General features: G+C 38.0%; 1 pseudogene; it reads left to right on the top strand.

Annotated features, from left to right (window-relative positions):
* Positions 1-12244: 12244 nt before the first annotated feature.
* Positions 12245-20888, top strand: LOC104666227 (annotated as a pseudogene).
* Positions 20889-576716: the final 555828 nt, after the last annotated feature.

The raw sequence follows: 576716 nt of genomic DNA, 5'->3' as shown, positions 1-576716 counted from the left end.
CTAATTTCTTTATTTTTGGTAGAGATGGGGTTTCACCATGTTGGTCAGGCTGTTCTCAAACTCCTAACCTCAGGTCATCTGCCTGCTTTGGTCCTCCAAAGTGCTGGGATTACAGGCGTGAGCCACTGCACCTGGCCCTTTCTTGATTTTTATACACTCCAAAGTTCTTGAACAATTCATAGCAGAGACATGGAATACCAGAATAGTACTCAAGAGATGATATCAGACTTCCTGTCAAGAAGGCATATATGTGATTGTTCAATTAATTAACAAAGTAAACTGGATTTAAATATAACAGAAACCAAAATTGGGAATGAGATCATATAAGTTACATGATAACATAGTAATAATTATACATACTAAGACTGAGCTCTTTCTATGGGCCAAGTACTGTATTAAACACTTTACATAAATTAGGTAACTTAATACTCCTTACAGTCCTGTGAGGGTATATATTATTAGCTCATTGTACTTAAAAAGTAACTGAAGTTTAGTGACTTGTGGAAGGTTATCTAATTAACAAATAGCAAAGATAGGGTTCTATCTCAAATCCCTTGGAATCCAAAATATATATTCTTAATCACTATGGTATATGTCTGCAAAGGAACAAAAGTATCCTTCATATCACAGTCAGAATGTAGCTCTCTGGTTCCACCTTAAGGGACAGTGAGCATCCCGTGCCACGTGGTGGAGAAAAGGCTGCATATTACTAATGCAATGTGACATCCCAGAAATCAGTATTAGGGCCTTGATCAAAATATATTTGCATCACGTATGGCAGCAATAGTCTTAGCTTCTGTAATTAGATAATCTGGCACTAGTCTTGCTCTCCCCACGGTTGGAGACAGAAGTTTGGTCCCAGGGAATGTGGCAGGGGGAAATGGGCTGAAACCAAGCAGAAGAGAGTTTGAGCTGATTATCTTGCAAAATATGTCCAAGCTCTGAGCCATTACAGGATGAGAGTACCCCTAGGGATTGTGCAGAAGAGAAACCCCATTGCCTTCAGCTCCTCTGAGTAAGTGCTGTGTAAACACAAAGTATCCAGATGATGGCTATGACAGTGTCCCATCAGCTAAAGATTAGTGAGGGCTCCCATGAACTGGGGCCCCAGAACCACAGCAGAGACAGATGGAGATGATTCAAGGTAACAACAACTTCCAATGCAACACCACTACATTATCTCCCTGAGTTTCAAATGTTTCCACAAAAGAAGCAGAACAGATATTATTATCTTTGTTTTCTGAGTGAGGAAACTGAGGCTCAGAAAATGGGTGATTCACTGAAAATTATACATGCTATCAGTAGAAGAGCTGGAATTAGTCTTGAGCTACAGGTTCAGAACCTTATTGCATTGTGCTATATTGAGGAGACATAGTTATGCTTTAATGTTCTTTTTATGCCTATCTGGGTTTTGGTCTGTTAAAATGACAAACCTTTAAACAATTCCTCTAACACAAATATTCTAAACACAAATCAAAGTTTCTGTAGCATCAGTGTCTGACTTAACTTCAAATAATGAGATTACCCCAGAGAAGAGCCACTCATCCCTAAGGCAGATCATGTAACATCAGGCAGAGTGGTGTAGAATGCAGCAAAGGGGCTTGTACCTCACTCACCATGAGCCATTCACAGGATCCAGGCCATGCATAAATTCCCAGCCTCTAATGGACATTTGCGATATAAGTGTGGATTCTTGGGAAACTACAGCCACCTTTGTATCTCCCATAAACATCATTGGACCACTTTATGGTCTTGAGTCCTTTGAAAAGATCTTTAATGGGAAGCTCTGTGCTCCTGAATAGGGGCTTGCCACTCTGGAGCAGTCAGAAAAGACTTCATGCAGAAGTTGCTGCTTCAAATGAGGTGTGAAAGTGTAGTGGTTCCTCAGGAATACTGGGGATGGCTTAGTTCAACATTGGCATTTTTCAGATACAATTCACTTCAACTCAGCAAACATTTATCAAATGTGTGTTTGTCAATGTTCTCAGGAAATTCTGACCCAGAGAAGTCAACATATTTTTACAGTCACCCAATATGCTCATAGCAGAGCCAGGTTTGCAGGACATGTCTCCTGACCCTTAGGGGACACACACTTCCTGATATATCCCCCCAGGCCTCCTCACTTCCTTGGAGCAAAACAGCACTGAAGGACCTTAATCACTGTGTTTTCCTTGTTGTTAATGCTAGTTGTGAAAATGCCTGACACTGAGATCTGTCATATTTCATGTGCAGGTGAAGTAGTGATTAATGATCTACATTATCATCATTGAGACTTTGTCCAAAAATTAGCTGAATGAATTTGTTAGATCTGACTATCGTTTTGAGAGCCACAATTTGATTTGACATGAATGAATACTGAAATAGCTATTTAACCTCAGGCAAGGCTAGTCTATCTAATCTTGATGCTGCAGTAGGCTGGTTCCTTCAACCAAGAACCCAGCAGGAGGGTTTGCCCAGTCATCAGCAGCACTTCCAAATTGGAGCACCCATTTGTTGCATGCCTCTTTGCATATGTCACCACATGTAGTGCTCACAAAAAATGAAAATTGTTATGTTTGTTGTACGTAGGAGAAAGCTGGAGCATAGAAATGTTTTTAAGTAAATTGTTAAAGGTTACACAGCTAGTTAAGTACAGGAGGTGCAATTCATACCAGGCTTGTCCAATTCCAAACCTCCTGTTGTTTTGCCAGAGAAAGAATTTGAAAGAAAAGAAATTTTAAAAAGAAGAATTTCAGATTTGGAAGGAACTTTATGTTGTAGCTATATTGGGGGTGGTCATGGGGTCTTGTGGGCCTTAAATCACAGAGGGTGCCAGAGAAACCAGAGAAGATGGAGTTGAGATGGAGGAGGATTGGGACCAGGAAATCAAACAGGCTCTAGTGTCTTGCTGTTAAGGGTCAGGACCAAGGGCAGTTTATGTGATCGCTGTCATCAACGTCACAGTGAGGTATGACTTTGTATTCATCTCACTGCAAAACTTAAGAAGGCTTTGAATATTATGCTCAGTTATGGAGAATTGTGGATCAATAGGATCTTTTATACTTTGCTGGTGAGAATGTAAATTGGTATAACCACTTTGGAAAATAATTTGGTGTTACTTCACAGCATTTGATATTCATGATCTCATCCCCAGATATACCCAAGGAAAAATATTTTTATATGTGTAAGAGAAGACATGTCCAATAATGTTCATAGTGGTACTGTCTATAGTAGCAAAAAAAATTGTATATGACCCAAATACCATCCCCATGTCATAGGATAAATAAAATATGGTATATTAATTCAATGGAATATAGTGGAATATTATAAAATAGTCAAGTGAATAACTTATGATTATGTACAATATAGTAAGAGCTATTAGCATGGGAGAGGACCACATGTGTAGATATAGGATTTCCATTATGTAGGTTGCTGTAGTAATGGCTCTAAGGTGTCCATGCCTCTGTGTATCCACACCCTTGATATTCTCCCACACTGGTTATGGGCTTGGAAAATGACTTGCTTTGACCAAGGGGTAAGAGCAAACATGATAGACACTGACTTGGAATGTGCTTGCACATTGAGCTAGCTCTCTCTTGCTGTTCCTAGGAACACTACAGTCATTGTCATGTGAACACACTTGAGCTAGCCTGGTAGAAAAACCTGGCCCCACCACCTCTGTAACCCCAGCTGACTATTAACCAATAGTCCACAACAACTTCCAGACAACTGTGAACAAGGTTATCTCAGACTATCTAGCCAAACCTGCCCAGACCAGAGGAATGACCCAGGTGAGCCCAGGTGAATTGCCAGCCCACAAAATCATGAACCAGTAAATCATTGTTACTTGAAGCCACTGAGTTTTGAATGATTTATTATGTGGCAAAACCCAACCAATTTCATTTTTACTTAGGGCAGCAATATATTTTATAATAAACAAACAAACAAGTGAGAACCTTGTATAAACCAGTGATGAACATATATTTTGAAACAAGGAATATAATTAATCCAATTATATGCACCTGAGGCTCATTTAAAAATAAGTAATAACAACAAAAGCACAGACTCATCTTTTAGCCTGATGATTACATCAAGCTGCAAAACAATCTCCCCCATTTAGAGTTTTTTGCTCCTTGTGGCAGATTGCTGATTGTCAACCCTTCCTCCAACCCACAGTTAATTCCATAACTAACTCCTCACTAATAAGACATAAGAGGAAGTGATGTGTACAGGATTCAAGTCATTTCAGCAAAAGAATCTTGTCCTGGACTCTTTTCTCCCTTTTCCTTCCCATTTTCTGGAAATGGCAAGAACTGGAAAATCTTGTACACCAGTTTTGGGGAAAGGACACCTGCCCTGTTAGCTTGGGACCCTGGTGGATTTGTGGATACAGAACTGGATGCTACTTGAGTTGTTACATGACAGGAAAATCAATTTATCTGTCAGAAACACTATAATTTGTGTATCTTTGTTACAGTGCCTTCAATTTTTGCTCTAACAAACTCTTCCATATCAATCCCTACAATATGCTACAGTGATGTTTCTGATATAAAATTCTTTTTCCAAATGGGTATGCCTGTATTGCTTTTGCTCATTGTAAAAACTTCAAACCAAACAGAAACATATGAAAAGGATATAATTTCTGAGGATGTTGAATGATTTGAATGTTATCATTCCATATTTTTAATGCATCTAAAATTACATGTGGTTAGACTGCTAAAATTGTACTCTTCATATTTTTCTGTAATCTGCTTTCTCTATTTAATGACATACTACAGATATCTTTCCATGTCATCACAAGATCTATACAATAGTCCATCCAATGGATATAGCATACTGTATTTTAAAACCCTCCTATGCAATTATTTTCAACTTTTCACGTTTTTGTAAAAAATAATTAGAAACATTCTTACATCAACTTTCTTGTGCACTTGTTCAAGCTATTTCCTTAAGTTTTAGAAGAAAAATTTCTGGACGAAGGGGAATTTCATATGTACAATATACATCTTATCTGGTGAAATGTTTTAAGTATTTCCCACTCTCTGAAAATAAAGTCTGGACCCAATCGTCTGGCATATTCCAGCAGTGCTGTTCTTCACTATGCTCTCACTGACCTTTCTAACCTTACTTTCCACTCGCTAGAGCACTCTGTATTTGAGCCATATTGATTATAGATTTTTGTTGAAGGCATCCAATTATTTCAGAAGTTTGTTCTTCTCATGTTACTCCTGTATTTAGTTATTTTACATTTGTCTGTTCCATACGAGAAACACACACATGCACACACTTACACACACCTACCTTATATGTTGATCTAACTTCTTTCTGTTTTTAAAAACATAGCCCAATATTACCTATTCTAGGAAACCTTTCATTATGGTTATTGTCAGCTTATCACATCTCCTTCCTCTTTGCTTCTATAGTAATTTCACCTACTTTTATCATAGCACTTATCACATCCTGCTTTGCTATTTATTGTGTTTATTTATTTGCCTGTCTAGACAATGTCATCCTGAGAGAAGAATGTGCTTGTCTTTGAATTCTCCTTCTCGGAATGGTAGATGGCACCTAGCGGGCATTCATGGGAATGCACGTACACTTTGCTTTTCCCCAGGCATTCTGGGTCATGTTGTCATCAGGATCTATTCTAGGTTTCTCTAAATAATATTTCATATTTTGTAGTCTCATTGGTTCTATTCCTATCACCCTAAACTACTTTCTTGGGGTATACAGACTGAGGTGGTCCCATGCTTCCCTCTTCTAGATATTCAGGTCTTTGTATGATCCTCTCCCCTTGAGTGAACAGAATCTGTGAATTGCTCCTAACCAATAGAACATAAAAAATATTATGAAATATTGCTCCCTTGACTAAGTTATATCATGTAAAACTCTCTCATGACAGACTCACTTGCAATTCTGCCAACAACCTGAGTAGGCTTGAAGCAGATTCTTCCCTATTCAAGTCTGTGAATAACAATGAAGCCTGGCTAACAGCTTGAATTTAGTCTTGTAGGTCCCTGAGCAGAGGTCACAGTTAAGCTGTCCCTGTAGTCCTGATCCATAACTATGAGATAATAAATGTATAATGTTTTAAGCTGCTCATTTCATAGCAAACTGTTGCATGGTATAGAAAATACTGGGCTTCCAATAGAAATATCTGAGATTTAAATAAACCCAGACATCAAAACTATAATCCTTCCCAGTAAGTGACATGATTGGAGTCATACATTAAAAGCAGAAAATATAAAATTAGGTGGCATTGATATACTGAGAACCTCAAGGAAAAGTAAAAATATGTCAACACACAACAGTCTAGAATGTGTGTGCTTTCCAAGGTCTGTCTGCTGGTCTACAATCCTAATGATAATGGGCACTTTCTTCCACATGCATTGGTAACTGAAGCTCGACTCCTACTTGCATATGTGGGAAGCATTTGTATGTAAAGGAAAAAGGTCCAGTGTTAGAAAATTCAGCCTGTAGCGAGGCATAGGCATGAAGATAGGAGTGAAGAAGGCTAGTAAGAACTAGATTTCAATAATTTAACAGAATTAAGGAATCATTACTAATGTACCATAAAGTTATAAAAGGACCATAAGGATATATAGCTTCTTCCTGAATTAGGCTGTTATATTAATAATAAAATCCATACTTCATTGGTGTCAGCCAAAGTGTTGTCAAAGATTGAAAGCTTATGCCATGGTCATGGCAAGGCTGCCAAATAGGTTTCATCATGTATGCCAATGATAACTGATTAACATTGACAGCTTGTATTGAATTAGGCTTCACAAGCAAGTATGTTGTAGCTAACCAGCAACGTCTACCATTAGCAAGGGAGAGTGGTAGGGAGGTATGCATCCCCTCCCCTAGGCAGTTGATGAAATTGTGGACTTTGTATTAAAATACATGGAGTTTGAGTCCTGACAATTATATTCACCAACTTGGTGATTTGGGTCATGTCACTTAACTTCTCTGAGCCTTCTCCAAATAGTTAACCATCTTGAGGAGTCGGAGAATCATTAACAGAGTCTATGGAATAGTATCCAGCAGAGTGTCAGACCCCTATTTGATGGTTTTTTTTAAAAAAATTTTCTCATAACTGCCAAACTTGGAAGCAACCAAGATGTCCTTCAGTAGATGAATGGATACATAGACTGTGGTAGATCCAGACAATGGAATTCATTCACAATTCACTAATAAAAATGAGCTATTAAGTTATGAAAAGACATAAAGGAATCTTAAATGCCTATTATTAAGTGAAAGGAGCCAATCTGAAAAGGTTACATACTGTTTATTTCACTGGTATGACACTCGGGAAGAAGCAAATCTCTGGAAACAGTACAAAGATCAGTGGCTGGCAGGGATTAAGAGGGAGGGAGGGATGAATAGGCAGGGCACAGAGGATTTTTAGGGCACTGAAACTATTCTGTACAATATTACCATGGCACCATGGCACACACATGCCATCATATATTTGTCAAAACCCATAGAATGTACAAGACCAGGAGTGAGCCCTAGTAAACTATGGACCTCAGGTGGTAACGATGTGTCAATGTAGGTCCATTGACTGTAACAAATGTATTTTTGTGGTACAGGGCATCAATAGAGGAAGAGGCTATGTACAACCGTTGTTATGTGATATATGGGAAATCACTGTACCTTCTGCTCAGTTTTGCTGTGAACCTAAAATTTCTCTAAAAGTAAAGTTCACTAATTTTTAAAAAGTCAAATCATTTTGAACCTTTGAATATTTGTTAAGCAAGTGGATGCAGAAATCAGCAGAGTTAAGGGATGAAAAGTAAACGTAAATTGCGTTAGAGATAAGTTATAGATATCAGTGGACTGTGAGAAAGTAAATTTAGTGACTAGAGACATTAGATCAGAAGGAAAAGGGTATCAAATGAAAAATATGGAGACAAATGAATTAGGAAGAGACAGCCCAAGTGCCCAATATCAGGAATGGGCGGCAGTTTGAATGATTAAAGCACACAGTGGAAGGCGCCACCTCCGTTTACCTCTTTGTGTAACAGCCATGAGATTCACATTACCTAGAACATTACCCAGTGTGAAAAGGTGCCTGTTATCAGAACGCTTCCACTACAGCACCACCAGCAGGATAACCAACTTGTATAATTCCAAAGGCAACATGAATAAGATGTTCATGAATAAGATGTTCATGTTCAACATGAGTAAGATGTTCATTCTTGAAGTGATTAACAGGTGTAGACTGCTATGGAGAAGAGTCAATAAGGAGGCAGAGAGAAGTTCCCTTGTGATACGGCTTGGCTGGGTGCCCACCAAAATCTCACCTTGAATTTTAATAATCTTCATGTGTCAAAGATGGGGTCAGGTGGAGATAACTGAATCACTGGAGCACTTTCCCCCATACTGTTCTTGTGGTAGTGAATAAATCTCACGAGATCTGATGATTTTATAAATGGGAGTTCCCCTGCACAAGCTCTCTTGCCTGCCACCTTGTAAGATGTGACTTTGCTCCTCATTTGCCTTCCACCTGATTGTGAGGCCTCCCCAGCCATGTGGAACTGTGAATCCATTAAACCTCTTTCCTTTATAACTGATCCAGTCTCAGGGATGTCTTTATTAGCAGTGTGAGAACAGACTAATACACCTTGCTCCTGCTGAAAGGTAGGAAAACTCAGGAAGAGGAGTCCTCAGCTTTAAAAATAGGCATCCAACTCAGAATTCTGAGTGTGAGCTGACTCTTAAGTCAGAGCAAGGACTAATGCCTGGAGGGGTTCAGGTTGTAAACTGTCTACTGAAGGTAGAGGAACATTCAGCTTCTGGCTGGATGCCATCTTAAGGCTGGAAAGAGAATCAGAAATTACTATATTAAATCTTGTGATGGGAACACATGATAAACTGTTAGGCCTTTGCCCTGAATTGTGTGTGTAACTCAGGTTTCAAGGAGAGAGATGGATAGTTAACCAAATGTACTGTATGCTATTCTATACTGGGTGTTATGTGGTAAAGAAATGAACAATAAGCAATGGTAACATAGAAGAGCATTTAATTTGAAAAGTGTCAAAATCTGGCTATGCTATTTTGACTCACAAGAGAAATGACTTTTGCTGACTTCTAGGCTTTCCCTGCCAACGAGCGCAGTGGGATTTAACAATCTCACTGTCCGATGGAACCAATACCATACTCTGATTCAAGTTGAATGGATTCACATTTAAGCTGGACCACTTATTAGCATAACTTTGGGCACATCATCTGACCTCTCAGAAACTCATTTTAAAAAATGTTATCTGTAAAATGGAACTAATAATAGTTTCTACTTCGTTAGTCATATCTTAGCAGAGTAGTGTTGACTTAAATCCCGCTTAACAGTGTTGGTGTGAGAATCACTTGAAACAGTGGCTATAAATACACTTTGAAAATGGTAAAGCATGATACAAATATAAATCATTGATGCTATTATTTTTATTTATTATTTAATTTTCAACCTAACTCATTAGAATTTCTGATCTTTAAAAGCAAGAAGAGCAAAGTTTTATTTCTGCTATTTCTCTCTTTTTTAAAAATAAAATTATGATATATAGTACCATGCCCTGGATGTGGAGTCTTTTTAGTAAAAGTCTTGGAATGAGGGATGACTTCTCTTTTCTCCATCACCTCTCTGAGATCAACAAGGCTTAACAGATTGAGGACGGTTTTCGGACAGGAGCTACTTCCATGTCACACTTTAATATACACATGCAATCTAATGTTCCTGGTCAAGAGGGTAAACATTGCTGCAATATATATATATATTTGAAAATTGCTTCTCTTCAAATATATATGTGTGTGTATATGTGTGTATATATATATCTGTATATACACAATGTATGTGTGTATATATGTGTGTGTAAAATCCTGATGTCTTCTCTACAGTGCTATCTAGTTGCTAAAACTGATCTAAGTTACATTAAACTAGATGTAGTCTCAAACAGAGCCAAGTTGTATAGCTCTGCAACTAGATCTAGCTGTATGCTTTTGGTATAAACCTGTTTTTATAATATTTATTTTTGTGAACATATTTCTTCATATTATATGCAGGAAATGTATTTCTTAATTTCCCAGTCAATTAAAATGTGCTTTGATAAAGAGTAAAAAAGACTGAACATTATCTCTGAGGACAAATGTGCATTCCTTAATGTAACAGTATATTTAAAATGTGGTTTGATTAATGCCAAATCCTCAGAAGGTACATTTAAGGGAAAAACAGCCAGGGTTATCAAACTGAAATTCTTGTCAAAAAAGATCAGTTCCCATTTCATTTCAACCACTTATCTTTGTAGTTGGTAATGTTTTCATACCTTTACAAGATTTTATAAATGAAGTTCTTTTGATATCCTTTCAAAAGATGCTTAATAAAGTAATGGAGCCAATATTTTTTTTTTCACTGACTGTTCATGGTAACTGGGAATGGTTTGCAGAGAATAGGAAAATTTCTTTTCTTCAAACTTGCTCAGTAGGGATGAATAGTTAAATTCATTTTTTTCATACCTGCATTTCATTTAAACACAAATCTCTCCTTTCCCTCACACTTGCCTTTCACAAATTTAAGCCGAGTCTACAAAGAGCAGTAAACCAAAGAAAGAACAATGAGACATTATTTTAGGTTGTAGGGAATCTATTACAGTGGGAAAATGCTGAATTCTGAATCTGAAAACCTGGGATAAAATTTCTACCTTCAAGTTGTAATTGGGTCCTTGGGAAAGTTACTTAACCACTAGAAGTTTAATGGTAACAGTCTCAATTTTTCTATCCACTAAGTGGAGGATAATAAAATCTCCTCTTATTTCACAGACTTGTATGTGAAATTAAAAAAAGGTGATTATCCACATTATCGTTAACATTTTTAATTGCTTCCTGTGCTTCCTGTGAATCAAAAATAAATGCAACATATGTAGCCTGTATTAGAGATCCACTCATAAACACAACTTCCTGTTGCTTCCTGTGAATCAAAAATAAATGCAACATATGTAGTGTGTATTAGAGACCCACTCATAAACACAACAGCCCCATAAGAAATGTTCTATCTGTATTTTGTGGTCAAGGAAACAAGAGTTTCAGGGAAGTTAATAGACTTGCCCAAGGTTAAAAGTCAATAAATGATACAGCCACGATTAGAATTCAAGCAAAGTTGAAGTCTGCGCAGTTAACCATTATACAATACTAATTTCAATGATCATAGATATACGTGCACTTAGGAATCATAAAACACTAGGCAAATTCACATGAATTACTATTTACAATTTAAGTAGTGGCTTAGAATGAGATAAACTAACTGGCAATGTGACTGCTATTTCATAAGAGGTTGATAGATGATATTTAGGACAATGTCAGTGTTGATCTTGATTTTTATCATATGTTAAAACTTCAGGGCTAGGCATGGTGACTCACACCTGTAATCCCAGCACTTTGGGAGGCTGAGGAAGTTGGATCACTTTAGGTCAGGAATTCAAGACCAGCCTCATCAACACGGTGAAACCCCGCCTCTACTAAAAATACAAAAATTAGCCAGGCATGGTGGCAGGCACCTGTAATCTCAAATACGCGAGAGGCTGAGGCAGCATTGCTTGAACCTGGGAGGCAGAGGTTGCAGTGAGCTGAGATCGTGCCACTGACTCTGGCCTGGGCAACAGAGCGAGACTCCATCTTAAATAAAACTTCAAAGAAGAAAGTCTCCACCCCATGAAGTTAGAGAGAGCTATGTAGTCAATCTTCTTACTTCAGCCATATCTTTACTATCCTTTCCTCATCCCAGTACCCACAAATTATGTTAATTTATGCCCCGGATTGGTATATAACTTTGAAAAAAAAGTCTTAATGTATTTTACAAATATTTGTTTGATATCTATTATATTGAATAATATTTTTCCAATATCTATTTGTTGAATATTTGTTGGTATCTATTTGTTATATTTGTTGAATATCTATTACGATTCATTTCCTTAACCATTGTGTACATTCTCAGCCATGTAAAAACTCTACATAGGAAGACAGAACAAGCAAAATCTATTATAAAGCTATAAACTGAGTGTCTTATGGGAGGTCAGAGGAAGAACCAAGAGTCTCAAAGGAAGTGAGAGATATCCCTAGGAAAAAAAGATGGTGAGAATATTCTAAATTATAAACTAGTACATGCAAAGGTAGGAAGACCAAAGAAAATGGGTGTATATGAGCTGAGGGTATATGTATTAGATGGGCTTGGGTTCTAGGCCATTAGGTGTGTACCAGCGTTAACTGGGAAGTGGGCTACATGGAAGGATGTGATAGAAGAGGTAAGTACCTTCACTAAAGATGCTGGTCTAAAAGAAGTCAGTAAGACCAGGCCATGCAGCTCAAAATGCTAGTGCCCTCATCTATGTACTTAAAGTGTCCTATCAAGAACCATCAGAAGAATGCCTGATATGACCCTGAAATAAGTCTAATCACAAAAGGACAATAGAATCCACTAGTGTTCTGAAATTGCAGTACTCTCCTTAACCTGTACTCTTCTACCCTCCACTCAGGATCACAGTCAAAAGGTATTCCCGGTGCATCCGGAATCCACAGAGCCAGTAGGACCATAGCCACTTCCTCAGTGTCTAAGGGCTGCTTTGTTTTTAAGCCAAACTCCAAAAAGAGAAAGATCTCTGTGCCAATGGAGGACTATTTTAACAAAGGGAAAAATGAGTCTAAGGACAGTAAGCTTCAATTTGGAACTTAGTTGATATGGCAGCAAATTAAATCTGAAAATGAGCCACTACAAGAGGAATTAAATAAAAACTTGTTTGACAATCTAATTGAATTTCTGCAAAAATCTCATTCTGGATTCCAGAAGAATTCAAGAGACTTGGGCTGTCAAATAAAACTCAGAGAAATTCCAACTGCTGCTCTTGTTCTTGGTGTGAATGTCACAGATCATGATTTAACATTCAGAAGTCTAACAGAGGCCCTTCAGAATAAAGTCGCACCATATGTAGTCTCATTGCAAGCTAAAGACTATCCAGATATGAAACTTTTTTCTTTTTTGCAAAAGTTGATCTCACAATTGTTGAACTGCTGTGTAGATATAAAATCCAAAGAGGGGGAAAGTGTTCAGCTCACCCAGAGAAAGACACATTATTCAATGGACTCACTTTCCAGTTGGTATATGACTGTCACACAGAAGACAGACCCAAAAATGACAAGCAAAAAGAGGAGTACTTCTAGCCAATGGCAGTGTCCTCCTGTTGTGGTCATCTTAAAGGATATGGAAAGCTTTGCCACAAAAGTACTGCAAGACTTCATAATTATCAACAGTCAACATCTGCATGAATTTTCACTAATATTCATTTTTTGAATTGCCACATTTATTATCATCCGCCGATTGTTTCCTCATGCAGTATCATCTCTATTGTGCATAGAACTGTTCCAATTTTTGTCTTGCAAGGAGCACCTGACTATGGTACTCAATAAGCTACTTCTTACAACTCAGTTTCCCTTTAAAATAAATGAAAAAGTATTGCAGGTTCTGACTAACATCTTTTTGTATCACGATTTCTAAATTCAAAACTTTATAAAAGGACCAGCTTTCTCTATTAGAGCATTTCTATTCCCAGCCCTTAAGTGTCCTGTGCTGTAATCTTCCAGAAGCCAAAAGAAGAATAATTTTTTTATAAAACAATCAATGGGAAAACATCTGACGTCTTCCATCTCTTAGGAGGTACGCAGAAAAGCAAGTTGCGCTCTTGACCAATGAGAGATGTTTGAAGGAGGAAACACAATTATTACTAGAAAACCTTCATGTGTATCATATGAATTACTTTCTGGTTTTGAGATGTCTTCATAAGTTCACCTCTTCTCTTCCCAAGTATCCACAAAGTCGATAGATGAGAGAGTTGTACCGCACATGTTTAGAAAAGAACATACGGAATTCAGAGGAGTATGCATCAGTCTTGTAGCTGCTGAAGATGTTGGCAAACGATGAACTGATGACCATACTTGAGGAATGTTTCAAGGTTTTTAAATCTTCTTGTGAAAATCACCTTGGCAGCACAGCTAAGAGAATAGAGAAGTTCCTGGCCCAGTTTCAGAGCTTCGATGAAACCAAAGAGGAAGAAGATGCTTCTGGGTCAATCAAAGGGGCTTCAGAAGACAGACCTCAAAATGTGGCACAAGATGGCCGAATAGGAGCAGCTCCAGTCTCCAACTCCCAGCGCGAGCGACACAGAAGACCGGTGATTTCTGCATTTTCAACTGAGGTACTGGGGTCATCTCACTAGGGAGTGCCGGACAATCGGTGCTGGTCAGCAGCTGCAGCCTGACCAGCGAGAGCTGAAGCAGGGCGAGGCATCGCCTCACCTGGAAGCGCAAGGGGGAAGGGGATCCGTTTTCCTAGCCAGGGGAACTGAGACACACAACACCTGGAAAATCGGGTAACTCCCACCCCAATACTGCGCTGTAAGCATACAGGCACACCAGGAGAATATATCCCAATCCTGGCCGGGAGGGTCCCACGCCCACGAAGCCTCCCTCACTGCTAACACAGCAGTCTGCAGCGATCTATCCGCAAGGCAGCAGCGAGGCTGGGAGAGGGGCGCCCGCCATTGCTGAGGCTTAAGTAGGTAAACAAAGCCGCTGGGAAGCTCGAACTGGGTGGAGCTCACAGCAGCTCAAGGAAGCCTGCCTGTCTCTGTAGTCTCCACCTCTGGGGACGGCGCATAGCTGAAGACCAACAGGGGAAGTAGCGGGAGCCGGTGCAGACGCGAACGACTCTGTCTGACAGCTTTGGGGAGAGCCGTGGATCTCCCAACGCGGAGGTTGAGATCTGAGAACGGACAGACTGCCTGCTCAGGTGTGTCCCTGACCCCTGAGTAGCCTAGCTGGGAGAAATCCCCCACTAGGGGCAGTCTGACACCCCACACCTCACAGGGTGGAGTACACCCCTGAGAGGAAACTTCCAAAGGAAGAATCAGACAGGTACACTCGCTGTTCAGCAATATTCTATCTTCGGCAACCTCTGCTGCTGATACCCAGGCAAACAGGGTCTGAAGTGGACCTCAAGCAATCTCCAACAGACAAACAGACAGTCCTTCTGACTGTCAGAAGGAAAACTATCAAACAGGAAGGACACCTATACCAAAACCCCATCAGTACGTCACCATCATCAAAGACCAGAGACAGATAAAACCACAAAGATGGGGAAGAAGCAGGGCAGAAAAGCTGGAAATTCAAAAAATAAGAGCGCATCTCCCCCTGCGAAGGAGCGCAGCCCATCGCCAGCAACGGATCAAAGTTGGTCAGAGAATGACTTGGACGAGAGGAGAGAAGAAGGCTTCAGTCCATCAAACTTATCAGAGCTAAAGGAGGAATTACGTACCCAGCACAAAGAAACTAAAAATCTTGAAAAAAGAGTGGAAGAATTGACAGCTAGACTAATTAATGCAGAGAAGATCATAAACGAAATGACAGAGATGAAAACCATGACACGAGAAATACGTGACAAATGCACAAGCTTCAGTAACCGACTCGATCAACTGGAAGAAAGAGTATCAGCGATTGAAGATCAAATGAATGAAATGAAGCGAGAAGAGAAACCAAAAGAAAAAAGAAGAAAAAGAAATGAGCAAAGCCTGCAAGAAGTATGGGATTACGTAAAAAGACCAAATCTACGTCTGATTGGGGTGCCTGAAAGTGAGGGCGAAAATGGAACCAAGTTGGAAAACACTCTTCAGGATATCATCCAGGAGAACTTCCCCAACCTAGTAGGGCAGGCCAACATTCAAATTCAGGAAATACAGAGAACGCCACAAAGATACTCCTCCAGAAGAGCAACTCCAAGACACATCATTGCCAGATTTACCAAAGTTGAAATGAAGGAAAAAATCTTAAGGGTAGCCAGAGAGAAAGGTCGGGTCACCCACAAAGGGAAGCCCATCAGACTAACAGCAGATCTCTCGGCAGAAACTCTACAAGCCAGAAGAGAGTGGGGGCCAATATTCAACGTTCTTAAAGAAAAGAATTTTAAACCCAGAATTTCATATCCAGCCAAACTAAGTTTCATAAGTGAAGGAGAAATAAAATCCTTTATAGATAAGCAAATGCTTAGAGATTTTGTCACCACCAGGCCTGCCTTACAAGAGACCCTGAAGGAAGCCCTGAACATGGAAAGGAACAACCGGTACCAGCCATCACAAAAACATGCCAAAATGTAAAGACCATCGAGGCTAGGAAGAAACTGCATCGACTAACGAGCAAAATAACCAGTTAATATCATAATGGCAGGATCAAGTTCACACATAACAATATTAACCTTAAATGTTAATGGACTAAATGCTCCAATTAAAAGACACAGACTGGCAAACTGGATAAAGAGTCAAGACCCATCAGTCTGCTGTATTCAGGAGACCCATCTCACATGCAGAGACATACATAGGCTCAAAATAAAGGGATGGAGGAAGATCTACCAAGCAAATGGAGAACAAAAAAAAGCAGGGGTTGCAATCCTTGTCTCTGATAAAACAGACTTTAAACCATCAAAGATCAAAAGAGACAAAGAAGGCCATTACATAATGGTAAAGGGATCAATTCAACAGGAAGAGCTAACTCTCCTAAATATATATGCACCCAATACAGGAGCACCCAGATTCATAAAGCAAGTCCTTAGAGACTTACAAAGAGACTTAGACTCCCATACAATAATAATGGGAGACTTCAACACTCCGCTGTCAACATTAGACAGATCAACGAGACAGAAAGTTAACAAGGATATCCAGGAATTGAACTCATCTCTGCACCAAGCGGACCTAATAGACATCTATAGAACTCTCCACCCCAAATCAACAGAATATACATTCTTCTCAGCACCACATCGCACTTATTCCAAAATTGACCACATAATTGGAAGTAAAGCACTCCTCAGCAAATGTAAAAGAACAGAAATTATAACAAACTGTCTCTCAGACCACAGTCCAATCAAACTAGAACTCAGGACTAAGAAACTCAATCAAAACCGCTCAACTACATGGAAACTGAACAACCTGCTCCTGAATGACTACTGGGTACATAACGAAATGAAAGCGGAAATAAAGATGTTCTTTGAAACCAATGAGAACAAAGATACAACATACCAGAATCTCTGGGACACATTTAAAGCAGTGTGTAGAGGGAAATTTATAGCACTAAATGCCCACAAGAGAAAGCAGGAAAGATCTAAAATTGACACTCTAACATCACAATTAAAAGAACTAGAGAGGCAAGAGCAAACACATTCAAAAGCTAGCAGGAGGCAAGAAATAACTAAGATCAGAGCCGAACTGAAGGAGATAGAGACACAAAAAACCCTCCAAAAAATCAATGAATCCAGGAGTTGGTTTTTTGAAAAGATCAACAAAATTGACAGACCGCTAGCAAGGCTAATAAAGAAGAAAAGAGAGAGGAATCAAATAGATGCAATAAAAAATGATAAAGGGGATATCACCACTGACCCCACAGAAATACAAACTACCATCAGAGAATACTATAAACGCCTCTATGCAAATCAACTAGAAAATCTAGAAGAAATGGATAAATTCCTGGACACTTACACTCTCCCAAGGCTAAAGCAGGAAGAAGTTGAATCCCTGAATAGACCAATAGCAGGCTCTGAAATTGAGGCAACAATTAATAGCCTACCCACCAAAAAAAGTCCAGGACCAGATGGATTCACAGCTGAATTCTACCAGAGGTACAAGGAGGAGCTGGTACCATTCCTTCTGAAACTATTCCAATCCATAGAAAAAGAGGGAATCCTCCCTAACTCATTTTATGAGGCCAACATCATCCTGATACCAAAGCCTGGCAGAGACACATCAAAAAAAGAGAATTTTAGACCAATATCCCTGATGAACATTGATGCAAAAATTCTCAATAAAATACTGGCAAACCGGATTCAGCAGCATATCAAAAAGCTTATCCACCATGATCAAGTGGGCTTCATCCCTGGGATGCAAGGCTGGTTCAACATTCGCAAATCAATAAACGTAATCCAGCATATAAACAGAACCAAAGACAAGAACCACATGATTGTCTCAATAGATGCAGAAAAGGCTTTTGACAAAATTCAACAGCCCTTCATGCTAAAAACGCTCAATAAATTCGGTATTGATGGAACGTACCTCAAAATAATAAGAGCTATTTATGACAAACCCACAGCTAATATCATACTGAATGGGCAAAAACTGGAAAAATTCCCTTTGAAAACTGGCACAAGACAGGGATGCCCTCTCTCACCACTCCTATTCAACATAGTGTTGGAAGTTCTGGCTAGGGCAATCAGGCAAGAGAAAGAAATCAAGGGTATTCAGTTAGGAAAGGAAGAAGTCAAATTGTCCCTGTTTGCAGATGACATGATTGTATATTTAGAAAACCCCATCGTCTCAGCCCAAAATCTCCTTAAGCTGATAAGCAACTTCAGCAAAGTCTCAGGATACAAAATTAATGTGCAAAAATCACAAGCATTCTTATACACCAGTAACAGACAAGCAGAGAGCCAAATCAGGAATGAACTTCCATTCACAATTGCTTCAAAGAGAATAAAATACCTAGGAATCCAGCTTACAAGGGATGTAAAGGACCTCTTCAAGGAGAACTACAAACCACTGCTCAGTGAAATAAAAGAGGACACAAACAAATGGAAGAACATACCATGCTCATGGATAGGAAGAATCAATATCGTGAAAATGGCCATACTCCCCAAGGTTATTTATAGATTCAATGCCATCCCCATCAAGCTACCAATGAGTTTCTTCACAGAATTGGAAAAAACTGCTTTAAAGTTCATATGGAACCAAAAAAGGGCCCGCATTGCCAAGACAATCCTAAGTCAAAAGGACAAAGCTGGAGGCGTCACGCTACCTGACTTCAAACTATACTACAAGGCTACAGTCACCAAAACAGCATGGTACTGGTACCAAAACAGAGATATAGACCAATGGAACAGAACAGAGTCCTCAGAAATAATACCGCACATCTACAGCCATCTGATCTTTGACAAACCTGAGAGAAACAAGAAATGGGGAAAGGATTCCCTATTTAATAAATGGTGCTGGGAAAATTGGCTAGCCATAAGTAGAAAGCTGAAACTGGATCCTTTCCTTACCCCTTATACGAAGATTAATTCAAGATGGATTAGAGACTTAAATGTTAGACCTAATACCATAAAAACCCTAGAAGAAAATCTAGGTAGTACCATTCAGGACATAGGCATGGGCAAGGACTTCATGTCTAAAACACCAAAAGCAACGGCAGCAAAAGCAAACATTGACAAATGGGATCTCATTAAACTAAAGAGCTTTTGCACAGCAAAAGAAACTACCATCAGAGTGAACAGGCAACCTACAGAATGGGAGAAAATTTTTGCAACCTACTCATCTGACAAAGGGCTAATATCCAGAATCTACAAAGAACTCAAACAAATATACGAGAAAAAAACAAACAACCCCATCAAAAAGTGGGGAAAGGATATGAACAGACATTTCTCAAAAGAAGATATTCATACAGCCAACAGACACATGAAAAAATGCTCATCATCACTGGCCATCAGAGAAATGCAAATCAAAACCACAATGAGATACCATCTCACACCAGTTAGAATGGCAATCATTAAGAAGTCAGGAAACAACAGGTGTTGGAGAGGATGTGGAGAAATAGGAACACTTTTACACTGTTGGTGGGATTGTAAACTAGTTCAACCATTATGGAAAACAGTATGGCAATTCCTCAAGGATCTAGAACTAGATGTACCTTATGACCCAGCCATCCCACTACTGGGTATATACCCAAAGGATTATAAATTATTCTACTACAAAGACACATGTACACGTATGTTTATTGCGGCACTATTCACAATAGCAAAGACTTGGAATCAACCCAAATGTCCATCTGTGACAGACTGGATTAAGAAAATGTGGCACATATACACCATGGAATACTATGCAGCCATAAAAAAGGATGAGTTTGCGTCCTTTGTAGGGACATGGATGCAGCTGGAAACCATCATTCTTAGCAAACTATCACAAGAACAGAAAACCAAACACCGCATGTTCTCACTCATAGGTGGGAACTGAACAATGAGATCACTTGGACTCGGGAAGGGGAACATCACGCACTGGGGCCTATCATGGGGAGGGGGGAGGGGGGAGGAGGGAGGGCTTGCATTGGGGAGTTATACAAGATATAAATGATGAATTGATGGGTGCTGACGAGTTGATGGGTGCAGCACACCAACATGGCATAAGTATACATATGTAACAAACCTGCACGTTATGCACATGTACCCTAGAACTTAAAGTATAATAAAAAAAAAAAAAAAAAAAAAAAAAAAAAAAGAAGACAGACCTCTATCATCTTCAGAGGTCTTTACTGGAAATGAAGGAGTCAAGCAGAAGTAAGAAGCAAACCAAATTTGAAGTACTCAGAGAAAATGTTGTGAACTTCATGACTGTCTAGTGAGAGAACAGTTTCTGCCTCCTGAGACACAGCTTCTCCATGAGGTGGTTTGCTTCAGCGCTGCCCATGCCCTTCGTGAGCATTTAGATGCTGCTCCATGAATTGTCCTCCATACTGCACTCAACAATCCTTACTATTATCTAAAGAATGAAGCACTGAAAAGCAAAGAAGGGTGCATTCCAAATATCGCCCCAGACATCTGCATAGCATATAAATTGCACCTAGAGTGTTGCAGGAGAATCAACCTTGTGGACTGTTCATAGGCTTTTGCAACAGTTTTGACAGCTGCTGAAAAAATGGATGCAAATTCTGCAACCTCAGAAGAAATGAATGAAATTATCCATGCTTGGTTTATTAGAACTCTTTTTGAACTAGAACTTTTAGGATTTATAAAACCTACCAAACAGAAGACTGACCATGTGGCAAGGCTAACATGGGGAGGCTGCTAGAAAGCAAATGAGTGAAGTCAGAACTATCACATTTAGCTTAAGTGAAAAAGGTGACCAGTCATATTTACATACACTAGAGGACTAGAGGAGCCTGTTTTGGTGAGAAGATAAATGTGTAATCCTTATGTGATGTTTATCCAGAAAAGTACATCGCTAACCCCAAACAGGCATATATCAAAACACCTGTGGAATACTTTAGAGTCCAACAAATAATATATATAACTAAAACTGCTCACATATTTTACTGTACTTTTCACAAAGTTATTACTAAATTGTGAGTAAATCATTCTTGAACTTATAGTATAAAAATATAATAAATTCCTTTATCCAGGAGTATAAATTTTAAAAAAAAGTATTCCCTTTGACTTATCAGTACCTGAAGAATATTTTCAGAATGAACTTGGTTAAGGTTCCTTTGCTGATTATAAAATAGCCAGTTCTTTATCAGAGATGGATTCTTCTCTTAGTCAGTGGCTTAGGTTGGATAACTGCATATTATTTCAACTTAATCTTTTATTTCAGTGATGGTCCTGCCCAAACCTCATATTGGCATGACCAAAGCTTCAGGCTAGGGCTCGAGATTAATGCTGTGCTTGTGAGCTCCCATAGTCAGAAATTCTACAGTTTGTGAAAGGAATCCAGGATGTACTCAGCTGGCAGAGCTTTTAACAACACTCAGAGTGAGTCCAGCTTGGTCTAGCATGGTGGCAACAGCTCAGCAGTGCTAATAGGAGTAATAACTCACATTTGTCTGTAAGGAAATAGGACTAGAAGTCACAGACAGAAAATAAATCAAGGTGGAAGGCGCTAACTTCAGCCTCACTCTTTTTTTTCATAATCTCATGAGTATTCCACATTTTAAGGAAAGCTACTCCTTCAGATGAAGAGAAGAAGAGAGTGTCCCAATCACTCTGTGCCAAGCATTGTGCAGAAACTTTCCCATGAAAGTTCCCATTTACTCTTCATATCTCGGTGAGTTATTTTAATCCCACTTCACAGATTTACATTATATGAGGCTAAAAGACTTGCCCCCGGTCATGTGGTTAGTAGGTGACAGAATAAGCTTCCAAATCCAACATATGTCATAGTACATACTGACTGTGTTCACTGACCTGCAAAGTACAAAGTCACTGCCTTGAACATAATGATTTCAAAACATCTTTCTGAGATCTGGCTTCAGATACATTTACCATGCCTTCTCAGCCCCTTACCACTTAAGTGTGGATAATTCTATTCAATAAGATATTGAGTAGCTTTTATGTGGCAGGTATGCTAGATAACAGAGGTATAATGTTGTATGATGTTATGGACTGATGTTATATGCCCCGAAAATTTACATGTTAAAATCCTAACCCCCAATGTGACAGTATAGGAAGCTGAGACCTTTGGGTGGTGATTAGGTCATGAGAGTGGAGACTACATAAATGGGACTGGTGCCTTTACAAAGGAGACACCAAAGAGTTTCCTTATTTCTTCTGACACGAGGACACAGAGAAAAGATTGCCATCAATGAACTGGGAAGTTGGCCCTCACCAGAAGCTGGATCTCTAGCGCCTTGATCTTAGACCTCTCAGCCTCTAGAACTGTGATAAATAAATGTTTGCTACATGCCTGTTTTTTAAAGCCACCCAGTCTATAGTATTTTTGTTATAGCAACTTGAATGGACTAAGGACAGATGAGGACCAGTTTTTGTCCCCATTTATTTTGTTATTTATTCAACATATTTTGAGTGCTTGTATGTGCCAAGCACTAAACTAGGTTCTCAGAGCACAACAGTGAGTGAAACAGCTATAATTGCTGAAATGACTTATAGTTCACCGAGGCTCATTGTTTTTGGAGGTGGTGATCATAGCCTCTGGCTGGTGATACATACTCTTCACTTCTAGCTGAGGTGATGGATTTTTACTTAGTGACATACTTTTTCATTTTTTTCACACATTTATAAGACATCTGTAATGAAATTAAAGATAAAGAAATAAAATGAAATTGAATATTTCAGAATTTGGTTGATCCTCTGATCAAATATCTTTCAAAATCTATGTTTTCATTTGATCTAATGCTCATGAGTCATGCTTAAGAAACAATTTAATAATTTTCAGTAAGGATGCATTCACTGATTCTGTTTCTTAAGGAGTTTTTTCCTATGAAGAAAACCTATCGCAAAGTGGTAGTCATTTATTGACCAGAGAATACATTTATCTACCTTTTCTGCTAGAAATTTTCTAAAAACATCATTGAGAAAGTAGGATCTGAGCAATAAAGAGTTAACCCCAAATCAAATTAATAATAATTTTTAAAAATTTAGCAAAGCCATCAGTGGCAGAGAAATACAACATATAATTCATTATATATTTACAAAGTAAGAGTCAATGTTAAGGGTGGATAAGATAGTTAAATAGCATGTTTATTTAATAAGCATGTACAATGAGTGTCTGTCCTATGAAACCATACTACATATTTTCAATTAAGGCATTATACTTAGCAGAGTAGGAAAATGATTATGGGAAGCAGTACTATTTTTAAAATAAATAGATTCTGGTAACTTACCTAAGAGAAAAATATTTGGGTGTGGTTTACAGATTACTTTTAGAAACCGATGATGAATTTCCTGGAGTTGTCTACCTGCTATGAATAATAATAAAAAGTGTTATCTTGGCTGTTTAGAAGTACCCAGTCATTAAAAGGAAAGCCACTGGAGGTAGCAGTGTTGACTGTGAAGGGCCACAAGGAGACTTTCTGACTTGATAGAAATGTCCTGTGTCTTGATAGGGCTGGAGGTTATGCGTATACATTGATTTGTCAAAAATGATGGGACTATGTTTTTAAGTTCTGTGCTTTTCACTATATATTTCACTATATATTTCACTACATAAAATAACTCTATTGAGTTATTTTATAACTCAATAAAAGTACAAGTAAAATTTTAAAAATGTAAACTGTGGTAAAGGAAAAGACTTCTTGCTTATTTCTCAAAATCCTGGCTCGTGCCTTGTTTAAACCCTCCATTTCACATTATGCGAAGGCATCTCAGGAAACTGAAACACCAGCCTGTGGCTTGCTTTGGACAGTGGCCCGTGTCTTATGCCATGGCCATATTTACTGTTGAGATGGCAGAATAATGGACTTACTGTGTGCAAGTGTGCTCATGTGCACGCACATATGTGTGTTCACATTGTGTATATGCACCTGAATATGTTCCATTTCTTTTTTGAGCTCCATTTTCTCCTTCTACCTAAAGGGAATTGTAATACTGGCTCTGTCTTACTAAGAAAACCTGTGATTTGGTTCATTGAGATCACAGATTTGAAACAGCTTCCAAAATTCTTAACATTGATGATCATGTTCAAATTATTTTTTTCTGATTCAAAAACGGATGTGTTGCGGGGAGGGTATAAATAAGTAGTTACATGTCCCTAAATTACCTGTTAACTTTCTTCCCCTCAAAATTCCCAGGGTTTTTCTTTCTTAGCAAATGCTTCAGCACGCAACACCATTTATGGCTGCTGCTTTTTTCTTCATAGTCAAAAAAGGTGTCCTGGAGTTTGAGACCAGCATGATCAATGTGGGGAAATCCCATTTCTACCAAAAATACAAATATTAGCTGGGCATGGTGGCAGGCCCCTGTAATCCCAGCTACTTGGGAGGCTGAGGCAGAAGAATTGCTTGAATTCGGGAGGTGGAAGTTGCAGTGAGCTGAGATGGCGCCACTGCACTCCAGCTTGGGCGACAAGAGCGAAAATTCCATCTCAAAAATAAAGGTGTCCTATTATCCTCAGTTACCTGAGCAGCACATAGTAACTGACTGCTTACAATGTGCTATTTTTACAGAGACTCTAGAGACATGTTTTTTGTTTGTTTGTTTTATGTTTGTTTGTTTGTTTTCTGAGTCAGTGGTACAGTTTAGTTCCTAAGTAAACTAGGCTAAAGATCAACCCTACTGAGGTTAGTTGTGTGGCCACTTTCCCCTGACCCCAAGTGTCTTTTTTGTACCAAGCATGTGTCTTCAAACTGGATGAGTTCCTCACCTATGGAAATTGAAATAATTTCCAAGACTTTTGTCTTCTAAGCTTGATCTCAGTCTGCTGAAAGAGGTGGAGTGGATGCTTTTCAAGCAAATCATGCGTTGGGGCTCTTATTCCAGTGCCTCAGAAATATTTGAGTTGCTAGGATATGGGGAATTATGACTGGAATATCTGTTCCAATGGCAACTTTCCTTCCCTGAAAATTTTCTGTAAAGAATTTGCTTTTGTATACCTTTACAACAACTATAAAAGTTTGAGTTGAGTACTTGGAAATTTAGTGAATCTATTCTCAAGGGTAATTAGAGGAGAATAAAATAAGGATCGGGAATATCAAGAGTCAACACACAGGTAGAACTGAAGTGTTTTTGTTTGTTTGTTTTTTGTAATAAAGCCTTGGGCAAGATTAAAAAAAAAAAAAGGTAGAAACATCTGTGTGCTGGGAGAGAGAACCCTAAGGCTGAGTATGAAAACTTTGACCTGAACTTCTTAGTAGCCAAGCTCAGAACACAACCTTGCTGTCTGAAGTATGCCCAGCTACTTACTAGTCACCTAGAACTTTTTCCATCTCAAATAGTCATAGTTCCTATGTGTTTTTGAAATTTTGAAATATTGTAATTATAAAAACAGAAAGAAATTACCATTCATGTGAAGGAAAGACACAAAACCAAACGCTCCATGAAACAAATGTGCAAGGCTGTCCCAGAGGCTGCAAGGGAGTTGAAACCCTGAAACTTCCAAAAGGTAGTAAGTAAAAATTAATGGCACAGAGGCCAATCTAATTCAGCATGCATAAAATATCATTAGTGCTATCTATATTGAGTGTTCTGTTTTTACTGTTACATGTTAGTAAACATAAAAATTAAACCTTTCCTAGGTTTTACTCCTGATCTCCTTGCTACTAAGTCTTTATTTTCCATAATGTCTTAATTCTTGAAATATAAACCATTCTTTCATGACGTTTTTCAGAAACTAATCCTAATCGTTAGAAAGTAAAGACTATAATGTATTATAAAATAGGTTATTATTGTTGTTAATGTGGGCAGAAATGAGAATTACATATTGTAATAAATATGAAAGCAATTACAGCTTATACTCTTCCTGAGCCTCAGTTTCCTTGTCAGTGAAATCTGTACATATGAGCGAAGGTGATGGACTTAGTAGTAGTTAGAGCCTCTTCCACCCCTAACGTCTCAGTCTATTCACATTTCTTACAATTCTAAGTGCAAGAAACCAGCTTCAAAGACAAGACTGCTAGTTCTTTCTCATTAAAATCGAATTTGCATTTAGAAAGTGTGAAATTTAGGAAAAAATAATTGCTAGAAAAACAGAAAAAGCAATGATATTTTTATGTCACTCCATTTACTTCCTTTTTATGAAATCAAATAGTTCTAAATTCATTAGCAAGACAACCATGATTTCCATGATATTTCTTTAAATTCCCTTTCTAATCCCATTTGTCCACTCATCCTGCAACAGGCAACCAGCTCACAGGCAACCAGCTCACTAGTTCAGGTAATAATGCTGGGGATTGGCCCAACCAGTTACTTGTGTATTTTCTCCTCCTATCCTGGAAAGCCCTTTCTTCTATCTGCTTATCAAAATTGTACCCATTCTTTATGGTCAAAGCTCAAACACTCACTTTTTTAAATTAGATCTTTCTAATTAGACCAATCTTCCTTCCCTTTCAATCTCTAAGCATCTTAGAGGCACAGCCTATTAATGTTGAGGGGTTTATTTTATTATTTTTTATATTAAAGTTAAAATATCATATATAGTAGTCCCTGCTTATTCCCCCAGGGGATATGTTCTAAGAACCACAGGAAATGCATGAAACCATCAATAGTACTAAATCCTATTTATACATTTTCCCCATATATACACACTTAGGATAAAGTTTAATTTATAAATTAGGAACAGTAAAAATTAACAAAAATAGCTAACAATAAGGTAGAACAAATATAACAATATACTGCAATAAAAGTTATGTGAATGTGGTCTCTCCCACTCTGTCTATCAAAGTATCTTACTGTACTGTATTCAGCTATTTTTGGATCATGGCTGACCATCGGTAACTGAAACCACTGTAAGTGAAATTGTAGCTAAGATAAGGGGGATACTATACTTTTCTTCTTACATTAAGAGCTTTTTGAGGGCAAAATTTTGGTCTTCGTGTTTGTACGTTTCTATGCTTACACTTCATGCAAGTATTTATCAAAATGCTTTTATAATGTCTTAAAAATAGTACCAGAGTAAGGTCAAGAATTTTGAGTTCCAGTTTTAGGCCCTTTATCAACTAATTATGCAGCCATACACATATTATTTAAACTCTATTAACCTCAATTATCTCATGTAATATAAGGATAAAAACATCCACTCTACATGGAGGATTAAATGCCAAAGAGCTTTTAAAATTCTAAAACATTATATTACTTTAAGAACGAAAGTTATTAATGTTGTTCTTATAATTTTATTATGGTAGTCACTCAATGACTACTAAATGTGTCTTTAAAAATGAAAAAGCAAAAATAAGTAGATAATGAATGTCATATTTGAATTCGGTTGTAACAGAATGGGAATGACTATACTCATTTATTTTTTCTCTCTCCCCAAACTCTATTAAAATAAAATTAAAGGAAATTTTTAGTAGCTAAAAAAGCAACATTACAAAGAGAAAAATGAGGAGACAAGAGCAGACAAGGGATTTCTATGAACTTTTACAAATTTGAAAGTGGATGAAGGAGTAATAACTGGCATAGCAGAGCAGGGGTCATTATACCCTCTAAACCTGGAGAAGGATATTTCAAGGAGAAACCAGAGAATCCTCCCTAGGAACCCAGGAAAGACTTGCAGCTTACGGCACCTGGGAAGGTGTCAATGAAGGAGGGATGGAAATGAAACTACTGTGTGTAGAGTAGTTTTTCTTCATATCCCCTCTCTCTTCTGTATTCCTGTGGTCAGACATTATTTCATTCCTATTTTCTTCTCCGTCCATTCCTCCAATCCCAGAAGAACAGAGGTTTATATGCTAAGGAACTGAACCTTAGAGGTTCTGGACTTGAGTGCACCAGGCACAGGGGAGGATGGAGGTCAGATGTGGGACCAAAAATATAGGGAGATGAAGTGAATGTCTGCATTTTGTATGGTAATGATAGCGCTCCCAGCTTCCTTTCTCTCCCTGCTCCTAAATGCAAGGAATAAGATAGTTATCTTCAAAGCCAGAGACTAGAAGATTCCTCTCTGGATAAAATAGAGAGTTCAGGGATATGACACACAGATAATGACACATGGAGGTTCTCCAATTGGGTTGGGGGCAGATAATAGTTAAAAAACAGGCAAAAAGCAAAACAAAACACAAAAAACCGTTTGTCATCTCATTTGTCTAAAGTGAAGCAGAGAAGTTAAGGCCAACTCTTCCCCACTTGCCATCCTCCCACACAGGGAATCTCTAATTTGCTTTTTACTGACTCATATTTAAATATGAAGTAGCATTTAATGAAAGAATATCTTTAATTTGAGGAGTAAGGTGAGGGTGGAGAGACAGCAGGAGACAGAGAGAGAGAGGAAAGGGAAAGGAACTCTAAAAAAATAGAATTGAAAATTTCAAATAAAACTATAATATATTTAGAGAGAGAAAAGATAAGGCCAAATTATTGAAATAAGTACACGATATGATTTTAAAAAGGTGTAACTGGAGAAATTTTAAAAAATCAGTAAATTAAAATTATGATTGCTTACATGAAAAAATATTTTAAAATAAGATTCCAATTGTTTTTTTTCCCAAAGTTTGAACTAAAAAGCAAATGTGGAAAGACAGCATAGGAAACAAGAAAGTGAGATCATCTGAGGAGCTCTAACATCCAACAAATATATGTGTAACAGAGAGAAGTTTTTCTGCAACTAGCTAGACACAGAGATAAATATTTCTAGTTTGACTGACTGACTGAGTCTTCTGCTGATTGCAAAAACAATACCAGCTATACATCATCTCATCTATAGCTTGTCTATTCCTCACTATATAAGTAGAAGGCAAGAACACCCTGCCAAGACTCTCTGATCTTGGGATCTAGGGTACTCTTCCTATTGCCATAATGTGAATACAATAAATGTCCTTACTTTTTAATTTTTCTCTCTGTCAATGGAGACAAATAAACTAGAAAAGAAGTAATAGAATACATTGTCAAAAAAGTAAAACATAGAAGTCTCCAGACTGTGGGCCCAGAGGGCCCATCTCAATAGGTGGAGAAATATTCATGTGAAGGTCATTGGGAATAAAAAGAAGACCCTTAAAGGCTTCCATCTACTGTCTTCTTCCATTTTGTGCTGCTATAACAAAATACTCAAAACTGGGTAATTTATGAAGCACAGACATTTATTTCTCACAGTTCTTGAGGTTGGGAAGTTCAAGACCAAGACACCAGCAGATTCCTCATCCGGTGAGGGCCTAGTCTCTACTTTCAAAATGGTGCCTTGAACACTGCATCTTCTGGCAGTGAGGGACATTGTGTCTTCACATGGCAGAAGGCAGAAGGACAAAACTGGCTGAACTATCTCCATCAGACTCTTTTATTAAAGCATCTGATCTCTTTCATGAAAGAGGAGCTCTGGTGGCCTAATTATTTCTTATAGGCCCCAACTCTTAATACTATCACATTTTCAATACCTAAATTTTGAAGGTGATATATTCAAACCATAGCACCTACTGAGGACCAGGAATGAGAATGGAATTGGATTTTCAACAGAAATAATAAACTCTAAAAATTAATAGAGAAATATTTTCAAACTTCTGAAGAAACATTATTTTTAACCTGGATATCTAGTATCAGACAAACTTTCAGTCAGACGTAAGAATAGAATGAAAATAAATTTCTCATCAAGCTATTTAATAACTACAAGCATCCTCTAGTAATTAGAGGATGTACCTCAGAAAAATACAGAACTAAACAAAGAAGCATGTGTATGATTCAGGAAGTAAGGTATCTCCCCCAGAAGTGGGGTAATAAGATTTAATATGATGGGAATATGATCAGTTATACTGAATCAGAAAAACAGAGAGCTCTAAAGAAGGGCAACCATATAAGAAAAGAAAAATCATAGGTTCTTTATATTTAAAAAAACATGGTAATGTAAAAAAATTGTTGAAGTACTTCTGAAGAATTGGTGATAAATATATAGAAAACCCATAAATAAAAATAATTTATACCCAAGGGATTATAAATTATTCTACTATAAAGACACATGCACATGTATGTTTATTGCAGCACTATTTATGACAGCAAAGACTTAGAACCAACCCAAATGGCCATCAGTGATAGACTGGATAAAGAAAATGTGGCACAAATACACTATGGAATACTATGCAGCCATAAAAAAAGAATGAGTTCTGTAATCCCAGCATTTTGTGAGGCCAAGGTGGGTAGATCACCTGAAGTCAGGAGTTCAAGACCAGCCTGGCCAACATGGTGAAACCTTGTCTCTACTAAAAATACAAAAATTAGCCAGGCTTGGTGTTTGGTGCCTGTAATCCCAGCTACTCGGGAGGCTGAGGCAGGAGAATCACTTGAATCCCAGTGGCATTTGCAGTGAGCTGAGATTGTGCCACTGCACTCCAGCCTGGGCGAAAGAGTGAGACTCCGTCTCAAAAAAACAAGCAAACAAAAAAATGAGTTCTTATCCTTTGCAGGGACATGGATGAAGCTGGAAATCATCATCCTCAGCAAACTGACACAGGAACAGAAAACCAAACACTGCACGTTCTCACTCATAAGTGGGAGATGAACAATGAGAATACGTGGACACAGGGAGGGGAACATCACACACTGGGGTCTGTCCAGGGGTTGGGGGAAAGGGTGGGGGAGAGCATTAGGACAAACCTAGCTCAAAACCTAGATGATGGGTTGATAGGTTCAGCAAACCACCATGGGACATGTATACCTCTGTAACAAACCTGCACATTCAGCACATGTACTCCAGAACTTAAAGTACCATAAAAATAAAAAATAAATAATATATAATTTGAAATAGAAGTGAGCAGCATCTATTTTTCTTTCTTTCTTTCTTTCTTTTTTTTTTTTTTTTTTTTTTTTTTTTTTTTTTTGAGACAGAGTCTTGCTCTGTCGCCCAGGCTAGAGTGCAGTGGCTGGATCTCAGCTCACTGCAAGCTCCGCCTCCCGGGTTTAAGCCATTCTCCTGCCTCAGCCTCCCGAGTAGTTGGGGCTACAGGCGCCTGCCACCTCGCCTGGCTAGTTTTTTTTTTATTTTTTAGTAGAGACGAGGTTTCACCGTGTTAGCCAGGAGGGTCTCGATCTCCTGACCTCGTGATCCACCCGTCTCAGCCTCCCAAAGTGCTGGGATTACAGGCTTGAGCCACCGCGCCTGGCCCAGCATCTATTTTTCTACTCATTGTATTTTTATCAAATCTTTGACTTGATTTAACCAAAAACTGTGACAATTTGGAAGATGGAAAAGGAAAAATGTATATGCATGAGAGTCAAAACCTCATCTACCAAAAGAGAAGTAAAAAGCTGTCTAAAATGGAAGAAAAAAAATCAAGAAATGATAGTATTAGTAATTTGCTTATATACTGGTCATTACCAGTGGAAACACACAAACAGGTGCATAGTTCAAACATGTGCAAGTCTAAAAGTTGGGGGAGAGGTGAAGCAAGGTATAAATTTTTCCCCCACCTTTCATCCTCCCAGTAGTATTTAAGTTCTTAAATCATGTTCATGTAGCAATTTTATAATAATAAAAGCAAATTCAGAAAAATTAAAGTAAAAATGTTCCATATTTGAGAAGCAAAAAATATATCATCATAAAACTTGGCCATTAAACTAGAGTTTCCTTCAGCCTGTTCACACTACACGAGCCGTGGATTATGTGCACAGAAGCAATGATAGGATAGGTCATTGAACATTTTTGAGTTTAAATAAATCTTCCACAATTGGAAGCTCTGTGCAATGGGAAGCAAGTTGGTAAAGGTTATTGAATTGAAAAACCTGAAATTTCTAATTGTTACAGCTCATCCTCGGTATGTGCCAGAATAGTTTCTCCTTTTTGGATGATTTAATTTTTAGAATATTAGAAGACAACTGAATGCTCAAAAATAGTAATACTGCTATAAGTCAAAATAAAGTGAGAGCTTGAAAGTGGTCCAAGAAAATATCTGGCCATGTTTACATCTGGGAGAGAAGAAGGGTAAAGAAAACTGCCATTTACTGAGCACTTACTATGCACCAGCTTTAATCACCTCAACTCATTCTGTTCTTACAACAGCTTTGTGAGACAAATTACCACTTTCTTTTTAGAGATGAAGGAACGGAGCACCAGAGAGGTTAATAACCTGTTTCAGTTCACACAACAGTAAGAGGTAGAGCTGATACTGTTTTCCAGACTTGAAACTGCTCTCAACCACCTGGTTATGCCATCCCTTAGGACTGGGTTTCTTCCTCCTATCATCCTTAAATCGAATATTCTCCAACTGGGGTCCAGCAGCCACGAGGCTGTGGCCCAAATGAGCAACTGATGTGCCAAGATACTGATCTCCTGAGTCCTTTAAGTATGCAGGGGAGGTAGAGCCTGGCCCCTTACTCAAGTGTCCCATGCTGGTATCATCATCTATGCATCATGATATGAATGAGGTTGGAAACTTTACTTTAGGCACCAATAAATCAGCCCCTACACTTTTTTTTTTTTTTTTTTTTTGGAGACAGGGTCTCGTTCTGTTGCCCAGGCTGGAGTGCAGTGGTTCGATCTTGCCTCACTGCAACCTCCACCTCTAGGGCTCAAGCAATTGTCCCACCTCAACCTCCCCAATGGCTGAAACTACAGGCATGTGCCACCATGCCTGGATAATTTTTTGTATTTTTGGTAGAGATGGCATTTTGCAATGTTGCCCAGGCTGGTCATGAACTCCTGAGATCAAGTGATACACCTCCTTTGGCCTCCAAAGTGTTGGGATTACAGGCGTGAGCCACGGCCTCTGGCCTACACTTCAATTTGTAAGATATCTCTGCTCAAACTTTTCAGAACTGCTTGAAAAAAAAAAAAGCATTGTATTGGGCAGGTAACTCTTTTTTGAAATAGAAAATTTTGACTTAAGGAAGGCCACATATATCAACCATTTCAATACCCTTGATTTTCAGACAATGCAATGGGTCTACACAAGTAGATAATACAAGTAGACAATACAATGGGTCCAGATAAGTAGACCTAGCCTAGAGAGGAAAGGGCTCCTCCTTCTGTTGTCCTCACCTACCCTGTGAAGTGGTAGAGCAGGGATGTTTTGACTGTGCTCCTATGCTGCTTCTTTTCTTTTCTTTTTTTTTTCTTGAGACAGGATCTCGTTCTGTTGCTCAGGCTGGAGTGCAGTGGTTCGATCTTGGCTCACTGCAACCTCCACCTCCTGCGCTCAAGCAGTCTTCCCACTTTAGCCTCCCCAGTGGCTGGGACTACAGGCTGCCAGCTGCAGCTCTGACCAGATGTCACTGCAGCAGCTGGTTGCTGGCCCATCTTTTCTTTTAGAGAGGGAACTCCACAGGAAGAAGCACCAAGCCCTGCATATCTGTATGAGTCCAGCACTAGAACAGTGGCTGGCACATAGCAAGCACTCAATATTGCTTAAATAAAGGGATGACTAAATAAATATGTTCATGGGATCGAAAATCAAGCTTTATTTCCCCAACTTGCAGGCTGTCAGATCTCAGACAAGTCATTTATATTGGCAAACGGGGATAAAGGAACTATGTCTTAGGTAATCACAAATTACATGAAATCATGATGATGATAAAATAATAGCAATTAATATTTTGTGTGCATTTACTATGTGACAGGGAAAGTTACAGTGTTTGTAAATATTAATTCATTTAATTTTAAGTGTATGTATATGAATATATTCATATAAATAGTCTATGTATGAGACTGGTTAGAACTCCCTATCTAATATATTTCTCACTGCATTCAAACTGAGTTTGGGGCATATTTGATTTCAATTTCTGGTACTCCCTTGCGAGCAGATAGAACGGTGCAGATGTCTTAGACTGAGACTAACTGTTAGAATGCTTATCCTGCTGTTCTGTGAAAATGGCACTGGGGGATAGAGAAAGTGATGCAGGATCACATTTCTTATAATGGGTGGCTCTATCTGTCTTAAGAAAGAGAGAAAATTAGTATTCTCCTAATAGACAGAATGTCACAGAAAAGTTCAACCTTCTTCATAATACTGTAATTAGTATTTCATATACTATAATTTTACTCTTGATGAGATAAGCACTTTCTGAAGAAATTTCAATATCTATATTGCTAGTGCTAGCAAAAAAAGCAATTTAAAATGACACATTTTAATACATAATAGCTGCCCCAACCTTTTGATGTAGCAGCATGAATATCAAATTCTCTGGGAGAGAATGAGGTTTGAGGTGCCTTCAAGGGGTTGGTGCCTTTATAAAGAACGCAACACATATCTGCTGAATGGAGCCAACTCAGCCCCCTGGGTCTTTTAGTGATCAGACTGGTGAGAAAATTCCCTTCAGCTAATCTTGTCATAATTCAAGCAGACTTACCCACAGGACATGCTAAGAACCTAGTGGCATTGCTTGTAGATAAGCAGGAAGAAGGGTTATAATAATTTTGAGTCACCTACCATGTACTAGGCATCATGCTTTATAAACAGTATGTCATTAATCCTCATAGTATAGATGAGAAAAATCAGTGCTCAAAAGAGTGAACTTACTACCGAACATGTAAGACCAATAAGTATTAAACCACATCTACCAAATTAGAAAATCCATTCTCTGAACACTGCAATAGGCTACCCCTTGAAACACGTTGTTTATAACAGAATTGCCTGGTGAGTGAATCTGATCCCTTAGCTACATTCACCGAGGATAACTCATTGAAAAGAAAAATCATGGACACCAAAAATTTCCAATGTATTTAAATAGCACTGATAGGGATACATAGGCTCTGAAAATATCCTAGCTGATAAGACAGCCAGGGGTTGGAATAAAGAAATGTTATCTTTGGCTCATTGTATTTTCTATGGCTTTCAAGTTAAGACTGCCTGCAGTGACCACAACAGAAATGGCTGGTGATTACAAATGCTCATAAACATCCTCAACACATACATTTTTCTGAAAAGAAGCATAATAATATTGCTTTGGCATTGTACTGTCTTCCTGTGAGTTGTTATTTCAACAGACAACTTTGATCATTTTCCAAAACAGCTATCAGAAACATACAGATTGAGGCAGCTACTGGGCACTGCAGGTTGGAGGTAATTAAACCAGGTTTCCTCCACTTGGATGGTGGAGGAAACTCCACCAGCACTCCTGACCAGTGCTAATGATTACCATCACTACAGGGACAGCACAAATACTAGTGCTGTTATCGCTGATAGTGTGAGGAGGAAGAAGAGGAATGAAGCGAGAAAGGAGAGCTGGAAAAACGACAAGGAAGGAAGTGGAGATTATTTATATGTTATTTACTATGTCTTTTTCATTTATGTGCTCAGCATGTAGCACGTTTGCTGGTAAATAATTGATTTCAATTAAGAATTATCGAAGGCATGAAAGTGTTTAAAAATGGATGAATGGCTAAATATTAAGAACTACCCTCACGTTTTACTTTGTTGGGGTTGCCACAACAAAATACCAGTTACTAGGTATCTTAAACCAAATAAGTTAATTTTCTCAGTTCTGGAGGCTATAAGCCCAAGATCATGGCACCAACCTGGTTGGTTTCTTCTGAGGCCAGTCTCTTCGACTTGTATACACCTGCCTTCTCACTGTGTACTCAAATGAACTTTTTCTCCATGTGCAACATGTCCCTGGTATCTCTTCCTCTGTTTTTTAAGGACATCAATCCTACTGAATTAGAGCCCAACCCTTATGATCTCATTTAACCTTATTTACCTACTTAAAGTCACTATATTCAAGTATAAACACATTGGGGGTTAAGAATTCAATTTATTAACTTTGGAGACACTATTTAGTCCATAACACCACAAAATTCAATTGTAACTTGAACGTTATCTTTATCATGAATTACTTCCTGATTCTTTCAGTTAGGATTACTATCTCTACCTTTTCTATGCTAGAACTTTATCAGTTTGCCTTTTGTTTGAATATAGCAGAAACCTCCTAGATGGCCTCTTTGTCTTTGGTCTTACTCTCCTTTTTCCTCTCTCATTCTGCATAGCTGTCAAGGTGAATTCACTAGAATGCTCATGAGATTGTGCTATTTCTTAGCTTTAAACTCATCAATGAGTTTATGAATATAAGTACAACTCCTTAAGATGAGGTTAAAATATCTGCACAATCTGAAACACTGTTTGTGTAATAAAACTTGTCTTCCAAACCTCTCTACATCACATTCTGGCCACTCTGTACCGAAGGAACCTCTGCTGTTCCAGATGTCTTGGCTGTAACCATGTTGTCCTTGCTTCCCATTGATTCCTAGTTCAGATTTCTACCCACTTCATTGCAGTGGCCTATGGCCATACACATGCACATACTCTTCCACCTTACCAAGATTAAAAACATCCCCTTCTCCTCCATTCAGACTCTTCTTGTTCTTTCCTTTGTGCTTTCAAATGTTCATTCCACTATAAAGTGTGCCCTAGATGGGAGTCACAATAAGATGTAAGTAGGAATAAGTATACATGTTAAAATCCTGGCAGGAGCAGTTCTGACTGATGATAACCATTAGACCAATGTTATTAGATAACAACTCTGGAACTCTGGAAAATAAACTCTGGAAAAGAAAGACCTGAAGGCACGTGACAACAACTAACAGGAGTCAGAAATGGGGAGGGAGGTATTTATTCTTGAGCCATCTTTGATGACTTTTGTCTAAGAACAGGCCCCAGTGGGCATCATACCCAGTAGGCAAAACTCAGTTGGAAAACATATCATTTTAGTTACTTGAAGAACCAGAAGAGAAGGGTTATTGTGATAACAATAGTGTAAAAGTGAAGGAGAAAATCCAAGAAAGGAGAAAGTCAATGAACAGAAAGGCTAGGTTCTATACATAAAATGTGCCCAAATCTCTATTTAACCTTTGAACTATGCAGGTACAAGGTAGATCCAAGCACCCCAATTAGTAAAAGAAGCAAACAGAGATTTCAGTTGATGCATATTAGAGGAAGGCCAAAGTTTGGAGTTTAAGTTCAGTCAAGTTAATTGTTTGTCAAAGAAATAAATGAACTTCAAGTAAATATATTCAAAGACACATAACAGAACTCAGAGTCTGTACAATATATGAAACATAGTGTTTGAAGCACAATGCTGGAGATCAAGGGAGACCAAAAAGCAGTATCTAGCAAACAATGACAACTATGGCCTCTTCAAAAGCAGGCTGAGAATAAAGATGTATTAGATAAATGGAAACGGACAAGATTTGCCTCCAGCAGACCTATACCACAGAAAATGTCAGAGGGAGTTTATTAAGACAGAAGTAAAATTACAACACATGGAAAATCCAAGAATGAATAAAAAACACTGGAAATGTTAAAATGTGGGTAAATATAAAAGACTATATTTCCTCTAAAATATATATGACTGTTTAAAAAATGATGTAAATTGGGTTGTGAAGTTTACAATATACATAGATTCAATACATATGACAACTCTAGCACAGGGAAAGTGGAGGTGTTAAGTAGAATTACAAGGTTCTTAAATAATGTGGTATAATTTTAGCTCTAAGTAGACTGTATAAGGTTAAGGATGTATACTTTAATCCCTAGAACAACCATGAAAAATAAATAGGTAATAAGTCAATAAATTAATTAAAGTCTTAAAACAATATTTGATTAATACAATAGAAGACAGAAGATAGAAAAAAAGAAAAACTAAATGGAAATAAATACAATAAATAAAATGGTAGACATAAACCCAGCCATATTAGTACTATATTAAAAATTAAAAACATATCATATTAAAACTAGGTAAACAACAGGTTTGCATTTTGAGTATTTGTTCAACACCAGTGTGGTGTTAATGGGGCACAAGCCCAGGCCTAACCATTTAAGTAACAGTGTTCCTCTGACACATAATAGTTATTCCATAAATAAGAGGATCTATGGCTCAAAAAATTCATGTTATGGTTTCTTTATTTGAAAAGGTCTTCAGTTCATTTTCTAATGCTTCATATATATATATATATATATTTCAAGATGTTGTAAAATAAACTTAAAATACAAATATATTTGAAAAGCTATATTTCAAATATATATAAATATATTTGTGGTTTTAAATGTGCAAATGTACATATTGATAAAGTAAACATATTACCACTAACCCTTTATACTTTTGTTTAACTTAATATTAATAGAACATTTGACAAGCCTAGTGTCCTCCAGATCACACATTGGGAAATGGTGCCTGAGACTCCTCACCCTCTGGCTCTGTTCTGTGGAGGCCTGTACCAACTGCAAGTTGGCAAGCAATGTGCTGAAGAAAGAAAAGACCTTATCCAGCTATTTAGAGGAGATGTGACAAATTACAATGACAGAATATCTTACATTGTATAGATTTTACTGTCTCTGGAACCCTCCTGGTTATTCTTTTCATGTTTCATCTTCATGGTGACCTGATGAAGACAACAAGGAAGGTCTCTCTACTGCTTTTGCTACTACTAACAACTATCAAGTGGAATTTCAAGAGATGGGGCTGCAGGAATTATGTGGGCACAGGAATTTGGTGACTCAACATGTTTATCCAGACAGGGGTTGCACAAAAATTACTAGCCCGAAGCTCTTACCCACCCTAGGAATGTCCCTGTCTAAACTATAAAGAGATTTGATTATCCAGGCTTGGGAAACTTGGTCAAATGTCCCAAGGGAACCTGGTTTCTTCTTTCGTAAATGGTGTTAAAATTATCCTGGTACTTCACTGAGAAATAAATTACATCCATAAAGAAATGAATAGAATATATATTTATTGGTCTTTTTCTAATGTTTCTTATATATTTTCTTTTCCAAGACATGTTGCAAAATAAACTTAAAATATGAATATATTTTAATACAGTAAAACTAACACAAACTTTAAATATCTGGACCAAGGATATTGGGAACAGCTGTAGCTAGCATTTGAGTTTGGGTCTGGCAAATGCCAAAGCCCACACAGCTTGATGCATAGCAGGTGAGGAACCATTCAGATTTTCCCCTTTCTCCTTTCCTTAGGAAAACTTCTTTTCAAACAGCCTTTATATGGCTCTGACTCTGTATGTAGGAACTTTCACCCGTGTGTCTATGCACAATCAAAGCATATGTGCATTTGCCTTTCTAGAAAGAGGGGTAGGAGCCCTAAAACCAAAATTATGTCAAGGTGTTTTTTCGGGCACACAGTGAAGAGCTTCAACCATCCTGCTGAGACTTTCACAAGTACCCCGTAATTCAATGTTAAATACTTTCAGGAGCCTGGGAATCACATTGAATATGCAAATTAAAACTCCCATGAAAAATCACACTGCCCACCATTGTAATGGTTTAATTACTGATTATAATAGCAGTTGTATGTCTATGAGCTCCAGTCAAACCTTCCAGCAGCTTGTAGAAATATGTGCCTTCTAGTCTAAGATGGGATGGAGTCTAAGGTAGACATAACATATGCTATCCCTTTCTTTTCCCTTTCTCCTTCTTTATGAACCTGGAAGATACTGTAAATTTATTTCAGAGAGTCAACATAATTTACTTAATCACTTTTGCCTTTGTTGAACTCCCCCTTTACTTTGTTGTTTCTGCTTGACACATGAAATTAATAATTAGGGTGAAAAATTATAATCACACCCAATAAAAGGCATCAGTTGACTGGGTTATCAGAGGTATTCCCTGGCACCAGGATTCCATGTGGTGAGGGCTTTCAGGTGCTGGTTTTGATTTTTCCCAGTGTGCATTTTGCTTCCACAGAGCTCTCTTAGAAGCCTACAGAAAAATGGGGAATGCAGACAGAATTGCATGCTGAGCTAATTACACTTCTATACTTAATTCTTTGTCAGAGTGGAGTAGTTTTGGAGCGGAAGAGCAAAGCACATATTTACTCCAACACCTCATTGCTTCCCTATGCCAAGCAATATTGGAAAGTCACTCTCTGCAGCATTGGCCTACTGGTCATCATGGTGGGGTGCTAATTCTTTAAGCCCAAAGCATATGGCAACGAGCTTGCACTCTGGAGTTTATATTAGGAAATTAGACTTGGCTAAAGTTAATTGGATTTAAGTTATAGAGTGTTACGTACAAAGTACAGGTGTTGCAGTCTCCCAGACCACTAGCTCTGTTACCTACTAGCTGTGTGGCATTAGGCAACTCTTTCCACTTTTCTTGATAGTAGTTTATGCATTTATTTGTCAAATGAGTATGTGTAATGTACTCTTTGAAGTATATTCAGTATTAAATAAGGAAATGTAGGTAAAGTACTTGCACCTGGTACCTTGTAGTTGCTTAGGGCACAATAATTCCCTTTCATTGCATACAAATATTGGCAAATGCTCCTTTAGCTCTCTTTTTCTTTTTCTTCCAATTTAGGAGCATCTATGATCCTATAAGTGGGATTCACTTTGTGGGGAACAGAGGCCAGGGCTTCCTGCATGTGGAGGCTGCCATGTTTGTGCAAGACTGCAATCACCCCAGAAGCTATATTTACAGGAAACACAGAGTTAAGTTTGATGGAAACAAGCAGTAATGTTATCTTTTGGAGAAAAGCAATATTAATACAGGAAGATCCTGATATAACATGATGTGAAATTGCTAATATAATAAAGCTATATGACATTCTGCCTCGGTGTGAGTTCTTTCTAGAAGTGAACCTAAGAAAAAGAATCCAGGTAAGTGAATAAATGAGGTTTCTCTCTCCATCTCAGAGTGGTCCATGATGCTCAGTATAAAGGATGACAATGTTTTCCCCTGCCAAAGTTGCCCAACAAATTTTTGCTTCTCCCCTTATCAGCCCAGCGACTGGCCAAGACAGGGGAAAATAATACCTACACACTCGGGATGTTGCTTAGCACATACATGAGAAGCAGTGGAGTAAAGTGGCTAATACTGCAGTTTCTGGAGCAAAATTGCCAAGGTTCAAATCCTGGCTCTGCCACTTAGAGGCTATGTGACTTTGCACAAGTCACTTAACGTCTCCCGGCATCATCATTTGTAAATATGGAAATAACAGTACCCAATCATTAGGCTTGCTGCAGAGTTAACACTATAAAGTGCTTTGAACAGATCTTGGCACAATGCAAGTGCTCAATAAATACAAGCAATTGTGTCTCAGACATGTTAGACTTTGCTATTCTTACATTCAATAATACATTCTTGCTTGCCAAACTGGGAATAACTATTCTTGAGTTAACCCAAATATGAGTATCTGATCAGTGTATTGAAAATGTAAAGCAATGCTATTCCAAATATAGCACTTAATTGTGGTTAGTTTTTCTCCACATGCTTCTTTATTACAAGACTGAATTCTTTGAGAACAGGGACTGTCTGGTTTTCTTCTGTACTCAGAGTGCCTAACAGTATGTTTGGCACAGAGTGGGTAGTCAGTAAAACTTGGCTGAAAGGTTGAATAATAAATTGACCAGGTAATTTATGAATGAAGCAAAGAATGATTGAAAGATCTACATCATTTGTGTTCACACCCTCCCTCTTTCCTTATGTCTCCATGATTGTGTGTCTCTGAGTTAATTCATTCTGAATTGGGGCTAATGATAAAAGAGGCCGTTGTGAGAAGAGGCCAACTCTTAAGCCCAGTCACTCCCTCCCTCATTGCATCTGCTTGTGTTTATGTAAGCAGAAAAAAAAAAAAAAAAAGGCATGCATTATGTTTTTATGAGCCTTGCGATTTATTCTGTTTTGTTGTCAGACCTTTGGGAATGCATTCTATAAACTTTATTGAGACAAGATATCTAGAGACGTTTGCATATGTCTGAGCTCAGCACAATATTACTTTTTAATGCACTTTTGACTTTGCAGGCAGAGGATACAGGAAAAAATGTAAAACAGCAGTCGTTAGGGTTTTTTTATTACCTGCATTTTGCCTTCCTGGTTTCAAAACAAACAAGCGTCTCATTCAAATGAAATAAACAAATAAGCATTAGTTCGGCCCAGTTATAAATGGGATATTTCTGTCATTGGGTAAGAAACAGACCTTTACTCCATGACAATAGGTACAGGGCATAGGGTGGATAGCATTCTTGTCAGTTGGGATCGGTTCCAGCTCTCCATTCTCTATATATTAGAAAAACAACCATATAGTGTCTGGCAACAAGGAAGATGATTGCAAACTCAGACGCACAGAGTCTCAGATAAAGAAGCAGCTTAACTTCCACCTTGGGGAGAAAAAAGTTTCAGGGAGGTTTGGGGATATACCATGGTCACACATTCAGTGCCTTGTCTTTATCATATAGTGGGAAAGAGGTGAAGGTAGTCAGGGCTGAAATTGAAGTATGAAATCCCAATCATGAGGTCAGGACTAGAGCATGAAACTGGGCAGCAAGGAGGCTAGATGTTGCCAAGCACAAAGGAAAAGTACTGAAATGATGACAAATTCCAGTAATACTGGTATAAGAACCAAAGCCTGCTTGTTAATCTGATGTCAAGCAAGACAGGTGTTGATAAGGAGGCAAGATGTGGAGAAGAAATGCCGGGAAGAAAGTGCGTGAGGAGCAGTTCTGAGGCACAGGGTCTGCTCTGCTCAGTCCTCTTCCCTTGGTAAAGGTGGCTGTTGCAGAGAAGAGAAGGCAGCTAACAAACTCAGGCACAGTGCTCCAACACTCATCTGCCATCTGCAGCGCTTGGCCTTTCCTCTTAGACCAGCCCACCCAACCACAATGTGTGTGTGTGTGTGTGTGTGTGTGTGTGTGTGTGTGTATGTATGTGTGTGTATATATCTATGTGTGTATATATATGTGTGTGTGTGTATAATGTAATATATATATACACACACACACACACATTTTTTTTTCTGGAATTTACCCATAGGTGAGCAGCTACTTGCAGCTTAATTGAGCAAATCTTTTCAAGAAAACTGCTCCTTGGAAACACTTCAGGAAAGTTACAGCAGAATTTTTCACTTTAAGATTTCTAATCACAGACAAATCCTAGGTCTCAAAGAATCAAATGATCGATGTTTAGGTATCAGGTGGTTTTGTGGTAAAATAAAAGGAATCGAGACATTAAAATTTGGACCTTTTAGGAATTTCAAGTAAAAGGGAAAAATCCTTCAATATTAATTTTTTATCTCTACATATAATAAACTTTGAAGGTTACAGAGTGCTTTCTCATCCTTTACAATAACCTTTGATAAGAACAGGGAGGTTAATTGATTTGCCTGTGATTATAAAGCTAGGATTAAGTGGCATGGCTAGGATTTGAACCCATGTCCTTTAGATAACTTGGTGGCATTTCCTTCCCACTGCATGCCCCCTAAAAACATTTGTGCTTATATTAGTGGGGATATGGGAAAATTTTAGGGTTCATAAAAATGAGTGGATGTGACTTTCCCTTACATTAGATGCCGATTTTATACCTCACGTAGAAAGTCATTTGTTCCACAAATGTAGCTGTGTCTATGTGTGTTTTGTGCACATTATCTATTAGCTCAGATTGCTGAGGAAGAAGGTGGAGTGAGAGGGAGAAAGTGGGGTAGGAGGGAGGGGAAGAAATTACAGTGATGAATATAACCCTGGTTTTAGAATTACATCTCCTGGTTTAGTATTTGGGCTCCACTGATTATTGACTCTATGTTTTCACAGAGTTGACATCTGAAAGCCTTCCCTGACCTTTCCTATCCATCCTCTGCCCTTGTTATGGCTGGGCTAGAGGCCCTCCTTCTGCTTATAAAGCATCCTTTGTTACCTTTGTCATATGATTTATCATTCTACAAACGTTTGTTGAGGACACGGGCTGGGAAGGCTTATTGTCTCACCAAGGCCTAGCCCTGTGCTTGATATATGGTGTGTTCTTAATAAATATTGGTTTATATGCCAGATACCTTCCATTTGCCTCTCCATGTCTGCCATCCATCCTTTCCTACTCTGCTTTCTGCTTTAGGAGGAGGCCCCTAAGGGCTATATTAATAGGGCTCCTATGCCCTCTGGCTCCACTGAGCTCAGGCAAAGGGCAGCCTGAAGAAGGGACCAGTGGAAGAGAAAAGAGTAAGGTCAGAATATTTCCCCAGAAAAAAAAAAAAAAAAAAAACACCAGGGATGGCCATGTCTCATGATCAAGGGTTACTGTTCCTTCCAAGATGGGCTCTACGTGCCTTTCTCTCATTCCAGGCTCTAGTAACCTTCCATCCATTCCCTCAAGCTGTTCAGAATTAGAGTGATAACAGCTCTCTTCTGCTACGCCTCAGGTTTGTACCACTGTCTTTAGTAGTCCCCCTATATTCTGTCTATTCTTTCATAATTAGTCCCCTTAAAGAAAACTCTCTTTTAATTAAAATATTCACTAATTTACTGATTGATACATTTGACTGAATACATTTTTGCTCTTAACCTATCCTTAGCTATGGTTTCCTCATCTGTAAAATGGGGATAAAATGTCTTGAAACATAGCTTTTGGGTGATTAAACCAAATAATATATATGCCATGCTTGGCTCAGTGTCTCACATAAAATCAACACCTAATGTGTTCAATTATAATAGTTGTAATGATAGTAATAATAAGATAGCTGCTGATGTCAGGAGTTCAAGACAAGCCTGGTCAACTTGGCAAAACCCTATCTCTACTAAAAGTACAAAAATTAGCCAGACGTGGGTGTGGTGGCAGGCGCCTGTAATCCCAGCTACTCAGGAGGCTGAGGCAGAAGAATCACTTGAACCCGGGAGGTAGAGGTTGCAGTGAGCCAAGATCACACCACTGTACTCCAGCCTGGGCAACAAGAGTGAGGCTTTGTCAAAAAAAAAAAAAAAAAAAAAAAAAAAAAAAAAAAAATAGATAGCTGATTTGATATGGTCAACGAGCCTAATTATAGTGAGATGAGAGCCGACAGCCTTAATGAGACCTTAAAATGCATCATGAACTTATTTATTTATGTACCAAACACTTACTGCTAAGAATACAGTGGCAAACAAGACAGACCTGCCCATTGTTTTTACCATTGCATTAGCAGAGGCCGCTATCATCTCACCTGAACCATGCAGTCACCCTTCTAATTTGCTTCCCTGCCTCCACTTTGCCGGTCCCCAGACCTTATCTGTCTTCAATATAAGTGGTCTCTCAAAAACATAGATCATGTCCATCTTTGTTTAAAATATAATGATGGCTCCTGAAAGGTGCTGGGATTAAATCCACTCTCCTAGAGCCTGACATGGGCTGGCCTTGCGTAGCTCCTGTCTAATCTTGAGACACTCTTCAGTTAGCTTGCTGAACTCCAGCCAGTTCATTAAGAATTGGTCTTGCTCAGTTCTTAAAACCACCCATTTCTCACATCATCTATTGTCCCTGTGTTTGAGCACTTACTTCCATGAATCCATCTATGTCTCTGGCCCTTCCATCTCATCAGGATCCCTGCCTTATAGTACTTATTCCTTTTTGCATTTTTTTTTTTTTTTTTACTTTAAGTTTTGGGATACATGTGCAGAACATGCAGGTTTGTTATGTAGGTATACATGTGCCATGGTGGTTTGTTGTACCTATCAACCTGTCATTCAGGTTTTAAGCCCTGCACACATTACATTTGTCAATTAATACATCTCCCCAACTAGAGAGTAAGACTAAGGATGGCAGGGATATGGACTTTTTGCTTAGTGTCATATCCTCTATCACCACATAGTAAGTGCTCAGTGACCAAGACATGGTCCTCACCTCAGCAAAGCTCATCATTTTGTTCCAGTGGCTCCTATTAGCAATGGAAAGATATAAGACCTTTACTCTATTTATAGCCTCTAAGTGGGAAGACCTCATAAAATATAAAGAAGCTAAGAGACAATTGTGGGGATAATGGAGAAATTTGATACTTAGAATTAGATCAAATAGATTAAGCCCCACTGCTGTTTTAAGACCAAAGCAGCATACACAAGTAACTTAACTTTTCAGAACTTCAGACTTTGTCATTAAAATGAGAAGAATAATTACCACTTCACAAGATTTCTAGTGATTGAGTGACTTAAAATATTTAAGTGCACCTAGTGCAGTGCCTGGCACAGAGTAAAAGTTCAATAACTTTTATATTTTTACTTGTTATGATCACTAGTATTATCATTTTTACTGCAATATTCACCTTATTCCATGAAATGTAAGACCTGTAGAAATGTGTATAAAAATAAGTGGATGAGGTTGTTACATATAAGGCAACCACCCACTATCTATCTTAATGAAATGTCAAAAACAGAACTTAAGAAGTTTATATATAGTATAGTTAGAAGCCAGCTTTTCAGAAATTTCTCAGTCCTTCAGCATGAATTTAAGGAATAAGTTTAGAATTAGGTATAGAGTTGTTAACTAAAAGATTGGAAATGGATACAATGGGAGTGCTGGAGTCTCAGAGCTGGAAGGAGGCTAGAAAGAAACAGGAGTTTCAGACCTTTGAGGTGGAGGGGCTCCCCATGATCCCAAAACCCACAGGATGGCCTAGAACAGACAGTTAAAGAAAGTCCTGAAGCTAAGAGGAAAAATGTGTGTGTGTGTTTGTGTGTGTATAAAGTTTTATATATGCATGTGTATATACACGTACATATATGTTTATATATAACATTTTATATATTACACAAATACATTTATATACATGTTAAGTTATAAAAACCAGTATTCATACAAATGAAGGCTCTCATTGCCAAGACTTTAGTCAGGAGGTGGTTCTTTGGACTTGACAAAGATACTCAGGCGAAAAAGCAGCAAGCAGCACTGGGACCATTGGTAGAAGCCAGGAACCTCTCAGTGGCCTCTGACCCATTCACCCAGACACAACGGTAATTATGTAATGCTTACAGAATGGCGAATTATTTAGTTACATTGGAGGATTCAAATGGGGCTCAGCGTGTGGCTTCTCCCATTGGATTGATGCTCTAACATTCCTTATTGTGATAACCTATCCACATGTGAATCAAACCAAGTCCTAGATTATTGAAAATCATGTAAACACCCAAGAAGGTATCAATAATACCAGAAACCACCCCCTCCCAGCATCCTCTTTTTATGCTTTCATTCTGTCATCATGTCATCACCACTGTGGGGCTCCATTGTTTATATTGCTCCCCAGGACAAAGTGTGGTGCTGGGTAAGGAACAGGGCCTTCAGGTCTGCCAGAGGTGGACAGGAAGCCCAGGCTGGTTTCTAACTAAAAAGATACCTCCCTTGTCCTGGCATTTATACACACACAGGCACACAGGCACACAGACACACAGACACACAGACACACACACACACACACACACACACACACATATAAAACTAAGTTTTGGGGATATATGTGCAGAATGTACAGGTTTGTTACATAGGCATACATGTACAATGATGGACTGGATAAAGAAAATGTGGCACATATACACCATGGATTACTATGTAGCCATTAATTAATATTTATGGTACTTTTTATTTAATTTTATACATTGTCTAAAATCTGTAGTGGACTGACACAGAAAAAACAGTGCCTATTTCCTGACCTTAATTTCTCAGAGCCTCAGTTTTCTCATCTGCAAAGTGAGAATGTAATGTAATGGTACATACCCTAGTGGAATATATATTAATATTCTGCCTTATCATAGAAAGAATTCAGGAAATAGAGGTACTTTGGGGAGGATTCAATGAGGCCAAAAAAAAAAAAAAAACAAAAGTAAACTGCCTATCAAAGTGTTTGGAACAAGATGCACAATCATTTTCTATTAATCTTCTTTCTCTGCTACATATTTTCCTCTTGTAGTGGCAAAGAGAAAAATTAGCTTAACTTCCTCCCTCCATCTCTTCTCACTTCCCTGCCTCTTTCTACTTTTTACTGAAACAAATTAATAAGCTTTTACTGAACTACAATGGACAAAGCATGGTGCTAGACACCAAGGACGTAAACATAAAGAAGGAAAGATCTCTAACTTAAGGAAACTCATCCTAGTGGAGAAGAACACAAATAGGCAGTTATGTTTTGAGATGTATTATATTGGGATATTACAAAGTATTACACAACCACAAAGGAAGGCTTGCTCTGGAGTGGACTCATGAAGTTGGCTCTTACGCATTGAACCTGATGTCAATTCTGTTCCTAAAGAGTGTTTGTTACCCGTGACCACTTTTTTTCAGTCTCGGCGGATCTGTATTTGTGTGTTAGAGGAAGGACCTTTCTAAGGTTGGTTGGATTCCAGACACAAACCATCTTCCTAATAAATGACAAAATCCACTTATGGCATTAAGTGTTTGGGGATTGGTCCTCAGTTTGGCAAAAGGAAGACTTGAGTGGCCCTCCAAGGAAACTGGATTACTTGGCCCTTTGATTCCATCTCATGTCCCCACCAGCCTGCCTGATGCTATGAGAATCAGAGATTGCTAGGAAACAACTCTTCCTTCTCCTCATTCTTCTCTTTTGTTAGGTTCAGTGCTTTCTTTGCGAGCAGAGAGGAAGTTAGCTCTGAAGATACTGCAATCTGCGATATTTGGAAAAAAGATCACATCGCTGTTATTTATTGGAACCGCTCTTTCCTCCCACGCAAGTCCTTGTGATATAATCTGGATAATGAAAGTTTTACTGCTTGCATTTACACATCTATTCAAAAGAATTCTTGCCAGCCACTGGCCCTTTTGAAAAGATGGCTTATAATAGATTCTAACATCTTTATTGACACAGTATTGAGTGGCTTCTAGAAATGTATATTCAATAAGTCCATATTTTGGCTTTACTATTTTTCATTTTTGCAAGCAAAAGTCTTAATAACAGATGTAGCTGATATCATTTACATGGACATTATTGATATAGATATCTGTGTCTATATCTGCTTCAATTACACACCTCTCTCTGGATAACAGCATCCTACCTCTTGGGAAGTTTTCTTCTGTCTACTAAAACCATGAGGTCCTAGTGGAAATAGTGAATCTCAGAATGCTGACTCTTTGATACACATGTGAATGATTGATCCAGGATGGGCCAATCACAAACCTTCCCCAAGAATTTTAATGTTGGAAATAAGAAAAGCCTCTGTCTTCATGGTGATTTAACGTGGTGCGATGTTGCTGTCCCTCAGTTGGTCTGAGAGATAAAGGCAAGCTGCTGAAGAAAGTAGAGATGGGTGACAAAGAGAGCAACTTGGTGGAGTTCCAGAGCCAGGTCCCTGTCATATTGGAATTATTCCTACATTCTACTCTTCTTCCATTTGGTGATGAGCCAGTAAATTCTAGCTTAAGTTGAATGTTGCAGCTTGCAACAAAAATCATACTGAAATACTTCCCTCTGTCCTTGCTACCTTCTTTTATTATTCAGGAAGCAGTTGGTGGGGTGGGGTGGCATTGTTGAAAGTTCAAAGTGAAAGGTTAAAGATAACTCTAAAGTTCCACGGCAAATTAGAGTCCTGAAGTGAAAAGAAGTGTAAATAAAAGGAAAAGAAGATGGTTTTAAGGCTATATTAGTTTACTAGGGCTACCCTAACAAAATATCACAAATTGGGTGGCTCTAAGCAACAGAAATTTGTTCTCTCATCATGTTGAAAGCCAGAAATATGAAATCCAGGTGCCAGCAGGGTCATAATCCTTCTGAAGTCTCTAGAGGAAAATGATTCCTTGTCGTTTCCAGCTTCTGGCGGCTCCTGGAGTTCCCTGGGTTACAGGCAGCACAACTCCAGTCTCTGCCTTCATCTTTCCTCTGTTTCTTTTGGTGTGCCCTTTTCAGACCCTTATAAGGAAATTCTCACTGGATTTTCAACTTATCCTAAACCAGTATGATTTTATCTTAATTTTCTTCCTAACTGCATCTGCAAATAAGGCCATGTTCTAAGTTTCTGAGAGAACATGAATGTTTGGGGGGCAACTATTCAATGTGCTACAAAGGCCAAACTGAACTGAGTTTGAAATGTGGATCCTATAATCAATTGCTAACTCTATAATTCTAGGTATAATCATTTAAACTCTCTGAACCTCATTTTCTTTATCTACAAAATGGGTGTAATACTATCTATCTCTAAGAGAAATGTATGATCTTCACTTTCCTCAGTGCGTGACACATAGCAGATGCTTAAAAATCATAGTTTTACAACCCCTTTACTTTATTAATGATTGACATTGGTTATATAAAAAGGGATAATTGAATACACGCCAAACAGAAATATAAACTATTGTGGGAGTTTGAGGAGGATCAAGGAAGGCTTTGTGGAGGAGGTGTCATGTTTAGATGGACCTTAAAGAATTAATAATTTTATTAAGTGGAGAAGCTACAAATGTTCAACTTAAGTGGAGTTCAGGAGAGGGTCTAGTCTGATACGGTCAAAATAAAGTATAGGCTTCTAGTGGTTCAGTTCCCTCCACATGAATCCCTTAGGGGTGGAGAAGTACCATACACTTTAGACAAATCACTAGTTTGTTAATTTGACTTTTTATAAATGTCAGTAAAAAAGTAATTTCAAGGTTGCGATCTATACAGAGAATCTGGAGAGCACATATCCAATATTGTGAAAAAGCATGGATTTTTATATTTTGGAAAAAGAGTGATAATCAGGTTGAAATTTTACAAGGAACATTGAGAAACCAAAAATGTGATGAACACTACACCATTTACAAAGCATGCTGTAATTTGCAAGTTATTTGTCTCTTTCCCCCATAGTTGGCAAGTTTCTTTAAGATAGGGGCTCTATCTGCCCGTTGGTATCCACAGTGCCTAGCACATAACAGGTGTTCACAAAATATTTGGTGAACAAGTGAATGAAATTGTATCACATATTGTATCCCACACGAAAAATCAGTGAAATGTAATCATGAGCTAAGTGCTATGAGTCATATTACTCTTTTTTCTTTTTCTCCATAACTGCTAATGAGAATCAAGAGGTCTAAAACTTGGAAGTAAATTAGGATTAAGGGTGGACAATTGATCTTTCTGTTTTCACCTTTGCACCCTTCTTTCCCCAGTTGATTATATTCATGGTGTCAGAGTGATCCTTTTAAAATGTGAGACCACATCAATCCTCTGCTTATAACCTCTAAAGGTATCTGTGGTAGATTAGAGAAGACTCTACATTCTTGCTATTCATCCTTTTAAAAGGTGGAGTCCAAATGTATTTATCCTCCCCTTGAATCTTCTCTGGCCTTAATAACTTGCTTGACCAAAAGATTTTGACATACATCTCTGCGGGACTTCTAAACTTAAATTTTATTTCTTCTAAGAGGTATCACTACTGAAATTTTATGTATGTATTTGTTTAATGTCTGTTCCCTAAACTATATTACCAGCTTCATGAAGATAGAAACTATGCCTGACTACTCATGGCTGCATTCCCAGGGCCTAGAATAGTTTCTCCTGCATAGTTGGCACTTAATAAATATCTGTTGAATGAATGAATTGAATGGGACTTACAAAATTGGATTGTTAACACCATACTGGTGAAAAAGTAGTATTTTCAAAATGTTCCCTTTCCCTGGCAGAAGATAGACTGATCAGCTTAATTGTTATTTCCTCTGCTTGAATTTCTGTGATTTAACTTAATCTTCCATCTTCGCCCTTCAAACCTATGTGCTCTTGATTTAATCAGCAGGATCAAAACTATTGCACTTCCTTTTGCCCCTGAGCCACTAACAGAAAAATGATTGACAGTTAATCATGTCTGAAGAGGATCTCTTTCTCCCTTTTTCCTTTCTTTAAAGTAGGGTTGAACTAGGTTATCTACTTGAATAAATCCTGTTAATACATATTTTTAACTCATTTCTCACAGTGCTTGTGTATAGGTATTTTAATTTTTCTGTTTTAAATAGAGTGGCAGTCCTCATAAGTTTTTATGGGGAAAAATGCAATAGACGATAAAAGGAGGTAAACTGACGTTGAATGTCTACTATATATGTTGGCCGTGTGCTTAAATTTTCAGTTTACAAAATATCTAGCCCTCATTTCTGGTCTTTCAGGACATAAGTCATTTCTGAAATTTAAATCTCTAGCACTCCTATGTCACACAGAATTGCAGACATTGGTCAATAGATATCACTGTCAATATTAAACAAAAACATTGTCAAATGTTTACTATTTAGTAGTGCAAATATATAATAATACACTTTTTTTCTTCATGTGTAAGTCAGGTAGCCTAGGAGCTTCATATTTTCAACAAACCAACCATATCCCTAGGATAGAAATTCCATAAGGACAGGAGACTTTCCTTTCGTGCATAACGTTACCCCCTGTGACAATGTTAGTGCCAAGTCCATAGTGAATACTCAATAAATGTTGCTGCTGAATGAACACTATTAATTTATTGGAGGAAACACCTATCATCACTGGTCTAATACAATTTTCAAAAAACTACACAGCATAATTCTTATTATCATAAAAGAAAAATTATGCCCCAATATTTTGAGATGTCTAACCCAGTGATTAAACTCTAGGTGGCCTCCCTTATTTACACTTGATATAAATACTTCTACGTTCAATTCAAAGTACGCTTTTAATTTTCAACCCAGTATCAGCTACTCAAGCAGGATTTCTCTATTCCCTAGGTTTCCTTCTCCCAATCTTTTAATGTACTGACTTCTCATGTTTTTTTCCTGATGTTTACTCTCCCAGTCTCAGCTTATTTGTCTATTAAGGCATAATAGACCAAGAAAAATTCTACACAATTTTGTTATACAATGTGTTATTTTGATGCATGTATGTATTATGAACTGATTAAATTGAGCTAGTTAACATATTCATCACCTTACATATGTATATTTTGTGGTGAGAACATTTAAGTTCTACTTTCTTAGCAATTTTTAAATATACATTATCATTATTATTAACTATAGTTACTATGTTGTACAATAGATATCCAGGACTAATTTATTCTAACTGAAACTTTTTACTTTTTGACCAGCTAGACCATCATTCCAGTTTCTGCTTCTGAGTTCAACTTTTTAAAGATTCCAGCTATAAGCGAAATAATGCAGTATTTGTCTTTCTGTGCCTGGCTTATTTCACTTAGCCAGGTTCTAATGATGTTCTCCAGGTTTACTCATATTGTTGCAAATCACAGAATTCCCTTTTGTTAAGGCAGACTAGTATTTCATTATATATAAATATGCCATATTTCCTTTATCCATTCATCCATTATTGGAAACTTCTATTTGGAAATATACTACAAGGTTATAATAATTAAAACAGCATATTATTGGCATAAAATCAGACATATGGACCAAAGAAATAGAATAGAGAGCTCAGAAATAAATGTACACATTCATGATCAATCAATCTTTTTCAAAGGTACCAAGAACACGCAACAGGAAAATGATAGTCTCTTCAATACAAGTGCTGGGAAAAGGGAATATCCACATACAAAAGGATGAAATTGGATCCTTATCTCACACCATATACACAGATCAACTCAAAATTGAGTAAGATTTAAAGATAAGAACTGAAAATGTAAAAGTACTAGAAGAAAACATAAGGGGAAAGTTCTATAATATTGGTCTAGGTAATGATTGATTGATTGATTTAGAGAAGGAGTCTCGCTCTGTCACCCAGGTGGAGTGCGTGGTGTGATCTCGGCTTACTGAAACCTCTGCCTCCCCGATTCAAATGACTCTCCTCTCTCAGCCTCCCAAGTAGCTGGGACTAGAGGTGTGCATCACCACACCCAGCTAATTTTTGTATCTTTAGTAGAGTCGAGGTTTCGCCATGTTGGTCAGACTGGTCTTGAACTCCTGACCTCAGGTGATCCACCCATTTTGGCCTCCCAAAGTGCTGGGATTACAGGTGTGAGTCACCACATGCAGCCTGGACAATGATTTCTTGCATATGACCCCCCAAAAAACAGGTAACAACAGCAAAATTAGACAAATGGGATTGCATGAAACTAAAAAGCTTCTGCACAGCAAAGGAAATAATCAACCAAGTGAACAGACAACCTACAGACTGGGGGAGAATATTTGTAAGCCATACATCTGATAAAAGATTAATATCCAAAATTTATAAGGAACTCAAACAACTGAATAGCAAGAAAACAAATAATCTGAACAAGAAATGGGCAAAGCACATGAATAGAATTTTTCAAAAATGATCAAAAGGTATATGAAAAATGCTCAATATTACCAATCATTAGGAAAATAAAATTAAACCACAATGAAATATCATGTCACATAAGTGAGAATAGCTATTATTTAAAGAGACAAAATCGTGAAAATGGCCATACTGCCCAAGGTTATTTATAGATTCAATGCCATCCCCATCAAGCTACCAATGACTTTCTTCACAGAATTGGAAAAAACTGCTTTAAAGTTCATATGGAACCAAAATAGAGCCTGCATTGCCAAGACAATCCTATGTCAAAAGAACAAAGCTGGAGGCATCACGCTACCTGACTTCAAACTATACTACAAGGCTACAGTAACCAAAACAGCATGGTACTGGTACCAAAACAGAGATATAGACCAATGGAACAGAACAGAGTCCTCAGAAATAATACCACACATCTACAGCCATCTGATCTTTGACAAACCTGAGAGAAACAAGAAATGGGGAAAGGATTCCCTATTTAATAAATGGTGCTGGGAAAATTGGCTAGCCATAAGTAGAAAGCTGAAACTGGATCCTTTCCTTACTCCTTATACGAAAATTAATTCAAGATGGATTAGAGATTTAAATGTTAGACCTAATACCATAAAAACCCTGGAATAAAACCTAGGCAGTACCATTCAGGACATAGGCATGGGCAAGGACTTCATGTCTAAAACACCAAAAGCAACGGCAACAAAAGCCAAAATTGACAAATGGGATCTAATTAAACTAAATAGCTTCTGCACAGCAAAAGAAACCACCATCAGAGTAAACAGGCAACCTACAGAATGGGAGAAAATTTTTGCAATCTACTCATCTGACAAAGGGCTAATATCCAGAACCTACAAAGAACTCAAACAAATTTACAAGAAAAAAACAAACAACCCCATCAAAAAGTGGGGAAAGGATATGAACAGACATTTCTCAAAAGAAGACATTCATACAGCCAACAGACACATGAAAAAATGCTCATCATCACTGGCCATCAGAGAAATGCAAATCAAAACCACAATGAGATACCATCTCACACCAGTTAGAATGGCAATCATGAAAAAGTCAGGAAACAACAGGTGCTGGAGAGGATGTGGAGAAATAGGAACACTTTTACACTGTTGTTGGGATTGTAAACTAGTTCAACCATTATGGAAAACAGTATGACAATTCCTCAAGGATCTAGAACTAGATGTACCATATGACCCAGCCATCCCACTACTGGGTATATACCCAAAGGATTATAAATCATGCTGCTATAAAGACACATGCAAACGTATGTTTATTGCGGCACTATTCACAATAGCAAAGACTTGGAATCAACCCAAATGTCCATCTGTGACAGACTGGATTAAGAAAATTTGGCACATATATACCATGGAATACTATGCAGCCATAAAAAAGGATGAGTTTGCGTCCTTTGTAGGGACATGGATGCAGCTGGAAACCATCATTCTTAGCAAACTATCACAAGAACAGAAAACCAAACACCGCATGTTCTCACTCATAGGTGGGAACTCAACAATGTGATCACTTGGACTCGGGAAGGGGAACATCACACACCGGGGCCTGTCATGGGGAGGGGGGAGGGGGGAGGGATTGCATTGGGAGTTATACCTGATACAAATGATGAATTGATGGGTGCTGACGAGTTGATGGGTGCAGCACACCAACATGGCACAAGTATACATATGTAACAAACCTGCACGTTATGCACATGTACCCTAGAACTTAAATTAAAAAAAAAATAAAAATAACAAGTACTGATGATGATGTGGAGAAAAAGGAAACTTTGTGCACCAGTAGTGGTAATGTAAATTAGTACAGCCACTGTAGAAAACAATACAGAAGCTCCTTAAAAAATGAAAAATAGGACCACCATAAGATCCAGAAATCACACTTCTCGATATGTATGTATTCAAAGGAAGTGAAATTAGTATGTTGAAGAAATATTAAAACTTCTATGTTATTGCAGCATTATTCACAATAGCCAAAAAGTGGAACCAATCTGCTTCCTTATTCCTGGCTCTGATAGTACCTTCTGTTCCCTTTGATTTGCTGCCACCCTCCTCCCGCTCACACACATGCACACAGTCCCACACAGATATACCTGTATTCTCAGCTCTACATTCTTTCTCACTGCTAGCAGGACCCGAAGCTTTTGTGAGACTGTCCCTTCATTCATTTACTTAGAAATACTTATTAAGCAACTGCTATTAGTTGAGCTCTGTAGTAGGGGCAGAGACAGGGATAGATGTTAGCCTTAATTCCTTAGACATTAAATTACCTGAGTAGCCTACTTTCTATGCCATATACCAGTATCCTGGATTTCCTGCCAGAAGGAATGATCAATGATTCAACAATTATAACCTTCAAAGGGATTAAGATGTTTATAAAGTGTCTGTTTTAAAAATGTTTGTTTAATAATCCTATATAAATAAATGGAGTGAATTATCAGTAGTAGGTCTAGACATATTCAAAGAATACACTATTTTGTAAGGTCAAATAGTGTTAGCATATAGATAAGTCGTACATTATAATTACATTTTTTAGATAATTCAAATAAAAAACATGGAAAACAATATGAATGTCTATAGTATTGATAAGGGGATGGATATTTTTAAATTTATAGCTCACACTTTGTTTAGATTTCCTCAGACATTACCTTTAGCTCTTTTTAAGTTAATGTGTGAGGTGGAGGTAGGAGATGTGTGAGTCAAAAGCATAAATCCTTTCACGACTCGACAAGTACTTATTTAGCACCTACCCAGTTGTTTGCTGTGTCAGGCGCTATGTAGACTAAAGAGATTAAATAAGGTTGTCCTGAAGATGCTAATACATAAAGAGTAGTAAATTACACTACAGGGTAAATAACATGGTATTGCATCATGGGGACTGTTTTGCAGCTAGAACCTCAATGGAGTTGTTCTTCCCACAAAGAGGAGTGTGCCATGCTCACTCCCATAGGAAAGCATGGAAACTCAGTCAGGAGAACTTGGTAGAAATGGCAACTGCGCACAGAACATTCACATCAGGACAGAGAGTAGGATCAGGGAGGATTTCAATGCTAGGCAAACAAAGAGATAGAAAGCCCTTTGGTAGTTTTGAGTAATTACTATCAGGCATTTAGAGGCTCTTGTAGGCACAGATATTTATAGATATTAACTAATAAAGACTTGTAATTGAAGTAAACCTGAGTGCTTACATCAACAGGGAGCAAGAACAAACCACCAAAGTGACATCATGACATAGATGTGCCTGTCATCCTATTCTGTGACTACCAGCTGAACTTTTAGGTTCCATTCTCAAATATTATCACTCCAACAATTTGGGGGCTCACTGCAGCCTCTAATCTTTCGGTCCTATAATTTTTCTAAATTGTCCAACACCATTCTCATGTCCTTTTCCTCCCTAGCCAGCTCTTATTCCTTCATGCGTTACTGTTGATCAGTGGTTCTCTACTTTTTGTTGTGAACCTTTGGCGTCTGGATCACCCATTAAGTTGTCTTCCACATCTGCTTAAGTCACCTGCTTAGAGAAGAGGCTGAAATAGTCACCAGGGTATTTACTCCATTTGACGTTGTGAGAATGAGTCTAGGCCTTCTTTACCTCGTTCTCTAAATAATTCCATTTGGTTCCATGATTTTAAGTACCATCTACAGGTTTAGGAATCATGCATGCATATGTAACTGAATCCCAGATCTCTTTCTCTTCCAGGCTTTTATGTTCAAGGCCTATAGATCATCTTCATTTAAATATCTGATAGTCCCTAAAATCCCAAATGTTAAAACAGAGCTTTTCACTTCCTCATACAAAATGACTGTTCCTTCAGTCTTGTTTGATAAACAAGATTATAATTTACTAGGTTGTTCAGGCCAAAAACTAACGGATAATTCTTAGTTACTCTCTTTCTTTCCTCCCTGTCTCCACTCAGTCCATCATGAGGTCCTGCTGTCGTCTGTGAAATAGACACCAAGCCGCTCCAATCCTCTTTGTCTTCCTTTTAGCCACTTTTCTAGTCATGCTGTCCTCCTCTCTTGCTGAATTACTTTAAGAGCTTCCTAACTTGTTTTCCTATTTTCACTCTTGCTCATCTTCCATGTGCTATGTACAAAGTACCTGATTTATTTTATTTATCTTCTTACAAAGTAGCTAGTGTTTTGAAACCATAATTTATACCTAATCACTGTGCCACATGAAACCCTTCAAGGTGACGTTTAGAATAAAGTTCAACTTAATAGTGTGATTTATACACCAACATAATCTATACTCTGCCTATTGCCTACTATGAGCCACACTTCATCTCACTCACTGAGGACCCCCATTCATGGACCTCTTTTCTGTGTATTCCTTCAGCATATGATTAACACTTCTGTGACAGACACTCTTCTCCAGCAGTGAACAAAAATGTCCCTGCCTAAAGGCACTTACACTTCAGTGAGGAAAATGGATAATAAACAAATAAATACATAATACCAGATAGGATAACAGTTATGAATTAACAATAACACCAAAGAAGAGAATAAATAGTAAAATCAATCCTGAGCAAAATGAACACAGCTGGATACATCACACACCTGACTTCAAAATATTCCACAAAGCTATAGTAACCAAATCAGCACGGTACTGGCATAAAAGCAGACACATAGACCATTTGAACAGAAGAAAACTCAGATCCACACATTCACAGAACCCTCAGTTTTGACAAGGCACCAAGAACATACATTGAGAAAAGAACAGTCTCTTCAATAAATGTTGCTAGGAAAACTGAATAACCATATGCATAAGAATGAAACAACTTGCCTATCTCTCACTATACACAAAAATAAAAACAAAATGAATAAAAAACTTAAGTCTAAGACCTGAAACTATGAAACTATGAAAAGAAAACATTGAGGAAATGCTACAAGAAACTAGTCTGGACAAAGATATTTGTGTAAAACCTCAAAAACACAGGCAATCAAAGCAAAACTAGACCAATGAAATTTTATCAAGCTAAAAAGCTTCTGTACAGCAAAAGAAACCAACGAAGTGAGAGAACAATGCATAGAACAGGAGAAAATACTTGCAAACTGTGTGACAAGGCATTAATACCTTGAATATATAAAGAGCTCACACTACTTACTAGCAATAAATAAATAAATAAAACAAACAATCAGATTAAAAATGAGCAAAAGAACTCAACAGACAAAGATATACAAGTGGCCAACATCTATTATACATTAAAAAATGGTCAGGCTGGGCACAGTAGCTCACACCTGTAATCCCAGCACTTTGGGAGGCCAAGGTTGGTGAATCACCTGAGGTCAGGTGTTCAAGACCAGCCTGGCCAACATGGCGAAACCCCATCTCTACTAAAAATAAAAAAATTAGCCGGGTGTGGTGGCGTATGCCTGTAGTCCCACCTACTTGGGAGGCTGAGGCAGGAGGATAGCGTGAGTCTGAGGGGTAGAGGTTGCAGTGAGCCAAGATCACACCACTGCACTCCAACCCGACAAACTTTGGGCAACAGAGTAAGGCTTCATCTCGGGGAAAAAAAAAAAAAAGTCAACATCACCGATCATCAGAGTAATGCAAATCAAAACCTCAGTGAGGTATCAGCTCACCCCAGTTAGAATGACTTTTATGAAAAAGACAGGAAATAATGGATGTTGCCAAGAATGTAGAGAAAGGGGAACTCTTCTGCATTGTTGGTGGAAACACAGATTAGCAAAGCCACTGTGAAGAACTGTATGGAGGTCCCTCAAAAAGCTAACAATGGAATCATCGTATGTTCCAGTCATTCCACCACTGGATATATATCCAAAAGAAAAGAAGTCAATACATGGAAGAGATACTTGCACCCTCACGCAGCACTAATCATAAGAGCCAAAATATGAAGTCAACCCTAAATGCTCATTGATGAATAAATGGATTAATAAAATGTGGTATATGTACACAATGGAATGTTTTTCAGCCATCATAAAGAATGAAATTCTACCATTTGCAGTAAAATGATGGAACTGGAGCTCACTATATTAAGTGAAATAAGCCAAGAACAGCAGAAAATTATCAAATTTTCTCACTGACATGTGAGAACTAAAAAAGTGGGCCTCCTGAAGACAGTGGATTCATGGTTACCAGAGGTGGGAAAGGGGAAATAAAAACAAATCAGACTAATTGGTACAAATGTACAGTGTGATAGAAGAAATAACACCTAGTGTTTGATAGATCAGTAGGGTGAGTATAGTTTATTTCAAAATAGCTAGGAGAGAATCATTCAAATATTTGCAGCATAAAGAAAAAACAAACATTTATGATGATGGATATCCTGATTACACTGATTGGATTTTATAAATTATATGAATGTATTAAATTATCACATATACCCCCAAAATGTATCTATCTACTATGAATCAATAAGAAAATAAAAAAAAAAATTTAAAGAGTAGGGATACAAAGTGTGTACTCTGGGTACACTCGCAGGCCACATTTCTTTCTTTTCTCAAGGTATTTGCATGTTTTTCATGTCTGCAATCCTTTCTCCAGGCTCTCCGAAGGGACAGTTTGTTCTTATTTCTCAGGACTTTTCTTAAATAGAATCTCCTCAGAGAGGCCATCTCTTAGCATCCTCATAAAGTATTTGCTTCTCACCTTCAGTTTCTGTCTGTTATGATACTCTCTCTCTTTTTTTTTTAATAACATGTATCATATTCTTTAACTACCTTTCATAATGTGGTTGCTGGTCTATTACCTGTTACATCACTAAACAGTAAGATCCGTAAGAGCAGAGGGCCTTGTTCATCTTATTGCATATTTAGTCACTACTGCTTAGAATTGTGCCTGAAAAATTGTAGATGCTCACAAATTCTTGTTGGATGAATGGAAAAATCTCTTTGTCAAAGTTCTGGGTCAAGGAACTCTGCAAGTATTGGAATATACATTTCCACAAGGTAAACACTCTCTGAAGTGCAGGTCAGTCATGTGCACTTACAAGCAACTTACTTTACACAACTCTGTTACAATAAGTTTACTTGTTGGGATGAATATAACACATTACCCTAAGGATGTGAAACTCATTAACTTCCAGGTTTCTATTGTGATTCTGTTAGTCAAAAAAGAGAACTCTCAGTGCATTTAACATCAACTATTATAGTCAAAAGTACAATGGCTTGGTGTTTTGGGGTCAGAAAAACCATAATTTAAGTCCCAAAGATACCCCTTTTTAACGTTGTGACCTTTGACAAAGTCACTTAATATTTCACAGCAGACATTTATCCTCTGTGAGATAAAAATAGCAATACCTAACACCATAGGGAGTTACTAGGATTAAGTGAAATAGGGAGTGGAAAGTGACTGTGTATACGAGTTAATCAACAGGTGATCATTTGCATTGTTTAATTGGCTCTTACCCTGTTGCCTGTCGAGTGTTCTGCAGGATGAAGACTCTGAGATGGATATTAGCCTGCAGGAGGTGTTTTAAGGAATACCCTGGGGATCGATAGTCATGAAAAGGAAAGGAAGGGAGCCCTATCAAGGAGAGGGAGAAGCCTGCCATGCTTCAAAACAAAGGCGTACCTTCTCCACCAAGAGATGTGAAGCTGGGATAGTGATTCAGAATTGCCGCTGTTAAGGCAGGAGGGCCAGATTGTTGTACCCATATGTGGACCCATCACTGGATATGGCTGCCCAGGGAAGGGGTCAAGGCCTTTGGAGAGGTGACTCTCTTGAACCCAGGCAATCCCTGTGGGAAGTTGGAATCTGGGGCCATCTGCCAGCTACATTCCCAGTATTCTGAGGGAATAAGTCCCTCGGTCCTGAAGAGGAGTTGGGATAAGAACAACAGTGTCTTCAGTGTCCTGGATTTTAATATAGGTCCATCAACATATCATTTTTTTTCAATAAATAGTTATCGAATACCTGTTGTATGCCAGGCATAGTGTCAAACACTGGATACACAATGATGATTTAAATTCTGTTTCTGCCTCTAAGGTGTTCACAGGAAAGCATGAGAAACAGACATATACAATGAATGTGTCTTCCACAAATCCATAGCTGAATACAAGTCAAGGAGGGCATAGCAGTAATAACTCCAATCTTAGGAAGAAACCTTGGAGTCATTTCCAAACTTAATCTCACCAAACACCCTTGTGTTCTGTGGCAGTTTGCATTCTCATCTCTTCTTTTAATTTTCTAAAATAGCTGTAAATCAGGAATATCATTATTTAGTGACCACATCAATGAGATATCATTTTCCATTTTAAAATAAGTCACCACTCCAATGTTAGTTCATTAATTTTTATAAGGAATTGAAACTACAGGCTAAGAATACATTGATCTAAGTATCTATTCAGTTGCTAAAAAGGAACACAAATAGATTCATAAGTAATGAGATAACTGACCTTGTGCCACTAATGGTTAATACCTTCAAGTAGTTATTGCCCTGTAATAGCTGCAATTAAAGACACCTTTCTGGGCCTATACTTTCTGGGTTGTGAGAGTCACATATGTACCATAAACCTAGATCAATGGACATTCGCCAAGCTCTATCATCACAGCCTTTCTGGGCTTCTTTTCCCAAGCACAACAGATATGGCCAACTTAAAAAAAAAAAGAGAGAGAAACACTCTGTGCTTTTGAAATATGAGTGGATATAAAAGACAGCAGGTGGCTGAAACTGGATGGAATGTTCAAATTTTAATTAAACCATCAGTGCAATTGCTAATGGTAACAGTTTGTTGAAGGAATAAATGACTGAGGTCAGTGAGAAAGTAGAATAAGTGAAGAGATTTTTTAAGACTATATTCAATGACTCACTTAGAATAAAAAAAAAATTAAGCTCAAGCATGTTTGCCTTGAGCAAGTCTTTCTCCTACTCTTAGTAAGGTTATGTGCCCCTTTGGGGTGCTAATGTAATACTCTGTGTATGCCTCTATTGCACGTTGTCACCTTGAAGAGAGCATCCCTGAGTCTTTATGGGGACTTCATACGCGCAGTGAGTAGGGCAATTTTATTAAAGGTCTCAGTGATCTTTTCATTTTATATAATTGTTATGAAGACACAGTAATTGCATTTGTCAGAAACCTGCTATGTATCAGATACTTTTAGGGCTATACATACATTATTTAATTCAATCTGTGTAACAGACCTCCAAGGTAGGTATTATCATTAAAGAAAAAGTGTTTAAATCATTTTGCAAGTGAGAAAACTGAGGATCAGACAAGTGAAGTACCTATCCAAGGTTACATAGCTAAAATATGGTGGCACTAGCATTCAAACTTAGTCCTCTATGTATTAAAAAAACATTAAACATCAGTCATCGGCTCCTTGTGGTTACAAAATAAATTGGTGGAGGGTTGACAACAGTTTTCTTCAGGAGTGGCCTATACATAGCCTTAGAAGCAGCGTCATTGATAAAACACTTTCTCTTTAGTCTATACCAGTTTTTCTCAACATTAGCACCATTGACAAATGGGGCTGAATAGCACTCTGTTGTAAAGGACATTCCTATGCATTGGAGGGTTTTTAGCACCATCATTGACCTTTACCCACTGTATTCCAGTAGCACTCTCTGAATTGTAATAGCCCAAGATGTCCAGACATCACGAAATGGCCCGGGGTTGAGGAAGGGAAAATTTCCCTGTTTTGAGAACCAGTAGTCTACACACAGAATACAAACTCTATCTCATGCTTCTTGCAAGGTGTGTGTGTGTGTGTGTGTGTGTGTGTGTGTGTGTGTGTGTGTGTTTAGTGTAGGACTCCCTTTAGTTTGATTATAATGAACTCCACCTGCAAGTGAAGTGAGAAAGAGAGATTTAATTAGTTGCTAAAATGTTCTAAAGTTAATATTTAAGTCAAATGGGATCAGCACTTTCTTGGAGCAAAATGTGAAACTGAAAGACAAAAACAAGTCTTTGCAAAGGGGTTTCTGTGTTGTGTGAATCAGGCCCTGGAGTCTCACTACACTAAACTTTACAGTGTACGTTTTCTTAATAGCAACCAGGGAAAATAGACACTAATACTGCCCCGCCTGTACACAAAATTCAAGATCTTTTAACAATGCAAAAAGGAGCTATTGTGTGCCTCACACCACTGTTAGTTACACCATAAATATTCATTAACACAGAAGTCTGGAAGCATATGCTACTTTTACAAATAATGAGGCAGAAAGCAATCAGAGGGCTGCTTAGATGAGGTCACAGGGAGCATACTACACTGGGGAGGCAGAAGAGACAGGTCTTCCAAGGTATCCTAAGGGAGTGAGTATTAGCCCCTTATTAGATGTACGGCTTACTTTTCTCTCATTCTGTAGGGTGCCTCTTCATTTTATGATCACTTTCTTTGCTGTGCAGAAACTACTTAGTTTGATACAATACCAGTTGTTTATTTTTTGCTTTTGTTGCCTGTGCTATTGGTGCCATATTTTTAAAGAAGTATTTCTGGGACCAGTGTCAAGGGTACTTTCCCCTATGTTTACTTCCAGAAGTTTTATGATTTCAGGTTTTCCATTTAAGTGTGTGATACGTTTTGAGTTGATTTTTGTGTATGGTATAAGTAAAAGGCCTAATTTCATTCTTTTACAGGTGGATGTGCACTTTTCCTGACACCATTTATTGAAGAGACTATCTTCTCCTATTGTGTATTCTTGACACTCTTTTTTTGAAAATTAGTTGACTGTATCTACTTGGGCTTATTTCAGGGTTTTCTTTTCTATTCCATTAGTCTATGTGTCTGTTTTTATACTAGTAGCTTACAGTTTTGATTACTATACCTTTGTAGTATATTTTGAAATGAGGTAGTGTGATGTTTTCATCTTTGTTCTTCTTGCTGAAGACTGCTTTGGCTGTTCAGGGTCTTCTGTAGTCAATATTAATTTTAATTTCTTTCTACTCCTATAAAAAAATGCCATTGAAATTTTGATGATGATTCCCTTCAATCTGTAGATTGCTTTGGGTAGTATGGACATTTTAACAATATGGGATCTTCCAATTCATTAATATGGGATGTCTTTCCATTTACTTCTGTCTGATTTATTTTTGTCATCAATGCTTTAAAATCCAAAATATACGAGAAACTCATATAACTGAACAGCAAAACACGTACACACGAACATGCACACACACATACACACACCACACAAACATTAAATCACTCAATTAAAAAATAGACTATGGACCTAAACAGAAATTTCTCAAAAGATGATGTACAAATGGTCAACAAATACAGAAGGAAATGTTCAACATTATTAATCATTAGGGGAACACAAATCAAAACCATAATGAGATGTCACCTCATACATGCTAAGATGGCTATTACTAAACAAATAAAAGATAATACGTGTTGGTGAAGATGTGGAGAAAAGAGAACCTTTGTACACTGTTGGTAGGAATGTAAATTGGTACAGTCATATTGGAAAATAGTATGAAGGTTCCTCAAAAAATTAAACATAGAGCTATCGTATGATCCAGCAGTCTCATCTCTGGGTATATGTACAAATAAATTAAAATTAGGATATTGAAGAGGTATATGCATGTCCATGTTCATTGCAGCATTATTCATAATAGACAAGATATGAAAATAACCTAAATATCCACTGATGGCTGAATGGATAAAAAAATTGTGGTATAAACACACAATGAAATACTAACCAGACTTAAAAGAGAAGAAAATTCTGCCATTTGCTACAACATGGGTGAACCTGGAGGGCATTATGTAAAGTAATACCAGACAAAAACAGATACATAAATTTATATAGAATCTAAAATAGTCAAATTCATAGAGGCAGAGAATAGAATACCATTGTCAGTGGTTGGGGAGAGGAGAATGTGGGGAAGTAATGTTTAAAGGGTATAAAGTTTCAGTTATGCAAGATATAAATTCTGGAGGTCTAGTATACAGTAAAGTGTCTATAGCTAACAATACTGTATTGTGTCCTTAAAATATGCTAAGAGGGTCTTATGTTAAAGTGTTCTTACCACAAAAACAAACAACAAAAACAACAGTAAAGCAGACAAGAGGAAACTTGTGGAGGTAATGGATATATTTATGCCCTAATGACGGTAATGATTTCACATGCCAATATATTTATCTCTAAACTTTTCCAGATGTATACATTATATATGTACAGCTTTTTATATGTCAATCATATATAAATAAAGTGGTTTAAAAAAGAAGTGGGGAGTCGAAATGTAAGGCAGCCATATTTATTGAGTTTTTCTATATGAGATGTGCACCTAGTAGGTACTCAAGAAATGTTATTCACAGTCCTGTTACTTTAACAACAACAACAACAAAAACTAAAGCATTCACTGATTAATTAATCATTGGCACTGACCATCAAACTACTCCATATAAAAAGAGATGGCATTTAGTTCTTGCATACCCTATATGTGCTTAGCAATGCTTTTTGGCTTATTACACATTTTAAATTCATTTATGATTATCGTAACCCCAAAAGTCATATAATTTTTCTTATTTTACAGATGAGAAAGGCAATGCAAAATGACTTGCCCAAGGCCATAAGACTAATAAAAAGGTCCAACATTTGAACGTCTGTGAGCTCCCAACTCAATGTTCTTTTAGTTATACTACAGTATAGAGGATGCAAAATGTAATATATTTTATAGTAGTTCACATTAACTTAATTGATGTTCAAAATAATTCTTTTTGATAGGGAGGATAAGTGTTATGATCTCTAATTGTAGATGAGCAAATTGAACTTTATTCCTATTTCAAAATCAGTACTTTTTTTTTGATAGATATTATTAAGTTTCAAACTAGAAGAAGAGAGACTGGACAGAATTTCCAAGTCCCATTTCTTCTGGTTCCCAGTAGCTGGGGCCAACTCCTGGCCTCACTAGTTTTTAGCAGTGTAAATATGTAAGTGACTTACCTGTATCTAATTTCTTTTATCTGCAAAATGGGAATAATAAAGCTGCCTACCTCACAGTGTGAATGTAAAAACTAAATGAGATTATATACACAAAGAGCTTAGAAGAGGAAACTACACATAATAAAAGCTTGATAAGTGTTAGCTACAGCTATTACTATTCTTTGATTCTGCAACATTCATTGAAGACCTACTGTATGCGAGATGGCACATTAGTTAGTATTAGGGAATTCAGAAAATATTGAGCACTAATTTGTGCTAGGCACTCTTTCAGGTGGTTGGGTTATATTAGGAAACAGACAAAGGTGACATCATTATTGTCCTTACTGAACACCTTACAGTACAACTCATATAATAATACTGGAGTCCTGCCTAACTAATCCTCAACTGGTTGTCACTGCCGAACCCTTCCCTAACCCTTTTACATTCTTTCACTCCTTCTAAGTGTGCCAGGTCTCCAAACAAGGGCAGATCCACAGATGGTGGTAAATATACATACATACATACATACATACTCACTCTTTCTCTCTTTCTTGCTCTCTCTCTCTCTCTCAACATTTAATCTACACAGGTACTGAGTTAATAAGCTCATGCATAACCTCCCATTAATCCTCATAACAGCCCTGTGCAATACATTCTTTTATAATGCTCACTTAACAGATGAGAAAAACGAGTCTCAGAGAGGCTAAGTAACTTGTCTGAAGTCATATAGCCAGTGAGTAACCTGTCCGTCACTGGAAAGAAGTCATCTGACTTCAGGCCTTTTCAGATAACCCTCTGGTATTAAACTTTCTTGTTCTGGTCAGGCACTCCTGTCAGTATTCCATCCATACTCTTTTCTTTGGAAACAGTAATCCTTCAGGGAATGAAAACGTAACTCTATCTTTTCAAAAGTAAGAGAGCCCTCTTTGGAAGTGAAAGCCCAATGCTCACCTAAAGACATAAAACTAAGAAGTCAAAGAGCCATGATTTGAATCCAGATTTGACACAAAATGTTTTCACATGTATTTTCCTCCCTGATCTTTATTAACAGCAGTGAGTTAGGGTCATGAGGAAAATCCGGTGTGAGTTGTTCTTCTACAAATGATCTCAAAATGAAGGCTTTCTGATGTTCTCTCTAAATGAGGTTAGACATTCAGACACAGGGATGTACAATACACCAGATGTATTTTTTTAAAAAACTGACATTCTGACATTTCAGTTTTTTTAAAAAAACTGGAATTCATCACGTGTGCTACTGTCAGAACACACTGCAGGAATGAAGATTTTTACGAATTCTACAATCATCCTTGGAACCCATTTACATTTCCATCTTAAATGGGTTCATTCATAAAACATAAACATTCAAAATATGTCACAAATTTTATAACCCTATTTGGACATTTAAAAAAATTTGAAATTATAAACAAGCCTCAAAAATGAAAAGTCTCAAAGGACTATCTCTTTGTGAAAAATCAGGCACGGAGAATTATTATGTTGTCCAAAATCACAGACCAAAGTACAGAATAGAGAACACAGAGGTACTGGCTCAATTTTTGCAAAGACAACACTGAGGGCAAGGAAGACATCTGGCATCTTAAATTTGAGAGGAGCAAAGGAACAGAGAGAGAACCAGTGGTAGTAAAAAAAAAAAAAAAAAAAAAAAGGAGGAAAGGAAGGAAAAGAGATGGCCCCAGTTGGTTAGGGTGCCAGGAAAAGCAAAGGATGGGGAGGAAAAAAAGGCTTAGATGGCAGCAAGTATAGTGAGAAAGGAGAAGAAAATCTGCAAGTCATGCCATTGGTTCAACTGAATTTCATTTACTGTCTTTTGTAGATGTTAGTAAAATTAGAATGAGTTTTGCTTTTGGTTGGGGGACTTCTTGCTTTCTTTTTCTTTGAATAATGTACTGCTACAATCGGCCTGAACACATACATTCATAAATAATTCTAAATTCATAAGCATTACATAAATAATCCTTGAATGGATATTAATTATGAGTAACCAAGCCAAAGAAGAAATAGATAATCTAAATATAGTCAGTACTCGCTCAATTCAACTGTATTCAACAAGCATTTATTAAGCATGTACTATAGTCACTAGACATTGTATCTTGGGATACAAAGATAGGACTCATTTCCTGCCTTCAAGAAACTCATAGACAGGTTGGTAGAAAGAAAAGTAACACTCACATAATAAAATGAGAAGATAGTAGAAATATCAAAAGTATGGAAAAATGCAGAGGATGGGGTGTTAAATTGTCTTTTGGTATTAGAAAACTACTCAGAAAAGTTGTTAGATTTCAGGAAAATATTAGGTATTTGCCAGGCAACATTCAATAGAAACATATTCACAAAGAGCATGAAAAAGTATGCCCAGAAGTATGAAATAGCATGGAAAATTAGGTGGCATTTTAGCATGGAATATGTGGGGACATTCTAGAGCATTCTTTCTTATCTGGCAATGTCCATTAAAATTACCTGTGTATATGTTTCAGAATAGAGACTCTAAGTGCCCACCTCAATTTACTGCATCAGGATTTTAGTGTGTGTACTTTGAAAAAAAATCTTCCAAATGAATCTGATATATACTTTCTTAAGAGCCAATTGTTTGAGTTTTCTAATAGAATTTAAATTGTGAAATAGGCACAAGAATTTAGAACTCTTTGAAGAACAGCAAAGTAAACACAGACATTAAATACAAAGATCTATAAACTTTTCTGCTTTGAAATGATGCAGTTACATTTCCATGTGTAGTACATGTCCTATAGTAACTTCATCTAGAGTTTTAAAGCTTCTAATATACAGAGATTCCACTAGTAAATGGAGTTTTACATTTTGTATTTGATTAAGTTCTGCAATCATTTTGTGTGTGTGTGTGTGTGTGTGTGTGTGTGTGTGTGTGTGTGTGTGTGTGTGTGTTTGCTCACAGGCTCATCTTACCTTAGAAATTGTATAGTAGTTTGGAAATGAGAGAGTCAGATATATGAATGTACTCCACACAAACTTACTAACCTAATTTTTCTCCCTACATATGCATCTTCTCCTTTCTTTTTTTCCCTTTAGTACTATTTGGAAAATTAGCCTTCAGCCTTGTATATTCTTCTTTCAAGTATGGTTCTCTAGGAAAATGGGAATAAGAACAAATCAACATGAAAACTGTTTTCAAAGTCATTTTGTTAAACTGGCTTTAAGAATGTGGAGAAAGAATGACAGAAATGTGTTTTTCATTTCTGGTGTTTTGGGTGTTTAGCATTCTCCAGTTGGCAGTGTGAAGAAACTGAAAATAAGGGCCCCTGGCTGATGGAGGTGACATCATTTTAATAGATATTAAATGTCATATACAAAAAGTTGACACATCTAATTGAGTTTTCTCTGATATTAATCAAATTAACTGACATGGAAAGTTTCTAAGCCTAAAGAACATAGGCTGCTGTCCAAACCAGTTACCACTGAAACACATGCAGAGACGGACAGATCTAATTGTGCTTTATGAGCTGGGTGTTCAGACACTTGGGAAGAAGTTTCAGTTGAAACAAAGGTCTGGGGGATTTGTGTATTGTAGTTCACTACTGGCATACGTTTTGATGGAATTAAATTGAGTAAGGATTGTGCCTTATTACACATTCCCACTGCCCAGGGTTCCTAGGGCTCAAGTCTGCTTGTCAAAGAGGAGGCCCTCAGAAAAGGGCTGATGAGGGAACATAAAAACGGAAACAAATTCCTACCAACATTCTCAGGGTTGGGAACCCCTTTACAGCTTACTTTTCTTAAAACTCTTCATTGAAGCTCCCTCTAGAGTGGAAACAATTTCACTTCTTTGTGTTTCCAACATAAATATCCGTCCCAGATGTCCTTTGCTTGTCCTTGCAGACTCACTCTATCCCTTTACACTTTGCTCTCCGTCCCAGGTGACTGACCTTTGCTGGCTACCCCACCAGTCTCCATTATGCCCTGGTTTCTGGTTAGTTTTGCCCATGGATGCCCTGGCAGGAAGTAAGGGAGAGGAAGAGGAGAGAGAGAAGTTGTGTTACTTATTCTTAGGCTCTCTTCCTACAGGCCATCTTGGACAGGCCGTATCCTTCTAGCAACATCACTGATCCTTCTAATAGGATCTTTGCACCAGCTCTACGCTGCTTTCTCTTCCCTGGTTCCAGTAATGCTTCTCTTTCTCCTTACTCCAGGATTAAGGATAGTAACACTGTGGCTGCCCTTAGCCTGGGTTGCTGCACAGTCTTCCTCCCCATAATTTTAAATAGTTTCCTTATTAAACTCACCTTGAATTATCTAATTTTGACATGGCAGTTGTTTCCTGTTGGAAATGCTACTGATACAAAACAATGATCTGACCTTTTGGCCAAGGCAGGATATGCACTGGAAGGGATGCCCAGGGATGGGCTGTTATACCAGTTTCAGAAAGAGAAACAGATTGCTTAGAGTAGTGCAGGACTTATTTTATTTTTGGAGCCACTTATTTTATTTTATTTTCAGCAACTATGTTGTCTTCTCCAATCTGTGAGCAACTACTTACAAGTTAAGAACTTTATCTTACGTACTTCAGCCCTACCCCATTCTCTTTCTCCCTCCATCTTTCCACTTCTCCAGCCCCATCTATCCAGATTAGGGCTCAGTTGACACAGGGTGTGACCAGGACAACAATGAAATGCTTCAATAAAGCAAATTTGGAGCTAACATGATTAACCATTCCATTCACTTCTATCCCCTGGAGCCCACCCACCCTAGCCCTATAATTAACCTTGTTAATAATACAGCTCTGCATTTTGTGAGGTAGATTTAGGTTGGAAGGAACAAAGGAATGAGTGAATATTGGGGATTGGGTAGAGGTAGTCTGACTTTTAAAAATGTACATCAAACTATCAGCTGGAAAGAGAAGGAGCTTAATGATTTTTATGAAAAACTATCTTTCACCAATGGAGAAGTCAACTGATTTAGAGAATAAGGCTCATTTTTTCAGTGGCCATGACTTGGGCCACAGAGAACTGCAATGTAATCGCTCCATAAATTCCCTTCACTTTTTAGTTTACAACGTACTTTTTATATTCTTTATCGTATCCATTCCAAATTTGAGATTTGAATTCTTCAGAAGAGGAATTAGGATTCAGAGCCTGGTCTTCTGATTATCTGTCTTTCTAGAACTCCCAGGAGGTCCCTTATTCCAAACTACCTTGGCTCTACACATTACATTCAGCTTAACTACTTTGACATACTCTAGAAATAGCTGCTTTTTGGCTGATTGATAAACTTAGTCCTCAATAGGAAGCAACTTGAATTAGTGCCATCATCAAACCTTTATGATTAACGACATTATGAGAAACGACATATTAACATAACATCAATACCTCATTTTAAAAAGCTTGTATTAATAGTCTTGCATTTAAAAAGCCTCACTTACTCAAATTCAGTCTTTTTCTTTTCCAGTTATAGAAAGTGAGAAGCTATCTTTGGCAAACTGAAAAATGTGCTCTCTGTGGAGCGTAGAAGGGTTGGGAGAGACAGAGAGACACAGCCAACAGAGACCAGAGTGAAGTGAATTTTATCCTGATAGCCCAAACCTAGGTCCCAGTGCAGCTGAAACAGCTCTCTGTGGGAAGCACCTACTCCACATCTGAAAACCTTTGGCCATTTTTAGGGGGTTTAACCCTCTCAAAGCTAGGACTCTTAGTTTTATTGGTTTACTTACTTGTTGTTTTAGGACAACGAGGATATAGGTAGGGCACAGATGGGACCATACTCTTACCTCATTGTGTACAAGCTGGTGACGTCTCTGAGACTCAAATTCCTTATTTGTAAAATGAAAATAATAATGTACCTCTCATAGGAATGTTGTAAGGATTAAAGAAAACAGCATTCGAAACATTTTAATTCAGTGCCCTGTTTGTTGTGTGTGTTCCAGCTTGTACCTTAAAGTACCCCTCCAAAGGCCTTGTATATTATACTCCCTCAATACACACACAAATTTCCATCAAGGTGGGTGAGTTGGGGAAACTCTTCTATCATTACCGGTGAACACTGAGGACCTTTTTTGCACTGGTCCCACTCCGGTCTTTACTTAGTGTCTTGGCACTTAACCTTGTTTTTTATTGATGAACATACATCTGCATTTAGAATATGTTCTTGGCATTTCATTTCCCTGGATGGGACCCACGGAGCTCAGTAAGACTGAGGTTTTCACTCTTCCTGCCTCTAGCTGTTTCAGATCAGCAAATATGACCCCATTGTCAGCCGTTTGAAATCCAATTCTCTATGGCAATTTTGTTTTTATGCTGGACCATTCCCTGAAGGTAAGAGAACATTCAGATTTATAATGGATACTTTGTGATGGGTGAATTTGAGAAAAGATGTATATTTTAAATTATGGTGAACCCTTTCTGAATTTACTTGATGCCTTTATCAATAACATTCCCATTTTACTGTCTGTGTGGTCTCTGATCACATACTGCTCCTCAGGGTTCTCTGAGTGTTCAGAGCTCAGAAAACTTACGGTATAATTCAGTCATGGAGGAGAGATAGGGCTGCAGCCTTCTAGCTATGTATCTAATCCACCTTAAAAGTATTTTTTCACCTCAGCACAAAGATAAATATAACGCTGTTGGGAGATGGTCTTAGTTCCACTGAAATGTGACTATTAACTGTGTGACTTTAGTTGAGTTTCTTAACCCACCTGGAACTCTATTTCTTTATACATAAGTAGGCAAAATAAAACTTACCTTCTGGGGTCATCATAAAGATTAAATAAGTAATTCATTTGCATAATAAAGTTTATCACACTCCTTACCTATGACTGACTCTGAGCTCAGTGCTGGAAAAACAAGGATGAATGAAATCTGATTCTAGCCTGGCAGGATCTCAAAACTTGGAGAAGGAAAGGCAAATAAAGGGACAATTAAGAGCCCTGGAATTAGTGCTGTAATAAAGGGAAGAATTGTGTTCTGGAGGTCCAACTCACCTAGGTCTAAGCAGGTTAGGGAATGCTTCCTGGATGAAAAGCCTCCTAGATGACCCAATACATAGACACATAGAAGTTCTTCAGGCATAGGGAGCTGGACTCAGGATGCAATGAATGTGACTTGGGATGAAGACTATAGGCTCGGCCGGGCACAGTGACTCATGCCCGTAATTCCAGCACTTTGGGAGGCCAAGGCAGGAGGATCACCTGATGTCAGGAGTTTGAGACCAGCCCAGCCAACATGGTGAAACCCTGTCTCTACTAAAAATACAAAAATTATCCGCGTGTGGTGGCGGGTGCCTGTAATCCCAGCTACTCAGGAGGCTGATACAGGAGAATCGCTTGAACCCAGGAGGTGGAGGTTGCAGTGAGCCAAGATCGCTCCACTGCACTGTACCCTGGAGACAGAGCAAAGCTCCATCTCAAAAGAAAAGAAAAACAAACAAACAAACAAAAAACAAAAAACATTGCAGACTCTGGAGGGAGGTAGAGGCTATGAATGCAGCAAATGGCTGACATTTTATCCCATCTCCACCTTGCTCCACTGATACGCATAGATTCTAGTGTTAGTCTGCTAGCCAGGATTGCGATTCATGTGCTACCGGTGTGCCTCTGCATAGTTATTTACCTCTCTAAGCCTTGTTTCCTCAGCTGTAAACATGGTATAACAATAATTCCTGCCTCAAGGGCTACCGAGAGGATTCAATATAAAATGCTAGCATATTAGAAGGCACATGGTAAGTACTCTACTAATATAACTATTATTTATAATGATCCCTAATCTTTCATGAATAATAAGGTTAATAATAAGTAACACTAATACAGTGCTTACTATGTGTCAGGCACTATACTAAGCATTTTATATATGTTCATTCATTTAATCTTCACTACAATACTATGAAGTCAGTACTACTATCATCCTCACGTACAGGTGAAGATGTAATTTCACAAGTCACACAACTAGTAAGAAGTGGAGCCAGGATATGATTCTCACAAGTTTGACTCCAACATCTGTATTCTTAATTACTACTCTCAACCATAATAAGCAAAATAATAAAGGATATATTTAACTAAAAACTTTGGAAGTGGTTTGGGAGAAACACAGAAGAAGTCTTGTTTCAGACTCTTGCTTACAGAAGAGAACAGAAAGGGAAAAAAGAAAACAAGTTTCCTTACTCTGCCAGATGCTCCTGTACAGTTTTGCACATCGGTGTCAACACTCAACCAAAGAATTACAGTGGCTACCAGATTCCAACCGCTAAACAGCACAAGGGAGTACAGCCTGGAGTTTCCCAGAAATACTTGCAGAGGCTTTGTAGAAAGTGAGAGGCTCTGTGCCAGCAGATTGACAAATACCAATGGCACTCAAGCTACTGCAGATACTGTAACCCTACTTGTATCCATGATTCAATGGTCTGGGCATGCCCTGGGGTTCCTAGTTCTGTGGACGCCCTCTTGATTTGCTAGTGTTTCTCTCCTGGGTCAGTGCTCTAAGAGAATACATACTGAGTGGATTCTTTCATTTGCACCCTCATGTCTTACTGTTTTCTGCCCTAATCAGAAGGGCTGTTTAATAAATACATTCTGAATTAATTAAATTGAAAAAACAAAGTTCAAGTTTATAACTATGAAATGTTCATAACAAGATAGTATGGGGTCCCTGTTTGATCTTTTAAAAAGCTGTCGTGGAATAACTGTCATTTATCGTTTGTTCCCAAAATAATTTTATGTAATTTGGAAATGGCACAAGCCAATTTGCAATGGATAAGGAGTTTGAAACTAATGTTCATCTTTCAGCCTTTCATTAAGTTGCTTAAAAACCATTCTAATTCTCCACCTCCACCCCCGCAAAAATTTTTTTACAATACTGCTTTCTTCTCTTCAAAACTGACAGAAATGGTGAAATCACTGGATATTCTGGAAAGTGGCAAAAGCCAAGTGCTGGGCCTTTCAGGCTTAGAGAAAATGGAAGTAACAACTTTATTTTGTACAGGACTTGGTGCTGAAACATTTTTGCTCCTGCTAAGTTCTCTCTGATGTATGACTTGATTTTGGTTAGGAAAGTGGTGAAGCACAGGGAAGAGCTTTACCCTGATGATGAAATTTTGAATGCTACCTTCCTGCCATTCACCCAACAAAAACTTTCCATGTCCCCACTACGTGCAGTCACCATGATCTTTGTACTGTGAATGTAGCAGTGCACGATGCTGACTGGTCTGGTTCCTGTCCTCGTGGAGTTCACTGTCTTACATACCGTAAGTAAGCCAATTGATCTCTCTAAAGCTGCATTTTTTCCCCAGGAAATGAGTATAACCCTACTTTTGGAGACTGCTTAAAGGACCTAGCACAATCCGTGTCCCAGTATATGTGAACTCTGCTTCAATCTTCCTTTGCCATGCATTCCTCCATGCCTTTGGCCCTATGTCTGGAAACCTGTTTTTTCCTCCTCTCCAGATCACTAGGTCCTTGTATGCCTCCATGCTTGGTGCATTTCAGGCACCCAGGCCCTGATTTTAAATCCATCCCTGGGCCTACATTTCTCCTGATCTCAGTTTCTCCCTGGCACCTGCCTCCCCTCAGCTGCCCACTGTGTTCACATGTTCCCCTTTTTCTGACTCACTGTGGGCTCCCAGTTTTAGTTCCTGTCAAGCCCCAGTGGCTTTTGCCACCTTGAAATCACACTGTCCCTGATCCCTTCCTCAATCAGCAGTCCAGACATGAGGACTGCCGTGTTTTTCATCCTCCTCCTTTTTTTGGAGGCTGGAATATCTTGAGCCTCAGGTGTCTAACTCTTATGCTTGATTCTCAGAGGGACCTTAATTCTTCAAGGTACTTGACTCTAAAATTTTCAGCCCATGGAAGCAAGAAGCACCTGTAGCTGTAAGTATTCAGTCCTGAATCATGAACGATGAGAATCCTAGGAAAAAGTTAAGTGGTTAGTTAGGAAAACCACAGAGTAGCATTGAGTCTTAATGAAACTATTCGGATCTGTGAAATTGCCTAGAAAATTTTAGAGCATAAAGAATTCCAGACCGAATGTGTGGTGTTTAATGTCCTATAGCCAGGGCAGGCTCTCAAAGTCCACAGCACACTGTGAGAAAGAGACAGAGAGATGCAGTCTCTGCATTAAGTTATAAGGGAGATGTGACTTGTTTTAACTCTCCACCCTATGCTTGTTCATTCATTCATTCATTCACTGTCAACAAATCTTTTTGTTTTTCTTTATTTAAGATGGAGTCTCGCTTTTTCACCAGAATGGAGTGCAGTGGCATGATCTCGGCTCACTGCAACCTCTGCCTCCCAGGTTCAAGTGATTCTCCTGCCTCAGCCTCCTGAATAGCTGAGACTACAGGCGCCTGCCACCAGGTCCAGCTAATTTTTTAATATTTTTAGTAGAGATGGGGTTTTACCATGTTAGCCAGGGTGGTCTCGATCTCCTGACCTCAAGATCCCCCACCTTGGCCTACCAAAGTGCTGGGATTACAGGCGTGAGCCACCACACCCAACCTGAGGCTATCTTTTTTTTTTTTTTTCTGTATGTCATTCCAAATGTGAAACACCAAATTCAGAAGGATAATGTCCTTTTGTTTCAATCATCGTAATAATGAAATTCCAGTGAATCTGCTCTGAGAAGAGAAAAAGCTAAAAGACTAAGCTATAGTATACCAGATAGAAGGCAGATTTGGATCCCTACTCTTGTGTATCAGAAAGAAGGCAGAACAGAATAATTGGATGACAATGGGCTTCAGACAAGGGGAAAGAATGACAACTTCCCTCACGAACTTTGTGACTTTTAGCAAGTTCCTAAGCTTTGCTGCTTCTTAGTTTTCTCATTTGTAAATGAGTCTTATAATGTTCACCTCACAGGTCACAACTGCAGAAACCTTTGCCATGATACTTAAATAATATGACGTATGTAAAGTACCTGGATCATAGTAGGAGCTCAACACATAACAGTTTTGGTAATGGGTATCGTCACTTTGATCAATAACTTGGGGCTTATATTTAAATCTGCTCTGTAGTTGGAGTTCAGTCTGAGAGCTATCAGATTTCTGGAATTATTAAAATGAAGATCTTTAATTGTTTTCATTTAAAATGTAAAGTTTATTTTTTCTCAGCTAGCTTAAAGTCTCCTATAATTGTTAGAACCCAAAACTTGTATGGAAAGGACTCAATTTTTTCCCACCTCTGTTCATTGTGGGCACTAATGGTTTTTTGGAACCTGTGATTCAGGGAACACTACTGGTTCACATTAGAGACTGAGCTGGGTGGATTCCAGTGAAGTAAACTGACCTCGGGGAGCTGCCTGCAACATTGGACTTTGTCTAACCAGAGTGAAGTGAAATGCAAGTATAGCGTTAGGGAGTAGTCCTGGGTTTAGCCCAGAAAGCCCTGGGCTCAGATCCTGACACTGCTGCTTACTCCCCAAGTGGTCCTGTGCAAGTCACTTTACCTCCAGGTCTCAGTGTTCTTGTCAGTAGAATGGGGATGATGGTAATGAGTCTCAGGTTTTGAACTTGATAAAATGCAGTAACTAATATAACAGTGCTCCTGGAATATTTTATACCTTCATTAGCTGTAGTGCCTCTGGTACTTTATTGTATAAAAATATCTTATAAACCAAAGCATGAGTGAAAGGAAAGGATACAGAACACGGAAAATCATCTGTCAAACTCTGATGACCTTAGTTCCAGTCTAAGAATTCAGTTGACTCTCAAGAAGGGGTCTGGAGGAAGAGAGGTAGCCCAGTTGGCAGAGCAAATGTTACGTATTTGATAAAAATCACTCCTTACAGAGCCTTCATAAAATGTAAAAAAAAAAAAAAAAAAATTAAGCTAGAATCCTAGCAATGCTTCAAGTGTGTCCTTATACATTAACCATCTTTTAAATTTGTAAATGCTTTTAAATGTGGAGCTTTTTACCTATAACACACTTTTACTTGAAACCTCCATATGTAAATGTGAGAGCAAGGCAAAGGATGGGAGGTGCCAATCAGTCCAAGAAAGGAGGATCTAGGCAATTGGTGGGTTAAGTCAAAGGCTAGGCACAAGCTAATAACTGCTCTGTCCTTGCAACTAATTTCTACGCACCAAGCTGCTTCCTATGGTCTTAAAATGTGTGATTTTGCTTCTCAGGGGGATTAATTCTCACTAAAATACTTTTGCGAGTAGCAAATACTACCATTATGATCTTTGCAGAAGGATAGCAGATTGGCGAGAATCTTAAGTGAATTCTTTTTACATGCCTTACTTCACCATATCTCACTTTGTGTAAGCAGGAGAAAGGCTTCTCAATTTCTTGAAGTAGCCTCTTCATGTACAAATGCCCCTCCCATTCACCAAGGCACTTGAGCTTTGAGAAAATGAAACAAACAAACAAACAAACAAAAACTATAGAATTGCTTTCTCACACCCATCTCCTCTGTCAACCATCTTTCTCCACTTAAAAATTTGTCTATGAGACTCAGAGATGTTTTTCTCAGTAAAGTACCCAGCAATGGTCCCTCAAACAAAGCCTAAGCATTTGCTAGCTCCCATCACACTGCAAGTATTTCCTCTTCCCTGAATTCTGAATGCTGGTGGAAAATGCTTGCTAAATAAGTGTGAACAAGATAATTACCTACTTCTATTTCGAAAAAAGGCTTTATGGCAGGTAGAGTTAGTCAGACATAGCTCTCACAATTAATAATAGCTGTGTAAATATTGTTTCCTTCTGTTTGGATGGAATAACAAATAATTTCCAGTTTTTAGATAAATGCTATCAAGTGGATGTTAATTGGCATGAGAATGTCTTATCATTTACTATTCTGATAGTAAATTTTTAAAAATAGCCTATTCAAGCATGAATCATTTCAAGAAGAAAAGAGTTCCCCTAAGGGTGCCATTCTGAATTTCGGGTTTCCAGAAACTGAGATGTAGGCCAGATACTCACAAACAAGAAGAGATATCACATTTGTGAAGATAATGATACTGTCTGATCCCCGTCTAACTTGTCTCCTTCTCTGAATCAGGGTGACATCTCTCTGCTGCCTTTCTAATCCTGCCTCAGCAGAGACTGCCAGCTGAGCTGTAATTCAAAGTTGTCCCAGAGGTGAGGGTGGGTTGCAAACCTGGTTATCCAATTGGAGAATTGTGCAATTTCTTTCTTCAAACTCTTGACTCTTTGTTAAAGGAAGGGGTTTAGAATACTTTTCTGCATCATTCCCTTGAGTCTTTTCCCCTTGAACTCCTGGCTGACTCTACATTTCAGAGCGTCATAATGTCACAATGAAATCCAATCCACCTCCTGTTAATGACAGGAAAAGTGAGGCCAATTTCAGGTGTATGTCTTGTACCTGGTCAGACAATCAGTTAGTGGTGACAGCAGGAATGAAAGCTGGTCTTGACCTTCTCTGTCCAGTGCTCCTTTAGCTAGAGTGCATGGATGGCTTCCCTGTGGTCTCTTCTTTCTCTGGGATGCTCACAAATAACCTCTCATATTCTCTGACTTACTACAGAGAAGTGAGTCTTGCAGTGAGGCTGAGATCCATGGTCATTACCCCTGTACCCCAAAACAAAGACTAATGTGAGTAAGACGAGTATCCTGCAGACAGGTCATAGTGGCTACTTTAGACAAGTATTCCACTTTTAAAAAATATATTATCAGTTCCATAAATAAAATACATTTATATTCTCTTGTCAGTTGAATTATTTAGAAACAATATAAGTTTCTCATTTGATATATTAGATGACTCATATGGCCCCTACACCAAAAAGGTTTCAATTATACAGAGTCATTTTGCTCCACCCCCGATTTGAAATACATCAGTTTTCCTGTTTGTTTGGTTGTTCATTTGCTTGTATGCTTGTTTTATTTTGCTTTATTCCAGACATGCCTGTCTGGAATATAGCAGGGCCTAGTGAATATTTGAAGAGTCAATCAATCAATGGATGACATATATGGCAATCTTTGCAATGTGCATGACCCTGAGATGGGAAAGAAAATAGATAAGGAGAGGAGAGTTAATTGAAATTGGACATGGAAGAAGGGGAGTAACAGTTTATATTGGAAAGATAAATAGCTGGAAGTTAAGGAGTGAGGCTCTAGATTCCAATTGCATTGCCTCAAATTCTGGACTAACTCGCTCTTAGTTATGTGAACCTGGGAAAGTCATTTAATACCATTGAGCTTGTTTACTCATCTGGAAAAGGCAGATAATCATATCTTATAGGGTTGTGTGAAGATTTAAACAAAATGACATGTGGAAAACACTTATTACAGTGCCAGATACATAGTGTCAATATATACATAATCATTTATTAATCATTATTAATCAAAATCAGCAGAAAATATCCCAATTTTGCTTTCCTTCTTCCCAAACAAAACAACCCAAAGACTGATGACTTTGCTTAGAACAAGACCTAACAAAATAATTTTGGAGGACAGGGTAAGTCACACATAGATGAAGGGCATGTGGACATGTGTGTGCATATGAAAGGATGGTTGATGAATGACTATTTTTATTAATAACTACAGTCCAGTGGACTCATATATATTATGCTTTTTGAGAAAAGAAGGGTTAATCTCCTCATTTAAAAGAAGAAAATACCAAAGTTCAACTTTACATGGGCAGTGTGGACTGGAATAGAAATTTTATGTAGTATCTGCATGTCTCCATAATCCTGCACTCTATTCACTGTCTTCTCAGGCATAAGGGAAGGAGAAGAGATGAGGCATGGGTGTGATGTGGCTCAAAGATGGAAATAAAGTAAACTGAGGAAAAAGGACATGGAGATCCCTTATCTTCTCAGGAAGCAAGAGAAAGCCTTTTTTTTTTTTTTTTTTTTTTTTTTTTTTGGAGTGCAAAATAAAGGATCAACTGGTCAGGGAGGGCTACAGAGGAAAGTTGTTGGAATTTAGAATAGCTGTGGGGGAAAATCTGAGAGACAGGGGATGGACAGTGTTGTCTGGAACTTTCTTTGGGATCTCTTCAGAGACATCTTCTTTTCCTTCTTTTCTGAAATAAACCCACTTATCACGAGAAGGACACATTTCCCAATAGTGCTCCCCCATTTCATTCTAAGTGGAGTAAGTGAAAGGCCCTGGCTTAGTAGTGGGTGAGCTAGCGCTCTAGTTCTCAGAGCCAGAGGGGCCAGATGTTTTCACAACATCCTAGGACAAGCTGTTGTTTTGTGATGTTGGCTTCTTGACTGTGGGACTTTTATCTGCCAGTCAGCATTTCTTTCCCATTGAACCAAAAATACTACAGATATTACACTCTTGGGTAAAAATGGCAGCAACAGACACTGGGGCCTATTGGAGTAGGGAAGAAGGGTGGGGGACAAGGTTGAAAAACCTTGGGTTTATGCTTGGTACCTGGGTGATGAGATCAATCGTACCCCAAACCTCAGCATCATGCAATATACCCATTTAGCAAAACTGTACATATACCCCCTGCATCTGGAATAAAATTTGAAATTATTTTTAAAAATACTGCATGCTTGAGAAATAAGAAGGCAAGACTGAAAATAATGGCCTACTTTAATTCATCTTTTCTAAGTCTATTGATTTTTCCTCTACTGAATTTAGAGCTACCTCAGAAACTCCTATTATTTGAGTTTTGGCTACTTAATACTTAATAATACTTATTAAGTATTAAGAATGGCATGGAAAAGTACTGTGAGGGCCTTAAAGAACCTCCCTGACTGCAGACTTCCCTGCAGTATATGTCCCACAGTGATCTTTTCTAAAATACAAAGGTGACATGCTACATTTCTTCCCTGCTTTTGTGGCTCTCCATTGGCCACTGGTAAAAGTCCAGACTCCTACACAGGAGAGATAAGGCCCTTTCAATCCTGAAACTTCTAGCTGTTGACCCCTCCTACCCTACCTCTGGCCATTTCTACTCCCCCCATCCCCCACTCTATCCTCTTCCACACCCAAGGGCCTGCACTCTTCTCAGGAAAGGCTTCCATGGCCATGCCCTCTGGAGGATACTTCCTCTCCCCTCATCTGCTGGGCAAGCTTTGCTGCAGCCCTCAAGCTTCCTTTCAAACACTGCCCCCTCAGAAGACTCCCCTGCCTTCTCCAGGCAGATGTTGACCTCCTTCCTCTTAAAAAAATCATCGCATTGCGTATACATCATCACGCTGGCAAGATCTTCATGAACATAGCTTTACCTGCTCACATTTCTGTTTCCCCCACTGGGCTGTGAACTACAAAAAGTAGAATGTTTTTATCTATTGATACATTTATTTTGTGCCACCAGCCTTAGGATAGTGTTCTAGAATTTAAAAAGGCATCCATTAACTCTTCAATGACAAGTGGAAGGGAGAGAGGAAGAGAGGATAAGAGAAAGAAAGGAGAGAAGTAAGGAATAGACGGATGAGTGAGAGGCAGATTTTCAGAAGCACCCAGGGCCTCTGTGTCAGGCAGCATTCTAGGGGCACTAGAGTGATGTCTTCTTCAGTCCTGACAATAACCGTGCAAGGTGTTTGTTGCTATTTCCCCTCTCAGATGAAGAAAGGGATGCTCACATTGGTGGAATACACTATCCATTGCCATGACTGGAAACTTCAGAGTTGGAATTAGTACCCAAATCTATCTGGATCTGAGGTGTTACTTAGTCCTATTGATCCAACTGGTCTCTCAGATTCATTCTCCTTTCCCAGATTTCACCACCCAGTCCCTATTTTGTCAGAGTTTGTTCTCATAGGACTCTGAAACCAACAAAATTATTCTCCTGACCACACTGTTAACACTGTAACTTGAATATTTATAGTTGGAATTAAAAAAAAAAAAACAGGCTTTACTCTCCTCTTGTTAACAATGATAACAATAAAAGCTGAGAACAATTGAGCACTGGGATGGCTGATTTGTGTGTCAATGTGACTGGGCCATGGTGCACAGATATTTGGTCAAATATTATTCTAGATGTTTTTTGAAAGTGTTCTTTGCATGAAATTAACATTTAAATCAGTGAACTTTGAATAAAGTTTCTTTTGAATGTGGGTGGCTACATCTAATCAGTTGAAGGCCTGATTAGAATAAAGACTAACCTCCCTCAAACAAGAAATTCTGGTAACAGACTGCATTTACTCTCTGATTGTATCTCTTCCCTGGGTTTCCAGTAGCCTATCTACAGATTTTGGACTTGTGCCTTCACAATTTCCACAACTGTGTGAGCAAATACCTTACAAAAAATCTCTCTACCTCTTTCTCTTCCTCTCTCTCTGTATACACACACACACACACACACACACACACACACACACACACACACCATTTGTTCTGTTTCTCTGAAGCACCTACTATATTCCAGAAGCTGTGCAATTATTTTTTTTTATTTGTTCGTTTGTTTTGAGACGGAGTTTCGCTCTTGTTGCCCAGGCTGCAGTGCAATGGCACCATCTTGGCTCACCGCAACCTCCGCCTCCCAGGTGCAAGCGATTCTCCTGCCTCAGCCTCCCGAATAGCTGGGATTACAGGCACGTGCCACCATGCCCAGCTAATTTTGTATTTTTAGTAGAGATGGGTTTCTCCATGTTGGTCAGGCTGGTCTTGAACTCCTGACCTCAGGTGATCTGCCTACCTTGGCCTCCCAAAGTGCTGGAATTACAGGTGTGAGCCACAGCACCCAACTTTAATGTACCCCTGAATTGCTTGCACCTTGTTAAAATAAAGGTTCTCATTCAGTGTGTCTGGGGTGGGGCCTAAGGGTCTTCATTTCCTGCAAGCTCCCAGGTGACCCTGGGACTGCTTAGGGGACCCTACTTTGTATAGTATGGGTTTAGAGCATTGCGGGGACAGATGACCTGAGTTCACCCCTGACATCAATAAAGTTAACTTCGTTTTGCCTCAGAACCCACTTCTATAAAACCAAAATAGCAAGAGTACCCATCTTATCTAGCTCTGTCCTAGGGCTGTTGTGAAGATGAAATGATAGGGTGTGTGTAAAGCCCTCAGGACAGTGTCCAGCACAATGAGAAAAATCTATTATTATTTTCCATTATTATTGTTGTCTTAAACAAAACAACCAAGTGGTTCTTCTCAAAGGGATGTTGAGGTAAAGGGGTGGTATAATTTTGTCCCCCAGGGGACATTTGGCAATGTCTAGACATTTTGTTATTATCTTCATTGGTTGGTGGAGGGTGCTACTGGTATCTAGTGAGGCCAAGGACACTGCTATACATCTTACAATGCAAAGAATATCCCCCTACAACAAGTAATTATCTGCCCCAAAATATCAATTGTACCTGCAATAACCCTACCAGTTAAGTATTATTACTTCCAGTTTCCACATGAAGGTACAGATCCAGATATATGGCCTAGTGCACACATTTAGTAACATGGAACCATTTTATGTGAAATTGCAGACCCAAGGTAGATGCTATTGGAGCCTCCTGAGGCAGTGCATACGAGGGCAACACACTTGTCCCTTCATGTGGTTAGACTTTCTTTTTAACTTCTAGAGCTGTAAGCGAGCTTTGAGCCAGTGTTCTTGCATTTTAATCAGAAGCAGAGTCCCAGAGGAGGCCATTCAGTCATGAACTATCCTTCACAGAACCAGTGTAGTCACACAGCACTGTGGCCTTCAAATCCCCTCCAACAAAGCCAAGACGATTATTGTTTATTGAGAAAATGGAAATCTATATGGACTAGAGTATGGTCTTCAATGCATGTTTCAACCTTCGCACAAATTAACAACAGGAGTTTATTTTTACTATTTTTTCGATCACAGCACGGTACACATAGCACCCTCTGGAACCAACTTTTCCTTTCTCTTTATATTTTAGAAATACTTCTAAAGTGTCACTATCTCTTTGAAAAAAGTTAGCTGGTTAGAAAATTTATATGGATAAAAACCAGACAGTTCACTCAGTTCAACCTAGCCAGCCAACAAAACGAAAACATAAATAAAAACCAACATGTCATAAAATAATATCCTGTGAAATATTTTTAGCATGATGAAAGAGGTTGGGTTTTTTGTTAAGATAGGGTTGGCTCTACCACTAGCAGCCTTTGTCACTTCCTCTTCAGAGCCAAGCATTGCTTTATAGCAATATAAAATATCAATCGATGCTAGAACTGTCATGGTAAACTGTGAAGGAAAGGGTCAAAAGAGAAGTGAGCATGCTAGAATATGTTTACTATCTCAGATCAGAAATCCTTTCATATAGTTATGTTCTTCATTAACTAAAGTGAAAATGAATACTCTGGTTATGGGGAGACACCAGCATTGTTGAGAAGCTCAGTAACAGCTGTTCTCTGAAAACTTGCCTGGTGGTAGTAGATGCTGTTACAGAACTGGACTGCCTAGCAAGAATTGATATAATAAAATCACTCAATAGTAGAGGTCAGGTGGAACTTTTAACTTCCAGAAGCAAGTGAATTCCCCCTCATAAGGGGAAGCAAAATCAAATGGCTGCCAAGGGAGCCTCATCTGCAGAGACCTACAGAGGAGACTTATGGGAAACCACTAGGAGCACTGCTTAATACATACAACCAAGATCAGGAATGAATGAGCAGAAGGCTGAGGTCAACTGAACCAATCAGCAGTGATGATGTCTTGCCAAATTTCCAGATGTGCTCCAGCTCTTGTACCCAGATTTCAACAACTGAATAAGACCCTATGTAGAAGGATACTGAAGCATCATAGCAAATATACAGTGACTCCCAGTCCTTCCCCAAAGTGACTTACAGCCATTTATTGGGTAACTTTATTATTTCTACTATTATTAATTCATTTTTTTGAGGCAGGATCTCACACTGTCTCAAATTCTGTCTGTAATCCTCCCAAAGTGCTAGGATTACAGGTGTGAACCACTGCACCCAGACTATTGGGTAACTTTAAACTGAGAAAGATGAATACTCAGGTCTATTTTTAAAAAAAGTTTTCTGTGAACTTGTGTAGAGAAGTACTCCTGATCTTTTGAGGATACAGGGTCCAAGTTGATGCTGACATCTGGGGTCTCAAACGCTGTCATGGCTCCTGCTAGAGGAGGGGCATAGTGGAGTCAAAAAATAAACAGTGTCCTAACGTGGAGAGATTTCACAGGGGGTCCATTCATCTAGTGGAGTTGTTGGGAGATTCTTCCATAAATGCCAATTTGGTTAAAGGGGTTAATCTTCTGTTTTGTCGAATTTTCCTATTAATTACTTAGAGGAGGATATTTTAAAACTCCAAACATGATTGTGGATTTGTTTATATGCCCCTTTAGTTATATAAGTTTTAATGTATTATATTTTGAAGTTCTGCTATTATATGTATGTGTATATATAATATATAATAATATATTATTTTTATATATATTTTTATATTATATTTTCTGTTATACCTTTTATCATTACGAGGTTTTCATTCTTGTCTCTAATGAAACCCTGACTCTTCAACTTGCTATTTTGTCTAATGTTAATAAAGAAACTCTGACTATCTTATGCTTATTGTTTATATGATACATTTTAATTGGTCTTTTATTTTTAGTCTATTTGCCTTTGTATTTAATGTCTGTCTTCTATAGACATGATATAGTTGGTTCTTGCTCTTTTATCCTACCTGACAATCTTTCTTTGGAATGGAGAGTTTAGTCCATTTTCATACAATGTAATTTTCATATGGTTTTATTTGGCCTGCCATTTTCTCCTTTTTAAAAATTTGTCTAATCTATGTATTTGTTTCTTTATTCCTCTTTTCTGCCTTCTTTTTGTATTAATTGAATATTTTCAGTATTCCATTTAGTTGCTCTATTGGCTTTCTAGCTACATATCTTTCATATTTTTACTGCTTGCTTTTGGGATTACATATAAATCTTAAACTTATACCAATCTAATTAGTTAATATTTAATGTCTTAAGTTAAAATATAAAAAGTTTGCCTAAGTGCATTCCCTTTATTTCCCCCATTCCTAGTACAATTATTAGTTTTCTCCCTTTAAACAGTCATATGTACATTAAGGAATTGGAGAGAGAGAGGGAAGGAGAAAGAGATAAGTGGGTGTGGAGAGAGGGGATCTGTCTACAGCAAGGGAGTTGGGATGAAGCCATGTTGGCACCAGCAGCATTTTATGTAGAAAGCCTAGCCCTGGGCACACCCTGGGTCTTCTAACCACCACAGCCTCAATTCTCCTTCCTTGTAATTTATCCTTCAGAATGTTTTTCCAGTCCTTTTTATTGCCTGTGGGTTATCTGCTCACAGAGATCCTTCTCTGTGCCCAAACGCAATACCCCAGGAAAGTCTAAACAAAGCTTGTGCCACACTGAACAACTGAAGAAAGAAAGGAAGAGAAAGGGGAAGTAACTTGTGTAATGCCACAGACAGTATGTAGTGAAACCAGGACTTTAACCTAAGTCTGTCACTAAAACCAATATATATTTAGAATGAGCCAGTAGGTATATAATGATAATAAACACAAGACTATGAGCTCTTCGAGGGCAGGAATTTCTGTATTTTTGTAATGATATGATTCAAGGTGTCTGGAACAACACTAGTTATATAGTAGGTACTCAATAAATATTCACTAAATTTGGATTCTCTTCCATAATACTATGTTAGAGCCATACCATGATACTCACTGATGCATTTGATGGGTATGATAGTGTGCCATGACTAACCGATGTTACCTAATAACTTAGCATAAGATCTGGCTTTACCACCGGTATATTCTAGGACCTGTTAGAGTTTTACATTAACAACAATATATAAGATGTAAATAATAAATCCTACTCTCTAAAAGGATGTGAAGCTATGTTGAAATATATGAATGTGGCAGCATGCCATTGACACTTGATAGAACTTTCATTCTTCTCTAGATCCTTTTCTAGCAACAGAACTGTCATGTGCAGGTATGCAGGTTGTATGCACATGACTCCGGAAGATACCATTTACATTGTAATCTCTGTAAATAGTGACTCTTGAAATTTAAGGAATCTCAATGGCTTTATACAGCAGTTCTGAATCTAGCATAGTAAGTACAGCAACTAGACCACAATGAGAACATGGTCATTTTCAAGTGAACCATTCATCATTCAGTGAACTAATGACCTATAGATCAAGGTGGATTTATTTTACCCTAAAATTTGACCCATTCCAGAAACAGTTTTTAAAAGTAACAAGTGCTGATTAAGAGCAATTCAACAAATCCATCATCAAATATATGACCAGTTCTGTGCTAGTCATCAAAGGGAGAAGAAAACTGAGTTAAAAACATGGTTCACATTCACTCCTCTATAGAAACTTCCACTTTACAGTCCCCCAGGGACTTCCATGTCAACTCAGACATTAATCACTTCTTCATTCTTATTTTATTTGGCCTCTCAGCAGCACTGAATAGTCTTTCCTTATTAAAACCCACGTTTCTCCCTCTTGAATTCTGTTTTTCATCCCATCTTAGAGATGGCTTTTTTTCAGTCTTCCTTTGTTGGCTCCTACTTCCCTGATGGATTCTAGATGTTGGGAGTAGCCCAGACCTCAGTCCTTGAATATCTTCTCTCTATGCTTTCTCCCTAAGTCAGTGGTTCACAGCCTTGGCTGGATATTAGAAACATGTAAGAAGCTTTTAATAACACCAATGTTCAGGCCTCACCTGAGACCAATTACATAAAAATCTCTGAGTGTAGGACTGAAACATTATTATGTTTTCAAAGATTCCCAAGTGTTTCCCATGTGTAGCCAGGCTTGAGAACCATTTCCTGGGTGATCCCATGCATTCTATGGCTTTAAATGCCATCCATCTGTTGATTTCCAAATTGATGATTCCAGCCCTAGAATTCCTGACTCCAGCCCTAACATCTGTCCCTGGCTCACTTCATACACTCCTGGCTTGTTTCAGGTTTTCCGTGTGCACAAGGATTTCAACACTTTCAAGGATAAGAACTCCCTGGATCCCACAGACCACCACCTAGGAGCTGATTCAGTTTCTCATTGCCATCCACTTCCCACAAGCACATCCTAACCCCAACCAGGAGAGACATTCAGATAGGTTATTAACATTATAATAGAGGCTCCCTTGTATTACACATCCACCATGTGACTGGTATTGTGTATGAGGTTTTATATATTTTGTTTCATTTAATTCTCATGACAACATTTTGAAGGAAATATTATACACAAACTCACAGGTGAGAAAACGAGGTCTTAAAAGCGTGAACAAATTTATCCCAAATCACATGACCAATAAAGTGGAAGGACCAGGACTCAAGCCCAGGTCAGTTTTACTCCAAAGTTCATGCATCATCATTGAGCATGCTGCTGCTTGAGTCCCTTGACTTTCAACCAAATGAACCACACTCCCCTCTGATTACATATTCTTGTTTCCAAAATTATGGGACATGAAATCTTTGAGATTCTAGAAAGCTAGGTTCAGATGAGGCTGGTGAGTTCTTAGAATTCAATTTTCTAATTGTACAGATCAGGATATCAAGGTCTTGAGAAGAAAAGTTGCTTTCCCAAGGTCAAACAATTAATTATTGGCCAGGCAAGGATTTAAATCAGGTCTCTTATGAATCCAATGCTCTTCTCAGAATCTAATGTCTCACCACATTAAAATGAAGTGTTTCTAATAATTTATTTTTCTCTTCAACTTGCACAAGCGTCCTTCATAAAACAGGCTGTGTGTTGTTCAGTTGCATAAAATAACTATTTGTTACATTTGTTGCATTCCTTTTACCTTTAATTTCAGTCAATTGAAATGGCCATTGCTCACCAAGCTACTTTAACCACAGAGCCGTTATGAGGTTTATTTGTCGCTGAAGTCTTATTTTCTGCGGTAAATTAATGATGTGTTATTCCCAGAGACTTTATGGTGCTTATCACTATATTAACTTACATCAAAAAAATCACAGGGAGCTATTTTTCAAACCCTGACAAAAACAGCCTAGAGAAATCCTACTGAATTGGGGGCTTTGAAATATAAATGCACATATGGATTGCATATTTCTCATAAAGAAAATGTTTTCATTTCACATTAGGTAAAAGCTTTCTTTAAAAAGTTGTCACTTAGTACATGGAAAGATTCATTCCTTCTCAACCTGGTTTCCAAGAGCAGAAGCAAAAGGTTGCTCTTTTGCAAACAAGAATTATGAATTGTAGGTCATGACGTGGTGTGCAGTTAGAGAGAGGCCTTGATTTGAATTTCTGATGTGCTGATTACTGGCTCTGGTCTGTTACATGTGTGACTTGAATTCTCAGTGCCTCAGTTCTCTATCTGTAAAATGGGGACGAAAATATTGCATCCAAGTTGACAGGACTCTGTGAAATAATGTGAGTGAAATACCCTCAGTGTTCCTAGACTATAATAGAGGTTAAATAAATGTCACTTTTCTTGCCAAATATTTAATTTTTTCCTATTCTAGCTTAATGACCCTCAGTCACTTTTGTCAACCATTCTAGGCAAGTTCCAGCCTTCTCCTTTTATGCCACTCATTTACTCATGAAACACTCTTAATTCTATGCCAGCTATGCCAAACACTGAAAGACGTTCAGCATCCTACCCTATTCTAGAAGCTTGGGATCCAGTGTGGAGAGCAGACTAGGAAGTAGGAAATTGTACTAGAATTCACAGAGCTCTGATCGGTAAGTACCAGCTATGTGCAAACCCAGCAACAGTTCAAACTAGTTCTTCTTATTCACAAAGACCTCCTGGAGGAACTCATATCTAGGTTCAATGTCTAGTAGGACTCTTCCAGCTCTGAGACACCTTGACCCAAGTGGTTCCTACATGGCTTGCACAGATGGACAGAGCAGTTCTTATTAAAACTAACAGTTATAATGAAGAGATATTCTTCATATAAGACATAACATTGTGTGTGTTCAAGAAAGTTCTTTTAACTACATAGCATCAGCTGAGGAAGCAGAAAGGAAGGTCTACCCTCCTTATGGAGGTATGTGGGAAGGGGAAATGGAGACCATGAACTCTTCTTTGGCATCCACAAAGTGTCAGGAACTCTGCTTGGCATTTTCCCCTCTCTCTCTTACATTCTTTCTGACTCTTCCTCTTACTCTCTTTCTATGTCACTCTTTTTAAAAAAAAATTCAGTCATCATCATAAATGATGAAGACTGTCTTATCCTTATTATTACATAGGAAAAACAAGGTGAACTAAGTGCCAGAACGTTCACGCTATCTTGCCCAAGACCACACGAGTAAAGGGCTACAGAAGGGATGTGAACCCACTCAGGCTGGCTGTCCAAACTTGATCCATCTGCCTAGACTAAGTTGGGGTGTCAGGGTCTCAGTAAAGCAGGTTGGGCTCAAGGAAACAGGTTAGAGAACCCAGAATCCTAAGGGTGAAAGACTCTGTCACATTTGGCAGGGGTGCACAAACCTATTCTTTGCCCAGAGCACACCACAAATTATTCAAGTAGCAAGACTAACTGAGGACTCTACCTTCTACTTAGTGATGGGACCTTCACAAAGGGCCAGGTAGGTCATAATTGGCTTAGGAAGAGGTGGGACTTTGGCTAGGCAGGGGCATACCATGTCCCATTTTGGGGATGCTAAGAATCACTGCGGTGGGTCTGGTCTGACATCCCAGGTTCATTAGGGCAACCTTACTCAAATTGGCAGCAAGTCATTGGTGGTAAAAGAGATTAAAAGGGCTCTTCCTTAATTAAAAGGGGGAGGATAAAGTTGCTGACCGAGATATGTTGTGGATAATGAGAACAGTGCCTGAAATAAAGAAAAAAATAAATGAAGTTGGGATGGAGAAGGTGACGAGCTGCTGAATCAGCTCTCTGGCAGAAAATGGAATTCAGAGGTTTTCTTTCTGTTTCTGACAAAATGGATGTTCAGGCCTTTTTCTTTTTCCTTTTTTTCTTATTCATCTAAAAGGTTCTCTTTAGAAGCAAAGTAAAATGGAAATGCAAACCAGGAAATCCTGACACTAACTCTTTTGACAAGATGGAAGGTAAGAAGAAAGTAATTGCTGATACCGAACATGGTCCAGAGAGAAGCACTGTCCTTCTCCCACCAGGAAAAGCAGACATTTTCCCAACTTTGTGTGAAGTATGATCCTAAGATGTCTTAGTTTTTTCTGTAAAATGAAAAGGGATGGGAAGAAGGAAGAAACACATTAATATGCATTGAGCACTAAGCACGGGCCAGCAAGGTACTCAGTAATATAACATATTATGTCGATTAATCCTTACAAAAGCCCTGCTGGATGTATAGTATTGTACCCATTTTAAAAAGAAGAAATGTCCTGGGTTAAAAGGTTATCCAAGGTCACCCAGCTAACAAGTAGCAAACCTGGAATCCAGAACCGGGGCCATCCAGCTCCAAAGTTCAGGCTCCTGTCACTGTGCCTTATCAACAGGGTACAATCCCTTTCCTCTCTGCCCTCACAAAGACTTTCAGGTAGATGACCATTTAGATAGCAGGTGACCTTCAGTTCTTTATCTGATCCAGAAAGTCACTAACTTTATTGTGAAATTTGGAGGAGAGGGAGAACAGTCCTGAAATGGATTTTTGATTGATGTCACCTAAGCTCCGTAGGTTTGAAGCTTTCTCTATTTCTGGAGTCACGAATCTCCATTTCTCCTTCAAACCAAGCCTGAAGATGATGGGTCCTTCTTCATCCATTCATTTACCCATTCAGTCATCCATCTATCTGACAAATATTAGGCATCTGCTGTGTGACTGACCTCATCTTAAAGGTGGGTAGATGTTCCTTCTCTTGTGGATCCTCCCTATAAAGCAGGAGGATCAGAAAAAGGCATACCTCACATTAAAATGAAGTATGAAGAGATGAGCTATATATATTATATAATGGAAGATTATAAAAGAGCTGTTGAACCAAAGGAAGAAGTGACTCACACAGTCTGGGGCCATGATAGCCTGTTGGGAGAAACCTGTGTACAGTGACATTTGATTATAGTTAAAGGACTACCTGGAGTTGACCAGGCAGGAAAAGAGGTCAGTGAGAGTAGCGTAGACAGATGTGCAAAAGGAAAGATGTGGTATGTTATGAGGACTATGAGTGGGTAATGTGGGGAGGGGCATATATATGAAGAAAAGCAGGAGGGGAAGACAGTGGGCACACCAGGGAGACCCCATAGGGCTTTCTAAGGAGTCTTAACTTTTCTATTTGTGATGAGGAGCCACTGAGGAATCCAATTTAGGGAATAACCTGTTTAGATTTGTATTTTAGGAAGTTCTCACAAATACAGGCGAAGATGAAAAGCTCATAAATTAAGTAGCCAAGTTTTCAAATAAAAATTCTAAGTGACTTTCACATATTTCTTTATTTTGACATTTATTTATTAAATATTTATCATCAGGTACTGAGCTAGACTCAGGGCATAGAAAGGTGAATAAAAACATGTAATTCCTGCCTACATATAACATTGAGTCTAGTTGAAAAAACAGAAATTATTTACATAATTATATAAATGACATTGCAGCTGTGACAAGAAATTTAGAGGTGAGTATTTGGTCTCAGGAGACCCTGTTAGACAGTTATTTGTCCTGGTTAACTTCTGTGAGGAAGTGACACACAACCGGAGATTTGCAGAAGCAGTGGCAATGAGCCAAGAGCTGTGAGCTGAGAAGAGTGTTCCAGACAGGTTGACAATGTGCAGAAGCTCAGTTTGGGAGGCAAGGGAATGTGGAGAGGGAGGATAGGGGTGATAACAACCAAGGAGATGAAGGATTCAGGGTGTAGCATGAGGCAGGAGATCAAGAGCAGATGCTGAGTTTTTGACTCAGGTTTTGAGCTTTTCACTCTAAGCTTGAGCTTCTGAGAATGGGCAATGCAAAGCAAAGCAAAGTCATCCTGGCCATCCCAACCAAAGCCATTCTATATTAGCTAACAACCAGATGACCTGAAGACATGTGAATGAACCCAGACAACATCTGATGAGCCACCCAGCCAAACAAAGCCTTAAATGACCAATCTTCAGACTCAGGTGTGAAATAAATGGTTATTGTGTTAAGTCACTGGATTTTAGGGTTGTTTGCTATGTGAGCATATGCAATGGGGAGTGTGATGAAGTGTGAGTGAACAGGCAGCCTACAGAATGGGAGAAAATTTTTGCAATCTATCCATCTAACAAAGGGCTAATTTCCAGAATCTGCAAAGAAGTTAAACAAATTTGCAAGGGAAAAACAAACAACCCCATCAAAAAGTGGGTGAAGGATATGAACAGCCACTTTTCAAAAGAAGACATTTATGCAGCCAACAGACATATGAAAAAAAGCTCATCATCACTGGTCATTAGAGATATGCAAATCAAAACCACAATGAGATACCATCTCATGCCAGTTGAATGGTGATCATTAAAAAGTCAGGAAACAACAGATGCTGGAGAGGATGGGGAGAAATAGGAATGCTTTTATACTGTTGGTGGGAGTGTAAATTAGTTCAAACATTGTGGAAGACAGCGTGGCTATTCCTCAAGGATCTAGAACCATAAATACCATTTGACCCAGCAATCCCATTACTGCGTATATACCCAAAGGATTATAAATCATTCTACTATAAAGACACACACACACACATATGTTTATTGCAGCAATATTCACAATAGCAAAGACTTAGAACCAACTCAAATGCCCATCAATGATAGACTGGATAATGTGGCCTATATATACCACGGAATACTTGGCAGAGATAAGAATGGATGAGTTCATGTCCTTTGCAGGGACACGGATGAAGCTGGAAACCATCATTCTCAGCAAACTAACACAAGAACAGAAAACCAAACACCGCTTGTTCTCACTCATAAGTGAGAGTTGAACAATGAGAACACATGGACACTGGGAGGGGAACATCACACACTGGGGCCTGTCAGGGGGTGGGGGGCAAGGGGAGGGATAGCATTAGGAGAATTACCTAATGCAGCTGACAGCTTGATGGGTGCAGCAAACCACCATGGCACACGTATACTTATGTAACAAACCTGCATGTCTGCACATGTACCCCAGAATTTAAAGTATCATTAACAACAACAACAACAAAGAATGATTCTCAGGTTGCTGGTTTGCACATCTGGATGGCTACTGAATTCATTCTCTGAAATCGGATCAAGACTTAAATTATTGAGTAAGATAGCCCTATAATAAAGACAGGGGAGAATCAGTTTAATTATGACTAGGAAAACCAGAAGGATACTTTGCTATGAGGATGAAGATCCACTCTGAAGCACCAGTTCAACCAGTTTATGTCATATGTAATTCTTGGGTCATTCTTTTGATCTTGAGTCTAACTGATGTGGGTACAAATTCTATCTCTAACACTCAATTTTGGTGTGACTGTGGAAAGTTGGTTTACTTTCCTGAATTTAAACTGGAAAATAAAAACAATAATACCTATTTGCAAAGTTTTTGTAAGGATTACACAAATGGTCGCTGAAACATAAACCACATCGCCTGGCCTTTATTTCATACCCAAAGCATAGTTGCTATTATAATTATACAAATTTTTGTTCGGCCATTCTCCATCTGCTTGAATACATTTTTCTTCTTCTACAGGTTCTTTTTATGCTTTAAACTTGGCTCTAGATTCACCAAATCATTGAAGCCCCCCCAAACTAATTTAACACAGCATTGACTCTCACTTTTCTAAAATGTTTGTATCTCTGTATTTTTGCAAACTTTCATTCATCATATATTTATTTAGCACCAACTATGCACTCATCACAAAGGGAAATAATAATAATACACTGCTTTTCCTACTCATAGGTGGCAAACAGCACATGGTGTCATATTTTCATTTAAAACTGAGTATTCATTTCACCTTTTACAAATTTCTTTGGTAAGCATAATTTCATCTGATGTTCACAAAAGCCCTGTGGAAAAGCAGAACAAGTGTTAGCATCCTTATCTCCCATCAAAGACTAGTCTAAGCTCCCTGGGTCATGCTGTTCACCCCCTTGTCACTTGGTAGGCAACTTCGGTATAGACTTACCTGGTTTTACTTATATTGTAATGTATCTATCTTTCCTACTTGTATGGTGGTTCCTGAGCTCAGGGACCAGGGCTTCTTTATCTCTACATCTCTAGTGTCTAGCTAAATGTCTGGCAAAGGACAGGTATTTAACACATATTTGCTGCATGAATTAGAGTCATGAAGTTTGAGGGACTTGCTCAAAAACACATGAGAAATCAACAGCAGGCCTGGGGTTAGAATATAACTTTTCTTTATTTCTCCTAATTCAATGCTCTCTACGTTACAAGTTGTCTTCTACTAATTTGATATTTCTGTGGTTGGTTTTATAAAACAGAATAAAAGTGTCTCAAAAAGAAGACAGTATCTTAAAAGCATGGAAATCTGTAACCTAGAAAGTGAAACGAATACTTACTTTTAAATGAAAATATGCGACCATGTGCTGTTTGCCACCTAAGAGTAGGACAAAGCAGTGTAGTATTATTATTATTAGTGTTCTCCAGAGAAACAGAACTAATAGAAGATTATATGTAAATCCCCATAGATATATACATACATATTTTGAGATTTCTAAGAGAAATTTGGTTCATGCAATTGTGGACGTCAAAGAGCCCCACAGTCTATTGTCTGCAAAGTCAAGAACCAAGAAACCAGGTGGTATAATTCAATCTAAATCTGAAGTTCTGAGATCCAGGGTTTGGGGGTAGGGAGGGGACACTGGTATAAGTCTCAGGCCAGAGTCTGGAGAACCTTGAGCACAGACGTTTGAGGGCAGAAGAAGACGGATGCTCAAGCTCAAACACAGAGAGCAAATTTGTCTTTTCTCTGCTTTTCTATTCCATTCAGGCCTTCAGTTGATTGGATAATGCCCATGGCCATCAGTGAGGGGGATATCCTTTATTCAGTCTACCCAATCAAAAGGTAATATCTTGCAAAAAACACTCTCACAGACACACCCAGAAGTAATGCTTTACCATCTTTCCTGGATATGCCTCACCCCAATCAAATTGGCAGATAAAATTAACCATCGCAGCGAAGTGTTCATTCAAACAACCTGTTAATGAATGAAAGGAGGCAGAGGCCCAGGAAGTGATATTTATGAGCATCTAGTATTCATATAAAATGTAATATTATTTAATATTCATAGTAACTTTATGAGTTCAACATTTATACCTGTTTACAGATGAGAAAACTGAATCTCACAGAAGTAAAGTCACTTATGTGTGTAGGTAACTTGTGGGGTTGGTTTTATAACCCAAGTTGGTCTAAATTCAGTGCCTGATCACTTTTCATTATATCCTGGAATAAAAAGACTGTGAACTAAAAAACTCCAGGCTGTGTGGACACACTGATGAACACAGGCATGGGAGAATGCTGTATTATTATTATTTTTTCACTGCCTTTCAGTTGAAAGAATGGGCCTGAACACGACAGCTTTTCAAATTCAGAGACTTAGTCTCCTAATCCTCAGACTGTAATTTTCACTCTTGTGGCTTTGTAAATAATGTTTTTTTGTCATTTCATAAAATGCCTCTGATTAGGAAGGGATTGATCATTTCCTAAGACTGTTTTGTAAGAAATGCCCAAAGCCACTTGGCGTCCCCTGTTGGTGCTTATTTCTCTGTGTTTTTGATAAAATATAATTGTCTTAAGTCTCTCAGGATTGATTAAATGGAATGTTCAAAAGGAAAGCTGTCTTATTACTGACCCTGCATCCTTTAGTTAATAAGTTTTTTTTTTTCTAATTTTACTTCAAAGATGAAAGTTTCTTAATTAACCATCAGAGGTTCTCTGAAGCAAAGTATATTAAAATCATATTATGCCTTCCTGAGGCTCTCTTTGGATTTTTTATTAAGCAAAGCTATCGGAAGTAAAGATATGAGGGTAATTGTATCTATATATAATAAAGAAAGATACACTTATGAGTTTTCTATTCTAATCAACATCACTGCCACACTGAAAAAGTCAATTATTTTTGTAATATTTAAGAATGCTAATAAAAATGAATGTTATTTAGCCAAATCTTGTTAGCTCTGGAAATGAGAAACAAGAATATCAAGGATTAAAAAAATCACAGCTTAATTCCAAATGCAATTTAGCAAATGTGTGTCAGAGCAACTTGATCTATTTCAACAGTTATTTATTGATTACCTGCCATATGCCAGTCGTCTTCCTACATTCTGAGAGATAGGAAAATTAAGACATTGACCCTGCCCTCAGTGAGCTCACTAACTTCATAGGAGAGATTGTTTCTTTGCTTGTAAAACAGGTGAAATTGGACATGCCCTATAATAAATGTATGTTCAAGGCAATGATGTGCTGGGAAACTGTTCTGAGGTGGAATAGTCTTGTTTGCTAATTTTCATGGTATAAATATTTCCACTGCAGTTAGCTTCACGTTGCGAATTTAACAACTCCCAATAATTTATAAATTGGCTTGCAAAATTCCTGAATATTTAACAACCGGCTCTCATAAGAAGGTATTATCCAACTTCAACACATCACTGGAAACATGGTAGAAGCACAAAAAGCAGCAGTGAATTTTGCCTGGAATGGGGCTACAAGAGGATTCAGAGCCAAGGGAATTGGAGCTAGGCCTTGAGGATGAACAAGACAGTAGGGCAGAGAACAGGGAAGAAGAATGTTCCAGGCAGAGGGAATATCACATGTCAAAGTAAGATGGCTGAGAATTCATTGTGTGCTGGGACATATGTAATCAGACAGAGCTGATTTTGGGACTCTCAAAGCTGAGGGTTACACTGGGGCCTGATTGTTAAAAATCTTGAATGCCATACTAGGAGTTACGACTTCTTTCTACAGTAAATAGGAGTCTCTGGAGGGGGCTCACAAAACCCATTTGAAGAACAACTACAGAAATAACCCAAGCACAGATGGATTCTGCCAAATGGCCAGGCATTCTGCAAACATGGTTATTTTCAAAATGACTGATTTCTTGGCTGAATTTTATTGTTTTTCAAAGAATCTGGCTTATTTAAAAGCATGGTCATATGAGGGGGGAGAAAGTGAAGGAAAGAAATATGAAGATAAATTGTAATGTGTCTGTATTGTAATTTAGGAGTATTTAAAAATGTATTACATGCTCATTACAAAATATATAGGTATGAAAAAGAAGAAAATAAGAATTACCTGTCATCCTATCACCCATATATAGCAGCCTCTATCATTTTGATGTTCATCTTTCTGGTATTTTTATCTATGTTTTTATTATGCATATTTTTTAAATTGAAAATTAGTTTATATTATACGTGTTTTATTAAATGTCTCAGGAACAACACCACAGGCCAATATGTGTTTGTCTCTACATTCCTAATGATTGTGTAGTTTTCTGTTGAATGGAGGTTAACTTGTTTCTGAAATCCACCATTTGTGGAAATTAAGATTGTTTATAATTTTTTACTATCTCAACTGGTGCTCCAAATAAAGACTTCTTTTTACTCTTAGCATACATTTTCTCAGGACAAATAAATAAATGTCAATTTTTTTTTTTTTTTTTTTACATTTTGCTTTTTAAAAGTAAATTTCAAGGAAACAAAATAAGATGCCACTTTGGAGTTATTTCACTAATCATCTCATTGTCCTTAGCACTCCCTTACCCTCTAATGGAATTAATTTTTGAGACGTCTATATTGTACTTGTGAGACCAAGTTCTCACAGGTTTCAGGACACACATAATCTTTCTGTGATGGCAGCTGAAGAGTATGTCTGCTGCTTATCTCTTCTTTTACACCATACCAGTAGCACAGTGTTTTATGTGACAGATACCTGGATAGCCAAATATCCTCCACTAAGAATTAAATTCATATTTGTACTAGTCATGGCGTCACATGTGTGAAAAGACTGTCTTATAGCTATTTATATGGTGTACTCTCTAGAGATTACCAATGTAAGAAGCGGTGGTTTAATTAAACTGATAGTCAATGATTCCTTTAGAGGCATTCCGTCATGGGAAATAATGGTCATACAATATGTTCTTATTAAAATTTTATTTTGTGACAAGCACAGGGCTTGAGATGCTGAAAATTCTTTTGAGACCACATTGTAGATCACATTGAACTTCAGCTTGGGTATCTGAATTTTATCCTACAGCTTATATTAGTTATGAAAAGGTCTTCAATAGCAAAAACAGTATGTAAATCTAGGCACAGTAGAGAAGTCATCTCTTAGGAATGGCCACTGCTTGAATAATCTGGGAGTCAAAATGCTTTTCTTTCCTTTAACTGATGTATTGTATTACTGAACTAATGCTGTAAATTTGGGAAATCTCTGTAAGCCTGCTATATACCAGACACTTCACTAGAAAAAGAAGGGATGGAAAATAAAATAACTGCCTTTCCTGAAAGAAACACATTTGAGAGTAAAGTACATGAGCGTGTAGTCACAAAGCAACACGGTCAGTCCCATAATAAAAAAACACATAAAATAAATAGCCATGATAGATCAGAGCCTGACTAACTCTTTGGGAGTGGTGGCAGAGAGTAGTCAAGAACTTCATTCAGTGATGATGCTGTGAATAAAAACTTTTTACACTTTGCATATATTTTGTCAGGGCAATTAAATAAATGTAAATATATATATATTTTACATTTTGCTTAGAGTGGATTTTCGTGTATAAATAGAAACTGTTTAGGCAAACAGAAGGGAGGGCATTTCAGAGACAGCAAACAGTATGTGCAAAGACAGGTTGACTTGAAACAGTATATACATATTTATCATAATGTACATTATATATCATCCCCAAACCAGATTTTAAAGTAGATTTGAACCTGACAAATTATATACAAAGGTAAGATCTGTGCTGTAGTCAAAAACCTAGACAGCACTGTGGGAGATAGGTTATAAGGTGACAAGACCCCAAACAGAAAAAACACAAATCCAGGTGGAAAGAAAATGGTGGGCAGGATAAAGATAAGAGCAGTGGGGGTACAGCAGACAAGACAGATATGAGAGGTGTTTATGAGATACAAGTGGAAAGGGCCTGGTGACTAGCTAAATGTAGGGATGGTAGGTGGGCAGTATATGGCGCCCTGATTTCTGGCTGGGATGGCTTACTGGATGATGGAGATATTGAAAAGGTATAAAATACGAGAAGTGAGTCTCATGAGTTCAGTTCTGGGCATAACGCTTTTGAGATCCTGTGAGAAATCCAAGTGAGAATGTCTGGGTAGCAGTGGCATATGTTACTAGGTCTTGTAGAAGATGATTGGGATACTGTGAATTTTCAGACAGTAAAAGGTTAACATTTTTTAATGCTCCAATTTTTTATCAAGGTCACAGCTCATGTCTTCTATCATGTACAAACCAGAGGCTAAAGGACTTTGCAGTTTCACAGTTGGAATCTGCAGCTTTTCTTATGTGCAGCAGAGACTCATAGCGTATTTGGAGTAACTGCTGAGAAGTCAATGTATGACATCTCCTAATTAAAGATCACCACCAAGTTAGGGATCACTGGAATCAGGTAAGAGGGAAAGTGCATTTATTATTAAAACAAAAACAAAAACAAAAACAAAAACATATCAATTCTAGTAATGATTTTTATTGAAGTGGTAGCATTTAATATGATTGACTTTCATTTTTCTTTTGAGAACTAGAGTTTGCAGAAAAATATCAGTAGTTTTTTATAGCTCAGTTGTTCAGATGTAATACATTTACACGATGAATTCATCCATTTATTCATTCAACTACCTTTTCTTGAGTTCCCATTACCTACTTTATTTTTAAGAGAATCAAAGATGAATAAGATTTAGTGCCAAGTGAGACATGGTCCTGGCTCTTCAGAAACACACAGCAGATTTCTTTCTTTATAATTACTGGTGTAGCTATCATGATTATAATCAATTAATAAAGATAATGGATATAATTTGTTTACGGTTTTGATGAGTAAACTCTCGGTCTCTTTCATCTCCCAGTAAGAAACATACACTGCTAGGCTAAATTATCTTCTCTTTGGTGTTCAGCCACGAGGAAATGCAATATAATAAAAGGTCTCCTTCTGACCATATGTACAACTGTGCCTGGGGACTTGTTTTTATGCAGATTCCCAGACTCAAGCTCTGGAAATTTGGATTGGTCTGAGATATAAAATTGGCCATTTTCTATTTCTATAATAACCCATAGGAAATTCTGAAGTACATGGTTTATCAGGCACTTTCAGAAATCCTGTTGTGTTAGACACAATAAGGGCTGGTAGGTCTAGCTGATCAGAATGCCAATTCCAACTTGATAAGTGGCAAGCAGAGTGACCTTGGGCAAAGTTTTATAAAAAGTGTTTAAATCGTCTCAGAAAAAAATGACTCTGGGACATTTCTGTAGAACAAAATAAAATTTTATATGTAAAATAGTTGATATTTAATTAATGCTTAATTTTACCTTTTTTCCCCCTTGTTTTCCTTTTTAAACCCCAATTAGTACTTGTTATGATTGGCTTTCAGTTTCCTTTGGAGAACTACAGTTTGCAGGAAAACATCAGTAGTAGTCTTTTTAGCTCGGATGTTCAGATGTAATAAATTTACACGATAAATTCATTCATTTATTCAACTACCTTTTTTGAGTGCTCATTATTTTTAGTGCCTCTAATCTATCGTTCATCCTTTCTTTCTTTAGAATTCCTATGTATCCTTTTTATTTCTCATTGGACTCTGCACTGCTTGAGAACAGAAGTTTGTCCTCACTTTATTTCTATATCTTCAAAACCTGCATGCAGCATGTGTATACCAAAGTGTTTTCCTAGAAAGTTATCCCTATACCTTGATATCTACCTTTATTTTATGCTCTTGTATCAAAATGATTATTAATTTGTTTACAAGATTGACACTTTCAAAAACTCATTAATGCTTCTTTGTCTTTTTATAGCATAACACATTTGGCAAGAAATAGGATTATGCTTTCTTTAATTTCCTACTTAAGAAAAAGTCCCTGGCCAGGCATGGTGGCTCACACCTGTAATCCCAGCACTTTGGGAGGCCAAGGCAGGAGCATTACTTGAGCCCATGAGTTTGAGATCAGCCTAGGAAGTATAGGGAGACTCCATCTCTATGAAAAATAAAATGTTATCCCTGCACGGTGATGCACCAGCTACTAGGAAGGACTGCCTGAGCCTGGGAGGTTTAGGCCACAGTGAGTTATAATTGTGTCACTGCACTCAGCCTGGGCAACTGAGGGGCTTTGCCTCAAAAAGAAAAAAAGAAGAGAAAGCACCTGATTTAATTCAGGAAATGATAGCATCAAATGCTTATTTTGACAATTCACACAGACTCATGAGTGTGTTGGCCAAGGAATGACTTGGTGGCTTAGGTGACAGCATGTTAGTTGGCAAAAGCATTTACTATGTTAGTTTTATTAGTTCAGTGAATATCTATTGAGCTCACACAGTGTGCCAGACATTGTGCTGGGTGGTGAGGGAATGCAATCAACAAAATGGTTCTTATGTTCAAGGAACACATGGGTTTATAATGAGGGCAAACCAATAAATAGGTAATTTCAACACATTATGGTACATACTATACTAGAGAAAGGCATGGGATGTTTTGAGACTCCCAACATACAAAGTTTTCTGAAGGGGATTATACCCACGTTGAAAGATGGAGGAATAAAGAGTGGTTCTATGGTCTGCATGTTGGTGTAAACCATCCCCAAGTTCATATGTTAAAATCCTAATCCCTAAGGTGATGATATGAGGAGTTAAAGCCTTTGGAAGTGATTAGGTCATGGAGGCAGACCCGTCTTGAGTGGAATTAGGGATAGAGGAGGTCCTTGCTCCTTCTGCCATGTGAAAATGCAGCGAAAAGATTCCATCTATGAACCAGAAAGAAGGGCCTCACCAGACACCAAATCTGCTGGTGCCTTGATCTTGGATTTCCCAGCCTCCAGAACTGTAAGAAATAAATGTCTGTTATTGATATTCCACCTAGTCAATGGTATTTTTAATAGCAGCCCACATGAACTAAGACAAGGGACAAGGCAAAGGAATTAAAATGTGCTCCAGAGAAAAGCAACAGCATGTGTCAAGATAGGAGATGGGCAAGCACTTCATACTCATGATGCACAAGTAGCCCCATCTGGTTGTGAGAGGAGGTTGGAGCAAGAAGTGTGGAACCCTATCATGGAGAGACTGATTTTGCTCAGGCTAAGTAATTAGCTTTGTCATGAGTATAAAGGAAAGCCATTAAAAAATTGTAAGTATAGATGTGACATCATTATTATAACTGTAATTCTAAGTTCACGTTTGTAGTCTATTACAAATCTTGCCTTTACTGGACAGATCGTTTTCAAAAATATTCATTAAATCTATTTATATTTCCTAAGAAATTTGAGTTTAACTTTCACAATCACTTGAGTTAAATGACTAATAAGAGCTCATTATTCAAATACTGAATAATTAAATATAATAAAATGTCATCTCAGAGTAGAGGGCTCTATTTATTTTAAACATAGCACATTATCTTTAAGATCACATTAGGAACTTCTAGTGTAAGTTGCTTCTGGCTGGAATTACTTCACTCAGTCTCTGAATTGTTCAATTTTATCAGTCAGGATGAGCTAGGATATATTGCAGTAACAACTTCCAACTTACAGTGGTTTTAAAATAAACCAAATACTAATAGTATTAATTCTATAAGTCCATTATGGGGGATATGTGGGAAAATGGACTGTGCTGATTTCAGTGACTCAGGCCCCCAGGTTAATGAAAAAACCAGCTTCTAAATTGCTAACCAGTGGACCAAAGAGAAGAGTGCAGCTTCCAACACATCATCTATCCACAGTTGTCATCAATCAAATATAAAGAAGTCAGAAAAATCAAGATTATTATGTACCCTGAAGAAGCGGAGACTGAAAATATTTGACAAACATCATTAATTACTATCACACCAATAAAATAACTATCAAATCCAGAAAAATTAAAAAAGCACACAAGATAAAACCACCACCTAAATTCAAGAATGACCAACATTGTCTTGCTAGAATCTTGGAGATTTTACTAACTAGAAGGCCAATGGTAGTTTTATACATCTTGGCGGGATGGGGGGAGGTGGTGGAATGGGTGGTTTTTACAGTGTGAGGTTCACAAAAAAAAATCCCACCTGCCTAAAGTCACCTGAGGCCTCTTCCTCATTCCCACATTGTCTTCCCCTTGGCACATAGCCCCAGGGTCTGTAGCAAATTTAAACTCAATAACTGTCCATCTACCTCAAGGTACTTTTGTTTTGTTCATATACTTGCTTTTGTTTTATTAGAGGCAGGGTCTTGCTCTGTCACCCAGGCTAGAGTACAGTAGCACAATCATAGCACGCTGTAACCTCAGACTCCTGGGCTCAAGCTATCTTCCCATCTTAGCAGCTCAAGTGGCTAGTTCAACCATAGTAGCCACCATGCCAAGCTAATGAAGATTGTATCTATCTATCTATCTATCTGTCTATCTATCTAACTATCTATCTATCTATCCATCCATCCATCCATCTTTAAGGGAGAAGGGGTCTCACTGTAATGGACCAGGCTGTTCTCTAACTCCTGGCCTCAAGTAACCCTCCTGCCTTGGCCTCCCAAAGCACTGAGATTACAGGTGTGAGCTACTGTGCCCAACCAACCAAGGGTATTTCTTTTTGCAGTGTCTAAAACGTTCTTTCCTCCCACATCCCCAATTGTTCAATATATAATTAGAGGCTGCAATCACCAGAAAAAAAAAAAAAAAAAAAGGGGGGGCAAAGAATGTTATGCTACGTGAGATACAAGATAATCTTTTCTTTTTTTGCTTTGGCCTTCCTCTGATGAAATTAAATAACTGGCAGCATTCACTAGTCTCTCAATCCCTTTGTCATGGCCCCAGAATGTGGTCCTGGAATGTATAGCATAAAGGCAAAGCCGTGGCTTTGTGATTTCTGCCTATTCTCCCAGAAACAATTTCTTCTATGTGGCAAAAATAAAGAGAGGACCTTGAAGTGGGGCACTGGGAAGGCTGTGGAAACAGTAATGTACAGACGTGAATCTAAATCCCAGCTCTACTGCTTACTAGCTGTGTGGACTTGAAAATGCTAACTTTTAGTGCCTCAGTTTCTTCATCTTGTTGAATGAAAATAATAATAGACACACACTGTGAGGTGACTATGACAACATTCTGTATGTAAAATATATAGAAAATACCGGGCTAGAATTTTCAGTGGTATCATTCTAGTTCACAGGCGGCCAGAGATGCGTTTCCTAAGCTATAGTTTATTAGTATGTGAATTCTGGGTAAAAACCAAAATTCTTCCTGCAAAATCACATTTCTTGGTCATCTGTGGAAGCCACATGTTCTCTCTCTGACAACCCTGGGTAAAGGAGGTCTTTGTTGCCCCACGAACTTCATTCCACTGAAGACTATTTCCAGTTACTGCTGCAATAATTAGCAGCTCAAAGACACAAAACTCAAAATAATAAAACAACAACAAAAAGGTATATAGTGATTTTTTTGTTTTCCTAAGGCCCAAAAGTTCAGGGAGCTAATGGCCAATGGGCATGTACCATGTACCATGTCATTTCTGGGCTTTTCCCCTGCTAGACTGAATTCCAGAAATTCAGATTTTATGTCTATCTTATAAAGTCAGGAACTAAAAGTGGCACTGGGATGTAATTGGTGCAAAAAAAGCCATTTAAATAAATGCTTTATTGAGTCATCCCAACCCATTCTGGGTATATGGTTGACCTGAAATAAGTGGCAACATTAAATTTTCTGAACTTCGGGTTTCTCATCTGCCACACAAATAAATGAGTTTCAGGACTTGCAAACTGAAATCCTTTGAGTAGCACAGTAATGTTGTAACAAGCATGTAAAGGTACCTGGCATAAAGCAGGAAAAGTGGTGGGGCCTTGGTTAACTAGAGAGTCATGCCAAGGGATTTATATACAACTTTTTGTTTTGACACAGAGCATACCAAAGACAATCTATCCCCTGAAAACTAACTCATCATGCAGGCTACTTGTTTGTGAACCCTGGTAGTGATCATTTAAGTCCTTTCTTTCACTAACACTGTGGTTGTCTGAGTCAAGGTACTCTTGGAGTATTGCTGTCTGTCCACAGCTTGGCTGCTGCCAGCCTTGTTAATGCCTGATTATTTTTTTAATGAGATGCTCAAAATGGTCTGCATGTAATTTCAGATGACATCGCCACCTTATGTATCCAAGGATGCCTGTTTCACTAGTAACTGATTTTGAATTCCAGATAATACTATTATATCCAATCCTGGATATTAGGTCAAATGGCTAAACTATTGCTTATTCACTTATGTCCCAGACATGAGGTATCACTAGATCCAGAAATGAATTATCCCTGGTGGCCTTTGACACATGGCTCCAGGAACTCATCATTTAGACATCAATCATTCCCTCCTCCCGGCTCTGATGTCTCACAGGTTTCCTGACAACAATTAGGGGGACTAAAATCACTCATAATCACAATCACAACTGCCTTCCTTATTGGCTCACAGGCAATTTACTTCTCTCAGCTCTTCTATCACATAGCAGATCCGGGTGTTACTTTTCCAAGCTTCAATTATAGACATTCAATCTGACAGCTTCCCTGAAGTTATTATTCTGTCCTGTATTTTCTGATATTGATCCCAAATGTTTGGGTAAAAGTATAAAAACTGCAGTCAGCCATTCAGATGTTTAGGAATATCCAGATGTGTAGTGTACACATAGACATGCCTCTGGGTGATGGTTGTGATTCTGTAAGCTTTGAAGTTATATTGAATCAAAACAGAAATTTTCTACTGCCTCTTTTTGTGTATCCAAAACATCTCTGCTAACAGAAAGGACCATCTACACCTGGGCACCCTTCAACCACTCGCAAAACATAACGAGTTTGAAATTTCAGGCTTCTTTCTTCCTCCATCGTTTTCTGGAAGAGGACAGGAATAGCTTTGAGATTTATTTTACCACTGATGTGACTCACCCTACCACTCCTCTTAGAAAGCAAAAACAGTTGCTGTCAGTATTGTTTGAAATAACAAATTTCTTTCCCAAATACAATAACAACTATCACCACCAATTCCTGAATATATACAATGTTTTAGGAACTTGGCCAGTGACAATAGATATTTATGATACTTTTTAAAATTAAGATGTTTATCTTTTGTCCCCATTTTGTAGATTTCAAAAACCTAACCTGGATCAAAGCTCACTTTCCTAAGATCATGCATGAATGACACATGGAATTTAAATGCATTTCTGTCTGATTACAAACAAAAATATCAAGAACAGTAACTGAATTCGTTACTTTGCTATAGGTCAGGCCATTAGCACACCCTATTTCATTTAACTCGTGCAACAACCTGAGTTAGAAATTGTTCTCCCCACTTTGCAGATGAAGTAACTATTATTCACATGGTTTTTTTTTTATTTTAGTTTCTTTCAAATCTTTGTGAGATTTTCTCAATATTCAGAGCTCTTTCTTAATTTCTCCCAATTTAAGCACTGGTTTTGTTGGTGTCTCTTTATATTTTTTTAAATTTATTTATTTATTTTTAGACAGAGTCCTGTTCTGTCACCCAGGCTAGGGTACAGTGGCGCTATCTCGGCTCACTTACAACCTTTGCCTCCCTGGTTTAAGCAATTCTCATGCCTTAGCCTTCCAAGTAGCTGGGATTACAGGGTACACCACCACACCCAGCTAATTATTATTATTATTATTATTATTATTATTTTTATTTTTATTATACTTTAAGTTCTAGGATACATGTGCATAACGTGCAGGTTTGTTACATATGTATACTTGTGCCATGTTGGTGTGCTGCACCCATCAACTAGTCAGCACCCATCAATTCATCATTTATATCATGTATGCAGGGTTTCACCATGTTGGTCACACTGACCTCTAATTCCTGGTCTCAAGTGATCGACCGGCCTCAGCCTCCCAAAGTGCTGGGATTACAGGTGTGAGACCCTGCGCTGGCTTTATATTTTTTAATTTAGTGAGGTATTTAATGCATACAACATATTTCTTGGGGTTATATGATAGGTTAAAGAGACCAAATCTCTTGCTCATCTTTATACTTCATATCTTTCCCTATTTAGCATTCTTATAAATGTCCAGTTTTTGTATAAGAATTTCTCCTTTTTAAGACTTCTACTTCCCATGTTGTAACAGAAAGATGTGATAGAAAGAACAAACCAGCCAGGCGCAGTGGTTCACGCCTGTAATCCCAGCACTTTGGTAGGCTGAGGCGGGCGGATCACAAGGTCAGGAGTTCGAGATCAGCCTTGCCAATATGGTGAAACCCCGTCACTATTAAAAGTATAAAAAGTAGCCGGGCGTGGTGGCGCACACTTATAATCCTAGCTACTCAGGAGGCTGGGGCAGAATTGCTTGAACCGGGGAGGTGGAGGTTTCAGTAAGCTGGGATCGCGCCACTGCACTTCAGCCTGGGCAACAGAGACAGACTCTTTCTCAGAAAAAGGAAAAAAGAACAGACCATTGGGAATCTCAATCCCTGTTCAGCTCCTTATTAGGAAATTTTAAAAATATATTGCAATATTTTAAAATTTTAAAAACATATTACAATATTTATTTTGATTACTGAGTTTTTTGGCAGCCTCTTAAACTTGTCAACAAAGGTCTCACTCACCTCACCCTGGTCCTGATTCTTTACCACATTTCTCTTATCAATTGCCAACTATCATGTTGTCACATATGGTCCTATTCAGTCATTCAGAAGACTGCATGCAAACCCATATTTCTACATAGTTTGGGCTGTTGATCTCCTTGTAACCTTGTTATAAACAAGTTCTCACTGTGATGCAGCCTACGGCAGGTCCAGGAGCCCACACTCGAATATTAATGAGTGGGAAATGGATGATTTTATGATTCCTGACCTTTCCGCTTTAATCCATTAGGGAGTATAGATTGGTTAGTAGTTACTACAACTGGACAAAAGCTGTCTAAGTGGAAAATTGATCCTGGTAAGTGCATGCATGGTGGTTCCACTCATTAATACTTCCCATTTTAGCATTGTAAACTTTCACTAACAGATATCTCAAGTTCATGCCCCAGTGCACCAAGCTGAAGATGCAAAAGATTTGGCACAAGATGACATAGCTGTCTTTTTTTTTACACGTTAATTAAAATAAATGGTATAAAAATCAGCTGATCAGCACCAGGCTCTAGGAAGCAGCCCCAAAGGCCTTCTCACCCCAAGCTCAATTGGCCTCCTCACACCCAGGAAGGTTTTGCAGATACTTGCAGACATCAGTGCAGGCTCATTTTCTTTGACTCCATCAGAAGCTCACTTCACTGTAGAGGACATTTCAGGAAGAGAGAACTGTGTTGTGGTGGAAAGGGCATGGGGAACCAGAGTTCTTGACCTAATTCTCTTTTGCTACTGGTTTCTGGACTTTAGTTTCCCCCTTTTGAAAAATGAGAGGGTTGGATTGGACACTCTCTAAGGACTGACCCTGGAACTCTACGATCCCCTTGCGTACCCACTCTCACTCATATACGCCTCCATGTCTGTCATTTTACTAGATTATAGTAGCAAACAGGTTCCATTTCAACTGCTGAATCCAATTAATTAGTAGCATATAACTGGAGCTCTGTGTTGAAAGATTTCTGAAGCTGTATCTGACCTCAGAAAGACAAGTTTGCATGTCCCCATGGGGTGGACTGGGACTGGAGATGGGGCCATGCTGGTTCCTGTATTCTATTTGTTCCATGCATTGCAATTCCCTTCCTTGTACTAGATTAGGAGCTCACTGAGATATGAATTCTGTTTTTTTATCTTTATATCCCTGGCATCCAGCTCGCGGCCTTTAAAATAATAGATGTTCAAAAATGCTGAAGGATCCAATGGAGGAATGAAAGAACACCCATCATGTAGCTCTAAAACTCCACGTATCTTCAGGATATAGGGTGTTTCTTTTAATGCCTGCATTTTCTTTGTATAATGCAACACTTGGCCTCCTACAGTTCTCAATAACAGTAATGTGAATGTTTGGGTGATTGGGAGAATTCTATAGCAAAAAGGTATAAAGAAGGGGTAATTAGATGGTTTCTGGAATCAAAGTGTTTGTGTTCAAATCCCAAACCTGCTGTTTGAAGTTATCTTTGGGCAGGTTTCTTCATATTACTAACCAACAATTTCCCCATCTGTAAGATGGGGATAATAATTGTACATAAATCATTGGTTCTTAAAAGGCCTAAATTAATGTGGGAGTCCACAGTGGAGTGCCTGGCACATATGAAGCACTCAGTATATACTAGTTATTATCATAATTATTAGAGAACTATGAAAATGTATTACATACCATACTGGAGCCAAGGCTATTTCGTGGTTTCATAGTATGTCTCAATAAATCAAGGCTATTTCGAGGGAGACAAGCAAAACAATATATATCCTTTTGAGAGGGTGCGGAGTGTTGGGGAATTGTGTGTGGGAGGAGGAAGAACACAGAAAAGGTGAAATTAAGAACCCAGAACCTTCCCACCATCTCCAGATAATTTTCCAAAGCCCCTTATCCCTAAGTCTTATGAACATTTTCTGTCTTCACAACCAAGTTCAAGGTGGCTTTGTTCTATCCTTAGTTCTCTCCAAGATCCAGATATAATGTCAGTGCATAGGTTTCAGCTCACAGTTAAACAGCTTTAGTGTCTGCTTTGAATCCTTTTACCAGATTTCTCTGAGATCCACATTAACATGAAGCTAGAAGGATGTCCCAGTCTCCCACCAGTCCAGTTAGCCTAGTCTGACACATTAAACCTACATTTCTGAGAGTGACAGACAATGTCATTTTGTTTGTTCTTGGGTAAAGCCCTGTCACTTTCTCTGCTTAGAGAGGTCTGCTCAGTGTATTGATGGCCCCAATCAGGAAAATCCACTCTAGTGTGGATAAGGCCAGAATGTTTAGGGAAAATACTTTTTGTCTGGAGATAAGGCTGGTGCCTCAGTTGGTAAGACTGGGGAGTGAGGAGACAGAGAAGCCTCTGTACTTGATTCACCTGCCTAGGAACAAGGAGCATGGGTTGTGGAACAAGGTAAACCGGGCTGGGATTAAATCTCTGTTCTATATTTTACCAACTGAATCAATTTAGGTTACTCAAAATTTTTGAGTACAGTTTTCTGAACTGTGAAATTATAACATTGAGCATTATTAAATTAAATAATGTATAGAAAGTGCTCAGTATATTTACTGGCACAGAATAGGTATTAAAATATGGTAAATATAATGATTATTAGAGTCGTTATCATTATCATCTTCATCGTCAGCCTCCTTATCATTAATAACATAGAGTATAAGCCAAGATTCCTATATGCCCCTTCAGGATATGAGAATCTACCACCATTGGATAATTTGGTCAAAGACTTGTTGTAAGTTGCAGAAAAGATCCTCTTTCTCCACTTCAAATATTTGCTATCTGGAGGCAAAGGAGAGCTTGCTTTAAAGATTAATATGAGATGCAATTTTAAATTTCCCATGTTGGAATTGGGTATTCTAAATAATGACCTGGAGATTTGAATATTAACATTCCCTAAAGAGGAAGTAGCCAAATGGCATTCTCCATTGCTTTCCACAAATCCAATTAGTGAAAAGCTCAATTTACAATGAATCATGGGAAGGGTGCATGGAAAGAACACTATCTAGGAATAAAGAGGGATATGATCTAGTTGAAATAACACTCATAATTAATATTTGCACTACTCTCTGCAGTTTAAAACACAATTGCATAAAAATGACCTTTCCAACAACCCTATGGGTGCATGTTATTATTATTTTTCCATAATCCAATCCCTCACTAAACCCTGCTGACTGTATGCCTAATTGTACCTGGATTCCAATGTTTCCTCTCCATAACAACAAATACAAATCTACACTAGGGCTCACCACCTCTTACCTGAAGTCTATCATAGCCTCCTCACTGATTTTCCTTTCTCAGTTTCACTCCCTTTACTTTATCTTCTATTCTTATGCCAGAAGGCTTTTTCTAAATTACATACAAAATAATTTTACTCCCCAGTATAAGACTTTTCAAATTCCATACCTGCAAATTACCATGAGATCCTTCTTTCTCCCTCCCTCTTTTCCTCCTTTCCCTTTTTCCTTCCTTCCTTCCTTCCCTTTTTCCTTCCTTCCTTCCTCCCTCCCTGCCTCCATCCTTCTCTCCCTCCCTTCCTCCTTCTCTCCCTCTCTCCCTTCTTCCCTCCTTCCCTCCTTCTTCCTCCCTTCCTTTCTTCTTTCTAGTGATATTTGTTGGACAAATTCTTCCTCATAAATTTCATGTTAAAGCACCAGTAAGCACAGCTACTTCAGCAGAGGCAGAGTAGGAGAATACATTTAGCACTTGCTTGCACTCTGCTTCCTGATTCATTGCCCCACTCTAATCCAAGCAGTTTATGGAACACAGTTTGACATGTAACCGGCCTGTAGAATCAAGTTCAGTTATCGCACCTGGCAAAAGAGTCTAGGCTTAACTCACCAGGCTCATCAGTGAGGAATTAGCCTGAGTTACAAAGGCAATTCAGAGAAGTGGGCCTCCCAAGGCACAGGGTTGAACTGACGCTGGTGGAGGGAGTGCGAAAGGAGTCGAAATGGGGAATGATCAGCACACCCACCTGCCACTCCACTTTTTGATCCAATGGAACCTTTTGCAATTACTTGAAAGAAATATTCATGCTCACACCTTAAGACTTTTCACAAGCTGGATTGTTTTTTCAACCCAATACCACAGATATTATTTCCCTGTGTAACCTCTCTGACTTCCTTTCCTTGTTTTAGGCTGTTTTATCTTGTACATCCTTTACATATGACTCATGCTTAACTCTTTGATACTGCATATCACCAGGTGCTGACATCACAGTTTTATTTTTTATTTTTATTTTTTGAGATGGAGTTTTGCTCTTGTTGACCAGGCTGGAGCGCAATGGCGCAATCTTGGCTCACTGCAATCTCTGCCTCCCAGGTTCAAGCGATTCTCCTGCCTCAGCCTCCAGAGTAGCTGGGATTACCGGCATGTACCACTACATCCGGCTAATTTTCTATTTTTAGTAGAGATGGGGCTTCTCCATGTTGGTCAGGCTGGTCTTGAACTCCTGACCTCAGGCGATTCGCCCGCCTCGGTCCCCCAAACTGCTGGGATTATAGGCATGAGCCACAACGCCTGGCCACACTTTTATGTTTCTCCCACCAGACTTTAAAAACAGGGAACGTGTCCTATTCACGTCTTGGTCACAACCACCATGACTGGTACATAGTAGGTGCTCAATATACATGTGTTGACCTGGACATAGGCTTCATTTCACAAGTAAACAAATGTTCAGATGGCATACAAGCACTGGCTAAATGGTGTGACTGAGACGATGACTTGTAGGACATGATTATTTGCCTTACAAAAAGATTTGATTAACAAGAACTGAATTAACAAATGACTATTCTCAAGACACAGCTATCACATTGTGAGAGAGACACCATTATCTCACCAATAAAATGGATTAACTAAATTTGGGGCTGCAATCTAATTCTGAAGCCTGCATGGAATAAGATGATGAGTATGAGGGGAGGAAGAAAATAGAAGAGAAGAAATATATGGGAAGGATACAAGGCTTTCTGGCAACCATAAATAGTGCCCTCAGTAATCTGAGCTTTTGACAAGAAAATCAATGAATAACAGCTGACAGCTGATATATGGGCAATCACCATAGAAACAGCATGGCTCGCAGGGTAGGTCAAGACTTGACTGTAACCAAATCAGCATATTATCATATCTCCAGAAAGAATATAGAGCACCAAAGCAGAGGAGTTCCTTTACTATTGGAAGCATAAAGAGAAAGAAAATTGACAGAGCAGTGCAATGCTCCCGAAGAAGAGAGACACTGAACCCAGAAAGCATGAACACCCCGGTTGCTAGAAAAGCATTTTCTCTTTGGGGAGAGAAAAGCTTCATCAGACCTAATCTTAGCTCTCATGAAAAGTTCTTCCTGATAATCTTTATTCTTCACTTTGTTTCTTTTCCTTCTTTTTATTCATTTACTTAACTTATGGGTAGGAAAATAGTGATTAAAAATGTATAGTCTGGAGTCAAACAGTCTCAGGTTCCCATCCCAGTGTTGTCCCTGATTAAAAATGGAACTTGAGTGTGTAACCTGGGCAGCTGCTATCTTCCTACATGTCTTAGTTCTTCTTACAGAAGGGCGCTACTCCTGCTTTCCAACTCCTCCAGTGCTCTCTCTGATGGCTGGAGCGAGCCTGTTGTGCCTGCATGCACACAGCAGGCTGGAGGACTGGGGAATAATGCCCTTGAAACTTATGCTTAGCAGACCTCAACTAACGACTGATGGAAGGTGGTACATAGATACCCCATCTCCCTTGCTCTTCTGATGGGATAATTCTTATGTAAGTGTTCTGCGCTGGCTGCTGGCATTTCCCGTGGGATTGAGTTCCAGTTGCCCACAGTGGTATCTGACTAAATGATGCACCCTTTGTTGGCTGTTTTCCTTTTCCTGTCTCACTCCTCTACTCCCCCATGGACGTTTCCTGAGATCATCTCTCAAACTACTTGCACTTGAATCCTATTTTCAGAATTTGTTTCTGAGGGACCCAAACTAAGAAAGTGACTTCATCTTTGCAGTTTTCATTTTCCTTTTTTGAAAATGCTGACCATGGTACATAAATGCAAGTTGTGAAGATTATATAATACATGCAAAGTTCTTAGGCTAGTGCTTGGCATATCTGAATGCTTTAAACATGTTATCTATAATTCGTATTCTTGCTGTTAAGAGCTCAATATATACTAGATATGCCAGGTACCGTGTTAGATGCTATGGAGAAGATGATGAACCAGAAGCTACCAATCTCTGCCCAAATGGAACTACACAATCTCATGGAAAATAAAAGTTAACTAAAATGCCACATAACAAATGCTACAAAAGAGAGAAATGTGTGGTGCTGTGGGAGTACATAATAGAACTTAACCTGGTATGAGGGCCTCAGATATTATTTAATACGAAGCTGACATTTAAGGAATGATAGGTGTTGGCCAGACAAAATACGTGTGTGTGTGTGTGTGTGTATGTGTGTGCATACATGTGTTTACAAGTGTGTGTGTGCGTGCATGTGTAGACACATGCACATATCTAAGCAAAGGCAGTGTTATAGGTGGAGAAAACTGCATATCAAAAGACCTATGGATATGAGAAACAAAAATGGAGAGTAAAAAGGAAGTAGGGAAGAAAAGAGGGAGAATAACTATCTCTAATTGTCTTCAAGGAACAGAAAAAAAGTAGTCTTTAATCTGATTTCATATTCATCAATCACTATGTTAGTTCCCAAGTTTTTTGCTTTTTGTTTTGTTTTGTTTTGTTTTCTGGTACAGGGAAACCAGACACATGTCTTGTGAACAAACATTGCCCTTTAGTCACTCAAAGAAATATCTGTGCATTGTAGACAAACACATTGATAGGTAGTCTGATTTCATTTGAATTTGTGTATTACGAGTTAGGTTATGATCAGGCAATTCCCTTGAGTTATGTCAACCCTAGGCTATTAACAAGGTGGAGTTTATGGAGCTGTAAGGCTAAGAATCCAACCCATGGCTGTGTTATTACAGGGTGATGCCTCCCATGAGTCTTCTTGGTGAGCTCTCTACTTCTGGGGCAGTCCTCTCTTGACAATGTGCCTGATTCTATACCAGCACAAACATTCATCCCTTCCCTTATTCTAGATTCTAGATCCCTCTCTTGTAATGCCAGTAAGTGTATATCCTTGGCAATTTAAGCAGCCAAGACCATTGCTGACTGCCTAAGTAATCTTCTTTACTCAAGTCCTGGGCCCTGGAGAAGTTATAAATCAGATGGCTGTGGTGGAGGTGAATTAAATATTAGTTGGCGCAGCTCTTTGAACAGTTAGAAGGGAAAGTGCTCACTAAATGCATGTTATTATTATTGCTTCTGGCTATAGACACTGGGTCATCAGAGACCCCTTACTTTATAAATGTTTCTTTTTTTTTTTCCTTTAGTGGTTGTAATGAAACTTATCTGCTTGCAGGTATATCCTGGTAGTCTATCTTGGCTTTAATGCTGAGTAACTTCAATAGACAATGACCACTGGAATTGCCACCACTCAGACATCATCAAGAAGACATATGTTTTATTCTTAATTGAGTAGTATGGATTATTTTTCTTTTCAGTATTACTGGAAAGGGGTACGAGTGGATTTTCCAGAATGGTGCAATAAAAATGAAATTTGATTGATTAATTCAATAGCTATGGCTAAGAAGCATCTTGTGCAACAGTGGAGAGGAAATGCACAGTGCCCTACAGATAGAAGCTGCATAACTCACATTTGTTTGAGAGAGAGGCTCCTGAGCTAGATTCTGGCTTCTTGGAGAATAGCTCACTCTTGGAAGTATAAGTCAAGTTAAATGACTTATTTTCCTCATGAGCTTCATCTAGTCAGTTATAACTTTGAGACATTAGAGTACAGAAGGCAAATCATATTGTAAAGCTGTTTAACAAGTCACCATTTATTTTTGCCATGGTTCTTATGGCAGAAAACGCTTAGCACCTGCCTGTGGGTGGGATTCAGAAGAGTCCTGACTCCATAAAGAGGCCTGTTGAAAGGGTCAGTAGCTGATTCTACATGGCAGGGAATTTTAATTTGGGATCATAGAACTCATGACATTGTATGAGAAATTCTGTAGGTAAACACATTTTTCTGGGGAAAGGGCTATACTATTTCTGCAAGATGTCTATGAATTCCAGTAAGTCAAGAAACACTGTAGTGAAAACTAAACTCACGGACAAGTGGCATTAGAAGGTATGTTATGTTTCTAATATATCTGTGAGTCTAACAACCATTTGGCCTGAGATTTCTTTTCCCTAGAGATACCCTCTAAAGCTTTGAGCAGATTTCCAAAAAAATGTGAAAGACGCTTATTTAAAAGGAAATCTGCATGATCAAATTAAAGACAGTATGGATCCCTACTTACTCTTCAGGTCTCATTGCAAATATCCTCTTTTCTGGTTTCCCACAACACTTTGCATATTTATAACATGCATATATCTCTTTTAAATGTCTGATATCTGATTAATATTAGACTTTTTGGAAGCAGAAACTCAGTGTTTTTCAACATTACACACCTAGACATTAGAGTCAGGTATACTCTTGATAAAAAGGCTCCTCGCGTGGTAAGAACTGCATCAGCAAGACTCCAAGGAGGTCAATGCAGGGCTCTGTATTAGTTATGAGGCTTTCAGTTGTGAACAGCAGCTACATGGCTAGTTTAAGTCAAAGAGGAAAATTTACTATTTACCAGTGGTGGAGGGGGAAGAATGAGAGCTGGCTTCAGGAATGATTGGATGCAGAGGAGACTCAACCAGCATCAAGACCTTCTCATCATCTGTCTTCTCTGCTTCTCTTTCTGTATCAGCTCAATGTGTTCTCACTGCAGATCGATTTTTCTCCCTGTCATGGTGAACACAGTGAACCTCCATGTTCAGTGTTTCACATTCATTACTTCCTCTAAATTGGAAGCAACTTTTTGGAATAAGCAGACTAAATCTGCCTCTTTCATATTACAAATGATGAAACAAAATCAAGGGTGCCAACTAATTTGAATAATATCACACATCTAGAAAGCAGTGGAGCTATAAATAAAACCTTTCAAAATGTGTACATAAATGTGGAAAAGCCTGAACTTTGGTATTATTTACACCCTTATTTAAATACACAGGTAACCTCATCTTTCTGAGTTTTGGTCTTTCTAGCTGATAAATAAAGAGGGGAGAATGACATCAACACGTCAGGGTTGACCAGAGTTGATTTATATATATTAAACACACACACACATATATATATAGACATACAGATATAGAGAGAGACTATATATATAATAATGTGCAGACTATATTTTCTGTGTGACTGTGCACATGCACATGTGTACAATTATGTGTTTAAAAATTCCTGGCACATAGTAGGTTGTCAATAAATATTGACAAAGTCAAGTATCTGACTCATCTACCAAGTGTATAAAACATTACTATAAAATGAACTTCATGGAAAACCCTCCCCACAGCTTAATTTTTATTTGCCAACATTTATTTTCTCTTATCCGTCACACTTTCATCTGCTTATTTTATTGGAGTTTACTGTGTTGTATTTGGCACGCTATTTCATATACAAACATACATTCTTAGAAATATCTTTTTTTTTAATTCATTCAAAACTATTTGTTGAGTTCCCTACTTTATGCCACTATTCTGATCCCTAGAGGATACAACTGTAAATGAGATAGCTCAAGTCTCTGCCCTCAAGTAGTTTACATTCTCTAAGAGAGAGAGGCTACAAACTAGAAACTACATAAATTTATAATAAATTCCCAAGGTGAAAAGACATACACGGGGAAGAAAACAGGAAGCAGCAAAAGGATAGAGAATGCAGAGAAGGTAGAATTTTGGATAAGGCCTCAGAGTAATCTTCTCTAAGAAGCTTCTGTTTGAATAAAATCTTGAAGACTACAACAGTCCGGACTATGGTACAATATGATACACAAACATATCTGGCAGAGGACACAGCTAGTGCAAAAGGCCTGGAGTAGGAACTAGTTTGGCTTTCTTTAAGAGCTACAAGAAAACTAGAGTGAATAAGAGAAGGTGGTAGGAGATGAAGTTAGAAAGGTGGCCAGGAGTGAGATCATGAGAGAGCCTTCAGGTCACAGTGCAAGTACGTGAAAGCTTCTCCATGCCCTGGGCAGCCATGGGAAAATATGTGAGTCAGCATCTTGAACTGATTTTCTGGGTGACGGATGCACTGCAGCAGCCAGTGGTGGAAAAAGGGACATTGATTTTGAAAAGATGATGATAATTTGGACAAGGAATTCTGGAAGAAGAAAGAATTGATCAGATTTGGAAAATACTTTGAAGGTATTATCTGACAGGATTTGATGATGAAAAAGAAGAGACTGTATGGGTTTTTGAGCTTTAAAGCAAGTTTGTCCAACCTGTGGCCCAGGACAGCTTTGAATATGCCTCAACATAAATTCATAAACTTGTTTAAAACATTATGAGATTTTTTATTATTTTCTTTTTTCTTTTTTAGCCTATCAGCTATTGTTAGTGTTAGTGTATTTTATGTGTGGCCCAAGACAATTCTTCCTCTGTCAATGTGGCCCATGAAGCCAATACATTGGACACCCAGCTTTAAAGGAAGAGATGGATATTTAAAAATCTGTTCTAATAATAGCCAGCATTTCCTGAGCAGTCTATCAGGTCCTGTCCTAAGTGCTTTACACTCATCATGTAATTTTACACAGATCTCTCACCTATTAAGTTTCTATATTGTTCGTTTTGTTTTTAACTGACTCTGCTTCTGTAGATATCATTGGCTTTGTTTCCCATTTCCTTTGCTGGGCGTAGCACTTAAAACTAATGGCAAATCAAACTTAAAAACTTAAATCCCTTCCATTTTCCAGGGGAGGGCTTCCTTACACCACTTACTGGTTGTTTGCTCTTGTATCCTTCAGATAATCACTCTGCCCTTTCAAGTCTCGGCCTGCCTAATTGTGCCACCTCAGACCCCCAGGACAGGGGATCAGCACCTCTGTTCTTGGCATTCCTGCTCTTCAGCATCATGTATTTAATTATTTTGTGTTTATTTGTTATGCATGAGGGACTAGACAAAACCATTTGTACTCCCAGAAAAACTTATAGTACAAAAGTTTTCTAATCAGGTCTTCAATGGATGCTATTAAAATAATACAAGCTTCAGTAAGTCCAACTCTCGGAGAAAGAATTAGATGAACTCACTGAATGATTTTCTAGGCCTGGTATTCATACAGTTAAGTACCTTCCCTGTCATGTTTATTGATAAAAGCGAGGGTAAATCTCAAAACCCACTTTGCTTTCACCATAACATGATGTCATGGTTAGTCTATAGGATGGCAGGTGCTGAACATCCAGTGTAACAAAAACAGCCATCCTCAAAATCAATTAGATCAATCTTTACCTAGGCATAATACAGTTCTCACTCCTTTAAGTCAAAGCTTTATTATTTGTTATTTTGGTAATTTTAATTATGAATAATAAAATTAATAGGTAAAACCCTCAACTAGGTTTTAGGCAATGCTTCACAATGAGTAAGAGCAGACATAAACTGGAGGAAGAATGAAAGTCACTGATAGTTCCTGGGACTTGCTCTTGTCTTTCCTTCTATGGCCTGCTGGCATTGAAGAAATTTATTGATTTGATGACATACCCTGGAGCTGAAAGACTGGCAGCCACATCCATTAGGCTTCTGGACACCATCATGTACCACGCACCAACTCCCATGTGGTACATAATACTTGGGAATCAAGAGTAGGCAAAGTTCTCAGGCCAGCAAGGAAGAGAAATATACATATGCTGTTTCAGAGCTGTGCTTATTTTAAAATGACATTCCATTAGCCAGGCTAAGCTTGGTTTTGTTCCTGACACTGTAAAATGTAAATTATTTCACCAGCTGAGACCTCAGTTTCACCATTTCTAGCATCAGTAGACTATACCAAATGATCTCTCAAGTTCTTTTAAGATGTGATTTTCTCAGAATCTAGTTGTTCTTTAAGACATCATTTCAAAGACAGCAAAGTGAAAGATAAACTGATGAACATTTGTGCTCCAAATCAAATCTCTTATAATGAAGCCCCAAGTTGAAAAAAAAAAGTCAATTAGAAGAGCAAATAAAAACTGTTATAAATTCATTGATGCAAAGACATATGCATTCACAGCTGGGCAGGTTAAAAACACCTCCTCCTTTAACTTCTAATCTGCCCAATCTAATGACAGCGAATCTAGTTTTGAAAGTTACAGAAGAAATAGAAAATGAGAACAGACCAATAACTGAGGAAGAATTGTAGAAAGCTCTTCAAGAACTGCCTGAAAGATCATAGATCTTGAGAGATTTTACAGTGATGAAACTCAAGCATTCAAGAAATACATACATATATTTATTATAATATGTTCTGGAGAGTAGAAGATGGGAAAACTATCCAATTTGTTTCATAAGACAGATTTGATCCAGATCCCCAAAGGTGATGAAATATTATGCAAAAAAGAAAACAAATAACCTAAACTATAAATATAGATTCAAAACCTTCAGCTAACTACTTCAGATTAGAGTTTAACAAGCTAATATTACTGATTCAATAATCCAACAGGAACATATCCAGTTTCAATATAAGGAAATTGAATAATGTAATAGAAGTTTATCAGTAGGCTAGTAATAAAAAAAGTAGATGATTATTTCAATATTCGCTAAATGCATTTGATAAAATTTAATAATTTTCATTTTTCGAGTTGGCATAAAACAATTCTTTCTTAATATGATGAATATTCCTATTCTAAACCTCCAACCAAATGACTTTTTATTAGGGGACACGAGATGCAGATCTGTAAATTAGGGATAAAACAAGTTCGCCTACTCTGCCCACCATTGTTTAACATTATTTAAGTAGGTCTAGCTGCTGCAATAAGGCAGATGAAGAAATGAAATTGATACATATTAAAAATTTAAAAATCATAGATCCATAAGACTTGTCTATAATTCTGAAATCCAAAATATTCTGAAAGCTGAATGTTTTGCCTCACTCATTTGGTGCAAAAACAGATCTGAATGTGAATGTTTATACTGCTCCAGACATTTTAATATGCTTGATTATGGGTTTGTCCCCAGACCCTGCTGAAGTTGTTATGTAATATATGGAATATGCACCATATTACCATTCAAATTCCAAATTACAAGAAATATCTAGCCCCAAGGGTTTCAGATATAAAATGTTGTGACTCTCTATCATGTTCAGATGTCATGATTAGTCACAGAGCGCATTTTATAAATCAGATAATGTTTGTTACAATTAGTAAAAATGGTTACCATAACTGGCTGTAGTAAACAAAGCAAACGTTAAAATTATTTATTTATATATCTGTCTACCCCCTGCATTGGTAATGTGCTTAAGGGCATGGGTTACATTCTGCTCACTTTTCTCACATTTGTGCCCCACATACTACTTGGAATAGAAAAAGTAAACACAAACATTATTTTATTTATTTTATTTTTATGTATTTATTTCTTTGAGACAGGGTCTCTGGCACCCAGGCTGGAGTGTGGTGGCGTGATGCTGGCTCATTGCAACCCCTGTCTCTTGGGTTCAAGGGATTCTCCTGCCTCAGCCTCCCAAGTAGCTGAGATTACAGGCACATGCCACCACACCCGGCTAATTTTTGCATTTTTAGTAGAGACGGGGTTTCGCCATGTTGGCCAGGCTGGTCTCGAACTCCTTGTGATCTGCCCACCTCTGCCTCCCAAAGTGCTGGGATTACAGGTGTGAGCCACCACACCCGGCCACAAACATTATTTTAAAGAATAACAGATGAGTGTACAAGTAAGAAAATCTTTATTAAATTTTCCGATTTTTTATTTTAATGTCTACATTTTATAATTTCAATTAATATTTTGAGAATTTAAATTTTGTTTTGCTTTGTCTTACTTTCAAAATCTAAGAGTTTAATGCAAAATACATTTGGAAAAGCAAAATAAGTAGAAATAACAAATAACAATTTTTAAAATTTAATTTAAATTAATTTTAAGTTTGGGATACATGTGCAGGACGTGCAGGTTTGTTAATAGGCAAACGTGTGCCATGGTGGTTTGATGCACCTATTAACCCAACACTTAGGTATTAAGCCCCATAAGCATTAGCTATTTATCCTGATGCTCTCCTTCCCCCACTGCCACTCCCAACAGGCCCTAGTGTGGGTCGTTCCCCTCCCCTCCCACGTGTTCTAATTGTTCAGCTCCCACTTACACATTTTTTAAAAGACAAGCAACTGAAACAGAAACCAGGTTCATGCTGGGTTCTTCTACCTACTCTTACAGTGACTTTTGGAAAGTTACTTCCCTCTTCTAAGTATCAACTTCCTTACATAGAAAATAATAATAACAACAGTAAATGAGGCTGAAAAGCCTTTGATATACTTACTGGCCACATTGTTCCCTCAATGAATGGCTTGTTAAATGCCCCTTTTGGCCACTTTTTTTCATCAAAGTGTTGCTCTGTCTTTTGTAAATTGATTGGTTTATTTTAAATGTCATGCATGTCATATGTGTTAAGTCACTGACCTTTAGATCCTGTTACAGATTTTAGGTCTATTTTGGGATAGTCCCTTCTATCGCATTGATATTTGTAGTTTTTCGTTCCCTAATAACACGACATTTTTATATGGCAACTTAATAATATATTTCAATGTATGATAAAGGTTTGAGATAATATTATTGACATAAGCATAGTTTTCAGAAAGAGGTAACAAAATAAAATGTAGTATTTTGTCTACTCCTTCCAGAAACTCCATGAAGGAGGTATTGCTTTTTCCATTTCATACATAAGAAATCTGAGCGCACAGAGAATAACTTAGAGTCTCATAGTTTGTGAATGGTAAGGCCAGGGGTCGTGTGTAGGGTCCATTTCCCTACCTGGGCAGTATAGAAGTGTTTTTCATCAATTGTCAATACGAATTGCTTAGACAAAATAGACATAGCAACACACTATGTATAGGGCCTTATATATAGGAAGCTCTTAACACTTTTGCAACTATTAACTTCAGAATAGAAAGACTTAGATTGCAAATTTGAAAAGGTAGGTATAGAGAATGACCCCAAAGGAAGGAAGGACTGAAGAAGCCAGCCTTGGACTCAGAGGGTAGAATTCATGTAGGGGGTGAGGTGTATCTCTCTCTTTCTCCTTTTCTTAATTCAAGTTCTCCATCACTGGGTGCAACTCAAGTTTATTTTTTCCTGTCACATTTGTCAAGTAGGATTTCAATAATTCAGTATTGGCCTTAGCTACTTCAGATGTTTCCCTAAATAAGAATGAGACCTGGAGGACAGACAGGGGAGCCTATTTCTGCAAAGAACCTGAAGGGTTAAAATGGGCTCAACAGTAGTGTATACGAAAAGCACTTCAGAAAATCACAGAGCATCACTCTACTCTACTCAGTGATAAGTTAATCCACAAGGCTGGGGTCCCTTCTCATCTAGGATGCCTGCAACCTGCATTCAACAGTCTGTGTGCAAATTTACTCTGCTGAGCACAACAATCCCTTCTTTCAGATGAAAGCCTTCCCGGGTTTACTCCTCCAACTTTTTGGTTAAAGCCCCTTATGTTCACAGGTTCTTTCCTAGAGCAGGTTGTGATCGTCCCCATCCTGTTTCCTCCAACCAATCTTCTGTTCAATTTAACTATAATTTACTGAATGGCTGGGGTTGTCCAGCACTGTGCTAGGTCCTAGGAAGACAGAGACAATTAAACAAGGACCCCACTCCCAAGAAACTCACAGATTACGGCAGCAGGGTGGAGAGAAGATAGACAGCCCTGGAGTCTATCAATCCTCAGAAATATGGCTAGAGACTTTAGTATACATATAAGCTATGAATGTATAACTTTCATAGAGAAGTTGTTTTTTAAAAATAAATTGGAAAGGTGAATAGGAGCTTATTAGGTAGGCAAGGCAGCCGAGTGCAAAGACCATTCCAGGCAGAAGAATCAGCACATGCAAAGACATGGCCAACTGCAGAAAAAAGCATAACACACAGGGAGAGAGTGTGTGGAGAAACAGGATCATGACGGGTATGGTAGTTATGCTGAGGAATTTGAACTTTAAAGCAAGGTCAGTCAGGAGCCACTGAGGTTTCAGACATGGGATGATTACCCAGGGCCTCCTGTTTCGAGGTCATTTCAAGACTGGTATCATCCACAATCTTGCCTCAAAAATTGAATGGAATTTCCTTTGCCACAGGAATCTGACCACCCCACACCTGATTTATCTGGATATAACCTTGGACACTGTTCCTTTAACTGTCCAGATTCCCTTGCAAGGACTTTTCCTCCTGCCAGCTCCATCCTTGGTTGGTTCTTACTACTAAAGTGCAGTCCATGGATCAGCAACATCCGTATCACCTGAGAGCAAGTTAAAAATGCAGAATCTCAGGTCCTACTCAAGATGTACTAAATAAGAATCTAAATTTTAACAGAATTCCCCAAGAAGTCATGTACATACCGCAGTATACTTTCATGCACTGAGGTGGGTTTCATTACTGAGCCTGTTTGCACTGTAACAAAACTGCTATCTCTCATGCACCCAGTCTTTATGGAGGAGAGGACAGGGTTGTGGAAGGAAGCCGACATCCTTGAGAGCCATGCCCACCTGAAACTGGGCTAACCACATGCCATGTTGTTTCATTTTATCTTATAACAACTTTGCAAGGTGAGTAGCCAAATGCTCATCTGACAGAGGAACTAAAGCACAGAGAGCTGTCACACAGCCAGGAGTATTTAACCTCATTACGTGTCCTCTTCTCCAGCTCTTTATGAATCCCCAAAATAATAAACCCACCATCTCTACCTATCCAAAAACAAGGCCCCAACCCAGAAGGGAAAGACACTTGCCAATTTGTCCATTACCTACCAGCCTTGAATGACTACCTTCCCGCCTCAGTCAGCTCATCATTCAGCTCCTCAGCCAGCTCATCATTCAGCTCTAATGCAAATATTCCCATATAGAGTTAGGGTTCTCCCAGTGTCCTTCTTCACCTTCCAGCTTGCCTTTTCCTCCTGTGCACATACTGCAGTTAGATTTCACATTCCCGTCTCACACCTGAGTTCCAGATTCTCTGTCAGCACAGTCCTATCTCAGGGAGAGAAATTGACAGCTGAAAGGCAGCCTGCTCTCAGAGAGGGGAAGAGAAGGGAGGTCGATTCGACATAACTGCCTAACAAAGTATATTTATGAACATCATTGGAACAAATGTCTCCGGTAACTGCAGCCATCACCTCCTAATGTCACATCATGGAGACACTAGAAAACAAATAGGGCTTATAACCTGATTTCCTATCATTTGATAACAGCATCACTACCTCCAGCCTTCCCAGCTAGGCAGCATATGACTCACACTTCCCTTCTAACTTCCAAGGCACTTTGGGACAAAAAGGAAAAGAAAAGAAATAAAACAATATTTAAAAATATCAATTTCATTAGTAGCTTGTTTCTTAATGCATCCAGGCAATTGATCATCACAAATGGTCTGAAAGGTGCTAACATGAATTACTAGGGACTCAAACTCCCTGAAAATTGTAATTGCTCTAGCACGGGGAGAAATGCAATCATTTTAATTTGGAAGATTCAAGCTATTTTCTTAGAGCCTTGATTTTTTTTGAGATTCTTGGCTGTCCCCTTACCTATACTTTCCCTGTGCTCCTAACGCAGATGTGTCCTCTCTCTGTCCCTTTCTCTGTGTTTCGGTCACCACTGTTCTTGTTGAGTGTCCTGCTCCCTCCTCCTCCTCTCATTTGGAAAGTTGCAGAAGCAATCTGCTGGTCTCCTGACTCTAAGCTCCTTTCTCTCCAACCTGCCTTCTGCTCTGAGTTACCATTGTGTACACTGTCTTTTCTCATCTAAGCTGAGAACTCTTTGGGGTCAGGAACCAACCATGTCTCTTTTATTTTTCTGTCTGCAGAACCTAGCATAGAACCCATAGCACAATACTGTAGAAGGAAATTCCATTTCTCTTAGCATACTCTTGTTGCAACAAAGTAAAACAAATATGCAAGTTGCAAGTTTCTCCTGGGCAAGGGATGTTAAGTGGAACTGACTTGTTAAACCCTCTTATTTTAAACTGGAGATGTATACGATGTCATTGGCATTCTCTCGACTTGTTATACCACTTTTATTGAATATGAAAATGCTTTGAAAATGCTTTCTGATGGTCACTGCAACCTCAGTCCTCTAAGGACTTAAAACTTATTTTATATCATTTATGCTTTTCTTCTTAAGATATTTCTTAAGATCTTTAACCTTCATTAAATAAGAAGACAAGAATGGCCACAGGCATTTCCTGGAACCTAACTCTATAGGTAGGGACAGTCTGCTGCCCTTACACATATTTTGATCAAGAAATATGCCCTAAAATGCTTTGAATGCTGTGCAGGTCCTCAGCAGAGGAGTCTTAAACCCAGCTCCAGGCAAGCTAGACCACATCCCTGCTATGCCCTGTCAAGCTGCATCTATCGAATTAGGTTAGGAGTTAAGATGTTACACAATGTGACCAATGGGATCAGAAGCAATAACATAACCTGTCAGCCAGTGCTTTCCTGACAATTCTGCAGTAAAGGGATTGCCTGCTAGAGAGCTGTGGGGGCCAGGAGGAGGGAAGGAAGAGCTGGTGTGGGAGATGGGGGAAAGGGCTATTTTATTCCTTATTTACAAAAGTGGTGCTTAGTGGGGAAAAGAGTGGTAAATTGGCTTTATTTCCATAGTCTTATTTTAGAGTTTTGCTTGCAGGTTGCAAAACCAAAAGCCTTTTCTTAGAGGGCAAGAGTTGCAAAACTTTAAATGCAGCATTTCAGGAGCTTGAAGGTCTCTTGGGAGCAGGGCCAGAAAGAAAGTTCTGTAAGGCCCCCTGTTTTCTCAGGGTGAGGAAGGTTCACCTCAGTCAATGCTGTGCACAGATAAGGCCAAGAAATGCAACTGAAGGTTGGGGACACCTGGCACCAGCTGAGAGATGATTGAATCCTGGCTTGTGTTTGTTGGCATTGGGACCCAGGGCTGGCCTCAGCTTGTAGTAGAAGAATTCCCTAATTTTGTTGATCAGGAAGAGATGCAGCTCAGTTCCTGTCTGAACTGTGCAGAAGCTACCCGTAAGTGTGTCAGCTAGGACTGATTCACAGAACCACAACCAACAGCTATTTCAGTGGTAGAAAATTTAAAAAAGGAAGGGTTCTACGAAGAGCAACCTCACTCGCTCAAAACTCTAAGTTCCACATTTGCAACAGGTCATTAGCTGAAATTCCTAAGCACTAACTTCCTAGAGCTCTCTGTCCCATTGCTATAAATTTAAACCTTTGTGACAACACTGACCACATATATAGGACCAAAATGGAAACTGAAGGTCTTTCGTTAATAGAATTTATATTTGGCTTCTATGTTGCTTGATACCTGGACCACTCTCAAGGACTTTGGCTTGGAGCTCCACGATTTGGCTACCTGATGAAATTTCTCTCTCTCTCTCTCTAGCCTCTTAAAACCTGATTTCTGCCCTTTCCTTCTAGGCAAACTGGATCCCTGAATTCAGATGTGTATTTTACCACCCAGATCTCTGTGATGGAAAACTCTTACCTAAGTCCATTACCTTACCTTGGAGGCTTCTCACTATGATTCACATATTGAATCCCTCCTTCCATAACTGGCTCTTCTGATTTGAAAGATCAGTTCTGAGGCTCTCTGCCTTAGCTTACCTTATTCCTAAAGCATACAATAATTGCTCTCTCTCTCTCCATATATTTTATATATATAATTTTCAGTCTCTTTTCTAGACCTAGTCAAGTGGTCATGAAGGGTTTTAGCCTCCTGGTTTTATAAGAGGAGGACCAGGTCATCCATTTGCCCTTTTACTGACGACAGTTTCCCCAGAAGGGAAAGAAACTTCTGGAGCATTCTGGCAAACTCACCAAGCTTATAATGACTTGAGTTTACCATGTGCCTAATCAGGCTTGAATTATCTATAGGTTATCATGCTGCAAGCCTCAACTCTCCGTCTGATAAACTTGGGCAATGTGCCTTCTTACATGTAAGAACCGTTAATAAAGAGCTTCTGAGAAATATAATTAACAATAATAAATACTTTATCCACATGTTGGAATCACAAATGGAAATTACGACTACCCTTAAATGTGGTTCTGCACATCATCCAGGTGGCAGAACACCTGGAAATCATAGAACACCATGCTCCTTAGAACACCATGATCGTTGCAAAGTTCCACTAAAAAAGACACAGTTAATCCCAATCTCTGAACTAGTTATAACTTTTATGAACAGAAAATATGACTAGATTGCTGCATACGAATGCAACCGAAAACCAAAGTACTCAAATCTATTTAAATATATATATCATGACCTAAGCATGGCCAGTTATTTCTGAGTCTTTTCAATAACATCATTTGCTACCTTTTTATTAATTTGGTCATTGGCAGGTGCACGTGGGAGGCCAAATAACAGCCAGTCTCAAAGGCTCAAGAGAAAACTGGAGAAAGAAAGTTGTAAAATGAGAAAATTTTGTCCATTAACTTACTTTTTCTGTCAAATAAACATTTTTATATTTTTTTTAACAAAGGAATGCTTCAGAAAAAGTGGAGAAATAGACTTAGATTAAGGAAGTCCCTCACAAAGAAGAAAACCAATCCACTTAAACCAAAGCAATCAGTGTGTTTAATGCTGGTCATCTCTACCAACTTTGACGAAGCCTACTGTCAGAGATCTGTTGAGAATGCTGCTTTCAAACCCACAGGGTATTTCTCAAAAGACAAAAGGACACTAATTTCTCAGTCATTGCTCTTCCACTCCCACCTTACACATAGACATGTTTCTGCAAACCACAACACTTGAGTATAAAAAAAAGTATAAGAAAATTGTATTACGTGTGTGCATTTGTGCATGCATGCATATATACATATATATACACATATTTTTTTTTCTTTTTACCTTAGACATACCCATCAATGTCCAAGAACAATGTTACTCAAGCTGTCTTGGGAGCAGCAATACTGTTTATCCTGAAAATAAGAAAACACAGAAAAATACATAAATTCCAAGATTGCCTGCTTTTAAATCTGGTGATTCACAGTCTACAGAAGGGAAGAAGGGTATCGAAAAATGAATGAGGGCGCTTCACAGTAGTTTACCTAAAAACCAAGAAAACCAGTAATAGACATTTTTTTTCTGATCTTTGTTTTAAAGATTTCTAAGAATATAGACTGGTGCTTTTAGAATTAGACTTATATCCAAAGCACTCCTCCTGGTCAGGGGCTGTATTATGGAAGAAACAGAAAAGAGGCTCTTGGGTCAAAAATGCCTTGGCTAAATTATTTAGTTGCTCAGAGTTTAATTTTCCTCAGCAGTAAAATGCGACCACTAATACTTACTCCATAGCCCTTTGACAAGAATTAAGTAGAAGAAGATATGCAAAGCTTCCCACACAATGTCCCACACATAGTAGGCACTACGTACATTTCAGTGTTGGTTCCTTTCCAGTACCCCCTCCCACAAGCCCTTTCCTTCTTTCGTTATTACTTCCAATACCTATTACAGTGTTAGCTCCATGGTGTTTGGGGAAACATAAAATATCACAATGACTTCAAAACAACTATTTTAAAAACAGAAAACAGAAATGATAATCAAATTCACATTTAATAAGAAGAACACCTAAATTTATTGAATATTTCCTATGTGCTACACCAAGTACTAATACTTGCCTATGTACTAATAATTTTATACCAGTCATTTCTTTTCTTCCTTTTTTTTTTTTTTTTTTTTGAGATGAAGTCTCAATCTGTTACCCAGGCTGGAGTACAACTGCATGATCTTGGCTCATTGCAACCTCTGCCTCCTGGGTTCAAGGGATTCTCCTGTCTCAGCCTCCTGAGTAGCTGGGATTACAGGCGTGCGCCACCAGACCCGGCTAATTTTTTTCTATTTTTGTAGAGACGGGGTTTCTGCATGTTGGCCAGGCTGGTCTCGAACTCAAGTGATCCACCCACCTCAGCCTCCCAAAGTGCTGGGATTATAGGAGTGAGCCACCGTGCCTGGCCACCAGTCATTTCTTTAGTCCTCGCAACCACCATACAGAGAAGGTGGTATTAGAAAACTGAAGGTGGAGAAGTTAGATTCCTTTGTTCAGATCACACAGCTCCTGGGAGGTGGAGCTGGGATTTGCGTCTCTGCAGCCTCACCTCCTGTCCTGTTCTCTTTAGCACCCATCCTGCTGGTCTCACCATACTCTAAGCCATGGGACCAGCATGTGCTCCAGATGATGCCACACACTCCATTAGATTTTCCTTCACTTCTTTCTCTTTTCCTTCCTTCCCTCCTTCCTTTTTTCCCCCCTTCCTTTTCTTCAACCTTTATTTTAAATTTGAATTCACCATTTTACTTATTTTCTTTCTGTTTTGCTTTGCTAGACTATTGGTCATTTCAGTAAAACTGGGTTCTTCTTTTGAGTGAAGATTTTTTCTAGCTGTGTTGTCTTAGATGACTCACTGAATTCCTTTGAACCTTGTTTTTTTTCTCTCTCTCTCTCTCTGTAAAATGAATGCATTAGACAAGATGATGTTCAAAGGCCCTTCCCAGTTTATTGATCCTATGACTGGCTACTTTGGAAGCAGTTTTAGATCATGCTGGTGTTGAGATCTTTATGGATGTGTGAGAGTTATGGATTCTAACAGCAATTTTGCTTGCTTTAGCTAAGTCTAAAATTTCAAATTTCTGTGAGGAGACATTTATATTTACATACATTCTTTAAAGAGCTTACAAATGGGGAAACTGAAGTTCAAAGACATTGAGTAATTAATTCACCCAAGGTCACTCAGAAGTGGCAGAGCCAAAATTCATATCATACAAGTTTCTGTATCTTCGAAGTCCATATTCTTCACGGTATCTGAAGCCTACCAGAAAGTACCCTACAGAAAGTTAACTGACCAGAATTACTCTTGTTTCTGAAATCTGACTCAAAATTTAGGGTGATAATAAAAACTATGATGTGTTATAAGCTCATTATGTGCCAGTCAATATCAGAGCCTTACATATATCTCATTTAGTCCTCCTACCAAATCAAATGTCAGGTACTATAATCACCCTCTTTTGATACATGAAGAAACTGAGGCACAAGGACTAATATTACTTGCCCAAGTCATAGAACTAATAAGTAAAAGTTCTAGGAGTTGAACTAGGAACAACTAAAATTTAGCAAAGTTCATGGTTTATTATCTTCACTGGCATATGGCAGTCATGATGCCATTTACAGTTAATAAGCTGCAGTTGTGAGTACTGGAAGAAAAAGTCAGGAGAAGGTTAGTGTATGTGAGAGTGAATCGCAAGACAGCCTTGTCACTTAATAATTCACAGACTCCAATAAAGAAGAAGAGAAGGATATTTTTTAAAAGATTGTTCAGGGATTGTTGAGAACCTGCCTCCTGATCTGTTTCCCCATTAAAATTGCCAGCTTTTGTCATTCAGTCTGACAACGAGAAAAGAAATGACAAAATGAATTTCAAGGGACAGTGTTTGTCAGTGAGGTTTGCAATGTTCTTCACACATTAGGGAGTCCGGCTGATGTGCTGTCCCACCTTGGGCAGAGGGAAACTGAGCTCCAAGGCAAAAGCAGGTAAAGCAAACAGCAAACGAAGAAAAGAAGCTCTGTTTATTTAGTTGGGTCCAGATTCACTGAGAAAAATGACTTCCAGATGCATTCCAAACACGGTAACATGATTGGGATGGAGAAGGCAGTCAAGTCTATTTGGCTTCTGCAGGGGATTTGTTTGTATATTCTAATTGCATCATCGTTTAGCTTTATTTCAGCTGGAACCTGGCTGCCAAATGAGTGTATTGATTACCTGTCATGGTTGCATATTTCTCAATTAAAAGCCATCAAGGCTTGTAAAATCTCAACCATGTCAAGACCAATGAGTGCATTTTAGTACTGCTGTTAGTAGTCACATTAGCCCCCTTCTACTGAACAGTAGCTACAAGCTTGGCACCTTACATATGCTGGCTCATATAAATGTCACAACCCCCTTCAAAGTAGATGTCGTTACTTTCCATCTTTCTAATGAGGAAGCAGAGGCTCAGAAAGATTAAAAACCTTGTCCAAGGCCACAGAACTAGTAAGCAGTGAAGGAAGGATATGAACCTATGTATGTCATATTCCCATTCCACAGGGCTTTCTGCCACACACAGGGAGCACAGAGTGCATTTTAAGTACTGCCATTGATATATTGCTTGCCTTGAACAAAGTCAGCTCTGTCATTTACTAGCTCTGTGATGTTGAACAAGTTTCTTAACATCTCCGTGTCTCAGTGTCCTCATCTGTAGAATCAAGGAAATAACACTTCATGGAGTTGTTAGGTTTAAATGAGCTACTATATGTATAGCATGTAGACTAGTGCCTGAAATAAGGAGTAACCATTATTTTTACATCCTCTGGATACTGTGAAAGACAAACTATAAATTTTGACCTTCAAAACTTGCTGTAGGCACTTTGTACTTCCAAAGACTTTGCAACAATTCAATTTTCCTCACAGCAGCTCAGTGTTTCAGGTCAGACCACTGTCTCTCAATCTCAGACTGAGACGTGAGGAGCAACTGTGCTGAAATATTTCCAATGCACTCAATTTCGGATTCTCCTGATTATGTCTGAATAAACACATAATGATACTATTTATTTTGTATTCTACATACCTTGAAATCTTAGGTCTACTCCTCACAACAACCCCACAATTAGGTGCTATTACCTCCATTTCACAAAGAAAGATGATGTGGACCATAAAATCAAGATGATCTTCCCAAGTACAGATAGCTGGTAAATAGCAAGGCTTAGATTTGAACCCAAATAGGAATGTCTTTCAAATGTGTATGCTTGCATTCAAATTGTGATACTTAAACCATTAATTTCTCCTTGTCTCCCTGGTGAACTCTTCCTCATCTGTTCAGATTAACCCAGTCATCTGTGACGTTCCTTGACATTTATCTATTGTACACGTATTTTATGGCGCCCTCTCTATCTTCCAGATACTTGAGGTGTTGTATGAACAGTGATGAACACAAGACATGAAATCTGCTTTCATGAAGTTTACAGCTTAAAGATGGTAATATACAAGTACACACTTGAAGGACCTTGAGAAGAAAAAAATGAGGGTGACAGGGTAGGGAAAATTGAGGGCAACAGACCAGTAGATGGTATAGGTGCTCTCTGAGGAAATGGCATTCAAGCTAAGATGAAGGATGAGAAGACGGCAATACATGAGAATGAGGGAAGGGTTCCTGGCAGCAACAGGAGCATGTGCCCAGAGCTCGAGACACAACAGGAGCATGGGAACCAGAAGAAAGGGGACCAGAAGAAAGCTTGTATAGCTGGGGAAGAAAAAGAGGAGGTGAAGTTGGGGTGGGGCTCAGTGAAAGCAGTTGGAGAAATGGTCTGGGGCCAGAATATTCATGATCTAGTGGACCACAGTGAGACATTTGGGTTCTGAGTCCTACAGAGCCTCGTGTAGCCCTTGTTGGTAGTCATTACAACATTGCATTGTCATCCTATGCTTATCTGTGCTTCTCCCTCCAGACCATAAGCTTCCTATGTGCCTAGGACAGTGTTCAGGACAGAGTGGGCATTCAGCAAATTAGACAAATTAATGAAAACATTTTATAGAACTGTGATTCTGTAAGACACTTATTGAAAGATAAACATAAAAAGGCTAGAGTAAAAAATGAAACTAGTATTTTTGTTTCCGGATGAGAAAAAAAATCCTAAGAATAAATTATACACATATATATACACATATATTTACATCTGTGTAAAAGTTGATAGGTATTATACATTAATAGTGATAACCAACATTAGTAGCTTGGCACTAGGCTCCTTGCTTTATATGGATTTCATTTAATTTTCATGACAATAAACATGAAGCAGTTACTGCTAATCTCCATCTAGCAGGAAAAACTCCAAAAAACATAATTGAGACAGAGTTCAAATAAACTACATAGGAAGACAAAGATAATACTTACAGTACTGCAATTCAAATCCAGGCATTTTATTCAAAATCCATATATGTAACAAGTTTGCAAGTTTAAATTATCTCTCAAGATAGTTTATCCTTGAATTTTTTAATTTAAAAAATGTAAACACAATATGTAAAAGTAATAGTTACTGAAGTGAAATGAGTAGCAGTAAGCATTAAAAAAGAAAAATTAAATTTTTAACCACAGTAACTGGTTAATAGAAAGATAAAGTTTGATGGAATTTCAATAGCGATTAAAAAAGAAAAAGGAAAGCACTCAATGCATTAGAATGGTGTTTTGCAGCGGTATTTGTTTCAATTGTTTTGTTTTCATCACTTTGCTGGTATATGAAACAAAAATTAGTAGAAAAAAAGAAGCGATGGGAGGTTTTGTGTCCGGAATTCGTGGGTTCTTGGTCTCGCTGACTTCAAGAAGGAAACTGCGGACCCTTGCGGTGAGTGTTACACTTCTTAAAGATGGCGTCCAGAGTTTATTCCTTCAGACATTCCGATGTGTCCAGACTTTTTTCCTTCTGGTGGGTTCCCAGTCATCCTGGTTTCAACAGTTAAGCTGCTGACCTTCACAGTGAGTGTTACAGCTCATAAAGGCAACACAGACCCAAAGAGTGAACAGCAGCAAGATTTATTGCCAAGAGCAAAAATACAAGCCTTCCACAAGACAGAAAGGCACAGGACCAATTTGTCTCTGCAGCGCCTGTGGCCTGCTTTTATTCCCTTATCTGACATCCTGCTGATTGGTCCATTTTACAGAGAGCTGATTGGTCTGTTTTGACAGGGTACTGATTGGTGCATTTACAATACTTTAGCTAGACGGAAAGTTCTGCAAGTCTCCACTAGATTAGCTAGACACTCTCCACTAGATTAGCTAGACACAGAGCGCTGATTGGTGCATTTACAAACCTTTAGCTAGACAGAGAGTGCTGATTGGTGTGTTTACAATCCTTTAGCTAGACATAAAAGTTCTCCAAGTCCCTACCCAACTCAGGAGTCCAGCTGGCTTTGCCTAGTGGATACCCTGGTGAGGCTGCCAGCAGAGCTGCCCACCAGTCCCCAGCCACACACCTCTGCTCCTCAGCCCTTGGGCGGTCCATGGGACCGGGTGCTACGGAGCAGAGGGTAAGCCGGGCAGGGAGGCTCCGACCAAAGCTCGGACAGCAGGGGAGCCCACTGAGGGGCGGGGGACCTCGGGCAGGGCGGGGGACCTCCGGCATGGCGGGCTACAGGTCCCGAACCCTACCCCGCGTGGAGGCGGCTGACGCCCAGTGAGAATTCCAGCATGGCGCAGGCGGGTCGGCAATGCTGGGGGACCTGGCGCACCCTCCGCAGCTGCTGGCCCAGGTGCTAAGCCCATCGCTGCCCAGGGCAGGGGTGCGGGCGGGCTGCTCCCAGTGGAGGGTCCATGCTGAGCCCGCGCCCACCGGGAACTGGCGCTGGCCCGCGAGCGCAGCACACAGCCCCAGTTCCCGTCCAGGCCTCTCCCTCCACACCTCCTGGCAAGCAGAGGGAGCTGGCTCCTGCCTCAGCGAGCCCAGAGAGCGGCCCCCACAGTGCAGCGGCAGGCTGAAGGGCTCCTCAAGCACGGCCAGAGTGGACATCGAGGCCGAGGAGGCACTGAGAGTAAGCGAAGACTGCTAGCACGTTGTCACCTCTCAGTTTAATTTTTCTAAGAGAAACAGACGAACAAGATGGATAAACAAGCCAATATCTGTATTTTTCACTTTTTCTATTACTATTCCCAGGTGACTATGTCTAGGCCTTCTTGCATCCCCTGCTGTGTGAATAACTCCTATTCATTCTTCAACACCCACATAAAATTCCTCTCAGTCTGGGAAGCCCTGCCTGGCCTCCCAGACTTCCACCACAACACATCCATTTCCTTTGTACAGTTTATAAAATGTCATAGTACAATCTAATTATGCTGCTCATTCTCTCTTAATGCAGTGAGGGAAGGGAACAGAAATATGTAATTATTCAAATATGTAAATACTGATTTAGACACTTTGATTGAATCACTCTAAGTTTTCATAACAGCCTTGTTGCATATACACTTTTATCTCCATTCTACTGATGGAAAAACAGGCTCAAAAAAGGCAATTTGCTCATATTAGTGGAAACTGATGAAGTATGCTGTGTTTGTTTGTTTGTTTGTTTTGAGAGGGAGTGGCACTCTGTAGCCCAAGCTGGAGTGCAGTGGTGCTATCTCAACTCACTGCAAACCCCACCTCCTGGGCTCAAGTGATTCTCGCTCCTCAGCCTCCTGAGTAGCTGGGACTACAGACCCATGCCACCACGCCCAGCTAATTTTTTGTATTTTAGCAGAAACGGAGTTTTGCCATGTTGCCCAGGGTGGTCTCCAACTCCTGAACTTAGGTGATCCACCTGCCTCAGCCTCTCAAAGTGCTGGGATTACAGGTGTGAACCATCACGTCTGGCCTGATTTAGTATTCTTGAGGAAGATAGGTCAAATCATGAAAAACACAGAGTAATGGAGATTTGGGGAAGATAAAAAATATAGTAGGAAATAATGATGAGCCCAAGAATGAGAGTCCAAGGTGAGTCTTCTGCTCTCATAGCCCTAGGTTACTCTGTAAGGCTTTGCAATCTGTGGGTTAAGAGTATCACTGCTGGAGCCATCCTGCCTGGGTACAAATCCGAGCTCTAATCTTACCTACCTATGTGACCTTGAATACATTACAAAACCCTTCTGAGACTCAGTTTCCTCATCTGTAAAATAGAGATAATGATAGCATTCATCTCATAGAAATATTATGAGGATGAGAAAAGATAATATATGTGATGAGTTTAAACTGTCCTTAGTACTTAGAAGACTTAAAACTGTGAGTTGTTATTATTCGATGCACTCAAATAAAAAAGTTACATGTTAAATAATAAGCATCACCTTGTAGAACACAGACAAACTTGGGCCTGATCAGAGTAGGGTGAGCAGAAAAGAGGAAGACTTGCCATGCTATTGAAGGGGTCCCTACATACATCATGTACCTTGGAGAAGAAAATACTCAGGAGCGACAGGACAGGTATAGTTACATAGCAATTATTCTCTAAAAGGCTGAGCTCTCAAGCATGTTGAGTTCTCATCAGCATCACCTGTTTATCCTCATAGCAAATGCCACTAGGAGGGAAAGCCTCCATTCACATTTTTTTATTTATATTGTTCATTTTACACCCAAGGGGGGAAAAACGATGAGAAACTGATGGAACTTGACCATGATTACAAAGAGTACAAGACATGGGATTTAAACCCAGCTTTATCTTTTGCCAAAATGTGTGTCCACAGCCACATGCTGTGCTGTCTCCACAGGTCCACTTCTTTATGAGAGTTTGGCAGCTGCTACATTATCCTGACTATGACTAATGCCCTCCAACAGCTAAAGGCAGGGGAAGAGAAAGTCAGTTTATTCTGTGCTGTTCCAGAGGGCAGAATGAACATAGTATATAAGAAGGAAACTTTGGTTAAACATCAGAAAAGATCTTTAGCTATAATGAAGCAACTATGGGCCCAGGACTCTGGGTTTCAAGCAAAAAACTGGGCAACTGTTTGGGCAGGCAATGAGCTGCAGGGTTTGTTTGTTTGTTTGTTTGTTTGTTTGTTTGTTTGTTTGTTTTCATACTCTAGCAGTGTCTGGAACTCCAATGAGATAGGAGAACCATTCACTCCCCTGGAAAGGGGGCTGAAACCAGAGAGCCAAGCAGTCTCACTCAGCAGGTCCCACTCCCACGGAGCCCAACAAGCCAAGAACTATTGGCTTGAAATTCTCACTACCAGCACAGCAGTCTGGAGTCAATCTGGGATGATTGAGCTTGGAAGGAGGTGGGGTGACTGCCATTACTGTGGCTTTAGTAGGCAGTTTTCCCCTAACAGTGCTAAGGAGACTGGGAGGTTCGGACTTTGCAGTGTAGCAAAGCAGCTGTGGCTAGATTTCTTCTTTAGATTCCTCCACTGGGCAGAGTATCTCTGCAGGAAATCCAGCAGCTCCAGTCAGGGACTTACAGACAAAACTCACATCTCCCTGGGACAGAGCACCTGGTTCAGGGGAGGGGCAGCTGAGGTCCCAGCTTCAGCAGACTTAATCTTTCCTGCCTGCTGGCTCTGAAGGGAGTGGCTGATCCTGACAAGGGGGATTCTCCCAGCACACCACACCAGCTCTGCTAAGGGACAGACTGCCTCCTTAAGTGGGTCTCTGACCCCCATGCCTCCTGACTGGGAGAGACCTCCCAACAGGGGTTGACAGACACCTCATACAGGAGAGCTCTGGTTGCCATCAGGCCAGTGACCCTCTGGGACAAAGCTTCCAGAGGAAGGAACAGCAGCAATCTTTGCTATTCTGCAGCCTCCACTAGTGATACCCAGGCAAACAGGGTCTGGAGTGAATCTCCAGCAAACTGTAACAGACCATCAGAAGAGGGACCTGACGATCAGAGGAAAAACTAACAAACAGAAAGCAACAACAACAACAAAAAGGCACCCCACCCCACCAACAAAAACCCAATCCAAAGGTCATTAGCCTCAAAGATCAAAGGTAGATAAATCCACAAATATGAGCAAAAACCAGCACAAAAATGCTGAAAATTCCAAAAGCCAGAATGCCTTTTCTTCTCCAAATGATAGCAACACCTCTCCAACAAGGGCACAAACCTGGACGGAGAATGAGAGGGATAAATTGACAGAAGTATGCTTCAGAAGATGGGTAATAACAAACTCCTCTGAGCTAAAGGAGCATGTTCTAACCCAATGCAAAGAAGCTAAGCGTCTGGATAAAATGTTAGAGGAACTGCTAACTAGAATGACCAATTTAGAGAGGAACATAAATTATCTGATGGAGCTGAAAGACACAACAGGAAGACTTCATGCAGCATACACAAATATCAATAGCCACATTGATCAAGCAGAGGTAAGGCTATCAGAGTCTGAAGACCACCTTGCTGAAATAAGGCATGCAGACAAGATTAGAGAAAAAAGAATGAAAAGGAATGAACAAAGCCTCCAAAAAACATGGGACTATGTGAAAAAACTGGACCTACAATTGATTGGAGTACCTGAAAGTGACAGGGAGAATGGAATCAAGTTGGAAAACACACTTCAGGATATTATCCAGAAGAACATCCCTAACCTAGCAAAACAGGCCAACATTCAAATTCAGGAAATACAGAGAACATCACTAAGATACTTCATGAGAAGATCAACCCCAAGACACATAATCATCAGATTACTCAAACTTGAAATGAAGGAAAAAATCTTAAGGGCAGCCAGAGAGAAAGGTCAGGACACCTACAAACAGAAGCCCATCAGACTAACAGGAGATCTCTCAGCAGGGACCCTACAAGCCAGAAGAGAGTTGGGACCAATATCCAACATTCTTAAAGCAAATAATTTTCCACCCAGAATTTCATATCCAACCAAACTAAGCTTCATAAGCAAAGGAGAAATAAAATCCTTTACAGACAAGCAAATGTTAAGGGATTTTGTCACGACCAGGCCTGCCTTGTAAAAGCTCTTAAAGGAAACACTAAATATGGAAAGGAAAAACTGGTACTACTCACTGCAAAAACACACCAAAATATAAAGACCAATGACACTGTGAAGAAATTGCATCAATTAGTGTGCAAAATAACCAGCTAGCATCATAATGACAGAATCAAATTCACATATAACAATATTAGCCTTGAATATAAATGGGCTAAAAGCCCCAATTAAAAGACACAGAATGGCAAATTGGATAAAGAGTCAAGACCCATCAGTGTGCGGTATTCAGGAGACCCAACTCACATGCAAAGACACATATAGGCTCAAAATAAAGGGAAGGAGGAATATTTACCAAGCGAACGGAAAGGAAAAAAAATAGGGGTTGTAATCCTAGTCTCTGATAAAACAGACTTTAAACCAACAAAGATCAAAAAAGACAAAGAAGGGCATTACACAATGGTAAAGGGACCAATGCAACAAGAAGAGCTAACTATACTAAATATATATGCACACAATACAGGAGTACCTAGATTCATAAAGCAAGTTCTTAGAGACCAACAAACAGACTGAGACTCCCACATAATAATAGTGGGAGACTTAAAACCCCACTGTCAATATTAGACAAGTCAAAGAGACAGAAAATTAACAAGGATATTCAAGACTTGAACTCGGCTCTGCATCAAGGGGACCTAATAGACATCTACAGAACCCAGCACCACAGATCAACAGAATATACATTCTTCTCAGCACCACATCACACATATTCTAAAATTGACCACATATTTGGAAGTAAAACACTCCTCAGCAAATGTAAAAGAACTGAAATCATAACAGTCTCTCAGACCACACTGCAATCAAATTAGAACTCAGGATTAAGAAACTCACTCAAAAATCACACAACTACATGGAAATTGATCAACCTGCTCCTGAATGACTACTGGGAAAATAACGAAATGAAGGCAGAAATAAATAAGTTCTTTGAAACCAATAAGAACAAAGAGACATTGTACCAGAATCTCTGGGACACAGCTAAAGTGGTGTTAAGAGGGAAATTTATACACTAAATGCCCATATCAGAAAGCTGGAAAGACCTCAAATCAACACCCTAACATCACAAAAGGACTAGGGAAGCAAGAGCAAACAAATTCAAAAGCTAGCAGAAGACAAGAAGTAACGAAGATCAGACAAGAACTGAAGGAGATAGAGGCACGAAATTCCCTTTAAAAAATCAATGAATCCAGGAGCTGTTGTTTTGAAAAAATTAACAAAATAGAGAGATAGACCACTAGTTCGAGTAATAAAGAGTAAAAGACAGAAGAATTAAATAGACACAATAAAAATGAGAAAGGGGATATCACCACTGGCCCCACAGAAATACAAGCTACTATCAGAGAATATTATAAACACTCTAGGCAAAGACACTAGAAAATCTAGAAGAAATGGATAAATCCCTGGATACATACACCTTCCCAAGACTAAACCAAGAAGAAGTCGAATCTCTGAATAGATCAATGAAAAGTACTGAAATTTAGGCAGTAATCAATAGCCTACCAACCAAAACAAAACAAAACAAAAAACCTAGGACCAGATGGATTCACAGCCGAATTCTACCAGAGGTACAAACAGGAGCTGGTACCATTCCTTCTGAGTCATTCCAAATAATCAAGAAAGAGGGACTCCTCCCTAACTGATTTCATGTGGCCAGCATCATTCTGATACCAAAACCTGACAGAGACACAACAAAATAGAAAACTTAGGGTCAATACCCCTCGACGCAAAAATCCTCTATAAAATACCGGCAAACTGAATCCAGCAGCACATCAAACAGCTTATCCACCACAATCAAGTCATCTTCATCATTGGGATGCAAGGTTGGTTCAACACACACAAATCAATAAACTTAATCTATCATATAAACAGAACCAATGACAAAAAACACAGGATTATCTCAATAGATGCAGAAAAGGTCTTCAAAAAAATTCAACAGCCCTTCATGCTAAAAACTCTCAATATGAGGATGCGCCCAAGATGGGCGAATAGGAACAGCTCCAGCCTCCAGCTTCCAGCGTGAGCAACATAGAAGACAGGTGATTTCTGCATTTTCAACTGAGGTACCGGGTTCATCTCACTGGGGTGTGTTGGACAGTTGGCGCTGGTCTGTGGGTGCAGCCCAACCAGTGAGAGCTGAAGCAGGGCTCTGAAGCAGACCCCTCAGTAGCCTAACTGGGAGACATCCCCTACTAGTTGCAGACTGACACCTCACACCTCACATGGCTGGGTACACCCGTGAGATGAAGCTTACGGAGCAAGAGTCAGACAGCAACACTCGCTGTTCAGCAATATTCTATCTTCTGCAGCCTCCACTGCTGATACCCAGGCAAACGGGGTCTGGAGTGGACCTCAAGCAAACTCCAACAGACCTACAGCTAAGGGTCCTGACTGTTAGAAGGAAAGCTAACAAACAGAAAGGACACCCATACCAAAACCCTATCAGTACATCACCATCATCAAAGACAAAAGGCAGATAAAACCACAAAGATGGGGATAAAGCAGGGCAGAAAAGCTGGAAATTCAAAAAATCAGAGTGCATCTCCCCCTCCAAAGGAATGCAGCTCACAGCCAGCAATGGAACAAAGCTGGATGGGGAATGACTTTGACGAGTTGAGAGAAGAAGGCTTCAGTCGATCAAACTACTCAGAACTAAAGGAGGAACTACTTAACCAGTGCAAAGAAACTAAAAACCTTGAAAAAAGAATGGATGAATGGATAACTAGAATAATCAATGCAGAGAAGACCTTAAAAGAACTAATAGAGATGAAAATCATAACACGAGAACTACGTGACAAATGCACAAGCTTCAGTAACCAACTCGATCAACTGGAAGAAAGAGTATCAGTGATTGAAGATCAAATGAATGAAATGAAGTGAGAAGAGAAGTATAGAGAAAAAGGAGTAAAAAGAAATGAACAAAGCCACCAAGAAATATGGGATTATGTGAAAAGAACAAATCTACGTCTGTTTGGTGTGCCTGAAAGTGACGGGGAAAATGGAACCACGTTGGAAAACACTCTGCAGGATACCATCCAGGAGAACTTCCCTAACCTAGTAAGGCAGGCCAACATTCATATTCAGGAAATACAGAGAATGCCACAAAGATACTCCCCGAGAAGAGCAACTCCAAGACACATAATTGTCAGATTCAACAAAGTTGAAATGAAGGAAAAAATGTTAAGGGCAGCCAGAGAGAAAGGTCGGGTTACACACAAAGGGAAGCCCATCAGACTAACAGCAGATCTCTCGGCAGAAACTCTACAAGCCAGAAGAGAGTGGGGACCAATATTCAACATTGTTAAAGAAAAGAATTTTCAACCCAGAATTTCATATCCAGCCAAACTAAGTTTCATAAGTGAAGGAGAAATAAAATCCTTTACAGATAAGCAAATGCTTAGAGATTTTGCCACTACCAGGCCTGCCCTACAAGAGATCCTGAAGAAAGCACTAAACATGGAAAGGAAAAAACAGATACCAGCCATTGCAAAAACATGTCAAAATGTAAATTCCATCGAGGCTAGGAAGAAACTGCATCAACTAGCGAGGAAAATAACCAGCTAATATAATGTTCAACCATAACAATATTAACCTTAAATGTAAATAGACTAAATGGTCCAATTAAAAGACACAGATTGGCAAATTGGATAAAGAGTCAAGACCCATCACTTTGCTGTCTTCAGAAGACCTATCTCACATGCAGAGACACACATAGGCTCAAAATAAAGGGATGGAGGAAGATCTACCAAGCAAATGGAAAACAAGAAAAAAGCAAGGGTTGCAATCCTAGTCTCTGATAAAACAGACTTTAAACCATCAACGATCAAAAGAGACAAAGAAGGCCATTACGTAATGGTAAAGGGATCAATTAATCAGGAAGAGCTAACTATCCTAAATATATATGCACCTAATACAGCAACCAGATTCATAGAGCAAGTCCTTAGAGACTTAAAAAGAGACTTAGACTCCCTTACAATAATAATGGGAGACTTCGACACCCCACTGTCAACATTAGACTTCAACACCCCACTGTCAACATCTGTCAATGAGACAGAAAGTTAACAAGGATATCCAGGAATTGAACTCAACTCTGCACCAAGCAGACCTAATAGACATCTATAGAACTCTCCACCCCAAATCAACAGAATAAACATTCTTCTCAGCACCACATTGCACTTATTCGAAAACTGACCACATAACTGGAAGTAAAGCACTCGTCAGCAAATGGAAAAGAACAGAAATTTTAACAAACTGTCTCTCAGACCACAGTGTAATCAAACTAGAACTCAGGATTAAGAAACTCAATCAAAACCATTCAACTACATGGAAAGTGAACAACCTGCTCCTGAATGACTACTGGGTACATAACAAAATGAAGGCAGAAATAAAGATGTTCTTTGAAACCAATGAGAACAAAAATACAACATACCAGAATCTCTGGGACACATTTAAAGCAGTGTGTAGAGGGAAATTTATAGCACTAAATGCCCACAAGAGAAAGCAGGAAAGATCTAAAATTGACACCCTAACATCACAATTAAAAGAACTAGAGCCGGGTGCGGTGGCTCAAGCCTGTAATCCCAGCACTTTGGGAGGCCAAGACGGGCGGATCACGAGGTCAGGAGATCGAGACCATCCTGGCTAACACGGTGAAACCCCGTCTCTACTAAAAACATACAAAAAACTAGCCGGGCAAAGTGGCGGGTGCCTGTAGTCCCAGCTACTCGGGAGGCTGAGGCAGGAGAATGGCGTAAACCCGGGAGGCGGAGCTTGCAGTGAGCTGAGATCCGGCCACTGCACTCCAGCCTGGGTGACAGAGCGAGACTCTGTCTCAACAACAACAACAACAAAAAAGAACTAGAGAAGCAAGAGCAAACACATTCAAAAGCTAGCAGAAGGTAAGAAATAACTAAGATCAGAGCAGAACTGAAGGAGATAAGACACAAAAAAACCCTCCAAAAAATCAGTGAATCCAAGAGCTGGTTTTTTGAAAAGATCAACAAAATTGATAGACTGCTAGCAAGACTAATAAAGAAGAAAAGAGAGAAGAATTAAATACATGCAATAAAAATGATAAAGGAGATATCACCACCGACCCCACAGAAATACAAACTACCATCAGAGAATACTATAAACACGTCTACGCAAATAAATTAGAAAACCTAGAAGAAATGGATAATTTCCTGGACACTTACACTCCCCCAAGATTAAACCAGGAAGAAGTTGAATCCCGGAAAGGACCAATAGCAGGCTCTAAAATTGAGGCAATAATTAATACCCTACCAATCAAAAAAAGTCCAGGACCAGATGGATTCACAGCCGAATTCTACCAGAAGTACAAGGAGGAGTTGGTACCATTCCTTCTGAAACTATTCCAATCAATAGAAAAAGAGGGAATTTTCCCTAACTCATTTTATGAAGCCAACATCATCCTGATACCAAAGCCTGTCAGAGATACAACAAAAAAGAGAATTTTAGACCAATATCCCTGATGAACATCAATGCAAAAATCCTCAATAAAATACTGGCAAACCGAATCCAGCAGCACATCAAAAAGCTTATCCACCATGATCAAGTGGGGTTCATCCCTGGGATGCAAGGCTGGTTCAACATACACAAATCAATAAACATAATCCAGCATATAAACAGAACCAAAGGCAAAAACCACATGATTATCTCAGTAGATGCAGACAAGGCCTTTGAAAAAATTCAACAGCCCTTCATTCTAAAGACTCTAAATAAATTCGGTATTGATGGAACGTATCTCAAAATAATAAGAGCTATTTATGACAAACCCACAGCCAATATCATACTGAATGGGCAAAAACTGGAAGCATTCCCTTTGAAAACTGGCACAAGGCAGGGATGCCCTCTCTCACCACTCCTATTCAACACAGTGTTGGAAGTTCTGGCTAGGGCAATCAGGCAAGAGAAAGAAAGAAAGGGTATTCACTTAGGAAAAGAAGAAGTCAAATTTCCCTGTTTACAGATGACATGATTGTATATTTAGAAAACCCCATTGTCTCAGACCAAAATCTCCTTAAGCTGATAAGCTATTTCAGCAATGTTTCAAGATACAAAATCAATGTGCAAAACTCATAAGCATTCTTCTACACCAGTGACAGACAAACAGAGAGCCAAATCATGAATGAACTCCCATTCACAATAGCTTAAAAGAGAATAAAATACCTAGGAATCCAACATACAAGGGATGTAAAGGACCTCTTCAAGGAGAACTACAAACCACTGCTCAGTGAAATAAAAGAGGACACAAACAAATGGAAGAACATACCATGCTCATGGATAGGAAGAATCAATATTGTGAAAATGGCCATACTGCCCAAGGTAATTAATAGATTCAATGGCATCCCCATTAAGCTACCAATGACTTTCTTCACAGAATTGGAAAAAATTGCTTTAAAGTTCATATGAAACCCAAAAAGACCCCGCATTGCCAAGACAATCCTAAGCCAAAAGAACAAAGCTGGAGGCATCACGCTACCTGACTTCAAACTATACTACAAGGCTACAGTAACCAAAACAGCATCATACTGGTACCAAAACAGAGATATAGACCAATGGAACAGAACAGAGTCCTCAGAAATAATACCACACATCTACAGCCATCTGATCTTTGACAAACCTGACAAAAACAAGAAATGAGGGGAGGATTCCCTATTTAATAAATGGTGCTGGGAAAATTGGCTAGCCATAAGTAGAAAGCTGAAACTGGATCCTTTCCTTACTCCTTATACAAAAATTAATTCAAGATGGATTAGAGACTTAAATGTTAGACCTAAAACCATAAAAACCCTAGAAGAAAACCTAGGTAATACCATTCAGGACATAGGCATGGGCAAGGACTTCATGTCTAAAACACCAAAAGCAATGGCAACAAAAGCCAAAATTGACAAATGGGATCTAATTAAACTAAAGAGCTTCTGCACAGCAAAGGAAAGTACCATCAGAGTGAACAGGCAACCTACAGAATGGGAGAACATTTTTGCAATCTACTCATCTGACAAAGGGCTAATATCCAGAACCTATAATGAACTCAATCAAATTTACAAGAAAAAAAAAACCATCAAAAAGTGGGCAAAGGATATGAACAGACACTTCTCAAAAGAAGACATTCATACAGCCAACAGACACATGAAAAAATGCTCATCATCACTGGCCGTCAGAGAAATGCAAATCAAAACCACAATGAGGTACCATCTCACACCAGTTAGAATGGCAATCATTAAAAAGTCAGGAAACAACAGGTGCTGGAGAGGATGTAGAAAAATAGGAACACTTTTACACTGTTGGTGGGACTGTAAACTAGTTCAACCATTGTGGAAAACAGTGTGGCCATTCCTCAAAGATCTAGAACTAGAAATACCATTTGACCCAGCCATCCCATTACTGGGGATATACCCAAAGGATTATAAGTCATGCTGCTATAAAGACACATGCACACGTATATTTATTGTGGCACTATTCACAATAGCAAAGACTTGGAATCAACCCAAATGTCCATCAGTGACAGACTGGATTAAGAAAATGTGGCACATATGCACCATGGAATACTATGCAGCCATAAAAAGGATGAGTTCTTTTTAGGGACATGGATGCAGCTGGAAACCACCATTCTCAGCAAACTATCGCAAGAACAGTAAACCAAACACCGCATGTTCTCACTCATAGGTGGGAATTGAACAATGAGATGACTTGCACACAGGAAGGGGATCATTGCACACCGGGTCCTTTTGTGGGGAGGGGAGGGGGGAGGGATAGCATTAGGAGATTTACCTAATGTAAATAACGAGTTAATGGATGCAGCACACCAACATGGCACATGTACCCTAGAACTTAAAGTATAATAATAATAATAAAATAACTCTTAATACACTAGGCATTGATGGAACATATCTCGAAATAGTAACAGCTATCTATGACAAACGCATAGCCAGTATCATACTGAATGGGCAAAAACTGGAAGCATTCCCTTTGAAAACTGGCACAAGACAAGGATCCCCTCTCTCACCACTCATATTCAACACTGGCCCAGGCAATGAGCAAAAGAAAGAAAGAAAGCATATTCAGATAGAAAGAGAGGAAGTCAAATTGTATCTGATTGCAGATGACGCGATTCTATATTTAGAAAATCCCATCGTCTCAGCCCAAAACACCTTATTGCTGATAAGCAACTACAGCAAAGTCTCAGAATACAAAATCAATGTGCAAAAATAACAAGTATTCCTACACAACAATAATAGGTAAGCAGAGATCCAAATCATGAATGAATTCCCACTCACAATTGCTACAAAGAGAACACAATACCTAGGAATACAACTTACAAAGGACATGAAAGACCTCTTCAAGGAGAACCACAAACTACTGCTCAAGAAAGAAGAGAGGACACAAACAAATGCAAAAGCATTCCATGCTCATGGATAGGAAGAATCAATATCATCAAGTGACCATACTGCCCAAAGTAATTTAGAAATTCAATGCTATTTCCTTCAAGCTACCATTGACTTTCTTTGCAGAACTACAAAAAGCTACTTTAAATTTCATATTACTTGGCTATACTTGGCCTGTATAGCCAAGACACTCCTAAGCAAAAAGAACAAAGCTGGAGGCATCACACTACCTGACTTCAAACTATACAAGCCTTCAGTAATCAAAACATCATGATACTGGTACCAAAACAGATACATAGACCAATGGAACAGAACAGAGACTTCAGAAATAACACCATACATCTACAACCATCTGTTCTTCCACTGTGTTGACAAAAACAAGCAATGGGGAGAATATTCTTTATTTAATAAATGCTCGTCATCATTGGCCATCAGATAAATGCAAATCAAAACCACAATGAGATACCATCTCACACCAGTTAGAATGGCAATCATTAAAAAGTCAGGAAACAACAGGTGCTGGAGAGGATGTGGAGAAATAGGAACACTTTTACACTGTTGGTGGGATTGTAAACTGGTTCAACCATTGTGGAAAACAGTATGGCAATTCCTCAAGGATCTAGAACTAGAAATACTATATGACCCAGCCATCCCATTACTGGGGATATACCCAAAGGATTATAAATCATGCTGCTATAAAGACACATGCACACATATGTTTATCGCAGCACTATTCACAATAGCAAAGACTTGGAATCAATCCAAATGTCCATCAGTGACAGACTGGATTAAGAAAATGCAGCACATATACACCATGGAATGCTATGCAGCCTTAAAAAAGGATGAGTTCGTGTCCTTTGTAGGGACATGGATGCAGCTGGAAACCATCATCCTCAGCAAACTATCGCAAGAACAGAAAACCAAACACCGCATGTTCTCACTCATAGGTGGGAACTGAACAATGAGATCACTTGGAATCTGGAAGGGGAACATCACACACCGGGGCCTATTATGGGGAGGCGGGGAAGGGCGAGGGATGGCATTGGGAGCTATACCTGATGTAAATGACGAGTTGATGGGTGCTGACGAGTTGATGGGTGCAGCAGACCAACATGGCACAAGTATACATATGTAACAAACCTGCACATTGTGCACATGTACCCTAGAACTTAAAAAAATAAAAAATAAAAAATAAACGGTGCTGGGAAAACTGGCTAGCTATATGCAGAATACTGAAACTGGACCCCTTCATTACACCTTATACAAAAATTAACTCAAGATGGATGAAAGACTTAAATGTAAAACCCAAAGCCATAAAAAGCGTAGAAGGCAACCTAGGCAATACCATTCAGGACATATGGATGGGCAAAGACTTCATGACTAAAACACCAAATGCCATGGCAACAAAAGCCAAAACTGACAAATGGGATCTAATTAAACTAAAGGGTTTCTGCACAGCAAAATAAACTAGCATCAGAGTGAACAGGCAACCTACAGAATGGGAGAAAAATTTTGCAATCTACCCATCTGATAAAGGTCTAATATCCAGAATCTACAAGGAAGGAACTTAAACAAATTTACAAGAAAAAAACAAACAGCACCATCAAAAAGTGGGTGAAGGATATGAACAGACACTTCTCAAAAGAAGACATTTATGTAGCCAAAAAAATGTGAAAAAAAAAAAAGCTCATCATCACTGATCATTAGAGAAATGCAAATCAAAGCCACAATGAGATACCATGTAACACCAGTCAGAATGGCGATTATTAAAAACTCAGGAAACAATAGATGCCAGTGAAGCTGGGGAGAAATAGGAACACTTTTACATTGTTGGTGGGAGTGTAAATTAGTTCAACCATTATGGAAGACAGTATGGTGATTCCTCAAGGATCTAGAACGAGAAATACCGTTTGACCCAGCAATCCCATTACTGGGCATATACCCAAAGATTATAATTCATTCTACTCTAAAGACACATGCACATGTATGTTTATTGCAGCACTATTTACAATAGCAAAGACTTGGAACCAACCCAAATGCCCAGCAGTGATAGAGTGGATAAAGAAAATGTGGCACATATACACCATGGAATGCTATGCAGCCATAAAAAAGAATGAGATCATGTCCTTTGCAGGGACATGGATGGAGCTGGAAGCCATAATTCCCAGCAAACTAACACAGGAGCAGAAAACCACCAAACACTGAATGTTGTCACTCATAAGCGGGAGTTGAACAATGAGAACACATGGACACAGGGAGGGGAACAACACACACCAGGGCCTGTTGGGGGGTGGAGGGAAAGGGTGGGAAAGCATTAGGACAAATACCTAATGCATGCGGGGCTGAAAACCTGGATGATGGGTTGATAGATGCAGCAAACCACCATAGCACATGTATACCTATGTAACAAACCTGCACATTCCGCATGTGTATCCCAGAACTTAAAGTAAAGAAAGAAAGAAAAAAAAGAGAGAGCAACAGTAAATTTTAACTCTACTTACCAGTTGGGGAAACATATATATCAAAATTCTTTAATCCTCAGTTTTTCCATCTGTAACGTTAATATTAGAATCCTTACTACACTTAGTTGTTTGGAGAATAAGATTTCATACAGTAATTCCTGACAGTTGGTGACCCATGCATTTGCTCCTTTTATTTACCCATTTTTTAAGCAATTGGGGCTATTCAATATTGCAGTGGGAGGTACTGATAACCATTTCCATTCCACGTCACTGGAGGTACACGGGCAGAGGGGTGGCTGGCTCAACAATAGGTACTGTAGTGCCAGCTCAAACCTCAGTTGATAGATGAACTTCAGAACCCTCCAACCCTACAATTCTATGAAATTAGAATAATTAGGAATAATAGATTCTAATATGATGAATGATAAAACCAGGATTCAAGGTGGCCTCAACAGTTTTACTGAGGTGTTAAAACTAACATGATAAACAGAAAGAAGTATAAAGTTTTGCCTTTGGGTTAGAAATAACAATAGCAATAATAATAACACAATCTCGCTTATATAGAATGGAGGGAATATGGTTTGGTCATCATGCATTGTAGAAAACATGTTAGAATGTTTTGTCTATCACCTGCTTAGTATGTGACTTGATTTCGAAAACAAATAGATAAACAGCAACAAAATGACCTTGACTAATCTAGGCTGCATTGCACTTTTAGAGATTTAGTATCTAGGCCAGGAAACTTATTGTCCCATTATAATAACACATACCTCTTTACTGGGATTTTCTACTAAAGTCAGCGCATAGGTGAAAATTTCACATAGTCAAAGGTAACTTAAAAATCCTTCTATTAAACACAAGGAACAGTATACATGATTTGAGGTATACAACCATGTTTCCTAACTCTTAGGTAGAACAGAATTTGAGCACTACAGAGCTAAGTTATACCCCAAATAAAAGTCTAACCATTTTACCTTAAAAAAATAACAAATCCCTGATGGAAAATGAGAAATGGATACAGGAATTCAAGAGTATTTTTGTTTGCTTTCAGGGTTTACTTGATTTTTAAAAAATCATTAATCCTTTGTAATTTAAAAATGGGCTGCAGCACAGATTATGTGAGACAATATATATTGATCTTAACTAAGCTTTTAATTTTAAAAGGAAAATTGACAAATTAAATATTGGCGACCAGGATTATGATGAAGTGGAGATCACGCCATAAAGCAGGATTCTACCAACTGTATCTGTGGCCTCTGGGTCACATATGATCCGCAGCCTGTTTTTGTACAACTACCAGGGAAAAATGGTTTACACAGTATTACAGACTGTAGAAATTTTTTAAAAAGAAGAAAGTGTGTTCTGCAAAGCATAAACTAGGACTGTATCTGCAGAGGAGACAGCTTCTCTCTCCCATGTCTGGTTTATGTCCCCGCTCTTTGACATGCCTTATAATCATACTTCTCAAGTGTGTCCAGTGTCACCCCTTGCTCTTGAAAGACCGAATGGTCTGAAGTTCTTCACCCAGGTTGTGCTGTTTCCGTCTTCTCAGTCTTTCCTAGTGCTATTGCCCAGTAAAATTCATCAGCCTTTGGCATTTCAGCTTTCCCCAAAACTCCTCACTGAATCCTCCTTCTCCTTTATGCCCAATAGTGCACATTCTAACATTCTTCACTTTTAACAGACTGGACCTAACTGAATGCATCTGCTTCTTTATGGATTCTGGAGTCTAGATGTAGACTCCTTTAAAATAGCCATAAGTTACTCATTTGTCTCTTTAGTACCTAACACTGTACCTGGTACTGGTAGGCTCTTAGTAAATGTTTTCTAGAGTTAATATATTTAACTGTTAGCAGAGCTGCTGGTGCAGGAGGGAGTAAGCTGTTTTGAGAAGATTTTAGATAGCAAAACTGAGAACAAAGAGGGGAAGTTAAAGTTGGGAAGAAGGTGACTTGTCCAAACTGCTACAGAGAGCCAGGAACAGATAAAAGAATAGATTTCAGCGTTAAGAAAACCAGTGGTGGCAGACGCCAGTAATCCCAGACTCCATCTCAACAACAACAACAACAACAACAACAACAACAACAACAACAACACAAGAAAACCAGAGTTTGAATGCTGGCAACATGTATTAATTTCACTCTGAGAATTTAAGCGAAATAATTCACCTTTAAAGCTAGTGTTTACATCTCTATCCTAGAGATATTAACACCTGCTTCACAGGGTCATCAGGAAGGTTAAGACCATGTGTGCCAGAAAGACCAACACAGTGTCTTGCACACGGTAGGCGATCCGTATCCTTTTGGCCCTCACTAATTTCTCATGCCCCTCAAGCTCCTCTCCAATGCCACATCTCTTCTTATTGCACCTGAAAAAAAAACAAGTGAATTACAACTAAACTGCTCTAAACATTTCATCAAAGTTTCCCCCTCACTTAATATACCACCCCTAGAAGATAAACACTACAGTTCTGTCAACAAAGGCAGGCTATGCATCCAGAGAAGACAGTTCATAGTAATTTTGTCAGCAAAATTGTAACAATAAAGGCCCAAACAACACTTCATCTCTCTGTCAGTCATCTTGAAAGGGCAGATTACTTTTTCCTCAATCTTGGCACATCCAATTAAGGTAGACTTACAAGCCAGGCAGGTGTAAAGTGCAAGCCAGCACTTGTTCACATTAGCAATTATCAATGGAAAACTACATGAATGCAAAGTCTTGGCACTGCTGTTGCCCTGGCAACCATTAGCCTGCAAAAGCAAGGCAGACACTAACATGACAGCTTGACATCTTTGCCCAGAAAAAGATGGCTTCTCTTTCTCCATTTTCCCCAGTTATTTTTGTGTTTGTCATTGTAAGCCCCAAAAGAAAATAATTCTTCTTACCTACTTTACACTTGGGAAGTTATCCAAGTCTAAAATTCATAATTACATGTCTTTGATGAATAGGTATTGAACACCTACTATGTGCCAGACACTGTGCAAGGTATGTAATTTTCAAACATTTTCATGTCCTCTTTTCCTTCTTTTCTTCCTTCTTTTTTCCTTCTTTCTTTCCTTGCTTCTTTCATCCATTGACTCAACAAGCATTATTGAGGAAATCTTGTATGCAAGGCACTGTACTTGACACAGCTGATTCAGAGATAAATAGTCTTTGTCTTTACAAAGTTCTCAGTCACATTGATAAGCCATAAGAACACAAGAACCATAGATAAAAACAAATGTGCTCATAAGAAAGGTTAAAAATAACATAAGGATGTTGTGAAGCCAAAATAAGAAAGTGTTAGAAAGATTCAAAAAGGCAGAAATAGAAAAGCAAAATAAAAAATGTGAGCTATTATATTTATAGCTCACATTGCTAGTTCATTCCTTAATTCATCCATTTATTTCTACATTTGTTTTGGAATAAGGTAGAACAACAATTATTCAACAAAGAATAATTTCCACTTGCTGTTGGGTGGAAATTAATCTTTATTGAATTTATTTTACCCTACCTCATTCAAAAATAAATGTAGAAGTAAATGGATGAATGGATAAAAGAGTGAACTAGCGATGTGAAATCTGTACAACAAACCCCTATGATAAAAGTATATCTGTGTAAGAAACCCCTGAACTTAAAACAAAAATTATTTTTTTAGAAAAATAATAATTTGGAAAGAAAGAGAAGATAAAAAATAAATAAAGGGTGACTAAAGATAGGCTGGGGAAGAAATTGACATTTACTAAACCCAACAACAAACCAGACAGTATATCTGTTCTCATTTGAGTTTCACAAGACTTAGGAAGACAATTTTGTTCTCTTTCTTCTCCTTTTCTACCTCCTCCTCATTTTTCTCCCTTTCCTCTTCCTTCACCTCCTTCTTATTATGAATAATTTTACTTTATAGCTTATCAGATTGAAAAAAATTTTGTCTCAGTGAAGCTAAGTCAGTTGGAATCAACAATGCCTATACTCAACCAAATGTCTGACTTCAAAACCTGTGTTTCTATGCCATGAGGGAGAGAGAGAATGCAAATTTATAACATAGAAAGAAATGTACCAAAAGCAAGGTGCTTGAGAAAAAGACAATAATAATCAGTGGCACTCAGGCATATTTATTTCCTTTGTAAGGTCTTGATTCTGGAATATTTTACCTTTAATTTAGCAGAGCCTCTGATAACCAAAAAATACCGATTGCCTCTTGACACTGCTTTTAGTTCATTAACAATCTCCATAGAAAAAGCTTTCAAAGAGACTCAGCGATGAAAGGAAAAGTAAAATCGTGAAAAGAAAATAATTATTGTATAAAAAGGGTTGCATGGTAGTTAGACACATGAAATGCTGAAACTACTCATGGTGACACTGTGAAGGAAGAAATGCAGGAACGGGCACAGTGCTTGTTTTATAAGAAACTAGGCTCAAAGAGGCTAAGTGACTTGTCCATGCTCACATGTCTCTTACTGGGTTAAAACCACCATGCCCTTCTCTTGTTGTGTGTATCGGCAGAGAAGAGTTTGCCAGTAAATTTTAATTTCAGAAAATGTGGTTGTGCATCCTTGACAATGAATACTATGGGCTCAGAATTAGTATTCTAGGACCTTGCTGCTCAAAGTGTGATCCAAATACTAGCAGCATCAGCATCAACTAGAATCTTATTTGAAATGTAGATTCTTAGAATCTGCATTTTAGCAAAATCTCAGGTGATCTGTACATTTCTTAAAGTTTGAGAAGTATTGAGAAGAAGTGCCATATATTATTTTTTAAGAAAAAGATGAGTTTTGGGGCTAAGTCTGCCTGGGGTTTATATGCAATACAAATATTTGAGCCATGGGCATAGCTTGGACAGTTAGGAAAGAAAAGGAAAGCATGCAGGAAGAAACAGCAGCATGGGTGAAAGTGCAGAGGTATGACTGGGCTGGGCATGTACTAGGCACAGCAAGTGTCTTTATGTGACTGAAATGTAACGACAGGCTAGAGACGGGACTTGGGTGCCAGGATGAGTATTCAACTGTTATTCTGTGGTGAATGGGCAACAACTGATGTCCAATGTCACAACCAGAACAAAAACAGTAATTCTTTTGTATATCATTTTAGAATTTCACTGTATCTGACACATAGATACTCAATAAATACTTGCTGACTTCCTGAATCAAGATAAAACCTTTTCATGCCATCATATCATGGAGTATTTCCAATAACTATGAGAAATAAAATAATCAAAAACCAACAACAAACATAAATTGTGTTCTACAATTTTATTATTGCCATCTTCCTCCATTTAATAGAAAATGGAAATTCAGATGAGGAAATTATTTGCATAAAGTGATATTGCTTGCTAGTAATTGCTTAATTCAGATCTCAAATTCAAATTTTTTGACTCTAAAACATATGCTCTTTTTCCTCAATAAGGTCTAAATTATTTGGCTTCTTGCTTTTGTAAGTTCTCAACTGAGACCTCATATTGGGAACTAAGGAAGCACAGAGAATGAGGTAATTAAAAGATGCCTAGTGTGTCACGGTAACCAGTCATTTCCTTAGCAGAAGTCTACCACAAAGCTCTCAGTGTCATCAATCCTCATTGTCTCCCAAAGGCAGGCTAGTGGCCTCTGCTATTTGGAGCCAACAAGCTTCATTTCCACACTTTGCTCTGCTGTCATGGTGGGCACCATGCCTCCTGATAATTCAAGAACCAGTTTCCTTTCCCCAGTTCTAACCAATACTTACTGTATTGCTTTTATACTCGGAACAGCATATATTACATTTGTAGAACTTAAAACAATTCAACCTATAGAGGGGAAAAAGCATTAAAGCAAATAACGTGGCAAAGATTTAATATATTAATATAAGGCCATATGTCATCTTTCCAAGTCTATTTCAGATTACTGATGATTGGAAATTGCCTCCATCAAGTTTATAAGTAGTGCATGAAAAAAAAGATCAGGATGAGAAACAATTGTTTTAGGAGACCGTCTGGGGTCATGAAAGAGTTAGACTTGGGAATCAAATTAAAATAAATCCTGGTTTTGGCATTAATGCCAGCCTACTCCCATGAACTGACTAGTTAATGCTTACTAGACACTTACAATGTGCCAGGGGAAGTAAGTGCTTTCCGTAGGTATTATTTTATTTAATCCTCACAATTACCCTGTTATTAGTCCCACTTTGTTCCTGAAGATGTAAAGTCAAGAGGTTTCAGAACTTGCTCCAGGCACACAGTTGAAAAGAGGTAAACTACTTTTTCCAACCAGTCCTGTCCAACTCTGGAGTAACAACCAGAACCCATTCACTTGACCATTACATTATGTGGTTCCTGTGTGACCTCTCACTTCCAACCAGTTTCTAGACCTCTCAAACACATAGGTACCACAATTTTTAAAAACCAAAACGATAATAAATGTATGCAAAGATCAATAGCTAATGCATATAAAATTGCCAGAGGAATACATGGTATACAGTAAATACTCAATAAATATCAATATTCATGTCTTTCTTCTTCCCTTAGAAATCCTAGGAGGAAAAAGAAATATGTGTCATCTAAATATTATCTTTGCAAGACTTGAAATGGTTTTGATCACAAATAACATCATTTTTACTGGAGCTAACCAATCACATCTTGAGTTCCCATAGCAGCTTTGTAGGCAGCTCTGATGGGACCGTGGGATCTGTTTCAGAACACAGGCTTTTTTTTTTTTTTTCCCAGAGTTGGAGTCAATAGTGGTTAGTACTTGAAAGTCTCTGTGGTGCCACATGCCTGCTAAGTGACACCAAAAATACTAGCGACAGGGTTGGCAAAGCAACTTTGATTTGGAGTGCCTCTGATGTTTATTCTTGGCTCTCTATTTGGGTAATCTGTGGCAAAGGTTTCTATTTCTTCATGACTCTTTTCCCTTCAATTTACTTCACTTTGGGAGAGAGATGTAACACAAATGAACTTCTGCCAGAGGTTTTTTTGATTTTCAGCAGTAAAATGGAAGGAACACCACCTATTTTTCAGCTTTGCTGTGAGAAGCTAATGAGATAAATGCCATCACAGGCTTAATTCATTGTAGGTGGTAACTGGTTCTTAGTTTCTGCTTTCAAAGGTTTTGAATCATAAGAGGGCTGCAAGCCAGCTTTTTTTTGCCTCTAGAAAAGTTCAGCAAATGATCATTTCAAATAAAAATATTATGTAAATTATTTTCTTGAGAATGCATTTTCTTCCATGCAAATGAAGAGGTCCAAAGACAGTTTTTCTATTTGAATACAAGTGCTTATATATGAATTGATGGAAAACTCATTTTGAGAAAGTTAATGAAAGATTCTTTTAAGGGCCAGAATTCATAAATAGAATTCAATGGGAAGGAGAGGTTCAAGCAATAAGAAGCATTAAGTCCAGAGAAGACATATCAGGGATTTGTTTGCTATCACTAAATAAATGGGCAGTTATTCTTAGGAGCAGCCAAATTTGGAATGCGGTTCTCTACAGTAGGTACATGTACAGAGAAATGAGACAACAAAACTTGACAGGGTCCTAGGAAATGAGACAAGATGAAAAGATGCTCTAAGTAATATGATCATATCCTAACATAACTTAACAGGAAAGATCAAAGACCGTGTACTCCTGAAATTCAGCTGTGACCTACTAGGAAATAGTAGAACATTTTAAGATGTTTGGTTAACCCCCAGCTGTGGTATTTCAGAACTATATGACCTCTTCATCACCCTGGAACTCAGCTTATTTTTCATTTATTAAGTGGGGATAATGCCGAATATGACATTTTATTTGGCACTTATGGTGACTTTTCAAGAATTTTTTATATATGATTTTAGTGACTTTCTATAACAAATTTTTGAGGCAGCTGTTTCTATGTTGATATTTTATATGAGGAAACAAGCTCACTTCATCAAGTGTATTAGGCCATGCTTGCCTGGATATAAAGATACCTGAAAATGTGGAAGTGACTTTGGAACTGGGTAATGGGCAGAGGTTAGAAAAGTTTGGAGGGCTCAGAGGGAGACACGATGATAAAGGAAAGTTTGAAATTTCTTAGGGACTGGTTAAATGGTTTTCATCAAAATTCTGATAGTAATATGGACAGTGAAGTTTGGGCTGTTGATGTTTCAGATGGAAATGAGGTACTTATTAAGAACTGAAGCAAAGGTCATGCACGTTATACCTTAGCAAAGAACTTGGTTACTTTCTGTTCATGCCCAAGGGATCTATGGAAGTGTGAAATTAAGAGTAATGATTTAGGATATGTGGCCAAAGAAATTTCTGAGCAGCAAAGTGTTCGAGATGTGGTCTGGTTGCTTCTAACAACCTGCAGTAGATGTGGGAGCAAAAAATTGACGTAAGGCTGGAACTTATATTTAGAAGGGAAGCAGAGTGTAAAAGTTTGAAAAATTTGCAGCCTGACTATGTGGCAAAGAAAGAAAAATCTTTTTCAGGAGAGGCATTCAAGCAGGCTATGGAACAATTTGATAGAGATATTTGCATAACTACAAAGAAGCCAGTTGTTAATAGTCAAGACAAAGGAAAAAAATACCTCAAAGACATTTCAGAGATTGAAAAAGCAGCCTTTTCCTTCACAGGACCTGAGACCTAGGAGGATGGAATGGTTTCCTGGACTGGGCCCAGGGCTCTGCCTGAGGACACTGCTTGCTACATCCCAGCTGCTCTGGCTCCAGTCTCAACTCAAAATGCCCCAGATACAGCTCTAGCCACTGCTTCAGAAGGTGCAAGCCATAAGTCTTGGCAATTTTTATGTGGTGTTAAGCCTACAGGTACACAGACTGCAAGAGTTGTAGGGGTTTGGCAACCTCTGCATAGATTTCAGATGATGTATGGGAAAGCCTGGGTATCCAGGTAGAAGACTGCTAGAGGGGCAGAGCCCTCACAAAGAACCTCTACTAGAACAGTGCCAAGTAGAAATGTGGAATTGGAGGTCTCACACAGAATCCCCAATGGGATACTGCCTAGTGGAGCTGTGGGATGGGGCTCTCCATCCTCTAGACCCCAGAATGGTAGATCCACTGGCAGCTTGCACTCTCAGCATGAAAAAACCACAGGCACTCAACCCCAGCCTGTGAGAGTAGCCTTGGGAGCTTAATCTTACAAAGCCACAGGGATAGAGCTACCTAAAGCCTAGGGAGACCTCCCATACACCCCATTCAGCAGTATGCCCTGGATATGGGACATGGAGTGAAGGGAGATTATTTTGGGTCTTTAAGGTTTAATGACTGCCTACTGAGTTTCAAACTTTCATGGAATCTGTAGCCCCTTTCTTCAGTTGTTTTCTCCGTTTAGAATGGAAATATTTATTGAATGTTTACATCCCCTTTGTATATTGGAAGTAAATAACTCATTTTTGATTTTATAGGCCCATAAGTGGAAGAGACTTGCTTTGTCTCAGATGAACTTCAGACTTTGGAATTTTGAGTTAACACTGGAATAAATTAAGACTTTGAGGAAATGATGGGGAAGTCATGACTGTATTTTACAATGTGAGAAGAACATGAGATTTGAGAAGCCAGGGGCAGAATAATATAGTTTGTATACATGTCCCCACCACATCTCATTTTGAATTGTAATCCCCAGTGTTGGAGATGGGGCCTGGTGGGAGGTGTTTGGGTCATGGAGGTGAATCCCTCATGGTTTGGTGCCATCCTCATGATAGTGAATGAGTTCCTGGGAAATCTTATTTTAAAAGCGTGTGGCACCTCCTCCCCAACTCTGCCTCTTGCTCACTCCCTTACTATGTGATGTACCTGTTCCTGCTTCACCTTCTGCCATGAATAAAAGTTCCCTGAGGCCTTCCCAGGAGCTAAGCAGATGTTGGCACCATGCTTCCTATATATCCTGCAAAAGCATGAGCCAATTAAACCTCCTTTATTTATGAATACCTATTTATAGGAATATCATTATAGTAATGCAAGAATGACCAAATAAATCAAGTAACTTGTGAATCCCTACAGTTAACAGGTGGCAGAGTCGAGACTAACACCACAGATTTGCATGATTCTGAAACTTGTCCTCTTCATACTATGTGACACTGAGCCACTCAGAGACGTGCATAAGATAGGGAGCATGGGAGTGAATGTCAGCATGTCTAGTGCATAACTGACACTCAAAAATGCTTGCTGAATCTTAGACTTGAATGACAAAGAACAACCAATCTTGTATTACATATCATATATGATTGACTTTAAAGTGACATAAGGGGTGGTTTGGTAAGCATACTATGTACTATGAATGAAAAGTAGTCACTGTGAAGGACTGCCCTTGTTTATTTCTAAACTCTCCACGGTGAATCAAAGTTGTAGTTTGAAATGCAGACCAGTATTTATTTACATTGTACATGTATTATTTATAATATAATTATATTATTTATAACATACATAAAAATAAAAAATTTGTTATTATTAAATAATTTACCCCAATTGTTACTTTTCAGAAGGGAGCTTGGAAGTTTAAAATGGTCATTTTGGGAATTAAGGTGGATAACTTAGGGGTGGGTTGTAGAGTGAATGCAGAGAATAAGGGAAGGAGAAGCTCAAATAAAAACATCCATATACCATAAAATTCTGCTCTACTGTCGCCAAAGAGGCTGTTTTATGTATAAGATTTCTTCTTCAAACTTTGCCATCAAAAAGATTCTACTTTTAAGCAGACATTTAAAAGCTATTTGCATGGCAAAAACAAACAAACTTGGGCTTATGTATTAGGAAGGTCTGGAGATGAAACTCATCTTCACCTCCACACTGAGTTGCGTGAGCTTGCTTACCCTCTGAGTCAATTACTGTCAAGGGGGACATCAGTTTTTTCCTTTTTGAACTTTTCTTGTGAATGTTAAATGAGGTGATGGACATGAAAGCACCCCTAACACAGTGTCTGCATGGTAATGACGCAAACAATATCTACACCCTGACTTATTCTTAGGTTTCCTGATTCTTGCTTGTAAAAACAATGGCTCAGAGGTTCTAACAGATGTTATGACCTTTCTACCACTGCTTCTTTTTGTGATATGAATCACTCATCATTTTGGAATGTAATTTAATTTTAAAAGTATGATAGTGTGAGCACTTGAGACCCAGCTGAAGGCATTCAATCAGAAAAAGGTCATATTAACACATAAATATTGAAAAGAATGATAATTAGGCAGGGAAAATAGCAAAACATATTAAAAAGGCAAGGAACAATTTTTAAATGCTAACATCCCAATTTAGTAATATTTACACCATATTTAATAATTGTATTTCAAGCCAGAATTCTGGCGCAAAAAGGAAGAAAAGGATCCACTCAGCAGCAACTCCAGAAACACACACATGTGTGCACACACAATCATACGTGCATAGGTACACAAACGAATGGCTGCTATTTTAAGATGTGGTTAGTACTAATTATTTTCACACTCCTCAGAACCATTTACACAATAAATGTCTAACAAGTTAAAAAAAAAATCAGCACCAAGAAGAAAACAGGATACCATAATAGGCAGGATTTAATTTGGTGTTTGACAAATCTAAGAGGTTCAGCAATCTGATCTAGATGTGTATATAAAGACCTTCATTCTGAAAAAGATATCTTTGGAAAACAAGTTTAAAGCGTGGGCTTTGGAGTCAACATACAGGGCTTTGAATCCATTGTTCGTTGGCTGTGCAAGTGATTTAACCCCTCTGAGTCTATGTTTTCTCATCTGCAAAGTGGGAATGAAATTAACATGAGGCATAAAGAGTAGCTCAAGTTAATTAAGCCACAAGCATAACACGTGGCACATAGTAATTAATCATAAATGTTATTTCTCTTATCCTATCTCCTCTTCTGAGGTGCCAGGAAGTATTCATTTCATCAGGTATACTGACTAATCCTTTTAATTATCATGCTTAGGGAATAATATTCATGTTTGATGTTATATAATTTTTATATAATACATGTTTAAGCTGCAAAACACTTCCATAACTATTACCCGAATTGGGCTTCACCAAGATTCTATGAGTAAGTTAAATGATGATGCCAATACCAATGGGGAAATAAACAAAGGCACAGGATACAAATTAGAGTTGATCTGTAACTAGACCCTAAGTCTTCCAGTTCTTAGAAACACAGTGTTCTGTTTTTAGACACAACAAAGTAACTAGTACTAAACTTGCCTTCCCACTGAAACTCAAAAACAAAAACTACACAACTTAACAAAATCCATGAAGAAAATGTTTTTTTAGACACTGAAAAATAGGCAATGAAGGACAGCATTCCTTGAGAGATGATCACTAAATCACGATAAGCTAAATATTTGCTCCAGCTTTCTGCTTAGGGCCATTTTCTGGTCTGCAGCACAGCAAAGTAGACCCCAAAATACAGCATTGCTAAGGAGGGAAAAACTAGATTTGGGGCTACTGATGTGGATGATATTTGAGGGACAGAGTGCTAGAGAAAATGAAAGTGTTCAGAAGGTGACCATAAAAGTATGAGTGAGAGTTTTTTATGGGGCTATTATCAAGTGTTAGGCTAGTCACAATCAAGGCAAGTGTACAGTAAGCCTGGAAGAGAGTAGCTGCCACAAGGCTGAGGACTAAGCAGAAGTACTAATGATTGCATAGGACAGTGGATGTTCAAGTTTTGTCCTATCCAGAGTATAAGGATTCTTGCTGAGGATCTCCAGCACCCAGTTAAGACCCTAAATATGGAGAAGCAAGGAAAAGTATAGAGTAAAAATGAACCAAAACAACAATAATAGATCAATTAACTAAGCCAAAATTTAGTTCCTTGCAAACATTAAAAAAAAAACAAAAACAAAAACAAACAAACAAAAAAAACCTGATAATCCCCAAGCAAGATTGTCAAGAAAAAATATTGTAAAGTAAGTCTGTGAGTCAGTTTTATCCTTCCTAATCTTTCAACTACACTATTCTCTCTCATTAACAGGGATGGAGACCTAGAGGCAGTCCCTTCCTTTATAGCTTATGACTTCCCTTCTCCAATAGACTAATAGTTTCTAAATTAGAAAAAGTACCAGTAAAGCCACATATTTCTATGACATTGTACATCTTAAAGCATACCCTTCTACATCATCTTTTCTCATATAACTCATATAACTGCTATGGAAAAGGCAAAGCAGGTTACCATGAAACAAAGCTAGTAGAAGCTCAGAGCATGGCCAAGTTCACACAGCTAGTAAGTAACTGAGGCAAAACAAGAGCCAATATTTTAGCTCTAGTCCTGTTTTCATATTGAAAACAAAAAAATCAGAAAGGTGTTTAGTTCTGAGGACTTTTTCCCACCATCTAGCAAGAATCATACTTGGCTAAGAATGATTTTGGTTCCTTGCTGTTAATTTGTTTAATACTAAGGGAAGAATTTTTTCTTTATTATTATTACATTATTTTTAATTTTTTCTTGCTCTGCCGCCCAGGCTGGAGTACAGTGGCGAGATCTTGGCTCACTGCAAGCTCCACCCGCTGGGTTCATGCCATTCTCCTGCCTCAGCCTCCCTAGTAGCTAGGACTACAGGCAACTGCCACCATGCCCAGATAATTTTTTTTGTTGTTGTTGTATTTTTAGTAGAGATGGGGTTTCACCATGTTATCCAGGATGGTCTCCATCTTCTGACCTCATGATCCACCCAACTCAGCCTCCCAAAGTGCTGGGATTACAGGCATGAGCCACCGCACCTGGCCTTTTTCATTATTATAAACAGTCAACATGCACCAACAAACAAGACCCTATGTCTCAGCCAGATTGCAAGTTCTTTTCTTCTCATTGTCTTTTTAGTTTCAAATTAAATAGAACATAGTGGTAAACTTTACTGGTTGGCTTAACAACTAAAATGAAATGTAAACATATATGAAATGCTAAAGAAAATTAAGATTTCGTCTAAATTCATCTCTTTATTTCAGTGAGCTCATTAGTCAACAAGAAATGAATGAAACTGTAACAAGGTAACACGAGTCACTAACAAAATAACATATCAATCATTTTTAATTAGCATATTTGTATAATCTAAAATAGTTTTCTTTCCATTTTAAATAAGTCCTTTCAGCTGCTTTTTAATTTTTGTTCTGAATTCAAAAGACAAGAATCCTAATTACAGTTTGTTTTTTAGTTTAGCTTTTTTTTTTTTTTTCCTGTTTTAAGAGTGAGGAAAATGAGGAAGGGAGAATCATATTGCTGCCTGAAGAGAGACTCACAGTAGAAAGGGTAGAGTTCTATAGTTATCATTTCCGGAAGACTTTAGCTCATCTAGACGATATCACAGTCTCATCATCTTCACTTCCCCCTTTTTTTAGCTTTATTTTCAAAACACATGCTGGAGCCAGACTGCTCGGGTTCAAATCCTTAGCAAGTGCATGACCTTAGGCAAACGATTTAACCTATCAGAGCTTCAGTTTCCTCACTTGTAAAACAGGGTGGTTGTAGAGTATATGGCTCTACAAGTGTTTGCTATTGGTATTATTATTATCCAGTTTCTTTCCAGTTGTCCCCTCCTCTCCATTCCTGGATGCCACCTTAATTCAGAGAAGCCACTGGCAAAATTGTTAAGACCTTGGGTTTTGGCATCAGGAAATTTAGGTTTGATGTGTGGCCACACAACTTGTCTGCTGTATGATTTTTTGCAATTTACTCTATCTTTCTGAACTTCAATTTCATTATCTGTAAATTGAGGATAATATTTGTTTCCACCTCTGAGGGATGTTCTTCCACTTTGCCCAGGCTATTCTTTCCCCGACTACACCCTCATTCTATGCACTCGCTCAGCTGCCCTGATTCAAAAGCTAACTCCAGTCTGCAATTGTCTCAACTTGCCCCTTTTGCGAATAATCATAGCCCTATTTCAGTGTATTTCTTCTCTTTTTATCTTGGATTATGGCTCTTTATAAAGATCATACGTCTTTCCTCTTAGTCTACAAGCTGCTGAAAGGAACAAGTCTTGATTGTTAACCAAATGCATTTGGCTCCAAAAGATATGGGCTCCAATGTAGAAGCTTATGCCATAGAAATGAAGTGACCATAAGGTAATTCCCAAAATGAAAGGATACAACACTGCACCTCATATCAGGGTTACATACATTACCTCCCTAACTTATTTTCTGATCTAAACTGTATCTGATGGCAAAAACAGCCTTCTAATGTTATTTCACCTAGTCAGTGAATTGCAAAATCCTTTCCCATTGTTAGTATCTCCTTTGATTTTTTTCTTCATATTTCTGCCTCCACCTTCAAATCCCTTGTGAACACTTTGCTAATTCTTTCCTGGACCTTCTCATTCATCCATCCTTTCATCCATCCATCCATCCATTCAACCATCCAATAGAAAATGGACAAGCTGGCCCGGTGCGGTGGCTCACGCCTGTAATCCCAGCACTTTGGGAGGCCAAGGTGGGTAGATCAATTCAGGTCAGGAGCTCAAGGCCAGCCTGGCCAACATGCCAAAACCCTGTCTCTACTAAAAATACAAAAATTAGCTGGGTGTCATGGTGGGCGCCTGTAATCCCAGCTATTTGGGAAGTAAGTCAGGAGAATTGCTTGAACCCTAGAGACAGAGGTTGCAGTGAGCTGAGATTATGCCACTACACACCAGCCTGGGTAACAGAGTGTGACTCCATCTCAAAAAAAAAAAAAAAAAAAAAAAAAGAAAAAAAAGAAAAGGAAAAGGAAATGGACCAGCTTTAAGGTTTTTAAAAGCAGTAGTAAGATAAATACATATTTCTGTCCCCATTCCTAAATCAGAGAACAGTGATCCAGAGCTATTCCTCCAAGCAGGGCTTATGAACCAGCATCAACTGGAGCTGCTTAGCAACGTAGAATGTCAGGTCCAGCTCAGAGCTACTGAACCAGGATCTGTATATAATCCCCAGTGAGCACATGGCACATATGCACATTACAGTCTCAGAAGCACTTGTCTGACAATTTAAGAAGCTTACTCATGGTCACAGAGCTGATCAATAACCAAACCAGAATTTCTTGGCTCCTACCTTGATGCTCTTTTCACTTCCATCCTTATTCTTCAGTTAATTCTATGGCACCCTTACCATGGTGGGGTGGGGCAGGAGATTCTTGTTTTCAGCCACCCATGCTTGAGTAGAGAGAACAGGCCCCTCTGGAAAGTAAGGGACTAAAGATAGGATCTCTATTTTGTCTCAAAGAGTGTTGGCAAAAATATTTAGTATAGTCAGACTCTATCATATGAATGATTATTATATTTTCAAGCCATGCATTATCTCAGAAGACATTTTGTGCTAAAAACAAAACAAAAAACTATCCTTAAACTAAATAATAAAAAATGCAATTTTCATTTTGATGGAATTTAAATTACCCTAATGAGCAAACATTTATTTCCAGAAGAACAACTCTAGGGTGCTATGTGTGGCAGGAAAGCACAATGCTAGTACCTGGAGGGTGGCATGTCGCAACAAGATGGGTGTGACGGGGGACTGGATGGTGCTGATGAGAGAGAGGACGTTTTTGGCAAAAGAAGGTGAGGCTCTCTCAGGAGTCTCAGGATGCAACAGAAGATTTTTTTTTTAATTTCTATGGATTATATTCTATGGCCCCTTTAAATGTTTGAAAAATACTTAACTAAAGAATGGAATTCTGTTCTAAATGAGCTTCTTCACATATGTTGACACTCTAGCACTGGACCAGGCTGTTTTCTCCTAAGGCAGTTATTTGAATTGGAGCTAGTTCCTAAGGATGCCCATCTCCTCAATAAACCGTGTTTCCTAGTACTCATGACCCCATATAGTTCCCTACCTTTAAATCTAGGCTGGCCTTATGACTGGTCTTTGGTTAGTAGACTCTCAGAGGAGTGTTGCTTTTTGAATTCTAAGGCTAGAGTGTAAGAAGGCTTAGCTTCATCCATGACTTTTTGAAATGCTTGTTCTTATAAAGCTTTATACAACCTCTATTCAGTCCTTATCAAATCCTTATGAATCAGCTAATCAAGTGTGAAATAGACAATGTCCTAGAAATAATGTATACAATGAGAAACAAAAAATTACGATTGCTGCCCTCAGAGAGCTCATGACTGACTCCATCTACACCACCTTTCCTAGGCATCCTTATTTGCTTCCCTATTTTATTGTTTCTTCTAGGTCTAGGCAGGACCTTACCAACTCATATCTCCACCTGCCTACACCCAGCCAGTGTTCTCCCTAACTCTGTACTCTTTGCTTTCTAGTCCAGCATGTTACCATTAATCCACCAAATTCATCACCTTAAAACACCATTACATCTTATCCCTTTTTTATGAAGATACCAAAGTAATACTTCAAATGAATCCATAGGCATCACAAGAAATAGGTGAAGTTGGTGGCGAGTGGAGAGTTGACTGATTAAGAACCACTGAAATGGCTTAAGGTTGTCAATGAAGTTAGAATAGTAGTAAGTATTCAACACAAGAATTGAATGATTGGAAAAGAATACAATGTCTAAACTTGATATAGCCAAGTAGAGAAGTCCCAGTGATGACCAAGTCTAGAGGGTAGCCAAGTAGTATGTGGCTAAAGTTGAATGTGACCAAAGTCATTGAAATTTGGAAGTTTCAGGAGATAACAGGATGGTGTATGAGTCATCCACAATGACATGTCTTTAGTAAAACAAAACAAAACCAAACAAATGAAAAAACACCTTATATGATAACAAGTCTTGAGGTGTAGAATAAGATTATGAATCAAATAATCAAATACCAGGCATCTCTGACTAATACAGAGAAATGACCAGGAAGGCAGTGCATGACCCTGAATAATAGCCAAAATAGCAGAGAATAATTGTTTGTAAAGGATGGTGGAGATGTAATAATTTAGAAGGAGCTCTGTAGAATTAGAAGAATTTGAACCTCTTTACCCCCAGGCCTGTGCTTAGTAGGATATTCATTCATTCATTCCACATTTGTATGTAAGTTCACTATGTGCAAATAACTGAATTGGGATGTCAGAGGAAAAATCAGCCTTCACTTAATGTTGTCCCTGGAACTCCCTGAGGGGACACAATAGTTCCTCAGAATGAGACCCTGCAGAGCAGTGCTTATAGTACATGGATATATATTTTTTCCACACAAAACAATTTTTCACTGCCCTCACAGAAATTCATACTTATAGAAATTCAATTTCACAATCACTGTTTACATGGGAAAAAATCAAGAACCATTTAAGGAAAACAAAGTAATCATTATTATTGCCAAGCCATTGATTCTAGGTATTTTTAGTAGGTAGTTATTAAGGTGGCCACCTTAAGATTTTGCTCTTTGTCTTACCTCCTGTCAACTTTGTTGACATTTCACTCTTCAATATTTTCTCTCCCAGAGGGCAAATAACAGAAAAGAGAGTGAAAAAACAATACTACTATGCTTTGCCTATTGTTTGCCATAATTCCTTCAGATGTGTTGTCTCATTTGCTTCTTATCTGTGGTTTAATTTATTTCATTTGCTTGAAACTTCATGAGCATCAGCATCACTGGGAGAGATGGGTGAAGCACAGACTGCTCTGCTTCAGCCTGAGATTTTGCTCCAGTAGGTCTGGAGTGGAGCTGAAATTTTGCATTTCTAACAAGTTACCTGGTAGCATTGATGCTGCGGGTCCAGGAACCCTACTTTGAAAATCACTGGTATAAGGAAAATGCAGAGGATAAAGGTTTGATTTCTGCAACAAATCTAATTATGTAGCCTTATGTACTTATTATTATGTACTTGGACTCTTTGACTCAGTTTCTTTGTCAGTAAAAGAGAAATAAAAACAATACCTTCCTCTGGAGATGGTTGTAATAATTTAAGAAATTAATGCACATGAAGTATCTTTATAAATCCAAAAGGCTATAATATAGTAGTTTAAATTTTCCTTCATTTTAAAGCGGGAAATCTAAGACAGAAGAAAATTCAATTAATTTTTAAATGTGAATTATGTGTTAATCAAGAGGAGTGGGAAGTGAGCACTGAAATTAGATCCCATTTTTCTGTCTATAAATTATTTTCCCCCAACAATCCCTCAATAATCATGACCAAATATAAGTGGCTCATGTGAAGATTTGATTCTATTACTACTCTACCATTTATTTACTTACTCCATATACTCCACCCATTGGTGAAAGACATCCACGTTTTAAATTTTGAAGCTATTTTCCTTATGGAGGCTCAAGATTCTTATAATCAACTCCCATATTTGATTCAACTGCCTAATCTTAAGTATTTCCCACACATCTGAAAATAATTTGAAATTTTTAAATTATTGATTCCCTTCCTCACTTCTAGACTTCCCCATTGCAGTAATACCAACCTCTTCTTAATTGTGCAAGCCAAACTACTTTCTTTCACCTTTCACATTTATCCATTAATCAGCAAGCACATGCTATCAAGCATCATTCCTCCCCTGAAATACTGCAGTAGCCTCCAAATAGGACCCATGCTGCTCTTTGTTGTCCACAGAGCAACCATAGTTATCTTTTGAAAGTGCATGTTGTGTAATGTTCCTCTCTTTAACCTTCTTCAATGACCTCCCACTGAAGTTAGAATACAATCCAAACTCTTTCTCATGGTCATAAGTCCCTGCCTGCTTACCAATTATTCGTTGTACCTCTCTTCTCTGCGATCACAACAATGCAGTCATATTGCCTTTCTCTCTCTCTTATTTTCTCTTCTCTTAAAATATTATTGGCCAGGCGCGGTGGCTCACACCTGTAATCCCAGCACTTTGGGAGTCTGAGATGGGCAGGATCACCTGAGGTCAAGAGCTCAAGACCAGCCTGGCCAACATGATGAAATCCCGCCTCTACTAAAAATATATAAAAAAAAAAAAAAAAAAGAAAGAAAGAAAGAAAGAAAAAAAGAAAAAAGAAAAAAAGAAAAAAATTAGCCGGGCATCATGTTGGCACACGCCTGTAATCCCAGCTACTTGGGAGGCTGAGACAGGAGAATCCCTGGAACCCGGGAGGTGGAGGTTGCAGTGAGCCAGGATCCCGCCACTGCACCCCAGTTGTCTGGGTGACAGAGCAAGACACCATCTCAAAAAACAAAACAAAACAAAAAAAACTTTATTTTTACTAACTTTTTGAAAGCTTAATAATTTATAAATACGAAAGTAAAAAATATGACAAGTGTGTAAGTCATAAAGTAATAAAAACCAATGAACCCACCACGCTATTTAAACCTATTTAAGAAGTAGAACCTTTGCTCTATCTACATCCTCCTCCCATCCAAATTGCTGATCCCCATATTACTACTTACAGGTAGACATTTTTCTAATTTCTAAAAATAATCCCATTGCTTAAAAAAGTTTTTATTATATATATATAATGAAAACCTATAATGATCTATAATGAACATATATATATTGTTTGCTCAATTTTAAGCTTTATGAAAATGATACAGTAAGTAATCTTCAATAATTTGCTTTTTATCTTCAGCATGCTTCTAAAGAATATCCATGTGTAGCTGTAAATCTCTCATGTCTTCTGATGAATATCATTTCATTGTGTGACTATAGTGCAGTTTATTATATAACTCATTCTCTAGTTGATAGACACTTAGGTTGTTTGTATGTTGTTATTATCAACAGTGTTGCTATAATCTTTTTTATTTGTATATGTCTCCTGGTGCATATGGACAAGAATATATGTCTAGAATTATAATTACTGAATTATAGAGAATGCAGATGTTCTCTACACAATGATGTCAAGTTGCTTTCCAAATGTTTGAACCAATGTACATTTCCACGGCAGCATATGAGCCCCCTTTGAATCCCATCTACTCCAAACCTTGGTATATCAGACTTCCCAATTTTTGCCAATTTGGTAAATATAAATTAATATCTCACCAAGGTATTAATTTGTATTTTTCTAATTACTAATCAGAATGAGCATCTTTTTTTGTGGTAAATAACATGTGACATAGGTTCTGCCCTCTTACAAATTTTTAAATACATAGTACAATGTTATTAACTATATGTATGTTGTTGTTCAGCAGATTTCTAGAAAGTTTTTCATTTAACATGCCTGAAACTCTATAGCCATGGACAGCAACTCCTTATTTCCCCCTCCCCCAAGGCCCTGGCAACCCTCATGCCAGTATCTACTTCTATGAGTTGGACTATTGTAGATTCACCATATAAATTGAATCATGCAGTGTTTGTCCTTCTGTGACTGGTTAATTTCACTTAATCTCTTCAAGGGTTTTCCATGTTATCATATGGTGTGCAGAAGTTTTTCTTTTTTTCTTTCTTTTTTTTTTCACACAGAGTCTCTGTTGCCCAGGCTGGAGTGCAATGGCACAATCTTGGCTCACTGCAACCTCCACCTCTCAGGTTCAAGCAATTCTCCTGCCTCAGCCTCCCAAGTAGCTGGGATTACAGGTACGGGCCACCACGCCTGGCTAATTTTTGTATTTTTAGTAAAGATGGGGTTTCGCCATGTTGGCCAGTTTGGTCTGGAACTCCTGACCTCAGGTGATCAGGTGATCTGCCCACCTTGGCCTCCCAAGGTGTTGGGATTACAGGTGTGAGCCACTGTGCCCGGCCAGAATTTTTTCTTTTTTAAGAATAAATAATATTCCATTATATGTATTTAGACATTTTTTTAAACAACTCATCTGTTGATGAACTTTTAGGTTGTTTCCACATCTTTGCTATTATAAATAATGCTGTGATTAACATTAAAGCTAATATCTTTTTCAGGATTCTGATTTTGATTCTCTGGGTAAATACCAGAAGCAGAATTGTTGGACCGAATGGTAGTTCTATATTTAATATTTGGAGGAAACTTTACTTGGTTTTTCTATAGTAATTACACCATTTGGCATTCCCACCAACAGTGTAGGAGGGTTCTAATTTCACCACATCCTTGCCAATACTTGTCTTTTGTTTTTTAGATAGTAGACATTTTAAGAAGTGTGCAGTGATATCTCATTGTCTCACTGTGGCTTTGATTTGCATTTCTCTGATAACTGGTGACACTGAGCATATTTTCATACACCTGGGAACCATTTGTATGTCTTCTTTGAAGAAATGTCTCTTCTTTAGCCTATTTTTAAAGCATGTTACTCATTTTTTAATTAAATAGTATGAGTAACATGTATTTTTAAAATTAACCTTTTATCAGATATCTAGTTTGCAAACATTTTCTCACATTCTATAAGTTGTCTTTTTACCCTATTGACTGGATATCCAGTTTTCTCACCATTTATTTGTTGAAGAGACTATTCTTTCCATAATATGTCATTTTGGCACCCTTGATAAAGATCATTTTATTATATATGCAAAGGTTTATGTATCTATGTGTCTGTCTTTATGCCAGTATCACACTGTTCTGATTTCTGTAGCTTTTTGTAATATGTTTTAAAGTCAGGAAGTGTAAACCAGCCAGCTTTGTTCTTCTTTTTCAAGATAGTTTTGGCTATTCAGGGTGCTTTGTGGTTTCATACAAATTTTAAGAGTTTTTTTTTTTTTTTTTCCTGTATCTGCAATAAATGTCATTGGGATTTTGATAGGGATTGTATTGAATTTGTAGATCATTTTGAATACACGGACATTTTAGTAATATTAAATCTTCTAATCCATGAACATGAGATATCTTTCCATTTATGTGTATCTTCTTAAATTTCTTTCATCAATGTTTTAGAGTTTTCAGTGTATGTCTTTTACCTTCTAGTTGCATTTATTCCTAAGTATTTTGTTTTGTTTGTATTCTATAGGAAATGGAATCATTTTCCTAATTTCTTTTTTAGATTGTTTATTTTAATGCATATAAATGAAACTGATTTTGGATTTGGATTTTGTATCCTGCAACTTCATCAGTTTTTTTTTTAAATTAGTTTTAACTAATTTTTGTGGAACTTTTAGGGTTTTCTACATAAAAGGTTATGTCATTTGCAAACAAAGATAATTTTACTTCCTTTCTGATTTAGCCTTTCATTTGTCTTTCCTTGCTCTGGATAGGAATTCCAGCATTATCTTTTATAGAAATGGTGAAGGTGGGTATTTTTGCTGTGTTCCTGATCTTAGAGGAAAACTTTCCAGTTTTTTAATCATTGAGTATAATGCTAGCTGTGGACTTTTCATATATGGGCTTTATTATGTTATTTTTCTGCTCTCATTTTTATTATTATAGTGTATTAGTTTATTCTTTTTTGTTACTCGAATAAAACTAGTTTATTTGTCATCATTTTTTTTCCTTTTTAATGTAGGCATTTACTACTATAAATGTCCCACTTAGTTTTGCTTTTGCAGCATCCCATAAATTTTGATATGTTGAACTTTCATTTCATTTGTCCAAAGATTTTTTAATTCCTTTTACTTTCTTCATTGATTCCCAGGTTGTTCAACAAAATTGTTTAATTTTCATATATTTGTGAATTTTCCAATTTTCCTTCTGTTATTAATTTACAATTTAATTCATTGTGGTCAGAAAAGATACTTGGTAGGAGGTTAATCTTCTGAAAGTCTTTGTTAAAACGTTTTTGTAACCTAACACGTGATCTATTCTAGAGAATGTTCTGTCCATGCTTAAGATGAATATGTATTCTACTGCTGTTGAATGAAATGTTCTGTAAATGTCTGTCAGGTCCATTTGGTCTTTATCATAAAGTTCTCCATTTGTTTATTGATCTTCTGTGTGAATGTTCTGTCCATTATTGAAAGTGAAATCTGCTATTATTATTGTGTTGCTATCTATTTTTCTCTTATTGCTGTCAATGTTTGCTTTATGTATTTGCTTGATCTGATGTTGAGTGCATATATATAGATATACATAAAAAATATATATGTACGTACATGTTTATATTATCATCTTCCTGGTGAATTGAGACTTTTGTCATTAGGTAATGTCTTTTCTTGTCTCTTGTGATTATCTTTGACCTAAAGAGTATTTTGTCTTATATAAATGTAGCCACCCCATTATCTTTTGCTTAATATATTTAAGGATATATTTTTCTATTTTGTTTTCACTTTTAGCCTGTGTGTCCTTCAAAGTGACTCTCTTGTAGACAGCATATAGTTGGATATATGTATTTTAAATGTATGCAGTCACTCTATATCTTTTGATTGGGGAGTTTAATCTATTTACATTTAAAGTAATTGGAAATACAAATACAGAAGGGCTTATTATTGCCATTTTAAAAATTATTTTGTCTGTCTTATAGCTATTCTGTACTTTTATTCTCTTGCTATATTCCTTTGTGTTTTGTGTTTTTTTGTTGTTGTTGCTGTAATTTTTTGTAGTGCCATGTTTTGATTCCTTTCTCATTTTCTTTTGTGTATCTTCTTTGTCTTATTTGGGTAGTTTTGCGGTTGCTATGGGGCTTTTAATTGGAGCATTTAGTCCATTTACATTTAAGGTTAATATTGTTATGTGTGAACTTGATCCTGCCATTATGATATTAACTGGTTATTTTGCTCATTAGTTGATGCAGTTTCTTCCTAGCCTCGATGGCCTTACATTTTGGCATACTTTTGCAATGACTGGTACCAGTTGTTCCTTTCTATGTTTATTGCTTCCTTCAGGGTCTCTTGTAAGGCAGGCCTGGTGGTGACAAAATCTCTAAGCATTTGCTTATCTGTAAAGAATTTTATTTCTCCTTCACTTATGAAACTTAGTTTGGCTGGATATGAAATTCTGGGTTGAAAATTCTTTTCTTTAAGAATGTTGAATGTTGGCCCCCACTCTCTCCTGGCTTGTAGAGTTTCTGCTGAGAGATCTGCTGTTAGTCTGATGGGATTCCCTTTGTGGGTAACCCGACCTTTCTCTCTGGCTGCCCTTAAGATTTTTTCCTTCATTTCAACTTTGGTGAATCTGGCAGTTATGTGTCTTGGAGTTGCTCTTCTCGAGGAGTATCTTTGTGGCATTCTCTGTATTTCCTGAATTTGAATGTTGGCCTGCCCTACTAGGTTGGGGAAGTTCTCCTGGATGATATCCTGAAGTATGTTTTCCAACTTGGTTCTATTATCCCCCTCACTTTCAGGCACCCCAATCAGACGTAGATTTGGTCTTTTTACATAATCCCATACTTCTTGCAGGCTTTGTTCATTTCTTTTTCTTCTTTTTTCTTTAGATTTCTCTTCTCGCTTCATTTGATCCTCAATCGCTGATACACTTTCTTCCAGTTGATCGAGTCGGTTACTGAAGTTTGTGCATTTGTCACGTATTTCTCGTGTCATGGTTTTCATCTCCGTCAGTTCGTTTATGGCCTTCTCTGTATTAATTATTCTAGTTATCAATTCTTCCACTCTTTTTTCAAGATTTTTAGTTTCTTTGCGCTGGGTACGTAATTCCTCCTTTAGCTCTGAGAAGCTTGGTGGACTGAAGCCTTCTTCTCTCATCTCATCAAAGTCATTCTCCGTCCAGCTTTGATCCGTTGCTGGCAATGAGCTGCATTCCTTCTGCAGGGGAAGATGCGCTCTTATTTTTTGAACTTCCAGCTTTTCTACCCTGCTTTTTCCCCATCTTTGTGGTTTTATCTGCCTCTGGTCTTTGATGATGGTGATGTACTGATGGGGTTTTGGTGTGGGTGTCCTTCCTGTTTGTTAGTTTTCCTTCTAACAGTCAGGACCCTCAGCTGTAGGTCTGTTGGAGATTGTTCGAGGTCCACTCCAGACCCTGTTTGCCTGGGTATCAGCAGCAGAGGCTGCAGAAGATAGAATATTGCTGAACAGCAAGTGTACCTGTCTGAATCTTGCTTTGGAAGCTTCCTCTCAGGGGTGTACTCCACCGTGTGAGCTGTGGGGTGTAGGTCTGCCCCTAGTGGGGGATGTCTCCCAGTTAGGCTACTCAGGGGTCAGAGACCCACTTGAGCAGGCAATCTGTCCATTCTCGGATCTCAACCTCCGTGGTGGGAGATCCACTGCTCTCTTCAAAGCTGTCATACAGAGTCGTTTGCGTCTGCAGAGGTTTCTGCTGCTTTGTTGTTGTTGTTGTTGTTGTTGTTGTTGTTGATTAGCTGTGCCCTGTCCCCAGAGGTGCAGTCTACAGAGACAGGCAGGGCTCCTTGAGCTGCTGTGAGCTCCACCCAGTTCGAGCTTCCCAGTGGCTTTGTTTACCTACTTAAGCCTCAGCAATGGCGGACGCCCCTCCCCCAGCCTCACTGCTACCTTGCAGTTAGATCACAGACTGCTGTGTTAGCAATGAGGGAGGCTCCGTGGGCAGGCATGGGACCCTCCCAGCCAGGTGTGGGATATAATCTCCTGGTGTGCCCGTTTGCTAAGACCCTTGGTATAGCACAGTATTGGGGTGGGTGTTATCCGATTTTCCAGATGTTGTATGTCTCAGTTTCCCTGGCTAGGAGAAGGGATTCCCTTCCCCCTTGCACTTCCCAGGTTCAGCTCTGCTGGTCGGGCTGCAGCAGCTGACCAGCACCGATTGTCTGGCACTCCCTAGTGAGATGAACCCAGTACCTCAGTTGAAAATGCAGAAATCACCTGTCTTCTGTGTCGCTCGTGCTGGGAGCTGGAGACTGGAGCTGTTTCTATTCCTAACAATCTATTTTAAGCTGATAAGAACTTTACTTCAATCTCATACAAAAAACTCTACTTTTTTACCTCTTCACCCCAACACTTTATGCTACTGATACAATAAATTACGTATTTTTATATTGTACAATCATTAACATATTTTATAATTATAAATATTATTATACTTTTGCCTTTTATCTTCTATGCCAACATTAAAATTGGTTTATACACCACCATTATGGTATTACAGTATTTTATAGTCTTCTATAAATTTACCTTTATTAGCAAGCTTTATATTTTCATATGCTTTTGTGTTGTTATGTAGGATGCTAGTGTGCTTTTATTTTAACTCACCAGATATTCTTCAGTAATTCTTATAAGGCATGTATAGTGGTAATAAATCCCCCAACTTATCCCCCAATATCTGAAATGTTTCTTCTAAGAAATCTGTTATTTGTCTTACGGGGGCTCCCTGTGCATGAGGAGTTGCTTTTCCCTTGTTGGTTTCAAAATTCTCTCTTTGTTTTTAACAACTGACAATTTGATTATATTGTGTCTCTATATAGACTTCTTTCAGTTCACCCTTGTCAGAATCCTTTGGGCCTCTTGTATCTGGGTGTTTACTTCCTTTTCCAGATTTGGAAAGTTTTTGGCCATTATTTTTCAACTAAGCTTTCTGCCACTTTCTCTCTTGTTTCTTCTGATGCTCCCAAAATGTGTGTATTGGTTTGCCTGATGGTCTCCCAGGAGTTTCATAGGCTTTCTTCACTCTCTATTATTATTATTATTCTCCTCTGGATAGTTTCAAATTACCTGCTTTTCAGTTAGTAGGTTCTTCATTCTGCTTGATGAAGTCTGTGGTCATACCCCTCTAAGGAATATTTCATGTTAGTTGTTGTATTCTTAAGCTCCCAAATTTCTGTTTGGTTTATGTTTTCTGTCTCTTTGTTGATATTCTTATTTTGTTCATGCATCATTTTCCTGACTTCACTGAGCACATTTATGATGGTTATTTTGAAATCTTTGTCAACCAATTTATATACCTCAATTTCCTTAGGGCAAGTTTCTAGAGATTTATTTTGTTCCTTTCATTCAGCCATGTTTTCATGTTTCTTTCTTTCTTTCTTTCTTTCTTTCTTTTTTTTTTTTTTTTTTTTTTTTTTTTTTTTTTTTTTTTTTTTTTTATACTTTAAGTTCTAGGGTACATGTGCATAACGTGCAGGTTTGTTACATATGTATACTTATGCCATGTTGGTGTGCTGCACCCATCAACTCGTCGGCACCCATCAATTCATCATTTATATCATGTATAACTCCCCAATGCAATCCCTCCCTCCTCCCCCCTCCCCATGATAGGCCCCAGTGTGTGATGATCCCCTTCCCGAGTCCAAGTGATCTCATCGTTCAGTTCCCACCTATGAGTGAGAACATGTGGTGTTTGGTTTTCTGTTCTTGTGATAGTTTGCTGAGAATGATGGTTTCCAGCTGCATGCATGTCCCTATAAAGGACACAAACTAATCCTTTTTTATGGCTGCATAGTATTCCATGGTGTATATGTGCCACATTTTCTTAATCCAGTCTGTCACAGATGGACATTTGGGTTGATTCCAAGTCTTTGCTATTGTGAATAGTGCCGCAATAAACATACGTGTGCATGTGTCTTTGTAGTAGAATAATTTATAATCCTTTAGGTATATACCCAGTAGTGGGATGGCTGGGTCATATGGTACATCTAGTTCTAGATCCTTGAGGAATTGCCATACTGTTTTCCATAATGGTTGAACTAGTTTACAATCCCACCAACAGTGTAAAAGTGTTGCTATTTCTCCACATCCTCTCCAGGACCTGTTGTTTCCTGACTTCTTAATGATTGCCATTCTAACTGGTGTGAGATGGTATCTCATTGTGGTTTTGATTTGCATTTCTCTGATGGCCAGTGATGATGAGCATTTTTTCATGTGTCTGTTGGCTGTATGAATGTCTTCTTTTGAGAAATGTCTGTTCATATCCTTTGCCCACTTTTTGATGGGGTTGTTTGTTTTTTTCTTGTAAATTTGTTTGAGTTCTTTGTAGATTCTGGATATTAGCCCTTTGTCAGATGAGTAGGTTGCAAAAATTTTCTCCCATTCTGTAGGTTGCCTGTTCACTCTGATGGTAGTTTCTTTTGCTGTGCAAAAGCTCTTTAGTTTAATTAGATCCCATTTGTCAATTTGGCTTTTGTTGCCGTTGCTTTTGGTGTTTTAGACATGAAGTCCTTGCCCATGCCTATGTCCTGAATGGTACTACCTAGATTTTCTTCTAGGGTTTTTATGGTATTAGGTCTAACATTTAAGTCTCTAATCCATCTTGAATTAATCTTCGTATAAGGGGTAAGGAAAGGATCCAGTTTCAGCTTTCTACTTATGGCTAGCCAATTTTCCCAGCACCATTTATTAAATAGGGAATCCTTTCCCCATTTCTTGTTTTTGTCAGGTTTGTCAAAGATCAGATGGCTGTAGATGTGTGGTATTATTTCTGAGGACTCTGTTCTGTTCCATTGGTCTACAGCTCTGTTTTGGTACCAGTATCATGCTGTTTTGGTTACTGTAGCCTTGTAGTATAGTTTGAAGTCAGGTAGCATGATGCCTCCAGCTTTGTCCTTTTGACTTAGGATTGTCTTGGCAATGCGGGCTCCTTTTTGGTTCCATATGAACTTTAAAACAGTTTTTTCCAATTCTGTGAAGAAACTCATTGGTAGCTTGATGGGGATGGCATTGAATCTATAAATAACCTTGGGCAGTATGGCCATTTTCATATTGATTCTTCCTATCCATGAGCATGGTATGTTCTTCCATTTGTTTGTGTCCTCTTTTATTTCACTGAGAAGTGGTTTGTAGTTCTCCTTGAAGAGGTCCTTTACATCCCTTGTAAGCTGGATTCCTAGGTATTTTATTCTCTTTGAAGCAATTGTGAATGGAAGTTCATTCCTGATTTGGCTCTCTGCTTGTCTGTTACTGGTGTATAAGAATGCTTGTGATTTTTGCACATTAATTTTGTATCCTGAGACTTTGCTGAAGTTGCTTATCAGCTTAAGGAGATTTTGGGCTGAGACGATGGGGTTTTCTAAATATACAATCATGTCATCTGCAAACAGGGAGAATTTGACTTCTTCTTTTCCTAACTGGATACCCTTTATTTCTTTCTCTTGCCTGATTGCCCTAGCCAGAACTTCCAACACTATGTTGAATAGGAGTGGTGAGAGAGGGCATCCCTGTCTTGTGCCAGTTTTCAAAGGGAATTTTTCCAGTTTTTGCCCATTCAGTATGATATTAGCTGTGGGTTTGTCATAAATAGCTCTTATTATTTTGAGGTACGTTCCATCAATACCGAATTTATTGAGCATTTTTAGCATGAAGGGCTGTTGAATTTTGTCAAAAGCCTTTTCTGCATCTATTGAGATAATCATGTGGTTCTTGTCTTTGGTTCTGTTTATATGCTGGATTACGTTTATTGATTTGTGAATGTTGAGCCAGCCTTGCATCCCAGGGTTGAAGCCCACTTGATCATGGTGGATGAGCTTTTTGATGTGCTGCTGAATCCGGTTTGCCAGTATTTTATTGAGAATTTTTGCATCGATGTTCATCAGGGATATTGGTCTAAAATTCTCTTTTATTGTTGTGTCTCTGCCAGGCTTTGGTATCAGGATGATGTTGGCCTCATAAAATGAGTTAGGGAGGATTCCCTCTTTTTCTATTGATTGGAATAGTTTCAGAAGGAATGGTACCAGCTCCTCCTTGTACCTCTGGTAGAATTCAGCTGTGAATCCATCTGGTCCTGGACTTTTTTTGGTGGGTAGGCTATTAATTGTTGCCTCAATTTCAGAGCCTGCTATTGGTCTATTCAGGGATTCAACTTCATCCTGGTTTAGTCTTGGGAGAGTGTAAGTGTCCAGGAAATTATCCATTTCTTCTAGATTTTCTATTTGATTTGCGTAGAGGCGTTTATAGTATTCTCTGATGGTAGTTTGTATTTCGGTGGGGTCAGTGGTGGTATCCCCTTTATCATTTTTTATTGCGTCTATTTGATTCCTCTCTCTTTTCTTCTTTATTAGCCTTGCTAGCGGTCTGTCAATTTTGTTGATCTTTTCAAAAAACCAACTCCTGGATTCATTGATTTTTTGGAGGGTTTTTTGTGTCTCTATCTCCTTCAGTTCTGCTCTGATCTTAGTTATTTCTTGCCTTCTGCTAGCTTTTGAATGTGTTTGCTCTTGCCTCTCTAGTTCTTTTAATTGTGATATTAGAGTGTCAATTTTAGATCTTTCCTGCTTTCTCTTGTGGGCATTTAGTGCTATAAATATCCCTCTACACACTGCTTTAAATGTGTCCCAGAGATTCTGGTATGTTGTATCTTTGTTCTCATTGGTTTCAAAGAACATCTTTATTTCCGCTTTCATTTCGTTATGTACCCAGTAGTCATTCAGGAGCAGGTTGTTCAGTTTCCATGTAGTTGAGTGGTTTTGATTGAGTTTCTTAGTCCTGAGTTCTAGTTTGATTGCACTGTGGTCTGAGAGACAGTTTGTTATAACATTTCTGTTTTTTTACATTTGCTGAGGAGTGCTTTACTTCCAATTATGTGGTCAATTTTGGAATAAGTGCGATGTGGTGCTGAGAATAATGTTTATTCTGTTGACTTGGGGTGGAGAGTTCTATAGATGTCTATTAGGTCCGCTTGGTGCAGAGATGAGTTCAATTCCTGGATATCCTTGTTAACTTCCTGTCTCGTTGATCTGTCTAATGTTGACAGTGGAGTGTTGAAGTCTCCCATTATTATTGTATGGGAGTCCAAGTCTCTTTGTAAGTCTCTAAGGACTTGCTTTATGAATCTGGGTGCTCCTGTATTGGGTGCATATATATTTAGAAGAGTTAGTTCTTCCTGTTGAATTGATCCCTTTACCATTATGTAATGGCCTTCTTTGTCTCTTTTGATCTTTGATGGTTTAAAGTCTGTTTTATCAGAGACTAGGATTGCAACCCCTGCTTTTTTTTGTTCTCCATTTGCTTGGTAGATCTTCCTCCATCCCTTTATTTTGAGCCTATGTATGTCTCTGCATGTGAGATGGGTCTCCTGAATACAGCAGACTGATGGGTCTTGACTCTTTATCCAGTTTGCCAGTCTGTGTCTTTTAATTGGAGCATTTAGTCCATTTACATTTAAGGTTAATATTGTTATGTGTGAACTTGATCCTGCCATTATGATATTAACTGGTTATTTTGCTCGTTAGTTGATGCAGTTTCTTCCTAGCCTCGATGGTCTTTACATTTTGGCATGTTTTTGCAATGGCTGGTACCGGTTGTCCCTTTTCATGTTTAGGGCTTCCTTCAGGGTCTCTTGTAAGGCAGGCCTGGTGGTGACAAAATCTCTAACCATTTGCTTATCTGTAAAGAATTTTATTTCTCCTTCACTTATGAAACTTAGTTTGGCTGGATATGAAATTCTGGGTTGAAAATTCTTTTCTTTAAGAACGTTGAATATTGGCCCCCACTCTCTTCTGGCTTGTAGAGTTTCTGCCGAGAGATCTGCTGTTAGTCTGATGGGCTTCCCTTTGTGGGTAACCCGACCTTTCTCTCTGGCTGCCCTTAAGATTTTTTCCTTCATTTCAACTTTGGTGAATCTGGCAATTATGTGTCTTGGAGTTGCTCTTCTCGAGGAGTATCTTTGTGGTGTTCTCTGTATTTCCTGAATTTGAATGTTGGCCTGCCCTACTAGGTTGGGGAAGTTCTCCTGGATGATATCCTGAAGTGTGTTTTCCAACTTGGTTCCATTTTCCCCCTCACTTTCAGGCACCCCAATCAGACGTAGATTTGGTCTTTTTATGTAATCCCATACTTCTTGCAGGCTTTGTTCATTTCTTTTTCTTCTTTTTTCTTTTGGTTTCTCTTCTCGCTTCATTTCATTCATTTGATCTTCAATTGCTGATACTCTTTCTTCCAGTTGATCGAGTCGGTTACTGGAGCTTGTGCATTTGTCACGTATTTCTCGTGTCATGGTTTTCATCTCTGTCATTTCGTTTATGATCTTCTCTGCATTAATTAGTCTAGCTGTCAATTCTTCCACTCTTTTTTCAAGATTTTTAGTTTCTTTGCACTGGGTACGTAATTCCTCCTTTAGCTCTGAGAAGTTTGATGGACTGAAGACTTCTTCTCTCATCTCGTCAAAGTCATTCTCTAACCAGCTTTGATCCGTTCCTGGTGATGGGCTGCGCTCCTTTGCAGGGGGAGATGCGCTCTTATTTTTTGAATTTCCAGCTTTCCTGCCCTGCTTCTTCCCCATCTTTGTGGTTTTATCTGTCTCTGGTCTTTGATGGTGGTGACGTACTGATGGGGTTTTGGTATAGGTGTCCTTCCTGTTTGATAGTTTTCCTTCTGACAGTCAGAAGGACTGTCTGTTGGCCTGTTGGAGATTGCTTGAGGTCCACTCCAGACCCTGTTTGCCTGGGTATCAGTAGCAGAGGTTGCCGAAGATAGAATATTGCTGAGCAGCGAGTGTACCTGTCTGATTCTTCCTTTGGAAGTTTCCTCTCAGGGGTGTACTCCACCCTGTGAGGTGTGTGGTGTCAGACTGCCCCTAGTGGGGGATGTCTCCCAGCTAGGCTACTCAGGGGTCAGGGACCCACCCGAGCAGGCAGTCTGTCTGTTCTCAGATCTCAACCTCCGTGTTGGGAGATCCCTGGCTCTCCCCAAAGCTGTCAGAGTCGTTCGCGTCTGCACCGGCCCCCGCTGCTTCCCCTGTTGGTCTTCAGCTGTGCGCTGTCCCCAGAGGTGGAGTCTCAGTTGAAAATGCAGAAATCACCGGTCTTCTGTGTCGCTCGCGCTGGGAGTTGGAGACTGGAGCTGTTCCTATTCGGCCATCTTGCTCCGCGCCCCCGTTTTCCTGTTTCTTAATGAGCATTGTAACTTTGTGTTGGAATCCACATATTTGGAAAACGTCAACTCATCCAGTCTATGGACAGGCTTAGGACAAAGATAGACCTTCACTAGTCAAGCAGGCTGGAAATTCTTGGGGCCTCTCAAACCTTTCCTATAGATGCAAATCCTTTCTAGGCCTCTGTGTATAGATTCCCAATTATAGAAAATTGCTTATGTCATTTTACAAGCATTTATAATTTTTTCCTCTTTCTGATGTCTGCTGTGGTACTACAGTTCTCTTGTTCTCAGAGGCTCTCAGGCTTTTAAAGTATACTGGCCCAGAGAGAAATCTGTTCCTTAGGCAATCCCCTGAAAAGTCAGAATGTGGAACACACATACCATTCTTATCTCCCCCAACCACCCCTACCAAAGGAGAAGCTGTTAAACTGTGTTGGTTTCTGTCTACTGTACCATGAATCATCTGTTACAGCAGTGGGCCACCCAGCTTTCTTTCATTCTCAATGGCTCCTAGGCATCTAAAGTAGGCTGGGTCCTCTCACTGCACTGGAACAGATAAGACACAAACCAGCTTCTCAGGCAAACCCCCCAAAGCCCAAACGTTGGATGCACACTACTTCAACACTTTCCCTGCTTGTTGTCAAGTTAGAGTTGGAGTTTTCTCCCACTTGTTCCATGCTTAGATGGGGAGAGGAGCTATAGCAAGTGAGCATGTACTTGCCCAAACCTCTGCCTTTGTTCTTAGCAACCCTCAACCTGGTGTCCCTTTTTGTTAATGTTTAGACTGAGACAAACAAAACCAGTCCCTTGGTCCAGATCCCCCAAAAGTCTGCTCGTTAAATGTATGTTTCAGTATTCTCTTTTCCTCACTGAGAAGAAGCTGGGAGCTGAGAGTTTTCTCTCGGTTGTGCCATGATGAACCAAGTGGAGGGACTATGATGAATGAGTGCCACAAATTTTCCTACAAGCTTTGATGCATCTGGTTTCATGCTCACATGAGGTATAAGAATCTCCTGTTTTCTGGGTTTATCACAAAGGAAATTGGTTCATGTGTTGTCATTGATTCAGTTTCTCCATGGGGGAACGAGGGTCTGGGGCTTCCTATTCCTTATCTTACTAACACCCAGGAATGAGCATCTTTTAATATGTTTATTCAGCCTTAATATTCCCACTTATGCAAAATGTTTATTTTTTTCAAACTGACGTAGCATTTTGGAACCTCCATTTTCTCATTTATTAAATGCAGATAAACTTTTTATTTTCCTTATGAGAATTTTATATTACAAAAATGTACTTTAAAACAGCAGTTCCTCAGTACCAGTTCTTGAACAAGTGTTTAGTTAGCAGAGCCAAAATTGAGTGAAAGTAGCAAAAGAGAAGGTGATAAAATTCAAATCAGCCAGCCCTCTCACCTAAATGCCCATCCATCAGGTCTGGGGTGAAAGTGAAGACTAATAAGACAATAATTTATCTACATTTCAAAGCTTCTTATATTATTTTCTTACAGCCAGCAAAGTTTGAGCCTCACCGTTCTATATGGGTGCAAATTATATTTGAGGTTACTACCAGTACTGTTAAGAATAAAGAATTAACTTCGGTGCCTGTGGAAATCAGTGTGGAGGGGCTATTCAAGATTTGTTCTAAGGACCCTACGTATTTCTGCACAGGTGATATTAAAATTTCAAATAAAAAAGATATTTTATGAATTTGTAGGATCAATGAATATATATTAAAATGTGGACACAATTGTCTGAGATTAGCTCTCAAAGTGATATTACTGGAATGTAGCAATTTGTTCATGCTTTCAATTAAGCAATACTTCCTGAATGCCCAGATGTATGAGGTATTCTTTTGGTCTCTTGTTGGGAAGTAAGTCTTGAAGGCTTGCATCTAGCCTTCCAATTAATGAAGACATGCGTCTAGTTAATTACGGAAGATAATATGTGTGTCGAACAAAAAGTCATCCAAAGTAGAAATAAGCATCATTACAAAGGTTGAGTAAAGAGCCGTGGGAGTCTAGAGAAAGGCAAGATTGCTTCTGGCTGGTAGATCTGGCAAAGTTTCCTATAGGAGATAGCACTGAAGACAAAGATTCCTGTAGGATATGAAAGGGTTTTGAATAATGAGGAATTTAGACAGAGATGGAAGCTCAGAGGAAATTCCAGGAGTGAACATTAGCAAAGATGCATAGGTAGCAAGGAAAGGAGAGGACAGATCTGTCCACAGACATGCCTGACTTGAGATAAGCAGAATAAATACCATGATTAGGTATTGCAAGTTGAACACGAACTTGGCTGAGGGTGTTAGTGTACTGGCAGGACATAGATGGTCTTTCAAATTTGGGACTGAGGAGAGTTTAATAAATCCACAGATTACAAAAACCTGTGAGAGGTGAGGCCAACTGGGCTTCTAGGTTGGGTGTCGACTTGGAGAACTTTTGTGCTTAGCTAAAGGATTGTAAATGCACCAATCAGTGCTCTGTGTCTAGCTAACGGATTGTAAACACACCAATCAGAACTCTGTAAAACTGCACCAATCAGCACTCTGTAAAATGGACCAATCGGTGCTCTGCAAAATGGACAAATTAGCATGATGTGGGCAGGGCCAAATAAGGGAATAAAAGCTGGCCACCCGAGCCAGCAGCGGCACCCAAGGTGGGTCCTCTTCCTTGGTGTGGAAGTTTTGTTCCTTTGCTCTTCACAATAAATCGTGCTGCTGCTCACTTTTTGGGTCCACACTACTTTTATAAGTTATAACACTCACCGCAAGGGTCTGTGGCTTCATTCCTGAAGTCAGAGAGACTGTGAACCCACTGGGAGGAACAAACAACTCCAGATGTGCCAACTTTAAGAGCTGTAACACTCACTGCCAAGGTCTGTGGCATCACTCCTGAAGTTAGCAAGACCATAAGACCACCAGAGGGAAGAAACTCCAGACACATCTGAACATCTGAAGGAACAAACTCTGGACACACCATCTTTAAGAGCTGTAACACTCACTGCGAGGGTCCGCGGCTTCATTCTTGAAGTCAGCGAGACCAGGAATCCCCCAGAAGGAATAAATTCCGGACACACTTGGACAGGAGATAGGACCAACATTCAGGGGCTCATAACATCTGGGAATCATCAACACCACCCCTGGGACTAAAGGGGCATGAGGCGACAATTATTTTCCCAACCCAGAGAGAGAAGAAGAAATGAGAGAATACTTCAAAGAGACATGCAGAAAATCTGAGGTGCTGCTGTAGGAACCTAGATGGGTAAATAAATACTCAAATCTCATTCTCTTTCCTCACCCAATCTCCTGTCAGTTGTTTATTTTGGCTGAAGCCAGAGGACATGTGCACACTGATGCAGCCCATTCTTAGGGACAGATGGTCACGTGCTAAATGAAGTGACCGAACTGAATGAACAGGCCCCTAATTCTTATCTCATTATAAGACTATGCCTATTTCCTCCAAGATACCTACAACAATCCCCTCACTATATCATGCATTTTTGTGTTTCCCTCATAAATTACTTTTCAATTGAAATTATTGTTATTACAGATAATAATCATGCTTTAGATTAACTTGTGCATTATTGGATACTTTGTGTACACAAGTGGCCTACTCTTCAGTTGTTTGAAATCTCATAGCATTTCCTAATGACAGGAAAGTGGAGGAAATAATAGCATACCACTCAGCATCATAAACATGAAGCATTTTAAATTATGGGATCATTATATGCACATGACAATGAACAGAATGCCCTCGGTAAAGAGGAGAAAAACCACAAAACATCTTTTGGGAATCAATCAGAAAAGAGAATCATCAAATTAACTAGGATATGAAAGTTTTCTGCTGGCACAGAAGGATGCAGTCTCCACTTTTGACATTTACAGAACTGCTTGTTTAGGGCAAATCATTTACTTTGCACGAGACTTTTGGTGGCTATGTTCTTTGTGATCTCAGCTCCTTTTCTACCTCATTCCGATGACAGATTTTACTAACCAAATCACAGAGCTAGGACCATGATCCAGGCTGAGCCAATCATATCATGTGCCATTCTATAACCATAATGACCTTTGTACCTGGGTATTTTCCATGCAAAAGCGGGCAGGGAAAAACATACTTATCACCCTCCTTTGGCTATAATAAATGTTACTACAGAGCTCCTGAGATGGTTACCTTCCTGAATCACATCGTCAGATTCTATGAACACTAACTCTTCTTCCTGTAAAGTGTTTTTACTTAACCTGTTTTGAGTTGAGTTCCTGTTACTTTCAACTGAAAGACTTGCCTAATACCAAGCAAATACTGTCAAGTCCATGCCAGTCTTTGGCTTTTGTACTTGCTGTTCTTTCTGCTTAAAATGCTCCCCAGAAACCTCATGGCTACCTCTCTCATTTCTTTCAGGTCTGAACTCAAATATTGACTTCTCAGCGAGGTCTTCCCTGGGATTTCCTCTAAACCACCCACAGAGTCCTTTACCATCTTCCCTTATCAATATGTAAGATCTCATATATTTCATTCAATGGTCCTATACATCTTTCCTCTCCTCAGCTAAAATGTAGGTATGAGATTTTTATTTCTTTGTCCATTGCATAATTGGCATATCTAGAAAACGCATAGATGGATAGACATAGATAGAATTGATTGATAAATGTTTGCTAAATAAGTGGGCAAATGAATATTAAACACATTCTGTGTGCCAGACACTGCACTCAGAGCTTAACGCATGGAATTTCATATACCTCGTAGGTTTTGTTTTGCATTTCTGGGTAAAGATGAAATCATGGAAGTGATACATCTTATTAATGTGTTCTCCTTATGAAGACTGTCACCTCCATGAGGGGAGGGGTTAGGCCTGCATTTTTCTACATGGATCTCCATTACCTAGTGAAGTAACTGGAACTTGGAACCTATATCTTGGATATGGAAACATGAAATGGACTCTATATGTTAAACATAGCCATGCTCCCCTTTTAGTCATGGCTTTGTTATAACCTAATAAATATGACAACCAACATATCTGCCAAAGTTTCCCTACTGGGGTTGGGTATTGGACAGCTTTGAGCAAAACAGGTCATTTATTCTTAGCCATTGCATTGAACTGACTCCTCTTTCTGCCTGTCTTGTTCTTATTTCTTTTCTCCTCTATTCTTAAATTATATTATTGTGTCCTTGTAAGCCACCTTGAATCCTTTCTGGAACAAGGCGGAGAATAAATTAATTAATTCACAGATTCATTTAATTCTCACAGCAACTCAGTGAGGTAGGTATTAGTTCCCTCATTACATGGAAGAGGAAACTGAGCCTTAGAGATATTAAGCAATTTGTCCAAGGTTGCCTAACTGATAAATGTCAGAGTCAGGATTTAGATCCAAGACAATCTGTCTCTGTAGCTGGTGCTCCCCCACTCCCCTCATGATCTGCAATGTCTCAGGGATGCTTTGAGCTGAGGACTAGTGGAAATGATGATATTGGACAAAATGACAACAGTCTGGGGTCAACTCCAGGCTTTTCTGTTTTTAGGCTACTAGGACCTTGGAGTGATACATATCTTCTGAGTCTGTTTCCCCACTATTCAATGGGAATGGTAATGTATCTCCCTTCTGTACTGTGAGTTCCATCGAGGCGCCTCCACTGAAGAATGAGCCTGGTCTGAGACACAGTGGTCAAAGGTCCAGAATAAGGATTCAATTCAGAACTGGCAAGCCATGGCCAAAGGACAGCACTTTCATATCCACTATCATCTAATATTAACAACAAATGAAGCTGGATGTTCTCAGGATCCTTGTTTGACATGACTCTAGCTTACTTTCTGTACCAAGAGCATAAAAAGACTTGTGTCTCATAAAGTTAGAGACTTTGGACATAATAGAGAGAAAAGGGGCTCTGAACTTAGACACACTTATAAAACTCTAACCTGTCTGCGGTGCCCTGTAATTTTAAACTACTTAACCTCTCTGAATTTTACCTCTTCTATAAATCAAGAAGTACAGGAAAACCAGTCACAATATAGACTATCACATTTTGAATGCATTTGAAAGTGATGACTGTTAAGAATGGCCCAGCTTTTTTGGCCATGTGCTTTTTCTCCCCAAATTGCTTTTGCAAATTTTATCTTATTCTTAGGATCCTTTCAAAGTTGGCCATGTTTTTACAGAAGCAAATATTCTTCAGGATGCTTAATTTCAAAATGGTGTTCCAAATATTTTCCCCTAAAACATGCATCTCTGTGAGAGAGCTTATATGGAACTAGGGCCAAGGCTCACATCTTCTATTTCATTTATTCATTCATGCATTCATTCCACAAACATTTTTCTGCTCTGGGCCAATCACTATGCCTGACATGAATAAAGTTTTGCTCTAGAGCAGTCACATTCTTATGGGGAACAAAGACAGATAAGTAACTGTGTGACTTGTGGCATAATGAAGGGATAGAGAAGGTCTTACAGGAGCACAGAGAAGATCCAGATGTAGATACATCACCTGAAGCATCCTCGACATCACAGTGCCTTCATGCATGGGCCTCGTTCTGGCTTTCAGACTCTAGAGAGCATCTAGTGTCTGTGTAGGGGGAAGATCTCTTGATCTCAAGCATGAGCTTGGATGCTGGGCTCCTGTCATCTGGAAGGTTCTGCTCATGGACTTTCCCATTCTTTTGTAAAAACCCTCTGAACCAGGCCATGTAATCCATCAGGACTTGGTGCCTTGTCATTTTTAATGGCCCTAATTGTCTTGTTATCTACTTCTTAGCAATAGTAAAGCCTCTTAATATTTCATTTTCCCTCCACAGGGAAAGAAAACCCTTTTTTTTCACAGAAGCATTACACTCTGTCTCATTTGCATTAAAAAAGGAAATATAGAAATTGTCGCATTCCATGGAGGTCCTCAATATACCTGCTATATATACTGTGTACCAGTTACTAGTACTCCAGTACTGGATTACTAAAGTCCCAGGGATGCTTTAGTCCAACACCTCAGCTTTGACACAGGAAACCTAAGATCTACAGAAGAGAGTCAGTCAGTTGGAATCTCCTGACTTCTGCCTCCCACCCTACTAGAGCACTTTCTTGAAAACCTCCAGGCTCAGCACAACTACTCTCACCAGTCACTGTGTCTGCTGTGATCAATGGTTCCTATCGTGCCAAATTCACTCTTTTCTTGGTAGTTCTTGCTAAGCATGTAGGGGATGCTAGGCATTATAACTGCTTTAAATCATTTCCCTTTAGATCACAAAGGTACCTTTGGGGCTTATTGGGACAATGCAACTGTAATGGACTAATTTAAAGGAACCACATTGTAGAGCCCAGTGATATCTCCTTGGATGAATGAATAAATTTGGTCATTCAAGAGAAGGCAGCACATCATTTGCAGAATGGAGATACCATGGAACCTACAACTCTTCCTCACTCCCTTCTAAGTCTTAGATTTACCAGACCAAATGCCACTGGGCAACCCCATGTTTCATTTTTCTACCAAAAAGAGCATGATCTGCACCTGTGACCAAATCAGAAGACAAATGTGTAGATACCTGCCTTATCCTAATATTAAACTTGTTTTGAAGTGTGGGTGATATAAATTTTACTCCTCTCTATTCTAAATGGTAAGTATACCTACTTCAAAAAGGTATATGGTATACCTGGGCCTACACAGAAGCTAAGAAGGACAGTGAGAATTCCACACCAGGCATTTAGCTTATTTTTCTATCACTATGTCATGCAGAAAAAGAAAGAAGAGGATGTAGCAGGATGCCAGTGTCCTTCTTTTTATAATTCATGTAATCTTTCTGATATTATTCCTCTAAACTTCAGATTCCTCATCTATTAAAAAAAAAGAAGGATAATATCTTCTCTGCTTACTTTACACTAAAAATAAAATCAGAGACTAAATGGAAAGAATAACTTGTATATTTTTAAGATAACTTTCCTCTCTTAATTCTAAGTTAACATTCACTTATTTTTTCATTAGAAAAGAAAGGCAGGATCTAATATTTTAAATCAAGCATTGAACCTCAAAATGCTGACAGCTGGCACTTTGGGAACAAATTAGAGCCCAGAAGCAAAGACAAATGGAAAGCATTTACAAGCTATATGATCTGGAAAATGGGAAGAGAGTCGATTTTTGAAAAGAGGGGAAGAAACAATCGTCTGAATAATTAGAAAACAGAAATGATACATTAACAGTCTTAGCACACCACAGAGAATAGGGACACAGACGGATTCATTAGAGGGCTGTTTTTTCTTTTAACACAGCCTCAGTGGCTTTAACACAGACAGATGTAAAGGGGAAAGGTCAGACTGTTAGGAAAGGCAGCAGAGCTACTGAAGAGGAAGAACACAAACAAAAACAAAATTACATTGTTTTACATTGCAAATTCATAGTCACAGGATTCCAGATGCAGGCTCCAACTGATTGTGGCAGAATGGACTTGCTGGGAAGGAAAAAGACTAAGAAGAGTGAAAAAGGAAGCAGGAGGTACAATGATTAAAAGCATAGATTCTGTTGCAGGACTGCCTGGGTTTGAATACCAGCTTTACTAACTGGGTGACTTTCAATAGGTGACATAATTTCTCTGGCCTCAGTGTCTTCATCTCTAAATTGAGAATAATTATAGTACATTTCTTATTGAGTTATAGAAAATAACTGAGTAAATACAGTTAAATACAGACTGAATGATAATGAGAAAACAGAAATAATACATTAACAGTCTCAGCATACCACAGAGACTGGTCGATTCATCAGGGAGTTACTTTTTCAACACAGCCTCAGTGGACAGATGAGAAGGGAAGAGTTAGACTGTTAAGAAAGACAGCAGGGCTACTGAATAGTAAAATCATAAACAGAAACCAAATTACATTATTTTGCATTGCAAATTCAGTCATAGGATTACAAGTAAATTGCTTAGAACAATGCCTGATACTTCTTCAAAACATGTGTGTTAATTCTTATTGTTCATAGATGAAAGAAATTTAAGGGTATTAAAAGCCCTGTCAAACATGAGATGGTGAAGAAAAAAAAAATCCTCAGATTAGTAACCTCTGATATATGGCGGCATCACTGATGAAGCCACACAGAGTTCCTAGCTATCAACAGGTGATCAAGGAAGAAATTTCAGAGACCGGAAAGATGAGAAAAACAGAAAGACAGATAATACTAGAGAAAAAAGAAAAAGTTACCTGAAAACTATTAAGTAAAAATTTGCACCTGGCAGATTATTTTGTTTCCTAAACCCAGCTGGATATCACTTTCTAAAGGAAGTATATGTTAAAAAAGAAAGAAATGAAAAAGAAAGGAGGGAATGAGGGAAAGGGGAAGGAAGGAAGGAAAGAAAGAAGGAAGGAAGGAAGGAAGGAAGGAAGGAAGGAAGGAAGGAAGGAAGGAAGGAAGGAAGGAAGGAAGGAAGGAAGGAAGGAAGGAAGGAAGGAAGGAAAGAAAGGAGGGAGGGAGGGAGGGAGGGAAAGAAGAGGAGGGGAAAAAGATAATGAAGCTGTAACATGAGACTACCTGGGTTTATATCCTTGGCTATGTCATTTACAGGCTGTGAGACCTTAGATGAGTTGTGTAATCTTTCTGAGTCTACTCTTCCATAAAAAGGAGATGATAACAGTTAGCTTATACGATTTTGTGAGGAGTCAATGAAATTACTTAAGGCCATTTAGAACACTGCCGAGCACTTATTAACACACAGCAACTGTCCAGTAGATACTATTCCTGACCCCTGAAATATGCTAAGTATTGTTCCTGGTATTGTACAGGTAAAATGTTAAAAGCCTCAGAACAACCAACTGAAGAGAGCAGACCTCAAGGGTACTAGTGATTTCCTCAGCACCTGTCAGCTAATGAGTAGCAAAACTAGGATTCTAATCCAGCCCTTTCTGGATCCCATGTCCCATGATCCACTGCCTCCCAAATGAGTCACCAAGTATAAATCACATCCATTACACCGCATAGCACATCACTTAACACCCCAAAATAGAACTTGTGTATACATTAAAGAAGTGCTGCATTTTACATAAACCCAAGTTTTTATTTTAAAGCCAAATGTGAACAGCTAATGAAAATTATAGCAACTATGATTTATTATATATGAAGGATTTTACATACATCACATCATCATTGTCATTGTCATCATTATTACTTGAGTGACTGCCTGTTATGCATCTGGTGCTGTTTCATATTTTATATCTGTGTTTCTCAAACTTTAAAGTGAATAAGAATCACCTGGGGATCTTGTTAAAGTGCTGATTCTGATTCAGTAGTTCTGGGGATAGCCTGAGAGTCTGCATTTTTAGCCAGGTGATACTAATGCTGCTATTTTTGTAAAGCTTAGAGTAGCAACATTTTACAGGCTATTTTTCCTCTACATTAATGCTGTTATAAGAATTTCACAGGAACGATTATGCCCATTTTAATGAAGAAGGAACTGAGGCTCAGAGAGGTTATAAGCCCTACCTCTGGATACAGTAAGTTGAAGACAGAGCCAGAATTCAAGCTGCCATACTCCTGGGTCCAATGTCCCTCAATATCTCCCTCAAATACATTATAGACCATATTTAATCTAATTCACATTCCAGTATTTTAAAATATTCACCTTTATTTCAGAAACATTAGCTAAGGATTCATATATATTTAAAAAACCTAATTGGATATCAAAATATAATAAATATACATCCTTGCCCTTTATAATAACAGTTTAGTAGGAAGGCAGAGAAATAAACAAGCACTAAAACATAACATGAAGATAATCAGTACTGGCAAGAGTACAAGAAATTAAGGACTTTCATACAATCTTACGGGAATTTCAGGTGGAACAACTTTTCTGGTGGGTAATATGGTTTTATGTCAAAATGCAAAATATGTGTAGTGATTGACACAGAAATTTTGTTTCTATACATTTATCCTAGAAAAAAATAAATGGGGAAGATGTGAGATAGGTAGGTAGGTAGGTAGATAGACAGACAGACAGACAGACAGACAGACAGACAGATAGATAGATAGATAGATAGATAGATAGATAGATAGATAGATAGATAGATATTCATTGGATGTTCATTGTAGTATTATTTAAGAACAGTGAAAGAACTGAAACAATTGAATAACTGAATTCAATATCCACTGGAAGAAAATTGACTAAATTACCTGTGCACTCAGACTGTGAACTACCATAGATCTATTTAGAAGGATAAACTATAGCTATATATAAATTGACATGGGTAATTATTCACAGCATATTTTATATTCAAAAAAATTATTAAATAGTATGTTTGGTAAGGCTTTTCATGTAATGAATGTTTATATAACTGATAAAACTAGCATATGTAAAGTATGTTGATATCCATGGTGTTTATCTTGGGAGAGGGGATAAACAAAAGGGCTTTCACTTTCTCCTTTACCTGGTTCTATTCAATATTTTTACCAGGTTGACAAACTGTTTTGTAATTGGCAATAACTACAAGGATATTACCATTGTAGAATTAAACATCCACTGTCAAAAACAAAGTGTGGGCAGAGTGTTACCGCCAGTGAGAGGCAGGAGCTCCTCTCACTGGCTGACCAGTTTTGGGAAACTCCACAGAGAGGTGACATGCCAAATGAAGGCGGGTGGTTGAGTAGGATTTCTTTAGGATAGGAGGAGAGGAAAAAAGCACTGGAGCTTGAAGAGAAGTTAGGCAAGTCACTGTCACTTGATGACAGTGGAATGAATAGATCAGGGTGCTGTTTGCTTTTCCAGAGGTCGCAAGCAATGTGAGAAGACAATGCATATATGTATAAGACAATTCAAGATTCAAAGCAAGGCAATGTAGAAATTTAGAGAGAAGATGCAGATTTGGACAAGAACTTTTCAGGACAGGAGGATTTAGTTATTTCTACAGGGATTCTCAATTTTATCCCAGTCTCTGAACACCTGAATGACAGGACAAATTTCATTATAATAGTGGCACAGAAGACTAGCAATTCTCAAGGAAATAGGAGGATAGGGGTGTCAGTTTCCCTTTGATGACTCCTAGCACAGAAAGTCACTCTGAGAGGGAACTGTTGAGAGACAATGAGTAAAAGGTTGGCTGGAAAAGCTACTTGGTTTGTAGAAGCTTAGAGCATCTTTGCTACCTAAAAAGTAGTATCAGGTCCTTCTCCAAGACTAGATCCCTCTCCAAGAGCAAGGTTGCTACAACTCATTCATGTGACATCCTCTTTTGGATTCCCCATATTGTTTACCAATTTTGGGGTTATATGCAAATAATATTATAACATGACAGTTATTTAAAAATTAGACCATTAAAAATCATCCATCTTTCACTCATTTATAAGTTAATTTTATATATTTTATATTGATTGCTGAGTCTTCATCCATAAGCATATATCATTTTAATAGTAATAGTAATACATTTCTTACTCTCTTCATTGATTTTTATTACTTAACGTTATAGGTGCATATTTTCTCATGTAAATACATAGTCCATAACTGAAATTTTAATGACTGCATTATATTCCATTGAGTTGGTGTGCCATATTTCCTTACCCAGTTGTCAGACATTTAAGCTGTAATGAGTAATATGGTTTATACCTTCTTTTTATATTAAAAACTATTTGTTCACAATAAATTCCTTGGAGATAAATTATTCAGTCAAAAATGATAAATCATTTCTTGTCTCTAAAAAAGGCCCAATCTCTATGACCACTCACCTCATACGTATATGCAGTTTTATCACAATGCCACTAGTACTTTATATTATTATTTTTAAAGAAGACATTTTCTAATTTTCAAGGTGCAAAATTGAGACTTGCTATTGTGTAGGGTTTTTTTTTTTAAAGGTTTTCAATGGCCAGTGCTAATAAGTCTTTTATTTGATGTGAATGTCAAGCTTATAAGTACTTGTTTGGTTATGAGGTCCAGTTTGCTTGTGCACTCAGGCAAGTTGTTTAATCCATTTGTCCTTCTGTTTCCTAGCTATAGAATGGGAATAATCAAGTGTTTATCTGACTGGATTGTTGTGAGGATTAAATGAGTTAATAGATAGAAAGCACCTAAAATGGTGTCTGGTACACAAAAATCACTCAATTTATATTAGATGTTACTTTTATTGTTGTCATTATCAGTAGGACAAGCAGTGACATTAATTTGATAACAACAAAGGATTAAAATTTCTGTTTCCTATTGTGAGAATTGTTCAAATCACTTGGGATATAAATATTTTCTCTAAGTTATTCACGTATCTACTGCCTTGATCATTAGGCCCACATAGCCACAATTGATGGATAATTTTGTGGAGGTTCTTCATCTCCCCTGTCTCCATTTCTTCATCTACTAAACCTGAGAATGGACATACCCTTCAAGATGTTTGTGAGGATTTGAAATAATATGCGTAATTAAATGGAGATAATTTAATCTTCTGAAAGGCTAATGTAAGAATTATCTTAGGAAGAGGGCTTTCTTTTTTCAGAAATTGCCACATTAGCCATCTTGAGGTGGTCTTCAAGGCTTTAAAGAAGTAAGGGAAACCACTTTTCATGAGAAAGAGAAGCAATTTGTTACTGAGAAGAAGACAGGAGGAGGAGAGTGATAGAAGTGGTGAGGCCAAAAGATAGCCAGGGCTTTACAGTGACATCCTGTATTACCCTGGAACACTCCAAAATTTTCCATGTAGTTCCTATTTCCACAAAGTATGTAGAGTGAATTTATTTTATGGACTGAGTTTGATGTGGGACAGTACAAAGAGAGCCTCCAGGGAAATTCAGGGACCCAGAGCTTAGCAAAAGGGGTATGTAGAAACAGATGACCAAAGGTTGATAGGATTTTCCCCGTGAAGACTTTGGTTATCCCAAAACCATAGATTAGGGAGATCTTAAGGTACAGGGAGGCTCCAGTTAGCATCAGGAGTATATCTGTGTAAAACCCAGAACAGTACCAGGTGTATGAGAATTAGTTGCTCAATAAATTGTAGCATAATATTTAACATAAACATTCTTTCTTACATTTGACAGGCAACTATGCATTTTCACATACATTATTTAGCCTCATTTAATCTTCACAACAATAATTTTGGCATATTTGGGGCAAATATTTTTCTCAATCTGTTGTTTTCCTTTTTATTTCACTTATGATATCTTTTCATTGTGCCCACATTTGAAAATTGTATATAATTGAATATGTCAATCTTTTTCTTTGTGATTTCTTTTGTTGCTTCAAACCTTAGAGGGCCATCATTCCTCCAAGAAATCAGTAAGCATTCAATTGTATTTTTCACTAGTCATCTGATGATTTTATTTTTAATTTTTTTTTGAAAAGTTTAACTCTACACAGTGTGTTCTTAAAAGCAGTTATAGTGAAACAGGGATAAATTACATTTAGTGAACTAAGGAATTTTACATTAGCTAGTTGTTAGTGGACTTATATGTCACAGATATGTGTGTCTGCATGTACGTGTGTAACCACAGTGACCTTGTCAGATATGTTTTATTGTACCCATTTTACAGAAAATAACATTTGCTGAGTACTTACCTCCTGCAAGGCTCTCTTTTAAGCACTTTGCAGTTTGTCTTTACAGCAACTCTATCACAGAGGTAAGGTTATTATTTTCATTTCACATGTGAAGAAACCAAGGCATCGAGCAGCTAAATCACTTAGTCAAGGTCATAGTCCTGGAAGAGGACAGTGTGAAGATTTATGTCCTGTCAGTCTGACTCTGGAGCTACTTGCTTAGCTATTCCCACACAGAAACACTGTAGATCCAAGGGGCTGAGCCAGTCACTTGTTAGGTGGGTCTGATGATAGAGTCCAGTATTTTCTTTTCTTTCTTTCTTTTTTTTTTTTTTTTTTTTTTTTTTTTACAACTATACTCTCTGCATCAGTCCCCAACTCCCTCCAGATTGGACAGTCGAGATGGCAATATCATTAACACAGAGACATCCTGCTAATTGCACTCAACATTTTGAGATACAGATATAAACCAATCTATAAGGCAAGAGACAGCAAAATACTCAGAAAAGAAGAAGCTGCAGCGAGTGCAAATGTGTTTCTCAATGCTGTTTCCACTCAGGGGTTTATGTGCCTGGTAAAAATTAAATGGCTGTGTGATAAATTGACCATGAGATAAAGTGATTTTCAAGGGAATAGTGAAGGGAGGAACAAAAATGATTAAGAAAATGGGACTAACTGGGTGAGAAAAGATTAAAGGAGTTAACTGTGTATAGCTGAGCTTGGTAAAGGCAGAAAGGGAAGTGAAACACCAATAAATATTCAAGCCCAAGAAGACTGAAGGTGAGTTCCGTAGGGTAGGAGGACAAGAATTATTTCATATGGTCTAGTCATTACTCAAATTAAATACAAATTAATAGGAAAAGAGAAGCAAAATCAGTAGCCAGATACTTTACAAAGTATTCACACAACAATCTGGTCATATAATCAACAGCAAGAGCAGCTAAAGATCGGGTGGGAGAAATGGGAGCTGCTGGCTCCTAGGTGGTCATTTTGTTTTGCTAGGCAGCTTCCAAAAAGCCCCTGCTTTCTTACATGGGGGACCAAATGATCTCTCCTTCCATTCTCATACCATGCACCCCCTTGCTCTGCATATTCTGACCACCTTGCTCTCCGCTCAGCTTCCTGACCAAGCCTATTATATGTCTCCTTGAGGACTTTCTTGACTGTTATTCTCTCTTCCTAGAACCACAGTTGGTGGAGTCATTGTCATACCAGGTCCTCTTCTAACTTCTTTTCCTCATTTATTTTCCATAACTCTATAGGATAGCCTTTATTTTTGCTCCCTTTTATAGATGTGGAAACTAAAGTGCAGAGAGTTTAATAGTGTGCCCCCTCCTAAACAGCTGGATTTATTTTTTTTTCATTTTCTTTTCATCTTTTCAACTTTTATTCATTCTTTGAGTCTCACCTTAAGGTGACTTCTTTAAGGAAGACTTACCTGAACACCATATCTAAACTATTTCATCCTCTTAAAGTAGCCTTCACAAAATTTTCGCTGCATAACACTTCCATTTGCTTAGCAACTTGCTTTCCTTCAGCTTCTAAGCTCCATGGGAGAAGAGACCATTGTCTGCTTGGAGTGCCTACCACATAGTAGATACTGAACAAACATGTGTTGAATAATTGAATGTGTATAAATTAATACTAATAGTAACTGGAATAATAAAGGGGATGGCCCTTTTCTCTTCTGTGGCCAATCTACATCTGACATTTTTAGACCAGATCTGTATTTTATACAGTAAAAGTCTACCAGCATGCCAAATATGCCAATAGAAATGTGCTCAGAGGAGAGTAATAAATATCTAAGGATGGCTCTGAGGGTTTCAGCTCAAAGCTATATCTTTTAAGAAACAGTTCATGAATGAAAAGTGTTTACTCTGGAGAAAATGGGCTATGGAAATATGCATAATTATTTAAAATATCTGAAGATCTCTATGTGTTGAGTAAATAAAATGACCAACTATCCTCATTCATTTAATCTGCTTACCAATACCTAATACCTTCCCACCGTCCTCCAAAAATATTGAATAGAAAAAACAATTTCATAAACAAACAATTACTTTTTAGACCAAATATATGGAATAATCCAAAGGAAAAAGTGTTTCTGACAACTGAGAACATAAAGTTTCCTTGACTTTGAGGGATACCAATCTGGGCTCAACACAAGTTGACATCTCATAAAAACAGGCATATTTTTGAACAGTCGAGATTCAGCTGAATTGTACCTCATCAAAATGTAAATTCAAAACAGTTGCCCCGAGTTTTCCTGTGGATGTCTTCTACACACTGATCATATTTGATTACCTGGACTTTCAATTATTTGCAGAGCCCAAGGAGCAGCCCCAGGGTATTTAGGAACCAGCAATTAGTTCAGTAGGTAAGTGCTTGCCTAGAGGGCCATCAGTTATGAGGAACTACTCAATTTAACCTGAATTTTACACAGAAGTTACATTTATATAAAGAGTAGTAATTCCTTAGCCTTGTGCTCAAGGCTTCATATTCTGACTTCTGGTGCTTACACTACACAACAAACTCTTTCGTTAGATTAGTAGGTTGTTCCCTAGGTATCTAGGTTCTCACTTCTCTTCTTACCTTTCCTTTGCCTGGTTGCTTATCTAAATCGTCATGAGCCTCAGATCCTACTTAAGCCATCTTTCCCTGGAAGACACTCTAGATCTCTCTAGCCCAACTAAGTCTTTTATGATATCCTTACCTTAGCTGTGAATTGTAATAAACTTATTTTAGCACTAAATTAGATAATACCATGCAAAGTGATTTACCAATGTATGATTTGTTTTACCTTTCTGAAAACGTTCCTTTTTTTTTTTTTTTTTTTTTTGAGATGGAATTTAACTCTTGTTACCCAGGCTGGAGTGCAATGGCATGATCTCAGCTCACCAAAACTTCTGCCCCCCAGGTTCAAGTGATTCTCCTACCTCAACTTCCCGAGTAGTTGGGATTACAGGCATGTGCCACCACGCCCGGCTAATTTTGTATTTTTAGTAGAGACGGGCTTTCTCCATGTTGGTCAAACTGGTGTCTAACTCCTAACCTCAGGTGATCCGCCCGCCTCGGCCTCCCAAAGTGCTGGGATTACAGGCGTGAGCCACCGCGCCTGACTGAAAACATTAGTTTCTAATTGAAGGCTATATGTATCTTTTGTTTACAAACTCCAGTAGGGTACTGTGCAAAAAAAAAAAAAAAAAAAAAAAAAAATTGAATGAATCTATAGCGACGTTGAAACGACAAATAAAGGTATTTTTTATATACTTTAAATATTTTATCAGATTGTACTTATTAATATTCCAATTCATTTCAAAAGGATTTGCAGTAGAGCACCAAAAAGGCAAACACACATTACAGTTTCTAGAAAGATATAGACTCAAGTCGTGAAAAGAAGAAACATCAGGATATGTTAGCCATAAGAGTTAATATTGGGATGAACATTAAACTTTGTTCTGAGTCTCTTGATAGCCAAGGAGATACATGATATGTTTCATCATCTGTTTTGATCTGATAAAATGTAGTAGACCAATTCTTTATCATTTTTCTTATATAAATTCCAATGCAAACTTATCTCTGGAGATGTTACGTAAGGGATCACTAGGTAAAACAATGAATAATGTTTTCAACACTTTTTACAACAAATACATAAGTGATCTTCTCATAGGTTTTTCTTCTGATGTTTGGTAAAGACCAGAGGTATAATTGAGACTATGTAGAGATACAAACATGTAACACAATATTTAGATAAAATCCTAGATAAAATGCATGTACATATATATATTTTATACACACACACACACACACACATATAAAGAGAGAGAGAGAGAGTTTTTGTTCTCAATTGGGCTTTTGAGATAAATAGTTTAGGGAATTTTCTAATATCTTCATTCTTTGTCATTGGTTTTTCATTTTATGACTAACTTATAAAGCTTAGCTGTTGGAATCATGATCAGCTACTTCTCTATTCTTATTAACTTTATACTCATAAGATTTACCTTTGTTGGTAATAATTAGAGAAACTAATATTTATTCTTAGCATCTACAGGATATCTTACTATCCATTATTGAACATGATCCTCACAAGAACATTAAATAAGTGCTATCACTATCTCCATTTCTTATATAAGAAAATCTGCTGGATGTGAAATGAACAGATACCTGAGTTCAGTCTGCATGCATAGTGTATACATTAACACGATGGAGGGTGGGGATGGTGGTGATGGTGCTTCCATTTTTTCCCAAGACAATCCATTTTGAAATAGCAGTGCCATCTAGCGGTTCTTTTAGACACCAAAGGAATGAGGATGTTTCAAGATGGCTCCTGGATAGTGCAATCAACATTTTATGCTACCCCACCATGTATTATCTGAGCTAAGAGCATTTACTGCTAGTTGACAGATTTTTGACCTTTCAAATGGAAAGTGTACCACATCTACCGAAAGTCATTCAAAGCTATTGATCCTAATAAATAATCTGTCCTCAACCAGTGGTTCTCTTCCAGTTATTTAATGCTCAAGAAAGCCAACAATGTAACCTGAAGAGGTCAAATGTGATTAGGAAAGACCCATAGACATGATATTATCAGAAAGTGGCTGACTTGTGTGGGCATGTGTCAAAGAAAAACAAGATATGTTTTTTTCCATATGTTTCCTAAGAAAAGGAACACTGAAATATTGTTCCACAAACAAGATGAAGACTGTGGATAACAACAATAATAATAAATAACTAATGTGGTGTTTCACATTTTAAAGGATACAAAACTATTTCACAAACATTATTTCATGGCTCTCCTATTCGCATTTACAGGTAGTGCCTATTTTTCTTGGTTCATTCATGTCATTAGCTTTATTTAGAATACTCTCTCCTATTCATGTTTACAGTAAAGTCAACTAAAGTGCCACTTTCTCCCTTAAGTGTTTATTTGCCTCCCCCTTCAGCTTATCACCATGAAGTGCTAGTTTTATTTTTACCCAGGTCGTACTATACCTTGTTGTTACCTGTCTTAGAACACTTATCTTTTTTGGTCTTGTAGGTGTAACTTTTGCATATGTTCTGTATCCTCTATTTCATCAAAAAGACTGGGTATCTTAATTCTTGGTATCTCAAGTTATGGTTACTCTCTAAAAGATATAATCTAACTGGCCTAAGGCCTATTATCATGATGTCCAGAGACTCCTATGTAGCTGATCCTTGTTCTAGTTCAGCAGCTCAAAGATTAGGAACACATTTAGATCAGTGTTGCCAGGCTGGGAAGTCTGAGGGTAATAAATGAGAATTATTTTCAATGCTGAGGGCTGTAGTTCTGTGCTGTACTCTGTAGCCATGTTACATATTGCACAACTCAAAATTTGATAAAATACACCTGACTGATAGGAGGCAATGCCAGTACTGACTAGACTCCTGCTCTATTCTTATATACATAAGACTGAACTTGGAATATGAGTGGGGCAGAATTGAATTTTCTATAGCTTTGATCCGATCTTCACTCACACAAATAGTATCATTTGCAACTATGCATCCCCCAAGTGAGGATTTATAAGTCCCAAAACTCACATTTCTGTCTGTCTTGAGTGATGCTGCTGATTCTTCTACCATCTTTACTACACTAACTTTCTTCTTTATATTACAGATAACTCAAGCTTAATTGATCAACTCAAGTGATGTCTAGAGTTTTCATCACATTAATCCTTTAGTAGTGGCTGTACCCTTAGATTAATATTTGGTCCAGGGTGTGAATTTAATAGATGATTATTTAATAAATGCAAGTATAAATGAATGAATAAACATACAAAATTACCAAATGAATGGGGGAAGAAATGTATGCAAGCAGGGTATGAGATGATACTGCATTTTTATTTTCCTTGACTCATTTATTCAATAGACATTTCTGAGGTTCTTCTGAAGCACAAAATTCTGTAAAGTGTTGGGAGAATATGTTTGAACACATGGTCAAATGTAACAAAGTGGTGTAAGTCAGAAACCTGATTAAGGTGGTATGTTTTTCCTTCAACTTCAAAGGACACAGCTCGTAGTAAATATAACATCCACTGATAACTGTACCAGGGAGTTGGAAAGTAGCCTCGGACCTAGACAACTGTGATATTTAAAGCACAGAAAAACAGAGAGAGAAAACAGCAAATAGCCATGGTCCCACCCCCAAGGTAAACACTGTTGATGTTTTGGTTTATGACATTTCAAGCATATTAATGAACCAGAAGCACACACATGCTAATGTTAATGGAGCTCTTAACATGTGCCAGGTGCTAGGCACAGTTTCTCTTTGCTAGTGTTATCTTATTTAGCTACTGTCTTGGATGTTGCCCCTTCCAGGTCTCCCCTTTAGGACTGAAGCACATATTTCCCAACTGCTAGGAAGGTTAGGAATGTTATCTTGCTGAGAGTGCTCAGTTGTCAGCCCACACCAATAATTATCTCAGTCATAAAGAACTGCCTCTCAAATTCTTGCCTCCTTCCAGAGCCAGTCTGTGTAAGATCACTCACTCATATGAGAGAATAAAGGGCTGCCCACTCACCCACAACTTGAGACCCCACTGAAGGACAATCCCAGTTTCAGAGATTCTCATGGGAGTGGTTATGTTGTAACTGCTTTGCAGCCCAACTTTTCCTACTGCTCAGTGCAGCTGCTTTCTTTCCTCTGCAGGCATTGGCTCTAAAGGCCACTTTCAATAAAGCTTCCAAACACTAACCTTTGTCTGACAGCTATTTGAGAAGTATTATTACATATTATTAGGCCATATTTTAAATTCCCATTTGATAGATGATGAAACTGAAGGAGAAAGATGGAAGCATGTGGCTCTAGGTCCTGCTGAAAGGAAAAGCCTGAGCAAGATCTAAAGGTCATTTGACTATTGAGATCCAGTGTAGAATAAGCTGATTAAACAGGGTTATTAGCAAAAGAACTGATTTCATCATCTATTTTCTCAATCCAAAAAAGAATGGCAGCATTGGGTCCCTTCAGGTATGAATTTCTTTCTCCTACCTTTTCTACTTTATCTCATTCCACAACTCCCAACAAATAGGGATTTTGTTTTGTAGCTTTGGTATTTTTGACTCAATGAAGAAGGCTCTACTAGGCAGGCTTCAACTTGAAGGTTGTGGAGGCTGGTGCTTGGAATTGAGATGTGCAGAGGTCCGACCTGGGAGAACCAAGTGAGATGCCCTGAGGATAAGGAGGAGACTTTGGGCCCTTAGTGCCAGAGATTTGTGTCCTGTTTCCATGGAGCCACTGGTGGCTGTGGCAAGGCTCCTGGGAGAGTGGTGCAGCAGTGCAAGAGGGAGTTCACACTAAGAGTCATGGTTTTTGAAGCTGCAGCAAAACATCCTCATGTTTGGTGAATGAAGCTACTGGCATTAGAATGGAAAATATTGGCTTGGATGGTGAGCGTCTCTAAAATGGTACAAAAAGCCAGTAACTCCCCCAGATTATGGCAACATATAAGCCTGGGGTTTCTGCAGGATCCCGTGGATACCACCCACTAATGTCTGAGAATGAATTTAGCTCCAGCCATGTAGGTGGATGTTGGAGCAGAATTAATTTTATTTAGAGACATACAGAAGCGTAACATGCCCTTCTGTTAAATGTGGGAGAACAAAATATGATTTCTTCCGAGATGAGTATAGATAGATAGATACAGCTAAAATAAATGGTGTACTTTTAAATTGATCATATTTTGACGATAACATTTTCAATATTTGTGTAGACATCCATTATGTGGGGTTTTAATAATCTAACAATTAATGTAATTAATATAACATTTACTCCTAACCATTTAAATTGATTTAAATTTTTCTTTTTATAAACAAAATTGTAATATATATCCTTGCATGATTTTTTGCTTACATCTGATGTTACTTCTTTAGGATCAACTCTTAAAAATGGAATTGCTGAGTCTTATAGAATGTATGCATTGTGATGGCTTTGATACACATTCCCTATTTGCTCCCCTGAAAATTCAATCTAATTTAAGCACCCATCAGCCCATGTTCTCATACCTTCATCAACATTAGGTGTTCTTTTTCTTTAAGGATTGCCAATGTTATGTGCAAGATGTGGCCTTTAGTTACTTTTAGGTACCAACATTCACTGTTTTCTTGGAACACTTTGATATTTATAAGGCGACCAGTATAGACTCCAGGGTAGAAGTATTTAAAAGGCCCACATTTGCAAAGATCTAGAGTTCTTTATAAATGTTTTATTTCACCTGCCAACTATCAAAGTCTTGTCTAGGATTTCTCAGGTGGAACAGACAAGTTGGATGGAAATGATAAATACAACTGCATTAGATAACGGAACTCAGTCTCTCTCTCTTCCTAAATCAAAGCTGCCTTTCCATGCATGATATCCTTAAAATACAAAGGCAACAAAAAATAATATCACAAACATTGATATTGGAGTGTGGACAGTTCAAAACAGCACAGAAAAGCAGGTATCAAACTTTCTTAGCAGCTAGGGATAGACTCTGGCCTTTATAATAATTGGCATGTTTCTCCTTGAGGTCAACATCTCCATTTCTCCAATAATTGTGCAAACACAATGGAAACATCAAATATATTAAATACATAAATAAAATTTTATGTATTATTAAATGCATAAACAAATGAATGTTTATGTATTTGTATGGCATGAAATTCTTTCTCCTACCTTTTCTACTTTATCTCATCCCACAACTCCCAACAAATACGGATTTAATTCAATCTAACATGGGCTTGTGGGTGCTTAAATTAGATTGAAATTAGATTGTTTATGTACTTATTCAAGATGTTTATACTGAACAGTTACTTTGTGCCAGACTTTATACTAAGTGCTTTATTTTCATGGTTATCTCTTTCAAATCTTACAAAACAATAAAAAATCAGGCCAATGAACTTGATACTAGTATCTATATTAGTTTCCTAGGACTGCTGTAGAAAAGCACCACAAACTGAGTGGCTTAACTGACAGAAATCTATTGGCTCACAGTTCTGAAGGTTCAAAGTCTAGGATTAAGGTGTCTGCAGGATTGCTTCTTTCTGAGAGTTGGAAGCATCTGCTCCTTGCCTCTCCCTTAGCTTCTGGTGGGTTGTTTGCAATCTTTGGTGTTCCTTGGCTTGTAGAAGCATCACCCCCTCCTCTGCCTTCATCATCACATGGTGTTCTCCCTTCCATGTCTTTATCTAAATTTCCCTCTTTTATAAGAATACCAGACATATTGGAGTAGGGGCCCATCCTACTACACTATGACCGTACCTTAACATGAACAGTTTCATATGCAAAGAACCTATTTCCAATGAAGTTCACATTCTGTGGTAGTGGGGTTAAGATTTCAATATATGAATTTGGGGGAACACAATTCATCCCATATAAGATCCCATTTACAAACATGAAAACTGAGACTCAGAATATATTATATCAATGAGGGACACACATGGAGTATTAATTGTACGTAGGCCACCGCTTTTACTTGAGCGAACCAGGATATGAAGCCATTATATTTTCTATCAAATCAGGAGGTCCTACAACTTGAAAATCCTAGACATGTGATAGAGCAAAGTATGAGGCTAAAAAGGCACATAAAAGCTAAAATGACAGGGGAATTTGAAGGCCAAATTGAGTGGTTTTTATTAATTCTGAAGAGAGTCATAAAACATTTATGAGTAAGCGAGTAAAATGATCAAAGTTATGTAACTCTGGTGGTGAAATGTTGAATAAGGTATATATTTCCCAGAAAAAAAAACATAGTTTCATAGTAAGCACGTTATCTCCCTAATACATACTCATCATTATCATGTTTTAGTTTATACTGAATTGTAATTCCTTCAGTGACAAGTGTCACAACTAAGGTTAGTGGCAAAGCTAGAGGAAGCACCTAAGACTTTGACTCCTAAGAAGTTCATCTGTCTCCTATGCTTCATTGCAGCTCTTTGATTCTCCAGCACTCACCAGGTGTGCAACACTTCCCTCTGATTCTGACACTAGCTACCGGGAGTCAGCATCATTTAAGTCAGCAGATTTAAGGATTCAGTCTCACAAGACTGCCCTTACTCCAGATCTCAGCAGTAAGTCCCAGGTCCCCAGGCTACCTGTATTTCTCTCCAACTTGGCTGCAAATTACAGGGTACCCTTGATCCTCTCTCAGTTTCAATAATTTGCTGGAAGGACTCACAGAACTCTTGAAAACACTATATAAACTAACTTACATTTACTGGTTTATTATAAAAGATAGGATGCAGGAAGAGTCAAATGTGAGTGATATGAAGGGCAGTGTTGGGGGTGCAGGGCAAGCTTCCACACCACCCTCCCAGCACCTCTAGGTATTCACCAGTCCAGAAGCTCTCTGAACCGCCTTATTCAAGACTTTACATTACAGTCTGCAGCCCCTCCTCCATCCCTGTGGTGGGGAGGAAGAAGAGGCTGAGAGTTTCCACTTTTTAAATCATGTGCTAGTTTTCTGGTGACCAGCTCCCATCCTGAGGCTATCTAGGGGCCCAACCTCAGTCACCATATGACCATAGACATAGGCTTGTTCCAAAGGGGCTCATTATGAATAATCAAACACTCTCTTATCACTCAGGAAATTGTAAGTTTTAGGAACTCTCTGCCAAGAATCAGGGACAATCACCAAAATACGTATTTTTTATTACACCAAAGCAGCCCTAGCATGATAGAGTGACTGAGAGATAATATATTAATTTTTTTTGATCCTAAGAAATTTCACCTTACAGTTATTCTTTGACTCATGCTGGGCATATTCATGTCTCCAAATTAAGAAAAAAATAACTAGGAGTTCTTTAAAAGAAATTGCTTATTAAATAGTTTTTATGTACCAGGAAATATGCAGTGTTAGAAATACTAAATAGCATGTTGTGAGAATGGCCATTAGTAATTCCAGGCATTTTGGTTTCTCAGATACTTTTCCTGGGCTTCATTCTCACAATAGTAAATCAGCTTAGATTTGTCTAGCACTTTACAGTTTACATGTCTTGACCTTTATCCCATTTGAATACCTAGCCTGACTGATATCCTTTCTGAAATCGACAACCTATTTTTTTTGTCTCTCTAGGATCTGTTGGCCTCAGTTGGATTGGCGGAACCTAGACTCCTGTCGTTAGTTCTCTCACCATTCAAAAACAAAAACAAATAAAAAGAGGGAAAAAAAAAGTCTGTCCTTCAAAATGTGGATGACTCCATTGGATCTCCCTCTGCCTAATCCACCTGCCTAACTGAATTTTTAAGTGGTCATCCTTCTCACTCCACTCCTAATATTCTAGCCATACTTCCAGCCTGGCTTTTTTCTGGCCAGCCGTCATGGTATTGTGTAATAGTAACAGTTAAAGGATGAGCAAAATCCTGCAACAGCTCTTATTATAATTAGAAACAATAAAACTATCTTCATCATATGACTGGCAGCCTATGGTTAAAGGCAAGCCAAAGAAACAAACTAACAGCTCCATGGGAAAAAGAAATGCTATGCGTGATTGGCACATTTAAGCCACAGCGATTCTGACAGATCTTTACCTGGCTTCTGGTGAGACAAGTAATAGCAGTGAGATGTCAGAGCACTTCATGATGGTGGGGAGTCTAACCTTCAAGGCCAGCAGCAATACACTGAGAGGGGGTGAACTGGGTCTTGAAGGGAACCAAAATCACACCACATAAGAAATGTTTAGCTTACAGAAAATAAATGGAGGACACTGACCTCTCCTTTTGATTCCCGAGAGCCTGCATTTCTTGCACGCTCTCAACCTACCTCCAGTCCTGGATATGTAGGTATACAAAACCTGCTAAAAATAAAAAGTCACCTGGAGAACAGTATGCCTCTGATTTCTATGTGACATATATAGGCTCACCCTTTTCAACCTGCTGTCTCTCTCTGGTCTCACCAGGCTGCATATCTCCAAGGCAGTGGGCCCCAAAGAGTGCTGAGTGTGGTTTACTTGGCACATGCTCTGTACTAGGAGTCTCTGAGTCAAGTGACGTACAGGATTCCTGCCTCCTTGCCCCATCCATTACCAGCTTCTTCATTGAGGAAAAGTACACTAGAGAAGTGACAAGGGAAACACAAAGTGAAAACACAGAGGAACACACATTTTCCATCACTTGGAACATTTCATCCTCTCTGGAAGGCAAGATTAAAGGTGACTACAGAAGACTCTTTCCTGAGAAGGGCAGGAGTTATTTCACTAAGCTAAATTCAGTACAGGAGATGTACCTGTTTTTGAGAGAATATAATAATCACTCAAACCATTCTTTTGTGGAAAAGGAATCAGCATTATAAAATTCTCCAAAGTCAATGGGTCCATCTGGAGTAATTCCAGGTTGTCTGTGACATATTGGAAACAAAGAGATGACCAACAAAACCCAGCTTTCCTGTGTGATTAATGACCTGAAATATGCCTGGCTGTTCTTGCAGGTTCTGGTCCCACTCAGTGTCTCAGTCAGAGATAAAGTGCTAACCTCTGTAGTCTTGGTTGCTTCAATGCCAGTTCTCTCTAGTGTTGGAAAGTACAGATAACAGCTTTCTGTTCATCAAAGATGTCCATAAATGACTCTGGGTACACTGCTGGCCAGTGAGCTCTCTGTCTTGGACAAATTTAGGGAGATACTGGGAGAACTTTTGAAAGAAACATTGTTGAGGAGATCCAAAAGGAGGGACTTTGGTTAGACTAGGCTTTCGCCTCTTCTTCACTTCTGGCCTGAGTTTTCATAGGATTCCTTGGTGAACTTAGAGTTCAATAGACTTTGTAACCAAATGACCAAGTGCTAACTCTAGGCCCTGTTCTAGGGCCATGGGATTATGAAGATTAACGAGACAAAATGTTTTCCCTCAAGAAGATGAATGCAGTCAAAAAGAAAGAAATAAAGACAGACTATTTTAATGTAACGGAGTGATGTGGGCACTAGGGAAGATTGCCATTCCAATCATCTTCTTCCCTAACCTTAACATTGATTGTGTGTGTGTATGTGTGTGTGTATGTGTGTGTGTGTGTGTGTGTGTGTATAACATATTTGATTGATGAGGAAATTAATCAATGGCCTTCAATGACTTGCTCATTACAACACCGGGACTAGGACTTAAGTCTAAAACATCTGATAGATACTAAAAATGTGAGTCTGCATCAAAAGCATCAATGGGCTATGTACTTGTTTGTGTTTCATTGTCTTTTCAGAAATGGTTGTTCTACCTTCTGCAATTTAAAGGTTTTTCATCTTAACTGCAAAGAAGGAAACAGCTTCTTCTGTAAAACTATCATGGGAAATGTGTTAGAGCACTGATTCCAGGACCCCCTGCATGGCTTGAAAACAAAAAACCAATAATCGGCCCCTCCTATTCTGTTCTACTATTTCTACATTTGTGAAATATAAATCACTTAACTGGATTCTGTTCTCATCACTGTCCAACTTCACTGCTCAGGGAAAGAGATCTCTAGTCCTTCACAGCTGCAGTGCCTTCTCCATTCTACACAGCTGCTTTAGCTGTCTTTCTTGTTTCTTCTTTCCCTTCCCTGGGGAAGAGTTAGCCATTGCTCCAGAGTGCAGTATCTTTCCAGTCAACCTTATTATATTTGTCTACATCCTCCATTAGATGGGACCATATCTTCCATATTCACCCTGTATTTCTGGTGGATAGCCCTGTGCCTGACATGTAGAGGTTGATATTTTACTGAGTAGTTCTGTGTTAAGAAAACAGAGTTACGTATTTTAAGGTAAAGTTGCTGAACTGATGTGAACATTCACATTTGTAATTCATTTAATATCAACACATTTTATGTTAGTGGGCACTGCACACTTTCGGATTGAAACTTTGTTCTCGCTGGGCGCGGTGGCTCAAGCCTGTAATTCCAGCACTTTGGGATGCCAAGACAGGTGGATCACGAGGTCAGGAGATCGACACCATCCTGGCTAACACGGTGAAACCCCGTCTCTACTAAAAAAATACAAAAAAACTAGCCGAGCGAGGTGGCGGGCGCCTGTAGTCCCAGCTACTTGGGAGGCTGAGGCAGGAGAATGGCGTAAACCCGAGAGGTGGAGCTTGCAGTGAGCTGAGATCCGGCCACTACACTCCAGCCTGGGTGACAGAGCGAGAGTCCATCTCAACAAAAAAAAAAAAAAGGAAACTTTGTTCTCTGACTGGGATCCACATGGCTCTTTCCTTTGGCCTGTACCCTGGCTTGTCTTTTCTATCACTTCTGTTTTCATTCTCTTAGCACCCTTTCCTAGTTCATCTTCTGATCTTGAGATGTGCCATTTCTGTCAAAATTCTCCAACTACAAATAGTTTTTCTAAGATTTTCAGAGCATAACAGGTATTTTGGATGGAGATGTCAAATACAAGTACATAGCAAAAGCCAGTCTTCCTTTCTCTCCCAAACCCAGCCCCTGAATGATGCTCTCACATAAAAGGACCAACTCTGGAAAAACAGGCACTCTCAGACTTTTCTTACCATTTCAACTGTTCAATTGGACCAGCCTCAACATCAAACAAGTCTTCCCTCATTGATAAGAGCTAGGGCTTCACAACCATGTGGACCTGAGGTTTAATCCTGGCTGTACCACATTCTAGCTCTATGACTTACTAAAAGGTTAAAAACAGGAGATATGTATATATAGCTAGATAGATGTAAATATATATTTGCTTCTAAGCTTGACACATACACATATTATATAACAAGTTCAAACAGTGTTTACTCTTGATTTATTTCTCAATCCACCACCCTCACGTTTCACGCAGAAAATCCCTGTGATAAATGGCAGTTGTATACACAGAAAACTATTCACTCCCCTAGAGGTAAGAAAGTATATTGATATCCTTTTCAGAGACCCTGACTTATACCTCTTTATAGATAATTTCACAAAAAGATGTGTTGTTTGGCATTGATATCCTTATCTTTTGGCAGTTTCTTCTTTCTTCTCCGTCTGCCCCACTCTAGGGTCCAACAAGCAATGAACATTTACTGAGCACTTACTGCATGCCAGCACCCATGCCCTGGGATATGTGATGGCTAGGAAGACATCATCTGGGTCCTCAAATGACTCAGAGTCTATTGGCTGAAACAGTCATGTACACAAACTCCATAGAGCACTGTGATAGAAATGGAATACTGGAGTGGGGAAAGCCTGGAGTCAGGGACCAGTGAGCAGGCTTTCGTGAAAGTTGGGGTAAGAGATGAGATGGTCTGAGCCAAGACAGTTACACTGGAAAAGGAGATCTGGGTCTGAGAGTGATTCCTGGGATGGGAGTCTGAGGAAAAACAGGATGTACACCTTATTCTTTAGATGCTAGCTTAGATAGCACTATGGATCGTGAAATGTCCAACAAAGGCTAGAAACATGAAAAGAGAAACAGCTTTGGAATGATTGTGACGAAGCCAGATTTAGACACATGGTGTTGATGACTTGAAACTCAATTGGAGCTGTTCAGTGGGCAGTTGGAGATTATAGTTTTGAACTCTAGGAAGCTCAATGCCTGGGGTTAAAGTGAGCATTAGCATTCACAAAGTGTGTGACGAATAAACAATTAAATAATAAAAAACGATATTTCCATTTTGGAATACATAACCTCCATCTCGTGTAATGAATATACACTATGTTCAGTCCTAAATAATGTATCTACATTAACTGTTTCTGGGTATACTGATGATTAACGTTCCATCTAGAGTATGCAGGGCTCACACAATTAATAGAAATAAGTGAGATATTTCTACTATCAAGGACACAAATTAGAAGAAGCATTTTAAATTATAATGGAAATGAATAGTATAGAATCATAGAAGTGAGAGGATTCTTACATTATTGTATTTAATTCAGGACTTTCTGGCAAAACTTTCAAACTTGGCTCAGTCATCACCTCCATTGTGAGGTCTTCTCTTATGTGATTTTCCTTTCTTCAGTTCCTATCCAAACCATGCCCACTCCTAAAAGAAACAAACACTCCTTCTTCTATGTGACTCCTGTTCTTGGCATGAGCTTAAAACCAGATGTATTCCAGGCCTGCCTCATTTTAGTTTTATAACTAAAGGCACTTAAAATTTCTGGGCAATGATACTTATTAGTAATGCCATGCACATGATACCTACTGGCCATTAAATACATGTAGTCAGAATAAATACATTTAATTTCATGGGGATTTTATAAGAAAGAGAGACAGTACTCAGAAAGCCCTTGATGCAAAGCAGGGGCTCAGTGACATCTAAGAATACTGCAGAAGATGTGTCTATTACTGTATTCATCCCACTCTTTTATAATTATTTTGCATTACTTTGCAGTCTCACCCTCATGGATAATATTGTTTATTCATCTCTATGCTTATAGTCCTTGGTATTTACCAGGTACTCAGCAATTATTGGCTACAGTGGGCCATTGAGGAATGGTCAGAAGTCTTTACCTTTAAGATCCACAGCACTGGGTGATAAAGGGTGAGTCAATGCTAGACAAGCTGAAGGAGTGAGAGGGAGAAAAAAAGGGAGAGAGAATCCTTAACACCTACAATGGAACTCATCAAAAAAGAGACTATTCCAAGGGCATCCTCATCCAGGAACTCTGTGGCTCCTGCATCCTCAGTCTTTCCCCCTGCCCAGCTATCCAGCTAAGATTGCTTATCTAATTGCTGTGTGTGTCCTAATTTCACAATTTAATGATCCATCTCAGTGGCCCTGTCTTTCTTCCTCTGGTGCTCTCTTGCCTTGCTGCCTTTGCCTTTGAGCTCATGGTCACACTTTATATAACATAATTACAGATCCTGAGCTCCCAGAATGCAAGAGGTTACTCTTTTAATTGCAGTGAGTTCTTTTAAGTTTCTGCTTATTTTTAATTATGAATGCCTGAAGCTGGCTGTCCACGGTATTACTTTCAGCTCTGAAGAAAGAAATAAGCCCAAGAAGCAGAGAAGAAGTAATAGAAATCCCATTTTCATGCAAATTGCCCTGGTGACAAAGAAATGTGGAGAACAGAGATTCATTCCTGCATTCCTGAGAGGTGACACTGGCCTTTGAAAATGTCCAGCTCCACATTTAGAAGAGACTTAGAAAAAACTGGCTCATTACACAATAGTTACAGGCCCAAAAAACCAGTAACTCAACTACCTTTCCTATGTTTGTTTCATTTCTGATATTTTGATTGACAGGATGGGCCTTAAGCAACACTTCTATGTTTTAAAAAATTCTACCTGCAGGAAACGAAACGCCTCGGCCTTGCACCTAAGACTTTTTTCAATAAAGAGCTCCAGTAGCTACTATCCATAAGTGAGAATCCTCTTTTCTCACATTGCCCCTGTAGATGCTACAGGCAAACATTAATTTCTTTTTCCTATTTGCCTGGTACAGCATTGAACACCACAATTATGACCTTATCATCATTATTAGTATCATCTAATAATCTTAAAGTATTATTAATTTAAGTTTATTACATTAAACTGTTTATTATTAGAAACCAACTTTTAATTGCCACAAGCCTGCCAAGTCCCTAAGTGTATTCCTGCCAAAGCCCCCATTACTGCCAAGTTCCTCATTACTAAAATCCAGACCAGCTTGGGGCACCTTCAAGACAGGTGAAGTTATATTCAGCAGAATCAGTCCTTGCTTATTAGATGCTCTCTCCTGCTCAGCCATTGTCTGTCCCTGCTCTGAGGCATCTGCAGAATTAGAAGGGTGAGGAAAGGGGAAGAATATTTTCCACCGACCCAGTGCCTATCTGTTCCAAGGAATATACAAGGTGCTTTATTCATAGTCTTTAATTTAAATCTGAAATGACCTTGTGGGGAAAAGAAAAGTATAACTAGCCCTAGTTTTCAGATGAGAAAACTGAGGCTCGAAGAATTTATGCAATTTACAAATCTATTGCCTTGGTTTGGGTTCCCCAGAGGCAGGTACTGAGACAATATACAAATAGATTATTTGGCAGAACACACCTGTAGAAGTCAGGCAGTGAGATAAGTAAGGCAACGTATGTGATGAGGAGTGCTTTATCAAGCCACAGTCACCAAACTGGGACCCACTGGAGTGCAGTCCTGTGGTAAGACTTGAGTTTCATTGGATTGTCCCAAGTGAGAGACAATGAAATTGAAAGTTTGTCATTCACAAACTTTTGTCAGCCATTGCTTAATGACTGTCACAAGGATGTTAGTTTCCTGCCCCATTCAGTCTTCTAGGCAGAGTGGTCCTTTCCCTGTTTGAGAGAAAGTGCTCATTCAAAGAAATGCAGATACAGGTAAGTGGAGTTATTGGTTACTCACTGAAGAGGTAGAGTCTAATAGATATAAGGCAAGCAGGGATCAACAATATCTGCTATAGCCACCTAATTAATAAAGGTCAGAAGAGGAATTCAAACCCAGGGTCACCTGACTCTAAAGCCTATGATTATTCTGCTATAGTATACTGCATCACATGCCTATAGAAAAATTAAGATTAAATACAACTGGAAGTATGTTTGTCAGTCTGTATTCAGGATCTATATCATGCAGAGTATTAAAGTTAGCAAATACTCAGTACGCAACTGAAGTCACAGCCTGACAAAAATGGGCATGCCTTCTCCTCTCATACTGCCACTTCCTTCAGGAAAGAACATGCTATGTCAATGCCCTGTTTAGTACACTACCTTCACCCAACTCCAAGGTCCTACCATATACCCTGTAGAACTAGCACACCGTTTTTGTGGCCAGAAGGGAGGAAAGCCCCCAAATGGCTAGTTCTCCCAGCTTCCTAAGAAAGTAATATCACTGAGAGACCTTCTGTCATGCTCCGGGCCATCACACTTCCAAGAGCTGCTGGAGGGAAGATTTGCCCCATACCATCTATATAAACAATTATCCATCTTCTTCCATAAGACTACCAAGACCAAGGACAGCAGCTACTCACCCTACATTGGCTAGTGCCAGTTTCCCCCAGTCTTCTACCATCATCCTGGTCTTGCACTGTGCATCCTGGAACTCAGTCACCTATCAGCACACTCTTCTAACTTTTCAGCTACTGTCTCAAAGTTCTTGTCTTCCATCTCTTGTCTTACCTGGCCAACACTTACACCTTATTTCCCTGTAACTATCTTTAATGTGGCTAGTTTTGCTTTTATTCCCACATCAGAGACTGGGTGTGAGGTGAGGTGGTTGTTTCCTTCTCCCTTCTTTCAAACATTTTCATCTTCCTCCTCCTTCAAAAACATAACTTATTTGAAATAGACAACAGTAGACTTTATCACACAATCACCTTTCTAATTGCTGTCAACTACCTGCCTCCTCATCAGTCTCCTCATTCACTGATGATTTTAGCACCTGGTTTGCTATTTCTTCTTCATCTCTATTCATTCAAAAATTCTTAGTGATGTTTAAGATTCATTTAGATGATCCATTCAACACCTTTTTCACTCTGTTCTTTAAATTCAGCTCCATTGATTTTTCCACCATCTCACCTGCTATGAACTGAATGTTTGCTCCTCACACCCAACAACAACAACAAAACTTATATTTGGAAGTCTAACTCCCAATATACTGGTATTTGGAGATGTGGTCCTTGGAAGCTAACTCAGGTTAGTTAGGTCCTGAGGGTGGGGCCCTCATGATGGGATTAGTGACTTTATAAAATAAAGAACATTCTCTTTCTCTTTCTGTCTCTCTCTGTCTCCAAATCTCTCTCCATGTTCACAGTAAGGAAAGTCCATGTAAGAAGACAGCCACCATAGGTCAGGAAGAGAGCTCTCATCAGCATCCAATCGTGATGGTGCTCTGATCTTGAAGTTCAAGTCTCTGGCACTGTGACAAAATATACTTCAGTTTTTAAGCAGCCAGTTTATAGTGCTTTCTTATGGCAGCCTGAGCTATTACATCCCCACCATCCACAATTATTTTACCGCTTCCTCCATGTCCAGGTCACTTATTTTATACCCCATACTGGCTTCCCTAATCTTAATTAAAATCATTTATTCTTCTCCTTTTGTTTTCTATCGATTCCATTTCTTCTTTTTCTTACTTCCCTCATTATTCACCTGAGACCATGTGGCTCAACACTATAACCACTCTTTGCAAACATAATTAATTATTTTCCCTTCATCCTTCTTTCCTGGGAGAGCTCTAAACCTACGTAAACCTATTTAAGTATAATTATCCCACCAACTCTGTTTCTTCACATGACAACTAAACATTCTAGGAGATATGCATAGCTTTGTTGACTGGTCTCACTTTAGGAGTATGACCAAAAATCCTAAGAGGTATACCAGAATTCCTGGTGATCCTATAATCCTTCCTTAATACATTTGTCTTTCAACTCAACAGATGAATATTTTACATTTTTGCATTTCTTCAAATCCACTTCTTCTTCTTCACTTTCATTACTTAACCCTTGAATTAGAATAAAGAGGCAAAGACTCTCACACTGGAGGCCTACTTGATATCTCCCCTGGAATGTCTAAGATGCGTCTCAGACATCATATTATCACTAACAACTCTTGCCCATGCCCTGAGGGTTTCCCAAATTCTTAGTAAATGCCACAATCATCTCTCTAGTTGATAAAACCAAAATCCAAGTCGTTCTTGATAATACAGTTCTTTTTTATTCCACTTCCAATTAATCCATTCCTTCACCTAATAAATATTGAGTACTTACTGTGTGCTAGTTATTGTTCTAGACATTAAGGATATAGATATTAATAAAACCAATAAAAATTCTTACCCCCATGAAACTCACATACTTGTCCTTTGACTCTATCTTGAAAATGCATTTCACATCTGTTCACGATTGTCCATCTCTACTCTAAGCCAGCACCCTCTCTCATTGGAAAAACTACAGTGGCCTCCTTACTCTTCCTCTTACTTCCACGCTTGTTCCCTTACAGTCTATTCTGTACACAACAGTAGAGTGAGCTTGTGAAAACACTGTATATATGGTCCCAGGGACTCTCCGTTGTGCTTGTAACAAAATCTAAGATTTTACCCTGACCCACATGTCTGACTTCACTGCTCCAGGTCTCTCCATTGCTCCCTGGGCTCAGGTATACTTACCTTCTTTCCATTCTGCTTTGCAACTATTGCATCAACTTTCTGCCCTGGCATTCAGTACCCAGTTTAAATGTCACCCCCTCCAGGAGGCCCTCCTTGATCATCAAATATAACATGGTCCCCAGTCACTTTCTTAAGAGTCACCCTGTTACGCTTCCACTGGTTTCTCCCCTAAACACCCCTTTGCACCTTTCTCTGGGCTCGTAGTATGTTGCATCTTTTCTTTTTCTCACTTATGCGATTGATGTACTTCCCCAACTTTACCTTCACTAAAGCCATGGATTCTGTTAGACTTTTCACTATTATATCTTCCCCTGCCTTAAACAGTACCTTAAACAGTACCTTGTACATAGTAGAGACAAAGTCTTATGTAGAATTTTTGGTTTTTTGAGCTGGAATGTTGCTCTATCACCCAGGTGGCAGTGCAGTGGCACCATTATGGCTCACTGCAGCCCAATCTCCCAAGCTCAAGCCATCTTCCTGCTTCACCCTCCTGAATAGCTGGAATGACAGGCACATACCACCATGCCCTGCTAATTTTCAAAATTTTGTAGAGACAGAGTCTTGCTATGTTGCCTAGACTGGCCTCAAAGTCCAGAGCTCATGCGATCCTCCCACCTGGGCCTCTCAAAGTGCTAAGATTATAGGTGTGAGACACTGCACATAGCTATAAAATTTTTTAATGAAAAGAAGGTAGGCCTATATGAAAACAAATTATTTTGGACAAGGGGTCAAACATTCAGTGTTTGAACGCTAGTTTTTTTCCCTAACTACTGGGTATGGCCTTAGGTATAACATTGTCCTTGGACTTAGTTTCCTCATTTACAAAATGATTATTATGTGAATGCTGGAGCTAGAAATGCCCAATTTTTAGATTCTGGCTCAAGCTACCCCTGGATATATGACTTAAGAGAAACTACTTAACCTTACATTATCCATCCAGAGAATTGTGGTGAGAATTAAATAAACTATGAAAAAACCTAGCACAGAGCCTAGTACATGTGAGAACTCTAAAAATCCACATATTTTTCCTTTTTTATTATGAGATATAATAAGCAATGGTCTTAGCTAAAAATATATAGAATGAGTGAAGCGCACATAAACTTAGAGTGCAGAAATTCATTTTTACCTTGTTCTTATTTCAAGGCATAGCTAGGAACAAAAAGACATTCCCAGCTTTGCTCAGTCCCAGGCTTGAATATATTAAGCTAATTAAAATAAATAAAGAATAAAAAGAATTTCACCAAGTAGTCACGTAGAGTGGGCACATAATATTTACACTCAGAATAAAAAGGTTTATACTAAACTTCGCATAACATGAGCCAGTCTTCCCTCACAGCTTAGGTTGTGCTAGGTGGATTGAATCTAAAAGAGAACAAGCAGGAGCAGCAAGAGTGCCAGGAGCCTCTTCCATTCTTGCAGTCTTCAGGCATGACAGCACCTGGGGCAACACCTGGGTACTTTTGGAGGCACCTGGTGCCTCAGAGAGTCTCATACATGGCACAGCTGCTCTGAGAGCCCCTGCCTCCCTCCTTGACATTGCCTTCCTAGGGGAGAAAGGGAACCTCCATTTAGTGAGTCCCAACATCTGTCAGCCACCATCCTAGGTGATATATAAGCTTCACAACAAACCTTAGAATAGGTAGCATTTTTGACATTTTGCATTTGTTGAGTTTCTACTACGTGCCAAGCCCTCTGACAGGCATGTCTCATACTTCATCTCAGCCTTCAGAGCAATCCTGGAAGAAGACATAATTGTGCACTTTGCATTGATGAGGAAATTAAGGTTTAGAGAGGTTGAATAGTTGCTAGGAGTCCTTCAAGCCGGGAGTGGAAGAGCTGAAATTAAAAAGTAGTTCTAGCTAACTTCTGGACCCAAAATGTGAAGCAGGTTTATTAAATTAGAAGGATTTACAGAACCCAGAATAGAGCCTACACATGTGTGTATGTGTGTGCGTGTGTGTGTGTATATATGTGTGTGTGTATATATATATGTATGTGTGTATATATATATATGTGTGTATATGTATGTGTGTGTGTATATATATGCCTACCTGATTTATTTTCTAGTTATTTTAATTAAAGATTATATGATTTTCTGTTATGCTACAAACCTTTTCTCTTTGGAGCCTCAATTCCCATTATTTGATTTACTGAAATGCCTTTTTCTTTCATTCTCAAATGTGCGTATTGTACCTCATTGTGTCAAAGCCCAGAGGGATGCTGGCAGGTAAGAGACTAGGTTTTTGTGTTAAATAATCAAGGAAGGCTGGAGGATTAAATGAGATAATGTATGTAACATGCCTGGTACTTTACAGCCTGCGAAAGGTCAGTTGTTATTATTATCAATTACTTAAATTCTACCTTCCCTTGGAAATAGAGGAACAGCTCCCTTCATCTTTTAAAGTGAGCTGTTTCACCTATGGCATTCTAAAGAAATTTAGCTGGACTTTACCTCTGATACTTAGCATTTTCTCCCTTGTTTATAGTATATTTCTTCTTCCTTCTTATTTTCTGTTAAAACTGCATTTTCCTTGAGGATGGGATCTGTCTGGCTTGTCTTTTATATCACATATCTAGAATACAGCTGTGTGCATCATTTGTGATCATGGCATATTTGTGGAAGGAAGCAAGAAAAAGTAAAAGAAAAAATGAAGAAAGGGGAGATTCAGAAAGAGGAAGGAAGGAGAAAAGGAAGAAATAGAGGAAAAAAGAAAAAAACAGCAAGAGAATAAAGGAGATAAAAATTCAAAGCACAAAGACTGTACACATTAGAAAATTATGCCTAAATCCAGTGAGTTCTGGTAAATAATAATAACAAAAATAATTGTCATTTAAATCAGTATATCAGCATGCATCTGTGATACAACAACATACATTTGTGAATACCTATCATCTGCTGGATACTACTCTAATTGCTTTCCCCACATTATCTCAGGTAGGTATCACTGAGATCCAAACTTTGTAAATGAGAAAACTGAGGCACAGGAGCCTTAGTATTATATCTGGACTCCCATAATTAGCCTGAGTACTCCTCCTACCCTCTACCCTCTGAAGACCCCACTGTGTGTCATTCCTGTCTATGTGTCCATGTGTTCTCATCACTTTCCCACTTATAAGTGAGAACATGTAGTGTTTGGTTTTCTGTTTCTGCATTAGTTTGCTAAGGATAATGTCCTCCAGCTCCATCCATGTTCCTGCAAAGGACATGATCTCATTATTTTTATGGCTGTACAGTATTCCACAGTGTATATGTTCCACATTTTCTTTATCTATTCTACCATTTATGGGCATTTAGGTTGATTTCATGTATTTGCTATCACAAATAGTGCTGCAGTGAACATACATGCACATGTGTCTTTACGATAGAATGATTTATATTCCTTTGGGAATATACCCAGTAATGGGATTGTTGGCTAAAATGGTAGTTATGTTTTTAGGCCTTTGAGGAATCGCCATACTGTTTTCCACAATGGTTAAACTAATCTACACTCCCGCCATCAGTGTATAAGTGTTTCTTTTTCTTTTCAGCTTTGCCAGCATCTGTTATTTTTTGACTTTTTAATAATAGCCACTCTGATGTGAGATGGTATCTCATTGTGTTTTGATTTGCATTTCTCTAATAATCAATGATGATGAGCTTTTTTTTATATGATTGTAGGCCACATGTATGTCTTGTTTTGAAAAGTGTTCATGTCCTTTGCCTGTTTCTTAATGGGGTTTTTTCTTGTAAATTTGTTTAAGTTCCTTATAGATGCTGGATGTTAGACCTTTGTCATATGCATAGTTTACAAAATTTTTCTCCCATTCTGTAGGTTGTCTGCTCAATCTGTTGATAGTTTCTTTCACTGTGCAGAAGCTCTTTAGTTAGATTCCATTTGTTAATTTTTGCTGTTGTCTTCATCATGCAATCTTTGCCCATTCCTGTGCCCAGAAGGGTATTACCTAGGTTGTCTTCCAAGGTTTTTATAGTTTGGGGTTTTACATTTAAGTCTTTTATCCATCTTAATTTTTATATATGGTGTAAGGAAGGGGCTCATTTTCCATCTTTTGCATATGGCTAGACAGTTGTTCCAGCACCACTTATTAAATAGGGGATCTGTCCCTGATTGCTTGTTTTTGTCAGGTTTGTCAAAGATTAGAGAATTGTAGGTGTATGGTCTTATTTCTGGTCTTATTTCTGGGTAGGTGTATGGTCTTATTTCTTGGTCTATGTGTCTGTTTCTGTACCAGCACCATACTGTTTTGGTTACTTAAGCCCTGTGATGTAGTTTGAGGTCAGACAGTATGCTGCTTTCAGCTGTGTTCTTTTTACTTAGGACTGCCTTGGCTATTCAGGCTGTTTTGTTCCATACATATTTTAAAATAGTTTTATTTTCTAGTTCTGTGAGGAATCTCAATGGTAGTTTGATAGGAATAGTAGTTAACCTATAAATTACTTTGGACAGTATGACCATTTTAGCAATATTGATTCTTCCTATCCACAAGCATAGAAGGTTTTACCATTTGTTTGTGTCATCTCTAATTTCTTTGATGAGTGTTTTGTAGCTCTCCTTGTAGAGATACTCAGCTCCCTGGTTGGCTGTATTGCTAGGTATTTAATTCTTTTGGTGGCAGCTGTGAATGGAATTGTGTTCCTAGTTTGGCTCTTGGCTTGACTGTTGTTGGTATATAGGACTGTTAATGATTTTTGAACACTGATTTTGTATCCTGAGACTTTGCTGAAGATGTTTATCAGCTTAAGGAGCTTTTGGGCCGAGACTATGGGGTTTTCTAGATATAGGATCATGTCATCTGCAAAGAAGGATAGTTTGACTCCTTCTTTTCCTATGTGGATGCCCTATATTTCTTTCTCTTGCCTTATTCCTCTGACCAGGACTTCCAATACTATGTCGAATAGGAGTGGTGAAAGGGGCATCTTTGTCTTGTGCTGGTTTTCAAGGGGAATGCTTTCAGCTTTTGCCCATTCAGTATGATGTTGGTGGTGGGTTTGTCAGAGATAGCTCGTATTATTTTGAGGTATGTTCCTTCAATACCTAGTTTATTGAGAATTTTTAACATGAATGTGGTGTTGGATTTTATCAAAAGCCTTTTCTTTATCTACTGAGATAATCGTGTGGTTTTTTGTGTTTAGTTCTGTTTATGTGATGAATCACATTATTGATTTGTTAATAAATCAATATGTTGAACCAACCTTACATCCCAAGGATAAAGCCTACTTGATTGTGGTGCACAAGCTTTTTGATGTGCTGCTGGATTTAGTTTGCCAGTGTTTCGTTGAGAATTTTTGCATCAAAGTTTATCAAGGATATTGGCCTGAAGTTTTCTTTTATTTGTTGTGTCTCTGCCAGGTTTTGCTATTAGGATGATGTTTGTCTCCTATAATGAGTTACAGAGGAGTTCCTCCGCTCAACTTCCTTGAAATAATTTCAGCAGAAATGGTACCAGCTCTTCTTTGTACAGCTGGTAAAATTCAGCTGTGAATTTGTCTGGTCTGGGGCTTCCTTTTTGTTGCTGGTAGGCTATTTATTACTAACTCAATTTCACAGTCATCATTGGTCTTTTTAGGGATTCAATTTCTCCTGGTTTAGTCTTGGGAAGGTGTATGAGTCTGTTCTCACACTGCTATAAAGAAATACCCGGCTTTTGTTGCCGTTGCTTTTGGTGTTTTAGACATGAAGTCCATGCCCGTGCCTATGTCCTGAATGGTATTACTTAGGTTTTCTTCTAGGGTTTTTATGGTATTAGGTCTAACATTTAAGTCTCTAATCCATCTTGAATTAATTTTTGTATAAGGAGTAAGGAAAGGATCAGGTTTCAGCTTTTTACTTATGGCTAGCCAATTTTCCCAGCACCATTTATTAAATAGGGAATCCTTTCCCCATTTCTTGTTTCTCTCAGGTTTGTCAAAGATCAGATGGCCTTAGATGTGTGGTATTATTTCTGAGGACTCTGTTCCGTTCCATTGGTCTATATCTCTGTTTTGGTACCAGTACCATGCTGTTTTGGTTACTGTAGACTTGTAGTATAGTTTGAAGTCAGGTAGCGTGATGCCTCCAGCTTTGTTCTTTTGACTTAGGATTGCCTTGGCAATGCGGGCTCTTTTTTGGTTCCATATGAACTTTAAAGCAGTTTTTTCCAATTCTGTGAAGAAACTCATTGGTAGCTTGATGGGGATGGCATTGAATCTATTAATTAGCTTGGGCAGTATGGTGAGTTTCACAATATTGATTCTTCCTATCCATGAGCATGGTATAATCTTCCATTTGTTTGTGTCCTCTTTTATTTCACTGAGCAGTGGTTTGTAGTTCTCCTTGAAGAGGTCTTTTACATCCCTTGTAAGTTGGATTCCTAGGTATTTTATTCTCTTTGAAGCTATTGTGAATGGGAGTTCATTCATGATTTTGCTCTGTTTGTCCGTCACTGGTGTAGAAGAATGCTTATGAGTTTTGCACATTGATTTTGTATCTTGAGACATTGCTGAAATTGCTTATCAGCTTAAGGAGATTTTGGGCTGAGACAATGGGGTTTTCTAAATATACAATCATGTCATCTGCAAACAGGGAAATTTGACTTCTTCTTTCCTAAGTGAATACCCTTTCTTTCTTTCTCTTGCCTGATTGCCCTAGCCAGAACTTCCAACACTATGTTGAATAGGAGTGGTGAGAGAGGGCATCCCTGCCTTGTGCCAGTTTTCAAAGGGAATTGTTCCAGTTTTTGCCCATTCAGTATGATATTAGCTGTGGGTTTGTCATAAATAGCTCTCATTATTTTGAGATACGTTCCATCAATACCGAATTTATTGAGAGTTTTTAGCATGAAGGGCTGTTGAATTTTGTCAAAGGCCTTTTCTGCATCTATTGAGATAATCATGGGATCTAATTAAACTAAAGAGCTTCTGCACAGCAAAAGAAACTATCATCAGAGTGAACAGGCAACCTACAGAATGGGAGAAAATTTTTGCAATCTACTCATCTGACAAAGGGCTAATATCTGGAACCTACAAAGAACTCAAACAAATTTACAAGAAAAAAACAAAGAAACCCATCAACAAGTGGGCAAAGGATATGAACAGACATTTCTCAAAAAAAGACGTGCATACAGCCAACAGACACATGAAAAAAATGCTCGTCATCACTGACCATCAGAGAAATGCAAATCAAAACCACAATGAGATACCATCTCACACCAGTTAGAATGGCAATCATTAAAAAGTCAGGCAACAACAGGTGCTGGAGAGGATGTGGAGAAATAGGAACACTTTTACACTGTTGGTGGGACTGTAAACTGGTTCAACCATTGTGGAAAACAGTATGGCAATTCCTCAAGGATCTAGAACTAGAAATACTATATGAGCTAGCCATCCCATTACTGGGTATATACCCAAAGGATTATAAATCATGCTGCTATAAAGACACATGCACACGTATGTTTATTGCAGCACTATTCACAATAGCAAAGACTTGGAATCAACCCAAATGTCCATCAGGGACAGACTGGATTAAGAAAATGTGGCACATATACACCATGGAATACTATGCAGCCATAAAAAAGGATGAGTTTGTGTCCTTTGTAGGGACATGGATGCAGCTGGAAACCATCATTCTCAGGAAACTGTCGCAAGAACAGAAAACCAAACACCGCATGTTCTCACTCATAGGTGGGAACTGAACAATGAGATCACTTGGACTCGAGAAGGGGAACATCACACACCAGGGCCTATCATGGGGAGGGGGGAGGGGGGAGGGATTGCCTTGGGAGTTATACCTGATGTAAATGACAAGTTGATGGGTGCTGATGAGTTGATGGGTGCAGCACACCAACATGGCACAAGTATACATATGTAACAAACCTGCACGTTATGCACATGTACCCTAGAACTTAAAGTATAATAATTATTAAAAAAAAAAAAAAGACAAAAAAAAAGAAATACCTGGGACTGGGTAATTTATCAGTGAAAGAGGTTTAATTGACTCACAGTTCCACATGGCTGGAGAGGCCTCTTGAAACTTACAATCATGGCAGAAGGGGAAGCAAACACATTCTTCACATGGCGGCAGTGAGAGAAATGCTGTGCAAAGGGGGAAAATCCCCTTATAAAACCATCAGATGTCGTGAGAACTCACTATCATGTGAACAGCATGAGGGTAACCACCCGATGATTCAATTACCTTCCACTGGGTCCCTCCCAGGACATGTGGGAATCATGAGACCTACAGTTCAAAATGAGATTTGGGTGGGGATGCAGCCAAATCATATCAGAAGGTGTATGTGTCCAAGAATTTATCAATTTCTTCTACTTTTTTTGTTTATATGTATAGAGGTATTCATAATATTCTCTGATGGTTGTTTATATTTCCATAGGGTCAGTGGTAATATCATTCTCTTTGTTTCTGATTATGTTCATTTAAATCTTCTCTCTTTTCTTTCTTATTAGTCTAGATAGCAGTCTATCAATTTTATTAACTTTTTCAAAATACCAACTCCTGAATTTGTTTATCTTTTGAGTAGTTTTTCATGTCTCAGTCTCCTTCAGTTCAGCTCTAATTTTGGTTATTTCTTGTCTTCTGCTAGCTTTCAGGTTGTTTTCTTCTGGGTTCTCTAGTTCTTTTAGTTGTGATTTTAGGTTGTTAACTTGATATCTTTCTAACTCTTTTTTTTTTTTTTTTTCTTTTCGAGACAGAGTCTCGCTCTGTTGTCCAGGCTGGAGTGCAGTGGTGCCATCTTTGCTCACTGCAACCTCTGCCTCCCGGGTTCAAGCAGTTCTCATGCCTCAGCCCCCCAAGTAGCTGGGATTACAGACATGCACCACCACACCTGGCTAACTTTCGTATTTTTAGTAGAGACAGAGTTTCACCATGTTGGCCAGGCTGGTCTCAAACTCCTGACCTCAGGTGACCCCCCTGCCTTGGCCTCCCAAGTCCTGGGATTACAGATGTGAGCCACCATGCCCAGCCTCTTTCTAACTTTCTGATATATACATTTAGTGCTACAGATTTCCCTCTTAACACTGCCTTAGCTGTGTTCCAGAGATCCTGGTGTGTTGTATCTTTGTTCTCATTACTTTTAAATAATTTCTTGATTTTTGACTTACTTTCATTATTTACCCAAAAGTCATTCACAAGCAGGTTATTCAACTTTCATTTCATTGTGTGGTGTTGAGTGAATTTCTTAGTCTTCATTTCTAATTTGATTGTGCTGTGGTCCAAAAGATGGTTATGATTTCAATTATTTTGTATTTACTGAGAAGTGTTTTACTTCTCATTATGTGATTGATTTTAGAGTATGTGACATGTGGCAATGAGAAGAATGTTGTCTCTGTTGTTTTGGGGTGGAGAGTTCTATAGATGTCTATCAGGTCCATTTGATCCAGTGCTGAGTTTATGTTCTGAATATCTTTAATTATTTATCTCAATAATATGTCTCATATTGTCAGTGGAGCGTTAAAGCTTCCCACTACTATTTTGTGAGAATCGAAGTCTCTTTGCAGGTCCCAAACAATGTGCTTTTTGAATCTGAGTGCTCCTGTCTTGGGTGCATATGCATTTAGGAGAGTTAGATCTTGTTGAGTTGAATCCTTTACAACTATGTAATGCCCTTCTTTGTCTATTTTGATCTTTGTTGTTTAAAGTCTGTTTTGCTTCAGAAACTAGGATTTCAACCCCTCGTTTTTTCTGTCTTCTATTTTCTGGGTAGATTTTTCTCCACCTCTTTATTTTGAGCCTGTAGGTGTCATTGCATGTGAAACAGGTCCCTGGAAGACAGCATACCAATGGGTGTTAGTTTTTCCTCCTGCTTGCCACTCTGTGTCTTTTAACTGGGGCATTTAGCCCATTTACATGCAATGTTAGTATTGATATGCATGGATTTAATCCTGTCATCATGATGTTAGCTGGTTATTTTGACGAGCTGTTTATGTGGTTCTTTTATAGTGTCACTGGTCTGGGTATTTCGGTGTGTTTTCATGGTGGCTGGTAACAACAGTCTTTTCCTTCCATATTTAGTGATTCCTTCAGGAGGTCTTTTAAGGCAGGTCTAGTGGTAACAAAATCCCTCAGCATTTGCTTGTCTGAAAAAGATCTAATTTCTCTTTTGCTTGTGAATGTTAGTTTGGCAGAATATTAAGTTCTACATTGGAATTCCTTTTCTTTAATAACGTTGAGTATTGGCCCCCCCAATCTCTTCTGGCTTGTAGGGCTTTTGCAGAGAGGCTTGCTCTTAGTCTGATGGGCCTCCCTTTGTAGATGATCTAACCTTTCTCTCTTGCTGCCTTTCATATTTTTTCTTTCCTTTTGACCTTGGAGAATCTATTTATTATGTGTATTGGGAATAATCTTCTTGTGAAGTATCTTACTAGGGTTCTCTGCATTTCCTGAATTTGAATCTTGGTCTATGTAGCTAGGTTGGGGAAGTTCTCATTGTTGCTACTCTGAAATATGTATTCCAAGTTGGTTCCATTCTCTCTATCTCTTTCAGGGACACTAATAAGACATAGATTTAGTTTCTTTACAAAATCCCATATTTCTCTGAGTTTTTTTTTTTTTTTTTCATTTTTTTTCTCTATTCTTATCTAACTCTCTTATTTCAAATAGCCAGTCGTTAGGCTCTGAGATTCTTTCCTCTGCTTGATCTATTCTGCTATTAACACTTGTGATAGCATTATAAAATTCTCATAGTGTGTTTTTCAGCTTTACCAGGTTGGTTATGTTCTTATCTATGCTACATGTTATGTCAGCTCCTACATTGTTTTATCATGATTTTTAACTTTCTTGGATTGGGTTTCAACATACTCTTGTAGCTCAGTGATCTTCATTCCTATCCATATTCTGAATTCTATATCTGTCAATTAAGTCATCTTAGCCCGGTTCAGAACTCTTGCTGGGGAGGTGGTGCAGTCATTTGGGGGAAAAAAAGGCACTCTGGTGTTTTGAGTTGTCAGGGTTCTTGCACTGATTCTTTGTCATTTTTGTGGGCATATCTGCCTTCAATTTGTGTGGCTGCTGTCCTTTGGATTTTTTTTCTTTCATCTTACTTGATGACCTTGAGGGTTTGATTGTGGTATAAGGTGAATTCTTTCAACTGGCTTCATTTCTGGAAGATTTTAAGGGGCCAATGTATTGCTCTCAACTCTTGGACTGCATGCTGTAACTCTGGGGGTCTTGTATTAGGCCCCAACTTTGTTCTCTGGCTCCTCGGGGTTAGGAATCTACTGCACTGTAGGGTTCAAGTCGCTCCTGGACCGCTGGTCACTACACTCCTATGGGTGGTGACAGCCAAAGTGTTTCACAGTGCAGTGACAGTGGAATTTGTCCTCATAGTGGCAGCTATGACAGAATGTTAGTGGGTACGGGGTAGCCTGCCTCTCTTTGGACGTTCACCACAGTGGCAGAGGCAACACAGCTGGGGGTGCAGTGGGCCCCTGCTGGGAACTGTGTGTCTGGTCATGCTGGAAGTAGTGTTGGTTCAGGGGTGAAGTACTGGTGGGACCAGGTCTAGGTGCCTTCTCTGTGCCCTGTAAGCAGGAGTGATTGTTCAGGATGGAGGATAATCTGCTGTTCTCTCTGCAGTGTTAGTGTAAGGGCAGGGTGCTAGTGGAGGCAGCACTGGCTGGCTCTGTACCCACCAAGGCTCTATCTGCAATGGTTGTCAGCAGAGGGAGGGGTGCAGACCTCACGCCCACATGCTAGTGAGGCAAGGAAAGCAAAACCTGACCACATAGACATGCACCAGCAGAGTGATGTGGGTTGTTCCTGTGGGACTGGGGGAAGTTGCAGTACGAGGAGGGAGTGGGCAGGCCGGTGCATGGCCATAGGGGCTGCCCTGCTGGAGTTTTCCACTGGTCAGGTGTCTGCCAGTATAGAAGCTATGGTGCAGGCCCCCAGGGCACCCAAGACTGCCCTGCAAGCTGGTATGGCCAGGCTGGGGCCACAGGGGAAGCCTACAAACCAAGGGGTACTCAGGTGGGACTGGCCTCATCTGATGGACAAGACTGCCCTGCAGGGTTCAGGACTGACAGTTCCCTAGAGCTAAAGTGTCCTATGGGAACAAGTCAAGCCTAGGGGTATGGCCGTCCCTGGCTGTGCCCCACAACAGATGCTCCTGCACCAAACCCTGTGGGCTCCACATCAGTTGGTTTGCTGCCTGCTACCACTTCTCTAAGTAGCTGTCCTTCTCAACTCCAGTGGTCATGATGGTTGAGGTGTTTCCTTTTGCCATGGTTCCAGAGGTCTGTAGTAGAACTGATTGCTCTTTTCCAGTTCAACTCATCCATTCCCCCAGTGCTGTGGGGTGCTGGGTATGAGACCTGGTGTGCAGTAGCTCCATGCATGGTTCCCTGATTTCTTCCTCTTCAGCCCAGCTTCTGTGCCTCATCTTCATGCTCTCTCAGTGCCTTTCCTCTCAAGATCTGTTAGGAGCACGCCAGTTATCTCACTCCCTCAGTGAGAACTGTTACACTTGGCTACATCTAGTGGGCCATCTTGCCCTCCCTCCATCCTGAGTCTTGATGAACAAGAGACCATGTAAGTACCTACCTTGAATGTCAGTTGGTTCATGTAAGAGTTGCTGTTAAATAAATAAATAAATAAATAAAGCAGTCATTTGTAGCTTTGTATGGAAATTCAGCGAAAGTTTTTTCCATCACATTTGTTCCTTCTCTATCCCTGCAACAACAACAACAAAAATGTATTCTGCTGTCCTGGGGTAGTGCAAGATTGAATGAGAAGCATACTTCAGAAGTCAGTGCCAGAAAAATAGCAACTGAATATTGGACTGTATCAAAGATCCAAGAGGAGGGTGTGTTCAGAGCTGTTGCTGGAAGCTGCCGCAAAGTAGACGGAGAAGAGACACTATCAAGACCAATTTGAAACAGGGATTTTTGCACTGGCGTGTGAAGAGAAGGGACAAAGTAATAGGAGTAGACATTTTGGAAACCATCCCCCAAATGATCCCACTGTCCAGATGGAGTCAGCTCACTCTTGATGGATTCTCTCTAGTTCAGTGCCATTTTGAGCATACCAGGTATGCTTTCCTGTGCTGCCTCTCCAAGACTCTGCTGCCCAGCTGTCAACATGTACTACTTAGCAGTCACCAAGTTCTTGTTTTACAAAATGAAAAATGGAACCTGTTTTGGGCCGCTCTTAGCGTTCCAGAAATTGTATTTATACAGGTGGTGAGCATGCAGTTAACACGTGAAAAATCATTCAGTCTTTGTACCTTGTCTGAGTTGGGCTATGAGTTATGAAGGGAATACTGGGGCACATTTTCTCCCTAGTTCCTCTGTAAATCAGTTCCACACTTAGACATTGCTGTAGTTTGAATGTGTCATGCAAAGCTGATGTGTTGGATACTTAATCCCCAATGCAGCAGTGTTGAGGCAGGACTTCTAAGAGGTGATTAGGTCATGAGGGCTCTGGCCTCATAAGTGGATTAACATCCTGTTTACTACACTGGGTTACTAAGCACCAGTGTATGTTCCTGGTAAAAGGAAGAGTTCAGCTTCCTTCCCATCTTGTGCTCACCCTTTCCTGCCCTTCCACCTTCCACCATGCAATGACTTAGCAAAAGGACCTTCACCAGATGTGGGACCCTCAACCCTGGATTTCTCAGTCTCCTGAACTGTAAAAAATAAATTTATTTTCTTTATAAGTTACCCAGTCTATAATATTTGGTTATAGCAACACAAAATGAACTAAGATACATACGTAAACTTTTTCTGCTTTGAATGTGACTGTAAATACATTTGTCATAACACAGTGGAAGTAGGATGGCCTTGGAGCCAGAGCACGGCATTCAAATTCTAGAATTGCCACTTACTCAATATATATTCTTAATCAAATTACTTAACCTCTTTTACTTTTAGTTTTCTCATATGAAAAATTGGGATGATTACATAATAAATTGATTGTTAAGAGGATTATTATTATTATTATTAAATACTAAGTAAAAAATGCCTAATATTAGTATTGGTTCACAGTAAGGACCCAATAACTAGAGATTTTTATTATTTTTACTATTACACCTCAAGTATCCATAAAACCTAAACTGAAATAAGAAGCCTCAACCTCTTGCTTTAAATTGGAGTTGAACATTTCTTTTTTCTCTTCTCTTTCTCCCTCCTTCCCTTCCTTTTTTCCTTTCTTCTTTCCTTCCTTCCTTCCTTCCTTCCTTCCTTCCTTCCTTCCTTCCTTCCTTCCTTCCTTCCTTCCCTCCCTCCCTCCCTCCTCCCTCCCCTTCTCCTTCCCCTTCCCCTTCCTTCTCTCCCTCCCTCCCCTTTCCCTTCCCTTCCTTTCCCTCCCCTTTCCCTTCCCTTCCTTTCCCTTCACTTTCCTTCCTTCCTTCCTTCCTTCCTTCCTTCCTTCCTTCCTTCCTTCCTTCCTTCCTTCCTTCCTTCCTTCCTTCCTTCCTTCTTCATTTTATCCTTTCTTCCTCTCTCTATGCCAAGGTTTAAAGAAAAGAGTAGACTTTGATTGCTTAGACAATTGTAGCATTACCAAAAATAATGTGCTAAATTAAATATTATGAAGAATGAACTGAAGCAGAAAAAGACTACAGACAATGAGACTCATTAAGAGTCTATAATTATCACCATTATCAGTGGAATTTCCTAACATGGCTGATGACTCTTATCTAACTGGTCTTCACAGTTAGATGTCTTAGTGTCATGAGTCATCATAAACTTAATCCCTTTTTCCACTCCATCCTCTAGGTATTTACTGAGTCCTGACCACTTAACTTCTTTTTTTCTTACATTGAGACAGTCTCACTCACTCAAGTTGGAATACTGTGGGATGACCATAGTTCACTGCAGCCTCAACATCTCAGGATCAAGCTATCCTCCCACCTCAACCTCCTGAGTAGTTGGGACCACAGGTGTGTGCACTACCACACCTGGCTAATTTTATTATCTTTGCAGAGATGGAGCCTCACTATGTTGCCCAGGCTGATCTCAAACTCCTGGACTCAAGTGATCTTATTGCCTCAGCCCCCGCAAAGCACTGAGATTACAGGAATGAGCCACTGTGCTTAGCCCCTTTAACTTCTTAAATGTCTCTAAAGTCTCTCCCCTTATCTCTATCCCACTGACCTTGTACACCCCTTGCATGGAGTCCTGTAAGAGCTTCCCAAGTATCTCCTGCTGTTTCTCTCAAGTCTTCCCATCCAGTTTGTACACTGCAGTCAAAGTGATTTTTAGGAAGGAAAAACATAATCAGGGACATCCTCTGTTAACTTGATGACTCCTATTGCCCTTAGAGTTAAGGCCAAACTGTAACCTGGCATAGAAATTGCTTGTATGTCTCCATAGTTTGGTCTAACACTTTGCCATGCACTGCTTATGCTCACAGTTGCTGTCCTCACATTCCTACTCTTCACCTTACATTCTGTGTTCATGTCAACGTTGGCAAGTCTCCCTGATTAGAATACACCTTCTTCCCTCTCTGCTTCATTATTACTTTTTAGTGAAGGCCTGTCTCCTTTGTGACTCCTCTCTCATGTAGAGATAGGGAGGACTTCCTCTGTGTTCCCTCAGAATCTTATATATCACTTCATCATGACATTAATTGTGCTGCATCTCAGTGCATGCACATATTAGTTCAAAGGGCAGAAATAGAGACTTCTTTGACACTTGAATAGCTGTGTAACCTTGATTTCTTTGTCTCTTAAATTGAGATAATACTTAAGTAAAACAATTCAGAAACAGAAGTCAAATACTGCATGTTCAAACTTATAAGCAGAAGATAGTGTGTATGCATGGACATAAAGTGTAGAATAATAGACACTGGAAACTTGGAAGGATGGGAGGGTGGGAAGGGAATGAGGTATGAAAAGTTACTCAATGGATACAATGTACACTATTTGGGAGATGGTTACACTAAAAGCCCAGACATCACCAGCACTCCATATATCCATGTAGTGAAATTGCACTTGTACTCCCTTAAATTTATACAAATTTTAAAAAATTGAGATAATACTGTCTATTTCCTAGGGTTATTGTGAAGACTAGAGCAAATACACAGTAAATGCTTAAAATGACCGATAATGGTACAAAAAAAAAAGTTTATTATTATGCCCTCTAGTTCCTTCAATTCCAGTATAGGCATGACCTAGAGTTGGGTGTCCAAGATTTTCATCCCAGCTGATAAATCATTCTTCACCAGCCCTCACTTAAGTCTAAATGAGATCAAGGATCAGCTTCAATGACTCCCCTCTTCCAAGAGGTCCCTAATCACAGCAGGAAGATCTCTGTCCCTCCTCTATGCTTCAGAAGCAGTTTGTCCCTGTTGCTCTCTTTCTCCTATATTTTGACCCCTAAATTAAAGTTATACCATACAAATTCCATTTCATCACAAAAACATATGTTCCCAAGGGCCCATCCTGGACTGGTCATCTGTGCTTAACTCCTTTCCTCAACATCCAGAGCAGGGCCCAAACATAGACTCAGGACTCTGGCTTCCCTCTTTTCTGGTTTCCTTTGAATACTGGCAATATAGAGGGCCTGTGGCCATGAACACTGAAAAGGCACAGTGGCTCCGGTGAATAAATCTGCCTTAGGCATGAGGACCCAGGGTTTCATTTCTCTGCTTTGGGATAGATATAATGGGAGTCACTGATTCCAAAACCATTCACTGCTGTGGTCTGGGAACTGAGGATGTCACCAACACCTGAAGAAGAAAGTGTTTCTGAAAGCAGCAGAGGAAAAAAAAAAGTTTGAAATCAGCATGGCCTGAATTCCCATTGGCAACAGCAGAAAAGAAACTCACCCCAGAGGCAGAGGGTCCAGGAAGAGCTGACAACAAGACTGGTGATTGACAGAACCGTGCTTCTTCCCTTTATATGGATCTTGAAGGATGGGTTGGATTCTGAAAGGCAGAAATGTTGCCTTGCAACTCCATTTTGATGTAGCATCTATTTCCTTTTCCTGCCTCTATTTCCGTCTCGTTTACTCCATTCTTATTGCATAGTTCTCCAGAGCAATGAGCTTGGGAGTGAAGGACCCTTAAAGGCATGGTTTGGATGTTGCTTTGCACTTAGCAAACTATTATTCAACCTTCATCATCATGGCATCTTTATGTTTCCTGATCTGCCCCCGAAATGCTCAGCAAATGAGTAACCAACGTGTTCATGCTTCAGTGATTTTTAAAACTCTTTAAAGATTTTGCAAGTGGAAACTTTTTAAACTAAACAACTAATATTACAATAGTAAGTATTTTCCCCTCTGAAAATTGAGCTGAAATAGATAGGAAGGTAAAAGGGAAAATTGCTAAATCATTCAAGTTTTATTAAGCAGTCAGCATCCTAATCCCAAGGATTATTCATGTATTTAGTAATATCCTCTATGAGTGAGACTGTGTATGAACATTTGGATAAATGTAGAAGGAAGTGAATACATGTGCACCAACAAGGTAACAAGGTAGGCCTTGACTTCTTATAAATTCTGCAGTTTTTAAATAATCCTTTATGTAAGAAGACAGGAATGTAAGAATGAAAGATTGCTTTAATTTAAACCTGTAAAATAAGCACATACTAGAAAGAATATGCTTCTTCCTCTCCAAATTTTAAAACTTGGCCATGGCCACATTCTGAAATATTAGTTTTTGAAATGATATAAGGTAGGTGAAAGTAAATTATAATTTGCAATCTTAATAAGGTAAGGTTACACCAGATTTTCTCCCTCCACTTTTTGTTTTCTTTTTTTTCTCCTTCCTTTTCATTTTCCTTCCTTCCATCTCTCCCTGGCTCTTTCCCTCTTTATCCAAAAATTTTATTTTGAGCACTATATTAGTTTAGGGCTGCTATAACAAAATACCACTGACTGAGTAGCTTAAACAGCAGAAATTTATTTTCTTATAGTTTTGAAGGCTAGAAGTTTAAGATCCAGGTGCTGGCAGGTTTGGTTTCTTTTGAGACCTCTCTGTTTCAGAGAAGGAGTGGGTATATGGCTACTGTCACGCTCCATCCTCACACAGTCTTTCTTTCTTTGAGCAAGTATCCCTGGCATCTTTGAATGCCCTAATCTCCTTTTATAAGGATACTAGTCATACTGGATTAAGGCTCACCTTAAAACCTCATTTTAACTAATCATCTCACCAAATATAGTCATGTTCTAACATACTAGAGGTTACAGCTTCAATATGTGAATTTTGGAAGGACACAATTCTGTGCATAACAAACACCTAGACAATGTCCACAATTTAAAAGGTCATATAATTTTCTTTCTTATTGCTTCTCTGTTTGTCTTCTCTCGACAATTTGCCAAGAGTTTCTTCATCTCAGAATCTTTTGATCATTTAAGATCTTCCCAAATAACTTTTTAGTCTTTCTTCTCTGCCTTATACACAAACTACACTACAGATTTATCACACTTGTTTTTGTTACCCAGTGCCTGGGGATATTTACTCTAAATAGGTTTGAATGAATGATTTCTAATAACCACAACCATAATTTGACCTATTGCGATCACCAGTACTATTGCTATACCACTACCATAACCATAACCACTACCCCAACTTCTGCTTCTCCTTCTCCCCTCTTTCCTGCTATGATGATAACATTTCCTAGAGATGTCAGACCCATACATGCAAAACATTTAGTATTGTCTGTATATGGTAGCCAAAATTGCTAGTGCCTTTCCTGTAAAATGAGTAAAATAAACAAAAATCTGGAGACAATTATCTCCCTCTCTTTCCTTATTCCTCCTTTGTTTTGAACTTCTTTGACTTAAGAAAAAGGTTATTTATTACACTTTAGTTTCTAGGCCCGTGGGAAGCTTTGTCCAGCCCAGAGATGCTAAGCTATTTTCAAGAGCACTGCCCCTTTTCCTTCTCCAGACCTCTCCAGGACAATTACCTGCTGCATTCAGAAGAACAGGGGCACATTCCACCGGCTGGTGAGCTCAGGCACTTGTGACCCTGGTGGTCTTGATTGACTTGGCAAGGAATTAGCCACCCCACCAGCAGCCTCCACCACAAACCTCAGAGCTGCCCTCTTTTCATTGTCCTTTTTTATTAACTGTCTCCTTACTGGTGGAAACCGGGCTGAGTCAGTGTTTTCGTGTTCTAATGGATCTATCTGAATTGGAAGGAGATGCTGCTTTCCAAGGAATCAAAACTGATTCTGTTCCTTCAGGAGCTTTTTAACTAGGAAGTGTGTGTGTGTGTGTGTGTGTGGGGGGGGGGGGGGGGGGGGGGGGCGGAGCCTCAACACAGCTCTCCCTCCTTCCCTCCCATTCTCTCCCATTCTCTCCCTTTCTTCCTCCCTCCCTCCCTCTTTCCTTTCCTCCCTTCCTCCCTTTCTTCCTCTCTCTCCCTCCTTTTCTTCCTTCCTCCTTTCGTCTCCTTCCACCTGTCTTCTTTTTCCTTCCTTCTCATCTTTATCTTTTCCACTTTCTTTCTCTCCCTCCTTCCTTCGTTTTGCTACTTGTTCTTCATCTCCAGTTTCCTGCTATTTCTTTGTCTTTTTGTTCTTCTTTCATTATAATTGTTTAAAACTTAAGTTAATGAAAATATTCTAAGTTATGGATTAAATAATGCTTCAGACTGAAACAAAGGGAGGCTTCTATACTTATGTTTAGGTTTGTTATATATGCTATGCTTATTGTTCATGTATATTCATATATATATATATATAAGTAGCTGAATCAATAGTAAGTAGAGTTCAGAATATCTTCCATGTTTTTCCTAATCGTTTAGTGTATATTTTTTCTCTTTTTAGTTATGCTACTTTTTTATTGATTCCTTATCTGTCCACCAAAGCTACCTGAGGACAGAGCTCATATTTCCTCAACTGACCTTTTAATATTATATATTTAATTAATGGAGTTCCTACTACAGAACCACCCTTGCCTTCTAGAAGGCTGTGGCATATCAGTGTATACTAAATTGGGGAACTGTCTTTGCTTTTATTTTACTTGTGTTTTTTTCTTTTGCATAAATATACAAGAGAAAGATTGGTCTAAAGCTTTCTGCATTTGATTTGTTTTGTTATCAGGGCACTGCTTCTGAAACTATTTTTCTCCCATATGGAATTTTTTTCAAATTACTGAAATGACTTGTCTTTAAAAATTTGAATCAGTTCATCTGTCTCTGGCATTTTTCAGAGCTACAATTAGTGATGTGCTGGTAAATGTTTAATAACTGGCTATCAGCAGAAGTGGGGAGTCCCTGATTTGTTACATGTACTGACTTCCACAGTGTAAAGATTTCCACCTTAGCTGATACCAAGCTTACTAAGGGGATGCCATTGAACTTAGAGGTGGAAAGAGATGTGCACAATCAGCTGAACAAACGCAATCAGCTCTAGCACACAGCTGGTTATAGATCTTTGACAACCTCTCAATTTTGTCAATAGCTTAGATTTTCTATCTCCTATGGTGTCTATTTTAGTATTCATTAGAATACTATTTTCTTGGAATAGTACTCATTTCATCTAGACGTTCACATATATTGTTTAGTCTTCTGAAGTTCTTTTTAAAAGTACTTTTATTTTCCCAGTATCTTCGACACCCACTCTCCCTGCCCTTTCCATTTCAAATGGCATATGTTTTCTCTCTTTAAATTTGTCAGGTTAACTAGAGTTTCTGTAATTTTTGATTATTTCCTTGCTTCTCTTGTTAATTTTATATTTGATATTAACTTGTCAATGCTATTGTCTCTCCGTTTTTTAATATATTTTCTCTATCTTTATTTTTTAATTTTATAATGTATATAAATTTATCTTTATAAAGTAACAGGGGTAAAGAATATATAATAAGTAAATGGAATGCATTATTATTATGTAAAAACATTTGCCCATTAAAATATTATTTACTATATACTAGTTTTAGATATCCTAGCAATTTTATTAAAAATTTGAACCAAGCTCATTAACTATAGAAAATACTCTATGCTTTTTATAATACAATCAAAACCTGCTATGTGTTTGTGTTTCTGCAATCCTGCAGGGGTTGTTGAAAGACATTATTTAGATATTTCCTTTGTTTCATCCATGCCAGTGGCTATTCCTTCTACTCACAGCTGCTTGTGTCCACACTGAGTCTCCTGTGATTTCAAAATCCCTTGTTCCTAACCAATAACCTCATTAAAAACAGATTCCCTCTAATCATTCTTCTGTCTCATTATGGGGTACCTCCAAGTCACCTCCTAGGATAGAAAATATAATTTCCTTATGGTCATGACCTGAGCTGCCTGAGAAGGCTTGTGTTAAGTCTCATCCAATGGGTTACCTTTCCTTTTCTTCCTTTTTTTTTTTTTTTTTTTTCATTTTTTTATTATACTTTAAGTTCTAGGGTACATGTGCATAATGTGCAGGTTTGTTACATAGTATGTTATTGTGCCATGTTGGTGTGCTGCTGCACCCATCAACTCGTCAGCACCCTCAATTCATCATTTAGGTATCATGTTGGTTGTTCTGTGAAACATCCTGCTTTAGGCCCCAGTTCGTGTTTTTCCATCTCGTATGCAAGGCCTTGTTTCTGACACTTGTATGTTATTGACGCGGCTGTACCTTTTTCTGCCCCGCTGTTTACGCTCCTCTTTTTAGTAGGGCTTGTGGTCCACATCCCAGTGTCCATGTTCACCGTTCCCCCCACCTATAGAGTCGAGAAACACATGTGTGTTTGTTTTTTCCTTGAGGGTTTAAGTGTTAGTTTGTTAGTTCCCTATAGTGTGATGCTTTGTTTTGTGTTTGTGGTTTTCTGGTCTTGTTGAGTAGTTTGCAAATGGTTTGTGGTTAAGATAGAATGAAATGGAATGATGGGGTGATTTCCAGCTGGCATCCATTGTCGTCCTAAAAGGACGGCAAGACTCATCCTTTTTATGGCTGCCTATAGTACTCATGGTTGAATGTTTGCTCCACTTATTTCTTAATCCAAGTCTGCTGCAACAGATGGGACATTGTTGGGGGATTTGATCCAAGTACAAGTTTGTCTATTGTGAATAGTGCCGCAACTAATAACATACGTGGCATGTGCATTCCTCTTTTTCTAATCTGATTGGAGAATAGTTTCAAGAGGAGGGAATGGTATAGCTCCTCCTTGTACTCTGTAGAATTCAGCTGGCATACCATCTGGTCCTGGACTTTTTTTGGAGTGGGTAGGGCTATTAATTGTTGCCTCAATTTCAGAGGCGCTATTGCGTCTATTCAGGGATTCAACTCTTCCTGGTTTCGGTCTGGCGAGAGTGTATTAAGTGTCCGGAACTTATCCATTTTTTGAGATTTTCTAGTGATTTGCGTAGAGGTTGTTTATAGTATTCTCGATGGTAGTTTGTATTTTGTGGGGTCGGTGGTGAATCCCCTTTATCATTTTTTTAATGCATCTATTTGCATTCCTTCTTTTTGTTCTTCTTTAGTCTTGCTAGCGGTCTGTCAATTTTGTGATCTTTCAAAAAACAACTCGGCATCATCGGCTTTTTTGGAGCGGGCTTTGAGTCTATTTTGGTGGTCTTTCATTACTGCTCTGTTCTTGTGTTTCTGTTTATGTAGCTTTGGCATTATTTACGTTCCTTTCTTGCTATGTTTGGCGTTAGTCATTCTTAGCTTTGAATTCTGTCGTTCGGTTTGGTCTTTGTTGGTTGCCCTGGCTAACATCACAGTGGTGTTTCCGTCTTCTCTAGGATGTCCCCGGTGTATATACATTTGTTTGTTGGTGTTTGGGGTAACTGTCGTCGCTCTGCTCTGGTACTCTTGTGATTGCTTTGTTGGTTCACACACTTTTAGATCTTTCCTGCTTTCTCTTGTGGGCATTTCGTGCTATAAAATTTTCCAGTGTAGATCATGCTCCACATCGTGCTGGCATTACCCCTTGATTTCAGCTCAGGATCCCACTAGTAGTTTCGATTGTTTCTGTTGCTTGATTGTTTGTGGTCTGTAGGCTCGGTTCCTGTTTACTTTGTGATTCGCGTGTCTCTTGTTCTCGGTTTGTTTACGTAGCTCTCATGTGCTTGTGTGGTTTGTGCACATTATAGTCAGATATCAGATCTTTATTTCGGCCTTCATGTCGTATGACCCAGTATAGTAATTCAGGAGCAGGTTGTTCAGTTTCCATGTAGTTGAGCGGTTTGAGTGAGTTTCTTAGTCCTTGAGTTCTAGTTTGATGCACTTGGTTTGAAGACAGTTTGTATAATTTTGTTCTTTTACATTGCTGAGGAGATGGCGTGCGGTCATTTGACTCTGTTCCGGCGTTCTCGGCGTTCTAATGTATTATCTTGTGTGGTGCACCCCTTTTCTCTCCTTCCCCCTACTTAGTGTTGTCGTTCTTATATAAGTGCTGACTTTTTGTGGTGCTGAGAAGATGTATATTGTTATGATTTCTGTCTTGAGCGGCGGCGTCGTGTTGCTTCTCTCCGGCGGATCTCCTTTTCTATTGGAATGCTTTCGCCCTCTTCTTTCTCTGTCTTACTGTATGTAGGTCTGAGCTTTTTGTCGGTGTGGATAAGGAGAGTGGGGGGAGTTCATACCTTCCGGATTCATTATGAGGTTGATGATGTTTATGTTCTTGTATCGCTTTTGCGTCGATGCTTTCTGGGTCTGCGCTCCTGCCTTGTTTCATTTACCTTCCTGGTTGACTCCTGGCGGTCTGGGGTTGTCAGAGTAGCGCGGGCCGCTGGGGCCTACCGTGCGTTGTAGTTGGTTTAGCCTTGTTGAATAGCTGCTGTGCTGATCTTGACCGATATTACGGCGATAGGATGGGTTAGCGTGTACGTTAATGGTGGGGATTTAGAGATGGCGTGGTTTTGCGTGGGAGGATGAGGTTGGGGGCCGAGGATAGGGTAAACTAGGTTAGGGGGCTGTTGCATCGCGGGGATGAGGGGGAGGAGCAAAAGAGTAGTGGAGTGTTGAAGTTTCCCATTATTATGTATGGGAGTCTAAGTCTCTTTGTAAGTCTCTAAGGACTTGCTTTATGAATCGGGGTGTCCTGTATTGGGTGAATATATATTTAGGAGAGTTAGCTCTTCCTGTTGAATTGATCCCTTACCATTATGTAATGGCCTTCTTTGTCTCTTTTGATCTTTGATGGTTTAAAGTCTGTTTTATCAGAGACTAGGATTGCAACCCCTGCTTTTTTTGTTCTCCATTGCTTGGTAGATCTTCCTCCATCCCTTTATTTTGAGCCTGGTATGTCTCTGCATGTGAGATGGGTCTCCTGAATACAGCAGACTGATGGGTCTGACTCTTTATCCAGTTTGCCAGTCTGGTCTTTTAATTGGAGCATTTAGTCCATTTACATTTAAGGTTAATATTGTTATGTGTGAACTTGATCCTCCATTATGATATTAATGGTTATTTTGTGCGTAGTTGATGTAGTTCTTCCTAGCCCGATGGTCTTTACATTTTGGCATGTTTTTGCAATGGTTGGTACGGTTGTTCCTTTCCATGTTTAGGGCTTCCTTCAGGGTCTCTTGTAAGGCAGGCCTGGTGGTGACAAAATCTCTAAGCATTTGCTTATCTGAAAGGATTTTATTTCTCCCTCCACTGATGAAACTTAGTTTGGCTGGATATGAAATTCTGGGTTGAAAATTCTTTTCTTAGAACGTTGAATATTGGCCCCCACTCTCTTCTGGCTTGTAGAGTTTCTGCCGAGAGATCTGCTGTTAGTCTGATGGGCTTCCTTTGTGGGTAACCCGACCTTTCTCTCTGGCTGCCCTTAAGATTTTTCCTTCATTTCAACTTTGGGTGAATCTGGCAATATGTGTCTTAGAGTTGCTCTTCTGGAGGAGTATCTTTGTGGGTTCTCTGTATTTCCTGAATTTGAATGTGGCCTGCCCTACTATGTTGGGGATGTTCTCCTGGATGATATCCTGAAGAGTGTTTTCCAACTTGGTTCCATTTTCCCCCTCACTTTCAGGCACCCCAATCAGATGTCGATTTGGTCTTTTTACGTAATCCCATACTTCTGCAGGCTTTGTTCATTTCTTTTCTTTCTTTTTCTTTGGGTTTCTCTTCTCGCTTCATTTCATTCATTTGATCTTCATCGCTGATACTCTTTCTTCCAGTGATGAGTCGCTTACTGAAGTTGTGCATTTGCATGTATCTATGTCATGGTTTCTCTCGTCATTTGTTTATGACCTTCTCTGATTATCAATAGTAGGTGTCAATTCTTCCACTCTTTTTTGAAGTTTTTAGTTCTTTGCGCTTGGTGTACGTATACTCTCTGGCAGTTCTGAGAATGAGGATGAAGCCTTCTTCTCTCATCTGTCAAGTTCATTCTCATGACCAGCTTCGATCCGTGTGTGATGGGCTGCCTTCTTTGCAGGGGAGATGCGCTCTTATTTTTGATGAGATTGTCTGGATGTACGATTTTCATCTTTATTTGGTTTTTGGAGATGGGTTTTCCTTCCTTTAGATTGGGTTGCCGCTTTCTGTCTTCTATCTTCTTCCGCTCGTCCTTTTGATAGGTTTTCTGGTACTTTTGCAGTATGGTGAAGCATCTATCGGGGGGCTACGAGGTCTTTGGAATTGATAGTGTGTTTAGTCACCTGCTTGGTTTCTCCCCCGCATTCAGCTATGGGTTGTTTGGGTGTCATGTGCATTTCGACAGTCAGGACTGGTTGTGTTGACCCTCCGCTGTGTGTTCCGCAGCAGAGTGCAGAATAGGTAGTCTGGACAGCGAGGCCGTACCATGCTGATTCTTACTTTGGATAGCTCCTCTCAGAGGGGTGTACTCCACCTGAGAGGTTTGGGTGGCGGTGTCAGACGCCCCTAGGGGGATGTCTCCATTTAGGCTACTCAGTGGTCAGTGAACCACCTGAGCAGGCAGTCTGTCTGTTCTCAGATCTCAACCTCCGTGTTGGGAGATCCACTGCTTCTTCAAGCTGTCAGACAGAGTCGTTGCGTCTGCTCAGGCCTTGCTGTTTCCCCTGTGTTTTTTAGCTGAGCCCTGCCCCAGAGATGGAGTCTACAGAGACAGGCAGTTTTTGAGCTGCTGTGAGTACCCCCCGTTCGAGCTTCCCAGTGGCTTTGTTTACCTACTTAAGCCTCAGCAATGGGGGCGCCCTCCCCCAGCCTCGCTGCTGCCTGGCAGTTAGTCTCACAGACTGCTGTGTTAACAATGAGGGAGGTCCGTGGGCGTGGGACACCTCCGGCCAGGTGAGGGATATATTCTTCTGGTGTGCCCGTTGCTTAAAGCGCGGTATTGGGGTGGGAGTTACCCGATTTTCCAGGTGTTGTGTGTCTCAGTTCCCCTGGCTAGGAAAAGGGATTCCTTTCCCCCTTGCACTTCCCAGGTGAGGCGATGCCTCGCCCTGCTTCAGCTCTTGCTGGTCAAGCTGCAGCAGCTGACCAGCACCGTTTGTCCGGCACTCCCTAGTGAGATGTCCCCAGTACCTCAGTTGAAAATGCAGAAATCACCGGTCTTCTGTGTCGCTCGCGCTGGGAGTTGGAGACTGGAGCTGTCCCTATTCGGCCATCCTCCTTTTCTTCTATGATGTAGAAACTCTATCAAAAATTTAGGTTTGTAAAGAGCCATACTTCCTGCAGATAGTTTGAATAATTGGATTGATATGGTTTGGCTGTGTCCCCACCCAAATCTCATCTTGAATTGTAGTTTCCATAATCCCTACATGCCATGGGAGGGACCGGTGGGAGGTAACTGAATCATGGGGGCAGTTACCTTCATGCTGCTGTTCTCATTATAGTGAGTGAGTTCTCAGGAGACCTGCTGGTTTTTATAAGGTGCCTTTACCCCTTTTGCTTGGCACTCCACCTTGCTGCCACCATGTGAAGAAGGATGTGCTTGCTTCACCTTCTGCCATGATTATAAGTTTCCTGAGGGCTCCCCAGCTATGCTGAACTGTGAGTCAACTAAATTTCTTTCCTTTATCTATTACCCAGTCTCAGATATGTCTTTATTAGCAGTGTAAGAACAGACTAATACGTGGGTCAATGTCTTTTAGACTATGTGGATAACGCAGAGATTTGCATTAAGCATTTGATATTTACTCAACTTGTTTTTTGAGCAATATGTATTAAGGACAATTTTGGGTCAGCCCATAGAGGGCAGGTGGTTGACATAGGCCATTGTTCAGAGTGGTATAAGTATGGAGTCCAGGTAAAAAGTGATTATGGCAGAGGATAAAGGAGAAATAAAGGCATTTTGGTTGAGTGCCTACTGTGTGCCACAACCTACTTATATTCCTTCATGAAGTGCTTTGAACATCCCTACAAGCTAGGCATTCCTTCAAAATGGAGGTTCAAAAAAGCAAAATATCTTTCCCAAAGCCATACAACTAGGCAGTAAGAGAAGCAAAATTCAAAGTATGACTCCAGAATTTGTACAGTTTTACCAGACTCTACTGCCCCTTTTTTGCATAGTACAGTCCTAGGTAACTTGCATTTTAATTCCTCTTGTCATGCAGCATCCATGTTGTGAGTTCTGTGGACATCTTGGTTTGTTTAATACACATATTTCTTAGGAATACCTTTGAACTAAATAAGTAGCACTCAATGACTACCATTCATGACAGTGATAGTTGTTTTGTTCTGCTTTGCTTCTATTATTATTAATATCAACACTTTAATAGATATCATTTAGAAACTGTCCTACACAACCCTATGCTTTTAAATGCTTACAGTCTCAGTCACTATGAATGCATAGGTTAAGAATCTTATTCAAGCCCCCTATCCCAAAGCATCTGATCTTACTCTACCAATGATTAGCATGGTAATTCTCTAACCTATCTCAAGACATGAATACAGACCTGTTTAACTTTTTATGTTATCAGAGCTGCCTTTTCTTGGCTGACACCCATCCTCAGCTGTATACTCAGCTGACCCCACAGTCCCCAGATGGAGCACCTGAAACTATCATCAGAGTTGCTGAACAGAGCCTCAGAACCCCTTTTGCAGTTTCATGACATTTTTTTCCCCTCAGTGGAGTAACAAATGAACAAATAAAAAAGCAAGAGAACAAAGAAATAAAGAATAAATGAAGAAAGGAAGGAAAATAAAAGAATTAAAGAAACGAAAAGAGAAAGAAGGAGGAAGGCAGGGAGGGAGGAGGGAGAGAGGGAGGAAAGGAGGAAGGAAGGAAGGAAGAAGGAAGAAAGGAAGGAGGAAGGAAGGAAGGAAGGAAGGAAGGAAGGAAGGAAGAAGAAGGAAAGAAGGAAAGAAGGAAAGAAGGAAAGAAGGAAAGAAGGAAAGAAGGAAAGAGGAAATAAAAAATTAACACAGATATTTTGGGAGTTACCATCCAAATCTCCTGGGGTCTCTCTTTTACTTTGATACTGCGTTTCATAATTTTACTGTTATTTCTTATAGAGCTAGATTAAATAGATACTGTCACATTCTTCTAAATTTCAAAACAAAGTGAACTATACTATCCCTACCTTCACGGAACTTTCACAGATTTTTTTTTTGGTGACAGTTACTTTGGAATGCTGCTCAGCTCTCAAAGCCTCAACCTTTAAACAAATTTTTTGATAATTGGATTAAGCTACCATCCCACTTCACTCAGAAACCATATTTAACTATAAGACCAGGCCTCGGCATACTTGAGTAGACTAAGTGGTCACTTACAAGAGGGGGAAAGAGGGCAAATTTGCATATGTGTGACTAGAAATGAAGCACAAAAACTGCATTGTGAACTTTCCTGCAGTGTAGACTGCAAAGATCAGAGAAAGGCGAGTACAGAGAAAAATGATAGGTAAGAAATTCATAGAAAACCAGAAATATCTCCTAAAGCCTTTTCATAAATGGGCTTAGACCCTTCCTGAAGTTCTCTTGCATCCTTGTCCTTGGGGTTCACTTTATCCTACTTGTATAGGCTAGATTGAGCAGCGTCCCTCTTCTTGCAATTATTGCTGTCTATACCCCACTATTGAGAGGCAGCAGGATACTATATGATGACCAGCTATGCACAAAATGCCTAGAATTGAATCTCAGCTCCAGCACTTAGTAGCTGTGGTCACTGAATAGTGTCCTCCAAATATATCCAGATCTAACTACAGGAACATGTGAATGTTTTCTTACTGACAAAAATGTAAGGAAATATAATTCAATGTTATTAAATTAAAAATTTCGAGATAGGGAGTTTATTCTAGATTATCAAGGTGGCTCGAAATACGATCATTAGAAGAAGGAAATGGGGAGATTGACATAGAAGAGGAAGTAGGAGATGTGACAATAGAAGCAAGAGGCTGGAGTGATGCAAGGAAGGAGCAAAGGCCTGCAGCAGCCTCCAGAGCTGGAAAAGGCAAGGGAATAAGCTCTCTGGGTGAGTCTCCCGAAGAAACCAGCCATGCCGCATCTTGACTTAAGCCCATGGAAATTGACTGCAGCCTTTGTGTCCAGAACTGAGATGATAACTTTCATTGTTTTAAGCCACCAAGTTCTCTGTAAGTCGTTTAGCAGCAATAGAAAACTAATACAGTAGCTTTGTAACCTTGGACAAGTTTCAACCATCCTTGTTTTAATTTATCATCTGTAAGGTGGAAAAATGATGCTTCATCACACGGCTGTGAGAGTCAATGATTTAGTTGTTTTCTGCCATGTGGAAGGCCCTAAATAAGCATTGTATTGTTCAGCGCTTGTATATAACACAGTTCTAGTCACATCTTTAGTTAGTAGTTGAGTCAGGACTTCCACCCAAGTTTTTTTTTTTTTTTTTTTTTTTTTTTTTTTTTTTTTTTTTTTTTTTTTTAGAATCTACTACAAAAAGTTGTAAAGAGAGAATTAAAACACAAAACAAAATGAAACGAAAAACATATCAATTAATATATCATATGTGATTTGAGCCCACATTCTTAGGCTTTCTTTAAAAGTGATCACTAAAAGAGGAAAATTTTATCCTTTTGGTTACTCTACATGAGTAAAAATTCAGTTTCTTTTCTGCTAAAAGATACATAGATATCTCAAAACTCTCTCATTTATGTTTTATCCACTAATTTGTACATTATTATTTTTAGCTCCCATATTTACTTTTCAAATCCACTAATTGGTAATCTTTCTAAAGAATTTTACTTTCTATTTAACTTATTTGTAGAGATCAATTCAATTCAACCAACTTTTACAAGCACCATATGCTAAGACAGCAACCCAGTTATTCATGTATCCATCATGTACCCATCTATTTGCTCACCAGTTATCAATTTAGCAGACAAGTATCTGTGAATAGTCACTGAACAGTAATATTTTATATTGCAGAGACCCCTAGTGCATGACAATTTGTAGTCTTGCCATGGAGGACTTGCAGTTGACTTTTGGAGTCATTTGCATGATCAGAACCTTCAAAGAAATGTGACAAGGACAGTAATCGAGGTTTGACCAGAGAGTGGAATAAGGTGAGGTGGAGGGGTGGCTAGATCAGGCAGAAAGCCTGAATTGTAAGAAAAATTCACAGAGGAAATGTGGGGCTGAGGTTATGAGGTGTAGGGAGAATAAACTGGAAAGAAAAAGCCTTTAAAAGCTTAGAAACATAAAATGAAAAGATGATAGGATAGATTAGACATGGTATTGAACTATAGTCAAGAAATGTCTTTTCTTCTCCCAGGCAAGTATAGATTGTCATTTGATTGTCTAATGAAGTTAATTTAGAAGAACATACTAGGATATGCTGTTTATCAGAGTGGACAGCTTTTTGAGATCTGATGTCTATTCTGACTTTTTTCTTTCTCCTTTTTTGTCTGAAACATTACTGACAGTTACTGCTATGTCCAGCACTCTCGAGTTGACATATGCTGAGTGACAGACTAAGATAGGAGTAAAATACATTTGAATGTGCAGATAAAAGAAAAAATGGGAAAGGGATGAAATTAAGATATATGAAGGTGTATCTTAAAGCTCTTAGGGGGACACATTGCTAATCAGGAATTGAAATATATAGAGGCTTGATAAGTTGTAATGCAGAAACCCTTCTGGGATGAAAACTGTTTCTAGTGTATAGCGGTTAATAGAAGTAAAATATAAACATTGAAGTGTTGGTTCCATTTGGTATGAGGAGAATTTTCAAGAGATTTTTAAGTGTCTGAATGAACAGTAATAAACCCAACGGGCCAGGTAGGGGTCAGTTGGACACGTGGCATAAAAGCTATCTTTAGAAACTCATCATCCACAATAGTACATTCTGTTCCCATTAATTTCTGACAAATGGAAGCTATCTGCAAGGAAATTACACTGACATGAATCAAGTCAATCATAGTGTGCATTTACTTATAACCTAAAAATCTAATAGGTACTATCACTTTAAAGTCATTGAAACAACACACGTGAGTGCACACACTCACACTCCACACATGAATATTTATAAAGCATACACAACTTCAATTCTTATTTTATAACTTCCAAGTAATTATTTACTCTAATAAAATCAATTTGTTCAATTATTTGATTGTTTTAGAAGCCATAGTAACTGCCACATAGTAGTTGTTGGGCCTAAATATTGTCCTGTTCTCCAGAATATTAGACTCTTAGTTATAGGAATGACAAATTGCTAAGAATTTGCCTCTGCATTCCTGGTCATAGCTGATTGATTTTTGGGTAGATGCCTGACCTTAACTAGGCCGCAAGAGGGTCTCTACTTGGAAGTGGGGAGAGTGGTGGGGGAGACCATAGGACAAGCTCATTCAAGCATTCAAGTTCCTCAGAATGCCTGTTTCAGAATCCTGGAACCCCAACCTTTGATGGCTCACTCTGCAGAATAGTCTGCAAATTGCAATTTGCTAAAAGCAGAAACTACAGTTGCCCTGACACTTCTAAGGTAGCAACACATCCCTCTGAACGTGCAGGCACCCAAACTACTCCATAAAGATAATTAAACATTTTTTTTTTTTTTTATAGAAAGCTACTCATTTTCCTTGCATCAAAATGCCTTTCTACATCTTTTACCATCTTCAGAATTTACCTGTCACGTGTTCCGTTCTTGAGGCCTTATAATAAACCCTGTGGTATCATAAGAACTATATTTGGTCTTTGTTCTCAGGTCCTGGCACTGAGAGGTTAAAAACCTTGGAATTTCCTGATAGGAGTGTATTTTTGTTATTCATAAAGAGCCTCTTTTTAATCACACCTGGGATTATTCTAATGAGGTGACTTAGGGTGGGGCACCTAGATAGTCTCAGGATAGAGGTTGGGCACTTAAAAGATTAAGCATATGATTAGAAGGTGGGAAGTTTCAGCCCTGCATCCTTACTTCCGGGAGCAGAATGGATCTGGAGATAGGGTTGTATAAACCCTTGACCAAAGATGTTTGGAGAGCATTCAGGTTGGTGAACACATAGAGTACTGGAAGGGTGGTGCACCCAGGGAGGGCATGGAAACTGTGCAGCCCCTCACCCCCATAGCTCACCCCATGTATCCCTTTCATGTGGTTACTGCTGAGTTGTATCTTTTATCATAAACCAGTACATGTAAGTAAAGTGTTGCACTAAGTTATGTGAGCCCACTAGCAAATATGGAAACTGAAGAGGGGTTTGTAGAAACTTCTGATTTATATCTGGCTGGTCAGCAATACAGGTGGCCTGGGACTTGTGACTAGTGTCTAAAGTGAAGACAGGCTTGTGGAATGGAGCCCTTTAATTTGTGGAACTGGTTACTTCAGGGAGATAGTCTCAGAATTGAATTGAATGTTAAACACCTAGCTGGTGTTTGAGAATTGGAGAGTTGAGTGGTATCAGTGAAAACAGCCCAGAAACACTGATACAAGATAAAGAGCTGATTGATTTGGATTGTGATTAAGCTAACATTTTTTCTGGTGATAAAAATCCTGAAAATTTGCTAAATACTTTTCATTACTTTTGTAGGTTTGGTCCTCATAACTAGCTATCGCTGAGGTATAGTATCCTCATTACATCATTGAGGATACTGAGTCTCAAAAAGAAAGAAGTATAGAAGTGAGGCAGCATAGGTTGTCAGTGACCACATCCTCGGGACACAGTAACAGTGCCGACCATACAATCAACTCAATAAGCCTCAGCATTTGCAGTGTTGTGAAGTTCATTCAAGCAAAGTTGTCTTCAGTAGGGAATTTCCCCCGTAAACAGCATGCATACTTTCATTTTACCTGTCCTCAAACTGACCCTTTGTTCAGTATAATAGTAGAAAACACGCTCTTGGGTGGATTACAGGCCAAATGAGTGAGAGTGATGATCAACTCAGTATACCACTGGAGGCTATACAAGCAAACAGCAAACTGTTCTCATAAAGGCAGAATGTTGGCAAACAGACAAACTGCATGTCACCCAGGAGGAATACTGAGGGCATTCATGCCCCAAGTGCAGTGTTGCTTGTGATTAGGTAAATCTGAAACCTGTTAGTAATAATATGAATCTGTGATCAATTAAGCAGCTGACCAGTTGTTACCCTCCTCCTCCCTGCTCTTGTTACCCAATAAATACGAAGGGCTGTGGAAGCTCAGTGGCTGCCTTTGCTCACTAGAAGCAGGGAGCTCTCTTCTTCCCCAGTTCCCCTTTCTTTAAGACGGTTTCTCTTGTCTTAAGTTTTCATTTCTGCATTCGTCCCTTCTTTCAGTCTCATGACAACGGTCTCAAGTAGTAACAGTAGTAACTGTCATAGTGACAGTCTCAAGTAGTAATTGTACAAGTCTGCCACAGGTGGAGATTTAAGATACTAATGAGACATATGACGTATGAACAAGCATGTGCAGTTACTGTGCTTGTGCATCCAGAAGACCACCCAGAACACGCTTACGAGGAATGCCTCTTCCCATCCCCTTATGAATAGTTATTTAAGACTCCCATAAACGTAGTCTCCCTAGTGCCAGTCTTGGCTGGCTCATCCTTACGACCAGCCCACCCTGAATCCTCTTTCTAAGGGTGCACTATCTATTCTGTACTTAACTTTCAAAGTATTTTTTATCTCTTTGCAATAAATTATGTTGCATCTCCTTTCCTGTGTGTCTCTTGTTCGAATTCTTTTAAACTAAGAAGACAAGAACCAAGGTTTTACAATGACCATCAATAGATGGACAACCTACCACCATGACAGGAACACTGCAACTTTCCAGTTTCTGAGGTTACTTAAAAATACGGTCATACTTCATTTTATTTATGTCTCATTTTTTTGTTTTGTTTGTTTTTTTTTTTTTTTGAGTCGGAGTCTCGCTCTGTCGCCCCGGACTGGAGTGCAGTGGCCGGATCTCAGCTCACTGCAAGCTCCGCCTCCCGGGGTTTACGCCATTCTCCTGCCTCAGCCTCCGAGTAGCTGGGACTACAGGCGCCCGCCACCTCGCCCGGCTAGTTTTGTATTTTTTTTAGTAGAGACGGGGTTTTCAAAAACCGTGTTAGCCAGGATGGTCTTGATCTCCTGACCTCGTGATCCGCCCGTCTCGGCCTCCCAAAGTGCTGGGATTACAGGCTTGAGCCACTGCGCCCGGCCTATTATGTCTGATTTTATTGTTCTTCACAGATAATGCGTTTTTTACAAATTGGTTTGTGGCAACCCTGCATCAAGCAAGTCTATACGTGCCATTTTTTCAACAGTATGTGCCCACTTTGTGTCTCTTTGTCACATTTTGGTAACACTAACAGCATTTCAGACTTTTTCATGGTAATTATATCTGTTATAGTGATCTGTGATCAGTGAACATGATTTTTTTTTAATTATACTTTGAGTTCTAGGGTACATGTGCACAACGTTCAGGTTTGTTACATATGTATACATGAGCCATGTTGGTGTGTTGCACCCATTAACTCGTCATTTACATTAGGTATAATGATCTTGATGTTACTGTTGTCATTGTTTTTCAGCACCACAAACCACACCAATATAGATGGCTAATTTAATAAATGTGTGTGTTTGGACTGTTCCACCGACAAGCCATTCCCTCATCTCCCCTCTGCATAGGCTTCCCTATTCCCTGAGGTGGCAAGAATTGAAATTAGGAACAATTAATAACCCTACAGCAATTCTTCTAAGGCATTCATGTGAAAGGAGGAATCTTCATCTTTCATGTTAATTAAAAAGCTAGAAAATGATTATGCTTAGCTGAGGAAGGTAGGTTAAAGCTGAGATAGGTTGAAAGCAGGCCTCTCATGAAAGTTAGCAAAGTTGTGACTAGAACGGAAAAGTGCTTAAAGGAAATGTATAAATGCTACTCCACTGAGCATCACAAATTGACAGAAAGTAAAATCATCTTCTTGCTGATATGGAGAAAGTATTAGTGGTCCGAATAAAAGATCAGGCCAGCCATAGTATTGCCTAATCCAGGGCAAGGCTTTAACTCTGTTTCAATTCTATGAAGTCCTGAGAGAAGTGAGAAAGCTGCAGAAGAAAAGTTTGAAGTTAGCAGAGTTTATTCACAAGGTTTAAGAAAAAAAGCCATTTCCGTAACCTAAAAGTGCAAGGTGAAACAGCAAGTCTTGATAAAGAAGCTGTAAGTTATCCAGAAGATCTAGCTAAGATCTACATAAGATTGGTAAAGATGATGACATTAAACAACAAATTTTCCTCTAGGCCATGTAGAAAGAACTTTTATAGCTAGAGAGGAAAAGTCAATGCCTGGCTTCAAAGGATAGGCTGACCCTCTTGTTAGGAGTTAATGAAGCTGGTGGCTTAAATTTGAAACCAATGCTCAATCTACCATTCTGAAATTTTGGGATATGTAAGAATTATGCTAGATATACTCTACCTGTGCTCTACAAATAAACAACAAAGCCTGAAAGACAGAACATCTGTTTACAGCATAATTTACTGAATATTTGATATGCTGTGTTTCATATACAGCTTAGAAAGACTCCTTTCAAAATATTATTTGTCATTGACAATGCACCTGGCCACGCAAGAGTTCCGATGGAGATGTACAAGGAGATTAATGTTGTTTTCATGCCTACTAACACAATATTCAATCTTTAGCTCATGGATCAAAGAGTAATTTTGACTTTCAAGTCTCATTACTTAAGAAATACATTTAATAAGGCTATAGCTGCCACAGATTGTGATCCTTCTAATGGATCTGGGCAAAGTCAATTGAAAATCTTCTGGAAAGGATTTACCATTTTAGGTGCCATTAAGAACATTTGTGATTCATAGGAAAAGGTCAAAATATCAACATTAATAGAAGTTTGGAAGAAGTTGATTCCAACCTTCATGGATGGGTTTAAGGGGGTTCAAGACGTCCAGGAGGAAGTAACTGCAGATGTGGTAGAAACAGCAAAACAACTAGAATTAGAAGTGAAGCCTGAGAATGGAACCGAATTGCTGCAATCTCATAATAAAACTTTAAAGAATAAGGAGTTGCTTCATATGGATGAGCAAAGTAAGCAGCTTCTTCAGATAGAATCTACTCTCGGTTAGGATGTTGTGAACAATGTTGAAATGACAACCAAGTAGAATATTACATAACTTAGTTGATAAAGCCACAGTAGAGCTGGGAAGGATTGACTTTGATTTTGAAAAGTTCTAACATAGGTAAAATGCTATCAAATGGCATTGCATTCTTCAGAGAAATCTTTAGTGAAAGGAGTCAACTGATGTGGCAAATTTCATTGTTTTATTTTTAAAAAGTGCCATAGCCACCTCAGCCTTCAGCAACCACCATCTTGATGGGTCAGCTGCCGTCAACAGTGAGGTAAGACCCTCCACCAGCGAAATGATTATGACTCGCTGAAGGCTCAGGTGATTGTTAGTATTTTTAGAAATATTTTAAAATTAAGGCATACCTTTTTTTTTTAACATAAAGCTATTGCACACTTAATAGACTACAGTGTAGTGTAAACATAACTTGTATATGCACTGGGAAACAAAAAAGTTTGTATGACTCTACTTATTGCAATATTCACTTTATTACAATAGTCTGTAACAAACCTATTATATTTCAAGATGTATCTACATATGTGTACGTTTGTGTATAGATTTTTATTATACATATATCATATGTCATTTTCTCAGCTTTTATATATTTTATTATCTTTGCAAATATTATTATTTTATACTGTACCAAGTTGTTTCTACCCATTACTTTGCATGATTTTCTCCATACCCTCCCCCATCCTCACACACATGCATTAGGCAGTAATTAAGATTATTTTTGCTGTACTTAATAGATAAGAAACTAGAGCTCGGAAAATACGGTTGACTCTCAAAATTATAAAATTGAAAGGGCTGGAGTCGAAACTTGCATTTGGAACTTCTTTTTCTCAAGCATGGTCCTTCCTCTGACATAATCTATATATTTTCTTTTAGATCATCTGTTCTCTATACTCACAATCTATTATGGGAATATGACTTGAACAGAGTGACTATTAATGACATAATGAACATGTACATTAAGGGAGGTTTAGAAGAGAGTCTAGAAAGAGTACAGATCTGGAACCAGGATGTTGGACTAGTTAAGGGCCCCTGGTTGTGGAGTCAGATGGACTGGGATTAAATCTTGACTCGTCCACCAACTATCAACTTAAGTTTATTACCTTCTTTAAATCTTAGTTTCCTTATCAAGAAAATCATAATAGATATAACTTGCAGGACTGCTGCAGTGATTATATCATGTTATGAATGTGAAGCATTTATGACACTGCTGAATACAAGAGTTTCTACTATTTCTTAGCTATAATTATTATATTTTGATTATACTGGAATATGGAAGCATGATCAGGTAATAGCCTTTGAATTCAGCTTGACAGCAAATAGAATTTGTACATATGTAATAATGGTAATATCTACCATTTACTAAGTGTTAATTAAGTGTGAGCATGTTAATACACGATCAGATTTAACCCCAAAACAATTATTTGATTAACTCACAACAATAAGTTATTGTTCCATTTTAAAGGTTAGAAATTTGAAGTACAGTGATATTAAATAATTTTTCTAAGGAAAAGAAAATGATTCAATTTAACTGGAGGGTGAATGTATTAAAATGTTATTGATTCTTCCAATAATATATACACCTTAAGTAGGGATCTCAGGAAATATAAGGTATTAATCCAAAGAAATATGTTGTTAATGGTGGAATTTATGACTCCTAAAAGATTGTGAGGAAGAAATATGAAGGTGGGTATGAAGAATATGGCTGAAATGTTTATTCATTCATTCATTCCACATGTTACTAAACTTCCTATTATGTGCCAAATTTCATAGGTTTTCCATGCTGGTTTAGAGTATTAAGACTTATTCTCTCTTTTCCCCTATTTATTTAAATAATTTCAAATGTAAGCAAATGTTACAAAAATAGTACAATAAGCACCCATATTCTTTCATCTAGATTAATATATTAACATTTCACTGCATTTGTTTTTTTCTCTCTCTCCCTCTGTGTACATATGTGCATATATATTATATATAGAGAGAGATATATATATAGATATATACACCACACACACACACACATTCATTTTGGCTGAACCATTTAGGAGTTAGTTACAGGTATCGACACACTCTACCTCTAAATACTTCTGCACATATTATCTTAGAACAAGAAGGGACTACATAACCACAATAAAATGATCACATTTAGGAAATTGATCATCAATGACATTTTGTTATCTAACACACCTTCAATATTCAAATTTATCCACTTGTCTCAATAATATTAAAGCTTAATTTTTAAAAAAATTAAAGCTTAAAGCTTTTTTCCTAGTCCTAGATCTAATCGAGAAGTACATTGCAGTTAGTCATCATGTCTCTTTAATTCAGAAAAGTCAACCAATCCCTTTTTTTTTTTTTTTTAAACTCTTAAGACATGGATAGTTATGAAGAGTCCAGGTGATTTATTTTTGCAGAATATCCCACAATTTGACCTGCTTGCTTTCTCATTGTTTTTTTTGTTTGTTTGTTTGTTTTTGTTTTTGTTTTTTTTCCATTTCTGAACATTACATAGGTGATATTGTCTCCTCATTGCATCACATTGAGAAGCTCATGGCATCAACTTGTTTAATCTCTTTATCTATAAGGAAGAGATTGGACTTTTTTTTTTTTTTTTTTTTTCTGAGGCAGAGTCTTGCTCTGTCACCCAGGCTACAGTGCAGTGGTGCAATCACAGCTCACTGCAAGCTTGAACTCCTGCAATCAAGTGATCACCCTGCCTCAGCTTCCCAAGTTGCAGGGACTTCTAGTTTGTGCCAGCATGCCTGGCTAATGTATTTTTACTTTTTTTTTTTTTTTTTTTTCAATTTTTAGTCAAAATGAAGTCTCAGTATGTTGCCCAGGCTGGTCTTGAACTTCTGGGCTTAAGTGATCCTCCTGCCTTGGCCTCCCAAAATGTAGGACTACAGGCATGAGCCACTGTGTATGGCTGAGATTGGAAATTCTGCCCCAATTTGCTGTGCTGCCTGTGCTTGGAATAACATTTTCCAGCCATCCATACAGTAGAAATCAGAAGGTAGATATGATGATGATTCTATTCTTTATTATGTAACTGAAGTTATGTTCATTGAATCATTCATTCATGAATGGATGGCTCTTTCATGAAACAGTTTCTGTTCATGATGGTGAAACATTACTTTTTATAAGTTAAGGATTTTTTACATACAAGGCTGGTATTTATATGGGAAGTCTGACTTATTACTCAAGCATATTATTCCCAAAATAGGGTGGGGGGACATCTTTGAAAATTAAAAATGGTAAGTTTAGGATGAAAAGAAGGAAATCTTGCTTTCTGTAGCAGCTATAAAGTTTATTACTTTACTTGAGTGACTGTGAACCAAGTTACTTGACTTTTCCAGCCCAGGTTGACTTATTTCAAAATGAAAGGGATAGATAGGTGATTTCTAAGGTCTCTTTCCTTTTGACATTGGGTTTCTGTCTAAATTTGTTAACATTTTAAAATACAATTTCAATGAATTCAGTGTAGACAAATGTACAAGAAGTTATTAGGCAAAACTAGCATGCTTGGAAACTTCCCCAGTGTCTTAAGCAGACATCACAGAAAAATCACAATAGGCTCAATGGTACCACTAATTCTTACGTGCTTCTGTTTATTTCGCAGTCTACTATGTATCTTTATGATTCAAATGCCTGACTCATTTTTCTAGATATGGTTACAGTTTATCCTTCTTTTCATTACTTTATCAACTTATTCTTTGGCTTTTGATCCCTACCATGTTTCAGATTTGCTCTTTGACTTTGCTGTTGTTGGCTGATAAAAGTTAAACATTTCACTACATTATTCTGGCCCAGAGTCATGCAGAATCTCAGAAGTGATGGTTTTTCTTGGCAATAGCATGAGTTCTAGGCCACAAAAGCAGTCTGATCTAATATGCCAGTCTGTATATTCTTAATTGTTAAACTCAGAGAGGTAAAAAGCGCATTAACCTTTTCTCCTAGCATCACATTCCATATGATTCATTTCTACTTCATGGTATATTTGTGGGGAAATTGAAAGTAGAAGCAAGTCAAAAGGTTGCTCAAAAAGAGAGAAAGACAAATATATAGTGAGATTGATAATTTAAAATATCACTGGACTTGAGAACAAATTATAGATCCATTTTCTGAATGTGTTTAACTGATGAGATGTATTCAATCACTTAGTCATTCATGATTCTATAATACTATAAGGATAATGGCAAAGAAAACAGATTCTGTAGCTTAACTGCTTAAGTTAAATCAGACCTCTGCTATTGGCCAATAGGGCAAGGTCATTTAAACTCCATGTGTTTCAGTTTCTTTCTTTCTTTCTTTTTTTTTTTTTTTGAGGGGGAGTCTCACTCTGTCGCCCAGGCTGGAGTACAGCAGTAGCACAATCTCGGCTCACTGCAACCTCCGCCTCCCAGGTTCAAACGATTCTTCTGCCTCATCCTCCTGAGCAGCTGGCACTACAGGCATGCGCCATCACGCCCAGCTGATTTTTGTACTTTTAGTAGAGACGGGGTTTCACCATATTGGCCAGACTGGTCTCGAAATCCTGACCTCATGATCCACTTGCCTCAGGCTCCCAAAGTGCTGAGATTACAGGCGTGAACTGTGCCTGGTGCTTCAGTTTGTTTATTTAGAAAAATGAGAAAAATAATAGTAACTATTTCAAAGTATTGATAAGAATTAATCAGTTAATGTATATGAAATCATTTAAAACATTGCTTAGCACATAGTAAGTGCTACATAGACATTAGCTATTACTATTAACAGTTATTGATATCCTATTACATGTCTGACATAAGGAATTCTGTACACATTCTTGAAGTCAAATAATACATCAGAGTAATATTTGATGTTCAGTAGTTAGCAGAGAATATTTGTATCCACAGGATTTCTTCTTCAAAGAATAATAATGACTAAATTTATTAAATGTTTGCTCTTTGCCTAGCACTCTTTTAGATGTCTTTTATAATTTTTCTTTAGTTTTTATTTAGTTTTCATTATACAGAAAGGTTAACTCTTTGCCAAAAGTCGTATAACTTGAAAACGGTAAAACCAGGATCAACCTTAGGCAGCCTGATGCCATGATTCTTTGTTCTAAATAACACTGGATATATATAATTTTTTTTTTTGAGATGTGGCATACAGTCTCTTCTTTCAATCCACACACATTTATCAGGAATATGGTACATGCTCCTAGTGGGAAGAGAGGAATCAGACATAGCTCCTGCCATCAAGAAGATCAGAGTTTCGTGATGAAGATACAAAAATGAAAATGACTATGTGTGGAATGTGCTAACAGTGATATGAGCAGGGTAAGCTCAAGACACTAGGCAGGGTCAAAGGAAGCTTATGAAAGGAAGAGACTCTTCGGCAGTGTTAAGGTGAGTAGATGTGGAGGGACATTTGAGGCAGAAAAACAACATGTAAGAAAATGCATGATGCATTTGAGAAGTTACAGGATTTGGGGGCTGGTGTTTATCTGAGAGCATGTAGGAGACATGAACTAGAAGGACAAAAGGGGGTCGTAAACTCACATTGCATGCTAAAGTGAGGAGTTTGACATTTATCAAGAAGGCAGGCCGGGCGCAGTGGCTCAAGCCTGTAATCCCAGCACTTTGGGAGGCCGAGATGGGCGGATCACGAGGTCAGGAGATCGAGACCATCCTGGCTAACACGGTGAAACCTCGTCTCTACTAAAAGAATACAAAAAAACTAGCTGGGCGAGGTAGCGGGCGCCTGTAGTCCCAGCTACTCGGGAGGCTGAGGCAGGAGAATGGCGTAAACCCGGGAGGCGGAGCTTGCAGTGAGCTGAGATCCGGCCACTGTACTCCAGCCTGGGCGGCAGAGCGAGACTCTGTCTAAAAAAAAAAAAAAAAAAAAAAAAAAAAAGAAGGCAAAGAGCTTCTTTCAAAATATTTAACTAGGACAACGACCAGAGAAAATTTTCTTGGCAAAGATCATTATATAAAACATATTAAGAAATATTTTTATCATGTCTTTGAATTAATCATATGTTTTAGGGAAACTATGTGTATTAAATCCTCATTTTTGGGATTTTACATTTCAGTAGGGAGTATTATTAACACTACTTACCACTACTAACAACAACCACTATTTTTTTTTTAAGTTTACACCATGATTGTGAGGAAGACCTCACAAAAATAAGTTAAGGATTTTTACATACAAGGCTGGTATTTATATGGGAAGTCTGACTTATTACTCAAGCATATTATTCCCAAAGTAGGGTGGGGGGACATCTTTGAAAATTAAAAATGGTAAGTTTAGGATGAAAAGAAGGAAATCTTGCTTTCTGTAGCAGCTATAAAGTTTATTACTTTACTTGAGTGACTGTGAACCAAGTTACTTGACTTGTGAGGAAGACCTCACAATCATGGTGGAAGGTAAAAGGCATGTCTTACATGGCAGAAGCCAAGAGAGAAAGAGAGTCAAGCAAAAGGAGTTTACCCTGATAAAACCATCAGATCTTGTGAGACTTATTCATGACCACGAGAACAGCATGAGGGAGACTGCTTCCATGATTCAATTATCTGTCACCAGGTCCCTCCCACAACACATGGGAATTATGGGAGTTACAATTCAAGATGAGATTTGGGTGGGGACACAGCCAAACTACATCAACTATGCTTTCCTCATCACTGTGTCTCCCTCCAGGTTTATAACAGTAAATTAAACCTAATAGGCACCCAATAAATGTGTATTACATGAATGAATAAAACCTATACTAATTTAAATGACTCATATTCATGGCCACATCCTGCTGCACCGAACTATTTTGCAGAGCTAAACTTTGTACATGGTTAATTTTCTAAATCACACATTTCAGAAAATGCACTAAGCAAACTGGAAAGGATCACATGCCATATCTAACTTTTTCAAACAATGTGGCCAGTCTCAAATTGAAAGTTAGCATTTAGATCTTTAAAAAAACATTCTATTGGTGGTACAAGATGACATATCTCAAAACATTGGGTCCTGAGAAATAGTAAACCTACACCAAGCTTTACTCTCTAGAACCTAGTTCCCTCAGAACAAAGTTCATAAATTATTATTTTTTCTTTACACAGCTGCAGAGGTAAAACAAAACAAAATGCACTTACAACAAAATAAACAAAAAGTCCCAGGTTCAAATCCTACTGCGGGTACTTACTAGAGCTTCCTCTTGCGCATGAAGTTCTTCTATTATTAAATAGGAAAAATCAAGTGTTCTAAGAATGCTTCTTAATTCCTTTTAAAGCTGTGATTCAGGCATTTATTCCCAAATTTTGTATGCTTATTTTCTGTTTATGATACCATGTGCTAAATTTGTTCTATAATATTTTACCAAGGAATCATTTTTTTCTCTCTCTCTTTATTTACATTCTCCTGTTCATTCCTAAGAATTGCTTATTTGCCTGGCCCACTCAGAAATGAAGAGGTAGGTTAACACTTAGATCTTCTTATTAAAATATTTTCCTTCTCTTTCATAGATATTATCTTCTACTTCTCTTATATTAACTGCACTTTATAACTGTGTTTTACTGCAAACAAGATCTTCTAGGAAGTACATAAGCATTTACATTTTTTATGTAAAATTTAATGCATGCAATATTGAAAAGAACTTAACCATTTATTGATTATCTTCTATGAACACAGAATTAAGATTAAATCTTTAATTAAGATCCAAATCTTTAATCTTCAAAGAAATGTGACAAGGTAAAGAATTTGTCATCTTCCAGATGAGGAAAGTTAGGTTTGGGACAATTAAATAACATGCCCAAGGCAACTCAGTTAAGTGAGTGGCGTATTGAGTATTAGAAGTCAAAACTCCATGACCCCCAAAGTTGTATTGTTTGCTATACACCAGAGGTAAAAGAAACAGATAGGCAAACAGCAGCTTCCAAGGACATAGATAACCCTTTGCAATTCCTTGCCAAGAGGTAAGATAGAGATAACTATTTTTATGAAAATCAAGACTTACATGGAACTTAATTAACACAATGTTACATTTTAGAAATTATTTGACAAAAACCCAATGAAAGAATAAGGACCATTTTTTTTTTTTTTTGCATCTATATTTTTGTTTTCTTCTTTCTTTCTTTTTTTTTTTTTTTTGAGATGGAGTTTTGCTCTTGTCACCTTGTCGCCCATGCTGGAGTGCAAGGGCACGATCTCGGCTCACCGCAACCTCTGCCTCCCTGGTTCAAGTGATTCTCCTGCCTCAGCCTCCAAAGTAGCTGGGACTATAGGTGTGCACCACCACGCTCAGCTAATTTTCGTATTTTTAGTAGAGACGGGGCTTCACCAACTTGGCCAGGCTTGTCTCAGACTCCTGACCTTGTGATCCACCTGCCTCGGCCTCCCAGAGTGCTGGGATTACAGGCATGAGCCACTGTACCTGTACCTATATTTTTCTTTTTTAAGAAATTATTCATCCCAGTGATGTTCTTAAGTAACAATTAGTAAATAAGCATTACTTGATAAGTTAAGCTTAGAGAAAGCTTAGAATGATTAAACATTTAAAAACTTGGCTAGTTTTATTCTTTGTAAGGTGTCAGAACTTGAGAGGAGATGCAGAAATACATAATTGCAGAAATACATAATTTAATTTTCCCCAATTTATTAATCAAATAATATATTAGCTACATGGAGGGCATTTAAAATAAATAAAATGATCTACTTGGTCATTACTATAACACAATAGTTGTTTCCATTTCTTTTTCTTGTATTTCTTTTAAGCCTCTCTCAATATGAGGTTGTGAAATCTTTATATTTGAAGCATTTGTTAAGAATAGCATACTGATGGGAACACAAGATCTTAATAAATATGATTTGATGAAAAGACACCAAAGTTCAGCTTTTGCTCCAGAGAATACAATGTAACCAGCTGTATTTGATATAGAATCATTTACACAGACTGTGGTCTCTAGTTAGAACTCATAACGGCAGAAAGAAATATTGAATATGAAGAAAAAGGCATTTTCCAATGAGATATTAAAAGATGACATAGGTTGAGAGATTGGGTGGGGGGGGGGGCGATTTGAAAGGGGAAAGATGAAGGATAGTTTCTAGCATGCAGAAAGATAATATCACTGTTTTGTCTTCTTAGAATATCTTTTCAACCAAAAAAGGGACATTCTGTTCATTGAATAAAGGAGTAGATAAATGAATAAAATCAGCTTTTATTCCCCCTACACAGCTGCAGTGGCAAAACAAAATGCACTTACAAATAAAAAAAAGATAAACAAGAATTCCCAGGTCCAAATCCTACTAAGCAGGGTCACCAGTCAACACGCTGCTGTAGCCACCTAGGTGATGGCAGACAACTGTTGTGGACTAGGGTGATAGCAGGGGAGATGAAGAGAAGCTTGAGAAACGGAACTTACTTGAGATTAGAAAGTTTGTGCTGGGGAAATCAACAAATTATCTCCCCGGATTGAAGCTACACGGAAAACAAAATCAAAACCAGAGACCATGTCCAAGTTTTCCACGAATGATTACTTTGATCGGATCTAAAATGTTTGTGACCCGAACACTATTTCCTGAAGGCAAATCTGATGAGCCAAGAGACAATCAAGAAGATGACTTTGTAGGCATAGAATTTGAATAAGGGAGCTAGATGACTTGGAAGCTGACTAGCACTAGGAAACATAGCCAGATTCAGCATTCTCACAGTAAGAATGGTCTGGCCAGCAAGGTCAGGAATACTTGAAGTGCAGTGACCATACTCCTGTGCCTCTTCCTCCAGGAATCATTTCACCTTTGAGATGGGCAAGGCTGCTGCCTGAACACTCATATTCCTCCTCCTCAGTCCTTGCTGACTACCCCTGCTCTGTTTGCTTCTAAAATGTTTTTGCTACATTCGTAGGGCTAGCAACCTTCTGTTTTTATAGTTCATTTATTATAATATAATTGTCTAGTGGAGATTAAAATTTGCCCATTATTTCCAAGGTATATAAAAGAATATAGCTATTTTTTTTTCTACAAATGATCAAAATATTCTCACAAGCCTTTCCTCCCAGAGGTAGAGGGGGTCAAAAGGTGAGATTAACAATTACCACATTTTTCTTCAAATTATTTTGGGTTATTTCTCTTATCTTTCCCTTTGGAGAGACTGTGTCTTACTTTGTTTGAGCTACTATATCAAAATATCTTAGATGAGGTAATCAATAAACAACAGAAATGTACTGCTCTCAGTTCTAGAAGGTTGGAAAGCCTAAACTCAAGGCACAACAGATACCATGTGTGGTGAGGGCTTAATCTTCACAAACGGTGGCTTCTTACTGTGTCCTCACATGATGGAATAAAGGAACAGGTGTCCTCAAGCCTCTTCTCTAATGGCACAAATCCATTTTGTGGCCCTTATGACCTCATCACCTCCTGAAGCCCCACTTCTGAATACTATTGCATTGGAGATTACATTCAACATACATATTTTGGGAGGACACAAATATCCAGAACATCGCAGACTACATGATCAAATTCAAGACTGAAATAGTCTAATGGTGTTGTTTCTCTCCTCTAAAGTGTCTCCTTGTCTCCTTTTCTCCTTTTCTCCTCCTTCTCCCAAATATGGCTTTTTTTTTTTTTTTTTTTTTTTTTTTTTTTTTTTTTTTTTTTTTTTTTGTTGAGATGGAGTCTCGCTCTGTCACCCAGGCTGGAGTGCTGTGGCCGGATCTCAGCTCACTGCAAGCTCCACCTCCCGGGTTCACGCCATTCTCCTGTCTCAGCCTCCCGAGTAGCTGGGATTACAGGTGCCCACCACCATGCCCAGCTAATTTTTTTGTATTTTTAGTAGAGATGGGGTTGCACTATGTTGGTCAAGCTGGTCTTGAACTCCTGACCTCATGATCTGCCTGCCTCAACCTCCCAAAGTGCTGGGATTACAGGCATAAGCCACCACACCCAGCCCTTCTTGATAAAGAAGGAAGTTCATGTAACTTCATGTCAGCAAGAAAAGGAGTCTAGCTGGTGCCCTGTGTCCTTACTAGTTTCTAGCAAGTGGGGTTGGCCTGATCTCTGTGCACGTATTTTTCTTTTTAATTTAAAAAATGTTTAAAAATGTATATGTGGGTATTTCACTTTGGTGCTCCCTGCCCCAGATCAAGTGTGAACCACTGGGTCTTCTGCATTTTTTACAGATTCATCTTTCAATACATCTCTCCTTGCTGATCTTCACCTCCTAGGTCATTCCAATGAAGCAAGGACTATGAACAGCAGCCTGCATCTTTTTCCATCTTTCCAGCCTCTCTGGGGCTCCTCTGCTATCTCCTCACCCCAGTCTCTCCTCTGGGCAGGAGAGGAGGGAGTTTGAGGGAGTCAGGCAGTATTCTTAACTTAACTGAATCTCTTTTACATCTTTCTTCTTTTGGCATTACACCTACAACTGAAAGGTCTCTCAACTCTTCATTTTTTCTAGCTTCCATTTCTTCTCCCTTGTGGCCTCAGTCCTTTGCCTTTTTTTTCATTTGTTGATTTTTTTATTTTATTTTTTTAAGGGCAGAAGGTATTTGTGGAAAGCCTGCTTACTGATAAAATACATAAGGAGGTACTCTTTAGATACTATCACCTTTAAACAGGCCAGTCAAGGAGCTAAGATAGTACTATTGTTTATCTCTTCTCTGACCTTTTATGTGTATGTGGCTGATCTTAGGGATTTACTCCCTGGAGGCAATCTCCCTTTTGTCAAAATTCTTAGGGATACAGACAGTCTCTAAAGATAAATATATATTAAAAAAAAAAAAAAAAAAAACAGAACACACACACACACACATATATGAAGGAGAAGAAAGAGATAATCAATATTTTAGAAGAGTTGATGTGCTAGACACCGCTGGAAGATTCACACACATTTTCAAAATCAATAACTCACAAGAACTAAATGCAGTCCCTCTATTACAAATCTAAAAATGGAGACTGCCAAAATCTCAGGTTAATATAAGTATGTATTTACTGATGTCCCACAAGTACTCCAAACCCAAAATATCTGCTTATCTCTGCATCGAGGCTCCTCATTCCTCATCTCCCATTACAGTGAATGTCGCTAACATCCAAACAAACTCTAGGGTCAGAAAGTTTGTCATCACGCTGTACCACTTTCTTTAAGACATTCTCTTCTCTAAGCAAATACAAAGATTTTAAATTTCTACCACCTTAACATCTTCTTCTTTTTTGTCCTATTTTCTCCATCTACTCTGTGACTGGCTCGACACAGACATTTATCACTGCTCACTTCCACAATGTAATAGAATCCTAATTGGCCTGTTCTATTTCATGTTCCCTGTATTATTTCTAAAATGTAGATTTGGTCATGTCATATCATATGGTCTGAATCTGTGTCTTAACCGAAATCTCATGTCAAAATGTAATCCCCAGTGTTGGAGGTGGGGCCTGGTGGGAAGTAATTGGATCGCAGCATTCTCATGAATGGTTTAGTACCATCCCTCTTGGTACTGTATGGTGAGTGAGTTCTTACGAGATCTGGTTGTTTAAAAGTGTGTAGCACCTCTACCCTTGCTGTCTTGGTCCTACTCCTGCTATGTAATACACTTGCTCCGTTTGCCTTCTATCATGAGTAAAAGTTGCCTGAAGCCTTCCAAGAAGCAGATGTTGCCATGCTTCCTGTACACCCTACAGAACCATGAGCCAATTAAACCTCTTTTCTTTATAAATTACCCAGTCTCAAGTATTTACTTATAGCAATGAGAGAATGAACTAACACATCAGGTCTTCACTTAAAATTCTTTAGTGGCTCTCCGTTTCCTTCTTAAGAAAGTCCAGCCTCCTCAGCATGATTTGAAAATCTCCTTGACTTGCCTATTTGCAGTCTTATTTCTGTGTGTCGTGCTATCTCACACTTCTATGCCTTTTCTCTGCTCTTCTCTTGGCTTTAAACATATTTTACTTATTTACCTGGCTCTGTCAGTTTACTTAACAAAATTAACCCAAGAGTAAAGATTTTCTGATGCCCCAAGTAAGATCAACCCATTTTCCTTTGTGCTTCTACAAAGTCATATACGATAGGATGCTTTCTTCTTTATGTGTCTCTAGTTATCCAGTGATATTAGTGTTTGTATATCTTATGCCCAGAAAACTCTCCACCTCTTAGTAAGCACCTAATAAGTATTCAAAGCCATGTTGAAAGAGAAATAAAGAGGAAAATAAAAGTAAGAAAATATAGATCATAAAGAGGAAATAAAAACAACTGGCTAGGATCAGCTCAGAGCTAACAGGGGCTCCCCATTGTAGGGAAAGGTAAAAGAGAGATCCACAATGCTCCACATTCAAACTACAGATGTCTGCAATACTGACTACAGGAGAGTCCCTTGGCCCTTATAGTTCCTGAGTCTAGTACAGGGATCTGCCTGGAGTCCACATGACTACTTTGTCCCAGAGAGGAAACTCATGCTGGGTCTCATCCACTCCTGGGTCCTGGGTAGCAAAGTGCTATTTTGAGAGCTGAGCCAATATTGCATTACACCTTTTCCTAGGTCTCAATAACCCCTGAATTTCCAAATCCCTGGGGTCCTACCAACATCCTTCATATCTACTCACAGGCATGCAGCATTGAGACATCACCTTCACTCAGTGGATCAGCTGTGTCCCTAGTACCTGAGCCCAGGAAGAACCTTATAACTTGAGAAACAGGTAGTCAGCACACCAGGGAGGCTACTTCTGGAATACAGGGAGCCAAAATATGTGTTCCAAGAAGCCTGAGAACCACTCACCCAAGGCCTCTGCCATTAATAGTGACTCAGTTCCCTCCAGCACTGGGATTGCCACACACCTGATTGTTCTGCCTAGGGAACCAAAACTTGGCCCATTTATGCTGCTAATGCCACTGCAAGTGCTAGCACACACTGCCCAGGGATGCAAGGAGACCAGCCAGCCCAAGACTGCTGCTGCCATTGCTAATGCCTGTGTATGTCATCTGGATGCCTGAGGACCAGCCTGCCCAGGCTGTCACCACCAGTAATCTCACATACTTCCATGGGATTCAAAGAACATTTGCACAAGGGTCTGCTGCAGCTGGTGCCCATGCATGGCACTCAGGGGCCTAAGACCTGGCCTTCCTGGCAACCTAGTTCCCAGAAAAGCATCAGCACATCCTTCACAAGTAACTGCAACTAAAGTCACTGAGGAACTCACACATACCATTGAGATTAATTACAGCTTAAGAAATCATATGAAGACTCTATGATACCCACCCAGAAAGCCAAAGTTCTCTAATCAACTGACACTATAGATTCATCTACAGAAAAAAAGCCTTTCCTTATAAAAGCTACCCCACAAAATTGGAAGAACCACCTGTTGCACAAGATGTGCATATGTCAATGTAAGAACACAAGAAACATGAAAAAGCAAGAAAACATAGCACCTGCAAAGGAATACAATGATTCTCCAATAAAAGACTCCAAAGGAAAGAAAATTTATAACATTCTTGAAAAGGAATTCAAAATAATTATCTTAGGAAAACTCAGTAAGATACAAGAGAACACAGACAATACAAATAAATCAAGAAAACAATTCCTCACCTGAATGAGAAACTAACAAAGAGATAGCTACTACAAAAAAAGAGGCCAAGCGTGGTGGATCATGCCTGTAATCCCAGCACTTTGGGAAGGTGAGGCAGGTGGATCATGAAGTTAGGAGATTGAGACCATCCTGGCTAACATGCTGAAACCCTGTCTCTACTAAAAACACAAAAACAAAATTAGCCAGGCGTGGTGGCGGGTGCCTGTAGTCCTAGCTACTCGGGAGGCTGAGGTGGGAGAATGGCGTGAACCCAGGAGGCGGAGCTTGCAGTGAGCCGAGATCATACCACTGCACTTCAGCCTGCGGACAGAGCGAGACTCCGCCTAAAAAAAAAAAAAAAGAACAGAACATGACTGGGCATGGTGGCTCACGCCTGTATTCCCAGCACTTTGGGAGAGTAAGGCAGGTGGTAAGGAATTCAAGACCAACCTGGCCAACACGGCAAAGTCCCGTCTCTATTAAAAATACAAAAATTAGCCAGGTGGGGTGGTGCGCGCCTGTAATCCCAGTTACTTGGGCGGATAAGGCATGAGAATCACTTGAACCTGGGAGAAGGAGGTTGCAGTGAGCCAAGACTGTGCCACTGCACTCCAGCTTGGGCAACAGAGTGAGACTCTGTAAGAAAAAAAAAAAAAAAAAAAAAAGGAAAGAACAAAACATAAATCTAGGAAGTGGAAAATTTAATAAATGATAAAAATATAATCCAGAGCTTTAATAATAGACTAGATAAAGTAGAAGAAAGAATTTGTGCATTTGAAGATAGATCTTTTGTAATAAATCAGTCATACAAAAAAAAGAAGAAAAAAAAAGAATGAAGAAAGCCTATGTAACATATGGGACGCCATCAAATGAACGATTATTTAAATTCCAGAAGGAAAAGAAATGGAAAAATATCTAGAAAACATATTTAATAAAATAATAGCTGAAAATTCCCCAAGTCTTGAAAGAAATATAGTCCTCCAGATACATAAAACTTAACATTTCCAAATAAATTCCACCCCTCCAAAAAACCCTCTCTGAGGTACATTATAGTCAAACTGTCAAAAGTTAAAGAGTTTGAATCAGCAATAAAAAGTCTCCCAATAAACAAAAGCTTAGGATCAGATGACTTTACTGCTGAATTCTATGGAACTTCCAAAAAAGAACATGAATTCTTCTCAAACTATTTCAAAAAATTGAAGAGAAGGAAATTCTTAACCCATTCTACAAGTCCAGCTTTACTCTGATAGCAAAACCAGACAGGGACGTGAGAAAAAAACAAAAACATAAAACAAAAAAACAGGCCAATATCACTGAAAAACAAGGATGAAAAATCCTCAAAAAATATTAGCAAACTGAATCCAACAGCACATCAAAAAGATAATACATCATGATCAAGTGGGATTTATCCCAAGAACGTAAGAATAGTCAACATATGCTAATCAATAAATGTGATACATCACATCAATGCAATGAAGCTGAAAAACTACAAGTTCATTTCAATAAATGCAAAAGAAAGTAGACTGGATAAAATTCATCATCCATTTGTTTAAAAAAAAAAACCTTTCAACAAATTTTATATATAAGAAACATACCTCAACACAATAAAAACACACATATATAAAAACACATATATAAAACACACATATATAAAAACACACAGCTAATATCATACTGAATGGGAAAATGCTGAAAACCTTTCCTCTAAGAACTAGAACAAGACAATGATGTCCACTTTTGCCACTCTTATTCAACAGAATCCTGGAAGTCCTAGCCAGAGAAATTAGGCAAGATAAAGATATATAGGACATTGAAATTCGAAAAGAGGAAGTCAAATTTTCCCTTTCTGCAAATGACATACTTTTATATAGAGAAAACCCTAATGGCTTCTCTACAAACCCTTAAGCTGATAAACAAATTAAGTGAATTTGCAGGATACAAAATCGACATACAAAAATCAGTAACATTTCCATACACCGATAATTACTTAGTTGAAAAAGAAATCAAGAAAGCAATTCCATTTTACAATAGATAAAAATGTTTAAAGTATCTAAGAATAAATTTAACCAAGGAGGTAAAAATATATCTACAATGAAATTATGAAACACTGGTGAAAGAAACTGAAGGAACACAAAAAGTGAAAAGACATCTCATGCTCATGTATTGGAAGAATTCATATTGTTAAAATGATCATACTATGTAAGATGATCTACAGATTTAACACAATTTCTATAAAAATACCAATGGCATTCTTCACATAAATAGAAAAAGAACAATTCTAAAATTTTCATGGAACCACAAACGATCTCAAATAGATAAAACAATCCTGATTACAGAGAGAAAAGCTAGAGGCATCACACTACCTGATTTCAAAAATACTACAAACAACCAGGCACTATGGCTCACACCTGTAATCCCAACACTTTGGGAAGCCAAGGCAGGTGGATCACCTGAGGTCAAGAGTTTGAGACCAGCCTGGCCATCATGGTGAAACCACATCTCTACCAAAAATGCAAAACAGAATTAGCCAAGCATGGTGGCATGTGCCTGTAATCCCAGCTACTCAGTAGACTGAGGCAGGAAAATCGCTTGTACCCAGGAGGCAGAGGTTGCAGTGAGCCAAGATTGCACCCCTGCACTCCAGCTTGGGCAACAGAGTGAGACTCAGAAGAAAAATAATAATAAAATAAACACTTCAAATATCTAGTAACTAAAACAGAATGGTACAAGCATAAAAGCAGACACGTAGACCAGTGGAACAGAGAACCCAGAAATACATTTACATATTTATGGCCAACTGATTTTTAACTAAGGCTCCAAGAACATACACTGGGGAAAAGACATCTTCTTCAATAAATGGTGCTGGGAAAAGTGAACATCCATGCAGAAGACTGAAACTAGACTCTTATCTTTCACCACATAAAAAATAAATCAACTCAAAATAGATTAGAGACTTAAACCTATGACCCCAAACTACAAAACTAGAAGAAAATATGAGGGAAACACTTCAGGACTTTGATCTAGGAAAATATTTTACAGTAAGACTTCAAAACCACAGGCCATAAAAAGAGAAATAGGCAAATGAGATTATAGTATATGAAACAGATTCTGCATAGCAAAGGAAACTCAGTGGAGTCAAGAGGCAATCTGTAAAATGGGAGAAAAATATTTGCAAACTATCCAACAAGGGACTAATATCCACATTATAAAAGGAAGTAAAACAATTCAACTTCAAAAATCAAATAATCTAATTTAAAAACAAGCAAAGGATCTGAATAATCATTTCTCAAAAAAGGAGATGAAAAAGGGCCAATAAGTACATACAAAACTGCTCAACGTCATTAGTTATCTAAGAAATGCAAATAACCACAATGAGATATCATCTTATCCAAATTAAAATGGCTATCATCAAAAAGACAAAAAATAACAAGTGCTGACAAGGAAGTGGAAAAATTTAAACTCTTACAAACTGTTGGTTGGAATGTAAGTTAGTGCAGCTTTGTGGAAAACAATATGGCATTTTCTCAAAAAACTGAAAATAGGAGTACCATACAATTGAGCAATCTCACTATTGGGTATTTATCCAAAGAAAAGGAAAGAGTATTGAAGAAATACCTCCGCTCCCATATTTATTGCAGCACTATTCACAATAGTCAAGATACAGAATCAACCTAAAATATCCATAGACAGATAAATAGATAAAGAAAATGTGGTATATATTCATGATGGAATACTGTTCAGCTGTAAAAAGCAATGGAATCCTATAATTTGAGGCAGCATCAATGAGCTTGGAGGACATTAAGTGAAATGAATCAGGCACAGAAAGATAAAGGCACCACATGGTCTCATTCATATGTAGGATCGAAAAAAATTGAGCTCACAGAGATAGAGAGTAGAATTGTGATTTTCTAGAGGCTGGGATGGGTGAGGAGAAGGGAGGAGAAGTTGTTTAATGGCTGCAAAGTTGTAGCTAGAAGGAAAGACTAAGTTCTAATGTTCTGTAGCACTGTAAGGTGAATATCATTAACAATAATTTCGTGTATATATTCACAAGCTAGAGGAGAATATTTTGAATAGTCACAAAGCAAAGAAATGATAAACGTTTGAGATGATGGAATTACCCTTATTTGATTATTTAACATTATATCTATGTATCAAAATTTTACTCTGTCTTCCATAAATATGTACAATTATTATTTGTCAACTAAAAATAAAAGAAAAATACAGAAAATAATGGAAAACACAGGAGCGAGAAAGGAAGGGAGGGTTAGTCAGAAATGAAGGAAGAGAGAATGGAAATTAGGGAAACAGGAAAGACAGGAGGATGGTAAGATTATTAACCACAATGTCAGTGTCAAGATTGCTATGTCCACATTTTCAGATGCTTAAGCATTTGTCATCAGAGTGAGATGAAGGAAAATATGGCCTCTAAAAAGTACATTTGGGAAATTATCCTACCTGGAACACTCCCAGCTTACTTCTCTTGGTTTCCTTCAGAAAATGCTGGGTTAAAATAACTGTTATCAGTTAAAATAGCTGTTATCCACATCCAAGACTAAGTTCTCAGCCTTGGCAGCTTCCAGAAGGGCTGTCTGACCTCCTGGATTGTGATCTGGGTGCTTGGCACATACTCTGACAGGAAGGCTCCCTGCCTGACTCTTGGATTCACAGGCCAATACCTTATAAGGTCAGAGGCCATAGTGTCCCATTATTAGAAGTAAAAAGAAACGTGTGGACAAAGAATGATAAGGCTTATTTGACACCTGGAAATAAAATACTATTTTGTGGTACTGGATCTGCTTTTGTGCAACATCTGCCTGTCTCTTCTGCTGTTCCTTCTTCTTCCCCGTAGTCATTTCTGTCTTAACTTAGATGGGATAATAGTAATGACAATGACAGTGTCAACAACAACAGCAACAACACCACAATCAGTAACAAGTAGCATATCAGGCGTCAGGTACTAAAAATATTACATAGAATAGTAAATGTAATTCTCAGAATAATTTTTCAAGGTGGGTATCATGTCCACTTTATAGAATAAGAAGCAAACTTGGAGAGCTGAAATAACTTGCTCAAATTTACATAGTCAGGTACAGAGTTGGGTTCAACACCCCCACACCCAGTGGTTTTCCATTGTCCTAGAGAACATTTCTAACTCTCTACCATCATTTTTCATGAATGGCCTACACACCTTGATGATATAATCTCCAAATTCTTTCTTCCTTGTACACTTTGCTCTGATTATACCAGTCGAGAGGATTTAATTTTTCATTTATGCCTTACTCATAAGTGGCTTGGGGCCTTTGTACTGGCTGGTTCCCTTGCTTAGAATATCTGTGCTCAATCCTTTACATGGCTGGCTTCTTCTCCTATTCAGAATTCTGCTCAAACAGGACCTCCTTGGAAAGGTCTTTCTGGGCACACAATCCAAGGTAGTTCATGATACTCTGCCACACCCCTCTCCCAATTCAAGTGACCAATAATGCCATTGGCTTCTGAGTTTTTGAGACCATATTTCCAAACATACACTAGATCATGAGTTTTATATAATCACTGTAATGTAAGTAGAAGAAATAGACATTATGGCCCAGTACAGTGGCTCATGCCTGTAATCCCAGCACTTGGGGAGGCCGAGGCGGGCAGATCACGAGGTCAGGAGTTCAAGACCTGCCTGATCAACATGGTGAAACCCCATCTCTACTAAAAAAAAATACAAAAATTAGCCAGGCATGGTGGCAGGTGCCTGTAATCCCAGCCACTCATGAGGCTGAGGCAGGAGAATCGCTTGAACCCGGGAGGCAAACATTGCAGTGAGCTGAGATCACACCACTGCACTCCAGCCTGGGTGACAGAACGAGACTTCATCTCAAAAAAAAAAGAAAAGAAAAGAAAAGAAATAGACATTATCTCCATTTTATTGATGATGAAGGTGAGGCTAAGAAGAAATATTAGCAATGAATGTAGAAAATTAGCAGATATAGATCCACTGCCATGGGCCCAAGATCATAATGGGCACTTTCACCTCATTACTGCCAACAGTATGTTTTCTCTATCACAAAGACTCAAACACAGGTTTTGAATTTCAAATCTAGCAGTTAATCCACCCTATCTTCCTCTAATAATCATAGCATACATAATAGTTATACAAAATATTAAGCTTTTCAAAAAAGTTTTAGTTTGCCTATACACAATCAATAAAGAAAATTTGGTGATTAAATAAATATATATGGTGTAGATAAATCAAAGTTTGGGTTGAGAGTAACAGAACAGCAAAAAGAGAAGAGAAAAATGCCCAATTTATTTGTGCTATCCTGTTAGTTCCTCAGGAAGTGCTCCATTGACTTGGTTTTAATTAAGATTTCCTTAAGCCTAAGATTTCTGGTAATCTAAGTGAGTGTGGGTGCCAGGTGGAAATATGCCAAGTACTCCTAGATCTAATTTTAAAAATTCTTCTTCTTAGCAAACATCCATGACACGGATTCTGCTGAAAAGTGACCTGTATCCAGCTGAGGAGCATTGGTTGTACGTTTGTGTTTGGTGCTGACAAAAGAGTCTATGCTACTAGGGATATTAAGTTATCATCTTGCCTCTGGATTGAGGAGGTAGCATTATGTAAGGAAAACAGCTACGTTAAGCATTAGTAAACTAGTTTTGCTACTAACAATCCATGTGGCCTTGGGGACACTAGGGCACTTTTCTGAATTTCATTTCTATCAGTTGTCTGAATTAAGTAGACCGTGCTATGGACAAAAACACCTCCTGGAATTGAAAAGTCATACTTTCTGCTTTTTATTTAAAATAGGTAAAAAGCTTTATGCATTTCTTTAAACAAGGCAAAATTTAAAACGTATTTGTAGTGAATGCACCATTCTTCCTCAGCCTTGAATTATTTTACCCTTATTTGTCTGCCTAATTTCTACTCATTTCTTAAGAGTCACTTCAGATATCCCCTTTTATTTTTTTCTTTTTCTTTCTTTTTTTTTTTTTTTTTTTTTTTTTTTTTTTTTTTTTTTTTTTTTTTTTTTTTTTGAGACAAGGTCTGGCTCTGTTGTCCAGGCTGGAGTGCAGTGGCACAATCTTGATTCACTGCATCCTCCACCTACTGGGCTCAAGCTACCCTTCCACCTCAGTCTCCTAAGAAGTTGGGATTACAGGTGTTCACCACCATGCCCAGCTAATTTTTGTATTTTTTGGGAGAGAGAGGGTTTCACCATGTTGTCCAGGCTGGTCTCAAATTCCTGAGCTCAAGCGATCCATCTGCCTCAGCCTGCCAAAGTGCTGGGGTTTTAGGCATGAGCTGCTGTGCCCAGCAAGATACCCCTTCTTTTAGTAAGTATTTACTGACTACTTCAGGTTTCCCTATTACTGACTACTTCAGGTTGCCCTAGCTGGCCTCTTCTTGGTGCTCACAGTCTTCTCTTTTATGTCATTGAGTTCATGGACTGTGTGTTTCATCATTTCTCTAACTCTGGCACATTATATAGCATAATCTCCATAACAGATGGGCAACAAACATGTTTGAATCAATAAATGAAAGATAATAATAAAGAATAGAAATATATAATATCTTAACACTTTCATAAAGCTTTAAGTTTTACACATTGTTAAATAGGCTTTTTGTTTATGTGTGTGTGCTTGGTTTATTTTATAGATAAGTAAATGGAGGGTCAGAGACACTGTTGGTTACCCAAGATCGTATTCCAGATCACTGGTGAAGCCTGTTAGCAACTCCAGGCATTTGAGCTAGGATCTGCTATTTCTCAACACCAGGCTACAGGCATTCTCAGCAGTTCTCATCTTCCCGGGCTTAATAATAATGTACAAGTAACATAACTGCAAAGTAGGATATTGTGTCTCACAAGATGAGAGCAAAGGAAGTGCTAGAAGAGTTTCAAGCCTGGCTATAGAAAGCTGGAAAGATGAGAGTCTACTTGGGAAGATGATACAAAATGTCTGAAAATTTAAGCAACTGCTCAAGACTCCTGTCTTATGAGGGAAATGAGGAGGGCTCCCTCACAAGACATTAAGGCTGCCTGTGAGGGCTGCCACCAGTAGTGCTACTAAGGTAAGATCCTAATGTACAGTGTGGACACATAAGTGTTTCTTTTTCTTTTACAAAGGCTGCTAAAGAACATGCCCATAGAGGACATTTACAACACCTTATAAACTAAGCCTGACAATAAGAAAGACCATACAAAAAGTATGTACCTTTCAATCTTTTTCCCTTAAGAAATAATTTCTAGGCAAGGTAATCAGGTAAGAAATTATTCAAATAAAATTAGAAAAATCAAATATTGCTCTGATTATACATGTAAAATAATTGTATTTATTCATTAAAATAATGCATTGTATATATTGATCCATCTATAATTTATGAGGCACTGGGCAACCTAATCATGAATTCACTCAGTCTTTTATTGTATCTGTTATTTCAACCCACATTATTGAACTTCTGTTATGTGCAAAGCTGTGGCCAGGGTGTTGATTTCTCCATGGATAAGACATATACTGTGCTAGAGAGGAGGCTAGAAAAACTATGATTTAACGAGCAGATATTAGATGCTCTGTATTGTGCTAAGAATTTTATACATAGTATTTCATATAAAAATTGTAATAACCCTGTTAGGCAAGGTTTACTGTAATGTTCTTAGAGATGGTGTATTAGTCTGTTTTCACACTTATAATAATGATAATGAGACTGCGTAATTTATAAAGAAAAAGAGGCTTAATGGACTCACAGTTCCACGTGCCTGGGGAGGCCTCACAGTCATAGTGGAAGGTGAAGGAGGAGCAAAGTCGTGTCTTACATGGTGGCAGTCAAGAGTGTGTGCAAGGAAACTGCCATTTATAGAGCCATCAGGTCTCATGACACTTATTCATTATCACAAGAACAGCATGGGAAAAACCCACCCCCATGACTCAATTACCTCTCACTGGGTCCCTCCCATGACACATCGGGATTATGGGAGCTACAATTCAAGATGAGATTTGGATGGGGACACAGCCAAGCCATATCAGATGGGAAAATGAAAACTTAGAGAGCTGAAGTAAGTTGCATTATTCACTTAGAGTTAGTTAGTGGCACACCCAGACTGGAAATCCAGGTCTCTCAAACTGCAAGTCTTTAAGCCAAACCATGGGGTAAACAGTTGAAAATTCTATTAAGTTGTGAATTATGATTCAGTTTATCTGATATAGGGCCTAAGATTCGGCTTTTCTAGTAGGTTATCACATGATAACCATGCTTGTGGTCTATGAACCAAACTTTGAGCAGCAAGGATATAGGAGACCTACATATTCAACTCTTCCTTCCAAAAAAGGACCTACATTTTACTCAGAGTTCTCTCCTCTCCCTCACTACAGCCCATTTGACTCAATGGAGTTGGACCCTATGTCCATCTCCAACCTGAATCTTGGTCACTTTATTACTCTAATATTTTATTTATTTTTAATTAATTTAATTTAAATAGCACTGTGGTTAGTTAATTTAAATAGCCACAGTGGCCACTGGCCAGTGGCTATTACATTGGCCAGTGGAGAATGCAGCATTTCTTTTTTGCAGAAAGTTCTATTATTGCAGCACTGAAAGTTTAGAGTAAACATAGTAATTCAACTATTTCAAAATCCTCTTTTTAAGAGCATGATACTCCCCTGGGAACTACTATCAGCCAACACATGTATAGTTCAGCTAGACTGGCACAGTGTGATTGAAAGACAGGACAAAAATCCTTGGTTAGGGGAGAGGTTTCCTCTCTCTTTCTGTGCACACTAAATTAAACAAGGAAATGTGTATCTCCACTTGTTATTGGCAGCCTCTGCGGACCTTGGGGGAGAGCAGGACTTTTGGAGGGCAAAACAGAACGTCTGGTGGACTTGCAGTAGAACCCCACCTTCCTTTTTATTTATAGCTTCAGTGGTTATGAGTGCTGACAGTTAGTCTACTTGCATTACTAAACAGATGCATTGTAGTAGAACAGAAAAAACAAAGCCAGATTGCAAAGACTGGAATAAATAACTAATTCTTTAATGTGTAGACACTGACATACATTCACAAGCATCGAGAACAATCAGAAAATTATGACCTAATTAAAAGGACACAACAAGATTCCTGTGACAGGCTCTGAAGAGATGGAGATGTATGATCGGTTACACAAGGGATTCAAAATAACTGTAAAGGAAGCTCAGTGAACTTCATGAAAACATTAAGAAACAATTTAAAAAACTACCAGAGAAATTTAACAGAGAGACTAAAATAATAATAAAGAAATCAAACAGAAATTCTAGAGCTGAAAAATATACTGAATGAAGTAAAAAATGCAATAGATAAAGACCTTATCAGGCAGAAGAATCAGTTAACTTGAATACAAGCTATTTGAAAATTCACAGTCAGAAGGAAAAAAAGAAAAAAGAATGAACAGGACTTATGAAGGCATATAAGAAAAATGCAATAGTATCAAAAGAGCAAATTTGGGGTTATTGGAGTTCAAGAGGGAGTAGAAACAAAAATAAGTAGAATATTTATTCAAAAAAACAATGAGAGAAAAATTTTCAATCTTGGAAAAAGATATAAATATTTGGGTAGAGGAAAGTTAAATGTCATCAATCAGATTCAACCCAAATAAGCCTACTCCAAGACGTATTATAACCAAATTTTCAAAGGCCAGACACAAAGAATAGCTTCTGAAAGCACCAAAAGTAGCAAATTACATATTTTAAAAATTCCAAAATAGCTGACAACAGCCTTCTCAGAAGAAATCTTCCAGGCCAAAAGGTAGTGAAAGATATATTCAGAGTGCTAAAGAAGATAAAAAAGCTGCCAACCAAGAATACTGTACCCAGCAAAGGTATCCTTCTGAAAAGAAGCAAAAATAAGGACTTTCCCAGACAAACAAAAGCTGAGGAAATTCATCACCATTAGATCTTTCTTACAAGAAATGCTAGAGAGAATTCTTCACACTGAAAGCAAAGGGTGCTAACTTATGATAAGAAAATATCTCATGGTATAAAACTCACTAGTTAAAGTAAACACATAGACAAATTCAGAATGCTTTAATACTGTAATCCTGGTATGTAAACGACTTGTATCTTCAGTGTGAAGGCTAGAAGACAAAAATGACAACAATAAATTGTTGAGATAAGCAATATAAGATACAAAATTTGATATCAATAATTCAAAATATGGAGGGAAAATGGAGTTAAAGAGAACAGGATTTTTGTTTATTTTCCTTTTATTGAAATTAAAGTTAAGTTGTTATCATTCTAGTGCAACTTGCTAAACTATAAGATTTCTTTATATGCCTCATGGTAACCAAAAATGAAAAATGTACAATAGATATACTAAAAATAAAAAAACAAAGACTCAAATATACACTAAAATATATTTAACCATTGAAGAATACAGTAAGAAAGTAAGAAAGAAAAGGTCTAGAAAACTAACAATGAAATAGCAGTAGTAAGTGCTTACTTATTAATAATTACTTTGATTGCAAATAGAATAAGTTCTCTAATTAGAAAACATAGTGTGGCTAAATGGGTAATGCAAAAAGAGCTAACTATATTTTGTCTACAAGAGACTCACTCAACCTGTTAGGGTATACATAAAGTGAAGGGTGAAAAAGATATTTAATACAAATGGAAACAAAACAAGAGCAGGAGTAGCAATAACACTTTTAACAGATAAAATAGACGTTAAGCCAAAAACTGTAAAAAGATGTAAAAAAGCCCATTATATAGTGATAAAGTTCTTGATACAGCAGGAGAATATAACAAGTGTAAATATATGTGTACCTAATGTGGGAACAATTTAATATAGAAAACAAATATTAATATACCTACAGGAAGATACAGACTTCAATATAATAATAGTGGGGAACACTCCACTTTCAGCAGTGAGTAGATTACCCAGATGGAAAATCAAAGAAACACTGGACTTGAACTGCAGTCTAGAATAAATAAACCTAAGAAATATTTACAGAAAATTCTATCCAAAACTACAGAATATACATTCATCTGAATTGCATATAAAATATTCTCAAGAATAAACCATCTGTTAGGGCAAAAAACAAACCTTAACAAATTTTTAAACATCAAAATTATATCAAGTATCCTTTCTGACTGCAATAAAACTAGAAATTAATAACAGGAGTAATGTTAGAAACTATACAAACACATGGAAATCAAACAACATGCTTTTGAATGACCAACAGGTCAATAAGGAAATGTAAAGTAAGTTTAAAAAATTTTTGAGACAAATAAAATGGAAATACAACATTTTGAACCCTATGGAATACATCAAAAGCAGCGCTGAGAGGGAAGCTTACAATAATAAACCGTGACATCAAGAAAATACAATAATTTCATAGAAACAATCTAATAGTGTACCTCAAGGAAGCAGAAAAGCGAGAATGAAATGACCCCAAAATCAACAGAGGAAAAGAATGAATAAAGAAAAATATGAAATAGAAACTAAAGAAGATCAGTAATAAATTTAAAAAATCAATGAGTTGGTTTTTTGAAAAGATATACAAAATCAACAAAACTTTAACAAGACTAAGAAAAATAGAAGATCTAAATAAATAAATTAGAAGTAAAAAAGGAGTCAGTTCGAATTGATACTACAAAAATACATAGGTTCATAATTACGAACAACTACAACCCAAATTGAAAAATTAAAAAAAATCGATAAATTTCTAGACATACAACCTAACAAGAGATGATTATAGAAAAATAGAAAACCTAAAGAGACCAATGAATAATAATATTGAATCATGAATATAAAGGGTCTCATCAAAGAAATCCAGTGGTTTCATTGCTGAATTCTAACAAACATTTAAAGAAGAAATAATACCAATGATTCTCAAACTATTCCAAAACATTGAAGGGAAGGCAATTATTCCAAACTCAATCTCTAAGGCCAGCAGTACCCTGTGATGTGGTTTGGCTGAGTCCCTACCCAAATTTCATCCTGAATTGTAGTTCACACAATCCCTATGTATTGTGGGAGGGACCCGGTGTGAGGTAATTGAATCATGGGGGCAGGTTTTTTCCTGTGCTATTCTAGTGGTAGTAAAAAAGTCTCACAAGATCTGATGATTTTATAGAGGGCAGTTTTCCTGCACATGCTCTCTGGCCTGCCACCATATAAGACTGACATTGTTCCACCTTCACCCTCTGCCATGAATGTGAGGTTTCCCCAGTCATGTAAAACTGTGAGACCATTAAACCTCTTTTTCTTTATAAATTACCTAGTCTCTGGTATTTCTTCATAGCACTATGAGAACATAATAATACACCCAGATACCAAAAGCAAAGAACACAATGAAAAGAAAACAAACAAGAACAGAAAACCACAGGCCAATATTCCCCATGAAGATAGATGCAAAAATTCTCAACAAAATATTCACAAACCAAATTTAGTAGCACATTAAAAAGATCATTCACCATGATCAAGTGGGGTTTATTCTAGCAATGAAAGAGTGGTTGAACATATGCAAATCAATGTACATCATACATTATATTAATACAATCAAGAACAAGAATCTTATGATTATTTTATTATACACCGAAATTCAACATCCCTTTATGCTAAAAACTCTCAGCAAATTCAGCACAGCAGGAATGTACCTCAACACAATTAATACCATATACCACATCCAAAGCTAACATCACATAAGTAAGGGCAAGTAAAAAGCATTTCCTATAAGATCTGGAAGAAGGCAAGGAAGCCCAATTTCATAATTTCTGTTCAACCTAGTTCTGGAAGTACAAGTCAGGGCAATTTGTCAAGAGAAAGAAAAAATGGTCATCCAAATTTGAAAGGAGGAAGTCAGGTTATTCCTGTTTTCAGATAACATAATCTTATACCTAGAAAACACTAAAGACTCCACCAAAAACTACTAGAATTAATAAATTAATTTAGTAAAGTTGCAAAATACAAAATCAACATACAAAAGTATTTCTATGTACTAACAGTGAACTACCTTAGAATGAAATAAAGAAGACAATCCCATTTGCATTAGTCACCAAAAATTTCTTAGGAATAAATTTAACCAAAAAAGTGAAAAATTTATATGATAAAATTATAAAACATTGATAAAATAAAGAGGACACGAATGAAGAGAAAATATCTCACATTCATGGATTGGGAGAATTAATATTGTTAAAATGTACATATAACAAAAATCAATCTATAGATTTAATATAATCCCTGTGAAAATACCAATGATACTATTTATAAAAATAGAAAAAAATCCTAAATTTTGTATGGAATCACAAAAGTTCCTAAATAGTCAAAGTAATAATCTTGAGCAATAGAACAAAGCTGGAGGCATTATACTGCCTAATTTCAAAATATACTACAAAGCTATAATAATTAAGAGAGCATTCTACTGGCGTAAAAACAGAAACATGAACAAATGGAGCAGAATAGAGTATCCAGAAATAAATTTACACATTTACAGTAAACAGATTTTCTATAAAGGTGCCAACAATACGCACTGGAAAAAAAGACAGTCTCTCTGGTAAATGGTGCTAAGATAACTGGATATCAACATGCAGAAAAATAAACCTAGACCTCTATTTATCACTACATACAAAAATCAAATCAAAATCATTATCAGATTTGAGTGTAAGAACTGAAGCTATAAAATTACTAGAAGAAAACAGGACACTTTATAACATTTGTTGGGGAAATGCTTTTTTTTAGAATAAGAACTCAAAAGCACAGGTAACAACAACAATAATAAAGAAATGGGAATGCATCTAACTAAAAAGCTTATGCAAAAGAAAGGAAACAATCAACAGAGTGAAGATACAACCTATAGAATGGAAAAAAATAGCTACAAACTTACAAGGGGCTTATATATAGAATACACAAAGAAGTCAAACAATTCAACATAGTTACAAAATCTGATTAAAAATGGGCAAAAGATCTGAACAGGCATTTTTCAAATGAAGGTATACAAACGACCAACAGGTATATGGAAAAATGTTCAACATTACTAATCAACAGAGAAGCGTAAATCAAAACCAGGATGATACTAGCTCATGCCAATTAGATTGGATATTACCAAAAGAATAAAAAACAACAAATGCTGGTGTGGATGTGGAGAACAGGGAGTTTGTACGCTATTGTTGAGAATGTAAATTAGTACAGCCATTATGGACAACAGTATGGAGCTTTCTCAAAAAAAACAAAAACAGAACTACCATATGGTCAAACAATCCCAGTACTGGGAATTCAAAGGAAATAAAATCAGTAAGTCAAAGACATCTACAATCTCATGTTTTTGTAGCACTATTCACAAGAGCCAAAGTATGAAATGAACATAACTGTCTATCAAAAAGTAAATATATTTTTAAAATGTTGTATATATACAAAATTTAATACTATTCAGTCATTAAAAAAATGAAATTCTGCCATTCACTACAAACCAGATAAGCCTAGAGGGCATTATGTTAAGTGAATTAAGTCAAGCAGGGAAGAAAAAATACTTAATGATCTTACCCATTTGTGTTATCTAACAAAGTTGATTTTATAGACATATAGAATGGAACAGGGAGGTAGCTCAGCAAGATAGCTGACCAGACGCAGCCAGGTAGAACAGCTGCTATGGAGGGACAAGGACAACAGGTGTGTTCCTAACAGATCTCCCAAGAGAAGTGACTGGGAGTAGATGAAGGGAAGACACAGAAGACGGGCTGAACGGGAAGGAAGCTGGGAATCCTTCACAGGGCTACCTCAAAGTAGGACTCATTCTTAGCCCCCAGTGACTCCAGAAAAATGAGTAAGTTATACTGGAAAACGAGCAACCTGCTCAATTCAACAAGAAGACGTAACTATCCTAAATACATGTGCACCCAATACAGAAGCACTGAGACTAATAAAGCAAGTTCTTAGAGACTTACAAAGATATTTTGACTCCCACACAGTATTAGTTGGAGACTTTGACACCCCAAATATTAGACAGATTATCAAGGCAAAATAACTTAACAAAGATATATGGGACCTGAACTCAGCACTGTATCAAATGGACCTGAGAGACATCTACAGAACTCTCCATCTAAAAACAATAGAATATACCTTCTTTTTATTGCCATATGGCACATATTTTAAAACCAACCACATAATCAGAGATGAAACACTCCTCAGCAAACACCAAAAAAAGTAAAATCATAACAACCTCTTTCTCTCTGACCATAGCACAATCAAGTTAGAAATCAAGACTAAGAAATTCACTCAAAAGCATGTAATTACATGGGAATTGAATAACCTTCTCCTGAACGATTTCTGAGTAAACAATGGATGAAGGCAGAAATCAATACGTTTTATGAAACTAATAAGAACAAAGATACAACATACCAGAACCTCTGGGACACAGCTAAGGCAGTGTTAAGAGGGAAATTTATAGTACTAGATGCTCACATCAAAAAGTTAGAAAATTTTCAATTTAATAATCTAACATCACAACGAAAAGAACTAGAGAATCAAGAGGAAACTAACTCCAAAGCTAGAAGAGGACAAGAAATAACCAAAATTAGTGATGAACTGAAAAAGAATGAGACATAAGAAACCATTTAAAAGATCAACCAATACAGAAGTTAGTATTTTGAAAAATTTCATAAAATAGACTGCCAGCTAGATTAATAAAAAAGAAAATAGAGAAGATTCAAATAAACAGAACCAGAAACAATGTGGGAATATTACTACTGACTCCACAGAATAAAACAACCATCAGAGAATATTATGAATACCTCTCTGTACATAAACTAAAAAATCTAGAAGAAATGGATAAATTCATGGACACATTTACCCTCCCAAAACTGGACCAAGAAGAAACCGAATCTCTAAATAGACTAATAACAACTCTGAAATTGAGTCAGTAATACATAGCCTACTGACAACAACAATAAAAAAGGCCAGGATTAGACAGACTCACAGCTGAATTCTACCAGATATACAAAAAAGAGCTCATACCATTCCTATTGAAATTATTCCAAAAAACGGAGGAGGAAGGACTCCTTTGTAACTCAGTCTATTAGGCCAGCATCATCCTGATACCAAAATCTGGAAGAGATACAACAACAAAAAAATAAAACTTTGGGCCAATATCCTTGATGAACTTTGATGCAAAAATCCTGGACAGTATATTGATAATCAAATTCTGTGGCACATTATAAAGCTTATTCACCACTATCAAGTAAGCTTTTTCCCAGGGAAGCAAGGTTAGTTTGATATACATAAATCAATAAATGTGATTCATCATATAAACGGAACTAAATACAAAAGCCACATGATTATCTTAATAGATGCAGAAAAGGCTTTCAATAAATTTCAACACTCCTTCATGTTAAAAACTCTCAGTAAATTAGGTATTGAAGAAACATATATCAAAATAATAACAGCCAACTATGACAAACACAGAGCCAACATCATATTGAATGACAAAAATCTGGAAGCATTCCCCTTGAAAACTGGTACAAAACAAAGATGTCATCTCTCACCACTCCTATTCAACATAATATTGGAAGTCCTAGCCAGAGCAATTAGGCAAGGGAAAGAAATAAAGAGCATCCAAATAGGAAGAGAGGAAGTCAAACTATCCCTGTTTGCAGATGACATGATTCTGTAGCTAGAAAACCCTATAATTTTGGCCCCAAATCTACTTAAGCTGATAAACAAAATTTCAAAGTCTCAGAATTAACGTACAAAGAATGCTTGTGATTTTTGCACACTGATTTTTTATCCTGAGACTTTGTTGAAATTGCTTATCACCTTAAGGAGATTTTGGGCTGAGACGATGGAGTTTTCTAAATATATAATCGTGTCATCTGCAAACAGGGACAATTTGACTTCCTCTTTTCCTAACTGAATACCCTTTATTTCTTTCTCCTGCCTGATTGCCCTGGCCAGAACTTCCAACACTATGTTGAATAGGAGTGGTGAGAGAGGGCATCCCTGTCTTGTGTCAGTTTTCAAAGGGAATGTTTCCAGTTTTTGCCCATTCAGTATGGTATTGGCTGTGGGTTTCTTATAAATAGCTCTCATTATTTTGAGATACGTCCTATGAACTCCCATTCACAATAGCTTCAAAGAGAATAAAATACCTAGGAATCCAACTTACAAGGTATGTAAAGGACCTCTTCAAGGAGAACTACAAACCACTGCTCAATGAAATAAAAGGGACACAAACAAATGGAAGAACATTCCACACTCATGGATAGGAAGAATCAATATCATGAAAATGGCCATACTGCCCAAGGTAATTTATATATTCAATGCCATCCCCATGAAGCTACCAATGACTTTCTTCACAGAATTGGAAAAAACTACTTTAAAGTTCATATGGAATGAAAAAAGAACTCGCATTGCCAAGACAAACCTACACCAAAATAACAAAGCCGGAGACATCATGCTACCTAACTTCAATCTATACTACAAAGCTACAGTAACCAAAACAGCATGGTACTGGTACCAAAACAGACATATAGACCAATGGAACAGAACAGAGCCCTCAGGAATAATACCACACATCTACAACCATCTGATCTTTGACAAACCTGAGAAAAACAAGAAACGGTGAAAGGATTCCCTATTTAATAAATGCTGCTGGGAAAACTAACTATATGTAGAAAGCTGAAACTGGATCCCTTCCTTACACCTTGTACAAAAATTAATTCAAGATGGATTGAAGACTTAAATGTTAGACCTAAAACCATAAAAACCCTAGAAGAAAACCTAGGCAATACCATTCAGGACATAGGCATGGGCAAGGACTTCATGTCTAAAACACCAAAAGCAACAGCAACAAAAGCCAACATTGACAAATGGGATCTAATTAAACTAAAGAGTTTCTGCACAGCAAAAGAAACTACCATCAGAGTGAACAGGCAACCTACAGAATGGGAGAAAATTTTTGCAATCTACTTATCTGACAAAGGGCTAATATCCAGAACCTACAAAGAACACAAACAAATTTACAAGAAAAAAACAAACAACCACATCAAAAAGTGAGCAAAAGATATGAACAGACACTTCTCAAAAGAAGACATTTATACAGCCAACAGACACAAGAAAAAATGCTCATCATCACTGGCCATCAGAGAAATGCAAATCAAAACCACAATGAGATACCATCTCACACCAGTTAGAATGGGGATCATTAAAAAGTCAGGAAACAACAGGTGCTGCAGAGGATGTGGAGAAATAGGAACACTTTTACACTGTTGATGGGACTATAAACTGGTTCAACCATTATGGAAGACAGTGTGGCAATTCCTCAAGGATCTAGAACTAGAAATACCATTTGACCCAGCCATCCCATTACTGGGTATATACCCAAACAATTATAAATCGTGCTGCTATAAAGACACATGCACACGTATGTTTATTGCGGCACTATTCACAATAGCAAAGAATTGGAACTAACCCAAATGTTCACCAATGATAGACTGGATTAAGAAAATGTGGCACGTATACACCATGGAATATTATACAGCTATAAAAAAGGATGAGTTCTTGTCCTTTGTGGGGAAATGGATGAAACTGGAAAGCATCATTCTCAGCAAACTATTGCAAGGACAGAATACCAAACACCGCATGTCCTCACTCATAGGTGGGAACTGAACAATGAGAACACTTGGACACAGGAAGGGGAACATCATACACCGGGGCCTGTTGTAAGGTGGGGAGAAGGGGGAAGGATAGCATTAGGAGATATACCTAATGCAAATGATGAGTTAATGGGTAGAGCACACCAACATGGCACATGTATACATATGTAACAAACCGGCACATTGTACTCATGTACCCTAGAACTTAAAGTATAATAAAAAATAAATAATAAAAAAAAGGCTTCAAGGATTCACCTTTTTTTTTTTTTTTTAATCAAATACTACCTTAACTCCATATCCTGGCATTCAAGGCCTTTCCGAAGTTGATGTACTTGACAATGACATGCTTGATAATCTCCAGCCAATCCAGATGGCTATGCTTCATGCCATCATCCCAGTCTCCCTATCTCTACCTAGGAACATCCTATTGACCATGAAGAGCTCAGATCAAGACTCATCTTCTTGATAAAGCCTTTCCTGGCACTCTTTAGGAATGTCCTCAGCCACAGCTACACATTCTTGCCATGTTCTCAGCAGCAGATGGAGATGTCTTACTCAATTTACAATACTCCTCAATACCTGTACAGTCTCTAGATCTTATTTTGTCCATTCATCTGTGAGTTCTTTGAGGACAAAGGGCCATGCATCAGTCGCCAGGCCTGATGCTATCACAGGATTGCACAACTTTAAGGGGCACCATGCCCTTCTATGTAACAATACTTGCATTTATCATTCATGCGATTTTTCATCCTGAGTGAATGACAGAACTGCCAGTAAAGAAGTGATTACATATAAAAACATGAATTTCTCCCCAACCCCTAAGTAAAAAAATGGTTCCTTCACATGGACAAAGAGAGGGGAACACACACCAGGGCCTGTTGAGGGGTGGAGGATGAGGGGAGGAAACTTAGATGGGTCAAAAGGTGCAGCAAACCACCATGGTACACATATACCCGTGTAACAAACCTGTGCGTTCTGCACATCATTTATCACTTTTTTTTTTAGAAGAAATAAAGACAGACAAACAAACAAAAAACCAAATGGTTCCTTTTACATCTGTGATTTTGATTCACGAATGCAAACTTGAACTTGTAAATAGTAATAAGAAAATTATTTGATTTTAAGATGATGAAATAAAGAAAGCTTCATTTGAAGACAGAAAAAAAAATAATGTACAAAAATCATTAGCATTCCTATACACTAACAACAGTCAAGTCAACAGCCAATCAGGAACACAATTCCATTCACAATTGCCACCAAAAGAATAAAATACCTAGCAATACAGCTAACTGGGGAACTGAAATACCTTTACAAGGAGAGTTACAAAATACTGGTAAAAGAAATCAGAGATGACACAAAAAAAGGGGAAAACATTCCCTGTTCATGAATAGGAAGAATCAATATTGCTAAAATGGCCATACTGCCCAAAGCTATTTATAGATTCAGTGCTTTTCTTATCAAACTGCCTTTGAGATTCTTCACAGAACTACAAAAAATTATTTTAAAATTCATATGGAACCAAAAAACAGCCAAAATAGCAAAGGCAATCCTAAGCAAAAAGACCAAAGCTGGAGGCATCATGCTACCCAACTTCAAACTATACTGCAGGACTATAGTAACCAAAACAGCATGGTACTGGTACAAAAACAGACACAGACCAACGGAACAGAATAAAGAGCACAGAAATAAGGCTGCACATCTGCAACCCTCTGATGTTTGACAAACCTGACAAAAACAAGCAATGGGGAAAAGATTCCCTGTTTAATAAATGGTGCTGGGATAACTGGCTAGCCATAAGAAGCAGATTGAAACTGGACTTCTTCCATACACTATATACAAAAATCAACTTAAGATGAATTAAAGACTTACATGTAAAACCCCAAACTATAAAAACCCTGGAAGACATCCTAGGCAATATCATTCTAGACATAGGAATGAGCAAATTTTTTGTGACAAAGATGCCAAAAGCAATTACAACCAAAGCAAAAATTGACAAATGAAATCTAATTAAACTAAAGAGTGTCTGCACAGCAAAAGAAACTATCAATGCAGTACACAGGCAATGTACACAATGGGAGAAATATTTGCTAACTATGTATCTATCAAAAGTCTAATATCCAGCATCTATAAGAAATTTAAATTTATGAGAAAAAACAAACAACCCCACTAAAAAGTGAGTAAAGGGCATGAACAGACACCTTTCAAAAGAAGATATACATGTGACCAACAGGCATATGAAATAATGCTCAACACATTGATTATTACAAAAATGCAAATCAAAACCACAATGAAATATCTCACGCCAGTCAGAACAGCTATTTAAAAAAAAGAAAAGAAAAAGAAAAAAGGTGCTGGCAAGGCTGTGGATATAAAGGAATGCTTATACACTGTTGGTGGCAGTGTAAATTAGTTTAACCATTGTGGAAAACAGTGTGGTGACTCCTCAACGGCCTAAAAACAGAAATACCATTTGACCCAGCAATCTCATACTGGGTATATACTCCAAATAATATAAATAGTTTTATCATAAAGACACATGCATGTGTAGGTTTATTGCAGCACTATCCACAATAGCAAAGATACAGAATCAACCTAAATGCCCATCAATTGTAGACTTGATATAGGAAATGTGGTGCATATATACTTTGGAATACTATACAGCTATAAAAAAGAATGAGATCACGTCACTTGTAGAAATGGATGGAGCTGCAGGCCATTATCCTTAACAAACTAATTCATGAATAGAAAACCAAATACTACATGTTCTCACTTATAATTGGGAGCTAAGTGATGAGAACACATGGACACATAGAGGAAAAGAGCAGACAATAGGGCCTATCAGAGAGAGGATCTGGGACAAGAGAGAGAGGATCAGGAAAAATAACTAGTGAGTACCAGCCTTAATACCTGGGTGACAAAATTATCTGTACAACAAACCCCCATGACAGATTTACCTATATAAGAAACCTGCACATATACCCCTGAAATTAAAATAAAAATTAAAAACAAGAGAATAGAACAATGGGTTATCAGAGGCTAGAGAGGGTAGAAAGGATCAGGGGATTGTGAGATGGTGGTCAATTAGTACAAAGTTAGAAGAGTTACATAGGAAAAACAAGTCCAAGTGTTCCATTGCACTGTAGAATGACTAAAGTTAATAATAATTATTTTATATTTCAAAATAGTAATAGCTAGAAAAGAGGATTCTGGGGTTTCTCTACAAAGAATAAATGTTTGAGGTGATGGATATGCTAATTACTCTGATCTGATCATTACACAATGTATACATATATCAAAACATCACACTGTACCCCATAAGTATGTACAATGATTATATTTCAATTAAAATATAATACACTTTAAAAATTAAAATTTTCTGGTGAGGGTAGAAAATTATACGGTTGCCTTGCCATCATTTCTGCAGACATGATTTGTGTGACTTCCTCTCGGCCTTTAGCGATGTTGTGGGAGTTCAGACTGACCTAGAGGGACAGACCTCAAGCTCCAGAAAGAGTTTCCAGCCACTCTCCATGGGGTGGGCAGTCTATTGACCAGGAGAAAATTTCCACATTAGGTTGGGAAAATAATTTTGTTTTAGTAGCCAACAATTTATTTCAGTACAGAGGAAAGGCTTCTGAGGAGAAGATTAACCTGCTTCTGAGCCCTGAAACTTATTTCAATTTATTCAATTATTAAGATTTTCTCCTTGCCAATAGACTGCCCACCCCATGGCAAGTGGCTGGCAACTGCTTTCTGGAGCTTGAGGTCTGTTCCTCTAGGTCAGTCTGAACTCCCACAACATTGCTAAAGGCCGAGAAGAAGTCACACAAGTCATGTCTGCAGAAATGATAATAGGGCAACCATATAATTTGCCACCCACACCAGGAAATTTTAATTTTATAAAAGTTTTATTGTATTTGAATTGAGATATAATAATAGTACATATTTATAGGGTACAGTGTGATGTTTTGATACATGTATACATTGTGTAATGATCAATTCAGACTAATTATCATATCCATCACCTCAAACATTCATTAATTTAATTCACATTTAATTAATTTAGTTCACAAAAACAGTAACAGATGTATATATATCTCTCTCCTCTCTCTCTCTCTCTCTCTCTCTCTCTCTCTCTCTCTCTCTCTCTCTCTCTCCCCCCCCCCTCTCTCTCTCTCTCTGTGTGTGTGTGTGTGTGTGTGTGTGTGTGTGTGGTAAGAAGAGAGGGAAAGAGTCAGAGACAGAGAGAGACGAAAGAAAGATGTATAAAGCAAATATGTCAAAATGATTAACAATTAATAAAGTATTATTTTTCAACTACTTTTGCAGATTTGAATACTTTCAAAATATAAAACAAAAAGTAAGCAACTAAAAACATAATTGGGATAACATTCCTTGTGTTTGGGCAGTGAAATCAGTGGGGTGCTACCATTCGAATGAAGATGGTTAGAAGTTAATGAAACCGCACTTTATGGTTACAGCCTAGTAAACCTGTGTGCCCATCACATCTGTAAAGCGCTGACCCATAAAGAGTTGCACAAGGAACACTAACTTTTTAGGAGCTTACCTGTTCTTTAACACCCAACTGGCTGCTAAAGTGTCATGGACGGCCATCTCCACATCTGCAAGCCTGAATCCAATTCTCTATTTTCTCAACCTGCTCTACCTAACATATAAAATATTGAAACTCATTTTTATATGACTCCTCAAAGCCTATTGTACATCATCAGGTTAGACTTTCTGTTAAGGACATACTAGCCATAATTATACTTAAGTCTGATATATTTTTTTTTAAAAAGTTAAATGATACAGAATACAGATTCAGGTATTTCCACTAGAGTTTGAGAGATCTGGGAGGAGATTTAGGTTTCCTGTGCTTTGTGCTTCGAGAGTTAAAAGAGTGCTCAAAACTTGTCCTTGGAGTCCTTCACTATAGGACTCATTGCTAGGATAAGAGTCAGGAAGTCATATAGGAAAACCATTTAAGCTTGGAACCTCAGATGAGTCTGTTCTGGCTCACAAGAAGGAGTAAGGCTGAGTCCTCTTTTGGCTAGGGATACATGAAGAACAAAAGGGTTCAGGATCACCATGGGCCCCATCAGAGGAATGCAGAGGAGAGGGATGGGACTATGGTGCATGCTAGCTTCATGGACTACAGAAAGCATCCTAAATGAGGCATTGAAATTTATTAGCAAAGACCATTTGGTTTGAAATTCCTCACTCCTTCCTATCTCACTCCATTATGAGGCAATGGAACACCGAGTGATATAGAGCAGAAAACAGCCAACTTATCTAAATGTTAATGACAATAATTACTGACCTGGAGAAAATCTTTTAGTTCAACTGAAATATTTCACAAACATCATTGGGAGATTTGTTGGGGTTAGTGGTTAGCCTAGCAATGAGGGGCCTTTATCAGGACTAGCATGACTTTCCAAAAGAGAATTAACACTCAGCTGGGTTGGTGATGAGTTGGTAGCATGGGACTGCTTAACTAGGTGGTGAGACAGAGAAAGAGGGATGCACTGTGAAGGTCATGATGACAAAATCTGAAAAAAAAAAAAAAAAAGCAAGGCTATGTAAACTATGAGTATTGTGATGAATCCAGACTATGTCCTTGACTGTCATTGGCCCATTTCCCACTTATTGTGCAAGACCTACCCAGGTGACAAACTGTGAACTTGTTTGAGATGTTTCTATTGATTGTAAAAAGGTGAGAGTACAAAGAGAAAACAATGGACCCTGTGAGGAGAAAGACAGATGTACAGCTAGCCATCCTGAGACCAAGAAAATACCCTGGGATCTAATGTGACAGGAACCTTTATAGGCAATCCCTACAAAAAAAGATCCTCAAAGTGTGCTCTCTGGACTAGCAGCGCCTGTCCTAGTATCACCTGCAAACTTGTCAGAAATGCATTGCCTCAGTCCTGGACTTTGAGAGTAGAGTCCAGCCATTCATGCTTAATAAGCCTTCCAGATGATTTGGATATACTCTAGAGTCTGAGAACCATGAGTTAGATGCAACTTCTTCTAAGTTCCTATTAAGAGCCAAAGGTGATATCAAATCCTGAGGTTTAGAGAGATCAAAAGAGAACACAGGGACTAATACAAAAATAGATCTTGCTCCGAAGGATCTTTCAGGAAGGAGCCAGAGGTACAAGAAAGGATAAGGAAAACATAAAGTAAATGAGTGCTGAACAGAAGGCAATGCACCTGTTTCAGAAGAAAAAAAGCTCCTCTGGCAGGAGGACAATTCTACCTTTTGGTCCACAGTTCTTAGCAGCAGCTTCTATCCTCAGAGATACAAAATGACTGATGGAGCTCCAACCATCACAACCATATGGTGATTGATTTAAAGCTAGATCAACACTAAGCAGAGTTGCAAAAGGTAAAGGTCAATGTGGCAGAAACTGCTCTACTCTATGTATTTTCTTCTTCTTCTTTGAAAAATTAAAAACCCAAATTAAACACACACACACACACACACACACACACACACTTTCACTTTTTTTCCTCCCAAAGTAGCAATGTATTGCAGGAAAAGACCACATTTTATTTCCCAGTCCCCTTACATCTAGGGATAGCCAATAACATGTAAACATGAGTGGTTAGGTAGAATATCGTAATAGCTTCTTAAAAGGAAACAGATAATATGCAGGTTATTTCTGATTCTCTCATACTTCTGTTTGAAATGTGGTTGTGATGGTTTGAGCTCCATCAGTCATTTTGTATCTCTGAGGATAGAAGCTGCTGCTAAGAACTGTGGACCAAAAGGTAGAAAAGTTGGTGTGAAGTCAAAACAAGTTCTGGACTGTTTATCATCTGAACTTTTTGTTTTCATACTAGATACACTATAAATTTAAACCATTATAGTTGGATGTCTATTGCTATGAGCTAAAGACAATTTCCAACACATATATTCAGGAAGGTCATTCTGGAATGACAGAACAATGGAGTCAAGGCACATGGCTGTGAATGTGCATGGCATGTCTGGAGAATGGTCATGAACTAAGGAGAGCTGGAGAATGAGGTTCTGGAGAATAATTCACAGGAATATAAAGCAGATCGAGATTTTTGGGACTGGCAGAAGAAGAAAACAGAAGAAATGATTTATCAGAAAGATGGAGGGTTCTCTATTTCTTAATGTGTCTTTTCTACAGGTATCTAAACTCAAAGTAAATTTTTCATCCACCAACGTCTTCCTTCCCATGTGTGGTGCTCATTCTGTGAGTGGTCCCATCTTTCATCCAGTTGCACAATGCAGAAAATGAGTGGTACACAAGATCCCACTCTTGTTCCCCAAAGCCCATAAGTCACCTGACCTCAACAATTCATCTTTTTAAAAAAGCTTGCTCATACCCCTCCCCTTTACCCATTTCTGTCATTAGCACCCAATGCCCATTTCATCTTCTCTCTTGCACGTGCATCTGCTTTCTCTCTCTCTCTCTCTCTCTCTCTCTCTCTCTGCAGAGAAAGTGCAGCAACAGCTTATTTCATCTCTTTGTTTCCAAATTAATGGTTTCCACTCCATACCACACACTGTAATAAGGTAACATTTTAAAAGGTAAAATGATCACACTGGTTCTTTCTTTAAACTCTTCAATTCCAAGGTATTCCCTGCAGTGATGTTCCATAGGATTCAAATAGATGTTGAAAAGAAAAAAATAAATGTTTTTCTGTTTTAGAGACTTTTGAAAAATGTTGGACTTTAAGTTAAACAGCGTATTTACTCTTTAGCAGCTTTAATAAGCCAATGTGCAATGTGTACCTCCAAAAATATACCAGGCATATTTGTCTTTGTAACTGGTTGTAGAAGAGCACCTTGGGAAATTGACAACCAACAGTGTGAAGATAAAGCTCCTTAGCCTGAAAGTTAGATTGCCACCATCTAACCCCAGCTGGCATTGCCAGGCTTCTCCAATCCACCCCTGCCATGTTCCTAATACTGCAGCCACCTGTAGCCATTTCATTGCCTATAAAGCATTCTTGAACATATCACTGTCCTTTTATTCGGCTGTCCCTGTTCTTGAAATGTCCTTCCCCAATCTGCATATATTGAAATTCTTCAACTGAAAAACAGCCCAAAAGTCAATTCTCTTTGAAGACTTCCTAGATCCATTCCTAACAGTTCAAAGTAGAACTTTTACCTCCCTCCTTTTTCCTCAGATTTCTCTGTGTATGTTTCTCAGATAACTACTACATTATAAGAGAGTTAGTCATAGACGAGTATACTTAGTTTGCTTCTATAACTGGTCTCAAGCCATCTTGAAGTTGAGGAATTCACATTATCTATCTATCCACCCATGCATCCATTCATCCACAATGATGATTAATGTAGTACTCAAAATAAACATTCTGAATTTGGAAAGGGCTATATGTAATAACCTGGAAAACTCTTATTTTATTACAAATCCAATTTAGGACAGACTTGTAAAAAGGTTCAGCAGATCTTTATTACTATATCTATTACAAAAATATAAGACTAAATACTTAAGAAAATTTAACAAAGTTTCTATGGAATTAAAATATATCACTTCATCTTCTCTCTAATGTCTCATCTTCTCTCTAATGTCTCAGTCATATCACTCAACTGATTATTTAGCAAGATGCTCCCTCCACACATAAGACTTCTTGAGAATACGGACCGTAAGTCATTCGTGTTTCCATCATTAATGTCCCTCACTGTCTCTATAACTAGCAGCCACTCATGTAATGTTGTTCTCTGGTCCTCAAACCTTAATTTGTCTTTTCTTTCTAAGTTAGGCTTATAACTCAATAACTTCAGAATCCATTTTGAGTAGCTACTACACCCAGTACCATGTTTTACCATGTTTGCATTATACCTTTGCAATCTGACAAAGAAAAAAGGAAGAGATTGGCAAAGGCTTTGCTATGGACTGAATGTTTCTGCCACTGCCCCCACCTCCTCGAAATATATATATGTATGTCAAAGCTAATTTGACTGTGATAGTACTTGGTAGTAGGGCTTTGGGGGAGTAGTTAGGTTGAGATGATGTTGTAAGGGTGAAGATCTGATGACGGGATTAATGTCTTTATAAAAGGAGAGATAGGAAGTTTCTTTCAGGGAAAAGGCATATGAGGGCATAAGCGGGAAGAGAGCCCTCATCAAGAACCCAGTTAGACAGTCACATTCACATTAGAATTTCCAGTTTTCAGAACCATGAGAAAGAAGCCACTCAGTTTGGTTATAATGGCTACACACATCAAAATCTGTTTTAGTCAGTTGGGCTACTGTAACAAATTACCATATGGTAATGGTAAGGAATCATTGCCTCCATGACTTAAACACCTCCCACCAGTGCCCCCACCCCCCACATCCAACATTGGGGATTACATTTCAACATCAGATTTGGAGGGGACAAATATCCATCACCATGCCACTCACACATGCTGATATAGTTAGGCTTTGTGTACCCATTAAAATTCCATCTTGAATTATAGTCCCTATTATCCCCACATGTTGTGCGACAGGCCCAGTGGGAGGTAATTTAATTGTGGGGGCAGTTACCCTCATAGCGTTCTCATGATAGTGACTTCTCATGAAATCTGATAGTTTTATAAGGGCCTTTTCCCCCTTTTGCTTGGCACGTCTCCTTGCTGCCTCTGTGTGAGGAGGAATGTGTTTGCTTTCTCTTCCACCATGATTGTAAGTTTCCTAAGGCCTCCCCAGCCCTGTGGAACTGTGAATCAATTAGACCTCTTTCCTCTACAAATTACCCAGTCTCGGTATGTCTTTATTAGCAGCATGAGAAGAAACTAACACAGTAAATAGGTACCAGGGAGTAGGGTGTTGCTGTAAAAATACCCGAAAATGTGGAAGTGACTTTGGAATTGGGTAAGAGGCAGAGGTTGGAACAATTTGGAGGGCTCAGAAGAAGACAGGAAGATGTGAGAAAGTTTGGAATTTCCTAGAGACTTGTTGAATGGCTTTGACCAAAGTGCTGATAGTGATATGGATGGACAATGAAGTCCAGGCTGAGGTGGTCTTAGATAAGATGAGAAACTTTGTTGGGAACTGGAGCAAAGGCCACCCTTGCTATGCAAAGAGACTGGTGGCATTTTGCCCCTGTCCTAGAGATCTGTGGAACTGAGCTTGAGAGAGATGATTTAGGGTATCTGGTGGAAGAAATTTCTAAGCGGCAAAGCATTCAAGAAGAAGCACAGCATAAAAGTTTAGAAAGTTTTCAGCCTGACTATGTGATAGAAAAGAAAACCTCATCTTCTGAGGAGACATTCAAGCTGGTTACAGAAATTTACATAAGTAATGAGGAGCCAAATGTTAATCACCAACACATTGGGGAAAATGTCTCCAGGCCATTTTTCCCTAAGAGGGAAAAATCCTTTCATGGGCCAGACCCAGGACCCTCCTGCAGTCTCAGGACTTGGTGCCCCGTGTACTGTCTGTTTCAGCTCCAGCCATGGCTAAAAAGGGCCAACATTCAGCTCAGCCCATTGCTTCAGAGAATACAAGCCCCAAGCCTTGGCCACCTACATGTTGTGTTGAGCCTGCGGGTGCACAGAAGTCAAGAACTGAGGTTTGGGAACCTCCACCTAGATTTCAGAGGATGTATGGAAACACCTGGATGCCCAGACAGAAGTTTGATGTAGTGATGGAACCCTCATGGAGAACCTCTGCTAGGTCAGTGAAGAAAGGAAATTGTGGGGTCAAAGACCCCACACAGAGTCCCTACTGGGGCACTGCCTAGTGGAGGTGTGAGAAAAGGGCCACCATCCTCCAGACCCCAGAATGGTAGATCCACCAACAGCTTGCAACGTGTGCCTGGAAAGGATGCAGACATTCAACACCAGCCTGTGAAAGCAGCCAGGAGTGGGGGGCTGTACCCTGTAAAACCTCAGGGGTGGAGCTGCCCAAGGCTGTGGGAGTACTTTTGCATCAGCATGATCTGGATGTGAGACATGGAGTCAAAGGAGATAATTTTGGAACTTTAAGGTTTAATGACTCTCCTATTGGATTTTGGTCTTGCATGGGGCCTGCAGTCCCTTTGTTCTGGCCAATTTCTCTCATTTGGAATTGACATATTTACCCAATGCCTGTACGCCCATTGTATCAGAAGTAACTACCTTGCTTTTGCTTTTATAGGCTCACAGATGGAAGGGACTTGCCTTGTCTCAGGTGAGACTTTGGACTTAGACCTTTGGGTTAATGCTGAAATGAGTTAAAACTCGGGGACTGTTGGAAGGGCATGATTAGGTTTAGAAATGTAAGGATATGAGATTTGGGATGGGCTGGGGCAGAATGATACGGTTGGACATTGTGTCCCTACTCAAATCTCATCTTGAATTATAGTTCCCATAATCCCCACATGCCATGAGGAGGACCCAGTGGGAGGTAATTTAATAATGGGGGCAGTTACTCTCATGGTGGTCTCCTGATAGTGAGTGAGTTGTTGTGATATCTGATGGTTTTATAAGGGACTTTCCCCTGTTTTGCTCAGCACTTCCCCTTGCTGCTGCCATGTGAAAAAGGATGTGTTTGCTTCTCCTCTGCCATAATTGTAAGTTTCGCAAGGCCTCCCTGTGCATCTGTGAATCAATTGAAACTTTTTCCTTTATAAATTATCCAGTCTTGGGTGTGTTTTTATTAGCAGCATGGGAATGGACTGATACACACGCACACCCTGGAAGCATGAGGGAGTTAACATGCCATGGAATAACCTTCAACTAGTGGGAGAAGGAGAACTGGTAGATGATGTACACTCTTCCTTTACTTCCCAGTTCATCATTCTGAGATGCTTTCTACACCATTTCTCAGAGGGCCAGAGTGGACTTCAGCTCAATTTTCCCACAGGGCAATCAGCTTAACACCACACACTCCTATTAGCTTTTGTTTCTCCCTCTTTCATTTCCCAGTACTCTACCCCTGTTCTCTGGGTCACTTCATAAAATAAGTGCTATGTGCAAGCCATTTCTCAGGCCCTGCATTTTTGGTGCTGTTAGTATAAGAATGAGCACCTAGGCCAACACCGTTATTCATCTCATCCAGCAAGCTGTCAGTTCCCAGAGAGAAAAATGCACATTTCTTTTATTTACACATTCCCAGCTCCAAGAACCAGACCTGGCATGGATTAAGTGCTCAAATATTGATTGAACTTATTGAACAAAACCTGTGAGGTCTATAAGAGCAGGAATCACATTTTTAATTCATTTATTCATTTAACAAATATTTGTTTATGTGCTTTCCATGTATCAGGCATTGACCTACTGGCTACAGGCAGAGATAGTGAACCAAGTCTCAGCCCTCATGAACCTTATATCCTAGTAATGGAAGAAACACATCAATGTCTATGCAATACCTGGAATGCTAAAAATATACTGTGGAGAAAATAAATGCAGGAGGGGCATCTAGGTTAGGGACAATGCATTATTTTCTTTAGGGTAGTTAGAGCAGGCCATACTTAGGGATTTAGGAATCTAAACCTAAGGTGACAGTAAGTCATATGAAGGGCCTGGGGAAAATTCAAGCAGAAAGAACTCAGAGCCTTGAGGCATTGGTAGCCCAAGGAGACCAGTAGGGTTGGAGCAGGATGAGCAGGAAAGGATAAGGAAGAGATGTAGAGGGGTGAGAAGTAGAAATGCTGAAGCACAGAGTGCTCTTCTGATAAGGTCTCATAAGAAGCAAATGCTGATGCTATACTTCTTTTACAGTCTTGGACAACTGTAAACCACAGAAGTTACCTTAGACTTCTACTGTAAGTGAAATGAACGGATATTAGAGAAACCTGAGGAGAGGACTTCACATTTTAAGGGATTATTCTGTTGTGTTGAAGATAGAAGGAGGGAAAGTGGAAATAAGGAGACAGGTTAAGACACTCTTCAACTGATCAAGGGAAAAATTCACATTGGCTTGATCCAGAATAGCGGAGGTAAACTTGATGAGAAGCAGATATATTTTACAGCAAGAAATACCAGGATTGACTGATGGATAGAATAAGAGAGAAAGAGAAGAACTGAGGATAATTTCAAAGAATTTGCATGAACTACTGGAAGGATAAAGTTGGCATTTTCTAAGAGTGAATAGACAGTAGCATAGGCCAGGTTATGAGGTGGTAGGAATAGGAAGTTCAATCCTGGGACTCTTAATTTTGAGAAGTCTATCAGACAGCCAATTGTAAAAGTGGTGATGTCAAATAAGCAGTTGAATGCACAAGTCTGGACTGCAGATGAGAGGCCTCATTTAGAGATATAAAACCACTTAGTGTTATAAATCCTATTTAAAACCGTGTAATGGGATGACATCAGCTAGGGGAAACCACAGACGGAAAGTGGAATAAAATTGAGAAGTACGCCCTGAAACATTCCCATTTTTTGAGATCTGGGGGATGATGATGATGAGCAAGTGAAGGAGAAAGTGAATGAAGAAAAGAGCAGAGAGAAGGTTGAACTAGAAGACTAACAGAGGAAATGTTTCAAGGAGGAGAGAGGAATGGCCTGTGTCGCCTGCTGCTGAGAGATAAAGTAAGATGAGGACCAAGGAATGACCTTGGGGTTTATCAATATTGCAGTTATTGGCGACACTGGCAGGAACTATTTTGATGGAAAGGTGGAGATGGATATCTGATTGAAATGAGTCAAGAGAGCAAGGGAAGAGGGGGAATTTTTGGCCACATCTTAATTATCTTTTTCCTTAGAGATATGGTATTTTTTATGTAGTGAATTATATGGATTATGAATTTTGTGTGACTCATGAATTCATCTAAGAGACAGGAGCTCATCTCTAAGATATCACATTTCCCTCCATCATTTTCTGAGCTGTGAAATAATCAGTAGTTTAAAAATAATATTCTCCCCATGTCAACAATTATTCATTTGGTGCCCATTATATTTTTAACATAACCCTATAAGGAAAGTATCATTTTTAACCCCATTCTATGGATTAGGAAACTAAGGCACCTAGAGCTTAAGTAATTTGCTCAAAGTCACATAACCAATATATACCACTGCGTTCCAAGGGAAGAGTAAGCATTAGGGATATTCAAGATTTCCATTTCTTGGTCTCTTGGGGCTACAATTTCATCTTTACCAGCTTTCCTCTAATAGTGGGTTCAGGAGTGGGATAGCTTTCATTAAAGATCAGGGGATTTTCTGAACAGACCCCTGCAGAGATGAAAACCTTGGCTATTGCTACAAAATAAAAGATACAGCACATGCTCCTGCATCTGCCTGCGCCTGGGTTTTCTGTAGGCTGGTGAATAATTTTTTTTCTCAGTGTTTCATCTGCACCTTTTTCTTAAAAGCTAAAAAGAAAGTTCTCTTTGAGTAGAAAAAACAGTGGTATCTCTTTTATAAAGAATCTGTGTGTATACATAATGCTTCATGGCAAAGTAAAGAAAGCAGCAAAGAAGAGAATATTGAAGTAATGCAAAATACTTTGTCTTTTGAATTTGAATTCAAAATTTCTGTCCCAGGAGATAATTTTTCTTTACTTCCTGATTCACTATTATTAAACATTGTGCTGCTATATTATTTGCCTTTCCACTAGCTCCACATCATCCTATAAAAATAAATAATAAAATAGATATGATCTCAAACATGTCCTGGCCACATAAGATGGAGTAACATTTGGATTTAGGCAAACTGGATTTAAGTTTCACCTTAATCATTGCTGTTGTATCTGAGTGGCTTTTGCTTGGTCTATCATAATGAACTAATTTCACAAAGAAAAACTGGAATAGAGAAGATCTATGGTATTCTGACCCCCTATTACTCATTTCCATCATCCTAGATCCCATTCTCTTTTATTCTGGGCCACTGAAACAGTCTCTGAATTATTTTCTCCACATCAATTATTGTCTTCCTTTAATTCATTTCCTACACTATAGTCCAAGCAATATTTTTAAAACACAAAATTTGACCATGTTACTCTTCTCATCTCACACCAGTTAGAATGGTGATCATTAAAAAGTCAGGAAACAACAGGTGCTGCAGAGGATGTGGACAAATAGAAACACTTTTACATTGTTGGTGGGACTGTAAACTAGTTCAACCATTGTGGAAGACAGTGTGGCAATTCCTCAAGGATCTAGAACTAGAAATACCATTTGACCCAGCCATCCCATTACTGGGTATATACCCAAACGATTATAAATCATGCTGCTATAAAGACACATGCACACGTATGTTTATTGTGGCACTATTCACAACAGCAAAGACTTGGAACCAACCCAAATGTTCACCAATGATAGACTGGATCAAGAAAATGTGGCACATATACACCATGGAATACTATGCAGCCATAAAAAAGGATGATTTCATGTCCTTTGTAGGGACATCGCAAGAAGAGAAAACCAAACACCGCATGTTCTTACTCATAGGTGGGAATGGAACAATGAAAACACTTGGACACAGGAAGGGGAACATCACACACTGGGGCCTGTCATGGGGTGGGGGGGAGCAGGGAGGGATAGCATTAGAAGATACATGTAATGTAACTAATAATTTAGTGGGTGCAGCACACCAGCATGGCACATGTATACATCTGTAACAAACCTGCACATTGTGCACATGTACCCTAGAACTTAAAGTATAATAAAAAATAAAAATAAAATAAATTAAAAATTTAAAGACTTTAAAGATAGGTATCCATTGCACTCAGAACAAAGAACAAATTCTTTAAACTACTCATAATCCTATCAGAGCTAGTCCCTGACTACTTCAACTGTTAATTATATACCATTCTCTCTATCTCCTTTTTAGGACTCTGTCCATACTGGCCATGTGTCCTTTCCAGGTTTTCATGCCGTTTGTTCTATCTGGAGAGCTTCCTGACACATTCCTCAGCCATTGGTTAATTGGTACTCATCTTTTATGTAGAACTCAACTCAAATTCACTTCCAAAGGGTAATATTTTCTCATGCTCCCACAATCCCTCTAGAATAGGTCCATTTCCCTTGTGATAGGTTCTCATATAGTCTGTCCTTCTTTATAGAACTCATTAAAAGTGAAATTAAATATTTGCTATGTGATAATTTATCTGATGACTGTAATCTCTAATACAAAGCAATCTTTGTAATGTCAGAACTATCATTTCTCATCACATAATTCTGTCTTGTATATCGTTCACACTCAATAATTATTTAATGGATAAACTCAAGACTTTTCATTTTCTTTATCTGTGAAATGGAAGTGGTTCCTGTATTTCTACCTTGCAGGGGTCTTCTAGGGTCTAGAGATAGTATACACCCTTTGCATGCATATTAGTCTGTTCTCATGCTGCTATAAAGATCTTCTTTGACTGGGTAACTTACAAAGGAAAGAGGTTTAATTGATTCATACTTCTGCATTGCTGGGGAGGCCTCAGGAAACTTACAACCATAGCAAAAGGCAAAGGAGAAGCAGACATCTTCGCAGGGTGACAGGACAGAGTGAGTGCAAGCAGGGAAAATGCCAGACATTTATTAAACCTTCAGATCTCATGAGACTCACTCATTATCACCAGAACAGCACGGGGGAAACTGCCCCCATGATCCAATTACCTTCACCTGGTCCTGCTCTTGATACATGGGGATTATGGGCATTACAATTCAAGATGAGATTTGGGGTGGGGACACATTCAAACCATAACAGCAGATGTATATTTAGTTCATAATGATGCATCCTTCTTTTAAAATTGTTTTCTCTTTGTCTTTATGAAATAGCTTTTCATGGAGGTAGATTTTCTGTATCCTATGTGTACGGAGAATACAGCTGAGTGGACCTTAAGCTGGGCCACTCAGGAGCCATTCATTAGGAGTTTTGAATTGAGCCTGTTACATGTCGATTTATTCTGGACTCATCTTTGAATGGAGGGATATACAAAACAAACAAAACTAAAAGCAAAGCAAAAGAAAACAAAAACCCACACAGACACAACAATAATAGCATCAACAGAAACCTAAACTAAAATTAGAGCGGTAAACAGTGGATATTTTCTATTCTTTGGTCAAATGTATAAGAATTTGGACCAGGTGGAAGATAAAGTTAACATGCAACAAATAAATAAATAAATAAAAACAATGGCACATATGTGCAGAGAGAAAATGAGACAGAATTGGAGAAAAAAGACTCTGCGTTCCATATACTTTCCCTGCTCCTGATTCTGCTGCTTTTGTGAGACTTGGTTTCCTGGTGCCCTTGAGCTGGTTTCACAAGATAGCTCTGTATCCTTTATAATGAATTCTTCCCTTCCCTGCATAAGTCAACTTCTCTGTGTCTACTGCTGTAATTAAAGAATTCTAACTAAAATAATATTTGAAAATACAGAACCTAGTAGGTACTCTATAAATGATAATTGGTATAAGTATACTTACCTCAAATGCTGCTATTTAAATGACACTTGTACTCGCTGAAATTTATTAAATATATTCTACTTGATTGGTACAAGGACTCTTTCACATAACTCAAATCTTTACAAAATTTTTGTTAAATAGACTGCTAGGTGCTTTTCATATTGCATTTAAATTTGTTCTATATGTACCTGGGTTCTTTACCATATGCAAACATGGCGATGGGTGAGCCTCTGCTATTATTTATTTTTTATCACTAGCACAACAGCTCCTGGCATATTAATGTGCCTGAAGATATGTTTGTTGACTGAATAACTGATTGGCCTTCTGTAAGTTTCTAAATCTCTCAGTTATGGTTTTCTTACTTTAAACTAGAATATTTATACCTATCATAAAGAAATAGAGCAAAAATTAGATGATAGATGTATAAGTCATTAGAAAATATCAAAATAAAATATGAATTGCCATTAGTACTCTTGTAGTTTGGCAGGGTACTGCCATCAACACTATCTTACACATGAGAATCCTGAGGCTAGAATGGTCATATGGTATGCCCAAAGTTAACAAGTGTTAAATAGTAAACAGATGGTTGAAAAAAAAACAAAACATATCCTCATATATCAGGTATGGTTTACACAAAACAGACCTGAAGCAAAATCTATTTTAGAGGAGGAAAAAGATTGTATTAGTTAATGAAAGCAGAATGTATTAATCAGTGACATTGAAAAAAAAAAAAAAACAGACAAAATAAAATGGCCAAGGATCTTACAGAATAAGATGAGCAAATAACAGACAAGCCGTTCAACTAAAAGGAAAAAAATCTCCAAATGAGGCTGAGTTGTATCAGCAGCACTCCCATATGCCTCAGTTATGGGACTCCACCTCATCATGACACTTTCACAAGATAAGACTCTGGGTGACATGTGGTCTCAGTATGTACACCTAGAGGGACAGTCTGGAAATGAACTGGGATAAAATTTACACAAAGGTAAAATGATGTTTTGATATAAAGGAGAGGAACTGAGTTGCTGAGCCTATGATATGAAGAACACTCTAGCTCTTAAGACTCGTTCAGTGGCTCATTAATATATTCTTAGTCAATGTAAATAAAGTAAATTATTTGAGTACTTGTGGACTCACTTCATCTACCTCGTGTCCATCCACTGGTTACTTATTATATCTTCTTGAGTGTATAAAATGATATCTTAAAATTAGTCTGCAAAAAACTTATTTCTTGATCATTACCACTTTCCACCAAAACACAACAAAATAAAACTACACATCCTACCTTCCCTACAGGCTTCCCCGTGTCAGCACTGATACCCTTATCTTTCTGGTGAGTAAAATCAAGATCTTCCTTGATGCTTCTATTCCTCTAATACACATAGTCAATCTATCATCAAATTTTGTTGGCTTAATCTTTAAAATATGACCACTTCTCAATAATTTACCGCTACCACCCTGGCCTAAGTTGCTATCATCTTTTGGCTGGAGGAGGCAGTAGACTTCTATTGGTCTTTTGGCTTCTTCCTTACCTCAGTTCAGTCTGTTTTAAATATAACAGCCAGACTGACCTTAAAAACTTTACTGGACACTCAATTTTTACAGTATTTTTTCTCCTGAGTTCTCCTGAGAGACAGAATTAACAGGAAAGGAGACTACATAGATGATAGACAGACAGACAGACAGAGAGATGGGAAGGTATGTATTAGGGGAATTGGCTTATGTGATTATAGAGGCTGAAAAATCCCATGATAGGTTGTCTTCAAGTGAGAAATATTGGGACATCAGTAGTGTGAGTCAGTCCAAATCCAAAAACCTCTGAATCAGGGAGGCCAAGGTGTATAATCTTCAGTCCAAGGCCAAGGGCCTAAAAACCCAGGGGAAAGGGGTTGCTGATATAAATCTTGGTGTCCCGAGACTGGAGAGCCTGGGATCCTAGTATTCAAGGATGGAGGAGAAGAGTATGTTTCAGCTCCAGAAGAGAGAAAGCAGTTCACCTTTCCTCTGTTTGTTCTATTCAAGCCCCCCAGCCCATCTGATGGTCCTTGTCAATATGGAGGGCAGACATTTCCCACTTAGTCCACTCAGACTCTCACACCAATCTCCTCTGGAAATACCGTCACTAATACACCAGAAAATAATACTTTTCTCATTATCTAGGTATTCCTTAATCCAATCAAGTGGATATCTAAAATGAACCATCACATCAACTCATTTAGGAAAAAAATTCCAAAATTATGACAATGATATACAAGATGTAAGAAAATCTACTCAGACACAGCCTACACATAAATATTGAAATAATATGATAGGTCTCCATCTCTATTCATTATCTTACAAGAATATCTTCAACATACTTATTTTTATTTAAGAAATAACAGATAAAATGAATTATACATAAGTGCTGTATTCTAGTTAATAAAATTATTTTACTTGGGATCCACAGTTCTAAAATCACTGTGCCTGTATACTGGAATTGAACATTTAAGTAAATGGATTCCAAAGAGTGGGAGCTGGGTTTCTCACTGTTAGAGTGGGGGGGCCACAAATAAGCAAAAGTAGGAGGCTAAAATGATATATGTGGCAATGAATTAGAGTTCGAGGCATCAGTATAAACTTATGTTTAGCTATGGATAATATAAGTAGTTACATATGGAAATATTTACAGATACATAGATTAATAGACACACATATATTTATATATTCGCTCTGTTAGCTGGAAAAGTCTAGAAGCAATGACATCTCAGTAACAAGCATACCAAGTGCTCAGATCCCAGTTTATAAAATTATTTCTCCAATAAAAGGAATCAGGACCCTTTGGAGGAATAACCAACTCTACGCCTGTGGCTGGAAATATACAAAATGAGTTTAGGGCATCTTGTAGAACCAGAAAGGAAGTGCTGAAACACACACACACACACACACACACACACACACACACACCCTGCACTCTGCACTGGCAGGATATGTCAAAGGACATAAGAGTCAATTCACAGGTCTCTCAATGGCCTAAGTGAAAACAATCTGAGCAAGAAAACAAATATAAAGTAGTGTTGGATAATAATCCAGAGTTTAAAATAAATATCCATAATCCTATAACACTATAAATAAGCAATTCGTAAGGAAGAAGAAATATGCCTCTCTTATGTAGAACTTCACATAATTTATGCAAATGTTAGACCCTAAAGGAGGTGGAGCAAAACCCCCAATTCCTTAGTGTGGGCTGTGTATATAATTTCCTTCCAATGAGTATAATATGAAAAGGGGTGGGGAAGAATAACTTGATGATAGAGAAACCTAACAATTCTATTTCATCTGGGTGATCAAGGTTAGCATCAACAGTAATAAGTTATGTTGATATTATATGCTCTGGGCATAATATGGTGAAAATAGCACTTTACCTCTGTGCTTCCTTCTCCAAACCCATAACCTCAATCTAATTATGAGAAAACATCAGACAAATGCTGACTGAGGGACATTCTACAAAACATCTGACCAGAATTTCTCAAAACTGTCAAGATTTCCCAAGTTTGAGAAACTGTCTTAGCCAAGAGGAAACTAAAGAAACATGATGAGTAAATGTGCTGCTGGATGAGATTCTAGAACAGAAAAAGGACATTAAGTAAACAAACTCACTCTCACTCTAAGTTAACCTGAATAAAGTATGGACTTTATTTAACACTAATATATCAATATTGGTTCATTAATTGTGACAAATGTACCATACTAAAAATCAGACTTTAATAATAGAGGGAACTAGGTGTGGGGTGTATAGGAACTCTCTGTACTTTTCAGCCAATACAAAATTATTATAAAATAACAAAGTTTATTTTTTAAAAAAAAACCAGCATGCAAAGTGGTTCTACTTACTAAAATTCTCTATCATTGTTTACACATACATAGATATCTTAAAAGATGTTCTTGAAAATATTAACAATGATGTGAATTGGTAAACTGTTTCCTTAAATGATTTATCTGTTCTACTTTTATTTTCACTTTTATTTTTATTTTATAGAGATGAGGTCTCACTTTGTTGCCCAGGCTGGTCTTGAACTTCTGGGCTCAAGCAATCCTCCCACCTTAGCCTCCCCCTAATGCTGGTATTACAGATGTGAGCCACCACACCAGCCTGTTATTATTTTTCAGTGTTATTAATACATGTGTTATTTTATTTAAAAGCTATATATTATCTATCTATCTATCTATCTATCTATCTATCTATCTATCTATCTATCTATCTACCTACCTACCTACCTACCTACCTACCTACCTACCTACCTACCTACCTACCTATGAAAAGAAGGGCCATGTCCTTGGGGCCTCCTACCACTTTGCTCCTACAAAGTATTTTTCTTTCTTATTAATAAGAATAAGCCCCTACTTTCCTTGCAGAAGCAAGCAACACTTTTTGGTCTGAGAACAAACCCCCAGCTTTAATTTTCTTTCTTTCCTTTGGGGCAGTTTCTAACAGTTTGAGAGAGCTAATCAAAGTAATTGTTGAATCTTGATGACCAGAGCTTCACATGCCAAGCATTTTCTCCCAAACTGAGTTATTTAGAGTCCAATGAAGCTGGGAATAAATATATAAAACTAAGTAACTTAGGGAGATTGAAGAATTTTCAGAAAATTTCTTTCACTTGGAAGCATAAAATTACATGCCCTATAGTGGAATGAAATCAAATCAATCAGCAGCTCAGAATCTCCCAGCTCTACAATCAGCAGGAGCTCAGAAGCTGCTCACTGGGAGGGAAGCTGAGGTTTGGTGGAATACAAAGAGACTGAGACCTTGTTACCTGGGAGATCTAGCTTTTGTTACTGATGAGAGGTGTGCGTAGGAGAATGCAGGTTGATCAGAGGAAAGGTGGAGGTGCAGGGTGATTGCCCTAACACCTAACTAACCAGAACGACTTCCCGCCAGAGTCATTATTCATTTCCTGGGATAAAGTCCAAACTCCTTAGAATAGAATATAATTTTCTTGGGGACCTAATCCTTACCTCCTTCTTAAGCCTATTTTAATCACTTCCTCCCTTACACATGCATTTAGTCATATCAGCCAGATCCTTCTTACAGATTTGTGAATGACCAAGCTCTCTTGGGTCTCTCTGCCTTGGCACCAGCATGCCCAGAACACCAAGAATGCCTGTTCTCGTCCTCGTCACCTGGCACATTCTGAGATTTTACCTCCTCCAAAGCAATCTCTCCAATGCCCTCATTTTAAGAAAGTATCCAGGTCTGCCCTTACGAAACATAGTACATTAAGATCTATTATAGCACATACCATATCAGATTTCCTGGTCTTTTCACAGGAATGTGAACTTTTTGAAAATACAGACTTTACCCTCTACTAGGGTATCCTGAGTATGTAAGATAGTATCCAACACTTAAGTAGGTGCTTAAAAACTGCTTGTGAATGAGGAATGGACAAATGAATTTGGCAGCTTATGAAAAAATGTTAGAATTTGGAGTAAGTTACTTAAAATGCGCGTGCATACACACACACACACACACACACAAACACGGTGAGGATTTCAAACATTCAGAAAATCTTGCTGAAAGGCATCCACAAAAGCAGAACATTGCAGCCTGAAATGAATACAAAACTTAACCCGAAAGGAAACATAAGAAATCTTTCTAAAGTGAACCTATTACAAATGCCAGCTTTTCTAATATTGTTTTCTATGATTTGCAAAAAAAAAAAAAAAAAAGTACCCTCTGTACCAGGATAGAAACAGAGGCAGAGGACATTCACAAACACCATAAATCAGCCGAAGTCTCTCATAATCAGGTGGGTGTCTGTCTAAGAGAATGTCTCCTGGAGTGCATCAGTAATTAGGGAGCTAATGGAAAATTACCAACCAACAAAATCTATGACCGTTCCGAGGACAATGGAATCACAGGCTTACAGTACCACAGGTTTATTAAGAACAAATCATGCTGGAACATTTTGATAGCTTTTTTGATAGTGGCTGGCCAATTCCTGCCACACTTGCTCCATTGCCTCTACATTGCCTTCTAAATCAATTTAAAATGCCTTCTTTTGAGTTGACCTTCAAGGCTCTCCAATATTTGGTTTATTACTTTGCTTTTCTCTCCCCTCTCTCTAATTCTCACATTGGCATCCCTCCTGTCTTTTGTCTTTGATCGCCTGCTCTGACTTTGTGTTGACGGTCACATAACTGTGGCTTTGCACATGTTACCTGTTTTACTCCAAAAGTCTGCCCCTTCTTTACCCTACCTAGTAAAGTTCTACACATCCTTCAAAGACACTGTCAGGAACCTATGCTGTCCAGGCCAGCTTCCAACATCAGAGGTGGTAAATCATTCCTTCATATTCCCTTGTACATGCATCTGTTGCTATATGTAATTTATGTTTTACTTGTATATTTCCCCTATTATGTTGTGAACAGAGGCACCGGAATGAAAATTTCTCTAGGGCAGCAATTTCTGTCTGTTGTATTCACTGATGTTGCTTAAGCACTGAGAACACACACACCTTTCTTCCCCAGGCCCTCGACAGTCACATGCACACACACTCTGATAAATAAATAAGTTCCCCAATAGTAAGACTGTATCTTATGTAAAATCATAACAGATGGCCTAACATATAATAGCTGCTCAGTGAATGACCCTTTATTGATGGAACGGTGAAGAATGGAAAGAAACGAATATAAATAAACTCACTCAGTTCTCTAACAGCGTTTACCAATTCTTGTTATGATACAAATCCCCTACCTTACTAAAACTCCATTTGAATAATCATCATTTCTAGAAAATACTTCTGGATACTCGTAGCTTTATTCCACTTTTCCATTTGTTGATATAGTAAACAAAGTGAAAATTAAAATAGCTTAGAGTTATTTAGACCTATGTAATCAGTACTGTGACTTTATAAGAATAATTAATTTAATCTTTATAATCATAACCTTGAGGTGGGTAATTTTGTTAAATTTAACTTTATTTTTAGATAATTACATATTCATATTCAGTTGTAAGACATAATTCTAAGACATTCCTGTATCTCTCATCGAATTTTCTTCAATGGTAGCATCTTGCAAAACTGTAATACAAAGTCTCAACCAGGATATTGACATTGACACAGCCAAAATATAGGACATCTCTATCATCACAAGGATCTCTCATGTTGTCCTTTTATAACTGCACCAAATTCCTTCCTGCCAGCCTCTTCCTAGCCACTGGAAAACACTAATACTAACTTTTCCTTCATTTCTGTTGTTTTTCATCTCAAGAATATGATGTGAATGGAATCATAAGGTGTGTGATCCTTTGTGACTGGCTATTTTCACTCAGCACATTCTCTAGAGCTTCATGCAGATTGCTGTGTGCCTCTCTCACAGTCTGTCCTTTTTAATAGCTGAGTATTATGTCATGGTACAGATGTTCCACAGTCTGTTTAACCATTTACCCATTGAAGGACATCCAGTTTTTGACTATTAGGAACAATGCTGCTATATGTACAGGTTTTTGTGTGAATATGAGTTTTTATTCCTCTTGGATAAGCCTCCAAGAGTGTAATTGCTGGACTAAATTATAGAAGCATGTTGAGTTTCTTTTTTGAAGAAATAGTTCTCCTGAGTGACTGTGCATTTTCCATTTCTACCAGTAATGTGTCAGTAATCCAGTTTCTTCACATCTTCTTCAGAATTTGGAGTTGTCACTTAAAAAAAAATTAGCCATTCTGATAGGTGTGTAGTAATATCTCATTATGGTTTAATTTGCATTTCCCTAATGACTAATGATTTTGAACATCCTCTTATGTGTTTATTTGTCATCTGTATATCCTCCTTGGTGACATGTTTCTTCATGTATTTTGCCTGTTTTACAATTGCATTGCTTAGTTTTTAACTTGCGTTTTAAGAGTTCTTCATACTAGTTTTAGGGCCAGGCACGGCGGCTCACGCCTGTAATCCCAGCACTTGAGGAGGCTGAGGTGGGCGGATCACAAGGTCAGGAGATCGAGACCATCCTGGGAACATGGTGAAACCCCATCTTTACTAAAAATACAAAAAATTAACTGGGCGTGGTGGCAGGCACCTGTAGTCCCAGCTACTCGGGTGGCTGAGGCAGGAGAATGGCGTGAACCCGGGAGGCAGAGCTTGCAGTGAGCTGAGAGCGTGCCACTGCACTCTAGCCTGGGTGACACAGCAAGACTCCATCTCAAAGAAAAAAAAAAAGAGGTCTTCATATTAGTTTTAGAAAGTAGTTCTATGTTGGATTGTCATTTACAAATATTTTCTCCTACTATGTAGCTTATTATTATCCTCTTAACATGGTATTTTCCAGGGCAACAGATTTTAATGTTGATAAAATCTAATGTATCAATTTCTCCTTTTATGGATCATGTTTTGTTGGTAAGTCTGAAACTTTCCTTGACTCGCCCTAGACCTTAGAGACTTTCTTCTGCTTTTTTGTTTTCTAATAGTTTTTATAGTTTTATTTTTTACATTTAGGTCTAGGACCCCTTTTGAATAATTTTTTGTATGTGACATGAGACTTAGGCCAATGTTCTCTAAATAGAAAGAAAACTTTGGAACATCAAAAATGAACAAAGGATACTGTAAAGTAAAAATATAAATAAATACAATATGCTTCCCTTTTTCTCTTGAGTTTTCTAAATCACAGTTGAGTGTTGAAGCAGAAGTTGCAACACTGTCTGATGTGGTTCCACATGTATGTAGTAGAAATATTTAAGACTATTGTATTATAAATGAGAGATGGCAGGGTCTTACAGAGAGAGAAGGTTTCTCTACTTCAGTTGAATTGCTGAAATGATGATACCAGATGAGCATAGTGTCTGCCCATTCATCTCTATCTGTTCTTTCTCTCTTTCTCCCCCCGCCATATCTATGTATCTATTATGTAATACCTAAAGGAACTATTTTAAAAACTAAAAAATTCTCTTAGTTTTTCTGCATCTGAAGATGTTTTGATTTCCTTTTCATTCCTGGAAGATATTTTTGAAGGGCACAGGATTCTGGCTTGACAGTTATCTCCTTTCAGTACTTGAAAAATATTGTGCTCTTTTCTTCTTGCCTCTTTGGTTTCTGATGAGAAATATCCTGTCACTTGAAACTCTGCCCCCATATGTAAGGTATCCTTTTTCTCTGCTTTAAATATGTTTTTTCTTTGTCTTTAGTTTCCTGAAATGTAATTATGATATGTCGTGGCATAGGTTTCTTTGGGTTTAGACTGTGATTTTCACTCTTTTCTTAACTGTAGGTTAATGTCTTTTGCCAAATTTGGTAATTTTTCAGCAATTATTTTATCAAGTATTTTCATACCTGCCTTCTTTTTCATCTCCTTCCAGCACTCTGATAACACAGATGTTAGACCTCTTCTTAGTCTCATGCTCTGGAGTTCTGTTCCTTCCTTTCTGTTTGTTTGTTCTGTTTTCAGACTGTAAAATTTCTGTTGTTCTGTCTTCCTGATCACTTATGTTTTCTTCTGTCTCCTCTACTCTGTTGTCGAGCCAATATTCTGAGGTTTTAATTTTAGTTATTATATTTTTAAGTTCTACAGTTTCCAATGGGTTCTTTTTAATGTTTTTGATTTATTTGCTCTGTTTCTATTTCTTTTCTATTTTCTTCATTTGTTTTGAGTGCATTCATAATTACTTTTTGAAGCATTTTAATTATGGCTGCTTTAAAATCTCTGATAATTCTAACATATTTGTTATCTTGGTATTGGCATATATAGATTGTCATTTTTAATTCAGTTTTGAAATATTGCTGATTCTTGATATCACAAATGATTTTTGATGAGAACTTGGATATTTTTATAATATTTTCTGGAACCCTGGATCTTATTTAAACCTTCTGCTATACCTGGCTTTTTCTGACATTGCTTCAGCAGATGAACGTGGAGGCAACTCTTCAATACTTCCGGGTGGAAAAAAAAGTCTACATTCACTACTTGACCTCTATTGTCACCTGAGGCAGGGGTGGGTTTCCACCTTATCATTTGGTTTTCAAAGACCATGGTGGAATGGGGGCGGCCTTGTAACCATAGGGCAATAGTGAAAGATCTGACTCTTCAGTAGGCCCCTCTGATTCTCCTTCCTTCTAGCAGAGAGGGAGGAAAATGCTTTGTTTATGTCCAGTTGCAGTGGAAGTGCAGGCTGCTCTCAGGGCCTCTACTGACACTACGTGGAATAGTGGAGGCTTGTTACTTGCTAGCCGGGATGAAAGGTCCAGGTCCCTATTCAGTCTTCTCTGGCATCATCTCAGCGGCAGTGTTTCTGTGCTTCATCACACCCTCATGAGGATGAAAATGCTGACTCCCTGCTTGGGCTTTGCTGGCATGGGCAAGTAAACAAGGCCACTGTTTATTCTGTGGCTTTTGGTTGGAGTAGAGCAGTTATTGCCTAAAAGCATTCTGTCTTTCTAGGCTGCCCCTCTCCTTGTCCTTTGCCTAGAGAGAGTGACTTCTTGTTTTTTTATTTTTATTTTTATTTTTTCAGTCTGCACTTGTTGGCATTTTGAGGTTGCCAACTCTTTCAGTTTTAAGTCTTAGCTATATGAGGCAAAAATAAAATCCTGGGAATTCACCACTGTGTTATTTTCAGGTCCCAAGTTCCCTTGGCAGTCTGCCTTCTTCTCTCCACCTTTCAGAACCTCCTTCTGTTTGCTTTACGTATAATGGCCAGGGCTTTTAGTTGTTCTTAGTGGGAAGAATCAGGTAAAGTACATCTATGCCATCTTCCTAGAAGCAGAAATCACCCCGACTTATTTTTATTATTAATCCCATTTTACAGATGAGGAAACCAAGGTATAGAATGGGTGAGTATCTTGTTCATGGTCAGACAGTTACTCAGTGGTAGAATCAAAATTTGAATTCAGGCCATTCAGTGCCAGAGTCTAGATTTAGAATTTCAGTTGAAAGCATAGGTGAAGCTAACTGTTCCAATCTAATTAAGACCATAAAACAGTACTCATCCAGGTAGGGGGATAGATAGGTTTTCAGTCCTACCAGCCCATGGGGGCTGACATTGCTTGCTTATTGGTGTTTTTAAGCTATACAGGGCTGTCCACAGATTCCACTAAATAGTGCTATGCTGGCTTTTCTAGAAATTAGCCTTACATCTTTGTTCCTAATTGTTTTTTCAGTTATTCTACTAGTACTGGCACTTCATGGGAACTCCTTATAATTATTAATAGCTCACTTTTGGAAGTTTTTATTCTCCATGGATTAAACCCCATTAACTGAACCATTGCCTTATAACTGCCTGTGATCCAGCCCCCAGCCAGAGAGGTTTCCAGAGGTTACCCGGTATCTCCAATTGATTCTACCATATTGGAGATCAAGATGGGGTTTTCTTGGGATTGGGGATTGACCTAGCTCAAGTCCCTGTTTAATAAGCCCTTTGCACACAGGCATTTGGCTTGCTGCCCCATCACAGTTCCCCTGAGTACTTCAGTTTGCACTCCGTTTGATCCTGGTTCTTACTCTAAAACTCCTATAAATAGGGGCCAAAGGGACTACAGACTTCATCCCACTGTAGTAAATATCTTTATACGAACTATTTCAAACCATGTATTTATATTATTGTTGGATTTTTTGAAAAAATCATAGATTGTCAGTTCTGGAAGTAAAACCCTTTCATTTTGCAGAAAGGAAACCAAGTTGGTGGGGTTAGGGAGGGGAGTCTTATTTCACAAAATAACATAACCAAGTTATTCAGGAAATTAGTTGTGATTAGAGCTAGAAATTAAGGTTCTTTATGCCCAGTAGCCTTTGATTTTGCAGAGGGGTCTCATTAGCATACTAATTCTGCTTTTAAATATTTTAAATTTTTATAGATACACAATAGTTGTACATGTTTATGGGGTACATGTGAAATTTTGATATATGCATACAAAGTGTAATGATCAAATCATGGTAATTGGGATATTCATCACCTTAAGCATTTATCATTTCTTTGTGTTAGGAACATTCCAGTTTCATTATTCTAGTTGTTTTGAATTATAAAATTAACTATAACTAATTATAGTCACCCTATTGTGCTATAGAACACAAGGTAAGATTTCTTCTATCTAACTGTATTTTTGTTCTCAATCCTCTATACACATTCAGCTTAAAGAATTCTCACCATTAAGACCCAAGAGTACCATGTCACTTTTGTGCAGTTAGGTTAATATCCCTTATTCTGAAATGATTTTCTTCTATAAGTCAGCATAATCTAGGGGTCAAGAGCACAAGATGGAATTAGACAGCCTTGAGTTCAAAGCCTGGTTCTCTCACTAATCTCAAGTACTTACCCTCTAAACTGTAGTTTCCTCATCCCATAAATGGAAGTGTTCACGGCACCTACTGATATGTAGGTTGTAAGATGTAAAAGATACATTCTAAAGTATTTGGAATAACATCTGTCACTTATTAGATATTAAATATAAAAAATTTAGTGGTAATATTGTCACATATTTTTTATTCCAACCTAAACTATAAGGTAGCTTGGGAAAATAAATTTACCTCTATATTACAGATAAGAAAACACATATATTACACTTGCACAACACTTTGCAAGTATATAGGCAGCCTTTACATCTGCTTGTTCTTAATTACTATCTACAGGACCCATGCAGTCAATTGTACTATTCCCCTTTTAAGGATGTTGACAACAGGCGAAGTGACAAAGCTAGTTAGTAACCATTGAGACGTAAACTCCGTGAAGACAGGAGCTTTGAGTGTTTGCGTATCATCATTACACAGAACACTGCCTAGCATGTAGTAAGCAGTAAGAAATGTTTATTGAGTAAAAAAACCAAAGTAATAAAATTATTCTCAAACAATATTTAATACTGCACGAACACAAAGATTTCTCATTGTCTGTAGTCTGCCATCATTGTTCTTCGTCTGACAGTTTTCTCCTTGTGATATTTCATATTATTGAGGGATTACTTTACCAAAGGGAATGTCTATAATTTCTAATTTGCTCTAATAAATTTTTGGCCTTTAACAGATGCATGACAACTGTACTATACTGTGTTTTGAATTCCAATTATTATAAGACAGATGTCTGCCCTTTTCTACAAAGCTCAAAGCTTTGTGAACTTTCACTGTTAATTGCATTTCATATTCATAAATGGACATTTTTACTAAGTGTGTGAGCATGTGCTAAGTGTGTATTTAAATCGCCCAGTGCGTTACACATCACTCAGTTGGAGTAGATGGGGAAATACATACATATTAAAATATATTTAATATAATTTTATAACTCTATAATATGGTCACCACCAATAAAACAGCACAACAGTAATAAAACTTGGATTTTAGTACCATTTATTTACCACCCAAGAAGTGAGTTCTTTATGATGAAGCTCTGTTTAAAGATCATTTAACACTATGACTAGCTAGAGACAGATTCAAGTCCTGACTCTATCATCATCATAGGTTGTATGATCTTAAGCAAGTTACTTTGCTCATCTTCTTTTGTTCATATGAAAATTTGGAATAATGATGATGACGATAAATATCAACGAGCATGCTCATAGTACTTACTCTCCAAGGCAATGCTCACAAAAACTCATATATTATTAACAATGACCCTCTGAATGGACACTGTTTCCTCTCCAATTTACAAATGTTTGGCTCACAGGTAGAATTAAATGATTAAGTATATATGGAAAAGACTATGCTATCAGTGAAGTGCTACATATTGTTAGTTACAATAGCTTCTTTCCATCACATTTCCATGGACTATCACAATTTTTATACAAAATCATACAGACAGACTTGGTTTTAAGGTAAGGTGCCACTTCTTTTTGTTTGTTTGTTTTTATTTTTTTGAGACAGAGTCTCACTCTGTCGCCTAGGCTGGAGTGCAGTGGCACAATCTCCACTCACTGCAACCTCCGCTGCTCAGGTTCTAGCGATTCTCCTGCCTCATCCTCCCGAGTAGCTGGGATTACAGGTGCCCACCACCACGCCCAGCTAATTTTTTGTATTTTTAGTAGAGATGGGATTTCACTATGTTGTCCAGGCTGGTCTTGAACTCCTGACCTTGTGATCTGCCCACCTCGGCCTCCCAAAGTGCTGGGATTATAGGCATGAGCCACTATGCCCAGCTAAGGTGCCACTTCTTATTATCTTCTGACCTTATACAATATATTTAAATATTCCAAGACTCAGATTTCTCACCTGCAAAATGGGCATGATATAGAATCTAACTCATAAGACTGTTCTGAGGATTTACTGAGATGATGCTTAGTGCCTGGCATAATTGCTCAGTAATTACTGGTTATAATGATGATAGAGATAATGGTGAAGGTAAATGTATTTATTGGAAAAGTGGAGTGGAATGTTTGAAATGGTGCTAGCTCCTTACATTACTTGATGACACCGAAGTTATTTCAATGCAAAACAGTTATTGGGTACATAACCTACTACTTTTAACTATAGTGATAGTACATGACTAAACTGTATCCTACACTCATTCTAGCTACAAGTCCACTCTGTTTTATTTTGTTTTTCATTAGATCCCCATAGCCTAGCAAACATAAATGTTCTTTTAGAGTAATATGTGTGAATCTGTTTAAATTATAACGCTCTAAATTCCAAGATAGCCTAAATGTTTACTAGAGATCCCTGCAAGTAAGAAAATTACCAAAAACTCAATACACTGATGATGTAAGTTTATGCATAGAGGATGATTTATTCCAGACACAAGGCAACTACATCACCAACATAAGAAAATTGTAAAAATGTATAACTAGTAGAAGGAACTGAAGATATTTAATCTATCTCCTTTTGGAGGTCTTTCATGAGTCATAAAACAGAGCTTATTATTTTTCTACCCAAACTCACCTGTCCTCCTATGTTCTATACTTCAGTAAATGATTCCTGTGGCTCCAACCAAAAATGTTGATGCCATGCTTGATTCCTACCTCTCTCTTGCCATCTTTCTAAACAGTTTTCATGAGCTCCCCTCCCTCAGACTTATTTACTTTTCTCTATTCTTGCCACCATGCTTCTTGTCTTGGCCTTCATTTTTTCCCACTTGTACTACTGCAGCAGACTGTTTATTGAACATTACCCCTTCCAGTCCATTTGACATCCTATAACTAATAGGATCTTAATTTTAAAATAAGCACATCTTATCAATTTCCTTCTTTAAAATCTTCAATAATTTCCTCTGTCCCTGCAATAATGTCAAATTTTCTAATATGCTACATGGTCTACCCTTTTCCTGTATCTCAAACCATCTGAAACTTCTTTCTTTGCCTTACTTACTTCTCCCTTAAAACGCAACATGAGCACACAACGAGCTTCCTTCACTTCTTTAACAGTGTCAATGTTTTCTTTCTTCATCTGAATCTTTAAACTTCCCTCTGTCTAGGGCTCCTTTATTGCCTCCATAGCACTCCTTGTCTATCCTTGTCATAGCATTCAAATCACTAAATCATTATTACCTTTCCTTTTTTGTGTCCCCTACTAGACTCAGTTCTTTGAGGGCACATCCTGTGTCTGATACATTTGTCATTGCATCCTTAGGACCCATCTTAAAACAAGGCACAAATTAGAAGCTCAACACAGATTTTTTTTTAAGTATGTGCCTACATGAAAAAATCAAGTCAGAAGAGAAAGGATTCATATATAAAAACAAGGCAGTGTAAAGGGGTAAAACAGGGAACAATTTTAGATAACGTAGTCAGAGAAGAAAACTTTAAGGTGTTATTTGAGCAAAAAGACTTCAAAGGGAAAAATGAGCCAAGTAGATACTGAAGAACAGAGCCTTTCGGGCAAAGAGAATTAGGTAGAGCTGTGGAGGTCCAAGGGAACGATAAGGAGGCTAGTGTAACTGGAGAACACTGAGCAGAGGGAAGAGTAGTAGGAGTTAGGTCTAGATTACATAGTAATTTGTAGGCCAAAATAGACTTGAGTTTTATTCTCAGTGTAAATGAAATGATTGAAGGATTTTAAGAATATATGTACAGAACCTAACATTTATTTCTTGACTATTAATCATAACAAAGGACATTGAAATATGATTCTGAGATTTTTAAGAGAATTCACCTGGAGGAATGAAGTTTATAGACATTAAAGATGTAAAGTCACATACTGTTTTACAGATAGATAATTTAATCCCAGACAGGCTGATTACTTTGCTAAAAAGTATGCTGAAAATATATGGCCAGCAGAGATAAGAAGCCATGACTTTTGACTTCTTGCCTGGTTTACTTTTAAAATGATGAAGAAATACATGTGTTACTTGGGACCATATACATACAAACTCCTAAATGGCTATCATAGGTATGATAAGTAACTTCAGATGTTGTTAGACTTTATCACATTTTAAATATCTATTCATAAGAATTTTCAAGGCAATGACAGAATTGCACTTATTTCTGTTTCTCATAGCATGTGTCACACAGACCACCAACACCAAATGTCAAAGTGCAATGAATGTATAGTTCACTTCCTCTGAATTCTTTCTAAAGTGATCCAAAAATAATTAATTTTTCTACCAGGTATTTCTGAGCCTCTGTTTTATGCAAGGTATCATGTTGGGTACTGGCATGGCAAAGATGAACATGCCATGGCATCTGTCCTCAAGGAACTTGCATCTTAGGGAGGATGACAGAAATAGAGGATAGTCATCACTAAACACAATGTGAAAAGGAGAATAATGAAACAGGACATTTTATAGTTTATCTAATGCTTTAGAGTTTAACAAATATAAATATTATAATAATTTTTATTTTTACTTTTCACTTTCTCTACAATTGCTGTGTCTAATATGCATGCTCTTATTTAATTATCTTATGATCCTCTTATTATCCTATGGGCCATAAAATTTGCCCATTTTTTTTTTTTTCATGAGAAAACTGACTACAAGTATGTTCAGTAGATTTGTCAAGGTCAATCAGTTGGTCAGTAGTAAAGCTTAGAGTCAAACACTAGCAGTTTGACTTTAGAAGCTATACTTTCAACAACTCACATATTTTTTGAGTGATATTGGCTTATTTTTAATTTAAAATCTATGAATGATGATTTATTTTCTCACCATTTCATAGGCAAAAATGTTGGCTCAAAGGGTTTCATAAACTTTTCAAGGTCACCATTGAGCCCACATTAAACTCCATGTCTTTTGATTGCAAGTATCATCTTATTCCACTAAAAAACGCTTCTTCTATACACATTTTTGTGTATGTTAGAGAACTGGATGAACATATTAATTTTGATTTGACTGGAGGGGAGGGCGAGGGACTTAATTAAGGAGGTGATACATCCCAAGTAGGACTACCTACTCTATTTTAAAATGTCACTGAAGAGGGATATTTTTCCACTATGAAATAGCAAGCTTCTTTTCCAGGTTAATTCTATTTCTAGAGAATGCAAATTCAGCTTTTTGTTGAAGCTACTACATTCCAGATAGCACATGCCAATTTATTTGATCATTATTTTCCCTATCATTGCCAGGCTAAACCTTCTCAAACAAAATCTCCTCCAATTCTCATGCAAGCATAATTTTTTTGACATTTACCTGAAAATCTAACTAAATATTGAATAAATGCAATTCTAGCTGAAACAGGCAAATGAAATTTCAATAAACTTACAGTAGTGTTTATTGTTAAAAATAACAATAACAATATTATTAAATACATGTTCATTACTGCTGTATTTATTTTATGCACATTAAAAATGCTAATCTTCACAAAACTCAGGAGATAGGTATCCTCATTTTGCATGGGGCCTTCATGATTCCAGAAGTTAGATCACAGAGATAAAAAGTGAATAGGGCAGAATAAATGGCAAGTAACATGGCAAAATAAAAAAATTTTAGCCCTCTTCTCCCCACAGAAACACCAATTTAACAGCCACCCACAGACAAAAATAACTTTATGAGATCTCCAGAATCCAAGTGAAAGTCACAGCATACCATTAAAGCACAGAAAAAGAAAAGACACGTTGAAAAGAGTAAGAACACTTTACCCATAACGCCCCTTCCACAAGCTGGCATGGCACAGGGCTAAGACAGATTCCCTTGGTTTGTGAATTATCTAATGGTGAATAAAGAGAATGAAATATTTGACTTCCTAACTTTTCAGGGCACTATCTGAGAGGCCTGTGTCTGTTGCACTTCATCTAGAACACTGAAGAAATCTGCATGGCTACATCACCTAGAGGTAGCTAAGAACAAAAATAAAGGGTACAGGGGCTCTCAACAACCAGCACACAGATCTCAGAAGGAATCCCACAGACCCCAGCAGCAGACCCACCCAAGTATCTTACCAGCTGGCCTGCCCAGAATTCTTGACTGGGCTGACTGATGGAGAACTTTTCCTCCAAAAGCCTCCAAAGACAAGAAGAAACCATTTCTTCTTCAAATGTGCAGACAATAATACAAGGCCACAAAGATTTTAAAAAATCAGGAAAATATGACACCACCAAAGGAAAAAATGAAGTTCTAATAACTGACCCTAAAGAAATGTAGTAAATGATCCTATGAAATGCTTTAAAAATAATTCAATTTTTTTATAGATCAAGGAACATACATAGAAAAATTCATGAAATCAGGAAAACAATACAGAAAACAAATGAGAAATCAAAAAAAAAAAAAAATGTACAGAGACCATAAGAAAAAGCAGCAAACAAAGTTCTAAAGCAGAAAAATACAATATTTGAATAGAAAAATTTAATAGAGAGCTTAATCAGTAGATTGGATGAAGTAGAAGAAAGAAGCAGCAATCTCAGTGACAGGTCAATTGAAAATATCCAGTCAAAGGAAAGCAAAGAAATAAAAATGAAAAAGACTAAAGAAAGCCTGTGAGACTTATGAGATACTATCAAGCAAACCAATTTATGCATTATGAAACTTTAAGATAGAAAAAATAAAGTGGGAGAAAATTTATTTAAAGAAATAATTGCTGAAATCTTCCCAAATCTGGAGAGGGAAATACATATTCAGGTTCATGAAGCTAAACATCACAAATAGATTGAATCTAAAGAGGTATGTACTGAAACACTTGATAATTAAATTGTCAGAAGTCAACAGTCAACAAAGAAGATAATAATGAAAGCAGCAAGATAAAAGTGACCTGTAACATGGAAGAGAATCTCAATAAAATTATCAGCAGATTTCTCAGAAGAAACCTTGTAGAATAGGAAAGATTGAGATATATTTAATTGCTGAAAACATGCCAACCAAAAACACTATCGTTGGCAAAACTGTCATTTAAAAATAGAGAAAAAACTTTCCTAAGCAAACACAAACTGAGCGAGTCTGTAACCACTAGACCTGCCTTACAAGAAGTGCAAAGGGAAATTGTTTAAGTTGAAGTGAAAATACACTAAACAGCAACATAAAAGCATGTGAAAATATAAATATCACTGGCAAAGGTAAATACAAAAAAACCAGAATAATATAATACTGTAATGGCAGTGCATAAATCATTTTAAACCTAGTATAAAAGTTAAAAGACGAGAGTATTAAGAATATCTATAACTATACAAGTTTGTTAATGGATTCACAACATAAAATGAAGTACATTCTGAAATTAATAATATAAAGTGTAGGAAGGAGAAGTAAAATTATAGTTTTTATATATGACTGAAGCTACTATAGTAAGTTACCATTCTACAAAATAGAATATCATAACTCTAAGAAGGTTTTATCAATCATAACGCTAAGAAAGTTTTGTCATGATAACCACAAAAATAGAAACTGCAATAGATATTTAAAAAGATAAAGGAATCAAAGTATATCATTACAAAATTAATCTAATCATAAAGGAAGACACAAGAGGAAGAGAGAAACAAAAGAACTACGAAACATTCAGAAAACACTTTTAAACTATGCTACTAGTGAGACCTTACCTATCAATAGTTATTTTATTTTATTTTTCATTATACTTTAAGTTCTAGGGTACGTGTCCACAATGTGTAGGTTTGTTGCATATGTATACATGGACCACATTGGTTTGCTGCACCCATTAACTCATCATTGACATTAGGTATTTCTCCTAACACTATCCCTTCCCCAGGCCCCCACCATGACAGGCCCCAGTGGGTGATGTTTCCCGCCCTGTGTCCAAGTGTTCTCATTGTTCAATTCACATCTATGAGTGAGAACATGCAGTATTTGGTGGTCTGTCTCTGCGATATTTTGCTCAGAATGATGGTTTCCAGCTTCATCCATGTCCCTACAAAGGATATGAACTCATCCTTCTTTATGGCTGCATAGTCTGCACAGCAAAAGAAACTACCATCAGAGGGAACAGGCAACATACAGAGTGGGAGAAAATTGTTGCAATCTACCCATCTGACAGAGGGCTAATATCCAGAATCTACAAAGAACTTAAACAAATTTGCCAGAAAAAATCAAACAACCCCATAAAAAAGTGGGTGAAAGACATGATCAGACACTCCTCAAAAGAAGACATTTATGCAGCCAACAGACACATGAAAAAAAATGCTCATCATCACTGGTCACCAGAGAAGTGCAAATCAAAACCACAATGAGATATCACCTCATACCAGTTAGAATGGCAATCATTAAAAAGTCAGAAAACTATGTTGGTGTGCTGCTGGATTCGGTTTGCCAGTATTTTATTGAGGATTTTTGCATCGATGTTCATCAGGGATATTGGTCTAGAATTATCTTTTTTTGTTGTGTCTCTGCCAGGCTTTGGTATCAGGCTGATGTTGGCCTCATAAAATGAGTTTCGGAGGATTCCCTCTTTTTCTATTCATTGGAATAGTTTCAGAAGGAATGGTACCAGCTCCTCCATGTACCTCTGGTAGAATTCAGCTGTGAATCCATCTGGTCCTGGACTTTGGTTGGTTGGTAGGCTATTAATTGTTGCCTCAATTTCAGAGCCTGCTATTGGTCTATTCAGGGATTCAACTTCTTCCTGGTTTAGTCTTGGACACCAATATGGCCCAAGTATACATATGTAACAAACTTGCACGTTATGCATATGTACCCTAGAACTTAAAGTATAAAAAACAAACAAACAAAACAAAACCGGTCAATGCGTAAACGAATTGAAGTATATCTGTACACTGGAATACTACTCAGCAAGAAAAAAGAATGAACTATTAAATGCCATGAATAAATCTTAAAATTAAAAAAAAAAAAAAAAGAAAATGTGTTAAATATGCACCATGGAATACTACTCAGCTGTAAAACAGAATGAAATAATATATTTCGCAGCAACTTGGATGGAGTTGGAGGCCATTATTCTAAGTGAAGTAACTCAGGAATGGAAAACCAAACACCATATATTGTCACTTATAAGTGGGAGCTAAGCTACGAGTATGCAAAGGCATACAAGTGATATAATGGGCCATGGGGACTCAGAAGAGAGGCAGCAAAGGATCAAAAACTATACATTGGATACCATGTATACTACTTGGGTGACGGGCACACTAAATTCTCAGACTTCACCACTATACAATTCATCCATGTAACCAAAAACCACTTGTGCCCCAAAAGCTACTGAAAAAAAAAAAAAAAAAAAAAGGTCAGGAAATAACAGGTGCTGGAGAGGATGTGGAGAAATAGGAACACTTTTACACTGTTGGTGGGACTGTAAACTAGTTCAACCATTATGGAAGCCAGTGTGGTGTTTTCTCAAGGATCTAGAACTAGAAATAACATTTTACCCAGCAATCCCATTACTGGGTATATACCCAAAGGATTATAAATCATGCTACTATAAAGACATGCACACATATGTTTATTGTGGCACTACTCACAATAGCAAAGACTTGGAACCAACTCAAATGTCCATCAATGATAGACTGGATTAAGAAGATGTGGCACATATATACCAATAATTATTTTAAATATAAACTGATTAATGTCCCTAGTCAAAATATATAGAATAGCTGAATGGATAAAACATATGAACCACCTACGTGCTATCCATGAAATTCACTCTGGATATAAAGACACACTTAGGCTGAAAGTGAAGTGATGAACAAAGATATTCCACATAAAAGGTAACAAAAAGAAGCTGCAGCTATGCTTATATCAGACAAAATACAGTTTAAGTCAAAACTATCACACAAGAACAATAAAAGTCATTATATAATAATTAAAGGGTCAATCCAATTGGAAGATTAAACAGTTATAAATACACTTTCTTTTTTGTAGTATTATGCATCGGAACACCTAAATATTCTAAGCAAACAATGGCAGATCAGAAGGGAGCAATGGACAGCAATACAATAATAGTAGGAGACCTCAATATCCCACTATCAATAAACAATAGATCATCCAGAAAGAAAATCAATATAAGAACAGCACATGAACAACACCATGGACCAAATGGACCTAACATACATATACAGAACATTCTACCCAATAACAGCAGTATATATATATATATATATATTTTTTTTTTTTTTCCCTCAAGTGTATATAGAACATTCTCTCATTCTCTAGAATAGATTACATGCTAGGTTACAAAAGACAAAAGTCTTAACAAACTGAAGTAGACTGAAATCATTCCAAATATCTTTTCTAAACAAAATAAAATAAACTAGAAATCAATAACAAAAGAAAAATGGGAAAATTTACAAACACGTGAAAACTGAAAAATACACTCTTGAACAAAGAAGATTGCATTTCAAAAGAAATGAAAATGAAAATGAAACATACCAAAATTTATGGGATGCAGTAAAAGCAGTTCTAAGTGGGAATATTATAGCAATAAATACCTATACTTAGCAAAAAGAAAAATCATAAGTATACAAATGAACTTTGCAGTTCTAGAAAGTAGAGAAAACAAACTAAGCCTAAAGTTAGCAGAAAAAAATAATAAAGATTATGGAAGAAATAAATAAAATAGAATTTAAGAATGATAGAAAAAAATGGCAAAGCTAAGAGGTATTTTCTTAATATAAATAAAATTGATAAGCCCTTGGATAGGATAACTGAAAAAAGAGAGAGAAAGAAGACTCAAATAAAATTAGAAACATGAGGGAGACATTATAACTGATGCCACAGAAATATAACGATAATAAAGCATTACTATGAACAATTATATGCCAATAAATTGGGCAATCTGGAAGAAATAGATAAATTCTTAGAAACATACAATCTATCAAGACAGAATCTTCAAGAAATAGGAAAAACAGTAACAAATAAGGAGATTGAATCAGTAATCCAAAAACTTTCAACAAAGTAAACATCAGGACAAGATGTCTTCACAGGTAAATTCTAAAAAACTTTCAAAAATTAAAACACATTCTTCCTAAACTCTTCTAAATGATAGAAGAAAGAACACTTCCAAACTTATTTTATGAAGGTAGCATCACTCTGATACCAAAGTCAAAGACTACACACACACACACACACACACACACACACACACACACACACACACACAAGCCACTCAATGTCCCTGATGAACATAGATATAAAAATTCTCAACAAAATTTTATCAAAATTTCACAGCACATTAAAAGTATTATACAAGGATTATATACTATGACCAAGTGGAATTTACCACTGGGATGCAAAGATAGTTGAACATACGCAAATCAGATCAGTGTCATACAGAAAATTAACAGAATGAAGAAAAAAAACATGAGATCATCTCAAAAGATGTGGGAAAAACACTCGCCAAAATTCAGTACTCCTTATTAATAAGAACCCTCAATAAATTATATGTAGAAAAAACTTACCTCAACACAATAAAAATCGTATAGAAAAGGCCCACAGCCTACAATTATAATTAATGATGAAAAATTGAAATATTTTCCTCTAAGTTCTGGAAGAAGGCAAGGATGTCCACTTTTACCACTTCTATTAAACACAATACTGGAACTCCTAACTAGATCATTTAGGCAAGAAAAAGAGATAAAAGTCATCTAAATTGAAAAGGGAAGAAATAACAGAGATATATTTATGGCTGACATAATCGTTTAGGTAACAAACCCTGCAGACACCACCAAAAAACTGTTAAGATTTAAGAAACAAATTCAGTAAAGGTGCAGAATCAACATAGAAAAATCAAATGTGTTTTTTATAAGCTAACAATAAACTGAGAGAAAAAGAAATTTAAGAACCAATCTCATTTACAATAGTATAAAAATACTTAGGAATAAGTTTAAGCAAGGAGCTAAAATATTTATACACTAAAAACTATAAAATATTCATGAAAAATTTGAGGAAGACACAAATAAATGAAAATACAGTCCATGTTCATAGATTAGAACTGATATTGTAAAATTTTCATGCCACCAAAAGCAGTTTACACTCTCAATACAATGCCTATGAAAATGTCAAAAGCATTTTTCACAAATAGAAGTAACTGTTGTTAAAATATTCAAACTACCCAAAGCAACCTACATTTTCAATATAATACGTATCAAAATTTAAAAAGCATTTTTTACAGAAATAGAAAAAAACAATATTAAAAATCCTAAAATTTATATAGAATCATAAAAAAAAAACTCTGAGTAGCAAAGCAATCTTTAGCGAAAACAAAGCTGGAGACATCATACTACCTGACTTCAAAATATACTACATAGCTATACTAACCAAAACAGCATGGTCCTAGCATAAAAACAGAACATACAGATCAATGGAACAGAGAATCCAGAAATATACCCATGCATTTAGAATCAAGCTATCACTGACAAAGATGTCAAGAGCATACAATAGAAGAAAAATATCCTCATCAATAAATGGAGTTAGAAAAACTGTATATTCACATGCACAGCAACAAAATTGGACCCTTATTTCACACTATATATGAAAAATAATTAAAGTAGATTAAAGACTTAAACTTAAGAACCAAAACAATATAACTGGAATAAAAACTTCTTGACATTGGTCTAGGCAATGATTTTTTGTAAATAATCCCAAAATTACTCTTAACAAAAGCAAAAATTTACAAGTAGGATTGTAACAAGCTCAAAAGCTTCTGCACAACAATGGAAACAATCAAAATGAAATGGTAACCTATGGAATGGGGGAGAATATTCACAAGTCATGTATCTAACAAAAAGCTAATATTTAAAATATATAAGGAGCCCATACAACCCCAAAGCAAAAACAAAACCAAACCAATCAACCAAAAACAAAAACAAATAACCTGATTTTAAAATGAGCAAAGGATTTGAATAGACATTTTTCCAAAGAACATGTATAACTGGTCTACAGGTGTAAAAAAAAAAAAAAAAAATGCTCAACATCACTATTCATCAGGGAAATGTAAATCAAATCCACAATAACATATCACCTCACACCTGTTATGATGGCTACCATAAAAAATATATATATATATTTAAAAAAGCAGAAGATAACAAATGTTGGCCAGGATGTGGAGTAAAGAGAACCCTGTTTGTGGTAATGTTAATTGGTGTAACCACTGTGGAAAACAGTTTGAAGGTTCCTCAAAAAACTGAAAAGAGAATTGCTGTATTGTTTGCCCACCCCACTTCTGGATGCGTAATTTTTTTTTTATAAAAAAGAAATCAGAATCTCAAATAAATATCTATACTCTCATAATCATTACAGCATTTTTGCAATAGTCAAGACATGGAAGCAATCTAAATAGTCATTGATAGAAGAGTGGATAATGAAATATGGTATATACATACAATAAAGTATTATTCAGCTTAAAAAGAAGGCAATCCTGACATTTGTGACAATGTGGATGAATCCATAAGACATTATGCAAAGTGAAATAAGCCAGATACAGAAGGACAATACTACATGTTTCCATATTTATGAGGAACCTAAGATAGTCAAATTGGTAGAAGCAGAGAGTAGAGTGGTGGTTGCCCAGGGGCTGGGAAATAGGGAAAGTAGGTAGGTATTAGTCTAAATGCAAAAAGTTTTATTTATACAAGATGAATAAGTCCTAGAGAGCTACTATACAGCATAATGCTTATAGTTAATAATACTGTATTATATGCTTAAAATTTTTCTAAGAGGATGGGAAATACATCCTAATATGTTATCACTAATATATTATTGTTAAAAACACAATATATATATGTATTCATACATATATTGTATATATAATAATAATTAATAAAGAATCCAGGAGGAAAGTTTTTGAGGTGATGGATATGTTTATGGCATAGACTGTGGTGATGATTACATGGGTGCATACATACCTCCAGACTCATCAAGTTGTTGAATGTGTATTAGTGGCTGAACATATGGTTAAATGAACAAAATTCTTTTCTTGAGAGAGTTTTGAAAGCTAAACTAAAAACTACTTTTCTAAACTTCTTGGTAACTAGGGTTCTAAATGTAAAGTAGGTTTTATCCATCAGATGCATTTGCCTGAAATCTGAAGTCAAAGTTGAGACAGAAAGCATTTTTCTACTCTCTTTGGCTGTGTCTGCATAGGTACATGCGAGAAGAAGGTTCTCTGTAGAGGTACTCCTTGCCCAGCTTCCTGGATGGCTGGGAGATGCTGCTTGACCTAATTTCTCTTCTCCTGGTCTGCAGATAAGGGTTTATGTGTTCTATAGTTTGGGTGTCTTCAATGGGGGAAGCAATGGTGGCAGGTTTTGGGGTATGGTACAGCTCCAGAGATAGCCCAGGATTTGTAGCTCCCATATGGTTCAGCTGGATTGTTTGAAAGTCTTTCCTGGAGACCCAGGTTAGACTCCATTGCTATGTAATAAATTTTAAACCCCCGATTCCCTATGTTAAATCAATTCTTGCTTAAAATATCTAGAGTGTCACCTATTTTCTATATTTAATCTTGAGTGACACATTGAGTAATGGTCTCTACTTGTAAATCATATTTCTAAGAATCCATCTTGCAGTTCTCTTTCAATAAGAGAGGGGAGTGCGATCAAAATCATACCCCATTCATCCACAACAAAGATGTGGGCCTGGGGTACGGGGACAGATCTATGGGAAGAATCCCACTACCACTGCACATAGTAGTCGGTGAACAAATTAGCAAATGAAAGACTGGTGACCAACAGTGCTTTTAGATTATTTTTGGCTTCTTTGGGTTTCCTTCTCACTTTAATTAATCATGTAAAAAGCTCCTACTTTTGGAGTACCTATTATATACCAGAAATGGTGATAGAAACTTTGATGAATTTTTTCCAATCCTCATGAGATCTTGGTAAGTATTTTTATCCCTGTTTTAGTCATTTATTTATTCAGATGAAGAATCCCAGGTTCAGAGAGGTAAGTCTTACTTCATTTAACTCATTTTCATTCTCCTTTGTCTTTTATCATAGAAAGACTTTGAAGGTTCCATCACCTTTACTGGCAGAAAAAAAAAAATGCACTTGAAATAAGAAGACTTGGGGCACGTACTGTTCCAAGATTTCCTAGCAGTAGAACGTGGCACAATCACTCACATTTTCTTAATCTCAGTTCACTCACCAGTAAAATGGGCACACCAGCATCTTACCTGACTGTTGCACAGGTTCCTACACAACTCCATAGCTCTTTAAATATCCACTAGAATGTTGGAAAATTTTAAAATATGTACATTGTCCAAGAGTAAACATGAGGGCAAGTCATTTAACCCCTTACATCTATTTTCTCATCTAAATAATGGGTATGATGAGTGTAGCTCCTTCACTGTTGTGAGTGTTAAACAGGATAACATAACTGAAGTGATTATCAGTTGCTAAATGCTAAGTACCAAATCATTTTAGTTTTATTTTTATTATGAATAACAAATTATAAGTTTGTCTGAGGTATTTTATCCAACTAGCTTCCTCTACATCCCTGTTCAACAGTTCAAGAGTATTTTAAAAGAAAAAAACTGTATTAGCTTTAGCAGTGCCCTGAGTGTACTCACCTGCCAGGTATAACTTGTATCCTGAAGTGGAGATGCAAAGCCTCCTGCCAGTTGGCCCTGTGCTCTGTTTGGAAAGCTGCTTTCTCCCTGTCCTCTTGGCTCCTAAGGTGGATAAGTAGATTTTCCATCTTTTGGTCAGTGCCAATGACTCAGGCCAAAGGAACAGATGTGAAGTGCAGCCCTCCAAGAGGGAAGTCTAATCAGATGAAAACTTTTCCTAGGACAGCTTTTTTCATGCCTGGCCTCACTGGCAAGCAGGAGAATGGATGAGAGACAGCAGCCATATGCCAGACCCATGGCAGACACTCAGCAATTACAAATGCTCTGCAAGGTAACTTTTTGTTTGCCTGTTTCTTTTAAGCCAGTAGGGAATCTGAAGGCTATATAGAATCATAGTAAACCCATGCCTAAGTGGGCATGAAATAGATCCCTGAGAGAGTATTTGGGAAGAATGTCTGATTGACTAATCTAGCAACCTAGCCTGAGAACCAGTCACTTATTTACAATGGAAAAGGCTTTTGGAGGTAGCACTTGGCATATAACTCATATATATATATATTTTTTCATGCCAATCTATCTCCCATCAACCAAACTACTGAGAAGAGACAGGTCTGTTCTAGGAAGAGGCATTAGGCATGTTTGTGGGATACAAAACAGATCCTCCTGGAGGCCAAGGGTTGCACAAGAAGTAGGAACAAGTAAGCCACAGGAACAGCTAACGCTATAGAAATATGATCACTAAGGACTTTTTATTTCAAGTCCAAAGCACAAGCAATTGTCGATAGAGAAATTCAGATCTTTTTTTCAATGTTTGTCAACTTTAGTAAAGAAAGTCCACTGAGAGGTAATACAGAATACAGTCAATGATCAGAGACTTTTAAGAAACAGTGCAATAAAAGAAGGGCTTTTGTGCTGGAACAAGACAGTAATGTTTCCCTTAGATTATCTGGGCTATGGAATGCTCCAGTTCCCTTATGAGGGGATAGTGGAGTGAGGATACAAATCATAGTATTTGGTGGTAGTCTTTTTTTTAAATCTTTCTTTTTATGTATGTATATGTATACATGCTAAATTTGCTGTAAAATGCATCTAGTTATTCAGTACCATTATTATTGGGCCTTTGGAGGCTTTTTACAAAGTCCTAATGATGCCAGACAGGTGAGCCCCAAAGTGGGGCTTAGCCCACGATGGTTCTTGGCTTTGCCCAGGAAGGAATTCAAGGTCAAGGCAGAGGAAGTAGAAACAGCTTTATTGAAGAGGCAGTGTTACAGCTTTGTGACTGCTCCTGAAGAGCAGGGCTACCCCACAGACAGAAGGTAGCATCTCAGGGAAGTTTTGTAGTTATATGTATAACTACTCTTAATTACATATAGATAGAGGGGGTGGTTTACAAAGAAATTTCTAGGAAAGGGGTAGTAACTTTTGGGCCACTTGGTTGTTGTCATGGAAAGGGGCAGGTGTTGCCTGCCAACTCCCAGGTGTTGCTGTGGCAATGGTAAACTGACATGGCAAAATGGTGGGTGTATCTTATGGAAAGCTGCTTCTGCTCCATCCCTGTTTTAGCTAGTTCTCAATTTGGTCTGGTGTCCAAGCCCCACCTCCAGGTTCTAGTCCCACCTCCACCTCTCACCTCAGTAACATAAAATAATTCCTCCCAGATTTCTCAAAAATGTGCATGAACCAGTTATACCCAAAGGGCAGTTTAGAATCAGGATTCTTAGGCCCAGAGTGCAAGACCTTGCAGAACAAGCTTTCAAATTAGGCTTATTTTCTACTTGAGTGGTATACAAGTTACAGAAATTTTCTGATGTCTAATTTTCCCTTGGGTTTCCTGGGTTCTTGAACTTCTGTGTATACTTTTCTATGACATTCTCCAAAGCCCCAGCTAGACATGATTTTTATCAACTTATTAAGTATATACATAGTTCTGGGTATTTTTAAAGAAACATTGAACTTAGTCATTCCAAAAAGCAAGTCATTCCTTGCTGAGATGAAGTTAGTTCAAATCCAGCCTCTGTTCCCTGCTGCCCTCTGTTGATAAGGCAAAGAGCAAGTAGATCACAACTGAATGATATAGGGTTCTAGCATTTCCCACGGAAGCAAATGAGGTAGGGAAAGAAAATGATATCCTTCTCCAAGGAGCACTCTGTTGGATGTGAAGGAGGAAATTGGGAATTAACATTTTTTGAGAGACTACACTATAAAAGACTATTTTAGTTAAACATGCCATCTCATTGAATTGTCAAAACAACACTGGAGCTACATATTTTTATTCTCATTTGACACAGGGAGGAGCTAGCACTCAAAGTGTGTAGTAAGTTTCCCAAAGTCACATGGGCAGCAAATGGAAGAATAAGAACTTGATACTTCCTGAATTTCAGAGTTCTCTAACTACTATGTCCTCCCCGATCTGAAGTCAGAGTTGTTTCTTCCATTTCTTGACCCTCTATCTAATCAGTAACTCCAACAACCAACAGAGTTGCCTATGTTGGGTGCTCTCCCACTAACCTCTCATAATTGCTCCTATCTAGGTTTCCTTCCCCACTTCCATTACTGTAGATCACCGACCATATCCTGAACCACTTGAGGCACCTCCTGCTCCCTCTTCCCACTGCTGGTTTTCACTAACAGCTACTATACATGGTGCTGCAAGATTAATCTTCCTAAGGTCAATTTTATACTTTCACTCCATAATTTAAAAAAGAAATCAGTGGTTCTTCATTACATTTTTAATCATGATTATACTCCATAACCTGATATTTAAGGTCATCTATAATATGGCCACAATATATGCTCCAAGTCTAATCTCCAGCCAAGAGCTTACACCAAAGTATACATTGTTCAAATAAGAGATGAATACTCATTAAATAATCCTTGCATTTGGATTTTGCTCATGCTGTTATCTCCATAAAGCTTACTTTCCCCTATTTTCACCCATGTAAATAAAATAGTGCTCCTTTGAGGTCCATTTCAAATGCTACTTTCTCTGTAAGTGATTCTTGATACTCCCAATCAAATAATACTTTGCTTTTATGGACCTATCCTCCTCTGTGCTGGACAGTGAAAGAGAAAACAAATTGAAGTTAACTGTGCACTAAATTTGCATTTGCAGCTTTACACATCTAATCTCATTTAATCATCTACATTAACATAATAGGATCTGTAATAGACTCTCTACATTCTACAGATGAGGAAACTGGTACCCAGAGACACTAATATTTTTCCCAGTTTCCTAAAGTTAATAAGCAATGGAGTGAGAATAAAATCCAGGGCAACTAATTTCAAGGGTGTAATCTTTTCTCTGTTCTACATGTGTTTACTAGAGGACCAAATGCTTAATCTGTTTTCAGATATATTTAGTTTGACCTATATGGTCTTTTGATATATCTGTATTTGTATCTACATCTATCTATTGATTGAGCTATATAATTACTTTTCAACTTGAAAACGGTTACATAAAACCTAGATTTTAGCTTCTCTTGAAAAAAGTTGGAAACTAGAGATACTTTGGGTTTACATTCCCCCATGAATTGGTTGGTTTACTCTGTGCATTGATAACTCTCTTTATACTGGTTTATAACTCTCTTTATACTGGTTAACGTCCTCCAGTTTGTGATGGTTCTCACTCTGCCTCACTCCAAGTTGTAGCATTCTGATGCCTGTACATTTGTTATAATTTCCCTAAGAGTTTATTATTTTAGGATTAGAATGTCTCTTTTGTTCAATTTTGCATTCTTTATCAGTACCTGGCATGGTGTCTCTATCAGGTAACAGTGAGAATTTAAAAAAAATAAATAAAAGTAACATTTTAAAGCACAATTGTTTGGTTTCAGAGAGACTTTAGTTTGAGCCTCAACTTTATTCCACTAAATGTTGGTCCAATTCCTTAAAATCCCTTTATCTTAGTTGCCTCCCAGAGTTAGTGTGTGAATTAGATAATGTGCACAAAATAGTAATGTGGCTGGCACATAATAGGTATTCAATAAACATTAACTCTTATTATGATGACTATTATTTCTGAAACATAAGCAAAATGAAATTCTTTTCATTAGCATTAATAGAAGTAACAAAATGAGAAAAAAAAAAACAATTAATGGTTTGCCCTCTTATTGAATGACTCATACAGAGCAATCTTTTTCTCTCCTTTTCCTCATTTTTCACAGGAGAAAAAGTCAATCAGAAGCTGCTAGAGCAGAGAAAAGCAAATCACTTTGGCACCTGAACAACAAAGCAATGTTAGTTTATTTTCTTTGTAAAAAGTCATCTGTTTGCAAACCTCTTTTATGAAATACCTGTCATAGTCCATTTTATTGAATGTTACTCACTCCACATTTTTTTTGGCCTCAAGGTCATTCCATTATCAGTTCCTACTTCACCTTCAGTATTGGAAATGGACTGGGGGAGATGGAAAGGAAAACACACACACAAATACACAACACACTCACCAGATGGACAGCTCAGATAACAAAGGTGATTTCAATCCATGGCAGGTGGAACTCAGATCTGTCCCTACTACAGATGAAACCAGCACCAGTGGCAGTTACTGATAGATCTGGAAAGACAGCTTGCTAGCTTCCTATCAAAGGTGCCTGAAGCCAGCAGCAGCTTTCAAACTGATCACCAGGTCTACATGAGATAACAAAAATATGTTTTATGTTCTGTTTCTTTTTTTAACCCATTTGCTCACTTCCTTTAAAAAAAAGAGAGAAAGAGACAGAAATCAAACAACAGAAACCACAAAAAATACTCAAATACTTCTCGACATCTTGAAGAATGACTCAAGATTCCCAGCACACTGTCCAAGGTTCCCGCCAAATTTTTGCTACATTCTGCAATGGTCTTAATGGGGCTGGCCTGATTGACTTCTGTGATACACTGATCATCACGTGGGACTGTCTAAAGATAAATTTGGAGATAGATGGGTTTTATGATCTCCCTCTATTTCTTCACACTTCTTTTTCCCTCTTGCAGAACAACTAAGAAGTCTCCTTTCAAAGCATGCCCAAAGAACTAGTAGCTTGTTACAAATCAAATCTCTCGTTCTGGCCTTCAAAATAAAGAAAAGGGTGCCAGCCAGCCTTCTGCATTTTAGGCATCAAATTTATACCGTACACATGTTCTTTCACTGAATTTGTAAGAAATCTTGTGATGTACAAATGATGATGATAACAATGACAGAGATGATGATGAAGATGATGAGAGGATCATGACGGTGATGACGATGGACTTTTTATAAATTAGGAAATTAGAGCTCACGAAGAATAAATAACTTCAGTCAAGATTATGCAGCTAGCAATTAGAGCTTCTGCACAATCACAGAGCTCCATTCATTGGTCTCCAAGCAACGATCTTACTTTTCTATTTCTGCCTACCAAGCATCTCTGTTAGTTGAGATTTTTATTATAATTGTTTATGGTCTTGTTTTTGTTTTTTAGTGGTAAAGGGACTGTAATTGGTGCATACAAGTATCATTAAATTAAATTCAGAGGATAGGGAAGAGATTGACTTTCCAAGATCTTTGACTGTCTTAGATATATGAAAGGACTATGCTTCAAGCTGCTCAAAATGAGCCAGGTTATGGATACAGAATCTGAAACTTAAGGTTCCAGTTAGGTCAGGGATCTATAGGAATGATATTCTGAAAAAGTAGATTCACAGACTAAGACAGGTGTTATGTTTAGTTACTCCTTTCTTTTAAAGTTGTCATATTGACTGGATATCATAATTCTAAATGACTGAAATACATGCCCTCAGTTATAGAGAACCCTGAGTGATACTCTTTCATGTTGAGGATATGCATTTATTGTTGCAAAATGAGTATCCTTCATATACAACTGATCCTGCTCCCTAATTAGTGTCAAAAAGAAGGGCTTTAGACTAACCATTCTGCAGTGAAAAGCTTCAGTTTTGGAAGGTATCTTAGTTAATAGGCTTGGATATTAATCCTAACAAGAAATCAACTGTTTTAGTTACCTGTGAGTACATTTTACAATGAAGGTGTCCAAGAATATGAATATCTTCTATTCAATTACCAATTTCATTACTGATTAAGAGAAAGCAAATTCCAATTCTCTTATCATGTAAATATAAAACTATAGTCATTTTAAAAATAAAGGATGCCTGACTATGCCTGCAATGTTTGTTTTTACTTGAATAATAATACAACTTACTAACTTAATTTTTAAAATATTTTGTCTACTTTGTCCTGGTTTGGTTGTAAAAACTGCTACAGTAACCCAAAGTAATATTATTTTCATAAAGTTCCCAGCAATTATCAGTGGGACACTGAGACTTGAGCAGGCACTTAGAAGGTTATCTCTAACCAACTGCTAATCACAATGAAACTAATGTTATTTTATTTAAGTAACACTTCAAAGTTTACGTATTACTTTCATACTCATTATGTAATTGGAATCTTACCAAAATTGTTTTGGCAAGTTAAGTCATGTTATTTTTATCATTTAAAAGATGAAGTAATTAGTGCTCAGAAGGGTTAAGTGTTTTACTGAAATGCAGACAACTAGAGTTCATTATATATATATATATATATATATATTCTTTAATTTTTGGCATAATATATTTTTGAAGTAGCTTTAATAATCTAAATAAGGATAACTTCCAGCTCTATAATTCTAGCCCAGATGTCTCTCTTAAGATTGAGATCTGATCCAATTGCCTTTCAAACATTTCCATCTGGACATGCCACAGCTTCCCACTCAGCCTGTCCATAATGAACTTATCACCCTCAAATCTTCTGGTCCTCTTGGGTGGCTACTTTCAGGGATAGGTACCTCCAAACACAAAGGTATTCAAGCCACTGTCTCTTCCCATGCACTCCCTACCACTCTCATTTCTAATCAATCATCAAATTCAGGCAATTTTATATTCCAAATGTCTTTTGAATCTTTTCACCTTCCCCTGCTTTTCTAGTTTACATCACAATTTTCTCTTACCTGAACTAATATAATTACCTTCCAACTGGTTCCTGACTTCCAATCATGCTGCAATTCACAAGTGCCTTACAAATAAAGTGTAAATATTTTATTCTTTATTTATTTTATAAAATGAAAATAATAGGGTCTATATCTCAGGGTTATTGTAAGGAAGTAATTAGATTATAGTTGTAAAAGTGGAAGGCATTTTAATCATTATTTGAGGAAAGGATTGTCTGGACCACCTGAATCATTAACACCCTCTAACTTAGATGATACTGTGTTCACTTTAAGTGTTGGGAAACTGAGATTAAGAACAGTGATAATATCTGCTCAAGGTCAGTTGATAAGTGACACTCTAGAATTTTTTTCATATAACTATTTGACCCCACACCTGTGAACTTTCCTTTACCATAACTTGGACTCAATTCTGCGTGACCTTGGGAAACATGGATGATTTTTGAGGATGACCCCAGTACACAGAAGAGGATTTGATATATATTTCCCAGTAATACAATACTTCTTGCTTTGTGGGAATGCTTTCTTGAAGCCTAGGGTAGGTAGAGAGACTGTGAAGCCATAAGCAGAATGAGGTGAATGGGATATTTGACCTACTGTGTAAAAAATAAAGAAAATGGCATCTCAGGGCTGATGCAGGGGAGCATATCAGCTCCATCTTTGGCTCATATGGGTCATTCTGACTCCAGACATGCATCCGTAGATTGACATAGGTGACATATTGCTTGTGTCTCTCATCCTTCAAGCTACATGGAACATTTTCTCATCATGGCAATGGCAGAGGCGTAAGAGAGTACAAACCTAACCATACAAGTTGTTCTTTTTTTTTTTTTTTTTTTTTTTTTTTAAGTCTTTGATGAAATCATGTCTGCTAATACCTCATTGGCCAAAGTGTGTCACATGAAACAGTCCAAACTGAAGGAGCAAGGAAGTGCACTGTGACCATGGAGTTGGTCAGAATTGCTGAGTCACATGGTAAAGGCTGTGGACACAAGACGGGATAAAGAATTGGCATCTTTAATGCAAATTACCAAATGGCTGTGACAATTTTACACAGTTTGTAAAGAAGCTGTAGAAAATTATACTCCCACCAGCACTGTGTAACAGTGGTTCTATATCTTTGTCAACACTTGATACTGTTTGCCTTATCATTTTAGCCATTTAATCATTACAAATGGTATTGCATTGCTGTTCTTTGCGTTTCTCTAATGAACTAATAATGATATCTTTTGCAAAGTGACTATTCCTCTCCTTTTCTTTAAGTTTGTTGGTATTTTTCTGAATGATTTATAAGAATAGTTTATATGTTTTAGATACAAGTTCTTTTTTTCAGATCTACATATTGCAAATGCTCCTCATATTCTAGGGCATGTCTTTCTAGTCTCTAAGAGCTAAAGTTCTTAATCCAAATAGAATCCAATTTGTCAATGTGTTCCTTATGGTTAGTTTATTTTTTTTAATGTTCTATTCAAAAATGTTTTGACTATTCCAAAGTTATGAAGTTTTTTTCTCATTTTTTTTTCCTAGCTGCTTTTTTTTTGGTGAGTGGTTATTGGTTTATTATTCCTATTTAGATGTATTATCCATTTAGAGTTGATTTTTATGTGGTTAGAGGTAGAGGGTTGAAATTTGTTTTTCCATATGTATAAAAAATACACAATACCACTTATAGAAAACACTGTGCTTATTCCACTACAGTAAAATGCTACTTATGTCATAAACCTAGTGATTTTAAATGTGTAGATTTGATTACAGGCTCTCTAATCCTACTATTGATCTGTTTGCTTATCCTTGCAATAATATTGTACTCTCTTAATTACTCTAGCTTTATAGTAGGCCTTCACATCTAGTAGTATGGGTCCTTCAGTCTTGATTTACTTCAAGATTTTCTTGGCTATGTAAATTTTTGAAACACATAATTGATTACATTAAATGTGATTAAACATTTAGATGATTTCCTATTGCACTTTGGGTAGAGGCTGAAATTCTTACAGGGACCTATGAAGTCCTATCTGAACTGACCCTATCAACCTCTTAAACCTTATTTTGAACCCCTGTTCATCCTTGATCTCTATTGCCTGACACTGTGCCTTTGCAGTCTTCTAACATCAGTAATCTCCCCTGCCATGGTGACTTTGTACATGCTGTTCCCTTTCCCTGGAATGTTTTTATGTTAACCTTTCCCCTTGCCTTTTGATCCTGCAGCTCTCAGTCTAGTTTTTATTTCTTCAAGAACGTCTTCCCTGACCAGTCTGATTAATTTTTCTCTATTACATGCTTCCACAGCTGAATGGACCTTCTCTTGCTACTGGTGAGTGAATTGTGTGGGTGATTAATTGTCTAATCTCTATCTTCTCCCTTGGGTTGAAATCTGTTTTGATCATTATTTTATACCTAGCATCTAGCATAGTACCTGTTGCGTAGCAAGCACTCAATAAATATTTTGCTGAAATAGGGAAACTGTGTAGCGTATCAAAGGCTATATGGAAGGGAGTGGGAAAGCAACACAGTCTTTTGATGTTAAACAGACAGGTGTTTGAAGCAAAGTAAGAATATGACCAGCAGCATGACCTTGAACAGGTACTTTGAATACTCTTTCTGTACCTCAATTTTCCTCTGTCAATATAGGACAGACACCTTTTAGAACCCGGCATAATATGTATAGTAAATCAGTGACAATTTTAGAGGGCAGAACGTGGGCCTTATCACTGGCCTCCTGATTCCTGGTTCATTACTCTGACTATCCATGTTCTGATGATTATCCACATCAAGTTCTGTTACATGAAAACAAGGCCTGGAAATTTTCAGATGTAGCAACTCCCATTTGGAGGAAATTGATCACTAGGTTCGTGTTCCCATCCACTTCTCTTCGGCTATTTTATTTTAAACCTGAAACAAGGGAGAACCACCTTCCTGGAGAACAGAATCATCCTGAACTAGAGAAGGCTCAAAGTCTATCTTATTAGATTTGGGGTATTAGTGAGAACAGGGGCTAAGCCTAGCAATCACAGCAGAGGAAAATTTTGTAAGAAATTGTTAACTTTGGCACCTCCCAAGTTTATATCCTATAAAAGTGTTTATTTCAATGAAGTAATAAGAGACGGGTTAAAATAAGAAGAATTTATGGGCTGTCTTTAGAAGCAGCAAGGAGATTCATAGCCCTGAAAAGGTTAGCTTGGGATGACAGATACACAAGGTTAGACTGAATGGTGACAATGTTTACTCAGATGGTCAAACTAAGATGACCCAGAGGATGTGAGCCCAGTGTGGAAGGCAACACAGCCTTGGATGGAACCTATGCAATTCGTTGAACATGACTTTACGTAATAATATCATTTTCAGGCACAAAAGTCTACTCTGCCCCATTATTATATCATTTAGTCTTCAAGTGTGTAAAAAATGACATTAGGGTAAGCAATGCTTGTTATCCTCCCTTTTTAAAGGTTCTGGACTCTAAAGTTAGGATTAAGTCATGAATACTTTTTAAATCACATGAATTATTTTATTTTATTTCTCTGTGGGTCTTGTATAGCAAAACTCCAAGTAAGTGAACCAATTGTGGAATGTTTTAGGGAGATCATAGTGAGAGAAAATCCCATCCTGTATGAAAATTCTCTCACCTCATACAAGAGCGTCACTTCCTCTGTAGAAATCTCATGTGGTCCTGTGTCAGAGAAACCCATAACCAAAACCCTGACTTCTCTAGTAAAAGATATATATGTAAAGCTTATCACTGGTCTGCGGTGCTGCTCAGTGAATATCAGGGCCAAGGCTAAAATCCTGCTCTGTAGACTACTAGTTCAATATTCTTAGTAGACCATGCTGCCTGTAATTAAAATCTGAAAACTCTAATAATTGGACCGGAAAATTTACGGGAGACAGTATTGGTTAAGCTCTCTTGCTCAAATCAGATTGTCTGTATTTGAATCCTGGCTTCATCATTTATAATCAAGTAATGTTGGACCTCTCATATAGTATATATGTGCCTCAGTTTGCTGAACTATAACTCTATCTATCTATCTATCTATCTATCTATCTATCTATCTATCTATCTATCTCTTGTCAGCTAAAGGGCTTGAGAAAATGATGACCCAAGAGTAAATACTTCATATACATAAAGTTAACTATATTGTACCACATATGACAATAACATAGATGTCTTCAAATCATCTATTTTTCTAGGGTCAGCTTATTCTATCTGAATTACTTATAAAATAAATAAAATGCCTTGAGAACCTTACCTTAAATAAATAAAACGCCTTGAGAACCTTACCTTTACTGATAGAAAATAGTGAATAGCTCTTATGGGTTACTGAATGGGAAATGAAAAAAGAAAATCTTCTAGTTGCTGAAAATATTTTATATATTCACCTGGGGGATGGTCGTATGAGCGTGTAAAAATTCACCATACTGTATATTTTAAGTGTTCACTTGACTGTACATATGTTATACATCTGGTAAAATAAAATTAAACTTCCTTGAGGCTCCATCTCTAGCTCAGTGGGAAATGCAGACTTCCCCAATACACTGACTCCATGATTTTCAGGAAACTCATGTTTTTTTTAGTCACCTCTTTTTTCATATTTATGCTCCTGTTGAAATCCCTGACTTTATCGATTATCCCTTCAAGATGGTATTCGTATGTCTCCACTCAATGTTTTTTCTGTCACTCAAACAAAAAACACAATGACTTTTCCTTAATTATCCCAAAGCAATGCTCACAAATGATGAGGGGCCAAAAACAGGGAAGTATGAGGGTTATAATGCAAGACAGCACACAATTTAAAATTGCATATTAGGTGTTTATGCTTACGAAGTACCTTGTGCACATCTATCCCATGCCTTGCTTTCTTTTTTTCTATCTAAACCTCACTTTTCTTTATATTTCCTGGACTTCTCACCTCTGTGTGGCCTGACTGCAGAACTGAAAACTTGTCATAATTTATCCTTAATTAACCCTCTTTGTTTTTACCTAACTGCAGGTCTTTTGCTTAAGGACTGTTTATCCCCAAAACATTACATCAGGTGTTTTGTCAGAAAAGCAACAGATACATATTTTTAGAAACATATTTAATTATCCCCCACTCACTTAGAATGCTCTTATTATGACTGTGCTACTTTTTAGGGAATGATTTCATACTCTTGATCTACAATGACATTAATGATACACAATGCCAAACACACTCATCTGATCGCTGTTTATGCCACATCCAATATCAGCTATACAGACCATGTAGGCTACATATTTATTGTGTGTATGTGTGGATATACATATATATATATATATATATATAGTATACATATATGTTATGTGTGTATGTTTACATAAATGTGTATATATAGACAGACACACATAGAATACATATATGTATTCTCATATATATATCATATAGCTCCTTGATTTAAAAACACATATTTTTTTTACATTTTAAGGTGTTTGATATTGGAATATGTTTTATAATTTTTGTAAAAAAGAAAAATGCAGCCATTAAGCAGAAGAATGTGTGGCAACATAATTTCTCTTTGCCTGTGGACATACATGTGCTCATATCTGTGTTCATACCTATGTTCATACTACTGTTACCTGATTTGGATTACTTTGTTAACATGACACAAAATTAAAGTTTGACTTAAATTTTGATTCCCAACTGTCATTTAAAATGTCTTCAGAAAGATTGTACAGGGCTAAAACGTCCATTGAAATGAACAGTTATTGTGTATGCCAAAGACTGTCTATCGTGCAGCAGGCATTACAATTAGAGTCAGTAGAAACTGTCACATTTCTGGGAACAGATAATGGTATTTTCAGCCCTAGGAGAGGTTAGTATGACCAATTTATGCATCATGAAGGACTAACACTCAGGAACATAACATCTATCTGTCAAAAACCTTTGGCTGACTTGCAAACCGAGCTATTTCACTTTCCGTAATATGTAATCCAGTTACAGAAAATTTCAAAATGCTAAGTTCATCCAAATGTGAAAAAATCCAGGTTTCCTTTATTTGTCACAAAATTATTATATCAGCCTAAAATATGGCAAAGCGGCCTTGATGACAAGCAGAGATTATCGGAAACAGAAAGTTGTCACCGTGATATTGTGCACACTAACTGGTGGCCAAAAGAGATTCATGCATAAGACTTTCTAGGCTTAAAAAGGTTTAGTCTAAAATGTTGATGGTCATACTAAAGAAGAGTATCGCTTGCAATCATGCAGATAAATGTATACTACTGATGCTCCATTTTATAAGAATCGTGTTTATTATCTATTCAATGTTTTTCCCAATACCTCTCTTCTAAGCTGTGGTTAAATTGATGGTGAATTATATTGTCACTGACATCTTAGAATTAAGTAAATGAAGCTTTCCATATTAATGCTGAATACATGTTACATGAATTGGCAGGTTGTTGAATGGGTAGATGGAAGGAAGGGGATGAGGGAAGAGTGCAAAGCTGCTCTTTTATATTTCAAGTTTTGATCAAGATTGTTTTTAACCTGTCATAGCTCTACTGAAATAATTCATATTATCAGTGGTTTCGGCTAAATTCACAGATTTGAATAAGTGCCTACACTGCCATAAAAAGTATTGGAAAACAAACAATGTGTTACACATGACACTTGCCCATAGGGGCTAGCACACTGCTTATCGCTTGTTTAATGGGTGGAAATGCAAGATTATTACATGGAAATCATCTATAGGAGAGAAGAGATTCATGGTTGGCTATTGAGGTAAAATCTCTAGGAAGAAGCTCTATCTGGAGACTGAATTGAATTTGGACATAAAAGGAGCAGTGAAATGATTATGGAAAATGTAGAGTAGGTACTATTAGCATGTCCATGGCAGGAGGCAACCATCATTAGGCTTTAAATGATCTGAACAGACAATAATAGTAATAAACTTCACTACAATTAATCTGGGTCTATGTTTTGTTATTCCTGGCCTTGGTTCAGAATAACAGCAGTTAACTTATTATATGACAATAAGCCATTTAAGTGGCAAAACAGCCCTATGGATATTTAATATACCCATTTTATTGGTAGAGACACTGAGACATATTAACTCAGCCTCGGAAACAGTCAGCCGATAGTAGAGTTGTTTTGTATATAGCCTTCAACCCTATTCTGCATTTTCTTGCCAGGTTCTCTAGACCAGTTCTCAAAGTTTGTGGTCTCAGGATACTTTTACACTTTTAAAGATTACTGAGGCCTCCAGAAAGCTATAGTTTTTGTAGGTTATATATTTTGATATTTGCTATGTTAGAAATTAAAGCTTAGAATTAAAAAAAGTGTTTATTAATGTGTTATAATAAATGTCAAAATAACACAATTTTATGGGAAATAACTATGTTTTTCAAATCAAAACAAAATAATGAATAAGGTTGCCTTTAACATTTTCATTTTTTTATTGTTAGGCTTAATAGAAGACAATTGAATTCTCAAATCTGCTTCTGCATTCAATCTGTATCGATATGTTGTTTTCATTGAAGTATACAAAGACAATACAGCCTCACAAATATATATAGTTGGAAAATTGAGGGATATTTTAATAGTTTTTACAGATAATTGGTACTGCGCCAAATCTTGACAAGCAGCATTTCTTAAATAATATTTGCATTGTGGAATCTGAAAACATGTCAATGAAATTTTTTTGTGTTACATTAAAATCCACTGGTCTATTTTACACTTTGACAGATCTTTTACCCATGCATGGTTTTATGTTATGCATTAGACATTTAGAAAAAAATGATTCATTGAGTTATTCAGATCCTGCAAATGTTGACCAGTTTTTTAATAAAACATCACAAAATTACATTTGCTAGTATCACCACTGATCTCAAAAGAAAAGTCTTGTAGTATTGGGAAGCTGTTAAGCTTAGAGTAGTGAATACAAGTTTCCCAAAATTCTAATTTTCACTTGGTAGCTTGAATTTTATCACTGGCAGCAAATATTGTCATTGTTTCCCTTGAAATAACAGGTTCACTTCCTTTATTTTCAAGAAAACTTCTACTACATAACCAAGTCCAAATAACCATAATTTTGTTTGTCAATTATTCTTTCAAGTAAAAATTATTCCCCTTGAAAAAGTGGCTAGTTCAACTCATAACTCAATCATACCAGTGCTTTTGTTACTGAGTCAACCATCATATTTCAATATGTAGTAGAATTGCTTTATGTGAATATACGTTTCATCATACAGAATAATAAAAACATGTGTCTTCTATTTAAAAATTTAATAAAATTGATAATTTCTACTACTTTATCAATGATATTCTTAAATAAAATTGGCTTTTAAAAAAGTGGTGCTGAAGAATGCAATGACACTCATATAAATTGGTGCCTTTGCCCTAATTTATGCAAAAGGTCAACAATTTTACCCACCACTGATTTTGCACCATCAGTGCAAATGTCAACACAGCTTAAAAGGGAAACATTTTCTTAGTACTATTACGGAAATAGTCTGGACATCATGAACCTCCTGAGAAGGTCACAGGGACTCCCATGTGTCTGCAGATCACACTTTGTGATGCTCTGCCTTAGTGTAAATGCATCCTGGATAGCTCTGTTTATAAATGTTTCTGTTTCAAAAACCTTAAAGGGAAAAAACCAACAAATTATTTTGAAAGGATCATTAAATGGCAGAAGTGTGAACCAAGAGACAACTCATGTGTTATATATGTACTTTTTAAAACATTAATTAAAAGTAAATTTTATGAGAAAAAAGACTTCAAAGATTTGAAGTGAGCCATTAGTTAGAATATCCTACAAGATAGCACATTTATACTTTAAGAGGTTTTCCTTTTTACCTATGGAGCAAACTATACTTTGAATTCATCAATATGGATTTCATATCTGGTATATAATTTTACATAGTTCAGAAAACACTGGGAGAAGATGTGAAACAGCTGAACTATGTTCTGAAAACACTGGGAAAACATTGGGTGAAGTATTTCTGGTAGCAAAAGAAATTAGTTTCTGTAATATATAAATAATAAATGATATCAAGAATGCTAATAGCTATTGTTTATTGTTTTCAATATATTATGTACTTTAATACTGCAGTGTGCTTGTGATTCAAGAACAGAAGTGAAAGGAAGTATTGGTCTTCTGCACTCTACCAGAGCAAGAAAAATATGAGCCCAAATCCACCAGGTTCCCCTGACTCAAAGCCTAACTCGAAACACAAAGAAATCACGTACACTGATGCCTTCTTTAAACTTCACTTTTCAGATCTGGAAGATGAAAGACGCAGAACAATTACTACATGAAAACTGCTTAAGACCTTTCTTAAAATAGGCAGTGAACTGGTTCTTCTTTGTAATAAGAGGATGAAGCAGAATATTCCTTATTTAATTAGCAATCTTAAGAAAGTGAATTAACACCTTCCTTCTGAGGTGTTGCCAGCCAAACATGATTGGATTCCCATTTTTTGGAGGCTTGGAAGCCTGTTTGGGAGAGGTCAGGGACAGTAAATTGCTAGGACACATGATATGATACAAGGCATCCCACAAGGAAATGTGATGGAAGCTAACACTTTTCCACAAAACACAAGAGAGAAACAGAAACACATTGAATAGCAATGGTACTTAGTGTTAGCCCTAGCTTATAAATTCCTTTTGGGCAGGAGTACTACATACTTCATTTCTGAATTCCCCTAATGGTAGAATGCTCAGGCACATCGAAAGCATTCAATATATGTTTATTATACTTTTTAACAAAATTGAATGGGGATTGAAATTTAGTGTTATAAGAAAAGATAACTCATGTATTTGAGTGTTTATATTTTGTAAACCTTGCTCTAATCGTGAATCAAGCTGTTAGTAATTAGTAAATGCTCAAAGAACTATTTGTTGTGAAATTAGTAAAATTATTCTCTGAAACAGCATCTCATACCATAAATACCTCTTAAGACTTTTCATCAGTGTGCTAAGCTATGCTTTTATGCTTGTAGATTGTAAAAAAAAAAAAAAAAAAAAAAAAAAAAAATCTGCTTCTGAAGGCTTTTTGAATTCTTTCTTCACATGAGAGGTAATGTAATGTATTATCAAGGTTACATTAGTTACTATATTTATATATGAATTTGTGTGTAGAGGTATGTGTGTATATACTCATATATTATATAGCATATATTTATGTATAACTGTCATATATACAAACTTTCTAAATACAAATCATAATCTATACTCTATGTAATACTTCCCCACTAACACAAATACCAATATAAAAAGTCATTTTACCCATTACTAAACAAACAAAAAATAGTTCTTGAAACCAAAACCCATAATGTATACTTTGTGTTCCCTTGGTTATCCTCATCTAGAAAAAGTCTCTCTGAGTGACTCACACAGCCACAAGGAATCATTGCCATTAAATTGGCAGCAGTTTTCTGAAATGTGGCATCATGATGACAAGGGAATGAATATTTTATCTAAGTCCTGCCTAACAAACATAAACTTTCAAATTAATTGAAGACATAAAAGAAAACACTCTGGGCACTATTTTATAAACTGCATACTTCCTTTAATTACTTCAGCAATTCCCTGAGTAGTGACCTGGGGACCTTAGCTGCTCCCATCCTATCAATAAGCCATTTTTATTGTGCCTTCCAAGGTTAACACAAAAAGTATAAATATCTGAAGAATTTCATGGAGTTTTTCTAAGACTTCCTGGATTTTTTCTCAATCTATCCCACTCATATTCCATCAGACAGATGTCACATAGCCATATGCAAGGGAAGCTGGGAAATGGAGTCTTCCTATGTGTGCCCCAGGAATGAGGCCACATGGTAAGCCAGATTTTATCAGACTTAAAGGCAGCACTGTCCGTGCCATAGTTACTATTATCATTACCCTTAGGGTTATACCACATCAACATTATCTTTTATGTTTTAGCCAAATGATGAACTCTACAATGAAACCTTCCAATAATGTGAACCACAGAATAAAAACCCAGGCAGAAGTCAGTCATTCATAGCAACTGGCTAACTGTGGTCACCTCAAAAACTTCACAATAGTACAACTCTATATTTTATGTGATTAATTGTTTTGGACCCAAGCTATAATGCTATGGCTAGTTTCTACTATATTTATAACAACTTTTTGAATGTGTTAATAATTCTCAAGAAGTACAGTCAAATCTATCCTCTAGCATGAGTCACTAAAAGTGATTATTGATGAACCTTACATTGCTGGATAAGCTGAATTATAGTGTATCAGTTTGTGATGATATATAAAGAATGAGAATGAGATGAAGTAAAAATATAGAAATAACATTCTGATTCCACCCCTTATTAACTTTATAAGTCTCAGTGTCTCAGTTTCCTTATCTATAATTTATATCTGTATAATATTAAAAAATAGGGCAAATAATGCTAATATTTTATCTAGTATTAAGGAACATATATAAACATATTTAATTATTAAAATAATTCTATAAAATAAACACAATTTCTATTCCTATTTTATGTAAAAGGAAGCTAAAGTTATATAACTTGTTCAAGGTCACACAGCTAGGAAGTGTTAGAAATAGGATTCAAACTCAGATCCATATGATTTCAAAGTCCAGAATTCATCATGCTACTGCTTGAAGAACTCTGCCATTTTCGAAATCAGCAGCAATGTTGATATGGTTTGGCTCTGTGTCTTCATCCAAATCTCATGTGGAATTGTAATTCCCAGTGTTGAAAGAGGGCCCTCGTTGGGGGTGATTGAATCATGGGGGCAGACTTCCCTCTTGCTGTTCTCGTGATAGAGTGATCACAAGATCTGATTATTGGAAAGCGTGTGACACTTCTCCCTTAGATCTCTCTCTCCGCCATGTGAAGAAGGAGCTTGCCTCCACTTCGCCCTTTGGCCATAATTGTAATTACGTTTCCTGAGGCTTCCTCAACGATACTTTCTGTACAGCCTATAAAACTGAGTCAAGTAAATCTCTTTTCTTCATAAATTAACAAGTCTCAGGTAGTTCTTTATAGCAATGTGAGAATGGACTAATACAGATATTGTTGTTGTTATGGTTATCATTATGCCATCAATCTTAGCTCTTTTCTATTTTGTCCTAGGAAAATTTTCTTCTTTAATCATTTAAACAAAGTTTTGCTATAAACCAGTTGGAAAATAAAAAAGCAGATAGCTCAAAACATTGACAGAGTTTAAAGAATCATCAGAGATATAGACAGCATTTAATTTGCAGTTCAAATGGCACTTCTGGTGCTACATATGTGAGATACTAATAAATAGTGAGTGCAGGTAGGCCTCTGCCTTGATTCCACAAGTCTTAAGTTTCAGGTGGTCCACAATTCAAGGCGAGATCGTCTTCCTTAGAATGTTAAGTAGGTTTATACTGTTTCCTTTTCTCTATGAATTTGTTTTTGAAAGCCCCAGTTTTTAAATCTTACTTTTTAATATTTTTACCAACATTTTCCCTCCTATACAATACTCAGTTTATTGAGTGGTGTGAGAATGTGTTATACAAAGCCTCCGTTTGAAAACATCTAGTTCTATGATATTCTACATCAACTCATTTTTTGTTACATAAACATAGTTTTAAGGGAGAGAGAATAAAGTGAGAATGAAAGAGATGCAAGAGAGAGAGAGAGAGAGAGAGAGAGAGAGAGAGAGAGAGAGAGAGAGAGAGAGAGATCAAAGTGCCCTGCTCTTTCCCCTGAATCTTACCAGTTCATCATTTTTGTCTGCCTCACTCTAGGTGACATATGACAGGGCAGCAGATGGTCCTCAAATCCAAAAATTGACTATTTCTAGGAGTGAAAATTGGTATAATGTATATCACAGTCTGGTAAGATATTAAACAGCTGAACTCTGACATTCTTAATAAAGATTATTATATAAAATACTAAGGGAATCATGCAGACACACTTTTTGACAATGATTTTGGGTACTGGTACATGATATCTAATCCTCAATGAAGGGACACATTTAGAAATTTAGAAATTTCAGTAGTCTATAGAACAAAAAGGCAGAGAGAAGCAGTTTAAGAAAATCTTTTACATGTTAAAAATATGGGGCTTTGAGAGCTAATGGAAAGAGACCTTGCTTTACATAATAGCACAGGAAAATGGGAATCTCAATGTATCCGCTTCTCAGGTAATTAACTGAGACTCAGAGAAGTTAAGTGCCCTCCTCAGGAGGGAATAGAATTTCCACTCCCGACTCCCCACCCACAGGCCCAGCACTTCTCCCACCCAGCTTTCAGAGCAGCCTGATCCAGCCCTACTGCTGCAGCAAGCCTGAAAAGTCCCGATCTTGAAAAGTTATTTCTCATTTCTTATTTATATTACTAATATTTTCAGCTTCCCCATACTCACTTCTCATTATTCAAAATATTTTACCAAATACAATTGTGTGTATGCACATATCTAAACATATACAAAATTGTGTCCAGCAGAAAATGTGTTTATGTAATAAGCTGCAGAGGATGACTAACTGTGTGGGATTTCATTAAGAAAAAAAAAACAAAATAGTGGGGAAAGAGGAGTTAATCCTAACTGCATAGGATTTCATTTGGAAAAAAAAGTGCAAAAATGAGAGAATCCTATGGATTAAAAAAAAAAGTTGAAAAACAATATAGATAACCCATCATCCCTTATTTTATTACAACATATTAAAAACTAAAGAAAGCTCATTTATGGAATAGAGCCCATGTGTAAGCACTGTGCACAGCACTTTGCAGACCTCTGTCATTATGTCTTGGCAACAAGCCTGTAAGCAAGTATTTATCATGCCCCTCTTTGTAAACAAGGACACTGTCAGTTGTACACTTAAGCAGTAGTTACTTGGTAGAGGTGGGATTGAAACCCAGGTATGTCTGATGCTTTCCAGCATATTGTGCTGTCTCTTCTTTCCTACATTTTTAAACTGGTAACCTTGTGGGCATTAATGAGCTCCTAGACCTTATAACCTGCTAGGTGAGGCAGCACATTCATTTAACTACCCTCAACCCACTGCTTTTGTGTGGTATTTAGAATTCTCTCTTTGAAGCAAAAAGGTAGTATTTATTTCATCTATTTACTTCATGCATTTATTAATTTCAACCTGCAAATATCTGTGGTACCTTGATTTGAACTTGAAAGAAAACTGAGTGTTTAAATATAATGTGTGAAGAATATATGGGATTTGTATTTCTATGAGATGAACCCTGATTTCCTGGGCTAATATTGTCAAGTCTTGATAATCTATGGTTCCAGCAAACAATAAAAAACTATAAATTAGATCAATAAATGCCATGAGTTTCTGTGAAACATCCTGGTTTAGGGCACTTGAGAAACAGGATATTATGAACAGTACAGTGAACTAATTATTTCTGTATTTTATGAATGAAGTTTATGTTTGTAATTTTCTCATTTTTATTAAAGAGACAGACTGCATTTCATAATTTTTTGTTGCATCTACTGCTCACCTACTGAGCTGTGGAACACAGTTAAGTTGAACCAAGAATTTGCTACTGAGAAACTCAGGGGAGGTATCACTAGTTTTCAGCTGTTTTATAACAATGTATAAAGAAGCCAGAATTAGGGGGAAAGAAGTAACTTTAAGTCAGCCCCTATTGTGGACTAGACACATGGAGTTTACCAAAGTCATTTATTTAATCCTTATAATATTTGTGTTGAAATTATTATTCCCACTTAATGGGTTGGTTCACAGCTATTAAATGATATGTTCAAGATCATTCACTTTGTAAATATACTTGATCCCAAATTCAAGAGAACCTATGCCTTTAACCCAGAGCATCTCAAATGCCTCCTTGAAAGCTTCCTGTGTTGGAGAAGCACAGATGTCTATAGCTGAGGTTCTGCAGTCACAGCCCAAAGAGGTAAACAAAAAATTCAATATAACTTTATGCTCTTAGTACTTTTCAGAAGTTTATTCCATGTATATGGTTTGACTGTGTCCTCACCCAAATCTCATCTTGAATTCCCATGTGTTGTGGGAGGGACCTGGTGGGAGGCAACTAAATCACAGGGGCAGGTCTTTATCATGTTGTTCTCATGATAGTGAATAAGTCTCATGAGATCTGAGGGTTTTATAAAAAGGGGGTTTCCCTGCAAAACTCTTTCTTTGCTACTGCCATCCATGTAAGATGTAACTTGCTCCTCCTTGCCTTCCACAATGATTGTGAGGCCTCACCAGCCACATGGAACTATGAGTCCATTAAACATCTCTTTCTTTTATAAATTGTCCAGTCTTGGGCATGTCTTTATCAGCAGCACGAGAACGGACTAATACAGGAAGTTGGTACCAGTAGAGTGGGGGTGCTGCTGAAGATACCCAAAAATTTGAAAGTGACTTTGGAACTGGGTAACAGGCAGAGGCTGGAACAATTTGGAGGGCGCAGAAGAAGACAGGAAAATGTGGGAAAGTTTGGAACTCCCTCAAGACTTGTTGAATGGCTTTGGCCAAAATTCAGACAATGATATGGACAATGAAATCCAGGCTGAGGAGGTCACAGATGGTGATGAGAAACTTGTTGGGAACTTTAGCAAAGGTGACTCTTGTTACCTGTATTAACAAAGAGATTGGTGACATTTTGTCCTTGCCCTAGAGATTTGTGAAACTTTGAGCTTGAGAGAGATGATTTATGGTATCTAGTGGAAGAAATTTCTAAGCAGCAAAGCATTCCAGAGGTGACCTGGGTGTTGTTAAAGGCATTCAGTTTTAAAAGGGAAACAGAACATAAAGGTTTTAAAAATTTGCCACCTGACAATGCAATAGAAAAGAAAATCACATTTTCCAAGGAGAAATTCAAGCTGGCTGCAGAAATTTGCATAAGGAAGGAGAAGCCAAATGTTAATCTCCAAGACAATGGGGAAAATGACATGTCTCCTAGACATGTCAGAAGTCTTCGTGGCAGTTCATCCCACAAACCCTGAGGCGAAGAACCAAAATATAGTTTCATAGGCGAGGCCCAGTGTCCCCATGCTGTGTACAACCTAGGGAGTTGGTGCCCTGTGTCACAGCCACTCCAGCAATGGCTGAAAGGGGCCAACATAGAGCTTGAGCCATGGCTTCAGGGGCTATAAGTGCCAAGCCTTGGCAATTTCCATGTGGTGGTAAGCCTGCAAGTGCATAGACATCAATAATTGAGGTTTGGGAACCTCTGCCTAGATTTCAAAAGATGTATGGAGACACCTGGATGCCCAGGCAGAAGTTTGCTGCAGGGGCGGGGCCCTCATGGAGAATCTCTGGTAGGGCAGTGTGGAAGGGAAATGTAGGGTCAGAGCCCCCACACAAAGTCCCTACCAGGGCACTGCCTAGTGAAGCTGTAAGAAGAGGGCCACTGTCCTCCAGACCCTGAGTGATAGATTCACTGACAGCTTGCACATGCACCTGGAAAGGCTGCAGACACTCAACACCAGCCTGTGAAAGCAGCCAGGAGGAATGCTGTACCCTGCAAAGACACAGGGGTTAAGCTGCCCAATTCCATGGGAATCCACCTCTTGCATCAGCGTGACCCAGATGTGAGACATGGAGTCAAAAGAGGTCATTTTGGAGCTTTAAGATTTGACTTCTCTGCTGAATTTCGAATTTGCATGGCCTGTAGCCCCTTTACTTTGACCAATTTCTCCCATTTGGAATGGCTGCATTTACCCAATACCTGTACCCTCACTGTATCTAGCAAGTAACGAGCTTGCTTTTTATTTTACAGGCTCATAGGCGGAAGGGATTTGCCTTGTCTCAGATGAAACTTTGGACTGTGGACTTTTGAGTTAAGGCTGAAAAGAGTTAAGACTTTGGGGGACTGCTGAGAGGGCATAATTTATTTTGAAATGTGAGAACATGAGGTTTAGGAGGGAACAGGGGTGGAATGATATGGTTTGGCTGTGTGCCCCCTGACATTTCATCTTGAATTCCTACATGTTGTGATAAGGACATGATGGGAAGTAATTGAATCATGGGGGCAGGTCTTTCCTGTGCTGTTTTTTTTTTTATGATAGTGAATAAGTCTCATGAGATCTGATGGTTTTAAAAATGGGAGTTTCCCTGTACAACAAGCTCTCTCTTTGCCTGCTGCCATTCAGGTTAGATGCGACTTGCTCCTCCTTGCCTTCCACCATGATTGTGGGGCCTCCCCAGCCACTTGGAACTGTAAGTCCATTAAACCTCTCTTTCTTTTGTAAATTGCCCAGTCTTGGGTATGTCTTTATCAGCAGCATAAGAACAAACTAATACACCAGGTTTATTTTAATGTACAAAATGTTTTAAATTAAATTACCTTTTCTCATAGGAACAATCATCTTGTTTTCTTATGAATTTTTAAACCTCCCTTCCACAGGCAATCTCCTTATCCTGGCTCTTTTCTCTTCTCTATGAAGCTGCTATATCTGTAGAAAATTCCCTAAAACAGAAGCTTTCCTTCTGGTGGCTTCCAGTTTTGCTCTTCTCACAACTTTGGATGTTACAAAAATTCCTCAGTGTCAGTCTCCATCATGTCATTATTCTTTTAGGTTCCAGCTGAGGCTGCCTCATGGCTGTCTCAGTCCTCTCAAAATCACCATGCCCCTCTTTCTGTTATTTAAAGTCATTAAGTCAGGGGTAACTCCAGGGGACTTAGCATTAGGTCAAACTTATGTTTGGTTCAACTCTGGCCTGGAAAATTATATTCTTCTTATTAAAAACAACTATAACTGTGGCAGCTTTTAGACTGCTAAACACACTGAAGGGATTTTAATGTATATTATTTACAAGAACTCTAAAAGTGTCATCATTATCTCCATTTTCAGATTAGAAATCAAATAAAAAACAAAAGCTGTTACTTAGTAAGATTTATCACTTCCCAAGTTTACAGTCTAGTAAATGAAACAAAACAAAACAAAACAAAACAACAAAAAAACCCCAAATAAAACAGTAACAAGTAGTTATTTATAAACACATGCACATGTACCTATCTGGATTTATATCCTGATTCCCTGGCCAATAGCCACTGCTCATGCTAATCTCCATAAGTATGGAAGGAATTCTTAACTTGAACCCAAGCTAATAATTGAGCTTTCTTCTCTCCCTTTATCCATCCCCTCTTTACCTCTCCCTTCTTAACCACAACTCAGCCATCCGTGAGGCACCCTTAGATTTCTTCTGTCCCAGAGGCTATTAGTGGTCTTGAATTCTGAGTTCTGGTTGCATAAAAATCAATGGACATGATGGTAATAACTAACAGGAACTCCTTTCAGATTTCAAAACAGAGGACTTTCACTTTTTTTTTTTTTTGAGTAATTTTCAATACCTATTATTCATGTAGTCATTCACTAATTCAATACACATTTGTAAAGCACCTACAATATATTAGACTACACTAGTGCCATCATATTCTACTTTCAACCTGTTTTTTCTCCAGTAGATATTCCTAGGTATCCCCTTCTACTTTGCTTTCTTTAGACAGCCTTCAATCCAACAAGGTGTGAAAGGTTTTGACCTCTGTCTCTGAAAACACACCTTGCCCACTAACTGGAAGTAAAAATATCACCACCAAGAGGCTGATGTGGTAGCTCATGCCTGTAATCCCAGCACTTTGGGAGGCTAAGCCAGGAGGATGACTTGAGCCCAGGGGCTTGAAACTAGCATGCACAATATGGCAAGACTCTGTTTCTACAAAACATAAATAAATAAAATTAAAATTAAAAAATTAGTCAGGTGGTGATAGACCTGTAGTCCCAGCTATGCAGGAGGTTAAGGTGAGAGGATCCCTTGAGCCCAGGAGATCAAGGTTGCAATGGGTTATGGTCATGCCACTGTACTCCAGCCTGAGTGACAGAGCAAGACATTTTCTCAAAAAAAAAAAAAAAAAGAATATCAACAACATCCCTCTCATTGACATCATTCAAAATATCATAATTTTTTTAAAAAATACACTTGTGATTCCATTTTAAATTTAAGTGATTTAACACAAATTGGGTTAATTCAGACATTAATCCCATTTCACAAATGAAAAGAAAGCTTAACTTTTAACTCTGTAAATTTGTACTGAAACAGAGTTCCTACTCCAATTCTAGTATTTTTCCCTTGCACCAAGCTATTATAAATAACATATAAACCAATTTTCCTTAAAAAGCACATGAAATATATCACATATATATACACACACACAAACACACAATGCATGCTAAAATGGTAATAAAAATAAATAGTAGAAGCTAATAAAAATATTCTAAAAACAAATAGAATTACTGTAATTGATAATAAATTTTGCTCTGAGTTTTCTAGCAGCTAAGATAAACACAATTAGAATTTAATGAAAAAATATATAGTTTTAATTAATTATTTTAAATTGACAAATAAAAATTGTATATATTTATCAGGTACAACACGTTGTTTTGAAATATGTATTCATTGTGGAATGGCTACATCAAGCTAATCAATACATGCATCACCTCACATACATATTGAAAATATATGTATTTTAAGTCATTTAGGGAGTGCTGATATTTCTAAAACACATCAGATAAAATCTGTGAAGTGATATTCTAGGAACATATCAGCAGTAAATCACATTTTCCAAGTTGTGGTCCCAGTCTCAGACACTGAGAACTTTTCATGAGATACCTGAGTGGGACTCCCATTCAGAGCCCCAGTGAGAGGCACTCATTTCAGGGAACAGCTCACCCACAGCCTGAGAGAGAGAATATATCAGACAAAGAACTAGAATACAGCAGTTAACATTTCACTCAGAAAGATTCAAGACAATTTAATGAAGAGCGCTCATAAAAATAGTCAAGGTTCAAAAGGAGGCAATGGGGAAAAGACTCCTTATTCAGTTAACGGTGCTAGGATACTGGCTAGCCATAAACAGAAGATTGAAGCTGGACCCCTTTTTAACACCATATACAGAAATCAAGTCAAGATGGATTAAAGACTTAAATGTAAAACCCAAAAGTATAAAAACCCTCGAAGACAACCTGGGCAATACCATCCTGGACCTAAGAACGGGCAAAGATTTCATGACAAAGACACCAAAAGGAATCACAACAAAAGCAAAAATTGACAAATGGGCTCTAATTAAACTTAAGAGCTTCTGCACAGCAAAAGAAACTATCAACAGAGTAAACAGACAACCTACAGAATGGGAGAAAATATTTGCAAACTATCCATCTGAAAATGGTCTAATATCTAGCTTCTATAAGGAACTTAAACAAATTTACAAGAGTAAAACAACTGCATTAAAAAGTGGGCAAAGGGCATAAACTGACACTTCTCAAAAAAAAAAAAAAAATACATGTGGCCAACAAGCATATGAATAAAAAGCTCAATAGCACTGATCATGAGAGAAATGAAAATCAAAACCACAATGACATATCATCTCACACCAGTCAGAATGGCTATGATCAAAAAAGCAAATTCTGGTGAGGTTGCAGAGAAAAGGGAGTTGGTGGGAGTGTAAATTAGTGCAACCATGTGGAAAGCAGTATGGTTATTCCTCAGAGAGCTAAAAGAGGAACTACCATTTGACCCAGCAATCCCATTGTTGAGTATATACCCAGAGGAATATAAAACATTCTATCATAAAGACACATACAAATGTTCATTGCAGCACTGTACACAATAGCAAAGACATGGAATCAACCAAAATGCTCATCAATGACAGACTGCATAAAGAAAATGTGGCACATACCTATTGTGGAATATTATGCAGCCATAAAAAAAAGAATGAGATCATGTCTTTTGTGGGAACATGGATGGAGCTGGAGGCTATCATTCTTAGCAAACTAACACAGGAACAGAAAACCAAATACTGCACATTCTCACTTTTAAGTGGAAGCTAAATGATAAGAACTTATGAACACAAAGAAAGAAACAACAGACGTTGAGGTCTACTTGAGAGAGGAGGGTGAGAGGAGGGAGAGGAGCAGAAAAGGTAACTATTGGGTACTCAGCTTAATACTTGGGTGATATAATAATATGTATAATAAACCCCCATGACACGTTTATATATGTAACAAATCATCACATGTACCCCCATACCTAATATAAAAATAAAAATAAAAACTGTCAAAGTTAAAGAGAACAATACAAAATATTGAGGTACTCAAGGATGGGCAAGCAACAGCAAGAAAACTTCTCCACAATTATGCCTGAAAAGTCACAGGGAGAAAAGGGGGTCCTTAGGACCTGTGAGAGCCAGGGTCATGAAGGAAGTTGCACCCACCAGCAGCTATAGTCACAGAGTAAGAAGCTATTACCAAAAACCAGCAGGAAGGGGAGAGACATACTCCAACTTTTCTCTCCCTTTACCAGCATGTTTCTTCTTGTCACCTCCCATCAGCCAAACCCTACCAGAGAGCAGAGGGCAAGGAATCCCTGAAGACATCAGGAGGGCCAGCCTTCAGGTCACAGGACTGAACACTAAAGCAGGAGAAAGGTGGTAAAAGACTTCAACCAGCACACCAGTGTTTTCGAGTCTTGGCTTCTGTACTCACTATGTGAAACTGGGCAAGTTACTTCCCCTCTTGGAGTCTTCCTCTCCTTAGTGGGCTAAGTGAAATGATAGATAAAAGATTTAATATCACCACTATAAACATAACGGACATTCTGTAAACATTTGCTGAATATAAACCTGAATTAAAATGGTAGTGCCTTGTGGCATTGGGTAGAAAGAATTTGATTTACAGTTTTGTAGGCAAGGTGAGGGCCATGAATGAAGCCCAATTTCCTGAAGAGCTAAGCTAAATACAGTTATGTTCCTTAGAAGCTAAATGATGGCTTCAGATCTAAAGATCAAGTCAAACCTCAACGTCTCTATAGCCTTAAGTGGACATTTAGTTGGAATCTCAAACAACAACAAGGGTTTTAAAATATATTAACAGTTATATATTTAATCTTTGGTGCTGAAAAGCCAAAGAAGGTATTGAAGTGACATATTGCTTACTGACTCATGTCAGGAGACTACAGGTTTGTGCTAGGCTGATCCTGGAGAAGCTGCCTTTTGTAGAAATGGTCTCTAGCACAAATAAGTGAATCATACTCTACCAAGTATCCAGGCACAGTAGCCTGACCCAACCAGAATTAATCTAACTTCCTTTTTTCCTAGAGAGAGAAACTGAATTCTCTAGGCACTGAGTGAACCATGTTCATAGCTTTCCAGAGAAGGAAGCCCAGACATTTCTGTTACTGAGACTCCTAAACAGTCATCCACTCGTGAGTTTTGAGTTGTTTACTTCTCTTTTCATGACACAAGATACTTCAATACTTTCAAATAACCTACTTTTTAAAAAAGTTTAAAGTAGTTACTATCAGTTTTTATTGCTAGCAACAACAAGAACTTAAGCTAATACAATATTTTTTGTCTTTGTTTATTTAAGGTTTCTCCCTTGGAGCTATTCACATTTTGGACAATTCTGTGTTGTGAGGGCCTGCCCTGTGTGTTGTAGGGGGATTGGCAACATCCCTGCCCTCTACTCATTAGATGCTAGTGGCAACCCCCAACTGTCACAATCAAAAATGTTCCAAGGCAATGCCAAATATCTTCTGGAGGGATATGATTGCCCCCAGTTGAGAGCCACTGATGTAGACTAACAGGAAGCTACAAATGGACAAGTAACATTATTTATCCTTGTATACTGTTTTCAGGTAGGAAGGTCCTAGGTTTAAAATAGTGTTTTAAAGTTGATTCAAATCAATCTATGGCTTAAATCCTAGCTCTACCACTTTCTATGTGACCTTGGATAAATTATTTAACCTCTCTGAGTCACTGATTCCCTACTTTTAAAATGGAGATGATAATTAAACTCTGCTAATAATTATGCAGAATTAACAGGATAGTATATGAATACAAACTGTCAAACACATAGTAGGACTTCAACTAGAGCTAGTATAGGCCCGCTTTCCTCAGCATTAGTGCATTCCACTTAGAAATAATTTGGTCGTTCTTTACTAAATAAATAAATGGTTTAAAAGCCTGTAGCCGTGTATATGCATACATATGTGGTCATTTCCAATACTTCTGCTTGCTTATAATAAAATTTCAATTAAGTAAGAGAGACAAAACTCTTGTTTGCTCACAAATATCAAGGTAATTAATAATGATGGGAAACAAATGCCCTGGTGTTTAATAGGGAATTTAGCAAAATATTATATTTTCCCTGTTTGCTATATCTACACGTGGTCTTCCAGGCAAACACAAAGTTGCATGTAAATCACTTATGTGCCAAGTTCTTAAAATAACAAAGTCATAATTTTCCCAAAGCCTGTGCAACTCCCAACTAGTAGACTACATACAGTGATGACTTTCAGGCTTCTTAGATAGTAGAGATTCTACTGAATTGTTCTCCTAAAACAGACTTTTTCCCCAATTTTACCAACAAATAAATTTATTAGCACCAAAAGGGTCCCAAAGGATAACATTGGTGGGAGGCAATTGGCATGTTGATGGGATGAATTTTAGTCAAACTTTGCTCCAGCCTGGGTGACAGAGCAAGATTCCGTCTCCAAAAAAAAAAAGAGCCCAGAAGGAGGGGTTTTGCTGGATTGTTAACCTGAAAAGGATGCAGACAATACTATAATTTACTTGTCTTTCTACTTTGCTCTCTCCGTTTTTCTTGAATCTTTTGACAAGAAAGGGAAACCATGATTGATATTTTGAAAAGAGGAGGAAAAAAGTCGTTGCTCCATTGATTCAACATTGATTGTGCACCTGCTTTATCCTGGTCATTCTTTAGGTTTTAGGAATATAATAATCCTATCATCTCTGAAATCTCAAAATCACATTACTATTAAACAAATGCTACATGAATTTCTCTGGTAGTTGTATATTTCTTTGTCTCTTTCTCTAGGCATAGAAATTTCTCTTTTCTCTATTTTAAAGTTTTCAGGGTAAGGAAGAGGTCTAATTTATAGTTGTATGCCTACATCTGAGCACAGCCTAGCACAGACCTGTGCTAGGATTTAAGGCATATTAAGGCTATTCTGTTTAAATAAATGAATACGTATTTGATACTATTCCTGACACATGTGTATTTTAAACCCTTGCATATTAAGTAATCATTAGATAATTTAAAATTAATGCAGTAAATATATGTTGTCCACTATTCTTCTCTATGTGGTATGAGGTAGGAAACAAAGATAAATTTAACAACTACCTTGACCTCAAAGTACCTTGACAACAACAAAAGACTCTGAAAAGAAAGAACAGGCAGCAAAGCAGCTTTCTGAAAGCTTAAGGTTCCTGCAGGGATTCAAAGCCATGAAATGGGCATTTAATTTACGCTCATTTGGCTATTTCTGCAGTATAATAGTATCTCTTAATTTTGGACAAAGCTGTCTTTGATATCAGTGGCCATACCAGGGGAGACTTCTACACAGCCTTCATTATCAACTCCCGATATTGGGGCTATTGATTATGTCTTTCATTTTAAAAGCTATGAGGGAGAGAGATGTCTCATCTCTGCAAGTATCAGCATAGCCAAAGGAACTTGCATCTTTTGACGTATCCCTTTGGGATAACTACTTGCTTTAAAGATAGTCTGTAACCCACTTTGAGCAGCTCGATGTTAGAGCTGAGCCTGGCAAAGTGCTTCACTCATATAGACGAAAGTGCCACCCTCTTGCTTCTGCTCATTTTCATTTCACAGGCCCGTTTCTAATCTGGTAGGAGAAGCGGACACAATTGCTCAGTCGGGTTTCTTTCTCCCTCTAGAGAAGCATTTTACTTTGTATTTAAGCAAAAATAGACACCATATATATCCTCCACAAGCTCTCTTTCTGCAAATATAATTGCTGGCTTTAAAAAAAAAAGTCCATTTGTAGTGTAGATTTATTCATTAAACTCCTTTATTAAGTAATTTGTTCACTAAGTAATTTATTTATTCAGTCCAGTTTCTATGCCAGCCCTTGTGTTAAGCATTAAACCTCATGGAATAGAGGTGATGGTGGAGACGGGGCTGGTGGGAAAGGGTCTGTGAAGAGAGCACCATATAAGAAAGAGAAATGGCAATGCAGAGTATAGAATGATCCCAGTGCTCTGGAGTTTATAGAAGTAATGTGAGCAATGACAATAGAGATATAAACTGGGAACTGTTCATCAAGGAATGAAGGTCATGTGAAAGAGTTTGGATTTTGCGTGGAAAATGGTGGAAAGCTAAGTGTTTTTAAATGATTAGCCTATGAGCAATATAGCACTACACTATGTAATATGGCAGCCAATAAGTGGAACCACGGTTGTCCACCAAGCACTTAAAAGGTGGGTAGTCTGAATGACTATATGCTGCTAAATGTAAAATATACACTGAATTTCAAACACTGAAATACAAAGGAATATAAAATATATTACTATTAAGTTTTATATATGTAAGAAAGATATTTTGTATATTGTGCATTATGTTATATACAATTAATAGCACTTATTTTTTCTTGTTTTTTACTTTTTTAATGTGGCTATGAGAAAATTTAAAATTATATATGTGGCTCACATTCTGTTTCTCACAATGTATTTTAAAAATTCCTGGTCTAGATGAGAGATGACAGATACCTAGACAGAGCAAATGATATAAAAATGAAGGCAGAGGCAGGGCACAGTGACTCATGCCTGCGATCCTAGCACTTTGGGAGGCCGAGACGGGTGGATCACCTGAGGTCAGGAGTTTGAGACCAGCGTGGCCAACATGGCAAAACCCTGTCTCTACTAAAAATACAAACAAAATTAGCTGGGTGTGGTGGCGAGCGCCTGTAATCCCAGCCACTCTGGAGGCTGAGGCAGGATAATCACTTGAACCCTAGGGGCGGAGGTTGCAGAGAGCCGAGCTCACAAGCCTGGGCAACAGAGAGAGACTCTGCCTCAAAAAATAAAAATAGTAATAATGATAAGAAATATATAAAATAATAAAAATGATATATATATATACACACGTAGGCAGCCAAATACATCTTCAAGAGGCACCAAGGTAATGCAGATATTTTTGCCACAACTTACATGTAGATCTTTCCTAAACCTCAGCTCCTTATAGCAGCTCTTAAGGTTGAGGGAAACATGAAATAAGTTTTCCTTTTCTCATTTTCCTTGAGAATACATACTTTTCTACCAAAGAAAGAAGGACATCTTACCCACCCTAGCTTCCATAGGGTGCATTGCTCCAGCAGGAAAAAACCTCATGGGCTCCAAACAAAGGACAACTCAAAAGATTACTGAAGATATGTGAAATTGAAGGGCCAGAGTCCGGGTAATAAATCCTTTGGCAATGTGGTTGTCTATTCTTTGTTTTCAAAGACATTGAAGAAGGACCTAATAAAACTGTCAACTGATGAATCATTAACAATATTTTTTTATGAATGATCACATTATGATCTTTGGGATATTATTCAGAAAAAGATTAAAAAATTGAAGAAATTTTCTGTGACAAACTCTATCCATTCTAATTCACTTATAGATGCAAAAAATTGTTTAGTATTTACATTAGAAAACACAGAAAAATAAGGATAGAATTATTATTGAATCTTTTTTCATTCCGTCCATAGGTAATAGTCATCCATGAATACATCAACTAATTTAAAAAATCATTTCTCTGATTGAGATACATTTCCAGTAAAATTTTCCTTTTTTATGTAAATATTTACTTTTATATTTATTTACTTTTCTATTTAATTATTTGCTTTTATATTTAAATATTTACTGAAGTTAAAAATATAGGTATGTGGTTTTGATTAACGTATACATAATAAATATAATAACTCCATCTAGAAGAAAAAAATTAACACTTAGGGTTTTATGTTCCAAGAAAAGGAAAATATCTAATATTCATATATATATATATATATTTGTTTTAGAGACATTTGATAGGTTAATCAATAAAAGACTTTCAAGCATAACAAATAAATTACATTAGGATAAAATTCTGTAGGGGAAGTGAATTGGAAATGCAAATTCGAGGAGAAAAAGTAGGAAGTAGGACTTCTTGTTATTAAAGAAGAGCTTGTTCATGTATTTTTAAAACGGGTGATGGTGGGTATGAAAATCACCCTAGTATTTAGATTCCATTGAATACATTTAGAAGAGTGATGTAACAGTTTTACATTTAAATGCTAGTTTTTACAATGTGCTGTAAAGTGCTTCCCCCGCAACCATTTACATTTATCATGAAAAATTATAGATACTGACTAAAAAGTATATGAGGGGTTGTGTAGTTATTTTTTTGTAATTCTACTGTAGGCTGTGTGAACCCAATGGTTTGAAGACCACTGATTTAGACGACAGATTCAAAGTGGGTTTGGTGACCTATTTAGCATGTGGTGAAGAAAAAAACACCTATCATGAAGGAGACGGGACCTTGGGCATTGCTGGGCATTCCCCGGAAGATTAGACCTGATGGAAGCCACATTAGTGATTTACTGTGGTGCACTTCTTCACTGCAAGAAACTGTGCTATATACCCTCCTGACTTCATGGCACTAAGTACCAGTAGCAATTTCTTTTTCTCATCAAGACACCTCAAAGTGTCTCACACATTTCTAAGCAGTGCCTTCGATGGCAATCTTTGCCCTGGCTAATAACCACCACAGGAAGCATTTCCACTCCTGTTTCAGCAGAAGCATTGCAGAGGTCTTCAAGGAAGATGTTGGTACTGTTTTTGGCTCCAGCTTGGTTTGTCAGGGGGTCTTTCAAGAACCAGTATATGTGCATCACTCTGCCACACCAGAACCCTAATAGCACATGAGAAAGACGGCTCTAAGTTTCCATGAAGATAATAGTGGAATTATGCTCCTAAAAGGGACTTAGAGCTCAGACCATCATTTTGTCTGCACCGCAGGAAGCACACCTGCTCCACCCATCAATATTTGATGGCATTGAAGGGAGGACAGAACAGACATGCTGTCAGAACTTATCAAGGAGAGAGCAAGAAGCAAGCTTGAACTTGCATTGGAGTTGCCCGGGGGAGTCTGAGTAATTGGGAGATTGCTCCCTCTTTGTCTAGCAGAATTTGATGTAAGCAGCCAGTGGTGGGAGAGGGAGATCTATGGATGAGCGGGGGAGGTTGGAAGACGGGGAGAGGGTGATTCCATGTGCTGTAAAATCAGGCACAGGGAAAACATGTCTAAAATAATATGCCACACATAAAATAATATGTGTGACTTCTCTGTCTCAAGTTTCAGCAGCTACAGCTCATTTTATATGTTACAATTAATAGAGACTTTTGGCCCTTCCTCTGGGTTACTTTTCCTGACACCCCTATTCACCCGAAGCTGGTTTAGGCGGCCTTCTCCTACTCCTACTTTAGATCACTCTCTGATTCCTTTCATAACATCCCTGTTTACACTCTTGGTGTGTGGCCAGTCTGCAGGGATAAAAGAAAAAGGTAAAGAAAGAGGTGCTATAAGATCAGATGTAAAAGTTGGAATAGAATTCAAAGCCTCTAACTCTGTCATGTGCTTTTTCTCTGTGACTTTCTCATCAGCTTTCTCTGAACTTATGTTCTCTTGTTTTTGGTTATTTCTTGATACATGTCCCATCTTCACATATAATTTACATGAGTCTGTAGTTGTGGCGGTAGTGAATCCAGCTGAGTATTTTAAAATCAAGGAGTTTGTGGCAGTGAACATCTATGTTGGGCCCAGTGCTCTCTAGAGACCTGTGTGGAAAGGAGGGAGTCACGAAACCAGACATCAATGTTCCCACGATGCAAACTGTGTGCCAGGCTAAGCCTGTGCTAAATACAGGACATTAACAAAGAAAAGACACACGCTTTTCAGACAGAAGCTCATAACAGGGAAAGACAACATAACGAAGAGCTCTATAAAATAACACATCTGGAAGTACCTACAAATGAAATAGAGACTGACCATAAACCTACGGAGAGGCTTAAAGAGGCAAAGAATCAGACACATTTAGAAAATAAAGTAGCATTAAAGGCATTTTATGAGATATTTAAGAAGCATGCCTGGCCCATGTCTCCTTCAAAGGAGGGAAGGGTCTCCTTTGTTCATTTGTGACATGCTTATGTCCAGTGATTTTTTCACCACCAAGCCACAGATTTGTGGGTACCTGATTCAAGCTAAGCCAATTAGAATTTCTCCCTTCTCAGTACTGGAATTAAAAGACAATATGTAAATAAAAGATTCTGGGAACTGGAGCCATAAGGCCAGGGCAGATCCAGAGGTGGTAGACATTTTCTGTCACTGATCATTAGGAGGTAAAACCAATCTGCATAGAGAAGGCACAAATGAAAGAGAGACAAAGAATGGCAGAGATGAGAGACAATGTGGCCCCAGACACACACACACACACACACACACACACACCCCTACACACAAAGGTTTAAGATCTGAGGTTCAGCTATGTTGCCAGCTATTGGGGTCTACACATAGGATCCCTGGCTAAGACAGTCATCCCAATCCCTTATCTTCAGAGGGGAAACAGTCCTACAGAAAAAAAGATGATATATTTATACTCTAATTAATGATTCAAGCCAGGCATACAGATCTGAGTTGTCTATGCTACTAGCTGGGTTTTATAGTAACGGAACAACAAGTTTCAAGACAGGTTGCTGATGTTTCTTCTGATTCCTTATTCCAGGTCCAGGAAAGCACATTCCAGTCAAAGAAACTTAAAGAAGACCACTGTAGTCCAAGATTCTGAATGGATGCCGAGTCGCCAAGTAATTGAGGAAAAAATATGTGTGTGTATGTGTGCGTGTCTATATTTTCAGCTACTTGATTTTGCAATTCGGCATTTAAACACTGTATCTACAGGTCAAATATGATTGCCTTTGGTCATAGGTCACAAAGTTTAACATACAAAGACCACTTTTTCATTGCAAATGCTCTGTTTAATTCCTGGCCCAATATCTGATCTATTAGAAACCCAACTTCATGACAATCTGCCCAGGAAAGTCTTTTATCCCCGACACTCACTAGATCTCCTAGATCTCCTACTGCCTGTATTTAATCCAATCTGTCTCACTGGCCCCAAACTGAAATAGGGTCCTGAAATGCTCTCTACAGAAATAGGAGGAGCCTTTATCCTAACTAGACCTTTGACTGCTCTGAACAACCACCTCCTCCCAGGAGGTCTGCAAACCAGGTAATTTTCCTTGCTCAACCAGAGTTTCCAGGATCTCCTGGCAAATCTTTGTTCCTCTCTGCTGGACTTTTAATCACCTCTGGGCCTTCCTTTCTCCCTTGCCAAGTCTGAGTCCTGTAGCTGATCATCTAAACTCCCCTCCCTCCAGCATCTTCAAAACTCTCTTGTTCCTGTTCTTCTGCCACTCCTCACTCATAAAACCCCAGCCCTAGCGTGTGTTTTCTCCATGCCTTCACCTCAGCAGCTGAGTCCAGGTGTTTGCATTGGCACTAATGCACACTTAAGGTGATGATCTCAGCTGGCTGTTTGGCAATGTCCATTGGTCCTTTTCCCTGTGCTTTTCAGCAGCTGCTATTATTACATCCAATTGAACCTTCTCTCAGAACATGACTGAACCTCCTATATTATCAGGGATACCCGATGACCTCACATTCCATTTACCTCAATTATCTACTAATTCCTCACTCCTACCACACTATCTAGATCCATACTGGGTGATATGTCTTCCAGTCCAGAGAGAAAGTGATTCTTTTTCTGTTCAAGGATAGCCCATTCATCTGGGTTCCCTGTTAAACCCTTAACCATGGGAGAACCACAATATTTCAGTTATCTCAAGATCTGGCGTAGTTTTAGCCTCTTCTTTCCTATTGATTCACTGCCTTGAGCCTAAAAACAAACTCAAGTCTCCTGTGTGACCTCAAGCATTTTCTGAGAGAATAAAGTTCAATGCCTGAAAGCATCAACTGTATCTAGTGAACTAACTTTGCACCTCTGCATCTAAATGGAAACTGCTTGCTAGATTACCCACAACCAGAAACCCATTAATAGATGACTCTCCAAGAACAAAAGCATTTACCAATACCCATGGTATAAATACTCCCACCATGGTTGATTTCAAGCCACCAATATGATGGTACGAAACACAGAATTGGGAAGAGATGTGGACACTATTATATAATATTTCCACCATCAGATATAAAAGACATAAATGACATTGAGATCATACATGGTAACAAAATGTATGAAAATAATTCAGAAGTGATGAGTTTTGAGTATTACCTCTTTTTAAATGATTAATTTTATTGTAAGTTTATATCATTAGATTATTAATCACAGCTTCCCTTAACAATTGACTTGCAAAATTCTAAAAATGTAACAAGCAGCTCTAACAAGCCAGTAGCAAAACCTCTAACATACCATTGGGTCAGGCTGTTAATGAACTCCCTTCTTGAAACCTGATTGCTTCTATGCATCCTGCAATTCTACTTTGTCTGCAGCCTCTTCATGTCTTTTTAGTGGTGTCTTTTTTGTTCTCTGTGAGCTCTTTCTCTGCTCTCTGCCTAAGAAAATTGGTGCTACCAAAAGTTCTGTATTCAATCAACTGATCTCACATTATATACGCTCTTTGATATTCCTCCTTTATTCCTATTTTAATTTTGGCTAATAGTACCATTATTCACCCAGACGATTAAGACAGACCACTGCAAGTCATCGTTGAACATTTCCAGCTCTTTCATATCCCACAATCATATCTTATTTTACATCCTAAATATACCATATAGCCTTTCCTCTGCTTCATTCCTGTGACAGTTGTTCTAATGCAGGCCCTTATCTTACTAAAACAGTTTTCAAATGAATCTAGATTTCTCCATTCTTGTCTATTCTCCTCAGCAGCTACCATAGTGATTTAGTAAAATTTATATATAATTATGACATTCCTTGATTAAATCCTTTCAATGGCTCCCCATTACCTACTGGATAATTACATTATAACATAAATCCATTCTTTATTTGGCCTCTGCGTAACCTCAGCAGCCTCATCTTTCACTACTTCCTGCTTTATTTATATTTTATGCTTTACCAATATCAAAATGCTAATAATTGCCTCCATAACCAGCTCCTGCCCTCCTCTATGATTTAACTCAAACTATAAAATTTTCGTTCCTGGAATACCTTGCCCCATCAGTTTTCATCTGCCCATATGTTTATCCAATTTTAAGTCTTAGATCAGATACCACAATACCACATCTCTTCCAGGAAGACATTCCTAATCCCCTGTTATGGACTGAGTGCCTGGGAAAGCATGAAAACGAGACAGTCACATCTCCTCCTGTCACATCTCGTCCTCTAGGGTGTATGATGGACTGATGGCCCCAGATCCTACTCCTTTGGACTCGCCAGTATACTCCTGTTGAGGTCATGTTCTGTGCAGGTTGCTACAGGCCAATTACAGAGTACACTGGAGAAACTAAGACACTCCCATTCTTATGGGAAGCAGTATTCCTCCAGTGAATGACTGATTTGCACTGGCTGAACCTTTCTGGAATTACAGTGCTGTCTAAGTTACTTTACTTTCCAAGTCTCCTTCCTTCCCACTCCTTCCACAGGTGTAAGACCTGTATCCTCATCTAAAGACTTATCTCAGTCTTCTAATCTCCTACATTTCCCGCGTGCCTAATGCTGTCTTGATGCCCCACTTATCTGAGGCCTCTAATTGAGGCAGTGTCCTACCTTCCCACCAATTTGTATCAATTTTCTTACAAACCGTATTTTAATTTTCTGTATAAGTATGTATATATATGCACATGTATGTATATATGTCTGTGTCAACATGTCTGTGGGTGTCAATGCATGTCTGTCTGTGTGTGTGTGTGTGTGTGTTTTGAGACTGAAATCTTGAAGGCAGCAGCTCTGTTATTCATCTTTGCGTTATAGCATCTAGATACATCCTAGTTGATCAGTAAATGTACATAGAATGAATAAATTTAATGAAAATTTCCACTCTGCAAAGATATAGGTGCACTGTGATTCTCAGAGTAATTTACTATGCTAGAGCTTTTCAGAGTATGAAAAGATGTGATATGTCAGAAATATGGCAATTTCATAAAAGGTATTAAAACACTATATCACCATTTCCACTTAATTGCAGTATATAAAACAACTTTAGCTCTGAATGTGGAAGCAGCCAATATAAAAACAGTGACTTAAGATATTTTTCACAATGCTGTGTCTTATAGTAATTTATTTCCTCTATAATTGATCTTGAATCAATGCTAGTTAGAATTAACCCCAGGAACTTTTGGAAAGAATAAATGAAAATAGAAAACACTCTCACTCAGGAACTCCACAAATATACATGAATTTAGAAAGCAGCATACAGCTTGAGGGAAATCTCCCTCCATAACTTCCAGTGTACCTGTATTATTTCACATATTTTCAGAGGGTATGCACTGACTGTTTCTGTAACAGGCATTGTTTGAAACATGAAAAGAATTAGTATATACATCCATATAGTTTGTTAAAATTCTTGAGAGTCTCTGAAATAAAATGTGATAGAAAACATTGATAATTTTTGGTGACTGCATGTTTCCATTCCCTGAATATTATTTTTAAATATCTAAATGTCTTTGAGGACTTATATTTAAAACATATTTTTACAAACTAAAAAACAAGTGGATAAACTGTTTCTTTGCTCATGAAAGAATGGGCCTCTACAAAAAAACCAAAGGATAAAAAACCTTCTAGCACATTTTTATTATTAAATACATTTCAAGTTTGAGATATAGATATATTGCTGTTACTGCTATTATTTTAGCTTTTTCTTTCCTTAATAATTGAGAAGTTGAAGAGAGGCTCTTAAAAGTTGGTATTACTGATGTGTGGGACAGAATGTTGAGCCTAAAATGAAATTCTGAACCCATATAATTTGAAAAAATATAAAACAGGTCCAGGAAAACTAAGTCACCCAAGTACACATAGGGAAGTTAATAATAGAGCTAAGATTTCAAAGTATGCATTAATTGATTCATTCATTCATCCATATGTGTTTTCTTGCACTGAAGAAAATATCTGTGGACCACTTGGGATGTCCCAGGGACTCTGCTAATCCCGAGGACATAGAGGCTACAGCAAGGACCCAGATTTCAAGGGGCTTACAGTCTGATAATAGATAAAACGTAAATGTGTAAAGGAATTGTTATACAATGGCAAGAGCTTGAAGTAAGAACAAAGTGTTTTGGGGACACCCAGAGGACAACAACTTACTTTTAGGAGACTTTAGAAAGTGTGCGCCTTTTTGGCTGGGTACGGTGGCTCATGCCTGTAATCCCAGCACTTCGGGAGGCCGCAGCGGGTGGACCACCTGAGGTCAGGAGTTTGAGGCCACTCTGGCCAACATGGTGAAACGCCGTCTCTACTAAAACTACAAAAATTAGCTGGGCATGGTGGCACGCACCTGTAATTCCAGCTACTTGGGAGGCTGAGGCGGGAGGAGGCGGAGGTTGCAGTGAGCTGAGATCATGCCGTTGCACTCCAGCCTAGCCAATGAGCGAAACTCTGTCCAAAAAACAAGGAAGGAAGGAAGGAAGGAAGGAAGGAAGGAAGGAAGGAAGGAAGGAAGGAAGGAAGGAAGGAAGGAAGGAGAAAAGAAAGTGTGTGCCTTTTTTTCTATTGTTTTCTCTCCAGAAATCTTTCTGATTCTCCAATTAGTCCTGTCTTCCTGGAGGATACTCTAGGACCACAATCTTACCCGAATCTCTTTTTTTGGATGTGTGTTGGGGGCGGGGTGGTGGTAGGAAGGGCTTGTCTGTCCAATCCCAAAATCTCAAGTTTAGAAGAAACTTAGCATTCCTCCCACTGTAGTAAAATGGGTGTACTCAGATCATGATTAATTAGAAAGTAGAGCATTTAAATGGAAGACAATGGAGAAACATCCAGAGTTACAGACAATATCTACTCTAGCATCTATACACATCTGAATTTTAGAAGTTGTTTGTTTTTGCCTAAGTCACTCATTTTTCCTTGAGTCACTTAGAGATAGTTTTAGGAAAACTAGGTTCAAGAATTGTCTTTGACAAAAGGCAGAGGATGTGTACAAAAGTCAAAAATCTTAACCTTTGTAGCCACTAATAATCTTGTTTAAAGTTCTTTACTGAGTTCAGGGTTGACTGTGATTAAAGGGCCACTATTTAGCAAAAGGATAGAGTTCCCTTATGCAGATATATTTGGAATGTGTTTTGTTCAAGATCCTCAGTGCTGAACACCTCCCATTCTTTCATAATGAAAATTCTTGTATAATCCTAGAGGCATTTGCCACTTTAGTCTTCCCACTCTTTGCACTGTACTGAATTTCTTGATGTTCTCTGAAAGTGCTCAACTAGTTCTTACTTCTGGAGTAAAACATTTTACTTTCTGCTCCTGAAATATCTTTTCTTCTTTTTATCTGTCTAATAACTATTCATCTGTAGCTCTTACTTCTCTCAGGAAACCTTCATGATTCTTTAGGCCTTCCCTTGTGTTTATGTCTTTTGAAATTCTAATCAAACTACATCAAAATTGCCTATTTACTTCTCTTTTAGACCAGCCCTGTCAACTCCAAAGATAACATAAGCCACATCTGTGATTTAAAATTTTCCTGTAGCCACATTAAAAAAAAAAAAAGATGGAATTAATCTTAGTAATATATCATATTTAACAAATACATCCAAAATATCATAATTTCAATATGTAATCAAAATAAAAATTATGAGTTATATTACATATTTTTGTACCGAGTCTTTGAAACTGAATGTGCATTTTATACCTACTAAATATCTGAATTTGCATTGGAAATATTTTGATTACTCAATGTGCCACCATATTGGAAAGCACAGTTGTAGATTATAAGTTCATCGAGGATAAGAATTTTGTCTTTTTAGGTGATATAGCCTCAGGACCTAACAAACTTTATCACAGGATTATTGCAATAGAAGGGGACACTGTTTTACATGGTAGTTAAGAGTTCTAGATCCAAACAGACCAGAGAAAATGGCTCTGGCCACTTACTATCTTTTTAACTTTGAGTAAGTTCCTTAATCTTTCTAACCTTTCTTCATCAATATAACCACAACCTAAAGCATAGATCCTATCATGGTGATTAACGTCAAAATGTAAGAAATGTACTTAGCTTATGAAGAGAAGCAGTATATGTCATGTGTTATAATTATTGACTGCTGAATTAATATCATTCAACTATTGTTTTTCCAAGTTTGAAAACTTTCTTTAGCACTTGAAAGTTAAATCAATTATTAAATTTGTCAGTAATTAAATGAGTCATGTACATTTATATAAACTGGAAAAATAGCCATCACATCAAGAAAATATCACTAAATATATTTTCAACAAACTTGGGGTATGTGTCTTGTTTGGTATGGTTTACAGGGCAGCTATAAAATAAAGCTAAAGTTTATCTGGTTTCTTAAGGAGGACTCCTCATAAAAGCCTCATAAAAGCCCTTCACATTCCAGAATAGCTGAAATTGAGATATTAGAGTGAAAAGTAATGTTATCGATGATCTGGCCAGACATTTAATATTTATTTATGCATTTATTGATTTGAAAAAAACAATTATCATTTCAAATATGAGATACTGAGGAGAAGTTACAAAATCAAATATTGTTAGTTACTTCATGTGTTGAATCTCAGTTGAATCCTTCTCACTTAGGCAACTCTGTAAGGATACTGTAGGGTCAGTAGGCATCAAGCTTATCCCCAGACCACTACCACCACCACCAATACAAACACAGTGTCCATAGGAGTAGACATCATTCAATGCAATGGGTACCTGACCCTCTTTGGGACAACTAGAACCATTTGCTGAGCTTCTAAATAGAGGAAGAAGGTCTTTAGTGATTGAGCCTAAAAGGGGCAAAACTTAGGAATACACATATTCTAACATGTAAAGTAAATCTGATGCATAAGAAAATAATTGAACCAATTATCAAGGAAAAAAAAAAGCTGAAATGAGAAAATCAGGATGTTGTTTGAGCCCTAAGTTCCGGTTCTCATGATGTGATTGCTCTATAAGCATCTGCACTATTCTTCTAATAAACCTCTTTTTGTTCAAGCTAGATTTAGTTGGATGTTTTTCACTGAATCATATAGTTTTAGTTATTATAAATGAACACTTCGATTGTAAAATTAAAGGAACAGAAAGACTATAAAGAAGAAAAAAGAGGAAGAGGAAGGAGAAGAGAGGGGAGAAGGAGGTGGCAATAACTTTTTGTAGGCTCTATATTTGGTACCTGTTGTAAGTCTAAGAATGGAGATACAATAACTTATTTGGTGACCTGGGTAAAAACATTTAATAAGGTTAAAGTGTAAGATTAGGGTCCTTGAAAGGTACCTCCACATACTATACACACACACTCAAGGATACAATCATACACATAATTTTGAATTATGTATTGAATTTTGACTCTTTCCAAGCATTGAGTTATTTTTGAGATAGATGATTTTTCTGAAATGGATACTAATGTTCTGATTTTGCAGATGGAGAGACTGATGCTTCAACAGATCAGGCATTCTACTGAAAGCCACAAAACTGATGACAGAGCAAGAGCTTACACTCATGTGCTTTGAACTTTCACCCCAAGGTCTCTTGTGCATTTTTGGGTCACCAATTCCCAGATATCACTCAAGTAGAAACTGGATGACTTTCTGGCAGAAGTGTTGCTGAGCAGATTTATTCTAGGGGTGAAAGTGGGACTGAATGCCAGGTGGCCCCTCTTCTCAGTCTATCTCTCTAGGAGACGAGACACTTAGCCCTTGCTTCTATACTGAAACCTACAATGGAATTCAATCCCCTGCTGCAGACTGAATAGTAATTGATATTATGGGCAGGAAACATAACAATGAAAAACATTTAAACCTCCTGTTGTTAAGAATCTTTAGGTCAATAGCAGCATTTTAAAATCAATTTGAGGGTTTGCTGGAAGATACAGAAGAGAAACTACAATCAACATAATAAGGTTAGATAACCCTAGTCATGTTAACAGCTACCTAAAACTTGACATCAATTCCTTACATTGATTCTCACTTACAGTTTACAAAAAAAAAAAAAAAAAAAAGAAAGAAAGAAAAGAAAAATTTAGGGAGGACAAGCATAATACATAATCTCACTGAAGCATCAAATTAGTATAAACAATGATGAAGAGTAATTGCTGCTGTTACTGGAGAACATGTTGTAAATGAGGTTTCCAAGATATCTGCTGATGATGAGAGGCTTTTGCAGTTTTGAAATTCAGAGAAGGAAAAGGGAAACTGGAATTCAGGGCGCTAGATATAGGATCAGATTTGTCCTCCCCCAGGAGTAGCTGCTTCATCAGATTTGGGGGGACTAGCGCCACCTGGTGACTGGCACTGTGCTAGTCATGGCAGGAGTTACAAAGATGGGCGGTATTAAGTTGGTGCAAAAGTAATTGTGATTGACTTTTGCAATTACTGCAATTAGTTTTCCGCAATTACTTTTGCACCAAAGTAATAGAAAACTGAGCCCAAAGTCACAATCTTGTGTTTGCAGCCTGCCTCCACCAGTACTAAGATTATCTGACATTGTATCTATATCTATCTTCTAGCTATCGATAGATATACATATGTAAAACATGTATATATATATATATATATATATATATATATAGTATATATGAAATATATAGCATATCATCACCTGATATTATGTATACATAAATGCATTATATATAATGTATATTTTACTTACTGATTTATATTCTATCTTCTTACACCAGAGTGTAAGTTCCAAGAGGGGCAGGAGTATTGATAAGCTAATACACTCCTAGCTTCTAGAATAATAGAAAAGTATCTAGTACATAGTAGGCACTTGATAAATATTCACGGAATCAAGTTCTTACCTGTTAAAAGTTCCTTATGTAGTTTCCCCACCTTTAATTACCCTTTGATACTTTACCAACATCTGTTCTTTGCATTGTTACCAGAGTCACTGCTTAAGAAATAAATCAATTGCCTTTTATTTGTAATAAAAAGAGGAAAGAGATGTGGTAGGAAGTGAATGAGAAAGACATTTTTCTGAAAATGGAAATCGGATGGTGTCGCCCCTCTGCTGAAAACAATGTAGTGTTTTCCCATTGCTCTTAGGATTAATTCCAACTTCCCTAACATAGCTTGCAATGTTCCCCAGCTAATATTTCTCCTTGCATCTCATTTTTCTTTTTGGATGTTTCCTAAACATGCCATATAGTTTTGTTTGTTTGTTTGTTTGTTTGTTCTGTTTTGCCTTTTTGGCTTCATGTGGATAGTAGTCTTTCCGCAATAACCATTTTCAATCTTCAGGTCACTGATGGAATACTGATGGAGTACTTCAAGTTCCAAGTTAAAAGCTCCCAAGTCTGTGGAAATTTGCCAAATTCCCTTCAGGGCTATTTAATCCCTTCCTTCTTCTCCCCAGTGCTTCATGGCTATATTTTTGTTGGAGAACTTAAATTACAATATAATCTGGCACAAGACTCTGAAGTCATCACATCATCACCTAGTCATCAATACATCATCATCCAAGAAGGAGCACCAGTTCCTAGCAAAACAGAAGGTGCTCTGTAAAGGTTTCTTGAATAAATGACTAAATTTATAAGAACTCAGATGTATGAGAACAAAACTATATACTAATATCCCAAATAGACTGGTAGTTATAAAAGTGTAAACCTGAATATGACTGATTTCAGTGATTTTTGCAAATAGCTGCCCTCAATAATGAAATCTGCTGTTGTGTTTAATTTTTGTTATGAAGAAAAACAACTCAAAATATCCAGAGGTCCTTGGTAAGGCAGAATGCAGCCAGATGGCGCAGGTAAAATAAAGACAAGCAGAAGAGATGAATCTGTTCGGGCTTGGGTTTAGTGCCTCTGAAATAAATTTGTCAATGTTCTAACTGACAATAAGGGTCATACGCTTTCCCCAACTTAATTTTACTTCCTGCTGTTTACACCAGAGTGGAGTTATGGTATAAATTTCTGTTTTAATTATAATCTTGGTCATAAGAAATCATTCAGCCCAGAACTCCTAAGCATGAGTGGTGTTTTAAAAAGAGTCTGGATCTGGTGTCAAGAGATATGGGTTTAAATCCCATCTCTGCCACCTAGTGTGAACTTGAATAATTCATTTCTATAAGCCTCAGTTTTCATATCTGTAATAATTTCAGAGTTTCAGCTGGAATTCAGATGTTTGTATGTAAGTGACAGTCTGGGGTCTGGGGTCTGGGTCTACTTGGGGTTGAGTTCATTAAGCTGATTAGCAGAGAAGCTTCTAAACCCACTCCATATCTACCTCTTTGGGTATAGAGAAAGGGCAGAAGAAGCAATATTACAAAACCTGTATCCCAAGACAGTGATCCACCATTGGTGTCTTCTGAGGGCTCATTGGAAATGCAAATCCTCAGGTCCCGTCCAAGACCAACCCCATTATGACTTCCAGGGGATGAAGATCTTCACCTATGTCTTTAGCAAGCCCTCCACATGATTCTGATGCACACTAAAATAGGAGAAACACAGTCCTGGAAGAAAGGTGGAAGCTAGTTTTTGCTATCTGAGTTTGGCTTCCTTGCCTACTCTCTTGGACTCACACTGAAGCCTAGTAGAGAGGGTACAGGCAGAAACTGGAGGAGTGTGCACTCCAGCATTTCCCAACTACTGCTCCCTCTTTTTATACCTAAAAAATGTAATCCCCACATTTAGTGTTTTATAAATATGCACTAAGTTGCACCATAAAGCAAATCAATGTGATAGTCCACAGCACTGCTTTGCTTTCTTCCTTTTCATGACCTCCTGGAGATTCTTACATGCCCCATCCTAGGGAACCTAAACTTTCTCCCCATCCTCAACCACAGAAACTAATTTAAGTATTCTGAATACCTGCTCTATGCCAACACATTCTTTCTCATTTCATATTTACCATCACCTGTCACAATACTACAACCCGCTGGCCCAGTTCCATCCCAAAGGCCTAAAACAATTACCAGACACTTGTAGTCTTTCTTCTCTAGAAGCAATGCAGTTTCATCCTGGGGAAATTTTAGGAGCATCCTCTTTACCTGGAAGGGTGTTTTGGCAATAACTATCTATTTTCTAAGGGTCAGAGCATACAGAGGATAATAATACTATTTTCTGCACATGTGTTTAGATTGGCCATATAGTTAGTTATCACAAATAGCTTCAAATACACTCTAGTTATTAGTTTCATGTGCCATATATAATAGTTCATTTGTGGTAGAGCCCGTCTCACTTGACGGCATTTCTTTTCTGGGTGGAAGATGCTGATGATAGTAAGGTATAAAACAAAAGGTATGGCCCAAACTTCATACTCATACAACCTAAATAAGAAGCAACTCATAGAGTACAAAATCATAATTATACCAATATCAATTTTGAATTAATGCTAGGCTTGGTATTATAGAAAGGGACTGTGTGAAAAGAAAGGAAGCTGATGCTTTAAGTGATCAATTTATACTGTTTTTGGTTCTGTGTACTAAGTATTAAACTGTAGTATTGTTTCTAAGTAATAAGTGCACACCACCAAATACAGACAATTTTGCCTAAATCATTCATTGTGGACGAATTGGTCACTGAGGGGAGCAACAAAAATACCCAGGTCTGTGAGGTGGAAAATATAATCACCAATACCAGTTTACAAAAGAGGACATCAGGGAACAAAGAAAATGGACTTGCCCAATACCACCAAATTCCTAAAGTATGTTAATAGCTTCAAAGCTCCCAAAAAAATGGGATTTGGAATTAGTTTTCCATACTATGATCAATACAGAAATCTGAGATAAGCTTAGGAAACCTGTCTCCCAAACATTCTCCCAGTTCCCACCTTGTTGTTCACACCACATATCTGAGCTTTTTCCTGGGTGTCCTACTTTTGCTCCTGTTCCCATCTCTAGCATCAGAGCCCTTCACTGAGGCTTAACCTACTCCACTGGGACTCACACTTTCCAGTCCTCAACTTCGAACTGGAAGGAGCAACAGTAAAACATATGCTGCCACAATAAGCAATGCCACTTTAAAAAAGATGAAGAGGAAAATAAAAAGAAACACCTACATCCCCAAACAAGACCCGCCCTTGGATGTCAAAGCTTGTTCAGCTCAAACCCAAGGCGCCAAGTCACATAGGATTGGGACTGGTTTCCTTTAGACTCCATGTACCAAGTCGTGCACCAAACGCTTCCCCTTGACTGAGCGCACCAAAGGTTTCCTTCTGAAGCCCAGCAAAAGTTCAACTCAAAGAGCATAATTCTCAGTGACCAGTGCTGTCGTTCAAAGAAAGAGATTCCATTTCCTTCTTCTGAAATTTATTTTCTTTTAAAACACAGGAATACACCAGAATCTGAAAGTTTTTCGATGATTTCTGAGATGCCTATTACAGTATTTTCTAATAAAATGTGTAGAAATAAATTTAAAAGAAGTGACCAAAAATTCAGATCCCAAAGAACTGTCACTTGCAATATTGCCCTTACCTTTTAATGAAAGAAAAGATAAAGTATTACAACCACATCTCCTCACTCCTTTAGCAAAACAGCTTCTGCCAAGAAAATGATTAATTGGCTGTTACTTATTTGACTCTAATGACTGAGTTTCAGGGCAATCATAAGCATTTTGAATCATCAGCTTATTTCTTAGTACAACCAGTCTCAAACTCAATATTGGGCTTTCTGAAATGCTGGACAGAATGGCCCAGGTTGAAGGAGACCAAAAAATTCACCCAAAAATATACTTCATTGACATTTTGAGATGGCTGTTCAGAGGGCCTGCAGGCAGAAATAGTTCTACAAAGCTGTCTTTTGTGGGGGAGATGTGAATTTGTAGAGAAAATCTGTATTGATACAGCCGGCCTCTCTCTGAGGCCCTCCCTTGTCCAGATCTAAGAAAGATTAACTGAGAGTCTCACACCTTTCGAGGTCTGAAAAAGAACAATAACAACAGCAACAAACATTTACCATCTATTCTCTTGAGGGCTGCTACCTATGAGATTTTGTCTATCAAACAAGACCCCTTTGTTAGGCCTCCTCTTCTTTCCCTTCCACAGCCTGTCTTGACACTATAACCTGATTTACTGCTGTAACCTGTTTCCGACCGTACTTCAAGCCCCTATTCTTTCAGTAACCTCGAATTGTACAAGCTTCTGTATCCCATCACGGGGTGGGGTTATCACTCTGTGACTCTCCCCTAGGCATGCTAATACATTTTAATGTCATTTCTCCTATTAATCTGCCTTTTATCAGTTTATTTTTAAGCAGACCTTCAGAGGCGAGGAGGAAGTTTTCCCTTGGTCCCTACAAGGCACTGTCTCAGTAGCTGAGAGTTCTGGGTGCTTGTGCTTGCTCTGTTCCACACTCTGTATCACTTCTTCACTTTGGGACTAAAAATGAAGATGTAGTTGAAAACATAAACAGATTTAAACTCCACTGATGGTGGACTGGGTGCTGTGGCTCACGCTTGTAATCCCAGCACTTTGGGAGGCTGATGTGGGCAGATAGCTTGAGGTGAGGAGTTCAAGACCAGCCTGGCCAACATGGTGAAACACTGTCTCTACTAAAAATTCAAAATTAGCCAGGCGTGGTGGTGGGTGCCTCTAATCCCAGCTACTCGGGAGACTGAGGAAGGAGAATCGCTTGAACCCCAGAGGTGGAGGCTGCACTGAGCCGAGATCGCACCACTGCACTCCCTGCTGGGTGATGGAGCAAGACTCCATATAGAAAATAAATAAATAAACAAATAAACTACATTGATGGTGGTAGGGGTGGCACTAGGCAATACACAAAAATAAATGCTCAGTAAATATTTGTGAAATGAAAGAAGGGAAGGGAAGGAAAGGGAAGGGAGGAAGGAAGGAAGGAAAGAAGGGAGGAAGGAAACAAAGGAAACGAGGGAGGGAGGGAAAGATGGAAGAAAGGAAGGAAGGAAGTGGGGGGAGGGGGGAAGGGAGGGAGGAAGGAAGGAAGGGGGAGGGAAGGAAAAAGCAGGGAGCTAGATTAGTAGAATAGCTGAAACCCCTTGAAGTTCTCCCAGGTAGTGGAAACAGCATAGACCGTATATCATCTTTAACACCTCATTCCACAGCAGTAGTTCTCAACCAGCTGCACATTAGAATCACTTGAGTAACCTACACAATCTTGATGCCATGACTGTACCTTACACCAATTAAATCAGAATCTCCAGGGATAGACCCTAGGCCAGAGTATTTTTTAAAAACTACCCAAGGGTTCCAATGTGCAGCCAGGGTTGAGAATCAGGGCTCTCTAGACAGCTCTGGAATCAATCTCTAATAACTAGTTACCATGGAAATGTATCCACCAGCTGGGTGAGCATTGTCCAACCTCCAGGTTACTTTCAAAACTAAAAATAACTGATACTTTCAATCACTGGAATAATAAAGCCTTTTATGACCCACAGAAAAATTAAAAGTATTGCAATACGACCCGTTCTTTATACACATCCTTTCAGTTCTTCTCAGTGGATCCCTCAGTTGGGTCCTAGTTCTAGCTATAAACTAAGCAGCATGAGAAAAACCACTAGACATTTGTTTCTCATTTGCTGAATAGGATCACCTGTAAGGGTGCATCCAGCTGTTATGTATTTATGTCAGGCATGGTATAGTGGAGGATGTGTGGACCACAGACTTATCAGGCCTCCGTTTCAGTCTTGTCTCTGTCACTTATTAGTTTGTGACATTGAGCAAATCACTTAACCTGTAATGGGTTCACTTTCTTTATCTATACAACGGGGATATTAATACAATGGAAATCTTATTTTTCTTTTCTTTTTTTGCAGAAAGAATGAGACATGTGTTACTTTCTAAACTTCAATTATCATATCGTATCATATCTATAATATATATTTCTTCCCTCTGTTGTCATCAATACAGATGATAGAAAAATCCATGTGTCACATTATTCTAGGGGTTGAAAGCAATTTTCATCTTGTGCCTTGCTAAATGCTAAGTGCCTTTATAGTAAGTTCAAGTCCCTCAGAGATCCTCCTTATGAACAAATGATACAGTCTACCCACTGGGGTTTGGCAACTGAAATGGTTGGAATCCCCTTATTCTGGTAGGGAGCATAACCATATCATGAAATCACTCACTTGCTAAACACCTCTTACATATGATCCTGCAATTGACAAGTGCACCTCGGTGTTGTTACAGATGCTCTGTTACCTAAAAAGAAAACTTAAAAGAGAGGAAAGAAAAGAGCAAAACAATTCATTTTCTATCTAATTAAAGTCATTATAAACAGCCTCCTGGTGCTTAACCTTTTTCCTCCAAAATCCCAATGTTTCAGTTGGTTGCTCAGATGTGGAACTTCATTGAGGTTTTTCTTAATTGCCTTTCCATCACTAGTGGGATTCACTTCATTATTACCTCTGCCAAAAGTTGCCTCCAACTTTCAGCCCCCATGCTGAGCTATTTACATGCGTATTTATAACGCACATTTTCACTGAATGCTGAAGTCATGCCACATCAGAGTTTACCAAGTTAAACTGGAGTGTGTCCCTTCTAGGTCGGAACAAGCTACTTAAATAGTACTTTCTTACATATCTGTCAACTCTCTCCAAACCCCTCCCACTCTGTTCATTCACAACGCTTATTTCCCCTTCTCACTTTCTTCCTGGATTTCCCCTTTCTTACTTTCCTTTCTTCCTTCCTTCCTTCCTGGATTCCTTTCTCCCCACTGTGTCCCCACTTGGTATCCATTTACTTCCTACACTCATCCTCACATCATCACAGAGCCATCCTACTCTTTTAACCACATTGATAACCTCCCCACCCCTGTCTTCAGTGAGCAGCTATTTCCTATCTTATTTTATTTAACCCCAAGAAAATTCTGTGAATGAGGTCTAATGAAAGCCAATTTAAAGGTGAGGGAACTGAAGGTTATGAAAGAAAACAGGGTGATGAAGATCATGCAGTTTACAATGACCAAAGTAGAACAGGACCCAGTTCATAACCTTTGGAAAAAGAACAAGACCACAGAAATCACGTGCCATATCACAGAAGGAGAACCATCCAGAGAGTAGCAGTGCTCAGCTGGAGTTTCTGTGAAGCAAAGGAGGAAAAACAGCAGGAATTCAAATCTACAATTCCCCATACCTTGTTCTTTCGACCCCTCTCTAACCAAACCTCTTCAAACAGCACAGTAAGTTAGAATTATTGGAGTCTCCTCAAAGAGAATGAGTGAGTAGGTTCTCAGAAGAAGAGAGACAGTCCATAACACATGAATATGCATGGCCAGACAGAAGATCTGTTATGAGATGAATGGGCAGTGCTCATCCCAGTGCAAGGCAGGAAGATGAGATTCCAACCAAAGGACATTGCCTGTAAGCACCCCACTTGCAACAAAAGTAATAACAGCAACAATAAGAACAGGAAGAATTCCATATATTAAATGTTTGTTACCGTTACTCCTTTATTTTTAAAAAATCACATTGCTTTTTGTTTTGGAAAAAAACAAAACAGGTATCTTATGATCGATGTGCACACTCAATTTAGCTAAGTTTCTTTGTGTCTGAAAAATTGCTACTAAATTTGACAATGCTCCTTATAATCAGTGACATTGAAGAATTAAGAGATCCTAATATGCCCAAAACTGTGATAAGGACTTCAGGTATGGTACTTCTTTGTATTCCTACAACTCTATGAGGTAGGTCATACTAATATTTTTAGTTTACCAGTGGGAAAACTGAGGCTGAGTAAGGATCAAATATTGGCTAAATATAACAAGGCTAGAAGTGGCAGAGATGAGAGTCCAACCCTGGTTTATCTAGTTCGACTATCCATGCTTTAACCACTTTTTTCCCTTAACTAAAGTGGGATAGAGAGCCTCAGGCAAGAACATAACTTAATATCACGGTTTTAATTGTCCTTGTTCTTTTCTCTTTTCAACAATTATCCTTTTATTAAATATTTTATAGGGTGTCTCATAAAAAGACATGAGTTTGTGGGATGATTTATGCTGACTTGAACTTCCAGTAGTTGTGTCTGTTATCGTGGATTAATACATTGTCATTCTAATCTTATACATCAATCTCCATGAGTTTTGTCCATGTAAATCTCTGAGAGAAGGAGCCATCTTCCTAGACAATGAAGCCAGCTAGGTGCCTGTAGGAACCCCTTCTTGCTTCTCCTCTAGTTTTGGGCATTTGTTGTGAGTTCTGCAGTTCTATTCCACTGTGCCTGGGACTTCGCCTGACCAAGTGGGAAGCACATCCATGTGTAAGGGTGGACACAGGAACCACAGTGATTTGTAAGCATGCTGAGAAATGTCAGCACAAAGAGAATCTCCTAGCTTTTAGAAAAAGACTCTTTTTCTGATAAAGAAAAAATCCAGAAGGAAACTCCCATTAGTGTGGACATCTATACGAGGCAGGGATCAAGAAGTCAGTGTTCAAACTAGAGCCTCAGGTGCTAGCCCCTTATAGTAGCAGTCTGGGTTTGTGCCGCAGCAGAGAGGGCAAAGTCTTTGATGACCCTGTCAGGCTGCTGGGAACTCACCCTGCCATTTGTCTTCCTGTACATTCTCTTGTCCTCTGCCAAGACTCTGCCTATGTGACCAAATCTAGCTGGTGGACACAAGCAGCCCCTAATAGCCAATGAGCCACATACAAAAAATACAACGTACACTGATGATGTGCCACAGGGGTCACTTCTCAGTAATATGACTGTAGCAACCATACACTGCAGGAAGGAGTTACAGCTTACGGGGAAATGTACTGGATCAAGAGTTCTGAGAAGCAGTATGACTCAGCCAGGCTTATGAGTCAGGCTTATTAGGGTTCAACTCAGTTGTACCAGTCATTCTTTGTGTGACCTTGGACATATTCTACACATTTTTATTCTATCATCTGCAAAAGTGGATGAAATAAAGCCTAGTTGTTCAGGTTAATTTGACTGCTAGATGATTAAAATGCATAAGCATCTGGGTTAGGCATATGTAAGCAGAAAATGTTACTTTCTTTCTAAAATCTCTACTCAACACCATCTCATTTCTTACATGAGAAAACCAATGCCCAGAGAGGGGAAAAACTTTCTCAAAGTCACACAGTCGATTCCTGGTAAAGACTGGTGTACCAGCTAGTGCATCGGATTTGGAATCAGGAGAAATAAGTTTGAATCCCAATTTTACTGTTTCCTGTGACACTGAGAAAGTTAGTTAACTTCTCTAAGCCTCAGTTTCCTGGTATATATAAAGGGGAGTAGTAATGCTGCTCTTCCTGATTCAATGGTATATTTTCATCTTATGTGCCTTTGAGAAAGAAAAATGTCCAAGCTAAGGAGTCTAATGGAAACCACTCACTTAAGTCTGGAATACTAAAGCGTATGCCCTCAGTGTAAAGAAAATAATGAAAGACATCCAGGAAATGTGCTTGTCTCAGTGTTAGTAGTGATGTATGAAGGTGGTCTCTCTTAAGAATTAACCGCAGTTACTCTGGAGGCAGATGTCAGGATTGCTTCAGCCCATGAGCTATGATTGTGCCACTGCATACCAGCCTGGGTGATAGAGCAAGACCCTGTCTTAAAAAAACAAAACAAAACAAAACAAAAAAACATTGAACTGTAAGTTTTCAGGCCGGCTTTGCCTTCTATATTTACCCTGTCAGTAGGTACCACCCCCCCGACTCCTGTCACCAAAAAAACAAAAAAACAAACAAAAAAAATTCTCTCAAGTAGATAATTTAAAGTGGGCTCAGGTTGATAGTGCCCCCATGTGACTGGAAGTAAACTTCTCTAGAAGAAATTTAATAGCAGCACACGGATTTAGGAATTTGTAAGATTCATTCCCAATTTAATGATGTTAAAAAGTGTAAAAAGATGTGCAGCAGCCAGGCACGGTGGCTTACACCTGTAATCTCAGCACTTTGGGAGGCCCAGTCGGGAGGATCACTTGAGCTCAAGAGTTCAAGACCAGCCTAGGCAACATAGTGAGATGCCATCTCTATAGAAAATTAAAAAATTAGCCAGATGTGGTGTTACACACCTGTAGTCTCAGCTACTTGGGAGGCTGAGGTAGGAGGATTGCTGAATCTGGGAAAGATGTACATCTTAGAGTTAAGGAAATATGGTAGATGTGGTTGTACCTCTTTCATATTATTTTAATGAATCATGACAGCATATATGTAACACAGTGCCAGACAATAAATATCAGCTTTGGTAGCCAGCTCTGCCTCTTCTCACTTATGACCTTGAGTGGGTCACTTAAACAGGAGGATGAGATCTGTGGTTCCTATAGTCCTCTCTACTATTGCTTTAATGATTCACCTTAAAATAGTCCACATGCCTTTATTTATTCACAATTATTTATTTCTGTCAGGCTTCATGTTTAAATTAAGGCACATTTAATTGTACTTGAAGTGTCCCACAACAGTTTAATAGCTCACCTTTCAACGAGTTACATTACTTGATGAAGTCAAAGTTTCCATGAAATTCCTCTTTATCAGCGAACATTTTGTTCTAATCATCTGATATGGTTCATTATCTCCTTTAACATTGAAATGTATGACTATGCCAACATTCTCCTGCTTTGGAATGTAGTCCTAGACAAAGAAGGCAAAGGTATCCCAGAGGAAGCCATTTTTCCATCCCCAAATTCTAATCATGAAGATGGTAATCAGTTTGCCATCTTTTGTTTCATACCTCAGTAAGAGATTTCTTGAGGGTTTCATTTATTAATGATGACAAAAGGGGAATATCCACTTTTCCTCACTAATTATCCATGACTATCTAGGGAAAGACAAGAGGGTGTTTTTGATGAGGGGAGGAGAGCAGAGTGCTGAGGAAGAATGAGGACTCGGCTAGTCTGCAGAAGAACAAGATGCCCTCCCATTCTCTCAGCACACCAGTGCTTCCTTAGGAGGCTATCTGCTTTCCTATTCCTTTTGCCAGGGTGGGTTGGCAGGACTAAGAGCAACACGTGAAAGTATGATTAGAGTTCACATGGAAGTCACATTCAGAGAAACTAATCTCAAAAACATTCAACCAATCACACATGTCCATATATGGAAGGTTTTTCTGAAAGGAAGGGCCCTGGGTAGGAAGCAGATGAATAAAGTATAACGGTGTAGAAATTCACATTTAGCCATTTACTCATCCAGAGTATGAGTCCATTGTTTAGAATTCTCCTATTACAGACCTTGACGATGGTTTCATCATTCAGCTTCCTTCTACTAGACTGTAAATACTCTTGGTTGGTTACACCATGGGATATAAACAGAAGGGACTCAATTCACCTTCATCTGAACCCCAGCTGTCCTACTGACCATCCCTGGGGTCATAAAAAAATTGCTTAGCTTTTCTGAGTAGAGAATCATCAGCAGGGAAAACAATTACCTAAAACAATGCAATATACAACAATGGAATATACAAGGCACACGGACAAATTATATTTCCAAATCTTCTATCACGTTGAGGCCAGAAATATATAAAACGTTATTTTTTTAAATTTCTCTCAGGAAGGAACAGCGGCTTTTGAGAAAGATGTAGTAGAACAGAAAAAGGTAGATAGAGGTGCACTGTGACTGTGTTACTTGGGTTTGGCCGCTTATTCTTTCTGAAACATGTAAACACAGGTAATTAAAATACCAGCACGTTCACCGAATTTGGGACATGCTGCTATAAACATTTCTGGGTGGCTTATTCAATATCCATTTTCTTCTTCTTCCTTGCTAACAAACCCCTAATTAAGTTCAGGGTGGCCATATGCCCAGCTTGAACAACAAAATTCCCTAGCCACCTTTTTAGTTTGTGACACAATTCTTAACTAAATTCTAAATGAAAGTCACTCCTTGGAGCTTTGGAGAAAACTTTTCAAATGCAGACCAACTCAGCTGGCATCCACCCTTTTTTCTTTGATCTTCTCTTCCTTCTTGTCTGGAATGTGGAGGCAATGATGGAGACTGAGAGCCATACTGCAGTTCCAGTGAATCCCGGAGCCAGCATATCAGCCCTGGAATGCTCCCAGTTGCAGAATAAAATTGAAACTGCAGCTTGGTTAAGTAGCAGTTACAGTGGTTAAAACATTGTAGTTGAACTTCCATTGCAAAAAACTAAATGCACATCGTAAGTGACATAAGGTCTTTATGAAATAGTAACGTTCTTCTACAGAATCTGACATTCAGCATCAGACCTTAATAAATGTTACTTCCTTCTGTTTTTCTTGCCAGTACAGGGAACAAACACAAGGATTCAGGACAGAAGTTCTGCTCAGGAGTAAGGTTGCTCTGCAACTATCTCAATTATGAATAGAGCAGTAGCCAATCAGGGTGCAAAGCAGGAGATAAGAAGTGGAGGCCTCAACATCAGGGGAGTGGCAATGGTATGTATCATGTCCTCCATTTTACAAATGAGGAAACTGAAATTCAGCAAGGATAAGTAACTTACTAAGATGAGATGGCCTGAAAATAGCAATCATCTAAGATTTAAGGTTTAACCCTAGGGCATACTGATTCTGATGACCTGTGCCCTTTTCACTGAGTCCCTCAGGAAGGGTACAGGCCCAGAAGAGACATATGTATTTTGTTTCTCATCATACGCTTTAGGTTTCTTTAGGACATTCATCTTTTAGTGAAATATGAAAAAAGAGACAGAGAATCTTTGTCTTCTTCATTATGTCTCTTCTGAAAAATTTCAGGCACACAGGAAAAACATGCTTACAGTTGTCAAAGAGAAAATTAGATGCAGACAGTTTTTGCTAGGCCATGGATCACCATGGCTATTTGGGTGCCCAAGAACCTGCAAGGGATGGTGCCAACAGCACACATCTCGGGAAAGTATTCTGGCCTGGGCTCTCAAGGTGGACCACTCAGGCTCAAAAACAGCTTTTTTTTTTTTTTTTTTTTTTTTTTTAACCAGCTGTTTGATTAACCTTGGGTACATGTTACTGCGCCTCTCAGTGCCTCATTTTTCTTGAATGTAAAATAGAAATAATAATACCTAATTCATAAAGATGGCGTAAATAGTAAACAGATTAATGTGATGAACATGTTTAGTCTAGGCCAGGCATGGTAGCTCCCGCCTGTAATCCTGTGGGAGGCTGAGGCATGAAGATCGCTTGAGCCCAGAAGTTCAAGACTAGCCTGGGCAATGCAATGAGACCCTGTCTCTACAAGAAGTAAAATAAAATAAAATTAGCCAGGTATGGTGTCACATGTCTATGGTCCTAGCTACTTGGGAGGCTGAGGTAAGAGGACTGCTTGATCCCTGGACATTGAGATTGCAGTGAACCATAATTGTGCCACTGCATTCCAGCCCAGAAGACTGAGTAGAACCTTGTCAACAAAAAAAAAAAAAAAAAAAAAAAAAAAAAAGAAAGAAAGAAAAAGAAAGAAAAGAAAAGAGAAAGCTTAGTCTAGTTCATATAGTAGGTACTCAATGAACCGTAGCATTATTTTTAGCCTTTACTTTTCTAGTCTACCACAAGAAGTATCAACAGATTTTCAATCAGAAAAAATAAAACCATATTATAAATATTCAGGAGAAAATCAAAACTATGTGTCCACATGTTTATGGAAAAAGAATGCTGTTGAAAACTAAGCATCTCAGCTGTTTCTGAGTTTTTCTCATTAACATTTGTTTGCTCTTTTTGATTCCCTTTGTTTCAGGCTATCACACAAGTGGTAGCAGGTGCCAAAGTCTAAGGGGAAAATATGGGAGAAAAATTTAAATGGAATTACAAATATCTATTCATTAACGCTTTCTCTCACTGAAAATTATGAGGGAGTGTAAATGAGAAGAACATAATTTAGGAAACCAATGCTCAAATGCAGAAGAGTCCTGCAATGGCTCCTGGAAGGTTGGGTTGAAGTTGCCTGGCTGAGGCAGACCAAGAGCTTACAAAGGGGCCTGTAGCACCAAGTTATAGGTCCTAACACTCTGGGCTAGGTGTATGGTCCTAGTTGGGTTAGGACTTTCCTGTTTTTAGCATTGAAAGTACCACATTCCGGCCAGGCACAGTGGCTTATGCCTGTAATCCCAGCACTTTGGAAGGCTGAGGAGGGCAGATCACGAGGTCAGGAGATCGAGACCATCCTGGACAACATGGTGAAACTCCATCTCTACTAAAACACAATAAATTAGCCAGGCGTGGTGGCACACACCTCTAATCCCAGCTACTCAGGAGGCTGAGGGAGGGGAATTGCTTGAACCCGGGAGGCAGAGATTGGAGTGAGCCTAGACCATACCACTGCACTCCAGCCTGGTGACAGAGTGAGACTCTGTCTCAAAAAAAAAAAAAAAAGAAAGAAAGAAAGTACCATATTCTCTCAGTGTGGGAAAACCAGGACTTTTGATCACCCTAGTGGGAATTAGATTCAGCAGAGAGTGAAATACTAAACCTAAATAGATATATAGATTAGTAGTACACACTCAGCCCTCACCCTACTTTCTCTCTTGTGCCTTTGTTGACTGCTTAGGGAATTAGCCCCAATCTCTCAATCAGTTTAAACTACCAGGTCAGATGGAGCAAAATGCCGGAAGAGCAGTAACTGCTTCTCTTGGGCTGACTCTCCCTTCCTCTTCATTTTTTGTGTATCTGCAGAACGCATTTATGGGTGCATTTTTCTCTCGGCAAGGAAAAGAGTTGAACTGCTCTAGTGATGGTGTCAGCAGCAGGGCAACACAACCCTGAAACAAAGATTAACTGATGTGTATACTGCGAGTGCAGGCAGGAGCATTCATCCTTGTACACCCAGTATGTCACATACAAACTAAGTGTGGTACCTTGGAAGTCACTGTCTACATAGATCAAGTAAATGAGATAGAAGTGTTTCTCATTAATTCTTTAATACATATATTTCTTATTACTTTTAAATAACCACTTTCTCAAGCACTCACAATGTACCAAGCATTTATGTGTGCTCTAATTTAATCCTTCAACAACTCTGTAAGGCAGTACAGACATGAGAAGACTGAGGCTCAGGGACAAGTTTGTGGAAGGAGAATGCGGTTTTCAGTTGGAACTCTGTTAATAACTACGTGACACGCCCTAGAATATGTCTTTAGCCATCCTTATTTTTCAGGGTAATTTTCAGGATTAGATAAAATAATAAATGTGAAATTACTTTGTAAAATGCTAGCCAGATAGAATTATGTCTCCCCTTACACACACAATACAAACACACACAGAGAAACACATTTAGTAACACTTGGGGCAATTTGTTCAATCTTTCTAACAGTAGCTAACCAAGAAATAATTTGCAAGAGGGGAGCATGGCTTCAGCCTTTGTCAGAGTTCTACCATTCCTTCTTCAAGCCACACCAAAGAAACATGCCAAGAACTCTGCCTTCTGTACGCACTTCCCTACGTGTCCCATCCAATTAGAAATCCCATACTCTATCCTTGCTCTAAGCCCCGGATTCTTATCTATACTCTAAATTTTTGATTGTTTACCTATCTATTACAAATAGACACAACTAAAGTACTTGTGCCTAGACTACAGATTAAATTCCAAGTATTCGTGAGAGTGAACTAGGATGTTTTATCTAAAAAAGGGAAATAAAGTGATAATTAGTAGATCGGCATTTTGTGGGATTTTCTTCTTAGTCTTTTCAACTTCATACAGTCATTTCATAGTGATTTTCTTTTGTATAAAATTGGTAAATAAATGGCTTGTTTTAACTCTTGCTAATCTCTCATTTATTTCATATATGATGAGGTTTTTTGTGCCACAGTAAGGCAAACATGGCAAATTCTATGCAATTTGTTGTTTGAAGAAAAACCTCAATTCTTCATTTTAAAAGTTTTGCATATAAAGCAAACTGAAATGCTCTTTGATACAGACCCATGGCAGTAAGTACTATATCCATGTGTACTTCAAAAGAAAAAAAAAAATGCCAAGTTTTAATTTATTTATATTAAATGTAAAAATATTAGTTTTAAAAATATACTAGTTTTCTAAAAAGGTCATCTGAAGTTCCCAGCACCCATTTAACAATCAAAGTAGTGTTTTGCCAATGGAAAACAAACCCAAATATCAAAGGTTTGATAACACTGAAAACTAAAATCCCAAGAGGTCTGAGAGATTTTTGAGTTAGATGCACATATTTTCTTATCTTTTCAAGGCCTGCGATATGCACCCAAAAATAGAAAATCTATCTTATTCCAGAAGCTTCCTAATGTTCCTAATGCATTGATTAACAGAAATTAAGTAAGAGTCAAGCTACTCACGAGACAAGCATTGAAAAGAACAGTTGCTCCTTTACAGGTATTTACAAAATCAGGGAGGGCTTACGAAAGCACAGAATCCAATGCTTTCCATCACCTCTGCATATAGATTGTTGCCTTGGAACTAATATGTCCTCCCACACACACCCACCCCCAGTCCTCATCATTTTGGATTCTGTATCAGGGAATGATGGACTTTCACAGTTGAAAAGGACCTTAAAAGTTATCTGCTGTAGTTTATTTTTCAGAATTTTAATTCCTTTGATAGCCTATGGGTCACATGTTATCTGGCTAGTAATTAAAGACCTTCCACAACGAGGAATCAGTTACCTTCAGGGCAGCTTAGTTCTTTAAATTGTTATCACTCAGAGAATTCTTCGTCATATTGAATTAGCATTTGTTGTTTTCCAGATTCCTTTCTTGATCCCCTCCTTTCTTCTTTCTTCTCTACTCATTATATCTCTCCCTGTTCTTTCTTTCCATCTGTCTTTACAAAAATAACTACTAAGACCCACCATGTGCCAAGTACTCTGTGCTACAATCTGGAAAGACAAGAGTTAGGGTTAGCATTCAGGTTAGTTTTTCTGCAATCAAGTCATCTCTTCTGTGAAAACAGTTTAGGAACCAGGAAGCACAACACTGTGGTCTGAATGTGTTTACACTAAGAAGAACTAAGGTACTATGGAAATAGGAAAGCAGGGCATCCAATCCATTCTTTCATGAGGCGGTGTCTCCAAAACAAGATATTGATTAATAAATAGGAGGTAAGCAAGGACTGACATGGGAAACTGCAGTGAGCATTTCTTATTTGGGAGGTTGCCAGAATTCATTCCTTCTTCTAAAAGGTTGCATTTTCTGCCAGCGTGGCGGCTCATGCCTGTAATCCCAGCATTTTGGGAAGCCTAGGCGGGCGGATCATGAGGTTAGGAGATGGAGACTATCCTGGCCAACATGGTGAGGCTCCGTCTCTAGTAAAAATACAAAAATTAGCTGAGTGTGTGGCACACGCCTATAGTCCCAGCTACTCGGGAGGCTGAGGCAGGAGAATCACCTGAGCTTAGGAGGTAGAGGTTGCAGTGAGTTGAGATTGTGTCACTGCACTCCAGCCTGATGACACAGCAAGACTCCATCTCAAAAAAAAAAAAAAAAAAGAAAGTTGTATTTTCCTCTAGTAAATGACCTCTACACCTCTGTAATTGGTCTTGATGGAATACTAAGTCAAGATGTCCTGACCTCATCAAGAGGTGGCAAAGAACATGATAGGCCTACAATAATCCTTCTCTAGGGATTTTGAATCTTAAGTTGATGCTTTAGTCCATCTGAGCTGCCATAACAAAATATTTGAGGCTGAGTAATTTCTAAGCAACAGAAATTTATTGCTTATAGTTCTGGAGGCTGTGAAGTGCAAGATCAAGGCATCAGCAAATTTGATGTCTGGTGGGGGCCCATTTCTCATAGATGGCAAATTTTATGTGTCCTCACACAGTAGAAGGGAAAGGGCTCCCTCAATCCCTTTCATAAGGGCACTAATCTCCCATATCCTAATTATCTCCTAAATGCCCCACTTCTTTCTTTCTTGTTTTTTTTTGAGATGGAGTTTCGCTCTTATTGCCCAAACTGGAGTGCCATGGCACGATCTCAATTCACTGCAACCTCTGCCTCCTGGGTTCAAGCAATTCTCTTGCCTCAGTCTCCCGAGCAGCTGGGTTTACAATCATAAACCACCATGCCCGTAAATGCCCCACTTCTTGATACTATTGCATTGGAGATAGGTTTCAACATGTGTATTTTTGGTGACCACATTCAGACCACAGCAGCTGACGAACAAAGTGATTTGAAGCTCACTTGGGAGTAGATTTGTTATATAACTCCTGGACGGGATGATCAAGGTGTTCCTGCTGCCCAGACTCATACTGCTACTATGGTTTTTCTCTGTCTGTTCTGTGAGTTATCTGATAATTTTTAAATAAAGTTCAATTTTCCTATTCTAGCAATATTTTAAATAATTAATCAACCAACTCTAACTTAAGCAGGAAGATTGTCCTGAACAGAAGATAGAGTACATGCCAAAACTTGGAAGCATGACAAAAACCAGACAGTGTATCTCCAAGATGAGGTTTGAGAAAAGAGGTAAGGATGCAGGAATAGGACTCACTGGGAAGCGACGACAGAGAGAAAAGAAACTCTGATTGAATATCTTGTGTAAGCTTCTCAAGAGCTGACAGCAAGACATCACAGAATTTTATTCCTGACTCTGATCTCTATCTTTGTAGAAGAGGATATTAATTTCCAAAGATCTTAAACTGCTCATTCGAGCATGTGGCTGTTGATGCTGGAGCTGAGCCCAAAGTGTGAGTGACAGAAGATTAGACCCAAGTAACCATGATGGCTCTCTTCCCCTTTTGATGGAAATAAAAATGAGGGCAAAAAATTTCAGTCTTCTGAAATAGACATTATAAAAACAGAAACAAAACCAAAATGAAATAGTGTCCAAGCACAATTAAGGCTCAGTAATAATAGTTCAATGTGAGAAAAAATATTGATATTATTACATGAAAATACACAAATACCTCAATAGATTTGAAAGCGAATAAAAATAAATTTGATAAAATTGAATATCTCTCTCTGATTCAATGTGAAGCATCTCTGGGGAAACTGAATGGGGGACATCGTTTATTTGCTAATGGCTGTCTACTAATGACAAACAAAAACCATGACACTCAAATAAAAAAATGTAGGACATTTCTTTTAAGGTCATAAAAAGGAGATCTCAGCTGTCATTAACACCATTTGGTGTACAACGAACAGTGCACAATGCAGTAAGAAAAGCAAATGAAGCAAAAAATTTAAAAATTAGAAAGGAGGAGTCCACACTATAATTACATACAGATCAACAGTATGATGTGCATAGAGTATCAAAGAGAATCAGCAGAAAAACTGTTGAAACTAATTAGAAAATGTAAATAACATTTCTAGCTGCACACTCAGGGTATGCAATCAAGAAGGTCCCCCTACACCAACCATAAAATGAAAAGGAAAATTAGACTATTTACAACAGTACCAAAAACTATCCAAAGTATCTAATGATTATACTATTAAAGAAGAGACATTTTAAGAAGACCAAAAAAAAGTAAAGCTTTATTAAATGACTTAAATGCTAAATAAACTTTCTTACTAAATTCATGGGTATAATTAACTTTGTAAGGAGGATATCATCCCAATTTAATTAATTCAATGTAATTTTATTCAAAATTCCAGTGAAATTTTGGGGGGAACTTGGAAAAATGTCTTAAAACTATAGCAAAAACAGAGATTGTATTTATAAAGAACAAAGTTGAGGACTCGGCAATCAGATCTTGGCCATCAAGAAGTGAAGGGCCATGATCTCTGAGAGTTTGGAAACACAGTGAACCCTGTGGCTGCCTCTCTACTTTGCCTGGAGGGCTTCCAGACCATAGCTCTAAGAAGGGGAACCTAGGTGGACCATGGTAGGCTTCCCAGTTTGAGAAGCCAGAGCTGGGAATTTGGACTGCCAAAGTAGCCAGAGTTTGTAGTTCACACTGCTGAGAGGAGACAGCTGCTTAAAGAGAGCATTAGAGATCTGTAGAGCGTTCTGCACAATCTTTCACTGAGGTCTGATAAACATATGCCTGCAAGGAAGCTACAAAAGGCTTAGGAAAGAAACACTTGAAAGGACTAGACCCTTCTAGGGCTTAATGGTGATGATGATGGATGAACCATGAATTAACCACCATCTTGGGGCTCACACAGGACCAAGAACAGGCATCACATATCAACAGGTCAATAACTGATTGCTTAGAAAAATGTGTTAGGATAAATGAAGTTGGAACCTTTTGTAAAACCATATGTGGTCCTAACTTTCAAATGGATTCAAAGGTAATATAAAGTTTATGAATGAAAATGCCTGATTGTCTTTCTGGAATTGGGGTTTAGAAGGAGTTCTTAAGGCCGGGTGCAGTGGCTCAAGCCTGTAATCCCAGCACTTTGGGAGGCCGAGACGGGCGAATCACGAGGTCAGGAGATGGAAACCATCCTGGCTAACACTGTGAAACCCCGTCTCTACTAAAAAATTTGAAAAACTAGCCGGGCGAGGTGGCGGGCGCCTGTAGTCCCAGCTACTCGGGAGGCTGAGGCAGGAGAATGGCGTGAACCCGGGAGGTGGAGCTTGCAGTGAGCTGAGATCCGGCCACTGTACTCCAGCCTGCGCCACAGAGCGAGACTCCGTTTCAAAAAAAAAAAAAAAAAAAAAAAAAAAAAAAAGAAGGAGTTCTTAAAACACAATTTAAAAAGAAAACACAAAGCATAAAAGTATAAAGAAAACTGTTATGAATTTGATTATAAGTTAAGGTTTCTATTTGACAAAGACTATCATAGACAGTTAAGAGGCTGAAGAAAATATTTTAGTGACTTAATAGAAATAACACTCAAAATATAAAATTGTCTCCTATGAGTCAGGACAAATAATGGCCAAAAAGTATAAGTTGAGATTTCATTACCATTAATTTTTTTTTTTTTTTTTTTTTTTTTTTTTTTTTTTTTTTTTAGGTGGAGTCTCACGGTGCCCCCAGTCTGGAGTGCAGTGGCGTAATCTTAGCTCACTGCAGCCTTCGCCTCTCAGATTCAAGCGATTCTCCTGCCTCAGCCACCCAAGTGGCTGGGACTACAGGCATATGCCACCATGCCCGGCTAATTTGTGCATTTTTAGTAGAGATGGGTTTTCACCATGTTGGCCAGGATGGTCTCAACCTTCTGGCCTGAGGTGATCCGTCTGCCTTGTCCTCCCAAAGTGTGGGATTACAGCCGTGACTCACCGTGCCTGGCCACATAATATTGAGATTTCAGTAACAGTAAAACAAATGCATAGCTTTTAGAATGTAATCACAATAATACACATTTTAAAGGAATATGTATTTTAAAATATCATAAATTTATAAAAGATAATTATAGTGAAAATTCTTCCTCTTCTTCCTGTCCCACAGCTACCCAGACCTCATGCCTCCACCTCCTTAGACAGCAGCAGTTAATTTCTGCTACATCCTTCCAGAAATATTTTATGCATTATACAAGCAAATACAAATATTGTTTCCCCTAGTAATGATTTGACATGCCTCTTGGAGATCTTCCTATTTCAGTACTTGTAAAACTTCCTCATCTTACGTTTAAAAATTGGTTTTAGTTATTACTTGTTGAGATGGCCGAGGAATAATTAAATATTTCCCAAACAGGATGTATTTTTCTCAATAAAGAAATGGCTAATTAAAGTATGGTGTAGTCACATAATAAAAGAGCCACAAATCTGTTAAAAAGGGTTAGACATCTTTCCTCATAGAAGCTTACCCTTTAGCAAGTAGCTTCATGTTTTACACATGAGTGGTGGTTTATTTCATTGATATGATTTAATGCCTCCCTGTTACCTAAAATTCTGCACTGAAATGTAATCTCCAGGAGGGTAGAGATATTTCTATACTTTGTTTCTGATATTTGTCCAGTACATCTGGAGGATTAACTGCTACAATTACAATGCCTAGGTCAAAGGATACACAACATTAATATATTGAAAGGCTTTTTTCCTCAATTCTTTCCCAAATTGTGCTAATGTAACTACCACAAACAATGCATGAGACAGTTCTTTCCCCATAGTTTCACCAATACAGTATTTTAAAACTTCACTAATTTTTGTAGATCTGATAGAAATGTGTGTGTGTGTGCATGTGTGTGTATAAAACATCTAACAAGTTACCACTTTTTAATCACTGGATGTGTAAGAATTTTTTTAAAATATATATGTGAATGTGAGAAAAAAGCCTCTTATATTCTGCCAGAAAAATGTGTAATCTTCTAGAAAAAGTTACAAGCACTTTGGAGAGCAAAGCTGCATAACTTTTTGAAATCAAGTGTGTATATACCCTAAGACAAGTATTTGCCATGCCAGTAATCAGTTTCCAAATAGCATGTGATTTAATTCTGCTAAGTGAGACCTGAGATAAAATCTACTAAGTGGTATCCAGGAAAATTTTCCTTTCCTTAAGAAGAGACTCGTGCCGGGCGCGGTGGCTCACGCCTATAATCCCAGCACTTTGGGAGGCCGAGGCAGGCGGATCACGAGGTCAGGAAATCGAGACCATCCTGGCTAACACGGTGAAACCCCATCTCTACCAAAAATACAAAAAATTAGCCGGGCATGGTGGTGGGCGCCTGTAGTCCCAGCTACTCGGGAGGCTGAGGCGGGAGAATGGCGTGAACTCGGGAGGCGGAGCTTGCAGTGAGCCGAGATCCGGCCACTGCACTCAGCCTGGGCGACAAAGGGAGACTCTGTCTCAAAAAAAAAAAAAAAAAAAAAAAAAAAAAAAAAAAAAAAAAAAAAAAAGGAGGAAGAGACTCACAAAAATGATAGTTATACTTTTGCCAATGGCTGGCCTGTCTTGAAGTGATTCTTGGAACCAAGGCAGATATTGTGAGATCATGAGGTGTATTATAAAGGTTTGGCAGAGCAGAAATGTCGAAGGGTCTCTGAGGGCACAGTTGAGCCTTCAAACGACATCCAGACTATTATGAGGAGAAAATAAATATTGGTTAAACTACTGCAGTTGCTTTTAAAAAAATGCATGTGGCCAAAGACATTCAAAATGACAGAGGACTCAGTTAGTTTACATTTATTTTCTAGATGTTTAAATTGAGACCAAGAGAGGAAGGGCATGTTCCCAAGTTTACACACCTGGAACTAAGTGTATAAACAAATCAGTTTGCTCAGTATCAGGTAGAGTTTGCTTGCTGAATTGGTGGAAACAGATATTCAATCAGACATGAACTCCCAAATTCTGAACCTAGCCATAAGGTTTTTTGTTGCTTCCACATAGTTTATCCACTAGGCTGGATAAGACAGGTGAGATGATAAAGGAGAGACACCTGGGAGTTGTAGTCACAATATTTATATCCCAGTTTTCCTCCCTGTTGGCTGTATAATGTAGGATAAGTCATTGAATCTCTTTGGGGTTTGGTTTACTCCTTGATTCCATAGAAGTAACAGGACTTCTCCCAATGGTCTTGGAGTTAGCAAACCCAACCATTTTACAGCTGAAAGCACACAGGATACATGATATACAAATTACAGAATGCTAGACTCCATTCAGAGGCAGTTCTACTGTTACTTTTTTTGCCCTTGAGAGCTAAGGTAAATCATCTAAGCTCTCTAAGCCCAGGTGTTCTCATAAAGAGTGGAAGCAAAAATAGATATTCTTTATGCTTGGAGGGTCAGTTGCTTTTTATAGTGTACATATTTCCCCCTAATTTTCTATGTAGAAGTGTACTATTTTTGTAATCATAAAGAAACTATAACAATTATTAAAAATAATTAACAAAGCCCTTCCCAATGCAGGTGATTTGTACTCCCATTTTGGTGGCCTGGTATGTTTAGGTTTGATAAGGAAATGTTTCTGTAAAGGGTGCTTTCATGTATATGTTTCAATGATCTACATGAAAGGCAAGAGGTTACCATTTAACACAAGTTTTTTTGTTTATCCACACTCTGGTTTTAGCAACCTAGCAGCCCAGAGCCATGAAAAATTGAAAAAAGTAAATGTGAGGGATTTCTGTGCATATTTTATAACTAGTTGCATATGTATAACAATTGATCTGTACAAAAGCAATCTCATATCCATTAACTTATTTAATATTTGTCATTGTTTTTAGTGTAATTAGGGCAGGTATTATTATTGTTGTTTTTGTTATTTTTGTTGTTTTACTCAGGCAAAAGGGCTCAGAAAAATTAAATTGTCCAAAATCACAAATCTGTAAAAATGGAAAAATGATTTCAAACTCAGACTGATTCTAAGTAAAGTAAACTGTTCACCAAAATAATTAAGAGGGTCAGGCACAGTGCCTCAGGCCTGTAGTCCCAGCACTTTGGGAGTCCACAGCAGGTGAATCACTTGAGCCCAGGAATTTGAGACCAGCCTGGGCAACATGACGAGACCCCATCTCTGCAAAAAAATTAAAACAATTAGGCAGGCATGGTGACATGTGTCTGTAGTCCCAGGTACTCAGAAGGCTGAGACAGGAAGGCTGCTTGAGCCCAGGTGATCAAGGCTACAGTGAGTCATGATTGTTTCACTGCACTCCATCCTAGGCAACAGAGCGAGACCCTGTTTTGAAAAAATATATATATAGTAATAAGAACAATAACTAAAAATTATTGATCCCCTTCTATGGCCATCTACTTTCTATATTATCTAATTTAAGTGCACAATAAGCCAATCAAATAGGTACCATTATTCTCATTTTGCATTTGGTTAAATAAACTAAACCTGAGAAAGGGAGGAAATTCACTCAAGATCAGACAACAAATGCATACCATGAATCCAAACACAGATCTACCTGACAGCAAAGCAGGTACTTTGTATACTTGTGTCCTTGGTACCCAGTTAACTGGCCATACTACTGTCATAATGTAAAGTGAGCAACTCATCTGCCTTTTCCTTTTTCACTTCAGCATGGATGTCTGTTTTTCTGAATCCCTTCTGTGATAACTATTGCATTATGTTATTTTCAATTTTGTTCAGAGACATCTATTCAGTCCCCGAGACTATAGTGTAATGCAACAAAAAAGACATTGAACATACTTGTGTGGCTTAGGCTGAAGTTCTTGTTCTGTTGCTTATTGTCTGTGTGCAAAAATCACTTAAGAAATCAGTTTACTCTAAGCCTCACTTTCCCAGTATGAAAGAGTTGGATCAGTATATTCTCCACCCACTCATAGATTTATACTGAGGACAAAAGTAGGAGACAAATGCACATGCCTCTAAAGTATAATTTTTATTAAAATAGATATTCAATTCATTTACTGTAATAGTGCCTTATTAACAACACATTTATTTACTGAAAGAATAACCCTACATATTTAGATTCAGGGCATTGAATTTGGTTGGTTTACATACATTATCTTCTGTACAACAACACTGAAAAGGAAATACAATATTTCCCACATGGCACAGGAGGAAACTGAGACTTGAATTGGTTAAATAATTTGTCCAGATCATACCTTTGTCAACAAAATATTTTCTTTCTCTGTGATAAATTAATTTATATTAACTAATGACACAGACACTAACTCCATTGGGGGAGAAAAAAATGCAGCAACAAATGGCACATTCCATCCTGAAAAATTTCAGAAAAACTGAAGCAAGATATTTCCCTGACACCTTCATAGGACTTGTGACGGGATACCTTGTGTATTCAGCCTGCCACTCTCAACTCCTCACAGGAGGGAGCATACGAGCGAATGAGGCAGGAACTAGCACTGGAACCAGCTGGCTATCTGGCTGTTTTGGTGCCAGCAGGATCAAACTCTACTCACTCAGACCCACTGTGTTCCACCCCTCATGGGAGAGAGCCCACAGGTGAGGGGGTGCAGGAGCTGGAGTGAGCACTCTTGGGCATCTTCAGGAATGAACTTCATGCAGACCCCAAGGCAATACCCAGGCAGGGGGTGACTGTGACTCCTGAAGTCCCAGAGTGTGTGTTACAGTGCTCTTTTAGCTCTTCTGTCCATTGACAGCTTAAGTGTTAACAGCTCTGTGGGCCCTCTGCCTTTTGGCATGAGGCAGATGCCCTCCGCCAGCAACGGCAAAGATCCAGTGTGACAGCCTTTTGTATCCGCATTTGAGGCTCCTGAGCTCTTGTCCAGCATCCAGGAAAAATGAGGTCACACAAATAAATTTGAAGGATGGTAAATGCAGAGGATTTTATTGCCAATGAAAATGGCTCTCAATGGGAAGGGGAGCTGAAAAGGGGAAGAGGTGGGTATGTAATCTCCTAAAGTCCATCTCCAGCTGGATTCTTATCTGAAGTTACGTCATCTAGCTGTCCCTCTGAAGTCAAGCTGCTTCTGTCTGACATATAGCCATAGTCCCCAGTGTCCAGCTGCTTGTCCTCTCTGCTGGCTGAGTCTGGGGACTTTACAGGCATAGGATGGGGTGTTGGGTAGGCCACAGGTGGTTTAGGAAAAGGCTACATTAGAGCAGGAAAACAGGGATATAAGTTCTCCCTTTGAACTGTGGGTTTCAGGCTTTTCAGCTTGAAGGTGGGGTTTTGTCTGGGATATGCCCTTTTCTGCCTAGAATTTCTCTGCCCCCTGTCCCTGTGAACGTCATGTGATTTAATTGCAGTGCTGTAACACCATGCCAGCATACTGGTTTTCTCTGATATGGGACAGAGATAAAACACCAACAGTCTCTGAAGCCAAGACTGGACAACTTGATCAAGCTGAAGAATTAGTTACTTGCTGGAGGCATCAACAAAGGATTTCCATCAGTGCTGCTCAACATTTTGTATCCAGTATTCATTATCTCAAACATAAGCCACAAATGTTTATGCTGTTTATTCATTAATTCATCTGCATATCAAATATCTCCTTTAGGAGGTACTTTTCAAGGACATACTAATTTTAATCACAACATTAATATAACTTGGATTTTGTTTTTCTTCACTTGTCATTCATTTATTCATTTATTGAATAAATGTTTATTGAGAATCAATTAATTAATGCAAAATACTTAATTCAAAGACCATAAATAAAGATATGAAACACTAAGGGGTGGTTTATAGACAAGAATTAATACCCTCTTTTTTTTCCATCTGGTATTTAAGAATCAAAATCACCTTATCCAAGACTCATGAAGAAGTAAATAATGCCAACAATCCCAGCTTCTGAACACAAATCTCAAATCTTATCATCTTGGCTATGGTTTGTTTTCCGCAGTCCTTCAATCCCTGGTCCACGAATCAGTGACAACTGGGCAGAATCTCCAGGGCAGTTTTAAAATTGTAAATTGTTGTTCCACATTTATATGAAAATATTTTAAATCAGTAAGTCTGGAATGGGAATAAAAAATGTATATTTTTTAAAATTGCAAGTAATCCTGATGTGTACTAAGTTTAGGATCCAGTGACTATATTAACACATATTACTTTTTAAAAAATGATAAAAGTTTTGAATCCACCCCCCCATTGACACATATATACTAGTATAAAATAAAAACTGTACATATAATTTCCAGGAGTTCATAGAGGTTCTATAGCCCATTTAGTTATCCTTTGTGGCTGTGAACAAAATTAAGACTTCTAGACCTGGAAACATTCCCTCATTATGAAGCCCTTAGAAGATAGTCTGGGTGGCTGGGCATGGTGGCTCAAGCCTGTGATCCCAGCACTTTGGGAGGCCGAGGCAGGAGGATCACCTGAGGCCAGGAGTTCGAGACCAGCCTGACCAACATGGTAAAACCCCATTTCTTCTAAAAAATACAAAAATCATCCAGGCGTAGTGGTGGGCGCCTATAGTCCCAGCTACTTGGGAGGCTGAGGCAGGAGAATCGCTTGAACCCGGGAGGCAGAGATTGCAGTGAGCTGAGATTGTGCCATTGCACTCCAGCCTGGGTGAGAGAGAGAGACTCCATCTCAAAAAAAAGAAGACAATCTGGGCACAGGATAGACATCATTACTGTCTGAGGATGCAAGGGAAGCCAAGGCCTAGAGAAGCCTAGACCCTCAATGCAATTTAACCATTGCATATCAAGAGTTGTTCTTTCTAGGGAAAAACCATTCCTTTACCATTCCTTTTGCTTACCGCATTGAGCAAAAACAGCATTGGGTATGTTTGGTTAAGGTGATAATGTTAAAGAAAATGAAAAGATTCAGGAAGATTTAAAGGGGGCAGACTCAAAACTTTCTGGGTGTTGGAAGAATGGTTTATCAATACTCTTGTCTTACTATCCTGTGCTGGAAAATTTGGGATTAAAGCTAGGAGACAGGAATGCAGACATTAATCAGACATTGGTGAATGTTCTAGAGAGTGAAAGGAAGCTACAGAGAGGGATTTCTGTGACTTTGTGTTGGTTACATTGTTTCAGTTTTAATTTCAATTCAGAGATATACAAAGAGGACAAGACAAAGAGAATGTCCCTTGTGTAATAATTTAAGACCTGATACATGAGAATTAAATATTTTGGCAGGCCAGGCCTGTGGTTCACACCTGTAATCCCAGCACTTTGGGAGGCCCAGGCAGGCGTATCATGAGATCAGGAGTTTAAGACTAGTCTGACCAACATGGCAAAACCCTGTCTCTACTAAAAATACAAAAATTAGCTGGGCATAGTGGCACGCACTTGTAATCCCAGCTACTCAGGAGGTTGAGGCAGAAGAATCCCTTGAACCCGGGAGGCGAAGGTTGCAGTGAGCTGAGATTGTGCTACTGCACTCCAGTCCGGGTGACAGAGTGAGACTCTGTCTCAAAAAGAAAAAAAAAAAAAAGATTTTGGTAACTGAACTGGTGAGTCTCTGGTATGTTCTGACACCTTAAGATTCAAAATAGTCAAAATGCACTGCCCCACAGATGTACACACAGACATATACACAGAGAGGGAGAGAAGTATTGGGAAAAGGGTATGTTCCTTTTATATGATGGACAAGTTCAGATAAAACAAATCATTAGAGTGAGTTTATAAATAATCATACTGAGATGGTGGATATTGTTGGTAGACATGGCAGAGGCATTCTTGTTTTGATTATATTTGGTTTTAGTAAGTAGCTTTCAAATACTTGTCTATGGAAACCTAAATATTCTGAGGAAGTATATGGGAAGGAGCTAGGCTTGGAGTTGAGGGGTACTGGGAGCAGCGAGAGCACCTTGCACCCACAGAGCAGCTTCCCCTTGTTTAGTGAATATTAAGAATGTGCACAGCATTCTGTTTACAAAGAAAAGTTCTATTTTTTAAGTATGAAAATCACTGCTTACAAGAAATATTTACTTTCCTAAAACTTTCTTAGTCAAGTAGTGTTCAAAATACCCTGTGCAAATCTGATATAAAGCTGTAACTCATTTATACTGTGTTAAGGAAGTCTAAATACCTCAGCTATGAACTCTGGATGGGCCACCTCTGTCACCTGGAGCCAAAGTTCAAAGAGAAAGTTTCATACAGGCGTGTCTCCAGACACAACCCCTATATCATGGTATATTTAGTGTTGTACTCCTCAAAGACCATTCTGGAGGAAATTACCCAGGGGACTTCCTTGTTATGAAGAAACTGACCAACACACTTCAAGGAATTGTTTCCCTACAAGCAGCATGTAGAAATGAAAATAATAGGCTGGAATCAGACAGACTCAGTTGCTAATGACAGCTCTACCATGAGCTAGCTCTCGTGAAAGTCTTGGACAAGCCAGTTAAACCTGAGAGCATCGTTTTTCTAATCTGCATAATAAGGATAATATTCTCCATTTTCTAAAGTGGATGTGAGAATTAAACGTACTAGCACAGTTAACTGGAGATACAATAAATAATCTGAAGCCCTTTTGAGAACTTTGTGGAGAAGTGATAAAGATGGGTAAAAGATTTCTAGTGTTACAATTTTCCTTTGAAAGAATCCTTTCTGGCCAGTTTGAATGGTAGGAAAAGGGAAGGACCCAATGGCTTTGGGAAGGTGCGTGGGCAAACACGAGGAAATTCTGCGTTTCCTTTTGAGGGCTCATGACCAAACATTCCTGAGATTGAGGACAACATTCAGCAAGTCTCTAGCCTTTGTAAACCCTGAAACACATTTTCTTAGTAAGTAGATATTTTTCCTTAAAAAAGGTTAAATTCAAATTTGATCCAAATAAAGAAATTAATTTAAAAAATCATAAAGTATAAAAGGAAGGGGGATAATTTTCTCCATTCGCTATACAATGCTTTTTGCCTAAATGATATCAGCATTCATATCCTGATCAATATGGATTCTAAGAAGAACATGAAACAAGTTGAGATTCAAAAGAGACCCAGATACATGGTAGAAGTCCCAGGGAAGCATGACTGCAAGCTAGTTACCGAGATGGGACTACTGTAATTATCTTGCCATTTCATTTCCTTGAGCATATTTTGCAACAGTAGGTAAGATTTGTTTTTTTTTGTTTGTTTGTTTGTTTTGTTTTTTTAAGTCTGATCTAAAATTAGGAGGGCTCTTTTTAACTGGAATAATACTAGACAATTGCATATGAATTTTAATGGTCTCCAAACTCCAAGGTAGCATTTGTGCAAAAACAGTTTTTTGTTTTCTGCTTTGGATCCCCATTTGAGACAACTGTCTAACCTGTACCATAATTGTCTACCATGCAGTTCTCTAGCCAAGAAAAATAAACTCTTTGCTTTTCATAGCTGTGGTTACTTCCCCATCATAAACCTGATTGCACAGTATTTTTAGTGCCTTTATATTTTCTTTTCCTTTTATAATTTTTTTTTTTTTTTTTTTTTTTTTTTTTTTTTTTTGTAGAGATTAAGGGTGGTCTCACTTGGTTGCCCAGGCTGGTCTCGAAGTCCTGCCCTCAAGCAATCCTCCTGCTTGAGCCTCCAAAAGTGCCAGAATTAGAGGTGTGAGCCACCAAACCCAGCCTGCTTTTATATTTTCTGAATCACCCTATTTACTTTAGGCACCAGGTAGGCGGGAATTGCATCTTTCCTGTTTACTATTACACTCCTAGTGCTTGGTATTTTCTATCAATGTTAGCCATTCTAGTAGTGTTTACTTTGAATTTCCTTGATGAATGATGACGTTGAGCACCATTTCACTTGGATATCCAGTTTGTGAAGCATCTGTTCAATCCTCTTGCCCATTTGTTAATTGAGCTGTATGTATTTTCTTATTGACTTGAAGGTAGGAATTCTTTATACATATAATATATATATAAAATATATAATATATAAATTGTATGTTTTCATGTATTAAACATATATATGTAAATATGTATATACATTATGTATATATATAAAATACATATAATACATGAAAAATATAAACAAAATGTTCATATAAATTATATATAACAGTTTGTACCCATTCAACTTTTAAATAATTCATTAAATGAAAAATTACTTACTACATATCTAACATGTACATGCCAAAGACAGTGCTAGTGCTAGGGATAAAGAAGGGTTACTTTACAAATTGCTGATATATGTTTATAGGAAAAAATGTTGGTAAATTTGGGGATAATAATACCAACCTGGGAAGAAGTAGTTTTTTATTTCCAAATAACCTACAATCTCTCACCTAGACATTATAAATATCAAACTTATTTTATAATATGAATTGTACCAATGGAATATTCATCATTATAGGTACCAGGAAATAAAGATTTTCACATTTCCTTGAATGTTAAGTAGTTCTAAAAGTATAAGTTGTAAATACATCTTTTAGGTATGTATTGGAGAATTTATATTTTCTAGGTAACTGATAAATAATAAACTCTTTCAAAATAAAATTTATGATAGGCAGCTTTTGACATTCAAATAGTCTTTTCATTAAAGATATTTCAAAGCATTTTTCCACAAATTTTCTTTAATACTACTTTTTATGTTTAGTTAATTTTTGATTTATTTTGTAAAGTTTAAATGAAATTTAGCCTGTTTGTTTGACAGATTAACCATATAATGATTACATGGGTATTACATTAATGGGAATAAATGAATAATTATTAGGTGATGAATCTGTTTCCTTCTAGATAAAGGAGGGGTATCTAGGAAGAATAGTACTAGGGGTTGAATTTTCTTTAACTGAATACGTTAATACCAAAATATTTTATTTAACCAATCAATAAAATATTCAGTCTATTGATATTATTTATTACCTCAAACTTTGGAGAATCCTGTACTGTGCACTGAGTAGGTACAGAAATACAGAAAATAGAGTCTCTCCCCTCTGATTCCATATAGTCTAGCATTGGAGATAAGCAACGTAACTATAATTAAATATAGAAAAGTATATGTCATAAGCAGTTAATAGATAAAGGGCTATTGCCATTGAAAAAACGACTCCAACTCATGGGAAGATGGTGTTTTTTGGTGAAGTTATGGAGGATTGGGACAAATAGAGAGGCAGGGTATGGAATAATCTATACTGAAGCTGATCAATATGGTAGTGGACTTAAAGAAGACAATGTTAAAAATCCAGTTTCTCCCTTGAGCTAGCGTCATTTCTTATGCTCAGTCAACAGCCACATGAAGCCCATGACTATCACACTGAGTGACACAGATGGAGTACATTTCCTTTATCACAGAATGTTCAATTAAACTAAGCTGCTGTAGACAAAAGAGCTTGAACAACACTCAGGTATAAGACACTGCATGGAATATCTAGAAAAGAATAAATATTTCCGTTTATCTGATGTTAGGTAAATTGAAAAGAAATGACCAGAGGCAGCCTAGGAAAAATGTTGAGATAAGACCATGAAGGCACTTGAAAATAAGTTTTACTATGCTAAAAAATTAAATAAAAAGTAGCAAACTGTTCAGAAATATCCATAAACAATGTTGATGTGATAGCAATCAAGAACAGTTTAAAGACAGAAGGCCACTTGGGGCTAGTTCGAGAGAGAATTGCTCCATATTTGAACTAGACCAATGGCAATGGAAATGCAGTGAATTCAGGGCTTCTGTGTCTGTCACCACGCATTCATTGAAGAAATAGGTATAGAATATGTATTGTAGGCCAGTATTCTCTAGACTAGGGATATAAAATAAATTTTAAAAACACACAAAACATTCTTCTTCATGAAGTCTATATTTTAGGAGAATGAGCAGGCTAGATTTTAAATTCATTCACAACTTCCACGTATTTCTTATAACAAACCTGGGAGGTGGATATATTGGCTCTCACTTTATAGATGAGATTAATTACCGTATGTGCCAAACCCACATAATAGCTATAACAATAAAGTGATACAGCACGGTTATATCTAGATTATATATTTATATATAGTTATGCATCACTTAACATCAGGGATACATCCCAAAATGCACTGTTAGGTGATTTTGTTGTGTGAACATAGAGTGTACTTACACACACTTAGAGGATGTAGCCTATTATATATACTTCTTGCTCTATGGGATACCCTATATCTCCTAGGCTATAAACCCATGTTACTGTACTGAATATCATAGGCAATTGAAACACAATGGCATTTGTATATCTAAGCATAGAAAAGGTACAATAAAAATATAGTGTAAAAGATTAAAAATTGGCATACTTGTGTAGGGCACCTTACCATGAATGAAGCTTGTAGGACTGGAAGTTGCTCTGGTTGAAGTAGTGAGTGAGTGGTGAGTGAATGGAAAAGTCTAGGACACTGCTATAGACTTTATTAATACGGCACACTTAGGCTGCACTAAGCGTATTTTACAAATTTTTTCTTGGCCAGGCTCCAGGGCTTACAACTGTAATCTTAGCACTTTGGGAGGCCAAGACAGGAGAATCACTTGAAGCCTGAGTTCAAGACTACCTGGGCAACATATAAAGATCCCATCTCTAAAAATAATAATAATAATAATAACAACAACAACAATAATAATAAAATTAGCCAGGGATCATGTCACTGCACTCTAGCCTGGGCAATACAGCAAGACCCTGTCTCTAAAACAAAACAAAATTTTTTCTTTAATAATCAACCTTAGCTTACTGTAACTTTTTTGCTTTATGAGCTTTTTAATATTTTTAACTTTTTTATTCATTTGTCATATTTAACTTGAAATACAAACACATTGTATACGTATAAAACAGTATTTTCCTTCTTTATATATTTATAGGCTTTTTTATATTTTTAAAATTTTGTATTTTACGTTTTTTAAACTCTGTTGTGAAAAACTAAGATACACACATTAGCCTAGGTGTACGCAGGGTCAGGATCATCGGTATTTTACTGTCTTCCACCTCTACAACTTGTCCCACTGGAAGATCTGTAGGGGCAATTACATACATGGAGCAGTCATCTCCTGCAATAACAATGTCTTCTTCTGGAATACCCCCTGAACCACGTGCCTGAGGCTGTTTTAGAGTTAACGTCTTTTATAATAAGTAAAAGAAGTATACTCTAAAACAATGACAAAAAGTACATATATAAACCAGTAACGGTCATTTGTAATCATCATCAAGTACTATATATAATTATGTGTGCTATACTTTTATACAGCTGAAGTACAGGGGGTTTACACCAGCATCACCACAAACACATGAACAATACATTGTGCTGTGATGTTATGATGACTACAATGTCACTAGGCAATAGGAATTCTTTATCTTCATTATAACCTCATGGAACCACTGCCATATATGTGGTCCATAGTTGACAGAAACACTGTTATGGGATGCAGTGACTGTAATGTGGTTGACATTGTTCTAAGTGTTTTGTGAACCTCATTTAGTATTTAATATTCATTTAATATTCCTAAAAATCTTATGAAAAAGAGATTCACGTTTCCATCTTCTTTTAATAAATGAGAAAAATGGAGTTTTACATTTTTACATAATTTGTGTAAGTTCATTGAATAACTATGTAGTAGAACTAGGATGTGAAACCACACAGTTGAAGTCCAAAAGTCACACTCTAATTTACAATACAATGCATATAGGCCTTTTTGGTTCCAAAGCTCATACTCACATTTAGATAGGAGTAATCATATTTAGTGACTTGACTGGCTGTAGAATGTGAGCAAAAGGGATGAATTAAACTCCTATATATTGGTGTCATTCATCTAGGGATGTACAATAATTATATCCTGAATTCATACTGTTCCCTGAATAAACCCTGAATTTACGTTATCGTTGCCCTGACCAAATTAATATAATGAAAAAGTCTGATGTCTTCCATGTGAATTAACCCTAAAATTAGAGTGCAGAGGGGGAACAAGAGTGGCAACACTTATTAAAGATCATATGCATGAATGGTCTTTGAGAATGAACGTCTTTCTGCCAGCATTGATTGGAATGGGGGTGTACAATAACACATGCAGATAATCTCAGCAAGCTCAGGGCCTTGTGGCCTCCCACCGTCATGCCTAGAATCAACACTTTTCAATTTGCAGTCAAAGGAGACTTTTACTTGAGGAAGTGGATTGGCAGTTTGCTTCTTTGGTCAATGAGTGACTTTTCTAATCAAGTCCAAGTGGCTTGAAATTCGAGACCTTCCACTCTGACTCCTGAGGCTTCCCAAGCAGCTAATGTGTGGTACATGCACACTGGGTTCCTTGCTCAGCTAAGCCCCTGCTGATCATAGTCCAGCCCTTTGCTATTTGACATAAGCTGATACATTCCCCAAGCCTGAAGTCTCCACGTCAGCCTCTGTCTGTCTTTTCTTCTCTTTGAAGCTATACATTATCAAACCCCATTCACTTAACACCCTAAAGGTAATTAGTCTTCTACTTGCCAGCCTCACTACCTTACCTTTAGTCTCTTTCTTATTGTTTTTTGCCTGGATTACTCCAAAGGCTTTCTAATCTGTTCTCCAAATCCCCTTCTCCCTGCTATGTTGCAATTCATTCTCTACATAGCTCCTGATTAGTCTTTGTAAAATGAAGATCTGATCATGTAAATCCCTTGATTAAAAACCTTTATTAATTCCCATTGATCTTTGATGCTGTTCAAGCTTCTTAACATGAATCTACAAGGACCTCATGATCTGATTCTTTTTTCATCTATTGACACTCTACCCCTCCTCTGTGTCCTCTCCTGAACTCTGATAAAGTTGTTCTTTAACTTCATTTTAAGTTTTATTCTCACATATTAATTTGCTATTCATTTTTATAATATCAAGAGGTATCTAATGTAGAGCCATAGGCACCAAACCAATCCTTGACATCATGAAAGATGCTCTCAGCCAGGCCAAGGGCAGAAGGGGATTCTGAAGCAAAATTTTAAACATACCTCTAAGCCCATGACCTGAGATGGAGTTCTTTGCAGTCAGGACTTCTTTGTTGCTTAAGAGTTTATAGGTATTGCTCATCTATTCATTCCTTCTTGCTAAACATCCTTGATGCTAATCAGCTGCCCCTTCTGAAGATGAGCACCTGACACCATATTTAACAGACAGATTCTGTTGACCATGCCACCTCCCCCCTTTACTCTCCTTTGAGGAAGGCACCACCAGCCACTGTGAAAGTGGTATCCCTGCCAGTAATGGCAAAAGTCAAGCTCTTTAAAGACCAAAACAGGGTCACATGTTAAGTGCAGAGCCAGCAGTAGGAACAGGTAGGGAGTCAGTTATCTCTTCTAATGGGTTCACTTACTTTCTTCTTGTGCCATCAGAAGAAAAAAAGATCAGAAAGACGGAGTGTGCCCAAGTGAAAGAAATGCTACAGGGAAAAAAGAGAAACTGGCTAATCAGATTGGGTCTAATGTGACTTTTAAAAAGGGCATTGAGTTGTAAGGGAAGTCTGTAAGCAGTCATAAAACTGAACCAATGTAGGGAGTACTGTACACCCAGTCCCATCAATGTGAGGAGACTTTTATAGATGTCCTTAGTGAGATACTTCAGGCCAAAGAGAATGCCAAAAGAAATGAATTTTTGTCATTTAGTTTTGGTTACCCTGAAGGCAGCAAAGTCATTTATACACCTCATAGCAGGGCGTCATGAGTAGTATTTACAAGGACGACATTTTCTGGAGCCCACTGCCTCCTGACTATTTATCCTCTTGCCCAGTGAGAGTGAAGCATGAATGGTCATTTTCTACCTTTGGTCTCAGTATTCTTACCCTTGACTTTTAGGAGACAGAAGCAGTATTAAATAGCCCATGGTCCATTCTTCCTGCCCAGAGGCTAACCAAAGAGAAGCCCTCTTTCCTGGGTTGGCTACTCCTTACCACACAAAAATTACCCGCTTACAGGTAGAAGCATCGAGGGGAGAGCAAGGCTTTCTTTGTTGTTCATATTGATGACCCAGCTGTCACTTAACATTACCACCTCATTTAGGAAGAGTCCATTATATTGACTGGATGACTTACTTTTTCCTTCAGTTGAGCCCCTTGAGTCTTTTGATAGATTTGGCCTTACAAGTAAAGAACAGAGGAGAGCAGAACTGTTCTGCATGCTACAGGGAGAAAGGAAATTGGTGCCTGAGGGCAAAGCAGATAGGAAAGGTAGGAAAGAACAGAAAAGAGAATGGAGGAAGCAGCGATACACAGTAAGCTTCAGGTGCAGGAATGTGACTCTGCCCCATGACTTCTCAGAACTTTGGAGACGATTAAACCCACAAGGTGTTTGGCATGTGTAGAGTCCTTAGAGAAATCAGTGAATGCTCTAATATCTGCATAGATTGATACCAAGCAAAATGCAGACACCTTGAATGGACAAATATGACTGTGATAAAGAGAAGCATAAAGATATAAGCTCCTACAGGGGAGTAAAAGTTGTGAGAGGGATTTGGGCTTTCATCAGCCTTCGTGTTGCTGATCGCTGAACAAATTATACCCAGATCTTTAATATGCTAATATCTTCCAGCTATCTTCTGGGTAACATCAGTTATTTCCACAAGCTTAAGTTTTGCTGTAGTCGAAACTGCTTCTACGAGACAGGAAGGGATTTCAGGCCAATGTTCTAGACTGGCCTGAAGACCAAATAGTGAGTGTGCAAGTAGCAATGTCCATGTGTCATTGCTTGCAAAACATCTAAAAAGAGTACTAGTTAGAAGTGGCTACTATTAGGGCTACTAATAGCAAAATGCCATAACTTTAGGGGCTCATAAATAACATTTATTTCTTACAGCTCTGGGACTGGGATATCCAAGATCTAGGTGATGGAAAATTTTGTGTCTGGTGAGGACCCATTCCTCATAAATAGTGTCATCTTGCTGGGTCCTCATATGATGGAAGGGGTGGATGAGCTCCACTGGGCCTATTTAAAAGGATACTCATCCAATTTATGAAGTCTCTGCCCTCAGGATCTAATTATCTCCCAAAAGGCCTCACCTGCTAAAACTATCAAATGGCTAATTACAGTTGACCCTTGAATGACATGGTGTTAGCAGTGCCAACCTCCCACACAGTTGTGTAACTTTTAATTGCCCAATATCATAACTACTAAAGTCCTACTGCTGACTGGAAGACTTACTGATAACATAAAGTCAATTGACACACATTTTGTATGATATGCATATATACCATATATATATAATTATATATATATCATATATATATCATTTTGTATGATATAATCATATTTTTATCTAGCTTACCATAAAGCAAGCTAGAGAAAAATAAAAATTATGAAAATCATAAGGAAAATATATTTACTATTCATTAAATGGAAGTGAATCATATATTATATATATATATATCATTTTGTATTATATATATCATATTTTCTCTAGATTACCATAAAGCAAGCTAGAGAAAAATAATGGTTATTAAGAAGATCATAAGGAAGAGAAAATATATTTACTATTCATTAAATGGAAGTGGATCATCATAAGAGTCTTATCTGCATCTTTATGTTGAGTAAGGCTGAGGAGGAGGAAAAAGAGAAGGGGTTGTTCTTGTTGTTTCAGAAGTAGCAGAGGCCTATGAGGTGGAGGAGGAGGAAGGGGAGTCAGGAGAAGCAGAAAAGGCAGGCACACTCCATGTAATTTTTACAGAAATACATATTATTTTGTCTTTTTTTTTTTTTTTTGGTTTTTCATTTCACGAAAAGTGTTTGTATGTGGTACCAATTCTTTATTCATGATTTGCTTTAGTTTTAGTGCCAGTCTCATAGAATGATCCAAGTCATAAAATAAGTAAAAAATCAGTGTTAAATAATTGGAACCCTTCTGCCAGACTGTCTATTATCAATTTGTTTTCTGGCACTGCTTCTTCTGTGCCTTCTTCCTCACCGTCTGGCATTGGTTCAGAAGCATTCATCTCCATCAAGTTGACTTCTGTTAATTCCTCTGGTGTGGTATCTATTAGCTCTTGAATTTCTCCAAGATCCATATCTTGAAACTCTTTACTTTCCAACTTTTTGCCATATCCACAGTCTCTGTCATGATTTTCTCAATTGGCTTGGTCATAAATCCTGTGAAGTCATGCATAACATCTGGACACAGTTTTCTCCAGCAGAAATTTATTGTTTGGGGCTTGATGGCTCTCATGGCTTTCTCTAATAACAATGATGGCATCTTGAATGGTGTAATTCTTCCAGACTTTCATGATGTGCTTTCTATCAGTGTTCTCTTTCTAGTGTTGGCAATCCTTTCAACAGAGTAACTTATATAATGAGCCTTAAAGGTTCTTGTGATCCCCAAATCTAGAGGCTAAATTGAAGGCCTTGCATTTAGGGGCAAGTAGACCATGTTCATGCCTTTGCTGTTGAATTCATGAGGTTCTTGGTGGTCAGGGGCATGTCCAGTGTTAAAAGAACTTTACTGGCAAAGTATCTCATCGGCAAGGTAGTTCCTTACTTCAGGGACAAAGTGTTCATGCAACCAATTCAGAAAAAAAAAAAAAAAAAAAAAAAAAAAAAAAAAAAAAAAAAAAAAAAAAGATTCTTATTGTTCAAGCCTTGTTGTACAACAAAAAGTCTGCAAGTCAGTGTTTATCTTTTCCGTGAAAGGCTCAGGGGTAGCAGCTTTATAGATAAGGGAAGTCCTGCTCATGAACCCAGCTGCATTGGCACAAAAGGATAGTGTTAGCCAATAAATTCCTGCTTTAAATACTGCTGCTTGCAATTTTTTTTCTTTCCTAATAAATGTCATTTGTGGCATTTTTTTTTTCCAGATTGGGTACTTTTTTCCACATTAAAACCCTGTTCAGGCAGATACCTTCTCTCCTTAGTGATTTTCTTTATGGTGTCTGAAAACTCTTCTGCTGCCTCTTGATCAGCAGAAGCTGCTTCTCCTGTTGCCTTGACATTTTTTTTAAAGGCAAATCTCTTTCTGAAATTATCAAACCATCATTTGCTGGCATTAAATTCTCTAGCTTTAGATTCTCATCTTCCTTTTGCTTGAAGTTGTCATAAAATGACTTCACTTTTTCTCAAATCATATTAGAGTCTACAGGTATGCCTTTCGTAGAGCAATCTTGTACCTATATAAAAGCTGCATTTTCAACATGAAATAAAAAGTAATTTCACAAAAATTGCAAGGTTTCTGTTACCTCCTGATGTAGCCACAGTGACCCCTTCCTTCCTTCCTTCCTTCCTTCCTTCCTTCCTTCCTTCCTTCCTTCCTTCCTTCCTTCCTTCCTTCCCTTCCCTTCCCTTCCTTCCTTCCTTTTCTTCCTTCCTTCCTTCCTTCCTTTTCTTCCTTCCTTACTCTCTCTCTCTCTTTCTTTCTTTTCACAGTTATCCTTATGCCTGATTCATTTATCTATTTATCTTGAAATGGTGGGTGACCACAGCTGCAGATCTCAGTCTTTAGTACACATGGAGCTGTTTAACTTTTTAAATAATATTATAACTTCTCTCTGCCTCTTGAGAGCACTTCCAGCATTACTAACAACAGTTTGTATGGGTCCCATGGTGTTCTTCAAGACTTACAGTATTGCACCAAACAGAATGAAAGTATGCAAAACCTTAACAGATCATCTTTTACTGTAATACACAATTCACTAAGGAGAGAAACTGCTCCTGCAGAGATGAATAGCCTCTCATGGCATTTTTAGTTCATACTTGGAACACTTGAACTCATCACAATACCAACAAGAGGGAGCTCCAAAATTATTACAGTGGTACAGCATGTACTGCAATTTAATTTATGTAGTTATGATTTGATACTGAATCTTTGTTTACATTCCTGATTGCCAATGACACTATCTACAGTCTGTGTTTGCCTGCATAAGTTTTGATACATTTTAACTTTTGATAATAGATTTGTATATATATTATAGTAGTAACCGATAGAATAGTATCTATGTATATTTTATGCACTCATGACATATCTTTTTCTTATTTTTGTGATATTTCTAGACGCTGCAGTTAATCTGTGAATTTTTTTTTTTTTTTTGTAGACAGAGTCTCGCTCTGTTGCCCAGGCTGGAGTGCAGTGGCGAGGTCTCAGCTCACTGCAAGCTCCACCTCCCGAGTTCACACCATTCTCCTGCCTCAGCCTCCCAAGTAGCTGGGATTACAGGTGCATGCCTCCATGCCCAGCTAATTTTTTTTATTTTTGGTAGAGATGGAGTTTCACCGTGTTAGCCAGGATGGTCTCGATCTCCTGATCTCATGGTCTGCCTGCCTGGGCTTCCCAAAGCGCTGGGATTACAGGAGTGAGCCACCACACCAGTTGAATTTTTTCAAATTGTCACAAATCTCCAAAAATTTTTTCCCATACATTTATTGAAAAGATCTGTGTGTAAGTGAACTCACATAGTTCAAAGCCGTGCTGTTCAAGGGTCAACTGTAGTTTTAACATGTGAATTTAGGGGGAGGGAGAGAAACAAATATTCTGTGAAAGCAAGTCTTAATCTCTTAGTTCTTGAGAAATATAAAAAGTAGTGCATTTTGCCATTCTGACTTTCCAAGGATGTTGAAAAAGTTGTCATACAGGGTCAAGTGAGATACTACATTTTAACCAAAAATAAAGCAAATGGGACCCAGAGTTTTCCCATATGGAGAGGCAGTGTTGTGTAATGAAAAGAACCTAAGCATCAGATCATGAGTCATCCCATTCCTCACTCTGCACAGAGCCTTTTGGCTGCAAGGGAGATGGATGAAGATTCAGGACCACACCCTGTTCCTTTTCTCTTGCCTTCCCTCCCATGCTCTACTCCCACTGGCATGATTCTATATTTCCATCTGTTCACTGTTGTTATCAAAATTTCCAATTATAGCTTTGTTGGAGTACCTGAATTCTCCTCTCCTACTGATATAAATCTAGCTGTGGAACTGGAGAAGTTGCTTTGCCTTTCAGGCCTCAGATTTCTCATTTATGAAATAGAGGTTTTAGAACAGATGGTTCTTTCTAGCCTTATGATGTTATGAATAAAGATTCCTATTCCTCAAAATCCATTCCCTTTAGAGCTTTGATTTTCGAGGATTTCAGTATGAGAAGGTTTTGTACCATAATCAGCATGCCATGGGCTCAAATTTCTCCTATGTAGTTTTCAAATGGCCGGAATGAGAAATGATGTGGTGTATTTATAAACTAATGATGAATGTGACATTAAACACTAAAAATGCAATGCCATGCTAGATGTGATGGCTGAATATTCATTAGGCAGAACATTTTTATGTCAAAATTAAACCAGTAAAGATGTTCAAAATGCTTTAATTTGTGGCTGATTTTAACCGCAAATTATTGTTGCAAAATTTGGCTGAACAATTCCCAAGTCCTTTCTCTGACATGTATTTTTTTATAGTATTAAACATATATACACACAATCTGAAGTTAATAGACCTCTTTTTGAAGAGGAGAACTTTCAAAGTACTACTTTCTGCTTCACACAAGTTCGCTCATCAAAATCTGTTTTTCTTTGATCTTAGACTTTAGCAATTCAGCAACAAACTAAGTACTATGGTCTTTATGACATGAAGATATTCTCGTCAATCTATGACAACTTTCTAGGACAGATGTCCAAAAGGAAAGAGCAATTATTAATCATTCAATATGTGCTTAGGACAGCAACAGGCTCACAGGCATTCACTGAAAGAAAGCTTGTGAAGGGGATGCATGAATGAACGAATGGATATACAATTAGGGTAACTGCAGATCTTCTCCCATTTAATGCTCAGCGCAGTCCTCCAGGATAACCACTGCAGGACCCACACTCTGATTAAGTTTTTAGAAAAAGTACCTGATATAGTTTGGTTATTTGTTCCCAAATCCCATGTGGAAATGTAATTCCCAATGTTGGAGGTGGGGCCTGGTGGGAGGTGTTTGGATCGTGAGGGTGGGTCTCTCATGAATGGCTTGAGCCATCACACTGGTGATAAGTGAGCTCTTGCTCTGAGTTCACATGAGATCTGGTCTTTTAAAAGTATGTGGAACCTCCCTACCATTCTCTCTCTCTTTCCCTTTCCTGTTCCCGCTCTGCCATGTAAGATGCCTCTTCCCACTTTGCCTTCCACAGTGAATAAAAACTCTCAGAGACCTCCCCAGAAGCTGAGGAAATGCCAGTGGCATGCCTGTACAGCCTGCATAACCGTGAGCCAATTAAACTTCTTTTCTTTCTAAATCACCCAGTCTCAAGTATTTATTTACAGCAGTGCAAAAGGCCTAATACAGTTTCCAAGTCCCAGAGTTTATAAGTGGTGGAGTAAAAATTTAAATGGATGGGGCCGGGGACACAGTGGCTCACACGTGTAATCCCAACGCTTTGGGAGGCCAAGGCGGGTGGATCATGAGGTCAGGAGTTTGAGATCAGCCTGGCCAATATAGTGAAAGCCTGTCTCTACTAAAAATACAAAAATTAGCCGGGCGTGGTGGTGCACGTCTGTAGTCCCAGCTACTTGGGAGGTTGAGGTAGAAGAATTGCTTGAACATGGGAGGTAGAGGTTGCAGTGAGCCAAGATCATGCCACTGTACTCCAGCCTGTGTTACAGAATGAGATTCCATCTCAAAAAAAAAAAAAAAAAAAAAAAAAAAAAAAAAAAAAAAAAAAAAAAAAAAAATTAAATGGACAGAAAGCTCATTTTTCAGGGAAAATGAATGTAATTTAAAAATGTTTTCTCATGACCTAGGTATAATATTGGATTTTCACTTACTCAACTGGGGGAATTATATGCCTATAGATAATACAATAGCATACAAAAGATGCAGTGTTTAGAATTAGAGAGGTAAATTTAGCTTCTGCTATTTAGTAGTCGTGTAACTGTAGGTGAGTTCATTAACACCAAGGCTTAGTTTCTTTATATACAATATAATGACCATATTACCTAGAAGGGTTGTTCTATGGATTAGAAAGAATATGTACCGAGTGTCCCCACATATCAGATGTGTCTTGATGTTCAACAAATGACAGATATTATTACTATTATAGCTGCTGATTAAATATTTCATGAATAGTGGCATTGATTATAAAAACATTTGAACAGCTCAGTACCTTTTCAACTTCTAAAAAAGTGAAAAAACACACAAAGCATTTTGAAATCTCTAATGAGCAAATGGAAATGGAAAGTTTTGGCACTAAAAAGTCATTATTGTAAGAGGTAATTACTAGTGTGAGCTGTCTGTAGTATTATTGGCTTGACTCCTAATTTTGTTTGAGACAAAGGTCTTAGCAATGCCTAATCAGTTAAACTCCTAAAAGAAAAGAGATTTTGTTTGAGCTGTACTCATTCATCCTGTTCTTACCACTGAAGTGAAGTTCCTTGTTGTAGCTCTAAAGAACTACACACACAGTTTCTGAACCTCCCAGGTGACCTTGTTTTGTGCTTAGCAGTCACTAAGTGAATAACATAACTCACCTTTTTGGTTTCTGTATCAGCAGCTCTTTCAATTACAACACTAAGGTGCTAGGCCCGCCTGTACGACTATATGTTGTTGCTAATGGAGTTTTTCTCTGCTTACTTTGCAGAAATGGAAAGCTGTTTTGGTTTCATTTCTTATGCAGTGTAGCCAGTTAGCCTTCAGTCTTTCTTCATACATATCAACACCAAAATATGACTGCTTGATGGTGTTGCCAATCCAAATGTTGTAACTGGTATGAACGTGTAGACTGATTCCATTTAAAAGTAGATAGAAGTAAAAGTTAAACTCTTTTGCCTGATACCTGAGGGTGACAGATGCTGAGACAGGGAGGGGAAAGCAACATGTTTATGGAGAGTATAATGGAGAGTAGCAGACACATTTTACCCAGGACCAAAATCCTCAGTAAAAATTTTAGTTAAGTATGCTGCCATCATCTTCCTTGTCCTCATCATAACAATAACACTAATAAATACAATAAGAAACAAAGTAACAACTATCCCCTTTGCATAGGTACTGTACTAGCCATTTTAGCGTTTTGTATCATCTGAAATTTACAACAATATTATGAGGAACATATTATTGTCTTCTTTGAGGATCAAAAATTGAGTGTTGGATGACTGTATTATGGTGTAGTTCTCTCAAGCTGCAAGTTGCAGAACTGTGATTCACACATAGGAGGTTTAACCCCAAATTCGTCTTCTTTTTACCATGTCACTGCACATTCCCACTCAGACCCTGTACTGTAATCATGTTCAGGTCACATAAACTTCAGGAACCTCTGTTTTCTTATCTGTATAGTGGTCATAATCATGATAACCAGGCCGCATTATTTGAAGATCAACTATAATAATACATAAAGATATGCATTATTTTTATATGTATGCTATGTAATGGTTGGATTATTATCTCTCCTTGCAATACCACTACTATCATTTTCACAGCGACAATAGCAAAAGTAATGTCCCCTTCACTGAGACACAAAAAGTAAAAGCAATTCAAACTGAGTCTATCTGCAACCTGTTTTCTACAACAGGGTCCATCAAGTTTGCCCTCAGTGTTCCTTTACTTTCCTCCTGTTACTTAATACAAGCCCCAGACTGGTGCTGCCCCACGGAAGACACCTAAGGACAAAAAGAAAAGTTCTTAATGTCAAGACTGCCATGGATGAAAACACACTAGGGAGTAAGTCTTAGAAATTGAGCATTTTTCCTGATTTTATGCTATGCTTCTCAGCAAAGGGATCTTGGAAGCATCTCTGTAACATGTGTTGGGAGGAGTAGAAGATTCAGTTTAGAAAAGATGGGATTAAACTCATTGCAAGGACATCTGAAGCAGACAAAGAGTGATCCTATTGCATATGCTCCATTTCCCGCAGTCTTCTCTACAAGTTTTATTTTTTTTATTTCCAAGTTTATTTTATTTTATTACTTTATTGGAGAACAGGTGGTGTTTGGTTATGAGTCAGTTCTTTAGTGGTGACTTTAAGTCACTGTTTCTCAACTCTAATCCAACCATTGTGTACCCTACCTGGTGATGCTGAGACCAGCTCTCTTCAAACAATTTTATTTTTTGCCCTGTTAAGCTGTGCCAGTCAGAGGTGCTAGGAGGAGACCACAATATTAGAAGGGAAGAAAAGAGACTAGGAGAGACTTCTTCATGCCTCCTCCCTGCTCCCGCACAAACTCTACCTACTTTTCACATCTTTGGCAGCAGTTTCCCCCAGAACAGCAGCTAAATCCAGTCTGCAGTATTTTCAACACTTGCAGAAATGGCTTTGTCCTGCTCCCTTTGTATATCCCAGCATTAGCCAACCAGAATGTTTTCTTCATGGCTCAGGGTTTCAGCCCCGCCGGGGTCTTGCTTTGAGCTCAGAGAGCTTGACCCCAGCAAAGCAGTGCTCCTTCCTCTAAGGTCTGAGTTTCAGCTCCACACTGCCCCTCCTCTGAGCTTTTAAGGATTCATAATTCCAAATTCCTCCCTTTCCTTTCTGTAGTTGCTACCTCCATAATACCTTAGTGTTTTCCTCTTACCTTTTCAGTTATCTCATTAACAATTGTATATCTAGTTAACTATTTTTAAATACTGAGTATTCTCTGCTCCAATAACTGGTGTGGGTTTATCTCCTGCCGGTGCTCTGTGTATATACCCTCCCACCTGGCATTTAAGTCAGATAACAAGACTGACAGGTGTGACTTTTGGCAGAAAGGGAGTGAGAACATTAAATTCTGATGGCTGAAAAGATTGTGAGTCTTTGGGAAATGGGAGAAAACTGTCATTTATTGAGAAGTTACTATGTGCAAGCACTGTGCTAATTATGTTATCTCTAAAACATTATCTCTAAAACCTCACAATCAAATTAATAATATTAAAAGACTCATAATCTTTTTATAAATGAGGTTCAAAGAGGTTGAATTATTTACCGAAAGCTATACCAGGGGCAGAATTGACATCCAGATTCAGGTTTTATCGATGATGCCATCTAGTCTCAATCAAGAAAGGTACAGGTAAACCTCCAAGGTTCATTCTGTTTTGTTGCTATTCTTCAGAGGAGAGAGGGAGACAGGCAAAACATTTTATTTTATTTTTTTAATTTAGAAGCAAAAAAAAAAAAAAAAACATTGGTCTATTTGCTCAGAAACAATCCAAAAAGATAAAGTCCTAGGCTAGGATTTCCAATGAGCCTTGCTGTAATTATTCCCTTAACAGGAATTGGTCATAACACAGGAAACACCAATTATCCAACTCCCTATGACCTACCACCATAACCCCCTGGGAAAACAAAACAAAACAAAACAAAACAAAACAGTATTTTTTAAAAGAAGGTATGTACCTACAATGTCTGCCTACTTCTGGACTGTCCTGTGCCCAAAATCTATGCCCCTGGAATTTCTAAGGGTCTCATGTTTATTTTGATTAAAACTCAGGAGTGAAGGTCATGATTATTACAAATGAGATAAGTTTGTGGGTTTTTTTTTTCACCAGTGCAGTCATCCACTTAGTCAACCTATTTTCAGGGAAAACCCTTCTAGGGATCAGACATTTTTCTATCACTGGGCATCAGAGATTATTGGAATATGGCCAGTATCCACAAGGAACACCTAGTTTATTGGCAGGGATACATCTAAAGACAGATAATTACAGTGCAGAGTAAGAAGTATAACATTAGAGGGAACTAGTGAAAACAATGGAGGCATAGTGCAGAGCTTCCTAGATGATGGGGTACACTACACAGGTAGGATGCAGCTGCATGACAGTAGGCTCAGCTACTAATCCTCTTAGCTCTTGAGGTGCGTAGCTAGTACTTGGAATGGTCAGAGCTGCAGCTGGTCACCCTAGCTAGAAGCTGCATTCTATTTGCACTATGTATTGTAATAACACTTCACAGGTGTGTCACAATGAAGAAAATGTTGGAAGGCATTGATAAACCAAAGGAAATGACCAACCCCAGGGCCAGTAAGAGGGAATTTATAGAAAATGTGATATAAACACATATAAGCATGGTGGCTCACGCCTATAATCCCAGCACTTTGGGAGACCGAGGTGGGTGGATCACAAGTTTAGGAGATCGAGACCATGCTGGCTAACATGGTGAAACCCCATCTCTACTAAAAATACAAAAAAGTAGCTGGGCATGGGGGCAGGCACCTGTAGTCCCAGCTACTGGACTGAGGCTGTAGGCAGGAGGCTGAGGCAGGAGAATGGTGTGAAACTGGGAGACGGAGCTTGCAGTGAGCCGAGATTGCACCACTACACTCCAGCCTGGGTGACCAAACAAGACTCCGTCTTAAAAAAAAAAAAAAAAAAAAAAAAAAAAAAAAAAAAAAAAAAAGGCAAATGGGGGGCAGAGCAAGATGGCCGAATAGGAACAGGTCCAGTCTCCAACTCCCAGCGCGAGCAACACAGAAGACTGGTGATTTCTGCATTTTCAACTGAGGTACTGGGGTCATCTCACTAGGGAGTGCCGAACAATCGGTGCTGGTCAGCTGATGCAGCCCGACCAGCGAGAGCTGAAGCAGGGCGAGGCATCGCCTCACCTGGGAAGCACAAGGGGGAAGGGAATCCCTGTTCCTAGCCAGGGGAACTGAGACACACAACACCTGGAAAATCGGGTAACTCCCACCCCAATACTGCGCTTTAAGCAAACGGGCACACCAGGAGATTATACCCATACCTGGCCGGGATGGTCCCACGGCCACGGAGCCTCCCTCATTGCTAGCACAGCAGTCTGCGATCTAACTGCAGGGCAGCAGCGAGGCTGGGGGAGGAGCGCCCGCCATTGCTGAGGCTTAAGTAGGTAAATAAAGCTGCTGGGAAGCTCCAACTGGGTGGAGCTCACAGCAGCTCAAGGAAACCTGCCTGTCTCTGTAGAATCCACCTCTGGGGACAGGGCACAGCTAATCAACAACAACAACAACAAAGCAGCAGAACCCTGTGCAGACGCAAACGACTCTGTCTGACAGCTTTGAAGAGAGCAGTGGATCTCCCAACACGGAGGTTGAGATCTGAGAACAGACACACTGCCTGCTCAAGTGGGTCCCTGACCCCTGAGTAGCCTAACTGGGAGACATCCCCCACGAGGGGCAGTCTGACACCCCACACCTCACAGGTTGGAGTACACCCCTGAGAGGAAGCTTCCAAAGTAAGAATCAGACAGGTACACTCACTGTTCAGCAATATTCTATCTTCTGCAACCTCTGCTGCTGATACCCAGGCAAACAGGGTCTGGAGTGGACCTCAAGCAATCTCCAACAGACCTACAGCTGAGGGTCCTGACTATTAGAAGGAAAACTATCAAACGGGAAGAACACCTATACCAAAACCCCATCAGTAGATCACCATCCTCAAAGACCAGAAGCAGATAAAACCACAAAGATGGGGAAAAAGCAGGGCAGAAAAGCTGGAAATTCAAAAAATAAGAGGGCATCTCCCCCTGCAAAGGAGCACAGCTCATCGCCAGCAACGGATCAAAGCTGGTCAGAGAATGACTTTGACGAAATGAGAGAAGAAGGCTTCAGTCCATTAAACTTCTCAGAGCTAAAGGAGGAATTACATACCCAGTTCAAAGAAACTAAAACTCTTGAAAAAAGAGTGGAAGAATTGATAGCTAGAATAATTAATGCAGAGAAGGTCATAAACGAAATGACAGAGATGAAAACCATGACACCAGAAATACGTGACAAATCCACAAGCTTCAGTAACCGACTCGATCAACTGGAAGAAAGAGTATCAGCGATTGAGGATCAAATGAATGAAATGAAGCGAGAAGAGAAACCAAAAGAAAAAAGAAGAAAAAGAAATGAACTAAGCCTGCAAGAAGTATGGGATTATGTAAAAAGACCAAATCTACGTCTGATTGGAGTGCCTGAAAGTGAGGGGGAAAATGGAACCAAGTTGGAAAACACTCTTCAGGAAATCATCCAGGAGAACTTCCCCAACCTAGTAGGGCAGGCCGACATTCAAATTCAGGAAATACAGAGAACACCACAGAGATACTCCTCGAGAAGAGCAACTCCAAGACACATAATTGCCAGATTCACCAAAGTTGAAATGAAGGAAAAAATCTTAAGGGCAGCCAGAGAGAAAGGTCGGATTACCCACAAAGGGAAGCCCATCAGACTAACAGCAGACCTCTCGGCAGAAACTCTACAAGCCGAAAGAGAGTGGGGGCCAATATTCAACATTCTTAAAGAAAAGAATTTTCAACCCAGAATTTCATATCCAGCCAAACTAAGTTTCATCAGTGAAGGAGAAATAAAATCCTTTACAGATAAGCAAATGCTTAGAGATTTTGTCACCACCAGGCCTGCCTTACAAGAGACCCTGAAGGAAGCAATAAACATGGAAAGGAACAACCGGTACCAGCCATTGCAAAAATATGCCAAAATGTAAAGACCATCAAGGCTAGGAAGAAACTGCATCAACTAATGAGCAAAATAACCAGTTAATATCATAATGGCAGGATCAAGTTCACACATAACAATATTAACCTTAAATGTAAATGGACTAAATGCTCCAGTTAAAAGACACAGACTGGCAAACTGGATAAAGAGTCAAGACCCATCAGTCTGCTGTATTCAGGAGACCCATCTCACATGCAGAGACATACATAGGCTCAAAATAAAGGGATGGAGGAAGATCTACCAAGCAAATGGAGAACAAAAAAAAGCAGGGGTTGCAATCCTAGTCTCTGATAAAACAGACTTTAAACCATCAAAGATCAAAAGAGACAAAGAAGGCCAGTACATAATGGTAAAGGGATCAATTCAACAGGAAGAGCTAACTATCCTAAATATATATGCACCCAATACAGGAACACTCAAATTCATAAAGCAAGTCCTTAGGGGTTTACAAAGAGACTTAGACTCCCATACAATAATAATGGGAGACTTCAACACTCCACTGTCAACATTAGACAGATCAAGGAGACAGAAAGTTAACAAGGATATCCAGGAATTGAACTCATCTCTGCACCAAGCGGACCTAATAGATATCTACAGAACTCTCCACCACAAATCAACAGAATATACATTCTTCTCAGCACCACATAGCACTTTTTCCAAAATTCACCACATAATTGGAAGTAAAGCACTCCTCAGCAAATGTACAAGAACAGAAAGTATAACAAACTGTCTCTCAGACCACAGTGCAATCAAACTAGAACTCAGGACTAAGAAACTCAATCAAAACCACTCAACTACATGGAAACTGAACAACCTGCTCCTGAATGACTACTGGGTACATAACGAAATGAAGGCAGAAATAAAGATGTTCTTTGAAACCAGAGAGAACAAAGATACAGCATACCAGAATCTCTGGGACACATTTAAAGCAGTGTGTAGGGGGAAATTTATAGCAATAAATGCCCACAGGAGAAAGCTGGAAAGATCTAAAATGGACACTGTAACATCACAATTAAAAGAACTGGAGAAGCAAGAGCAAACACATTCAAAAGCTAGCAGAAGGCAAGAAATATTAAGATCAGAGCAGAACTGAAGGAGAGAGAGACACAAAAAACCCTCCAAAAAATCAATGAATCCAGGAGTTGGTTTTTTGAAAAAATCAACAAAATTGACAGGCCGCTAGCAAGACTAATAAAGAAGAAAAGAGAGAAGAATCAAATAGACGCAATAAAAAATGATAAAGGGGATATCACCACACACCCCACAGAAATACAAACTACCATCAGAGAATACTATAAACACCTCTACGCAAATAAACTAGACAATCTAGAAGAAACGGATAATTTCCTGGACACTTACACTCTTCCAAGACTAAACCAGGAAGAAGTTGAATCCCTGAATAGACCAATAGTAGGCTCTGAAATTGAGGCAATAATTAATAGCTTACCAACCAAAAAAAGTCCAGGACCAGATGGATTCACAGCTGAATTCTACCAGAGGTACAAGGAGGAGCTGGTACCATTCCTTCTGAAACTATTCCAATCAATAGAAAAAGAGGGAATCCTCCCTAACTCATTTTATGAGGCCAACATCATCCTGACACCAAAGCCTGGCAGAGACAAAACAGAAAAAGAAAATTTTAGACCAATATCCCTGATGAACATCGATGCAAAAATCCTCAATAAAATACTGGCAAACCGGATCCAACAGCACATCAAAAAGCTTATCCACCATGATCAAGTGGGCTTCATCCCTGGGATGCAAGGCTGGTTCAACATTTGCAAATCAATAAACGTATTCCAGCATATAAACAGAACCAAAGACAAAAACCACATGATTATCTCCATAGATGCAGAAAAGGCCTTTGATAAAATTCAACAGCCCTTCATGCTAAAAACGCTCAATAAATTCGGTATTGATGGAACATATCTCAAAATAATAAGAGCTATTTATGACAAACCCACAGCCAATATCATACTGAATGGGCAAAAACTGGAAAAATTCCCTTTGAAAACTGGCACAAGACAGGGATGCCCTCTCTCACCACTCCTATTCAACATAGTCTTGGAAGTTCTGGCTAGGGCAATCAGGCAAGAGAAAGAAATAAAGGGTATTCAGTTAGGAAAAGAAGAAGTCCAATTTTCCCTGTTTGCAGATGACATGATTGTATATTTAGAAAACCCCATTGTCTCAGCCCAAAATCTCCTTAAGCTGATAAGCAACTTCAGCAAAGTCTCAGGATACAAAATTAATGTGCAAAAATCACAAGCATTCTTATACACCAGTAACAGACAAACAGAGAGCCAAATCTGGAATGAACTTCCATTCACAATTGCTTCAAAGAGAATAAAATACCTAGAAATCCAACTTACAAGGGATGTAAAGGACCACTTCAAGGAGAACTGCAAACCACTGCTCAGTGAAATCAAAGAGGACACAAACAAATGGAAGAACATACCATGCTCATGGATAGGAAGAATCAATATCATGAAAATGGCCATACTGCCCAAGGTAATTTATAGATTCAGTGCCATCCCCATCAAGCTACCAATGAGTTTCTTCACAGAATTGGAAAAAACTGCTTTAAAGTTCATATGGAACCAAAAAAGAGCTTGCATTGCCAAGACAATCCTAAGTCAAAAGAACAAAGCTGGAGGCATCACGCTACCTGACTTCAAACTATACTACAAGGCTACAGTAACCAAAACAGCATGGTACTGGTACCAAAAGAGAGATGTAGACCAATGGAACAGAACAGAGTCCTCAGAAGTAATACCACACATCTACAGCCATCTGATCTTTGACAAACCTGAGAAAAATAAAAAATGGGGAAAGGATTCCCTATTTAATAAATGGTGCTGGGAAAATTGGCTAGCCATAAGTAGAAAGCTGAAACTGGATCCTTTCCTTACTCCTTATACGAAAATTAATTCACGATGGATTAGAGACTTAAGTGTTAGACCTAATACCATAAAAACCCTAGAAGAAAACCTAGGTAATACCATTCAGGACATAGGCATGGGCAAGGACTTCATGACTAAAACACCAAAAGCAATGGCAACAAAAGCCAAAATTGACAAATGGGATCTAATTAAACTAAAGAGCTTCTGCACAGCAGAAGAAACTACCATCAGAGTGAACAGGCAACCTACAGAATGGGAGAACATTTTTGCAATCTACTCATTTGACAAAGGGCTAATATCCAGCACCTACAAAGAACTCAAACAAATTTACAAGAAAAAAACAAACAACCCCATCAAAAAGTGGGCAAAGGATATGAACAGACATTTCTCAAAGAAGACATTCATCCAGCCAACAGACACATGAAAAAATGCTCATCATCACTGGCCATCAAGAAATGCAAATCAAAACCACAGTGAGATACCATCTCACACCAGTTAGAGTGGCAGTCATTCAAAAGTCAGGAAACAACAGGTCCTGGAAAGGATGTGGAGAAATAGCAACACTTTTACACTGTTGGTGGGATTGTAAACTAGTTCAACCATTATGGAAAACAGTATGGCAATTCCTCAAGGATCTGGAACTAGAAGTACCATATGACCCAGCCATCCCATTACTGGATATATACCCAAAGGATTATAAATCATGCTGCTATAAAGACACGTGCACACGTATGTTCATTGTGGCACTATCCACAATAGCAAAGACTTGGAATCAACCCAAATGTCCATCAGTGACAGACTGGATTAAGAAAATGTGGCACATATACACCATGGAATACTATGCAGCCATAAAAATGGATGAGTTTGTGTCCTTTGTAGGGACATGGATGCAGCTGGAAACTATCATTCTCATACTATTGCAAGAACAGAAAACCAAACCCGCATGTTCTCACTCATAGGTGGGAACTGAACAATGGGATCACTTGGACTTGGGAAAGGGAACATCACACACTGGGGCCTATTATTGGGGGTGGGGGGGACGATTGCATTGGGAGTTATACCTGATGTAAATGACAAGTTGATGGGTGCTGATGAGTTGATGGGTGCAGCACACCAACATGGCACAAGTATACATATGTAACAAACCGGCACATTATGCACATGTACCCTAGAACTTAAAGTATAATAATAATAAAAAAATAAAAAAAAATCCTCAGAATTTTCTGTATGGTAAGCCAACTGGACTCCCTAAATCTTTTCCAAACTTGCTGCTGACAAACTACATCTTTTCCCTTCCTATGCTGTACAAGTTTTTCTATTTTTAATCCAAGGACAGAGTTTTATTTTCACAAATGATTTGGTTCATTATTTCAGACCATAGCTATTCAGACTCTGTGATCAAGTGCCTTTACTTTGCCTCCAAGTTTCTGGTAATCTACGAAAGTTACCTTCTGTATCCTCCTTCAAATTGCTGGTAAAAATAGATAGGACACAACTTGTTAAATTACAGTTTTAAAGGGACAAATACAATTGTAGTGCATAAAAAAAAAGGAAGAAAGAAAATGTGATATGTGGCTTGCTGTTAGCATCTGATTAGAGGTTATGTACGTGGGCATTCAACACAGAGAGTACACTTCGTATAAAACATACACATATGAAAGCAAGAGTTGTGTTCTAGAAACTATGGTAAGTCTGTACAATAGGGAAAAGGTGGAGAAGAGGTGTACAACAAACCCAAAGAGGTAGGGAAGAACTAGATCCTGATACAAAGTTCAGATTTATGTTTTCTGTCATAAGATAATTAGACAATGTTGAGTACATTAATCTTTTTTTAAAAAATATTTCAAACCAATTTTGGACCTACACAAAAGTTACAAAAATATTACAGCATGTTCTTGTTTTTCTCTATTTCTCCTAATGTTAATATCTTATATAACCATAGTAAAATAATCAAGAATGAGATACTATCATTGATACGATATTTTAAAAATACAGACCTTTTCCAAAATTCACTGGTTTTTCCAGTAATGCCTTTTTCTCTATTATAGGATTTTATTAAATATCTCACATTGTATTTAGTTGTCATTTTTCTTTTATTTCTTCCAATCTATAATAGACTCTTAGTCTTTCATTGTCTTTTGTAATCTTAACACTTTTGAAAAATACTGATAAGTTATTTTATGGAATGATTCTCAGTTGGATTTGTCTGATGTTTTCTGAAATGAGGCTGTAATTATCAAAAATAATGCTATGCCCTTTTCATATTAGGAGTTTCATGATATTGTTGTATTTTATTACTGGAGATATTAACCTTGAACACCTGGTTAAATTGGTATCTTCTGAATTTCTCCACTGTAAAGTCACTGTTTTTGTTATGTTTTGTTTTGTTTTTGTTGTTATTTTGTAAGTTGGTAACTATCATAGAGAGATACTTTGGGATGATGAAAATTCTATTTCTATTCAAACTTTCACCCAAGAATTTTATTATTCATTGGTAGAGTTTTCTACATTTGTTAGAGATGTCAACCTAATGCTGATGATCTTCTCTTCTTTCCTTTTTTCCTACATTTTTAATAAGAATTATATTGTAAAGAAAAGCTGAGCAAGACAATAATGTTATCTTATAAAATAATAACATCTTATAGACAAATAACACATCAGGGGCTGGATTGGAAGTGGTGATGGTGGAGGTGTACTTTAGTGACCGACTTTGGAGCAAAGGAAGAGAAAAAGCAAGGCATTAGGAAGCCTTTTGCTCTGAGTAACGAGGCTGTGGGAAACTCAAACAGAGGTTCAGGAAAAGAAACAAGTCTGGGGAAGTATACACTGATCTTTAAGAGGCAGATGCACTCAAAGCTCTAAACTTTTTTTTTTTGAGACTGAGTCTCGCACTGTCACCCCAGGCTGAAGTTCAACGGCGTGATCTCGGCTCACGGCAACCTCCACCTCCCAGGTTCAAGCAAGTCTCCTTGCTTCAGCCTCCCATGTGGCTGGGGTTACAGGCACCCGCCAACTTGCCTGGCTATTTGTGTTTTTTTTTTGTATTTTATTTTCTAAATTTTTTTAGTAGAGATGGGGTTTTACCATATTGGCCAGGCTGGTCTTGAACTTCTAACCTCGTGATCCACCTGCCTCAGCCTCCCAAAGTGCTGAGATTACAGGCGTGAGCCACCACGCCCGGCCCTGGGTTTTTTTTCATAAATGTTCTTACCAATGAAAAAAATGAGATTAAAATATCTGTTGTAGTTATTTTGAGAAGCAGACCAAAGAAAGAACAGATGAGTGAATGGTCTCAAGTGTAGAATCCATATAAAGACACAGTATTGTACTATTTGTCAGTATCATCCTGCAGACTGCCCATAGTGTACAGGATAAAATAGAAATACATGCAGGCAGGACCCTTCTGATCTGACTCTTGCCCACACTTGCAGCCTCATCTCTTGTCAGGCTTTGTCATTTTAGATCCCATGCTTGAAGCCATATCAAACAACTGACACTCCCCTCGATATGCTGTGACTTTTCACACTTCATGACTTCACAAAATTTGTCTTTTGGGACCGTCTCTTCCCATCCTCCCACCAACCTAACCACATCCTCTGGTTGACTCCTACACATTCTTTGAGATCCAAAGCATGTGTCTCCTCCAAAGCTCCCCTGAAACCCTCAGACAACCATGAATGGAACATGTATGTACTTCTGTTATTGTGTTAAATACTCTGCATTACAATCATAAGTTTGTATTTCATATAATTTAATATCAATATTAAAAATGGCTTAGGTATAATACCAATTAGTTGCTAATTACATACGAGCATTTTACCTGTGTTATTTCTGTCTCCTATGAGGTGGCTACTACTGTTTTTACTCACTTTACAGAGCAGAAAACAAGCATAGAAATAAGAGGGAACTTGCCTAGGGTTACCCAGGTGGCAAGCGGTGTCCTAGGCATTTGGGTAGACACACCCAGTATCAAACCACTATACTCTCTTACTCCTTTCTCTGACTCTTAAACTTCTGAAGGCACAGATAGTTTTCTGTTTTGTTTTGTTTTGTGTCTTAATCCTCTGTTCACTGCATTAAATGAGGAGCTGACAAGTAATAAAAGAGATGGGCATTTCTGGTTTGGCCTTTAAGGAGCTGAGTATGGGAGCAGGCACTTGGCCTTGCCATCTACCCTTACTACACAACCCCCTGCTCCTCACCAGTGTCTCAAGCCATCTTAAAACCCCCTCTAAGAAAAGATGCAGGGAAAACGTGTTTAGAGTCCCTCAGTTCACTTTCTCCACATACTGTCTTCAGGTCTATCCTGCCTGGCTTTGTTTTGTGCACACAGCTGAGCAGGCCACATGTGTGGAAAAGGCTTATGATTGGAATGAGCGAGGTGTCAGAACAAGATGAGCTTTGTGATTGCTCAGCTCTAGGGAGCAATTGTTGTTTTCAAGCCTTCACCCCCCACACACTTTGCACTCGCTTTAATTGTGACCAATTTGGAAGTGCTATTTGCATCTGCTGGAATAAAATATGTACAGCTGTGGAAATAACAAAAAATGAAAACTCACTCTGAGCAGGTGGGGGGACCTTCATCAATTGCTACTAAGTACTGAAAATGAAAATGTTGTCTTTCCTATCAAATAGCACTGAGATTTCCCAGAATGCAGTTTTCTCTGCTTGTGCATATGTATGCAATAGATATCTTCAGATATACTTCTCCTCACACTTTGGTTGGGGTTACAAACACAGAAGTGGGCCTTCAAGATAGCCTTTTACTAGATCTGAAACCAATGGGCTAGTAGCACATCTTAAGTCGTCATAAGACATAATTATTATTGAATTGAAAAGACACAAAACACCAAAAAAAATTCTTCTTAGAGTTGAGGATCAACCTAAATATTACTTCTTACTTCTCCTAATCCCCATTGTGCCAGATCAGTGCTTGGTATCTGGTAGATATTCAAGCACTATTTCCTGAGTCAATTGTACGATACCCCAAAAAGTAAAATGTGAGAAATCAGAAGGGAAGGGGAGGAAAAGGCACAGGACATGTATTCAGCCTCTACTACTTGCTGGATAATGTGCTTAAACCTCATAAAAACCTAAAGTGACATAAGAAACTAGTCTGTAAAGTTTTTAGAATTTTCACTTCTTGTTAAATCAAGGTCAGAAAACAGACTACATCCCACCATCCCTGTTCTCATGTGGGTCACGTGGAAGCTGCCTCAAGTTGTCATTAAGGATTTTAGAGTTGGGCCACCTGGGCCTGAATTCTGATTCTACCATTTGCTAGCCATGTAACTCTGGGCAAGTTAAGTAAATTTTTCTGGGCCTCAGTTTCCCCATGTGAAAAACTGGATTAATAATAATATGCATTTCATAGGGCTCTTGTGAGAAAAAAATGAAGTAACAATCAAGTCTTTAGAATAGTGTCTGGACATAGGCAGTACTTAATAACACTACTAACAGCCATAGTTTGGTAAAAAAAAAAAAAAAAAAAAAGAAGACACTAAGATTGGAATTTGTGTCTGATCCACATCAAATTCCTCTTTTCCCCACTTCATCAAGTAGCTTCCCTCAAAATTGAACCTTTAGGTTTCCACACTATCTTAAATTGTCTGTCCTTCTTTCCTTCCCTCCATCCTTCCTATCTCTTTTATTTTCTTTCCCTCCTTCCCAAACACATGGATAGGTGCTCTTTTATGTACATATTGAGTTACTTCCATTTTCAGAAACATTTTTAGAAACCAGTGCTCCCTTCTGATTTCAGTACTTTGCAAACACTCCTGCTTCTGACTTAGTTTTCCTGCATCACAGGTCCAATATTTGGGGTCACCTATCTTCCTCCGGCATTCATCTTAGCCTCAATGTCACTTTTTCCAGGAAGCTTTGCTTGATGCTATTGTTACCAGTATCAATTCATTCCACTCTCATATCTTTCAAGACTTGAATGATTTGTGCTCCCTTGACCTTGATGGTTTTGAGTATTAGTTTTTCAATGGGCTTGTTTAGCATGTCTAGTCCTGCTCAGTAGACACCTCAGCTTGTTCTTTTTCATTTCTCTGAATTTTCTCGCTTGCCTGTGGGAAAGACCTGCATTCTGTTTTGTTTCAATGACAGACCCTCAAAATTCAACTACAGATGTTAGACTATATCATGACTTGAATTCATCAACACCAATAAAGATAAACTCTTCAAAAATATAAATAAAAGGTATAAACAGACAAAGCTACAAAAGGGTCCCATTTGTCTCTCCTTTGACCTTTAGGTGGATTACTTGAATGGTTTTCTGTTCTATGTGTCTGTGTGAGGGTAGGTATTACATATACATTTTTCACCCTTGTATTACCCAGCTTTGAGGTCAATGCCTACTATTAGGTTGTAATTAATAAGTATTTGCTAAATAAATTCAATAAGTTAATTAAATAAGAATTAGTATTAAATGAAAAAAGTTGTTTTCCTCGTTCCAGTCTTGCTTTTTTTCTAATTTTATTGTATATAATGTCTGCTGAAATGATCTCTCAACTTACACTACATTTTCTTTCAAAAATTTCATTTCTTTTTCAGGGCCTTCAAGGTGAAGTCAGAGCATTCAACCAGCTAGGATCATCATGATCTGTCCCCTGAATCAATTTTTTTATCTTCCTTTGTTCTGTTCTTCAAATATTATGCTTCAGCTATAATGAAATATTTTCATTTATAGGAGTGTTTTCAGAAATTAATGCTTTTTTCTAACTCTGGTAATTCATAATTGCTACTACATCTAACTTAGTCATACCGCTACCATATGCCAAAATTTGTCTGGATATGTCTTCATCCTTTAGGTTTTGGCCTAGGTGTTACCCCTTCCAAGAAGCCCTGTTGACTTTCCCAAAAACTTGTTGAGAAACAAGTGGTTTTCACAGACTGCATTATAAAGGCATCTTTGAGTATTTGTCTCTCCAACTTAATAGATAAATAAATGAATAAAATGATTATATTTAATTTATTCCTTTCTTTAGAAAATTGTTGGATTATTGTTTTGTGACTACATTTATTCTCTTCTATTAAACTAAACATTTAATGAGGACAAGATTTTTATTTTTTTAACCCTCTCATGACCAGTTAGTCATGATTTAATTAGTCATAATTTCATAGTTTTAGTGTAATAAATATCTCAGGTTTTTTTTTTTCTTTTTTTTATTATTATTATACTTTAAGTTCTAGGGTACATGTGCATAACGTGCAGGTTTGTTACATATGTATACTTGTGCCATGTTGGTGTGTTGCACCCATCAACTCGTCAGCACCCATCAACTAGTCATTTATATCAGGCATAACTCCCAATGCAATCCCTCCCCCCTCCCCCTCCCCATGATAGGCCCGGGTGTATGATGTTCCCCTTCTCGACTCCAAGTGATCTCATTGTTCAGTTCCCACCTATGAGTGAGAACATGCGGTGTTTGGTTTTCTGTTCTTGTGATAATTTGCTGAGAATGATGGTTTCAAGCTGCATCCATGTCCCTACAAAGGACACAAACTCATCCTTTTTTATGGCTGCATGGTATTCCATGGTGTATATGTGCCATATTTTCTTAATCCAGTCTGTCACTGATGGATATTTGGGTTGATTCCAAGTCTTTGCTATTGCGAATAGTGCCGCAATAAACATACGTGTGCATGTGTCTTTATAGCAGCATGATTTATAATCCTTTGGGTATATATCCAGTAATGGGATGGCTGGGTCATTTGGTACTTCTAGTTCTAGATCCTTGAGGAATTGCCATACTGTTTTCCATAATGGTTGAACTAGTTTACAATCCCACCAACAGTGTAAAAGTGTTCTTATTTCTCCACATCCTCTCCAGCACCTGTTGTTGCCTGACTTTTGAATGATTGCCATTCTAAATGGTGTGAGATGGTATCCCATTGTGGTTTTGATTTGCATTTCTCTGATGGCCAGTGATGACGAGCATTTTTTCATGTGTCTGTTGGCTGTATGAATGTCTTCTTTTGAGAAATGTCTATTCATATCCCTTGCCCACTTTTTGATGGGGTTGTTTGTTTTTCTCTTGTAAATTTGTTTGAGTTCTTCGTAGGTTCTGGATATTAGCCCTTTGTCAGATGAGTAGATTGCAAAAATGTTCTCCCATTCTGTAGGTTGCCTGTTCACTCTGATGGTAGTTACTTTTGCTGTGCAGCAGCTCTTTAATTAGATCCCATTTGTCAATTTTGGCTTTTGTTGCCGTTGCTTTTGGTGTTTTAGACATGAAGCCCTTGCGCATGCCTATGTCCTGAATGGTATTACCTAGGTTTTCTTCTAGGGTTTTTATGGTATTAGGTCTAACATTTAAGTCTCTAATCCGTCGTGAATTAATTTTCGTATAAGGAGTAAGGAAAGAATCCAGTTTCAGCTTTCTACTTATGGCTAGCCAATTTTCCCAGCAACATTTATTAAATAGGGAATCCTTTCCCCATTTCTTGTTTTTCTCAGGTTTGTCAAAGATCAGATAGCCTTAGATGTGCGGTATTATTTCTAAGAACACTGTTCTATTCCATTGGTCTATATCTCTGTTTTGTTACCAGTACCATGCTGTTTTGGTTACTGTAGCCTTGTAGTATAGTTTGAAGTCAGGTAGCGCGATGCCTCCAGCTTTGTTCTTTTGACGTAGGATTGTCTTGGCAATGCAGGCTCTTTTTTGGTTCCATATGAACTTTAAAGCAGTTTTTTTCCAATTCTGTGAAGAAACTCATTGGTAGCTTGATGGGGATGGCTTCCTATCCATGAGAATGGTATATTCTTATATTTGTTTGTGTCCTCTTTTATTTCACTGAGCAGTGGTTTGTAGTTTTCCTTGAAGAGGTCCTTTACATCCCTTGTAAGTTGGATTCCTAAGTATTTTATTCTCTTTGAAGCAATTGTGAATGGAAGTTCATTCATGATTTGGCTTTCTGTTTGTCTGTTACTGGTGTATAAGAATGCTTGTGATTTTTGCACATTAATTTTGTATCCTGAGACTTTGCTGAAGTTGCTTATCAGCTTAAGGAGATTTTGGGCTGAGACGATGGGGTTTTCCAAATATACAATCATGTCATCTGCAAACAGGGACAACTGGACTTCTTCTTTTCCTAACTGGATACCCTTTATTTCTTTCTCTTGCCTGATTGCCCTAGCCAGAACTTCCAACACCATGTTGAATAGGAGTGGCCAGTTTTCAAAGGGAATTTTTCCAGTTTTTGCCCATTCAGTATGATATTGGCTGTCGGTTTGTCATAAATAGCTCTTATTATTTTGAGAGACGTTCCATCAATACCGAATTTATTGAGCGTTTTTAGCATGAAGGGCTGTTGAATTTTGTCAAAGGCCTTTTCTGCATCTATTGAGATAATCATGTGGTTTTTGTCTTTGGTTCTGTTTATATGCTGGATTACATTTATTGATTTGGGTATGTTGAACCAGCTTTGCATCCCAGGGATGAAGCCCACTTGATCATGGTGGATAAGTTTTTTGATGTCCTGCGGGATCCGGTTTGCCAGTATTTTATTGAGGATTTTTGCATCGATGTTCATCAGGGATATTGGTCTAAAATTCTCTTTTTTGTTGTGTCTCTGCCAGGCTTTGGTATGAGGATGATGTTGGCCTCATAAAATGAGATAGGGAGGATTCCCTCTTTTTCTATCGATTGGAATAGTTTCAGAAGGACCGGTACCAGCTCCTCCTTGTACCTCTGGTAGAATGTGAATCCATCTGGTCCTGGACTGTTTTTGGTTGGTAGGCTATTAATTATTGCCTCAATTTCAGAGCCTGCTGTTGGTCTATTCAGGGATTCAGCTTCTTCCTGGTTTAGTCTTGGGAGAGTGTAAGTGTCCAGGAAATTATCCATTTCTTCTAGATTTTCTAATTGATTTGCGTAGAGGTGTTTATAGTATTCTCTGATGGTAGTTTGTATTTTTGTGGGGTCGGTGGTGATATTCCCTTTATCATTTTTTATTCCATCTGTTTGATTCTTTTCTCTTTTCTTCTTTATTAGTCTTGCTAGCAGTCTATCAATTTTGTTGTTTGTTTCAAAAAACCAACTCCTGGATTCATTGATTTTTTGGAGGGTTTTCTGTGTCTCTATCTCCTTCAGTTCTGCTCTGATCTTAGTTATTTCTTGCCTTCTGCTAGCTTCTGAATGTGTTTGCTCTTGCTTCTCTAGTTCTTTTAATTGTGATGTTACAGTGTCCATTTTAGATCTTTCCAGCTTTCTCCTGTGGGCATTTAGTGCTATAAATTTCCCTCTACACACTGCTTTAAATGTGTCCCAGAGATTCTGGTATGTTGTATCTTTGTTCTCTCTGGTTTCAAAGAACGTCTTTATTTCTGCCTTCATTTTGTTATGTACCCAGTAGTCATTCAGAAGCAGGTTATTCAGTTTCCATGTAGTTGAGCGGTTTTGATTGAGTTTCTTAGTCCTGAGTTCTAGTTTGATTGCACTGTGGTCTGAGAGGCAGTTTGTTATAATTTCTGTTCTTTTACATTTGCTGAGGAGTGCTTTACTTCCAATTATGTGATCAATTTTGGAATAAGTGTGATGTGGTGCTGAGAAGAATGTATATTCTGTTGATTTGGGGTGGAGAGTTCTATAGATGTCTATTAAGTCTGCTTGCGGCAGAGATGAGTTCAATTCCTGGATATCCTTGTTAACTTTCTGTCTCCTTGATCTGTCTAATGTTGACAGTGGAGTGTTGAAGTCTCCCATTATTATTGTATGGGAGTCTAAGTCTCTTTGTAAGTCCCTAAGGACTTGCTTTATGAATCTGGGTGCTCCTGTATTGGGTGCATATATATTTAGGAGAGTTAGCTCTTCCTGTTGAATTGATCCCTTTACCATTATGTAATGGCCTTCTTTGTCTCTTTTGATCTTTAATGGTTTAAAGTCTATTTTATCAGAGACTAGGATTGCAACCCCTGCTTTTTTTTGTTCTCCATTTGCTTGGTAGATCTTCCTCCATCCCTTTATTTTGAGCCTATGTATGTCTCTGCATGTGAGATGGGTCTCCTGAATACAGCAGACTGATGGGTCTTGACTCTTTATCCAGTTTGCCAGTCTGTGTCTTTTAATTGGAGCATTTAGTCCATTTACATTTAAAGTCAATATTGTTATGTGTGAACTTGATCCTGCCATTATGATATTAACTGGTTATTTTGCTCGTTAGTTGATGCAGTTTCTTCCTAGCCTCGATGGTCTTTACATTTTGGCATGTTTTTGCAAGGGCTGGTATCGGTTGTTCTTATCCATGTTTAGTGCTTCCTTCAGGGTCTCTTGTAAGGCAGGCCTGGTGGTGACAAAATCTCTAAGCATTTGCTTATCTGTAAAGGATTTTATTTCTCCTTCACTGATGAAACTTAGTTTGGCTGGATATGAAATTCTGGGTTGAAAATTCTTTTCTTTAAGAATGTTGAATATCAGCCCCCACTCTCTTCTGGCTTGTAGAGTTTCTGCCGAGAGATGTGCTGTTTTTCTGATGGGCTTCCCTTTTTGGGTAACCCGACCTTTCTCTCTGGCTGTCCTTAAGATTTTTTCCTTCATTTCAACTTGGGTGAATCTGGCAATTATGTGTCTTGGAGTTGCTCTTCTCGAGGAGTATCTCTGTGGTGTTCTCTGTATTTCCTGAATTTGAATGTCGGCCTGCCCTACTAGGTTGGGGAAGTTCTCCTGGATGATATCCTGAAGAGTGTTTTCCAACTTGGTTCCATTTTCCCCCTCACTTTCAGGCACTCCAATCAGACGTAGATTTGGTCTTTTTACATAATCCCATACTTCTTGCAGGCTTTGTTCATTTCTTTTTCTTCTTTTTTCTTTAGATTTCTCTTCTCGCTTCATTTCATTCATTTGATCCTCAATCGCTGATACTCTTTCTTCCAGTTGATCGAGTCGGTTACTGAAGCTTGTGCATTTGTCACATATTTCTCGTGTCATGGTTTTCATCTGTGTCAGTTCGTTTATGGCCTTCTCTGCATTAATTATTCTAGTTATCAATTCTTCCACTCTTTTTTCAAGGTTTTTAGTTTCTTTGCGCTGCGTATGTAATTCCTCCTTTAGCTCTGAGAAGTTTGATGGACTGAAGCCTTCTTCTCTCATCTCGTCAAAGTCATTCTCCGTCCAGCTTTGATCTGTTGCTGGCAATGAGCTGCGTTCCTTTTGCAGGGGGAGATGCGCTCTTATTTTTTGAATTTCCAGCTTTTCTGCCCTGCTTTTTCCCCATCTTTGTGGTTTTATCTGCCTCTGGTCTTTGAGGATGGTGACGTACTGATGGGGTTTTGGTGTGGGTGTCCTTCCTGTTTGTTAGTTTTCCTTCTAACAGTTAGGAGCCTCAGCTGTAGGTCTGTCGGAGATTGCTTGAGGTCCACTCCAGACCCTGTTTGCCTGGGTATCAGCAGCAGTGGCTGCAGAACATAGAATATTGCTGAACAGCAAGTGTACCTGTCTGATTCTTGCTTTGGAAGCTTCCTCTCAGGGGTGTACTCCACCCTGTGAGGTGTGGGGTGTCGTTCTGCCCCTAGTGGGGGATGTCTCCCAGTTAGGCTACTCAGGGTCAGGGAGCCACTTGAGCAGGCAGTGTGTCTGTTCTCAGATCTCAACCTCCGTGTTGGGAGATCCACTGCTCTCTTCAAAGCTGTCAGACAGGGTCGTTTGTGACTGCAGAGGTTTCTGCTGCTTTGTTGTTGTTGTTGTTGTTGATTAGCTGTGCCCTGTCCCCAGAGGTGGAGTCTACAGAGACAGGCAGGGCTCCCTGAGCTGCTGTGAGCTCCACTCAGTTCGAGCTTCCCAGAGGCTTTGTTTACCTACTTAAGCCTCAGCAATGGCGGGCGCCCCTCCCCCAGCCTTGCTGCTGCCCTGCAGTTAGATCTCAGACTGCTGTGCTAGCAATGAGGGACGCTCTGTGGGCTGGCGTGGGACCCTCCTGGCCAGGTGTGTGATATAATCTCCTGGTGTGCCCGTTTGCTAAGACCCTTGGTAAAGCGCAGTATTGGGGTGGGAGTTACCCGATTTTCCAGGTGTTGTGTGTCTCAGTTCCCCTGGCTAGGAAAAAGGATTCCCTACCCCCTTGTGCTTCCCAGGTGAGGCGATGCCTCGCCCTGCTTCAGCTCTTTCTGGTCGGGCTGCAGAGCTGACCAGCACCGATTGTCCAGCACTCCCTAGTGAGATGAACCCAGTACCTCAGTTGAAAATGCAGAAATCACCTGTCTTCTGTGTCGCTCGCACTGGGAGCTGGAGACTGGAGCTGTTCCTATTCGGCCATCTTGCTCCGCCCCCCCCCTCAGTTTGTTTAATGTATGTAAAGGATGGCTATTAGTAGTGTGTTCAACATTCAGAATGACTCTTCATTCAGTCTTTATCCAGGGACTGTAGTGTGCCAAGCACTGTGCTAGATGAGAACAATATAACAGATCAGCAAGTACTCTGTCCCATAGAATACTACATTCTAGTGAAGGAGAGGCACACTAGCCAATACATATAACACATTATAATTAAAAGTTGTGATTGGAACTATAAAATAAAATCATCAATTTGGAGATTCAGAAGACAGAAGCAGAGGCTATGAGGAGAAAAGTTAGTTGAAAGGCTAGTGCTGAAGTGCAGGTGAGAGTGGGAAACAATTGACATAGCCTCTGTTAGTAAAAATGAAATGAAGTGGAAGGACTGAAGTGGTGGTTCATAAGGAAATTATTTGGATTTGGTTATAGATTGCATGTGAGGTGGTAAAGCTAAAGGGATCATCAGCTCTGACTCCTTGGTTTCTGGACTGTCTGGTTGCAGGGATGGTTGACCCTTCACCGGGCTAGAAAAATGATGAGCTCATGTTTGAACATTTTAAGCCTGAGATTTATCTGAAGAATCCAAAGAGTAAAACAAGGTGATTGGATTTATAAGACTAAATGTCAGAAGAGAAAAGACTGGGTTTCATATACACATTTGAGAATTGTTGGCATATAGATGATAACTGAAGCTATTGTCTGAATAAAATTGTGAAAGAAAAGAGCAAAGAGAGGGAAGACAAAGGAGCTTAAAAATGAGAGTAAGGGAGTAATAGATGCTTAAGACAAAACCCTTAGGGATCATCTTTGATTTCTCCATCAGGAAGTCCTCTCTGTTCTAACTCTAAAACATGCTGACTAGCATTACTTCTCACCATTTTCTCATCCGCCTTCATCATCTAATTGATCTCTCCACTTCCATGAAATCACCAGTAGTTCATTCCTTACAAAGAAGCCAGAATCATCTTTTTCAAACAATATATAGAGATCTGATCAAGTCACTTTCCTTTTGAAATTTTTCAATTGCTTCCCAATCCCTTAGCCTGAATGTAAACTTCTCACCATGGCCTTCAAGGCTTACTTGATTTGCCTCTGCGATATTTCATATTGATCTCATCTTTACCCACAATGGTCCAGTGATACTGGCCTCCTTGGTTTAAGTCAAATACAATAACTTGTATTTTCTAATTCCATTTTCCAAATTCCCATTTGCCATTCTCTCTGCTGGAAATTGTCTTCCCCCATCCTCTCACTGGACGACTTCTTTTGGTGTCTGCTCAAATGTCACCTGAGAGAGGCTTTTTATTGACCCTTTATCTAAAATAGCAACACACACCCTTCAGTCAATTTATCCCCTTTAGTTTCTGCATAGCATTCTATTTTACTCTCAATAATCACATTAACTTTTACAATTCATTTTCGTAGTTTGTGTCCTCCACTAGACTGTAAGCAAATGAGAATATATGTTCATTGCAACTGCCTCATTCTTTATTGTTACCCTAGCATCAAAAACAGTGGCTGGAGTAAATTATCTTTCAAAAGTGAATGACTGAAGGAGTGAATACGATCAAATCTGACAATATGTAGGAGTACAGGACCAAAACAGAGGGTATTCAGAGGACTAGGATTATTCCTAAATTCACCACTGTTCCTCTGAGTGATGCTAAGGGTGTCACTCTATCCTCTTGAGATTTCATTTTCTTGTCTCCAAAATAAAGGCTTAACTTGTTTAACCTCTGAATTTGTGAGTGCCATTTTCTCAGTACTCAATATCCAAATTGCCTTCGTTCATTTGAAGAGAAGGCTGAAAAGCCAAAGAGCCATTGACTGGTGTATAAAAAGGCAGATACTTTTCATCACTGCTTATCCCTTTGTTATAAATAATACAGCTCTTAAGTAAGGCCAGTCCCCACAGCCTGTGAACCACTCACCTCTCTTCTGCTTTTTAAAGTACATTTACGCCACCATTACAGTCCTAGGTCCTTTTTTATATGGCTCTGTATTGCTTATACAATTGAGTTTGGTGCTTTTGTATATTTTATGTTATTAATTAGTGGCCTTTTGTTTCAGCTTAAAAAAATTCCTTTTAGCATTTTCTGTAAAGTAGGGCTAGTGGAAATGAACTCCCTTAGCTTTTGTTTGTCACTTACATGTGAAATCAAAAACAAACTCATAGATGCAGAGAGTAGAATGGTGGCAACCAGAGGCTGGAGATTGCAGGGAATGGGGACATGTTGGTCAAAAGGTAACAAAAACTCAGACAGAAGAAATATATATATTTTTTTCTGAGATCTATTGCACAGCATGGTGAATATAGTTAATAATAGTGTATTGTACATTTCAAAATTTCTAAGGAGTAAATTTCAATGTTCTCATCACATAAAGTGATAAATATTTGAGGTGCTAAATATGTTAATTAGCTTGATTTAATTATCCCACATTGCATCATAAATCATAATATCACTTGTACCGCATAAATATATAGAATGATAATCTGTCAATTTATAATCACATTATTTTAAAAGTACATTTATTTTCAGGATTATAAATATTTCCTCCTCTTTCTCCATCATCAACATCATCATCATTACCATCATCATCATAGAAACTAATATTCTGTGAAGGCTTCTTACATGCCAAACACCCTACTTAATATTTTATAAATGTAATAGAATATTATCCTTTTCTCAAATCCATGGGGAAATTCATAAACCACATCTCATGAGAGATTCCTGAAGCTTAGTAAGTTTTAGTGACTTGCCTAATGTCACACAGCAAGTGTATAGTGAAGTAAGTATTCAAACCCAGATCTGCCTGAATCTGAAACCTTTGCTCTTAATCGATATTCATATTGCCTTTGCTTCAAGACACTGGAAATTTCATAGTAGAAATTAAAAAAAAAGAAACATGAAAATATGCTTCTTGTGTAGCCTTCTTTACAACAAAAAAGACAAGCTCAGATCAATGCTAAAATAATTAAATATTTTACTTCTGTTACTTATGCTGTTTGCCATCATACCATTTGTTAGTGAGCAGCTCATGAAGGTAAACAGTACATGCTGTTAACAATTCCATTAGCTCCTATTAAGAATGTCTACATAACACATTTAAATAACCCATCATTTTAGAAAGGCCCGTAAGAGCTAAGCAACAGACTAAATCTATCAGAATTATCAGAACATGAAATTATTTTTATTTTTATTTTTATTTTTTTTTTGAGACGGAGTCTCGCTCTGTCGCCCAGGCTGGAGTGCAGTGGCCGGATCTCAGCTCACTGCAAGCTCCCCCTCCCGGGTTTACGCCATTCTCCTGCCTCAGCCTCCCGAGTAGCTGGGACTACAGGCGCCCGCCACCTCGCCCAGCTAGTTTTTTGTATTTTTTAGTAGAGACGGGGTTTCACCGGGTTAGCCAGGATGGTCTCGATCTCCTGACCTCGTGATCCGCCCGTCTTGGCCTCCCAAAGTGCTGGGATTACAGGCTTGAGCCACCGTACCCGGCCGAAATTATTTTTAATCACCAAAATGATCCTATTAATTTTCTGAAAGTTTTTTTTATAATGCATAAATAAACTGCAATATTTTCCTGATGCCCATATCATTATTTTTTCACATTATGACTATCAGAATGAATGTTCGCTAAGAGCGAATAGGAGTAAAATATAATAATTTCCAATAGAAATGATAACTGAGTACTTGTATAACAGAATTGTTTGTTTAAACCATAGGACTAGTGTTGTATCCCAGGAATTCCAGTTCTGCCATTTCATTCTGCATTTGTTCCCAAAACAATAATTAAGGACACATATTCAGCTACACGGAAGAACTAAGGAAATTTGAGCGCTTTCATATGTCAGAAATCTAAACATAATTCACTACAAGTCTCAACATTCTCTAAAGAAACCATGATTTCTTATAACTACAAGACTTTGATCCTGGTGTTTCTCTGGGCTGAGTTGGTTTGGTGGAGATCTTTGAAGAAAGGTTTCTCCACTTGACAAATTCCTACTCTCTAATGAAAAGTAAATAGATGTTTTCCAATTATCTCTTTTTATATTTTAATATTATTTAGAGATGGGGTCCACTATGTTACTCAGGCTGACCTCAAACTCCTGAGCTAAAATGCCTTCCGCCTCAGGCTCCTGAGTAGCTGGGACTATAGGCTTGTGCCACAGTGCCAGGCTTCACAGAGTATGTTTATTAAATGAACACATGACAATCAGGAAGAGGGATGCTTTTACCTGAGTCAAATTAACTACAGGAAAACAGTCTTCAGTAATGGGAATCTCTGAGGAATTATAAACACGCCCATAAAGAAAAGCCACACTTGTGAATCTCTGCAAGTCTTAAGAGTATAAAGTCAATTTAAGAAATCATGAGTCAAAGTAAAACTCCTCTCTATCACCCTTGCTAGTCAGAAACTGGCTGGCAAGTTGGGGTGGTGAAATAGGAAAGCCGCCACGTATTCTACCATAACTGCAGGCTTCTTCCATCTGAAGTAAATTCAAGATGAAATTTAATGCTTAATTAAGTGTGAGTTTAGTTAAAAATCTTGGACTGGACTTATTGACACTGTGTTTTTAATTTAAAGTAACTTCAGGACTTTCTAACTTCACGACTTTCTGACTTTCTAACTTTCTGACTGTGAGCAGAAGAGTCATGGGACCTGCTGAGTTTTTAACTAGCAGTGGGAGAACAGATAATCTCTTCCAAGTAACTTTCATAGTAATGGTGGATATCTTAGCTCAGGCTGTTATAACAAAATACCATATACTGGGTGGCTTAAAGGACATTTATTTCTAAAATCTCTGAAGTCTAGGAATTCCAAGATGAATGTACTGATGGATGTGACTGCTGGAGAAAGTCCACTTCCTGGTTTGTAGACAGCTGTGGTCTTGCTGTGTCTTCTCATAACTTGTCCTCAGTGCCAAGTGTGTGGGAAGAGAGATCTGTCTTCCTCTTCTTTTATAGGCACTAATCCCGTCATGAGGGCCCCACCCTCATGACCACACCTAAACCCAGTTATCTCCCAAAGACCCTGCCTCCAAATTCTGTTCTCTTAAGCTCTGCAGTGTCCTGGATCTGGAATTATTTTACAAATACATGGAGAAAAAAAAAGGGAGTCAGTATGTAAGAACCAGGAGGAACCTTTGAGCTAGTCTCATGCAGATTCTGTAAAACAGTTATTGAGGTGTGGTGAATTTACATAGAGGAATGGCTTAAAAACCAACAACAGAGGTGAATGACAAAGGCAGGTGTAGCACAAAAAATAACATAATTACTGAGTACAAAGGCAGGAGTAGCACAAAAAATAACATAATTACTGAGTTCTTACTGTTTGTCAGACACTGAGTATTTCATTTAATCCTTAAATAAACTCTATCAAACACGCATATTTCCTGATTCTTCAGATAAGGATATTGACACACAGAAGGGAGGTCAAGCAACTTTCTCAAGTAAGCACAACAAGTGGAAGAACAGGGCTGTGAATCTACCTCTGCTTAATTAGTCTCTAGTTCCTCCAGCTTCCAGATGTGGCTGAGCCTCATTACCTGGAAGATCAGCTACTCTTGCTTCCTCAGGTGACTCATTCAAGACCATTGCATTGTAATTAATTATAACAGTTCATAAGTGTTTATAGATGTAAAGAATAAAGCACATTTTTAGCTTCTTATTTTTATATTAAAAATAACTCTATAAAAAGGCATAACGGTAATAAGAATGTCATCATAACGATTTCTCTTATGAAATAGATTTTTTTTGTTCTGAATAAATGAGATAGCTTAAACTAACAGAGGTCATGAGTGGTCCAAAATCACACATCTATTATTTAGTACACTATAATATTATTTAATGTATCCATTCAATAAGCATTTGTTATGAACCCACTATTTTCAAAACAATGTATGAGATGACTTGGAGATATAAAATAAGATATAAAAGTAAAATAAATCAGGAAATAAAAGCAAAATAAAATAAAGATAAACCAGGATAAAAACGAGTAACCAACATATATTTATTACATTGTAAATAATTTCTAGTGGAGATTTGAATAAAAGGTTAACACAGGAGGCCTGACATCCTTAGAATACTTGCAAAGTTGAGCTTTAGCTGGGTTCTAGGAACCTAGGCTTCTGGAGGGTTTCCAAACTAAGAGTAGTTTACTACACCTAAATTACTTGTACCGACAAGGTGGCTTATGCTGAATACGTCTTTCCTTTTGGGCATCTGGAATTCGGGTGCATGCTAGGTAGTGAGTGCCTACATGACCAGCCCCCAATCATAACATTGGGGCATTGAATCTCTAATGAGCTTCCCTGATCAGTATTGTATATTTGTCACAACTCATGGCTGGAGAAATTAAGTGTGTCTTGTATGATTCCACTGCTAGAATAATAATATGGCTGTTATTTGTGGTATGGCTACTCTACATGAGGGACTGCATTAAATACCACGTAATAACACCATCTCATTCATTCTCCATAACAATGTTGTGTCACTATTGTTAGTATGCTCATTCGAGGAAGAGAAAATTGGGGTTAGAATGTTTACATAACTTGTCCAGGGTAAAATTTGCCTAATGCCTGTGCTTTTAGATAGCCACTTGAAATCCTACCATGTTTTTTTTTTTTTTTTTTTTTTTTTTTTTTTTCTGTTTGGACCAAGAGAAAATTTACCTAAATGAGACACTGATGTTGCAAACTCTATTTGATCATATTCCAGCAGTAAATTCTGTAGCAAGCTTCATATGACTCTTTCTCATAATGTGCCTCTATGCAATCAAAGCAAAGTAAGCCACTTGTCACACAGCTCAGATTGGATGAGAGGGAACTTGAATCCAGCTATCCTAAGTCCAAATCCTCTACCACTACCTTCTCATGTAACAGCATTCCTGCATATGGTGACTTCAAACCTCCTGATGGGATCTCAATTTGCTCTGCACAATAATCTTTTAGACATGCTAATTATATTCCTAGGAACATAACTGCAGGGAGAAGGGACAACATAAATCACACACTTTTTTAAAGGACATACTAAAAAACTTGAAATGGAAATTTCTCCCTGGGGCTCCTTTCACCAATTTGAGAAAGCTGGAATTGGAGAGGTACTATTATTTAATCCATTTGTGCTTGACTGTGCCAGTGCCCCTCTTTCCTCTCTCACATGCCAGACAAATATCATGAAGAATTTCCGATAAATGAAACATACTTTCCATAGAATGTTTCCAGAAGCTTATCCTTCTGATACCTTAGGACCCCCATTCTTGCTCCCATCCCACCAATTGTTTGGATTTCACATCTCTCTCACCTCTTCTGTTAACATTATTATGACAATCAACATAAGATGCTCTTTTCTTTCTAGGTCTTAAAAATAGGTTATTTTGTAGACAAAACAATCAGAAGAAGATAAAGCATAGTTTAAGTCTAGAAACCACGGGCAATTTTCTTGCCCCAAGAATTATTTAAGAATCACCTTCATTGGCAAGCTCTGATTTTTCTTTTTTTAAAAATAACTTTTTCAATTCAAAGTACTTCCTGTCTTCTTTTGTTTACATCAGTGGCTCTTCATCTCACACAGATGATCAATCTATTTTCATTAGGTATTTCAACTATAGTGTGTTCGTTAGTTTCTTGCAACCTGGGGGGTTTCCAGGTCAGCATGCTTTAGAAACAGGTGGATTAGGGACTTGGCTATTATACTGCTGACCATCATTATGTACTTTGAGATTCATAATAAATAGAAACATGCTAGGATCAAAGAAAGTTTGTTTACGGCTTTATTTAAGCTTTCCTTAGCATTTGAATAGAAGTTTCTCACCCAGGGCCTGGCAATGGGCTAACAAGTCACAGTTACATACAGTAAGTTCTCACTTAATGGCATCCATAGGTTCTTGGAAACTGCTCCTTTTAGGAAAATGGCATATAGACTAATTGATATGAGTTAAATAGCTACGAACATATTTCTTGTCACAAGTACGTTACCAGTCTTCTAAATAAAGACCAAAATACTTCTAACATTAAACATTGAAATAAATTAGAGCAATATATACACATAAGAAAGATTAATACAAATGAGTAAGATATTATTTACTGAATTTTTCCAGTTCAGGGTCTCAGGAGGCTGGGATCTATTCTAGCAGCTCAGGAATGGTGCTGGAAACCCACCCTGACCAGGATGCCATTCTATTTTGGGGCATACTTATACCCACACCCACACTCACTCAGACAGGAACAATGTAGACACATCAATTAGCCTGACCGGCATATCATTGGGAAGTGGTTGGAAACTAGAGTACCCTGAGAAAACCCACACAAATACAGGGGGGATGGCCACTAAACACAGACAGTGCCCTGACCACCCCCTAACTGGGGAAGTGATTTTTTTTTTTCTCATTAATATTGTAACAAAATTACATTGAACGAAATGCCATTATTTGAGGACCCGGCTATAGACTGTCCCCTAGTGATTGATATTTATCAAAAGTCTGTCCCTTAATATCACTTAGATCCTCAGAGAAACAAGGAATTTTTGGAGGATCAGGTAACTTTTTTTGTTGTTGTTTGTTTTTGTTTTTGTTTTTTGTTTTTTTTTTGAAAAGGAGCCTTGCTCTGTAGCCCAGGTGGTTCAGGGCAATGCCTCTGGCCATCCTGTGAAATGCGCCTAGGCCACATGTAGCAGGTGACAGTGTGAGGCAGGTGCTACATTGTTATGCTGTGAGTGAGTGCCCTAGAAAACAGCTGATATGGTTTGGCTGTGTCCCCACCCAAATCTCATTGTAAATTATAGCTCCCATAATTCCCACGTCTCATGGGAGGGAACCAGTGGGAGGCAATTCAATCATGGGAGTGGGTCTTTCTCGTGATAGTGAATAAGTCTCACGAGATCTAACAGTTTTATAAAAGAGAGTTTCTCTGCTCACACTCTCTCACGTAAGACATCCCTTTGCTCTTCCTTCATCTTCCGCCATGATTGTGAAGCTTCCCCAGCCATCTGGAACTCTGAGTCCATTAAACCTCTTTCCTTTATAAATTATTAGTCTTGGGTTATGTTTTTATTAGCAGCATGAAAATGAACTAATACCACAGCAGAAAACCAGCCTGAGCTTTGTCAATAAACAGGCTGCAACTGAGTGTCAGTTCTTCAAGGAAGTTTTACAGTAATACTAGGAACACAGCTGCCAGCACCTGCTGGCCTTGTGGGAGGGTTTGATTAGTCCCTCCCAGTGTGCAAGCTCGAACTACCAGTCCAAGCTAGCACATTGCCAGACACCTCCAGCAGGGGGACCCAGGCCAGCAGCAGACATTCCTCTTATCTTTTTACCCTCATCAACTACAAGAGATTTTTCTCTAGAAAGAATGGCTACAGATCAGCAATCAAGAGTCAGAAGCCCCATTTATGTGGATATCTTCCAACATATAAAGGGTTTATATTTCACGATTCTATTTAGATGTGTCACTGATTTGATCATCTTGCTGTATGTTTCACAACCCCTCTATTTGAGGACATACTAGGATAGTCTATCCTTTAAGTTAATCATTCTAAGGGTACATAGACTAGCCTTGGGAGAGGGGAATGCTTAGTTATACCTGATTTAAAGATCTTAGATGCTAAAAACACATCTGTATAATGACTAAGTGAATGAATGAATAATAATAATAAAAACCCTGGAATTATTTTGACTACAGTGAAGATTTGGAATTACCTGAGTTCTCAGTTGTCCATTTGCCTGAACACTGCAATTGGCCCAACACTAAATATTGAGAAAAATGTTGACCATCTTGACTTTGCCTTGGATACTGCTTTATAGCCTCCTAAAATTAGAAGTAGGAAGTCTGTATATTATATTTAGGCTATGATTTTCTCAATGTCCTCCTTTTTCATGAGATGTGATTCCTGGCTCCAGTTCAGATAGCTATTAAAGAATAAGGCTCTGGCCAGGCACAGTGGCTCATGCCTGTAATTCCAGCACTTTGGGAGGCTAAGGAAGGCAGATCACCTGAGGCTGAGAGTTTGAGATCAGCCTTACTAACACGGAGAAACCTCATCTCTACTAAAAATACAAAATTAGCTGGGCCTGATGGCACATGCCTGTAATCCCAGTTACTCGAGAGACTGAGGCAGAAGAACCGATTGAACCTGGGCAGTGGAAGTTGCAGTGAGCCAAGATCACACCACTGCACTCCAGACTGGGCAACAAGAGCAAAACTCCATCTCAAAAAAAAAAAAAAAAAAAAAAAAAAAAAAAAAAAAAAAAAAAAAAGATAGCTCTGAACTCACCCCAAAACATAAAACAGATGTGTGCAGATAGTTATTTCATGGAATGTAACCTCAAATACACTGCTCATCAATTTTTACCCAAATCTTAAGAAAATTGTGCTTATCAAGAATGACCTGAAGATTATTCCAGTCCTTCAGTTCCACTGGACACTGAAGTCCATTACTAGATCACTTCAAAGGAGCCTAGAATATGCACAGTAGGGACTGTCCCATTACATACTAGTCTATTCTCACACTGCTATCAAGAACTGCCTGAAATGGGTAATTAATAAAAAGAGTTTTAATGGACTCAGTTTCACATGGCTAGGAAGGCCTCAAAACCATGGTGTAAGGTGAAGGAGGAACAAGAACATGTCCTACATGGTGGCAGGCAAGAGAGCATGTGCAGGGGTATTACCCCTTATAAAACCACCAGATAGGCTGGCATGGTGGCTTACACCTGTAATCCCAGCAGTTTGGGAGGTGGAGGTGGGCAGATCGCGAGGTCAGGAGTTCGAGACCAGCCTGACCAACATGGTGAAAACCCATCTCTACTAAAAATAAAAAAAATTAGCTGGGCATGGTGCATGCGCCTGTAGTCTCAGCTATGCAGGAGGTTGAGGCAGGAGAATTGCTTGAATCCAGGAGGTGGAAGATTGCAGTGAGCTAAGACTATGCCACTGCACTCCAGCCTGGGCAACAGAGGGAGGCTCTGTCTCAATCAATCCACCAGATCTTTGGAGACTTACTCACTGTCATGAGAACAGTACTGGCAAAACCTGCCTCCCATCAGGTCCCTCCCAGGACATGTGGGAATTATGGAAACTACAATTCAAGACGAGGTTTGGGTGGCGACACAGCCAAACCATATCACATCATATCTCTCAACAGATTTGTATCTACTGAACTGTGCTTTAGTTTGATGGGGTCAATCTTTAGTGACAAATAATATAAAAATACTACTTCAAAAACCTAATCAGAATATCTGACATATGAATATTGTTGAAAATGTTGCTTATCATACTACGTATTAGCTTGAAATTTTTCTGGTCACATTACAAGGCATAAATAGTGACATTGCTTCTGAGTATCTCTTCTATTTTTATTTTATGGGCGCTAGAAACTCTGTGGTTCTCTTTTTGTACCAGCTGCTGAAAACTTATAATCAAACTTGTGGCCCAATTAAAGAAATTACACAGGACTAAAATAGAATTTTTATATAATAATATTATACATGGCTTCACAGTTTCATTCCAATCCTCATTTTCCTTTGCCCCCACCCCGTCTATTTTTCAGTATAAATATTTTAAATTGTTGTATATTTTTAGGAAAGATGCCTTGCATGATGGCTGGAACGAGGTGGGGAATAAATATTATATAAATAGTATGCTAGTTACTTACGAATGTGCTTGAATAAAGTCATATTGGCAGTCTTCATTTCGGCCCCTAGAATTAATGGCTCATGCACACACACACACAGTACACACACACACACACACACACACACACACACACACATTGCTGAGTCCCAAGCAAAAGGCAGTCCGTGGATTTCCTATGACATCTCTAAGGGAACTAACCACTGTAAAGAGGCTTGGCACCCAAAACCCTTGCTGGTATTTCTGCCTAAATTGCTCCTCTAAACCATCACTGCAGGAAACACTTTTTGACCAAGACATTCCTTCTTCCTGCTACAGATATAGTTGAATTTCCTGTGAGATAGCTTTCTACCCTACAAAAAGGCTCTAGATTGCTTTTTTTTTTTTTTTTTTTTTTTTTTTTTTTTTTTTTGAGATGGAGTCTGGCTCTGTTACCCTGGCTGGAGTGCAGTGGTACTATCTCTGCTCACTGCAAGCTCTGCCTCCTGTGTTCATGCCATTCTCCTATCTCAGCCTACCGAGTAGCTGGGACTACAGGCGCCCACTACTCCACCCAGCTAATTTTTTTGTATTTTTAGTACAGAAGGGGTTTCACAGTGTTAGCCAGGATGGTCTTGATCTCCTGACCTCGTGATACACCCGCCTTGGCTTCCCAAAGTGCTGGGATTACAGGCGTCAGCCACCGCACCTAGCCTAGATGGCATTTAAACTGTTACTGGATTCTGTTTATATGTTTATCTCCACTACTAGACTATGGAATCCCTTAGACTGGTCTTATTCTTTTCATATCCACAATACCTCAAACATAACAGATATTCCATAAGTGAAATTTGGAATCAGAAATTATTAATTTAAATTAGGTAGAAAAACCAAAGTCCTGAAAGGATTTAAAATTAGAAATGTCATTTCTAGTATCCTAATATAAGTAAATTATTTCAATGGATTAATACAAATTTTTCTACAATCTGTGTTTTTAGATATAGAGATGAAAGCATCACTAATCAACAGTGTTCCTATTATAAGAGCATTCCCAGATATGTCCAACATTTTGCTGATGGGACAGACATTTAGAACTTTGGATTTAGAATATAAGTTTTTCGTACTCAAACATTAACTTAGAGGCAGCCTGAAATAGAAGTTAAGCTGGGGTTTGATCTCTGCCTTTATTTTTTGTAATCTCTTTGCCTTGAGGAAAATTGCTCAAGCTCTCTGATCTTCAGTTTCTCAGATGTAAAACACAGCCATACTACCTGCCTCATGGGGTTGTAAGGATCAAAAGAAATCATGCTACATAAAGCCTTCCACTCAATGCAGAGGCGAAATAAGGGCTCAATAAATGGTAGCAATTATAGTACCTGTGCATGCAAAGCACTGTTCTAGGCACGAGGATACAAAAATGAGTAAGACATGCTCCCTTGTCCTCGAAGAAATTACAGGTTATCGGCGAAAACTGCAAAAGTAGGCTTTCACTGGATCACGATAAGTGAATTGCAGAACTGTGGATATAGTATTGTGAGAACAGAGAATAGTGGCACGTAGTCCCTTAACCCTGCATCGCGCTGTGTGCTTTAATAATGGCAGAATAATAATTGGAGACATTTAAGAATGTATTCTTCTTCCCTGTAACAATGTATAATCCTGATGTGACAATGAGGCTACCATTAAGCTAAACAATAATTAAAAAGAGAAATTGTCAGAGGACTTCTAAAATTGAAAGCCTTTATACGGATATAAGAGGGGGGGGGAAGGTCTCAAAGGGAGATGCACCAGCAAAGTTATGTCTTTCCTTTCCTCCCCAGTTTCAGATGGAAAAACCCTTCCAAGTTAGCTTAGGGGAACAGAGTTGAAGGGGACACAAGAGAGTTGCTTAGTTGATCTGTCTTTGTGCCTCAACCACTGTGAGCTCAAGGACAGATGGTGAGGGAAGGGTGAAGGTATGTGAGAGGATTTCCTTTGGCATTTTGGAGATTAGAAAGAAGAGAGGACATGGGCCTCTTTTAGTCTTTTTTGGACCTCTAAGAGGTGAATGTCAGTGAGGAGGCTTAGAATGATGAGTCACTGCTTACACCCTGGACTTTTCTGTAGCAAGTGTGTGACTGAATGACACAGAGAGATTCACTTTGATAATCACGGCAAGACAGGGGCAAGGAAACGTATATCAGAAAGACAAAGTGTGGTTAATTCCCACTGGGGCTTAGGGGAGGGCACCAAGGTATCTCCATGTGGGGCCAGTGACAGGGGACCTCATGGGTGCCTGAAGCTTAACCAGTTGTTATTTCAGCATGCTCCTTACGTGACTATGCAGTGGATTGCATTGCCAGCGAAGACCAGTACGACATCAAGGCAGACCAAGTTCCTGCATAGAGGGGATCCTCCTCAAGGAAACTGTGCTGGCAGGAGAGTAAGCTCTCTGGAGCTTGCAATCAACCCCAGGCAGAAGCAAGAGGTAAACTCGCCAGGAGAGGAATCTAAACAGAACATGATCGAATGAACATCATATAGACAAAGAACCAGCGCATTGCGCTGAAGCTGAATCTATCTGAAAGTGACCAGATTTAGTTTCTGCAGATTTAGTATCAAAACACTCCAATGCACTTTAGAAAAATAGTTACATTTTCACCTTATGGGAATCTATGTTTGTGAAATTTATACCTGCTACTTAGCATCTGCCTCTCTTTTGTGATTCTCTGGCAGGTCAAGAGCCAAAGGGAAAAAATAAAAAGCATAATAAGGTCTATGTAGACCCATACATGCTGTCTTGTTCAGGTATCTTGATGCCACGCATAGGGCCCACAGCAGTGTGGCTGCTGCGTTTCTGATAGATTTGTGACATGTATTTGTGACTGAAATGACTAATGATTATAAAGATCATAAACATACACTATGGAGACGAATTCTGTTTTTGTCATCCTAGACTGTTTCAGAAAACATTCACTAGGCTATGGTTTCCAGTTTTGATGTACAGAACAAATTATGTTCATAGGATCAGGATACTTCTGTGGCCTTGCCCTGGACAGTCCATGCACAATTTCTGGCCCAGAAGCTGTAGCCTTATATTTACTTCAATGCAAAAGCATATTGGAAGACTAAGTAAGAACGTGGAGAGGGTAGAGAGACACTTGGGTGCCCTTATAATAGGAACATGCAAATCTTTCTGAAACTCTAGCACTTTATAAACTACCTTAAGTTACCAATTACTTGTTTAAAACAGAAACAAAAACCTCACAGCATGTGTGCGCACAGAATATCTGCTCCAGCCTATGACATCCTGTGAGGTTAGAGTTCCTGCCTCATTCAGTTTTGTATCCACAGTGCCCCCAAAATGCTGGTGTATATAGAAGAGATTCAGTAAACATTTAATTCAAGTCCATTTGCAATATTATAACCCTTGGAAACTTTTATTTAATTAAAAAAAAAAAAAAGTTCTTCTGAAATTCTATGCCCAGAATGTGTGAATGCTAAAGTAATTGAAAAGTTTGTCAGGAGGATTGGGAGAGAATGCATTTTATAACAGACTAGTCTGTCACAATAAAGTTTTACATATTCATATGCATATACATTTACAAGCATCTATTTTCACATGACACATTTATTTTCCCTTTTGTGCCTACAAGTAAACTTTTTTGTCCCAATATAATGTTATTAAATGTTTTATTTTGTCAAGAATGACTTCTTGTGATTCTCTCAATAATTATAATACTTACAGATTTCAATATAATAAAATCCCTTATCCACAGATAAGGATGTTGAGATTCACAGGAATTAAGAGACTTTCTCAAGGCATCATCTGTAACAGACACTTTGTTGAGGATTGTCAGATCATCAATTACAAATACTGCTTAAAGATCAGCCAAAGAAATTTCAATGGGAGATAGTAACAAATATTGCTCTGTCATGCATTGCATCAGGAGTCACTAATCATACTAAAATACATATATATATATATATATATATATATATAGATTATATTACTGGAACACAAAGGAGTTCTGCAAACTCCTTTGTAGTTTCTCCAAATAATTTGGAGAAATATTAAAAGAAAATTAAATAGATTTGAAAAAGAGGATTTAGTCTTATTTAAGCCAAAAAAAGCTTAAATCCATCTACCATATAAGCAAATCCCTACACATTAAAGTCACACTATCATAGCTTTCTACAACAAGAATATATGAGTCAAAGTAGAGGGGTGTCATATGTTCAAATATGTTTGCCTTTTTCTCCAAGCAGAGACATTCCCTTCTATGTGCTTATCACTTTTCTGTGCCTTTGACACTGCATAAAATATTTGGTTAATAGCTCCTTCACAATCTGTTAGGTTCCTCTCTTAATCAGCTTCATTATAGTGTAGCCAAGTTTCTGTCTATATATATATAGACAGAAACTTGGCTACACTATAATGTATTGCATGTTGTATTGGATGCCAATCAAGTGTCAAGAATATATATTCTTGACACTTGATTGGCATCCAATACAATCTTTTTCTGGCTTATCTGCCATTACTTGTGTCCCTGAGATCTGTCACGTTTCAACCCTAGCATACCACTTAACACAGTGTATTATAAGTATTTAGTTATTTTTATGTTTATCTACTACAACGTAAGTTCCCTGATGGCAAAAACCATATCAAATTGACTTCTTAAGGTGCTTCATATACACGGTAGGTATTCAAGTATATGTTGATCAAGTCAATGAGCAAGAGAAATAACGTTAAGTGCTTGATATTGAGTGAGAACACTTCTGAATGGGCAAAAACTGGAAAAATTCCCTTTGAAAACTGGCACAAGACAGGGATGCCCTCTCTCACCACTCCTATTCAACATAGTCTTGGAAGTTCTGGCTAGGGCAATCAGGCAAGAGAAAGAAATAAAGGGTATCCACTTAGGAAAAGAAGAAGTCCAATTGTCCCTGTTTGCAGATGACATGATTGTATATTTAGAAAACCCCATTGTCTCAGACCAAAATCTCCTTAAGCTGATAAGCAACTTCAGCAAAGTCTCAGGATACAAAATTAATGTGCAAAAATCACAAGCATTCTTATACACCAGTAACAGACAAACAGAGAGCCAAATCAGGAATGAACTTTCATTCACAATTGCTTCAAAGAGAATAAAATACCTAGAAATCCAACTTACAAGGGATGTAAAGGACCTCTTCAAGGAGAACTACAAACCACTACTCAGTGAAATAAAAGAGGACACAAACAAATGGAAGAACATACCATGCTCATGGATAGGAAGAATCAATATTGTGAAAATGGCCATACTACCCAAGGTAATTTATAGATTCAGTGCCATCCCCATCAAGCTACCAATGAGTTTCTTCACAGAATTGGAAAAAACTGCTTTAAAGTTCATCTGGAACCAAAAAAGAGCTTGCATTGCCAAGACAATCCTAAGTCAAAAGAACAAAGCTGGAGGCATCACGCTACCTGACTTCAAACTATACTATAAGGCTACAGTAACCAAAACAGCATGGTACTGGTACCAAAAGAGAGATGTAGACTAATGGAACAGAAGAGTCCTCAGAAATAATACCACACATCTACAGCCATCTGATCTTTGACAAACCTGAGAAAAACAAGAAATGGGGAAAGGATTCCCTATTTAATAAATGGTGCTGGGAAAATTGGCTAGCCATAAGTAGAAAGCTGAAACTGGATACTTTCCTTACTCCTTATATGAAAATTAATTCACAATGGATTAGAGACTTAAGTGTTAGACCTAATACCATAAAAACCCTAGAAGAAAACCTAGATAATACCACTCAGGACATAGGCATGGGCAAGGACTTCATGACTAAAACACCAAAAGCAACGACAACAAAAGCCAAAATTGACAAATGGGATCTAATTAAACTAAAGAGCTTCTGCACAGCAGAAGAAACTACCATCAGAGTGAACAGGCAACCTACAGAATGGGAGAACATTTTTGCAATCTACTCATTTGACAAAGGGCTAATATCCAGAACCTACAAAGAACTCAAACAAATTTACAAGAAAAAAACAAACAACCCCATCAAAAAGTGGGCAAAGGATATGAACAGACATTTCTCAAAAGAAGACATGCATACAGCCAACAGACACATGAAAAAATGCTCGTCATCACTGGCCATCAGAGAAATGCAAATCAAAACAACAATGAGATACCATCTCACACCAGTTAGAATGGCAATCATTGAAAGGTCAGGAAACAACAGGTGCTGGAGAGGATGTGGAGAAATAGGAACACTTTCACACTGTTGGTGGGATTGTAAACTAGTTCAACCATTATGGAAAACAGTATGGCAATTCCTCAAGGATCTGGAACTAGAAGTACCATATGACCCAGCCATCCCATTACTGGTTATATACCCAAAGGATTATAAATCATGCTGCTATAAATTAGACACATGCACACGTATGTTCATTGTGGCACTATTCACAAGAGCAAAGACTTGGAATCAACCCAAATGTCCATTAGTGACAGACTGAATTAAGAAAATGTGGCACATATACACCATGGAATACTATGCAGCCATAAAAAAGGATGAGTTTGTGTCCTTTGTAGGGACATGGATGCAGCTGGAAACTATCATTCTCATACTATCGCAAGAACAGAAAACCAAACACCGCATGTTCTCACTCATAGGTGGGAACTGAACAATGGGATCACTTGGACTCGGGAAAGGGAACATCACACACTGGGGCCTATTATTGGGAGGCAGGGGGACGATTGCATTGGGAGTTATACCTGATGTAAATGACGAGTTGATGGGTGCTGATGAGTTGATGGGTGCAGCACACCAACATGGCACAAGTATACATATGTAACAAACCGGCACATTATGCACATGTACCCTAGAACTTAAAGTATAATAATAAAAAAGAAAAGAAAACGTTATTATAGGGCCTAGGAAGCTAATCTACACAGATTTAATCGACTGTTAATCCCCATGAGAGGGAGCATGAACTATAGTCGGTATTATGATCCACATCAGATTTGCCCCACACGCACCATCTTCATCTGCTCCCCAGTATACCTGCTCCAAAAGATAGAGAATACAATAGGCAAACTTCCACCACCCCTACCAAGACATTTACAACCTAATTACTAGAACTCGTGAATATTTTATGTTACATGACAAAAATGGACTTTACAAATGTAATTATGGTATGGTAGACCTAAAAATGGGGAGAATATCCTGGATTACTCAAGTAGTCCCAAAGGAAACAAATGAGCCTCAAAAGGAGAGAATTATCTCTGGCTGGAAGCATAAAAGATGTGGCAGAATGAATATCAGACAGTCTTCAAGTATGAGAAAAATCAGACATACCGTTGCTGAGTCTGAGATGCAGAGGCCTATGGACAAGAACCAGAGGGTGGTTTCTAGAAGCTATTATCAGCCCCTAGCTGACAACAAGGAAGGGAAAACCTCAGTCCTACACCAGCAAGCAAGTAGATTATGCCAAAATCCTGCATGATCCTGAAAGAAGATGCTCTCATAGGGCCATCAGATAATAGCCCAGGGCCAGTCAACACCTTCATTTTGGCTTTAGAGACCTAGAGCAGAAAAACCAACTGAGCCCATCTGGAATCCTGACCCATGAAAACTATGAGAAAATAAGTATTAGCTGTTTAAATCACTATGTATGTAGTGATTTATTATTGCCACAATAGAAAACCAATACAGAGGGTTCCCGAAAGTGATTCCTACAAAGGATTTAGGAATCTATAGCATGGTCACATCTATGCAGGGGAGGGGCTCGTGTCCACAAAGGTTGAAAAACATTTATTTTGATGACATTTATCTCCATGAAGAAAGCAAAACATTTATTTGAAGATTTTTCAGTGTTGTAGGTATTAAGGGATCCTGGGTAGACACAATAGCCCTTTCCCCATATTAGGTAAAATAAGAGATGAAAAAGAACTTTTAAGGTCAAGTGGGCTGTTTCTTAAGAATGGAGTTACTAGGTAGTCTTGAACAGTGATGCTTTTAAGGAGAAATACATTTCAGAAGGTTTGAGTCAGAGAAACTCCCATCTCGGACTCATCCTGGTCCTCTCGTCTGACTGTAGCTTTTTCATGTATGCATTGATTCAGAAATGCATGAAATCATGCATTAAGACTTTCATTTATTCATTTGTCCATTAACGCAAGGTACTATGCTTAGTAAGGGAGAGACAAGATTAAATTACATGTAGTCTTAACCCTCCCTAAGCTTACAATGAGGAGAGAGAGATATATATAAAATGATAACAAGCAGATATAAAGTGATAATCCTTACATACCATAAGCTTGTCATTTTACCAAAAATGATCCACCCCATGCCTAGAACAGTTTTCTGTTTTAAACTCACTCTATCCCCTGCCATTCCATTCTGTATCTGCAGAGTCACTGAAATTGCAATCTCTCTCTCTCGCCTTATGTTTACTATTGAAATCAGGACCCACTTAAATACACATCTCTGTCTTGTCCTCATTCTATGAAGAGCACTTCTGCTTTCTGGTCTGTCTGCCTAACTTGGGTCTCAGGATCTTACACTGAGAGCCAAAGTGCTTGAAAAATGAAATTACATATGGTAGGCAGAATCATAAAATGACCTCCTCACCTTAATTGCTAGTACAGAATATCATGAAATACTATATCTTGATTATGATAAGTGCCTTTATCATCTCATAGACAACTTTTGTTTGAACTAGCCAAATTGATCTTCTAAGCCCCATTACCCAGAGCAGCTCCTTCCTGACAGTCCCATTTTCCCCAGTGGTGTCCTATGTGGCCAACTTGACACTAGGGAATCAGAACAAAGTCAGAAAATCAGACAAGGAACTCAAATCAGCACTACTATGGAGGGATGAAAGTTGAGTGTTAAACATTCTGGGACTCGCTCTAATACCAGGCTGCTCAGAGTGTAGGGTGACCAATCATCATGATTACCTGGGATCATTCTGGTTTTTGCACTGAAAATCCTACATCTCAAGAAACTCATTCCCAGGATGTTAGAAGCCACAGCATTCACAGATGGACGTAGAAGGGCAGCGGAAAAGCATAAAACACATATGGTAGCAAAAAGGAGGTGGAGGGAGCTGAAAGCAGCACACTTTTTGGTGTCAAATGGATATGGCATAGATTATCTTTCATATTTTTCCCTCTGACCATTGTTAGTGGCAACCATAATTTGCAGTTGACACTACTGCATTGCTCTGGGTATGTGACTTTAGTGTGCAATGAAAGTGCATCATAATCATGAATGACAGTCCGTCTCTGATTGACTGAAAGAATGACTCATAGCTGAGCATCAAGATAGTGTTAGTTTAATGTTTAGATCATGTTTTCTAAGTATTCAAATAATAAAAATAAAAATGACTACAATACTAGCACCAGTACATTCAGATATCAACAAAAAAGAAAATTAAACCGAAGTGATCTTTTTATGATTGGAGGAAGGACATATACAACCAAATTAGGGAGGTGAATTATCTAAAGAGAGCATACAGCCAGGCATGGTGGCTCATGCTTGTAATTCCAACACTTTGGGAGACTGAGGCAGACAGATCACTTGAGGTTCAGGAGTTTGAGACCAGCCTGGCCAACGTGGTGAAAAAACGCAAAAAACATCTGGGTGTGGTGGCACACACCTGTAACCCTAGCTACTCAGGAGGCTGAGGCAGAAGAATTGCTTGAACCTGGGAGGCAGGTGTTGCAGTAAGCCAAGGTCATGTTACGACACTCCAGCCTGGGTGACAGTGTAAGACTCAATCTCAAAAAATAAAAATAAAAAAATAAAAAAATAAGGGAATGTTCTGTATATGCACAATATACAGAGAGGAAAAAAACAAAAACAAAAACAAAAAACACTGGAATTGGGAACAGAAAGAAAGATATGTGAATTTGTGAGACTGAAATTCACAAGCCCAGAATGGAGACAGCTAAGTACATCTAAAATAATAAAAAGTTTTTAAATCTCCCCCAAAGACACCAGTGCCCAGTAGAAAACTGCAGTTGTTGAAATAGTTTGGGAATACCATATGAATGAACACATATTATCTTCTGGTTCTCTTGATTGCTTTAGTAAAGTTACAGTTCTTGATTTCAGAGGTTGCAACTAAATTGACTTGTGGCAAACAAAACTGGACATTTTGACAACAGTTCAGACTGCTTCTCACATAATAGTGTTGTTTTTGTTCCATCTTACCAATGTTATTTTCTATACTAAAAAAAAGGGTGATACAGTGAACCACAGAAACAATTTGAAGTACTTTGATTTGAAAACTGTAGTTTCAAACTGTTTTCTTACTTTGTATGAACATTTTAATAAAACTGCAGAATAAATAAAACAAAATATGATTAATACCTTGTTTAAATGCAAACTAGACTTTGCTGATCCATTTGCATTTTTGGCAAACAGTACAATTATAAATTTTGGAAGATTTCTTCAGCCTGGAAATTTCTTACCAAAGAAAATGAAAAGGTCCACTAAAAGTCTGGCACACCTTATGTCCATGTAGAAGAAGTGTTATGATGTGTTTTCCTGACAAACTGACACTTTCATAAGGAAAGTTTTTGACTTCTCAGTTCCCTCAAGATGTGCAGAAGCACTTAGTGAAATTTTTTACTTTGTAAAATGGAAAGACAAACTCTCTTTAGATAGGGGCCTACAAGATGGCTATCATTGTTACCTGCCAAAGAAAAGATGTTAAATGTTGATCTGCCACTATTTTCAAACTTTGGAATAAAAGGAACATTCTTCTCTAATACGGAAATACACCGAGGATAAAAATGGAGAAAGGGGCCGGGCGCGGCGACTCACATCTGTAGTCCCAGCACTTTGGGAGGCCGAGGTGGGTGGTTCACCTTAAGTCAAGAGTTTGAGACCATCCCGGCCAACATGGTGAAAGTCCATCTCTACTAAAAATACAAAAACTAGCTGGGTGTGGTGGCGCGCACCTATAATCCTAGCTACTTGGGAGGCTGAGGCACGAGAATCACTTGAATCCGGGAGGCAGAGGTTGCAGTGAGCTGAGATCATGCCACTGCACTCCAGCCTGGGTGACAGAGTGAGACTTTTGCTTTAAAAAAAAAAAGGAGAAAAGGATTGTAGTAAAACAGAAATTTACCTATTGTTTCTCCAAAGCTGTTTGATGATCTTTGAAGAAGTGGTAAAGAAGATGGAGAAGGATGGACTGGCTGCACCTGAGCTATTCAATGTTAAATTAAATTGCAACAAAAATTCATACAGTAAAAAATAAACTCACAGTTTGGAAATAAGATTGCTTTACAAATAAAAAAAAAAAAAAAAAAGAAGAAGAAAAGAAAAGACAGAAAGTCACCAGAAAAGGAAAGCCAAGTTAAACAGGAGTTTCTTAGTTTAACTAAAACTGTAACTTATTTAAAATTCAGCCCACTTTCACAAATTCAAATTACCTCAGTGCCTAAAACCATTTTCCCTGAGAAAGAGAGGTTTACCTTAGGATGACAACCAGTGTGCTTCAGAGTGCTTTAAAATGATGAACATCTTTAGGTGTGGATTGCCTGTATAGTGAATATATAGATACTAAAGGATCTGATTAATAAACAAGTGGTCTATTAAAACATACCTGCAGACATAAAGTGGATTTATTTTTTTTTGGAAAGCAGGACACAAATTCCTATAAGTCTACAAGTCCTTTGTTGGTACTAAGTAAGAATCCTAACTATCCCATGCTCAAATACTTTTTTAGAGAGTATATTTAGCTTGACATCATCACAATAGAATGGCACCAGGTATCACTGAAATGTGGGCTTTATATAAAAGCAGATCTGTAGGATAAAGTAAATTTTACATGGCTACATTTAGTTTTCCACCACATTAAATAAACGTAAGGTGTCCTGAAGGCTGCAGGCAGTTAAGAGAAGTATTATTAGAAAAAGAAACAAAAAGAATAAAAGTATCCTACTGTAATATGGGACAGGTAGAAATACGTCATTGTTATTTTTTTCTTGAATATAGGTCATATCTGTTTTAATTAGTGCTATTGTTCCTATGAGTTCTATTAATAATATCTACTTCACAGGACTCTTGAATGCTCTCATATAAAGAATTATTACATTTTTGTACATTTGTGTAATTTTTGTATGTATTAATGTAGACAATAAATTATAAAATTCTGATACAGATTTTAAAAGTGTTAATTTTCTGTACCAAACAACAGAAAGAAACATTATAAAAAATTGCTATAGTTTTCTAGGCATAGCATTTGGTTAATTAATTATACTATTAATTACTGCTAATTGCTACTATTAAGTATTTTCATTGCTGTTTTGTTTAAACAATAGCAGTTATGTAACAGAGAAATTGATATAAACAGTACACAATTTTAGATGAAAACTTTACTTTTTCATATTTTTATGTGAAAGTAAGAACACGCACTGTATACATATAATTATGTTTTTAAAATTATCAATATCATTATCATTATGATTTATTTTTTGTCTGATATTACTGTGTCCTTGATTGGCTCTCTAAAAAGTTGGTCACAGTACAGAAAAGTCATCTATGCAGCTTTTAAAAATAAAGATTCTCAGGCCCCACACCTAGTGTAATGGATGGGTAATAAAGGGTAGGGATTTGTATTTTAAAAAGCACCCAAGTAATTCCAATGTATAGCCTAGTTTGGGAAGCACTGTAGTATTTCCCTGGAGGTTGAAGAATTCTTAGAGTTTTATCTCAGATTCAGTAAGTATTTTACTCAAATGACAAAATGGCAGCACTATATACGAAATATGAAAATATTAACAATTTGCATTTTACGCCAACTTCCTCAGGGTTAGGGTTTTACCTTTATCTTTGTCTGCCTGGTGACAAGGCAGACAAAGGCTAGATACCATCTTTGGTGAGAAGTAGCTGGCAGGAGGGAGATGGTGGAGTGAGTGGTAGGAACACAGGTGGCCAGCTGCCTGTATGTGGATCCAGACTTTACTATTCACCAGTAGCAGGGCTGTGGGCAAGTGAATTTTTGTTAACCTTATTTTTCTTAACTATATGATGAAGATAACAGATTGTACTCAAAATGTTACAGTGCCTGGAACTTTAAAACTGTTCCATAAATATAAACTAAATAAAGGAAAAGGACAATTGGAATTCATTCTCTTTATTGTACAGATTCCAGTCTCCAGATGGAAACCCAGTAGAACTAGGAGTTACTTTTTTAGTGGAAAAATATCTAGATCTGGGATATATAGTGTAGGAAAACAGAAAATATAGCTATTGTATGGCTTCACATTTCTCATTTCTTATTTCACCTTGAACCATCTGAGCCCTGGTTTCAATCACTTTACATTGAAATTTTAATATCTTTTTTCCACTGGACTCCTCTGAATAAAAAAAAAAAATGAAAAAGATTTGAAAAAAGTGCTAATGACTATTAAAATGCTAGGTAAATAGAAAATATTACCTTCTTCATGTGTGAGTTCAAACCTATTGCTTGCATTTGTAGCACTAACGTATATGAATTAGAAATAAAATATAAAGTTGTAAATATGGACTGAAAATAAAGTCTTGCTAGAGGTTGGATACTTTTATGAATTTGCTTTATTTTTTGTACAGTGTTTACACTTAGGAGAGAAGAATAGCAGTTGTGATTTTCATATTATTGATATGCTTGATGAAATCTGATGGAAAAAGAAAGAATTCTGTCAATCTCCTGAGGTTGATGATGTTTTTCTTTCATGTTGTAATTCTTGTTTTCCTTCTGTATTTGATTGATAATGTACATTGTACCTTGTACCTCGATAAATATTCCATGCTGACTGAACACTAATGAATCGAGATTGTGAACAGGAACTCACAAATTATAGAACTATCATTTAAGCTCATTCAAATTTCTAAACTTGACAGCAAATACTCACAACTGGGTGAGCAGGGAAACAGTCCAAATTTTACAGTACTAGAAAGATAATTAAACTGAGAATCAACATTTGAGGATATTTCTCCCAAACACTCACAGGTCCTTAATTCTGGAGCCCAAGGGAGAAACAGTGGATAGCAGTAGATGTCTTCTTATAAGGGTTGGCAGCCTATTTTCCAAGCCTTACAAAGGTTGAACACTATAATCAAAATGCCTAATGTTTTCATCAAAAAACATTTTTTGACCATAGAGTTGATGTTTCTTTACTAAGGAATCTACTAAGGACCTCAGTAAAAGTCCAATTGTAAGTCTAGTTGTGCCACAGCAGAACACAATCATGCTAGAGAAATCCAACACTCTCCCAGATCTTTGACACATTATATGAGTGGTCTTGAGCTAAAAGCTTATAGGTTTAAAATCTTTTTATACTGTAGAATTATGAAAGAGAAAAAATTATTATTATTTTGTAAAATAAAGTTCTTCTGGAAGGCAGCTCCACATAGATGAGATATTTTTATTACATACCTGTTAAATTTCTATAATTGGTGGGTTTTGATGAAGAAACAGCTTAACCTCCATGATAACATTTACTGTGTTTTGCCTCAGAGAAATTGCTACCATTTTTTTCCTAAGTAAATGCGTATTTGTGTGTGTATATACCACATCTGTACTTTTCACAATAAACCTGCATAAGAGATACAATTACCTTTAGAATACAGATACGAAAACTGATATTCAGGTCATGTAACTATGTGACTTATTCCAGTGCAAATGCAAGTAATATGTGATAAAAACAGAAGTTAAATTCAAGTCTATGTGAACTTCTGGCTAAAATGGTGGCATATAAGCAGTTTTACTTTATTCTCCATCAAAACTCTCCAGGAACATAAAAAGAATAAAATAGAGCAGATGCAGTGGCTCACACCTGTAATCCCAACATTTTTGTAGGCCAAGCAGGGAGGACTGCTTGAGGCCAGGAGTTACAGACTAGCCTGGGCAATACATTGAGACCCTGTCTCTACAAAGAACTTAAAAATTAGCTGGACATGGTAGCACTGTAGTCCCAGCTTCCAGGGAGGCAGAGCCAGGAAGATGGCTTGAACCTAGGAGTTTGAGGCTGAAGTGCACTATAATTGCACTACTGCACTCCAGTCTAGGCAAAAGAGCAAGACCTTATCTCAAAAACAAATAAACAAATAAATAAAAACATCAAAAAAATGAAACACAGAGGAAAATACAGCAACACTACTTTGAATAGAAGAAATGATACACTGTCAACTCACAAACATAAAAAGCATTACCTTTCAGATGTCTTGAAATTGGGGCCAATAAGAGGGGGCATCAAACCCTGAAGCATACCTTCTCAGAACTTCAGCAAGACATAGTTTTTTTTTATATATAATAGGTGCTGTGGTCCTAAAATGCCCATTCAAAAATTATCTGATAAAAGTGGTGAGCTCTAGGGACATGGATGGACCACAGAAAAATACAAACAATGCATCTGTAGAGACCGAATTTCATCTAGAACATCAGGGAGGTAAAGCTGAAGGAAGAGGGCAATGCCGAGCCTTTTTCTGTGGACAATCTAGCCTCCTGGCTGAGGGAAATGTGGAGGGGAGGCACAGCCACCATTAAGATGGCAGCTCACTAGGTTGTTCAGGGAGTTGGTTTATGAGGTGAATACTTGCAGATGGTCTAGAGTTTGTTATTGTTTTGAGTCACTTTTGGCCTATAGGACTCCTCCTTGTAGACCAGTGTAGGTATAAACACTATGACTCTCCAGAACTTAGGAGCATTGATGTGTGTCTGAGAAACAGATGGTTTCATTCTCAGTCCCTTTACTAGTACACTTTAGGCTTCATAGACATAAGGAATGAGTGCCCAGCACTAGAGCCATACCCAGTACTTAACTGGTATTGAATAAGCATTTGTAAAACTAAACTGAAAACAAACAACAGAACTCTTCCATTTTAACTGAGAATCCTCAGTGATGAAACTGTGAGTTGGCAGTGACTATCAATATACATTTTTGGAAACTTAATACTTATTAGCATTAAACTGGCCCATCATGAGTACTTAATTGACATATTAATGACTGAATAAGGACACTTTGGAAACGCTTAGACATTGTTTTATTCTGATTTCATGTTAACTTTGTTGGATCCTTTCACAATGTACTAAGAATGCCTTTTTTCTCTTATTTAAATTATTTTTATTGTGAGCAAGGTAAACCGAATCAGTGGACTCCAAGCACTAATTGCTTAGTCAAGAATTATGAAAAAGACCAGAGCATATATACACTAGTTAGTGATAGGGTGAGTACTTACTCTGAGCCTACTACTTGCTGATATAATCTCATGTATTCCTCAAAACAACCTTGCATTGTCAGGCTTATTTATCTATCTTACAAACTGAAAATCTCACATGCCAAGTGGCTTGTTTGAGATCACCTAGTTAGTAAATGGCAGTGTTGAGAGTGCTTGGATCACTGAATTCAAAGCCTGAGTTCCATACAGGTTAGTGCTTTCCACAATGAGTTATCTATAAAAGGATAGATACATTTGAATTAATTAAAATGTGGGATGAAGTCAGAAAATAAATACATAAAGTGTAGCAATTATGTTCATTCCTCATGGGTCATTTCCCAAAGAAGAAAATGTCATGAAATTATTTTAAAGCAGAGATCAATAAAATAGGACACTGAAAAAGAAATACCCTTCTGAGATTTTATGTTGCAATCACATTAATATTCTCCCATGAAGAGGAATAAGGAAGATAACAGCTATATCTATTTAAGTTGTAAAAAATTATGTAGTATCCATAAATAATGAAATTGCTTAATAAATCTCCACATTTAATTATCTTTCTAAATTGTATTCAGTTTTCATTTTTGAACTATATTTCATGAAGCATATAAACATTGGACTTCATTCGAAAGGTCTCTTAAATTAAGCACCAATATCTTGACTCTGAAAAGTTAAATGCCACAATCTAAAAGAGAAATACAATAATACGAAATAGACTCTCTTTGCATACTCATTGAATCATGCTGGAAAAGTAAACAATGCATTTTGATACTTTTTACTTCAAATATAACTTCAGTCACAGCAGTGACAGGACAGACAGGACATTTCAGTACAATTCCAGATGAGGAGCACCACCCCTTTCCAAATATTCACCTCTAATAGTCATTTTTATTATCCAATCTGACAGCACAGGCACACGAAGTTCAGAAATTTCTTATTTACAGCTAGTTTAATCTAACCTTTGATATGACTGAATGAACTGTGTAACAATATTGAACAACAAGAAAAATCAACCAAAAGCAAAGAGACCTAAAGTTTATTTAGACCATATGTCTTTTCTGTTGATAAATGGTTTGTTTCCATATGGCACTATTAATCATTTATTGATTCATGTAGAAAGTATCTATTGAATGTCCAGTGCATTCAGATACTAGAAAAACAATAAAAACACAAGTTGCCTCCCTTCATTTAGCATACAGTTGTAGTGGAAAAATAATTGTCAAATACTAATTTTTATCCTGATAATTTCTTCCCCTTTTCATCACCATCCTCAATGTAAGTGGTTAGCACACTCTGGGTTTATTACACATGTAAAGCGTATCACCAGGCCAAAAACTGGCTATCCATGGGTTTCAAAACTTTTTTTGTTTTTTTTTTTTTTTGAGATGTAGTTTTACTCTTCTTGCCCAGGCTGGAGTGCAATGGCACGATCTCGGCTCTCTGCAAGCTCCACCTCCCAGGTTCAAGAGATTCTCCTGCCTCAGCCTCCCAAGTAGCTGGGATTACAGGCACCTGCCACCACATCCAGCTAATTTTGTACTTTTAGTAGAGAAGGGGTTTCTCCATCCTGGTCAGACTGATCTCTAACTCCTGACTTCAGGTGATCCACCCACCTCAGCCTCCCAAAATGCTGGAATTACAGCATGAGCCACTGTGTCTGGCGAGGTTTCAAAACTTCTAAATCCCAGAGAGGAAGATGAAGGCCTACCTCTTGCTGTCCCCACTCCTTCTTCTGTAGAATCTGGCAAGACACCACTATCTCTTGCCCAGAGCCTCCCTAACTAGTATCCCTGTCTCTATCTTTGTTGCTTAAAAGTCTGTTCTCCATATGTGGGTAATCCTTATAAAACTTAAACCATATAATGTCACCCCTTTGTTCAAACCCCTCCAGTTTCTTCCCATCAACACGGAGTAAAATCCAAAGAATGTGTAATGGTTGACAATGATCTCTAAACTCTTCCTCTTCCCTCTTCCCTCTCTGAACTCATGTGCATTTCTTCACTGCCTCTGGGTTACTGAAAGAAGGTTACAATATGACAAACCATTTTCAGAAAGAAGTAAAGATCAAGGAGGAAACACTTTTCTCTGTGGCCATATTCTATAAAACACAATCTTCAGTGGCTGATAAGCAATTTTAAGTATCTTGGCAAGAAAGAAGACAGGAGGATATTTTTAGCTTTTCCTAATTCTAATCTGTGAATATTGTCTCTGACAGACAAGGCAAAGAAAACTGAACTTTTAGGATAAGAATGAATTCCTTGATTTAGAGATTAGTTAAGATTTAGGCTCTGTATAGACTGTTCCCAACCCTTGTTTTTTATATGGTATTTGTGAAATGTGCTTTTCTTCTTAGCCCTAAGTAATAAAAGATAGTCCTAGTGTCATACTGGCCCTGACATGTTCTTTCTCAATTATCATTCAAGCTACCCTGACATGTATGGACTGATACACACCCTATGTTAAGTAGAGTGCTAGACACTGGGTATAGAAAAATGAATAAGGGAAAACCTCCACCTCTAACGGGCACATGCATTCTACTGGCAGAGATAGAGCCTGTGGCATCACCACTGCCTTTGGTTACAAAGCATTGTGAAAATATCAGGGCCTAGAAATTAAACTTAAGCATGTGTATTCTTAAACAAGTCACTTGACTTCTCTTAGCTTTAGTTTCATCATTCACCAAAGGCTATGTGAGGATTTTATGATTAGTTTTACATAGTGATCCTAGTTTACTGGTTGCACATCATAAGTACTCAAGAAGAGGCAGCAATTTTTCAAACAGATGAGAAGTGTTTCATAGTATTTCTATGACTTCAGACTCCTACGCAGAGCCAGCCTACACATGAATAATTTACTCAGAAATGAGGTGGGGCTATGGCAGTGGTGGGAGTCAGGAAGTAAACAGGAAGAGCACATGTCAATACAAATTCTAGATCAACTTTTGTGTTTTTGGAGAATGGCTTTATTTTCATCTTTTTAATAGTCTTTTAATATGTATGAAGGTTAGTAAGCAAATCAATTGATCTTAGCTATTATGACAGAACCAAGTGATATGGTTTGGCTGTGTCCCCACCTAAATCTCATCTTGAATTGTAGCTCCCATAATCCCCACATGTGGTAGGAGGGACCTAGTGGGAGGGAATGAAATCATGGGGGTGGGTTTTCTGTACTGTTCTCATGATACTGAGTGGGTCCCAAGAGATTTGATGGTTTTATAAAGGGGAGTTTCCCTGCACAGGCTCTCTTGCCTGCCACCATGAAAGATGTTTCTTGCTTCCCCTTTGCCTTCTGCCATGATTGCAAGGCCTCCCCAGCCATGTGGGACTGTGAGTCCATTAAACCCTCTTTCCTTTATAAATTACCCAGTCTTAAGTATGTCTTTATTAGCAGCATGAGAAAAGACTAATATAGCACATTGGTACTGGGTAGTGGGGTGTCACTGTAAAGATATCCAAAATTGTGCAAGTGACTTTGGAACTGGGTAACAGGTAGAGGTTGGAACAGTTTGGAGGGCTCAGAAAAAGACAGGAAAATGTGGGAAAGTCTGGAACTTCCTAGAGACTCGTTGAATGGCATTGACCAAAATCCTAATAGTGATATGAAAAATAAAGTCCAGGCTGAGGTGGTATCAGAAGGAGATGATGAATTTTGGGGAACTGGAGTAAAGGTCACTCTTGCTATACAAAGAGACTGGTGGCATTTTGCCCCTGCCCTAGAGATCTGTGGAACTTTGAACTTGAAAGAGATAATTTAGGGTATCTAGTGGAAGAAATTTCTAAGCAGCAAAGCATTCAAGAAGAAGCAGAGCATAAAAGTTTGGAAAACTTGCAGACTGAGATGTGATAGAAAAGGAAACCTCATTTTCTGGAGATAAATTCAAGCTGGCTGCAGTAATTTGCATAATTAAAGAGGAGCCAAATGTTAATCACCAAGACAAAGAGGAATATGTCTCTGGGGCATGCCAGAAACCTTCATGGCAGCTCCTCCCAACACAGGCCTGGAAGTCTAGGAGAAAAAAATGGTTTCCTGGGCCAGGTCCAGGCCCCCCACTGCTCTATGCGGCTTTGGGACATGGTGCCCTATATCCCAACTGCTTCAGCTCCAGCCGTGGCTAAAAGGGTCCAACATACAGCTCAGGCTGTTGCTTCAGAGGGTGTAAGCCTAAAGTCTTGGTGGCTTACACATGGTGTTGGGTCTGTGAGTATACAGAAGTCAAGAACTAAGGTTTGGGAACCTTCACCTGGATTTCAGAGGACGTAGGGAAATGCCTGAATGTCCAGGCAGAAGTTTGCTGCAGGGGTGGGGCCCTGATGGAGAATCTCTGCTAGGCCAGTGTGGAAGGCAAATGTGCGGTTGGAGCCCCCACACAGGGTCCCCACTGGAGCATTGCCTAATGGAGCTGTGAGAAGATGGTCACCGTCCTCCAGACTCCAGAATTGTAGATCCACCAATAGTTTGCACCATGAACATGGAAAAGCCACAGACACTCAACACCAGCCTGTGAAAGCAGCCAGGAGTGGGACTGTACCCTGCAAAGCCACAAGGGCAGGGCTGCTTAAGACCATGGGAGCCCACCTCTTGCATCAGCATGCCACGGATATGAGACATGGAGTCAAAGGAGATAGTTTTGGAACGTTAAGATTTAATGACTGCTCTATTAGATTTTGTACTTGCATGGGATCTGCAGCCCTTTGTTTTGACCAATTTCTTCTATTTGGAATAGATGTATTTGCCTAATGCCTGTACCTCCATTGTATCTAGGAAGTAACTGACTTGCTTTTGATTTTGCAGGCTCATGGGCAGAAGGGACTTGCCTTGTGTCAGAAGACACCTTGGACTTGGATTTTTGAGTTAATGCAGGAGTGAGTTAAGACTGGGGGACTGGTGGAATGGCATAATTGCTTTTGAAATGTGAGGACATGAGATCTGGGTGGGGCCAGGGGTGAAATTATATGGTTTGGCTCTGTGTCCCCAACCAAATCTTATCTTGAATTGTACCTCCCATAATTTCCATGTGTCATGGGAGAGACTGGGTGGGAGGTAATTGAATCATGGGGGATGGTTTTCCCATGCTGTTCTCATGATAGTAAGTCTCCCAACATCTGATGGTTATATAAAGGGGAGTTACCCTGCACACACTCTCTTGCCTGCCACTATGTAAGACATTTCTTGCTTCCCCTTTGCCTTTCTTCATGATTGTGAGGCCTCCCCTACCATGTGGAACTGTGAGTCAATTGAACCTCTTTCCTTTATAAATTACTCAGTTGCAGGTATGTCTTTATTAGCAGTGTCAAAACACCAAGTGTAAAGTCAACCATTTTAAATACACCAAGTGTAAAGTCAACCATTTTAAAATCCAACCACTCTTTGTATACAAACACAATACAAGTGGCATATCCCTCTGCTTCTAGCTACTTTACTTGAATTTTATTCAGAAATATCCCTCAGTAGGAAAGGGAAGGAAAGTAAAATTATTTGCACAGCATATCTTGGTGCAGTGGCGCTCTCTTCACTTGACATCAGACACATCTTGAGGTGTGTGGGGCACTCACTCTTCTAGATTAGGTGTTTAGGGTTCTCTCCTTCCCAGCGCAGAGAACTTGGGGCAGAGGAAGTTTTTAGCTCTATGCCTAAGCACAACTCTGAGTGCTTGGTGGCCACCCACTGAACACCCCCACCCAGAGAGTTGGTGCTTGTGGTTGCCATCAGGGGACCTGTTAAGCCAGCCTGCCCTGTCTGACACACCCATCTTTGTTCTCCCCCTGGGACTGAGCAGGGAGCTCAGACCACTGTGCATGGATCTGACCAATGCCTGAGACAACAGGGAGTTTCTCCCAGTAAATAATGATCAAGTGTATACCCACCCACATTGGCCACAGCCTACTCCTACCCATAACAACCTGGAGACTGAATGGTGCAACACAACAGGAAATCTGCTGATATAAGCACACAACCCTTGGGAATGAGATAAACTTCCTGAGACCACTGACACTTCAGCCCCACAGGAGGCAATGAGTCTCCTCCCATGCCCAGTACATTGCTACTACAACCAGCATTTGAGAAAGCCACCATAGAAAGGCTATCTATAACCAAGGAACTTATACAGACTCTTTGACATTGAAAATGACTAGAACTGGAGATCTAACCTCCCTAAGGGGAGGGAGAGCACAGCCCACAAAAGCCTCCCTTAGGTCAAAGGAAAATAAGCACAGAACCAGCTGTTGAAGGCAGCACCACCAAAGTCCATAAACAGATATGGAGAGGGGGTCATCTCCCACCTCCCTACTCCCTACCTCAGTGCAATGTTGCAGACTCAACAACGGCTTTTTCTGTCAGGGCCTGAGGAGTGTGAAATGGAAAAGGCCACTCCCTGGGCTTCTAGAGCAGCTGCATCCCCACTGAAGGCAAATGTGCAGGGAGAAGGCCCTTTTCACACTTCTCCTTTGCTTCTTCCCCTACCCCTAACCATTTTTATTCTTAAATATCATCTTCTGGAATGCAGCCTGAATTACACCATCAAACAAAATTCCTACTACAAGCAAAGTCTCAGAAAGACACTGAATAAAACTATTTGCAACCAAGGAACACTTATAGAGCCTTATAGAATACCCAGAAGCAAAGCCAATTGATTTTACAAAGTATGTTCCACAGTCATACCTCTAAGGAAAACAATAATAAAATATGAAGAAGCTGCATCCAAATGATAGTAAATTCAAAAAAAGACAGTTTTCTCAGATGAGATGAAACCAGTGCGAGAACTCTAACAAAACAAAAAAAAACCAGAGTGTTTCATCACCTCCAAAGGATCCCACTGTCTCCCAAGCAATAAATCCTAACCAGAAAATAATGTTCAAAATAACAGATATAGAATTCAGAATGTGGATAGCAAAGAAACTCAACGAGATCCAAGAGAAAGTTGAAATCCAGCATGAAGAAGCCAGCAAAATGATCCAAGATTTGAAAGATGGCATAGCTGTATTAAGAAAGAACCAAACAGAACTTCTGGAATTAAAAAATTTACTACAGGAATCTCAAAATACAATTAGAAGCCTTAACAACAGACTAGACCAAGAAAAGGGGGAATTTTAAAACTCAAAGACTAGTCTTTCAAATCAATGCAGTCAGATAAAAATAAAAATAAAAATAAATTAAATGAACAAAGCCTTTGAGAAATAGGGGATTATGTAAAGCAGTAAAATGTATGACTTATTGCCATTCCTGAGTGAGAAGGAGAGAAAATAAGCAACTTGAAAAACATATTTGAGGATATAATTCTGAAAAATTTTCCCAATCTTGTTAAATAGGTCAACATGCAGAGATAGGAAATCAAGAGAACTACTGCAAGATACTATACAAGAGGACCTTACCCAAAGCATAGTCATGAGACTCTCCAAGGTCAACACAAAAGAAAAACATCTTACAGGCACCTAGAGAAAAAGGTCATATTACCCATAAAGAGAAACCTATCAGATGAGCAGTCACCTCTTAGAAGAAACCTTAAATGTCGGAAGAGACTGGGGGCTCATTTTTAGTATTGTTAAAAAAAAATGCCATCCAAGAATTTTCTATCCTACAAAAACTAAACTTCAAAAATGAAAGAGAATTATAGTCTTTCCCAGAAAAACAATTGCTAAAGGAATTTATCAATAACAGATTTGTACTACAAAAGATGCTTAAAGGAGTTCTAAACATGGAAATGAAATAATGATACTTGCAAAAGGACATGCAATGTATAACCCACGAACCCTATAAAGCAACTACACAATCAGGATTATAAAACAACCAGCTAACACTAGGACAGGAATAAAACTTCACATATTAATATTAACCTTGAACATAAATGGCCTAAATGCCCCCACTTAAAAGACATAGAATGACAAATTGTATTAAAAAACAAGACCCATCCTACTCACTGTAGGAGACCCACCTCACATGTAACAACACCCACAGGCTCAAAGTAAGAGGATGGAGAAAAATCCATTACACAAATGGAAAACAAAAAAGAGTAGGGGTCACTACTCTTGTATCAGATAAAATAGATCTTAAACAACAAAAGTTAAAAACAATACCAAAAATACATTACACAATGATAAAGGGTTCAATTCAACAAGAAGATTTAACTAATCTAATTATACATGCAGCCAACACTGGAGCGCCCAGATTACAAAGCAATTACTTCTAGACCTAAGGAAAGACTTTGAAAGCCACACAAAAGGGACTTCAACGCCCCTCTGACAGCATTATACAGAACATCAAGGAAGAAACAAACAAACAAACAAAATTATAGACTGAAATTGACACTTGACCAATTGGACCTAACAGAATATCTACAGAATCCTCCCTCCAACAACCAAAGAATATACAGTCTTCTCAACTGCACACAAAACTTACTTTAAGATTGACCACATGCATGGTCTTAAAGCAAGTCTCAGTAAATTTTCTAAAAAATCAAAATCATATCAAGTATTGTCTCAGACCACAGTGAAATAAAAACAGAAATCAATACCAAGAGAAAATTTCAGAATCAAGAAAATACAGGGAAACTAAACAACTGATTCCTTAATGAGTTTTGGGCAAACAACAAAATTAAGGCAGAAATAGAAAAGCTCTTTGAAACAAGAGATAATAGAGACACAACATACCAGTACCTCTGGGATATGGCAAAAGCAGTGTCAACAAGAAAATTTATAGCACTAAATGCCTACATCAAAAAGATACAAAGATCTCAAATTAACATTCTATCCTTGCACATGAAAAAACCAGAAAACAAGAACCTCCAAGGTAGCAGAAGAAAAGAAATAACGAAAATCAGAGCATAACTAAATGAAATTGAAACTTCTAAAAATATATAAAGATCAATGAAATGAAAAGATTTTTAAAAGGACAAACAAGATTGATAGATGACTAACTAGATTAACAAAAAAAGAGGGAATATCTAAATAATCAGAATTAACAAAGGCGACATCACAACTCATTCCACAGATTACAAAAGATCCTCAGAGACTGCTATGAACACATCTATGTACACAAACTAGAAAATCCAGGGAAAATGTATAAGTCCCTGGAACACACAAACTCCTGATCCTGAACAAGAAAGAGACAGAAATCCTGAACAGACCAATAAAGAGTAATAAAATTGAATTAGTAATAAACAACTACTAACCAAAAAAAGTCCTGGACCAGGTGGATTCATAACCACATTCCACTAGAAATACAAAGAAGAGCTGGTACAATCATTCTGAAACTATTCCAAAAAATTGAGGACAAGGGACTTCTCACTAATTCTTTTTCTGAAATAAGTACTACCCTGACACCAAAATTCAGCAAAAATACAAGAAAAAAAGAAAACTACAGGTCAGTATCCCTGTTGAACATAGATGTGGAAGTCCTCAGCAAACTGAGGACTGAATCCAGCAAACTGAATCCAGCGGTACATCAAAAAGTTAATTCAAAATAATCAAGTGAACTTTATTCCTGGGATGCAAGAATGGTTCAATGTATGCAAATCAGTAAATGTGATTTACCACATCAATAGAATTGGTAACAAAATTATATGATCATCTCAATAGATGCAGAAAAAGAATTTGATTAAATCCAACATCCTTTTATGATAAAAACTCTCAAGAAATTAGGCATTGAAGAGACATTCCTCAAAATAACAAGAACCATCTCTGTCAAATCCATAGCCAACATCATACTGAACAGGAAAAAGCTGGAAGCATTCCCTCTAAAACTGAAACAAGAGACAAAGATGTCTACTCGCACCACATCTATCCAACAAAGTACTGGAAATCACAGCCAGAGAAATCAGGAAAGAGAAAGAAAGGCATCCAATTGAAAAAGAAGAAGTCAAATTATCTCTCCTTACTGGTGATATGATTCTACACCTAGGAAACCCTAAAGATTCTGCCAATGGACTCCTAGACCTCATAAACGATTCAGCAGGGTCCCAGGATGCAAAATCAATGTACAAAAATTAGTAGCATTTCTATATGTCAATTATCTTCAAGTTGAGAACTCAAATAAGAACACAATTTCATTTCCAATAGCCACAAAAATAAAATAAAATAAAATAAATGCTTAGGAATACACTTAACCAAGAAGGTGAAAGATCTCTATGAGGAGAACTACCAAACACTGCTGAAAAAAGTGGCAGATGACACAAACAAATGGAAAAGCATTTACTGCTCATGGTTTGGAAGAATCAGTATTATTAAAATGTTCCTACTGTCCAAAGAAATCTACAAAATCAATGCTATTCTTATCAAATTATTAACATCATTTTTCACTGAATTAGGAAAAATTATTCTAAAATCAATATAGATCTACAAAAGAACCTCAATAACCCAAGCAATCCTAAGCAAAAAGTACAAAGCTGGAGGCCAATTCAAACTATACTATAAGGTTACGATGACCAAAACAGCATGGCACTGGTACAAAAACAGACACACAGATCAATGGAATAGAGAACCCAGAAATAAAGCTGCACACCTATAGCCATCTGATCTTTGACAAAGTCAACAAAATTACACAATGAGGAAAAAATATTCTATTCAATAAATGGTGTTGGGAAAACTAGCTCAGCATATGTAGAAGAATGAAACTGGACTCCCACCTCTCACTGTATACAAAAATTTACTCGAGATGGACTAAAGACTTAAATATAAAACCTCAAAACGTAAAACTTCTAGAAGAAAACCTAAGAAGTACTTTTCTAGACATTGGCCTAGGCAAATAATTTATGACTAAGTCCCCAAAAGCACTTGGAACAAAATCAAAAATAGAAAAATGGGACTAAATTAAAGTGTTTCTGCACAGTAGCGAAAGAAACTCTCAAGAGAGCAAACCGACAATCCATAGAACAGGAGAAAATATTTGCGAACTATGCATCTGACAGAGAACTGATATAAAAAATCTATAAGAAACCTAAATGAGTCAACATGTAAAAAAAAACAAAAAACAAAAAACAAAAACTTCATTAGAAAGTGGGCAAAAATAAAAACGGCAATTAAAAACATAAATTTCAAAATAAAATAAATCACATAAAATTATTTGCATAGCTTGTCATGTGTCCAACATGTACAAAGAACATTTTTCATAGTCTCCATTAATCCTCAAAAGAACATTGTATAATGCCACAATTACAGACAAAGATTCAGGTACAAAGCAGTAACTATGTTGCCACAGGTCACAGAGGTAAAATGGACCAGACCCAGGGGGTCAGGCCAAGTGTTCTTTCTTTACAGAGAACTGCCACTTCTCAAGGCCACAGAGAGCTCAAGTCAGATGTTCAGCAGGAGATCCAACATCATTCTTATCACCTACTCTTCAGGAAACTACCTGACTTTCAACTTAGTTTCCTGAGTGAGTACTGTAGCAAAAATAAACATTGGGAGTTCTGGATTGGCCCTTAGTCTCCAAACAGCAGTACCTCCCAGTGAAAAGGCACAGTAGCACCTTGGAAGAGAGATAAGTCTGTTGATACAGGTGGTTGAGAGTTGTTCCGGGAACTGATAACATTCAAGTTATCAGCATCTTCTAAGCTGATGATGTCACATAGGTACCTTCACACTTAAAACCCTGGCTTGAACAATTTAAATGGTGCTTCTCCTTACAAGACTTCAGAGCTTTTAATATGTTAAAGTACATTTCACAAAGTTTTTTGTATTCTTTATCTGAAGAGATTAGCATCCCACTCAAGATACTTTGGAAGCAATTTTAATAATAATGATAATCAATATAAAAGTAACAAAATAAGTTCTAGTCAAAGTTTTCTTATTCATTAGTAGTTACATATGTATAATAAATGTGTATATAAAATATAATTTACATATTTTATAAAATATACATATATATTCAAGTGTCAATATAAAGATGAGGACAATAATACCCATAACAGTTACTTATTGAGCCTTATCTGCTTTACAAAATCCGTGTTAACTCCTCATCCTCATGAAAATTTTGTGCTGGGTATCATCAAATACTAAGAAACAATATTATCGATAGGAGCAAGGACTTTGAAGCTGAGCTCATGCATTTAAACCCCAACTCTGTCTCTATCTAACCTTGCACAAGGTATTGGTCTCTACATGCTTCAATCTCTTCATCCACACAGTTACATGCTTACAGAAATTATACCTATTCATCCCATTTTGCAAATAAAGAAACAGACAGCATAAACTTGTCATTAAATGGAGAAAAGTAAGAGGCAATTGTCCTTCAAGAAAAAGTCTGGATCTTAGAACCAGAAGCCCTAGAATTCAGCTTTGCCAAGCACTAGCTACATGGTCCTTGGCATACAAGGCTTCTGTCTAAGTTTCCCTTACAGGTAAAATCAAGTTGATTCTTTCTCCCCCAGCACACACACACTATATACCTTAAGTGTGGATTCAGTGAGAGAATGAATTGGAAAGGACCCAGTACCAATATTCAGTAAATGTCTGTAGAATCTAAATGTCCCTTTTGTAACATTCTCTCCCTATTAAACTCCAATTGAGAAAATAGGGTTTTAAGATAATAATGACAAAAACTGAGTCAGCAAATGATTGTGTAAGTCGCATATGTTTGTTTGTTTTCTTTTTCATTACCCACCAGGAGACACATCTTCGAAACTACAAATGCACAGCCACTCTATGAAGACTTCCTAAGAGAATTTCATCTTCCATTTCTTTTTCTCCTAGGGTCTCTATTTGAACGGAACTTGCATGTACTTGCCTTCCACATTTTACCTTTCTCACATCCTACTTAACACATACTTTTTTGACTACCATTACTTCTCCTGCTCAATGTATTTTTCATTTCTGTATAGACTTGATTTTAAATTATTTTCATCTCTAGAGACAAGGGGACATTTTTCAATATAAAATAAAAATTAAACGGAGCTCGCTCATGCTTAAATACCTCCCCTGGTCTCAGACTCTACCACTGATCATTTATTAAGTAAAGACTTTGGAACCTGAACATGAAAGAGAAACAACTCTCTGCTCAGTTGCTTAAGACATCATAAATGATTGGTGTGATGTCTGAGTTACTACTGTCGGTTGTGAGTGCTGACCTCATACTGAGACTTACATTTGATTGGTGTCTTCACCTTATCACATTTCTTATTTCTCCTATTTCATTCTTTTATATTGAGTAGGAAGTAACAAACATTTGGCATAGTTGTCCATGAATCAGTATTTGGGAAACAAAATCACTATACAACCCTGGTTTAAACACTGCTGCAAAATATTTGCTTTTTACATTTGCATTTAATTGTCAATGTTCTGATTTTAGTGGTTATAACTCTTCTATATCTGGCTCTCATTTCTCATTAAAAGGACCCTCTTGCACACCAGTAGAAATTTAGAATTCAGTTAATACAGCCACACTTAACAAACAATGGTGATGTGATCTGAGGAAATTGGTCCACATGCCAAGAATTAATGAAAAACATTAGAAACTCAGAGGAAGGAAGAGCAGAAAGAATAGGCTCCTTTCCATTGGTTTGATGGTTTTCTTACAATCCATATTTCATTGGGAACTGGTAGTATTTATGTTTATTTTAAAAATCAGATTACATCATGATATTATTGTGAAATCAGAACCATGATGTAGCTAGCAACAAACGTACTTTGACAGGACACAGATGAATCTTCTTTCCTTGGCCCTGCCTTGTGACAGTGAACAAAGCAAAGAAAATGAAAGTGGTGAAGCAAAATGTCAGAGTGAGAACAGGGTGCAAAGCCATTCTACTTGATTTGAATGCACTGAAAACGGGATACTCATTGACTTTATGGTCAAATTTATAGGTCTGATTTCCTTGGCTTAGCTCTTTGTTTGTCATGTTGTTTTGCCTTCTAACAAAGAAGTCATATCCAAGCTTCCCATCTAAAATATAGCCAGTATCCTAATTCTTGTGTCAAGGCTGAGTGTTGAGCTTGCACTCATTTATAAGATTTTTAAAGGATTGAAAATGAGACTCAGCATGCACTTGTTCCTTGTCAGTCAAATGGGCACGGTGTCAGGAAAAGGCCCACACCCTCTGGATCTCTTTCTCTCTGACTTTTTCTCCCTATGAGGAAATCCATTAGGGGTGTAACTGGTTTGAAATCTAGGAAGCATCTTAACCATGGTTTTACCTGGAGGGAGTCTCAGAGAGTGTTGAGAATCATAACTGCAGACTTGTTTCTAGACTATTGAGCCCTTGGACTGAGAGGCACAACTGGAAAGGAAAAAACTGATAAATATTAGCTATGAAGAAGTCATCAGATGGCTGATTGAAATAAAATTTAGAAATGGCAAATGGGAGATAGCTGATAAGGGAAAGGACAGGAAATTCCTAGCGATATAAATGAAGATCAGAAAAATAGTGCAAGTAAAGTATTATCTGCTCCTTAGGAGTCTGACTTTAGGGGAGTGTCTATGCTGCCACTTCCAGCACACTGTGAACAGATGTTTTCCCGTGGATTTTTAGAATGAGATTTTGAAGAGCTGTGGACCAGAGTAAAAGGACTGATGTAGTGTGAAATTAGAGTTGTAAGTGATTAACAAAATGGAAAGTTTCTGCCCTGTAACTGTTAAATGACCTTGCTAGAGTCTATATTCCATGGTGATATGCAAATATTAACAGCTTACAAGTAGTTAAGCATATCAGATAGACTCTCCATATAAACCATGAAAATTCGATTTCATGCAGGGACATATAAGGTGGCCTAGCATTACTAATGTTGCTATTTACCATCTCACTCTTGCTTCTTTCCTCCTCTAGAATTCATTTTATGTACTCAGTCTACTTTAGAAGATTATACCCCAACTCCTAACATTTGAGTATCTAGAAGAGTGGCATTAATGTTAAAGGTAAAGAAGTTTCTTCAGAGGCTAACAATTTTGGATCAGAACATTCTTGGTAGAAAGGAAGGATTAGGGCCTTCTACTCCTACCATTTATCTCTTGCTTAAATTCCTTCTAGAAAAGTTTTTTTCAACTGAATTGTGCCAGAAACGGGACCACAAGTATTTACATTCAACAAGTATTTACTGAGAATCTATCATAAGCTAGGCACTGTGCTGGGAATACAGTGGGAAACAAGACAGATACCATACCTGCCTTCATGGAGCTTGCAATGGAAGACAAATAACTAACATATAAGCCAATAAAGAAATACAGGGATTTCAGAGAATCACAAGCACTATGAAAAAGTAAAGCAGATTGAAGTATACTTAAAACTAATGCTCTAAAATGTTTGCAAACCCCCCAGGCTGTCTCGCCCATGCCACAGCAAGATGCAAACATCATTAATGAAATTGGATCATCTGGGTCTCCCTTGTTCTATGAGGGCAAAATATTAACTATACATTTGGATAAAGAAAGAAACCTGACAATGCATACTTGTTTATCACATGTTATCGAATACCTTCTATGTGCCAGGCACTGCAGGAATATTAGTTCATGAGCATAGACATGTTTCACTGTTTACAACTGTATCCTCTAGAAAAGTCCCTGGAACAAGGTAGGTACTCACTATGTTATTAATTTAGTGAATACAGAAACACAAGGCACTGGAAAAACAACATATAAGTTCATTACTATAGTACTTCTAAGAAGTAGACGATTTTCACATTTTGCAGATGAGGGAATAAGGTCTTAAAAAGCTAAGGTAGTGGATTAAGACTGCACAGTAGTGAGAAATGGAGCTAGCTCTCAAGGGCAGGTCTACTTTTTAATCTGTTGTGCATACTCACAAGGCCACTAGTCATGGCAGTGGAGTCTGGAGAAGCACATTTCCAAGGCACATCATGAACATGCACTCTTCAGTGTAATTATTTTTTTTCAATGATTTTTTACACCTTTCAAATTTAGGTTTAAAACTTTAGATTTGAACAGAGTCCTCCAGGCTCCAGTCCCTACCAAAGCCTAGTCTCCTCTGCAATTGTTTCAGTCTCTCCTCTTGAGATTTCCTCACTCTCCCATATAATTCAATTTGCCTTCAGAGTATTACATTTCTCACCACCTCCATGTTTTCCACATACTACCCTACTGCATGAAGTGTCCTTCACCTTTTATTTTGCTTTTAAAATTCCTGCTAATCCACCAAAACCTAGCTTAAGAGCTACCCTCTACAGTAAGCCTTCTGTGAACCCCAAACCAGCATAAGGCACCCTTCCCTTATCATCCTGTAACTCTCCACATACCCCTCCACCATAGAGCTTATTAAATTCCTAAGTTGCTTATTGTACTGATCTATCTCCCACCATGACTTTGTGCTTTACAGGACTGGCTGTGTATTTTAGTTCATTCCTGCACTTTCCTTACTTAGTGAAATGTCTGCTATAGTAGGCATCTAATTAATGTTTAATGAATGGATAATGGAAAAACAAATGAATCCTGGAATGAATAATCAAGGCAGTAGTACCTGTGAGGGTGACTCTTAGCAGCAAAGTTTAGGAGAGTATGAAATAGTTGACAAAAAGAGGTCAGGCATCACCGATGAACAGAACGAGGGATACACAAAGAAGGAGTGACTCACCAGAAGCATGGATGAGACATTGTTGAGTCCCCATGCTATAATACAACTTGGTTAAATCCCAGCTACCAAGCTTGAGGTTGTTGTGGGAATAGAAGGAGAAATTGTTTGCATTTAGCAGGATACAAATCAGTTGGTTCAACTCTGGAGGGAAAAAGGGATTGAGAATTTGCCTATGATAAAGCTGTGACTTATAAATTGGTTTTTTTTCCCCCTCTCTAACTTTCTCTTGAAACCCTGTACTCTTTTGAAAAGATTTTGCCACAAGCTGAATTGCTAAAAGCTGCACTCAGACTGTTTCACTGTCACTGGAATGAATTACTCCTTCACGGATTCTGTACCCACGGAACATCTCTTTCTCTTTGGAGCTCTTCTGGGTATTGATTTTGACTCAAATGTATCTTACCAAAATAAAAACTAAAGAAAGCTCCCAATCAATTTTTGTTTTAGTTGAAAGCATATAGCTTTTCAAAATAGACTTTTTTCCCCAATGGTGCAAAATACAGAAGGTAAAGAAGGCCTGGGATTGAGAATTTTGATTCTTCTGAAATTTATCCCTTTGTTTATATATCCATCTTTCCCAAGTCTTTAAGTAGTACTGTTATTTTTCTCTATTCTGGTGTGGTTGGCTATACTTTCCTCCTAGAAGTTGCCCAGTAAATAATAGTCAAACAGAGTTAAAATAATGACAGCTATAACAATGCAGTAGAACAAAGTTTTAGAAATAATTAAGAAAGGCATAACCTACTTTCCTTAAAAATTGGCACATTTAGAACATCAACTCTGCAGCTTCACTGTCTAGGTTCAGGATCCAGCTCAACCACTTACTAGCTTTATGATCTTGGACAAGGTACTTATATCTCTGTCCGTAGCCTTGTCTGTAAAATGGGATGGGAAACAGTGTCTACCTCAGAATGCTCTTGTGAGAATTAAATGAACTACTACAAGTAAAATGCTTAGAACAGAGTGAGTATATATTAAGACCAATGTAGATGCCTGGTATTTTTGTTATTATGGAACTCTCTCCCCACTTTTATGTACTATTTTCTCTCTAGAAATTGTAGCTAAAATGAGAATGTTGAATATCTAGATTTATGTATTAATAAGTTTATTAAACAGAACTTATAAACTAAGTATGTATTACATCCTCTTTGGATTGGTGAAATAATAAATGGGTTTGTGTACAGGAAAGTCACATAAAATAACGATGGCTCAAAGATTATAAGTGATCAAAGAGATAACCAAATTGAAGCAATTTGAATTGAAATTGGGATCAGTGAAACTTAAATTAGTTTAGGCTATCCATTAACCTTTTATTTACTTCATTCTGTGTTGAATCTTATAGTCTGCAAATACACCATCTGAGTCATTGCCTTGTAGTAAAGAAAGCAAAGGCCATGAAACTTATATGAACCTGGCCTGGAATTTTGCCTCTGCAAGTTTTTATGAACGTAGGCAAAGCATGAATTTTGTCTGTACCTCATTTTTCTCAATCATATTAATAATAAGGTCATTATAGTAATATGATTAACTACAATTTAAGCAATGATTTCAGGCACATACACACTGTATACGTACAGTTATGTACCACATAATGTTTCAATCGATGGTGGAACACAGATATGATGGTGGTCCCATAAGATCATAATGGAGCAGAAAAATTCCTATGGCCTACAGACATGGTAGCAATAGTAATATCATAGCACAACACATTACTTGCATGTTTGTGGTGATGCTGGTGTAAAAGTATAGTACACACTATTATGTACAGTGCATAGTGATAATAATGACAAACTACCATGCTACTGATTTATGTATTTACTATTTATATTTTATTACTATTTTAGAGTATACTCAATTTATTTATTTTTTAAAAAGTTAACTGTAAAACAGCCTCAGGCTATTCCAGAAGAAGGCATTGTTATTATAGGAGATGACAGTTAAATATGTATTATTGACCCTGAAGGCCTTCTAGTGGGATGAGACGTAAAGGTGGAAGACAATGATATTGATTATCCTACCCTGTGTATGGCTAGGCTAATGTATGTGTGTCTTAATTTTTAACAAAAAAGTTTAAAATGTAAAAGAAAAACAAAAAATTTAAAAATAGAAAAAGTTTATAAAATAAAGCTATAAAGAAAGAAAATATTTTTGTACAACTGTACAAAGTATTTGTGTTTAAGCTAAGTGTTATTACAAAGAAGTCAAAGAGTTAAAAATGTTAAAAAGTTTATAAAGTAAAAAAGTTACAGTAAGCTAATATTAATTTATTATTGAAGAAAGAAAATTATTTTCATAAACATAGCATAGCCTAAGTAGACAGTGTTTATGAAGTCTACAGTATTGTATAGTTATGTCTTAAGCCTTCACATTCACTCACCACTCACTCACTGACCCTCCCAGAGCAATTTCCAGTTCTGCCAGCTCCATTCATATAAATGCCCTATACAGGTTTACCATTTTAAAACCTTTTATATTGTATTTTTACTGTATCTTTCCTATGCTTAGATATATTTAGATGCACAAATACTTACTATTGTGTTACAACTGCCAAAGGTATTTGGTACAGTAACATGCTATACAGATTTTTAACCAGGAGCCATAGGCTATGTGATATACCACATAGCCTAGGTGTGTACCAGGCTATACCATCTGTGTTTGTGTCAGTATACTTTATGATGTTTGCACAACAGTGAAATGGCCCAATGCAGTATTTCTCACAATGTATTCCCATCATTAAGTAATGCATGACTGTATTTTCATACATGTACATATTTATAGACACTTGCATCAATCGATACATCATCATAACAAGTTAATTGTTATTATTTCAGTTTTGCAGGTTCTTTTGCCAACGTAATTTGTCAAAGTCACACAGTTTAGAATAAATGGCAGATCTAGAATCTGAACCCCAATATTTTGGCTATAAAGCCACGATCTTCTGCTTTATCATGCTGCCTCTTATTACAGAATTGATTTGAGTATTAAGTGCAGTAATATGCAAAATATCTAGTATGAGGTCCAGCATATAAGTTCCTGATAAGTATTACTTACTAGATTTCCTTGTAAAAATGACAGTGATGATGGTAATAATGATAATAAAAATAATTTTATGAAGCATTTATCATCTATATTTTGTGTGGTTTACGTTTATTAACTCACCTAATTTTCACCACAATCCTAGGAAGGCAACATTGTTGTTATTAGCCTCATTTTAAAGATTAAAGAGAGAGAAAGAGGTTGGTAGGAGAGAGAGAGAGATGGTGTTGGGGTGCAGGGGAGGTTGAAACTTTTCCAGGACCACCCAAGACTTAATTCTAAGAATATATGTTTATCCATATTCAGCAACCATCTGGTTTATAAATGTTTCAAAACACACCTCGCCTCTTGAAGAGTGATTCTATTTTTCCTGTTTTCTAATACTTTATTCTGAAACAGCTGACTACTTATACCATGCATATATTGCTTCAAAGTATCAGTCATACTGCTCTTTTTTTTTAATCCTAGCAAAGGAGTTTTATTCCAGTCTCTATTTAAAAAGGAAATATTAGATAAGAAATTTCATCAACAGGACTAAAGTTTATTCTTCTATAATGTAGTTATCTCTAGAAAAGAAATAATGTAAGCACTGGGTCTAGGATGGAGCAACAGGTTAATTTTTGAATCCTTGAACTACAGGGTACTTCATGGTTAGTTTAACTTGTCAGACATTCTGAAGACACATCTCTCCCACTTTTAAAGTAGATAATCTTGCCCTTTCCTCTTGTTCATTTAATTTTCCCTTCTATTTGTGTGTGGTGGATTGGAAAGAGGTGTTATGTTCTATATGGCAAAATTATTTGCAAGATGCTATGCGAATGTGATACTAATGCTGACTGAGCTCATACCAATGGTCAGCTGGGGGAAAAAACAGCTTTCTTCCTTTTCTCATTTATTGCAAGGAACACTTCTCTCTGCTGGTGCTAAGCTGTTCACTCATCACTGAAATGTAACAAGCGGACCATTGAATACACTTCTTGAATCCTCACTTGGAAAAAAAAAATCAATGGTTGTCATTTTGCAATGGGGATTAAGACCTAATTCATGTCTAATGTCTGTTGCTTCACTAGGTGACTGGATGTATGAGAGTTGAATTACTGATATAGTTCAAGTAAATGGAATACCAAATTTCCTGACTTCTTGAGAATAGTCACACACCTAAATAATGTTTTCTATACAAATTTCCTTGGAAAGTTGTGCACAAATCAAAATCTGGAAACAAATAAGATGATAATAATTAAGGCTAGGTAGGTATATATTTACTCAACATAAAGCAATTTCACTCTTGCTATTCAATGGACCCTGTATAGTATAGAGAATTCCTGTGCTTCTAGTTTTTATCTATTTAAAATAAAAGAAAGAAGATTGTCTTAGTTTCCATGGGCTGCTCTAACTGAATACCTTAGACTGGATAATTCACATATAGCATAAATTCATTGTTCACACTTCTGCAGGTTTGGAAGTCCATAATCAAGGCACCAGCAGATTCAGGGTCTGGTGTGGGATCGCTCTCTGCTTCAAAGGTAGCACCTTTGCGATGATTCCTTGCATGATGAAAGGGGCAAACAAGTTCCCTTGGACTTCTTTTCTAAGGGCACTATTCCCATTGGTGAGGAAAGGGCTTTCATGATCTAATTACCTTCCAAAAGCCTGATGTCTTAATATCATCACCTTGGAGCTTAGGTTTCAACATAGGCATTTATTTATTTATTTATTTTTTTGGTGGGAGCACAAACATTCAGACTATAGCAAGAATTATAACACTGAATTTCAATAACAATACATGGGGATAATATGAAAAAAGAAAAAGAAATATATATATATATATATTCCTAATCAATTCCTGGTACTCATTTCATGCTTAGTAGAGAGGGCTAAGTAGGCAAATACCAAATTAAATGAGAAATAGATCCTGTCCTTGAGTTAACAGTCTAGAAGGCCATCCAGACATCTCAAGGAGAGGTGATTAATCTATGACTGAAAATTATTAAACACATTTCCCAACTATATCCATCTCATCAGTGTCCTGAGGTCAAACTTGGAACCCCTTCTTAGCCCTCAAGCTGCTTCCCTCTATATATTCTCCACAAATTGATTTTAAAAAGCTTCTTTTCATCCCATATATATCACTTAAAACATTTCATTGAAGCTTTTTCCTCTGAAGTTTGTACATACATATTAATGTAATACATTTTTCTCCTCCTGTTCCCCTTACAGTTCTTACTACAGAGGGAAAAACGAGTATTTTTTCTAACATTGCTGATGAAGTTCTACGAAGCTAGTCACTCTTTATGGCTCATTCTGGTAGTTATTTGCTAAACAGTTTGACACTGGCACCCTTTTCAGATCTGCAGACTTAGAAAAGTCACTTAGCTGCCCACAAAAGACTCAGCTTCATAAAATAGAAAGTATAATATATATTTTAGGAGTATCTTGAAGACAATATGAACTAACGCAGGGAAAAGTTCCTAGATGTAGTATCTGGCTCAAGTTGTTTGGACAGTCAGAGTATATATTAATTAATTGAATTTATAAATTTTAATCAAGAAATTGTTAGAGGTATAAACATGTACCAGAATGTAAAAATAAATACATCGAGAGAAATACTTGTAAATTAATTTGCGGTGTATTAAAATAAAGTTAAATATATTTTCAAAACTTTACACTTCATTTAGAAAGAAACATCACATTGTTTCAGGAGGGTATATCAAGGTATCAGCTGTATCAGCCAGGGCCCTGGCAGGAGGAATATGGTGCCTTCAAACTGTATAATTTAAGGAGAGTTTAAATAAAGGGCTATTTAATGGTTTTAAGGAAACTAACAAGAGACAGTGCAGTTTATCAATGCTAGTAACCCTGAGAAGTCTTTACCACTCATGAATAGACAAGTGGAAGGAGCACTCCTAGACCTTGGAGAGGGTAGCTATGTGGGGAGGACTGCGCAATAGACAGTGGCCTACAGTGTGGGATGTAGATAACCATGGTGATGTGACCTCACTCTTCACCTGCTCTCCCACCGCCTGCCAGTGCTGACCATTGGCTGAACCCAAACGAGCACTGAAAGACAAGGGAAATGCATACATGCCAGTCTCCTGGGAGACAGAGCAGGGTGGAGAAAGGTGAACATTGGGTCTGGAGGGGCAAATGAAAGATAACCACGACAAAAGAGGAAGGTCAGCAACATAAAGAAATGGCCATAATGCATTGGAATGTACGTGAAAGTAGGGGATATTTTAAATGTCATAAGGACACGGATAAAGCCTACATGTTTTTCTCAAGATTATCTTCTGCTCATTGTTCATGGTTTCATGTCCTTGGGGCTTTTGAGCTGTTTACTTCTGAAATGTTAAAACAGCCCTTGATTGTGATTAAAAAATATATATATATATATTTACTTCTGGTCCTATAACTCATGATTTGCCTACAATTTAAAGACCCAAAGACCAAGCTATTATCCCAACCTGAATGATCCCATGAGATGTCTGAGAAGTTACTTTTTCTGGAACTCAGGTGAGATCACCTATAAAACAATTGACCGGAACACATTGGTCTCTAAGACAGATTCAACTTCTAGGATTCTGTGCTCAAATGTATGGCTGAGACAGCTGCAGGCAGGAAAGGTTCTAAACCCCAGGGTCAATGTGATAAAATTTGCTCAGCTGGACTACTAATATTAGATAGAGGTGGCGAAAAGGGAAGTTCTACCTGTTACTATCCTTCATATAGGTTTGGTGATTTTAAGTGACCAAAATTTTGTCTGCACTAAGTCATCCATGCAGATAATTTCTAAGGATAATGAGTACAATAAAAAATCATTGTAGTCCTCCATTTAGACACCTTTCTACAGTTAACATATTGCTGGTGTGAGTTTTCCTATATTGCTCTCCTCAGGCCACCTTTCAATTTATGTAGAAGACAATTAGAATTAAGTCTCCAATTAAATTTTTAAAAGATAACACATCAAATGCTTTGGTAAAATCAACACTTACATCATTAACACAACCTCAATTATGCTATCCCCTAACAGAAGGTTAGTATATCCTACAGGCTCTTGTGTAATCTTTCACGGATATGCTTTTGGCTTTTGTTCTGAACATAGTTTCAATGAGTGATTTCAAAGGCAGGCACTGGGACATAAGCTCTTACCCACTTGATCTCACTGATTCAGAACAGCTCAGTGAGAAAATATATAAACTTTTCCATTTATCGATGAGCACCCTGAGTCCTTCTTTCTTTTGGACATGCTGTTGTTTTTGTCCAGAGATGCCCTTCTCTCCAATTTCTTTAGCTGATCGGCTCCCTATTCATCTTTCAACACTTAACACAAGTATCACCATCTTAGCAGATCTAGAGGAGAGGTAGTGTGGGCTGGTACTTTAGAGAGGGGGATTTGGAGCTAAGAATTCTTGCACGTGAACATGAACCCTGTCTTTTACTAGTTGTGTGTCCTTGGTCACATTATTTAACTTTTATACTCTCCAAGGATCCCATCTAAAATGTGGGAATATTTCAAATACACACTGCATTTATCCTCCTTTGTACATAGATGAGCTATTTGTGAAAAAAGCCTTTTAAAAGAGGTGAAATGTTCTTCTTTCCATTTTTTTTTCCTGCTGACTGGAATGTTGAAGTAATGACTAGATCTATAATCACTATGTTACATAATGAATCATCTGCCCAAAAAACAAAACACCCAAATAATACAGAAGACAAGATGGAATTATTCAAGGCCTTCGTCATTGTGGACAATCTATATCCGGACATCTATGTAAATGACAGAGAAAACAAATAAAATGTCTACCTTATTTAAGCCATTTTTATTTGTGTTTTTTTAATCACAGGAAAATATATTCATATAATTAAAAAAGGAGAAAGATAATCAGGGCTAAATGTACATCCAGGAATGAAGAATGTTCATTTGTCCTGGGTTCACTTCTGTTGAATTACTGAGGATCAGGAACACACTCACGTGCCTTGATGAAGCGTATATACCCATGCACTTTGGTCTCAGCATTGCCTAGAAGGCCCAGCATACTGGGATACTTATTTTCCTACTCAACTTTCTTTCTTTTCTTCAGACTAAACTTAGCTGATTCCACCGTATTCCTGAGCAGAACAGGTTATCTACCCCCTTGCAAACTATCAGAGCACCTATCCATTTTCTTGCCGCTCTTATCAATTTAGAATTAACATGTGTTTACATCTGTGTCTTCTACCACAGCATGAACGCTATGGACACAGGGCCCACTGTCTGTCTCCACTGATGAACACCCAGAACTCTGCAAGATGTCTGGTGCATGGAGAACATTCACCATTTGTCTCTATACTCATATATCTTTTGGGAAACTTTTTAGAATATCATATTCAAACTAGAGAAAAAGCCATTAAAATATGTTTTAAATAAATGAATAAAAGACACTATGCTAAATACTTTACTAGACATAGTGGTAACATTTTCTCTTTTAACCCTCATGACAATCCTGTGAGGTAGACATTGTAATATAACAAAAAGAAACCTCGAGTTATGAGGCTAACAAGTCATTGAAAATGGATTAGACCACAGGTTGGTCTATCTAATGCCCTATTTTATTGTTCTCAAGTTCTCCAGAAGGGTCACAAGAATAAGAAATTTCAAGAAGCTACAAAATATCCCTCTTTACGCATCATCCACCATCCAAGCACAGTATCAACAGCAGAGTTACATTTGCTTCTTCTCTTCAGAAGAATCAGATCAAGGGGCCTCCTTAGAATCAGAGCCAAAATGGATTAACCAGTCCATGGCTTTGAGTCTATTGGATACAACATGCTATGGAAATTCTAATTAACTCTCTCTATACAAAACTCAAATTTAGGGAAAATATATCTATTTTCCCCAAGAAATAGCATATCCTACTCTAGTAGTTATATTTGCATCTTGCAGAGCAGATGGAAACAAAGGATAGTGAAAAGCTTAACTGGCTACTTTTGTACACCAGAAATAAAGGCATATGTTCTTGATGGCAAGAAAGTGAATTTGTCTCAGCACTCATTCACCAAAAGATGCCGGGCCGGATTCAGGTTTCTTGGTTTCTTAGTCCAAATGGCATTTTACTTTCCTTTTGTATTGTAATTTAGGATGGTGTTATGACCTAATGGAGTTGGGTCATTGGGTTTGCAGTTGAGTTTTACCCTTTACTAGCCATAATGACCATATGAAGATTAAACTTTTGAAACTTTAATTTTCTCATCTGTGAAAATAGAGATCATAAGACCACCCACTTCTCAGGTGATTATAATAATTAAATTGGATAATGCAGGAAAGGTCTTGAGTCATTTTAGGTTATCAAAATGTACTAGCTCTCCTCACATTTTTACATTCTTATTCCAAAGAAAATTGGAAATCAAGAACTTCGATGAAGCAGGCTGGAGAGGTAAATGCATGTTATTTCCATGACTACAGTAGAGGCAATATCCACAGTATCTAGCAAAGTACCTGGTGCAGAGCAGGTGCTTCCTCTACTATTTCCACTAGAAAATGAATCCTAGAATGTACACTGGAAGCCATTAGTTAATTAGGATGCAGGCTGTGAGCAGGTACATTGAAGCCAATCCTGACCACGACAAGGAATACATCACTGGGGTAGAGAAGGTCTTCAAATCTTGTACAACGATTGAATGAAGCTTTAAAAAACCAGTGTCCCTTGCTTCCTACAGTGCTGGTCAAATCTACTATTGGGTTTAGATTTTGCCTGTGCATGGTGGGTATTGAGATTATAGATAAATCTGATTTCATATCATTGACCATTTTTCTTTCAGGGCTGTGACTAACACCCAACCTTGCCTGAGGGTACTCTGAGTTACAGGGCATCTCAGTGAAAATGGGAATGTTTACACACATCTAGCTATCAACATATCCATACAGGCTTGGACTCCTGCTGGAAGACAGAGGTGTTCTCCTCATCCTGGTACTAACATTTTTTTTCTGAAGGTATTTCCATTTAACAAGAATCTGATGTCTGACTAGAGAATTAGCCTTACCTGTCCTAAGAACTCATCTCTATTGCACCCTAGCTGTGTCATGACACTTTAGCTCCTATGAGCTTCTGTGCATGCAAAGTGGTGGTATTGATCTCTATTTTATGTCTATCACAAAGTTGTAATGACAAGAAAGTGAAATTGAAAATGCCTAGGTTATAAATTAGAGACATTAAGCAAACATTACTCATGAATATGGTTATTCAAATTCTATTTATCTTCTTGAGGTTAGCTCAAAAATCCTGTTCTTTTTGAAACCTTCCTTGATGACTTTAAGTCACGATGATACTGCCCTTTTTGGAATTCCTACTGCACAATACACACTTTGCAGCAATTAACTTTTTCTCTAAGTATTTGACATTTATTATTTGGTCCCCCCTAAACCACCTCAGTTCATTCCAGGTTCAGATATGTCATTTCCTCCCTGGTTGAATTCTTCCTCATTGCTCAGCTCTCTCAGAAGTTCAATAAGTAAGCAGCTGATATAGAGTTTAAGATTTAAATTGGCTTTGATGTCCAAACCCTCATCATAGGGTACAAGGCCCAGCATAACTTTCTAGATGTATTATTTACCATTCTTACAGCCAGTGTTCTAGTCACAATCGAAGAATCACCAACCCCTGGACAGCTTATCCTTCATGCCAGCTGCCTTTGTTCAATGCTTTTTCTTTTACCAGGAAGATTCCTCCTACTCTTTGCACTTGGAAACTCATATTTCATCTTTTTCTGAAACTCAGGCAGCATCAGTAGCTACCAGTGCATGCTGTCAGGATGCACACCGATGTTTCCATCAATTAAAATAAGTCATATATCACAACATATTTACTTCATGTTTATCTTTTCTACTAAGCTCTGACCTTTATGAGGACAGAGACTACAGCTTTTTCATATTTTTTAAATATCTAGCACATCACATATCTAACTATGAAGATTAAACTTTTGAATATCTAGCTATGTGATGTACTAGATATTTATTTTATCACATATCAATTTTATTTTTTAACTAGTTTGATTTGATTTTTCATTCTGAACTTTAAAAAAGTCTACAATAAACATTTTGCACCAATGCATTCGCATTTGGGTACTGACATCTTATTCGTTCTGACTGCTAAGTGTCTGTTACTGTCTCAGATTTAGGGTAACATCTTTCTTATCTTTAGGCTGATTTATAAGATTGTCAGATGTGTGGCAACCAGCTGGCAAACCCTATCAGTCTGACTACTCCTGGTTCCATCCAACCCTGTTGGCTCAGTTGCCTTTAGGATAACAAATACTAAACTCGATCCTGCTTGAGAATCTCGGAGTATGGTCAAAGCTATTAAACTCATAAATTTGAGAAGTGCTAAAACTCTTATTTTTGATTTTCTTATGGATGCAGTTGTCCTACTCAGAAATTGAGCTAAAAAAAAACACAAAAAACAAAAAAACAGCTGAATGCATGATCTTTGGAATCAGAAGTACCTTGGTGCTTGTGTTTGTTAGGTTTTTGAGACTGTGCAAGTCACTTAATCCACTGAACTTTGGCTTTCTTCTCTGTAAATGGAGGATAAAAAATTGGGTTGTTTTGAGGATTACAGATAATGTTTATAGAACACTTAGGCTACTATTCAGTACATAATAAACTCTCAATACATGGTAAGTCTTATGGCAATGTTTGACCTACGTAGACATTATTGAAGACTGCTGTTTTCTAGGATTGTGTTAAGTAATGGCATAGACCTATCAAAACAGACATGGATAAAGGGAAATTCTTACCCTTGAGGACTTTAGTCATGTTGGAGCAACCGTGAGATTAAATTAAAAAAAGAAAAATTATTACGAGGCAATTTGAGAGCAATGTTGAGGGATGAGGAGCACAAATGACAAGGAAATAATCCAAATGAATGAGATAAGGAAGGATCTCCAGAGGATGAAGTGATGTATGGGCCAGGAGTACCCACCCAATCTGAGCAATTCTGACCTCCCCAGATATCTCAACTCCATCAATGGGAGTCAGAGGGCCCCCACACACTGGAAGTGAGCACATTTATCCTGTCAGGGATCAGGGGAGAACCCATTCACACACCTCAGAGCCCAACTCACTAATACAGCCTCTCTGTCATTGCAGGTTTGAGTCCACTAATGAGGCTTTCCATTGCTGTTTTCATCCTTAACTGTAAGAAGGCCCAGATGCAAGGGTCACCTCTCAACTCCCAAACTCTTATCTCCATATAGCAGAATCTCTCAGTCCTATCTTTAAATCCCTCCACTAAACCCTCTGGAATTCAGGATCTATCATCATCAAAATTGCTTATATCCTCAAACACTTCTCTAAATGTACCCTCACTTGTTTTGCTCTTACAAGAAACTGTTCCCATTCCTCTAAGGACTCTGCTTCCCATTTAGCCCCTCTCAAGTGAAGATCTTTTTATTCTCCTATAAGCCTTGTACCACTAGGATGAGAGCTGGGTTTTGTCTTCTTACTCCTCATGGCCACTTGTAGACTATTCTCACACCCTACTTCAATGGTATGCAACAGCTGGCTTGAATCTACACATGAGAGGTGATTGTGCATATCTCTTCCCAGCTCTGTCTTTAACGATATTCTGTTACTACCTTGGAGGAACTAGGGTGTCATTTACATCATGGCAATTGGCAGACAAGAAATCAGGGCTGTTTTGTTCTCCAGAGGGAGCTGCTTGTTATTAGGTTGGTGCAAAAGCAAATGCGGTTTTTGCCATTACTTTGAATGGCAAAAACCGCAGTTACTTTTGCATCAACCTAACACACATTTATGGGTACATCACTACCCCACTCTCTGAAAATTCCTAGCTTTAGATTTCACCGCCCATCATTCCTAGTTTACTGTTATTTTCTGCAATATTACTCTGTCTTAGCACTTGTGTTATACACACACATATATTCACATACATGTAGATATGAAAATGCAGCCAACAGACACATGAAAAAATCCTCATCATCATTCGCCATCAGAGAAAAGCAAATCAAAACCACAATGAGATACCATCTCACACCAGTTAGAATGGCAATCATTAAAAAGTCAGGAAACAACAGGTGCTGGAGAGGATGTGGAGAAATAGGAACACTTTTACACTGTTGGTTTGACATAAACTAGTTCAACCATTGTGGAAAACAGTGTGGCGATTCCTCAAGGATCTAGAACTAGAAATATCATTTGACCCAGCCATCCCATTACTGGGTATATACCCAAAGGATTATAAATCATGCTGCTATAAAGACACAAGCACACGTATGTTTATTGTGGCACTATTCACAATAGCAAAGACTTGGAATCAACCCAAATGTCCATCAGTGATAGATTGGATTAAGAAAATGTGGCACATATACACCATGGAATACTATGCAGCCATAAAAAAGGATGAGTTCGTGTCCTTTGTAGGGACATGGAGGCAGCTGGAAACCGTCATTCTCAGCAACCTATCACAAGAACAGAAAACCAAACACCACACGTTCTCACTCATAGGTGGGAGTTGAACAATGAGATCACTTGGACACAGAAAGAGGAACATCACACACTGGGGCCTATTGTGGGGAGGGGGTGGGGGAGGGATAGCATTAGGAGATATACCTAATGTAAATGACGAGTTAATGGGTGCAGCACATCAATATGGCACATGTATACATATGTAACAAACCTGCACGTTGTGCACATGTACCCTAGAACTTAAAGTATAATTTTAAAAAATGCATATATATGCACATACATATGTAAAATGCATATATAGAATCTATATATAATCTTTCAAACACTGACCTATCATCTCTGTGACCTCAATCCTCTCTCCAAATGATTTTGTCTTCCACTCTACCTTATCCACTTTCTACCTAGATCTCCATAGATCTTATTTTTTTGTAACTGCCATATTTCTATGACCTCAAATTCATGCACCATCTCTCTGACCGTGATATCTTAACTTTCCTGTTCACTCCTTCCAGCACTCCCAATACCAAAAATCCTTTGACCTCACCAACTCTTCCTATTCCTTTATCTAAGCATTTCATTTCTGTTCCTCACCATTTGAAGTCCTGTGTTCCCTTTTTACATAGCTTAAATTCCACAGCAAACATATTAATCACTTCTTTGCATGCCAGCTTAACTTCCTGACCCCTCTCATTGTTTGCAGAATTCACGTGTCAAAACTCCTGTTTAATCCAACTCTGGACCTACTCCATTCATGTATGCAGCAGCTGACTGTGGATAGAGAAAAAAACAATATACAATTTGACTGATTAGTCTCCCTCTAAATCATGAGTGTGGACTCCAGGTTAGACTTCATGATTGTCAGACATATTTACACATCTGCAGTCCATTTACTTTCTGACTAACCTAGCAATTCTTCTCCCTCCTACATCATCAATTGTTCTTTTATATTAAACTTCTCTTATTGGTATAACTTCTTATTTCTATGTCTTTCATAATAAAACAAAAACTCTTTGGAACTTAACTTCATCTTACAGCTAGCACTCTAGTTCTTAGCTCCCTTTGCATTTAAATTCTTTTACATAATTATCTGGGCCTGGTATGGTGGCTCATACCTGGAATCCCAGCACTTTGGGAGAATGAGGCAGGTGGATCACCTAAGGTCAGGAGTTTGAAACCAGCCTAGCTGATGTGGTGAAACCCCATCTATACTAAAAATACAAAAATTAGCTGGGCGCAGTGGCGGGTGCCTGTAATCCCAGCTACTCGGAAGGCTGAGACAGGAGAATCGCTTGAATCCAGGAGACAGAGTTTGCAGTGAGCCGGGATCATGCCATTGCACTACAGCCTGGATGACAAGAGTGAAACTCTGTCTCAAAAAAAAGAAAAAAAAAAGTAATTATCTGTATTTGTCTCTGGAATTTTTCCTCATTTTTAAACTACTCTAAATAGACTTCTAGTCTCAATGTGTTCTCAGAGCTGCTTAAATAAAGGTCATGTATGACATCCTTGTTGCCAGATCAAATGGGCAGTTCTCAGTACTGTTACCTTCCATGAGCTATCAGCAACATTTAGACAGTGAATCCCTGCCTCCTCCATAATAAGTCCATGCATTCTTAGTTTTCCTCCCTACTTAGTTTTGCTCTTCCTCAGTTCCCTTTACTAAGTAATGCACTTCTCCCTGACTTTATAACTCTGGATATCCCTGGGGCTGAATTCTTGGTCTTCTTCCTTGACTACCTGCCTTTACTTTCTTGGGAGACTTGTCTAGGTTCATGGATTTCAAGACCATGTATGTGGCAATGACTTTCCAATTTATAATTTCTGCCCAGTGCCCTCTGCTGAACTCCAAACTCATATATAAACCACTTACTAAACAGATTGAATATTTGATCTCAAAGCTAGCATGCTGCAAATTGAACTTCTGCTCTTGATTGGAAGCTTCTCGGGCCAAAAATTTAGACTTATCCTTGCCCTTTGATTTCAATCTTACTCTATTTCCAATCCATCATGAAATGCGGTAGACTCTATCTCCAAAATATTTCCAGAACCTGACCATTTTTCTTGTTTCCACTAGACTCACTGCCACTTTTTGCCTGGAATACTACAATAGCCCCTCAGTGTTCTCCCTGATTTCATCCTTGACCCTTGCAGCTCATTATTAAGTTAGTAGCCAGAATAACAAATGCTGGTGAGGTCGTGAAGGAAAGGGAATGCTTATACACTGTTGGTGTGAATGTAAATTGTTCAGCCATTGTTGAAAGCAGTTTGGTGATTTTTCAAAAACAGAACTACCGTTTCACCCAGCAATCCCATTATTGGTTATATATCCAAAGGAATATAAATCATTCTACCATAAAGGCACATGCATATACATGTTCATTGCAGCACTATTCACAATAGCAAAGTCATACAATCAACAAAAATACTCATCAATTGTAGACTGGATAAAGAAAATGTGGCAGATATATACCATGAAATACTACACAGTCATAAAGAAGAATGAGATCATGTCCTTTGCAGCAACATGGATAGCGCTGGAGGCCATTATCCCAAGCAAACTAATCCAAGATGAGAAAACCAAATACCACATATTCTGCCTTGAAAGTGGGAGCTAAACACTGATTACACATAACCACAGAGAAGGAAACAATAGACACCAAGGCCTACTTCTGGGTGGGGGATGGGAGAAAGGTGAGGATCTTAAAACACTTATTGGGTACCACACTTACCAGGTATCTGGGTGATGAAATAGTCTGTACACCAAACCAGTGTGACATGCGATTTACTTATATAACAAATCTGCATATGTAACCCTGAACCTAAAATAAAAGTCAAAATGCAATTAGTAGTCTTTTAAAATATAAATCAGATCTTGCCACACCTCTTCAGTGGCTCCCTATTTCCAAACTACAAGAAAGATTCCTTCCCTTGGCCTGTAAGTTCCTTTTCAATTTGCCTGCATTTATCTCTCTGACCTCATGTTTACTATGCTTCTTTTAATTTCCTGGGGTCTCCTTGCTTACTAGAAGATACTAGGCATGAGCCCAACTTGGAGCTTTTGTGGTGGATGTTCTCTCTGCCTGGAATGCCATTCCTACAATATCCTCCATGCAACCATTTTCTCCTGAAAGTCTGTGCTTAAATGTTGAGTTCTCAATAGGGTCTACTCACTCATCCTTCTCACAATGACTACCTGGCCCTTCCCAAGCCTGTCTCAGGCAAGTTCATTGCCTATACCCTGCTCTCTCTCTTGTTTTTCTTTTTCTCCATGGTACTTACAATATTCTATTAATCTAGGTAATTACCTTATTTATTACATTTATTGTCTGTGTCTCCCTGCTACAATGTTATCTCCAAAAGGACAGGAAATTGTGTGTGTGTGTGTGTGTGTGCAGTGTGTGCATGTGTGTATGTGTGTTTTCACTCTAACTTGTGTCTGATGTATTCCGCATATCTTCTGGAAATTGTCTGGTATGTGGTAGACTCTCAAAAATATTTTCTGAATGAATAAATAGCTCAAATGAAAATTTTTAGAAATGCATAGAGGTTAGGAAAAGCTATCCCTTTCTTTAAATCTCAATATATTTTTTCTGTCCTTCAGCTATTTTATTATTTAGAAATGTCACTGCCTTTCTTTATGCCACAATAAAATCCATATTAGGAGCTACATCTCAGGCCATTTTAAAAAATTTTTCTATTTGTCCAAATTGCTGTTATCAATTTTCCCATTTTCTCAGAATGAAAATGATTTTTAAAAATACTGCCAGCATCTACTGGATACTAGTGACTTTCAATTATATGTTAGAGAAACTAAACTTCACCGAAAATCAGTTTACTCAGTTGTAAACCGCGCATAATATCTACTCAATTGTTTTTTTTTGAAAAATTAAAAGAAAAACAAATTGTGACATAAATTAGGCACTACATAGAAGTTAATAAACAGTTACATATTAAGTGAGTGAATAAATGGGTGAACACATTGTTTAGTCAGCACAACTAAAATATGCCCTTGTTTATAAACCTTTATGAAAATTTCATTGGAAAATAAATTATTTAAAAAGCATTTTTATTAAAATTGTTTTTTATTTTAAATAAAGTAAAAGTCATGAGGTATTTCTCACTATGTTTACATAACATAAGCCACATACTTACACATTAGATGACAATATCTTGGTGAAATATGAAAAATGTGTTCATATTTCTGACAGAAAATGTCCGGTTTGGTAGACACACAAGAAAAACTATGCACATGTTCAATGACTGCATGTTTCGTTGATTTTATCCATACAAAATAGGTGTGGTAATATGAGAGATGAAAGAGAGTCACACACTTTTCCTGGATGGCTTTTATTCTAATCAATGTTTTGTTTTATAGCCCAGATGGTTTGTTTTTTACTCTGCTTAATGCATGCCATAAAAGAGGAATTCTATAATATTCTAGAAAATTGAATTATATGACATTGACTAGTACATAAAATGGTATCAAGATGGTTAGATGGCATTGCTAGGTGCTTACCCCTTACACCCAGTTCAACGATGTAGACCTTGACACTATAGAGTTGAAGTGTCTGATAATCATATGTCAGGTGAAACTGGAATCTTCTGTACTATTCAGTCCATCTAGTTTATTAGGTCCCATCTCAAATATGCACAATGAGGTTAAGATCTAAAAATAGCAGCCTTGTACCTATTGATCCTCATGACAGCTCTTGAAGAGTTAGATCCAAAGAATGCTTTAATTACTTTCACATTGCATTTACTAGCTCTATTTGGGTGCATCCTGATATTCAGACCTTTCCATTATGAGGTGAAGGACGTCCGACAAACAACAGTGTGTAAACGCAGGAGGTTGTCATGGAATACCAAGGAAGCAAAGAGTCTATAATAATGATAAAGCCATGATAAGCTCATCATCAAAAAGACTGTGAAAGTCCTAACAGGTGCCCAAGAAGGCTCAACTGAGAGCAACTCAAGGAAAGGAAAAGAGCTAAATCTTGATTCCTTCATTTCACCACATATAAAAAGGCAATAATAATGTATATGCTGCTTGGGAAGCAAATTGGATAGGAAGTGTGAAAGAATTTAGATAAACATCTGTTATATAAACATCCGGAGCACAAATTATAGCAACAATATATAGCAGGTTTTCTATGTACATATGTGCCAGCTCCCATCGTGGAAGATTAAACAATTAAATTAGTTTGACCTCTCTAACTTGACAGGTAGAGTACTGTGGTAAAGAAAATAATGAATTTGCAGTTAGACTAACCTATTTAGAGTCCTTGTCCTAACATTTCCTATGTGTGTGCTTTTGTGAAAGTGGCTTAATTTCTTCATTTTCAAGAAAACAAACATTATGTAGCATAGAAACAAATACATATACATCAATCACTGTGTGGTTGTGGGGTTAAATCATATAATGCACGTAAATACACCCAACATAGTCAGTGCTCACTAAGTGCCACTAATCTTTCTTATTTGGAGAAGTATGGGAAAGCACCTTAGGCATTGGTGTAAGAAGAACTATATTTCATAGTCAACAATTCTGCCTTCACAGATCTTCTCAGTAAGGACTGCAGTATCTTGCCATTTTGTCATTTATAACCAACTCAGGATGCTAGAATAATAATACCCATGGAGCACTTATTACTCACCAGGCTACTGTTCAAAACAGTTTTCAGGTAGTAACTCATTTTATTCTCACCACAACATCACAAGGTAGATTATATAATGATCCCTATTTTACAGATGGGAAAAATGAGGCAGAGAGATCACAGAACATTCCCAAGTACACACAGTTAAGCCATGATGTGAACCCAGGCAGCTAATGTCCAAAATCTATGTTCTGCTTTTTTTGTTTGTCTCACTCTGTCACCCAGGCTGGAGTGCAGTGGCATGATCTCACTGCAAGCTCCACCTCCTGGGTTCACACCATTCTCCTGCCTCAGCCTCCTCAGTGGCTGGGACTACAGGCACCCACCAACACGCCCAACTAAATTTTTGTATATTTAGTAGAGACGGGGTTTCACCATTTTAGCCAGGATGGTCTCAATCTCCTGACCACATGATCCATCCACCTTGGGGGCCTCCCAAAGTGCTGGGATAACAGGCGTGAACTACGGCGCCCAGTCGCCTATGTTCTTAAAATTGATATCACCTTCCCTTTCTTTCAGCTTATCCCTTAACAAGTATGATAGTCTAGATTGGAGCAAAGGCAAGGAAACAGCAAGACCCAAACTTTTATGGGTGCTGGAAGGCTTTCCTGCTCTGATGAAAATGTTGGTATCTTTTGTATAGTGCAAATCTAACAGGAAAGATCCTCAGTGGAAACACAGATGGAAAAAGCCTAGATGAGGTGTGATGTGGGGAGTGAGGGCATGTTTTCTTAGCTTCCTGTAGCTTATGATCCCATGTTCCTGTGTTGGAACAGGAGTTTCTCACTTATCTTACATTATATATTTTTTCAGTGGTTCCCTTTGCTTTATAAACCTCCAAAGGCTACCTATTGCCTTCAAGATGAAGTCCAAGCTTCGTATTGTGTCTATGCAGGAGGTACCCTGGAACTGCCGGTATTGTCAGTCATATTCACTACATCTCCTCTATTTCCTCCCACACACACAATTTGCCCACCATAGAGGCAGTGATGTTTCATAAACACTGCTGACACTTCAGACAGCCACACCTTGCTGCTGTAAAACCACTTAGTATATGCAAGGCACCTGAAAAGCTAGTAAACTCAATGCTCATTTCAGATATCATCTACTCTAATGAAGACTTTTCCTGCTTCTCCTGGAAGAACTAATTCTTCTTTTTTCCTACACTGAAGAGTCTTTATTTCTACTATTGCATGGATCATTGTAATTAGTTGTTTTCTCTCCCAGTAGAATGCGAGCTATTTCAGAGGAAGGACCATGTCTCATTCATCTAAATATCTCCGTTGCTCAGCGATTTATTTGCATCATAATCAGCTCTCAATAAATGTTTACAGAATAGAATGAGATTAATTATATCATAAGTATATCTGGGGGGGATGATACATCCTTCATAACTTTCTGAAGAGCAAGCAGTAAAGATGTTGAAAAAATTATTTTAAAAAAGTACACTGGACAAGTATCCAAAGACAAGAGCAGGGGAATTTGGCTGGATAACTTTTCAATGTGTAATTTAATTAGGGCTAGTTATGAAAGTATAGTGATTAAAATCAAAGGTGGACTTTGTGAGTCTCAGACACAGGCTGGAATTATACCTCCACTGACTTAATAGCTGTGAGAGTTTTGGCTGGATATATAAGTTTTCTACTCTCTTTGGTCAGCTTTAAAGTGGGCAAAGTGATACTTAATGGAAGGCTGGGGCAGGGATAAAGGACTATGTGATAATGAACTATTAAATTCTTAATACAGATCTTGGCCCCAATAAGAACTTTATGTAATAATTTCACATATTATCTTTCCTCAAAAAAAAAAAGTAACAACAGATAGTGATAGGATATAGAATCCTACCGTGTAGCATAATATGAAGGAAAAAAGCATCTGTTTTGGTTTCAGGTGAATCTGTCTTCTGTAGGGGTGGCTTTGGGCACAGAGACTTGGAGCAAAATAATCACTCAAATCAGAATATGGAATGAGGCAGAGCTGCAGCAGCTACCACCATTCCCAGGATAATAAGCTAAGGGGGCATCCGATGCCTTGAAGTGCTAGTGTGGGTGAGCAAAGAATCCTGAGCTTGGCACCTGAAAGATCTTTGAGTGAACACATAATTAGATACTTTGCATAAACAGCAATAGGAGTCTATGTAACACTCCAGTGAGGACTAATGTGAGGAAGGAACATGCACTACACAGAGAGAATCTGAGGTCTTGGCCCTCACCAAGAATAAGAGGAGGAAGACAGAAGACTGTATGAGGATAAGTTATTTCGTTATTTCTGTAAGAAAGTAAAAGAAATGCTTTCACCAGGTCCCTAAGTGAGGAAAAATGTAACACAAATTGAAATTCAATCTTCTTCACATAGGATTTACCTATATAACTAAGTCTCTTCTAAGTATCCTTCCCCAAGTCTTCAAGATCATATGCCTCATATGGGCTAGGTATGCCTCTTACGGGCACCATCGTATCTTCTCCATTTGGCTTGTTTATTCAATAACTTTTTCATTTATCGTTTATTCATTAAGAAGTAATTTCTTATGTGTGCATCTCTGATGTACAAGGCATGGCTGCTAGGCAGTAGGGATACACAGGTGAACAAAACAGACATCGTTTCTGTCTTCAGGCCTCTTTGTTGCAGGGGAGGAGAAATACAATGAATCAATACAACTTGTTGATTTGAATCAACAAATCAATAAATAAAAGACATATAGATTGTGATGAGTGCAATGAAGGAAATGCAGTGGTGGGTGGGATGGAAGCTAACTGAGGTGGGCAACTTCAGATAGAGTAGTAACAGAAGACCTTTGTACAGAGATGCCAGATGAGCTGAGATCTCAAGGAATGGGAACAGGTCAGCTATTTGCAGAGCTGGAAGAGCATTCCTGATGGTGAAAAGCAGGGTCAAGGGACTGAGTGCAAAATAGCTGACTGCATACAAAACACTGAGAGGTTGGTGAGGCTAGAATAGATTGATTGAAGAGGATAGTTCCAATTATCTTCTTTACATCTCCCTAGAATCCTGCCTTAGGCTTATTTATATTTTTGGTAGGTTATATGTCATATGTCAACAGAGAACAGTGAGACTGCAAAAGAGGGAATGTCTTTTGGAGGAGTTGAGAAAGACTTCAGAGGGGAGTCAAGTCTTAGGTAGATGAGGAGTCAGTCACAGACTTTGGCAGAGCAGAAAGAAAAAGAAGGAAAATAAGTGATATGATTAGAAGAAACAGCCTGTAAAAGGTTCCAAGATTGGTCACTACAGGAAAGGGAGAGATGCTCAGAGTGGCTGAAGTGTGGGAATACAGAGCTCACAAGGAATAAGAGGAGTGGCAAGAGAAAGAACTGGTTGAGGTCAGATAATGACATATTACTCACCCTAGTAAGAAAAATTGTTTCATCCTTCATGTACCAGGGAGTTGGTTATAGTACATACTATTTAAAACTTGATTTCTCACTAAAATAACCATGAAAAAGAAACATATTAGGTTTCAGGACAGCTAATAGGGAGTCGTCCTCCGTTTTTGTAGATCTGTGTCATTGGCCATGTACTTGCACATGTCACTGTAGTGGGGTTCCTCAATCCTGTTACTACTACTCAATATTTCTAGAGCTCAGCACATCAGAGAGATTATGGATTTGGTCCAGAGCTTCTGTGGCTCTCTGCTCTTTATCAGACACCAAATCATTATAAATTGTCCATGCAGAAGGAAGAATTGTGGCCACTGTCTCCCTTCCTTTGATCACTTTTAATAACACACCTACACACTGCTCTGCTTTCCCGCCAACTCACTGCAGAACAGAGGAATAAATATATCATGGAATATGCAAATTCTGCTTGCTTTTTCGGTGAACACAAAACAAATACTGATGACTCTTCTCCATTATTTCTTTTATTCTGTGTGTTTGTTTGACTGCCAAGGAAGGGAATAAGCCACATGAGACCCACAGATGAACTCTGCCCACACTAAAACTACAGATGTTCTAGAAAGACATGGATGGGATACTGGAAAAATTCTTAAATTAAAAGAATAAAAGAAAAAATAAGGCTCTGGCAGATGTTAGACTTGGGGGTTGGAGTTCACAGTTCTTTTAAAAGCAAATTTAACATTAACGTAGCTAGAATAAAAATAGACAACACTGCATTTAATGTAGTATTTAGTATTTTTAATAAAATCATCTACTCTGCCCTGGGAGCAATATGGTGTGCTGGTTAATAACATGTGTCTTGGAGTAATCCAACCATGAATAGATTTCAGGCTTGGTTTCACCATTTACTAGTTGTAAGACCTTGAACAAATTTCTGAAGATCCCTTAACTTCAGTTTCTCCATCTGTAAAATAGTGTATGATAATAACACCTACCTCAAGAGTTGTCCTAAGGGTTAACCAAGATGATGTGTCTCATGCAGTCCTTGTAACAGGATGGTGATCAACACTCTCCTTTCTCTGCTCTCTCTAATCCTCTCATTGAGGGCTCCACCTGGTAGCACAGCAATAAAGGATCCTAGGCCCATATGTTATGGCGCTCTCCTTGCGTCCTATCCAGGCATTTCATATCAGATGGGAATTTCAATGGGAGAAGTGAAAAGGGATATGGGGAAACTATTTTTTTCTTTCTATTCTGCTTTCTTATGGCATTTTGATTGGTAGATCTTGGGAGTTTCATTTGAGAGCAGAAAATGCCTTCTCTCTAGAGTGTCTTGAACCCTGGACAGGAAAAGGATATCTGAGCCATGAGATGATTCAAGATTCACGGTTTCAGGGGGAAAAATAACATGGGATTTCTTTTGGTTTCTTTCAGTCCATGTAAGTAGGTGTTGGAAACACATAAGGTTTACAAGTAAAAGAATTAATTGAGAGTAGTAGATGAACCCTTTGCAGGAAGAACCCTTCGTTTTGCATCTCTGAAGTTCAAGGATTGGCAGTTCCACAAATCAAGCACAGAGTTGAGAACCCACATCACTGTATCAGATACTTTACTTTCCCATACATGTTCCTGGCCATGTGGTTATTTAGCCCATGTTTAATTACTTCATTCACTCAAGTCATAATCATGTATTGAGCTATATATTAGCCCTAGGGATAAAGAAATTTTAAAACCTCAATCTTTGCCCTCAGCACGCTCAGTCTCCATGAAGGAAAAGAACATAAACAGATTTTTATATGCAAAGTACATGACATTATGAAAACGCAGAGAGAAACAAAAAGAAGGAACACATCCACTGATATGAAACATACTATGGTACTGAGAGAGAACTCACCTGTCCCACACAGAACCTCAGCTTCATGAATGACAGAGTGAGATTGTTTCTTGTTCACACTGAGGCCAGCTTGACCCTGTGACACTGAAGCTGTAGAATGAGTGATAGCAAAGGAATCTGCTGGGCCAGAAAGCCTAGAGGGAGGGATGCTAAAAATTCCAGCCTCTGTCATCTCACCAAAGCTCCTCTGTCCAGTTGGCATTATTCTGCTATTTCTAATTGACCAATGTAAAGGAGGAATTTAAAGTTAATTAGCATGCAATAACTTTCCTACTTGCTCTTTTAAAATCTAAATTAAATACTCATGAGGGGGTCTGTTCTGAAGAAGCTAATAAGAGCACCATGGTAATAATTAATACTGCATTCACTGATATACGTCATTGTTGTGTCTTTCTATTAACTGGGTATTTTTTAATTGAAAAGGCATTAAGCTAGGTCTATGCAGGGTGTGTGTGTGTGTGTGTCTAGATAGGTAGAAAAAAAAAAAAAAACCACCATCAGCACCACAGTTAGTTCTCATTACTGTCACTCATTGAAATAGATTTTATTATGGGACCACTAACATCAATTGCATGTTTTCCATGTGCCAGGCACTTTGGTAGACACTGAGGATACAGGAAAAAAACACGGTTCCTGACCTCTAAATCAAACTATAAATACACAACTTTAAGGTAAGAACAAGGTGCTGAGAGAACACAAAGGATCAAGGTGTGGGAGCAAGTCAGGGCTAATAGGGTGTATAGGAAATAATCTATTAAAGGAGGAAGGAAGTGGGATGATTACGACCTCCAAATATGAGAAACTGCTAAAGCAAAGGTATAAAATTATGAAGCAATGTGATGAAATCACTTGTAACCCTTTTGCTAATAATAAAATGTCAAGCATAAGTCTACAAGTGGAAGAAAATGGGGCTGGAGATATGGGCTTGTCATTCACTTCTTCGCATTAGCCTCAGAGTATTCCTGGGAGCTAAGAACCATTCTTCTCTTACAGGTGAGGAAACTAGGGTCAGAATAAATAAGTGACTTGACTTAGATTTCACCTATTAAATGAGGGAGTCAGAATTAGGTACAGGTTCTTCCCAACCCTAAATCCTTTCCTCTTTTCATATCTCATGATGCCTGGATGTAAAGCAGCCAATCTGACTCTGAAACATGAGGTGTTTATGTTTCAATGCTGAAGCAAAACATCAAAGTTTTTGCCTGAATAAAAATGTGATCATTCTTTTCTCCAACACTGAGGATTATCACTAAAAAGACACTTTATCTTTCTACAGGATGGGATCATTTTAATCCTTGAAATGGCTCTGAATGGATTTAGCAGTGGATACACAGAATCATAAAATTAAGAATTATAACAGGCCCCCAAATTTATTTCCCTTTATAGTCCTGCACTTTTTTTTTTTTTTAAAGAACCTAAGGCAATTTAAAATAATAAAGACACAAGAAGTTAAAATGAGTATGTAATCAATCAGCTGTGATAAGTAGTAAATATGCCAAACCAAATCTGACTCAGAGAGCGAAACATTTCCAGTTATTTTAGGCAAACTTCTCCATCAGTTCTGTTCTATGTATTCTATTATCCTGTCAGTTTAGTCATCAACATGTCAAAAGTGGGGAAGGAAGGGGAACATTTTCAGTTGAAAGTGAGCATATTGCATATTGACTTTCCACCTTCTCCACTTACCTAGGTAGGTAAATACTCTGTAAAAGTTCTGAGAAGACGTCTTTTTTTTTTTTTTTTTTTTTTTTTTGAGACGGAGTCTTGCTCTGTTGCCCAGGCTGGAGTGCAGTGGTGCGATCTCGGCTCACTGCAACCTCCACCTCCCGGTTCCAAGCGATTCTCCTGCCTCAGCCTCCTGAGTAGCTGGGACTACAGGCACGTGCTGCCACGCCCAGATAATTTTTTGTATTTTTAGTAGACATGGGGTTTCACCATGTTAGCCAGGATGGTCTTGATCTCCTGACCTCATGATCCACCCATGCAGGCCTCCCAAAGTGCTGGGATTACAGAGAGGACTTCTTAGAACTCCACCCTGAACTTCCAAAATCCTAAACTGAAAAGTTTATATGACTAATAAAACTAGTAAAACTGAGAGTCAGGCATCCTTGTTACTTTTTAATTACTGCTATTCCATCATCTATTGGCTTTAATTGTTAAGATTTGTATCTATCTCTTACTCCATACTACAAGCTTTTTGAGGACAGGGTCTTTCATATTTCAACTCTCTATGTGCTGTGTAAATATTCACAGAATTGTTAGGTAGAGTAATAAGTGAATACATGATTGAATGAATGAATGAGTGAATTAAATCTCTAAAATTTACTTTCAGTGTGATATCTCCCCTTAGTCCACCTGAAAAACCCTCATCACCAAAATATTATTTACGTGTCACTCCCACAGGCTTTTTGTTTATTCTTGCCAAATAACAGCCCTGCTGGTGCTCTGTGCTTTCTTGGCATTTTTTTGACCATATCTCTACTGTGTTGTAATTGTTTATGAACATGTCACTCACATACATTATGAGCTACCACCTAGTAGGTTCGCTATAAATCTAAGCTGAAAGAGTCTGAAATCATACTCCTCCCTCACTTTCATATTGCCTTTGGAGGGATTGAAAAAAATATCCAAAGAGATCTTGTGTTCTTGTTATCACTACTACTCCCTACACCTTTGACAGGAATAGAGAAGAACCACCCTCCTGGTTCTGAAAGATCACAGTCACTCACTCTCACTGCCTCTGCCCTGCTCTCCACTGCTCCACATGCTTGCTTCTAGGAAATCTCACCAAGTCTTTAGGAGGCACATCACACTATCCTGTGGGGATGGCTTCCGCCATTTGTATCTCCAGCCACAGTCTCTTCTGAAAATTCCAATTATATCCAACAGTCAGCATATTTGCACTAGAATGCAAATATGCACCTGAAAGTTAACTAATAGTATCACCAGAGTGAGAATGGCTCCTCATTTTTTTAAGTGAAAGCTATGAATGCATAGGTCCTCTGGGTTAGGTAAGTAATACAACTGCATGAAGCAGCATTCAGGAAAAGATAAAAGAAAGTTGTAAAACTGTGGCACATTGGAGAGCAGGTAACCCATTTAAAGGGGAATCCACCACCCAACTCCAGTTGATTGTTGCCATTTGGGAATGTGATCCCAAGATGCCACATCTTCTAATTTTCAGGAGATGCAAAAATAAAAATCTTGTTTTTTTAAACAATAGTTTCTCAATAAAATCAAGCCAAAAACAAAACATTTAAAACAGGCCAAAGAGAAAGTAGAGAATGGGAGAGAGAATAGAAAAGAAAATAAAAGGAAAATACATCTATAGAGCTGTAGACCCTGAATAAAACTAGCATGCAATCTCAAGCCTATAGAACAAATTAGCACAACATAATACATTTTCATAAACCCTTCTAGCTGTGTGTATTTGAAAGTAGTCTGACAGGAGAGAAGGTTTAATCATAGTAATCATAAAGCTGGTTAGATTCCTGAATCAGATTCAGCTAACACTTATTGAGAGTTGATATATGCCATATAACATGCTAAACTCTTTTATTAATGCTTTAAATTTTTCATCAAAGTAATACACGCACATAATTAAAGTCAAACTGCTTTATAAGACTTATGGCAAACGGCGGTACTCTGAATTCCCCTTCATCACAATTCATATTCCACCCAGGCAAACACACTGCACTTTTACCTCCATATCTCCAAATGAGATTAGTATCCTGCTATTTATTGACTGTTAGTTTCTGGCATTATATATTTAATTCCAACTATTAAAGATTGGACTATAGTTTTTACATATATTCTTTCTACCTCTAAATATAGAAACACACAATTTCCATTGCCCCATCCTCCCAATGTAATTTTATTTTAAATATTATTCAGTATTCAGAGTTTACATTATTTTGGCTGTCTGAAATCTGTTTACTGCTATGCCAGGAATTCTATTATAATTACTTTATTTCTGTTTTTACCAAATTGTTTTTGCCTGAAGTTAATCCAGTTAATGTCTCTCTAGTTATTTAGTTTTCTAAGAACTTCTTTTAAAATTCAGTTTCAAACTCTTGCCTGGTTGATTACAGTTTGTCTCAACATACATCTGTTTCAATGTTTTGAGAACATCTCTCCAAAAGACCTTGCACCTGCTCCAAACATACTTGTTGTTCCTATATTTACTGGACAGCTGTCATTCTGTAATCTGTCATCATTTTTATAGCAGTATCTCTCCCTTCACATTCCCCCTCTCCCTCTCCTTTTCCTTTCCTTCCTTTGAATTGGGTCATGGAATTTCAGAATCCCATCTCCTCTTTCTTGAGTTTTGGTGGAATAACTCCTTTAGGAGTTTCCTGAAAAAGGGTGTTTAAAGGATTTTGACTCCTAGCGTGTAAGATATATTAAAATTTCCTTATTTGACCCATATTGCCAGATAGATTTGACTGTGTACAGAATTCTAAGTTAGTAATCATTTTCCTTCAAAATTTTGAAGATATCAAAACCACCTTTGCAAAAATTATAACAAAATTATGATAGCAAAGAGATTTGATTAACTGAGTCCATCTTGCTTCTAACTTCCAAACTGTCCTTGTTCATTCCTTGGTGTAGGCCAAACAAACTTTGGGGAAAACTTAATTTATATTTTGACTTTGAAACAAAGAGGATAACAGCCCTTTCCCAAAACAAACCCCCTTCTGGCCTGGGGACTAGACTGCCTTTGCTGACCAGCAAATTAGCCACAAGATTAGAAATTACTGTTTAGGGTCATTCAGCTGGAAGCTGCAAGATTCTGAACCTTCTCAAATTACTCCTGGGGATAACATCACTATTGTAAAACCTGAGATCAGTGCTTGAGAGATTTTGCAGACTATGCATTCTGATGCACCAGCTGACATCACCTAGATCCATCAACTGGCTCCAGTGGTCTTGTGGCCTCCACTCAGGAGCTCACTCAGCATAAGAAGACAGCTTTGACTCCCTAGGATTTCATCTTGCACTCAACCAATCAGCACTCTCCAGTTTCCAACACCCTAAGCAACCAAATTATTCTTAAAAACTCCCATCTCTGAATTTTTGGGAAGAATGATTTGAGTAATAGTAAAACTCCTGGTCTCCCGTACAGAGAGTTTTGTGTGAATTAAACTCTTTTTTGCAATTCTCCTGTCTTGATGAATCGGCTCTGTCTAGGCCACAGGCAAGGAGAACCCATCGGGTAGTTACAACATTGTCTTATTCTCTTCTAGTTCCAGTGTTGCTATTGAGAAATCCATGCAAAACCCTTTGGATTTCTGAACTTTATGTTACCTATTTTTTTTGTTCTTTTTTGGAATACTTTAGAATTGTCTTTCTTAGTATTCTAAAATATTATAACAGTGTACATTGATATAGGTCAATTTTATCCACTATGCTGCTGTAGAAACAGAGAATTTTAATCAGAAAAAGCATGTCCTTCAATTCTGAGTATCGTCTTTGAATTATGTTAGATAATTTCTTTTCTTTCTGATTCCATCTCTGGCCATAGTTTTAATTTGGTTTTGGAACTCCTAGACAAAGCTTATCTTTTCCTTTCTCATTTGTATTTTTCTGCTACTGTCTGTGAAACTGCCTTCCACTGAACTGTTTACGTTTTTTGATTTCTGAAGGCTCTTGTTTGTTCCTAGTTGTTGCTTTTCTTCAGCACTTCCCACAGAACTTTCTCCTGCAATGCAAATGTTCTACAGTATGTTCTATTCAGGAGGTAGCCATTCGCTACAAAATGTTTAATTTTATTTAATTTTACTTAATTTACATTTAAATAGCCATTTGTGGCTAGTGGCTACTGTGTTAATGTATGTTATGTCTTATATACATGATAAACATTGATAATTTATACTGCATTTCTTATTTTCTTGCCATAGTCTCTGTTCCTCAATTTGTGTGTTCTTGTTCATTTTGGTCTTTCACATAAAAAAAGGTTTTCATATGTTTGGTGACTCTCGGCTGTCTGTCTGTGTATAAGCATAGGGCATTAAGATGATTGCCAGTTCTGTGTAAATAAAATTTTTCATCATCAGATGCGTGCAATAGAATCTGGCTGAGTGTTTGGGGAAGTATTCTCAGCATCAGTATCTTTAGGTGTTTCTCTTGATCTAGTACATTTCACCCGAGAAAAAAGTTCCAAAGTCTGCCTAGACACATAAGCTGGCTGTTTGAATTCTGAAAATCAATTATGGAAGGAAAGCAGAGTTTCAATTCCATTTCATGATGCAAAATTTCATTTAATTTTATTATTTTAATATGTACCATCACCCTCAGTTGTGCTTGGTGTCCCCAAGTGTAGACAGACATATTTTGTTTTACCTGATTTAAAGCAATCATCTAAACTTCTGATTTGATGGGAGGAAGGGAGAGGTACAGTGAGTCTCAGGAACATGGGCTAGAGGAGAGGATAAGGAGATCTAGCCTTAGATCTTCTTAAAGACACTTTTGACCAATCCCATCCTCACCACCTATCTCACTCCACTTTCAGAGGTCTTTCATGCTTGAGAATTCTTGAGAGATTTGAGGTCTCTGGCACAAACTTGCTTTTCACTTTCCTAACTGATGGCTTTGGATCCCATTTTTCTCAGCTAAATCAATGACTATTCAGCTTCCATTTTCAGCTCCTTTTTGTTTTTTCTGTCTTCTGTTATCTTTCTCCTTGTAAGTGTATGTGGTATTTTAGTTTCAATGCCTCTTAGCGATCATTTCAGTTCTCTTTCAGAAGTAAAAACAATATTTTTTAAAATAATATACTGCCTTTAACTAGGACATTCTAGACTTGTTGAATATGTTATTTTAGGAAGTTCTTTCAAGAAATTTTAGAGTACTATACAATCCCTATTAAATAAAGCAGAGGCTCAAAAATGTATGCAATTTCTAGAAAACCACGTGGATTACTAGATCTAACTCTCATTCATCTGCATCATGGTCTCTGCCCACTCTTCCGGCAGATAAGGTCACACGAGAGAGTAAAAATGCCAGACAGTCTCCGATGCTGACATGTCCATTTGGAAATATGCATTTCAAAAAATATTGTGATCAGGATGCTGCCAAAATTAGCAATTCAGTAACTAGACCCTGAAGGTGATTCCATGAGGATGGAGAGTCCTTACTGCACTGTACTAGATGTGCCGTTGAGCTCTTGCACGAGCCCTTTACCCTTCACCTACAGCAGTGGATGAAGGACTCTTCATTCTTCACCTACAGCAGTGGAACACTGAGCCCAAGAGGGTTCTTTATTTGTTGTTACCATTACTTGTTTGACGCTGATAAATAGGCCTGTGATTTTGTTCTCTTACCCCACTTTGCTGACAGTCTTGTGGAAGGAAGTGAAACACTGTGAGTGACATGTTTATTTATGTACCTCATCTGGGACGACACCATGACTAACAGCAGGGATGTATTTTTTCAAGCAGACTTTCTGTGTCGCTTGTCAGCTCCTTATTATGAGGGGGTTGAGTTTACTGCATTTTTAGTTATATCTGAGCGCCTAATAATCCTACAGCACATTAACTGTAATTTGTGAATTATATCCGTCTTCTGCAAGTGCATCACTTTATATCTCTTAGTAAAACGATTCATGTGAATCTACCTACATCAGAAGGTTTCTGAGATTTTACTACCAGCCAGATGATTATATTCATCATCATTTGGCTTTTTGAACCTCCTCTGGAAATATCTTACCATTTCTTTTACCCCTTTCTATCTCAACACTTTGGCCTTCTGGGATAGCCCTTGTGACTTCTTCTCAAAGTCATGATCGCTTGGCTGTCACCTCAAACTCTGTGTGTCTAATGCTCAGCTCATTATCTTTAGCCTCCTTGACCCCAGCTTAAACCTGTTTCTCCTGGGCCCTCTTTCTCACTTAGCAGGACCTCTACACTTACTGTTACCTTGGAAAGGAATCTTTGCGTTGTCTTTAGCTCTACCTCTCTAACATCTTTCCCCAGTGACTCACTGCTAAATCCTACCAATTCTATCTTGGAAATGTATCTCATCCTTGTCTCCTGCTCAGCCAAAGCAAGGGGCATTCGTGTTTTTGTCCTGGTTTATTACTAGGGTTCTCCTCACTGGTCTTTGTTCCCAGCTTCACTTTTGCCATGCTACCAACATGAAGAACAGGTCATTAATGATAAGTTAAAAAACATATAAAGGAAAAGACAAAAAGCAAAAGTATATTTTATCTAATCACAGTTCTAATTTTGGTACAAATCCTTACAGATCAGGATAAAGTATCAATACAGCATATGATACCTGTGATATATATGTGTTGTATATTGTTTCAGTCAGTTTGCACTACTATATCAAATTATCATAGGCTGGGCAACTTAAACATTTATGTCTCACAGTTCTGGACACTGGGAAGTCTAAGATTAATGTGCTGGAAGATGTGGTGTGTGGTGCCGATACCTAATGAGGTTGGCCGAACCACATTTGTGGTTGGCTGTCTATGTGTTGTATTCTCATAATGGTAGAAAGAAGAGAGAGAGAGAGGTGGGGAAGTGGTGATTATAGAGAGAGAGAAAAGGGGTAGGAGGAGAGAAAGAGTGCAAGTTCTCATGTCTCCTCTTATAAGGGCACTAATTCCAAGCACTCCACCTTCATGACCTAATTTCCTACCAAAGACCGCACATCTTAACACATTGGAGATTAAAATTTTACCATATGAGTTTGAAGGGGTCACAAACATTCAGTCCACAAAACATATCATGTATTACTGAGACTATGATAAACTGTTTATACTTTGAATTAACTGAATTTGAATTATTGAATTATGTTTCCAAAACTAATGTCTTTTTCTACTCTCTCACTTAAAAACCAAAAATGATGGCTGACTAATAAGAATAAATTTGAAACTCAGCAAGTAATGAGGTCCTGCAAAATTTGCTTGACTTGCTTCTCTGGTCTCATTCTCTACCACATTTATTTAATTCCACAGGTCTATTTGCTGTTCCTTTGAACAAGTCAGCTACTCAGGGGCCTTGACATCTTTGACAGTTTTGGCTACTGCTGGCCCCGATGGGCCTCCAGAGTCCCTGATCTAGTATCTGCCACCTGACATTTCACCCATCAAAATTTTGCTTGGACTGTAAGTAGCCACTCTTAAGTCCTTTATTTATTTATTCATTCATTCATTCATTCATTCATTCATTCATTAAAAACTCCACTGATTTTTCAGTCAGAATGAACTTTCTTTCCTGGAGTTTCCACAGATCTTTTGAGCGTGTATTCATTATTTATGCATTACCTTTAGAATGAGCTACAAGCTTTAGAGTCACAAAGATGAAGGCTCAACACTTGATTCTGTGTCCTACCAGTTGTGTTATCCCAAAGGACTTAATCTCTCAGATTTCTCAGAGGAATCTTACAGTACTTAATCTCTTTATGTCTAAAAAGAAAAGACCCTTTTTAGTACCATTAGATAGATGAGGGAAGAGAAAAATAAATGTTTTGCTAATGTCATTCAACATATTAGAGGTAGAATTAGAAATCTTTGTTTGACATCAAAGACTATATTCCTAATAGGCCATGTTATACTAATTGTTTGGTTTTTTTCTCTTAAGAGAAACTGGTGTAGATGCCCAATTCAGATGTGCTCATGGGTGTCACTTCTCATCCTAACAGACTTTCAAGTGATTATGAACACCATTGTGGCTGCCAAAACAAATTAGCACAAACTGGATGGTTTAATACAATAGAAATGTATTCTTTCATAGTTCTGGAAACTAGAAGTAAAAATAAAGGTGTCATAAAAGCCATGCTTCCTCTGAAGACTCCAGGGAGGTGTCTTTCCTTGCCTCTTCCTAGCTTCTGTTGGTAGCTGGCATTCCTTCACATGCTCTTCCAATCCTGCCTCTGTCATCACATTACCTTCTTCCCTGTGTGTCTCTGTGCCTTATAAGGAAAAGAGTCATTGGTTTTAGGGGCTACCCTAATCCACAGTACCTCATCTTAACTTGAATGAATCTGCAAAGATCTTTTTTCACATAAGGTTATATTCACGGGTACAAAGGGATAGGACTTGAACATACCTTTTTGGGAGACACAACTCAACCCAGCACAACTTTCTCTCTGACCTCCAAAAAGTCATGTCCTGCCTATGTACAAAACAAATTTCCCCCATCCCAGCATCTTCAAAAGTCTTCACTCATTCCAACATGAACTTTAAAGCCAAATCTTACCTCAATATTACAACTTGAAAAGTTCCAAATCTCACTACTTACATCATCTCAGTTAGCTTCGGGTAAGACTCTGGGCATTATTCATTCTAGGGCAGAATTATTTTCCATTTCTGGATCTATAATACTAAAAAACAAGCTATCTGCTTCCAAATACAATGCTGGGGCAGATGTAAGTTAGACATTTTCACTCCAAACGAGGATAAAAAATGGAAAGAATAAAAGAGTCACTGGACTAAAGTTAATTCAAAACTCGGTAAATCCTATTAGATTTTAAAAAATGCAAATAATCCTCTATAGATGGGTGCCCTATCCTCTGAGCCCTCTCTGGGTAGCCCTATCTTCTCTGTCTATCTCCTAATTGTAGAATTTTGGAAATCCAATAGCCTTCTTTCATCCTATCTCCTCTGTACCCTCTAGTCAGACTGGCTGTGTTCTTTTATATACCTCATTCATTCTCAAAAGCCCTGTTAGTTCTCTAGGGATGTCAAGGGGCATCCATGTCATGAGACATGAGGGCTCTCCACAGGTCCTTCCTGGATAACCCCTTCTCTATTCCTGGCCTCTGCCAAGATGCTTGATTGATTTCTTAAGCCACACCTAATTTTGTCAGCAGAGGTTTGTCTAATCACAGCTTTGAGCATACTATCCGAATAGGTTAAGGATTTTCCAAGGCATCAGGCACTGGCTTATTTTTCTTAGCAGTTTTTTCTCCAGAAAAAAACAAAAAACAAACAAACAAACAAAAAAACAGGACACACCTTCCCTACTTTCTGTGACCCGGAAAAACCAGGCCATACCTTCCATAATTTGCTTAGAAATCTCCTCAGGTAAATATTGAAGTCATTACTTATAAATTTTACTTTCCATCTAGCACTAACACACAATTCAGTTATGTTTCCTGTCACTTTGTAGCAAGTGGCCCCTTTCCTCCAGTGTCCAATAATGTGCTCCACATTTCCCTCTGAGACTTCACCGGAAGCATCCTTAGTGTTCGAATTTCTAAAGACATCCTGCTGTTCATAATGACATATGTATTTTCCAAGATAAGAAAAACTTTACCTGCCATCCTCTTCCCTTCCTTCTGAGTCCTTACCAGAATCAACTTTAACATCCCTATTATTACCAACAATTTCCTCCGGGCAATCTAAGCTTTTACTATAATTTGTCTCAAAACTCTGCTAGCTACTACCCATTACATAACTCTACCATTACTTCCACATTTTTAGATTCTTGTTACAGCAGCACTCTAATCCATGGTGCCAAAATATGTATTAATTTCTTAGGATAGGGCCGGGCGCGGTGGCTCAAGCCTGTAATCCCAGCACTTTGGGAGGCCGAGACGGGCGGATCACGAGGTCAGGAGATCGAGACCATCCTGGCTAACACGGTGAAACCCCGTCTCTACTAAAAAATATGAAAAATTAGCCGGGCGAGGTGGCGGGCGCCTGTAGTCCCAGCTACTCAGGAGGCTGAGGCAGGAGAATGGCGTGAACCCGGGAGGCGGAGCTTGCAGTGAGCTGAGATCTGGCCACAGCACTCCAGCCTGGGCGACAAAGCGAGACTCCGTCTCAAAAAAAAAAAAAAAAAAAAAAAAAAAAAAAAAAAAAAAAAAAAATTTCTTAGGATAACTATAACTAAGTACCATAAATTGGGTGGCTTAAACCAATATAAATTTATTCTTTCATAGTTTTTGAGGCTAGAAGTCCAAAATGTACATGTTGGAAGAGACATAATTGCTCTGAAGACTCTCAGGAAAATCCTTCCTTGCCTCTTTCTAGTTTCTGGGGGTTGCTGGCAATCCTTGGCATTCTGTGACTTGTTCTTTTCAATCTCTATCTCTGTTGTCACATGATCTTCTTTCTGCATGTCTTCACATGGCCTTCTTATAAGGACACAAGTCACTGGTTTCAGGGCCCACTCTAATCTAGTAGGACCTCATATTAATTTGATTATATCTGCAAAGACACTATTCCAAACAAGGTCATATTCACAGGTACTGGGGGTTAGGACCTGAATAATTCAAATTTGGAGGAACATAATTCAGAGTAGAACACACACATCATTATTAAACCTTAGTACTTGAGAGAGACAAGTTGAATAGAATGAGATATTTCAAAATTTATTTGAATTAAGACCAATAAGTTCTTTATAGTTTTTTTAAATAGAATTTTCAGCAAATGAGTTTTTAAAAGATGATGAGTCATCTTGTTTTTGGAATAAGAGATACTTACAGTGTGCATCTCCATTTTTCTCATGGGGACAAATCCAGGGCCACCTGGAAATATGTGGCCAGCCTCTGTCTCAGATATGGAAATGAAGCTCTACAATAGAGACTTTGCTGCTGTTAATTTTCAAAACAAAGGGCTAATGTTGACTATTTTTGAGCTTTAAGAACAATTATTTTTCATCCATAAGAACAGAATTCAGATAGTCATTTTTTGCCCCTAAAATCTGTATCATTGGAAACTGAGACGTGTACTTGACACTAAGTAAAATAAAAAAATTTAATGTGATCACTAATAGAATTTCGGAACTTGAAAATACCTTTTAGATTATCTAATAAAACAACTCTTGTTTTATAGATAGATAAATTGATGATATAAAGAGGGCAAATGACTTACTCAATGCCAAATAGTGTATTCACATCAGTGTGTATGAACATCGTAAGAATTTTTATAATTAATGTGATGAACAGGAGAAGCATAAGAGCACATGTCTGTGGATGTCAGTGTGTACATGCACATCTGTATTTTATATTGTGTATTATGTTTTTCTTGTGATAGTAGATTAGTGAAAGGTGCTGTCATATACACATATATGTAAATTAATGTTTATATTGTTATTGATCCATTTGGCAAGATCAAGTTCCCAGGTAACACTTCTACTAGATAATAGAACAATTATTAGCATGCTGTGGTTGTTGTCAACTAATAGGCATTGGATCACAGACAGATTTGCTTGTTTCTAGTTTTTCATAGAAACATTCACTGACTATATCTGACATTATTGGTAATAGATGTGTGGACAAAGATCACCATGACAGAAATAGACAGACACACACACACAAACACACACACACACACACACATACACACACACACGGGACAGTAATTGTTTAAATTTTTCAAAGCATACATACTGAAATTTTAATCATAATATATTTATATTCACAAAATATACTAGTGATAAATATATATTTTCTTTAAGGTTTATAATAGTTTTTTTCCATCACCTCCCTTCTCCCCACTTTACCACCACCAATAAAAATCTACCACTTGTTACATAGGTAGGTTTTAAAATTACCAGAGATGATTTTGCCTGATAATTTTACCTTGTATCTGATAATCTGGTTCTAAAATATTCACAATAAATCATCATTTATAAACACATGCACTAAATTAATGTGTTGTATAATGTCACTTACATAGCAATTTGAATAATTCCTTGTCATACAGATATTCAACATTTGTAGCTGACTCCTTATCCATCGAATTCCACACAGTTCAAGTAAACATCTTAGCCTTGCTTCCCTCTGTTCCCATAGTCACCATCGAGAATGTACCATCCCCGACCCTGACCCCAACTTGACCTGTGTTTTCCTGCTTCTTGGCCTTTACTCTATGTTTTTCACACCATCTTTTCTGCCTATCAGAATCATACATATTTTTAGGGCAGAGAGAAAATGACAATTTTCTATAAAGAACTTTATGAAAATCTACCATTCTATTTGTCTTCTACTAGATGATTCTATTTACACATGTATTGAATAATTATTTTATTCTGCATTAGTCACAAAGAACTCGCCATAGGACTTGTAAATCTAAGTATATAGTACTTAGAATAGAGCTCAGCACATATTTATTTTCTTCCCTCTCTCCTCGACTTCTGCCCAAGGGAGAGTTATGATTTTGTTGGGTAATATAAAAGGAAATTGGACCAGGGACGGGGGGAAGGTGCATTGGTGGGGTTGAATGTCCCCCATGTTCTAGGCATAGTACAAGGAAATGGGAACATAGACAGATGAGTAGGACAATGTTCCTGATGTCAAAGAGGTCACAGTCATTTATCAGACTAGTAAGGTAACTGGCAACTGCAAGAGAAAGTAATAGCAGCTCCAGTGCCTGCACACATAGTGTTCTTTGGGAATAACATGAGAAGCACAGATGTAGGGAGTGTATGTTAGCCTGAGGCAAGCACATTGCAAGAGAATTGTGAACAATAGCTAAGACAGAAGCCCTGGACAGCAGAGGAAATAGGGCTAAAGGATATTCCAACCATACATAAGAAGCCAAAGCAAGACACGGAGACACGATAGATCACTGAGTGCTTAAAAACTACACACACACTGCAAAACAGACCTGGTGACCTGAAAGGGTTTTTGTTTTGTTTTGTTTTGCTTTAAATACAAAGGAATACAGAAATGGTTACATGCTCTGATTCTCCTTCCCTGTGTGGGTGTCGGGGCGGGCGGGCGGGGGGGCATGTAAATATGTAACGGGCTTCCTGATGACTGTGCATTTAAACTGAAATTTCACAGAAAAATAATCGGAAGGGCCAAAAGTTCATTATGGTTGATTTTTGCTTCTCTCTTGTTCTTTAAGCACAAAAACAGTCAAATAGAAAGACTCTTTGTCAGACATCTGCCACCTCCAGTAACTTTTTGGAATGATTACAAAAATGCATATCCCAGTCATAAAGATTTAACAAAATATTCTGCCATTTATAGTAATGCTACCAAATGACAAGTTCAAATTACTTGTTGTGATTACTCTTCATCTGGGCAAAACACATGTTGTAACGTATTCACAAGATGCAATTACATCAACTGCTGTGACATGGAATAACAACACCGGAAAAAAGCTAATCACACACAATACACATACTGTTTAGATTTTTCCTAACCATATTTTTTTTTTCTGTATTGCAATCTGTTCAACATTTGGACTAATCACTTACTCTTTTTTTGTTTCATAATATGCAAGGTATCAGTGGAGTTAGACAAGTGTCAAAAAAAGTCAATAAAATAAGTATCAATGTATATTTATTCAATCCATATTTGTGCATTTCAACTATACCTAAAAGAGACAGTGGCCTTGTCATATTCACAGGTAATATTATTACACTACTTATAGAATTTGGTTTTGTGACAATTATAAAGGAGAAATCATTCTGTAAGACAAAATATATGTTTTAAAATATATTCTTCAAGAATAGTTTTAGTAACTCTATCCTGGATATTTTAATTAGTGGCTTGTAATTTTTCCGCATTAATAAAAGAACATGGCATACTATGTTTAAAATATTATACATTCATTGACACTTACGTTTACTTTATTGGCCTTCCTAAATTGTCCTTTTCTTCTGACTTCACTCTGTCTCCCTGGGGATAGCTCATCTACCGTAACTTTAATTCCCATCTCTATTTCTAAACTGTACCTCTCTTCTAACCACCATGGCTATATGTTTGGGCATATAGACAATAGGCATTTTAACCTATATGTCTTCAAAATCAGTATGTACAAGTTAAATTCACCCTGAACTGATCACTTCACTTCTTCTGTATCAAAACATGCCCTTTCATTAGTGTTCTCAGTCTCAATTAATAGCATCACTATCCAAACAAGTACATCTCAGTAATATTTGAATCATCATTCTCTCTTTTGCCCACTCCTAATAGGCCACCAAATATTGTTAACGATCTCTGATAAATGTGTCTCATGTTTATCATCTTTTTCTGGCTTCATTTTTATTGTTAATTTTCAGGTCCTGATAGTTCATCAGATGATTGCAAAATGAAATGCATGTTTAAGTAAAGTCATTATTCCATTTACACACATTCCTCTTTTTTTTTTTTTTTTTTTTTTTTTTTTTTTTTTTTTTTTTTTTTTTGTGGAGACGGAGTCTAACTGTTGTTGCCCAGGCTGGAGTGCAGTGGTGCAATCTCGGCTCATTGCAACCTCCACCTCTCAAGTTCCAGCAATTCTGCTGCTTCAGCCTCCCAAGTAGCTGAGAATACAGGCACCCACCACCATGCCTGGCTAATTTTTGTATTTTTAGTAGATATGGGGTTTCTCCATGTTGGCCAGGCTGGTCTCGAACTCCTGACCTCAGGTGATCCACCCGCCTCAGCCTCCCAAAATGTTGGGATTACAGGCGTGAGCCTCCATGCCCGGCCACACCTTCCTACTTCTTTAGTGGCATTATTATCAAACCCATTCTGGAGCTATAAAACTAATGTATTAGATACTTCCCCTTCTTTTATCTTTTCTCACTAATCTGTGAAAAAAAATGGTAACTTTTAAAATATTCCTAATATCTATTCATGTCTTTTCATTTTATTTCTACTGCCCTAATTCAGGTTTTCATCATTTATTACATAAAGTATTTCAACTGAATAGTAACTAGTCCTCCTGCCCTTACTCACAAACTTTGCTTCCATTTTTTTAAAGTTAAAAATAAAACTATGTAGTTCCTCTGCTCAAAATATTTTCAACAAATCTAAGCAGGTGAATACTGTGGAGTTTCGAAACCCTTAAAAATTACAGTCTAGTAGATATGAGTTGGGGCCCTGCATCAGTGTTTTTCTTAACTTCTTCAAAAGATAATGGACTACTTAGGGCAGAAATAATAACAAGTTATCATGAAGCAGAAATACACATAAAACTAAGCACAGTATCAACAGCATGAAGAACAGGAAAAGAGTAAATTGAAGTGTATTGTGATAATCTTCATATATATGAAATGGCATAATATTAATATGTGGTCAACTATAGTAAATTAAAAATGTACATTGCAAAGTCTAGAGTAACCACTAGAAATATAAATATATAAAGATGCGTACTTAAGAGCCAATATTTTAAATAAAATGGAATAACAATTTACTCCACTTTTTTTAAAAGACAGGAAAATGGAACAAAAACAAATGGCACAAATAGAAAGATACAAACTGATTAAACATAAAAGACTGGAAAAAACTGCTATGCCAACATAAGTCCCAAGAACGCCAGAGCGGCTGCTTTAATATTAAACAAAGTAGGTTTCTGAGCAAAAAATATTATTAGCAATTTAAAGAAAGCTATAATGATAAAAAGCTCAATTTATCAAGAGGATGTGTATAAATGTGTATGTAACTAAAATGGAATGCCAAAATATGTAAAGCAGAAATGGACAAATCTGAAGAAAACATACACAAATCGACAAAATTATAGTTGGAGACATTAAAAATCCCTCTTTTATTGAGTTAATAGCCCCAAAATTTCAGTAAATATAGAGAAGACTTGAACACTATCAACAAACTTGTAATTCAGATTTATAGAAGATTCTACTCAAATAACAGCAAATGTGTATTATCTCCAAGAGCACATGAAACATTGAAATATGAACCAAGAAAGATCATGTGCTATACCAAGAAATAGTTCTAAATAAGGTTTAAAGGACTGAAATGACATATAATACATTCTTGATCACAAGAAAATTAAATTTTGAAATTCTGCAATTATGTGGAAGTAAAGCAACACATTTCTAAATATCCATGGGTTACAGAAGATATCACAAGTAAAGCAGAAAACATTTTTAACTAAATGAAAATAAAAATGCAACATGTCAAAATTTGTGGAATCCATTTATTAAAATATTGATATTAAAATTTGCTTATACTACAAAAAAGGAAGATTTCAAACCAATGAAATAAGTTTCTATTAAAATATAGATGAATAAAACAAATGAAGTACAAAATAAACAGAAGAAATAACAATAAACAAATATTTAGAAGTCAATGAATAGAAAATTGAAACAATAGAAAAATGAACAACAAAATCAAGGACTGTTTTTGGAAAATATCTATAAAATGAAAATTTTTAAAAAGACCAAGAACAGTTGAATTAGTCAATAAAAACAGAGAAAGTACAAGTTACCAATGCCAAAAATGAAAAGGGGGCATTATCACTTGCTTTAGAGGGATACTAAAAAAAAAATAAGAGATTGTTATGATCAAATTTATGACCATAGTTTTTTTATAAACTTAAGAGATGGACAGTTTATTGAAAACTAAAATTTGCTAAGACAGACTTAAGAAGAAACAAAACCATTGTAGCATATTAAATTAAAATGTTAATAAAAATTTTACAATTAAACTATGCTCTAAAAAAGAGAACTGTAAGCCCAATGGCTTTAATAGTAAATTTTATCATACATTTAAGGAAGAAATGTAACCAAGCTTTCCAAATATTTCAGAAAACAGAGGAAGAGTGGGTGGCAGCCAAGACGGCTGACTACAAGCAGCCAGAGTATGCTGCTCTCACCGAGAGAAACGGAAGGAGAGAGTAAATACAGTACCTTCAACTGAAACATCCGGGTACATGCATTTGGACTAATCAAGGAAACAACTCAACCCATGGAGAATGGAGAAAAGCAAGGCAGTACAACAGCCCACCCAGGGGCAGGAAGAACAGGGAGCCAGGGGAACCTTCCTCAACTCAGGAAAGGTGAGTGGATGAGCAATCCTGGGAATCCACGCTTCTTCCAGGGATCTTTGCAACTCTTGAGCCAGGGGATCCTCTCATGAACCCGCTCCACTAGGGCCTTCGGTCTGACTCACAGAACTATGTGCTGCTCAGGCACACATGGAGACCGGGAACCTTAGATACCAGGGCTTTCCCAGCTTCAAGGCAAAAGCAGCTGCCATTCCAGCAAAACGGGAAGTTAGGTCTCTGTACATATCCCTAGGAAAGGAGTTGAATCCAGGAGGCTGAAAAGCAACAGTCTGCAGGCCCTGCTTCCATAGCACCTCATATAATAAATCCACTAGCCTGGAACTTCAGCCAGCCACCAGCAGCAGCATTATACCCCCCTGAGATGGAGCTCCCAGGGGGAGACCACCATTTTTGTTGTTTGGATGACTTAGCCAATCTTGCCTTTGGGCTTTGGAGAGTCCAAGGCAACTGGGGACTAGTGCACCCTCAGCATAGTACAGCTGCTCTACAAAAACATGGCTAGACTGCTTTTTTAAGCAAGTCCCCAACCCTGTTTCTCCTCATTAGGTGGGACCTCCCATCTGTGGTCTCCAGCGACCCTTGTTGGTGTTTTTCAGCTCACAGAAGTTTCAAACCTCCCTGGAACAGAGCTCCCAGAGGCAAGATTGGGTTGCCATCTATGTCGTTAGAGTGACTTAGTTGTTCTGGCCTTCTGACTCTGGAGAGTATGAGGTGACCTGGGCCTAGAGCAGACCCATAGCACAGCAAGCTACTTCATGAAAATGTGGCCAGACTACTTTTTAAAGGGGGTTCCTGATCCTGTTCCTCCCTACTGGGCAGGACCTCCAAACTGGGGTCTCCAGCCACATCCTACAGGTGCATTTGGGCCGGCAATAGGCCTATACCTCCCTGGGATGGAGCTCCCAGAGAGGGTCAGGCCATCATCTTTGCTGTTTTGGAGACTTCACTGTTGATACCTTCAGACACTTGAAAATCTGAGGTGACTAGGGACTGGAGTGGAACCCTAGCATACAGCAGCAGCCCTACAGAAGATACGTGGTGCCCATTCCCATATCTCCTCACTGGGCAGGTCCTCCAGGCCTGGGCTTTCTGCCACCTCCTGCGGGGGCTATTGAGCCAGTAGCAGCTCTGCAACTTCCTGGACAGAGCTCCCAATGGGAGGGGTGGGTTGCATTCTTCCCTGTCTTACAGCTGTTGCTCATGCTGTCTCCAGGCTTGGGATAGTCTGTGGGGACCAGGGGCTGATCTGGACCGCCAGCACAGAGCAACCAATTCACAGAAAACTGGCTAGACTGTTCTCCATGCAGATCCTGGTCCTCACTTCTCTTCACTGGGCAGGGCCACCTGCCCTGGAACTCTAGGACAACCAATCCTGTTCTTGCATGATCACCACAAACAGGCTGTCCAGCATTTATCCCAGGAGGAAATCCCAGCATCAACCCACAACCCCTCTGTCACTACAGTTGAAGTGGTACAGTCCCAACAGCCCTTGGACTCAGAAGGAACAAAAGGCCTAGTCATCACGCTGGCACCTCCAGCATACTAGAGCCACCATACCAAGAGGGGTTCAGCTACTCTTTCCTGGGAACCCCCACTCTACTCTTCACCAGGCAGGGCCCCTGGTTCATGAATATAGAACAACTGCCACACCCATGGCTAACCATACCCACTGGTAGCGGCCTGGAGTTTCTCCAGGGAGAGGCTCCCAGAGGCATACAACAGTCTCTCTGCCACTGCCACCATAACAGTTCTATCCCTGCTGCCTTTGGTCTGGGGAAAAAACTAAGAGGCTGCTACACCAGTGTATAGCATACCACAGGCACCATACAGAGAGGAGACCTCTCTCTCCTCCCTGTGAGTCTTTGACCCCCCACTGCACAACACATGGAGACTCAAGCTCATGCCAGTAATGCAGCTGCCCCCACCTCTCTGACTGCACACCCCCAGTAACAGTGGCTCTGCATTTCTTGAAGGTGGAGGCCCCAGGAGCAACTGAAAGCCTCTGTGCCATTGCCTCTGCAGTGGAAGTACCCTTGCTACCCTCAGACTAACGAACGAGCAAGGACCCTAAGTGCCTTAACCAGACCTCCAACAAACTGCAGTTGACCCAAGGAGAAGGCGGCCAGTTTGTCTCCCATGGGTCCCAGTCTGCTCATCACGACAGGGAACCCTGAGCTTGGGCCCAGAGCACAGACTGCCCATCCACGCCTGATTGCACTGAGCAATTACTGACCTGCATTTCTCTGGAGTGGAATCCCCAGGAGACAAGCAAAAGACCCTTGGCCACAACCACTACGAAGGTCCTTCTCTCTTCTGCCTCCAAGTTGGTGAAGGAACATAAACCCGGAGATCACCCCAGAGCTGCAGTGGGCAGCCCAGGAGTCAAGCTGCAATCTATAGCCAGTAGATCATCGTGATTCAGGAGAACAGCAAAACTCAACCCAAGCAAACTAAGAATCACAATCAAATGACACTGAGGCTGAAGGACAAAATACCCAGTATAAGAAAGAACCTAATGGATCTGACAGAACTGAAGAACACAATGCAAGAATTTCATGATGCAGTCACAGGTACTAACAGCAGAATAGACCAAGCTGAGGAAAGAATCTCAGAACTTGAAGACTGGCTCTCTGAAATAAGACACTCAGACAAAAATTGAAGAAAAAACATAAAAAGGAATGAATATAATCTCCAGAAGATATGGGATTTTGTAAATAGGCCAACTACAAATCATTGGCATTTCTGATAGGGATGAGGAAACGGTAAACTTGGAAAACATATTTCAGGATATCACCCATGAAGACTTTCCTAACCTTGCTGAGGAGGCCAACAGTCAAATTCTCGAAATAAAGAGGAACTCTGCAAGATTCTACACAAGAAGGATCATCTCCAAGACACATAATCATCAGATTTTTCCAAGTCTGAAATGAAAGAAAGATTGTTAAAGGCCGCTAAAGTAAAACGGCAGAAAATCTATAAAGGGGACCCCATCAGGCTAACAGCGGCCCTCTTAGCTGAAACCCTACAAGCCAGAAGAGACTGGGGGCCTATATTTAACAATCTTGAGGAAAAAAAGTCTTCAACCAAGAACTTCATATCCTGCCAAATTAAGCTTATAAGCAGAGAAATAAGAACCATTTCAGATAAGCAAATGTCGAGGGAGTTTGTTACCACCAGACCTGCCTTACAAGAAATATTGAAAGGGGTACTAAATAGACAAAGGAAAGACTTCTACCAGCTAATACAAAAACACACTTACCTTCACAGGCCAGTGACACTATAAAGCAACCACACAAACAAGCCAGCATCATAACCAGCTAACAATACAATAACAGGATCAAATTCACACATATCAATACTAACCCTGAATGTAAATGGGCTAAATGCTCCACTTAAAAGGCACAGAGTGGCAAACTAAATAAAAAGGCAAGATATACTCTTTTCCAGAGGCCCATCTCACAACTAGCAACACCCATGGGCTCAAAATAAAGAGATGGAGGAAAATCTACCAACCAAATGGAAATCAGAAAAAAGCAACAGAGGTTATAATCCTAATTGCAGGCAAAGCAGACTTCATACCAACAAAGACAAAAAAAAAAAAAAAAAAAAAAAAAAGAGAGACAAAGAAGGGCAGTATATTATGGTAAAGAGTTCAGTTCAACAAGAAAACCTAACTATCCTAAATATATATCCAGCCAATACAGAAGCACCCAGAATCATAAAGCAAGTTCTTTTTTTTTTTCTTTTTTTCTTTTTTTTTTTCTTTTTGAGATGGGGTTTCACTCTTGTGGCCCAGGCTGAAGTACAATGGCACCATCTCAGCTCACTGCAACCTCCGCCTCCTGGGTTCAAGCAATTCTCCTGCCTCAGTCTCCCGTGTAGCTGGGATTACAGGCATGCACCACCATGCCTGGCTAATTTTGTATTTTTAGTAGAGATGGGGTTTCTCCGTGTTGGTCAGGCTGGTCTCGAACTCCTGACCTCAGGTGATCCACCTGCCTCAGCCTCCCAAAGTGCTGGAATTACAGGTGTGAGCCACTGCGCCCAGCAAAACAAGTTCTTAGACACCTACAAAGAGATGTAGACTCCCACCCAATAATAGCGGGAAACTTCAACACCATACTGACAGTATTAAACAGATTATCAAGGCAGAAAATTTACAAAGATATTCAGGCCCTGAACTCCACAGTGGACCACATGGATCTGATAGACTTCTACAGAACTCTTCATCCAAAAATAGCAGAATGCATATTCTTCTCATTGCTACATGGCACATATTTTAAAATCAACCACATGCTTGGACATAATCCTCAGCAAATGCGAAAGAACTGAAATTATGACAAACACACTCTTGGATCATAGCACAAATAAAATAGAAGTCAAGACTAAGAAAATAACTTAAAATCACAATTAGATACCACCTCACACTAGTCAGAATGCCTATTATTAAAAAGTCAAAATGTAAATCTCTCCAGCATGTGGCCAGGTTGCAGAGAAAAGGGAACACTTGTATACTCTTTGTGTGAGTGTAAATTAGTTTAACTGTTGTGGAAAGCAGTATGGTGATTCTTCAAAGAGCTGAAAACCAAACTACCATTTGACCCAGAAATATCATTACTGAGTATATACCCAGAAAAATATAAATTATTCTGCCATAAACATACACATGAATGTTCATTGTAGTACTGTTCAAATTACCAAAGACATGGAATCACCCTAAATGCTCATCAATGATAGATTAAAGAAAATGTCATACATATACACCATGGAATACTATGCAGCCATAAAAAAAGAATGAGATCATGTTTTTTGCAGGAACATGGATAGAGCTGGAGGCTATTATCCTTAGCAAACTAACACAGGAAGAGAAAACCAAATACAGCATGTTATCAGTCGGAGCTGAATGATGAGAACTCATGAACACACAGAAGGGAACAACAGACACTGGGGTCTACTTGAGGGTAGTAGGTGGGAAAAGGGAGAGGAATAGAATAAATAACTATTGGGTGCTAGACTTTGTACCTGGTTGGTAAAATAATATGTCCAACAAATCCCCATGATATGAGTTTACCTATGTAACAAATCTGCACATGTACCCTCAAACCTGAAATAAATGTTTAAAACAGAGATCTGAGCAGGCTAACAGAACTAACAATAAACTTATGTTTCACAGAAAAAAAGGAAGAAAATAGAGAAAGAACTTGTCAACTCAATTTATGAGGCCAGTGGTACCCTGATATCAAAATATCTGAAAAAGATATACATAAAAATATATATTTTATAAGACATATATATTATATATCTTACATATAAATATAAATACTTTAAACTTTTATATAAATATATATAAATATAAAGAGGACTGGAGAACAATATCCATCATGAACATAGGCAAAATATCTTTGGAATAATAGTAATGTATCAAATCTAGATCACAGAATGAGTAGATAAGAATGTTATAACACTTATTGTAAATACATATATTAATGAAGGTAGAGGAGAGCATGAACATGATGAAAATAGAAAGAAAATGAATTTTTAATAAAAGACGCAAAGAAAATTTCTAGAAATAAAAAAATCTAGTATCTCAAAGGAAAAAATTCATTAGATTTAAAAAAACAGGCTAATCAGATAATGCAAAAGAAAGCAATGACACTTAATAGAAAATTTCAACAATGAAGCACACGCATGTGCACACGCATGCACACACACAAAATCATTGAAATAAAGTTAACAGGGGATCAGTGAGCTGTGGGACAATATTAAGTGACCACACTTACATATAATTGAAGTTCCAGAGAAGAAAGAAAAAGAGGAGTTGAACAGGAAAACAGTTGTCAAAATTCAAAATCTATTCATAATAAAACTTGTTGGAAAACTAGGATTAGAAAGGAATTTCCTCAACCTGATAACAGGCATATATAATAATTATGCAAATAATATTATATGTAATGGTAACAGAATGACTGATTTTGCATTAAATGTGCTTTTGCTATTTCCATTTAAAATTATACTACAATTTTAAGATAGTACAATAAAGTAAGAAAATTAAAGGCATAAAAAGTATAAATATTCACAGAAGACATAACTATGTAAATAGAAATTGATTTTTTAAATCTAACAAAAATACCCTTATTTAGCAAGATTATAAATTACTTGGGTAAATTTACAAAAACCTATTGTATACCTATAAGCAAATGGGAACATGGAAAACTACAACATCCTGAAAATAGATATCTTAAAAGACCTGAATAAACAATGACATATATTTATACATTATATTGTTAAGATTGCATTATATTATTATCATCATACCAATTATTTCTGACTTGATCTCTCTCTCTCTCTTGAGCTATACAATACCAATCCAATTCCCACCGAGCATCCTTGTAGAAATCGACAATTATAAAATTTATATATAAAGAACATAGAATGATAAATATATATTTTTTAATGTCAAAAGTAAAGTTGGAAGACTCATGGGACTAACTTCTAAACTTATTACAGTAATCAACACAATGAGGTATTAGCAGAAAGAGAGAGACAAATCAATACACAGAACTGAATAAATAGACCATAAATTGACTAACACTTACACAATTGATTAATTTCCTACAAAGTCACCAAAACAAAGGGTAAAAAATTTTTTTCAACAAATGGTGCTGGTGCTGGAACAATTGGGCATCCATATCAAGTACAGGGGTAATCTTGATATTTACCTCAATAGTGCACGGAAAAGATATTTTCAGATCAAATATGCACCTAAACATAAATGCTAAAATTCTAGAAAAACACATGGAGAAATATCTCTGTGAGGTAGGAACAGGCAAAAAAGAGAAAGAAAAAGAGTTTAGGCAAGCATAAATAACAAGAATAAATTGACATAATAGAATCTATCAAAGTTAAACCTGTTGCTTATCAAAAAGCTCTGAAATAAAATCCATATGTAAGTCATAAACTGGGGACATATTCACAAAACACACTTGACAAAGGACTCATCCACAATATATTAAAAACATTTACAAGTAAGTTACAAATAGAAAAACAATCTAAAACTGGTCAAAACACTTGAATAGATCAATAGGAAAGACAAAGAAATGGCCAATAAACACATTAAAAGGTGTATAACAGGATTAATATAGAAATACAAATTAAAATCAAAATAAGATATTACCACACATTTCCTGGAATGGTAAATTTTTTAAAGTAAAACAACCTCAAATCTTCATAAGAATGTGATTTGCTGGTGAAGATGTAAGTTACACCTATTTAGAACATTATATCTAGCTGTATGCTCCAGTAATACCAATCTTAAGTATTTGTCCAAAAGAAATGAAGACATTTACTTAGGCAAATCTGAGCTCACTAAAACTTCTATTGAACATCAATGAGATCTGTTACAGTTCTTAAAAGTCACTGTTTAGTGATCGTTTTATGAGTTGGACTTTGGCAATATAGCTGTAATGCATTTTATTCAAGTGATTTCCCTGAATGAGTTTATCCAATTATCCAATCACTACCACCGTTTAATTAGGAGCTGGCATGTGTTAAGAAATTGAGGTACAGTCGAGTCATTGCTGTTTTTATAGACATCTGACTTTTATTATATAATAGACTCTATAACGCATACAAAGAGCTAGAAGAAATGTTCTCAATCTGTAAAAGATAGTCATTTATACCCTATTTCCAAGTAGGAGTGGATACGAAATAAGATGCTACGCTATCTGCAGAGAAGTAGGGATATTTTCCTCTGCACATGGAAATACTTTAACTCCTCCCTGCCCATATACACAGGAGGTTCACTGGTTGTCTTCTCAGCAACTATTCTACTCCAAACATTTTGACTAAGCTTTTCATAGGAATACAAATATCCTTGCTAGTGATTGTTTAGAAGGTGGCATATACATCAATCTTAATCAATGAGGTATTAAAAATACCTACCCGGGCTTCTGGGGAAAGAGCCATCATTTCTAAGAAAGAGATACAGGAAGAAGCATCCATATGTGACATCTGGACATACAGAGACTATCTTACTATAGCCTGAACATGAAACTTAACCAAGCACTCAGAGAGGAGAAATGGAAAGAATCTTGGCCCTTGAAGATATTGTTGCACTGCTAATTGTATTAAGATTAGCACTCCTCCTACCCTTAGTCTTGTAGGTGAGATAATTAATTTCCCTATTTGGTAAACATTTATGAATCAGGTTTTCTATTAATTGTAACCAAAGGCATCCAAAGAGATATGCAAACACAAAGAAACCATGTTCTAATTATTAGCTACATGTGGAATTTGGTGGACTTTTGTTAGTTAGCCTGGTGTCTGAGCCATCCTTTACCTGATTGTTACTTTTGTTTTCATACTACTGAAAAGCGAAAAGGTGCAGTGAAAAAGGACAGGGACTTTAAGTTACAACATTCTGGATTGGGTTTAGTTTGTTCACAAACTACTGTGTGGCCTTGGAAAATAACCTTGTTGAATCTTGGATGCTCCTTTTGGAAACTTTTGTGGAGCTTCTATATAAATTGAATAGCATAATACATGTAAGACATTTTACACAGGCCCTGCCAAAGAAGAGGTGCTTGAAATGAATTGGCTGTTATTAGTATGGGAAAAAATAACCAAACAGCTGACCCATAAATGGTATTCAAATAAACAGCGTATTTATAAGCTGGGATGTATATGCTCATTTTGTGGGCAAGAATAGAATACTTGATGGAGCAGATGAGGTTAGAACTAGATAGCAGGCCAAGCAAGTAGAAGTAAAATAAAATAAAATAAAATAATAATAGCCTCCCATATATTGAATATCTGAGTTTTGCACTAGTGCTACTTTTACTTTACAGGTGAGAAAATTAATGCCTCGAGTAGTCAACAGAGTTTAGTCAATATCGCATAGCAGTAAATGGCAGAATCTTTGTTCATCCCAAGGTTTTCTGGCTCCAAACGCCTTGTTCAAAACCTAATCTAGGTTTCTAAATTTGTTTTGTTGTTGTTTTCTCTGATGCTGATAGTGGTCAAAGTGCTCCGCAATGAGAAACTCTCTCAACTACTCCTTTTTTGAGTGTGTGAAGATGGGGTCTCACTATGTTGCCCAGGCTGGTCTTGAACTCCTGGTCTCAAGTGATCCTCCGACCTCAGCCTCCCAAAGTGCTAGGATTATAGGCATGAGCCACAACTGGCTCTCAGCTACTCTTGACATAATTATTCAAACCCTTCTCCCATAAAGATAGCTTAAGCAAATAAATATAGCAGAAAAGTTTTACCACCTGAACGCAACTGAATATAGCTACTCAGCAGGTAGCCATCAAGGTAGCTACTATTCTAGAACAACCTCTATTGATACCTTAAAATACTGAAATCAAAGCTATTCCTTTTCTCCCAAGCTATGCATATATATTCAGGCAAGCATAGGTTTCCTTGCACTCATGCATACATGAATGCACTTATTAGCCAAAACAAAATTGCAAAAATGGCAATCTCTTTAGATTCTATGTGGAGTATATAGTTCACATTTCTACTTCCATAAAAAATGCAGCACATCATATTATTACATTTTATAAGTCTATATTGTTAAAGAGAGAGCAGGAAGACCAACAGTCAGAGCATACACTGGAGAGGTGCAATTTAGTATCAAAGAAGGAATTATAATTGAGAGAGTTTAGCAGTAGAAGGTCTTTCACTAGAGATATATTTTGCTCCGCTATTGGTAAGAGTCTTCTGATCACAAAGATATCCTAATATAGGCACAAAAAACTTATTTTTCTCAAATTTTTCCTGAGGGAGAAAAAAATGAACTCCCATTGACCCTTTTAATCAGTTGGATCAAATCAGACCTATTGCTAAAGTGGCTTCAAGCCTTCATTATTTCAAAAATGTACGCCAGAGAAGAAACTTGAAGTTTCCAATCATCAGACCGTGTTACAGATTTTCCCTGGCAAATTTTCACCAGAATAGAATGATCGGAGAACTATCTTTGTAGAGTATGTGATTAAGAATCATGATACGGGATTAAATGGTGGGATTTAACTACTTTCTTAAATACATTGTGTGCTCTAAACCCCTGGTTGTGGTAAAATTGAAACCCTCCTCCTTCCTCTTAGACTGCAGAAAACAGAATCCATTAATTCTCTGGCCCTGCATGCTGCAGAAATATGAGTTAAATTAATTTTTTAGACAGGAAAATTTAATTCATTCATTCAATCATTCATTCACATGAACCAGTTAGGAATCAAACACAAAGTAGTTTAGCCCTCTTACTATAAATAAAAAAGAGAATTTTAGAGAGCTGAAAGAGGCCCTGCTTTTGGTCAGTGACAGAATGTGAGTGGCAATAATTTCATATTAATCACATTCAATCTGTTATTGGCAAGAAAACTAATGCTCTACTGATAGTCATGAACATAGCTACTATTCCAGAACAGCCTTTATTGATACCTAAAAATACTAACATGAAGATTGCTTCTTTCCTCTAAAGCTGTGTGTGTGTGTGCGTGCACAAAAATGCACAGGGGTTGTCTTGTACTTGCACACACATTAATGTTTGTAACAGAAACAGTGACATTTAATAAATATTTTTGTCTTTGCATTCCTCCCTATTTTATCTCCTTTCATCCATTCCTATCCTTTACTGACATTTTTTTCTTTGTGCTTGGTTTATGTATGGTCAATTTCAAAACAAAAGCGAACCTTCCTCTCTGACCTGAAGCCCAAACTGCCATTGACTCTAGGGCTTTCCAGGCAGCACTTCTGGTACATGAAGGCCTTGCTCTAATTTCCCATCTTTGCAGTTTTTATATGAACATCATATATATTTTTTACTCTTTTGTTACCTTTCATTTTCCTATAAAGGAGGAACAGTTGTGAGCATTTAATTCCCAGGAAATGGCATGTAGATCTTTCTAACAGTTATGCTGAGAACATAGTTCTGGGGGTTTCCTTTAACATTTCAAGTCACCTCAAAAAGTTAGATTTGCGGTATAGAACAAAAACCTTCATTTTCTTCAGCTTTTAGGAACTTGAGATGTAGTGAGGTTTCAGGGCAGGGTTGAAATACAGTAAGATGGTTCCAAGGTCCCAGCCATCATGTGAGTCGCAGTTCACGGAGTGACAGAAACAGCAATGTTGGGTCCTGACCAGAAAGACCTGAGGACAGGAAGTAGGAATGGTATGCAAATTGCAAAGGGAAATATGCATGCAAATGTGCTAAGGCTGAGTTTCTCAAAATGTAAATGGCAGGCCACCTACAGCAAAGTCACTCAGGAGTGCTTGTTAAAAATGCAAATTGTTTGGGCCCACATCAAACCTAAAAGGATCTAGGTAACTGGAGAGTGAGGCCTGGGAATCTATATTTTATCCATATTCCCCAAGAGATTTTCCTGTAATCACAGGGAAAATCACAAGAGCTGGAGATCATCAGGAAGATGAAAGAGAAACAGGAAGAAGTGAAAGAAATTTAGACTGGTTGAAGCTAGAGTCTAGGGAAGCTTGGGGGAATAGGCAAAGGCAAAGTGAGAGAAGTTGTGTAGACATTTGGGAGCCCATCTTACTGTTTCTCCAAGAATTTGGACATTATCCTAAAAGCAGGGGGAGATGTGTGGCAGCTATAAAATCTTCTTGGCAGAAACTAGCATGGACAGAAATTTTACTAAGTAACTGGCAGTGGGCTAAGGGTTTCAGGATACTTTGTTATTGAATCAGTGCCATATCCCTATGGCATAATTATATACATCCCCACTTTTGACAGGGACATTGACTCACAGAGAAACTAAGGAATTTGCTAAAAGTCAGAAAGTAAGTTTTCTAGTGGCAGGGGTAGGGTTTGAATCCAGGTACCAAAGCTTGTTTTTCTAACCACTTCACAAACTGCCTCTTAGACACAGATAAAAAGTTATACATTGTTATTGTGTAAGCACCAGGTATTAAGGCTCCAGGAGTAATGTTTTGTTTTGCTTTGTGTTTTGTTTTATTTTGGAGTTGTGCAGGGCAGTAAGGATAGCGATACCAGTAAAGCAAAACCCTAGAGGTATAATCCAATGTAATAACTAATATGTACAATAGGAGTTTCAGTGCTATCATAAGTAAGATGCTTTATAATCAAAATAAATTATCTAGTGAGATTTATTTATTTATTTATTTATTTATTTATTTATTTATTTTAGCTTTCAACCACTGATACTAATAAGATGGGTTGAGGCTCCAGTTTCATAAAATAAGAAATAGAAAAGTATTACAAATTCCTTCATTACTAGTGCTTGATGAACACTGTAGTGATAAACCTACTAGACGTTGGAGTTACGTCCATTGGGTTCCAATGTCAATATCATTAAACTGTTATGCATTGGGCCAATTCACTTAACATCCTTGTAAGACAGACAGGTTGGCCAATTTCCTATTTTGATGTGGTCTTGTGAAAAAGGAAAAAAAAAAACTTTTCACTCAATCTGTAGCTTATCAGCCAATCAGCAATAAATAAATAAATAAATAAATAAATAAATAAATAAATAAAGACCCAAGAAGCTCTTAACCACAAGTTCCTGCTTCATGGGGACAGGGACTTCTTGGGCACCACATGCACAGCTATAAATGTCCACTTATAGTTGCCCCTTCCTCATTTTAATGCTAAAAATCATGGACAGGGGTGAAGATTTAAAATGTTACTCTTATATGCAATAGATAAAGAAGCATGTAAAGCCACTGCAGAAGCACTGGAGAAATTCCTCCTATACATGTGCTGATGAAACCCATCTCTGTAGAAAGGGCCTATAAAACTAAGGCACATACTATCCTAAGGGAGAAGTCTGCCCTTTTACTTTTGCGGTACTGACTTCCTTGTGCACAAGCTAAATAAAATCCTTCTCTTTCTCTTTGCTGCAACGTCTGGTGATCTCTCTTCATTTCTATCCTGGGAGATTACAAGGACCCAGGAAAACGATGACAATTGAATTTCCATTTGTTAAATTTGTAAAATGAAAAAGATTTACAATACCTACCTAGCCTAGCTTATCAGACTGTCACAAATAACATGTTCTGATGCACATAAAAGTAACAATAACAACAACCTTTACAAACTACAGAGTTTGGTATTACTAGATACCACAGAGTTGGTATTACTAGAAGACAAACTCCCTTGGGAATGTGGGCTAAGACTTATATAATATTTTACTGAGCACAACATTTAATGCTTGGAAGTATTCATCAGATATTTGATTAAAAAATGACTTAATCATCTAAGTTACTTTATTTTAATAGATGAATAACCCAACATATAATGAATAAAACAAATCCATAAACATTTTTGTTTAAGAAGTGTTCCTTACCCACCTCACAAAGAAAGCTGCCAGAGCTATTTAGAGAGTATTTGCTTTCTTACCATGAAAATCAAAATTGCTTTGTTACCCCGTTTTTCTATATACTGTAGATGAATTCAAAAATAATCACACACCCTGTAGTTAAGCCCATCTCCCAGAGTCCCATTAAATGGTTGAACTTTAAATTAATCTTCTTTAGAGTAAACCATGGAAGGTGAATTTAAAGCATTCTTACCAGTGCCTGGCATATATGAAGACATAATAAATGTTGATTTTCTCCTTTAAAAGAATGAGCATAAAGGAACCGGGTTCTTTCTTAAGACATTAATCATTATTACCCTTCTGAACCTGAAATGGTTAAACAGGGTGTGATGCCTTTTTTCTTTTCTCTTATTCCTTCCTTTGCTTATATCTACATTTCTTGAGGCTGAAGCACCATAAGGAGGCTTTTTTAACAGGGCCAGAAATATTCTAAGCACTTTACATATTTTGTTATCTAATCTTTAAAAAAAAAATATTTGTCTTATGAGATAGAAAATTATCCCAATTTTTCCTTTGAAAAAAGTGAGTCTCAGAAAACTTAAGAGATCACTTAACATGACGTAGACATCAGGTGATCAAATTGAGATTCAAATTCAGGTTGCCTGGCTCCAGAGTCTGTTCCCTTAATCACCGTACATGATGCATATCTATGATATAATGTGTCTACTATATATTATGAAAATCCACCGATGATCACAAGAATAAAAACAGAAGTCCAAGAACAGAACCCTAGGAAACCAACACTGAAGAATCGGTGAAAGTAGAAAAGCCCATAGGGGACTGATTAGGTACTAGCAGAGTTTGCTACCTTGCATAAAGGACACTGTTGGTCGCCTGCACAGGACGCATTACATTTTCTTGCTTCCCAACAGGACACTAATGATGTTCAGGTATCCACTCTGCCCTTCTCACATGAAGTAGAGGAACCTTAATCTACTCACAGCTTCAAAAGTGAATTCCAATTATTCTAGATCATTCCAAATCAGCAGAGACATTTCTCTAGACACTCTTATTAGTCCAGTGACCTAGGATGGTCCTATAAAACCAAAAATAAGAACTAATGACATGCATTGGTAATTTTCCTCTTCTTCACCCTGCATATGAACCAAGAAACATATTGTCCCAGTTACGATTGGTAGCCGTTCTGTGGTCATCTGAGCTGTTCTGAAGAAAAAGTTGACGATGAAAAGAACAGAACAAAGAGAATCCAGGGAAACAGAGCCAGACATCTGATGTAATTGCCGCTGGTTGTGTTCCTACCTCTACATTTCTCATAACCAGAGAATTATATGACAATGCTCTCATTATTTGAGTCAGTTTGACTTTTCTGTTACACGAGACAAAAGAAAAACAAATTGATATATTTTGAGAAACAATGAAAAAAGTCTAAAAAGAGAATCCTCAGTAGTATTAGATATTTCAGAGAAGGGAATTTAAAGTTTTGGAAAATATCAATGCTCTAAAAATTTCTGACATGCAAATAATTTGACCAATTGGTCCATGGTAAATCTAAGACATATAGTACTTATTTTTATATGCCCACATTTTGGGGGGAAAGAATAGAAGGTAGGGATGGAAGGACCAAGTAAGTAGACTTTGCCATTCAGCCTTTTGGCAGTTTATTCATTTACATGGATTCATGCCTGCAAACAATGCTGCACATTTGTATGTAGTCAGTCTTGTATACTGCATCCAAAAAAATAGACTCTGTCTCTGAGCATTTGTATAATAAAGCTAGAAAGATTCTGTAATTAATCCCAGACTAATTACCTTCACACCAAGAAAAGCACTCTGGAGTTGGCATGTGGCTTAGCTGCCAAGAACCATATTAAAATAAGGCTGGAGGGAGCACTTTCGAACATTTGTCCATGGTGTATATACCCTCACTGGATCCAAACACCAGTCATTTACGGAGCTATACAGAGGGAATCAAGGTAGATGAAAACCTCCCAAACTGTATTTTCAGCACCAATTTTCATCTTAAGCCTCATCTATTATATGTATGTCATTCAGTTGCATCATAAATTTAAAGAAACAGAAATTGGAGACTAAGATGTCACAAAGACCAACCTGCTTCCCAATGTAAGGCCCTTTCCAACTCATCCCTGACAACTAACTGAGTAATTTCTACTTAAATATATTTTGGGAGCTAATGCTTAGAAATCAAGAATATAAGTATAGAGCCACACAGACCTGTTCATGTTCATGTTAATGTTCATCTCTGATACTGTCTGTACTCTAAAATAAAACTGAGCATTAATTTCCCCTATTGAGATGGATATGACCTGATTTTTTTTCACAAGACTGTTTTAATACAACACTGTTTTGAAAAAGATAATGTTAGTTTTTTTTTTTCTCTCTCTCTCTCTCTCCTTTTCCCTTTCGTTGTCTGATATTTAGAGAATTTTTTTTTTATTTGTTTGTTTTGTTTTTTTGAGATGGAGTCTTGCTCTGTTGCCCAGGCTGGAGTGCAATGGCGCGATCTCAGCTCACTACAAACTCTGCCTCCTGGGTTCAAGCAATTCTGCATCAACTTCCCTAGTAGTGGGGATTGCAGGCGCCCACCACTATGCCCAAATAATTCTTTGTATTTTTAGTAGAGGTGGGTTTCACTATGTTCGCCAGGCTAGTCTTCAACTCCTGATCTCAAGTGATCCGTACGCCTCAGCCTCCGAAAGTGCTGGGATTACAAGTGTGAGCCACCACGCCCAGCTGATATTTAGATTTTTTATAAAATTCTAGCAGATGTAAATCTGTAATTAGCCTCCCTGCAACAACTTCTCACTAGTCCCTATGCCTTCTTCCTGGACTTAATAGAAGATGGTTGTTTCCTCCAGAATCATCTTCCTCTACCTCAGGAAAGTCACTAAAGAAACACTGGAAGCAAGACTTTTGATTTAAAATGTGTCTGAGTTTGCAAGCTGCTATGGTTTAAATGTCTGCCAATGATCATGCATTAGAAACTTAATCCCCAATGCAAGTGTTGAGAGGTGAGTCTTTTAATAAGTGAATAGGTCATGAGGGCTCTTCCCTCATGAATAAATTATTGCCATTATTGTGGGAGTGGGTTCCTAACAAAAGGATATGTTCTAGTCTCCTTTCTTCTCTCTCTCAGGTACCTGTGCTATTTTGCCTTTCTGCTTTTCACCATGGGATCACAGCAAGAAGGCCCTTTCTAGATATCATCCCCTTAATGATGGACTTCTCAGCCTCCTGGATTATAAAAAGTAAATATCTTTGCTATATAAATTACCCAGTCTCTGGTATTCTGTTAATGGACTAAGGCACAACCCTTCATTAGAAAATTCTTCCTAAGATTGTTTCAATACCTTGACTTGATATAGAGGTATTGAAGGCATTTGAGCATTTTTCTCTGTATGTTCAGATTCTATACATATTTCATAAATATAGCTACCCAAGTGAAATCCATTATTTCAGATGTGATCTTATCAAAATTAAAAATATAATACATAGTATTCTATCATCTGGATGCTGTACATCTATTAGAATAGGTAACAGTTGTGTGAATTTGCTGAACCGCTACATCACACAGCCCGTTAATAATGTTTTTATTTTATAAAAATTCCTAGATGTCTTTTTTTTCCCCATCTGAGTCCTGAGTTAAAATTGCAGTTCCTTTGGACTTTTGATCTGGGATATACTGTTCAACTTTCAAGGTCCCAGTTTTCTATCACATACCAGGAGGTTAACAAGTATCACTTCCCTTACATTCTCAACTACCTTCTCCATTCTCAACTACCTTCTCCATTCTCAACTATTCAACTGGATGCTTAAGTGACTGATGCAAAGGTAGGTACCTGGTGGCTTACAAGATAAACAGACCAAGATTGTGAAGAATCTGCCATTTTATGATCTCTATCAGTAACTGTACTGTGGTGTCTTGTATCTGCTGACAGTAATTCTCAGTTGAGCATGGGGATTCCAGATTGCAACAGGTGAATAGAACTCATTGGATCATTACAATATATCATCAGTATGTGAAAGTCAAAAGTAAGGTATACACACACATATATATATACACACACACAATGTGCATGTATGCATACACACACATAACTTACACCACGCTCCAAATCCTGGAAGCATTTGTGTCAGTGAGTGTGTAAAATAGAAGCTGGTTCATCTTCCAATGGGAACTGAAAGTATTTTGCTTTGTGATCATGGCTCCCTGAGTTTTTGTATTTAATCCCAAATTTTTCATAACAAGGTTGGAAAGATGGAAAGGGTTTTTAATAATTCCATGCCTTACAGTCTTTGTGCCTAATGAGAAAGGTCAGTCATGGTCACCTTTCTTTCATTATATATCTACTCTGCTAATAAACTCCATCTGAAAAAGCCAGATTGAAAAAAGTGACTTTCCTGTGGAGAAGGTTTTTCTTTTCTTCCTAATTAATTAGCTACACTTTAGGTAGGGTGACTTGGGGGGAGCCAGGAACATTATTTAAAGCTCCAGAGAGGGCCAGACTTTGTCCTATCATTACAAACCAAACCAAATCACATGAATCAATTTAAGCTGAATGGACCATATTCTGCTAAATGTACCTTAATTGTAGAGAATGTATGGTGCACTTTTAAAATCACATTTTAATGATCCTGGGGAGTAAAAACATGCATTTGAGCTTAAAATTTTTTCATTCACTGATTCAAACCATTTATTGAGTAGCTACTATTCTGGGCAATTTAGCTCAGTAGAATGTTATGCGTGTTGGAGATAAACTTAGATTTGACTTTCATTTTCACCAGTTTCTAGTGTTTTTTTTTGTTTTAATTTACTTACATTCCCTGAGTCATTCTCTGCAAAATGCATATAATAATGTTGTTTTCATAGAGCTAATTATGATAAGAAATTATATGACAAGTAGTGTGTATTCAATAAGTGGGATATATTTTATTATTAATATTAAAATACTAAAAACACTTTGGGATCTTCCCCCCCAAACTTTGCTCTTTGACATTAGAGAGCTTACATTAAAATCAATCAACTAAATGCTACCAGAGGTTATGTGCTGAAAAGTCAACCTATTATGGATCTTTAAAGTTCTGTGTAAATTTAATCCCAAATACACAATTTACTGACCTTTGTTTGGGGGTTAACTAAAATACCAATATGATATTTTAAATAATAAAATAATCTCCTTAATATTCAATTTATAGAAAACTGATTCTTTCAGTATTATTAAACCTGCTTTACAGCATAATGCCACCCACCTACTCTAGTTGCCTGGTGATCACTAATGCACAAATTAAGGAAGTTAGAAAATACTGCATCTCACATTTATTTTACAAGTCTATCAAAATGAAATAAAGAATTAGGGGAAATACTAGTAAATCATGATATATGGACATTTTTTGTATTGTTATTAAAATAGTAATTTTTAAGATGCAGAAAAGCCGTTTCTCCAAAAGTAAAAAAAATAAAAATAAAAAAGTCATGAGCCCTGTACTGTACACCATCCAGCATCCATTTTTGCTTTCAGACTTATCTTATTTTGTTGGCTATCTTCCTGCCTTATCTTGTACGCATCAAACTTCTGAATTTGTTTGCTTGCTTTACAGAAATGCTATTCTCACCGCCAGTGATTGGTTTAGGAAAATGTATGTGACCAAGTTCTAGACAAAATGGCACCATGACAATTTCATGGGGGATTTTATGGAAAATGACCTTGGTCTTAAGAAAGACCTGTAAGAAGAGGTAGGCTCTCTCTGCTTCCTTAAGAGACCACCTTGTCTGTATGTGATACCTAGACACACTACAGCCATCTTGCAGCCAGAGAATGAAAACAACATTCAGCATGCTTGTTTGCAGTGGTGAAAAACATCTGAGGCCCTGACCTCTATGATCACTTTTTTTACCTTTTTGGTAAAATATTCTTATGCTTCTATCATCTTGTTTTATTGAATAAGCTGACATTAAATAAACCCACTCTGCCTCTGGACTTCCTGGTAGGAGATGATTGGCCTTATAGTATAAATCAGTTTGCGTTAGGATTGATGTTTCTTTTAGCTGAAAGAATTCTCACTAAGATGGTAACTTTCTAAAATACAAATACATATGGACAAAGATTGGAGTAAATATATATACATGAAAAACGTTTTTAATTGTTCAAATATTTTGTGTGTTGTTAAATCATATTTTCAAAGAAGAAGAGAAAAACATCAATTCATTCTGGTTATACAGGCAAATGCTCTGTTAGTGGCTCAATATTTCTATTTGTGAATATGGTATACAACCTTTTTCTATTGTTTATCTTCTCAGACTGTTTATTCAGCAGATTCCCAAAAACAAACAAAAAAAGCAGTTACCAAAAACAAAAGAGTAACTATCTGGACTCTTATCTTTCTGTAATATATACAGTGAAATCCAAAACTGTTCCTTTAAGCTAAGCATAGTATGCCTACAAAATGAAGAAACGGCCGGGTGCAGTGGCTTACACCTGTAATCCCAGCACTTTGGGAGGACGAGGTGGGCAGATCATAAGGTCAGGAGTTCGAGCCAGCCTGGCCAACATAGTGAAACCCCGTCTGTACTAAAAAATATAAAAAATTAGCCGGGCATGGTGGTGGGCATCTGTAGTCCCAGATACTCAAGAGGTTGAGGCAGAAGAATTACTTGAACCCAGGAGGCAGAGGTTGCAGCAAGCCGAGATTGTGCCACTGCATTCCAGCCTGGGCAACAGAGTGAGACTCCATCTCAAATAAATAAATTTAAAAAAAAAAGGAAAGAAAAGAAAATGAAGAAACAGAAAATGTGGAATTGCAAATTTTTGTGTCAACTCACAGTTCAGGTGACCCTGTCTCAGGCATATTTTTCAATCTAAACTACATCTTATTTCTGGCTTGACCTGAGATTCTTCTCTGGAAAATGTGCCTTTTCTCGTTATTCTGGCTCCCATGGTACTTGGGCAGTCTTGGGTCCAGTATCACCTTCTCAATAGTCACTCTTTCTTCTTTCAGTTTGACACAGCAGGGCCTGTATTAGTTTATAATTGCTGCTTTCTGTGGGTCAGGAGTCCAGGCAAGCCTGAACTAGGTCCTCTAGGAAGGATCTTACAAGATGGCAATCAAGGAGTTGGCAGGCTACATTCTTTTCTGGATCTCAGAATCTCCCCTAATATCAAGTAGCTGTTAACAGAATTCAGTTTTTAGAGTTCATAAGGCTGAGGCACCTGTTGTTTGCCAGATGTTGGCCAGGCATCACTCTTAGTAACTAGAGGCTGGCTACAATTCCTTGACACAAAACATTGTCATGACATGGCTTCTTATTTCTTTGAATCCAGCAAGAGAATCTCTTGCTCCAGTCTGCTAAAGCAAAGTCTTTTATATATAATTCTACTGACTAGAGGCAAGGTACAGGTACTGCCTGTGTTCAAGGAGAGGAGATACACAATAGTATGCCTTCCTGCAGGTTACAATAAGGTGTGTATGCCAGTGACCCTGTACTCCTGGTGCCCTCTGTTCACCTTCTACACAACTGTCACTCAAGACCTTTACAGAGGCAACTAGTGTTCAGAGACTCTACTTGGCAGATAGCGGTGGCAAGAAGACTTAAAGTCAGATAAATCTGGATACAAATTCTATTGCCCCTTTTTATTAGTGTATTAGTCCATTCTCACACTACTGTAAAGAAATACCTGAGACTGGGTAATTTATAAAGAAAAGAGGTTTAACTGGTTCACAGTTCCACAGGCTGAATAGGAAACATGCTGGTATCTGCTAGGCTTCTTGGGAAGCCTCAGGAAACTTACAAACATTGTGGAAAGCAAAGGGGGAAGGAGCACTTCACATGACCACAGCAGGCAGAAGAGAGATGACAGGGAGGTGCCACACACTTTTAAACAACCAGATCTTGCAAGCACTCCCAATCACTATCCCAAGTATAGCACTGAGGAGGAAATCTACCCTACTCCTGGTATCAAAATCTGTATTAGTCAGGGTTCTCCAGAGGGACAGAACCAATAGGATATATGTATATACGAAAGGGGGTTTATTAGGCAGAATTGACTCCCATGATTACAAGATAAAGTTCCACAACAGGCCATCTGCAAACTAGGGAAGAGAGGAGTCAGTAGTGGTTCAGGCTCTGAAAGTCTCAAAATCAGGGAAGCTGACAGTGCAGCAAACCACTGGTGTTAGTTCCAAAGGCCAAAGGCCAAAGAACCTGAATTCTGATGTCCAAGGGCAGGAGGAGCAGAAGAAAGCATCCAGCATGGGAAAAATAAGGAAGCCAGAAGCTTCAGCAAGCAAGTTTATTCCACTGTCTTCCACCTGCCTTGTTCTAGCCATGCTGACAGGCAATTGGATGGTGCCCAACCATATTGAGGGTGAATCTTCCTCTTTCAGTACACTGACTCAAGTGTCAATCTCTTCTGGCAACACCCTCACAGACACACCCAGAAACAATACTTCACTAGCCATCTAGGCATCCTTCAATCCAATCAAGTTGATACCGAAAATTAACCATCACAATTACTTAACTTCCTCATTTGTAGAATGTAAAATATTTTAGGTTAAAATTTTCACAGGACTGTTGTGAAAACTAAACTAGGTAATATAAGAGAGAAAATGTTAATACAGTACTTGATACTTGTTAGAAACTCAAAATACACATCATGGAATACTATGCAGCCATAAAAAAGGATGAGTTTGTGTCCTTTGTAGGGACATAGATGCAGCTGGAAACCATCATTCTTAGCAAACCATCACAAGAAGAGAAAACCAAACACCGCGTGTTCTCACTCATAGGTGGGAACTGAACAATGAGATCACTTGGACGCGGGAAAGGGAACATCACACACTGGGGCCTATCATGGGGAGGGGGGAGGAGGGAGGGATTGCATTGGGGAGTTATACATGATATAAATGATGAATTGATGGGTGCTGACGAGTTGATGGGTGCAGCACACCAACATGGCATAAGTATACATATGTAACAAACCTGCACGTTATGCACATGTACCCTAGAACTTAAAGTATAATAAAAAAAAAAAGAAAGAAACTCAAAATGGACATTTATTGAAAGTAAAAGTTTACAGTTTTTGTGTACATACTTTCAAACAGAGAATTAAAAAAAAAATACAAACACATTTGAGCACATCACTTCCTCCTTTAAAATCCTCCAAAGCTCCTATTGCTCTCAAGATAAAACTTCACAGTGGCCTAACAGGTTCTGCAATGACATGGTCTTTGTGACATAGTCTCTCCCCACACTCCTCCCCTGGATGTGGGCTTGCTTTAAGTCTCTTAAAGACTGTGCTTCTCACCACGGCTCTTCGCAGGAGCTCATCTCTCTGCCTAGCTCTCTTCTGTAACATTTATCTTATATGATCTCATTTGTTTTTGTTACAGCTCTAGTATGTACATGTTATTAATTTCAGTTTATGGAAGAGACTAGAAGTTGAGTTGTTCTTCTAAGAATATACACAATTAAAAAGAGTGACCTAGGACTGGAATTTTAGGGCTGTCTGATTCTATGCCCCATTCTCTTTCTTAATCAGATTGCTTCTCTAAATATGAACCTGCAAACACACTTGTTTCCTCTATTAACTTTTGAGGGAAATATTTGGGGCAGCATTAATGAGTCTCTAAATTTAAAATCTATAAACGTAATTTGCCTATCTCTAGTTCCCCTACTGGTACCCACCCCAGTAGAAATATAATTTGTCTATCTCTAGTTCCCCTACTGGTACCCACCCCAATAGAAATATAAAATATTCTATAATGACACTATATTATGGAGATAGAGTCTTCCCTGAGTATTTTTATTACCATTCCCTGTATGAGTGGGAGAGGAAGCATAATGAAGATGGTTGATATTTACCTCAAAGATCAATGGATATGAATCACATTGAACACTGCCTAAAATATAGCAGTTGCTCAATAAATTTTATGTATTATCTTATTTACTCAAAGAAGTCTTTTTTCCTTTTGGCCCATTCTAGTGACATACCAATGATAACACTAAATTTGGCTGATATGCTTTGGAGTTATGGGCCTGGGTTAGAATCCTAGCTTCTTCATTTATTACCTGGGTGGCCTTGGGCAAGTTACTTAACCTCTCTGTGCCCCAGTTTTGTCATCTGTAGTGAGAAGATAATAGTGATACCTTCCTCATAGGGTTGTGACGAGATTAAATGAGTTACTTTTAGAGAGCACTTACAATTGTGTTGGATACACAGCAAGTACTATGTAAGTGCTTGATAAATAAATAAAACATTTATTGGAAATCAATTATAGAGCACAGTAATTTAATACACATGCACACACGCGCGCGCGCACACACACACCGAGAGAGAGAGAGAGAGAGAGAGAGAGAGAGAGAGAGAGAGAGAGAGAGAGAGAGAGAGAAAGAGAGAGAGAGAGGAGAGAATTTTCAACCAGATTATGAAGAGACTCTTAAGGAATTTAGAATCTTCTTAGGGGAAATAATACATTCAAGGAAAATAATTTTAGGAAAATATAAAGTTATAAGTTTTAGACAAGTAAGTAAAAGGCTTTATTGTACTTGAGCTTCCTAAAGAACACTTTATATGTTATTTAATTTTGAGAGTCATATATTATTATTGTTGTTGAAGCAACTAAGTTTGGAAGATGGTAGATGCTAAAACACTACAGATTATAAGCAGTCGAATGGCAACCTAGAACTTTGATTGCAAATTGCAATTCATTCATTTATTCATTCATCCACTTATTTATTCACCCATTTATTAACTAAAACTTACTGTGTTTCATGTGTATTTCACGTAGTAGCCAAATTATCTGAAATACTTACGGTAACTTCTTAGTCATTGAGATAGTGCTAAAATCAGTACTCTCGAAAGTGATTGTTTCAGTAAGGTGGAAAAGAATATTTACGTGGGATTTGTATTACTAAGCAGCTGGCTTGAGTAGGGACCAATCAGACCCCCTTTTGCATACCTGTTGTTTTGTTGTTGTTGTTTTTTAATTTTATTATTATTATACTTTAAGTTCTAGGGTACATATGCATAATGTGCAGGTTTGTTACATATGTTACATATGTATACTTGTGCCATGTTGGTGTGCTGCACCCATCAACTCATCAGCACCCATCAACTCGTCATTTACATCAGGTATAACTCCCAATGCAATCCCTCCCCCATCCCCCCTCCCCATGATAGGCCCCAGTGTGTGATGTTCCCCTTCCCAAGTCCAAGTGATCTCATTGTTCAGTTCCCACCTATGAGTGAGAACATGCGGTGTTTGATTTTCTGTTCTTGCGATAGTTTGCTGAGAATGACGGTTTCCAGCTGCTTCCATGTCCCTACAAAGGACACGAACTCATCCATTTTTATGGCTGCATAGTATTCCATGGTGTATATGTGTCACGTTTTCTTAATCCAGTCTGTCACTGATGGACATTTGGGTTGATTCCAAGTCTTTGCTATTGTGAATAGTGCCGCAATAAACATACGTGTACATGTGTCTTTATAGCAGCATGATTTATAATCCTTTGGGTATATACCCAGTAATGGGATGGCTGGGTCATATGGTACATCTAGTTCTAGATCCTTGAGGAATTGCCATACTGTTTTCCATAATGGTTGAACTAGTTTACAATCCCACCAACAGTGTAAACGTGTTCCTATTTCTCCACATCCCTTCCAGCACCTGTTGTTTCCTGAAGTTTTAATGATTGCCATTCTAACTGGTGTGAGATGGTATCTCATTGTGGTTTTGATTTGCATTTCTCTGATGGCCAGTGATGATGAGCATTTTTTCATGTGTCTGTTGGCTGTATGAATGTCTTCTTTTGAGAAATGTCTGTTCATATCCTTTGCCCACTTTTTGATGGGGTTGTTTTTTTCTTATAAATTTGTTTGAGTTCTTTGTAGGTTCTGGATATTAGCCCTTTGTCTGATGAGTAGGTTGCAAAAATTTTCTCCCATTCTGTGGGTTGCCTGTTCACTCTGATGGTAGTTTGACCAATGGAACAGAACAGAGGCCTCAGAAATAATACCACACATCTACAGCCATTTGATCTTTGACAAATCTGAGAAAAACAAGAAATGGGGAAAGGATTCTCTATTTAATAAATGGTGCTGGGAAAATTGGCTAGCCATAAGCAGAAAGCTGAAACTGGATCCTTTCCTTACTCCTTATACAAAAATTAATTCACGATGGATTAGAGACTTAAATGTTAGACCTAATACCATAAAAACCCTAGAAGAAAACCTAGGTAATACCATTCAGGACATAGGCATGGGCAAGGACTTCATGTCTAAAACACCAAAAGCAATGGCAACAAAAGCAAAAATTGACAAATGGGATCTAGTTAAACTAAAGAGCTTATGTTGTTTTGTTTTTAACCAACATTCCTCCTCTTTCCCCTTCTGCGCCACCTTGGCTAAGATGCTGTGGAAGCAATTAGACGGAATGTATGCTCCAACTGGAGGAAAGGAAGGACATCTGATTGTCAAATAACCACAGTGGGCATTCTCTCCAGGTCACTTTGAGTAAGTCCATCCAACTCACATAAAGATACTACAGGTGCCTAGAAAAACGGTGGCCAGACATGTCCTAGAAACACTCATTTGCTTTCAGATATTTTCAGTTTATCATCATCATCATCATCATCATCATCATCATCATCAGGGTATACAACTAACTCAAATTTTATTTCAGATTCAGGAGATACATATGCAAATGTGTTACATAGGTATACTGTGTGATGCTGAGGCTTGAGGTAAAATTGATCCTGTCACACAGGTAGTGAACATAGTGCCTAATAGGTAGTTTCTAACCCTTGCTCCTCTCCCTCTCTCATTCTTCCCTCTAGTAGTCCCCATAGTCTATTTAGCTCCTATCTTTATGTCCATGTTTACACATATTTTTATAAAAACAATCAATATGGTACTAGAATGCTGTTCTTAACTTGTTTTCATTTATCACATCATGAACATCTTTTCATGTTAAAGCATAATGCATATTCAGTACTATGTTTATAGTTGCATAGTTGTCCATCGAATAGAAGATGTATCTAACAGATTCTTCCTGGAAGATATTTCCTATTGGCTCTTTGATTCTGCTCTTTGTCTCTGTTCTCCATTCCTCCTTCTCTTCCTTTCTTTCCCTTCAACAGATATCAAATGATTGCCTTCCCAGTATCAAGCTTATGCACAGATGTACCAGAAACCCTTGAAGAGGGGTGGGTAAGGGCACAGGCCCCAGAACCAGATGGATCATCTGCATCACAACTCCCACACTTAGATCTTGGGAGACGAGGCCTATGCTTCTCTTTCCCACTATTGACACATGATTTCAAACTAACTTGGCTTTCTTCAGCATTTTTCTCCAAAATGTAACCTTTAGATTAACTCCTTAATCCCCCACACAACTACTTCCTAGAGGGCCCTCCTGTCTTTTTTCTTTTTTTCCCCCAAATCTTCTCATCTAGGCATCCTCCTCATTTACATTCTTTGTCACTCTCCATAGATGTGTGATAACATTTTTTATTTTCTATGAGGAAATCCATGTATTCTATCAGAAAGATTTAAGAAAAAAGGAATTTATAACTAATTGATCTCTACATCTGCTCTTTTGAATGATGTGTTTCCAACTTTTGAATTTTGCGCATTACTTTCATCCAAAATGTATGGTTTTTCATCATCTAGGGCGAATCATACGCCTCCCTTTTAAGCACCTTGCCCCCAAGTTAATAGCCCTTTTGCTTCATCTAACGTATTTTGATGTAGTAGAGAGGCAGGCACAGGTACATACACAGCATAGCATGCTAAACTACCCAATATATGATGCATATGCCAAGGATTTTGTTGTGTTTTACAGTGGTATAAAACCTACATAATTCTGTCATGTCCAAAACTGAAAAAGAGAAAACACTGCAAGTCCACTGTCATCTCAGGTTTTACATCTCTGTTTTACTCATTTGTACCCAATAGAGTGGCTATTCTTGAAACCATAAATCCTGTCTTATTTCTCTAGATTTTCTGTACAATTTTCTCATTTATACATGAAAAGAGAAAGAGAGAAAGAGAGAGAGAGAAAGAGAGAAAGAGAAAGAAAGAAAGAAAGAAAGAAAGAAGAAGAAAGAGAAAGAGAGAAAGAGAGAAATAGAGAAGAGAGAAAGAGAGAAGAGAAAGAAGAAAATGGGAGAACCCCTGGAGGGAGTGGTAAGGTAAGGGAGGGATGCGAGGTCGCGTGCATGGAAAATGACGCGGGAAAAAGATAAAGAGAAGAAGAGAAGTGAAAGAAGACAAAAGGAAGGTTTAAGACGATTTGATGAAAAGGTAGGGGAAGGAAGAGGAGAGGAACAAAAGGAAAGGAAGGAAAGAAAGAATGTAATTGGCACAGTTAGAGAGATGAACCAAGTAATTAGATCAGGAAGCCAAAAGTTTGGTCTCCAGCCCCAGGTACATCCCTATCTCCTCTGTATTCTGAAAGATTATGAATAGGGAGGAAACCCAAATAGGAAGATGCAGAAAAAGGAAGCAGGAAGAAAGGACAGGATGGTCAGAGGTGCCACTGGGAGGTTCTTGTGTGGGTAGTTGAAGATTTAAACTAAAAGTCCCATCTTGGAGAAAACTGCCAAAGAAAGCCAAGATGGTCAATCCAAAAGTGTGGGTCAGCCATGGGAAAGAGAAGCGTAAGCCTCCTCTCACAAGGCCTAAGTGTGGGGGCTGAGATTCAGGTGATGTGTCTGGTTTGGAAGCCCTTGCCCTTTTCTATCTATCTTCAAGGTTTCTAGTCAGTATCCCATTGCACATTGTGTAGTCAAATATTTTGCGAGATATCCCTCAATACCCATCTTAGACTTTATCTTTTTCTCATCTATGCATTGGGACATATACTAATTTTTGACAAGGAGAGGAGAGGGATTGTAAGATTTATAAGGAGGGGTATAGAAAATTGGTAAGCATTGCTAACACTGATTCACACTTTTGCTAAAAGCCTGTTTAAATTTCTTTTTTAAGTTTCATTGCTTGAGATAAATTAAAGCAATTAAAGGAAAGCAGTAAAACTGAAGCCAGCTAGTCCAATTCATCATTTTCAACTCCCTGAGAGTATATGTGTGTGTGTGTATATATCCACATATATATACATGTAATTTTTAACATCAAGATTCATGACCTTTTAACTGTAAAATATCATAATTACAAACAAGTATTGCTCAGACAGATCCCAGAGGCTAGGGAATTCTAAATGATTGTTATTCTTAGATATTTCTTGTGCATTCACAACATAGCAGGTGCATTGCAGGATGTAACAAAGAACTCTCCCTACCTTCAAAGACCTTGCAGATGTCACCAGGGAACATTCATGGATTTATTGGTATAGGTTTTTCTACAAATTGTATGTGTGGGTTTTTTTTTTTTTAATTATTCTAATTGAGAAAATGATTCATCCTAAGTCTGCACATTAAGGTAGAACAAAGTTAGTCTTTGAAATCAAGCCACCCTAAAACTGAATTCCAGTGGCAACTCATTAACTATAGAATGTTAATTCCTCTGAACCAGAATTATTATGTCAATTATATGAGATACCACATATGAAAGGACCTAGCAGAGTGCTGGGCATGTAGGCATTCAATAAATACTAGTTTTTCTTTTCTTAACTATCAATTTTTTCCAATGGTGGGATATCAGACATCACAACAGGTTGCTAAAAATGGTCTGTTATTGGAGGCAGCATGATTCAAAGGAAAGATCATGGACACTGGAGCCATATAAATGTGGGTCTAAATGTTGGCTGCTGGCTTGTAAGTAGCAGTAAAAGATTTGAATCTTCCTATGTCTGACACTGAAGCTATGCCTTTCTCACCATTCCACACTTCCAAGTCAAAATAAAATGTAATCCCAAAGAATATCAAAAAGGCTTGGTAATTCATGTATGAAGTGAAGAAGCTCTGGTTGTCTTCCTGCTTAGTTGAAGTTTTAGTGGTCTCAGATAATGGCTACACAATGTTCCCATGGGTCAGTTCATTTATCATCAATTCCCATCTAGTTTTTCTTCATGATATTCAAGTATTGGTTTGCAGACTGGCTCAAAGGTCTCTGGAGAATGTAAAATCAAGAATGCTCTTCCTTTAGGGATCAGTAAATCAATTATCCTTAAAAGCAATAGCTTTTTCCTTAGGACAGTCCTTCCTAGATTTAATCATTTACAACTCCAATGACTCATCTACCTTTTTAGAAGGCATAGAAATTTAACTAATTTGAATTGAATGCATCTATAGGCATTCTGTCCTCTACCCCTAATCTGTCTGATTTTTTTATATCCAGTTATTTCTGTCTTTCCTTATTATACGTAATCCCCTTGGGCTTGTATATATTTGAAACAATATGCTATTTGTCTCATGAGAAAAGGAAGGGTACAGGGAAGCCTGTTTTCTTTTACGGCAAAAACATTAGAAGTTCCACAGTGCACCTGGGATTGGCGGGGGCTTCTTAGCACATACTGGGAAGGGGCATAGAAGGAAGGAGTATCAACCTGACAAATCATGTATTTTCCCCTTAGGAGGAAGAAGCCTTCAGAGAAAAGAGTACACTATTCTTCAAGTCACATAAATCAAATTTCCTGTGTAACCTCTGTTTCTCTTTATCCCTGGGTCTGCTTGGGAATGGCACTTATCCTCTGTAACTGAATTTTCTCATCTGTAAAATCAGGATGATACATGGTAATCTCATATGAGGATTAAACAAAACAGCCTATGCATGTGGTAGTTAGCACAGAACAGCCACTGGGCAACTGTTAGTTTTGTATTCTAAGTCTTTATTTAAGGTTCACAGAGGACTCACAATATGAGTAACACTTGCTGTTTTAAAGGGGGGAAACACAGTGGTTTCTGTGTACAGTTGCTTTATAATTTTTTTTTTTTTTTTTTTTTTTTTGATGAGTTGTACTTGTTTTGAGTTGATTCTGCATTACATATGAGGGATAAAGAAGACTAGTAGAGGCTGGGCGTAGTGGCTCATGCCTGTAATTCCAGCACTTTGGGAGACTGAGGGGGCGGATAACGAGGTCAGGAGATTGAGACCATCCAGGCTAATGCGGCGAAACCCCATCTCTACTAAAAATACAAAAAAATTAGCTGGGCATGGTGGTGGGCGCCTGTAGTCCCAGCTACTTGGGAGGCTGAGGCAAGAGACTGGCATGAACCCCGGAGGTGGAGCTTGCAGTGAGCCAAGTTTAAGCCACTGCACTCCAGCCTGGGCAACAGAGCAAGACTCCATCTCAAAAAAAAGAGAAAGAAAAAAAAAAAAAAGGATGACGACTTGTAGAATTAAAATATTGTCACTATTTACATGATTGTGTTTTTAACAAAAATGACAAATCCTTGTTGAACAGTGTAAGCCCAGCCTCATGCATTTAACGTGTTTTGTGTTTCGGAGCCTAGGTTTCCTCATTTGTAAAATGGGTAAAATAATACTAGCTTTGCTTATGTCTTTAAAAAACACCCTGAAAAATAAAAATTGCATATATTTAGCATGGATGACATGTTTTGAAATACATATACATTGTTGAACTCTAAATCAAGCTAATTAACATATGCATTGCCTCACATACTTATTTTTGTATTGAGAACACAAAATCAGTTGCCATGATTTTCAGAATACATTGTTATGAACTATAGTTACCCCATTGTACAAAAAATTTCTTGAAGTTATTTTTCCTGTTTAATTGAAATTTGTATCCTTTGACATTTGTGCCTCTGTAAGTTAAACTTTTTGATTCCACACGTAAGTGAGATTATGTGGGATTTGTCTGTGTCTGGCTTATTTCAGTTAACATAATGTCCTCCAGGTTCATCTATATTGTCACAAATGAGAGGATTTCTTTTTTTAAAGTCTGAATAGTATCCCATTGAGTATATATGACACATTTTCTTTATCCAGTGATCTATTGATGTACAATTAGGTTGATTCTATGTCTTGGCTATTGTGAATAATGCTGCAATGAACACGGGAGTTTAGAGATATCTTTAGCATACTGATTTCATTTCCTTTGAATATATACCCAGTAGTGGGATTACTAGATCATGTACTCATTTAATTTTTTGAGGAAACTCTAAACTGTTTTATATAATGGCTAATTTATAAAAAAAAAAAAAGTTTACACAAATGTATGTACATTTACAAAAACGTTGTACCAAAAAATATACTAGTTTACATTCCCACCAACAGTATGCAAGTGTTTCCTTTTTTCCACATGCTAAGACTTGTTATCTTTCTTCTTTTTGATAGGAGCCATTCTAACAGTTATGGGGTGATATCTCATTGTGGTTTTAATTTGCATTTCTCTGATGATTAATGATAGAGTATTTTTAATATCCATATTGGTCCTTTATATGTCTTCTTTGGAGAAATGTCTATTCAGATGTTTTACCCATTTTTAATCATGTTATTTGTCATCTTGCTATTTAGTTGAATTTCTTGTATATTTTAGATATTAGCCCCTTACCAGATGTATGGTTTGCAAATGCTTTCTCCCATTCTGTAGGTTGTATCTTCACTCTGTAGACAGTTCCCTTTGCTATAGCTTTTTAGTTTAATGTAATTCCATTTGTCTATTATCACTTTTCTTGCTAGTGCTTTTGGTGTTGTATCCAAAAATCAATGCCTACTGCAACGTCATGAAGTTTTTATTTTTTTTTCCTGTAGTTTTACAGCTTCTGATCTTAAATTTGTATTTTTAATTGAGTATATTTTTATATGTGGTATGAGATAAGGATTTAATGTTATCCGTGTGTCAATACCCAGGTCTCTCAACACCACTTTTAAAAGATCATGCCTTTTCCTCATTGTGTAATCTTCTTATCTTTGTCAAAAATCAATGACAGTAAATATGTGGGTTTATTTCTGGGCTCTCGTGTATGTTCCATTGGTCTATGTGTCTAAAGATGTAAGTAATTTATGCACCACCATTGTAATGTTAGAGCATTCTGAATTTGACTGTGCATTTACTTTTACCAGTAAGTTTTATACTTTAAGATGTATTTATGTTACTCATTTGTATCCTTTTCTTTCAGCTTGAAGACCTCCCTTCAGCACTCCTGAAAAGGCAGGTCTAGTGGTAATGAACTCTCTCAATTTTGTCAGAGAAAGACCGTATCTCTGATTTCTGAAGAACAGATTTTCTGGGTGAAGTATTACTAGTTGGCAGATTTTTTTTCCTCAGCACTTTTAATATATTATCCCAATTTCTTCTAGCTTGAAAGATTTCTGCTGATAAATCTACTGCCAGCCTTATATAAATTCCCACATATGTGATTTGCTTTTTTCTTCTTGCTGCTTTCAGAATCCTATCTTTATCTTTGTTTTTTGACCATTTGATTATATGTCTTGGTGTAATTTTGTTTAGATTGAATCAATAGGAGGCATCTGACCTTCCTCTAGCTGGTTATGTATATCTTTTCCTGGATTTGAAAACTTTTCTGCTCTTTTTAAAAGAAGCTTTCTACTCCCTCTGAATCTCTCTTACCTTTCTTGAACTTTTGTAACTCTGACATTTGGTCTTTTGATGCTATCTCATAAATTTCGTTAGCTTTTCCATTATTTCTTCTTATACGTTTTTTTTCCTCCTCTGACTGTATATTTTCAAATAATCTGTCTGAATTCACTGATTTTTTTCTACTTAATCAATTCGCTATTGATGTTATATATTGAAATTTTTATTTTATTCATTGTATTTTTCAGCTCCAGAGTCTGATTTTTTAAAAATAATTTTAATCTGTTAAATTTCTAATTTTGGCCATTTATTGTTTTTTGATTTCATGGAATTATTTCCCTATATTTTCTCGAAGTTTGCTGAGCTTCCTTAAAATAAGTATTTTGAATTCTTTTTTGTGTGTACCTCTACAGCAGTCTTCCCTTATTCATAGGGGATATATTCCAAGATACTGAGAGAATATTTGAAACCATGGATAGTACCGCACCCTATATACACTGTTTTATCCTATACATACATAACTCTGATAAATTTATAAATTTGGCATAGATAAAAGAAAACACAACGAAAACTAAAAATTATGGAATAGAATAATTATAACAATATACTGTTTACAATTTCACAGATTTGTTCATACTATAGACCTTAATACCTTCAGCACGTGATTTTTTTTCTTTCTTTACTAAGTCAAGAACTTCAACCTTTTCACTTAAAGAAAGCACTTTACAGCTTCTCTTTGCCATATCCAAATTGCTAGCATGACTACTCTTGTACTTTGAAGCCATTATTAAGGAAAATAAAGACTACCTGAACATAAGCACTGCAGTATCATGACAATCAATCTGATATTTGAGACAACTACTAAGTGACTAATGGGAATATGGTATATACAGCACAGACACACTGGACAAAAGGATGATTCACATACTGGGAAGGAAGAAGCAGAATGCCAAAGATTTCATTACCTTACTCAGAATAGCACACAATTTAAAACAGAGGAATTGTTTATTTCTGAAATTTTACATTTAATACTTTCAAACCACAGTTGACTGTGAGTAACTGAAACTGCATATAGTGAAACTGCAAATAAGAAAGGACTACTGTATTTCTTTGAGATCAGCTAATGGAAGATTACTGTGATATTTGGGTGGTTTTATATTTTCTTGGTTTTTCATATTTCTTATTGCCTTACATTGATGCGTGCACATTTGAAGAAGGAGTAACTTATTCCATTCTTTTTTTTTTTTTTTTTTTTTTTTTTGAGATGGAGTCTCACTCTGTCACCCAGGCTGGAGTGAAGTGGCATCATCTTGGCTCACTACAACCTCCGCCTCTCAGGGTCAAGACATTCTCCTGTCTCAGCTCCCTGAGTAGCTGGGACTACAGGCACACGCCACCATGCCTGGCTAATTTTTTGTATTTTTACTAGAGATAGGATTTTCCCATGTTGGCCAGGCTGGTCTCAGACTCCTGACTTCAAGTGATCCTCCGATCTTGGCCTCCTAAAGTGCCATGATTACAGGCATCAGCCACCACACCTGGCCTTATTCCATTCTTTACAGACTGGCCTTGTGTGAGAAATCCCTCACTGGTCAGAGTGTCCAGAAATTCCGGATAGGCCATCTGGTATAGATGATCGGAGAGCTTGCTGCTAGATTCCTTGGGCAGACGGGCCTGTTGCCTGAGTCAGCAGGTAGGTGGACCTGGCACTTGTGTCCAGAGTGTTGCGTTTCAAGCCTGGATCCATTAGGGTAAATCTATTAATTAGGTCCACAAGGGTGTGAATAGAGCCTGGATCAGTGAGGGCAAGCTTGAAGCCTTTATCTGGAGGGACTGTCCTGAGGTCTCAACACCTAGTGGGACCTAGGTGCTGGGGTGGAGCTAGGGTCTGAGTCTGTGTGGGTAGGCTTTGGTACCAGGTCTGTAGGAGTAAACTTGGAACCTTGGTCATGAGAGCTGGCCTCACACCAGGGACTACTGGGATAAGCCCGGACACCCAGTCTACCGGAGCAGGCCTGGAACATGAAACCCTAGGGGCTGGCCTGGAGAGTGGGGTCACACGGATTGGTCTGATACTGGGAAGAAGTGAAGCCTGTGACGGTGGGTGCTGGCATCCTGCCTGAGCGCAGGGGTGCTGACCTAGTGCTAGGGTGGGCCAAAAGTCTAGGGCTGTATGGGCACCAGGGCAGGCGTGGAGGCTTAGTCCATGAGTACCAACCTGCAGTCTCAGGCCTTGGGGACCTGCCCAGGGCTGGATTTTACTGGGGCAGAACTGGTATTGTGAACCAAGGCAAAGTCTGGTATTCATTTCCCTCTCCTTCCCACAAGCAGAGGGTATCTGTCTCCATGCTGTGCAGCCTAGGGTTGGGGGAGGAGTGAGGTGGGTAATGTATTGCTACCACTAGGTACTAGGATCTCTGACATGGCTTTCATAACTCTTCTGAAGATATTTTTGTGTGTGAATAGTTGTTCAAATTGATGTTTCTGTAGGAGGATGAGTGCTGGAAAGTCCTATCCTCTGACATCTTGCTGATGTCAGTGTCCATTATGTCTTAAAATGATTAATCTGCATGAAATGTGAGAAGATTGTTTGGATGTGGAACATGCTGTTCAAATATTCAAAAAATGGCATTACTGTTGCTTTATTTATATTTGAACAGCATTAGCCATTACCTTGTAACAATTGTACTATTATTTCACTAATGTATTTTATTATAAATAATTTTTAAATTATTCCACAAAAATGGTTCATTCTAATGAGGAAACCTTGTTCAATTTTGGAACTTAAACATAACTAAAGAGAAATATTTATGATTTTTAATTTAAATATCAAAGACAAGGAAGAAAACTCTACGAAAGAAAGGTAATATCTTGGAAATATTTAATAGTACCTTAAGTTTCTTGGAACTTGCTGTCTTCCACTTTCTGCATTATTCAAAATCCTTGCACAGGCAGATTCTTCAAAATTAAGATAGCTGGAACCTCGAGCTTTACAAATAACATTAAAATTTTCAAATTCATGCCAACAAGGAAGAGTTGAACAGATAGAGGAATTATAAAGAACTTGGATCTTTAACCTGCAGAGATGTCAGCAATGAATGCATTCTCACTGGTTTGGACATTTTCTGAGCAACACCCATATGTTAACAGGTCATGCTTCCACACATGATTTCTTTTAATGCTCACAAAACTATTTAGAACAACATTATGGTCCTAGTTTTCAGATACTAATGAAGATATTGATGTTCACTAGTAAGTAGTGAAGTTCACAGAACTGAAATAATCACTTTGCCCTTGGTCATTAGATGGCATAGAATTTAAACTGGAAACTGCAGGCAAGACTCATTTCTGACTTCACATCCAAGTCTGTCATCATTAGCTTCAATAATGGAACAGTTTTCAGCAATGAACAAGCAAATGTAGAATCTAGTAACTATTGCGGCATTTCAGAGTCTCATACTTTAACAAAGTTAAAATAAGTCTCCCCGGATTCTTATTAATTTATAAAATTTGAGTTAGAAAGTACACATTATGTATTACAAACGCAATATGAAGTGATGGTCGGTAACAATGGTTCTCAAACATTTTTATTCACTGGTATCAGCAACACCTAGGATCTCGTTAGAAATGCTGATTCTGGGGCTCGGCGTAGTGGCTCATGCCTGTAATCCCAGCACTTTGGGAGGGCAAGGTGGGCAGATCATGAGGTCAGGAGTTCAAGACCAGCCTGACAACATGGTGAAACCCTGTCTCTACTAAAAATACAAAAATTAGCCAGGCGTGGTGGTGCATGCCTGTAATCCCAGCTACTCAGGAGGTTGAGGCAGGAGAATCACTTGAACTTGGGAGGCAGAGGTTGCAGTGAACTGAGATCGTGCTACTGCACCCCAGCCTGAGTGACAGAGTGAGACTTGGTCTGAAAAAAGAAAAAAAAAAAAAAAAAAAAAAAAAAAAACGAAAAAAGAAGTGCTGATTTCTGGGCTCTTTCTCAGATCTACCGAATTAGAAATTTTGGAGGTGGACACCAGCAATCTGTATTAAAATCTTCCAGGTGATTATAATATATGCAGAAAAGCAAAGCAGCAAAGGGAAATAAATGTGCCCTTTCATAGTCCATGAGGGTGATGCCCTCATGTCTCTTTCACCTTACCAAAGCTCTCACCTACAAAAACCACCAAGAGGGCAAACAAATTTCAACATAGTTTTGGATGGAAGAAACACATAACCAGAGTAGTCTAAATGTTTGTGTTCCTCCAGAATTCATCTGTTGAAATGTAATCCCCGTTGTGTTGATATTAAGAGGTGAGGGCTTTGGAAGGTGACTAGGTCCTTGAAATTAATGCCTGTAGAAAAGAGGACTGAAGGAGCTTATTTTCTCCTTTTTACCCTTCCACCATAGAAGGACACAGGTATAAGGTGACATCCATGAGACAGACAGCTAGCCCTCACCAGACATCAAACTGCTGACACCTGGATAATGGGCTTTCCAGACTCCAAAATTGTGAGCAAGAATTTTTTTGTATTTATAAATTACCTAGTCTAAGGTGTTTTATTATAGCAACTCAAATGGACTAAAACAGAAATTGGTACTTAGAACCAGGGTGCTGGTATAATAAACTAAAAATGTAGAAAAAGCTTTGAAATTGGGTAATGGGTAAAGGCTCAAATAATTTGGAGGTACATGCTAGAAAAACCTATATAGCTATGAATAAAACATTAAAGGCAATTTTGGTGAGAGCTTAGAAAGAGGAGAGCTGTAGAGAAAGTTTCAGCCTTCTTAGAGATTACTTAAGAGGGTATAAACAGAATATTGGTAGAAATGCACATGGTAAAGGTCATTCTGATGCCAACTCAGATGGAAATGGGAAACATGTGGAGGAAAGGTGATCCTTGTTACAAAGTGGCAAATAACTTGGCTGAATTATGTCCATGTCCTAGTGCCTTGTGAAGGTGGAAATTCTGAATGATGAAATACTACATTTGCCAGAAGAAATATGTAAGCAAAGTGCTGAGGGCATGGCATGGCTTCTCTTGTCTGCTTATAATAAAATGCAAGAAGAGAGAAATGAACTAAAAATAGAATTTATAATCAAAAGGAAAGCAGAGCTTAAAGATTTGAAAAATTCTCATTCTGTGAAGAAGGAGAAAATGGGTTCAGGGGAGAACACTGAGGGTGTGGCCAAACAATCATTTGATAAAGAGATGCGTATGGATAGAAGAAAGCCAGATGGTATTCATTAGGACAGTGGGAGAATGACTGGGGATTATTTCAGAGATCTTCATGATTGCCCTGTCAATGGCTCGGAATACCAGGGTGTTGGGGTACGACAATCTCAACTCTCTGCTCTCTGAAATCCATGGCTCCACTCTTTGTCTGCCCCAACTGTGGCTGAAGTGGGCTCAGATGCAACTCAGACCATCGCTCTGGGGGGACATAGGTTGTAAATCTTGGCAATGTCGATGTGGAGCTCACTATGCAGTGCATATAGTTTCGGGGTGGTCACTGCCTTCACCTAGATTTCAAAGGATGGAGCTGCCTGAAGCCTCATACAAATGGCCCATGAAGAGAACTGACACAAGGGTAGAATCACACAGAGGTCCTAATAGGGCAGTTCCCAGTGGAACTGTAGGGGCAGGGCTGCCCCTGAGACCCAAGGCCAGCGAAGTCACTAGAGAGTGATTCTATTATGGGAGAGCCATGGGCACATAACTCCAACCTACAAAAACTGCCATTTGGGCTGTACTCAGCAACGGGACTACGCACAGCCCTGGGTGCCCAGGCCCACTCCAATGTGTCTGGAAAGTAGGATATATTAAACCAAAAAAGATCATTCGTAAGCTTTCAGATTTAATGTTGTATGCAGTGTTGGGTTTTGGACTGACTTAAGACCAGTTGCTCCTTTCTTCCTTCCTATTGTTCCCGTTTGGAATGAAAATATCTATCCTATGCCTGTCCTACTATTGTCGTTTGGAAGCATATAACTTATTTGATTTCTTAGGCTCACGGCTGGAGAGAAATTTGCTTCCAGATAAACCAAACCTTGAGTCTTACTCATATCTGACTTAGATGACATTTAGATGAGACTTTGAACTTAAAGTTGATGCTGAAATGTGCTAAGGCTGGGGATTATTAGGGTGGAATGAGTGTATTTTGCATGTAAAAAGAGCATGAATTTGGAGGCCCATGGGTAGAAGGCTATGATCTAAATGTAAGTGTTCCTCCAAAATCTGTATGTTAAAACCTAATCTCCTATTAATAGGTGAAGCCTTTGGAAGATGACTAGGTCATGAAAGCAGAGCCTTTGTGAATGAGATTAGTGCCCTTATAAAGAGGCCTTAGGGAACTAGTTTGACCCTTTTTGTCCTTTCTCCATAGAAGAACACAGCTAGAAGGCACCATCCATGAGGCGGAGAGCTAGCCCTCATCAGACACCAAAACTGACGGCACCTTAGTTGTGCACTTCTCACTCTCTAGAATTGTGAGCAATAAATTTCTGTTGCTGAGAAATTGCCCAGTCTGAGACATTTTGTTCTAGCTGCCTGAATGGACTAAGTCAGGGAGATAAGACTAATATGTTACAAACCCACATGAATTTAATACAAGTATGTAATATGGCCAGTGCTTAATATCACATTAAGGTGAGAAGCGTCCAGAGAAGGGAGGTACAACTCGATGGGATGTAGTTATCAGACAACCCTTAATGAAACAAGAAAACAAATGGAACTGGAAATTTTAAAAGGTGGAGTCATAGCCTATGGCTGCCACTCAGCTGCCAAGTAAACCTGAATAAGTTAAATCTTCTTCTTGCTCCTCAGATCCCTCACGGAATATAGAGATTACATAGTGAGGGTAGTGAGGCTGATGATGGTATGAAGACCATAAATGACAATAATATTATTTCATGTTATTTTCAGATGTTATAAGGTTATGAAAGGTTTTGGAGGGGGGTCTGACTTAAAGACTGTGCTTCAGTGTATTCAAATTATTTTCACTTCCTCTGTACCATAATCACTTCCACTTATTTTGCAATTATTCCTGTCATGAACCGTTGAAAAGGACTTCTCACATTATCTCAAGCAATCCTCACAACTTCCACGAAGTAGATAGGTCATCCTAATTTTATACATGAATTGTTCATAAAAGAAAGAAATTTAAAAATGGGCAATGCAAAAATGTTTTCATATGTATAATAATGTTATCATGTAAAGTTATATATATGTATATCATGTAAAGTTAGACATGATACATGTAATGTCGTTGCTGCTACTGCCAATGACTAGTTCCTCTGTCTGCAAAAATCAGCATCTTACCTAGCTTAGAATAGACTTTCAGTATGCATCTTCATATAGAAAGGACAAATGCATGGATAAATAAAAATGTATATATATTATTGCACCTGAGTTTTTAGAGTGG

Source organism: Rhinopithecus roxellana, chromosome 15 (genome assembly GCF_007565055.1).
Source record: "Rhinopithecus roxellana isolate Shanxi Qingling chromosome 15, ASM756505v1, whole genome shotgun sequence".
In the NCBI taxonomy this organism is placed as follows: domain Eukaryota; kingdom Metazoa; phylum Chordata; class Mammalia; order Primates; family Cercopithecidae; genus Rhinopithecus; species Rhinopithecus roxellana.
Note: the sequence above shows the minus strand (reverse complement) of the source record. Positions and strands in the feature narration are given on the sequence as shown.